General features: G+C 41.1%; 7 protein-coding genes, 3 long non-coding RNA genes, 2 other non-coding genes and 3 pseudogenes across 71 annotated transcripts in view, besides 32 other annotated features; 7 read left to right on the plus strand and 8 right to left on the minus strand.

The window, feature by feature from the left end:
* Positions 21,651–22,155: an enhancer, noted in NCBI's record as "H3K4me1 hESC enhancer chr6:138698741-138699245 (GRCh37/hg19 assembly coordinates)". NCBI's record gives its function as "activates a minimal SCP1, AML or CMV promoter by ChIP-STARR-seq in naive H9 embryonic stem cells {active_cell/tissue: H9 hESC(naive)}" and the evidence as "EXISTENCE:reporter gene assay evidence [ECO:0000049][PMID:30033119]".
* On the plus strand, positions 21,952–27,533 carry SMIM28 (small integral membrane protein 28). The gene is made up of 2 exons (NM_001368163.3): positions 21,952–22,230; positions 26,547–27,533. The coding sequence occupies exons 1-2, from the start codon at positions 22,120–22,122 to the stop codon at positions 26,892–26,894; spliced, it is 459 nt and encodes a 152-aa protein (NP_001355092.1). The 5' UTR covers positions 21,952–22,119; the 3' UTR covers positions 26,895–27,533.
* MARCKSL1P2 (MARCKS like 1 pseudogene 2) lies at positions 45,886–47,693 on the minus strand (annotated as a pseudogene).
* Positions 46,964–47,484: an enhancer, noted in NCBI's record as "H3K27ac-H3K4me1 hESC enhancer chr6:138724054-138724574 (GRCh37/hg19 assembly coordinates)". NCBI's record gives its function as "activates a minimal SCP1, AML or CMV promoter by ChIP-STARR-seq in naive H9 embryonic stem cells {active_cell/tissue: H9 hESC(naive)}" and the evidence as "EXISTENCE:reporter gene assay evidence [ECO:0000049][PMID:30033119]".
* Positions 47,578–66,244, plus strand: HEBP2 (heme binding protein 2). Of its 3 annotated transcripts, none has more exons than NM_001326380.2 (4): positions 47,578–47,745; positions 49,192–49,327; positions 50,018–50,198; positions 56,927–66,244. In NM_001326380.2, exons 1-4 carry the CDS (start codon positions 47,611–47,613, stop codon positions 57,123–57,125), a joined length of 651 nt encoding a protein of 216 aa, NP_001313309.1. In that variant the 5' UTR covers positions 47,578–47,610; the 3' UTR covers positions 57,126–66,244. The 3 variants fall into 3 exon arrangements, with proteins under 3 accessions (NP_001313309.1, NP_055135.1, NP_001313310.1); NM_014320.3 differs by lacking the exon at positions 47,578–47,745 and adding an exon at positions 48,270–48,644; NM_001326381.2 differs by lacking the exon at positions 47,578–47,745 and adding an exon at positions 48,270–48,644 and having other exon boundaries at positions 50,018–50,080.
* Positions 47,686–47,755: a silencer, noted in NCBI's record as "silent region_17595". NCBI's record gives its function as "represses an Ori minimal core promoter by ATAC-STARR-seq in GM12878 lymphoblastoid cells {active_cell/tissue: GM12878}" and the evidence as "EXISTENCE:reporter gene assay evidence [ECO:0000049][PMID:35858748]".
* Positions 47,886–48,735: a silencer, noted in NCBI's record as "silent region_17596". NCBI's record gives its function as "represses an Ori minimal core promoter by ATAC-STARR-seq in GM12878 lymphoblastoid cells {active_cell/tissue: GM12878}" and the evidence as "EXISTENCE:reporter gene assay evidence [ECO:0000049][PMID:35858748]".
* Positions 48,006–48,526: an enhancer, noted in NCBI's record as "H3K27ac-H3K4me1 hESC enhancer chr6:138725096-138725616 (GRCh37/hg19 assembly coordinates)". NCBI's record gives its function as "activates a minimal SCP1, AML or CMV promoter by ChIP-STARR-seq in primed H9 embryonic stem cells {active_cell/tissue: H9 hESC(primed)}" and the evidence as "EXISTENCE:reporter gene assay evidence [ECO:0000049][PMID:30033119]".
* Positions 66,090–337,259, minus strand: NHSL1 (NHS like 1). 26 transcript variants are annotated; one of them, XM_017011086.3, is made up of 10 exons: positions 216,523–216,616; positions 215,757–216,108; positions 140,266–140,418; positions 131,777–131,830; positions 117,353–117,480; positions 91,048–91,240; positions 86,030–86,161; positions 74,440–77,727; positions 73,758–73,890; positions 66,090–68,863 (listed from the first exon to the last, which is right to left on the minus strand). In XM_017011086.3, the coding sequence occupies exons 2-10, from the start codon at positions 215,956–215,958 to the stop codon at positions 68,128–68,130; spliced, it is 5,019 nt and encodes a 1,672-aa protein (XP_016866575.1). In that variant the 5' UTR covers positions 215,959–216,108; positions 216,523–216,616; the 3' UTR covers positions 66,090–68,127. The 26 variants fall into 26 exon arrangements, with proteins under 26 accessions (XP_016866575.1, XP_011534269.1, XP_011534268.1 ...); XM_011535967.4 differs by having other exon boundaries at positions 216,489–216,616; XM_011535966.4 differs by having other exon boundaries at positions 216,433–216,616.
* Positions 74,231–74,732: an enhancer, noted in NCBI's record as "H3K4me1 hESC enhancer chr6:138751321-138751822 (GRCh37/hg19 assembly coordinates)". NCBI's record gives its function as "activates a minimal SCP1, AML or CMV promoter by ChIP-STARR-seq in naive H9 embryonic stem cells {active_cell/tissue: H9 hESC(naive)}" and the evidence as "EXISTENCE:reporter gene assay evidence [ECO:0000049][PMID:30033119]".
* Positions 74,733–75,232: an enhancer, noted in NCBI's record as "H3K4me1 hESC enhancer chr6:138751823-138752322 (GRCh37/hg19 assembly coordinates)". NCBI's record gives its function as "activates a minimal SCP1, AML or CMV promoter by ChIP-STARR-seq in naive H9 embryonic stem cells {active_cell/tissue: H9 hESC(naive)}" and the evidence as "EXISTENCE:reporter gene assay evidence [ECO:0000049][PMID:30033119]".
* MIR3145 (microRNA 3145) lies at positions 79,260–79,341 on the minus strand. Its single transcript, NR_036099.1, has one exon. It is a non-coding gene; the product is annotated as a microRNA 3145 (primary transcript).
* Positions 85,122–85,309: a silencer, noted in NCBI's record as "fragment chr6:138762212-138762399 (GRCh37/hg19 assembly coordinates)". NCBI's record gives its function as "represses an EF-1alpha promoter that drives an FKBP-Casp9 reporter gene in an ReSE screen in K562 erythroleukemia cells {active_cell/tissue: K562}" and the evidence as "EXISTENCE:reporter gene assay evidence [ECO:0000049][PMID:32094911]".
* Positions 130,137–130,756: an enhancer, noted in NCBI's record as "NANOG-H3K27ac-H3K4me1 hESC enhancer chr6:138807227-138807846 (GRCh37/hg19 assembly coordinates)". NCBI's record gives its function as "activates a minimal SCP1, AML or CMV promoter by ChIP-STARR-seq in naive H9 embryonic stem cells {active_cell/tissue: H9 hESC(naive)}" and the evidence as "EXISTENCE:reporter gene assay evidence [ECO:0000049][PMID:30033119]".
* Positions 162,063–162,232: an enhancer, noted in NCBI's record as "experimental_90625 CRE fragment used in MPRA reporter constructs". NCBI's record gives its function as "activates a minimal promoter by MPRAs in K562 erythroleukemia cells, with activity observed for the non-introgressed 6:138839238 variant allele {active_cell/tissue: K562}" and the evidence as "EXISTENCE:reporter gene assay evidence [ECO:0000049][PMID:34662402]".
* Positions 182,024–182,193: an enhancer, noted in NCBI's record as "experimental_90641 CRE fragment used in MPRA reporter constructs". NCBI's record gives its function as "activates a minimal promoter by MPRAs in K562 erythroleukemia cells, with activity observed for the introgressed 6:138859199 variant allele {active_cell/tissue: K562}" and the evidence as "EXISTENCE:reporter gene assay evidence [ECO:0000049][PMID:34662402]".
* Positions 216,194–216,950: an enhancer, noted in NCBI's record as "NANOG-H3K27ac hESC enhancer chr6:138893284-138894040 (GRCh37/hg19 assembly coordinates)". NCBI's record gives its function as "activates a minimal SCP1, AML or CMV promoter by ChIP-STARR-seq in primed H9 embryonic stem cells {active_cell/tissue: H9 hESC(primed)}" and the evidence as "EXISTENCE:reporter gene assay evidence [ECO:0000049][PMID:30033119]".
* Positions 220,729–221,229: an enhancer, noted in NCBI's record as "H3K4me1 hESC enhancer chr6:138897819-138898319 (GRCh37/hg19 assembly coordinates)". NCBI's record gives its function as "activates a minimal SCP1, AML or CMV promoter by ChIP-STARR-seq in primed H9 embryonic stem cells {active_cell/tissue: H9 hESC(primed)}" and the evidence as "EXISTENCE:reporter gene assay evidence [ECO:0000049][PMID:30033119]".
* Positions 235,272–235,772: an enhancer, noted in NCBI's record as "H3K27ac hESC enhancer chr6:138912362-138912862 (GRCh37/hg19 assembly coordinates)". NCBI's record gives its function as "activates a minimal SCP1, AML or CMV promoter by ChIP-STARR-seq in naive H9 embryonic stem cells {active_cell/tissue: H9 hESC(naive)}" and the evidence as "EXISTENCE:reporter gene assay evidence [ECO:0000049][PMID:30033119]".
* Positions 235,773–236,273: an enhancer, noted in NCBI's record as "H3K27ac hESC enhancer chr6:138912863-138913363 (GRCh37/hg19 assembly coordinates)". NCBI's record gives its function as "activates a minimal SCP1, AML or CMV promoter by ChIP-STARR-seq in naive H9 embryonic stem cells {active_cell/tissue: H9 hESC(naive)}" and the evidence as "EXISTENCE:reporter gene assay evidence [ECO:0000049][PMID:30033119]".
* Positions 237,259–237,553: an enhancer, noted in NCBI's record as "tiled region #8531; HepG2 Activating DNase unmatched - State 1:Tss, and K562 Activating non-DNase unmatched - State 21:Repr". NCBI's record gives its function as "activates a minimal TATA promoter and a strong SV40 promoter by Sharpr-MPRA in HepG2 and K562 cells {active_cell/tissue: HepG2 | K562}" and the evidence as "EXISTENCE:reporter gene assay evidence [ECO:0000049][PMID:27701403]".
* Positions 237,582–237,651: an enhancer, noted in NCBI's record as "active region_25159". NCBI's record gives its function as "activates an Ori minimal core promoter by ATAC-STARR-seq in GM12878 lymphoblastoid cells {active_cell/tissue: GM12878}" and the evidence as "EXISTENCE:reporter gene assay evidence [ECO:0000049][PMID:35858748]".
* Positions 293,519–295,022, minus strand: MTCH1P1 (MTCH1 pseudogene 1; annotated as a pseudogene).
* Positions 335,110–336,309: an enhancer, noted in NCBI's record as "BRD4-independent group 4 enhancer chr6:139012200-139013399 (GRCh37/hg19 assembly coordinates)". NCBI's record gives its function as "activates an origin of replication core promoter dependent on BRD2, P300/CBP, MED14 and CDK7 cofactors, and independent of BRD4, by STARR-seq in HCT116 cells {active_cell/tissue: HCT116}" and the evidence as "EXISTENCE:reporter gene assay evidence [ECO:0000049][PMID:35650434]".
* Positions 335,715–341,335, plus strand: NHSL1-AS1 (NHSL1 antisense RNA 1). The gene is made up of 4 exons (NR_033896.1): positions 335,715–336,015; positions 338,440–338,594; positions 340,644–340,802; positions 340,950–341,335. It is a non-coding gene; the product is annotated as an NHSL1 antisense RNA 1 (long non-coding RNA).
* Positions 336,432–336,481: a silencer, noted in NCBI's record as "silent region_17597". NCBI's record gives its function as "represses an Ori minimal core promoter by ATAC-STARR-seq in GM12878 lymphoblastoid cells {active_cell/tissue: GM12878}" and the evidence as "EXISTENCE:reporter gene assay evidence [ECO:0000049][PMID:35858748]".
* Positions 336,492–336,841: a silencer, noted in NCBI's record as "silent region_17598". NCBI's record gives its function as "represses an Ori minimal core promoter by ATAC-STARR-seq in GM12878 lymphoblastoid cells {active_cell/tissue: GM12878}" and the evidence as "EXISTENCE:reporter gene assay evidence [ECO:0000049][PMID:35858748]".
* On the plus strand, positions 336,773–341,335 carry LOC124900217 (collagen alpha-1(III) chain). Of its 5 annotated transcripts, none has more exons than XM_047419633.1 (3): positions 336,773–338,594; positions 340,644–340,802; positions 340,950–341,335. In XM_047419633.1, the coding sequence occupies exon 1, from the start codon at positions 336,810–336,812 to the stop codon at positions 337,737–337,739; it is 930 nt and encodes a 309-aa protein (XP_047275589.1). In that variant the 5' UTR covers positions 336,773–336,809; the 3' UTR covers positions 337,740–338,594; positions 340,644–340,802; positions 340,950–341,335. The 5 variants fall into 5 exon arrangements, with proteins under 5 accessions (XP_047275589.1, XP_047275592.1, XP_047275590.1 ...); XM_047419636.1 differs by having other exon boundaries at positions 341,042–341,335; XM_047419634.1 differs by having other exon boundaries at positions 336,773–340,802.
* Positions 337,322–337,381: a silencer, noted in NCBI's record as "silent region_17599". NCBI's record gives its function as "represses an Ori minimal core promoter by ATAC-STARR-seq in GM12878 lymphoblastoid cells {active_cell/tissue: GM12878}" and the evidence as "EXISTENCE:reporter gene assay evidence [ECO:0000049][PMID:35858748]".
* Positions 337,422–337,561: a silencer, noted in NCBI's record as "silent region_17600". NCBI's record gives its function as "represses an Ori minimal core promoter by ATAC-STARR-seq in GM12878 lymphoblastoid cells {active_cell/tissue: GM12878}" and the evidence as "EXISTENCE:reporter gene assay evidence [ECO:0000049][PMID:35858748]".
* Positions 366,828–367,478: an enhancer, noted in NCBI's record as "H3K27ac-H3K4me1 hESC enhancer chr6:139043918-139044568 (GRCh37/hg19 assembly coordinates)". NCBI's record gives its function as "activates a minimal SCP1, AML or CMV promoter by ChIP-STARR-seq in primed H9 embryonic stem cells {active_cell/tissue: H9 hESC(primed)}" and the evidence as "EXISTENCE:reporter gene assay evidence [ECO:0000049][PMID:30033119]".
* CCDC28A-AS1 (CCDC28A antisense RNA 1) lies at positions 369,262–417,750 on the minus strand. 3 transcript variants are annotated; one of them, NR_161203.1, is made up of 4 exons: positions 417,562–417,750; positions 408,304–408,425; positions 394,175–394,316; positions 369,262–371,540 (listed from the first exon to the last, which is right to left on the minus strand). It is a non-coding gene; the product is annotated as a CCDC28A antisense RNA 1 (long non-coding RNA). The 3 variants fall into 3 exon arrangements; NR_161204.1 differs by lacking the exon at positions 394,175–394,316 and having other exon boundaries at positions 369,262–370,336; positions 371,136–371,540; positions 417,254–417,750; NR_161205.1 differs by lacking the exon at positions 394,175–394,316.
* Positions 412,733–412,792: an enhancer, noted in NCBI's record as "active region_25160". NCBI's record gives its function as "activates an Ori minimal core promoter by ATAC-STARR-seq in GM12878 lymphoblastoid cells {active_cell/tissue: GM12878}" and the evidence as "EXISTENCE:reporter gene assay evidence [ECO:0000049][PMID:35858748]".
* Positions 416,867–417,541: an enhancer, noted in NCBI's record as "H3K27ac hESC enhancer chr6:139093957-139094631 (GRCh37/hg19 assembly coordinates)". NCBI's record gives its function as "activates a minimal SCP1, AML or CMV promoter by ChIP-STARR-seq in primed H9 embryonic stem cells {active_cell/tissue: H9 hESC(primed)}" and the evidence as "EXISTENCE:reporter gene assay evidence [ECO:0000049][PMID:30033119]".
* Positions 417,542–418,215: an enhancer, noted in NCBI's record as "H3K27ac hESC enhancer chr6:139094632-139095305 (GRCh37/hg19 assembly coordinates)". NCBI's record gives its function as "activates a minimal SCP1, AML or CMV promoter by ChIP-STARR-seq in naive and primed H9 embryonic stem cells {active_cell/tissue: H9 hESC(naive and primed)}" and the evidence as "EXISTENCE:reporter gene assay evidence [ECO:0000049][PMID:30033119]".
* Positions 417,579–417,628: an enhancer, noted in NCBI's record as "active region_25161". NCBI's record gives its function as "activates an Ori minimal core promoter by ATAC-STARR-seq in GM12878 lymphoblastoid cells {active_cell/tissue: GM12878}" and the evidence as "EXISTENCE:reporter gene assay evidence [ECO:0000049][PMID:35858748]".
* Positions 417,649–417,708: an enhancer, noted in NCBI's record as "active region_25162". NCBI's record gives its function as "activates an Ori minimal core promoter by ATAC-STARR-seq in GM12878 lymphoblastoid cells {active_cell/tissue: GM12878}" and the evidence as "EXISTENCE:reporter gene assay evidence [ECO:0000049][PMID:35858748]".
* Positions 417,816–437,366, plus strand: CCDC28A (coiled-coil domain containing 28A). Of its 2 annotated transcripts, NM_015439.3 has the most exons (6): positions 417,816–417,949; positions 420,126–420,325; positions 423,869–424,032; positions 429,274–429,428; positions 432,413–432,435; positions 436,796–437,366. In NM_015439.3, exons 2-6 carry the CDS (start codon positions 420,168–420,170, stop codon positions 436,848–436,850), a joined length of 555 nt encoding a protein of 184 aa, NP_056254.2. In that variant the 5' UTR covers positions 417,816–417,949; positions 420,126–420,167; the 3' UTR covers positions 436,851–437,366. The 2 variants fall into 2 exon arrangements, with proteins under 2 accessions (NP_056254.2, NP_001366000.1); NM_001379071.1 differs by lacking the exons at positions 429,274–429,428; positions 432,413–432,435; positions 436,796–437,366 and adding an exon at positions 426,387–427,202.
* Positions 418,069–418,128: an enhancer, noted in NCBI's record as "active region_25163". NCBI's record gives its function as "activates an Ori minimal core promoter by ATAC-STARR-seq in GM12878 lymphoblastoid cells {active_cell/tissue: GM12878}" and the evidence as "EXISTENCE:reporter gene assay evidence [ECO:0000049][PMID:35858748]".
* Positions 422,081–422,250: an enhancer, noted in NCBI's record as "experimental_90660 CRE fragment used in MPRA reporter constructs". NCBI's record gives its function as "activates a minimal promoter by MPRAs in K562 erythroleukemia cells, with activity observed for both the introgressed and non-introgressed 6:139099256 variant alleles {active_cell/tissue: K562}" and the evidence as "EXISTENCE:reporter gene assay evidence [ECO:0000049][PMID:34662402]".
* A 2,767-nt stretch (positions 437,367–440,133) lies between the features above and the next one.
* On the plus strand, positions 440,134–548,117 carry ECT2L (epithelial cell transforming 2 like). 8 transcript variants are annotated; one of them, XM_017010828.2, is made up of 23 exons: positions 440,134–440,239; positions 452,317–452,418; positions 457,219–457,387; positions 458,538–458,650; positions 482,399–482,561; positions 487,026–487,278; positions 488,459–488,627; positions 490,586–490,724; positions 493,316–493,481; positions 498,073–498,201; positions 506,674–506,766; positions 509,043–509,225; positions 512,150–512,253; positions 514,240–514,365; positions 520,519–520,605; positions 525,004–525,218; positions 526,771–526,918; positions 529,553–529,626; positions 529,721–529,877; positions 530,904–530,969; positions 532,990–533,078; positions 544,995–545,167; positions 546,547–548,117. In XM_017010828.2, the coding sequence occupies exons 3-23, from the start codon at positions 457,322–457,324 to the stop codon at positions 546,672–546,674; spliced, it is 2,841 nt and encodes a 946-aa protein (XP_016866317.1). In that variant the 5' UTR covers positions 440,134–440,239; positions 452,317–452,418; positions 457,219–457,321; the 3' UTR covers positions 546,675–548,117. The 8 variants fall into 8 exon arrangements, with proteins under 8 accessions (XP_016866317.1, XP_006715535.1, NP_001071174.1 ...); XM_006715472.4 differs by lacking the exon at positions 452,317–452,418 and adding an exon at positions 456,885–457,024; NM_001077706.3 differs by lacking the exons at positions 452,317–452,418; positions 514,240–514,365 and adding an exon at positions 456,885–457,024.
* Positions 466,754–468,610, plus strand: ACKR4P1 (ACKR4 pseudogene 1; annotated as a pseudogene).
* Positions 501,926–502,126: a silencer, noted in NCBI's record as "peak6155 fragment used in MPRA reporter construct". NCBI's record gives its function as "represses an SCP1 promoter by STARR-seq MPRAs in K562 erythroleukemia cells {active_cell/tissue: K562}" and the evidence as "EXISTENCE:reporter gene assay evidence [ECO:0000049][PMID:32103011]".
* On the minus strand, positions 503,074–503,180 carry LOC124901516 (U6 spliceosomal RNA). The gene has a single exon (XR_007059941.1). It is a non-coding gene; the product is annotated as a U6 spliceosomal RNA (small nuclear RNA).
* Positions 526,770–526,969: an enhancer, noted in NCBI's record as "active region_25164". NCBI's record gives its function as "activates an Ori minimal core promoter by ATAC-STARR-seq in GM12878 lymphoblastoid cells {active_cell/tissue: GM12878}" and the evidence as "EXISTENCE:reporter gene assay evidence [ECO:0000049][PMID:35858748]".
* LOC107986650 (uncharacterized) lies at positions 532,922–539,677 on the minus strand. Its single transcript, XR_001744381.2, has 2 exons — positions 539,401–539,677; positions 532,922–535,082 (listed from the first exon to the last, which is right to left on the minus strand). It is a non-coding gene; the product is annotated as an uncharacterized LOC107986650 (long non-coding RNA).
* REPS1 (RALBP1 associated Eps domain containing 1) overlaps positions 547,540–576,716 on the minus strand; it is an 84,761-nt gene continuing 55,584 nt past the window's right edge. For 2 of the 19 annotated variants that reach the window (NM_031922.5, XM_047419430.1), the window contains exons 9-20: positions 574,024–574,145; positions 570,448–570,528; positions 565,084–565,171; positions 564,262–564,363; positions 561,602–561,671; positions 559,905–560,023; positions 558,744–558,808; positions 556,812–556,997; positions 555,323–555,418; positions 552,715–552,863; positions 551,542–551,647; positions 547,540–549,179 (exon numbers count right to left, since the gene is read on the minus strand). In NM_031922.5, the coding sequence (NP_114128.3) occupies positions 549,111–549,179; positions 551,542–551,647; positions 552,715–552,863; positions 555,323–555,418; positions 556,812–556,997; positions 558,744–558,808; positions 559,905–560,023; positions 561,602–561,671; positions 564,262–564,363; positions 565,084–565,171; positions 570,448–570,528; positions 574,024–574,145 (1,253 nt within the window). In that variant the 3' untranslated portion in view covers positions 547,540–549,110. Of the gene's footprint in view, positions 549,180–551,541; positions 551,648–552,714; positions 552,864–555,322; positions 555,419–556,811; positions 556,998–558,743; positions 558,809–559,904; positions 560,024–561,601; positions 561,675–564,261; positions 564,364–565,083; positions 565,172–570,447; positions 570,529–574,023; positions 574,146–576,716 lie in introns of all 19 variants that reach the window. The other 17 variants (NM_001286611.2, XM_011536202.3, XM_005267179.5 and 14 more) reach the window with 12 other exon arrangements.

Below are 576,716 nucleotides of genomic sequence, written 5' to 3' on the forward strand. Positions count from 1 at the left end.
TATGGCTGCATAGTATTCCATGGTGTATATGTGCCACATTTTCTTAATCCAGTCTATCATTGTTGGACATTTGGGTTGGTTCCAAGTCTTTGCTATTGTGAATAGTGCCGCAATAAACATACACGTGCATGTGTCTTTATAGCAGCATGATTTATAATCCTTTGGGTATATACCCAGTAATGAGATCACTGGGTCAAATGGTATTTCTAGTTCTAGATCCGTGAGGAATCGCCACACTGACTTCCACAGTGGTTGAACTAGTTTACGGTCCCACCAACAGTGTAAAAGTGTTCCTATTTCTCCACATCCTCTCCAGCATCTGTTGTTTCCTGACTTTTTAATGATCACCATTCTAACTGGTGTGAGATGGTATCTCATTGTGGTTTTGATTTGCATTTCTCTGATGGCCAGTGATGATGAGCATTTTTTCATGTGTTTTTTGGCTGCATAAATGTCTTCTTTTGAGAAGTGTCTGTTCATATCCTTTGCCCACTTTTTGATGGGGTTTTTTTTTTCTTGTAAATTTGTTTGAGTTCATTGTAGATTCTGGATATTAGCCCTTTGTCCAATGAGTAGGTTGCAAAAATTTTCTCCCATTCTGTAGGTTGCCTGTTCACTCTGATGGTAGTTTCTTTTGCTGTGCAGAAGCTCTTTAGTTTAATTAGATCCCATTTGTCAATTTTGGCTTTTGTTGCCATTGCTTTTGGTGTTTTAGTCATAAAGTCCTTGCCCATGCCTATTTCCTGAATTTATTGCCTAGGTTTACTTCTAGGGTTTTTATGGTTTTAGGTCTAACATTTAAGTCTTTAATCCATCTTGAATTAATTTTTGTATAAGGTGTAAGGAAGGGATCCAGTTTCAGCTTTCTACATATGGCTAGCCAGTTTTCCCAGCACCACTTATTAAATACGGAATCTTTTCCCCATTGCTTGTTTTTGTCAGGTTTGTCAAAGATCAGATAGTTGTAGATATGCGGCATTATTTCTGAGGGCTCTGTTCTGTTCCATTGGTCTATCTCTCTGTTTTGGTACCAGTACCATGCCGTTTTGGTTACTGTAGTCTTGTAGTATAGTTTGAAGTCAGGTAGCGTGATGCCTCCAGCTTTGTTCTTTTGGCTTAGGATTGACTTGGCAATGCAGGCTCTTTTTTGCTTATCCGCCATGATCGAGTGGGCTTCATCCCTGGGATGCAAGACTGGTTCAACATATGAAAATCAATAAACGTAATCCAGCACATAAACAGAACCAAAGACAAAAACCACATGATTATCTCAATAGATGCAGAAAAGGCCTTTGACAAAATTCAACAGCCCTTCATGCCAAAAACTCTCAATAAATTAGGTATTGATGGGATGTATCTCAAAATAATAAGAGCTATCTATGACAAACCCACAGCCAATATCATACTGAATGGACAAAAACTGGAAGCATTCCCTTTGAAAACTGGCACAAGACAGGGATGCCCTCTCTCACCACTCCTATTCAACATAATGTTGGAAGTTCTGGCCAGGGCAATCAGGCAGGAGAAGGAAATAAAGGGCATTCAATTAGGAAAAGAGGAAGTCAAATTGTCCATGTTTGCAGATGACATGATTGTATATTTAGAAAACCCCATCGTCTCAGCCCAAAATCTCCTTAAGCTGATAAGCAACTTCAGCAAAGTCTCAGGATACAAAAACAGTGTGCAAAAATCACAAGCATTCTTATACACCAATAACAGACAAACAGAGAGCCAAATCATGAGTGAACTCCCATCCACAATTGCTTCAAAGAGAATAAAATATCCAGGAATCCAACTTACAAGGGATATGAAGGACCTCTTCAAGGAGAACTACAAACCACTGCTCAATGAAATAAAAGAGGATACAAACAAAGGGAAGAACATTCCATGCTCATGGGTAGGAAGAATCAATATCGTGAAAATGGCCATACTGCCCAAGGTAATTTATAGATTCAATGCCATCCCCATCAAGCTACCAATGACTTTCTTCACAGAATTGGAAAAAACTACTTTAAAGTTCATGTGGAACCAAAGAAGAGTCCAGCTTCTAAACTTTTAAAATCCATATTCATATCCAAATTCATATTCATTATTATGAATAATGCTGCTATAAACATTTGTATACATGCTTTCATTTCTCTTGTATAGATACCAGGAATGGAATTGCTGAGTCATGTGGTGTATATTTCTTCTTGACTGAGCTTTAGTAGTTATTTAGCTATTTCATTTAAGTTGTCAAACTTAGCGGCCTATAGCTAGCCTTTAAATATCTGTAGTAATGCTCCTCTGTCATTCCTGAAGTTGGCAATTTTTGTCTTCTGTTTCTTGATCAGTGTGTTTGAATGTTAATTGTGTAGATTGCTTTCAAGTAACCAGTTTTTAATTTCATCAATTTTCTTTATTTTCTTGTGCGTCTTTTATTTATCTTCTGCTACTATCTTTATCATTTCCCTTATACTGCTTACTCTGTTTAATTCACTCCTTTTTCAAGTTTCTTAAATGACGCTCAGGTCAAAATATTTTTTAATTTTTCCTATGATTTCTTCTTTAATTCTTTATGTTACTGAAGAGTGTGTTGTCATTTTCCAAGTATTTGGAGATTTTCCAGATACCTTTCTGTTGATTCCCATTTAAATCCCAGAGAACGTGATTTCAAACCTTTTAAATTTATTAAGGCTTTTTATAGCCCATAACATAGTTCATCTTGTTGAATGTTGCATGCATATGTGAAAAGAATGAATATTCTACCGTTATTGGACAGAGTGTCCTATAAATATTGACTAGGTCAATTATTCTGGGAGGGAGTCTTGCAATCTCCAACTATAATTGTGAGTTAGTCTATTTCTTCTTTTAGTTTCTTCTGCTTCACATATTGAAGCTGTTATTATGTATATATTTAGTACTGTTATGTCATCTCAACAAACTGCTTTATTACTATGTATTTTTAAATACCAGCTAATATTTGTGGGCTGATATCTTTTTGTCTGATACTTATAGATTTCTTATATATTTTTTGTTTTTTGAGACAGAGTCTCACTCTATCACCAGGCTGGAGTGCTATGGCACGATCTCAGCTCACTGCAACCTCCAGCTCCCTGGTTCAAGCGATTCTTCTGCCTCAGCCTCCTGAGTAGCTGGGATTACAGGCACCTGCCACCACACCCAGCTAATTTTTGTATTTTTAGTAAAGACAGGGTTTCACCATGTTGGTCAGGATGGTCTCGATCTCCTGACCTCATGATCTGCCCACCTGGGCCTCCCAAAGTTCTGGGATTACAGGCGTGAGCCACCACGCCCAGCTATCTGATACTAATATTAATGATATTAATCATTTGCTTAATGATTGCACGGTATACTTTTTCCCTTCTTTTTCATTTAAACTATTTGGATTTTTATATTGATATTTAAAGTTGAGTTTTTGGAGATGGTTTACCATTGGGTCCAATTAACTGGGCAAAGACAGAAGGCTGGGGAGGAGTTGCTCTCAGAGGAGACTGAGAAAGAGCTACCAATTAGACTGCAGGAGAATAGAATCAGGGTGTTACCAAAGTCAAGTGAGTACTTCTAGAAGAGAACATTCAGCAGGGACCAATGATACAGGAACATCAAGTAAGATGAACACTGGAACTAGTCCATAGTCCATGTGAAGGTCGTGATGACTTTCATCAGACCAATTTCAGGGCAAGGGTGAGGGCCGAAGTCAAACCATGGAGAGAAGAGCAATTGGGAGAAGGGAAGGCAGGAATAATGACAATTTTTAAATTGTGGGGGTATAGGTGGCAAGAAAGTAACACACAGAAGGAATGAGGGCCAAGGAAAAGGGTCAAAATTCCTGCTTTGTTTATTTCAAGATGGGAGATAATCTCTAAAGTTTATGGGCTGAGGGGAAAATATTGGAAAAAGAGTGTTGCTATCCCCTAGGGCAGGAGAGTAGGAGATAGATGTGGCATCCTGTGGTGTTTGAGAAGGGGACAGGATGGGGATCTTGGGGTGGGAGTATTGGAGGTGTGTGTACGCACACACATGCATGATGGGGAAAGGGAACAGGATCCCAGGAGGGAGGGGACTAGGTTGGGTCATAGGTTGGGGGGACCTGGATGAGCAGAATTTGCGTTGGACAAAAAGGACAGCTCTTCCTCAGCACAACTCCCACAATGATGGATGAGAAAAGATGAGGAAAGTTGACAAAAGTGAGCAGAGAACACAGCTCTTAATAGCTGTTTCATAGGGAAAAATTAATTCTAAGAGAAAAGAGAGATTGGGAGGGGATTTAAAGAGAGTGGTGAATGTTTGAAAGGAGAACTGATTATACAGTCCTTCCAAAAGACCATTCCTCACAGCCCTATTTGATTCAGATGCCCTGTCTAAGGTTCCAGGGGCTCTTTGAGCATACAACTGCCCAAACACTCATGTTGACTTTTTTTTTTTTCTAACTTTTATTTTAGGTTCATGGGTACATGAGCTGGTTTGTTACACAGGTAAATTACATGTCACTGGGGTTTGGTGTACAGATTGTTTCACCACTCAGGTAATAAACATGGGAACCAATAGGTAGATTTTTCAATCCTCACTCTCCCCCTACCCTCCACCCTCAAGTAGGCCCAAGTGTCTGTTGTTCCCTTCTTTGTGTCCATATGTACTCAGTGTTTAGCTACCACTTATAAGTGAGAACATGCAGTGTTTGGTTTTCTCTTCCTTTGTTAATTCTAATTTCTAATCCTTCTTAGGATCATGGCCTCCAGCTCCCTCTATGCTGCTGCAAAGGACATGACCTCATTCTTTTTTATGACTGCATAGTATTCCGTGGTGCATATATACCACATATATCTTTATCCAGCCCATCATTGATGAGCACTTATGTTGATTCCCTGGTCTTTGCTATTGTGAATGGGATTCATGTTGACATCTAATCATCAATTTACTTGTCTGTCCCCTACATGATTACAAGCTTCTTTGGTCAGGGACTGTTTTGTAGGTGCACATCATAATGCCTAGAACTTAATATACTTGTACCAATAAATATGTTTGCCTAATAAACAATAGAAAAATACTGTCAGGTAGTAGAGGCTCTATACCACTTGCTTGGTGGTTAATTCAGAATTTGAGGCTCTAACTTAGATTATTCCACAATCTAAGAAACTTCCAAACTCCAGTATTTTATAATTCAGTGAATGAGGGATAAAAGGTCCTCAAATTTTAATTTACCACTGACTGCTCATGACTTAACAATAATAACAAATATCTACTTGCAGAGAACTACCAGCAGGAGTCTTAAAGACACCTGTAAAGTATAAACAAAGTAAATAAAGGCAAGAAAGGGAAATATAAATTCAGCAACATTTTGAGTTATAAATACTGGGTTTTTTGTTTGTTTGTTTGTTTTAGAGAATGGGGCTTAAAATGGGAGTGTAGATTAAAGTTGGCATTTTAAAACCAATGTCCCTAAATTAAATTACTAGTATGTCAATTGCATGTCAAAAAACAGGACTGTTAAATAATGCACATTTCAATTCAAAGGCTTTCATCCAGATAAATTGGGCCATGAACTTACTATTAATGCCTCGCTCATCTGTATTTCAACAGCAATGCCCTAGAGTATACAAATACATTTCTTTTTTTCTTTCTTTCTTTCTTTCTTTCTTTGTTTCTTTCTTTCTTTCTTTTCTTTTTTGAGACAGAGTCTCGCTCTGTCACCCAGGCTGGAGTGCAGTGGCACAATCTTGGCTCACTGCAACCTCTGCCTCTGGGTCCAAGTGATTCTCCTGCCTCGGCTTCCCCAGTACCTGGGATTACGGGCGCCTGCCACCACACCCAGCTAATGTTTTGTATTTATAGTAGAGACAGGGTGTCACCATGTTGCTGAGGCTGGTTTCGAACTCCTGAGCTCAGGCAATCGGCCTGTCTTGGCCTCCCAAAGTGCTGAGATTACAGGCATGAGCCACCACGCCCAGCCTACAGATACGTTTCTAAATCACCTCGACTAAATACTGGAAACCCATACAGTATATACTGTACCTCTAACTAAGAAAAATAACTATACATTTTACTTTTGATAATATCACTCTCACTGCTCTCACTCTAAAATCCAATACATATTTTAACAACAATCTATAAATCTGCCCCAAGATGGTCAGTATTCTTAGAAACACACATGACTAACGGCAGGACACATCACATGTAGGAATACTTTCGCCAGGGAAGAAATGGATCCTCCACTTACGGAAATGTTCAGTGGTAGAAAGTACACTGGAATTATAATGCAAAGGATTTTGCTGTAACTCTAACACCTGCTCATTGTGACGGTCACAGAGCTTCAGTCTCCTCACCTTTAAAATGAAGGGGTTGAACTAGAACAGGATTCCTCAAGGAATGTTCATTGAAAAAGTAGATCTAAAAATCAGTCCTAAAAAGGAAAAATAAAAAGTCTCCATGGTGAAATAAGATGAAGCAATGCTCTCACTATAGCAATGCACAGCAGGATCCAGCTGCTCCTCTACTCACAATGGGGCTACGTCCCAATAAACCCGTCGTAAGTTGAACAGATCATAAGCCAAAAATGCATTTAATACACCTACTTTTTTTTTAGATGGAGTCTTACTCTGTCACCCAGGCTAGCGTGCAGTGACACAGTCATGGCTCACTGTAGCCTCAAATTCCCAGTCTCAGGCTATTCTTCTGCCTCCCTTTATCAAGTAGCTGGGACTGCAGGCATGTGCCACCACACCCAGCTCATTTTTTTTTTTTTTTAATTTTTAGTAAAGACAAGGTCTTATTGTATTAACCAGGCTGGTCTTGAATTCCTGGCCTCAAGCAATCCTCCCACCTCAGCCTCCTACAGTGCTAGGATTACAAGCGTGAGCCACCACGCCCAGCCCACCTAACCTAGTGAACATCATAGCTTAGCCCTCGCCTACCTTAATCATGCTCAGAACACTTAAATTAGCCTACAGTTGGGCAAAATCATTTAACACAAAGCCTATTTGACAATAAAGTATTGGCTATCTCACGTAACGTATTGAATAAATTATTTTATACTGCCATATGTGTATCACTTCAGCATCTTCACAAGGTTGGAACATTATAGGCCAAACCCTCGTAAGTCAGAGACCATTCGTACCTGAGAATCTGACAGGTCCTTCAATGAAGAAAATCTTCTGGCTATGACCTGGGATTTCCCATAGTTATTTGACTACATAATCTTTGTCTCCCCTTACCTTTATTAAAATCTTAAAGTACTAGCAACATGTGAGATACCTTTGGAGAAACCATGACCTAAATAAGCACTAGTATTTTAAGCTGTTTGTAATCTTTGATAAGTGAGTCAATAGGAAGCTAAAATATCCAAGTAAATGAAAGAGACATTAATGGGAGAAAATTAATCATATGACAATATGGTGAACTAGAAAGCAGATGGTCCTTCCATTAGAACATAGCTAGATCCTGGATATATTGCAACAATATTTTCAATACTCTGTTGAGCACACGAGAGAGTAGAGGGCTCTCCAGACAGGGTGAGGCAAAACTGAAACCAAACAGAGAGCAGTAATGTAGAGTTGCCCCTGCCACCATGGAATTGGAAGACGGAGCTTGAAGGTGTCTGACATGTTGAATCTGCAACACCCATTTTTTTTTATTATACTTTAAGTTCTAGAGTACATGTGCACAACGTGCAGTTTTGTTACATATGTATACATGCGCCATGTTGGTGTGCTGCACCCATTAACTCATCATTTACATTAGCTGTATCTCCTAATGCTATCGCTCCCTGCTCCCCCTACCCCATGACAGGCTCTGGTGTGTGATGTTCCCCTTCCTGTGTCCAAGTGTTCTCATTGTTCAATTCCCACCTATGAGTGAGAACACGTGGTGTTTGGTTTTTTGTCCTTGTGATAGTTTGCTCAGAATGATGGTTTCCAGCTTCAACCACGTCCTTAGAAAAGACATGAACTCATCATTTTATATGGCTGCATAGTATTCCATGGTGTATATGTGCCACATTTTTTTAATCCAGTCTATCACTGATGAACATTTAGGTTGGTTCCAAGTCTTTGCTATTGTGAATAGTGCCACAATAAACATACGTGTGCATGTGTTTATAGCAGCATGATTTATAATCCTTTGGGTATATACCCAGTAATGGGATGGCTGGGTCAAATGATATTTCTAGTTCTAGATCCTTGAGGAATTGCCACACTGTCTTCCACAATGGTTGAACTAGTTTACACTCCCACCAACAGTGTAAAAGTGTTCCTATTTCTCTACATCCTCTCCAGCACCTGTTGTTTCCTGACTTTTTAATGATCGCCATTCTAACTGGTGTGAGATGGTATTTCATTGTGGTTTTGATTTGCATTTCTCTGATGACCAGTGATGATGAGCATTTTTTCTTGTGTCTGTTGGCTGCATAAATGTTTTCTTTTGAGAAGTGTCTGTTCATATCCTTTGCCCACTTTTTGATGGGGTTGTTTTTTTCTTGTAAATTTGTTTGAGTTCTTTGTAGATTCTGGATATTAGCCCTCTGTCAGATGAGGAGATTGCAAAAATTTTCTCCCATTCTGTAGGTTGCCTGTTCATTCTGATGGTAGTTTCTTTCGCTGTGCAGAAACTCTTTAGTTTAATTAGATCTCATTTGTCAATTTTGGCTTTCGTTGTCGTTGCTTTTGGTGTTTTAGTCATGAAGGCCTGCCTTACAAGAGCTCCTGAAGGAAGCACTAAACATGGAAAGGAACAATCGGTACCAGCCACTGCAAAAGCATGCCAAATTGTAAAGACCATCAATACTAAGAAGAAACTTCATCAACTGGCAGGCAAAATAACCAACTAACATCATAATGACAGAATCAAAATTCACACATAACAATATTAACCTTAAATGTTAATATTGGGCTAAATGCCCCAATTAAAAGACACAGACTGGCAAATTGGATAAAGAATCAAAATTATCAGTGTGTTGTATTCAGAAGTTCCATCTCACATGCAGACACACACATAGGCTCAAAATAAAGGGATGGAGGAAGATCTACCAAGCAAATGGAAAGCAAAAAAAGCAGGGGTTGCAATCCTAGTCTCTGATAAAACAGACTTTAAACCAACAAAGATCAAAAGAGACAAAGAAGGCCATTACATAATGGTAAAGTGATCAATTCAACAAGAAGAGCTAACTCTCCTAAATATATATGCACCCAATACAGGAGCACCCAGATTCATAAAGCAAGTCCTTAGAGACCTACAAAGAGACTGAGACTCCCACACAAGAATAATGGGAGACTTTAACACCCAATGTCAATATTAGACAGATCAACGAGACAGAAGGTTAACAAGGATATCCAAGATTTGAACTCATCTCTGGCCCAAGAAGACCTGATAGACATCTAGAGAACTCTCCACCCCAAATCAACAGAATATACATTCTTGTCAGCACCACATCGCACTTATTCCAAAATTGACCACATAGTTGGTAGTAAAGCACTCCTCAGCAAATGTAAAAGAACAGAAATCACAACAAACTGTCTCTCAGACCACAGGGCAATCAAATTAGAACTCAGGATTAAGAAACTCACTCAAAACCGCACAACTACATGGAAACTCAACAACCTGCTCCAGAACGACTACTGGGTAAATAAAGAAATGAAGGCAGAAATAAAGATGTTCTTTGAAACCAATGAGAACAAAGACACACTGTACCCGAATCTCTGGGACACATTTAAAGCAGTGTGTAGAGGGAAATTTATAGCACTAAATGCCCACAAAAGAAAGCAGGAAAGATCTAAAATCAACACCCTAACATCACAATTAAAAGAACTAGAGAAGCAAGAGCAAACAAATTCAAAAGCTAGCAGAAGGCAAGAAATAACTAAGATCAGAGCAGAACTGAAGGAGATAGAGACACAAAAACCCCTTCAAAAAAATCAATGAATCCAGGAGCTGGTTTTTTGAAAAGATCAACAAAACTGATAGACCGCTAGCAAGACTAATAAAGAAGAAAAGAGAAGAATCAAAGAGACGCAACAAAAAATGATAAAGGGGATATCACCACCAATCCCACAAAAGAACAAATTACCATGAGAGAATACTATAAACAGCTCTATGCAAACAAACTAGAAAATCTAGAAGAAATGGATAAATTCCTCGACACATATACCCTCCCAAGACTAAACCAGGAAGAAGCTGAATCCCTGAATAGACCAATAACAGGCTCTGAAATTGAGACAATAATTAATAGCCTACCAACCAAAAAAAGCCCAGGACCAGATGGATTCACAGCCAAATTCTACCAGAGGTACAAAGAGGAGCTGGTACCATTCCTTCTGAAACTATTCCAATCAATAGAAAAAGAGGGAATCCTCCCTAACTCATTTTATGGACCAGCATCATCCTGATACCAAAGCCTGGCAAAGACACAACAAAAAAAGAGAATTTTAGACCAATATCCCTGATGAACATTGATGCGAAAATCCTCAATAAAATACTGGCAAACCGAATCCAGCAGCACATCCAAAAGCTTATCCACCACAATCAAGTCAGCTTCATCTCTGGGACGCAAAGCTGGTTCAACATACGCAAATTAATAAACGTAATCCATCACATAAACAGAACCAACAACAAAAACCACATGATTATGTCAATAGATGCAGAAAAGGCCTTTGACAAAATTCAACAGCCCTTCATGCTAAAACCTCTCAAACCAGGTATTGATGGAACGTATCTCAAAATAATAAGAGCTATTTAAGACAAACCCACAGCCAATATCATACTGAATGGGCAAAAACTGGAAGCATTCCCTTTGAAAACTGGCACAAGACAGGGATGCCCTCTTTTCATGCACGTCTGTGTGAAGAGACCACCAAACAGGCTTTGTGTGAGCAAAAAGCTTTTTAATCACCTGGGTGCAGGTGGGCTGAGTCCGAAAAGAGAGTCAGGGAAGGGAAATGGGGTGGGGCTGTTTTATAGGATGTGGGTAGGTAGTGGAAAATTACAAAGGGGGTTGTTCTCTGGCTGGCAGGGGTTGGGGGGTCACAAGGTGTTCAGTGGGAGTTTTTGAGCCAGGATGAGCCAGGAGAAGGAATTTCACAAGGTAATGTCATCAGTTAAGGCAGGAAAAGGCCATTTTCACTTCTTTTGTGATTCTTCAGTTACTTCAGGCCATCTGGATGTACACATGCAGGTCACAGGGGACATGATGGCTTAGCTTGGGCTCAGAGGTCCAACACCTCTCTCACCACTCTTATTCAACATGGTGTTGGAAGTTCTGTGCAGGACAATCAGGCAAGAGAAAGAAATAAAGGGTATTCAATTAGGAAAAGAGGAAGTCAAATTGTCCCTATTTGCAGATGACATGATTGTATATTTAGAAAACCCCATCATCTCAGCCCAAAATCTCCTTAAGCTGATAAACAACTTCAGCAAAGTCTCAGGATACAAAATCAATGTGCAAAAATCACAAGCATTCCTATACACCAATAACAGACAAACAGCCAAATCATGAGTGAACTCCCATTCACTATTGCTACAAAGAAAATAAAATACCTAGGAATCCAACTTACAAGGGATGTGAAGGACCCTTCAAGGAGAACTACGAACCACTGCTCAATGACATAAAAGAGGATACAAACAAATGGAAGAACATTCCATGCTCATGGGTAGGAAGAATCAATATCATGAAAATGGCCATACTGCCCAAGGTAATTTATAGACTCAATGCCATTCCCATCGAGCTACCAATGACTTTCTTCACAGAATTGGAAAAAACTACTTTAAAGTTCATATGGAACCAAAAAAGAGCCCACACAGCCAAGACAATCCTAAGCAAAAAGAACAAAGCTGGAGGCATCATACTACCTGACTTCAAACTATACTACAAGGCTACAGTAACCAAAACAGCATGGTACCGGCAACAAAACAGAGAGATAGAGCAATGGAACAGAACAGAGGCCTCAGAAATAACACCACACGTCTACAACCATCTGATTTTTGTGACAAATCTGACAAAAACAAGAAATGGGGCAATGATTCCCTATTTAATAAATGGTGCTGAGAAAACTGGCTAGCCATATGTAGAAAGCTGAAACTGGATCCCTTCCTTACACCTTATACAAAAATTAATTCAAGATGGATTAAAGACTTACATGTTAGACCTAAAACCATAAAAACCCTAGAAGAAAACCTAGGCAATAAATTCAGGAAATAGGCATGGGCAAGGACTTTATGACTAAAACACCAAAGCAATGGCAACAAAAGCCAAAATTGACAAAGGGGATCTAATTAAACTAAAGAGCTTCTGCACAGCAAAAGAAACTACCATCAGAGTGAACAGGCAACCTACAGAATGGGAGAAAATTTTTGCAATCTACCCATCTGACAAAGGGCTAATATCCAGAATCTACAAAAAACTTAAATTTACAAGAAAAAATCAAACAACCCTATCAAAAAGTGGGCAAAGGATATGAACAGACACTTCTCAAAAGAAGACATTTATGCAGCCAACAGACACATGAAAAAATGCTCATCATCACTGGCCATCAGAGAAATGCAAATCAAAACCACAATGAGATACCATCTCACACCAGTTAGAATGGCGATCTTTAAAAAGTCAGGAAACAACAGATGCTAGAGAGGAGGTGGAGAAATAGGAACACTTTTACACTGTTGGTGGGAGTGTAAATTAGTTCAACCATTGTGGAAGACAGTGTGGCGATTCCTCAAGGATTTAGAACTAGAAATACCATTTGACCCAGTGATCCCATTACTGGGTATACACACAGGATTATAAATTATGCTACTATAAAGACACATGCACGTGTATGTTTATTGCGGCACTATTCACAATAGCAAAAACTTGGAACCAACCCAAATGTCCATTAATGATAGACTGGATTAAGAAAATGTGGCACATATACACCACGGAATACTATGCAGCCATAAAAAATGATGAGTTCATGTCTTTTCTAGGGACGTGGATGAAGCTGGAAACCATCATTCTGAGCAAACTATCACAAGGACAGAAAACCAAACACGGCGTGTTCTCACTCATAGGTGGGAATTGATCAATGAGAACACTTGGACACAGGGCGGGGAACATCACGCATGGGGGCCTGTCTTGGGGTGGGGGCAGGGGGGAGGGATAGCATTAGGAGATATACCTAGTGTAAATGACGAGTTAATGGGTGCAGCAAACCAACATGGCACATGTATACCTATGTAACTAACCTGCACATTGTGCACATGTACCCTAGAACTTAAAGTATAATTTGAAAAAAATATTTAAAGAGCTGATGTCATAACAATATGTTATCTGAAAACAATGGAACTTATTAATAAATCAAAAACAAATGTAAATGAAAAAATCCTCTTACACGTGGAAATAAGCCTTGAGTCAAAACAAAATTAAAATGTTAAGATATTCAGAATAATGAAAGTTTTACATACCAAAAATTTGGAGATGCAGCTTATAGCACTATATATTCATATTAGTAAGAAAGAAAAGACTAAAGTTTCCTGAGGTAAACATTCACCTCAAGAAATTTAGATCAGAATAATAAAGTCAAAGAAAGTAAAAAAGATAAAAATAAGAATAAAAAGTAATAAAATAGAAAGCAAAGACAAAATTAAAAAGCCAAATATGGTTCTTAGAATGTGTGTGTGTATACATATACATATATACACACATACATATATACATATATACACAATGTACAAATGTATCTATACGATATATATATAAAATTGGTAAGCCTATATACTATTGCTCAAAGAAGAAAAAAGATTAAAAAGCACAAATAAAATTGGGAAAGAAAAAAGGGGCATAGCCATAGATTCACATGAGAGTAAAAGACCATATCAATGATACCAATAAATTTGAAAATATAAAACTGACCAGTTTCCAGAAAAGTATAATTTTTTGGATATATGGGAACATTACCATGGTTCTAAAAGTCAGAGCTCCATAAAAAGTTACTCAAAAAAGTATTGCTCCCCGTTCATTCCTATGACCATATCCCCACTCCTGCACTCTTTCTACCTCATTCCCTTCTACTCCCTGTAGCTAATCAATCTCATTGTTTTTTTCCTTCCTGTGTTTTCTTATAGCCCTTTCTTACATGAATCAACAAATTAGGGATCAGCAAATGAAAGCCTGAGGGCTGTATCTAACCTGCTGCCTGTTTTGTAAACCAAGTATGATTGGAACCCAGTCTCAGTACCCTTCCCGGTAGTATGGGCTGTGATGGCTTTCACACTACAACTGCAATTGGGTAGTCTCCACCAAGAACATGTGATCTACAAAATCTAAAATATTTGCCACCTGGCCCTTTCCAGAAAAAAGTTAGCTAACCAGTGTTCTAGATGCTCTTTTATCCTTTGCTTTTTAAATTTCATATATCCTGGAAATTATTCCATACCGGTTCACAGAGACATTCTTTATTCTTTTCTCCAGCTGCATAGCACGGCCGTCTATGTGGATGCATCACGGCTTATTCGACCACCCTCCTATACATGTGCATTCGGGTTATTGCCGATAGTTTGCACGTACAGCCAACGCTGTGAAAAATAATAATGTGGTATTACAGATCTTTTTTAAACTTCCCCCATACAATTTCTCATAAATATCCAGAAAGAAAACTAGTTTTCATTTGCTACACAAAAACTGATTCAAAGCAGATTTTGAATAATTTTTTCATTGTTGTTTCTTTAAGCTTTTATTTTGCCTCCTGGTTAAAACCTCAAAAATGAGGGCAGGATCAGGAAGAGAAATGTAACGTGGGCCATGCATAGGCTCTCCTGGTACGTTGTAGCCTTGTGAGGCCTCTGGGGGAATGGCCATGCACAGATGACAGGCGAGGTGTCATTTATACCCAATTCCAGTAGTAAAGAGAGTCCAGTGACACAGCACTATTTTGAATGTTTCCCCATGTTTATGTTTTGATTGAGAAGGGAGTTCTCAGTGCATTGTTTGTGCTTCTGTTTTGATTATAAACGATGGATGGAAACTAATTGTGATAGAATACAATAAAACAAAAAAGAGGTAAATGCCTTGAGGTTAGGGACTATCTTTTCTTTTTTGTTTTTTTCCTCCAATCTCTTGTATCACCTTATTCTACCCACAATTGTGCTATGCTCCGTAGAACTTGGTTATCACTTGTCTACATATGTAGAAACTTCTCCTCTCTGGTTAGCTTGACATGTGAGTAACATAGTGCCAAAAGAAAATCCTCAGGTTGCTTGAATCTGTCTATATAGTATAGTCCTGATAACACTTTTAGAAACACTGATGCGGAAATAGAGACAAAGTGATTCCCCTTTATTTTTTGCATATATAAAACTTCTGGCAAGGCACCATGGCTCATACCTGTAATCTCAGAACTTTTGGGGCCAAGGTGAGAGGACTGCTTGAGTCCAGAAATTTGAGAGCAGCCTGGGCAGCATGACAAAACTCTGTCTCTTCAAAAAATATGAAAATTAGCCAGATGCGGTGGCACACGCCTGTAGTCCCAGCTACTCGGGACGCTGAAGTGGGAGGATGGGTTAAGCCCAGGAGGTCAAGGCTGCAGTGAGCTGTGATTTTGTCACTGCACTCCAGCCTGGGTGACAGAGGGAGACGCTGTCTCATTTAAAAAAAAAAAAAAAAAATTAAGGCAGACGACCTTTGCCTTGTATTTTAGGTTAATTATTTATTCCTCCACAGACAAAAATATTTTTAAATTTTCTGTTCAAACTTCCAATTTCATAGATGCCTATACTTTTCCAAAGTAAATTTTATATCAATCATTTTTCTTTTTTCATCATCATTCTTGGTTGGTTTTTAAAAAATCACTCGTTTATCTTCCTCTTTCCGTCCATATTGCCAATGGATTTACTCAAACTCTTTGTTGCTTTCCTTCTAGATTATCATGGCCAAAGTTTAAGAAAAACAAAGACCAGATCTGTGACCCTTAGATGAACCCTGGGTCTCCGTGGAAGTCTGATCCAGGCAGGGTGATTAGTCACAGTACTGCTTGCAGTCTACTGATTAGTTTTTCTGTCACCCTAATCAAATATAAGCTTATTTAATTCTTATAACAGCATCTTGAGATAGTATAATGACCAGTTTACTAAAATTCAAATGCATTTGCTAATCTGGAAATTGAATGTAGGGGGGAAAAGCTACCTTTTTTGTAGTCATCTGGTTTACTTGAATCATCTCTGACCATTAGTTTTCTGGGGATTTTTCTCTATTATTGGCCCAGAGGGTGAAACGTATAACACAACAACAAACTTCCCTACAGCCAACAAACCCACAACCAATAAGACCAAAAAATGTAGAAGTGTCAGTAGTTCTTGAAAACATAATAGCAAATCAACTGTGTCAAGTTCAAGGAAATTAAGGAAGAAAAAAAAAACAAAACAAAACAGAGCAGCCAAATGGATGAAAACCTCAATTCATTTTCAAAAAAGAAAGAAGTAAAAGAATAAAGTAGAAAATATAAATACTATTCTATTCTCAGCTCTGAAATACCTAAAGAAGTTTTATAGATAGCTAATCTGATCTTCAGAAATTGTAGTCAGTGTTTGTAATTAACATCAGTCTATAAAAGTTCTGAACAGGAGAATATGAGATGGTTAAAAACTCATGGAAATAAAAGGAAGTGTTCTGTCTTTTAGTGTGAAAAATAAATAATTCATGAAAAACAAATGAGCATACGCTGTGGAGATCTAAAAAAAAAGACTGTGATCCTTAAAAATCTACAGATTTTAGAATTGAAATACAACAGCTTTCTAGAGTTGAAATATGACAGCATTTCTGTAAGCCATTATAGCAGGTAAAGGCTATTGGCTCTATAGGCTAAGCATGTCTTCATCAGCTGTAAGTCACAGCAGAGACCACTATTTCATGCCACTCCTCAGTGAGTCCTTTTGTAAGTCAGCTAACAATCTCCTAATTTACTTTTGAAATAACACAAAGCTGATTCAAATAACTCTGTAATATTGGATTAACCAATGTGCTGTGGGAATTCAGAGGAAATAGTGATTCATTCTAATTCAGGTGGAGGGCAGGAAATTACAGAATATTACCACAGGGTGGCTTTTATGCAGTTCTTCAAAGATAGGCAAATCTGACAACTATTGTCTTGCTTATGCAACACATATGCATAGAAAAATTACAAAATGTGGATCCTCAGAAATAAAATCCATAGTCCTATGGAAAACCCTAATTTCACTACTTAGAAAAAAAAGTGCTTCTATATGCAGATATGCAAATTTATAATAAACATGCAGTTTTCTCTGTGTGTGTGTGTGTGCATGTAGAGAGAGAGAGATGGGATCTCACTATATTGCCCAGGCAACACACCTGGCCTAAATATGCAGTTTCCTGACACATTTCTTATAATATGTTGTGAACATGTTTGCATCTTTCTTTCAGGTGATAATATATCCTTATATGTTTATATCTTAAATTAGCCAGATCTCATTTTGTAGACATTTTCTTTCCAGTTGTTTGTTGGTATAGACATGTAAGATGTGTTAAAATGTCTTTCAACAATATATATCTTTGAATACTTAGATTACATCTTTGAATATTCACATTATTATTATTATTTTATTTTAATTTTATTTGAGACACAGTCTTGCTCTGTAGCCCAGGCTGGAGTGCAGTGGCGTGATCTTGGCTCACTGCAACCTCTGCCTCCCAAGTTCAAGCTATTCTCCTGTCTCAGCCTCCCAAGTAGATGGGACTACAGGCGTGCCTGGCTAATTTTTGTATTTTTAGTAGAGATGGGGTTTCATCATGTTGGCCAGGCTGGTCTCGAACTCCTGACCTCATGGTCCGCCCACCTCAGCCTCCCAAAGTGCTGGGATTACAGACATGAGCCACCGCGCCCGGCCTATCAGATTATCTTTTAGGAGGAATCCCTAGAAGTGGATTTGCTGAGGGCTGACACCAGAGTTACCAATGTTCTCTTTTCTCTAAAATCTATTAACTTGTTCCGACTATATCACCTTCTTCATGACATGTCACTGTCCAGCTACTGCACCATTTCTCTGTTCCATTTTCAAGCAGAATAACCCTAGGTGTTTAAAGAATCTCCAATTCTTCTCCTTTCTCTCTTAAAATCATTCTAATCAGGCTTTCCCCCCAGCCACTCCATCAAAACTCCTCTTGTCCAAATAACCAACCATCATGCCCCCCCCCCACATATATACACATACTCACATTGTGTCAAATCCAATATGAAATCTCATTCATCATCTTACTTGATCAGACAGTAACTTTTGAGATAGATGATCATTTTCCTCTTCCAGATACATTTTCTCACTTGGATTCCAGGACACCACACACTCTTGGTTTCCCTTTCAGCTCACTGGACACTCACTTTGCCTCCTCATCCTATTGACCCACATTATCTGGGTGATCTCATTAAGTCTCCTAGCTTTAAAAACCATCTCCTTGCCTATAAGTTCCAACTAGTGTCTCTTGTCTAGTCCTCACCCTTAAACTAAAACACAAATATCCAAACTCATACACACTGAAAACTTACCATATCTATTAACAACTCCTGATCTTTATTCCTCCTGCTTTAAAAAACAAAACCCCACCCCAATCTTTCCCTTCTCTGTAAATAACAATGGCCATCCCTGCAGCTGCTCAAGCCTAAGACCTTAGAATTATTCTAAATCATTCTTTATCTTACACCACCTTCAGTTTTTCAAGAAATCTTATTGTCTCTATCCCTAAAACATATTTAGAATCTAGACTCTCACCACTTTTGATGCAGGATTTTTGACCCCTTTGCGGGACTCATGACAGGGGTGTCCATTTACTCAGCCCATCCCATTTGGTCCCTCGTGGGAGGGAGCATGTAGGCAAGCAAGTGCAGGAACTGGCCAGCCGCTTTAGTGCCAGCAGTACCAAACCTCAAGGCCCCAGAGGGTGTGTTACAATGATCTCTTAGCTCCACCATCTGCAGACAGCAGTGTGTTATCAGCTCAGTGGGCCCCTTTGCCTTGTCACATGGGGTGGCTGCCTTTCACCAGCAAGGGCAAAGGGCCAGTGTGACAGTCTTTTTGGGTACCTTCACTTGGTGGGTCCCGAATTCTTGTCTGGTGCCCAAGAAGAATGAGGTCATGCAGACCAAATGAAGGATGGGGAAAGTGAAGAATTTTATTGAGCAGTGAAAGTGGTTCTTAGTAAAGAGGGGAGCTGGAAAGGCAATGGGAAGGGCAGGTCACTCTCCCCTGAAGTCAAGTTGCCTCTCTTAACATCCAGCCATTGTCTCTGAAGTCAAGTGACCTCTCAATGTCCAGCTGTTTCTCCTCTTTACCAGTTGAGTCTCAGGTCTTTATAGGCACAGGATCAGGGGGAGCAGACCACAGGTAGTTTTGGAAAAGGCAATATTCGATTGGTAAAAAGACATTCTTCAGAAAGAACCAATCAGGAGAGAGCAGGCAAACAGGGAGAGAAGTTCTCACTTTGAGCGATGGGTTTCAGGTTTTTGGGCTTGAAGCTGGGGCTTTACAAGGGACCTACCCCTGTCTGCCTAGTTTCTCTGCCTCCTGTCTCCATCACTTTTACTGCTCCTACTCTGGTCTAGTATTCCTTTCCTGAATTATTAAGAGCCCCTAACTAGTCTCCCTGCATGTGCCCTTAATCCCTGTATCTAGTTACAACACAGAGGCCTGAGTGATCCTTTTAAAATGGAAGTCAGGGCCGGATGTGGTGGCTCATGCCTGTAATCCCAGCACTTTGGGAGGCTGAGGTGGACAGATCACGAAGTCAGGAGATCGAGACCATCCTGGCTAACACGGTGAAACCCCATCTCTACTAAAAATACAAAAAAATTAGCCAGGCATAGTGGCAGGTGCCTGTAGTCCCTGCTACTCAAGAGCCTGAGGCAAGAGAATGGCGTGAACCTGGGAGGCGGAGCTTGCAGTGAGCCGAGATTGTGCCACTGCACTCCAGCCTGGATGACAGAGCAAGACTCTGTCTCAAAAAAAAAAAAAAAAAAAAAAAAAGAAGTCAGATCTTACCACTCCTCTGCTCAAAACTCTGTATAGCTCCTCCATTTCGCCTAGAGTAAAAGCCAAAATTCTCCCAATGCTCTATAAACCCTGAACTCAATGTTACCTTCTGACCCCCAACAGATCCTCTCTGATTTCATCCTCTACTTTTTTCTCCTAGTTCACTGCTCCAGCCCACCCAGACCTACTAGCCATTTGGTGAAGGAACCATGCATGTGCCTGCTTCAGGGCCTTTGCACTGGCTGTTCCCTGTGTCTGCAATGTTTTTTCATCCAATATCTTCATAGCTTGGTCCCTTGCTGCCTTCAGGTCTTTGCTCAAATACCACTTTACCTCTGAGGTTCTAAGTGATGTCCTCTTTTCAAAGGGCCTCCTCCCTTCTATGCTTACTGTCCATTTTCTGCTTTTTTCCCATAATATATCTCTTCTTCTGATACTTTTTTTTATTTGTGCATTTGTTATTTTTTTCGACCCCAAAATGTATTCATAAGTGCAGGAATTTTTCTCTAATTTGTTCAATACTGGAAGAGAGTCAATGTTACAGATACGTATTTAATGCTTTTAATGCAGACCTCAATTTGCTTCTAAAGAAATGAAGGTACAGTGTTTAAATAAGTAGACAAGGTGGAGAAGGATGGCTCATGTTGAGGCCACAGTATTGACAAAGCCACTGAAATGCAAGAAAGCAAAATGGTGCGCTGGATGCCAGGTGTTTCTGATGTATCAAGGGTGGGATACAGGATCTACTTACAATAGGAACACATAAATGGAACAAGGCAATATTTTAATGGAAAGCACAAAATCAGCTTACTCCACAATAAGAAAGAAGAAGATGAAATGAAATGAAAAGAGTTCCACACGAGGATACTGACTGAGGTACTGGGACACTTAATGAAAACTTTCACCATAAAAAAGTTGACAAAGTACTAAATTCTGTTTGGGAGGGCAGCTGTCTTTGAAAAGGTAAGAAGTCTATGGCCATACCACCCTGAACGTGCTGGATCTCATCTGACAAAGTAATGAAAACTACGGCTTCTCCCAAGAAAATTGCACATATCTACAAAGTTTGGAGAGTCTACAACCTCCTGAAACCTATGCATGAACCACCACAGGCCAGTCATTAAGAATCTCAATCAAGATTAAAAAAAGAATCCTGGTTAAGAAATATTATTTCAGCATGATAATCACTTGTACAGAAATGATGCTTAGATAAGGATATGGGTGATTGTAACATTGAGTTATAACATTTTGCATAGATCTTTGTTTTTTTTTCTTTTTAAATTGCTCAGACTATTCTCTATAACAATTGTGCAATCTTTGAAGCTGAAGTTTATTCCACTAAAAGAGAATTCAACCACCATATCTTAAATAATATGTAGAATCAAGTATCCCAAAATCAACTCAGTGAACATTCAGATTGAAAACTCCTTGTTTTAAGCTTGATATCAATAACATTATGAAGTTCACAAGATAATCAGAAGGAAGACTATTTAGGTACTGGTAATTCGATTTTTTAAAAAATTGAAATTGGCAAACATTCCATCCAAACAATCTAAGCTATGGTCTGTCTTCTGTACAACTTTATCACTAGGCATCTTTCATCTGAATAATTCAGTAAAATATTAATAATGAGTCTTTGCTTTTCTACCAAATATCCCTTCTCTCTGTAAAACAGAATCCAGAAATAATTAGTGGGAAATTCAGCTTGAATAGTTTTCCTTGGTCAGATAGGTCTCTAGAGAGAGGTGTGGTAAGCAAAGGGAAAGGGTCTTGTTTACATCCTAAATATAAACAGCTCTTTATTCACTGAGGCCATTCTTTGCTCTGTAGTAATGCTGGTGCAGAAAACTCTCTTGTCTGAAATCTATTCCATATCTGATATCTGATGCCAACCCCTATAGTGATAAAGGCCACAGACACAAATCCAGAGGCACCGAATCTAAACAGTCAGTCCTGAGAGGTCTCTCTGGTTGGTTTCTTTCCCCTGTTGCCATTCATCAGAGGACGAGTTTACCAACAGCCATCAGCCAAGCACATCCAAACTGGATCCAGGCCAAGAGCAAGCAGCATTGTTGAAATCTGGGCAGCAAGGTGGAAGGGTGGCCAGGGCATCAGCTGGATGAAAACATGCGGGGACTGCTGGGCAGCAGCTGGAAGAAGTTTGGACATGCTGGCCGGGGGACATATGAGTGGTTAACCAGCGAGCCCGGCCTGCCTCTCCTGGAGACCCAGCTGCAGGTCTGTACTTATGACTTAAGTCTTTTCTTCCCCAAAGCATCTTCATCAGTTTTAAAATCCATAATATCTATGGTTTTAGGATCATAAAATGTAGTGGCAGCATTTTGTCTTACAGCTATAACAAAAATAGGAATTCACTGATTGGCATGGTCTAAAGGGGATAAATTGAAAGTTGCATTTTTTGGACAAGGATACATTCAAGTAAAACTTGGCACAACTATATCCTAGGAACACTTGATATCTGAAATATGTTGAAGAACACCTGAAAGCAGCAGTCAACAGAGGTGTTACAACAGAAATGCCTCAGTGTTATAACTTCGCTCTTTGCTCAGTAAGCAATGTCTACATATACAAAAATAAGAGCCTCTCTTTGGTCCTGGCTGTGTATTAACCACTGTTTTTAAGTGTTAGCAGAAACCATGCATCTTACTTCAGGTAAGACAGCAGGGGGTTAAAGAGATTTTGTCTCTCACTAAGAAATGCAGCAGCTGCTTTTGCTTTGTCTGGCAAATCACCAGTGCAGTCTCCGTAGGAAGCAGCACTAAGGACAAATATTTGTACAAACCTAAAACCTAAGAATTAATTTTATAATCAGAGGAGAAATGAGTGACACCGCCGACAACACAAGAAAGAAGGAAATCAAACTATTTTCTTGCTTTCTGGAAAACCAACTGGTGAGATTAGTATTTAAGTTCTCCAAAACCACATTTTACAGAAAAAAATACATAAATATATATTGATGTGGATATTGAGAAATCCTTTAGCAGTTACACCTGTAATTGGACATTTCTTTAAAACATCCCCGAACAACAAATGCCTTTAGCCAATATAAACATCAGAAAAACATTAAAAGTTAAAAAATAACTTTGAGGCGGGTAAGCAAATTAGGATATTTGACTAAAAAAGACATCCTTTCCACATTTAAAAAAAATCCAACAATTCTAAGTAATATAACATAAATAATTAAATAAGCAAATTAAGGATACTGTAATGAATTTGTCTGATAGCACTGGGCCTCTCTTAACTGGAAAACTCCTTTGTCTCAAGAAATTGTACTAGTTTGCTGTATAAAAGTCTTCTAATGCCACTTGCTATGTGGACAAATTTAACTCAGCCAACGGAATAACTGATTACAGCAGGGACTGTGGTATTTCTCCTTTCTCAAATTTTTGCAACTAGTATTGAGAATACCTTAAGTAGCATAATTATAAACAAAGGGTCTATTACATAAAACCTTTTAAATAGAACATTAAGTATCTGTATATTCTATGCATACTGACTTTCTATGATATAATAGAGAATTTAAAATTTATGGCCACAACTGATCAGAAACTGTTATCATCCATATTATTGATAGAGAATGAAATAAAAATAGATTATGAGAAATGGTCCATGCTTATCAGGGTTTAAGTATTAAAAGAGATAATAGCCAAAGCTATTATTGAATTATTAAGCTAGTATAAGCTATTAAGCTATTATTTAATCATTAAAAATGTTAAAACTTTTTTGGTGATTCATCTAGAAAGAAAAAGCAAATTATAGTTAAAATGTTCTTACTCCAACTTGATTTCTTAATAATTATAGCAAATTTATGAGTTCATCTACTCTTACAGTCTTTGTAATCAAAGTCCTTATTATGTCACAACAGATTTTAAGTTAATAATTCTGATATCAAATTAGATTTTATGTAAGAAAACCGAAGGAATTTATAGTTTAGAAATTTAACAATCGCATACATAAAACATAAGAGACTTTTTCTGAAAATATGTATTTATTAAAATATAAATTTAGTTATGCCAGATTTTATCTTCTAGCCGCACCAATAAATTTCTAGATTTCTCTGATTATCTTTAGTATTTTAGGTTTAGTAAACTTGACTGCTCGAGTCACTGAGATATAAATATATAAGTACTATCACCAAGTGCTTTACACACTTTAATTCATTTACTTCTCATGCTAACCCTTGAAAACGGATGTTATTAATTCCATTTTATAGAAGAGAAAGCCTAGGCCCAGAGAAGGCAAGTGAACAGTCCATAGTCACACAGTGTTAGAACATTATAGGAATTCAAACACAGAGCTGTCAACCCCCAAAGATGATGCTCTGCTTCTCAAGAACACTATTTTTATGTTCTTTAAGCTAAAATATCTTAATTCATATCTTACCAAGGACAAAATATCTGGAAATATAAGTATTAAATAAACCATCTAATTTCAAGTCAAAACCACACACATAGTTATAAAGTCTTTAGGGAATAACAAAAGATTATACAAACATCTAGCATTATAAAATGCTGGCTAGGGCGGGGCGCAGTGGCTCATGCCTGTAATCCCAGCACTTTGGGAGGCTGAGGTGGGCGGATCATGAGGTCAGGAGATCGAGACCATCCTGGCTAACACGGTGAAACCCCGTCTGTACTAAAAATACAAAAAATTAGCCGGGTGTGGTGGCGGGTGCCTGTAGTCCCAGCTACTTGGGAGGCTGAGGCAGGAGAATGGCGTGAACCTGGGAAGCAGAGCTTGCAGTGAGCCGAGATCGCACCACTGCACTCTAGTCTGGGCGACAGAGCGAGACCCCGTCTCTAAATAAATAAATACATAAATAAATGCAGGCTAGATAAACCAGTCTCCTAAGAGGTAATGACCTGCAAAACATGTGTCCTTTCCACCAAAATCAAGGAGTGAACCTCATCTCTCATAGTTTATGAGGGTTTTTTTTGTGTGTGTTTTTTTTTTTGAGACGGAGTCTCACTTTGTTGTCCAGGACGGAGTGAAGTGGCACAATCTCGGCTCACTGCAAGCTCTGCCTCCTGGGTTCAAATGATTCTCTTGCCTCAGCCTCCCCAGTAGCTAGGATTACAGGTGCCCACCACCACGCCCTGCTAATTTTTTTTGTACTTTTAGTAGAGACGGGGTTTTACCATGTTGGCCAGGCTGGTTCCAAACTCCTGACCTCCAGTGATCCTCCCACCTCAGCCTCCCGAAGTCCTGGGATTACAGGCATGAGCCACTGAGCCTGGCCTAGGTTTTCTTTTAAATAAGCAAGGAGCTTAATATTCTGTTTGCTTATTTTAAACATAATTACAAGGCTTTAAAATATTTTATTTTCCTCCATAGTAGATACTAACATTTACACTTGTTACTATATGCTTTATAAAAGAGAGAAACTTTTTAATACTTCGTTATTTCTTAGTAGCCTTATTAAAGGCAGTCTCTGTGCAATTAGGAACAGTATTTTTTTTTAACGTTGCTTTTCTACTTTGCTGTTTAAGCATCATTTCATGCCTATTGTATTATTTATGCCATCAGGAGCCATTATAATTTCTGTGAGCTAATATTATAAAATCGATACCTTTTAGGTTGCCCAAGAATTTATCTGTAATTCTTTGTCTTTAAAAAGGTAAAATGTTTTCATATTTATCCTACAAGTTTTACAAAAACAAATTTAAAGAATTTAAAAAATCTCATTCATCATACGCACCATCAAATCCAAATTCAGTTATTTACATTTGACATGCATGTAATATTTACATGTGCTATGAACACATAATGAGATTTTGTTCCAGAATTAAAGAACTTAAGTGAGTCCCACATGATCTGTTAGTGGCAATAAATCATAATTGGTCTCATTCTAAATAAAATAAGTACATAAATAGTAAGAATTTTCTTTCAAGAAAATGAACAGCGGACCTACTAACTAAAATTTATTTCAATATTTTTACTTCGTGGAAATTTTGTAAGATCTCATCAACATATACTTTTTGACATATACTTTTCTGAATTCACACTTTATTGTGTAAATTAATATTATTTCATATAGGCTTAAGCTCACTGGCATAAGTAAATGATAGTGATTTTTTAGAATGAGTAATAATGGAAAAAAGAACGAAAGATGAGAGGGAACTTCAGGGCCTTAGAAATGTGAGGCCTTGGCCGGGTGCTGTGGCTCACGCCTGTAATCCCAGCACTTTGGGAGGCCAAGGGAGGTGAATCACTTGAGGTCAGGAGTTTGAGACCAGTCTGGCCAACATGATGAAACCCTGTCTCTACTAAAAATACAAAAATTAGCCGGGCGTGGTGGCGCATGCCTGTAATGCCAGCTACTCGGGAGGCTGAGGCAGGAGAATTGCTTGAACCCTGGGGACAGAGGTTGCAGTGAGCCAAGATTGCGCCATCGCACTCCAGCCTGGGTGACGGAGCAAGACTGTGTCTCAAAAAAAAAAAAAAAAAAAAAGAAAGAAAGAAAGAAAAAAAAAAAAAGAAATGCGAGGCCTTCTTTCCACATTTCCTAACTAGGCTTCCTTCCCTAACTCCAGGGCACCCAGGGGGTGAGCTCCACCCAGGAGGATGTGGAGCCCTTCCTGTGCATCCTTCTGCCGGCCACCATCCTGCTCTTCCTGGCATTTCTGCTGCTGTTCCTGTACCGCCGCTGCAAGTCCCCACCGCCCCAGGGGCAGGTGTTCAGCATTGACCTACCAGAGCACCCACCTGCAGGAGAGGTGACAGACCTCCTGCCCGGCCTGGCCTGGAGCAGTGAGGACTTCCCCTACTCCCCACTGCCCCCGGAGGCCACTCTCCCCTCCCAGTGTTTACCGCCCTCCTACGAAGAGGCCACCAGAAATCCTCCTGGGGAGGAGGCCCAGGGATGCAGTCCTTCAGTATGAAAAGGGCTCACCTGGACTGGAAGAGCAAAAATAAACTGCTCTTGGGAATCATACAAAACACAGCTCTCCACCTTTAATACAGCACCCATGAGAAGAGGGAGAAGGGCCCCTAGACCCAAGAAGCTGCTATTCATTGGCCAACCTCTGACAATGGGGCACTTCAGGCTGAGGGCAAAGCTTGGCAAATGCCAATCTGGTTAACCTATCTTCACATTCCTTAGGGGAAAGTTTCCCAGGTTCTTCTAAAGATGACTGCACTCTCCTAAAATGTATAACACTCCTGAGAAAAAAAGGAAAGTTCTATGTGAGTTGAAAAAAAAAAAAACACTTAATTACTAATGAGCACAGGAACAGGCTCTGAAGGGCAAGAAAAAAAACTCTGGACCAGCCAAAGGTAACTACTTTTGCCACCAAATAGAACTTTTCTTCCCACACCAGTTTTTCAGGGTTTCATGGTTTGTTTCACTTCTGTATGAATGCTCCAAGATATAGAGAGTTCTAGCAGGAGTAAAAGACATCTCTAGAACTGCAGGGGATAGTTGTGTTGTAAATAATGGTGAAATATATTACAATATTAGCAATGAAAGTATAGATATTCGCAAACATTTTAGTTAAAAAATAATAATAAAGCTGTCCAAAGTTATCTTCTTTGTAGTGTCACCTTGCTTATTTGTCTTCTGATTTGCTTCCTTGAATGGGGGAGGGATGTGGCTTAGTGACATGGGATTGTCTCACACTAGGATATTATGGGTCATCTGACAGTGCTGTGGCAAAAGAGAGAGCTTCTGCTATAACACATTATCTTATTAGACATCACTTTTATTATATAACACTACCATGTAATAAGTCACGTATAGCACTGTGACTGAATTTGTAGGCTTCACCAAGCAACAATGACAGCAGAAATCAGGTTAACATTGGAAAGGAAAGGTCAATATTTTGGATTACACGGTAAAGAAAAAACCATTAGTTCCAATAGGGACCTTATAGCCACATAGTTCAAATTCTTGCTTTATAGACATCAAAGCTAGAGCTTAGAGAGGTTAAGTGACTTGCCCAACGTAACATACCTTGTAAGAGGCAGAGCCAAGAACAGAAGCCTGGCCTCTCTGTCCTGGGCAGAAGCATCTTCCACTGTGCCAGATGTTATCCCCAGAAAATTGCAAAGGTCGAATTTCAGCCCAGGCTCCTGGAGGATCAGGGCTCTCAGAAGGATTAGCACAGTTGAGAGTGGAATTGATATTGATACAAGATCTCCCTCTGAGATTTTTCTTTTTCTTTCTTGAGACAGGGTCTTGCTCTGTCACCCAGGCTGGAGTGCAGTGGCACAAATACGGCTAACTGCTGCCTTGACCTCCTGGGCTCAAGTGATCCTCCCACTTCAGCCCCCTGAGAGGCTGGGACCATAGGTGTGCACCACCATGCCCAGCTAATTTTTATTTTATTTTTTTTTATAGAGACAGGATCTTGCCTTCTTGCCCAGGCTAGTCTTAAACTCTTAGGCTCAAGCAGTCCTCCCGTCTCAGCCTCCCAAAGCGCTAGAATTACAGGTGCGAGCCACCAAGCCTGGCCTCCTCAGTGATTTTTCAAATAAGGAGACATAGGTGGGTATTACCACTTGGGAGGTACATCAAAATACCCATGGAGGTGACAAGGGAAAGCAGGAAGTGACATGTATAGTCTTAAACTCTTATTCAATGCTAGAATATTTTTGAAAACAATTTTTATTATTTTCACAATGCAAAATTCAAAACTAGACATTGTTTGATGGTTCAAAATGAACAAAAAATGGTGGCTTAAAGAAATCATTTTGGGGCCAGGCATGGTGGCTCACGCCTGTAATTCTGGCATTTGGGGAGGCTGAGGTGGGAGGATCTTCTGCCTGGACAACACAGTGAGACACCATTTCTCCAAAAAAAAAAAAAAAAATTCGCCAGGTGTGGTGGTGCATACCTGTGGTCTCACCTAGTTGAGAGGCTGAGGTGGAAGGATTGCTTGGGCCCAGGATGTTGAAGCTGCAGTGGGCTGTGATCGTGTCATTGCACTCCAGTGTGGGTGACAGAACTAGACCCTGTCTCAAAAAAGTCATTTTAGCATGAACATTTTAATACTAGATATGCAATGTGGTAAAGTTTAAAACAACGAAGTAGGCAAAAATAGAATACTTTTAAAAATGTAACCTCATAGAAATAATAGTTGTGGTTTTGAAGACTAAAGCAAAATATAATCTATTTAGGTGAAAATCAATAGGTTTTCTTTTAGGGAAATGGTACTGACCAATTCTCTAGTGTTCTTTAAAGGAAATAAACAAATGGAAATTCAAGAAGCTCAGCACACAGCCTTCTTCAGAATTTTTTTTTTTTTTTTTTTTTTTTTTGTTACAGAGTCTCGCTCTGTCACCCAGGCTGGAGTGCAGTGGTGTGAGCTGGGCTTATAGCAACCTCTGCCTCCCAGGTTCAAGTAATTCTCCTGCCTCAGCCTCCCAGGTAGCTGGAATTACAGGCACGCGCCATCACCCCTAGCTAATTTTTGTATTTTTAGTAGAGACGGGGTTTCACCATGTTGACCAGGCTGGTCTCAAACTCCTGACCTGACCACCCACCTCAGCCTCCCAAAGTGCTGGGATTACAGGCATGAGCCACCATGCCTGGCCCGCAATTTTTTTTTAATCCCAAGAATCTAGTTCGGTGAGAGACCCAGTTGATTGTTTCCCAATTGCCATTCTTCCTTCCTCCTTGCTCACAGAACCCTAATTTGGTTCTGGGATCCTGAGACTACCTGCTTAAGGCAGGCTGGGCCCTTCTAAAACCCTGGGGGTGCATCATGACATTTAATTAGGCAATTTTTAATTCACTCACCAGGGACTGATTTGGTCTTTGGGACCTAAGGGGATACCTACAAGGGAGAAGGGGCTCATTCTAGAAAAGTTTGCCTCACTATTTAAAAATAAACACATGGAAAGAAATTCCCTTGCTCTCTGCTGGATGCGCATCTGTCTGTGATGATGTTGTAGAGCAGCTGAACTGACCCTGCAACTATCTACATTTTAATGATAGAATACCTTTCCTAGCGTTTTTTTGTTTTTGTTTTTTGAGACAGGGCCTTGCTCTGTCTGCCAGGCTGGGGTACAGTGGCACAATCTTGGCTCAGTGCAGCTTCAAACTCCCCGGCTCAAGCCATCCTCCTGCCTCAGGTCCCTGAGGAGCTGGGACTACAGGCATATGCCACCACACCTGGCTAATTTTTGTATTTTTTGTAGAGATAGGGTTTTGCCACGTTGCCGAGGATGGTCTTGAACACCTTGGCTCAAGCGGTCCACTCACCTCAGCCTCCCAAAGTGCTGCTGGTATTACAGGCATGAGCCACCATACCCAGCCCTTTCCTACTGGTTTAAGCCATTTAAGCCAGGCTTGCTACTTGAAGACAAAAGCATCCCAACTGCTACAATTTCTCTTTTTTTTTTTTTTTTTTTGTTTTTTTGAGACAGAGTCTCGCTTTGTCACCCGGGCTGGAGTGCAGTAGTGCAATCTCGGCTCACTGCAGCTTCCACCTCCCAAGTTCCAGCGATTCTCCTGCCTCAGCCTCCCAGGTAGCTGGGACTACAGGAACGTGTCACCACGCCCAGCTAATTTTTGTATTTTTAGTAGAGACAGGGTTTCACCATGTTGGCCAGGCTGGTCTCCAACTCCTGACGTCAAGTGAACCGCCTGCCTCAGCCTCCCAAAGTGCTAGAATTACAGGCATGAGCCCCCACGCCCGGCTGCTACAATTTCTAACTAAGGAGATGCATTGCCATGTTTTAAAATGTTCTGATAAGACATGTAAAATAAGTAACCAATGCTAGGACTCATTAAAAATGTTATCAGTGATTTAGGGAAAGAAACATTTTATCTTATGGAACCAAACTGAAGCAGTGAAGCAAATAAACTATAAACTAGGGGTTGCCAGACTATCTGGCCTGCAGAGCAAATCCCACTTGCAACCTGTTTCTGTATATCCTGCAGATTTTTGCATTTTTAAATGTTGAAAAAACATAGAAAGGAGAATATTTCATGACACATGAAAATTACATAAATTCAAATCTCAGTGTCTAGAAATAAAGTTTTATTAAACGCAGCCATGTTCACTTGCCTGTGGCTGTTTTCATGCTATGAGGTTAGAGTTGAGTAGTTGCGACAGAGACTATTTGACCCGCAAAGCCTAAAGCATTTACTGTCTGATCCTTCAGAGAAAAAGTTTGCTGGTGACTGGACACAGTGGCTCATGCCTGTAACCACTTTGGGAGGCTGAGGAGGGAGGATTGCTTGAGGCCAGGAGTTTAAGACTAGCCTGGGCAACACAGCAAGGCCCCCCCACCATCTCTACAAAAATTAAAAAAAAAAAAAAAGTTTGCTAGCTCTTGGATTGTAACTTTAATTGCATAGTAAAATCACTTGGAGGAAATTTTAGAACTCTGATACCAGGACCCACACAGACCAATTACATAGAAATAGAGCCAGCAGTGGCCAGGTGCGGTGGCTTATGCCTGTAATCCCAGCACTTTGGGAGGCTGAGGCAGGAGGAAGACTTGAGCCCAGAAGTTCGAGACCAGCCTGGGCAACATAGCGAGAACCCATCTCTACCAAAAAAAAATTTTAATTAAAAAAAAATAAAAACAAGAAATAGAGCCAGTGATTCTAATATGAAGCCAAGATTGAAAGCAATTACTCTAGGTAATATGAGTGAGCCACAAAATACAGGTGAGTTTCAACGCGGACAGATTTTTGTTAACAGGTTTAGAGAAAATGAGATCTGTATATACAGTTTTGGGCCTTCACTTATAAGCCAACATTCTCTGTAAATTGTTTCCTGACGCCATTAACCAAACATGCAGCTGCAGCCAATTCAACTCACAAAGCAGGATTTGCAGGCAGAACATAGGTAACAACAGTGTAAACAGTACATCCTTGTTTAAATGTTGACACAACTGGCAAACACAAGTAATCTGGTTGTTAGCACTCCAAGAAAAAGTGGAGTTGAAGAAAATTCGCAAATAGAGGAATTAAACCGTTAACCACTAAAAAGTAGTTTGGGAAAAAATAACTTTAGCAAGAAAAAGTTAAGAATGGGAAATAGAATTAGTGAATAGAATGTGGACATTTCACTAAATGCAACAGTGGACCAGAAAATATCTTTATCATTTTATAAAAAGGAAATGAAGTCTGCTTTCCACCCTGACTTGTAAAGAACTTGGGAGTCATCCTAATAGTAAAAAGCTGAACAAACAGAAAAATCAACTCTTCTTAAGTCCATTAAAGAACTGAGGTCACAGGACAAACCACTGTCCCCAAAGTTGGAGAGACAGACAGACAGACACAGAGAATCACAACTTACCTGAGCAGAAACCTCCAGGAACCAGCTGGGGGCAGAAAACCTGAACTGTAATTGATGAATTGCTGGAAGCTCTGAGAATTAAAAACTCTAGGGGTGCCATTCACGGAGGGCCCCCGCGCTTTTGTGAGTATTATCTCCAGGAGCCCTATTAGGTTCTTAGAGTGAAAATCAGAGAAAATCCCCTTGTGCTTCTGGCAGGGATGGGAGGAAGCAACCATTTTGAAATGCACCAGAACGTTCTGTTCTTAACACAGCCTGCCCTCAGGAGAATTTATTTTACCAGAGCCTAACTGACCTGGGGGAAGGGAAATTCCCAGCTTCAGCTCCCACTAGCCTTCCACATGGAGAGGGGAACTACTTGCTCTAGCCCCTCTAGCCCCTCTCGACATCCTGTCCCACCTAAAGTGGGAAGGAAATAATGAGAAGCACCTGTGAAGCTTACAGCCCAGGAGCAGAGGCTTGCCAAAACAGGAGACCTAATTAAAGGGCTGTAGAATACGCCCTTCCCCACACTTTACCTCCACATTACTAAAGGCCTAATTATCAGAGTTCCTTTTACATCATGTCCACTTTTCAACAAGAAATTACAAGGCATACTAAATAGCAAAAGCAAAAACAAAACCACAGTTTGAAGAGGCAGAGCATGTATCGGAAGCAGACTCAGGGCAGAATGTTGAAATTCTCAGGCCAAAATGTGAAACAACCAGGATTAATATGCTAAGGACTCTAATGGAAAAAGTAGACCGCATGCAGGAACAGATGAGTAACATAAGCAGAGAGATGGACATTGCAAGAAAAAATCAAAAAACGCTGGAGATCAAAACCACTGTAACACAAATGAAGAATGTCTTTGATGGCTTATTAGTAGACGAGACACAGCTGAAGAAAGAATCTCTGAGCATGAGGATTTGTCAATAGAGACTTCCAAAATGGAAAAGCGAAGAAGAAAAGAAAACTGAAAAAAGGAACAACATCCGAGAACTCTGGAACAATTACAAATGGTGTTACATACGCATTTGAATACCTGAAGGAGAAAGGAAGAGAAAAAATATTTGAAGCAATAATGACTGCAAATGTCTCCAAATTAATGTCAGATACCAAACCACAGATCTGGGAAGCCTGAGAATAAGTAGGATAATTGTCCCAAAACTACACGTAGGCATATCATATTTAAACTGCAGGAAATCAAACTTAAGGAAAAATCTTGAAGTCAGGGGGAAAAAAGAAACACTACCCATAGAAAAGCAAAGACAAGAATGACATTCAACTTCTCAGAAACCATGCAAGCAAGTGGAGTAGAATGAAATATTTAAAGTATTGACAGGAAGAAAACACCAGCTTAGAATTCTGTATTCTACAAAATTATTCTTCAAAAGTGAGGGATAAAGAAAAACTTGCTCACAGGAACAAAAATTGAGGGAATTTGTTGCCAAGCCATCTGCTTTGTAAGAAGTATTAAAATAAATTCTTCAGAGATAAGGAAAATGACACAGGTCAGAAATTTGGATAAAGGGAGGAAGAGGGCAGGGCGTGGTGGCTCACGGCTGTAATCTCAGCACTTTGGGAGCCTGAGGCAAGAGAATCACTTGAGCCCAGGAGTTTGAGACCAGCCTGGGCAGCAAAGTGAGACCTCATCTCTACAAACCTAAAAATTTTTTAAATGAGGCCAGTTGCGGTGGCTCACACCTGCAATCCCAGCACTTTGGGAGACCAAGGCGGGCGGATCATCTGATGTCAGGAGTTTGGGACCAGCGTGGTCAAAATGGTGAAACTCCATCTCTACTAAAATTACAAAAACTAGCCAGGCATGGTGGTGGGCGCCTGTAATCCCAGCTACTTGAGAGGCTGAGGCAGAATTGCTTGAACCCAGGAGGTGTAGGTTGCAGTGAGCTGAGATTGCACCACTGCACTCCAGCCTGGGCAATGAGAGCAAAACTACATCTCAAAAAAAAATTTTTTTTTAATAAAAAATAAAAAATGATTCATTGCTTGGGAAATGCTCTCTGGATTGATCGATTTATGGCTGAAAAGTGTTTTAGTTTATGATTTAAGGATGATGAGGAAAAAATGGTGTACCCTGAACTTGAATAGTATAAAACATGTTTTAGATGACAATTGAATCGTGGTCATCAGAAATATGCTTCTTTCTGGCTGGGCACGGTGGCTCATGTCTATAATCCTAGCACTTTGGGAGGCTGAGGCGGGCAGATGGCTTGAGCTCACAAGTTTGAGACCAGCCTGGGCAACCCAGCAAAACCCCATCTCTTAAAAAAAACAATACAAAAATTAGCCTGGCGTGGTGTTGTGTGCCTATATTCCCAGCTACTGGGGAGGCTGAGGTGAGAGGATGGCTTGAACCTGGGAGGTGGAGGTTTCAGTGAGCCAAGATTGCACCACTGTACTCCAGCCTGGGTGACAAGAGCAAAACTCCATCTAAAAAAAAATAAAAACAGCCTGGCATGGTGGTGCACTCCTGTAGTCCCAGCTACTCGAGAGGCTAAGGTGAGAGGATCGCTTGAGCCCAGGAGCTGGTAATTACAGTGAGCTATGATCGCACCACTGCACTCCAGACTGGGCAACAAAGTGAAACCTTGTCTCAAAAAACAAAACAAAAAAGAAAGGAAGAGGATTATAGAGGGAATAAATAAAGGTAAAGTAATTTTGTATATGTTCTATTCTTAATTGATAAAAGTCTTAATTGTTCTAAATAATAACAGCAACAAACTGCTTGATTATGCTTATATATAAGTGAAATACATGACAGCAATAATATAAGAGACGGGAGGGAGGAATTGGGAGAATTTTATTATTATGAAGTACTTGCACTATCTGTGAAGCAGTATAATATTATTTGAAAGAGGATTTGGATTAGTTGTAAATATATATTGCAAATTCTAGGCCAACCACTAAAAAATAAGAATAATCAATGTGTTAAGAAATCAGAGAAAACAGAACCATATAAAGTGCTCATTGAAAACCACAAAAGGACTTAGCATGGTAGCTCATGCCTGTAATCCCAGCAATTTGGGAGGCTGAGGCAGGAGTTTGAGACCAGGAGTTTGAGACCAGCCTGGGCAACAAGGCGATACACCATCTCTACAAAATTTTTTTTTAAATTAGCCAGGCATGGTGGTATACACCTGTGGTCCCAGCTACTCAGGAGGCTGAGGTGGGAGGATCACTTGAGCTTGAGCCCAGGAGGTTGAGGCTGCATTAAGTCATGATCGTGCCACTGCACTCCAACCCGGGCAACAGAGTGGAAAACCTCTTAAGTCCCACAGTGTTCTTGCTGCTGGTGGGGAGGACTCTGCCCTACAGGTAAAATATATCTTCATGTCCTCAATTCCTCAAAGTTTGGGTGTTTTGTTTTGTTTTGTTTTGTTTTGTTCTATTTTGTTTTTGAGATGGAGTCTCGCTCTGTCACCCAGGCTGGAGTGCAGTGGCACAATCTCGGCTCACTGCAACCTCTGCCTCCTGGATTCAAGGGATTCTCATGCCTCAGCCTCCCAAGTAGCTGGGACTACAGGCATGTGCCACCATGGCCAGATAATTTTTATATTTTTAGTAGAGATGGGGTTTCACCATGTTGGCCAAGATGATCTCCATCTCTTGACCTCATGATCCACCTGCCTCGGCTGGGATTACAGCCTAAAGTGCCGGGATTACAGGCATGGGCCACTGCACCCGGCCCCTCCAAGTTTTTATACAATGCACATAGTTGGATGTTTTGAAGGGCCAATATTTGCATTCTTCGTCTACTGGATTCTGAACAAATTGGAGAAAAAATTAAATATTCTGATTTGAAGTGCTGAATCTTCCTTTCTCTACATTGTTCATTATTTATTGGTTCCTTTATCATATTACTAGGATCTGAGGGTTGTTGGGACAATCCAATGTTAAAACACACATCTGCCTAAGGACAGAGCAAGTATCAGCTCCTATCTGTATTTACCAACCCATGTTATACATCAAGCACTCTCACTCTCTCATAAGGAAACTAAAACATCCGAATTGCTTGTGGTAGGACCAGGGCCAATCAGGCACACCAGGCACCATCCCCAAAGCTCACCTTACCTTTAGGGTCCCATGAAAATGTTTTAATTTATTTTAAAATCAGAAGAAAAAAAAACTCTTGGGATCAAAGATTATATTCATCTTTACACCAATACAGTCATAAAATGTAATTTGTATATTTTATAAGTTTCACGTGGAGGAAGGAAACCACGAAGGCAAAAGTGCCTTAGGCCTGCAATAGTCACAATGTAGCCCTGGGAAGCAGGTTATCCTGATTCAATGTAAGCAAAATTCAGACAAGGAAACAAGAAATTGGATGTTTTTTCAGAGAAAATAAGAATTAATTTCTCTTTCCTCCCCAACACACATTCAGTGGTCCTAGCCAGACTTTCATTCCCTTATTTTCTCCCATTTTGCTAATGCCATCATAACAATAAGTTATAAAGTGATGTTAATAAGTTTTCTTCTATATGCAGAACATATAAGAACATATGTCATTGAATCTTCTTGGCTCTAAATTATTCATTATTTATTTATTCCTTTATCATACTAATAGGATCTACTTCAGAGGTTTATTGGGACAATCCAGTGTTCAAACACACATCTGCCTTAAGGACAGAGCAACTATTGCAAATGGAGTGTCCTCTACGTCAAGTGAAGGTCTAAGGGAACTCTAGCTGTGAGAGCAATACAAATGGATTCCAACCTTTCTGTACGTCATCCACAAAGTTCTCATGCCTGGAGAAGCTAATGGGCAGAGGACCAGGAGAGTTCAATTAATGGATCTCAGGGCTTAATGAAATGGCCCAGAGTTTTCATTCACAAAAAATCATACTCACAACTATCATTTATGGGGACACAACATGCAAAATATTGGGCTAAGCGATAACTGAGCATTTCCTCTTAGAATCCTCAAAATTGTATGTGATGAATACCAGCCATTTGTACCAATGAAGAAAGAGATTTGGTGAGGCTGAATCTCATGCCCAGGGCCAGAAAGTGGCAGAGGTCAGATGGAAACCCAGATTCTTACATGTGGGTTTAAGCCAAGCAGAGCACCCTCTTCTGACCTGGTGGAGGGTGGCTGCCCATGTTGAAGGACGCAGGCTACAGATTTTATGACTGTGGTGAGACTAAAATCATGGCAGTCCAGAAACTGATGCCCAATTCCTGTTCACTGGTATTAACAACATCCCAACACTTAACACTCTCACAAGTAGAATGAATTGTGTACTAGCCACAAAAAAGGGTATGACTTTGATTGTCCTATACTTTAAGTGAATGTCTAAAGAAACTCTAGCTGTGAAAGCAACATTCATGGATTCCAGCCTATCTGTACCTCATCCATTAAGTCCTAATGCCTGAAGAAGCTAATAATGTCAGGTCATCATGTGAACCTGGAAAAAAAACACATTTCTAAATATTAAATAAGCAAATAATAAAACCAAGTAAAATATAATTTTATATATTTAAATGTATGGCAATGAAAATGATGAGTATAGACTATAAAATAATATCATATAATCCATGTTAATACACAATAGTCTTCCTTAAGTATAAATACAAGCTAAGTATCCAGAGAATCAACCCCAAAAGTACTGCAATGATTGGAAAGGCTGAATCAGGTTTCAGTTGGACAGGAGACAGGGATAGTCATCTAAATTAGTGTTCTTCGAGGCATGGTCCATGAACTGATGCTGGCTCACAGGCTACTTGTTGACAGTCTGAGATAAGATAATAAGAGAAGTTGAGAGTAAGCATTTGTTACTAAAATGCCAGGGGTTCCATCTAAGTCCCATGGCTCACCAAACAGAAAGCCAATCACTGAGACAAGTATTGGCAGGGAAGAAGTCTTTACTCAGCTGCTGCAGCTGAAGAGATGAGAGATCTGTCTCAAATCCCCAACCAACTAAAATTAGCGGTGTATATAGCAGGGAAGAAATATAACTATGTGTGGGAAAACAGGAGTTAGGAAGGGGTAAGGAAGAGGAGTTGGTTAACAAGAGGCAAGTGGTCGGTTAGACAATCATGAAGGGTAAGGGGTCTGGCCTCACTGGCCAGATGCAATGATGCAATGATCTTGTAAGTTTCAGTTCCTTGATACTATCTGGGAGGCCTGACGGTTGGTTTCCTGAGAAAGGAACTCAAATAAAACAAAGATAACTTTCTAAAGTTTTAAGACTGGGCCAATTTCTATGTTTATTCAAAAGAAACCATGAACATCAGTTCTATGGCACAGTTGGGCTGGTTTCATGTTTAGAGACATTTATAGCAACTTATTTTTTACAAAATCCATGCATGTGATCAGTGGACTCATCTCACTGATATTGGTATAGACCAATTAAATTACTACAGAACTTGTGGGTTCAGTAGCCTATAGTATGAGCTGCACATGGTCCTGTGCAGTAGACACTCATGTTGGTTTAAGATGAACTGGAAATTTTAAAAATATATAAAGGATCTTTCATTGCAGATAGCTTGAGAGGCACTGATCCAGAAGATGAGATGTTACTCGTCTCATTACTCAGGCATTACTACTAAACCTTTTCTCCATGGTAGTGGATTTTTTTTTTTTTTTTTTTTTTTGACAGGGTCTTGCTCTATCACCGAAGCTCGAGTGGTGTGATCATGGCTCACTGCATCTTTGACCTCCAGGGCTCAAGTGATCTTCCCACCTCAGCCCCACTAGTAGCTGGGACTATAGGCTCAGCCACCATGCCCAGCTAAATTTTTAAAAAAAAAATTTTTGTAGAGACATGGTCTCATTATGTTGCTTAGGCTGGTATCAAACTCCTGGGCTCAAGTGACCCTCCTGTCTCAGCCTCCTAAAGTGCTGGGATTGCAGGTGTGAGCCAACACGCATGAGCTTGGAGGCAATTTTTAATCTGTTACTTATCTCTTCTGTGCCTGGGTCTCATTGTGCACATGTAGACACTCAACTGTAGAACAACCTAGGGAGACCATTATGCAGGACTTACGAGCAGGCTGAGAACTGACTAGTTTGCAGATCTGTTAAAGGTGCAGGCAGAGGAACTCCTCTTCTGGGAAGTTGGACACTGAACCTCTGTAACACCTATGTTCTCAGTCATTAGGGAGTCAAGTCCAATTCCTACTAATTCTTTATCTTAATAAAGAAATAATGCAGGCCAAGCATGGTGGCTCACACCTGTAATCCCAGCACTTTGAGAGGCTGAGGCTGGAGGATCACTTGAGCCCAGGAGTTAAAGACCCCATTGCTAAAAGAAATTTTTAAAGAAATTGCCAGCCATGGTGGTGTGTGCCTATAGTCCCAGCTACTCTGAAGGCTGATATGGGAGGATTGCTTGAGCCCAGGATCGTGCCACTGCACTCCAGCCTGGGTGATACAGCAAGACCCTATTTCCAAAAAGAAAAGAAAAGAAAAAGAAAAAAGAAAGGAAGAATACAATAATTCTACTGCAACAGTGAAAACCCCACATGTAATAGTTCAAAGAAACATCTTAGCAGCCCTAAATTTTTGGGAAATGGTCTTTCATCAAGTGATCTATTAGAAACATTTTACCTTAGCTGCATCAAAGATTAGTTCCTTTTAAGTGCTTTTGAGAATGTGAGCTATCTAGTTGTGATATATTTGGTCATCTATTTTTAACTTCAAAGCATAAACCTTTTAAAATCAGTATGGATGAGCCTCTCTTTTTTCATAAACACCTCCAACAAACTTAGAAGTTATATCAAGCCTCACTCTGATTAAAATTGGTATTTTAATTTTTAAAAGCATTTCCAGGTTTAGACTTTAGCTTTTTTATCCTCAACCCCACAACTCAGTGTCTCTTCATTTTCTGTGGCAGATAAGAAAGGTGGTTCTCAGGTGTTCCTAAAAACACTCAATTCCTATCTATGTGTCTGCCAAATTCTATGACTGGCATTCATTCAACATTTATCATGCAATTATGGATCAGGCACAGAGTAAAGTGCTCAGTGTAGGAGGCGCTTCACAGGTGGCTTTGTGCCTAAATCATTAATGGGTATTCTAATTCTCGTCAAAACTGAAGGAGAAGCCAGCCAAAAGAAAAGACTAAATTTCTTGTTAGAATACCAAGTTGCTACCCATTTTACAGTTATCACATATGAGACAGTGGTAACTATAGGGGGACCAGATAACCAGGTAACTGCTGAGAGCGGTGGCATGCAGCTGTAGTCCTGGCTACTCAGGAGGCTGAGGTAGGAGGATCCCTTGAGCACAGCAGTTCAAGGCTGTAGTGCTCTGGGATTGTGCCAATCACAATGTTATTTTTAAAAATAACATTATGCTTGCACTCCAACTTGGGCAACATAGTGAGGCCCTGTCTTTAAAAAAAAGAAAAGACCAGATATTTAACTATGTTATGAGTGCATGGATGACCCCAGAAAGGCCAAAATCAAATACTATTTGTTGATAAAACCCATTGTATTAGTCCGTTCTCACACTGCTGTGAAGAATTACCTGGGACTGGGTAATTTGTGAAGAAAAGAGGTTTAATTGACTCATAGATCTGCAGGTTTTATAGGAAGCATGGTTAGGAGGCCTCAGAAAACTTACAATCATGGCAAAAGGTGAAGGGGAAGCAAGCACGTCTTACCATGGCGGAATAGGAGACAGATAGTGAAGGTGGAAGTGCCACACACTTTCAAACAACCAGATCTCGTGAGAACTCACTTAGTATCACGAGAACAGCAAGGGGCAAGTCCACTCCCATGATCCAATCACCTCCCACCAGGCCCTTCCCCGGACATGTGGGGATTACAATTCAAAATGAGATTTGAGTGGGGACACAGAGCCAAACCCTATCACCCAGCAACACCTACTACAATACTGCATAGAATAAATACTTTTCAAGTTATTGTTTCTGAAAAACATTATCCCAAACATAATGTTATTTAAAAAAATAACCATTTTCTTATCCTCACAGTTTCTGTGGGTACTGCAGGGATAGCTTGTATCTCCTCTATGACTTCTGGGACCTCGGTGGGGAAGACTCAAGGATGTCTGGAGGTGACTCAATGGTGGGCAGGAATCATCTGAACACTTGCTTACTCAACGTGAGCAGTGGTTGATGCCAGCTGTCAGCCAGGTCCTCAGCTAGGATATACTAAACATAGCTCTCCATGGAGCTGCTTGGGGTTCCCTTCAGCGTGGCTGTTGGATTCTAAGAGCAAGTGTCCCAAAGAAAACTAGGTGAACAACTTTAATGATCTAGCCTTCTACTGTCATCGTAAGCCTGCCAAGTTTCAAGGAAAGGGAGAACAGATGTCCACCTCTTAATTAGAGATATGTCAAAGTCACGTTATAATAACAGCACATTGGATGGAAGATAATGTTGCAACCATCTTTGGGAAATAAAAATCTGCCACAAGTATGGAATAAATAAACAACGTATGACTCAATGATATTACAGACAGGGCTTTTCTCAAATATTTTGAGCTCTCCTTTAAAAACACAGATCAATAGTATTTTTGCACCCCCTTGAGGTTAATCAAGGCCCGGTGACTTGCTTTGGTCAATGAAAGTGGATGGAAACAACTTATGTAACTTACTGCAGGAAGCATTTACAGTTGATCCTCATTATTCACAAATTCCATATTTGCAAATTTGCCTGCTTGCTAAAATGTCTTTGTAACTCCACAGTCAATACTCACAGCATTTTCTGGTCACTCACAGACATATGCATGCACACAGCTTTGGAAAATGCAGGTTGCCCAGTGCACACATTCCCAGCTGAAGTTGGAAAAGGCAAGCTCTGTTTGTTTTAGCTCTCATGCGGTAGACAATGTCCATTTTACAATCTATGGAGTGCCACCATTTTTGCATTTTTGTGCTTTTTGTTTGCTGTTTAAAACAGCCCCCAGGCTTAGGGCTGAAGTGCTGTCTAGTGCTCCTCAGTGCAAGAAGGCCGTGATGTGCCTTACAGAGAAGATATATGTGACATTCAGGCATGAGTTATAATGCTGCTGGTCACGAGTTCAATGTTAATGAATCAACAACACCTGTTAAATAAGATATCTTTATGCAGAAACACACATAAAACAAGGTTATGTATTGACTGGTTACTGAAAATACTGTGACCAGAGGCTTACGGGAACCTAACTCTATATTTCCCCTAGGAGCAGTGGTTCAGTATTTGCTAAATCGGTGTTGATGGTTACTTTAAGGAATGTAACTACCACAAATAATGAGAACCAGCTGTATTACTGGTGTGGGTCTCTCAGTGCTCTCTTCCCTTGCCAGGGTGATTGTGGAGGTATCTGTTGACATAAAGGTGCCAGGCTGTACCGTCTCATGGAAAGGGGCTGTCCAAAATCCTCATTCAGACCCAGAGAGGACTCTGCATGAACAAGGAATCAGCTGTTGCTTATGGCCAGTGCTATGTGCGGTTGTTTCCACAGCACAACTTAGTCTTTCCTCACCAAACACACCACTAAATATCTGTTCCTAAAATACCGCTTGTAAGGCCAGGCATGGTGGCTCATGCCTATAATCCTAGCATGTTCTGAGGCCAAGGTGGGTGGATTGCTTGAGCCCAGGAGTTCAAGACCAGCCTGGGCAACATGGCAAAACCCTGTCTCTACAAAACCAACAAAAAAATTAGCCAGGTGTGGTAGCATGCGCCTGTAATCCCAGTTACTCAGGAGGCTGAAGTAGGAGGATTGCTGGATCCTTGGGAGGCCGAGGCTGCATGAGCCGTGATTGCACCACTGCACTCCAGCTTGGGTGACGGAGTAAGACCTTGTCTCTAAATAAATAAATAAATGAATAAATACAAAAATAAAATATTGCTTGTTAACTGAAAATAAATAGTACTTTTGAAAGACAAAAGGAAGAAACATTTGAGTACTCTGCTCCTCCCCCATCAGCTTCACAGATTTCAAAATGTGGAAAATAGAACTTATCTCAAAATTTGCTGTACAGCTTAAATAAAATATCTGCTTCATAGTGTCATATAAACATTGATGAAATATAAGCAAATAAAAAATTACTATAATTAATCAACAAGAAAACAAACTAACTCGATTATTTTGAAATAACAATATAAAACTTGAATGAAGTTTATTAACTTTAAATAATTTAAATAATTTAAAGTTTATTAAACTTTACTAAACTTTATTAAACTTGTTCTAAACTGAAATCCTATTATTTTGAAATAAATCCCTTTCTTTCCTTCCTCTGTTCTTTTATATGACTAGTTACTGCCTTGTAAATACAGATAATGCAGTGTAGTCACCTCTGTTACCTTCACTAATTGCATACTCCAAACCCTGAAAAATAAACGTCTCCAAATTTAGCCTTAGATTTTCTGCAAATAAAATATTGCCCTCCAAAAAAGACATTGATAAATGTAAAAGATACTCTATAGATTAAAATAACAGATTTCTTAAGCAATGAAGTAAATTACATCCTTTTTCTTTTTTTAAAAAAAACCTGTGATAAAGTTATATTTTCAACTTTGCAAAGTCACCTAAGCAATGGATCACATCTGTTACCTAGTTAAACGAAACAAGCTATTTTTTAAAATAAGTTAAAAATTCATTATTTAGCCTTTACTAAGTAAATCGAACTTAGTTCTGCATAATAATAGATCTGACAGAACCACTAGAAAGTGCCATGAGTCCTCAGGCCACTGCACAGTTGTTGGGGCAGGAAAGGGCAAGGAAAAGAGAAGACATCAATTGCTTTAGAAGCACTAGGCCCATACAATGGGGTATTTCTGGCAATTAAAAAAAAATTAAGTACTGGTACATGCTACAACATAGATGAAAACATTACACTAAGAGCAAGCAGCCAGTCACAAAATATCGCATATTACTTTTGTTGGTTTGTTTGTTTGTTTTGAGACAGAGTTTCACTCCTGTTGCCCAGGCTGGAGTGCAATGGCGGGATCTTGGCTCACTGCAATCTCTGCCTCCCGGGTTCAAGCGATTCTCCTGCTTCAGCCTCCCAAGTAACTGGGACTACAGGCGTCCGCCACCACACCTGGCTAATTTTGTATTTTTAGTAGAGATGGGGTTTCTCCATGTTGGTCAGGCTGGTCTCGAACTCCCAACCTCGGGTGATCCGCCCTCCTCGGCCTCCCAAAGTGCTGGAATTACAGGCGTGAGTGACAACACCTGGCCTAAATATCACATATTATAATACATGATTCCATTTGTACGAAATATCCAGAAGAGGCAAATCCATAGAGACAGAAAGTAGGTTAGTGGCTGCAAGGGGTTGGGGCAAGGGAGATGAAGAGTGACTGCTAAGCTACATGGAGTTTCTGTTTGGACTGACGGAATGTTCTATAATTAGAATTAGATAGTAGTCATGATGTTTGTACAACACAGTGAATATACTAAAAACCACTGAATTGTACACTTTAAAATAGTGACTGATGCTATGTGAATCATATCTCAAAAAATATTTTAAAGCACCAGGTGCACTGTTTTAGTCTATTTTCTATTGCTGATAACAGAAAATCTGAATCTGGGTAATTTATAAATAAAAAGAATTTATTTCCTATGGTTATGGAGGTTGGGAAGTTCAAGGTCAAGGGGCCACATCTGGTGAGGGCCTTCCTGCTGGTGGGGACTCTCTTCAGAGTTCCGTGACAGCACAGAGCATTACATGGTGACGGGGCTCAGTGTGCTAGCACAGGTCTCTCTTCTTCCTCTTATAAAACCACAAGTCCCATTCTCGTGCTAACCCAATAATCCATTAACCCATTAACCCATGAATGGATTAATTTCAGAGCCCTCATCACTCAATCACCTCTTAAGGCCCCATCTTTCAATACTGCCCTATTGGGGATTCAGTTTCAACATGAGTTTCTGAAGAGATGAACATTCAAACCATAGCATACACCCACTAGGATGATTATAATCCAAAAGCCAGATAAAAACACGTGTTGATGGGGATGTGGAGAAATAGAATGCTCACACCTTGTTAGTGAGAATGTGAAGTGGCGAAAAAACAGTCTGGCAGTTTCTCAGAAAGTTAAACATAGAGTTACCATTTGACCCAGAACTTCTACTCCTAGATGTTTACCCAAGAGACATGAAAACATACATGCACACAGAAACATGTACATAAACATGTAGAGCAGCTTTATTTATAATAGCCAAAAGTTGAAAATGGCCCAAATGTCCCTCATCTGATAAGTTGATAAAATGTTTATCCAATGGACTATTAATCAGCTATAAAAAGAAATGGAGTACCTGCCACAACACAGATGAACCTCGAAAACACTTTGCCAAGTTAAAGAAACCAGTCACAAAGGACCACGTACTATTATGAGTCCATTCATATGAAATGTTCCAAATAGACAAAACTATAGAGACAGAGAACAAATTAGTAGTTGTCTAGGCATAGGGAATGGGGAATTGGGAGGTGGTGGCTAAAGGTTATAGAGTTTCTTTAAGGGTGGGAAGTGATGAAAATGTTCTCACCTTGTGATGATGGTTGCCCAGTCCTTGTGATGATGGTTGCCCAGATCTAAAGATCCTAAAAACCATTGACTAGTACACTTTAAATGGGTGAACTATATGGTATATGAATTATATCTTAATAAATCTCTTGGAAAAAATAAAGAATACATCTAACAAAAAAAAATTTAAGGGATATTTATTCCTTTTCCAATTGTTATAATAAAACCAGGTGGAAGAGAATGGTTGTAGCAGTTAGAAAAAAAAAGAATACAAATCTGGGGTTTGGCCATTAAAAGTTATTCATAAAAATGAGAGAAGAAAAGGCAAGAAGAAGTTATTTCACATTACAGACCTCTCCCTGGCCCCAAAGCCTAACATGTGCTTACCGAGTCAAAAAAGAGACACAGTTGATTCACAAGCTGAAGGTTGGAACTTGAATAGAACCCTAGGCAGGGCAGTGCCCCCCTGCCCGGCCCAGGTGCCACTAGGCACAGCACCAGAGTAAAAACTCAACAGCGGGGAGGCCGGACCCTCGAGGTTTGGGAGTTTAAGCACCCAACTTCTGGCTCAGGGATTTGGGGAGTAGGGTAAACAAAACCTACTTGGAAAAGAATTGGGGAAGAAAACCAAAAATTGCCTTCTGCAGGGCTGGGGACAGGGAAGGAGGCAGGGCCAGGGAAAGGCACATTTCATATCACTAATCTAACTTGGGAGGCTGTGGGGGACCGTCTTCAACTGGCCTTACGAGGAAAGCCACATGGCCGATTGGAGAATCCACAGGAGGGAGAGAAGGAAAGGGAATGTAGCTGGTAGGATGCAATAGCCCCTTCCTTTCTGGGCACAGGAGGGCAGCCAGGGCACCAGGTCCAGGCAGTAACCTCACAAGAACAGCAGTTTTTGCAGCTTAGAGATCACCCACCTGGCCCACCCAGCTACTCATTCTGCTCAGCGTGGGCTGGTGTAGGGCCACTCTCCGCCCCGAGGGAGTGGACAGCTCTGTAGCTTGGGGCCCTGCCTCTTCTTCTGAGGCAGTACTGCCTCTGCGCCCTTGGCCTGGGGCTCCTGGCTCTCAGGGGTGGCAACAGCCTTCCCTTCCTGGGCAGCGCCCTTGTCGCTGCAGGCATTGATCTTCCCCCACTCCTGTTCTTCCTCCATAGGTGAGGAGGCAGAAGAGTCACCCCACCCTCCTTCCCATTTCTCTTGAAGGACAAGCTGCTCTTAGAAACCCTTCTTGAAAGATAATTATTTATTTATTTATTTATTTATTTATTTATTTATTTATTTATTTATTTTAGACAGGGTATCACTCTGTTACCCAAGCTAGAGTGCAGTGGCGCAATCTCGGCTCACTGCAGCTTCGACCTCCCCAGGCTCAAGCCGATCCTCCCACCTCAGCCTCCCGAGTAGCTGAGATCACAACCCCAGCACACTCAGCTTTTTTTTTTTTTTTTTTTTTTTTGGAAGGCAGCTATGCTCTCCACTCTACTATCAACGCTATTTTATTGTATTTTTGTAGAGACGGGTTTTCGCCATGTTGCCCAGTCTGGTCTCGAACTCCTGGGCTCAAGCGATCACCCCTGTCTTGGCCTCCCAAAATGAAGGGATTACAGGCGTGAGCCACCGTGCCTGGCCTTGAAAGGCAATTTCGTCTTCTTGGAAGTCTCCTTGCGAGGGAGGGAGCCTCCCCTTTGGCCTCAGCACCCTGGCTAGGGGGTGCTGGCTCCATGGCATTGCCAATGGTCCCGGCTGCCTCTTCTGTTCACAGGGGCCTACTCCCCTTCACCCTTGGGGGATGTCACCATTGCTTTTCACGTGGCCACCCTCCTGTCCGTTGGCTTTCGCGTGGGGAGTGCCTGCTGCCTCTGCGGCGGTCACGTCGCCCCGGAGAGCCTCGGAGCTCTGGCTGCCCACGATGGGAGTCCTCTGGGGGGCGCCGGAGCCGTGCCGGGTCCCCGCCGCAGGGGACAGTAACGCGGAGTCGGCCTGGCCGGCGGAAAGGGGGTGCTGGGGAACAGAGCCGCACCCCACTCGGCTCGGGAAAGCCCTGGTAACCAAAATTCTTGAAAAGCACTAGTGTCTGGCCTCGGCACTAACTCTCCCCGAGTCTCGTTAAGCCTGCGGGGATGACTCAGAGGGTCTGGGGTCCTGTCGGGGAAAAGTTCAGAAACCAGAACAGTTCCAGATTCTCTCCATGTGTCTGTGGTCCCACCACCTCCTCCGCAAGGGACCCTGAAAGCTGTCTGGGACCTAGGACAACTTCTTGGGATGAGTACGGCCATTCGCCCTGGCTGAGCCCCAGGAGTGCGGGCAGGGGCCGCGGGGGTCGGGTCGCCAGCCGCCACCTCCTGCCTTTCTCTGCCTGCGGTGCGCTGGGACACCCTCGAGGCGGCTCAGCGCCCGCGGTTCCCAGCGCGGGCGGGGCCGCGGCAGAGGTTCCCAAACCGGTTGCACAGAAACAGCGCCACCCCCTACTGCCCGCGGGGCCACCTGTGTGTGCCTTTCCTTCAAAAACAAAGGCGGGGCGGGGGCGGAAGTGCCTCAAAAGAAGGCGGGCCGAAGCGAGGTGCGGCTCCCTGTCGCCGCGGAGGGGCGGGGGCAGGACGCGCAACTCCGGCCGGAGCTGTCCGGGGTCGTGAGCCGGCCCCGCCTTGGTGGCGGCGCCCCCTCGCGGTCCAGAGGCAGACGCATCGGGTGGGCTCGGGTCTCCAGCCCGGCCGGGAGGAGGGACCGGGTCTGCGGAGCGGGGACTCGGGGCCTCGGCGGGGCGCGCACACGCAGGCGGGGCGGCCCGGGGTGCGGGGCCTCTGCGCGGCTGACCAGGCTCCCAGAGCGTCAGCGCCGCCCATGGCCGAGCCGCTCCAGCCAGACCCCGGGGCGGCCGAGGACGCGGCGGCCCAAGCTGTGGAGACGCCGGGCTGGAAGGCCCCGGAGGACGCCGGCCCCCAGGTAGGCGCCGACTCGGGAGCGGAGGGGCTGGGCCCGCCTTCCGGCTGATTTGCAGTGAGGCCAGCGGGTCCCATAGAGTTAAGTAAAAAGTACAGTTTTTTAAATGGTCCCAGTCCCTACCCACTATGCTACGCAAACGAGAAACCCCGGTCATTTAGCTCTACCCTCCCCGCTACCCCCAGTGCAGGTCCCATCTCAATTTCTTGTCTTTGCGGGGTGGTGGGGCGGGGAGGAACTGGTTACGTCCCAGAACGCGCGGTGGAACCCTCCGAACCGAGGGGGTGTAATAGATGCTTGTCTGAAAGTGTGAATCGAGTCCCCAGCGTGTGGGGTTGGGGCCGCTGCGGTCCCTAATCGCAAGGAGGGGAACCTCGTGGAGGGGAACCTCCCAGACCTAAGGAGCGGGGACCTCAGGCCGGACCCCGGGGCGGTGCAGCCCCTAGACAGGACGGCTCCAGGTCGACCCGAGATCATGGCACCGGTATTTTTGCATCTCACTCCTACCCTCTTAGAATTGCTTCTCGAAGTTTTCTCTGTTCCACTTTAGCCCGGAAGTTATGAGATCCGACACTATGGACCAGCCAAGTGGGTCAGCACGTCCGTGGAGTCTATGGACTGGGATTCAGCCATCCAGACGGGCTTTACGAAACTGAACAGCTACATTCAAGGCAAAAACGAGAAAGGTAAAAGCAGTTTTCCTTGTAATTATGCATATTGTGAAAGAGTCCCCGGGCTTATTATTGAGTTTTAGCTTATTAAAGAAATATCCTTTATAATGGAAAAATAAGCAAGTCATCAAAGACTTGTCTTGTTTTCAGACAAGACTCCTCAGGACCAGGGTTACACTGGGTATTACTTTTCAACCTCTGTTCTCTGATTTTGCTGGATGAACTGGGGTTTGGTGTAACTCGTGATAAGTCCTTTTCTATGGCTAACACCTCAAGATAATTTGGTGACTGGTAGGATCAGAGACGTCAGGAGGCAAGAAGGTACCAAGATTAGAAGCATCAAGTCATAGCTTTTGGTCTGGCTTTGCTGCTATTTATATTTTAGCAGGTCTCTTAGCCTGTGGGACCTCATTTTCTGAATGGTAAGAAAAAATAATTTACTGACCATGTAATCTCTAATTTCCCCTTTTATCTCTAAAAATTAAGAATTTATTAACCCAGAATATCAGTATTACAGAAAGTGGTTTAATGTGGGCAGTGAGCAATTGAGTAATTTTGGCCTTACTGTTTTAAGATGAAAATTATCTTAAAGGTAAATATGTCAACAATGTGAAGTAAATCAAGGAACCCAGATCAAAAAAGAATAGGTTAAATGTTTAAAGCTGTCAAAAATACACTAAATTTGCTTTCATTTTTATGTCACAGAGATGAAAATAAAGATGACAGCTCCAGTGACAAGCTACGTGGAGCCTGGTTCAGGTCCTTTTAGTGAGTCTACCATTACCATTTCCCTGTATATTCCCTCTGAACAGCAATTTGATCCACCCAGGCCTTTAGAGTCAGATGTCTTCATTGAAGATAGAGCCGAAATGACTGTGTTTGTACGGTAAGTGGTAGATAATTTATAGCCTTGCTGACTGCTAGTTTTACTTGCGTGCACTCACAGTTTAGCTCCAATGCAATTTCAAAAGGCTTTTTCACCCTTCCATAAAATCAGGTCTAATGCATTTTGTGATGTTTTCCTACTGGCTTTGTTGTATATGTTACTGAGGTCTGTCACAAGATAATAATCACTTCATTTAATGAGTCTATTGCATGCCCTTCATATAAGACACGGTGCAAATTATATGCTCCCAAAACAAAAGACTGCAATATAGTTAGACCTGAACAAAAATACCTTAAAACAGAAGTCTTAGTTTGTTCAGGCTGTTGTAACAAAATACCGTAGGCTGGGTAGTTTATGAAAAACAGAAATTTCTCTCTCACATTTCTGGAGACAAGGAAGTTCAAGTTTAAGGTGCTGGCAGTTTCAGTGACTGGTGAGGGCCCGTTTCCTGGTTCATAGATGGAACCTTCTCAGAAATGCCCTCATGTGGTGGAAGAGGCAAGGCAGCTTTATTGGACATGTTTTACAAGGCTCTACCCTCATGACCTAATCACTTTCCAAAGGCCTCATCTCCTAATACTATCACATTAGTGATTAGGTTTTCAAAATATGAATTTTGAGGCCCAGCACTTTGGGAGGCTGAGGCAGGTGGATCACTTGAGCCTGGGAGTTAGAGACCAGCCTGGGCAACATGGCAAGGCCCCATCTCTACCAAATGTATATATATATATTAGCCAGGCCTGGTGGCACATGCCTGTGGTCCCAGCTACTTGGGAGGCTGAGGTAGGAGGATCACTTGGGCCCAGGAGGTCGAGGCTGCAGTGAGCCGTAATTGCACCAATGCACTCCAGCCTGGGTGACTGAGACCCTGTCTCAACAAAAAGAAAAATGTATATATGAATTTTGGGGAGACACAAACATAGAGTTCATAGCATTCTGCCCTGATCCTGTAAAATTCATATCATCTCACATGCAGAATACATTCATTCTATCCCAATAGCCTCAAAAGTCTTAATTCATTCCAGCAAAAGCCTAAATTCATCTAAAGATCATCAAAATCAAATCTGAGGCTCAAGGTACAGTTCATCCTGCGGCCGATTCCCCTCCATCTATGAACCTGTGAAATCAAACATATTATATGCTTCCAAAATACAATGGTGGGACAGACATAGGATAAATACTGCATTCCAAAGGAAGAAATGGGAAAAAAGAAATGGGTAACAGGTTCCAAGTAAGTTCTAAATCTTCAGATTAATTTTCTTTGACTCAAAGCTCTTCCCTCTGGGCCCACTGGGATGAAGGTCCCACTTGTGAAGCTCTGCTGAACAGAGGTTGGGCCCCCAAGGCTTCAAGTGGCCCTGGCCATGGCTTTGGATGGCCCAACCCCACTGCAGCTCTCACAGTTGGAGGGACCCCACCCTGCAGCTCTACCAGGCTCGAATTGCACACCGGTGGCCCTCCCAGTCTGGTGTGCCCGGCTCCCATGGCTCTGTTAGCCATTTCCCTATTGGGGACTCACTGCAGTAGCTTGGTCTCACTGTGGCCCTCTGCTTGGGTCACATACCCAAGGCCCTGGGCAGCTCCATCCTTCAAGGTGGAGGTAGCCACACCCCCACAGCTCATGTACTGACAGAGGTCGGCACCACATGGATGCTGCTGAGGTTAACTGCCTGTGCCTTCCGGAGGGACAGACATCACAGCCCAGGCCACACCTCAGCCCACTGGAGCTGAACCTGGGGCATCCAAGGAGGGCTGCACTGGAATGCAGGAAACAGATTGGTGAGGCAGTGCTAGGCAGTGAGTTCCAAGGCCCCCCAGGTGCCCAAAGACCCTCCTTTGAAATTGTTCTGCCCTCCCCAGGCACTGAAACTTGGCATGTGATGGGAGAGGCAGCTCATAATTTCTAAAATGCCTTTGGCATCGTTCTTCCATTATGCTGGAGAATAGGTCCTGGTTTCTGTTTAGATGGCAGTTCCACATTCATCTCCTTATCAAAGGGTTGCTTGGCCTTACCCTTGTTCTCTCTTGAACAAGCTTTCTCATTTCTTTTAATGTAGATAGGCTAAGAATTTTCCAGATGTTTAAGTTCTGCTTCCCTTTTGATTAAAAATTTACTCTTTAAATTCTCTCTTCTTGTATTTTACTATCAAGAGAAGCGAAGCCACATCTTCCATTCACATTTTGCTTAGAAAATGTTCAGCCAAATATCCTATTTCATAACTCACAAGTTGTACTGTCCACATTACACTGGGACACAAACACAGTTTCTTTGCCATGTCATGACAAGGGTCACCTTTCCTCCAAGTTCCAACAAATGTTCCTCATTTCCATCCGAGACCTTATGAGAATGGCCTTTACCGCAAATCACCATGATCTGGTATGACTCCCACTCTCTCCTTAGACTGCCGTTGCCATCCTCAGCAGTGCCTCTGTATCTGCCACGTGGTTACTGTCCTCTCCCACATGACCCTTACAGCAGTCATGTGTGGACGAATCTGTTCCCTTAATACTTGCTTATCCTTTAACTTTCAGAGTGTCACTCTCTTGTCATTTCTCCTGTCCCATTTCTTTACCTCCGTTGGCTCCTCAGCTCCCTACCCTAGGATCACTGTCGATGCCTGTTTTAGACCCTCATTTCATAGCCGACTTGTTCTGGGCAATCCATTCATATTGCTTCAACTCCCTCAGTCGAATGATTCTCCCATCTATTAAGTGTCTCCAGATCTGATTTCCCTACTTGTTGGACATCTCTCTTTGGGGTTGGGGGAATCAAACTCAACAACCCTAAAAATGAGCCTTTGCCCAATTCCCACATCTCTGATCTTATAGTGCCTGTCTCAGTTGAGGGCCTCATCAGCCAGATAGGCTCCTCTTTTTTTTTTTCTTTTTTTCTGAGACAGGGTCTCGCTCTGTTGTCCAGGCTGGAGTACAGTGGCATGATCATAGCTCACTGCAGCCTGGAACATCTGGGCTCAAGGGATCCTCCCACTTCAGCCTCCTGAGTAGCATGTGCCACCACCATGCCCAGCTAATTTATTATTTTTTGTAGGGACAGGATCTCACTATGTTGCCCAGGCTCGTCTTGAACTCCTGGGCTCAAGCAGTCTACTTATCTCAGCCTCCCAAAGCATTGGGTTTACAAGCATGAGCCACCATGCACAGTCAAGACAGCTTCCTGAGCAAGGAATTTACAGTCACCATCAGCACAATGTTCCTGACAATTGATTGTCAAATCTGGCCCATTCACCTCAAAAATGATTCAGGGTTTTGTTCCCTCCTCTCTATCACCATTGTGACTTACTCGGGTCTTCCTCTTCTAGGGACCGCACTAAGTCATCTTTGTGTACCCCAGTTCTTGGCACAAGCCTGACATTCCCAATAGATACTGGGATGTTGATTGATCTTAACTGAATTATTTCTTGACTATTTCACTTCAGTAGCCTGCAAGCCGTCTTCCCTGCCACCAGTCTTTTCCTTTCCTCTTCCACACTGGAACTGTCATCTTTCTTACCACAATGACAAAAGCCCAAAATCTCCGTTGGATTCCTCTTGCCTCCCCAGGGAAGCTCAGATTGTTCACACGGTGCACAGTGCCACATATGACCTGGCCCAGCCCTGTCTCAGCAGCTCCCCTTCCCACCACTTGGGCTTCTCACCCTTCATGTAACATGCCATGTTCTTCCACATCTTGTTACCTTTGACCTCAGGCACGTTAGTCCACTTTTCCTTGCTAAAATTTCCCTGTTTTAAAATGCGTGTGATCATAATACTTACTATCTCATAGGGTTGCCATGAAGATCGGATGAGTTAATTTATGTAAAACACTTGGAACATGAGCATCAAGCATTCCTAGCTCTAGTACTCTCTTTTTCCTCTTCCTGGAGAGCCCATTGCCACCCTACAGGACAAATGACACCTTTTCTGTGATGCCTTCTTCAATTTCTCCACCTAGCTAGGTACTCTGTCCTGGGGCCCTTCTATTCTTCTTCTTCTAAGTAATAGTGGCTTATTTATAGACGGAAATTTCTTCAAGAATATGACAGCATGTTACTATGTCCATATATTCCAGCCCCTGGCAAGGCAGGCACGTGGGGGTGAGGGAGGCAAGCACCATATATGTTGTCTGTGTTCTGAATAAAACAGTGAATAGATCATTGTGAAACAACACACAGTCAGAGAACAAAAGCTTATTTCTAATTAGAGGGTTCAGTATTTGATTTTAAGGGAAAATGAATTTGAAAACAAATTCCTTTTAGGCAGAACATGCTAAGCATTGGTTATTCATCAAGGAAATAAATAATACATTTAAGAGCCAAAATGTTTCTTTCTTTTTTTTTTTTTTTTTCTGAGATGGAGTTTCACTCTTGTTGCGCAAGCTGGAATACAATGGCGCAATCTCAGCTCACTGCAATGTCCGCCTCCCAGGTTCAAAGTGATTCATCTGCCTCAACCTCCCGAGTAGCTGGGATTACAGTCACCCCTCCTCACTATGCCTGGCTAATTTTTATATTTTTAGTAGAGACGGGGTTTCACCATCTTGGCCAGGCTGGTCTGGAACTCCTGACCTCAGGTGATCCACCCGCCTTGGCTTCTCAAAGTGTTGAGACTACAGGCGTGAGCCACCATGCCTGGCCCAAAATGTTTCTTAACCCATGGTTCAGAATTATATTCAATCGACATGAAAATGATAGAATGGAAGAGTTATATCAACTCACCTGCAGTGTTTTATTTTGCATACATGTGCATGCAGAGATTCCTACACTTGACAGGATTAAAAGGGAACTGCATGCCAGGAATGGTTCTGGGTGCTGGGTAGACATTGTTATATAAAGCAGACATGGTTTGTACCCTTAAAAGAGATGACACCTCAGCTGAAGCGTGGTAGGATTGATTTTTTGCACTGGCACATTGATAACAGAACTTATACCAAAGAAGGCATATTAGGAAAAGTTTTGTTTCTCAGTGTTTCTTATTCTTAACCCTCAAAATCAAATTCATCATGCTTGCATGTCAGCAGCTCAGCTAGGTCAGTGCTGTCATGATTTAATCTCAGGATGTTTTTGTTTATATACTGTAGAATGTATACTTAAACTTTTATTCTCTTTTCCCACTTTTTGTTTTAATCTTTTGACTGTCTTTTCTTCCACTTCCCCACAGCAGCCTCCTGACTGGATCCTTCCTCACCAGTCTATTATATGTCTGCCTATATTCTAATCCAGATCTTATCAAGTTGCACATTTCAGCTCAACATCCTTGGAAATAACCTCAAAAGGCCTTAGGCTAATGCACAGGGTTCTTCCTTCTAGTTCTGACTCACCTTCCTGACCTCATTTTATGCCTCACTATGAAAACACTTGGTATTTTTAGATTTATGGTCTCTTTCCTATCACTCCCCTTTCTTTGTTCAGCAAAACCATCCTCCATTCAGGCCCAACTCAGATGATTCTCCTTACCCCAGATTTAATCAGGTCCTCAACGCTCCCACAACACTTTGATCCTGTCCCTGTTTAAAACCCTTCTCAGAGGCCGGGCGTGGTGGCTTATGCCTATAATCCCATTGCTTTGGGAGGCCAAGGCAGGTGGATCACTCGAGCTCAGGAGTTTGAGACCAGCCTAGGTAACACAGTAAGACCCTGTCTCTACAGGTTTTTTAAAAAATTAGTCCGATGTGCACCTGTGGTTCCAGCAACTTGGGAGGCTGAGGTGGGAGGACTGCTTGAGCCCAGGAGGTCAAGGATGCTCTGCCACCATATTCCAGCCTGGGCAACAGACAGAGTGAGACTCTGTCTCAAAAAAACAAACAAACAAAAAAACCTCAGGATGTATAGAGAGAGCTGCCAGAACGTTGATCTCTTCCATTGGATCATAAATTCAGAGAGGTGAAAACTGTATCATATTCATCTGTAATCCAGTGTTTATTCTTTTCCTTAGGAGAGGGAAAAAGGGGCAATGTGCAAGTGAAAATCGAGTCTGGAAAAGGGGCTTCTACAGGGGTGTTGGTGTAGTTCTCTGATCAGCAGCACCGGCATGGATGTGGGAGCTCGGAGGAAATACACTCTCAGGCCCCACCCCAGACCTGAATCTGCATCGTAGCAAAATCCCCAGGTGACCTGTATGCACGTTAAAGGTTTGAGAAGCACAGGGTAGAGCACTTGAGATTGTGTAGGTTCCAAATCCACCTGTCAACAGATGGAAGGAGGGGATGCATCCTCCTGGGTTTCCTCAGTGCTTCTGAGGTCACATGGAGACTGGGAATCACAGGCAGGAGTGGTCAGTTCATCTGCTGAGAGGGAGTAGCTTTTTTTATTTTTATTTTTTGAGAAAGAGTCTTGCACTCTGTCGCCCAGGCTGGAGTGCAGTGGCGTGATCTTGGCTCACTGCAACCTCCACCTCCCAGGTTCAAGCGATTCTCCTGCTTCAGCCTCCCAAGTAACTGGGACTACAGGCATCCGCCACCACATCTGGCTAAGTTTTGTATTTTTATTAGAGATGGGGTTTTACCATGTTGGCCAGGCTGGTCTTGAACTCCTGACCTCAAGTGATCCGCCCACCTTGGCCTCCCAAAGTCCTGGGATTACAGGTGTGAGCCACCTCGCCTGGCCGAGAGGGAGTAACTTTGGAGCTGCACTTCACTCAGCATTCACGGTACTAGCGCCCGCTTTTTGCTTCAGACTGACATTCACATCAGTATTAAAATCATTCACGGTTATTTCCTTTCTCCTTTGTAGGTCTTTCGATGGATTTTCTAGTGCCCAAAAGAATCAAGAACAACTTTTGACATTAGCAAGCATTTTAAGGGAAGATGGAAAAGTTTTCGATGAGAAGGTTTACTACACTGCAGGCTACAACAGTCCTGTCAAATTGCTTAATAGAAATAATGAAGTGTGGTTGATTCAAAAAAATGAACCCACCAAAGAAAACGAATGAGAAAAATGAAAGGAAGTTCTGCTGTCAGAGGCAAAACATCTGTTTATCATAGACATCAACATGACCTATAAGTAAAGTGCGTGTCTAGTGTCTTCTATTGAGAGTACTACTATTAATTAAGCTTATTTCCAATGTGCCTTTTTAATGCTTGAAGTTTTATCTACATACACAGGTAACAGAGGACAGTAGTCTGTAAACATATAAATCGGTCATAACTATCGTGGTCTTTATTTCTGTGAGGATCTAGGGAAATTTCATGTCACTTCCCTCCTTCACTGCATCACAATCATATTCCCTTTTTTTTTTCTTGGATTTGTGTCAGTTGGATGATATCCCCTCCAGATAGTATCAATAAAATGTTAAAATTATTTATCTTGTGTGGAACCCCTAGGCTGTCAGGCCCGGAGAGGTGAAATTCAGCTGGACACAAAAATCAAATTGTCTTTTGTGGCTGCCACCATTACATTCTCTGTTGTATGTATTACTTTCCCTCCTGCATCCTCCCACTGCCCCACTGCACAAGAATACTCCATGTAACTCCATTTAAATGTAATGAATTCATTCCTTTCTTTCTGGTCTCCACTTAACCCCCTAAAAATCTTGCTTTTTCCCCTAAACATTTCCCTGAACTGTCACGTATTTTCATTCATTCTTTAACTCATTGTAGGGAGTCCCTGCTATGTTCCAAGCACTCTGCTAAGGACTGGGAGGTGGTGGTAAGAAAACCTGTGTCCCAAGCCCCTCATCACTGACTTCCTCTTCACTAACTCCAACAACATCTTTCCACCTCCTTAACTATTTCATTCACCCTCCCACTGTGAACACCACAGACAAGGCCCCTGGCCTCATGGAGTTTACATTCTAGAGGGTGAGGGAGTTCAACACAAATAAGATGCTTGAAATTGGCAAGTGTGATGAAGAACAGAATAGGGCAGTGGGGTAGAGTGTGGTTAGGTAGGGTGTGGTGGACATCACATAAGGTGGTCAGCAAAGGCCTCTCAAGAGACAGTTGAGACTTGAATGACGAGGATGAGTCAGATGAAAGCCAGGGGCAGAGGTGAGGGGAGCATCTTGGGCAGAGGTGACAGTGTTAAAGGGAGAGGCCACGTTCAGTACCCAGAACAAAAAGCTGCACACACTGCTTGCTGAGCAAGAGAGCACTGCTCTTGTAGGGCACGGTCTCTCGGATAAAGAAAACTGCGGACCTTATGCAGGGTTTTAGGAAGGATTAACAGACTTTCAAAAGCATTTAGGAGTCGAGGGAGCTTTAGTTGTGGGGATGCAGTTACCAGAGTGAGGCCGCTGCTGATTAGCATGATTTAGAAGCCTAGTTTGGAGGTGAGGTTACTGATGGGAAATTGTCATTGATTGTTTCTGGTACTTAATTGCTACTGTGGCCAAAGGATGGTCAGTTTTATTCAGGATTTGAAGTGGTGGCAGACAACGTGAGGTGTGCCACTCAAATTCACCTTCAAGAAAGTACCAGCCGCCCAGCTGTGAGGGGTGTGGTTCGCCGACAGTCTCCCCGTTACCGTCTTCAGGGTCCACGCCAGATTTCAAGATAAGGACACACTATTCTGTGGGAGAGAGGGACCTAGTCTACAACTGAGCAAGGCAGTGGTAGCTGACAGCATGCTTTTTTCTGGCAATTCCCAGCCAATAACTGAGCAAGGTGGTGGTATAAGACCTAGCCATTTAGGCCAGGTGCAGTGGCTCACAGCTGTAATTCCAGCACTTTGGGAGGCTAAGGTGGGAGGATTGCTTGAGCCCAGAAGTTCAAGACGAGTCATGGCAACCTAGTGAGACTGTCTGTCCAAAAAATAAAAAATTAGCCAAGCGTGGTGGCACACGCCTGTATTCCTAGCTCCTGAGGTGAAAGGATTGCTTGAGCTCGGGAGGCGGAGGTTGCAGTGAGTCCTGATCATGCCACTGCACTCCAGCCTGGGTGACAGAGCAAGATCCTGTCTCAGAAAGAAAAAAAAAAGTCCTAGTCATTTCTACCAACTCGAAAGCCCTCTAATAAGCAGTCTCTGCTCTGGAGCTTTTTGGTGGGCTGCTAGAGACTTTGTTAGATCCTACCGTTCCTCTGCTCAATCCTGCTTTTCCCTTTTCCTTTCAGAGATGTCACTTCACCAGTTTTGTACTCCTAACTCCATCTCAGCCTAAAATTGGCACAATTGGTACCAGTGGCCCACGAACGTAGGTGGTAAGACAGCATTTGCAGGCTGAGTGACTCACTGTCTGGCTGGCTCGGAGGCCCCCATCCCTGGTGGATAGGTGGCACAGACAGTCCCTGGCACAAGAAGGCTGTCCAGTGATGAAGACTTCAGATGAAATGGCATGCTGGTGCAGGGGAACGCAATGACTGGTGGGTGATTTGGGTGTCTCAAATATGGGAAGGGTGGATAAAAGAGACAAGGACAGTGGGCTTCCATGGTTATTGCTGAGTTGGATTGACGTCCTGCAAGTGGATAATGAAAAGCTGAGGTCAATTAACAAACAAAACTAAGTGTGAGCCGCAGAGTCTCTGTGGTAGCTTGCCAACAATCCTCATCTCATGCTGTAGCCAAGCAGAGCAAGCTGAAGGCCAAGCACAGGATTTGATGGTAAAAGTAGCTAACAGCCAACAAATACTCAACCAAGCCAGGTCTGTTAGATCAAGGTTGGAATCAAACTTGGGATCCCAAAACATGGGATGGGAGCATTTAGTGGATCTCCCCAACCATCTGCCTCCCTAGAAAACTCCCTGAATATTCACATCCTTCAGAAGAGGCCCACCCTTCCCCATGAAGAGCTGGAACTACCCTCCCTTCCTGCCTCTTCCCTAACACAAGGGAAGACAGTGTCCAAGGTCTTTCCCCATGAAGCAAAAGGTGTCCCTCAGGACTGGTCCCTCCCCTTCTCCTGGCTACCAGGCCTATAACGAGACTTAAGTCACAACATAACTGATTGCGGCTGAGGGGTCTGATGAGGGAGAAATGGGATCTATGCCAGAGGAGCCACCTAACCTGGCAGCATGTACTGCAGGGGCCAGGGGCGTACTCTTGGGACTGGATCCTGAGGGTGCTTGGTCAAAGGGGCTGGGTTTATACAACTAGATAAAGGAGAGGGTATATTGACTTGGGGCTCTCAGGATAGAGGATTTCACACCATGAGAAAAATGCCAGGAGATAATACAGACTCACTGCTCTAGGGCAGCTTGGTAGAAGCCTAGAAAGAGTGATCAAAATGTTGAAATGCCTGAATGGCTGGGACAAACAATAGAGAAAGGAATGAGAAGGCTCAGGGAAGGGAGCATGCCAGCATGGATATATGAGGCAAGGTGACCCATCAGACAATTATGTTCCACGGGAAGGCCCAGGGGACCCATCCTTCAGCAAGGCTGCTGGGAATGCACTGATAAGCGGGCTTGGGCATCATAAAGGAGCTCAGCGGTGGCTCTCCTCGGCAGGCTGGGGCTGGCAGGAAGGGCTGTGATGGAACTTCACTTGCTGAGAGCAATGTGGATGATGATGAGACCTTGAAGAGCCCAGGTGGCAGTGCCAGCCACAGAAGCCAGGGTGCCATCAGTATCCTGTTAACCACTAAGCTCCAAATGGCAGCCGAGGGGTCCTGACCTGTAAAGTCTCATGGAAATAGTTGGTAGAACAAGGCATTCCTAGGGACAAAAGAGCTGACTAATCAACAAGGGTAAGGCTTTATATATAATCAAAAGTGAGCAAGAATTGATGAGCAGGGGACTGAGAGAGATCACTCCAATTAAAAAACAAAAACATGATTCCTTGCCAGTTTCTAGTTCAGTTTTCTGACCTAGAGCTCATTAATTGCAGAGGTGACTGTATCCTAGGGGAAAGTTTCCTGCAACATTTCAGCAGGTGTACACAGTAATGATCCCCTCATTCTTTTTCTAAAGGATCTATGGCCATTTACTCAGGTGGCTCTACCCTGGGGAAAGAGGAATACCTGGATACGTCAGGGTCCAAGTTAACGTCTGATACCCAGAAACCCAAAGAGTCATTACAGTTCCTCCTCCTCCCATTAAAATGGGAGCATACAGAGGTTAGAAAGTAAACGTAGTTCTAATCAAAGTTTGGCTTACAGCAGATCTCCTGGGCCTGCAGGTTATCTGCCTAATCCCTGAATGTATAATTGAGACTGACATCCTTGGCAGGCAGAATAACCCCTACATTTGTTCCTTGACCTGTGGGGAAAGAGTATAAGCTTCTAAACTCCCTCTCCTCCAATCAGGGCAGTAAACCATAATAAATATTGCCTTGAACAGTATTTTTTAAGCACCTCGGGTGAACATCTGCTTCTGGCCATGATGATGAATTGGGAACCCAATTTACCTGTCCCTCTTAAACAACTAAAAGCCCAGACAAAATATATGAAACAATGGTTTTCAGACACTGAAAGTTCATAGTACAGGACTGTGATCTCTGCGAGAAGGGGGAATAATGAGGTGAGTCCAGTGATTGCTCAGGCGAATGGCCTGGAGGCAGTTTCTAGGCAGCAAAGCAGGGAGAGGGAAGCCAGAGACCAGTGGTCCTGCTGTGTTGAGGAGATGGAGATCAGTGTCACCGGAGGCCAAGGTGAGTAAGTGAGAGGAGAGGAGGCAGCAGCACACAGACAGAGAGTGCTGTAGATCTGCAGTGGGTCCCCTGGAGTCCTTGGTTGAGTGAAGGTGTTAGAAGAAACTACTTAAGCCAAGAAATGAGTAACTGGAAATTAGTAGAGCAAATAATTTACAGATCATCTATGGGGCTGGGAAAAGTTTGTGTTTCCACTAGCCAGAGTAGAAATAACTCATAATGCATGGGTCATCAGGTGGAGTCCTCCAACAGGTGTTGCCTTAGTACTGAGGTCAAATTGTCCCTAGACCAAAGGCTTCTTTGGACTTCCCCTAACAAAGCTTAAAGACAAGCCTTGGAAGGATCAAACTAATTTCAAGAAACTTAACTGTGAATCAGAATAAAACCCAATACCATTTATAGGAATATAACAAAATCCATCAACAAACAACATAACACTCATAATTACCAACATTCAGTAAAAAATTACTGGAAACAGAGAAATATAAATTATGGCCCATAATTAGGAAAAAAGGGTAATCATTAGAAGTAGAACCAGAAGTGACAGATATGAAGAAATTAGCAGCTTGAATTATGTGATGTGGCAGATCTTATGTATTGGAGGTAGGGGGAAAGAAGATGCAGTGTGGAATAGATGACAAGGCCCAATGAGAGAATCACAGTGCAGGTCCCTGGGGCCCTGAAGGAAGGTGGTTCTAACCACAGGAGAGGATCATATGCTTTTTGAAAAACAGCCTCTGCTGTGCTACTGGGCCCTGGTAGACACGGAACTTTGAGACCCAGTGATGCTGTATCCAGAACTGCTCATCTTAACTAGGTCCTGTGGGAAGCACTAAGTCATAAGCTAGTAGGATCGGCAGCAGCCCATTGGAAGATGGAAATGATATGTACAGGAGCAGTTCCAAGCCAGACCAGAGGACATAAGCAAACTGCAAGAGCAATTACTCCAACCGCCATGTCTGCACAGTGGCACCTACATCCCCCCTCCCTGTGGTTGTTGGAGGACCTGTATGATCCACTGAAGGAAGAGGAATGCTTGGGCTTGGTTTATTGATTAGTTATCTTCTGTAGTTGCAAGCTGAAAATGGACCTTCACTCAAAGGTGACATTGAAAAACGGGAAAAAAATTGCAATCTTCCTGCAAAAACTGGGCAGAATTTTTTGAGGTACACTGGATCATTCACCTTGTGAGGGAGGACAGGTAAAATATTTATGGAAGTGGCAGAAAATGGCCTGCCAGCTGATCAGGAGTTTGGGAGGAAAAAAACATGGATTAGGAGGTCTGGGGTAGAGGCATGTGGATGGGCATATGGAGTGAACACAGAAGTTGAAAAACTGTATCACATGTTAATGCCCACTAGATAGCACCCACCAGAGAAGAGGCACTAAACAACCAAGTAGATGAAATGACTTAGCCTGTTCTATTAGCTTTTGCCAGTGCCCACCTCAGTGCTGGTAAAATGCACACATAAAGTGGCAGTGGTGGCAAAGATGGAGGCTATGGATGGAACCCACCAACATGGGCTCCCACTTACCAAGGCCAACTTAGACACTGCTCACTGTGACTATCCAACCTGCCTGCAACAAATACCAATGCTGAGACCCTGATGAGGCTGTGAAGACCAACTGGTCGCTTGATAGCAAATTCACTATGGTAGGCTCATTCTTTCCTAGAAGCACCAGCAGTTTATTCACACAAGGACAGACTTCCTATTCTAGGTATGTGGTTCCTTTCGGGCCTACAGGGTCCTGAACACAATCTAAGGACTTACAAAACATCTGAACTGTCAGCGTAGATTTGCTGAATACGTGATCTATACATGTTAACACCCAATCAGGGAGAGTTCGCCAGCGGTCATAGGATCCACTGCTCCTATCACATACTGCGCCACCTAGAAGCTGCTAGACTGATGGAATGTTGGCATGGCCTGCTTTAGTGCCAGGTGGGAGACAATACCCTGCCAAGATGTGCCACCGTCTCCTGCACACAGTATACTTATTGAATCAGAAAGCCTGTATGATGCTGTGTCTACAACAGGAATATATAGATTTCAGAACCAAGGAGTGGAGGCAGGAGTGACCCCACTTACCATCGCACCCAACGAACCACTGAGGGACTTAGTACTTCCCATGCCCACAACTCCAGGTTCTACAGCATCAGAAGTCCTAGTTCTCAGAGACTGTATACCTTCTCTAGGCAATATTGCAAGAATCCCATTGAACTACAGTCTGCTGCTACTATGTGGGCACTTTGGACTCTGTGTTCAGGGACCAGTAGGCAAGAAGTCACCATCTAGTCAAGGGTAATTGACCCTGAACTGCAGGAGGAGGCAAGCCTGCTGTCAGAGGATAGTGGCGAGAGCAATGTGTGTGGAACTTAGCGGACCCACTGGAGGCACCCTCTGTACTCCTTGCCCAGTTGTAACTGAATGGACTAGTGCAGCAACCCTGGTCTGAGAAGGGTTTGGCTCCCAGGAGCTCAGGACCCTCAGGAATGAGAGCTTGGTTTATACTATCAAAAAAGCCACCAAGACCAGCAAAGATGACAGTTGTGGGTGAGGGGAATTTAGAATGAAGCAGGGAGTAATGAGGACCAGTTGTGGTTCCAAAACCATTTGCAGGAAGGTGCTATAGTTGGTCCTACCAAACTCCTCTTTCAACATTTATCCTCAGGAAGAGAGGTCCATTGGCGCCCTGAAACAGTCACTCTCTGCGTGTTTTTGGGAAAATGGATCCACATAGGCAAGGGGTGGACCATGGCAGGCATAGAGCGGTGCCACTTAGATCCCCCTTCAAGACAAGATATGCCATCCAGCTGCAAGGAGTGTGGGTAGCTGGCAGCCACCAGCTGCTACTTCACCAGGATCCACCTTAGCTTTCAAGCTGAGGTCACGCTATTCTCAAGACAGGAGGGGTTGGTGGCCAATGATTTCACTAAATTATGGAAATTGAGAGCATGCTTTTCTGAGGGGGCCCTCTTGCCAAAGACCAAGCAAGGCCATGGTACAAGGACCTAACTGTTTCAGTCCAACACAGGACTCCTCCAATGAGTGACCTTTTTCCCAGAGTTCCCCTGGGATGGCAGCTCGCCTGCTCTCCCTGCCTCGTCCTGCTTCCTCTTTTCCTTTCAAAGGTGCTTACTCCAATAATAAATCCTTTGGTATTCTAACTGTCTACTTCTTGAAGAATCTAAACTGGCAGTAGGATCATGCCCCTCACTGATAGCTCAACCACGTTTTCTATCTTTGGGCCTCCTTGTCTTTACCTAGCACATGAGAAGCATTTATTAGGACTTTTTTTCCCCCATTGCTGAACAAATGACTACAGATTGCTCTACCTCTTGTTCTGTGAATAAAGGCTGGCCGCTGTGGAAGGTAGGTCAGAGCAGGCAACTGAGAGAAACTGTATTACAGTTACCGAGTGGCTTATTAAGGAAAGTGGCGCAACAATCAGGTCCATGTTTCATTCAAATGACCCTCCATTCCCCCAACAACATCCTCACATCTGCCAAAGCAAATTATGCTGCTGTGCTCATTTGATGATGGAATCAGCATCGCATGCAGGCTGAACCCCTACTACGGCAGAACCAAGAAAGCCACTCTTTCCCCTCTCCTCCTAAGATGCCACCACAGAGCAGGGTGCCAGTGGTGGGTGGGGAGAAAGACGGAGACACAGAAACGTCTCCTTTTCACTGTGATTCTCCTAAGGAATATACAGTCACCCCCACAGGAAAAGCAAGAGTTCAATCAAGATTCTTCAGAAATAGTAGGATGGCAGAAAGCAGATCGCATTGAGGTTGTTTCCAACTGACAGACCAAGCAGTAATTTGTTTCTCTCCCCACTGATAGTAAAAATAAAGTGGAAATAATTTAGGGCTGGGGCTTCTGTGATTATCTGGAACTTAAAGTATGAGGGTATGAGAGCCATCAGATCTACCCCTGTGGAGCTTTTTAAGATGCGGTCCATAACAGAAGCGGGCCCCAAGGAGTAGAGTAGCCACATGGAAGGTGCCATGTTTCAGGGATGAGTCTCGATTCTTCTCTCCCTGTATTTCATCCATGCCTGTAAGAAGTTCTCACGTCTCTCCACATGCCACGTCATCTGAACCGCCAGGCGATAGGTTATTCGTATTTTATTCCAAAGTCCATAGGACACGATGTGGACTTGTTTTTCCACGTGCCCTTGTAGATGGTGCCATCCAGTGTCTGTGATGTTCCACCTCCTCTGTTGGGTTGTCACCTCCCCCAGAGACCTTCTGGTCTCACTGCTTTTCTGTTTGTATCCAGCAAAACACTCAACAATTCTGTATAAGAACACCTATCTCATTATTCAAAAAAAATGCATGTATAAACAAAAAGAAATATTTCAAATATTTACTTTACAATTGTTTTATTCAAAGGAAATTAAATACAAATGTATATTTTTCATTAAAAATGGGGATTTAAAAATAGTTTTATAATTAGTGTTATGTTGCTTTATCTTATCTTTGCATAAATTATGTATTATTAAAGGTTTCTGATATCCATATACATTCTAGTCTTTTTTAGGCAGCTATGAGAAGATTTCATATTCAAAAGCCAATGCCACTTTTCTAAAGAAACGATCTTTGTGCCAAATTAGTAGACAATTGCTCCAAATCTCTGGTCTTGACTTCCGGTTGTGTGAAGAGCAGTGTTTTGTTTTTTTCAGAGAAGGGAAAGAGCCTTCATTCTTTAGGTTTGTTTTTGCCTCAAAGACATTTCTATATGGGTATCTAAAGTTTTAGTTTATAAGTCTCATAATGATTTGACCCATGCAGTCCAACTTTTAGATAGTATTTCCATACCCCCCAAAAGCTGGCAGGTGGTAGTCGCACTAGATTCAGACCAAGACTCTCCGCATTGTCATCCTAGGTCCTTCTAATGAAGAAGACAATACTCTAGTTTATTTAACAAATAAAGGAGTCTAAGTACATGGAAGTTAAGGGAGTAAGGGTGGGGGTAATGAGATTATTACATTAAAATAAAGACTTCACACACGTGTGTCCCATGTCTAAAATTGTTGAAAATCTGATTGGAGAAGATTAGAAGTAATTAGCAACTCAATTATTTATAAACAAATATAAAAATGCACAAACCAAATGATGCAAAAAAACCTTTTTAATCTAAAAATTCATTTCCCAGGGCTAATTGATAGCCAGGCCCTACCAATTTTTATCAGTTTATTTGACTAACAAGAGCTATTCAGCATTTTCTTCAAAGTAAGATAATATATAATAGATTTTGATAAATCTTTCTGAATTAGGACATGATACTGTAGGCAGTTCAAGGAAAAAAAAATAGCCATAACTTTTTCTTTGGTGTAACCAAAAGGATATCCAAAAGTTAGCAAATGTTGACATTTCAAGTGACAGGAAATTGCCTAATGGAAGTTTAAACTCTGGTTAAAAAAAAAAAAAAAAAAAAACTGTTGTAAAAGGAAAAGCTCCACCCATAGTTCTGTAGTGCAAGTTTTCAAATTTAATTCTGAAAAATAATTTTATTTCATAGGCAGGAAACAAATTCCAGCAGTGTATCACTTACTCCTTTCCAACCCTTCCCCTCTCTCTATGTCCACACCATCACTTCAGTTGTCAATGACCTCAGCTGCTACTCAAGGAGGAAATTCATTAAAAAATTACCCACACTTCTAAAAATCAGGCTACAATTGTGTGTATGTGGCTGCACAGCAGCAGGCACCAGGTTACAGCATTGCCACTTCTACGTTTGTCATTTTTACAAAAAAGAAGCAAAGTCTACCTCCCCCAGAAAAAAGTACCTGAACCAATTAGTCACTTAGCCCCTTCCCAGCCTCTCCGTGCTCACCAGACCTGCCTCACCTCAGCAGCACACGTGTGCATATATCTGTGTGTTCTGTGCATTAAGAACCAGCAACTCTACTGCCTCTTTCTTGAAGTAACATCTTCTCCTTTCTTACAAAACTCGCTGATTTCTATAAACGTAATTCTCTGAAAGCAATTACCGCCTAGACCAGAGGACTCCGTTACTCTACCAAGCTTAAGTCTGGCTTGCTTTCTTCTATTTCTGTACATGTTGTTTGTGTATATGTGTATTTTTTAAAAATTAAAAAGTGTGGAAAATGCACACATACACACCCAGCATTTAGCAAAAAAAAAAAAAAAAAAAAAAAATCTTCCCCGGGAAGCACTTTCAGAAGTTTAAGCTTCTACTTGTTCTTAAGCCACAGGGCAAGTGCCAGGTGAGTCCTAAATAACCGTTCACTCACACTGCAGGGCTGGCAACCCCGGGGCCCACAGCACAGAAGCAGAGTGGGCTCCCCGGGTGAGCCAGGGAAGGGCGCCTAGCAGGCTTCCTAGAGTGCTGCATTGCTCGTCTCCCCCCGTGTCACCTGGGAGAGTTACGTTCTTGGCCCTAACTCTCCTCGCTCAGAGAACCGCCACACTGTGGGGAGGGCTCTCTGCCCTCTGCACTGGCTGTCCCATCCACAGGGCCGGGGGCCTGGGGCTGCAGGGAGGCGGCAGGCCCCTCCCCACAGAGCAGGCCGCCCTCGTCCATCTCCTCCCTCGCCAGTCCGTCCAGGGAACATCCCTCCGCAGCGCCCAGAGCCCCGCGGGCTATGCTGTCCACAGGCTCCACGGCTTCCCCTTCTCCCTCCGAGATGACGGTCATGGGGCTGCTCTGGATCCGGTTCCGCATGCTGTACCTGCTGCTGGCGGCAGAAGGCGGCGTTCGGCTGCGGCCGTACCTGGGGCCGGAAAAGGACAGACTCCGAGGCATCAAGCCTTCGTTCTTGGCCCACTCCTCCTGCGCCCTTCTGTTCTTGCTTGGGGAGCAGCTTGACGGGCTCTCGGGGGCATCTGGGGAAGGCTCTGACCTCGACCTCTGGAATCTAGGGTCTGTGTTCTTGAGCATCTCTGCTGCAGACATGCGGGCGCTGGTGTCTGAACGACTGCCCTTTTTCAGCAGCAGAGCTTTGAAGTTGTCACTGCTGGTGCTGCTCTTTCGGATGCTTCTCTGAATCGACCCCACTTGCTTTGGAGAGGCCAGGCTTGGGGCAGCGCCGGTGGGTGTCACGGGCGGGGAGGGAGAATGGTTTCGGGAGTGGTCATCATCTGAATCTCTACGGCCGAGGACTTTCCTTTTGGATCTGAGATTTAATAACATTAAGAAAAAGGTTAATTCCCACGGGACCACAGGCTGTCAGCCACAACCACTCTGCTCTTATCGCATCTTCAGGTCACCATCTACTTAAGATTCACTTTCAAAAAATTTATTTTTGACTGGGCACAGTGGCTCACACCTGTAATCCCAGCATTTTGGGAGGCCACGGTGGGAGGATCACTTGAGCTTAGGAGTTCGAGACCAGCCTGGGCAACACAGTAAGACCTTATCTCTATTCAAAAAAAAAGAAAAAGTAATAAATGCATAATTTATTTTATTTTTTTGAGACTCACTCTGTCGCTCAGGCTGGAGTGCAATAGCGCAATCTCAGCTCATTGCAACCTCTGCCTCCCGGATTCAAGCGATTCTCCCTGCCTCAGCCTCCCAAGTAGCTGGGATTACAGGCACCTGCCACCATGCCCAGCCCAGCTAATTTTTGTATTTTTAGTAGAGACGGGGTTTTGCCATGTTGCCCAGGCTGGTCTCAAACTCCTGACCTCAGGTGATCTGCCTGCCTCGGCCTCCCAAAGTGCTGGGATTATAGGCGTGAGCCACTGTGCCTGGCAAATAATTTATTTTTAACTTTGGAAAATTTCAAACACCCACACAAAAGAGAACAGCTCACTGCAAGACCGCATGAGCCCATAACTCACCTATGATAATCATTAATTACGGTCACCCTTCTTTTGTCTCCACCCTCCCTATTTGAAACAAATCTTAGACACTATTAACTTACTTTGGACAGGACCAAAAGTTTTAATAATGGCCAGTTTTCCTTGATCTCTCCTAGACGGGCTGATCCGGAGTGAATTTCACATGCTGACCCTCCTTTCTTTCTATGCTTCCTTTTCTTGTTCCATGCCAGAATATCCCCTGTACTAAGATGTACCCCACTCCAGGTCCTAGAACAACTCCTCAGCTTCACATTCTCAGTTATTCTAGAAGTTGCCGTCAGACCAGTCTTCCTCAGCTCTTCCAGGACCATGTGCCAACTTCTAAAATCCAGCCTTCCAGAAAACAAAGGCGAACCCTCCATGCCAGACCCTGCTTCATGATCGACTCAGCAAACCTTGCACTGATCAAGAAAATGTGAGGGGTGGGGTGGGGTGGGGAAGACGAAGGGGCAATCAAAGAAAGCTGAAGGTTTCCTGTAGGTATTTCTTGTCCTGAGTCTCTGAGAACCTCACTGTTCAATGTGCTTTCCATTGCCAGTGACAAAGAGATGATAAAGCCAGTGAGCCAAGTGGCCCCTTGCTGGTCTCTTCATGACAACAACTCAGTCTGTGTCTCTTAGCTAAGTGCAGGAGAACTTGCTTTAAGGAAACTCAACACAGTTAATAGAATAAAGACGTGGGTATATCTCTTTTCCTGCTATAAAATTGTAGAATATGCAGCAGGGAAAGGTTGAGAGTATGATATCTGTACACACAGATTAAGAGTTGAAACCAGACTCTTCCCACCTCTCGCTGTGTGACCTGGGACAAATTACCCATGCATGCCATGCCTCCTCACTTATAAGATACCAACCTCACAGGTTTGTGAAGATTAAGTGAAATAAAGAAGCTAGCTACATAACTCCCACTGCTAAAGCTTCCTTGTTCTGTCACCTTGGACAAGTTAACATTTCTGACTGTGTATTTTTCCTATCACCAAAAGGGGAATAACAGTATATAGGTCACAGTTTGTCAGTACTCATGAATGCAGTGATAGCCATAATTGGTCAGGCATAGAGCAGGTGCTTAACAAACCTTTGAATGTCACATAGAAAATGGATTTAGTTTTTACGTGGCTTACACAGCAAGACAGAGGGCAGCATGGGCCCATGCTGGCTGCCCTGGGCTTGGTGTTCCTGGCGTCATCTCCATTCTTCTGGTCAAAAAGATGCCACTAAAGCAGAGGCTGGGAAATGGTAAGGACCCAATACAGGGTCTGAAGGGTGGCCAGAGTGGACAGGGCACCAGACTCTTTGGGACTGCAGAACATGGCCTACCATACAGGTTTCATGGTCCCACTCAGTAGTTAACAAGAGCAGTCTGCCCTGATAAGAGTTAGGACCGGCTGACAAAACTACAGACATCCTAACATCTCGAAACTGTAGAGCTAGAAAAGACGTTAGAAATGGTCTAGTCCAACCACTTTGGGTTTCAGAAAAGGTAACTGAGAAAAGGTAACTTGTTAGTATGACAACTAGGACTTGAGCTTATAGCACATGGCCTCACCACTTACATGGTCTACTCCCCAAAGCAGCTCTGCTCATTTCATTCTTTTAGGTATTGGCTGGTGACTTAATTTGTAATTTAGATTTTAAACGGTGAGAGTATGCTGAGATCCATTAAACAAGTCACAACTAAACTTGAGTAAAACTATGACCTTTAATTGTAGACATAGAATTAAGAAAGAAGATGGGGTGACCAGCCTGAGCAACATGGTGAAACCATGTCTGTACTACAAATACGAAAATTAGCCGGGCATGGTGGCACACGCCTATAATCCCAGCTACTTGGGATGCTGAGGCAGGAGAATCATTCGAATCTGGGAGGCAGAGGTTGCAGTGATCCAAGATCGCGCCACTGCACTCCAGCCTGGGTGACAGAGTGAGTGAGACTCTGTATCAAAAAGAAAAAAAAAAAAAGGAAGAAAGATGGGATTTTATGAAAGCACTGTCATCTCTCAAGAGCAGGTGCCCACTAAAATAATTAAATCTAAATGTACAAATTCTTTGCATATACATACACAACACACACACACGAATATGTATTTTTAATGAAGAGAGCTATAAAAAGTGCTTAAACAGTTAACACTGATTTTAAAACTAATTACTTCAATAAATATAAAAACTTCACACCTCAACTGGTGTTCTACATTTTCCATCTGGCTTTAAATCTGAAGCGAATTAATTTGCATTATAAAATTTGGAAGCTGTGTTTCAACTTAGATATTCTTTATTTTAAATTATGAGCTTAAGCGCTGAAGGACATAAAAATAAAGCCCTAAAAAAGCACAGACAGTAGATGGATTTTTACTATGTCTGCTAATTTATTCTCAACGCTACAACAGAAATTAGCATATGTCCTCACTCTCTCTCTGCAATCCATTCCTAAGGCCTATTTGGCTTTGACTTCTCTCATACGTGCACTGAGTAACACCAACTGACCGATTTCTACATCTGCAGTCGATGTAACGTCCTAGTAAGAGAAACAACACATTTTTCGATGCCTTAAGAAGGTTGCCAAAATATAGAAGAGGCCTTTGGCATATTTTTGGGAAAAAATATGCAGTAATTTGGACCCACAACAGTTGGGTTTCCTCACTGGAACCAAGTATCGAGTACACAGAACAACCAGGCTACGCAAATCTTCTCTGTGGATGGCTATTATAAATAGACAGATATGCCTGTATATTTAGCAACCCAGTGCATTCCATACTAAATGAAATACTCTGAGTCTTGGAAGAATCTTCTAATGGTTAAATACCAGTTGGTTTCATTTAATTCAGGAAATATTTATTGAGTGCTTCTTATGTGTCTAGCGTGGTTAAGAGTTAGAAACATCTATGGGAACTTCTAGAATTGCCACTGAAGTTTCAAAGGATGCATCATTTATCATTTCTCTGTTTTGAGAAATAATTGGACAACCAGCTACCTTTTCACTTCTAATGAGACTGAAGAAACCAGTCCATGTTAAAAGGGGCAGTCTTTAGGATCTATTATACCAACACTAGAGGAGCGACGTAAAGAGCGTAATTCTTGACAAGAACATTAATTCACCGGCTTCGTTCCCCCCACACCAAGTTAGATGTTAATGTGTTGCATGAAGAGTTTCAGGTAGGTACAGCACTATGTTTTTCATCTTATGCAATAGTCTTTTCAGGGAGAGTCCAAGAATTGGGAAAGCAGTGCTGACATAAGATCATTCACACACAGAATCAAATGATTCTACAGGATGCTTTGTTTCAGGAGGTTAAAAAAAAAGAAAGGATCTTCATTCAGGGCAAAATAAGGCCTTGGCAGCATAAGGACATTCATTAGAGTTACCTGGAAATACCGTGGTAGAGAAGTCTAGAAGGAAGCAAAAGGTTTATACAGCATTACGGCTTAACGTAGTTGCACATATACAGTCATCAGCTTTTACGATGACACTGTGTGGGAGTAGTCAGCTGTTTCCAATCAGAAAAGTGATGCAGTAAGTAAAACTTCAGTGCTAAATCATATTTACTCTTAAAGGTGACCACATATAAAAAGTGTAACAGTTCAGGCCATTACTTTGAAAATTTTACCCTTTTTGTTTGTTTTTAAACCCAACGATTTCTGATGCCAGTAGATGGCACTAGTGGTATATTAACAAGCATAAGTCATTCTTTTGCTCCCGCTTAAAGGGCCGTACTCTTTTATAGAAACACTTAAGCAGCCAAAGAAATTGCTCTGTATAACTGTGGTTTTTCTGTAAAATGAAAAAAATTAGAATAAACTAAAACATCTTTAGGAAGAGAGTCCCATGGAGCTAGTCTGTGCATCCTAAGTCCACAGAACATAGCATTCCTCCTCCTGACTGCACTGTCAGTCACTTTAATCCGACTCTTGCTAATATACTCTGTCTTATGACTGCCACACTGCGCTCCTTGCCAGGAAGAGCAGCGCCTACCAGAACGTATCACATTGAGCCACTGTCCCCAATGTCATAAAAATCAGTGAGACAAAGTAAAACAGAAATTGGAGCCAGAGGAAATAAAACTGTAGAAACCCACTAAAAAATCAACAGTAAAGTTAAGGAGTTATGATTGGGTGACAGAAGAAACCTCAAGGAAGAAAAGTAAATTGAGGTGCTGCTTGGAAAGAAGGAATTACACAGTAGATTAAAGTCAGAGGAAGGAGTTTGAAATACCTGTGAATAGCTGCAAAAAGGTCTTCTGTGGTCCTGGGTCGACTGGGGGTCATTACCTCATCATTCCCGTCTTCCTTGAGGAAGTCACAGGCCTCTGAGGATGAACCGGCTGCGTTGGTCTCCGGCACCCCAGCTACAGAAGAGCAGGCAGGCATACAAGACGCACAAGTGACTGGAATTTCAGTCCTCAGCCAAGCTTCTAAATATGCTGCTTCCCTGCCATTCCCGACAATGTGAGAACCACAGGGAGATGCCGTGGGTCTGTAGTTTGATAGTTTACAAAGAAGGGAGGAAATGACACTAGCCTGAGAGCCAGAGCTCATTCTTTGTTAAAGTATGGAACGCCCATGGCATCTCTCTTAAATTTTGTTGCAACGTTTCTTTGCGCGGCTCTTCGGAAGGGAGGTGTTACCCATTGCTATTTAATACCCAGCCTGCTGCAGATCATCTCCATCCCCCTATTTTCTGCCATGCCTTTAGGTCTAGATTTTAAAAATAATAACAAAATGCAAAGTTGGTAACTTAATCTGTGTTTTAACACAGGAAGCCTACATACTGCTAGCTTTAACAGGAATCTGATCTACCTGGGTTCTTTCCACGTGTGAGCATTCAACAACCCTATCTGGTTCAGCTGCATATGGGCAGAGGGCACAGGAGAGAGAAGCCAGGAAGCCAGACTCACCTGCTCCGTCCTGTTGAGATAGGCAGCTCTCCCCATCGCCCCCAGTATCCGCACTGTTCTCGGCTGGCTCCTCCTGCTTGGGGGCTGGTGAGACATCAGGCTGAACCATGGGGACATTGGCTTCCACTCTGCTGGGAGACATGGATCCTGCAGCTCCTCCCTCAAGAACCGAGGTGCCAGGGTGCGTGGCATGAGAGCCAGCTTGGGCTGCAGAACTCTCTTTTGCCTCCCTGCTGTGCACAGAGCCCTCCTCTCCCGTCGTGGGGCTGGGCACAGCTCGGAGGGCTTCGCTCACGTTCTCTGCGGGCTCCACTGCAAAATCTTTCTGCGGAGGTGGTACCACCAGGAACAGTTTGGGCTTCTTGGAAATGGGGGGTGGCTTCCTGCTGGGTGAAGAGTCTGGGAGTGGGGTGGTGCTGGGGCTGGGCCGAGCCTCTGCCTCCCCAGCGCTTGGAGCTCCAGGGCTGCGGCTCACAGGGCCACCACGCTCAGCCGCACTGCCATGGTCACCCTGACTCGAGCTCTTGGCAGGCGTCGGAAGCGAGCTTGTCACAGAGGCAGGCTGGCTTTCACTCTCCATTTCATTTGTGCTATTTCGGGATTTCAGGAAAGCAGATGGCTTTAAGTGGTACTGTGGAGCAACTGGAGTTCGTTGTTCCTGAGCTGTTCGTTCAGACAACTGTGCCGCCTCAGCGCCTGAGTTCTTTCTCACGGGCCTCAACTGCACCATCTGCAATGCTTCCGTGGTTATCAGGGGCATGGGGGGCCTGCTGGTCTCCTCCTTGGTAGAAGGCGGCCTCAAGGATCCCCGGGAGGATTCTGGCTGGCCAGAATTTGTGAAAGGCGGCCTGGTGTCTTTCATGAATTTGGGGTCAAGAGGTGGGGCAGGTGGGGGTTCCGAGGAAGGTAAGAGAGGTGGGGGCAATGGCAAGGACACAGGTGAATCTGGAAGAATGGGGCTCAGTGCAGGGCGGGGAGGAGAAAGGCACCAATCAGGTGGGGAGCAGAAAGGAATGAGAGCTTCTGGCGGCGGAGGGGGGAACACAGGAGAGTGAGGCAGAGGAGAGCCCTGGGAGCAATCTGTGACAGGAGGTGGGGGAGGAAGGAAAGGAGACCTGTCTGCAGGACAAGGGAATGGAGGAGAGGGAACAGGAGGAGGAGGAGGAGCCGGGGGAGAGCCCACGGCTGGATCCAGCTTCTTCATAGTGCCACTTCCTTCAGTAGAAGTACTAGAAGAAAGAGAAGTGGACGATGAGGAAATGGATACTGAAGATATCAGAGAGGACTTCCTTTCTGGTACCTTGGGCTTGGGCTTCCCCTTCCCGTTTGCTGGTGACACTGATTTTAAAAACACAGGCACAGGGGTGAGTGCTGTGGGTGTATTCGACTGGCTGGAATACCCACTGGATGGAGAAATGACTCTGTGTGACTTCTCTGGTGACATGATCTTTGGTTTGACTGAACCACCGGGCACTTGGGGCATTGTGGCTCTGGACCCTTCTTGGACATGGCGGACTGGCCCGTTCCCAGTGGGCACCCCACTGCTGGTTGAACAGCCCCCTGCCGGGTTCCCCGGATCTTCCTGCATGCCCGTGTAGTCAATGTAATAACCCCAGGGGTCCGTGTACTCTGACTTGACGCTGCTTGTGTCACTCTGCGATGGCGTGGCCCCGCACAGGGAGTAGACATTGGGGGTGGTGGCGGAAGTCATGCTGCTGCCAGCACTAACTGTGCTCTGGCTCCGGGAGCGGGGCAGCCAGGGCTCTTCCAAGTCACTGCAGGGGCTCTGGGAGGGCGAGCTGCCACTCTTGCCTGGGAGGCTCAGCTGCAGCGAGTGCTGGAGTGTGGCGATCAGGCTCTCGTTGAGCACCTGCCCGTTGCACTGGCTGCTCTTCTTGGGAATCCTGCGGAGGGAGTCTGTCCGGGAGGGTGGCAGGGGAGGCTTCTTTGCTTTCTTCAAAGAGATGTTTCTTGATAGGGATTTATCCTGGTAATTGGACCGGTCCCCTTGGTTTTTCTGAGCTCTTCCAACAAAAACATTGATCACGCTGTGCCTGGGGTTCCCAAAGCCATCACTGCTATTGCACAGATTCCCAGATCCATGTCCAGAGTCAGTGTGCACAGATGCACAGTAGCCATCGTGGTCCTCAGAATACAGCGACCCAGCATCCTCTTTGTTGGACGTTTGGTCCAAACTGCAGCTGCTCATGTTACTTGTGGGAGTGGAATAGCCAGGAGTTGCTAAATGCGGCTTCAGGGGGGATGCCCTTCCATTACCTGAGGATTTGTATTCCCAGGGCTCCGAGCTGCTGTGCCCTCCGCCCCCTGAATAACTAGATTCACTCTTGCCATCCACATCTTGGGGGTGGGCTGGGAAGGCCAGGTTGTTTCTACAATTATACGGCATAGCTTGGGACCCATTCTCCCTATTTGCTGGAGCATTTAGAGGGACGGCTGAGTCACAGAGGGACAACAGTGCGGGTTCACCAGGGGAATGAGGGTCTAAGTCCTGTGAAAGAATGGTGGCATGGCCCTCATTCCAGTGGCGACCGGGAGACTGAGGATCACCTTTCACAGCATGCCTGGAGATGAGGTGGTCTCTGGATTTTATCCTTGCATGTGATGAGCCAGAACTTTTACTTTCCCGCTGTCCCGCACTCTGAGCAGTGGGAATAGCGATGACCTCGGAAGAGGAAGACAGTGTGGCATTTGGGATGATGCTGGTGGAGTAGGTTGCATGAGGAGAAACCACACACGCTGGGCTCATTATATTTTCACTCTCGAAGTGTCTCAACTCCTGGGATTTGGGTCTCAAAAGTGTTCCAGTCCCTGAGGCACCTCCTAAATGGCCTAAGTTTTCATCTGCTTGTGGGTGACCTCTCTGGTAGAGGAAAGTGCCATTCATGTCTCCTGCAGGGCCGAGGGCACCCAGCCTCGGCTCAAGGGACTGAATGTTTGCCCTTGCTCCAGAACGCGGAAGACTATGGAAGCCAGCATCACTGTCAAGGCGGGAAGGGAATACGATCCCTGCAGAATCGCTCAGCACAGACATGTTGCCAGAGGAACCTGAGAAGTGGCCCATCTGGGCAGCAATGCCTTGCCCCTTCTGTGCCCTGATTCTCCTCATGGAAGGTGGTACGACCTTCACATCCTCCGTCTGACAGCTGGAGTCCCTGGTTTCTGAGCGCTGCCCAGCAGACCGACAGCTATTGAACCTTCCTAGTGTAGAGTAGTGATCAGGGGTGTACACTGAGTGGCCATCAGCATCATCTTGGCCAGTGCCTGATGCTGGAGATAAAGCAGAAAGAGGCTTGTTACCTGAAAATAAAATCCATAGTTCATCACGTGTACCCTCACCCCTCTGACAGAATTTTAAAAAAATTTTTCTATTTGATTTAATTTCCTTTCTCCTGTAGGTATCTAAGTACATTTAAAAAGTTACTGATAGCTCTAAAATGAAAATTATTGTCATGAATGTCAGGTACTTCTCTTAATTTGTACCTCCAATCCTCCTATGGCTTGAGTGCTGCGTATGGAATTCTCAGGGTATCCCTTCAAGATCAAGGCTGCCAAGGGCTCAGAGGAGGATTTACTTTGAAATAATCACCTTTCAGTAAAGTCTTCAAGGTAGCCTTTCGCCCACTGGGTGACTGTGCAGACCATCTATCAAGCAGTGACACATCTTTCCCAAAGGTAGATGAATGTAGTAATTGAACAATAGGGCCACAGAGATACCATATTTGAGGGGTACTGGTATAAAACAGTGTTAATTACATTAATTCTTTATGTCAGAAGGAAATTCTAAGGCAAAGAAAATTGATTTACAGGCCCATCTGTGTTCCAAACATTTCATTATCCATCTGAAGCCATTATCTGTCTGTTGGTGACATTCAAAATTCAACAGCAATCTGTTGTGTTCTAGTTGGGGAAACTGGCAGGAACTGATCCAGTGAACATTTCCTCAAATTAGGATGATTTATTCGTTGGAGTTTTACAACCAAACAGAGAATAGTATGTTAAAAAAAAAAAAAGACAGAAAGAAAGAAACACAAGGAAGGGCCAACAGAGAGGGACGTGGACGAGGTAAACTTTAAGTGTAAACAGTTAGATTTCAAGCTACCCAGGAAAGAACAGAGCTTATGAGAAAAAAGAAAAAAAATCACAAAGACAAGAACCTACCCAAAGTGTACTGAGAAAAAAAAAAGTCAATCCTTAAGACAAATCGAATCTCTAAAAATAGTAGTAAAACTATAGTTCTCCCTATGTTATCTCCATCCAACAAGGACCCAAAAGTATCTATCTCAACACGGGCTTTGCTGAGCAATGCGAGTCAAGCACACCCCTCTGTGTCAGTGGACACCTGGATGCGACCCTAGGACTGATGGGGTTTCTAAGGCTTCCCTCTCCCAACACATAATCTAACCAGGGCATGGACTGGATATAGGATGCCTTTTGCTCACTCAGATAGCAGAGGGTAGTACTGAAATGGCAGCACTGTGCTTGTATCAACCTCAAAGGAGATGGCACCCTGGAAGGAAGGATCCCAGCATAAAGCCTTCTCCTTCACTGTGATGATGGAGAGGAATTTTTATACTTGTATTTTTAGCGAAGATGATCTATTTCCTCTCTCTACCCTCTTTCAAGTACTCACTCACTGAAGACAGATAGACAGACACATACACACACACGAGGCTGTCCCACACAGAGAGGGAAATGGGCAAAAGGGCAGGACAGAAGAAAAACCCACTTTGAGGAAGTGCAAAATTTTGCCATTTAGTAATTTAGAAGATGGGAAGTTGACTGGTATCGGTGTATCAGTGTATACGAGTTCAATTCCAAACACTCAAAATATCTCATTCCATTCAACAATGAGTTTTGAGTGTTTGGAGTTGAACTCATATAAACAAATACATTTTTTTTCCTTTCAAAATTGTACTAGTTTTTGCATGGAGTTAGTGGTAGATTTTTAACTGTCTTTAAGTAGCATAAACAAAATCCTGATACTTTTGGGTAGCAGTTTTAAATGTGAAACCATTCTAGGCATGTAAAAAAAAATAGAAATACAGCTATTTTATCACCCTCTAGAGCTAAGTATAACTTTCTTATTAAAACAAAAACATTTCCTAAAGACCTTAAAAAGCATATGAAAAAACTCATATATCTTATCACAAGGACCACCAAAATTCTATTCCCAAAACAGACCCTCCAATATTTTCACAGTATAAAAAGTTTCAGAATATGATAGGAAACAGATGAATGCTATAGATGCATACGTCGTTTTACTGTGCTTAGCTTTATTGTGCATTGCAGATAACTGGGGTTTTTTTTTTTGTTTTTTTGTTTTTGTTTTTTTTTTTACAAGTCGAAGGTTTGTGGCAACCCTGTGTTGAGCAAGTCTATTGATGCCATTTTTCTAACATGCTTACTGTGTGTCTGTGTGTCACGTTTTGGTAATTCTTGCAATATTTCAAACTTTTTCATTATTATTAGATCTGTTACGGTGATCTGTGACCAGTGATCTTTGATATTACTATTGTAATTGTTTTGGGGGTGCCACAAATCACACCCACATAAGATAGCAAATATAATTGATATATGTTGTGTGTGTTCTGACTGCTCCACTGACCAGCTGTTTCCCAGTTTCTCTCCCTCTTCTTGGGCTTCTCTATTCCCTGAGATACAACAATAATGAAATTAGGTCAATTAATAACCCTACAATAGCCTCTAAGGGTTCAAGCGAAAGGAAGAGTTGCATGTCTCTCACTTTAAATCAAAAGTTAGAAATGATTAAGCTTAGTGAGGAAGGCATGTCAAAAGCTAAGATAGGCCAAAAGCTAGGCCTCTTGTGCCAAACAGTTAACCGAGCTGTGACTGCAAAGGAAAAGTTCTTGAAGGAAATGAAAAGTGCTACTCCAGAACATACACAAATAAAAAAACAGCTTTATTGCTGATATGGAGAAAGTTTTAATGGTCTGGACAGAAAATCAAACCAGCCACAACATTCCCCTTAAGCCAAAGCCTAATCAAGGCCCTAACTCTCTTCAATTCTGTGAAAGCTGAGAGAGGTGAGGAAGCTATAGAAGAAGAGCTGGAAGCTAGCAGAGGTTGTTTCATGAGGTTGAAGGAAAGGAGCCATTTATATAACATAAAAGTGAAGCAGCAAATGCTGACGGAAAAGCTGCAGAAATTTATCTAGAGAATCTAGCTAGGTTAATTGATGAAGGTGGCTATACTCGACAACAGGTTTTCAATGTAGATGAAACGACCTTCTAGTGGAAGATGTCATCTAGGACTTTCAAAGCTACAAGAGGAGGAGTCAATGCCTGTCTTCAAAGCTTCAAAGGACAAATTGACTCTTGTTACAGCCAAAGTAGCTGGTGACTTTAAGTTGAAGCCAATGCTCTTTTACCATTCTGAAAATCCTGGAGTCCTTAAGAATTATGCTAAATAGAGTCTGCCTGTGCTCTGTAAATGGAACAACAAAGCCTGGATGACAGCATGTCAGCTTACAGCATGATTTACTGAATACTTTTAAGTCCACAGTTGAGATCTACTGCTCAGAAAAAAAAAGATTTCTTTCATTTACAGTGCACCTAGGCCAGGGGGCAGTGGCTCACACCTGTAATCCCAACACTTTGGGAGGCCAAGGCAGGCAGATCACCTGAGGTCAGGAGTTCGAGACCAGCCTGAACAACATAAAGAAACCCTGTCTCTACTAAAAATACAAAAAAATTAGCCAGGCGTGGTGGCACATGCCTATAATCCCAGCTATTCAGGAGGCTGAGGCAGGAGAATAGCTTGAACCCAGGAGGCGGAGGTTGCAGTGAGCTGAGATCGCGCCATTGCACTCCAGCCTGGGCAACAAGAGTGAAACTCTGTCTCAAAAAAAAAAAATACACAAATGTATATATATATATATATATATATACACACACACATATATATATATACACATATATATATACACATATATATATATACACATATATATATACACATATATATATATATACACACATATACACACACACACACACACACACACACACACACAAAAAAAAAAAAAAAAAATACAATGCACCTAGTCACCCCAGAGCTCTGATGAAGATGTACAAAGTTTTCATGCCTGTTAACACAACATTCATTCTGCAGCCCATGGCTTAAAGAGTAATTTTGACTTTCAAGTCTTAATTTTGTAATGCATTTTGTAAGGCCAAAGCTGCCACAGATAGTGATTCCTCTGATAGATCTGAGCAAAGTAAGTTGGAAACCTGAAAAGGATTCACTACTCTAGCACAGTAAGAACAATTTTAATTCATGGGAGAAGGTCAAAATATCAACATTAGTAAGAGTCTGGAAGAAACTGATTCCAGCTCTCGTAGATAACTTTTGAGAGGATCAAGACTGAAGTGAAGGAAGTGACTCCAGATGTGGTAGAAACAGCAAGGAACTAGAGTTAGAAGTGGAGCCTGAAGATGTGGCTGAATTGCTGCAATTTCATGATCAAACTTGAACAACGAGGCATTGCTTCTTACAGATGAGCAATGAAAATGCTTTCTTGAGATGGACTCTACTAGTGAAGATGCTGTGAACATTGTTAAAATGACAACAAAGGATTCAGAATATTATATGAACTTAGTTGATAAAGCAGCAGCAGGGTTTGAGAGATTGACTCAAATTTTTAAAGTAGTTCTACTGTCGGTAAAATGTTAATAAACAGTATTACGTGCTACAGAGAAATCTTTCAAGAAAGGAAGGATCTGTCAGTGTGGCAAATGTCACTGTTGTCTTATTTTAGGAAACTGCCACAGTCATTCCTACCTTCAGCAACCACCACCCTGATCAGTCAGCAGCCATCAAATTTGAGGTAAGACCCTTCACCAGCAAAAAGATGACAACTGTCTGTAGGCTCAGATGATCCTTTGTATTTTTTAGCAATCAGGTATTTTTACACTGTACATTTTTTTTTAACATAATGCTATTGCAAACTTAGTAGACCACAGCACAGTGTAAACATAACTTTTATAGGCACTGGAAACCAAAAAATTCGTGTGACTTGCTGTATTGCAATATTCACTTTATTGTAGTGGTCTGGAACTATAGCTGCAATAACCCTGAGGTATGTCTTTACAGATTAAAGGATGGAACAAACTACAAAAAGACAACTACAAACAAGTGTAGACCACTTAGGTGCTGCTCAAACTTGATGGGATTTATCTGATTTTAAGACATAATGTACAGAAATAATTATTTATACTTTTTCTTTTATTAATAATATTTTGAATTTCTAAAAAATATATGTAATTAAGGATGCTGAATATTTACAAGTTAGTTTATTTAAGGATTAGGCTATGAGTTTTTAAAAAGTCTTGTCAAGTAGATAGTTTCTTAGTATAAACTACCAAAAATTATTAATAAAGGGATTCCTTTAGATGAGGCCTTTTCTGCTTAGAGAATATGTATGGGGATAAGTTCAGTAGCCAAGTGTTATATATATATATCAACAAAATAATCCTATCTGATTCTAAAAGATGAAACCTCATAAGATGATGTTCAGATACATTTCTGTACAGATTTAAGATAAAAGAAAAAATTCAAAATGTCCAATTCACTGAAACGAAAGGCAACAAATTTTAGTTTATCAGATAAGTTTTGGAAATAAGCATTAAATATCATACCTTGATTTTAAAGTGTTATATATTGGCTAGTCTCCAGAGTCTATTATTTGTGGATTTTGAAATAAAAACTGCATATAATTAAGGATAATATAAATCCTTTCTAATTCATGGAAGTACCTCTCTGGTTAGATTTTTTTAAAAATCCAAAGCCGCTGGCAACTTGGGCAACATCTTTTGGACAGGGTGCATCTTTCCCAGTGAATGCCTTTCCTTTGGGACATCATTTTCTTTTTTGTCTAATTTGTTTGTTATACTTCCCTTGTGTGTCTTATATCTAGAAGAAGACTAATTTTAAAGAAAATATAAAGTGTCTATTTTTGATCATCATTACCTAGGTATGATTTGATAATCATTACCTAGATATACTACCTTGGTAGTTTAAGACTTCCAAACCAGAGTCCTTATAAGTGTAAAATACTGGGAAAAAAGGCAAGATCAACCAGAAGTCCTGAAAGGACAGAACAAATAAATATGTAATCCAATATTTTTGCTAAATAAAACTGTATACAAATGTTAACTCCTCATTCTATCCAGTAATCCTCCAACTAGCCTATCTATAAAACCACAGTCCTTGTCTAATTATCTTTTTTGTTTTAAAAAAACTAGCTCTTAGATACGGTTGTCTCAGTTGACCTCCAGTTCTAATCCAGGTCATGTCATCGACCGTAATGATATTGACTGTCTCGTGTCTGGCAACAGTCACAACCCAGATGATGCGGGGAAAGCTATTTTCTTCCCTCCAGCATTAGTGACGTTCCATGTCACATGTAAAAGAAATGAACGTGGATTCCAGAGATTTTAATCACTGATTTAAAAAATACTAAAATTACAAAAGATATGATTTATCTAGCTGGCCAGAACATTCTAGTAAGATCAAAGAAACAACTGAGTTATTGGCTTCCATACTGGTTGGTTCAGTAATAAAAGTGATAAAAATTTGTAACTCTCATTCTAGACATCATATTACATATGCATACAGACAATGCATATGGAATACTTATGTGTATGTGCATCTTTACTTGGGCCACACTATCCTTCTGATCTTACAAAGGGCCTAAATGCCTGTCTTTAAAGTCACTCCTTGAAGTCACATCTCCTAAAAAGACCAGTTAAAGTATAAATGTTGCTGGAATGCTTTAGGAAATTACTCCATTAACTATCTACTGAACATATGAGTACAGATTAGTTTCCGAATTAGTTAGCTGTCACTTCAAGAATGGAAAAAAGAGTCTGAAAGAATAAGGCATAAACTGAGAGGAGAGAGAGAAAGCACACATGTTTCCTTAAGGTAGGTTGAGGGAAGGTGCCTGGAGACCTCAGGTAGCCACAGAGGAACCAGGCCACTAATAGCAGCAGCATGTGGGGCACGAACCAAAGACAGACTTCACAATCCCACGGGAGCTGCTGCAGTCTTGCCTTTGTTTGTAATAAACCAATCCATGATAGAACAGGGCAAACACCTGTATACCATCTGGGTCACTGTGGCTGCCTGCGGCAAAGGCAGAGCATTGCTATTCTCACCTGACTATTGCTACAGCATGGAAGGCAGAGCATATATACTACAAAAGTGGATGGCAGTAAAGGAGAAAATGCCAGCTAAAGAAAAGTGAGTCTGTGCTCTCTAATACAAGGCATTCAATCAGGGATGTTTGGGAAAACAAACAGAGAAGCACAATGTCTGTAGCACCCAGAAGGTGACATACAACCTCAAGGTGCTATCACAGATATATCACTATTGCTGGTTACACTCATTTTGACTAAAAGACTAACTGCAAACTTTAGAAATAATGACTCTGAGTTTCTAGAGTGTAACTTTTGAGAGTAAATAAAAACATCAGGTGAAAGTAACTATTAGGAAATAAGTCCATAGGTTGGCCAAAGAGGAAAGGACACATTTCAAGACAGGTAGTATTAAGTTTCCTATAATAATGACCACAGTAGCTATTACGTTTATGGTAGTACCAGGTACTAACCAAGTACCAAGGGCCTCACATGCACAAATTGTCCTCAAACAACCCTAAGAGGTAGGTTCTATTAACATCACCAAGCCCGTTTGTTAAATGAGGAAGTAGACTCAGAGAGACGAAGTTAACTGAGGTCACCCAGAGAGCAAGTGGCAGAGTTAGGGTTCAACCAAGCGGGCTGGCACTGGAGTCCTTAGTCCTAACCCAGGAGCTATGCTATGGTGCCTCTGCAGACCTTCTGGTATTATGGGCCCTATTAGAAAACAGTGAGAGGAAGTTAATCTAGAAAGAGGAAAATGAAGGGATTATCCAAAGCATTTATAATGATAACCAGAAACAAAATGGGTAAGTAATTAAACAACCCTCTTCACCAGCCAAACACAGATTGAACAAAAAGAATTAAGGATAAAGAAGCTATGAAATTGTTTCACTGAAAGTAATAAAGGCACCATCCAACATAAATGACTATTTTCTATCTTATTGACATTTACCAATAATCCCAGACTGTTGTTTCTGATGACAAAATGCCACCAGTAGTGTCATTATAGTTATAGTGAAAGTCCATATTCATAATCTGACGTCCTAGAATGACTTCTGTTTCATGAAAACTTAAGATCTAAATGACAAGTAAATTTAATTGTGGGAATAGCCAATGTTCCATGTCACATAACAATGATGAGGTTAACTATGAATTCTATCATCCCAGTTAATCGTTTTCATGTAAGCTCTTCCTTCTCCTTGTACCTTCTCCCCAAAATTCAATCAACTCTCTCTCTCCATGGGATGTTAAGATTTGCACCTAATGCCTCATTCAGGAAGGAAGCTGGCCCGTTGGGGCACCAAACGGCTATCAGAATGTATCGATTTTATAAGCACCATGAATGAGGTTAGCGCAGTAAGGCCGAGCAGCAGTGAAGGGCAACAGAATACAGTTCTGATGAGCCATACCTAGCTCCTTCTGTATGTTGTCAGGGACTCCTGTAATAGTCTTTCTCCTTTTGACTTTCTTCGGTCGTCTTACCAGAGTGTCTGTGTAAATTAGAGACCGCCGAAGGCTGGCCTGGCGATCGAAATTCTCCCCTAATGTAGAGTAGTAGAACAAGCAAAGCAATGTTATTTTCAAGCAAGCTGACACCATGCACTTTCTTCCAGAAGCTTGTTGTAAAATGATAAGAAGGTATTAATAATGTTAGCCAGTCATATGATGATGAATGCTGAAGGGCAAAAAAGGAAGAAAAGCACATTATCACAGTAAGGCTGTTTTCCAAGTTCCACCTTCCAAAGGAAGCACCTTGATCTCATTTTCAAATGAGCTGGAGTAGCAAATGCAAGTTTAATAACACACTGGAAGAGTCACTCTGTGTTATTTAACAAAACAAAATTTTGGAAGTGTTTCAAATATATCCTCTGGTCACCAAAACCACTCTACATTAGCGTGTAGGTGGTGATGGTAATGAGTATGTTTCATTCATCTGGTCATCTTGCAGAGATCGAAATTAATGTCTTGCCTTGTGTGATGAAATAAGTAACTTAATAAAGATTTCTTGAATGAAAAGCTTTTTCTTCAATCAAGGAGGCTGACAATTTGGATAGACTGTGGTAATTGTTGTGGTGTGACATACAACTATAGTGAAAAATGAAACGCCTTATAATGATAAAGTACTTTTACCACAATGAGACCCAGTAGCGCTGCTGTTGTTAAAGATGAATTGCTTCTATTTCACAATTACTTTTTAAAGTTGATCTTAATTCAGACATTTCAAGTGATTTTGCAATCAAACCTGGAATGCCACATCATAGGACTTCTTTTTTTCCTTCTAGAGTGTAGGTGTGTTTGATTAACACATCATGAGAAACCATAAAATAATAAAGTATATAACAACATCTGTTATTGATTGATCTGTTTTAAATTACCTGCCAGTTTAAAGTCTTACAGCACTGACCTTTTTGAATGGTTATTCTCCTCAAAAAGTTATTTTCAAATATACATATATATATACACATATATATACATATATACACACACACATATATATATATACACACACACACATTAAAAACTTCTATCATTTTATGCATAAAAGTATAAAACATTCACTTTTAGCATTATTGACACATATTCAATGTAGGTATATTGTGGACAATGTAACTTCTATTTTGGTAAGAAAAAATTGGGAACCTTATCTAATCAAAACAGAGAATAAAACATCTGAATGATCAAAACACATTTCCCCTACTGAGGAACAAACTTAAATAAATGCTTGCAAACTTACAAATGCTTACAACCTTGTCGCTAATGGAGAAAAACAGAAATGACTGAGAGAAGACCCTTGAATACCAGAAGGTGCCAATGCTGTGAAAAACTGGGTCGCTAAGTGCAATGGCATAAATGGCACATGTGAGGGGCAAGTCACAACTGCAGTGCTTCATTAGTTCCCTGCAGCAGAAGAAAAAACTTCCTTGTATCAAGACATTAAGAACAGACAAAACATTAATAGAAAGTTACACTTAGGCCAGTGTGGTGGCTCATACCTATAATCCCAGCACATTGGAGAGTTGAGGTGGGTGGATCACTTGAACTCAGGCGTTCAAGACCAGTCTAAGCAACATGGTGAAATCCTGTCTCTACCAAAAATACAAAAAAAGGTATCTGGGTGTGGTGGCATGTGCCTGTAGTCCCACCTACTCAGGAGGCTGAGGTGGAAGGATCGCTTGAGCCTGGGAGGCGGAGGTTGCAGTGAGCCGAGATTGCGCCACTGCATGCCAGCATGGGCGACAGAGTGAGACCTCCATATCAAAAAATAAAATAAAATAAAATAAAGTTGCATTTAGTCTCCAGTTTTGCTTCCTAGACAAAAGATAAAATCACCCAAGCTCCCAGAAAATTAAGAAACAAACCATTTGAGGATGAACACCTAAGACACACGTCATTGAAGGCACCAAATGCTTGATCTTGCATCATGACCTAAAAGTCTCTTCTACTGGATTATACATTTTTTGAGGGTACAGACTGTGATGCATGTACTTTAGCATCCCCTATGGCACTCAGCTAATGCCTGGCACAAAGCAGTTATTCAATAAATATCTGTTGAATTACTCACTGCCTTTAATTGAAAAATGGCATTCATCAGTCATGGTTACTATTTAGAAATAAACTTGAAAGTCTGTGGGCATACTCTGGCTCTGGAGGCTGCCCAATTCATGAATTGTTCATTGCTCAATTAAACTCTTTTAAATTAAAAAAAAAAAAAGAAATAAACTTGGATAGCTCAAACACCAGCACAAAGCCAGTTTGTAAAAATTATTTAAGTATGTTTATCCTCTACACTTATCTTCCAGATGGAAGAGTTGTTGTCCCACATAGCAGATGATAGAAGATATTTATATGTACATATTAAGTATTTTTTCCTCCAGTTTTAGAACATGCCGAGTGCCCACAAGACTATAACTAAAGGGATTAAATCAATTTTCAAGCCAGCAGCTCATGGTGCTAACATTCTACCTCTATGCATGGTGGGCTGCACTCTGGATTTGAAATCGCCATTTTTTTTTTTTTTTTCCTGCTGAGCCTTACTAGGAAAATCAAACTAGAGGCTCAATGCTCACCCCAGCGAACGAGCACATGACAGTTCCCTAGAGGAATTTTCTTTTTTTAATCTCAAATATCTTCTAGGACTTTAGAAATACATAATTTAAAGAGCAGGAAGCTGTATAACCTATGTCAATTCAACCACTAAAAGTGAAAATTTTAAATTTATTGCTTCTTTATGACAGATTAGAAAAACTAATTCTTTAAGAAATATGTGTGTATATGTGAACACACAGATGTAGAAAATGGATCAATAAATACGTGATTAGGTATTATATTTACTTTTGGCATTTCTGCAAAATGTTAATCACTCGATTAAAAGTAAATTACATTTTGACATAACTCATACTGCTCTTTCTTTATTGTCATTCACCTTTCCTGAGTAGCATTTTAAAGGCCTCTCTTTAAAGTCTAATTCATCTCTACTTAGTCATCAGATAGGATAGAATTAAAGCTCAGAGACATGACACTGTCTTCTGTTGTGACAGTGTAATTCATTGCAAATAATTCTTCATTCCTGAAACTCTAATTACTCTATTTTAAATCTCTTAATCTCAAGATAATGCATTTCACCTTAATTCCATTAAGGATTGTCATATTTCATTGCACAATCTTCTTATCTTATAATATTATTTCATAGGCACTTAATTATATATAATGTAATTACATTTCTGCTGCATTTAATCAATCAAATAATGTAATTCATTTTCTTATAGAAAATAAGCAGCCTTGTATTTCATTGACCAGTACACATTATACTTTGTTCTAAAACATAGTTATACTTTTAAAAATAATCTTTAAAAAATATGATCTCGGTAAATAAGAAACATATTCAGAAAGATCAATAACACTGTTTGCTGAGAAAATGGCTTAAAATGCCCTGCTATTCTTTTAAGATTTAAGTAAAATAAATGTGGAAAAATATATACTGAATTGAAAATAATTCATGCACTTATTTATTAAATTTCTATGGAATTTAAAATATGAGTTCTAAATGTAATTTCTAAATATCTGGTAAGGTTTTAAAAAAAATCTTCGGTGACTATGAAAATGCTATTAGCCCCTTACAAGCTCACCAGTGCCATGGCAAAAAGCTTTCTAAAGCTTTCTAACAGCAGTAGCCTCAGAAGCACAGCAAGGATGCTATGGGTTTCCAGAGTAAATGTTCAGGAAAACTCATTCTTTTTGGTCACCTAGTTTTTTTGTTAGCTTCTGGCCTTAAGGGCCCTGCTTTGTATGACTTGATTATCAATGACCACTATTAGTCATCTGCTTCCATCAAACATACAATTCAATTAATAGTTGAAGCTATTAACTCTTCACATGTCTATTTTGCACTTTGTGCCCTCCCCAAACCACTAACCCATGCTCCTTGTGGGCTATGGAGGTGATAAGGCAGGAAAATTTTGATTTTTTTTTTTTTTTTTTGAGGTGAAGTTTTGCTCCTTTTTGCCCAGGCTGGAGTGCAATGGTGCGATCTCTCGGCTCACTGCAACCTCTGCCTCCCGGGTTGAAGCAATTCTCCTGCCTCAGACTCCAGAGTAGCTGGGATTACACGCACGTGCCACCACGCCCTGCTAATTTTGTATTTTTAGTACAGACAGGGTTTCACCACGTTGGCCAGGCTGGTCTCAAACTCCTGACCTCAGGTGATCTGCCCGCCTCAGCCTCCCAAAGTGCTGGGATTACAGGTGTGAGCCACCACGCCCAGCCAATTTTGCTATCTTTTTAGCAGCTCTCCTAAGTTCATGAAAGATCATCTTTGAATTTTATGTACCTTGTCACCTTAATTGTCACAAATGATTACAGGCTGAGTATAATATTCCATAAGAACTTGAATTTCAGGTTTGGCAATTAATATTTGTAGTCTAGCTTAATATAACATATTCTGAAAATTTTATATTCAGAAGAAATAAGTAATGTCTCCTTTTTTCTACTTTAGGAAATTTCTAGAAAATCTATCATTAGAAACATCACAAAATAATTATTTACTTCTGTAAATATTACTTAACCCTTTAGAAGGGAAATATATACTTTTTCTTCATACCTAGGACCACATTTACAAGATGTTTCCATATAACCAAAGGCTTACTAAAAAGCAATTTAATTAAAAGAGACACTCTTAAGATGAATGGTTGGACCACTGAGTTCTTTGACACCAGTGTTTGGCGACATAGTCTTCGAACCCAACAAGCAGTAGACATTTTATATGCACACACATATGTAGTTTTAATATTCCTCTCATTAAACAAAGAGCATGAAGTTGGACCACAGCTATTCACCTTTGATGTAGCAATGAAATGCTAACAGCATAAAACAAAAAGCTGTAGTCATTCTCCCAAGTACATTCTGAACCTGTCTGGCTAGCAAAGCGTACCAGTTATGTTAATAGGCACCACGTCAGCCTGGACTGTTTGGGCTTGCTGTCGCATCTTCTCTTCTGGTGTTGGCAGTGGAAGCGACTTGGTCCAGTTCGTCTGAGTATTAAGGTCGGAGAAGTCACTTGAGGCTGGTGTTTTAGGTCTCCTGATGGAAATAAATCTTTCTTCTTCTGATGAAGACAGAGAACACTGCAGAGAAAAAAGAAGCAGCAGCCACAGTGTATAAAGAGCTGGCAGAAACATTTTAAAATATATTTCTTATTTTTAAAAAAATTGGACTGGTTTAAAAGAAGCCAAAATAATTGATCGCTTTTAGGAACAGAAGCAATGGTTTGCTCAGCCTCTTGAGTCTGACCTATAATATGCATGATTCACACCAGCCTTAGTCTGTAAACTGTGAGGACTGCAAAAGGTTCTGCTGACCCACAAAATCTTTGAAGTCCTTTCTGCTTTCCCTCTATCTACTGTGGTCAGAAAGCTCATGGAATGGCCGGCGTGGTGGCTCATGCCTGTAATCCCAGCACTTTAGGAGGCTGAGGTGGGTGGATCACTTGAGGTCAGGAGTTCAAGACCAGCTGGCCAACATGGTGAAACCCCATCTCTACTAAAAATAAAAAATTTAGTCAGGCGTGGTGGTGGGCACCTGTAATCTCAGCTACTTGGGAGGCTGAGGCAGGAGGATTGCTTGAACCCGGGAGGCAGAGGTTGCAGTGAGCCAAGATTGTGCCACTGCACTCCAGCCTAGGCAAAAGAGTGAGACTGTCTAAAAAAAAAATTTTAAAAAGAAAGTTCGTGGGTTTAGTTTAACATTAGAAGCCTAGAGAAAAACATCATGGCTGTGGCCATCAGTTTCCATTTTTATTAAAATTTAGTTTTGCTCAAAGTAATTTCTAGCCTCAATCTTATTTCCTTTAGGCTCTGACTTCAAAGGACATTTCAAAAATGATAGAGCTATTGTTGTTCAACTATTTGTGCTCTTCCAAAGCCATTTATATGGGAAAAAATCAGTGTGAAATTGTTAACTTATACGGCACTGACTAAAGCTCTGCTCTGAGCCATATCAGAATTCTACGAAAACATTTCTAGCAGTGTCTGTTTTGATACAGATTAACATCCTCACTGAAGAGCCCTTCTTCAATACCTTTCTTTCCCATAACACCTTAAAAAGTGTAAGCAAGAAAGTTGTGTTGGCGAGCATTTTTTGATGGACTTCAGCCTGGCTCCACAGCAGCTGGTTCTGTGACTAAGATGCTCCAAGAAGGCCAAATGAGTGCAGGGTGCTTAGGAACACAACGAAAAAGGGTAATCGACTTTCGTGGGGGAAATGACAGCTTATAATATAAAATAAATGTGTAATAACTGCTCTTTAAGTCCGAAGCATTTAAACGGAACTACCAATTATGAAAATAAAGCTTTTAGAAAGAATTTCACTGGAGAATAAAAAGTCAGTGAACCTTCCCAAAGGGAATACCTGTACAACCAGCACCCAGTTCAATACACCCGCTACCCCAACCACATACCCCCAAACGAGGGTAAGTGCTATGTCAACTTCTAATACCACAGCTTTGTTTTGCCTATATTTGAACTTTCTGTAAAGGGAATCGCACTGTCTGTTCTCTTTTGTGACCTATTTATTTCACTTAACGTTATGTTTGTGAGGATTTATCTAACTTTACAAGGCATGTTTTAACCTTTCTGGATTTAAGGCAAGTCTCTAAGAGGACACAGATGAGAAATATAAAGAAATGCATTGATTAGAAATTTTAGGCCAGGCACGATGGCTCACGCCTGTAATCCCAGCACCCTGGGAGGCCGAGGTGGGCGGATCACCTGAGGACGGGAGCTTGAGACCAGCCTGAGCAACACAGAGAAAACCTGTCTCTCCTAAAAATACAAAATTAGCTGGGCGTGCTGGCGCATGCCTGTAATCCCAGCTATTGGGGAGGCTGAGGCAGGAGAATCGCTTGAACCCAGGAGGCAGAGGTTGCAGTGAGCCGAGATCGCACCATTGCGCCCCAGCCTGGGCAACAAGAGCAAAATTCTGTCTCAAAAAAAAAAAAAAAAAAAAAAATTCAAACACAAGAATACTGTCATCACTGTTTACTGCTACTGCATTCATCTTGCTGCAAAAATCTGTATTTATTCTACAACTACTAGGGCTCTATAAATCTGAAAAAGATTAGGCAAGAGCTAATGAAAATAGTTTGCTGTTGGCGATAGGGCCCTAGACTAAGAATCCAAAGACCTGAGTCTGTTCCTAAACTTTGATGTTTCCTTTGCTGTAAAATGGGGCTATACAGCCTACCTTTGTGCATCCACAGAGGTGTTCTTAGGACCCAATAAGATGATAAATGTTAAAGTGTCTATGACTGTTAAATATCATGGATATGGGCCAGGCGTGGTGGCTCATGCCTGTAATCCCAGCATTTTGGGAGGCTGAGGCGGGCAGATCACAAAGTCAGGACATCGAGACCATCCTGGCCAAAATGGTGAAATCCCGTCTCTACTAAAATAAAAATAAAATTAGCTGGGCGTGGTGGTGTGCACCCATAGTCTCAGCTACTCGGGAGGTTAAGGCAGGAGAATCGCTTGAACTCGGGAGGCTGAGGCTGCGGTGAGCTGAGGTTGCGCCACTGCACTCCAGCCTGGCAACAGATCGAGACTCTGTCTCAAAAAAAAAAAAAAATTTGTGGATATGGAGGTGGTGCTGATATAAATATGACTTTAGAAAAGCAAAGTCATGAATTGACATGTACTCACTTTTTTTTCTTTTACAAGGAGACTAACAATAATAAAGGCATGTGGAAAAGATAAATCATATAATTAGATATCTCAATACATTTACTTGATGTTCTTAATAAATAAAACACATAAAATGATCATCCAGTTTCTTTTCCACCTAAGGAAAATGTGAAATAATGTTTTAATTAAATTGACAAATATACTCAATTTATAAACTGAGCATGTTGTTGGTGTCTTGTAATACTAAATTGCACTATATCCATTGATACTTGATCTGATTCTGGTTAAAAGGGTTAAAACTCACACAGATCCTTAAAGACAATCAAAGGAATTTTTGGGTCAGCAGCAGCTAAGCCATACTGATGTAAATCAATTATTTCCAGCTGTTTTGCAGTTGTGACACTTAAGTTTGATTTATAATACATATTCTCTACCCTTGAGATGTGCACACACACACACACACACTTAAAATTAATGTCACTGAAGAATTTCATGGCAGTTTGTATAAGGGCCACATGTCTGAGTTTGAATTTCAAGCTAGTAAATTAGAGGATTACTCCAATTTCCTGATACATACACATAAATATAATTTTTCAGGCAACCTTGAATTACAGTATAAAGCTTGAAGGCAGTAAGAAGCAAATCCTAACCAGAAAGGTTTAAAAGAAAGAAAAGTAAAGCTTTCAGGCTACAGCTCTCTATGCCCTGGAGCAAGGGCTCCCTTTTCCACATGACGTCTGCTGTGGGAGCAGGATGAAGCACTGTCTACCATTTGTAAGCATCTCAATGGTGCTCATCAGCCCCACTAACCTACTTTTCTTCTAGTTGACTGACACTGTCAGAATCGATAACTCTCATAATGAAACAGCACTTCCCCGTAGGGACAATCACCACAGATCACTCCAGCATGACAACTGACAAAGAGAGTCCATTTTGTAAAGTGCTCCTTTCTCTTACAAGAAAATTTCCCAGACAAGCAGGGCACAGATAAAGTTATATGCAAATGTGACTGTTAGGTCTCACAATCTACTAGATGACAGTAAAACACCAGCATGGATGACTTCCACAATGATATGACTTTCATGCCTCCCAGTGTGTATAAACACAGCAGGGGCACAGAAAAACCTCCCTCATTTCAGTGGCAGAACACATGATTAGCCCATTAAGATGGACATAGTAATACCGGATTATTACACTGGCCTCTTAACTACCCCCACTTTTCTGCCCTTGTTGACCATCCTCCCCTGCTCCTCCTCTTCCAATAGTCTACTCTCAATACAGCAGGCGAAGGAATCCTTTTAGAAATGTAAGTCAGATCATGTTGCTCCTCTGTTCAAACCCTCCAAAGTCCTTACTATGACCTCCAAGACCCTACATGATCTACCAGCTGGCCACTGTTATCTCCCTGACTGCATTTCCTACTGTTCTTTCCCATATTTATTCTACTCCAGCCACACCATCCTCCATGCTGTACCTTGTACCTTCCATGCACACTCGCGCCTCAGGGCCTTTGCACTTGCTGTTCCCATGGCCTGAAATGCTCCTCCCGTAGACATCCACACAGGTAGCCCCTTCTTTTTCTTTAGGTCCCCTTAAGAGTCCTCTTTTGTTGAGGTCTTAACTGTTCATCCTATTCAATTTCAACCTCTTTCTAATATTTTGTATCCCCTTTCCCTGCTTTTTTTCTCTTTAGTACATATAACTAGTACACATATATTTTATTTATATATATTGTCTCTCCGACAAGAATATAAGTTCCATGAAGCTTTGAATCAGAATTGCATAGAAGGTTATTTCAGAATTTGAGCTTCAGAAGGGCCACGATTTAGTAACTGATAGCTATATGCCTTGCCCTTGGTGGGGACTTTATAGAACTTATCTCACTTAATCTTCACAGTGTTTGCCTTGTTTAATAATAAGGAAGTGGAGACTCAAAGGAGTAAAGTAACTTGACTTTTGGAAAGTTCACAAGTGGGCAGTTGAGATTAGAAGCCAGAACTGACCCCAAAGTCTCCCCTGTGAAACAGTGTAAAATAACAATGTGGCAATATTTACAATAAATTACTAGGTCTTCTGGTCTCAAAACAAAATCTCCCTTTATGTCTGTAAATAAGAATGAAACCTTTTGAAAAGCTATACAAGTAAAAAAACAGTGTGTACCAGCATCCTGGCACTGTCACTTACTAGGTGTATGTTTTGATCAACTCAATCTCCCCATACAGAGAACAGAATGACCCAAGTAGCATTCAAATGCTTCATGTTAATGAAATCCCTCAATATAGGGTGACTTTTTTAAAAACTGAGTTTAAAATTGCCTTGCTCTCAGAACTTAAATGCAGTTTTGGGATCTGTCAGTTGGTCAATAATGTTCACCAATACCCCATATCCTGGTCCTGGGAGGAATGGAGAGTCACAAATGAAACATAAGCCATGATTCCTTGTGTCAAATTGTTTCATTTAGAAAGGGAGAGAAACAGGCAACACTGACAGTTACTTTGTAAATTTTGGATGCTGGAAGACCTGCATTTTAGAGACTTCTAGGTTCTACCCGGAAATCAGACAAGCTCTCACCAGATGGACAGTGTGGGGCCTGAAATAGGGTCTCTTTCCCATATATTCTCATACGAAATATGCTCTCTTTCTCAGAAGAGCCAACTGATCCAAAAGTGGGATTAACTAAGAAACACAGATTAATTCAGTCTTTTTTGTTTTGATTTGTTAGTAAAAGTTAGAAAACTGAATTATAGCCAGAGCTAAACTTAGTATTCATTTAGAATTATTACATGAAAATAGAGAACAGATGAAACTATATAGAACATATCAACTATACAGAACTATATAGTTGATGTCTTTAAGAAGACAGCCACATACATTCCAGTCCTTTTTGGAAGACACTTAGTCTTTGATGCTCTTCCTCCCAGAATTAAACCTCTTGTGTTGACTCTTGGTTTTCAAGATCCTTAATAGTTTCATAGGGTGCCAAAACGTCTGCAGCCTTTTGGCTATATGTTTCTTCTGTCTTTAGTAGATTTAGACACAAGAGACCCTCACTGATTTCTGTTCTCTGTGCATTCTTTTTTTTTTCTCCTGGCGCCAACAACAACAGAAAAAGTGGGGGTAGTGGAAATGAATCCATGTAGAAGCACAGTTCATGGTTCATCCAGCAACTCCATGATGGCCAACAGGTGACTTCCACATCCATATTATTAAGTAACTTTAATTGTTCATTCTTTTTTTCTTTTGAGACGGAGTCTCACTCTGTCGCCCAGGCTAGAGTGCAGTGTAGTGGCGCAATCTTGGCTCACTGCATCTCCGCCTCCCAGGTTCAAGCAATTCTCCTGCCTCAGCCTCCCAAGTAGCTGGGATTACAGGCACGTGCCACCATGCCTGGCTAATTTTTGTATTTTTAGTAGAGATGGGGTTTCACCACATTGGCCAGGCTGGTCTCAAACTCTTGACCTCAGGTAATCCGCCCGCCTCAGCCTCCAAAGTGTTGGGATTACAAGCGTGAGCCACCATGCCCAGCCTAATTGTTCATTCTTTCATATGTATTATATTAGTCCCTTTACCTCAAATCTAATTGCTTTATCAAGAGCTTTAAACTTTCTTTTGTTGTTGTTGTTTTTGAGATGAGGTCTTGCCCTCTTGCCCAGGCTAGAGTGCAGCACAGTGATTACAGCTCATGGCAGCCTCAGATTCCTGGGCTCAAGCAATCCTCCTGCCTCAGTTTCCCAAGTAGCTGGGAGTATGGATGTGCATCAGCGTCCCTGGCTAATTTATTTATTTTTCATTTATTTTTATTGTATTATTATTTTTTTGAGACAGGGTCTCACTCTGTTACCCAGGCTAGAGTGCAGTGGCAGAATCACAACTCACTGCAGACTCAAACTCCTGGGTTCAAGCGATCCTCCCACCTCAGCCTCCCGAGTAACTAGGATGACCGGCACAAGCCACCATGCCCAGCTAATTTTTGAAAACTTTCTGTAGAGACAGGGTCCTGCACATTGCCCAGGCTGGTCTTGAACTCCTAGGCTCAAGCCATCCTCCTGCCTCAGCTGCCAAAGTGCTGGAATTACAGGCTTGAGCCACTGCACCAGGCCCTAAGAGCTCTAAACTTTCTTATCACACAGTGAATTAAAATATTTTGGATCTTAACTATCCCATATTAAGCGATCCTTTCCTCAAATGAAAGAAAATACTTAATTAGAACATATATGTTTAAACTGATACAGTAAGTTGTTTGTAATCATATTTTAGAATAACAAATTATGTATTAAAATCATATAACATAATGAATATTCAAGAACTCACTACTCAACCCATGACCTAAAATATTACTAAAAACCTGCATCTCCCTCCATGCCCCATCCCATCTCCCTACTTCCCCAGAGGTGACCACTAGCCTGAATTTTGTGTTCCTAATTACTCCTTGTTATATGTGTGCGTGTGTGTGTGTGCGTGCGTGCATAAACTTGCTTTGACTTTTACAAAAATAGTATTATTCTCTTTGTGTTTTTCTTACTATTATCTTTCTAAGACACATCCATGTAGTTGTGTGAAACTGTAATTCATTCATTTCACTGGGGTATACATTCCACTCCAGTACTAATTTATTCACATTTTTTATTGATGGACAATTGGGTTGTAAAAGATGCTCTTTGTATTATCTCAACAATGCAAAACTCCCCATAAGAGAATGAGAATGGTTAGGAGGAAAGGACTGTGGCAAAGGCTCTACTCCCCATACAGTCATTACTGGGGGAAAAACATGAGCTCTAGAGTCGTAAGTCTAGGTTTAAATCCTGGTTTTGCTTTTAGGGGTGATAGATGTGTTCACTCTCTTGATTATGGTAATGGTCTCCTGTGTGTATACATATGTCAAAATTTATTAAGTTGTATACTTTAAATATGTATAGATTATTTTATGTAAGTTATACTTCAATAAAAGGCGTTTTAATAAAGAAAGATCTTGTTTCAGTATTTAAAAACTATGTGATCTTAGGCAAGTGATCTAATCTCTCCAAGATACAGTTTTCTCATCCATGATATGGGCATAATCAAAGCTACTTTGCATGGTTGCAATAAATACTGAATATATTCACATACAGCACTGAGCACAGTCCCTGGCGCCTGAGCCTTTCCATGTGCCAAGTGCTTGGCATCATACTGGAAACACAGAGATCAACAAGATAGGGATGCTGTCCATTAATCTAGAAGAGAAGGCAGGTATAAACAGACCCTGATTATAGAGTAGTGGGATGGAAACAGCAAGAGAAACTGGAATGGGTCATTGGAGACATTCTCACTGGTTTGCAGGCAAAAAGGCGTGGGAATGACAGACCCCAATTTTCTCATTTTTGTCTGCAATGGCATGGAATAAGAAGGTGCCATAACTGCAGAGCAGTGAGCATTGACTCATTTGTGTTTCTACAGTTTCCTGAAATTACTCACAGAGACCCAGTAACACATGATTGGACATGGAGTAATCACTTCTCGACTGTAAGCTGCCCTAGGCCAAGAATGGGATCCATATACTGAGACCAAGTAGCACTTAAAAACTTTTTTGGGGGAAAAAAAAATTGAGTGAAGCATACCAGACAAGTCAAAGAGGAATAAGAGATGACAAAATTGGGCATAATGAGGAGGAATTGAGGTAACTGAGTAATCTTGCCCTTTTGCTTAACCAGCATGGTGCGATGAAAAGAAATGAGCTGCAAGGAGCCCCGCCTTCACATGCTCCCTGCAAGGAGCCCCGCCTTCACATGCTCCCTGCAAGGAGCCCCGCCTTCACATGCTCCCTGCAAGGAGCCCCGCCTTCGCATGCTTCCTGGTGCTTTCGAGCTATGTGATCTTGAGAAAGCCATTTCATATTTCTGAGTCTCCATTTCCAGATTAAAATAATAGTAATAGCTATTAAAATAATCTGTTTCATGGGGCTGTTTGTGGAAAATAAGATCTAATTTGTGAAAAAGTTCTATATCCTAACGTGTACCCCGATGAACAAGCTAGCAATAGCATAAACACTGGTAGTGCCACACCTAGATAACCTGTAAAGCCATGACAATCAGAAATTCGTCAGTAGCTGCTGAAACCTCTCAAATTTATTGCCTTGGGCAGGAAATTCTATGTGGGTGGAACAAAAGACGAGATGATTGGGAGAGTGGCCAAATTTTTATAAAAACAGACATTGTCTATTGAATCATTTTCTTTGAAGCGTGGTTTGAAATACCAATCAGCTTAACAATACTTATCATCATCATCTGAGCATCTAGTCTGTGCCAGGCACTGTGCTAAGGGTTTCACAAACATTAATTTACTTCAACCTCACACCAACTCTCCAAGGTAGGTTAGGGTAACTATGTAATTTTATCGAAACCAGAACACCTCTGAGAGTGAAAGGGGGTGCAATTAATAATTACACAGAATAACAGCTGTAAACCAGGGCTGTTCTAAGCAAACCGGAACATGTGGTTTTTATCTCTTTACAGTTGAGGAACCTGAACCTCACAGACGAAAGCAACTTATCCAAGGCCACTGAGCTCTGACAGGTGGAAAAGCTGCCCCAAACCTACGCTCTCAAGCATCATGTTAAATAAGCCTCCTGTGTTTACAGGTATGGCAGCAAGGTTACTGCCTTTTCTTCAAAGTCTTCCTTTGATTTAAATATTTCTTATCAACAAAGCCTAAAACAGAAGCTGACATGCCAGTTCAAAGAATAACAGGAAACAGGGAAATTTCGATTTCTGTCACGACTATTAAAGCCAACTGTTTACTGCCAAAAATCTAGATCTAATACATCTCTTTAGGGGTGAATTTTACACAAGAGATTGCATAACTCATGATTGATATCCTTTCTGCTAAGACAATGGGGATTCTGTGAAGGTTTCCCAGATTCAGTGAACGTATCATCAAATATAACTTCCGATAATGGCAGGTGGAAAAATTCCCTATCGACTCACAGTAAGTATTTTCGCACTGATAACTGACCTGCCTTCAAATGCAAGAACCTCTTTGGCAGTACTTGGCATATGCTGAAAACTGAAAAGAGAAAAAAGTCAAAAACAGTACACAAAGCAATGGTGTACTCTTTGATTTCAGAGTTGAATGAAAAGGTATTTTCTGGAATTTCTTTCTTTCTTTTTTTTTTTTTGGAGATGGAGTCTCACTTACTCTGCCGCCCAGGCTGGAGTGGAGTGGTGCGATCTCAGCTCACTGCAACCTCCACCTCCCAGATTCAAGCAATTCTCCTGCCTCAGCCTGAGTAGCTGGGACTACAGGTGCATGCCACCACGCCTGGCTAATTTTTATATTTTCAGTAGAGACAGGGTTTCACCATGTTGGCCAGGCTAGTCTGGAACTCCTGACTTCAAGGGATCCGCCTGCCTCAGCCTCCCAAAGTGCTGGGATTACAGGCACACACTACCATGCCTGGCTTATTTTCTGGAATTTCTAAATTGCTTTGCCAACAGTATTTTTTTCAATGCATCATGTTTATGTTTAGATGATATGCATAACATATACAATTGGAAATATTTTCAACAATTTTCTTCTTGCTACACTATATTCCCACTTTGAACATCAAAGATATGTGTGGATCTCGTTAGCAAAACATCTTTCTTCATAACATAACACATAGAGTCCTACTTGGTGTTTCACATTAGGATAATGAAGATAATTATTCTAGAACAATTAGCCAGAGTAAATAACCAGAATCGACGTCCTCTAGGTTCTCTTTTCTAATTTATATGTCCTTAACCTTTGCCATATTAGCAACTCATCTTAAGCACATAATGGATTTTTAATATTTGTTGAATGCAAATTAGATGATTTTTGTAAGAAATACCTCTTTTAAAGTCAATAATTTGTTAACTCATGCATCCCTTCTTCCATATAGTCACTGCTCTTTGTAACACACCCCTCCCCTCAACACCTACTAGGAAATACAAAATAAAAGGTTTTCCAGATCGAATTTCCCTTCCAAATTGACTCCTACACACTCTATATTTAAAATGATCCCCTTTGGGAGGCCGAGGTGGGCGGATCACGAGGTCAGGAGCCCAAGACCAGCCTGGTCAACATAGTGAAACCCCGTCTCTACTAAAAATACAAAAATTAGCTGGGCATGGTGGCACGTGCCTGTGGTCCCAGCTACTCGGGAGGCTGAGGCAGGAGAATCTCTTGAACCCAGGAGGTGGAGGTTGTGGTGAGTCAAGATTGTGCCACTGTACTCCAGACTAGGTAACAGAGTGAAACTCCAACTGAAAAAAAAAAAAAAAAAAATCCCAACTGTTAGGGTGATGTTAAGAACATGAACCACGGTTAGGAGTCTTAGTCTTAACACGGAAGACCATACTGCTGGCCTGGAGCCCCTTTCAACAGTTACTGGATTCCCACTTGATTTCAAATGATAGCTTGATGATCTACTAAATCCCATGAAGATTTAGGTCTATTTCTAGACTTCTATTCTGTTTTTAATATTCTGTTATACTGGTTTGCACATTCAGCTGCCACAATGGAGGAATCCCTAACTCTATGTTCTCATACCGGGTCAAGTCAGTTCTTCCTTACTGCTCTCTTGTTTTACAGCTTTCCTAGCTACACAAACTTTAGATTCAGCTTCCTTAGTCGTCTCTCTCCTCCTCTCATCCCCCAAAGTAGCCTCAGATCAAGACAAAACAGAACAGCCTATAATCCCAGCACTTTGGGAGGCCAAGGTAGGTGGATCACTTGAGGTCCGGGGGTTCGAGACCAGCCTGGCCAAAATGGTGAAACCCCATCTCTACTAAAAGTACAAAAATTAGGCTGGGCGTGGTGGCTCACACCTGTAATCCCAGCACTTTGGGAGGCCAAGGAGGGCAGATCACAAGGTCAGGAGATCGAGACCATCCTGGCCACATGGTGAAACCCAGTCTCTACTACAAATACAAAAATTAGCTGGGTGTGGTGGCATGTGCCTGTAGTCCCAGCTACTCGGGAGGCTGAGCCAGGAGAATCGCTTGAACCTGGGAGGTAGAGGTTGCAGTGAGCCAAGTTCACACCACTGCACTCCAGCCTGGCAACAGAGTACGTGAAAATCTGTCTCAAAAAAAAAAAAACAAAAAAAAAAACCCAGAAAAAATCTACTCACGTTTTTATTGGTATTGTGTTAATCTTATAAATTAACTTGGGCAGAATGGTGAGCTTTCTGATATTAACGCCTCTGAGGATGTGATATGTCTTTTCAGTTATTCAAATCTTATTTGTGTTCTATAGTTTGTTTTTGTTTTTGAGAAAAGAGTCTTGCTCTGTCACCCAGGCTGGAGTGCAGTGGCACACTCTCGGCTCACAGCAACCTCCACCTCCTGGGTTCTCCTTCCTCAGCCTGCCGAGTAGCTGGGATTACAGGCACACACCACCATGCCCAGCTGATTTTTGTATTTTTAGTAGAGATGGGGTTTCGCCATGTTGGCCAGGCTGGTCTTGAACTCCTGACCTCAGGTGATCCACCCAACTTTGCCTCCCAAAGTGCTGGTATTACAGGCATGAGTCCCACGCCTGACCATATAGTATTTTTTAAAGTTTCTTTCATATAGATCTTGTCCTTTTCTTATTAAATGTATCTGTACTTTGCAATAGCTATTTTAAATAGATTTTTCCTGTTGTATCTTCTAATTTGACTTTGTAGATATGAAAGTTATTGATTGCTGTATATTACTTGTATACCTTACTATATCATTGAACTGTTATTTATAGAAGTTTTGAAATATTACTTTCTTGGATTTACCCAAGAAAGACTTAACCATGAACAAAGAGTGATAATATAATCTCAATCTTTCTCACTTCTGCACTTTTTACACTACAGCTTTCCTGATTGTCTTGGCTACCTCTTTCCATACTATGCTAAGTGGTAATAATGATAGTGAATGTCCTTCTCTTATATCTCATTCTAGTGGGAACAGCCCATTAAAAATTGTTGGATTTGGAGGACAAGGCAGATAAATTTTGTTAAGTTCTGCTATATTTTTTTAAATCAAGAATGGCCATTAAATTCTACCAAATAACTTGTCAATATCTACAGTTTTGACTATATAAAATTTTTCTCTTCAGATCTATTAATATTATTAATATATAATTAGATTACCTAGTATCAAGCATCCTTGCATTGCTATCGGAATAAACCCAGGTTGATTTTGGAATATTTCTTTTAATGAGCTGTCAGATTACGTTTCCTAATGTGTTATTTATGATCTCTAATGCCAATATTCATGAGTGAGACTGGCCAGTTAATTTTCTGCTTTGTACAGTCTTTGCCAGGTTTTGGCATCAGTGTTAAACTAATTCATTAAAAAGAACCGCACTTTTTCCCTTTGCTCTGAAAAAGTTTTAAGCATTGGACTTACCTACTCTTTAAAATCTTTGGTAGAAGACCGCCCCCACCCAACATACACAAGACCATCTGGGCTTGGCATTTTTTTCAATTTGATGTAAACGTTTGATAAGATTTCTTTTTTTTTATGGTAATCACTCTGATAAAATATTTCCTCTTTTCTAGGGTCAGTTTTGATACAATGTATAAACTGGAAAATCAGTTTCAAAATTACCTATGTATCTCCCATCTATCAAAAGATGATATACATCAGCCCTCTATAACGTGGGGTTCTGTATCTGTGCATTAAACCAACCATGGATTAAAAGTATTTGAACAAAAAATAAAAGAATGGCTGTGTTTGTAACTGTATATATACAGACATTTTTTGTGTCATTATTCCCTAAACAATACAGTATAACAACTCTTTACATAGCATTTACATTATATTAGTTATTATAAGTAATCTAGAGGTGATCTAGTATATGAGAGGATATGTGTAGGTTATATGCAAATACTACATCATCTGATATAAGGGACTTGAGCATCCATAGATTTGGGTATTTGTGGGAAATCCTGGAACCAGTTGCCCATGGATACTGAGGGATTACTGTATATAATTTTTATTCCTAATCATAAAATTCTCTGCTTAAAAAATGTGTTAGAGATTTCCTGTTAGCTATGCAATAAAGGAATTCCTTCACTTAGCACTGCCCCTCTGTGAGCGCACCTCAGCCTCCCTCCACCAGCACTCCTGTTATCACTCCTGGTGAACTCAATATCCATAGCACGACCCATCCAACACCTACCTGAATCCTTCACAGCCTCGCTTCTAACCTGCCTTGGCTGCCTACTCTATGGACATACTCCCTGACCTACCCATTGCAGGATGCCTGAATTGAGGTTTCAAAGGTGTTTCAAAAATTGGTAATCCTACAGAAGTTGCCGAAGGTGCGAGAAAAAGAAAAGAATTGAGACCAGGCCCAATGTTTTTGACTTAAGTGACTGGTAGAATGGAGTTGTGGTTTACTGAGGTGGTTTTGAAAAACTATGAAAGAAGGAAGTTTTTTTTTTGGAAATGTGAGAATCACATATTTGGATTTGGACAAGTTTGAGATACCTGTAAGACATTTCAGTGGAGATGGACAGTAAGCAGATAACTGCATGAGTCTGGGCTAAAGATATACATTTAGGAAACATCAATGCATGGTACTTAAAGCCTTGGGACTCAGTGAAATCACCCAAGGAGTCAGACTGCTACAGAGTAGCGGGGGTACAAGGTTTGAGCCCCGAGTTAAACCAACTTTTACATATTTGGAAGAAAAGGACTATTCAACAAATGATTGAGAGGCAATGGCTAGAGAGGGAAGAGGAAAACCAGGAGTGTGTTGTGTCATGAGAGCCAAGTATTCTTAGAAGAAAAGAATCATAAACAATGTCAAATGCTGAGAGGTTGAGTAAGATGAGGCCTGAGAATTAACTATTAAATATTAGATTTGGCAACGTGGAGGTGACTGGTAGACTTAACAAGAGTAGTTTAAGTGTGCGCTGGGGATAAAAGTTTGTTTGGAGGGGCTTCAAAAGAGATTGTGAAGAAAGGAAGTGGAGATGGCAAGTCTAGACAGTTCTTTGGACATGTTTAATTATAAAGTTGAACTGAACAATGTGGTAGAAATTTGAGGGGGATGAAAGGTCAAAGTAGGGTTTCTTCAAGATGAAAGAAAATATAGCATGTTTGTATAATGATGGTTATGATGCAATCAAGACAGAAAATTGATTAGGGCTAAGAGAGAGGGATGAATTGCAAATATGAAGTCCTTGAGAGGTTGGCCTTATTCATCCCACTGGAAAAATACTGAGTGCCTACTGTGTGCCAGGCCCTGAGCTAGCCACTTGGGACACAGCAGGGCATTACAATGGCGGGAAAGGGTGAGTCCATTAAGGAGGAGATGTAAGAAGTTTGATGGGTTTGGTGATGAAAAGATATGACCCCTGATTGCTTTTGTTTTCCTAGTGCAGCAAATACCAAGGGAAGAGTCTGAGTCTGTTTTCTGTTGCTATAAAAGAATATCTGAGACTAGGTAGTTTATAAAGAGTAGAGGTTTATTTAGCTTATGGTTTCACAGGTTGGGAAGTTCAAGGGCATGGCCCTGGCTTCTGGCAATGGCTCTTATGCTGTGTCAAAACATGGTGGAGATGATCAAAAGGGAAGCAGGCATATGCAATGAGGGGAGGATCTGAGGGGCTCCTGGCTTTATAACAACTGACTCTCACTGGAACTAATCTATTCCCACAAGAACCAATCCCATCAAGAGAGAGAGGGCAGAAACTCACTACCAAGCCAGAGAACATCACCAAGCTATTCATGAGGGATGTTCCTCCACAGCCCAGACACTTCCTACTAGGCCCCAACTTCCAACACTACCACAGTGGGATCACATTTCAATGTGAGTTTTGGTGGGGACAAACTCCATCCATATCCAAACCACAGCAGGCAGGATCTGCAAGTGAAGCAGAAGAAGTTGTGTTTGGAGATTTGAGAAGGTGTGAAATATTACTTGGGAGAGTGGAAGAATGAACTGATGAGTTAATATAGTAGGACTGCTAGGCAGCACTTGAGGCTTGAGGTCATACATTTACAGTGAAATATACCTTGGCGTTCTTCTCTAGCCTCATTTAACTAACCAATCAGGCTTTAGTGCAAAGCAGGGAAAAGGTGGATCAAACTGGAGTTGGGTTCTTTGCCAGGAAAGTGGCAGAAGAAGAAAGGAGCCAGCAGAGTTGAAAATGTGGGCAAAGAAGTGAGTGCAATGGCAGGCCATGTAATATAAGCCAAGGAAGGATGAGTGTGTAGATGAAGAGGGCAGGGTTAATGGGTGAGAATTTCTCAGGGGGTGAAATAATTTTTGTAATGAGATTCTAGAGAGACCAAGCTAGAAAAATAGCAGATGGAGTTATCCTCAACTCTTCTTTGTCTCATAACTTAAGCGAATCCTGCAGGATTCACTTTCCAAATAAACCTAGAAACACCACCACTGCCACTCTGGTCCCAGCCACCCTTGGCTATCACTTGCCTGGATTATTGCAAGGGCCTATTGTCTTGTCTCTGTGCTTCTGTCTTCCACTCTCTATGGTCTAATTTTCCTACAGACCAATCCCGTTAAATAATCAATCAGATCATGTTACTTCCCTGCTCAACTCCTCCAGTGACTCCCCATCTCACCCAGGAGCAACTAATCCAAAATCTTTACTATGGCTAATTAGGTCCTATGTGATCTGGTCCTTGGTTATTTCCTCCAAAGTCATTATCGCCACTCTTCCCCTTGCTCAGTGCCCACTTGCTCTGGTGTGTGGCTATTCTTCTCGCAGGATAACTAAAATAAGGTTTCCAGGCCTTCCCATGTGCGATGTTCTTTTTTTTTTTTTTTTTTAAAGTTTTATTTTTTATTTTACTTTAAGTTCTGGGATACATGAGCTGAACGTGCAGGTTTGTTACATAGGTATACATGTGCCATGGTGGTTTGCTGCACCTATCAACCCGTCGTCTAGGTTTTAAGCCCCACATGCATTAGGTATTTGCCCTAATGCTCTCCCTCCCCTTTGTCCCCACCCCGCTGACAGGCCCCGGTGTGTGATGTTCCCCTCCCTGTGTCCATGTGTTCTCACTGCTCAACTCCCACTTGTGTGACGTTCTTATATGTCACTCGGTAGTCTGCTCTAATGATGACTCTCAGAGTCCTTCTTGGACACTCAATCTAAAATGGCAGTCCTGTTGCTCTAGAACTCCCCTTACCATTGTTTTATTTACCTTCATAACACGTATCACCACCTGGTGTTGTATGATGCTTGTTTGTTCACCATGATCTTTCCTTCAACAGAAGTGGCTTTGGTTCACTTGATGGCTTCTCAGGACTTAGAACAATGCTTGGCATATTGGCAAGACTGAATAAATATTTACTCAGTAAATGAATGAGGGGGTGAGCAAGATGGTGGCCGCGCACGAGGTCAGGTGTTCAGCTATCCTCACCGCTATCTGGTCCTCGATCTCACTCCGTTGTTTCTGATGGGAAGCAGTACAGTTATACCTGGGCACCAGGGGCAGCCTGACAGAGGCTGAGAGGCTGCTGGCCGCCAGCTTGGCCATCACGGCCGGCACCGTCCTCCTCTCTGCCCACTTCCTGCTTTGGCAGACCCTGGTGTCGTGGGCGGACTGGGCCCTCAGCGCCACACTCCTGGAGCTCCACGGCCTGGAGGCCATCTTGCAGGTGGTCGCCATCGCTGCCTTCGCCAGGCACTTCTGAAGACAGGTCAGGGCAGGAAGGCCGAGGATGGGAGCGCTGCAGAAGACAGCAGCCCTAGGCCGCTGGAGAACAGCTGCAGTGCTTAAATTCTGAGCCTCAGTCCACTAACATCTCAGCAGCATTTGCACTTAGCGCTAAACAAATTCTGTCTCTGTGATTTTTTTTTTCCATTTCTAGATTTACTATAAGTGATCCTTAAAAAGTATCTAATCTGTTATTTTATAGTAGCTTTCCTTCACTTGTTTTAATTGTGTGTTTTCGCTGTTTGGAATAATTACGTTCAAATAGCTAGATATTTTCTCTTCACTTTTTTTTTTCTTTTCTTTTTTTTTTTTTTTGAGACAGAGTCTGGCTCTGTCACCCAGGCTGGAGTGCAGTGGCATGATCTCGGCTCACTGCAACCTCTGCCTCGCAGGTTCAAGTGATTCTCCTGCCTCAGCCTCTCTAGTAGCTGAGATTACAGGTGCGTGCCACCACGCCTCGCTAATTTTTGTATTTTTAGTAGAGACAGGGTTTCACCATGTTGTCCAGGTTGGTCTCAAACTCCTGGCCTCAGGTGATCCACCCACCTCAGCCTCCCAAAGTGCTGGGATTACAGGCATGAGCCACCTTGCCTGGCTCTCTTCACTGTATGTTTTACATAAAGCAATATGTATGCCTTCAAAAAAAAAAAAAAAAAGAATGAATAAACTGCTTGTTCAAAAAGCTCACAGAGTACAATAATACCCTAGGCCTTCACATTCACTCACCACACTCACTGAGTCACCCAGAACAACTTCATACCCTAGGCCTTCACATTCATTCACCACACTCACTGACTCACCCAGAACAACTTCCAGTCCTGCAAGCTCACAGGGAACAATCTTACTCCACTCCCCACTTTCTACATAAGGAAATTAATGCCTTAAAGGGGTGTGATGCATCCAAAGAAACACAGCAAGTGGCAGAATTAAACTTGAAACTGATCTCCTAACTCTGAATGCCACCATCTCCTAACTAACTCCCTTCCTCATCATTCACACAACTACACTTTTGGTCTCAGTCCTCAGTGCCGTTTTGCCTGTTGCAACAGCCCCACAACTATTCTTCTTACATACTTTACCCTCTCTGGATCCCTCCCCCATTTCCTGACTATCCAAGTCAGAAGAATTTCTTTTTCACCTAGTACTGTATGCCAAACACTTATAACAGCAGGTTATATATAATGCTTTTTATTCTACTTAGTTCTCCCTACCCTGGAGAGCTATAAAATCCTTAAGGCATGTAGAGATATCTTATTAATCTTTGCATTTTGCAGCATCTGATATATCTCCTACACTTTTTTTTCTTTTCTTTTTTTTTTTTTTTTTGAGACAGAGTCTAGCTCTGTCGCCTAGGCTGGAGTGCAGGGGCATGATCTTGGCTCACTGCAACCTCTGCCTCCTGGGTTCAAGCAATTCTCCTGCCTCAGCCTCCCGAGTAGCTGGGATTACAGGTGCCTGCCACCATGCCCAGCTAATTTTTGTATTTTTAGTAGAGACGGGGTTTTACCATGTTGTCCAGGCTGGTCTCAAACTCCTGACCTTAGGTGATACACCCACCTCGGACTTCCAAAGTGCTGGGATTACAGGCGTGTGCCACTGCGCCTGGCCCCACATACACTCCTTTTTGGGGGGGGGGCAGGGGGGAACAGAGTCTTGCTTAGTTGCCCAGGCTGGAGTGCAGTGGTGCGATCTCAGCTCACTGCAAGCTCCGCCTCCCGGGTTCACGCCATCCTCCTGCCTCAGTCTCCCGAATAGCTGGGACTACAGGCACCCGCCACCATGCCCAGCCAATTTTTTTTGTATTTTTAGTACAGACAGGGTTTCACCATGTTAGCCAGGATGATCTCAATCTCCTGACCTTGTGATCCACCCGCCTCAGCCTCCCGAAGTGCTGGGATTACAGGCGTGAGCCACCACGCCTGGCCACTGGCCCCACATACACTCTTAAGAAACATTTATTGCACTGGCTGCTTTCTGTTTCTAAAACATTCTTCCAGAAATGAATGATTTTTCTGTTTCTAAAATGTTCTTCCAGAAATGCTCATTCTTTCAATCCCAATCACCTCTATGCTGAGTAAGGCCTATCCTTTTCATTTAACATTGCAACCGTCCCTCCAGTTTATTTTACTCGAGCATATGCCACTTTCTAACAGAGCAAAATTACTTACAGTCATGTGCAGCATAATGACATTTCAGTCAACAACAGGCCGCATATATGATGGTGGTCCCATAAGATCATAACGGAGCTGAGAAATTTCTATTGCCTAGTGATGTTGCAGCCATCATAACACAGCACAACGCATTACTCTTGCTTGTGGTGATGCTGGTGTAAACAAACCCACTGCCCTGAGAGTCATATAAAAATATGACACATATAAAAATATGAGGCCCGGCTCAGTGGCTCACACCTGTAATCTCAGCACTTTGGGAGGCTAAGGCGGGTGGATCACCTGAGATCAGGAGTTTGAGACCAGCCTGGACAACATGGTGAAACCCCGTCTCTACTAAAAATCTACTAAGTATTGCTGGAACCCAGGAGGCAGTGGTTGCAGTGAGCTGAGATCGTGCCACTGCACTCCAGCCTGCGTGACAAGAGTGAAACTCCATCTCAAAACCAACAAAAAAACAAAATATGACACAATTATGCATAATACATCATACTTGATAATGATAACAAGTGACTATGCTACTGGTTTATGTATTTACCATACTATATTTTTTGTTATTTTATTTTATTTTATATATATATATTTTTTTGAGACGGAATCTCGCTGTCGCCCAGGCTGGAGTGCAGTGGCGCGATCTCGGCTCACTGCCGGCTCCGCCCCCCGGGTTCACGCCATTCTCCTGCCTCAGCCTCCCGAGTAGCTGGGACCGCAGGTGCCCGCCACCTCGCCTGGCTAATTTTTTGTATTTTTAGTAGAGACGGGGTTTTGCCGTGTTAGCCAGGATGGTCTCGATCTCCTGACCTCATGATCCGCCCGCCTCGGCCTCCCAAAGTGCTGGGATTACAGGCGTAAGCCACCACGCCCGGCCAGTATTTTTTGTTATTTTAGAAGGTATTCCTACTTATGAAAAAAACTTAACTGTAAAACAGCCTCAGGCCGGTCCTTCAGAAAATATTCCAGAAGTGGGTATTGTTATCATAGGAGATAACAGCTTCATGGGTGTTATTGCCCCGAGGAACTTCCAGTAGGACAAGATGTGGAGGGGAAGACAGTGATATTGATGCTGCTGACCCTGTATCCTGTGTAGGCCAAGGCTAATATGTGTGCTTGTGTCTTAGTGTTTAATAAAAAAGTTTAAAAAGGAAAACATTTTAAATAGAAAAATGGTTACATAATAAGGATATAAAGAAAATATCTTTGTACAGCTATACAATGTATTTATGTTTTAAGCTGTGTTATTACAAAACAGTCAAAAAGTTTAAAAAATTTAAAAGCTTACAAAGTAAAAAAGTTACAATAAGCTAAGGCTAATTTACTATTGAAGAAAGAAACATATTTCTTTTTTGTAGAGATGGGTTCTCAGTTTGTTGCCCAGGCTAGTCTTGAATTCCTGGACTCATGCAATCCTCCCACCTTGGCCTCTCAGAGTGCTGGGATTACAGGTGTGAGCCACTGAAACTGGCTAGAAAAATTTTTCTTTGTAAATGTGGTGCAGCCTAAGTGTGCAGTATTTATAAAGCCTGCAATAGTGTACAATAATGCCCTAGGCCTTCACATTCACTCACCACACTCACTGACTCACCCAGAGCAACTTCCAGTCCTGCAAGCTCCATTCATGGTAAGTGCCCTATTGAGGTGTACCATTTTTCATCATTTCTGCTGCATTTTTATTGTGCCTTTCCTAGGTTCAGATACACAAATGCTCACCATTATGTTACAATTATCTAGAGTATTCAGTATAATAACATGCTGTAGCCTAGGAGCAACAGGCTATATACCGGGGGTCCCCAGCCCCAAGGCCGTGCACTTGTACCCATCTGTGGCCTGTTAGGAACTGGGCTGAACAGCAGGAGGTGAGCGGCAGTCAAGCAAGCATTACTGCCTGAGCTCCGCCTCCTGTCAGATCAGCGGCAGCATTAGATTCTCATAGGAGCGCAAACCCTATTGTGAACTGTGCATGTGAGGGATCTAGGTTGTGCGCTCCTTATGAGACTCTAACTAATGTCTGATGATCTGACATGGAACAGTTTCATCCCAAAACTGCCCCACCCACCCCAGTCTGGTCCATGAAAAAATAGTCTTCCATGAAACTGGTCCTTGGTGACAAAAAAGCTGGGGGCCACTGGGCTATCCCATCTAGCCTAGGTGTGTAGTAGGCTGTACCGTCTAGGTTTGTGTAAGTATACCCTATGATATTTGTACAATGACCAATCACCTAACAATGCATTTCTCAGCATGTATCCCTGTCATTACACAATGCATGACTGTATTTGCTCTTAGTGCCTCCCCGTGAAATCAAAGCTCCATCAAAGACAGAGATTTCTTGCATTTGCTTTACTGTTACATCTCCAACACCTAGAATAGTCTCTGGCACATAGAAGGTGATCAATAAGTCCTTATTTTGCAAAGGAATTATAATTTTGTGCTTGAAGGAGCTCTTTTTCAGAACACATTACAGAGGGGTGAGGAGTGTTTCTGGGTCCTAAATGACCACCACTGCTGGCTGTACAGCTTGGATGCATCCGTGCATCACAGTGACCTAGTGAATGGCAGGAAGGGCCATGAAGATTAATAAAGATTTGGACTCAGGGCAAATATTTACTTAGTAGCAATAACTCAAAGAATTACTGTTGAATAAATAAGCCAACTAAGCAGCCAATCACGTACTATGCGGATGCACACAAATGAAACCCTCACTTCAACCTGAAGACATTCGCACATGAGTTACGTAGAGGGACCTGCAGGAAGCGGTAGAGAAAACATAAGGCTTATGCGTTTAATTTCCACACCAATTTCAGGATCTTTGTCACTGACAGCAGCACTAAGACTTGTTAACTTTATATAGTTAAGAAGAACAAGGCTGAGCGCGATGACTCACGCCTGTAAGCCTAGAACTTTGGGAGGCCAAAGCAGGCAGACTGCTTGAGCCCAGGAGTTCCAGACCAGCCTGGGCAACATGGCAACACCCCATCTCTACAAAAAAATACAAGAATCAGCTGGGCGTGGTGATGTGTACCTGTAATCTCAGCTACTCGGGAGGCTGAGGCAGGAGGATCACTTGAACCCAGGAGGTTGAGGCTACAGTGAACCGTGACTGCGCCACTGCACTCCAGCCTGGGCAACAGACTCAACAGAGTGAGATCCTGTCTCAAAAACAAAAAACAAAACAACAACAACAACAAAAACACAAAAAACAGAGTGCTGCAATTAATCGAATCATGAGGAATAAGCAAAAGGATGGAAAACATGCCCTAAGGTCATCGAATTGGCTACGTTATAGTGGGTGGCAAGTGGCTTTTTTGATGCTCCACAGAATCAAGAAATGGTTAATACAACACTGAATGAGGTAGCTCAAAGAGAAGAATGTTAAGGAAAGAAGGGAGTGGGGGAGGCAGGAAGGGGAAGAAGGCAGTTAGCTATTATGATAGTATAATTTGTTAGCTGATATTTAATTAGTATATAATAATGTCTAATTAATATATATTTGATAAAATAATTTGATATTTATTTTATTCTGAAACCAATTTCTTAACAGAGATTGCCTTGAGATGACATTCAGATCTAATGATTTAACATTTTTCTAATATACTTCAACTTGGTTCTACTTATTTAAGAAAAGGAAAAATACAAGTTCCCCATAAATATCTCTAATGATATATTCCAAGGATTTCAAAATACTTTTACCCGAGAACAAGATTAACCTGAATTTTTATTTTTATTTTTTGAGAAAGGGTCTCACCCAGTTGCCCAGGCTGGAGTGCAGTGGTGCAAACACGTCTCACTGTAGCCTTGACTTCCCGGGCTTAAGCAATCCTCCCACCTTAGCCTCCCGAGTAGGTGGCACTACAGGTGCGCTACCACACCCAGCTAGTTTTTGTTCTATTTTCTGTAGAGACAAGGTCTTGCTACATTGCCCAGGCTGGTCTTGAATTCCTGAGTTCAAGTGATCTGGCCACCGTGGCCTCCCAAAGTGCTGGGATTACAGGTGTGAGCCACCACGCCCAATCAAACCTGGATTTTTAAAAATCACAAAAGTAACAAAAATTTTATAGCAGCAAAGAAAGTTAAGATTTGAAAGTGGCTGGTGCTTTTGTAAGAGACCAAATATAGGAAAGCCATGAGGGCAGACACTGTAACTTGGAGAGGGTTGGGAGGGACCCCAGAAAATAGCTCTCCTCCCACAAACACCAGGCAGGTCCTCCCCACTGTCTACCTCCTCCCTTTCACAAAAAGAAGGACGCTGTGGGTCCCAAGGAGACCTGTCAAGGGTCCCACAGTCAACTTCTCATTCCTGGTCTAGTGATGCCAGTGCCAGCAAATCACACTAAGGTAATTATTACGGAAACATTTGTGTTTACTGGGATGTCATGACATATCACATCATATAAAGGATGACTTTTATATATATTCCCTTATACACGACCATTTTCTTCGCACTCATTTTCAGCAGGATAGGAGCCTGTTTTCTAGGGGGTGATTTGTCGACCCTCTCACACACATCTGGGAGAGGGCTGCTTGGCCATCGGGGTCCGTGGCAATGGTACAGAGGAGTAGAAACTAATGCAGAGGCTAACTTCCCTCAGAGTTGAGTGTCATGGTAAGCAAAGAGCTATGTGAGAATTTAGAAATTATTTTTCCATTCTCCAGAAAAATCTTAGGATGCTGTCATGACAATGCCAATTTGCTAGTGGTCTCTACACACCCAGAAACCATCTGTCTCACTGGGCCCCACTATAAACTTCTCTTCCTTCTCTGAGCATCAGTATAAGGCTAAAGTGTATCTGAATAAACAGAAGTCCTACTCTGTAATTCACCTTCTGGTTTTCATTTTCCACTCATGCCAACAAGAGAAAAATAAAAATTTTCAAAATTAAGGTTCAGATTAATTTTGAAATGGCTGCTTTACTCATTATAGTAAGATACCGTCTTTGTATATTTTAAAGGCTCAAAGGAGTAATCCAATATGTGAAAATACCTTTCAAGAAATAGGAAAAACATTCTGTGATAAAAATCTGGGTGGGGAGGTAAGGAATAGGAAGTTGTTGACCAAAGGGGACAACATTTCAGACAGGAGGAATAAGTTTTTAGATCTATTGCACAGCAGGATGACTACAATCTCTAATAATAAATTGTATATTTCAAAATAACTAAGAGTGTAAATTTCAAATGTCTTGCCGTAAAAAAAAAGGTAAGCACAGTGACAGATACGTTAGTCTGATTTAATCATTCCATATTGTATCAAATCATCACACTGTGCTCCATAAATGTATATAATTATGACTTATCAATTTAAAATATTAATTACAAAATGTAGACCAGGCGCGGTGACTCATGCCTGTAATCCCAGCACTTTGGGAGGCTGAGGTGGGCAGATCACTTGAGGTCAGGAATTCAAGACCACCAGCCCAGCCAATATGGTGAAACCCCGTATCTACTGAAAATACAAAAATCTGCCAAGCGTGGTGGCGTGTGCCTGTAATTCCAGCTACTTGGGAGGCTGAGGTACGAGAATTGCTTGAACCTGGGAGATGGAGTTTGCAGTGAGCCAAGATTGCATCACTGCACTCCAGCCTGGGCGACAGAGCAAGCAAGATCTCACCAAAAAAAAAAAAAAAAAGAATCTAAAAAACAATCTGGGTGAAGATCATTTGAAGATCAAAAATTTAAGGTAGTAATTTCCCTTTTGCTTTTTGAGGCAGGGTCTTGTTTTATTGCCCAGGTTGGAGTACAATGGAGTGACCACAACTCAAATTCCTGGGCTCAAGGGATCCTCCTGTCTCATCCTTCCAAGTAGTTGATACAACAGATGCATGCCACAATGCCTGGCTTAATTTCCCATTTTTTGATCAACTATTATTTTATTCTCTGAAGTTACCTATTTGAGGAAAAGGACAATAAATTTTGAATAATGTTCTCCAATCAATAAGGCATTTATAAATTGGCCTAATTCCATTGAAAGTTTTTAATTAATTAAAAATGGTTGTGAAACAAAACACTATTCATCAAATCTTATTTTAAGTAATTCCAGTGTCAATCCACATTACTTAGTAAATGAAAATAAAACTACATAAATGAAAATCTTCATATATTTTTACTCTTTCATGTGTATTTAGTATTGAGAAAATTACTTATCTTAAGTGGTTTGTGCATATCACCAGAGATGGCAGAGGAAAAGGAACCCAAATGTAAAATAGCATCACTAAATGAATTGGCTAGTGCAATAATATTAAGTAAATGCACTTCTTCTATTCTGTCTCTATTAATAACACTGAGCACTGTAAACAGTGGGTTCTGCTATTATGATCAGAGTTCTTCTTTGTCATACAACTGAGTCCTTGGTCATATGAAAACTCAAACAAAAGAAATAAGCCCTTTATTTTTCTAACCAAAAAAGAATATTTGAGATGCACAAATACACTGATTTTACGTCTCCTTTATGAATTCCTTAGATTATAATCTTACCTTTTAAAAAATTAGGATAGTTTTATATTTTCTGAAAAGCTGCAAAGAGTATTGCAAGTTTCCTGTGTACCCTTTACCCAGTTTCCATTTATGTTACTCTTACATAATTATGGCGCATTTGTCAAAACCAAGAAATTCACTTGAGACAATACTATTGATTAAAATACAGGCTCAATTTTGATTTTACCAGTTTGTCCACATATATCCTTTCTCTGTTCTGGGACCCAACCCAGGACCCCGTGTTGAACTTTGAAGCTTACCTTTTGATCTGTTTCTTCATCTTCATCTTGGTAATCATCACAGAATGGGCTGGCGTTGGCCGCAAAGGTGGGTCCCTGAGAGTAGTACTGAGAACTGCGGTAGCCATCATGCCGCAACTTATCGCATTCTGCAGAGGGGCACGCAGGGAGGGGAAGGAGGCCATTAAAAAGCTGTACTCCTCTTTACTTACTTTACGTTTACTCCTCTTTTTTACTTTTTAAAGTTATATTTTTCTAGGCATTAATAGGATTTTAAAATAATGATAAAAACAGCTAAGAATTATTAAAGTACCTACTACACACTACATACCATATATCAATTAAATATTAATTAATATTAATACTTGATAAGATTGTATTCAGAGATCACAACCATCCTGTGAGGTAGACACCATCATTAATTCTACTTTACTCACAGGACATTGAAGTTTAGGGTAATTATATTATTTGCTCAATAATGTTATGCAAGTGAGCAGTGGACTCGGAATATTAATCCAGGGCCTTAGTTACCAGATTATGTGATGATATTATTCCACATAAAAAAAAAAAGTGATGCTAATGCTATGCTTGTTTCCTAGACTCATTAGCTGGAAGTGACACATGAGATCATGGATTATAATGCTCTCATTTTATATTAATTTTCTCAATTTAATTTTGATGTCAAACAGCCTGTAAATGCTGTGTGGAATTTAATAGGAAGGCAGGTGCCAGCCTGAGACATCTGCCAGTCCACAGAGGAATGCGTGGCACCACTATGGTGCCATGGATCTCGGGGTACTGGGGCCACTGGCTGTGTGGAAAGGAGGATCCCCTTCTAGGGGAAAGCACTGTGCTGGCGGCTCTCATGGGTGGGGGCCGGTGCTGTAAGAAAACTTCCAATGGCTCTTTAAAGCACCAAGATGCACAAAGGGGCATTTGCCTCAAAAAAGGATTTGCCACAGGGTTCCTTTAACTATCCAGCTTTCTAAAGGAGCACAAAACGTGTGTGGTTTTGGAAAAGTTTTCTCTTTGCATAGCTTTATAAAAACCATGCACCTACAGGCACAGAACTAAACTAGGGCATCTTCAGAGTTCCTTTCTGACATCAGGATCCATGATTCTTCCTCAAAGAGGAGACGGCAGTCACTTCAGTGGAGGGCTAAAAATATTAGACCAATTTTAAATAAGCCAGGGGATAAAAAAAAAAGTCCTGATTCTCCTTTGCTACCTCACAGAGGGAGTGGAAGGACAACGTTTACAATTCAGAACTGCAAATCAGACAAAAATGAGGATCTGTTAGAATGGCAAACTAATGAAAAAATGCATATGTTAATCATAAAATAGCTAACTAATACTACTTCAGTTACTTATAGGTCAAAAATGTTGTGGTCTGGGCTGGCAACTACTTGTAATATTGATTAAAATGGATATTTAAAGAAAATTTCTGAAAATTCCAGAACACAACATATTTTTAATGAGAATTTACTCATATTAATCTAACTCTTTATAAGAAATATTTTCACATTTTCTCCATTTGACAATTTTCCTGAAATAAAGAGTATGATTAGAAACTATATTCTCAGGCTGGGCGCGGTGGCTCATGCCTTTAATCCCAGTACTTTGGGAGGCCAAGGCAGGAGGATCATCTGAGGTCGGGAATTCAAGACCAGCCTGACCAACATAGAGAAACCCTGTCTCTACTAAAAATACAAAATTAGCCAGGTGTGGTGGCGCATGCCTGTAATCCCAGCTACTCGGGAAGGTTGAGGCAGGAGAATCGCTTGAACCCGGGAGGCAGAAGTTGCGGTGAGCCGAGATCGCACCACTACACTCCAGCCTGGGCAACAAGAGTGAAACTCGGTCTCAAAAAAAAAAAAAAAAGAAGTTTTATTCTCACTCTACAGAGATAATGTTATATAAAACATGATTAGTAGTTTTCTTCTTTTTTTTTTTGAGACAGGGTCTTACTCTGTCACGCAGGCTGGAGTGCAGTAGCATGATGATCACGGCTCACTTCAGCCTCAATCTCCTAGGCTCAAGTGATCCTGCCACCTCAGCTTCCTGAGTAGCTGGAACTATAGGTACATGCCATCACACCTGGCATTATTTTATTTTTTTTATTTTTTAGATACAGGGACTCACTATGTTACCTAGGCTGGTCTTAAACTCCTGGACTCAAGCGATCCTTCCACCTTGGCCTCCCAAAGTACTGGGATTATAGCCGTGAGCCACTGAACCCGGTCTGATTAGTAGTTTTCAAATGGTATTTTCTGCAGAGTTCAGGGATTCTGTAAATACTGGATTAGATTTTCTTTAAATAGCCACCTTAAAGCTAAGATTAAAAAATAACACTCAAGAATGGCTACAATTAAAAAGCAAGGCCGGGCATGGTGGCTCACACCTGTAATCCCAGCACTTTGGGAGGTTGAGGCCGGTGGATCACTTGGCGCTAGGAGTTTGAGACCAGCCTGGGCAACATGGCAAAACCCCGTCTCTACTAAAAATGCAAAACAAAAACAAAAACAAAAAAAAGCCAGGCATGGTGTCACACGCCTGTAATCCCAGCTACTCCATAGGCTGAGGCAGGAGAATTGCTTGAACCTGGGAGGCAGAGGTTGCAGTGAGCTGAGATTACACCACTGCACTCCAGCCTGGGCAACAGAGTGAGACTCTGTCTCAAAAAACAAAACAAAACAAAAGTCAAAAGCAACAGATGTTGGCATGGATGTAGACAAAAGGAAACATTTACACACCATTGGTGGGAATGTATATTAGTACAACTTCTATGGAAAACAGTATGGAGATTTCTCAAAGAACTAAAAATAGAATGACCATTCAACCCAGCAATCCCACTACTGAGCATCTATCCAAAGGAAAAGACATCATTATAGAAAAAAGATACCTGCACTCATATGTTTATCACAGCACTATTCACAACAGCAGAGCTATGGAATCAACCTAAGTATCCATCAACAGTTGACTGAATAAAGAAAATGTGGTAGATACACACCATGGAATACTATGCAGCCATAAAAAAAGAATTAAATCATATAATTTGCAGCAACCTGGACAGAGTTGGAGGCCATTATCCTGAGTGAAATAACTCAGAAACAGAAAATCAAATAGTGCATGTTCTCACCTTATTAGTGGGAACCAAACAATTGGTACACATGGACACACAGATGGAAATAAATAGACACTGGGGACTCCAAAGGGAGGGAGGATGGAAGGAGGGTGAGGGTTAAAAATTACCTACTGGGGGCCCGCGCCAGTAGCTCACGCCTGTAATCCAAGCACTATGGGAGGCCGAGGCAGGCGGATCACCTGGGGTCAGGAGTTAGAGACCAGCCTGGCCAACACAGAAAAACCCCCGTCTCTACTAAAAATACAAAAATTAGCCGGGTATAGTGGTGGGTACCTGTAACCCCAGCTACTTGGAAGGCTGAGGCAGGAGAATTGCTTGAACTTGGGAGGCAGACTGCAGTGAGCCCAAGATCATGCTATTGTACTCCAGTCTGGGCAACAAGAGCGAAACTCCATCTCAGAAAAAAGAAAAAAAATTATCTATTGGGTACAATGTTCATTGTTTAGGTGATGGGTACACTACAAGCCCAAAGCTCACCATTACACAATATACCCATGTAACAAACCTGCACATATACTCCCTGAATCTAAAAAAAAAAAAAAAAAAAAAAAAAGACTCAAGTTCAATAGTTTTACATACCAAATTTTAAGACAATGAGGGACTTAATTTATTAACTTATGCTGCTAAATTAACTTTCCTGTGGTCCTAGAAATAAAGCTATTCCTGCTATCTCTGTAAAACTAAAGTCTAAAGATCAGAGTGAAACTTGTAAAATAAACCAATATAAACTATTACCATTTGCAGCTACTTATCTATGTAATTCAGGGTTTTGAAATATTTCACAAATATAGAGAGAAGTCCAAAGCCCTTTTAAACTAAATTAATTTGTTGTTCAAAATTGTTTTATTTGTTTCATTAAATGAACCCTATAAGAAGTTTAAATTATAGGGTAGGGCATAGTGGGTCACACCTGTAATCCCAGTGCTTTGGGAGGCCAAGGTGGGAGGATTGCTTGAGGCCAGGAGTTCAAGACCAGCCTGAACAACATAATGAGACCGCATTTCTAGAAAAAAATTCTTTTTAATTAGCCGGGCATGGTGGCATGTGCCTGTAGTCCCAGCTACTCAGGAGGCTGAGGCAGGGGCATTGTTTGAGCCCAGGAGTTTGAAGCTGTGGTGAGCTATGATTGGGCTACTGCACTCCAGCCTGGGAGACAGAGCAAGACCATGCCTCTAAAATGTATAATAATAGTAAAATGACTAATAATAAATAATTATGTTTTAAAAATTTAAATTATAAAACTTAACACTACTCAAACATTACTTTTACAAATATATGTAAGGTATTGGATACCAAGGAAGACTGTGTTTCAAAAGGACGTTTCCCTGGGAAATAAGAAGAGACTGCTGGGCAAGATCATTTCTAAGGATGATTATTAGTTTTATATTCTTGGCAATAATATTGAAAATAGCCAAAATGACTTGACACGTGTTAGATTTTAAAAGACCAAATATTGCAAAATCATCATCCACAAGTTAAAAGCATGAAAGACCAGCAACTATTAGTACTTCCAGTGTGTGTCACCTTTTTGAGCCCAGTTTAGAAGACAATGCATCTTTTTTTCACCATGAAATTTATGTCACTTTTTTTTTTTTTTTTTTTTTTTTTTTTTGAGACTGAGTTTCGCTTTTTTTGCCCAGGCTGGAACAGAGTGCAATGGTGCAACCTCTGCCTCCCAGGTTCAAGCGATTCTCCTGCCTCAACCTTCTGAGTAGGTGGGAATACAGGCATACACCACCATGCCTGGCTAATTTTTGGTCAGGCTGGTCTCAAAGTCCTGACCTCAGGTGATCTGCCTGCCTTGGCCTCCCAAAGTGCTGGGATTACAAGTGTGAACCACCGCGCTGGCCATAAAAATGTTTTAATAGCAGTATAATAAATGGTAGTAGAACAAATGAAATATGATGCTGATCTAAGATAAGACTAGACAATATAAATTCATGGCAGCTGACCAATTTTTTTTTGCTCTTATCACATTTCTGAAATCTAGTAAACTCATAAAATTCCACTGTCATTTATTCCAACTCTAGAGGAAATTCAGAAAATTCTCCTCTTGTCAAGTTGCAACAGAGCTCAGGTTCTAAAACCATGGTTTTGTTCATTAGAATTGGAGTTTCTTGTCTGTGGGGTGAAACAAAAGTGAGAGCAAGCCATCACGAATAAGCAAAGACTTTTTAAACACTGAACTGAGAGAGTAACTGCAAAGCAGAGCATAATTTAAAGCCAGGTTATGCCTGCGACCACAGGCTAGAAACAAGATCCTAAATGTAAAAGAAGACCAATCGTTCACACATATTCTTCTTGCAACAGAAATTTACAGCAAAACTGTGTTATTGTTCTCACACTACTGCTTGGATAAAGGTATCACTGTTGGTTGTGTCCTCTAGTTTCCCAACCTTAAATTTCCTCCTCCTTCCTTTCGTGTCAATCCATTTTCCATAGCACAAGGACGAGGGACAAACATTTCTTGGTAGACCAAAGTTTCAAATACAGAAGAAAAAAATAATGTCATAGCGCTAGATGGTCATCTGACTCTCACATGAATTTATTACTGCTGTGGCCTCCAAATCTCTATGCATTAAGCTATTCTTTAGTCATTCAATTTTTAATATAGTAGTCCCTGACTTATACTCAGGGTATATGTTCCAAGACCCCTGGTGGATGCCTGAAACCACAGACAGTACCAAATCCTATCTATTGCTATGTTTTTTTCCTAGACATCTATACCTATGATAATGTTTGAGGTGTGACAGGAAAACTAGCAGGAGCTTCTTTTTCCTTTTTCACAATTTCTCAGATGGAAGATTCATTTTTACCATGGATCTTAGCAACGTCAGCATATGATTTTCTTTTGCTGTCCTTTTTAAGTCAAAAGCTTTCACCTTTTCACTTAAAGGAGACACTTGACAGCTTCTTTGGCATATCCAAATGGCCAGCATTACTCCTCTTGTCCTTTGGGGCCATTATTAAGTAAAATAAGGGTGACTTGAATACAAGCACTGAGATGCTGACAGGCAATCTGATAACCAAGCTGGCTACAAACTGACTGATGGACGGGCAGTGTCTGCAGCGTGGATCCGATGGACAAAGGGAGGTTTCATGTCTTAGGCAGGATGGAGGGGGCTGTTGTGAGATTTCATCACACTGCTCAGAATGGCAAAAACTTTAAACTTATAAATTGTTCACTTCTGGAATTTTCCATTTAAAATTTTCAGACCATGGTTGACTGCAGGTAGCTGAAACTATGGAAAGTGAAACCACAAATAAGAGAGGACTACTTTAAACATGCTATTATCTACATGAGGAAAATGCAAGGTGCTTTGTGATGCTGATAAAAGTACGTGGACATTTTTATCACTGACTTCTGTAATTTGTCATGATGGATTTCTTCATATGCATAATTCCACAAAAGGAAGCATACGATGCAGTGAAAATTTTCCCAAGTTTATTATAAAGATTCTGAAATATAATCTGAAGGGGTAAAGTCCTTAAATAGATGGTTACTAAGTATGACCTGCTTAAATGAGAGGGAGATGGAGAAATAGAAGAAACAGAAATTGAATGCGAAGTGGAATAAGATGGGATTGTTTTTCTATTTCCCAAGAAAATGATATGGGAAGATGAGGGGATGCTAAAAGAAAAAAAGTAAGAAGTTTGTTGACTTCTTAGATTGCGTGAGAAAGGCAAAGAACTGACGGAAGCAGCAGTCATTCCTCTGTATCAGAAGGGGATTGGTTCCAGAACCCCAGAATATCAAAATCCATGCATACTAAACTCCTGCAAATCGTAGACCCAGAAAGTCGGTTTTCTGTATAATGCAGGTTTCACACCCTGTGAATATTGTATTTTCCATTCTCATTTGGTTTCAGATGCAGAAAATACCTGAGTATTGTATTTTCCATTCGCATTTGGTTTCGGTTGCAGGACCCAGAATGTATGGAGGGCTGACTGTATTGAAAAAATCCATATAAGTGGACCCTCCAAGTTCAAATGTGTTGTGTTCAAGGGTCAACTGTATTTCAAACAAGCACTGCAGTGTGAAAAGCCAGAAGGACCAGTTCGGTAGGCCAGTTGTCATTTTTCCGGTCATGGGTAGTGTTGACGTGTATGAGTATGAGCTCCTAGGAAAGTTTTGAAACATTCAGGTCAAAGCATAATTTGTTATTTCTAGCATGGTATTCTACATATATCATATTTTAAAAACTGAATGTGGTTTATTTTTAATAGCATTGAATCTTTTGCAACCTTCCTACTGTAATTCAAGGTCATTAAGCATTGGGAGGACTCCAGTCCCAAAGTTAATTATAAAAATAGCAGTCATGATGTACTGCTTCAGTGAGAAAGTCCTATGATGATCTAGAGTCTAAAAAATCTTTTTTCGGATGACTGATTTTTAAAGCTAATACTACTGACACTTTTTAAAACTGAAAGCCTCTTGTTATCATTACCTGATTTGTGTTTACAATAATTCTCTGAGAATTGAAGGAAAGCAGTTATTGTATCAGTCTTACAGATTCTGAAGCCCAGGTATAAAGTTTCTGGTAGATCGAAGTTTTTAAACTTCTATCTCAGTTAATAATCTACCAGATTATTAATAACAGGGTAAAAGGCCAGTTCTATCACAAAACTTCATCTTAGTCCAGAAGGACTGAGAATACATAAGACTATAAACATTCATGTTTAGAAGAAAATGAATTCCAGCCCAATAGCTGAATGAAGTATTGTATAGCTAAATAATCTAGTTTGAGCTTTCAAATAAATACACAGGAAAAACTGACTGCACCTAAATATCATGTATTGTGAATATTAGAGAACTTATTTTCTTAATGAAAAACCAAACCAAAGTGCATTTAAAATAGAAGGGATTTATTTACCTACCCCTTCATAAATTTGTTGGGCTTGGCAATACTGGAAAAGAGAAAGAAATCATACTGATATAGTTAGGATTCTCCCTTGTCACTCATGCACGATGAATTTTCCAAAAATATGTTTAGATTTTCCATAAATTCTTCAAAGCAGTTGAACTTCAATTTATTTAAATTGTCTTCAACAATAAACAAACTAGAACATAATTAAAAGACAATAGATGTTCAAACATTTAAGTCACTCAGTTGTGTGTAGCATATCAAAGAGGTGAAAAGCTGTTTTAAATCTCAAAGACACTGTGTATTTAATACAGATCTTTTCAATGAATATTTTCCTTTATAATTTATAGTAGTTTTAAATAAGTTTCAAATAAATAGGCCCTTTTGGTTTATTATTAGACTAATGATTTATTCTTTTCTCCCTTCCCCTCTTTTTAGAGCAAGAGCTGTTTTATGTAGCTATACAGGAATATGTATAACAGCATAAAAGCATGCTTTTATATTTCAAGTATTAAACTCAAATTTGCCTCCTAATAAATGCAAATTTGAGCCCATAAGACCACTTCTTCACCAATTATCACTTCAGTGACACTTAGCATTCAAAGTAACATAAAACATAAAAAAGAGAAAATACATGTCTTTAACGAGTAAGCCCAAGACTTTCTAAAAGTTCTAAAAGTAAATATTTTATCTCTTAATGGAATCTATAAAGACAAAACATTCCAGGTAATAGAGTACAATGTGCTTAGCTGCAGGTGAAGCAAGAAAGAGAGGGCCAATATGAAAGTATGCCAACTATCACCCTGGTGTCAGGGAAAAGGGAAATTTCCTGAAGGGACTAAGTCTTACTTTGCCTTAAAAAAAGAAGATGAAGCCGGGCGTGGTGGCTCACGCCTGTAATCCCAACATTTGGGAGGCCAAGGCGGGCGGATCACAAGGTCAGGAGTTCAAGACCAGCCTGTTCAACATGGTGACACTCCATCTCTATTAAAAATACAAAAATTAGCTGGGCGTGGTGGCGGGTGCCTGTAGTCCCAGCTACTCAGGAGGCTGAGGCAGGAGAATTGCTTGAACCCGGGAGGCGGAGGTTGCAGTGAGCTGAGATGGCACCACTGCACTCCAGCCTGGGTGACAGAGCGAGACTCCGTCTCAAAAAAAAAAAAAAAAAAAAAGGAGGATGAAAGTTATCTAGACTTATACCACCAGAAAGTTGGAAAAGAGAAAGTCAAGCTGGTGACAATTATGTTTTCTTTCCAACCTCCAGGTTCAGTGATTCTCCTGACCTGTGCTTTGGCCAGCCATTTTTTTCTAAACCTCTGAATACTCTTCTTCCAGACAGTCAAGGCAGAGCTAGCTTGGAGAAAACACAGAATGAATACACAGAGGCATCAACACCAGTTTCTCAAGTCACCTTTGCCACCAACGAGAGAGAAGAGCAGCAGCAGTCAAGAGCACCAACTCTGAAACTGGGTAGCTGTGTCTTGGAATCCTAACTTGTAGCTTGTAAAGGGTAGTGGGACTAAAGGGTTACATTCCCGCCTTCAAGGTGCTTACAGTTTAGCTGCCTGATTAAACAAATTCACAGGCCAATGTACAGAGCAGTGGCATCCCAAATTAAGGTACATCAGAATCCCCTGGAGGGCTTGTTATAAAAATACTGCTGAGTCCACTCCCATATCTGATTCAGTAGGTCTGGGATGGAGCCTGACAACTTGGATTCCTAGCAAGTCCTCAATCAATGCTGATGCAGCTGTCCTGTGAGCCACACCGTGAGAAAACTGTTTCAGAGTAAGGCAAATACCTAAAGAGAAGTAGAAATAAAATTAAAGGGATCAACATGATATCCATTTAGGGTGGAGGTAAAAGTGAAAGAGGAGAAGTCTTCTCTACTCAGAGGAGGTGTTCGGTGGGGATCCCAAAGAGGGCAATAGAATTTTGCTTCCTACATATTCCACATGACAAATGATAAAATGCCCAAAGGAAAAGAGGGTTGGTCTGTTCTTTTTATTATGTCACAAATGATCCACACTCGCCAAGCGAATAACTTAAAAGGGAACATAGGATAAAGAATTTAGCTGATATGGTACAGATCAATGGTGGGGGAATGCTATATCTGGTATCTACTTTTAGTCCCTAAAGAATGCCATTTTGTTTCAGGAAAAGCTTTAGCTTTGCTACTGTAGAAATGTGTCTTACATGTCAAGATTTCCTTAAAATGCTTGGAGGGTTCTTACATTTATTTTAACATTCCACTCCAGCTGCAACTGCAGGGAAAACTTCCTGATCAGGCCTCCACCATCTCTCACCTGATGGTGACCTCCACCTGGTCTCCTACATTGACACCCCTGTCTCCTTTACTGTGAACTTTCAACACACAATCAGATGGATCCATTTCAAACTAATGAGTCAGATTATGTCACTTCTAAGTTCAAATCTCTCCACGCCCTGAATGTAAAAGCCAAAATCCTCCTAATGGTTTCTAAGCCCTACATGATATGGCTCAATGTGGGTGGCTGGCTGGTGCTCGGTGAGTTCCTTAAATGAATGAATGATCTGTATTTGTTGGACAGTAGCGTGCTTGAAGGGGTACTGTAACTATATGACAAAGGTGATGGCCCCATTGGTCACCCAGGTAGATTTTATCCTCAGCCACATTTTCCACCTTCATTAACCCAAGGCATATGACCTGACCTCCCATTAAATGGGCCTCTTCTCCCATCCACAACTCACATATTTGAGTAATAAGAGGATGAGAGGAGAGTAGGTGGAACAGAATGAATAAGGAAGATGATGTCTGGTGCACCATCATGGTTATCTATCCAAGGAAATTTTGTCTCAGTAGAATTTCAGGGAAACTGACCAATCTAGGATTAAAAAGCTAACTGCATCATGGGCAACTCCCCAAAGCTTTCTAGTCAGACAGAACAGATGCCACAGGAAAGCTGCATTTTCAGAAAAAGCTTGCAGGCAAGTGTAGGCGGGGAGTAAGATGTAAGAGAGGAGGTGGTGACAGAATGCTACCTTTGAAATGGACAGGTTTCTTTGCCAGGGGAGGGGGTAAAAAAAAGGAATGATAAGCAGACTGCCTAAAAATTATTTTATAATAACACAATTCCAAATGACTTCTCATTTACAATGTAAATATACAATTTACATTGTATATTTAGCAAAATAAAATGACCAGGTTGGGAAGAACCACAGAGGGAAAATACACTACTAATTGTGGTCATCGGCTCAACAGTCAAACTGGAAATGAATTTGTTAACAATGCATTAACACATTTTAGAAAGACTGGTTTTCCCCCATGTCTTGGGACCAATATCTCTGTCACTGACATTAAACACCATAGACAATCTCATTTTATGTAGAAGGGTTAAAAATAAACGGCCATTTTGATTAATATTCTTGCTCTGTGATTAATTCCTATTAGAGTGAAATTAAAACCTCCCAAAACAAAACAAAACAGACAAACAACAACAAAAAACCTTAAGGAGTTAAACATTAAAAGTTGAGCCACTGGATAAACTGTCTGTTAGCTTTGTTTTTCATTGCACACCATGGCAAGAATTATTATTAAAATGTCATTTGCCATTGCAGAAAACCAGCTTTTAACATTTCTTCTTGTCACATGCCCAGATTAATTTAAGAAGCCTTGAAGAACTAAATCTGATTTAAATTAAGGTGAGAGCTTTCTGATGCCATGATTAATGTGAGTGTGCTGAGAGTCTGCAAGTCCTAGTTGAGCACCACCAGAGAGAGCAGCCAAATTGGAGGCGATCTCATTTCACTTTAGAATTAAAAAGCCGTATCATTGGCAGCAGAGGAGCATCACCAAGGTTACTCAAGATCAAATCGCCTGCAAAGATTCTAAGCCAACACGGGAGACTTCGGTTGTATCGTGAATGATAACAAACCTTACCAACAGTACCTTCAATGTATCGTTTTTATGCTGCCCTGAGTGAAATATAGAGGCCACTCAAGTTACTTACTTTATCGGGAGTTAAAATAGAATTGCTGAAACAGCAGACTGGCTACAGACACAAAAACAAAACAAAAAGCCTTTTGTTTAAACAATCCGCAGTGCTTTGTTAAGACCTGGATCATTTAAATGACTGTCTTTGCCATTCTATCTTTTCTGTGTTGCTTACCGTTAAAAAAAAAAAAAAAAAAAAAGGTATGGGGGTGGGGGCAACACGTCTCTTTAACTATCTGAAAAAGCAATGATTGTTCATTTTTCCTTTGCTCTTGCATCCAACTTCCCTCTCCCGAGTTAAGGACACCAAGGAAAGCACTTCTTTTGGAGTTACTGTACCCAGAGTAGTACTTAGTATTATAGAAAATTCCGTGCCATCAAATTCAATAGGAGAAGTTAAATAGCCCCTTTTTGTATATAATTCCCATTCTGTTAATCCCATATTTTTGTCTGCTCTTTTCTTTTTCTCAATAGGGCATTTAATCCGTGGTTTCACCCGGCTGGGCAACTTTCCCTCAGGACAAAAATTCCAATAGAGCCAAATGAAATACCACACATATTTTTTTTAAGCCTTTAATAATATCATTTGTCTTTGAAAAGTCAACCTAATTAAATTCACAAGACCTGAGCGAGAGAGCACCAAATAAAGTCATCCTTTTCACCAAAGAACTAACAATATGGCGGGGGCCACATTGCAAGCAAGGCTCCCACACCATGTAATGAACAGCCTCGATCTCTGGCTCCGTCTCATAACACGCTTCCCCAATTCCCTCTAGGAGACAGAGGCCGCAACCTCCGACCCTCCGCTTTGCCCTGAGTTGACTGCCTCCTTCCTGCTTCTTCAGAGAACATCCTCCCATTCTCTTTCCATATCTGTAATCCTTTCCCCTCCTGCTGACTCCTTTTGTCTACGGCCCTGTTTTCATAAGCTCTAGTTTTTAAAACATGTAATAATATCAGCTGTACCGTGCCACCACCTCAAAATACTATCCCTTCCCTCTCTGTTCTGTTGGCATCATTCACTCACCTTTATTTCTTTAAAACAATTACTTTTATTGTTTTTCTGCTTATAAAAATCCTTCTTATCTCAGGAAATCTGGCTTCTTAATCTAAAGACTTCCTTGAAACTGCCCTTTCAAAGGTCACCAATCACCACCTAACAACCGATTCAATAGCCTTTTCTTACAATGACTCTCTCCCCACCTGTGAGCGCCATGATGACTGCCTCATCCTGGCTAAACTTTCTTCTTCCCCAGTTGTGCTCTTTTGCAGACTTCTCCCTCCCAGTGCCCTAAAGTAAAGCTTCCAAGCCTCAACCGCCCCCCTCCTCACCACTGGCCCTCTCCATCCCCAATCTCATCACTCCACATTCTCACTACTTGTTCCCCGGCTTTGACTCTGATCTCTCTCCTGTGTTTTAGGTGACTTTTCCAAACATTTTCAGGCCTTCTACAAACACAACAGTATTTGCAGTCCCAGTCACTGGACTGTGTGCTGGGGACACACAAGTGAAAAGACAAAGCCCTGTTCCCATGGATGTTACTGTCAAGTAGGGAGATAAACATGCAAACACAATTATATAGTGTATCATAAGCAGCAGAATGGTGGAGTGTAAGCTTCCATGACAAGGTAGAAAAGGACTTCCTGGGGCTACCCAGGGGAAATCCAGGAAAGGTTGTGGGGGACTCTAGCACCCAAGGATGACTCACAAAGGGGAAACAGGAGTTGGCCAGGTGTGAGAGGTTGTGGTTCAGAAGGGAAAAAGTATGGCTTGGGACATGCAGTAGACAGAAAGAAGAACAAGACAAGCTAGCATTCCAACTGAAGGACTTTATCATTACACGTGAAGGCACAAAGTAAAAAAAATTGGGTGGAGGAGTAGAGATGTCTGGGGAGCAAAGGTGATTCTGCAGATGAGATGAGACAAACAGGCTTGAGTTCAGGAAGGTTTCTAGATGCTAAGAGCTTAGGTTATATTCTGTTAGTAATGGGGAGCTGGTAAAGAATTTTTAACTAGGGCAGGCTGACCAAGTTCGTTTTAAAGATAACACCCAGTGTTGAGGCTTAATAATACCACCGCTATGAACCTTGCACATAAGCTAGTCATACATACATCTTATCTCTGGCTAGCTTTCAGCCTCTGGAGGAAAGCATTGACGACATTCATCTTTGATTGCACTATAATATCCAGCCCAGTGCTTCACTTGCAGTATGCACTTAGACAATTTTTCCGTCCATACAAACTTAAGATTACACATCCCAGTTTGTCAGGACTTAGGCTCAGCCATCGGTAATATCTTTGTGTCAGTTAACTTCACACATATTACCCTTAAACAGTTAAGTACTGAGAAGCCAATCAGAATTTTAGAGCTTAGAAGGGAACATAGAAATCATAAATTGTTTTTCAGAGGTGGAAGCCAAGTACGAAGATGGGACCTGACTTCCAATATCCTGCAGCTTACCACTGACAACACTGCAACCAGAATTCTGGTCTCCCATCTCATCTTCTGGAATCACTAATGACAACAAAACAAGATGTCAGTGCTACTGCGGTTTTGCGAAATATGAGACAATTATACTTCCTTCCTCTGTTCAGTTGCTTTTTCAGAATAACATAGCACTCCTCCTGCCCCCCAATTCTATGCCAATATTTGTTTCAACTAGAAAACGATTTAAAATTGTATAAATGAATATAAGTAATCGAAAGTTTCTTGCTTGAATCTTAAGTGGCTGGGCGTGGTGGCTCACGTCTATAATCCCAGCACTTTGGGAGGCTGAGGTAGGCAGATCACCTGAGGTCAGGAGTTAGTGACCAGCCTGGCCAACATGGCAAAATCCCGTCTGTCCTAAAAATACAAAAATTAGCTGGGCATGGTGGTGCACACCTGTAGTCCCAGCTACTTGGGATGCTGCGGCATGAGAATCACTTGAACCTAGGAGGCGGAGGTTGCAGTGAGCCGAGATCACACCACTGCACTCCAGCCTGGGCACCAGAGCAAGACTCTGTCTCAAAAAAAAAAAAATCAGAATACCTTAGCCAGAGACATCTGACCTTCACCTTTTGCATATCAATTTTACTGAAGTATTCTTTGGGAAGTAACAAACTAGGCAAATTGTAAACTCAGCTGCAAGTGCTAAATCATTAGTGTATTTATTAATTTCAAATGTTTATCTTTCCTTCCCTTGCAACCTGTGCCTATTTTTTAAGTCTATTGAGTTACTAATAACCAATTATAACCCTAAAAATAAGCACCAAAAGCCATTAAGATGAAAGAATGGTTATAGATATTAATCAAACATGTCATGTGATGCTTCCTTTATTTCTCTTAGACTTATTTGAATTTTAATGAAATCAGGGGTGAGTGAGGAGACTTCAGGAGTAACCATGAAGTCACCACCTTTAGGCAACGATGAGCCAATTTGCATTTCTAAATTAACTGGCTAAAGAAACCAAATCCATCTTTGGCCATGAGATTCCCAGGGTGAGCTTTGTCCCTGTGAACTTCCATAAAGTGGAGGGCAGCTGAAAGGGCATCAAAGGGACAGGTCTCTTCAGTGCTTGTGAGGTCTGAGATCAGAATAGGCCAGCATGCGTGAGCACCAGGAACCCTTAACTTCTCTGGGTCTTGCTTTGCTTATCTACAAAATGGAAAGGGGGACTGACCAGAGGACTGGGCAGCTCCTTTCAGCTCCAGCATTCTAGGGGTCTTTCAGAGGTTGATGGTGAGTGGCGAAAGGCATCTTGCTCATGTGGATGAAATGAACCTGAGTATTAAGCGTCTGTCACTGTCATCAGAAGGTGTTCCTTGTTCTGTTCCTTTATCCCTCCTCCCCACAGTATATCTCTGGAGCACAACAGGTAGGAAAGAAAGACCCAACTAAATCCTGAGGCCATTTGAGATTTGTAAAATTATATCTGTGTTCCATTGCACTTCAATTAAAATGCACCCCTCCCTCCACAGACACTTATAACTTCCACATTGAGGGGCAGGTACATTGAGATATTAATACTTTACATGAATATGTTCATTTCATTCCCATGTAAACAGATATTATGGCCTTTATAGATGAGAAAATAAGATCAAAATGTTGAAGAAACAAACAAAATTAAACTCAAGTAACCTATACCTAGTATGTAACAAAGTCAGGATTGGAATTTAGATGTGACTCAAAGTACTTCACATGACACCTGGACTTCTGTTAGAAAACAGGAAGATGGCTGGGTGTGGAGGCTCACGCCTGTAATGCCAGCACTTTGGGAGGCCGAGGCAGGTGGACAACTTGAGCCCAGGAGTAAGACCAGACAGGGCAACAAGGCAAGACCCTATCTCTACAAATACAAAAGCTAGCTGGGCACGGTGTTGTGTGCCTGTAGTCCCAGCTACTCAGGGTGCTGAGGTGGGAGGATGGATTGGGCCCGGGAAGTCAAGGCTGCAGTGAGCCGTGATCACATTGCTGCACTCTAGCCTGGGCAACAGAGCAAGACCCTGTCTCAAAAAAAAAAAAAAAAAGAGAGAAAGAAAGAAAGAAAGAAGAGAGAGGGAGAGAGGGAGAGAGGGAGAGAGAGAGAGAGAGAGGGAGAGAGGGAGAGAGAGAGAGAGAGAGGGAGAGAGGGAGAGAGGGAGAGAGGGAGAGAGCGAGAGGGGGAGAGGGGGAGGGGGAGACAGGGGGAGAGAGGGAGAGAAGGAGAGAGGGAGAGGGGGAGAGGGGGAGAGGGGGAGAGAGAGAGAGAGAGAGACAAAGAAAAAAGAAAGGCAAGCAAGCAGGAACAGGAAGCTTCTGAAGTTTAGGTCACATTTTGACCTAGGTAATGGTTATACAGGTGTTCACTCTATTTCTCAAGCCATACATGTTTTATGTACCTCTCTGTGTTATATGTCATATTTTTTTTTAAAGTTACAGAAAAAAAGATGAAGAATTCAACGTGGTTAGCACAAGGTGGGCAAAGCAGATGTCCATCTTGGGCCTGTCTGAGGTGGTGGGCAGATGCATCATGCCATCAGGGAGAGCTCTCAATCAATGTCCACAGGCCATTCCTACAAAGGCACCTCCTACACAGTTCTGGGAAAGTGCCACAGGACCTTCAAGTGGAGAACCGATGGCGAAAGACAAGGGGTATCTGCGATATCTCAGGGACCCACGTGCTCTAGGCAGATAAATAAGACAGACAAGCACCCTCATCAAATTCAGAAGGAGGCCCACAATCTCTCCCAAGACAAACATACTTGTCTACACCAAAAGGGAGCTAGGAGGCTTCATGACAACTAAGGGTGGATGCAGTCACCCTCAAAGTCTGCTGTCGGTAACTGTAGAGAAATCTGGCTGGAACAACTTGGAAATCTAGTCCATAATTTTAGGAAAGGTAAATCATTCTCCTTTTTTTTTTGAGACAGTCTCACTCTGTCACCAGGCTGGAGTGCAGTGGCACAATCTCAGCCCACTGCAGCCTCTGCCTCCCAGGTTCAAGTGATTCTCCTGCCTCAGCCTCCTGAGAAGGCTGGGACTACAGGCATGCGCCACCACACCCGGCTAATTTTTGTATTTTTAGTAGAGACGGGGTTTCACCATGTTGGCCAGGATGGTATCTATCTCCTGACCTCGTGATCCGCCCGCCTTGGCCTCCCAAAGTACTGGGATTATAGGCGTGAGCCACCGCGCCTGGATGGTAAATCATTCTTTAATGTTAAACAGGTCGATGTGTGCACCATTGTTTTTAATCACTTGCTGTAAGTAGTTATTTTTTCACATTGTGTAATAAATTCTCAACTCCTATCCTTTCAGGTATAATAAATATAACCCTCTGACTTTGAATGACATAGGCCAGATTCAACACTCCTCCTTGCGCTCACACTTTTTAAATTCTAGAGCCATGGAGCATGCTGACCTGCTAAAATGCATTTCTTCAGGAAAGAGCTGTGACTAGAGAACATTTCTGATGCCAACAACAGCTGCTCTGTGAACTAATTCAGGCAGGAATGTACACAGAGACAGTAACTAAAGTGCCTGTTAAACATACTGTGAGAAATTATGTTTATCTCTCTCTCAAGTTGGGCTTTTTGGGGATGGAGCCTTAAAAGTGACATGTCTTTATTTCAGCCTTTAATATGCTCATAGTTGTCAAATGAAGTCTACAGGTTACAAAAAAGCAAAATCTGAACCTCTCATTCAGCTTACTCCTATCTCTTGATTTCTTTTCCACTTAGTTGTAGCCCGTTCCATAAAGCCAAAAACTATGCAGATAAAAATTTAGCCAGATTTAGGTTACTTATCATCACAGCTATCTCCAATGAAGTTCATGAAGGATTCAAACAATGATGGATGTAAAAAGGGTAGACTTCTTCTGGAAACTCAGTAAGAAGCTGAGTGAATTCTTCACAGATAATGGGATCCATCTTCAAAAATTTATTTTTTGTTGCTAGCCAGATGTCTATTGAAGCAAATATTAAAATGCCATTTTTAAATCTGGGTAAATGTTGAGTATCTCTTATCCGAAATGCTTGAGACCAGAAATGTTTCCGATTTGGGTTTTTTTCTGATTTTGGAATATTTGCATTATAACTACTGAGTGAGAATCCCTAATCCCAAAACCCAAAATGCTCAAATGAGTACTTCCTTTGAGCATCATGTCAGTGCTCAAAAAGTTTTGGATTTTGGAGCATTTCAGATTTCTAATTTTCAGATTAGGGATGTTCAACCTGTACATGTTTGTATCTTCATTAGCAGTGAATCATTACCTAAATCTCCAGTAACAAATCAACAAACAAAATCAAGACATTTAATCTAAGCCTGTGACCATCAAATTTTATCAAAGTCTCCAGAGACTCTCCAGCTGTAAATACAAAAGATATCTGCTATATTCGGATCAGAGTAGAGCGAAATTATACATGGACAAGAGCCTGCTCCAAATGCCATTTTACACATCTTGAAAGACTATCTCCTCTCTCATGTGGGGATGGGAGCAGGAGGGAGTGGGGGAGTGAGGGGACCTCCCAGTGCTTTTCTTTGTTCTCTGACTGAGCCCTCTCTCCCTGTGTGTACAATGTACCTCATGCACACCTCCATCACACTACTGCCTGTTTACTACCGTAAGACAGTAAGCTTGCAGTAGCAAACCTCAAGACAAACTTTGCTACAAGCTGCTGCCAAGACAGCAGGCCTGGCTCTTTAAAATTGAGGACCCAGGAACTTTCATCCGTTCATTTAAACACTCCTGGCATAGAACAGAACAGATGCTCAATATTGATTAATTTATGTCTATTATCTGCTTTTATGTACTAAGTCAAACTCAGTTTTTTCACAAAACATTTTCCAGTAATTCTGTGGCTTCTTCAGTTAATCTGTTAACTACTAAGGATTTATGCATTGTTTTAAAATGTATATGTTTACATTTCATTATGCATTTATTGATACTCGCTGTGTCGTTTCCCTTCACACTTTATGGTTCCCAAGAGTAGACTAGCTCCCCATAAAAACTGACAGACTAATTCATACAATAAGCATTTAATGGCGATGAAAAAGGAATAACCTGTTTAATATTAAAGAATGGTATTCTTTTCTTAAAATTATGGACACAGTAAGAATAGAAGAAGAAACAAAATGATTACTCACTGTGAATACCTAGCTACCTTTCTATATTTTTAAGTAGAGAATGCTGAGGTTGAATGAACTTAGACTGATAATTTATATAACATCAAATCTTAATAGTGCCACATATTCAGAGACTGATTTTTTTTAATCTTCACTGATAATGAGGTAATAAATACCTTGCACTCATGTTGTGTTTATTTCAGGTTGCTGAGATGATATAGGGGAAGAGGTACGTGAAGTTCTGTACATGTGGTTAAAAGTAAATAACTGAGAACAAAAGAACTCAGATAATCTTTCTCATTTCATCCTTCCCAACCACAGTTCATAAGTCTATAATTTATCTAAAATCTCTTACGAAGTTTTTAAATCCAGACTTTAAAGGTTGCACTCCAGGAATTTTCCAAAGTTATTAATTTTATTAATAGTAAATCCCTTTGATGAACCATTTTAGAGCATTAAAGCAATTATGAAAGCATTTATCTTTTCAAAATAAAATTCAAGTTTAGGCAAAACCAGTGGGGATAGATGATATTTCATATAGATGTACTGCATATTCAAAAAGAAAAGCAGAAATGCCTATAAACAGATGTTCAGTTTTTCAAGGGGAGAAAAGTCAAGTCCTGATCTGGAACTTGAAAATACATGAAATGGGAGTGAAGCACAGTTTCCTGGAGAGTGATCAAAAACAGTCGAGCCTGACTATTCAAACTCACACATACCTTCACGAAAGCGTTTTCTACAAGCCAGACCATGTAGTGCTCTGTTGCTTAGGAGCTGGGCAGAGAAATGCTAATGAGGCACTGCCTCGGGGATTTGTCCTGGGAACGGTGCCATTTAACATTCTTATTAGCAATTTGGTGGAGGAAGGTGAACTATAAGTAGAGAAGTTCCTGGTCACAATTTACTAAAGATAAATCACAAGGAAGTAAAGGGATCTAGAAGAAACTTTGGTTGGATTTAGGTACATTAAGGGACCAATATTATGACAGCAACAAAGCTCAAAGCACAACTCCAAGGCCATTTACAAACGAACCAAACGAATGCCATTCTTCTTATTTAAGACTGAAGTCACTAAAGACAGAGGTTACTCAGGCTAAATAAAAAGGGAAACCAACAATGCCCTCACTTCTGGATAGTCCAATAGCAAAGCTATGAGATACAAGATACTGGAAGATACATTAGATAATCTAAGCATTACAAAAGATTAAAGGAACAAAAAATAGAACCATGATCTGAAATGTCTGCACAGTTCTGTTCAGAACACCAAATCTATGGTGAACCTATGGATAGCTATTCTTTCTCTCTCCAAGCAGAAGTTATCTGCCCTCTTTAATTCCCATACAGCAATTTTTAGTTTGTCTCCTCAGTATTTTCCACATTGTGTTTGAGAGCTAGGACCCTGCCTTTGTACTCTGCACTTCTGCCAGAATAACAGATTCCCAATAAATAAATCATTGTTAAAGGCAGTATAGTGTAGCAGTTAAGAATATGAGCTCCACAGCCTCAGACTGTCCAAGTTTAAATCCTGGTCCTACTGCTAATTAACTTGGAGATCTTGGGAAAGTTTCTAATCATTGTGCTTCCATTTTTCCATCTGCAACAGTAACAGTAAGCAGTAGGATCACTGGGAAAATTAGATGAGATAATACATTCAGTGGGCTTAGAACAGTATCTGGCATTAGAGTTAAGTGTTTAATAAATGTTATCAGTCATCATAGTGGTGGTACATTAAAGAATGAATCACTTCATAAGTGACTGACATACAAGATAAAATTATTTTTCTAGATTTTCCTTGAATCAATGACAGAATTTCTCCCAAAGTCAAGTCTTCCACAATTAGATAAAATACAGGAGCCCCAGTTAAATTACATTTCAGATAAATAACAAATACTTCTTTGGTATACTAAAGTCCCAAATACTGCATGGTAGGAGAAGTCTGGTAGGAGCAGCATCTGGTAGAATAAGAAGTTTGGTTTGTTGTACTAAGAAAAAGTCTCTGAATTTTACAAGTCACTCCTTCCTCTTTGAAGAACTACTTTCCTTCTTTATCACCTTTAGGCTGCCCTCCTTGCCACACATTTACTTTTTAACATCAACAATAAATTGGGCCGGGTGCAGTGGCTCATGCCTGTAATCCTAGCATGTTGGGAGGCTGAGGTGGGTGGATCACATGAGGTCAGGAGTTTGAGACTAGCCTGGGCAAAGTGGTGAAACCCCATCTCTACTAAAAATACAAAAATTAGCCAGGTGTGGTGATGCACTCCTGTAATCCCAGCTACTCAGAAGGCTGAGGCAGGAGAATGGCTCAAACCTGGGAGGTGGAGGTTGCAGTGAGCCGAGATCACACCACTGCACTCCAGCCTGGGTGACAGAGTGAGACTCCATCTCAATAAGAAAAACAAACCACAATGAACTGAAGTAAAAATGAGAATTTTAAACTAGATATAGGAATACATTCTTCCTATATTTTCTACTTGACCAAGTATACCTTGCTCATCTGCTGGCAGAACCTAGGCTCAGAGGAGCCCAGTTGGGTGATACCCCAGTTCTGATAAATCAAACCATTTAGCATGTCTTCAAAGTCTATACATAGGTCCTTTTTCCAGCCAGCTTGAACTAAACAGAACAAACAAGTGTGTTCAAAAAAACAAATTGGTTTTGAATACTTACAATGGTTTTAAAAAGACAGTGGCAAAACTGCCCATGTCAGCAGTGGTTTATTTGGATCAAATTAACACTGGCGGTTTAAACATGCTAAAGTGTTTCTAAGAAGGTGTGGGCTCCTGGAAACAGATTTGCATATCTGCAAATAGGCAAGTTTCTGCAGAGACCAGAACATCTTAGGCATGTGTATTATCCCATTTTCACACTGCTGAAAAAGATATACCCAAGACTGGGAAATTTATAAAGAAAAAGAGGTTTAATGGACTCATAGTTCCACATGGCTGGGGAGGCCGCACAATCATGGCAGAAGGTGAAAGGCACGTCTTATATGGCGGCAGACAAGAGAGAATTGACAGCCAAGCAAAAGGGGTGTCCCCTTATAAAACCATCAGATTTCATGAGACTCATTCACTATCATGAGAACAGTATGGGGGAAATTGGCCCCATGATTCAATTATCTCCCACTGGGTCCCTCCTACAACACAGGGGAATTATGGGAGCTACAATTCAAGATGAGATTTGGGTGGGGACACAGCCAAACCATATCAGCATGTATTAGGTTGTATTTATGATATCGTATAAAGACGTAGCATACTATACATTCAATAAAAGTAGAGCTGGTTTTATAAATAGATATCAAATTTATGCTCTCAGCAGCCAGTAACCCAAGAAAATAAGCTCACAGAGGATGCCATCTTACCCCTCAGTACTGATTTGAGGTTGAGCTTGGCTTGGCGGTGCAGGTCCTCAACACAGGGGGGTCTTGTGGTGGGAAGGAACACATTCTCCTGCTGGTGCCACGGGGCAGTGTAGTGGACTGTCCATCGGCTTTCCTCATCTAGGTTGGAAACCGCTATAGAAAAAAAGATAGAATACATTCAGGTGTCAACTTCATTGGCTACGAGTTCATTACATCATGATGTGTTTCCATGTCTAACACATCCACGGGTAAGGGCCAGCAAGGGAGCAATGGAGCAAATCCTAAATTAGTTTTAATCTTAGATTCCAGGGGTCTCGCCCACAGTGTTTTACTTATAAAAGAAAAGCTGAAAGTGTCCACCCTCCAAACAATGTTTTCATAGAATCATTTGCTCAGTTAACTGCTTCCCAGCATTTTAGGTCCTCCCTTTACTCCAATGTTTGAAAACATCTGACAGAATTGATAGAGACCTCCAATTCCTACTTAACCCCCCTCGCACACACACAACAAATAGCAGTTACTCAACTGTATAATGCCATCGCAACAGTAAATGTTAGACTGTCCTGATAGAAATGAATTTCCTACCAGGAGGTTTATAACAAATATTCTCCCTCTACAGCATTATTTAAAGAGCATCACTGTTATAAACTCAATTACATTTTTAAAAAATTAAGCGTAAACATTCAATTTACATGTAAATGACATAGCTAATACATGTGGAGACCCATTTGTGTTACAAAATTCTCTCTGCATTTCTTGCTTTCATGAAACCCTTTTATATTAAACATTTTTAAAATTACAATGCAATTGACTCTTCCCAACACAATCCAGTTCAACTAAATTTTCCCAGCACAGAAGAGACCAAGACATTAGAGGACAAAATAACAGGTAAAATCCTGAGAGTAAGATAAATCTCTACAATAATTTTTCTTTAAATCCTCGGAGGCTTGAGACCTCTCTAGTTCATTTTTCCTGACAACACGAGCTAAGTTGGGGCATCAGTGGAGCCCAAAATGAGGCCGACAGCACCAAAACAAATTCATCAACAATGTTTTAATACTTTCTATATACCTGCCATGTAACCCAGGCATAAGAGAGACTGGAAAGGTACTGGAGAAAGTCCTTGTGCTGAGGCATTTGCTTGAGGTAGCAAGTCTAACCCCTGTAAAGCCAGCAGATACTTGAATTGTGAGTGAGGAGCAAGTCTTCCTGACTCTGATCTATGCTATAGAGTTCACACTGGGCGTATCCATGTCCCCAACATAACATGTACCTGGAAACTAGACCATAAAATGAATTCTCAAAGTAACATGAGAACACACGCATAAACTATTAAATCCATTTGAGCACATCTAAAATTCACTAAACATACTCTATAGCACAGTTATTAGGGCTACTCTAAAGATCAAATGAACCAATATACATAAAGTACTTAGCTCAAGAAATAACTCAGGTAAAACATGGTTGTGGCAGGAACAGTAAAAATTATTCTAACGAGGCCCCAAACTTTGAACTGTCACTGTCTCTTGTAAACCTGGGCCACATGCTAGCGCTCATCTCACATACCATCTTTTCTGCAGCTACTAAATTTTACAATCTTATGAATCTGAACAGGATAACTCATTTTCAAAAGGACCCCACCTTCTCCGTAAGTTGCTAAATGAGAAAATAAACATTGAGAACTAGATATCAAGTTAAAAACAGAAATGTCCATTGTGCTTTCTGCTTAGTATTTGACAAAAGCAGTATGTGAATTTGGCACCTAGTATTTCATGTAAACTCTTGTTGAGCAAATGTTTTGCATGGTGCATACAACTATCAATCTTAATACACAAAATCCACAAAGACCTGACTTAACCCTCATTTGTGTTTCAGAAGAATCTAGCATTGGGCCAAACTCACCATATGTCCCCCCAAAGTGTAGCCAGAGTTCATCACAGTGTTTTGTGCTGATGTCCATTTATTTTAAAGACTGAGTTACCATACTTCAGAGTTAGAAACTATTGAAAATGGAAACTTTTCCTATTCGACAATTTCAAATCAAATCCAAGTAATGGCATTCGTGTCTGCACCATCAATCGCACCATCGGCCCCACTGCACAGCTACCAACTGGCTCCTATGAAAAAGTCTCTTCCCCTCGTGTTCCTCACTCTCGCCAGGGCCACTTTTAATCTGTTCATCCAAAGGCAGCCTTTAGCAAGGAGCTGCAGAAAATCAGCCCACCGTGCTGCTCTTTGTAGCTTTCTCCAAAGCTCCTCTTACCAATGCCCCTACCCATGTTCATTTATCCAGTATAAGTCACTGGTCCAAACACTAAACTAAACTAAAATAAAATAAACCACCGACTATGTAAAAACAAAGCCAAGTAGTTATAAAAATTATTATTTTCAAGAGAATGAAGAAGCACCTACATTAAAGAAATGTAAGTCAATGGTAAGTACACAATAAAGCCACATCACAAAAGTTCTGTACCTTACAACAATCACTGATCAGTCTAGACAGTTTGTGCTCGAGCTCTTAAATACACAACAAAGAGTGCCAGGGAGTTTCAGGGGATTATCTCCACCAGAAATATGTGATACATTACACAGAGGCTCCCTTACCTCAGCTGCATATTTATCCAAAGAATCAAAAAATCATACACTTGATATCAAGGGAAACATAAATTAAGTACAAGAATTTCCCCCCTCTTCAAAGGACTTCTTTTGAAAAGCACAGAAGAAGTGAATTCACTTAAAACCCCAATCATAAATAAATAAGACATGCTAAGATCACATAATACTGTCCTAGAGTTACAAAAGTCTGAGGTATTTAAACAACCTGGTATAGAGTAGAGTTTAACTCATGCCTATTACGCTGTTTCACACTCTAATTTCTTCACACAAAAGAACGAAGGACCTAAAACACACACATGGACACACACACACACACACACACACAGACACACAGGGACATATACACATATGGAAACATATGCACACAATAGGTAGTAGAGAGAAAAGGAACTACTTACTTTTCTTCTTAAAAAGTTTAATTAAAGACTTAATCTTTGCATTAATGAAGACCACCATTTCCAGGGCACCTACATAGAGCTTAGAAATGTAAATCACATTAAAAGCTCAGCCCAGTAGGCAGGTGGCAAGCTTCGTCCTTCTGCTACAGATTCTAACTTTTTCTTCCCCCGGTCTCATATCCTTAGACATCTGCCCAGGCTGATGTAACTGAGGTTGAGTTTATTGTCAGGCAGTTACAAACCATTAACAGTCCTTGAACCTGAAAAACTCCTACTGAAACCTAATCTTTAAGGCTGAGAGCAGCCAGTGACATCGTGCGCTGAAAGAAAGAGAAAGCCAATCACGGTTCTTATTTGCATGACAGCCACATCAGGCTTTCTGCCTCAGTGCCCATTCATTCAGTTTTCTCTCCAACAGATCAGAAGTTCCTCCTCTCTGAGCCCACAAAAATAGTGCAGACTTTCCTCTACGGAAGTCAAGATGAAACAAATGTGTTCCCCATTTCATTAGGCCCCTATGAACACCCAGATCTTTTACAGGAGCTGCCAAGTCTGACAGCAATTCCAGTTAATTCAGGGTATATGGGATTTGAACTGATTTAGGGGGGAAAAAAACCAAACTATTGTTTCCCAACCACGCCCCAGGCTCTGCCTCCGATACCAAAGGAACTTGTACAAGCAGTAAAACTTTAGAATAGAATCTCCAAGGAGCTGCAAATGATGACTTGGTTGCATTTTTGTGCAAATTAGGATGCTCTGTCTTCTCACCCTTCTTTGCCAGTGATTGAGAATCAGCATTGTGTGTTCCAAAGCATGATCTTATTTGCATCTAGCTGCCACAACAATCAAGAAAAAAAAAAATCCACCAAAAAAAATACAACTTCCCCACTCCAAATGATAAATTAGATAAAGTACCCTAATCATTTTAATCTTTATTTTATATGTAATTGTCACTTAGGCTCCTGGTTTTCAGAATTCCATAATCGCCCTTCCCTCAATGTTGTCTCAAACAAACATTATCTGAGTTACTCTTTAACTTGAATCTACCATCCAGAGTGCTGGTTCTTTTGCCCATTGGCAATTAACCACAGAGAACTAGGGAAGCACAAGTAGAGACAGAGAAATCAGAAACAGAGTATAAGAAGGCACTGAAAAAACATATTCCAGGGGTAAAGGGATAGGAAAAAAGAGGAGAATATAGATCCGGAAATACTATGACAACGGAAAAAGGAAAAGAATCTTCCTCACATCTCAGCCCAGTTCCACTTCATGGCCAAACACTTTTGAAACAATTTAGACAACCTCTTATTTCATAGCTTTGGGCCAGACTTATAACTCAATGGAAAAATGTAATAATCCACTAATTCAAAACATTTAGTTTATAACAAAGGCTCTTAGTCAAAGAATAAAATTTATATAAGGGGCTCTGTCTAGGGAAAGCTTTGAAATGATTCCTTCTCAGGTCTTTTTATGCCCTTTATTTTTTCAACAACAACAAAACAAAAGAACACATAGGGGAAAGCTTTGAAATGATTCCTTCTCAGGTCTTTTTATGCCCTTTATTTTTTCAACAACAACAAAACAAAAGAACACATAGAAACGTTACCATCTTATCATACATATTATCACAGATTTCCAATTTGTGTTATTTCATTTTATATATAGCTTTATTTTAAAGTAATTAAATTGCCAGATGGCAAATGAGAAACGACTGAGCCTGTAAGTCAGATTATGTGGCTGCCTTAAATTAGCGGGCAAAGTTCCCCTTTGGAAAACAAATTTATCTGCAAGAGTGACCTCGCTCTGCTCATTGCATTAGACACAAGGAGAGTTGTGGGCAAAAACACTCATATGCACAATCCACAAGTGTTTGAGGTTAAGTGTCACCATGCAAATGTCCAGTGAAAACAGAAATTGTTCTTTCAAGAAACTCTGATTATGCTCAACCCTCCATAGCATGTAGCTTTCCATGTGCTCAACAATGGCATCTGAATATAGATTCGTTCATCAGAAAGATAAATACCAGGCACCGATGCTAACTGCTACTCTTTCATTTCATTGGGATACATCATTGGACAAAATAGGTGAGATCCCTGCCCTCATGGAGCTTAAATTATTTGACACTGAACTACAATTTTGTGGTATATTAGAAGGAGTTGAGTGCAACAGACAAAATAAAAAAGTTAAGCAACATAAAAGGGGGTTTGAGGGTGGCCAGGCTGCAGCATCGTAGGAGTCAGGGTGGTCCTCGTGAAAAGTCGAGATTTGAGCAAAACCTTGAAGGAGGCAATGGCAAGAAAACAAAACTGTGTAATGAATCTCACTGGCTCTCATTTTAAAGAGAGAGAGAGAGATTCCTCAGGCTGTGAGACACATTTCCATCCCCCAGGACTAGAGAAGTGCTCTTTCCTCTCAGAAAATGAACTGTAGGAAGAATCTTGCATGGGGTAATTTCCTTTCTCACTCAATATTAAGTGTGATATAAAGTGGCCGCAGTTGTTCCTCTGTATCCATTCCAGGATGCCCCTTGGATACAAAAATCCTTGGATGCTCCAGTCCCTGATATAAAATACTGTAGTATTTGCATGCAACCTATGCACATCTTCCCATATACTTTAAATCATCTCTACATTACTTATAGTACCTAATACAATGTAAATGCTACGTAAGTAGTTGTTATACTGTATTGGTTTAAAAATATGTATTTTTTTTATTGCTGCATTACTTTTATTGTGGTTTTTTCCCCAAATATTTTTGTTCCATGGTTGCTTGAATCCACGGAAGTGGAACCTGTGGATATGGAGAGCCAACTGTACTTGGTTACACACGAGTAAGTGGTAAACCTGGGGGAGAATGCAGGCTTCCATCCCGGCATCCTAGGATGTCTCATCCTCTGTGCATTATTCCACACTGCCACATAACACCATAAAATCCAGATCTCCAGGAAATAAACCAAATAAACTATCACATTTCTTGCGTTCTATATTAAGTTGTATTTTGAAAGCACTTATTAATTAGAAAGTTTACCCAATCAATTGCCAGCTCTTACTTTACATCCTTGATATGAGCATGAGCACAGGGAAATGTTTTCATCATATAATCTGCATGCCTCAATGCTGTGGTTGATGGAAGAGCCGTATTCTTCTGGAACTGTATTTTTTAATTGTTCAATTTATACGTGCAACAGAAAAGATATAAATCCATGGTACTTCTGATGCCTACTTCAGCCATATATGACAGTGGCGGAAAAAAAAAAAAAGTTTTTATAAAGATAGGGTACTATGTTGCCCGGCTGTTCTCAAACTCCTGGCCTCCAGCAATCCTCCCACCTCAGCTTCCCAAAGTGTTTGGATTACAAGCAAGGCCCATTGCACAGGGCAAAAAAAGAAAAAGAAATGTTCTAATGAACTAGACATGAAAAACTTGACACTAATGCATAATAGCGAAAAGCAGTCCCCCTCTGGAACCATCCTACCCAGGTTACCAGCCACTGACCAGAGGAGTGACCCCTCCATGCCTTGGTTTGCTCATCTGTAAAACGGGATAACAACAGTGTTTATATCACCAGGTCATGATGAAAACTAAGAGTTATTATTGATAAACTCCTTAGAACAGTACCTGGTATGTAAACATACGTAAGTGTATGTTAAATCAATGAATAAAATCTCAAGAGATAGCTTAGCAGCCTTCTGCTTAATAAAGGGCCATGCTTTCATGCAAGGGAATCAGTGTAGCAGACCCCATGGCTGTCTTCCTACTTGTCTCTGACTTAAACTGCCAACACCTCGAGTAATTGCTCTATACCCCCTGCTTCCAATTTATATCCACATACTATCTTTTCTATTGTCTAAGATTTTATTTCAATTTTTAAAAAATTCTCAGTGGTCATCGGTGAATTTCTGACTCCTACTAATGGTGTTTTTCTTTCTCCTCACCTTCCTAATGATCTTCTTAATCATATACTTCCAACCACCCAGCTCTTGATCCTCTTCATTGACACTGCAACACACTAGTTCCTCTCCTGCATATGATGGCTCCTTCTCCGAATTCCAACAAAGTCTAACCAAGCTTCAAAGATCTAGTCCTTAAGCCTTTGTCCTATGCTATTTACTTATTTCCCCTTGAAACTTGAATGGTTTTGTTAGTATAGAGCAGAAGTCAGCAAATTATGACCCTCTGGCCAAATCCGGCCATTAAATGATTTTTTTTAAAGTAAAAGAAGAAGACTATTTCATAACGTGAAAAGTACATGAAATTCAAATGTCAATGTCCAATAATAAAGTTGTAATGGAACACCACCACACCCATTTGTTCAAATATTAGTTGAAATATTGTCTAAGGCTGCTCTTGGGTTGTAACAGCAGGGTTGAGCGGCTACGACTAAGACTGTATGGTCCTCAAAACTGAAAATATTTACTACCTGGACCTTTAAGAGAAAAAGACGGCTGGCTCATGGCTTAAGCTACTGCCTTTAAACATCCTGCTCAACCTTCATTTCTATTATCTTCCATTTGTCTGCCCTCAGTTCCATTTGCTAACCTCTACTCAGATTTCACATTATCTCAAGTTCAACATATCTAATTTGAGACAATCTGCTTTGCCCCCCAAACTGTTTCTCAGGAACTATTTTTACATCTATTAGGACTATCATCTTTTTTTTTTCCTCCATGAACCAGACAGGTAAATTTAATCCCCAGTTAAAAAAGTAAAAACTGAGGCTGGATGTAATGGCTCACACCTGTAATCCCAGAGCTTTGGGAGGCTGAGGCAGGAGGACTGCTTGAGGCCAGGTGTTCAATACCAACCTAGGCAACCCAGAGAGACCCTATCCCCCCAAAAATACAAAAAAAATATTAGCCCGGTGTGGTGGTTCATGCCTGTAGTCCTAGCTACTCAGGAAGCTGAGGCAGGAAGATTGCTTAAGCCCAGAAGTTTGAGGTTGCAGTGAGCTATGATCATACCACTGCAATCCAGCCTGGGTGACAGAATGAGACCTTGTCTCTTAAAAGAAAGAGAGAGAGAGAGAAAGAGAGAGAGAACGTATTCGCTGCCTTGTGTTAGGTGTCCAGGTTAAAAATTAATCAAACATGATCATTGACCTTTGGAAGTTCACAGTCTAGTGGAAAAGACACACCCACACAGATAAAAATGATGATATAAAGATTAAGTCTAGCGAGAGAGAGATGATGGTGAAGTTCCTAGGTAAAATGATAACACACATCCACCTCATTTAAAGGACCACCTGCTATTAGAGTACAGAGAAGAGACTCTTGGGTAAAGCCCAGACCTGGGATGTGGGGAGATATGCTGAAACTTCGGTGAAAGCTCATGGGACAGCCCTGTGGGGAAAGGTGGTGGGGAAGATGGAGAGAGGCAGGGCAGGCCCGCAGGGTCTTGCTTGCCACCGTGGGTGAGTGGTAGGTGGTGGCAAGGGGGTCCCTGATGGAGGATCAGAGGGGAACCTGTAGGGCCAGTGCTGCATTTTAACTAGAACTCTGGTGTCAAATGACAAGTAGGTTTGAATAGGATTGACCAGAGGCGGGGAGAGAAAATGGTGCCACAATCCACACAAAATGTGAAGAGGTCAGAATTCATTCTCAGCTCAGAATAACTTTCTTTCTCTAGAACAACTTGGTTTTATCAGCCTATGTTTCACCACCTGTAAAATGTTTCAGGAACCAAATAAACCTAAAGTATAAAGTTCAAAAAATTAAACCTTGGCCACTTAAATAAATGACTCTGTTACGACCCATGCTTTTATCTTTAGTATGATCTTAAAGTACACCCTCATTATTTTTATGAAGGCCAAAGATTATATGTCTAAACCTAAAAGCTTCTTAAGAGCAGAGCTGTCTACAGCTTCTAGAACTCAGACATAGCCTTGCCCATCCCCGCCCCCATCCCTATTTACACAAACCCACAGGCCCTCCTCAGTGTATCAAATGCAGTTAAGGTACTGAAAGTCTTTATTTGGAATCCAAAAACTTTTTCACAAATACTGTTAAACAATATTGACTAAAAAGGGTCATTTTCAAATATTGTACACAGGAGTTTATGCAGAAATGAGCCATGTTTATATCATATGTACGCATTTCGAATTAGATAAAATTTGAATCTTTGAGCAATTGAAAATGAAACAGGGGCTGGGCATGGTGACTCATGCCTGTAATCCCAGCACTTTGGGAGGCCAAGATAGGCGGATCACGAGGTCAGGAGATCGAGACCATCCTAGCTAAAATGGTGAAACCCCGTCTCTGCTAAAAATACAAAAAATTAGCCAGGTGTGGTGGCACGTGCCTGTAGTCTCAGCTACTCGGGAGGCTGAGGCAGGAGAATCACTTGAATCTGGGAGGCGGAGGTTGCAGTGAGCTGAGATTGCGCCACTGCACCAGCCTGGGCGACAGAGCTAGACTCCATTTCAAAAAAAAAAAAAAAAAAAAAGAATATGAAATATACAATCAATGAAGATCATTATTTTCTTCCAACCTGAAGAGGAGAAAGGGGAAATAAAAGTCAGACATAATAGAGTTCTGCTCAGGGCTGTGTATTAAATGACCGTTTGAAATGCTTCTCAAAGGAATTTAGCTCTTCAAACAGAAAATTTTTCAGGGCAACCTTATCTATAAATGGTGCTTTTACTGATTGTTAATTCATTTTAGGGTGTTTTTAAAAATCAAGTTTAACATCTAGCATAGAAGACTGTATATGACTAAGGTAATTTAGATGTCATCTTTATGCATGGTTAAAATACTTCAAATACGATTTTTAAATCTATAGACACACCCATTCATTCTTATGCTTTTCAGACTCATTGAAACATTGGAAAACATCACAGCAGAAAGCACAACCCATGCATTCTGGGCCAATAAAATAAAATGTACAGAGTAGTAAGGGATTTTAGACATTTCTAAAAATTTACATCATCTACTTAATAAACATTCATAATGTTTTACCAATAGATAAAGATAATTTAGGCCTATCCTGTTTATTAAGGAACAAAATCTTCCTATGTTAACTCTTGAAGGTAAGAATTATGTTTCCTGTTTTTATTAATAGTTTCACATTGAGAGCAATTATGTACAGTCTGTAATTCTTGTCTAGCAAAATAACAGTTTTGAATTATTATTCAAACAATTATTACTGAATTATTGAAGCTGCAAAGCAAACTAGTAACACAGGCAGGTAAATTAATACAGTCAATAAATGTGTAAATAAAATGGCAACTTTTAAAAATAGGGCTGCCAGATAAAACATATGATGTCCAAATAAAGTTGAATTCCAGATAGATAAAAAATAATCTTTAAATATACTATGTCCCAAATATTGAATGGGATACACTTATGCTAAAATATAATTCATTGTTTCTCTGACATTTAAATGTAAGTGGGCATCTTGTATTTGGTTAATCTGGAAATCTTAAAGTACAATTTTAAAAAATTATCTAAGGTCATAGAATAGTAAGAGTTTGATAGGAGTAGCTGGAAGAAGAACCATTGGTTAGTAATAAAGATTTATTCTTCAACAGTTGACATTATTAAAGGAATTTTCAAAAATCTACAGTAAAAGTTAATACAATTATAATTTATAATGTTAAAAATCACTTTATTTGATATGGCAGATTAAAAAAACTACTTAAGATTAATCAAGACAAATTGAGTGGACTTATAAAGTTCCTGCTGCTGGGCATTTATTTTGACTAGAAACAACCCAAAAGATGAATTGGTCACTTGTGCCTTAAGAATCAATCTCTAATTTTTTTGCATCCGGCATTTTTCTTACAGATTACTACTGTTCATTTCTTAGTAGTCTAAATCTTAGATATTTGAACCTTCTATCTTTCTTTGTCAGTTTTAACTCCCTACTGAAGAGCTGCCATGTAAGAGGAATATTAGAGCAGCCACACAGTGGAAGAACCGGCCAGGCATCTCCCTAATCCAGCAAACACTAATGGTGGGCAACTGATATGTTATGTCCACTGATGTGATGAAATACCAAGTACAAACATCACCTATGGTAAATCAAAGTTTTTTTTGACAGGTTAAATTATCCCAGGTTATAGGAAATAAAAGAGCTGGAAGAAAAAGCAAAAGCAATCAGTCTTAACTTAAAGTGGGACATTATGCTGATCTGGCCTCTCCAATAACTTATCAAATAATTAACACTACTACTACTAATAATAATGGGAATGTGCCAGATTAGAAGAGATTTAAAGAACATCACAACATGATTCTGGATGGGATGCTAGTTTTGGATAAACAAGCTATAAAGTCTTTTACAGATAAGTGGAAAAAATTGAATAGACACTGGGTGTGATCTTACACTTATGCTCTCAATTTTTACAGTTGCATAATGAGGTAAACAGAAACACATACACATTTAAAAGGTAATGCAGAGATACTGTCCACAGAATGAAAACAGGAATCTGATAACAGATACTCATGAAGAGTTATTTTAACTGTCCCACGAATGTTATTTCACAAAAGCATGTTAAAAATCACCAATATTCTAGAATCTCATGGGTACAATGACCTTTTCTTTCTTCTGTTTCTGAATTAATCTTTAATGATGAAACATATGACATACTGAAAAAAAGACAAATGGAAATCTCTCTCTTCATCAATTATGGGGTTGGGGGAGTGGTTGGGGACAGAAAGGGGAACCTTAGGAGATGATAATGTATCAATTCTTTAGAAGAAACTTGATCTGGCATCCACTTTGCCAGTTAATTTTGATGCTAGGAAACACCCTTTACTCTGCATGTGCTGAAGCTAAAGGCTTCTGCTGTAGATCCTAGTTAATAATTTAATCCAATATCATTGCTGCCATCGGCTTGGTCAATTTCTAAACATCTGCTATCACTGTGACTGGTTTAGCCAAGCCACAATATTCATGTGACAAATGTTGAACAAACGAAAGGCGAGGCAGACAGAAAACATGCTATGAAAAAAAGAAACCCAAATCAAAAGTCCAAAACACAAAGGGAGCCCTGCTGACACAGCATTCAAAGTTCAACCACGCCTGCAGGAATGGAAGGCTGCAAAGTCGCTCTAGTGCATGGCTGGGATCATCCAGAGACTGTCCTGAGATGTTAGAAATGAGGTCGGGCTAACATGGTAGAGCTTTGTGAAAGGGATGGGTGCTGATGTTGGAATTATTGGTGAGTATGGAAATAGCACAGGCAAATCAAAAAAGGGAGATTTCATAGGCCCCTAGAAAGTTAGAGCTGAAGAAAGTCATAAGGAACATTTAAGACAATTTTACAAATAAGTGACCTGCAGTGATCACAGGGCCACCCAGCATCTGTACTGATACCCCATCTTGTGGTCCAGTTTTCAATTCCATGTGCTACTTGCTGCCTTCAGTAAGGGCCAGTGAGGTGAGGGATCCCACTGTCCACACTCTTTCCACCTCTATGCCTTTGCACATGCTATTAATCTGCCTCGGATGCTTGATCCTCCGCTTACCCACTTGGCATACCTCTATTCATTTTTCAAGTTATAATTCAAATGTTAACCTTTCTTAAGAAGCATTCCTTGACAGACTGTCACTCTATTTCAAAAATATGTCACTTTATTTCAAGGATAACTTCCCCCAAAGTGAGCTATGCCTTTCTTGCAGAAAAAAAATAATTTCATTAACTGTAACCTCTTATACTTGAACCAATTATTCTTTGTGACATGTTATACAGCCCTAATCCATCTACCCAAGTAATACAAATTCATCGAATTCATTCTCAAAGGCTATACTAGGTATATAAAGGCTCATTTCAGGAGAGAAATAATGTATATAAGTAGAGCTACATATTGATGAACTCAACTGTAAAGTTAACTCACTTGGCCTTTCCCAATTCAGTCATTCAAAACACATTTTCTGAATGCCTATAAAGGATCTAGAACATCTTAGAGAATACTTTTCAATCACTTAGAAATTAAAATTTATTTCCTGTGCTATTTATACTTAACATAATCATACATTTACAATAACAATAATTCAAACAATGAATCGAAATTTTATAGAAAAAAATTGATGCAACCTTTCTTCTAAAATCTTCAGGGAAGAAAATCTCATTGTGGAATGAAAAGTCAAAGTATACTATGATGATCCTAGAGATCTAATTTAAAAGAATTGTGATTAGCTAAGTGCTTTATACTCTGAGCTCCCTCGTATTTTTAAAATTGGATAATATCAAGAACCTGTTTGATTGATGGTGTGGTAAAACCTACAAAGAATCTATACTCGAAAGGGATTTTTTAACGTAGAAAAAAATGAGAGCAAAGGAAGACTTCCTAATAAAGACTACCAGGAGAAACTGACAAAATAAAGTAGAAGGTCGCCACCTACAGGGGACACCATGACACTCAACGACACACTGGTGCATGAAAATGATTCCCTCAGCTGTCATTTACAGAAGACAACATGCTCTCATTCATGGTCAAGTCTCAAAAGAATATCCTTGTCTTCCTTCACCAGAGAAAGACATATTCTATGATCCCTGTGCCCTTTTGAGCCTCAATTCGGACAACATTGACATCACACCTTCAAAAAGATTTGTGAATATTCATAAACCACCTAGTGTCTGCAACCAAGCCCACATTAAGGAAGTACCCCTGAGTTATACAAAACATTTCTAAATCAATAAGGGGGCAGCTGTGTTTAACTGAATAACAGAGCTAAGAAAAAAATTTACATCAATTTATAACCAAAAGGTAAAGCCTTACACAAAGGAGTCCAAAAGTGTTTTCATTTGGACTGATGAAGATTCTGAAATCACTCTGTCCAAGAATACAAAATACAACCTAAAATGACTGAAGGCAAATCAGATTTATCACTGTCTAACTTCTTCCCAATTAATAATCAATAAGTATAAAGATTTAGAGAAAAAGGATAGAGTTAATTATTTAGTAAGCCATGAAACAATCGCTGTGAACTTGTGTTCTGAAGATTAACTGGCTGTTCAGTTTTTCTTTTCTCAGTTTCCTGTGATTTCTAATATTGTTTCACATATGGTTAAGATGAATGCTACAATTAATCGGCTGGTGTGCTCAACTGCTTTTGTTAAGAGGACAGCTGGTTCACATGCAAAATGCTAATGAGACAAATTAGACCATTTTGGTTTGCTGATGAACGAACAGCAAGACCTATAGTTAAGTCTCCAGCTGTACTTGGTTTTCTAGTAATGGTAAAGGTTAACCTAAATGAGGATAATATTTTATTTGATTAGTGTTGGATCTTTTCAAAACATTTTTTTCATTGTCCTAAACTACAGAATACACAGCAGCAAAATTCTCCAAACAGCAAAATCACAGGTTCTTATGAAGCATGAGTGCTACAAGGGTTTTAGAATTAATGGCAGAAGTGAGGCATAAGAGCAAAGAAGCTCAGCCTGACCTAAGATGATATTTGAATTCACCTAGAAAGTACAGAACTTCCATTAATGTCAGTTAGCCAAAGACTTTTTAAGTAAATAAAAACCTTCCTATAACCTCAATTTTTCATATTCGTTCACTGATTTTTCTTTCAATTCATATTGAAAAGACCATTTTTAATAAGTAAACATCAAATAAAGGCAAGGGACAAGAACAAAAACATCAATCATTGTATGGAGACATATTGTTTAGTATCTCTAAATTCTAGTACCCTGGTATTTCTAAAGCAAGAATGTCACAATGTAGATTTCTGACTTGATGCCACAGAAGTACCTCCAGGCTTCTGGGTATTCCCTGTTATTAGAGGGCAATACAATTGGGCACAGATGGAAGGGAAGGAAGGTGCATTGATTGCAGATCCCACATAATTTGGCCCACACAGAATCTGAGAAAAAAATCAACCAGGAAGCGAAACGATAATGCTAATTCTAGGTAATGGCACTGACTTTGTAAAAATGATACGCTTAGCTCTTCTTCATCAGCATCATGGAGGCTTGGAACAGAAAGCAGAAAAATAACAATGGCATTCTTCATATCTTAGCAAATAAAATCATATTTGGAAGGACTAAGTAAGATCAGCAGGCTTCCTCGTGTACCTAACAATATTTTTAACTTGCAGCCAAAACTGAAGCTTGGCATTGTAAAGGCAGGTATGGAGATTTCATAATTTGGCCCAAAGTTTGTTTTTTACTAAAGAAAAAAGGTGAGGTAGACAAAAAACCACTGAGAGAGAGAGAGAGAGTGTGTGTGTGTATGTGTGTGTGTGAGAGAGAGTGTGTATGTGTGTGTGAGTGTGTTTTGAAGAAAGTAGGTCTATGGGGTCTCCCAATGTTGCCCATGCTGGTCTCCAACCCCTGGGCTCAAGTGATCTGCCCACCACAGCCTCCCAAAGTGCTGGGATTACAGGCATGAGCCACCACGCCCAGCCACTATAAGAATTTGACCAACAATGAAGACATCGATGTCTTCCTGGAACTAGGAAAAGAAAAATAATAGGCCAGGCAAAGTGGCTGACGCCTGTAATAACAGCACTTTAGAAAGCCAAGATGGGCAGATCACTTGAGCCCAGTAGTTCAAGACCAGCCTGGGCAACATGGCAAAAACCCGTCTCTACAAAAAATACAAAAATTAGCAGAGCACAGTGGCACACGCCTGCCTGTAATCCTAGCTGCCTAGGAAGCCAAGGTTGCAGTGAGCCGAGATTGCTCCACCGCACTCCAGCCTGGGCAATAGAGCGAGATCCTGTCTTGAAAAGTAAGATATCTGAGGGAGAAAATAAACAGGGTCTTCCAATGCCAAGCAGTTTTTCCAAACTTCTCGAAAATTGCATAGCAGCTCTCAGAAGAGTCAGATGGATCCACTTGTATCACCTCATCTGAAACACCTATCTCTTTGTGTGCTGCAATGCATATAAATCATTATGTGATAAAACAAGTTTAAATAAAGCTGCCACAATCAATTCTCATTAGCAAACCATATTTAATTAAGTATACATTTAGGCTGCTGAGGGCAGTTTTAAAATACCTGCACTTTCCCATGCTTAATGTTTATGCACAATCATTTTTAATCAGACAAATTTAATTATCTTATTACAACTGCTTTCTGAAGAGAGATACTCACCAACTGCACCCCACGGGAAAGAGGAATCGGTCACAGACTCCAGACAATATATTACATTCATTATCAAAATAAATCCCAGAGCATCTATGGAGAACTCGTTCCGGCACGATGTCCCATGTTAAAATAGGATAAAATTCACTTCTTTGCTCAGTAACCTCCCTCTTCTTCTTCGTTAATACAATTCTAACTGCTCGTCAACAGGATAACTCTATATTCTGAACTTTCTAGCTTTACTTGAATTGTTTTTAACATCCCCCGACACCAAAAAAGAAAAAAAAAAAAAAACCCAGCCTCTTCTTTCTGCAGCTGCTGAATGCCACAAATAGCTTCTTGTATAATTCGACTTAGAATGCACCCCAAACTAGATGTGTTCAATGGCAACGTGAATGCTTCATTCAGAGAGAAACAAAATGTGTAGAATGTCCTAAAAACATCACAGTGGCAAAGGGGATCATTAAGAAGTCTTGGGGCAGACGACCGCTTTCAGCCCTTGCCTGCAAATTCTTCTCAGGTCTATGCACATGGCGAGAGAAAGGTTTCAGAAGATTCCCACAGTGATCAAAGGAGGAATCGCTAATTCCCCTCAGCCTGCCCTGTCTAGATGGGGTTTTCCCCGGTGTTACCTCCCTTCTCCACAACTAATGTGTTTCTTCCTCCTGGTTTCCTAATAAAATGCACCTACCCTCAATCTGTTCGTGCTCTGCCATCAGTTACCCAGACCTAAACTAACATGTTCATTTAAAATTCGTACTTGATGTGCTATGTGTTCTACACATGGCAGACACCCCCTCTGATATTTCTGGAAGCTCCTGGAGGGCCAGAGCCAACTCCATGCCCTTCACTTTGCACAGTGCCAACCTCGGTGCCATGCAAAACCAGCTGTTGTGAAAATGGATACAATGGGACAACAGGTAACATTCATAGAAATGGGTTGGGAAGGAAAAGAGCCTGGCGAACTTTAAAGCATTCTTGTCACATAGTGCCATAATTTTCTAACCTTTATGAAAATTTTCCTTAAGAAACGCCTTGCAAATACTAAACAAAAATGTCCACACATTTATGAATAAACCTAACATTTATTCATGAATGTAAGTAACTTTTTTTTTTCTTTTTCCAGAGACAGGGACTCACTCTGTCACCCAGGCTAGAGTGCAGATCCCAGTTCACCACAGTCTCCAACTCCTGTGCTCAAGCAATCCTCCCCTGCTTCGGCCTCCCAAGTAGCTGGGATGAGTAACTTTTTGAAAAGTTTCCCTGTGTGTTGAAATTGGATTTTATTTTCTTGAATACCAGATATTTTGGCAATCAAATGATTACAGGGGCTGGTGGGTAAAGGAAGAAGCAAGAGTTATCTTAGTTGCTGTGTAAAGAGACAGAGGGCCAGTGGATTGGCCTTTTACCCACTCTCTTCCCATCATCCTTCGGGTCTCAGATTAATTTGCCATTTCTTCAAGGTCTGAATTGGACTCTATTTAGACCTCCCATTGTTCACTTTCATCGAAACCTATACTTTTCTTCTATATCACTACTACTTGTAGTGATTTGTTCAATGACTAATTTGTTTAATCTCCCACTAAACACATGATCTGGACCATGATACAGAGGCCATGGCTCACTGAACCTACAGCAACAAGGTGCCCAGTGCCAGGTTTGATACACTGTGGGCATGCAATTCATATTATTTTATTAAATGAATGAATTTAATACAGCAGGAAAAGAAATAGTTTACATTACCAACTCTAAAGACTTTATTCTTGGCCAGGCGTGGTGGCTCACGCCTGTAATCTCAGCACTTTGGGAGGCCAAGGCGGGCGGATCACCTGAGGTCAGGAGTTCGAGACCAGCCTGACCGACATGGTGAAACCCTGTCTCTACTAAAAATAACAAAAATTAGCCGGGCGTGGTGGTGAGCACCTGTAGTGCCAGGTACTCAGGAGGCTGAGGCAGAAGAATTGCTTGAACCCGGGAGGAGGGGGTTGCAGTGAGCCGAGATCACGCCACTGCACTCCAGCCTGGGTGACAGAGCAAGACTCCATCTCAAAACAAACAAACAAACAAACAAACAAAACAAACTTTATTCTTAGGATGTTAAAAAAAATACAGTAGTTCTCCCTTATCCACAAGGAATACACTCTAAGACTTCCAGTGGATGCCTAAAACCACAGATGGTACCAAACCCTACATATGCTACATTTATTCCTACACATACATATCCACGATAAAGTTTCATTTATAAATTAGGCACAGTAAGAGATTAACAATAATAAAACAGAACAATGACAACAGTATACTATAGTAAAAGTTATGTGGATGTGGTCTCCCTCTCTCTTTTTCTCTCTCTCAAAATATCTTATTGTGGCCAGGCATGGTGGCTCACTCCTGCAATCTCAGCACTTTAGGAGGCCGAGGCAGGTGGATGGCTTGAGCCTAGGAGTTCAAGACCAGCCTGGGGAACATAGGGAGACTCTGTCTCTACAAAAAATAAAAAATACAAATCAGCCAGATGTAGTGGCTCACACCTGTGGTTCCAGCTACTCGGGAGGCTGAAGTGGGAGGATAGCTTGAGCCCAGAAGTTCGAGGCTGCAGTGAGCTGTGGTCACACCACGGCATTCCAGCCTGGGCGACAACACAAGACCCTGTCTCACACAGCAACAACAACAAAAATCTTATTGTACTGAATTCACCCTTCTTCTGAGGACGTAAGATTAAAAAAAAAAAGTGTCTACATGATGAGATACCACGACAGATCTGATAACTGTGACTGACGGGCAGGCAGTGTCTACAGTGTGGATCAGCTGACCACATCCTGGGCAGGATGGGGCAGGAGGGTGAGAGAGTTCACCACACTTCTCAGAACAGCACACAATTCAAAACTTATGTATTATTATTTCTAAAATTTTCTACTTAATATTTTCAGATCTCAGTTGACCATGGGTAACTGAAACCACGAGAAGCAAAAACTGAGGCTAACAGGAGACCGCTGTAAAATATCTGCAGCCACTAAGATTGGCAGGGAGCTTTTAACTGGAGACAAAAGTTCATTCACAGAAATCAGTTCATTCATCTTCAGCCTCATCTCATTCATTAAGGACTCAACACACCAAACAATACTCTAGGCACCAGAGACATCAAAACAAAGACAACTTTCTCTTATGAAGCCTTCTCTGACTTTTTAGTCTTTCGCATCCTCTCCCCAGGAGGGTGGATTTTTCACTTATTTATGGCTTATCCGCTCCATAATTGTGCTCATTTGTCTTCCCTGCTAGGAGCTGTGCTCCTGGAGGACAGGAACTGGGCCATATTGGCTTTGGAGATGCCAGTAAGTTAGTTGATCAAATGATGCAATAAAGAAATAAACTATCTATTTCTTGTCCATCAGGCATTCTATTGGACGGAAGAAGACAGAATTCAATAAAATGGGAATAAGGTACATTTTAAATTAGGAAGTGCATAACTCTAACGGCTGGAAGTTAATAGTATCGGGGAAAACTTGACGTAGCAGGTGACATGTGAGCTAGGCCTGGATGGGTAGGTAAACGTTTGCTAGAGGAAAACAGATATGAAACACATTCCAACTCAACAAGAGGGCATAAAGAAGACAGTGAATCGTCTGGAGTTGGGAATACTGAGTGTGTGTGTCATGAAGGCGCACGCCGTCTCTCACAGTCCCAGGCAAGTCACCTCCTTGTCCAGTGCACCACAATGAGAGGCTGGGAGTTGGAAACCACATTTCCCAGACTCTTTGACACAGGGGCCTCAGCAGCCGGCCTAGCATTTGCAAAGCAGATGCACATGACTGATGATACAAGTCCTCATTTCCATGCTCCTGCGGCTTCGGCTGTTTCTGCTGCTAAGTCTGACTGTTGAGGTAACTGAAGTCTCAGTGTGCCATCCCTACTTTCATGGAGGTGGGAAGCAAGGCATGTAGTGATCATTTTGCTGGTAAGGTACACAGCTGAGGGAGTGTGGGCGTGGAGTCAAAACCTGGGTGCCAGCTTTGACTGCGGCAGAGATAACAGCTCCTTTGGCCAGCTGAGAGAGCTATGCCTGGGTGTTCAGCTTGGGCCTATTCCTAAAGGTTTTTCCAATGATCATGTAGATACCATATACTCTATTTTAAATCCCCGTCTGCTTACAATGTTGTCTGCAACTGAACGTGCCTGAGACCATCTGCTGGCCTGCTGGGATGACAAAGTGGGGTTTGTGGCAATGGCTGTGGGAGATATGGCTAGAAAAGTTAAGTCATCACTGGTGTCAAGCCAAAGACCTTAGAACTCTCAGTTAGCAATGGTTGAACATCAAAGTTGTTTTGTTGTTGTTGTTGTTGTTGTTGTTAATTTGGGAAAATAGGCAATTCGTGTTTTTGTTTGTTTGAGACAAGGTCTAGCTCTCTTGACCAGGCTGGAGTGCAGTGGTGTGATCTTGGCTCATTGCAACCCCTACCTCCTGGGCTCAAGTCATCCTCCCACCTCAACCTCCCAAGTAGTTGGGACTACAAGTGCATGCCACCATGCCCGGTTAATCTTTGTATTTTTTTTAGAGACAGGGTTTCACCATGTTGCCCAGGGTGGTCTCAAACTCCTGAGCTCAAGCAATCCTCGTGCCTCAGCCTCCCAAAGTGCTGGGATTACAGGCGCGAGCCACTGCATCCAGGCAACATGAAAGTTTCCATGCAAAATAGTCTTCTGTGTTTTAGAAAAACGTTAGAGACATAGAAAACTAAATTTTAAAAATAGACAAAATGTTTAAATCCAAGGTGAACTATAATGTTGATGAGAAAGGGATGGAAGTAAACAGTCTATCTTCTGCACAATGATTTCCCCCATGCCTACTCTTTGGCTGTATCATAACACTTTCTGCCTCTCTTAAGTGTGTTACCTAGTCCAAGACGACACCAACAGTCCAGGAGGTAGGATACTGTCACATTCTGACTCTACTTAGCCTCTGTTCTCACCAGACTCTCTGATTTCATGTTGTTGGAGAATTCTGGATGAATATTTCAGTTCCTGATTATTGCCTGCATTGTCAGACTGATTTTTTTCTACAAGTAGGGTTTGCAGAAACTGGATGGTCATGATTAAAGCCCATGAATGGAAAGTAACAATGACATAAAAAGCTTTCTCTGTATTCATTTTTTAAATGCTGAGTTTTCCCCAATTTTAGTTATATACAGTTCTGAAGTATCACATACATTCTGATAAAGAACATGTAAGATCTAACCACTATCAGTATTTAGGGAAAGAACATCAGATTACTGAAACAAGACAGCCAGTGCCTTGTTAAAGCAGATATGAAAGCAATGTCTGAGCACTTAGAGGCAAACAATAGAATCCAGTTTCATCATATTAATTAAGCAAATCCTATTTATTAAGAGATATTAAGGAGTTCTCAGAATCTCCAGGAGGGCCAGAGGATAAGTTTACCTGCCAATCAGCCAGGACTGTAACAGTGAAACACTGCTGCTGTTGCCACCTGCTGGTCATCACAGAGCATGCGCAAGTGTGGATGCCTACACTTGTGGAGCCACTGAAGCAGCTCCCAGAGCAGGTCAGTGCTGCTGGGCTTGCCAGTAGATCCAGACAACCTACTCAGCTACTGCCTAACATCCCTCAGTTTGTCATCCACATCCAATGAGTGGGTCAGGGTGGCACAGCCTAGGTCACATACCTGTACTGTAGCTGCAAGGGAGTCTGGGAAGCGAACGTTGTTAGTTCTGTGGCTGGTTAGGGGAGGAAGTCAGGTCAGATGGTGGGGAGGGGCAGTAGGGAGTGGGACAGGACTGGAGTGAGAAACTGCTGCAAGATTTCTGGACAAGTTCTTCAGTAAGAACAATTACTAATATAGGTTCCAAAGTCACCTGAGATTTGTGGTCTCTTATTTCAGTTTTGCTTCAAATCCAGAAATACAGTTATTTATTAATACATCTGAACTTCCTGAATCAGAAACTGAAGAGTGTCAGAGAACTCTTTGACTCAAATTGTATCAGTGGCCCACAAGAATTCACCCAGTAGCATTTAACAGTGTCACCTGCTAAGTCTATCAACTCAACACAGTCCAGGTTTGGTTTCTTTCCATGGACTCTCTTTCTGGAGAGCTTTAAAAAATTACAGCAGGTTTTTTTTTTTTTCAAGAGATGCACAAATTCACATTATATAAGAAAAATAATAGAAGTGAGGGTAGAACGTCCACAGGAATGATTTTTTTTTTTTTTTTTTTAGAAAAACCCAGAGCATTTCATGGGTTGTTGCAATCTCACTTCAGAAATTAACAAGTTAAATTAACTCACTCTTCCAGCTAGCCTATATAATTAAAGTTGGAAAAAAACAAAAACAAAACTAGAAATGTTTATGTTTGGCTTTAATTCTTCACTACATACTACGTTCTAATGGGGAAGACAGTAAGAAATCCAAGCACTGACATAGTAACTTCAATAGAACATTCTAGAATGCCACTGAAGGCCAGGCGCAGTAGCTCACGCCTGTAATCCCAGCACTTTAGGAGGCCAAGGCCAGCAGATCGCCTGAGGTCAGGAGTTCAAGACCAGCCTGGCCAACGTGGTGAAACCCCGTCTCTACCAAAAACACAAAAATTAGCTGGGTGTGGTGGTGCATGCCTGTAATCCCAGCTACTCGGGAGGCTGAGGCAGGAGAATCACTTGAACCGGGGAGGCGGAGGATGCAGTGAGCCAAGATCGCACCACTGCGCTCCAGCCTGGGTGACAGAGCAAGACACTGTCTCAAAAATAAATGAATAAATAAATAAATAAATAAATACATACATACATACATAATAAAATGCCACTTTAGAATAAAACACTCCACAGCTAACCATCTAATGGGAAAATATAACTTTTCTGAGCACCACTGCGTAAATAAGCCTCCTCTGAATGACACAGAAAAAAAAAAGCCTTACCATGTGTATAGTAACAACTAACAACTTCAATAGTATTTTTTTCAAAGCATAATTTAGTAGTAGAAATTTAAAAGAAAGTGAATCTTCAAAAAAAAATCTGCTCTGTCACCCAATTTTCCTTTTGATAAAGCAATGACCTTAAAAAAATGTGTTATCAAAAACAAATGGAATTTTTATGTCTCTCATAACTCAAAAATATTTACTTCTTCATAAACACCCAAATATTGTAATAAAAGCATTAAATATTAACATTCTTGTCTTTTTTTTTAAACCAGAGAAATATCTTAGATGAAGAAAGTAATTTGCTACCATCACAATACATGAATAATTTAATATGCAAGGCTGGAATGACATTTGCACAAGATTTTTTTCCCATTGTCCATGATACATCAACCCTGTGAGAAAATCAACAGAGGAGTGGGAAAATCTTGTGAAAAATTTTTACAAACAAGCACAGTGTCTGCAGGTTGCTGTCTGGTGCTAGTTTCTTCTTGCACTTCAGAAAGGATACATCTTCACACATACTTAGGCATCTCTAGCAAGGTAGCTGGAGAAAGATCTAGAACACTTACATGGGCAGTATTTCCCATTCCCTCCATTTCAGTATTCAGATAGAGTTGATTGGCAACTGTTTGTTCCATATTTATATTACTGAAATACTCTTTGTTTTAAAAATACATATTTGAGAGCCATCCCTTAAAAAGTTGATAAAGATGAAGACTAGTTGATCAAAAATTTTCCTACTCCCTCTCAACCTTTTTCACGTTTTATACTTTCCCAGCTGCCTTCAATCCTTTCTGAAACAAGGGGAATACAGGGTTTTTCCCATAACCGTTGGCATTCAGTATACAATTCATTATTGCCCAAATCCAATTGTTATGTGTTCTTTAAGGTTAGTGACAAAGAATAATAACAATAATAACATAATAAGGCAAAACAGATTGTTTTAAAAGAATAAAATATAAATCTACACAGTCTTGGCATATAAAATCATACCAAAATAAATATCAATAACTAACCAATAAAATTTCAAAATTGGACACAGTTCTCCCAACACTGAGTGCTGGAATACGCTGCCTAGTTTAATTCTTTTTTTTTTTTTTTTTTTTTTTTTTTGAGATGGAGTCCCGCTCTGTCACCAGGCTGGAGTGCAGTGGTGCGATCTTGGCTCACTGCAACCTCTGCCTCCCGGGTTCAAGCAATTCTCCTGCCCTCCACCTTCCAAGTAGCTGGGACTACAGGCATGTGCCACCACACCCAGCTAATTTTTGTATTTTTAGTAGAGATGGGGTTTCACCATGTTGGCCAGGCTGGTCTTAAACTCCTGACCTCAGGCAATCTGCCCTCCTCGGCCTCCCAAAGTGCTGAGATTACAGACGTGAGCCACTGCGCCCAGCAGTTTAATTCTTTTTACACTTGTATATAACCTTGACCAAGTTAATCTCCCTCTGCTGGTAAAAATGAGAATATTTCTCAGAAATATTTTCCAAATATTTTACCACAGATACTGCCTATGACAGAGCCTGAAAGAACAACTGATTTCTACTTTTTGTGACAAACACATGGGCTTCAACCAGATCTCTTTGGCCACTGTGTGGAGAACAGATTGTGCATGGACAAGTAAAAGTAGGAAGCTACTGTGATCAACTAGGAAAGAAATATGGTGGCTTGAACCCCTGTTAGAAATGAGACAAATGGGTGGATTGGATATAATTTGGAGGTAGATCAGTGTGAAAGTTATCAGTATCAAAATGGAGCCACTAATGTCAAACCCAAAAAACTGAAGCCGAGAGACCATGAAGGTGGGGCCCTCATACAGGTATGCCTATAATGGGAGCTATGCAAGGGATTCCTCAAAACCACAGTATTCCAGATAAACTTTCTGCACAAGTGCACACCTATCAGGTGTGATTGTCTCCACCAATTAGCTAATGCCAACATCTACAACAAGTCCCTGTAACCAATAGTATTCGTTTCAAAACAGCTTAGGTGGACTTTTCCTTTTTGTCTTTAAAAGCCTCCCCCAGGCCAGGCGTGGTGGCTCACATCTGTAATCCCAGAAGTTCAAGACCAGCCTGGGCAACATAGTGAGACCCCCATCTCTACAAAAATAAAAATAAAAAAATTCACTGGGACTGATTGTGCACACCTGTGGTCTCAGCTACTTAAGAGGTTGAAGCGGGAAGACCCCTTGAGCCCAGAAGGTTGAGGCTGCAGTGAGCCATGATCACGCCACTGCCCTCCAGCCTGGGCAGCAAAGTGAGACCCTGCCTCAAACAAAACAAAACAGCTACCCCCTGCCTCACCCCCCTGGAATATGCCTATGGTTTGACATAGCATGAGTATTCTGGATTGCAATCCCCTGCTATTCCCAAATAAATTCTTTGCTTTGGAAGAGTTGGTCTCTGTCACACATTTTAGGTTGGCACTGGAAAGGATTAGATGTGGGACAGAAGAAAGAGGAATCAAAGAGGATTAGAGTTTTTTGCTGAAGGTGCCTAAGTGCAGGCTGGTGGTGCTATTTATTGGGGAGGAGAACCCGGAGGAAACAGTGGCTAGAAGATAATTAGATGGGCAAAGTGGAACACCTCATATGGGCATGGGGTCTGCATCATAACAGAGGTCAGGGCGGGAGATTTTAAAAACTTTAAAATTAGCCTATAAAAAGATACTTAAAGCCACTTAAAGAGAACATCAAGGGAAAGAGGGCAGGAAGAGAAAAGAGGAAGACTCTTGGTCAGAAAGAAGAGGAGGAGCCTTGGAGGAGGCCCAGAAGTGCAGCCAATGACTTCAGGAAATCCAACAGAGGAAACTGTTTCAGCTCCCTAGAATATGCTAGTAAGTACGGCAAAGTCAGAAAAGTGAGCATTGCGTCTGGCCACGTGGAAACCGTGAACACCCTGGAGAACAATCCTGTGATACTGTGGAGCCAGAAATCCAGAGTCAGATGCACTGAAGAGGAGGTGAGAAAGCAGATCAGATGCAGACTTTTTTATTATTAAATTTTGCTCTGAAGATAAATAGAAAAATGGATGGCCCCTGAAGGACATGTGAAGTCAAGAAAGTAACTTCAAAAATGGAAATCCATCACTGTAACTTCCTTGTTCAAAGAATGTTTGGAGCCTGGGCAACATAGCAAAACCCGTATCTACAAAAATATAAAATTTAGGCCAGTTGTGGTGGCTCACGCCTGTAATCCCAGCACTTTGGGAGGCCAAGGCGGATGGATCACCTAAGGTCAGCAGTTCAAGACCAGCCTGGTCAACATGGTGAAACCCCATCTCTACTAAAAATACAAAAATTACTGAGCCGTGGTGGCAAGCACCTGTAATCCCTGTAATCAGGAGGCTGAGGCAGGAGAATCACTTGAACCCGGGAGGCGGAGGTTGCAGTGAGCCGAGATCACGCCATTACACTCCAGCCTGAGTGACAAGAGTGAAACTCCATCTCAAATAAAATAAAATAAAATAATTTACTCAGGTGTGGTGGCGCACATGTGGTTTCAGCTACTCAGAAGGCTGAGCTAGGAAGATCACTTGGGCCCAGGCGGCTGAGGCTGCAGTGAGCCGTGATTGTGCCACTGCACTCCAGCCTGCTGACAGAGCAAGATCCTGTCTGAAAAAAAAAAAGTTTACTTTCTCTTTGAGCTCTCTTAATTTGTTTGAGTCTATGGTGCACTGAAAATGAAAAGCCTTTTTAGATTTACATAACAAAACAAGATTTAACAATCTGGGTTAATGAATGACAATAATCTTCAGGCGGAAAGGCTAGGAATTATTTCCTGAATGAATGAGTTTCATTAATAAAATAAAAGGAAGGGTCTCTGTCCCCCCACCCCCACCCTTTCATGATCTCTCTGTATAACATTCTGTAGTCTACCATCAACTAACTGGCTTGGTGCAGATTCCAGAACATTCCTGGAAGGAATCACTCATCTGGGCAGAATATACCCACTAAGGTCCTTAGGGAAAGTCAGGCCAATAAAGTTTTGCGGCACACCAAGTATTTTCTGTATTTATGAGAAAAAAAATTAATGGTGGGGCAGGGGAATGGTGGGGACAGAAGGGGAGCCAGAGAAGGCAGTGAATTAAAGAGAGTTTTTAAATTTTGTTTTTATTTTATTTTATTATGTTTTAGAAATAGGGTCTCACTCTGTCACCTAGGCTGCAGTGTAGTGGTGAGATCATAGCTCACTATAGCCTCGAACTCCTGGGCTCAAGTGATCCTCCTGCTTCAGCCTTCCAAGTAGCTGGGACTACAAGTGCGAGCCACCACCCAGCTAACTGTTTAAACTTTTTGTCGAGACAGGGTCTCGCTACGTTGCCCAGGCTGGTCTCAAACTCCTGGACTCAAGCCATCTTCCCGCTTTGGCGTCCCAAAGTGCTGGGATTACAGGCATGAGCCACCACACCCAGCCTAGAGATGTTTTAAAGAGGAAAAAAAAAAAAAAAAAAAAAAAAACAGAGCTAAAAGCTCCAGGAATAGAAGACAGGAGACTGACACAGGGGAATTCTTGGTTGGTTTTACTGACATGAAATGATTATGAATTTGAAGTACTGAAGAAGATGAGTCATTTGGGATGTGACATCTCCTTTGAATGGGAAAGCCCAAATCCTATGCCATAGGTCCATGCTGTAGGTCTAGCCTGCAGCCAAATGGCAAGATTGCTTGTGTCATAAAAACATAGAATAGTCTTTAGGGAAACAAAATAAAAATAATAGCAAAAAGTTAATTGTGCTTACTCCAGGCTGGGAATTTTATGTGAATGATCTCATTGAACTCACATTACAGACCTGAGATGTGTGAGCTGTGATTATGCCCATTTTTGGAGTTGAGGAAATGAAGACTGAGTAGGAAGCTAAGTAATTTCCAAAGGCCTTAAGCTTGCCAAGTGGTGGGGTGGGAATTCAAGCCAGGTCTGGGACCCTGAAGGTTCCCTCCTATTTACCTCTGAAGAATGAGCACTTACCTGAGTAAATCAAGAAGCAAGCCCCACACAGGCTCACACAAAACAGGGGTACTGAAAGCTAAAATTAAGCCTGGTGTTAAGCAGACTTTTCATTGGGTACAGAAAAGAGCACAAATTATGTATGCAGCTCAACGAATTGCCACAAAGTGAACGCCCATGTAACCAGCACCCAGATCAAGATAGAGATCATTACCAGCTCCCAAGACCTCCTGTTCATGCCCTCCTTGCAGCCACTAGCCCCATCCCCACACATAACCATTACCCTAATAAAATCACCATAGATTAGTTTTGCCTGCTTTTGAACTTTATATGGTTGGAATCACACTCTTCTGTGTTTGTGAGATTCATCTATGTGGTTGTGTGTAGCAGTAACATGTTTATTCTTATTGGTATGGTAAAAGATTACTTATCTGTTGTATTATTAATGGACATTTAGTGTTTTTTTTTCCAGTTTGGGGCTTTTAGGAATAGTGCACTATGAACATTCTCATGCATGTCATTTGGTAAACATTAAGTATCTCGTTATGGTGGGTATAATCCCAGAAGGGGAATTTGCTGGGTCAGAGTGTGTGCATAGTCAGCTTCAGGAGATATTGCCAAAAAGTTTCCCAAATAGGAAACACTAGTAGAGTGATTTAAAGGTTTTCTTCCCTAGCAAATGGGCACACAAAAAAATATTGAAGGATCTCATAAAACGTTACCAGAAGCCCATTCTTAAACATCAGAAATAAATTTAAAAGAATACTTAAAAATCATCTGAATGACGGGAGCCCTGCTTGCCAAAGGTTTGTGTAATAAAAGCTAAAGAAAAATTTGGCTGAAAGGATCTTGAAAGGATATGTGTAAGTGGCAAATGGGCGGCTACGAACCATGATGGAGACAGAGCAGCTTTGGCCCACCATGGACATTTCTAGTCCTCACCTTGCCAGGTGAGTCCTGGAAGCTTAATGTCTCTGGGCGTTGGATTTTTTACCTCTGTAATGATAGGGTCGCACTAGTTGAGCTCTAAGTTCGATTCTGGGTGCAATATTGTGTCATACAGACAAAAAAGATAATGTTTCAGCCCTATCAAAAACAAGAAGGGGCTGAGCACGGTGGCTTATGCCTATAATCCCAGCACTTTGGGAAGCCAAAGTGTACACACTTCTTGAGCCCGGGAGTTGGAGACCAGCCTGTGCAACATAGCAACTCTCTCTCTCTCTATAAAAAAATTAAAAAGTAGCCAGGTGTGGTGGTGCACACCTGTAGTCCCAGCCACTCAGGGTGGCTGAGTGGGAAGATCGCCAGAGCCCAGGAAGTCGAGGATGTAGTGAGCTGAAATCATTCCACTACATTCCAGCCTGAACAACGAAGTGAGACCTTGTCTCAAAATAAATAAATAAATAAATAAATAAATAAATAAATAAATAAATAAATAAAAAGGGAAAGATGCAGTCCTATATGCTCACTCTATAATGTACCCAAAGCTAGACTATATAAAATCAGGACGTACTTTGTTGCCAAATAAAAAACAAAATAAAAATGAAGGTTAGCTGGGTTGATACAATGAGGGTACATAGGGGAGTTTTAATGACAACTTAAGTGTTGGAGAAATACTTTGGGATCTGATAAGGAAGGCTTTTAGAAAAAAGAATTATTTGAAAATATTTGACCTGGCCAGGCGCAGTGGCTCACACCTGTAATCCCAGCACTTTGGGAGGCCAAGGTAGGCAGATCACCTGAGGTCAGGAGTTCGAGACCAGCCTGGCCAACATGGTGAAACCCCATCTCTACTAAAAATACAGAAATTAGCTGTGGTGGGAGGAGCCTGTAATCTCAGCTACTCTGGAGGCAGAGGCATGAGAATCGCTTGAACCTGGGAGGAGGAGGTTGCACTGAGCCGAGATCATGCCACTGCACTCTAACCTGAGCAACAGAGCGAGACTCTGTCTCCAAAAAAAAAAAAAAAGAAAATATTTGGGCAAAAATAAAATAGAAAGAATAGAATTTTAAACATGCCCTTGAGTTCCCAGATCATAATGTCAAAACATTCTATTTTGTAGCCAGGTGCAATGGCTCACACCTGTAATCCCAGCACTTTGGGAGGCTGAGGTGGATGGATCACTTGAGCTTAGGAGTTCGGAGCCAGCCTGGGCAACATGGCAAACCTCTGTCTCTAAAACATACAAAAATTAGCCAAGCCTGGTGGTGCTCACCTGTAGTCCCAACTACTGGGAAGGCTGAGGTGAGAGGATCACTTGAGCCTGGGAAGTCAAGGCTGCAGTGAGCCAAGATTGCACCACTGCACTCCAGCCTGGGTGATAGAGTGAGCCCTGTCTGGAAAAATAAACAAAACTTCCTATTTTACCACACACAGTGCCCACTCTTCTTCCTTTTTATATTGTACTTGCCACTTCCCTGCCCTCTCTACTTTTACCCAGAACACCTGTAAATATATGAAACAAACTCCAGTGGGTTTGCCATTTTTCTCCTATTTTTATGATAAGCTTTTTCAATGTTTCTTTATACTTTACCTCGAGTTGCGTGCTTAATTTTTATTCTTTTTTATTTTAAAAATATATGAGCTTACTAATTTCCCTCTGCATATAGTTTTGGCCACATCCCATGAGTTTTGAAATGTAACTTTATATCATTTATTTCTTTAAAAAGTCTGCTTTTAAAATTTAAATATCCTCTTTTCCTTGTGTTTTTAACCACTATACTAATGAATTTCAAAATCAGCTGATACATCGTCAGAAATTGAACAGAATCCATCTTGATAGTATCGATAAAGTTTGTCATTCGTGGTAGTTTTGGGAATTCCACCAGCATTTATCCCGCTTCTTTGGGCTTAAAGATACACTTCAGAACGGCACTCTACCCTGTCATGTGTCTAACATTAGCGTCTTTGTCTTTGCTTTGGGGCGTTTAAACAAGAAAGCAAACTGAGCCAGCTGTGTAGGCAGCACACAAATCCGAGCCGTCGCTCTTCAGTCTCCTCCTCTTTATCCTATTGACATATGAGGTCAAGACCAGCGCTGGGAGGCTGCATTGGATTTTGTGCAGATGAGGATTTCTTTCATGGTTACATATTTGGGAAACTAAGATTAAGTACAGAAGGGAAAAAAAAAACCACTATGAAACACCAAAAATCATACAGACATTTAGAGGATCGCTCTGAGTTTGCTCACAAACTGCAGTCTGGGAATCTAAAAGAAGGAGGGCAAAAGTGCCCCCTGCCCCAAAAAATTTAAAAAAAAGTTTCTCTTCTTTTTTTAATCTGAAGTGACAAAAGAGTAATAAGGCTTATGAGGCTTGCAGCACCATGAAAACAAATCCCCTCATTTGCATCCATGAATAGCGGCTGAATTTATAGCTCAAGATAAATGGCAAGTCAGAGAGCAGCCGGATTACCAGTGTCCAGGCATTTGTTGAAAGCATTTACATATGAACAGTGGAAAGAAGTGGGTACATACTACGCCCCTTACCAATCCACTTAGGAGACTGAAAACCCAAAGTGAAAAGATCCTCTTTGAGGCTCCAGCGTGACAAATACCAGTTAGATTTTCAGAGGCTGTGTAGCATTGAACACACACACATGACAGAAAGAAAAATAGTAGTTAACAGTTCCTGGGTCTAGCCAGGTTCCAGGCAAGCTATGCATGCATTGCCCCATTTAAAGTTCATGAAGCTCTTATGAGTTAGGGAATTACCATCTGTGTAGTTGAGATGAAAGAGCTGGGACCTCGGGAAGTTAAGTGACTTGCCACATACTTCTACTGGCTAAGCCAAAGTCATTAGTGATTAGAAAGCCTCACACAAGAGCCTGTGAACGAATGCCAGACTTTTCTTTTCATTTATGCTTCTTACATTCCTCCTCTGAGCTAAGCGGGCCATATTCCAATCCATATTTTGTAGTGTACTGGAAACTGGTAAATTATACGTATAAAACTCAGGGTGATTGTGGAGAGAAAGCAAGTTATTTGACATAATTATAAAGCTGTATAAGTAAATATAATTCCAGATGATTACATGATAAGCCTAAAATACCAAGATTTTATTTCTTGTATTACTTTTTAAGATATATTCCTAATACTCAGGGAATAGCCAGAGTAACAGAGAAGCAAAGGAGAGCTGCAGAACAGAGTGAAAGAGCCAGAGGTATTCATTCAGAAGGAAGGGATGAGGTCATCTTTAGAAGAAAAAAAAAATCAAGGCAGATATGAGTTGACAACTGTACCAAGTTCTGGAGTTCAGGAAGAAAGGAAGTGGAGAGTGACGATTTACCTGCCAACCTACCCTGCCTTTTAAATTTTCATTCTTTGACTAGTCATTCAAGAAGTTATCTATAATTCTTGTTATTTGATGTTTTGAGAGGGAAAAACATATAATTCATGATTTGTTCTCTAGACAAATGTAGGCAGTAATCACTTAATTTCTACAAAGGTGAGGGATTAAACAGGATTATCAACTGTTAATTTCTAACTGCTATTAATTATCACCCTATACAGACAAAATTGTTCTCTATTTTGATACCAAGTCAACTGTTTAAATATTTAATATGGATGGATTCACCACATTGGCAAAACACAGACCAGACTTAAGTCTTTGTCTATCCTGTACATGACAACTAAAATGAATGGTTTTTAGAATTGCAGTAAGAGAATACAGTATTTCCGGAATGAAGTCAAAATCAAATCCTCTCTTCTCATTAACAAGATTAGTATGTTTCCAGTGTTTGAGGTTCGAGGGAGCCTTTGACAAACAGCATGGCCCTCATAAAGGCGACATTAGAAAAACAGTGCTGAAAAGAAGTAAACATCTCAAATGTCCTATTTTTTACAAAACACTTGGAAAAATTGAGAATGAGCCTTTTATATTCTACTACCCAAAACAATCTTCATTCCTTGAATTTATTATTGTTAACCTCTCCTGCACAAAGTCAGCATATAATAGCATAAGATTCCCTTGATTGATGTCTCCGCTGGGGCCTTTAGAAGTCTGAGACACACTCCGGAGCTTGCACTGGGTCAACTATGATGTTCCAGGGGTCAGAGAAAGATCTCTTGCATCAGCCAGAAATAAAGACTCCCTTGCAGGTGTCAGAAAGGTCATTCAATTTTGGTGTTTATCAGACATTGTCCAATATTAAGTTCTACTGGAAATCAAATCTAATAGAAAGGTTCCCAAAGCAAGACACTCCTGTCCCTCAACTCCATTTTTTGTTTTGTTTTAATGACGTAGTAGTTTTCTACAGCCTTTCTAAAGGCTCATTCTCAATGTTGCCTCGGATGAGAGCCATGTTATGATGAGTGCTGTTATAACAACTTAACATGAATTTAGCACCTGCAGATAATACCCATTTATTATCTCACAGTTCTGCAGGTTAGCAGTCCAGCAGACTTGGCTGGGGGCCTTGCTTAGGGTCTCACAAGGCCTAAACTTAACTGTCGGCCAGCCTGGGCTTTTATCTGAAGGCTGTGCAGAAGAATCAGCTTCCAAGCTCATTGTTGGCAGAATTCAGTTCCTTCTCAGTCTCCTACTGCTCCCTCTATCTTCAAGCCAGCAACAGCGTACTGACTCCTCACCCACAGAATCTCTCAACTTCCGCTCTGCCATCAACCAGAGAGAGCTCTGCTTTTCAGTGCTCCTGTGATTACATTAGGCCCACTTGGATAATCCAGGCTAATCTCCCTTGGGTAAGGTCATTGATTAGTAACTTTAATGACATCTGAAAAGTCCCTTTTTGCCATGTAGTGTAACATACTGACAGACATGGCAGGAATAAAAGTCACAGGGGTAAAAATTTTTGCCTATCATATTTAGTAGACTGGAGTTGTTTTCCATTATTTGAATTCTTTAATTCCAGAAGACTCAAACAGACCATTTTGCCTTAATAATCAATTATAGATTACAATGGTCTGAATGTTTGTCTCCCCAAAATTCTTATGTTAAAATCTTAATCCCCAATGTGATGGTATTAGGAGGTGGGGCCTTTGGAAGGTGATTAGGTCATCAGAGTGGAGACCCCATGAATGGAATTAGTACACCTATAAAATTAGTGCACCTACAAAAGAGGCCCCAGAGAAATGCAAATTAAAACTGCAATGAGATACCACCTTACTCTTGCAAGAATGACCATGTTGGCAGGGATGTGGTGAAAAGGGAACACTTTCACACTGCTGGCAGAACTGTAAACTAGTACAACCACTATGGAAAACAGTATGGAGATTCCTTAAAGAACTCAAAGTAGAAGTACCATTCGATCCAGTAATACCACTATTGGATATCTACCCAAAGGAAAAGAGGTCATTATATGAAAAAGATACATGCACATGCATGTTTATAGCAGCACAATTTGCAATTGCAAAAATGTGGAACCAGCCTAAATGCCCAATAACTGAAGAGTGGATAAAGAAAATCTGATATATATACACACCATAGAATACTACTCAGCCATAAAGTGGAATGAAATAATGGTCTTTGCAGCAACTTGGATGGAGATGGAGACCATTATTCTAAGTGAAGCAACTCAGGGATGGAAAACCAAATATTGTATGTTCTCACTTATAAGTGGTAGCTACTAAGTGAGTTACCAAATATAGTGATATATAGCTATGAGGATGCAAAGGCATTAAAATGGTATAATGGACTTTGGGGACTTGGGGGAAAGGATGGGAGTGGGTGAGGGATAAAAGACCACATGTTGGGTAGGGTATACACTGCTCAGGTGGCAAGTGCACCAAAATCTCAGAAATCGTCACTAAAGAACTTATCCATGCAACCAAAAACCATCTGTTCAATAGTTTTTGACTATTGAAATAAAATTTAAAATATTTTTTTTTTAAAAAAAAGGCCACAGTTTTCTCCTCTCTTTTTCCATGTGAAAATACTATGAGGAGACAGCAGTCTGCAACCCGGAAGAGGAACCTCACCAGAATTCATGCTGATACCTTGATCTCAGACTTCCAGCCTACAGAACTGTGAGAAATAAAATTTGTGGCTTACAGGTCACCCAGTCTATGGTACTTTGTTATAGCAGTCTGAACTAAGATATAAATCAAAAATTAAACTGTTTGTCTGCATTTTCTTGAATGGGTTCATATTTTTAGTTTTCACCACCATTCCAGGTAATAAACAGCATCACTCCTAGTCTTGAATAACTGCCTTTGGTTGACAATGTCCATTCTAATTTACTCTTACAGAATACTGTGGTATTTCCTCTTAAATACAATCTTCCAGGGCAAGGCATGGTATTCCAGGTAAGAACAGTTAGTTTGTAACTTTTGTAACTTCAAATAAGGGGGCAGGGTAACGCTTTCCATTTTGTTTCTGTTTTTCTTAGATCTACTTCATTTGTCAACCATTTTGTTTCTCTCTCTTTTTTTTTTTTTCCTGAAACAGGGTCTTGCTCTGTTGCCCAGGCTGGAGTGCAGTGGCAACATCTTGGCTCAATGTAGCCTTGACCTCCCACTTCAGCCTCCACAGTAGCTGAGACTACAGGTATGTGCCACCACACCTGGCTAACTTTTTTGTCTTTTTGTTTTTTGTTTTTGTAGGGGCAGGGTTTTGCCATGTTGCTTAGGCGGGTCTTCAATTCCTGACCTCAAGTGATCTGCCTGCCTAGCCTTCTAAAGTGCTGGGATTACAAGTGTGAGCCACAATACCTGGCTAATTCTTTTTCTGATATTAAACCAGATGATACACCAGAATTTTCCTTTATATCTTAAATTTTTTTCAATTATTAACAAAGTAATATAGCCAACATTTATGTGCTTCTTGGTATCAATGGTAATGAACAATACACATTCCCTACCCTCTAGGTTCTTATTGCCTAGCACAAGAAAACAGACAGATGTATGACACTGTGATAGGTAACTCAGAGAAGGGGTTACTAACCAGCATTGGAATATTATAGAGAACTTCCAAGAGGAGGTAACATCTGAACTGAATCCTGTAAGTCTAATCTAAAGATCAGGTTGAAGCAATAGGGGAGAAGCAGATATTCCCTCAAGGCAGAGGGTCCTGGCACGTGCCAAGGAAGGTGAACACAGTGGGAAATATGGATGGGGGAAGAGGCTACTGAGAATTGAAGCTCAAGAAGAAAATAAGGAGGCATTCTGTCATGAAGGGCTCCTCTATGTCATGTTAGGGAATTTACACTTCATCCTGAAGGCAATGGAACAGTGGTGGTAGGGAACTGAAGACTTTTTAACCAGAGAAGAAACAGTTGCAATCTGTTTTTTCATTCTGGATAGAGTTTGGAGAAGGGATGCTAGGTAATTAGCCTAGGATCCGTGAGTCAGGAGCCTAATAAAGGCATGAGATGCTAACAGTCATCTCACTGAGGCAGTGGTGACCCAAGGGCTGGAGAGAAGGGATGGAATTGACAAGAAGTACAAGAGAATGGGAGAGGAGAGAGAAAGAGGGTTCCTAGTTTCTGGCTACATTCTGGGTATCTTATCTCATTTGATCCCCCACAAAATCACCCCATCAAGCAAGCAGGGCAATCACTTCTATTTATTAGATGGCAACAAATGGCTCAGAGTAGTTAGGTGGCTTATTCTGAGTCAATAAATGTGAGACTTGGGATCAGAAACTCTGATTCCTAGGTTAGGGGTCTTTCTGTTTTACATGCAGAAATTTTACTCACGGCTAATAGCATCATGGAAGATTCCAGGCTCATCCCGAATGTGTAATCTAATAAGATCTCAACTGGACATTAAAATGATGAGCCCACTTACAAGACAGAAGCTGAAAAGGCAGCCTATCAGAGGTCAAGGTTCCTATAACTTTTAATAACCATAACAGTTCACAGAAATAAAGGGGAAGGAATGAAGTCCTTACGGTAGCTAAGCACTTAATTACTCAACAGATTAACAGAGTACCTCTAGGTGCACTCTGACTTGGGGTCTTGAGTAATAATCAACTCGCTTAAATAGTACCTAATACAGACAAAAACACACAGTGACTTGATTGTGAACACATTTAGAGAAAATGAGGAACAAATGTAATGGCAATACAAAGAAATAGATACAGGGGAACCCTAGAAAATAATCAAATGGACCTAAAAATTTAGAACAAAGGGTAGAAAGACCAAATGAAATAAAATTTCAATGAATATTATTATTTTAAAAAATTACTGCCAGGATGGTGGCTCACGCCTGTAATCCCAGCACTTTGGGAGGCCGAGGTGGGCAAATCACTGAGGTCAGGAGTTCAAGACCAGCCTGACCAACATGGAGAAACCCCGTCTCTACTAAAAATATAAAATTAGCCAGGCCTGTAATCCCAGCTACTCGGGAGGCTGAGGCAGGGTAATTGCTTGAACCTGGGAGGTGGAGGTTGCGGTGAGCCGAGATCACGCCACTGCACTCCAGCCTGGGCAAGAAGAGCAAAACTCCGTCTCAAAAAAATAAAAAATAAATTTAAAAAATACACATTTAAATGATGATTTACTAAGAGAAATAATCTCATATTTCTGAAAATAATTTTTTTCTGTCTATGATCAATTGCCCATTCATGGGACTATGCATTGGAGTGTTTTTCTAAAACATTGAAAACCCAAGAGCCAGGAAAGTGCTTAGATAAAGGGTGTGTTTTTCCTTGGTGAGTAAATCCTTAATCCTTTTTAGTCAAGAGAAGTGTAGCCACTTCAGAGTGATGCTTGAGAAGGGCCAACAGGCAATGGGCCATTTTCCAGACGGTGACCTGCCACTTCTAAGACCAAGAAGCTACATGGGATGCTTATCTTCCTTCCAGTCACCACGAAGCTGAGACTCATTTGTTCTGAATGTTTAAATTTCTAGAAACACATTAACTTTTCTCCTCCTCTATGACCAGCTTCCACATGCTACAGGCCATTAATGATTGAAACTGTTTCATCAGATTTTTTGGTTGAGTTGCTACAAAAAATGAAACTCAGAATTAAAAATCTTTCTTGCTCTGCTAATTAATAGCCTGCGTATTTTCAGTCCCATTGAAAGTAGTACAATCTACTTTTATATTTTAAGCTATTCTCAAACAAGTCCATTTGTTTTCATAGAGAGTGATGGTTAAAGTCTTTTTACCCAAACTAGATTAAATATTAATATTTCATTCCTTTAATCAGCAATTATCTACTGGAATTCTTCTGGATCAAGTTAATGAACTTAGCCCTCAAGGAGCTTACAATCTAGTCGTCAAAGCAAAGGACCCTTGGTACATGACGACCCCACAAAAAAAGAGGGTTCAGGTCCCATAGAACGTGCAAATCCCACTCAGTGAGTTGGGTTGGATCCTACTCTCCATTTTAATAATGCTATGAAAGAAAAGGAGCCCTTTGAAAGGGTAAAATACCCTGTATTTACCAGCAGAGCCTTTTTCATAGAATTCATCACACATCAACCTCAGCACAACAGATATATGCATACAAATAAAAACTAACCTGCTCCAACATTTAAGTTAGTTCTCTAACTTCTACAGGCTCCCTGCTGTTTATTTCTAACTTAATCCCTATCAATAAAGCCATGGAAATCAGTTTTCCAAAATTCCAACAGAAACTCTATCAAACTTGGTCAATAAAGCCCAAAGGTAAATCTCTGTGGCTGCATTTAGTACACAGATTGCCACTTTTAATGATAAAATGAGATGGGGTGGAACGATCCTCACTTGCATTAAGGAAAAGATGGAGGGGTCTCATTAAAGACCATACCTTCTTGGAGCATCAAACAAGAACACGACTCAGCTGGGACTGTAGTTCGGCAGGGAAACCTTTTCCTTTTCTTCCAGACTAAAGGTTTGATGCAGCTGCAAGTTCTGTAGCTTAGAAAACAGACTTTCTCCTCCTAGGTTTATTTCAGGCCTGTGATTGATATTTCAAAAATAAAGAGAAATTGCCAAGACGAGCTTTTACTCCGAGTGAAATGAAGCTTTAAAGCAAAGGACTGGCACGATATCGCTGGTCTTAAAAGATCTACTCTGGCTACTGGGTTGAAAGTAGGCTATAAAGGGAAGCTATTATGATAATCCAGGTGAAATTCAGGCCAAGCAGGTAGCAGTTTAGATGGTAAGAGGTAGTCAGATAATGGGGAAAAAAATTAATATAGTCAATAGAATTTTCTGCCAAATTGAATGTAGGAATAAGAAAAAAAAGTAGTTGTTGGCTGGGCGCAGTGGCTCACACCTATAATTCCAGCACTATGGGAGATAAAGGCGGGAGGATTGCCTGAGCCCAGGAGTTCGAGACCAGTCTCGGCAACACAGTAAAACCCCACCTCGACAAAAATAAAAAAAATTAGCCAGGTATGATGGTGCATGTCTGTAGTCCCAGCTATTCAAGAAGCTGAGGTGAGAAGATTACTTGAGCCTAAGAGGTCAAGGCTGCAGTGAGCCATAATTGCACCACTGCACTCCAGACTGGGCAACAGAACAAGAAAACCCTGTCTCCCCTCCCCGACACCCCCTTACCAAAAAAAGAAGTCATAAATGACTTCAAGGTTTTTGGGATAAGCAACTGGAAGGGTGGATTTGCCACGAAATGGGGAAGTCTGCAGTGGGATAGATAGGGGTGGGGGACAGGAATTTTGATATGTTCATGAGGTCAGTTAGACATCCAGGTGAAAATGTGGCAGCTAGATATTCATATCTGCAGTTCAGTACACCAAATACCAGACTGCCTTACTGTAAAACAGCAAAAGACTCATGACATTGACTAGGAATTATCGTAAACTGAGAATTTTCATTGTGTGGTGAGGATCTGCTCTGGCAGAGAGAGCCTGTTCTCTCACTTCCCTACAGGGCATCCATACAGACTGATCTAATTTTAGACATGACACTGAGCTAGTTGCTGGGGGGCCAACGTCAAGCAAGAGACAAAGGAGGGTGGCTACTCACACACAGAGGTTGAAGGTAGCTTTCCAAAATTAAAAAGAGGGCAAGGGAAAATTAGAGTAAAGGAAATCTAGTCAAACATAGTCCAAAACAGCAGTCTGGGAGAAACCTGTGGTATGGCATGTGTTAAAGGAATCTCATTTATTTTGGGGGCTCCAGTTTTTCCCCAGCTCATAGACACTTTATCTTTTGCAGATAACACACCAACAATGGATCCATTCTATGGTTTCACAAAGGTGAGTGAGGACTGGGGAGCGACTAAGACAAACTCATTTTCAGCCAAGTGTGTTATCGTAAGTCAAATAACATACAAATAAGGATTTATGATATTTGCCATACCAACCAACATTGACTTTCTGTGGCAAGCAGAAACGACACTGGATGTTTTAGCATTAAAAGTTCTCACTGGACACGGAAAAGCAGCCATCTCTATAGGAGCAGTCTTGTAAACCCAAACCTAAAAGTGATGGCAAACATCAAACTAATGTTTTGTATTTAAATCATGCTTACAGACATCACAAATTTAATCATCTGCATTCAATCTTTTCAGCATTTATAGATTCCGTGGTTTTGGAGAGGGACATATGTCATCTTTTTTTTTTTTTTTTTTTTTTTTTTTTTCACTTTAAGCTCTGGGATACATGTGCAGAACGTGCAGGTTTGTTACGTAGGTATACATGTGCCATGGTGGGTTGCTGCACCTATCTACCCGTCATCTAGGTTTTAAGCCCTGCATGCATTAGGGATTTGTCCTAATGCTCTCCCTCCTCTTTCCCCCAACTCCAGACATATGTCATCTTCTGAGTATGCTACTTGTTTTAAACTTCCATCGTAATTTACTGACTGACAATTCAGGTGGACAGCTCTTACACTCCCTGGCCTCTTCTCTCTAAGATGAAAAATAGGCTGCCAATTACTGACAGAAGAAGAAATACAACGAGAAGAGAAATAACCCAATAATTAAGGGGAGCTCATTCCCAATTCCTCAGTACAGCAGTCAACCTAAAATAAGGACATTTCCACCTATATAAGGATAAAACCATCCACCCATAGATTTCTCTCTTCCTGATGTGGAAAGAGTTTGTAAAAATAAAACAATTTTATGAAAGGCACCATCTTGAGCAGTTCAAATCTTGTTTTAAATTTTTATCAAGTATTTGTTCTGCCAGGAAACATTTCCAAAAAGGAAAGGTTTTGTCTCAATTGCTGTGGCAGCAAACACTTCCGTTGGAGCTGTTAGAGCGGTATCAGGATACTCTCACTGGCTTACATAGCTTTCAAAATATTTGTGTTGCTACCACGCTCCTTTGCCAATATATGTGACTTGTAATACTTTTTTATTCATCTGGATGTATTTATACAACTGTGTAGGTCCAGAAAACTTTTTAAAAGTTGGCGTAAATATGCTGTGATGAAAACTGAGAAATACATCTGCCTTTCTCACTATGTAGAAATACTACATTTGCAAATTAGGGTACAAATCAGTCTTCACTTTCAAAGACCAAATTAAGCCCTTAGAGAGGTCAAATTTAAATAACATCACTATATATTACAGAGAAAATACCAGCATCTTATGTAAGCTTTACTTAATCCTCAATATTTTATTAGGCAGATCCATTCTCAGAGCTAAGGAGATCTTTACTCAAGGGATAAGATGATATGATTAACGGATAGAGTTGGGATTTCTTGAATATTCTTTACAAACCTGTGTTAATTATTTTTGTTATTTGGGTCATGATTAGCAGGGAAACCCTTTACAAAGTCTCTGGCTTTGCTTTGTTCCCAAAGTCAATCTTGGAGAAAGAACCGCCAAAAGCTGGCACAAGCAGTAGCACCTTTACAGTGGGCAGGAAAACAACCAGAAGTCTTGGGGCTGCAGAGATCCAGGCCGGCGAGAAGTCCAGAGCATCAGACAGGAAGAGTTTCCTGGGGGTAGGAACAGTGACTGGCACATGGTAAGTGCTCATCAACACGCAATGAAATAACACACCCCAAATTCTATCAAAATATTTTGGTCAGAGTTGATGAACTTCAGAGGTATTTCAAAATGTCGACAAATCTTGGATACCCTTTGACATATAAATTAGCCACCTTGGGACAATATTGATCTCTTTTGCATAAAATACTGGGTATTCTGTTACAGCAAAACTTTTCCAGGAAAAAAGAAGGGACTTGAGCTTCCTTTGTCCTCTTAAAATTAGGAAAGGGTCTAGATAAAGCAAAAGTGCAAATCTGTAGGAGATGGCTAAGGAAGGAGAGATAGAGTACCACCACTGGGGGCTAGGTGTGTTCATATACTTCATTTTCTTTTGCCATGCCATCCCACATAGCTAACACCAAGGCATTTTCTGAGGCCCCTTTCTCATTTGCTCTGTTTGGAATTAGAAAAGTTGCTACTCTCAGTGTCTGGTATAACCCAGTTTCCCCACGTGATCTTCTACCAAGTCAAGCATCCTCTGGGCATCTGCCAGGCTCGTCAGCCAGGCTCCTGTGGTCCTTTGCCTTCCCTTTCCTAAGAGACCACACATTAAGTCACTGTTCATCCTCCCCTGAACCTGCTCCCAATGTTCGCGCCCTCGAGAGAGCAGAGGCGTCTGTCCCAACTTTTATTCTGAAAGTTCCAGCAACAATGAACCTTGCACAGTTCACTCAGTGAAACAAAATAATGAAGAACATAGATGGCCTCTTGTGGTCAGCAAAGCCGAGATTTTCTCTTTTGCTCTCAAATGCTGTCTTGCAAAATTTCACAAGTACAAACATATGTTATCATCTGACCTTTTGAAAACTATTCTGTGTATATATAAATTCACTTAAAGTGTACTACAACTTGTGGCTCCTAAAGCTCACTTTATGCTATTTATATCTTTTTGTTATAAGAAGACATTCCAAAGAAAAAGTGGTGATGAGCACTCACATTTCTGTTATCATGCACCCCCTCCCCCAAGTTAAACCCACAGTCAAGTCACTCAGGCCTTTTGTTTCAATGGATCTCAGGGTTAACCACATTTTGACAGTAACAACAACAAAAAAAGTTCTAAATGTAATCTAAGTTAACAAAGACTGATAAATGTCACATAATCACCAGATAGAAGATGAACACTGCTGACATTAAATCAAATAGTTTGTCATTCTGTTGGCTGTCAAATTAGGATCTCTTAATTTTAAATGCAATTGCTACATACGATTTTATAAAATAATTAATGTTCCTAATTTAAGACTACCCATCTTCCACCCCGCATCCCCAATACCATATCCTGCCAAACTGTTTAATCATGCAAAATCTATTAATTGCTTAAAGACCCTCAGGTTGTTTTCAGCAGTATTTTCTTCTGATGTTTAACACAGAAAAATACATACCCCTGCATACATCTGTACCTGGTTAATGGTGGTGACATGATGTCCTGCCTTTATCACACGGGTCCATCTGCCTTGCCTATTAACTATCACCTTTTCTAATGCATGTGTAGACTACTGATCACATCCTTGTAACTAGAAGGAGTTCAATATGGCTTAGGTGTAATACTGCTCCCCCAATGAGCCATCACAGAGGAGGACAGCTAAGGTGAGGTAGGGGGCCTAAAAAAGACAAACATGAAAATCAGCAAATAAAGGAAACCAGAATAGGTAGAAATGGAACAGGAGATATTAAAATGAAGAGTTTAACTGAAATCTTAGCTAATGCTTTCAGTAATTCAAGTCATTTGATTCAGTTCCACAAAATTACCCAGAGCATGAATCCTTGCACAGAGCATGCTCCAGAAACAAGCAGACCCCAAGTTCTCCTCGTTTTAGGCGGCAAAACTCTGTTAACTGCTCTTTCAGTCCATAGGGTAGCATCTCAATTTATAGTATTACACAACCTATTTAGCATGGTAATCTGGCTTCTACTGCAACAGATTTAAGAAACAGATTTTGACTACTCATGGAAGGAAAAAAAGAGAACTAAAAAGCATGATAACGTTTTCAAGGGAAAGACAAAAGAAATAAAGGGCTAGCCAGCTTTGTTTCATTTATTAAATTCCAAGGGCTTTCCCCACCAGTTTGAAAAATGCATGTTATTACCACTGTGTTTATTAAAAGTGCTACTTTAAATTGCAGATTGAGCAAGTGGGAATTCCCTTTGGTAGCTGTAGATTACCCACTAACAATTATATGCAATTTTAAATGAAAGGAGGAGGAAAGAACCAGGAAGAATTGTAGAACAATGGTTCTAAAAGCCACTGATAATTTATATAAAACCAGACATCTAAATGTATGATAGTAAAATGTCCAGAGTCACACAGATGCAATATTCCCAGGGTTGCTTTGCATTTTGATTTTTAAAAGTCTTTCAAAATGGTGCTCAGAATCAACTAGCATAAACTTTGCTCACTGATTATCTGATAGCTTATTACCAGATTTAAGAAGGGGCTAGGGACCTTCCAGAGCAAATGGTTGCTTACTAGCTCACTTGAAAAATGCACTTGTTTCAGCACAGAAATAACAAATCTGTTTCTGATTCCTAACATTATTTTCCAAATGCTGCCAAGAAAAGAATCTAAGGAATTCTTTTACATACACAACATACAAAAGACAACTGGAAAGAGGCCTGTGATCTGTTCCAGGGTGCACGATGACGAAGGATAGAGTTAGTTTCTAATATGAACTGCCCTTGTGGGAGCAGAGGCACATGCCTGAGATTGTTCATAGCTGTAATCTCCAACATAACTCTTTGCTATTATTAGACAACTTAAAGGCCTTCCTAAATCAGTAACTTGTGAAGCAGAAGAGTATAGGACCCTATCGTTCGGGGCATGCAGGCAGCTGGGACACACCCAATTCCACAGAATTCACCACTTTTCTGCTCCATGAAACTAGATTTCTACCTCTTGGAAGACACATAAAGGCTGAGGAAGGGAAAGAACCTGTCTAACACAAACCAGGTTAAAAGTCCCTAGAGAGAATGCGAAACCAGGTAAAATCCATTAGTAAATTCAGGAACTTGAGGTCTGTGATGCTTATAAAATATAGTGAAATTATTCCTGGGGCACAGAAGGATATATGTATGCATCCTGTCCATATTAAAAGCAACATCAGGCCAGGCGTGGTGGCTCACGCCTGTGATCCCAACACTTTGGGAGGCTGAGGCGGCGAATTACTTGAGGTCAGGAGGTCGAGATCAGCCTGGCCAACATGGTGAAACCTCATCTCTAATAAAAATACAAAAATTAGCCGGACAAGGTGGTGTATGCCTGTAGTCCCAGCTACTCCGGAGGCTCAGGCAAGAGAATCACTTGAACCCAGGAGGCGGAGGTTGCAGTGAGCCAAGATCGCACTACTGCACTCCAGCCTGGGCAACAGAGCGAGACTCTGTCTCAAAAAAAATAAGAATAAAAGCAACATCATTTAAAAAATATTACCTCGTTTTTAAAACTCAACAGCAGAGAGTCTGCTTTAAAATTTTCAACATTGTGTAACAATCACACCAATGATTTCAAAAGTACATATTTTAGCATGGTTTACTTCTGTTATACTAATAAGGGGGACTTAGCAACAGAGTCCCCTTTGAAGAGAAGGAGGATAAGCAGGAGAATGTTGAAAGACTGAGTCATCCAACAGACTGAGCTATCTAATGCAACTGTTTAAATTTTTGGCTCACACTGAGTTGACTGCAGTGAACTAAGTTCAATTTTGTTTTTTGTTTTTCCCCTTCTCAGCGGGATAAAAGTTCATGAAAGAAGCCGAATCGATTAAAGGAAATAAAAAGGCAACATTTTCCTTTGCATGACTGATCATAATGGGTATGTACATTTTCAACTCTTCTACCTACACATACAAACTCATCTTAAATTTGCATTGCCATAGTTTCAAAGGCATCCTCAAAGCAGCTATGTTGGATATCATTCTTACAGTTTTCCATTAAACACACTTCCCATGCAGCTGCCCTCAGGCTATGTGATTTTACATGCGGTCCACTGAATTGGGTTGAATAGCGTCCTCCCAAAATCATGTCCGCTCACAACCCTGGAATATGACCTTATTTGGAAATATGGTCTTTGCAGATGTAATTAGTTAAGGTGAAGTGATATACTGGATTAAGGGTGGACCCTAAGTCCAATAAGTGGTGTCCTTTTAAGAAAAACATCTGACACAGAGACACAGAGAAACACACAGGAAGGAAGGCGGTAGGAAGAGGGGCAGAAACTCAAGTGATGCTACCGAAAGCCAAGAAATGCCTGGAGCCATCAGGAAGTGGAAGAGGCAAGGAAGAGTCTTTCCTGGAGCCTTCAGAGGGAGCACGGCCCTGCCAACTCCTTGATTTCAGACTTCTAGCCTCTAGAACTGTGAGAGAATACATTTCTGGATAAGCCACTCACTAAGCAGTAATTTGTTATGACAGCTCTGGGAAACTAATGCAGATTTGTCTACTAACCAGTGCCAGTAGGACAATACTTCACTACCAGTCCACAATTAGATTAGTACAGGAAATGAGATTAAATGTTTAAGAACTTTTATAGCTGTTTGACAATGTGGTGATATCACACAAGCACATGATTTTGTGTTTTACAAAACATCAGTCTGTAATGGTTTGGAAATTTCTTTTAAAAAGTCTTCACCGAAGTTAGAGAAGCACTGCAAAGATAATTAGTATTTATAAAGTTAAAGCTGATGTACCATAATTAAGAAATCTACATTCAGAACTATTTCAGAGAAGTGTAATTATGTTCCACGTAGCTTTAGTAGTAAAAACATTTTATTCTAATTTTTATTTATTCTTTAAACATTTTTTTCGAGACAGGGTCTCACTCTATTGCCCAGGCTAGAGTGCAGGGGCACAATCATGACTCACTGTAGCCTCGAACTCCTAGCCTCAAGCAATCCTCCTGCCTCAGCCTCCCAAGTAGCTGGGACTACAGTTCCATATCACCACATCTGGCTAACTTTTTAATTTTTTGTGGAGACAAGGTCTCCCTATGTTAGCCAGGCTGGTCCCGAACTCAGGGCCTCAAGTGATCCTCTCTCCGCGGCCTTCTAAAGCATTCGGATTATAGGCTTGAGACATGGCACCTGGCCTATTCTACGTCTTAGAATAATCTGTGAATGGTACACATGGTAGTTTGCTATTAATCATATTATTCGCTATTAATCATATTATTTGATTAGCCATAATTCACTTCCCAGACCATAATGGATCACTTGCTACACAGTGAAGGAACGTACCATGCCTTTGTTAGCCACAGAGACCTTAGCTGAACTTCGCAGAACATCTTCACAAAGACTGAGTGCTCAAATGTTGCACATACAAAATGCAGTTGGGAGAAGCTGATGTATCTGAGATACTTCAATAGCAAAGAGTGATTGTAACTATATAAGTTACGATAGTGACAATAATGAGAAAGATGGCATCCTTCTTCAAGGAAGGCCAAATTGACAAAAAGCTGAGCAGACCTGGCTTCAGAAAAGAAACAGTCTAAGTAGAGAAAAGGAAATCCTGCATCAATGTGGGAAGCGATCTGATTTAAATATTTTCTTTCAGCAATTACAAGAAACACACAGGAACATGATTTAAACCAAAGGAAGAGCAATCATGTTTCCTTTAAAATCAATGCTAATCACAACCACATATGCAATAGCCCCTAGGACCTTGGCTAGCCACAGACCAATGAATGAAAGCCACTTTTCCAAAGTAAGAACACAAAGCATCAACAAGTAGCTCTTACTATTCTTCTGCTTAATCTCACTCACCCTTATTTTATCATGGGCTTGCTTCATATGTAGGGCAAAGGACAACTTAAAAATCATTATTGTAAATCAACAAGCTATAAGTCACAGGAAGAAAGTAGAATGTCAACTGTTTGTCCTAGCTGCCGGGAGATCAGAGAGTAGGCTTTAAAAGGGTGCGATTGTGGATTCCTGATTAGAACACACACTTCAGCGTAAAAGCACTTAGTTGTCATCACATGCCATACGTTTGAGTTTTTAAAATTTTCTGAGTTACCACAGAAACTAAGAGTCCAAGAAAATGAGAGATTCTTTAATAAAATGAAATGGCTGTTATGGGAATAGGTGGAGAAAAATATGTTGAAGCTGCAGATGTCCTACCCAGTAACAATTCCACAACCGTATTCAATTAAAAATTGTAAACCTTAAGCTATCATTGGATTGTAATGATTTCAACTGCACTGTGGAAATTACACTAGGTAGCATGTACCTTCATCCAATAATACCACTGACTCTTCATACCTAAACATTTTGTAGAACAATTTTTGGAAGAAACAGTGTCATGAGAGCTCATAATGCCTTTCATCTAAAATTATTTTTCAGAAATACTTAAATTCATGTCAGCCCATGACTCCTTGGAAATCCACTGCAACTAGATACTCTCTGTAGTAAGAATTAATTGAATGCTTGAGGACAGAAAAATGTGATGTTCCTTTTTGTTCTTACCCCTTCAATTTCACCAAATTTGCACCTACTATATAAAGGAATATCCCAAACACCAAGTTCAATATTAAAGACTGGTAGGTTTTAAGATGTCAAAATAAGGTTAAAATTGCAAAGCCTGGGTCTACAGAATCCACGTCTATACCTCATGAACAGACTTTGAGGACAAAGGAGCAATCCACAAAGCAAATAAGCCAGGACCACTTTATTTCCAAAACTTGAAAAGATGTCAAGAATTTCCCATCAACAGAATGACATACACTGAAAGATATGAACAGAACAGTTCCAAGGAAATTCATCTCCCCCTCTACCCCCACCATTTCAACAATCACATAGACAAACACACTCTCACATGCCTACATTAATTACATTGTAATAAGAGTTGGAAGAAAAATAGAGTTGACGGAAAAAATAAATGCCTAAAGAGAGAAAATACTCCTTGACTAATCAGGGAATGACGACATATACTCATATAATCACCATCTTATAGTACTTAGGAAGTATTATAATCCATATGTGGCCAGAACAAGAAGTATGTTCTTTCTTTTCTTTTTTTTTTTTTTTTTTTTTTTTGAGACCGAGTTTCACTCTTGTTGCCCAGGCTGGAGTGCAGTGGCGCGATCTCGGCTCACTGCAACATCCAACTCCTGGGTTCAAGCAATTCTTCTGACTCAGCCTCCCAAGTCGCTGGGATTACAGGCACCCGCCACCACGCCCAGCCTAGAAGTATGTTCTATAGTCAAATTAATTTCACTCCTAAGTTCACAGAGTAAAGCTTAAAGCAATAGAATCCTTTACCCTTTCTACTCCTTCTAACCCTTACATGAACAACTCCTTACATGAAAATTTCTCTACTACTGCTGTAAACTATTCCTATATTTATTGAGTTGATTTTAAAAACCTTCTTTTAAACTTTTAGCTACTTTTGTCTATAACAAAACACACACAAAACACATTCAAACACAGAAATATCCTTTCTGTCTAGAAGAGAATTCCATCTCCCCAGCAGGAGGTCTTTCTTCCTGTTTGCAACAAAAAAGAACAATGACTTTTTCACTTTCATACTTACAAAACTCCCTCAAACTTTGATTTTTACTGGAATCAGCTCTGTGATTTAGACTCTGATGCTAAATGACAATCTTCCCCAAGTAGAACTTTGCCACCCAAATGGACACGAAGTCCCCTCACCTTTCAGACAGAACATTCTGCAGCAGTTCCATGGAGGGGCTGTGCTCTGTGGTCTGATGAAGCCTGCAGTGCTAGGCACAGCTGTCTCCCAGCCCACCTCCTCAGCGCTCACTGCCAGAGAGCGGGGCGGCCAGCCAGCGCCTGTTACTCCAGGAAGCCACTGCCCAATCCCCAGCCTGCTGGGCTGTGCTGCTGACACCTCCCTATCTCTCCTGGGTTATTTCACACCATGGAATCAGCCTGCAATCATCTTGAAAGGGGAAAGGAGCCAGGGGTTAGCAGTCACCGTTCATATAGTCCAGTGCAGATCAGCCCAAGGGCGAGCCCATTTGTTTGTGCTTCTCTCTCAGCATTTTCCACCACAGCGGATGCAGCTCTTCACGTGATCAACAACACAAAAAAGAAATCACTCAATTCAGTTTAACCTTTTGCTATTAATTATGACTTACTATTCACTGACTTCATTATTCCTTTTCTGTTCACATGCTCCCCTTTTTTTTCTAATATAGAACACACCATATACTGGTACATAATTAACACTGCACATTATAATAGGAAACTTTGCACTCTGTTGTCTGAGTCTACGTAAATGAGTGAATATATGTGAAATGCTCTTTCAGTCCCAGACAAATCATAAGCACAAAGTAAGTGCTATCATTACTACTACATACTGCTATTTAAAAACGGGGCGGACATGGTGGCTCACACCTATAATCCCAGAACTTTGGGAGACCAAGGTGGGAATATCACTTGAGCCCAGGAGTTTGAGACCAGCCTCGGCAACACAGTGAGACCCCATCTCTACAAAAAAAAAAAAAAAAAAAAAAAAAAAAAAAACTAGCTGGGCATGGTGGCATGCACCTGTGGTCCCAGCTACTTGGGAGGCTGAGGAGGGAGGATTGTTTGAGACCAAGAGGTCGAGACTGCATTGGGCCATGATCACACCACTGCACTCCAGCCCAGGCAACAGAGTGAGACCTTGTCTCAAAACAAAAAACAAACAAACAGAAAACAAGAAAACCACTTGAGTATTAGGATAAAAATGTGAAGCATGTTACACTTCTATGGCAATGTCATTTTTTCAAATGAGGAAACAAATGCAGCATTAGAGTACGAGAATTTCTAACTGTACTGTGGCTGTGATCAGATCAGTACATTTCTTCCCCTCCACTGGAAAGCTAAATTCACTCTGGCAAGTTCAAGGTTACTTGACTGTGGACTCTCAAACACAGGTGGAAAGTGGCAGAAGGAATCTTATGACAGACCTGATGAGAAACAGTCCACAAATACTGCCTCAGGAGCACCCTGCTTGAAAAGTACCATCTGAACCCTAAGTGGCCCCGTGGTCCTTCCCCACAGAGACGTGAGTCTCCTGGCTCAGGAAGTGGCCATTGTTCACAGGACCCGTTGCTGTTTGCAGGTCTTCCTTTTGACTCCACAGGATGCAGGAAACTGACTCACAGAACCAATCTATCTATCTGTCTGTGTCCTGGGGTGCTCACTGCCACACAGTAAGGATGCTCTATGTTCTTTTGGTTTTCAACATACGGTGCAGCATATCCCAGCTGGGTTTCTGCTCCCTGTCACCATGAATCACCAATAGCACCTGGGTAATAAATATGTTGTCTACCATAAGGAAGTCACTGTACTAGTTTCTATGATCACAAGAATATATAAGAGGTCTCTAGCCAGAAGCTAGTTAGGATTAAAAAAAAAAAAAACTGCATGGGGAATGATGAACAGTGATATTAACGCTTCTTCTTCTTTTTTTTTCCCCTGAGAGGGTCTCACTCTGTTGCCCAGGCTGGAGGGCAGTGGTGTGATCTCAGCTCACTGCAAGCTCCGTCTCCCAGGTTCTCGCCATTCTCCTGCCTCAGCCTTCCGAGTAGCTGGGATTACAGGCGCCCGCCGCCAGGCCCGGCTAATGTTTTTTTGTATTTTTAGCAGAGACAGGGTTTCACTATTTTAGCCAGGATGGTCTCGATCTCCTGACCTTGTGATCCACCCGCCTCGGCCTCCCAAAGTTCTGGGATTACAGGCGTGAGCCACCATCCCCGGCCTGATATTAACTCTTAGAACAGAATGGGAGGGAACCTCATAGCTCATTTCATTTGTGTAAACCATGAGGTGATTGATTCACCTAACAAACAAGATCAAAACCAGACCAGCTGATTAGCCTCTTCCATCTCACCACGGGACTCTCTCCATGGCTGATCTGAGTTATTCTCTGTCCTCTCCTGTTCTGAGTAGTCTCTCCCATGTAATTTACGAATTACAGAGGTATTCCTGAAAATATTTTCATGGGTTACATTTAACTTTTCAAATTGTACAGAGAGAGAAAGGAACTCCTACCTTAGAGACTTAAGACTTTTGAACACAGGCTAATGAGACCGAGTCTCACTCTGGCTGGAGTGCAGTGGCACGATCTTGGCTCACTGCAACCCCCACCTCCTGAGTTCAAGCAATTCGCTGCCTCAGCCTCCCAAGTAGCTGGGACTACAGGTGCCCGCCACCATGCCCGGCTAATTTTTTTTTGTATTTGTAGTACAGACAGGGTTTCACCATCTTGGCCAGGCTGGTCTTGAACTCCTGACCTCGTGATCCACCCACCTCAGCCTCCCAAAATGCTGGGATTACAGGCGTGAGCCACTGCACCTGGCAGTTTAAGCCTTTTTAAACAGAGATGACTTTATATGCTGGAAAGTATAGTGGACTGAAAAGTAAAGAGAATCTCATTCCAGTCATATCTATATGACTATCTAGTTCAAGTCTGTCCAACCTGTGGCCCACATGCAGCCCAGGACAGCTCTGAATGTGACCCAACACAAATTTGTAAACTTTCTGAAACATTATGAGATTGTTTTGCAATTTTTAAGTTCATCAGCTATCATTACGGTTGGTGTATTTTATGTGTGGCCCAAGACAATCCTTCTCCTTCCAATGTGGCCCCAGGGAAGCCAAAAGATTGGATGCCCTAATAGTTAGTCTCACAGCAGTTCATGGCCTGTAAATGTGAGGACTGAATAGAACAAGGGGACTAAATTAACTCTAAGGTTCCATCTTAACTCAATAATTTTTTATTTTTGGTATGAATACACACACATACTATTAGGTACATTATGTCAGGTCACAGGAAAAGAATCTTTGCCTTCTTGTGGTTTAGTGCAAGAGATGAGTGGAATAAATATAATTCAGTGTGGTAAGTCACATAACAGAAGAATACACAAAATTAATAATGATCAATGGTAGTTCTTGCCTACTGCCATCTCATTAAGCTACTCTCCTAAAGTTAAAGCATATATAATTTAATGTAGTGGGTTGAATAGTGTCCACCCCAAATTCATGTCCACCCTCAGAGTGTGAACTTATTTGGAAATAAAGTCTTCATAAGTTAAGGAAGGTAAGAATCAAGATGAGATGATACTGCATTAAGGTGGGCCCTAAATCCACTCACAGTGTCCTAATAAGAGAGAAAATGGAGTCGGGCATGGTGGCTCATGCCTGTAATCCCAGCGCTTTAGGAGGCCAAGGCGGGTGGATCACCTGAGGTCAGGAGTTCGAGACCAGCCTAACCAACATGGAGAAACCCTGTCTCTACTAAAAACACAAAATTAGCCAGGCGTAGTGGCGCATGCCTGTAATCCCAGCTACATGGGAGGCTGAGGCAGGAGAATTGCTTGAACCTGGGAGGCGGAGGTTGCAGTGAGCCAAGATTGCGCCATTGAACTCCAACCTGGGCAACAAGAGCAAACCTCTGTCTCAAAAAAAGAGAGAGAGACAGAAAAGGATACAGAGACACAGTGAAGGTCATAAAAGATGGAGGCACAGACTGGAGGGATGCTGTCACAGATAAGGAACACCTGGAACCAGCAGAAGCTGGAAGAGGCAGGACAGAATTCTCCCATACTGCCTCTGGTGGGAGCAGGACTCTGTTACCACCTTGATTTTAGAACTCGGGTTTCCTAAATAGGGAGAGAATAAACTGGTTATTTTAAGCCACCACGCTTGGGGTAATTTGTTACAGTGACTCTAGGGAACTTATACATTTAGCAAGGTAATAATTACGTGAGATGGGCATGATTTGTTTTTCTTTTAAATCGTCTTCAATTTATGTTTACATAGGCTTAAAACCTATTTTTTCCATACCCTTGTACTTACTGCAGCAAAATGTTATAGCACTTCTAAACAGCACACATACCAACCTCTATTAAATTGCTGAAATTATAGGTATCACTATCTGAAAACTTCACAGCATTAACCTCGAGCAATGACAACAAAAGGGGTTTTTCTTAATGTCAAATATAAAGTTATCATATTAAAAAAAAATCCCTTGTGGGCCGGGCACAGTGGCTCATGCCTATAATCCCAGCACTTTAGGAGGACAAGGCAGGCTGATCACCTGAGGTAAGGAGTTTAAGACCAGCCTGGCCAACATGGCGAAACCCCATCTCTACTAAAAATATAAAATGAGCCAGGTGTGGTGTCGTACACCTGTAATCCCAGCTACTCCGGAAGCTGAGGCAGGAGAATTGCTTGAACCTGGGAGGCGGAGGTTGCAGTGAGCTGGGATCGTGCCACTGTATTCCAGCCTGGGCAACAGAGTGAGACTCTATCTCCAAAAAAAAAATAATAAAATAATTTTAAAAAGCCCTTGTGTTTACAACTGTATGTCTGAGAATAAAACATGAAAAGGCACACTGTTCAAACTAGGAAAAAATAAGAACTATCCATTGAAATTATGATTGTCTGACACCATTGATCATTGCTACTGAGACTGAAAAATAAATACCTAGGAAGCTTTGTGAAAGGGAGTAGGTCCAAGATGATGCACACTCACAGGATTTGTAGTCCTCTGGACAGCACAAAGGTCTGGCCTTTGCCAACCATGACCTTAGGGCGGCAACCACTTCTCTCCCTTGTAGGATTACAACATCCAGCATCATGTTAAAGTTTAACATTATTATCTCTACAAGAGGGAGTGGTATCCACACATGCAGCCAAAAATATTTAGATAATTATGTCTTCAAAACCACTCCAGTGTGATTTCACTTGTGTGCTACCAGTTTAATTTTGATTTCCATAAAATAGTGGGGATGAGAATAAATTAGAAATTAGTTTGCATAATACACAGAATTAGTGCGTCTAGATCAGCTCAAAATTTGACTTCATTCCTGGCAAAACACAAAACAAAATTATACAAGCAAAACAGGCAAACCATATCTCCTCCCTATGTATCCTCTTACTCTTGCCAAAAAGCCCAGATAAAGATGGAAAAATCCTTCTCCATACCCATTCACAAGTCTGTTTCACCTCAGCTGCAAAGTACAGTACAGTAGTCCTCTCTTATCCGAGGTTTTGCTTTCAGTACTTTCAGTTACCCCTGGTCAACTGAGGTCCAAAAATATTAAAACAGAGAGAGATATCAAGACAGAGGGAAAGAGACCACATTTATATTAATTTTATTACAGCATACTGTTATAATTTTTCTATTTTGTTATAGTTATGTTGTTAATCTCTTACTGTGCCTAATTCATAAACTATCATAGGTATGGATGTATAAGAAAAATATAGTATATATAGGGTTTGGTACTATGTGTGGTTTAAGGCATCCACTGGGTGATCTTCGAACGTATCCCCCAAGGATAAGGTGGGGCTACTGTATTCAGACAGGCAATGCTTATTTTCATAGCCATATCTCTAGACATGCTTTTAAAGCATGAGAAGCTTGTGAAGTTGGAGGAGACTGAAGACATATTTCCCATCACAGTGCTTTCCATTTCCCCCTGGATGCAAGAGATTGGAGATGCTGAAACCCTCTGACACTTTTAAGATGACAATGACCAGGTTAAGCCAATTCCCTAGAGAAGAATCCACTCTGGTGGCACCTATGACCATGACTAACACATTTTACCCAAGTTTTAATCATTCTCCACTCCCCTACTATTCTACAATACTTCTAGTTTCACCAGTATTCTGAATCTCTCAGACAAGAGATTTAATCTGGGTTTTTCTATATATTTATTACTACCTCAGGCACAACAGAAAGAAGAAAAAAATTATAGCATTATAACTTTAAACTGGCTAATTTCACTGTCTCCCTGGCTCACCAGGGAAACTGATTTAAAACCAGTCTCCATTTTAGTGCCTTCAGTCCATCCAGCTCTGTAGGCAGGGGAATATGGAACGCGGGTTTTTGCTCTGGACACTGCCTCTCACCAACATCATCCGAGCCTGTATCCTGTTTGAGTTTACTCCACTCCAGAGCCAGGCCTGACCTACTGAGTCCCAAGGGCAACCTTCATCCTCTTTGCATTTTCTTTTAGGAAACAGCTGAATCCTGGGGTATTTTGTGCTGGACTCAAACTAACCATGGAGCAGTAAGGCAACTACACAAATGCTTCATGGAGGCTCTTCAATGGCCTCTGGCCTTGGGTAGACACATTCACATCACTGTATTTCCTCCCTGAATCATGGGAGCTCTGCTCTAATTCGCCATTTAAAAATATACCCTCCTGGGGCCGGGCATGGTGGCTCATGCCTGTAATCCCAGCACTTTGGGAGGCCGAGGCAGGCGGATCACGAGGTCAGGAGATCAAGACAATCCTGGCCAACATGGTGAAACCTCGTCTCTACTCAAAATACAAAAATTAGCTGGGCATAGTGGTGCACGCCTCTAAGTCTCAGCTACTCAAGAGGCTGAGGCAGGGGAATCGCTTGAACCCGGGAGGTGGAGGTTGCAGTGAGCTGAGATCATGCCACTGCACTCCAGCCTGGGGGACAAAGTGAGGCTCCATCCCCCAGGAGATATATAGATATCTATATACACCCTCCTGAGCCAGTTCTTGAGGTTATTTCAACTTTTTTTTCCTTCATAGCCAAGCCTAGGTCTCTTGACATCAGTCAAGAAAGTAGCCCTCATTTGGCTCCTTTTCATGAAATTTGTGCCTTCACTCATGGCACCCTAGCTGGCTCTCCTAACACTCAAAGTGTTAGATTTTTCTCTTTTTTTGTAAGAACCTTTAGGTCCTTCTGGTTTCATCTTCCCAGGGAAGGTAAAGATGAGTTTCCAAGTTGACCTGGGCTCTTGGCTTAGATAACCTTCCAGCCTCTTTCGGTTGCCCTTAGCTGTGGCAAGCTGCCTTGACTTCCACTGCTGTCCACTGAGCTCCAGTCTGTAACTCCACTCATTTCCTCAGAAGCACAGTGACACCTCATGAGCAACAGTGCAGAAAGGAGATTTTATTATGGAACCTTGTGCCATTTATCCAGCCCTGATGTCGCTTCAAAGCATAGTGCCTATGGCTGAGATGTTTCTTTGAGACAGAGTACTCCTTGGTACCTTTGTAGTTGATATTTTTTCTTTCGAAATCTGACCTTTTAATCCACCTTCACACCTATTACATCTTTCCAAAAGAACTCCAATTGCACCATCCTTTCCCTCCAGAGGAAAAAAAAAATCACGTTTCTACTTATGTAAAAAACACAAGATAAGGATAAATCCTAAATTCCTCATGTAGCAAATAAAGGCCTGTCTGGACTTGTACTCAGTATTTTTTTCCAAACTATTCTGGATGTATCCCATTAAGTGACCCCCTTGGTAAGCTCTGCGTCATATTCCATAGGGTCTTGTACCTCTATTGTCTTGAATCAGGCTATTGCCTCCTTTGTCTGGAATGCAGCCCTTACCCCCATACTCTGCTTTTTACTTCTCTAAAGCCTCATCTAACCATGCTCCTCTCCAGTAGCAGGATCAATCTCAAGCTTGCACCATGTCCCATGGCACTTCATTCACGTGGCTGGCATGGTATTACAATTCTGCCCACCCAACGTGAGTGATCCTTAAAGCAGCAACTTGCTCATTCACACTTAACTTCTGGTACTTTTCAGGGTGCTGGAACATGATAGGTGATCCATGTTTGTTGCACAGATATGTAAAGCAGAATTATTATTACTTTGCTATTTCATCCAAAAGCAAATCATTAGTGGAAAGTATATAAAACCTAGATAAGACACATAACCACCAGCATAGATTCCTATGAAAAGTCATATTTTCCTTACAATTAAATAGATGTATTTTCCCTACACATGACGGTATTAAAACTCATTATTAAATGAAAAGTCAGTGATCATTTATAGTTAAACTTTATGGTGAAATCTTTATAAACTATCATTTCCTTAAAGGATTAATAATCTGAAAGAGTCTCATTTACAAACACACAAACACAGATACCATTCTCTCTCCAGGCAACTTCACCACAACAAACTCAGAAAGCAGTTTTTCCTACTCTCATTCTGCCTGAATTAAATATTTGAAGGATGATGGAAGTGAAAAAGGAAGAAAAATATTTTCTGGAAATATCTCTTACAAAAGAATTAACACCAGTATGTCCAGATGGAGGGAGGATACCGAAAGATGTCATAATAATGTCCCCAAATTCCCTTTCTTAGTAAACTTATAAGGAACTGTATTATAGGAGAGAAAAACAAAACCACTGGAGTCTAAATTGTTTTCTCTTTGCCATTGCCACTATGCCTAACATATGTGTATTATATTTCAGAGGGTTTAGGTTAAAGCACATAAAAATAACCTCATAGGAAAGATACAACAGTAGGTCCTTTCACGTTGTGTATTTCTTCAACGTGCTCCCTGATAAACTGACTTGCAATGTATACAGATCAACGGGACCCTCCACCCACCAAAAAAAGTCATTTGTGTCATTTTCTCCTAAGCATCTGAGTAATCTGAGGAAGTAAAAACCATAACCAACCTTCAACTACAGAAACAGGTGCAACTTCTCCACCCACAAAATCAAGAATTATTCAAGTTCATGTACCAATCAACCAGGCGGACCACAGTTCTGCCACAATATATGTGTTAATAAAACATAACCAGAGAGCGTAACTGGACTATAATTACTTTTAATCATCAAACAAAAAGATAAAATTCCAGAAGACATACTAAGATATTAAGAGCAAGGTACGCCAAGGTAAATGTCCAGGCTTCTGGTAACTTCTGCATAGATAATTGAATACATTATTCTAATATTTAATTTCTTTAAGGCCTACTTGTTTAAAATATTGTGTTTTGAAACCAACTAAGTATTTGAAAAACTCAAAGCTCTGTAAAGAACTATGGAATTTCTATAAAAAGGTAGTTTACTTCTGAAATTCACCACATTCACCAACTTTTGTCCCCCTTTAACCTTAGTGACAACGTTTCAAGGAAGAAGCTAATAATTTCCCTTTCAACTGCCAAGGCTTCTGAGTCGTGAGGCAGTTTGAAACTTCAGGAATAGTGAGTTACTTCAGGACCCATAGGATTTACAACAATAATGGTTTGAGGAAACCACAGCATTTAGGCTCCTTCAGTCTTTTTCCCTGTCTTTAAGAGTTTAAAAATAAGCAAGAAAATGATTCTTCAAATCGGCAGACCATCTTCAGGGGTGGAGTCTTGCCACGGTGCATAATAATCCCAGAGTTACAAGATCCACAGAGCACGGTGCGGCCCACAAAAACAGCTCTTCTGACCCTCCTCTTGATCATGCCGAACATGATCTGAGCCTTTTCCTTTTTGATTTTTGTTTTACCTCTCTCTTTCTCTTTCTCTCTAGCTTAAAGTCAGTAAAGTTCTAGTAGAAGTAACTTACCATTTTGTTCATGGTAATGGCTGGGATTTCCTTTGCGTTCTATTTCTATTTAATGCATCTTTGTAAACTCAGCTATTAACTATAATAAGTCTACAGCCACTCAAGAGGGAAAAAGTTCCAAGTCAAAAATAGAATGCTAAGTTTAAAGTTTTAAAATGCTTCTATTGCTTTCGAGGCAGGTGTGCTTCTGACAGCTCTATTAAGTTACTCAACTGTCTCTAGGGACTTCAGTTCCTAACAAAGAAAGGCTGCAGCCTGGTGCCCTTGGGTTGGTTTTTTGTTTTTGTTTTCTTTTTCCTCTTTCATTCTTTGAAAACTGAATGAATTCTGTTCTTGTGCGGAATAAAAGTGACATGAGAAAGCCTGTTTTCAGGACTGGCGTTCTTCCTCTTTTGTCTTTGCTATGGTAAGTTGCTTATCTTCTGCATATCTGCTTAGAAAACTTTCTGTGTGATACAGAGTGACTCAGACGCTTCCAAAACCTGCTCTGTAAGGTCAGAAAAGGAATTTGTCACTTGACCCTCACAGGGCAGTCAGGAATGTCAAAATTAAAGAGACTAACAGAAAGGAACACACTCTCAATACCTTAAGAGGGGACAAAGGAATGTAAGGACATAGCCTCACTGGGCCCTGTTGGGTACAGGCCTTGAGCAAGCTAACTCACTTTTCTGCATCCTCCCTTCTTAGCTGCCAAACAAGGGATCAGACAGGGTATCTCGGAGGTTCCTTCCAGCCCTGACACGTTAGTTAGCCTTGTTGTTAAGCTAACTCTACTTGGATCCCTTCACATGTCCAATTTAAAGACTGTGTACATATATTTACTAAAATGCTTCAAATGGCACCGAGAGAAGAAAATGTGTGGTCATTGCTTCAATAAGAGCTCTCTCTAAATAATTACTAAAGTTGATTTCTCTCATTAGGTAAACACAAAAGTCAGAATTCTTTGAGTTTTCATTTCATTAGAAAAGAAAGACATCTTTAAAACTATCATCATCTCTGATATTTTACAACCAAAATAGAGAGTAACTATGTAAAGTACCAAAAGCTTTTCCTATCAGGAGTGAGACTCTTCTGTCAATTCTTCAATGTTTAGAGAATGACAGAAGGAATAACAATGCTTCTGTCATTGTTATTGTCATTGTCATTGTAGAAAAATAACTATTTTTCTTTTCTCTGAGCCCCATTTCTTGAGTCACAGAATTTTCTGTAATCTCTATTTTCAATTAATTCAGGTTGCATTTAAACATTTTTGTAGGTCTCCTATGTGCAAATCAAAATACTCATTGAGCAAACACTGTGGATCTAGGATGCAAAATGGGGATTATAGCATTTCAACACAAACTAGTAAAAAGTCATGTGAATTCTCTGCACTGGGATATTAGTGGTTCATTAACAAATTCATGGAAAACCAGAGGGTCAGATCAGCTTTTTCAGCCACATTTTATATCATTCCCATTCGCATTAATGAGGCTCAAATATCGTTTAAAGTATTTGGCCAAAAATGTTTAGTAGAGTAGAAGTGGTTTTAAATAATTGAAATACGTCTTACCTTCACTATTTCTTGACTTTTTAAATATAGAGGATACAAACAAGAACATGAAATAGAAATCTGGGGGATGCAATTTCAACCAAATGAAAAATGAGTAAATAAACTTGGTGTCTACATATCAGATGGAGAAAAGAGAGTGACAATCAACAAGTAATTAGAGAAAGTGGTTAATGGTGAAATCAAGGTTTAAAAGCATACTTGCTTAGTAAGTGAAACAAAGCAGTAGATGATAATCCTCCTTGAAAACTCGGAGTGATTTTTACAGGAGTGATTAAAATGTAATGTTTACAGAAAACACTGGGATGGCCAAATACAGTCACCGGTCCATGATGTTAACACAAACATGTACTTTATTCCACCGTACCAAAACGAAAAGCCAACAGAAGATAAACATGTAAAAAACATAGTTACATATTAGAGTAACATCCACTTATCAACGGATCATTTTGCTGACAAATTCAACCACTCAAAATATGGCAAAGAAGAAATCAAAATGGCCTCCCACCAGACAGCACTGCCCACAGGATTGTGGCTCGGGATCTCATGCATCTTCCAGTCAATACTGTTGCAATACACTGGGTTACCCAGACCCCCCCACACAAGGTAACACAGGAGCAACACCAAGCCAAAGAGTGGTGGGGACTACCAGAGACAGGTGCAAGTACACTGTCGAAAGAGAAAGGCTTCCAGCAAAAGTGAAATACAAAACAGTCACTGGAAGTTAAAGAACACTGCAGAGATCCATTTCATGCCAAAGCAAAGATCTCTACAATATTCAGCGGCCATCAGGGCATCACCAGGTCCAATGACTAGTCACAGTGACACCAGGGCATTAAAACGAGGTTAAATTGTACTCTTTGATTGAGCAGAGTTGTTGAAGTGTCATGAAGAGTGTGGGACTAAGTCACGAGAAGTGGATTCAAATCCAGTCTATACCAATTATCTCTATGGCTTCAGGCAAGTCTTAATATTGCAGGAACTGCTTGCTCACAACAAAAAGGGGCAATGCCACCTGTCCTGCCACTCCCACAGAACTATCCTTACGATGAAAAAAGACCATGCATGACTACTGCACAAACCATGACCTGTAAACAGGCTCTGGGTGTAGACTATACTTTAGAAAGATGTTCATTAAAAAATATTTTCAATTGTTTTAGAATTCTGAAAGATGAACGAGGCAAGCTTCTGTTATATGGAACTACAAATAAGTAAAAGGCATACTTCTCTAGTATTTTATACAAGTTAATATCTAGTCTATATGATCACAATTTAGAAAAGTATCTCTAACCAATTACCAGGGTTTTTTGGGGGGCTTTTTTTTTGAGATGGAGTCTTGTTCTGTTGCCCAGGCTGGAGTGCAGTGGTGCGGACTCGGCTGACTGCAACCTCCGCCTCCTGGATTCAAGCAATTCTCCTGCCTCAGCCTCCCGAGTAGCTGGGACTACAGGCACCCACCACCACGCCCGGCTAATTTTTTGTATTTTTAGTAGAGATGTGGTTTCACCGTGTTAGCCAGGATGGTTTCGATCTCCTGACCTCGTGATCCACCTGCGTCAGCCTCCCAAAGTGCTGGGATTACAGGGGTAAGCCACTGTGCCCACCCTTTTTTTTTTTTTTTTCCCTGAGACAGAGTCTCACTCTGTCGCCCAGGCTGGAGTGCAGTGGCACAATCTCAGCTCACTGTAGCCTCCGCCTCCTGGGCTCAAGCAATTCTCCTCCCTCAGCCTCCTGAGTAGCTGGGACTACAGGAGCACACCACCATGCCCAGCTAATTTTTGTATGTTTAGTAGAGACAGGGTTTCACCATGTTCAGGACGGTCTTGATCTCCTGACCTCGTGATCCACCTGCCTCGGCTTCCCAAAGTGCTGGGATTACAGGCACGAGCTACAGTGCCTGGCCCCAGTTACCAGTTTTTACAGTAACTGTTTCAAAAAAAACACTACAGCCAGGCAGTGGCTCACGCCTATATTCCCAGCACTTTGGGAGGCTGAAGTGGGAAAATCACTTGAGGCTAAGAGTGAAGACCAGCCTGGGCAACATAGCAAGACCCCTTCTCTACAAAAAAACAAAATAAAATAAATTAGCCAGGCATGGCGGCAGGCCCCTGTAGTCCCAGCTAACTTGGGAGGCTGAGGCAGGAGAATTCCTTAAGCCCTAGAGTTCAGGTTACAATAACCTATGAGTGCACCACTGCACTCCAGCCTGGACGACAGAGGGAGACTCTATCTCTTTAAAAAGAAAAAAAAAAAAAGAAAACCACCAAAACATTGCTTTTGTTTTCCAGTTCCAACATAGGATCTCTGCTACATACAGGCTAGAATCCAAAAATTGGAAGTTAAAGTTTTGGACTAAACTTCACAACTAATTTTCCCCTATGGGGGATGGACAGTAGGCTGGTAAATAAAGACAGAGAAATCTACAGGATCAGGGCAGAAACTGGCCAGACATTGCTATTCATGGGCTTTCCCTAGGGCCAGTGAGCAGGTGCAGGGAATCAGCCTGAGTGCATCAGCAGGCTCTTCCACACTGCCCTGCAGCAGGCAGCAAGGCTCCTGTTGGCAATCACTCGGTCCTGCTGCCAACTTTCAAGGCTTATACACCAACGGGGTCCTGGACTAGGGGCGCAGAGGGGAACTCAGAAAAGGACTTCCTATGGTGGATGAATGCGTAGGTGGCTCAGAGTCACAAGCTGGGTTTTGGACCAGATGGTTTTCTGAGAGGCACCACTACTCTACACTGTTTCTCAAAGTACTCCTGGTATACCAGGCCTTTCTCCAACACCAAGACAACAGTGGACTATCTACAGAAATTCCATCATAGCTTGTAACTTCTACATATTGAGAAAAAAAAGCTATGTGATACACATGCATAATAACACCCTACTGAAAAAAGTGAAGTCTACCGAAAGCACCATTTTTGAGGGTCATAAAATCAAGTAGTAAGTCAGGACTGACATTTTCTGTTTGATAACATAGAATAGAATAAACAGAGAAAACAGAGTACCATATGTAGACACGCAGTAAAGGTAAATCATTCCACAAAGCTATTCCATGTACGCATGCCATGCATATATGCCATGTGTGGCATGGGAACCAATGTAAAGTGTATTTATTACTTTGGACACAAACAAAACTTTTTAAACTCTCTGACTTAAAAAATAAACTATAATTAAACTTTTCAGGCCCTGAAAACCCCAAAACATTCACACCATAGTTCCTGTAGGAGATTATTTCCCCCATTTGAAACAAGCATGGATTCTAGAGAAAACTAGCTCAACTTTCTCAGAAACTAGAGAAGAATTTACTAATTGGATTTTTGTTCAAACCTTTATTATTAGTTGGAGTTGGAACATAACCTTCGAGATTTCTAAAGTCAGTGGCATAACCTTCCCCTGGTTACAGTGACATAAGAACACAGATCAACTGAATAAACCAACACATTCTCCAGAGTGGCGATGTAACCAAGGTCTGCTGATCCAAAGCAATGTCGAAAGACAGAAACCCCAACCTCGCCAGCTTCATAAAGCATCAATAGCACACAAATGAGACACGGTGGCTTAAAAGTGGCTTGCAAATGGAACAGAGCTAAGATCCTTATGACAGAACAACACTCAGGCATGCACACGTAAGGACAAAGAGTTGGACTTGGGAAGCTAGCAAGGAAAAAATATTTGAAACATCTTTTTATAATGGGAATAGAGTGTGTTGAAGAACTCAGCAATGAAATGACTTTACGGTAGAAATCAAAGTTCTTTTTCCAGGAAGTCAGAGCATTCTATGTACTTTCTACTGGTGAAAAACTTATGTAAATAAATAACTACCAGGCAAGATGATCACAGCAACCAAACTAAGCACCAGCCACAACCACCCACAAGGTAAATTCACAAATTGCCTTGTGTCTGCTTTGTAAAAGAATCCCCGACCAATCAAGACTAAAGCAATACCCACCCGTATTCAGGAAGGAATGCTGGTTTATCTCAGAAGGCAATCCAGAAACACCAGATACCCAGTTTCTGCTTTAGCTGAGGCGTTTCTAGTTACAAAGTTAAAGAGAAGCTTAGGGAATAGAGGCAAGGGAACTGTATCGACAATAAAATATACTTATTCTCATGTTCTCTAGTCAAGTTTATGGAAAAGACAAAACTCAAGTGATACTGTTTAAAGAAATCTCAACTGCTTGTGGCTTTTATTAATACTTGCGAGTTTTCCTTCGAGAAAGCCAAACATATATTAAGCCCAAGCCTGACAATTTACTGTACCACTAAAATTATTTTAACCAGTGAATAGATTAGCCTTTATTCTTGTTCTATACCTTTTTCAATAATGCACAAAAACTTATTAAGCTATGTCTTAAAACATAAAAACAAACCTACAATACTACAAGTGTACAATTAGCGATGCAAGCAGCATATTCAGAAATTTGACCAAGCTCCCACAAACCACAATTACTTAGGGGATGGGAATCCAAAAAGTCTTAGCTAAGCGGTGGCGGGTGCGGGGCATGGAACCGGATCAGTATGGGAGTGATGATCTCTTCTTTCCTTATAGCTTATTCCCTCCTCTTCCCTCCAGGTTACTGCCACCTTCTTCCATTCACTACCATTCCCAATACAGTCTTTTTCAAAAATAAGAGGGCATGAAAATGGAAAAGTAGAGTCCCTCTTCATTCCACTAATCCTAATGAGCTCCCACTCTAGGAAACGCCCTGTAGGCCAGGTTGCTCCCAGTAACTTCACAATTCAAGCCATTTTCACATTGACTTTGGGAAAGGGTCTCTCCTCAGTGTGAGTTACTCAGAAGGTTGCTTTATATCAAGTGTATGCAGCACTAGGGGCTCTCCAAACACAAGAACCCACGATGTGCCCGCCACATGAGGCACACGCCCAAGCATGCACTCAAACACTAGAAATTAGCCCAGCAAATGATGGTATTGGTAGGGGAAGCACTAGCTGGGAGACTTGGCCAACAAATCCTCCCCCTACAACCACTGGGGGAAGATGGTCTCAGACAACTGCTTGCCTAGGCAAGCATTCACCATTTCTCTTACAGCCTAAATATCCAAAGCAAGATGCAGCCAGCACAGTAACGAATTTTAGCAAAAACTAAGTAAATAAATGTTAGTTTAATGTCTATGATATCTACTAGTCAGTCATCAAATGTCAGCGATGAACTGATAGAGAATGCTCAGAGATGCTGAATTCAACGGAACAGAGAAGAGGTGTGGTACAGGCTGAAGAGGGGCAGACCACAGCTAGACCACTGCAACCAGCTTCAGGCATCCCCAGCCTCACACCACACACATTTGTGTATATGAACAGTGTGTATGTTGATTACACATAAATTTTCCAATCACATTTATTAAAACAGTGATTGCCATAAATATAATCTTTAATTAGGGAGATTAGAAATATAAGGTAAAGACTACCCATAGTTCACAACGCTAGAAAAAGTATAACTATACATTGGAAAAAATCACAGATGCCGTTGCTAAGGGAAAAAGTAATTATGAAAATCTGTGACTTCTCTTAATAAAGATACCCTAACATGGCCAGGTGTGATCGCTCATGCCTGTAATCCCAGCACTTTGGGAGGCTGAGGCGGGTGGATCACCTGAGGTCAGGAGTTTGAGACCAGCCTGGCCAACATGGTGAAACGCCATCTCTACTACAAATACAACAACCACCACAACAAAAACTAGCCAGGCGTGGTGGCACACACCTGTAATCCCAGCTACTGGGGAGGTGGAGGCACGAGAATCGTTTGAACCCTGGAGGTGGAGATTGCAGTGAGCCGAGATCACACCAGTCCACTCCAGTCTGGGGCACAGAGTAAGACTCTGTCTCACACACAAAAAAATATATAGCCTAACATGAAAATCTGTGGTTTCATTACTACTTTTCCTCATGTGCCTATATAATCCCTTCAACGAGAACTTTGTCTTTTCTCGGTTACGACAGCCCCTAGATGACCTGGTTCTAACCCCTAATGCTCCAATCCCTTCTGCACGCCATAACCAGAGCAGGTTCCTTCCAATACGGCTTCGACCGAGTATTCACAATAGATATTTACTTACTATCTGCAAAGTGCAAAGCACTTGAAAAAGGCTAGACTTCAAAGGGCTTCAAGTCTAGGAGAAGTATGAAGTGCATACTCAAATATTCTCAAAGCAGAGTATTTGCCCTTAAACCAAAAGTTATTAAGTCCTTGATGCCAAAACGCCCTAGGTGCTTTCAATGTCATTTCTCCATCTGAAGAATTATACTCAGTTCCCTGCTTCCCCACATCTGTTTCTCTGCCCAGTTTTCAGTTCTCTCTAATGATCTGACCCTTCCTTACCAAACCAACTATTGTTTTTATTGGTCACTTATGATATCCAGACTATGTTTATTAAATGAATGAACTCATGTAAAGTTTTAATAATAGTGTCTCGCCACGGTAAACATTCACTAAATATTAGCTATTGTTAAGCTTATGGATAGGTCGACTGATTCAGACATGACTTTCAATTTAGTATTTTAATCATTTCAGGATTTGACGTCAACACTGAGATACCAATTCCTTGAAGGATTACGTAAAGGAAGTGATAGGTTCCACTTGAGTTGCCTAGGTTATACAAGCACTCCAAAGACACTTCCACAACTGGAAATTCTAGATAATAGCATAGTCTACACTAGGATAAAGACATTTTTTGACTCAACTGACTATTGATAGTGAAGAGATTATCAATCCAATGGCCAGTATCATTAAATACAATAGATCGAATTTGTAGGCTTACAGCATATCTATAAAACAAACATTCATTTATTCAATAAATAAATTGTACCTGCTACTGGTATGCATGTATGATGAATAGGTATTATCCCATTTTACAGTGTGGAGGAGAGAGTGAGGAGGAAGCACAAGGAGGCAATGGGGTAAGGGAAGCAGCATGTATAGGGCTTAAGAGAGCATTGTTAAGGCTTAGCTATTCAACTCCCTGGAGAAGGAGAGCACCTGAGGGGTTTCAAGCAGTGAAGTTACACGTGACTCATGTTTGAGGTTTAACAGGATCACTGAGGCTGCTAGGTTAAGATCAGACCAATTGGTGGGGAGGGGAGCGGTGTGTACAAAGGTGAAAGCAGGGAAACCAGTTAAGAAAAGATTGCATTAGCACAATGGAGCTTCTCCTTATCAGGCTTGGCATCGTTAATTCCATATCTCTGTTCACTAAAGCCAACTTTACTAATTGGTCAAAACAGCCCTGATCAAATTTTTTTTTTATCCAAAGAGCTTGATACATGCATAGTTTGTGTGAAGCAACAGAAAACACCAAAAGTATGCCATCGAAATTATGTTTCCACAAACAGAACCCTCTCTTTTATTACACTCAAAAAAGTCCAGAGTTGAGAGCACTGGGAATAAGCATACAGTGCTACCTATAACTTGGACTTCTGAATGGTCTTCTGTCCTCTCTTGCTGTCTCCACTCTTGTTCCCCTTTGATCCATCCTTGTTCCCCTTTGATCCATCCTTGTTCCCCTTTGATCCATCACTGTTTTTAGAGTGATCTTCCCAAAACAGGGATTACAGGCAGTGGCTCAAGCCAAGCCTGTAATCCGAGCACTTTGGGAAGCCGAGGCAGGTGGATCACTTGAGGCCAGGAGTTCAAGACCAACCTGGCCAACATGGTGAAACCCGTCTCTACTAAAAATACAAAAACTGGCCAGACTAAGCCAAATTCAGAAAGTATTTGCTTAGCACATTAGCCTGTGCACAAAGCACCATTTAATCGAGTCCCAGATGTGTTAAGTTTACCCATTCAGCAACCATTTATTGAGCACTTAGCCTTGGGGATAAAAAAAAAAAAAATAAGATTGAGTCTCCATCCTAAAACAGGTCACGGCTAGTTCAAGACACAGACAAGTAAACAAGTAAGCATAAGCCAGTGTATGATAAACACGATTAGAGAGGAATGAAGAAGGCAGAGAAATAACATAGAGACAAGAGCCATCAGCTCTGCCTGAGGATGTTAGAGAAGACTTCACAGAGTTTTAAAGCGAGTCTAGAAGGATAAGTAGGAGGTCAACAGGCAGGGGAGGCGACTCGAGCACCCTGGCACAGGGAATAAGAGGGAACGGGAGGTGCCAGTTTCTGGAGTTGTGAAAAAGCAATGAGTCTGTATGCTAGTTCTGCAGGGGAGAGGACGGAGGCAGATCCCGTAAAGTTTCACGCCATGTAAAGTGATGTAAGCTCCATTCTGTAGGCAATGGGGAGCTACAGAAAGGTGATCCAGTTGTTTTTGTGGGTTTTTCTGTTTCTTGTTTTTCTGAGACAGAGTCTTGCTCTGTCACCCAGGCTGGAGTGAAGTGGTGAGATCTCGGCTCACTGCAACCTCCGCCTCCTGGGTTCAAGCGATTCTCCTGCCTCAGCCTCCCAAGTAGCTGGGATTACAGGTATGCCGCACTAAACCCGAGTAATTTTTGTATTTTTAGTAGAGACAGGGTTTCACCATGTTGGCCAGGCTGGTCATGAACCCCTGAGTTCAAATGTTCCTCCCACCTCGGCCTCCCCAGGTGCTGGGATTATAGGCTTGAGCCACTGGTCCCAGCTGGTTTTTGTATCTTAGGAAGATCACTCTGGAGACAGTGTAGACTCATGGATGGATCAAAGGGGAACAAGAGTGGAGAAAGCAAGAGAGGACAGAAGATCATTTAGAAGTCCAAGTAAGAGCTGATGAGGGCCTACGCTCTATGAGGACGGACATCTAGGTGCAAATACAGCAGACCTTTAGGAGATTAAACTGAAGTATTTGATAGAAAATACTGTAGTTTTCAAAAAAAACTCTAGGCTGGGCATGGTGGCTCAGGCTTATAATCCCAGCATTTTGGGAGGCCAAGGCAGGAGGATCACTTGAGGCCAGATGTTCAAGATCAGCCTGAGCAAAAGAGAGAGACCCCATCTCTACAAAAATAAAATAAAATAAAATAAAATAAAAAATTAGAAAGGCATGGTACCCTGTGCCTGTAGTCCTAGCTACTCAGGAGGCTGAGCGGGGAGGATCCCTTGAGCCTGGGAGTTCAAGGTTACAGGGAGCTATGATTGTGCCATTGCACTCCAGCCTGGGCAACAAAGCAAGACCCTGTTTCTAAAAAAAAAAAAAGCAAACAAACAAACCCCTCTAATTTGACAGAACATGTTATAGTTAAACCAAAACACCCTGAAATTACATGGAAATATATTTTATAATAATTGCATGAGACATAAAAATTAACCCTAGATAACATGCAGGATCTTTTAAAATTATTAAAAACAAACTGTTGGCCAGGCGTGGTGGCTCACGCTTGTAATCCCAACACTTTGGGAGGCTGAGGTGGGCGGATCACCTGAGGTCAGGAGTTCAAGACCAGCCTGGCCAACATGGTGAAACCCCGTCTCTACTAAAAATATAAAAATTAGCCGGGCGTGGTGGCGGGTGCCTGTAATCCCAGCTACCCAGGAGGCTGAGGCAGGAGAATAACTAGAACCCGGGAGGCAGAAGCTGCAGTGAGCCAAGATTGTGCCACTGCACTCCAGCCTGGGCGACAGAGCAAGACTCTGTCTCAAAATCAATCAATCAATCAATCAATCAATCAATAAAAAGTAAACTGTTCATAAAGATCAGTTTCAAAGAAGGTTTCCATAACTTAGCAAAGACATTTTAATGGAAAAGAACATAGGTTACTCACTTCCAAACTCAAGCCCTGACAATAAGTTGCTTCTTTTTATCACTCTTAAGATACTTTTCATAATTTAAAAAAAAACCATATTTTTCATAATTTAAATGCCTCTTCTCAAAACAAATGCACAAAGTTTTTAAACTAAAAAAGGAAGGATACTAGATAAAATATCATTTAAATCGAACTTCAACAATTTAATTTGCAAATAAAGACATATTAAAATGAACAAGGCAGTGAGACAACAGAGTCCCAACTTCAGAAGAAAAAATAATAATAATCAAAGGTCAATAAAGGGCAGTCTCAATGGACCAGAGAAAACATTAAGTGGCACTCACTGTGTGTCTCTTTCACAGAATGTCAACTTCAGTAGGAAGTAAGAGCAAAACCATGACATTCACTGATCTCTTTTGTTAAGACACGAAGGTAAACTTCCTTTGGCTATTTTTCCGATATATGTAGTAACCATCAGAATAAATAAAACTTACTGATCTTGTTTCACTCTTAAATTTGTGATGCTACTTGACAATATTTGTCAATATTTCTTAGGTTTTCTTAATGCCAGAAGGAAGCTATTTTTTTTTTTGGAGGATTTTTGTTTGGTTTGAGACCTAGTCTTTATGTTTGTTTGGTTTTGAGACCTAGTCTCGCTGTGTTACCCAGGCTGGAATGCAGTGGTGTGATCTCGGCTCACTGCAGACTCGACCTCCCAGGCTCAAGCGATCCTCCCACCTCAGCCTCCTGAGTAGCTGGAACTATAGGCACACACCACCACACTTGACTACTTTTTCTATTTTTTTGTAGAGACAAGGTTTCGTCGTGTTCCCCAGGCTGGTCTTGAACTCCTGGGCTCAAGTGTTATGCCCACTTCGGCCTCCGAAAATGTTGGGATAACAAGCATGAGCCACCACGCCTGGCCCAGGAAGCTATTCCTAAGTCCCACCAATTTAAGGATTTTATTATCAGAAATAGATCACAGCTATTTACATGGAAACAGGATCTTGACTTTTGACCTAGCTGCTTTTGGTTTTTCATGTCATTTTTCTCCACTGTAATATCTGGTCATTAGTAATCTAATTATGTGCAAGGATCCTGCTTTCTGCAACTATTTTATTAGGAGAAAAACTGGGATGAAATTACTTTAAATAGATCCAACTCCCACACTCAAAAATTGATTATCTAGTATATGGATTATTCATTACCCTTGATGCCTAGTATGGTCATTCTCTGGCCATTTTTGTAGTGGCTGAGAAGGGAGGACACTGACATTCAAATGATTCAAAGCTGGTAACATTACTAGTCTGTACGATAAAGTCCAGAAGGAAAGGATGAAACATTGTTCAAAGCAAGGCTTTGCATGTCAATTACCTTCTCTATCTGCTGACCTGCCAATACCAGGATCATCAATCACGCTTCTGCCCAGCTAAATGGAGAGCTGGGGATACAACAAAACAAGCTCTGCTCAATGAGAAGACGGACACCCCATATGATTCCACCTCTTTTAGTTTTATTTGAGTGAGCAAGAAAGGGAAAGCACAGAATAAATACTACTAGTCATTAGTTTTCCTCAAGGACCTTCCACAGTGCTGGAAAAGCAGCAGGCACTCATTAAATCTTGTTCAGTTAAATGCTAACAGTTAGAAGACCATGCAAAACATGAAAATGTTCCAGATAAAGTTCCTTTATGCGGACCTTCTCATCTAGGTCATCGTGTTGCACTTTTTCACAATTATCCTACATTTTCTCTTTAACCCCCCTGCTTTAGATGTCTTATTTGCTTCTCCATTTAAGCATGAACTCCATGACTTCAGGGCCTGAGTGCTATCTTTCTTTGTATCCTGCACATAGTATTCAGTAATGATTCCACCAATAAATGCTCTCACAACTTCACGTGAAAAGTTACATATTGTCTTATCTACCACTGCATTCCACTTTTTTACTATAAAGAAGACACTGATTCACACCCTTGATTTGTATGGCTAATTAAGTCAAAACATCATCTACTACTGTAGTGGGTCATATCATACTAGGAATATAAGAATTGATCATTGCTGTTACCCAGTTCATTCTTACCTCTCTGAGTATAAACGGGGATGGGATTCAAGAGAATTTTGAAACTTGTAGTGTGCTGTCAAACACACATACAAAAGAAAACATACAGATGCTTACTGGTGGCTGCTTTGGACCTATCAATATGTATCTTGTAATTACTTTTTAAGCTGAGGAACAGTAGTCTAATCAGAAAATGCATACTAGTAGCTTCTAATCGTATAAAAAGATTCTCAAAAGAAAAAGAAAATCAAGCACTATAATTTTATCCCTAGTTTCTTGACATTAAATCATAAAGCTATGGGTTTGTTGTACTGAAAGATACCCATAAGGGTAACCACTTAAAAACTTTATTTTGATGTTCCTGATAACAATCCAGCATAGAAATTCCCTATTAAAAGACCTTCTGTTTCAGAAATTGAATGTGTGTCATACAACACACTATCCACACTGATGGTAGGAGCTCAGCAGGCTAATGGTGCAAAGCATACCTGGAGACAGCGGGCAGGGAACAGGCAAGCAGTGTGGCCTGGCAGCAGCTGCTGGAGGGGAGGGAGAACGCCAGGAGCTGCAGAACCGGACCCCCGCCAACCAGAGATCCCACAGGGGGACAACTGATGCGAGGCTAGCTTGTTAAGCTACAGTTGCCCTACATCTAGCTGTCACTGCATGATGGTTGTGTGTATATGTGTGTGTGTGTGTGTGTGTGTGTGAGAGAGAGAGAGAGAAAGAGAGCGAGAGAGAAAAAGAGAGAGAGCGAGAGAGTGGGGAGGAGGGAGAGTTTTTGGCAATCTGTGTAAATCAAAAAATGTTAATGTAAGTTAGGGGGGTTGCGGAATAAACTGAAAGAAAGGTGGATTAGGCTGTGTGTGATTTGGGCAGAGAGATATAAAAGATGCTACACATTCCCATCAGACCAATGTGTCTCCCAGTGCATATTTATTTGCAACCAAATCCTAACGTGGCCATTGGGCATTCTTAGCATTGACTGATAATCCTTGCTAGAGTTTCAGCCTATTTGATGCTTCTAAGAAAAAACTTCATTTCTGCATATTTTTTCTTGAAGACTTTTCCTCTTTTGATCTGCTCACATAAACAAATGTCACTTCTGTATTTCTCCAAAGGAAGGAATTGTGTGGAATAAAGATCAACTGTTATAACATTCCCCTGAGACAAGATGTCAAAGTTGGAAGCCAATTTTCTTTTGTAAGTCAAATGCGAAAACAGAATATAATGCCATGAATTTTGATGTATAAGCAGCTTTTTAAGGATTCTTTCTGACACCGTATGTCAAAAATCATATTATTCATGCCCAATTATTTAAAAAAAAAAACACATAAACTTACACCCTGTATTATGCTTCCATTTATCTTCATGAAGCTACTGTATCCCCTATTCCGTTAAGGGATAAAGGGCACAATCTTTTGTATCGCTACGTAAGCAAGTCCTCCCTTCACAAGTTGCCCCTGTCCTTTACAATGACTTCTTTATTTTCCACAAGTCACATGTACAGTATTTGCTTTATTTCCCAACTAAAACTAATACACACAAATTCAGTCTCTGTTCCTTTAATGCTAATTCAGATGAAGCATCTACAGTAGAAATCCTACAGCCTCATGCTCACATGTATACAGTCGTTAACAGAGACTTGACAGTGGTTGACTTAAAGTCAAACAAGTCCTACAAAGCAACCTTTGGCAAAGCCCAAAGGAATCAAAACTATACCCTCCTGCGACCACAGCACTACTGAATCCACCCTCCAAACATTTTTGTTTCAAACATTACAACCCAATCATTTACCAAAACCACAGCTTATTCCTGATTTAGAAAAGTAAAGTTCACGGACTTACTAAACTATACAACTCCAGCCAGAAAGCACAAATGCCTTTTCTAAGCCTGGCAATCACACAGCATTTGAACTGAAAACCCACATTTTTAAGCTCAGAATCAGTGGCTCATTGTTGATCACCTTGTTGATACAATAAACAACTGATATCTTCAAAGATTATTAGCTAGTCCCTCTTGTGCCATAGTTTAACAGACAAGAACAAATAGTTTACACACACATTCACTCTGAAGAAGGGCTGCATTAATGCTCAGCCTGTGCGACATAATTACTATACTCATAAGCACATATTTAACTTAGTTGATTCTCTCACGTTTCAGTAGTTTTGCTTTCCAAAGCAGGGGGAAGCACAGGTCCCTGAAAGACTCCAGCAAGGTTTCTTTTGGCATGGGGAAGAATGTGATAAACATGGAAAACACAATCACGCGGAAGGTCTGGACTTGATTCCTTTGTGATACTTAAATAGCACTCCCCTACTGGGCTTTGCCCACTGCACCGAATGGAGAAACCATTTTAGAGCTTAACAATTCAGTCCCTACACACACTAAGAGGAAGAATTCAGAAAATCTAAATATAAAATAGGGGTGTGTTAAGAAATATCGAACTGTTTCCCTCTCTCCCAGCAGGACTGGTATTTTTTTTCATCTTGGAGGCAAAACATGTTAATCCTGAGAACAGAGCCAATGTCAGTCTGAAAAGAAACTTGATAGAAATCTAAAAACTCTGGTTAAAAGAAGGAAAGGAGAAAGAAAAAAAAAATCCAGAAACTCCTTGGGACCAACATATCAGTGTTAAGCCCCTTGCGTGTTCATTTTCCTTGATGTCACAGCCCAACACTGGTTTAATTCAAGCATTCATGTAATTCCTCAATCTTAGAAGAAGGATGCAAGAAGACTATGTACGATTCCCGAAGTTTTCTCAGTGCAGTTTCACAAGAGTTCCACGTTCTAGCCCCAGATTGCTATAAGGGCAGAAGATTCTCTCTAGCTAGGGTGGTGGGTGGTTTATCATTGAACTTTTCACAAGTCACATGAGCATGTGGCTCTGATGGAGGGAGGGAGGCTGCCGAGAACAAATAACAGCTACTTTATCTTTCTTTGAATGATACAAGATACAAGCTCAAGCTGAGGAAGAGCATTTTTATTTTAGACATGTAAACAAATGACGCCGAATTCCAATACAAAAACAAACATTTCAAAAGAAACTCCTAATGGGGGCAAAAATCATGAAGGGGGAGTGATAGAAACAAAGAATTCTACATAACAAACTTTTTCAAATGTTTAAATTTTTTAAAAATCGAGTCACCTTTTCTGGGCTGGGCTCTGTATATCCAGTTTTCGTCATCCACTTCCACCTGCTGCCCACAAACCGAGAGCTCTCCATCACTGCGAAACAGCCTCTTTGTCTGCCTGGACAAGGAGGAGAAATTTATCCAACTTACAGCACGTGAGAGAGAACCTGTATTCGGCTGGAGTCTGAAGGAACCTGAAGAGCCTTCCTTTTTCATCTTCTTTTCAAAATCAACTAGAGACAAAGAACAGCCCAGCAAACAAAACGCTGGGTTTTTTGCGTTGGCCCAGGTCCTCTCCACGAGCCTGCTGTTTCCCTCTTAGACAACGCTGACAGTCAGGCACCGCATTATCCAAAAAGACGGCTTCTGTGTCACCCAATTAAAAAGAAAGGGAAAAGGAGGGGTTAAGAAAGAAAAGAAAAATGTTTTACCCTAGCCACATTGTGGACTCCGTTTCTAGATCCGCGATATCCACGGCCAAAAAATAATAAACAAATAAAAGTATAATTTAAAAAATGAAGCAGCGTGTTCATTTCAGGAGTACTTGTCAGGACTTTGCAAAACACAAAGCCAAGGCACCCCGACTCTTTGGCGTGTCCCTAGCATCCCAAATTGTAATCCTACTCCTCTCCTGGGCATCTTTCCCCACCAGGGCAGAAAGCCAGCTGCCCTGGTGAAGTAACTCCTCACCCTAGAGAAAAAGAGTCAGGGTCAAGCCAGGCACCCAGTTTACAGTTCACCCACACGGTTACTTGGGAGAAATCAAAGAGCTCAGCTCACTCGCCCCAGCACAGGGCAGAATCATAAACCGCCCACTTGCTCTCCTTCCCGTCTGTGAAGCGCTCGTTCAGAGCCGCAGGACTCCGCAAACAATAAAACCGGCTGCGTGGCTATTGCCTGGATTACAGAGCAAGCACTCCTGCGAAAGACGATAGGCTTTCCCGACACCAAAGGCACCTCATTGGAGACAGAAAACCCCGCCTCTCCACAGTCAATACTTCAGTGGCAGCTCAAACTTCTGAACTTTAGCGCAGCTAGGGGTATGCAAGTCTGTGCAGAATACAGACTTCTGGGCATAAAGAAAAAGAACTTGATTATGAATTATCAAACCATACTTCTGAAACTACAATTTTGAGAAGGGGCTTAATACAGTAGATAGATAGATAGATAGATAGATAGATAGATAGATAGATACATCCAACATTCCTAGATGGATTTAGGAATGTCCATCATTTAAGGAAGTATATTTCCAAAGAGAATATAACGGACCCGGCTATTCACTCCCAGCTTCCAACAAAGGTGAAACGCAGCCATCATTGTACCTGTTACTGTCACTCCTGCCTGTCACCAGCAGCCAGAGTGTGGGGCTGGATCCTCCTCTGCCGTATCACTGGGAGCCCCTGGGGGTTATTCCTCTCCAACCTTGAATGATCATCCTATCACAAAGAGTCATCAGAGAGCTACGCTAGTGGCACTTAGCTGCAGGCTCTAGCCCTGAGCCTCCTCTGCAAACTATCTAGAGCCACAGCTTGCAATGCATTTGGGTGTAGCATTTCACCCAAGGCTAACTTACTACAATTCCACGGTCCTAGGGGTGTTAAAAGTCCCTGCAACTTTCCATCATAGAGACTTGGGTCGGCATCTCCTTCTCCCAAGCGTTATTTGGGGTAAGGCAAATAAGCAACGAGTAGAGAACTAGGTCTGTAGCACTTTGCTTTACTCAGCATCGATCAGATACATTAAAATTAACAAACTGCAATAGAAAATAAACTGATTAAAAATTTTAAAACCAGAATTTTGCATCATACATCTACTCCAATTCACTGAGATTTTAAGAAGAAGGCTCTACAAGCTTACTGGGACAGGAACACTTGTAGAAGATAGTCAGAAGTTCTACAAAGTGTTACTAAGATAGGCAGTTCATATTACACCATGTAAATAATGACAGAGAACAGGTATTACTAAGGCAGAAGCTACAAAGCAGCCTCAGTTTAAAAGCTAAAAGAGTCCTTGAGATCACGTAGTTTAAACTCCATGATTTTCAGATAGGAAAACTCAGGCCCAGAGAAAGTATGTTCATACCCAATGTCACACAGAGAAGTCAGTAATGAGGACCAGGCTGCAGCCGACACCACTTGGATCAGAGATTCACACACTTACCAGGGATGCTTGCTACATCACCAAGTGCTCTGGGCCTGTTTCAGTTATTAATTGCAATAATATCTCCACTTTGACTACCATTATTTTATTTTCTTTTTTTTGAGACAGAGTCTCACTCTGTCGCCCAGGCTGGAGTGCAGTGGCATGATGCAAGCTCTGCCTCCCGGGTTCACACCATTCTCCTGACTCAGCCTCCCGAGTAGCTGGGACCACAGGCGCCTGCCACCACGCCTGGCTAATTTTGTTTTTGTATTTTTAGTAGAGACAGGGTTTCACCGTGTTAGCCAGGATGGTCTCGATCCCCTGACTTTGTGATCCGCCTGCCTTGGCCTCCCAAGGTGCTGGGATTACAGGCGTGAGCCACCGCACCCAGATGACTACCATTATAAAGGCAAAGTTAAAATAGTTGTGCATAACACCAGTGGCTAACATCAAACATCCACTCTCTTCTTTCTGAGTAGAAAACACTTTTTGAGAGTCTCAAAATATAAAAGGAAAAGTAAAAAAAGACCATCTCACCAGAGAAATCCATTAATGCCCCAAATGCTGTTTGCCATTTCACTGGTTCACGAGACCCCCGCCACACATCTGTGCACACTCAAAGGAGCCATGGAACCCAAACAATGAACACAATTCTCTTCTCCCTACTCTCTACATCCTGCAGCTGCATTTTTAATTTAAAAATATCTGGCTGGGCACGGTGGCTTACGTCTGTAATCCCAGCACTTTGGGAGGCCAAGGTAGATGAATCGTTTGAGCTTAGGAGTTCAAGCTCGGCCTGGGAAACATGGCAAAACTCTGTGTCTACAAATAATGCAAAAAAAAAAAAAAAGAAAAGAAAAAAAGTTAAGTCAGGCATGGTGGTACTTGCCTGTGGTCCCAGCTACTCAGGAGGCTGAGGTGGGAGGATCGCTTGAGCCCAGGAAATCGAGGCTTCAGTGAGCTGTGGTTGCACCACTGCACTCCAGCCTGGGCAATAGAGTGAGACCCTATCTCAAAAGAAATAAATAAAAATAAAAAATTATATATATGCTTAAACCTTGTGTGTTCTTCTTTTTTTGGAGACGGAGTTTCCCTCTTGTTGCCCAGGCTGGAGTGCAATGGCGCAATCTCAGCTCATCACAACCTCTGCCTCTCGGGTTCAAGTGATTCTCCTCCCTCAGCCTCCCGAGTAGCTAGGATTACAGGCATATGCCACCACACCCAGCTAATTTTGTATTTTTAGTAGAGACGGGGTTTCTCCATGTTGGTCAGGCTGGTCTCGAACTCCCAACCTCAGGTGATCTGTCTGCCTCGGCCTCCCAAAGTGCTGGGATTACAGACATGAGCCACCGTGCCTGGTCCAAGTGCTATTTTTTATTTACCAGAAGTGCTGTTGAGCGCTTTCCTCAACTCCCCCTCCATGGAATGTGCATACACACAGCAGCAAAGGTGAATTGGTATCATTAGTAACTGGCGTGTTTTCCTCCAGGGCCCCCAACCCTGTACACTTCAAGGAAAGGGTTAACAGGAGAAGCTAAAGGAACATTTCCTGCCAAGCAGCCAAAATGATAACTAGTCCATTCAGGGACTAGACTCATGACTCTCCGTCAAAGTAAGTGCCCACGTCTGCCAGATTTCCAGAAACTGTGCACCCACAAATCATAAGACCTAGGGATACGTTTGTATAATAACCAATTCTCTGTCTACTGGCTAGTCCATATTTCTGTTATATTGGGCCTTGATTATTAAATCTTCATTTATCTAAGAAAGTCAAATAAATTAACTACTTTTACAACTGGATCAGAGTTCCTGTTGATCAAGAGAATATAATGGTTTAAATCAGCTTTGTAGGTAATAATTAGATCTTAACTATGCATATTAGATATATACTCTAATTAGCTTAGAACATCCTAAGTGGGCTTCTTAAGAAGCTACTATATTCACTCAAGCTATATTTGTTTAGCAACCACGATGAACCCCACATTTTAGTTATGTGGATTATCAACCCAAGAGCCATACAAATCAGCCCCTCCTGGCAGCAGGGCCAAGGCTACTTTGTGCCAAAAGCTTCCTGTATATTATTGCTAACCTTCACAATAACCCTGCCGTGGAAAAATCCCTACATTTATTTATTTATTTATTTATTTATTTATTTATTTATTTATTTATTTTGAGGCAGAGTCTCACTCTGTCACTCAGGCCAGAGCGCAGTGGCGCGATCTTGTCTCATTGCAACCTTCGCCTCCCGGGTTTAAGCGATTCTCTTTCCTCAGCCTCCCAAGTAGCTGGAACTACAGGCGCGCATCTCCACGCCTGGCTAATTTTTGTATTTTTAGCAGAGACAGGGTTTTGCCATGTTGGCCAGTCTGATCTCAAACTCCTGATGTCAGGTGATCTGCCCGCCTCAGCCTCCCAAAGTGCTGGGATTACAAGCATGACCCACCGCTCCCCGCCTGCAAATCCTACTTTTACAGTAATTGGTTTTTAAAAAAAATAACTTCAGCTATAATCTTCAAAGTAATGAAAACATCTTAACGTAGCTATTTTTCTCCAAGAAAACCTACATTAGACTGCCTTGTCCCCATGTGAGACAGACGTGCTGAACAGATTTTATCTGCCTTCCTTACCGTGCTGGGCTGCCCCCTCCCCTCTCACTGTCAGGCTGTCAAATTCGAACTTCTGCTGTCATCACATGTGCCAATAACTGCTCCCTTCCTACCACTTTGCCACTGCTGAGCTTCAGGCCTTAGGAATCACATAAACAGGCTTGTTTAAATTACATGTTTAATGGGAGTTAATGAGGGCTCACGGAATAAAAGGCAGAGCCTCTGTGGAAGGGCTTTGTCGCAGCTGCCTTTGGCCAGCACCCCCCTCCTTCACCAGCGGGACGGAAGCCCCAGGGTTGAAATGGCTGAAATGGCTGGAGGAGCAGACCCTGCATAATGACCCCCAGGTGGATCTTTACACCATGTTTATGATCAATTGCATCTTTTATACTTAGTTCTCCACATTTGAGGGTCACTTACCCATCACTGCTGACAAAGGGACAAGAAATTACTCTATATTACTCTATATATTTCAGAAATGATTTACATAATACATTAAGGAAAATTTAACTATAAAAACTGGAGGCACCAGAATAAATTACTAGAGGAAGTTCTAGAATCATCTCCTTTGGGAATTCCTAAGTCAAATGCCCATGAATTTGGAAAGATTTATCTATGCTTCTACCAAGAGTCAAAGGAATAGACTGAATATATTTGGAAGGTTCTTGCCATAAGACACAATATTTTATGTTTCAGCATATACTGGCATCCTGAAAAAGGAGTTTATCATAAATGAAAGTTGGAGACTTAATAAAAAGTGTTAAAGAGGACAGGATATAGGATTAGACAAACCTTTCAACGCAACCAGGCATGTAATTGCTCTACTCGCCATCTGTGTAAAATGCCAGCCAAAAATAGGAACTAATTTCAAGTGCCATCAGTTTTTTGGCCTCACAGGCCACAAATGAGCACTGTGACTTTTCATTTCCATGTGTAGCTTGCCTGCCCTGTCAAACCTAGCAAAGAGAACAAGAGAGGCAGCACCCTGAAGTTAGAAATCAATGGGAAAACACGGCTGGATTGCAAGCGCCGCTGGGGTTGGCTGGTTTGGCTGGGAGTGAGGTGCATAAACAGAAGGCATGTGAAAAGAGACAAAGGTGCAAAGAGAACCACATAGAGCACAGAAGAGGACTACTCTCAATGGTGTCACGTTCTGAAGTGGCCCTGCCTGGGCTGGGAGCAGTGAAGTGTGCCTCTCATCAGATTACCACATGAATCACCCAGACAACCCACAGGGACCTTTAGCTTAGGACAGCGTACAGTAGGTTTTCCAACTGTCATCTCCTGTGAATAATTTAAGAGTACACTTAAATGGAAATCTTTCTATGAGGTAATTTGTACACACGAATAATGAAAGCTTATCTCAATATCAAAAGTAAATACTTTGAGCCAGATATTTATAATTAAAAAAACAAAACAACCAAACGGTATTACCCCCAGGACCACAGCAAACACATTCCCCATAGTACATTAAATCCTTCTTCCTTTATCCACCTTTCCACCCACCAAGGAATGAAACAAGTGATTGTACTCTAGAAAGAAGTCATGGAAGGCAAAACGCAGCTAATTACCTAATCAGCGCCGGCCCCGTTTTCAGGTTGCCCTCAACTACCACTGCTTTAAAACTTAAAAGAAGGAAAAGCACTGACTTCTCATTAAACCCTGGCTTTAAAAGCCACAGTGCCTTCAACGGAATTAATAGTGTTGTTCCCCTCAAAGGGAAAGACTCAACACAAACATTTATGCATATGTATCACCACCAGCCCAACTCCCACCTTTCAAAGTCTTCATGCCTGAAAAGGGCGAACAGATCTGACATCCTAAGCCTTAGCTGCACTGTCCCCATGGGATCACTTGATACAGAAGCAATATGGCAGATTATTGCTCTCAGTCCCCTAAGGTGCAAGGGGACAAAGGATGTCGCTGGTAAAGAAGCCGCCACTGACACAGAACATGGACGTCAGAGGCTTGGTAAGCAGTACATAACCAAAAATGCAACATCTGTACCAACTTTCACCAAGAAAATGTCCCCAACCTAAGGAGTTCAGATTACAAGAAATCCTAAAACAGCATCAACTTTGAGATTCTTCTAATATAAGAAGACCAAGGGCAAACTTATTCTGAGATCAAAATAAAATTCCAAATAAATAACTTTTTTAAAAATCATGACTTCCTTTGTTCTTGATACCTTTCCTGTAGCCTCTCCAGTGATCACTGTGGTTATTATTTTTTTTAATCTACTCAACCAGTTTTTCTTTTTTTTTGTAAATTGTATTAAGCACTTAAAATCATAGGAGATCTTATTGAAATGCAGAGTGTGATTCAGGTCTGGGGAAGGGACTGCAATTCTGAACTCCTAGAAGCGCCCAAGTGATGCTAGTGCACAGACTGTATTTAAGTTAGCACAGTGCTAGACTATAATGCCCCTGAGGCCAGGAAGCTCATCTGTCATCTTCCTGTCCCTTACAGCAGTGGTCCCCAGCCTTTCTGGCACCAGGGACCAGTTTCATGGAGGACCATTTTTCCATGGACAGCAGGGTAGGGAGTGGTTTCAGGATGAAACTTCCACCTCAGCTCATCAGCAGCATGAGATTCTCATAAGCAGTGTGCAACCTAGATCCCTGGCATGCATGGCTCACAACAGGGTTCGCACTCCTATGAGAATCTAATGCCGCTGCCTGTCTGACAGGAGGTGAAGCTCAGGCAGCAATGCTCGCTTGCCCACAGCTCCCCTCCTGCTGAGCCGCCTGGTTCCTAATAGGCCACAGCCTGGGGTTTGGGGACCCCTGCCTTATAATGCCTTATACACAGCCAGCATTTAGCCAATGTTGGTTGACAGGGTGAAAAAAATGGAACCATCCATCATTTCCATGTTACCTTTTTATTTTGATCTTAACAAGTTTCAGCGTAAGGAGATAATTAGGCCTTTATAGCAATCATTCCTTTATCACTAAATCACAAAAAGCAAAAGTAAAATGTATAAACTGGCAAAAAGTATACAACCTGAATTAAAGGGTTAATAATAAAACCCCATTCATATGGCCATACTGTTTCACTTTGGGAAGAAAGAAGCTTATTAACTGATAGGCGTATGCTTTTCTTCATTTATTAGGACATCTTCACTGCTTCCATCCACGAGAACTTCAGAATCCAATGATCCAGACCAGCCCAGTGCAATCAACAGTGAGCCAAATCAAAAAGCAGCCTACATTCTACCTGATAATCCACACACAGGCTGGGATCTGCTGGGTTCTACTAGGTGAATTGAATTGCTCCATGCCAGTGGAAAATTTTTTCACATCAGTTTTTCCTAGTAGATGTTTAAAAAATTACAAAGAATTTTCCAATCGACCTTACGTGACCTTTTAAAGCATTTATTCTATTTAACTCTATCTTTAAAACTATACTCACTATGGCTCTATAGTGCTTACACCGAATATATCTGACTTTTAACGTTCTATCAATTCAGCCTACTTTTACTGTGCTACTCCTACATGCTAAATATATGTGACACATTGCTTGATACAAGCAGTGATTTCCAGTGAAGCAGATGAACCTTACTTTTAATAATCTATTAACAGAATTGAATATAAAGTAACAAAATTCTTTAATCAGGAGCATCCAGGAAGCAAAAATATCGAGTACGTTTCCAAACAAGGAAAGAGACAGAAATGCAAATACATATATTTAGAATTATTGCAGCTAGGCATCAGTATGTGCATCACCTCCAGAAACGGCAAAGAGCCCAGTTACAGGGATCAGTTCAAATATTTATTGATCTCTTGCTAGGAGATGGGCCAGGCAGACTGATTCTAAAGCACAAAAGATAGGGCCCTCCCCTAGAGGAGTATAAAATGTGTTGTAGGAGACAGATATGCACAGTTACTTTCAACATACTGCAAAAAAAGAAATACAAGAAACAAGTAGTAGGCCTGAGTCAAGCCTCTGGGCTTGAGTAATTTCTTCGGGATGAGATGTACTCTCTAGCTGAGTTTTCTAGCAGTCGGGAGATTTAGCCAACCAGTGGTGTGTTAGTAAACTGGCTCTCTGGGGCGGGGATGAGGGACGTGGGAAGCCATGACTTATAATACATATTTGCCAGTTTCCATGATATAAAGCCTCCCACCATGGCCACTTTCAAGCTACCAACAATTTAACAACCAGCCTGCTAAAATCTTGAAATTAAGAACTGGCTCCCATAGTCAGTACGTGCTGGCTCCAGTACACCACTGAATTTGGCCAACACAATCGTTTGGCAAACACAATAACTTGGTAGAAAATTAATAGCCCCACAATTACCAATTCTTTAAGTATTAGCATGGGTGGAGGGAGAGAAATCTATAAATGTTACCTGACATGGGAAAAAGATACATAGGTATGATTCAGTTAAGGATCTGGAGATGTAGACTATGGTGGATTAGCGCGGGCTAATATAGCCCTGGGCGGGCTATAAACGCAATCACATGTGTCCTTTCAAAGAGAGAAGCAGGGGGAGGTTTCAGCTGGAAGAGGAAAAGGCAATGTGACCACAGAGGCTGAGATCGAAGTGATTCAGCCACCAGAGCTGGAAGAAGCAAAGAACTGGATCTTCCCTAGAAACTCTGGAGGGAATGCAGCCCTGCCAACACTTTGATTTCAGATTTCTGGCCTCCAGAGCTATGAGGGAATAAATTTCCATTGTTTTAAGCCACCAAGTTTGTGGTGGTTTTTAGAGCAGCCGTAGGAAACTGATGCAGTGGAGTACCAATGGGAGTTTTGCAACCTGCTCTATCTTTAAGCATTTCTGTTCATTTTGTAAGAATTCTGAGATTTTTTGCACTCGTACTTTTCAAATTTTCTAATTCCTTACCAGTCCTTTTTTGGTGTTGTTCATAAAAGCAAAAGTTTGGAAGACTAGGCCTAACAGGGAATGAGTAGAGGCAGTTTAAGTTGCCAACAACTAGCAACTCAGAGAAATTTTTCACAGGCCTGAGCGCGGTGGCTCACACCTGTAATCCCAGCAGTTTGGGAGGCCGAGGTGAGAGGATCACCTGAGGTCAGAAGTTCGAGACCAGCCTGGCCAACATGGTGAAACCCCGTCTCTACTGAAAATACAAAAATTAGCCGGGCATGGTCGTGTGTGCCTGTAATCCCAGCTGCTTGGGAGGCAGAGGCAGGAGAATCGCTTGAACACAGGAGACTGAGATTGCTGTGAGCCGAGATCATGCCACCGTACTCTGGCCTGGGTGACAGAGTGAGACTCCGTCTCCAAAAAAAAAAAAAAAAAAAAAAAAATTTCAGGAAAAAAAGTCAAAGCAGGATCTGCAAGCATTTACACCAAGTGTTGAGAGGCAGTGACACTGGGTTGGTGTGGCCTCAGGCTCTTACTTTCTGAATCTTGTAGTCTACTCTGTTATATCAGAATGCTCTGAATGAGGAAAAAAAATTAGATTTTGAGGTTCTACTTTTTCTTTCTTTTTTTTTTTTTTTTTTGAGTCAGAGTCTTGCTCTGTTGCTTAGGCTGGAGTGCAGTGGCGCGATCTCGGCCACTGCAGCCTCTGCCTCCCAAGTTCAAGCGATTCTCGAGCCTCCACCTCCCAAGTAGTTGGGATTACAGGCGTACACCACCACACCTGGCTAATTTTTGTATTTTTAGTAGAGACGGGCTTTCACTATATTGGCCAGGCTGGTCTGGAACTCCTGACCTCAAGTGATTCGCCCGCCTCAGCCTCCCAAAGTGCTGGGATTATAGGCGTGAGCCACTGTGCCTGGCCCAAAGTGGCCTTAATTTAAAGAGCAGTTTTTAAATCACTGAGAATATGTAAATGGAATACTATAAATAATCTTCAACAATTTCAGGGCACTCCATTTCAATACCAAAAAATCCCTTTTCCCCTGAGGAATAACTGGATGACCATGAATGAGAATGTAAAACATTTTTAAAAGAACAGAAAAAAAAGAGATGGGACCAAAAAAAAAAGAGATGGGACCAAAAAAACTTCGAAAAATTTTGAAACCAGTAAGCAAATAGTCATAATGACCCATTTGCTTTCAGTCACCCTGTTCTAGACAGATCACTGCTGCCATTTTGGTAGTGTAGATGTATTTGATAGGTGAAGATACTGAGGAAGAATGTGATGAAGTATCTCACCTAAGGTTCTGAGCTGAGCATCCGCCCAACCCCAAGTCAGGAGCCTTCCCTTTAACTCTGCTGAGGGCCACTGCCTGTGGGTGTCTCCCCTGGGCTACTGCCATGCCCTGGGAACTGGGTGACCTGCTTTTGGCTGTGCACCTTCAATCTGTCCTCCCTACCACCAGGCACACCACGCTCCATGCCTCCAGGCCCTTGACTCTTTATCTCCTCCATCTCTGGAACATTTCTCATCTTTTCCACCGGCTTTACTTTTACTCACCCTTCAAAACTTCTGCCGGGAGCTGTCTCCATTCAAATAAGCAAATGTTTATTGGGTCCTGTATCACTTAACTACTGCTGCCTCCCAAACTCCTGCAAAACCCAATGGCTTAAAGCAGTCATCAGTTACAATTTCTCACAAGCTAGTGGGTCATCTGCAGGGCAGTGAATCTCGGCTGAACTCGGCTGAAGGTGGCTTTGCTCCAAGGTGGCTCTCCCCGTGTGCCTGAAAATGAGGAATTTCCTGGGACATGGAACTGCAGTTTTAAAATGGGGGCAGTCCTGGGTACAAAGGATGGCTGGTCACCTTGGCGGTGACCTCCAGGTGTCCCTTCCCCTCCTAGGACTAGCAGGCCAGTCCAAGCCTGTCTTTTCCATGGCAATGGCACCAGAGAGCACAAGCTCAGCTGCAGAAGCTTCCTAGGCAGGAGGGCTGCTCACTTTCCACTGGCCAAAGCAGGTCATGTGCCTAAGCCCAGCATCATGGGGAAGGGAAATAACTCCACTCGCCCAAGGAAGTGGGGGCAGGGGGTGAATATTTCTGAATCTCATCTACCACAGGCACCTACTTGGGCAAGTTACCAAGGGTTAAAGGCTCCAAAAACACCATTCCTGACCTCAGGGATTGGGCTATGTGAGGTACCCCTGCTATGTGTTCCCGTAACACCCCACGCAGAGAGATGCTGCGCTTCACCCGTCACATCTGAAATTATGCATTTGCCATTCCAGACTGTAAACCACCCAAGAGAAAGAACTGAGGCTTCTGTCACTGTGTGCCCAGGACCCGGCATACAGTAAGCACTAAACTGATGTTTGTTAAACTGCACTGGTCCATCATATGCTGTTCATCGTCATGTTCAACTCTCTCCTGACAGATGAACTCAAGTTTCTTTACTGGACCTCCTTTGATATTCCCCCACATAATCTAATCTGGCTTGATTAGATACAGAGCCAGAGAGCATATATTTTAAGGCTTTGTCAACTCTATAGTCCCCACTGCAACAACTCAATCTGCCATATGAGGGAGGCCAAGGTGGGAGGATCACTTGAGGCCAGGAGTAGGAGAGCAGCCTGGACAACAAAGTAAGACACTCCCCACACCCCACCTCCCACCTCGTCTCTACAAAAAATAAAATGAGCTGGATGCGGTGGTGCTCGCCTATAGTCCCAGCTACTCAGGAAGCTGAGGCAGGAAGATCATGTGAGCCTAGGAGTTTGAGGCTGCAGTGAGTTATGAATGCACCACTGCACTCCAGCCTGGGCAACAGAGCAAGATTTTATCTCAAGTAAATAAATAAATAAAATAATATTAAAAACCTTCCACTGACTCTGCAACTAAAGGAACCATAGACTTGGTATCTCTTATAAACTAATTCACCTGATCCTTTTCCTACAACCTTGTTTGTGTAATTAAATGAACACTTCACAGCTGGATATATCTAAAAATTGATCTCTATTGCAAATTTGATTAAGGGCATAGCTGTTTGTGTTTCTCTCACATACTGTGTATTAAAATTTCACTCTTTTAAAACTTAAAAAATTTAAGATGACTTTATCTTTGTATGTTTTTCTCTTCAGCTCTACACTTTTTTACAGCCATGTGCACGGCCAACTCTCCCGACAGTCATCAAAATCCATAAGTAGAAGGGCTATTTAGTGAAGGGGAATCCAATTTCATAATGACTACTTCAGTGGTCCCTGTGCAATTACTTTTGTTACAGTCTTAAAGTAATGAACTTATTCAATAAGGAGAAATGTAGAGAACAAAAGGCCTAAAGAACACTTAAGACACTCAGACACTCGGAAATTTGAGGTTGAAACACTTGTTCCCCAGGACCAAAACTGGGTGTGTTAAATCAAGACAACTTCTATTACCATGAAGATATGCCACCACGAAGAACTTCAAAGAAGGACGAAGTACCTCTACAAAGTAAACACCACGCCCTTTCCACTGATGGCAGACTGAAGTGGACTGATGGAGACTGGCGAGCACAGACGGAGACATTTGTTCCAGAGATTCTCCTTCCTAATCGTCCTCCTCCCAGCCCAGCCACGCAGGCATTTCCCTGAAACACAGGAAGAACTACAACAGAGCTGCCGCAAAATGCACCTGTGTGGGTAAGGACCACAGGGCCTTAACAGCTGTACTCACCCTTGGCTCTCATTTCTCTCCTTGAACCCCGGCATGCTACAGACACCCGGGCCTTTATTTCTTAGAGTTGTTATGAAAACTAAGTGAGAAACGCACATTATTAGCACTCAGTAACTGATAGGTTATTTTCAGCAACAGCAGGAGCAGTCCTTGAAATAGATGTGGCTGGTGGACCAGCACAGATGATTGGCTAGGCTGGAAGCAGATGATTAGTTACACCTGGTGTGTACAGGGAGCGAGAGGTGAGCTGGGATTGAGAGTCAGATTCCCATCAGGAAAATATTTCCCATCAGGGAGATATTTCACTCATGCCAGAATTATGAGGAAAAGAAGTGAGCACCCAAGTCTCACCTGTAATAATACGATTCTAAAAGTGACCAACTTGTGTCATTTCACCTACTTGTGAGGCATATTTTTCTTCACTAAAGGATGTGAGGCAAGGAATGGTTCAAAGAAGAGTGTGAAATTCCGACAAGTTAAAGGAAATTACTACAAAAATAGCACAAATATAGCTACCTTACCTCATAAGGAATGTCAGTTATTTTAAACGACTGAAAAATTTTAAAAAATTGAAAACTCCAAATTTGGTCAAACTTCTCTCTCTCTTATGTTCCATCCTAAAGTTTGTTTCACTGGTAATTTTTCTAAGGAAAAAAAAAAGTGAACACAGAAGAAAAATACCAGGCACTGAATCGCTCCATAAAATACACACCACTGGTTACAGTTGATAAGAAAATGCTTAGTTAAAAGTGAGTTACATTTCAAAATAGGGGGAAAAGGCAAGGAATGTTAGCTCACACCTATAATCCCAGCGCTTTGGGAGGCTGAGGTGGGAGGACTGCTTGAGGCCAGAAGCTCAAGACCAGGGAAACACGGCAAGTCCCAGTCTCTACAAAAAAAAAAAAAACTTAAAAATTAGCTGGGTGTGGTGGTGAATGCCTATAGTTCCAGCTACAAGGGAGCCAGAGACAGGAGGATCACTTGAGCCCAGGAGTTCAAGGTTGCAGTGGAGCTGTGATTGTGCCACTGCACTCTAGCCTGGGCAACAGAGCAAGACCCCAACTCTAAAAACAAAAACAAATAAATAAGAAGAAAAAGTTAATAGTGTCAAAACCTTTTTTTTTTTTTTAGATGGAGTCTTGCTCTTGCCCAGGCTGGAGTGCAGTGGTGCAATCTTGGCTCACTGCAACCTCCACTATCCAGGTTCAAGAGATTCTCCTGCCTCATCCTCCCAAATAGCTGGAATTACAGGCACCTACCACAACATCCAGCTAATTTTTGTATTTTTAGTAATGACAGGGTTTCACCATGTTGACCAGTCTGGTCTCGAACTCCTGATCTCAAGTGATCTGCCCACCTTGGCCTCCCAAAGAGCTGGGATTACAGGCATAAGCCATTGTGCCCAGCCCAAAATCTTTAATTTATAACATAGTCCAACATCAGTTATTCAGCACATAGGGAATTATAGCAGGGTATAGCCTACACTTGAGGTACAGTAAGTAACATCACTTAAGAAGTAACAAAGCCACTTAAGAATTAATATGTCAATATATGCTCAGCCACTTCCAGAAGACACACCCTTTACAAAATAAGATTACAATGAGGTCTGAGGAAAGATTAAAATCTAATTTACTTAACTAGGGTAAGCTTCATAATAAAGTCTACCTAGAGAAATCAATAGTCTCATCAAATGTTCTGCCACCAGCCTAATAAAGGTAGTGGGGAGAGTGTGAAAGAGGGGATGATCAGTAAGCATGTGCAGGTTTAGGATCCAGAGCCAAGCACAGGGCTTGGGACACTGTGAGTACCCTGTGTTTGACAGCCTGGTGCTGCTCAAAAACAAACCACACAGGATGGGCCAGGCCCAACTGAAACTGCATCAGTGCTTTCATTCTCACCCATGGCTGAACATCAGAGCCATCTTTCATAAAGGTTCTTATTCAATAGGTTATGGGTAGAGTGGGTTTGAGTTTTCTCGTTGGGCGCGTGTGTTTTTTTTGGGTGGGGATGGAGTCTCGCTCTGTCATCCATGTTGGAGTGCAGCGGTACAATCTCCGCTCACTGCAACCTCCGCCCCCTAGGTTCAAGCGATTCTCCTGTCTCAACCTCTCGAGTAACTGGGATTACAGGCGCATGCCACCATGCCCGGCTAATTTTTGTATTTTTAGTAGAGGTGGGTTTTTGCCATGTTGGCCAGGCTGGTCTCAAACTCCTGATCTCAGGCGATCCGCCCACCTCAGCCTCCCAAAGTGTTGGGATTACAGGCGTGAGCCACCACACCTGGAGGCACTTGTGTTTTTAAACAGCTTCATGCGCCTGGAGCAGTGGCTCACACCTGTAATCTCAGCACTTTGGGAAGCTGAAGTGGGTGGATCACCTGAGGTCAGGAGTTCGAGACCAGCCTGGCCAACATGGTGAAACCCCATCTCTACTAAAAATACAAAAAATTAGCCAGGTATGATGGTGGGCGCCTGCAATCCCAGCTACTCGGGAGGGCATCAAGAGCAAAACTCTGTCAAAAAAAAAAAAAAAAAAAAGCCTTCATGCTCTGTGTAAAGTAAGCCTCCTACCCTACCTTTAAGAACTACTGATCTTTAAGAAAGTTTACATTCTGTTTATAGATAGAGCTGCCAAGTTAAAAGCTGATTCTGTGTTTCAAAGAATAATATTTAAAAGACAAAGAAAATGAAGAAGCCTGACATTTTTTCGATTCTAATATTTTAAAATGTTTAAATGCACATCAGATGCAAAGCCTGAAATTCACTGCCTTGGAAGCTTCCCATGGAACATGCCAAGGTCAGTGGGTCTCTGAGTCTAAAAAGACACAACCTGGCTCCATCAGGAAGGACACAACAACAGACACTGCCTCCCACGGTCACCAGGAAAGTTAAGCCAAACACTTTATACTGTTTGTTTGTTTAAGTTACAGAACCTTGGGGCCCAAGAAGGGCTTAGAGATAATCCCATCATACACCTTCATGGTACAGATGAGGAAACAGAACCAGAAAGGTCATGTGCTAGTGGTGATGCTCGCCCCTTGGCGGCAGGAATCACATCTCAGCAGTCTACTGCTGTGCGGCCCAGCACCTAGCAGGTACTCCATAAAACCCTTAGAAATTAATTCTCAGGGCTTGGTCATCAGCAAAGTTGGGACCCAGAAACAGACACAGTTTAAAATAATAACAATAATAACTGGCTGGGCCTGGTGGCTTGCGCCTGTAATCTCAGCACTTTGGGAAGCCCAGGCGGGCAGATCACTTGAGGTCAAGAGTTCAAGACCAGCCTGGGCAACATGGTGAAACCCCGCCTCTACTAAAAATACAAAAATTGGCTGGGTGTGGTGGTGTGTGCCTGTAATCCAGCAACTGGGGAGGTTGAGGCAAGAGAATCGCTTGAACCCAGGAGGCAGAGGTTGCAGTGAGCCGAGATCACGCTATTGCTCTCCAGTCTGGGTGACAGAGCAAGACTTCGTCTCAAAAATAATAATAAATAAAAAATAAAATAACGACACTGCAACTACACTGAAAACAAACTGAGGCTAAGTAAAGCCATTTTCCAAGGTCATACCCCTCCAACAGCATGGAGCTTGAACCTATCTGTCTTCACCACTGACTTGAATCACCAGAATCATCTGTCCGTAGAACAGACACTTGGCATATTAAAAAACATTCCTTCTGAGATTAATACAGCAAGCTGATCTCTTAAAACGTGTTGTTGTTATTAAATTTTAACAGTTTGGGTGAAAAGAAAGCTCTAGAGAAGAGGAAATTAACTTTCTTATATTACAACATTAAGGGTAAATGGTTTGACTTAGAGCAGATGGCTCTATTAGAAATAAGACTTTTAACGGCTTCTTGTTAGTATCATGGTTAGTATCCCTGCCTGTTCGAAATAAGACTTTTTACCTCATCCACACACCCCACTGAAAATCATGTTTGAAATCCCGCCTTCCATATGGAGCCACCCTCAGAACACGACATGCAGTGCTTGTAGTTGACCAGCAGGTGGCAGAACAGAACAACCCATTCTCAAGAAAAACAGGCAGAGGAAGAGAACTGGTGGGTGGACCATCAGGGAGGGAGTATTTGTATCCTAACACCCGCCAAAATTGCAGTAGGAACCCGCAAAGGATCCTGCATCCAACTAACATCTGAGGGTGGCTCATAAAATGAAAGCAATCAAGTATCCATTAGCTTCAACAACCTGGAGATTAACACTCAGAAGTGTATCCTGTGCGTTCATGGGACAGTATGGGTGAGGCGTGAAGGAGAAAGCACAGAGGGCGTGCCAGCATCCCAGGGGCCATATCAAATGACCTGATCCCTAAATGATGCGGGGTGCTTATTAAAATACAGACCCGGGGCCCACCCTAGACAACCAGAGCATGTGAGGAGAGGACCAGAGAATCACCTGGGGGCCTCACGAGCCAAGCGGGGGCCTGGCTGGCTTGTGCACTACGGCACTGCCATAACCTGCCCACAGGTGAGGAGTCACCTTCCACCATGTGCTCAGGGTAGGCAGCAATGTAGAGGCTTGGCAGAGACTCGCCTGCCCCTCGCTGCTCAGCACACAGAGGGTTCAGTAGGGTCGCCTGTGACAGTCTCTCTACCTGTACCCTCCCCAGCCTCCTTTTACCCTAAACCCTCATCTATGCCTTCCCTGTCCTGTTCATTCCACCTCCTTCTCACAGTAGGAATGAATTGGTTTCCTCCTTTGCATCTTCAATCTCTTTTTCTAGATAATACGCTCCTTTCCCTCTGCTGACAACCTCTGATCCTCTACATCAGACAGCAAATCGCCTCTCCTCAGCTGGCTGCTCCTCTGAGTCGGCACAGCCCCAGCCTCTGCATCCCCAGCACTCCCTCTTCCTTGGCCCTTGCACCTTGGCATCCACACTGATCCTTCCATGGGTCCCCAGCCACCTCACAAATGAAGACACTGAATGTGCTGACCGGGCTGGCTCTGAGCCTGATTGCCAGCCTCTAGTGTTTTTCTACAATATTTCTACTCTTTTATTTTATTTTACTTTGAGACAGGGTCTCACTCTGTTGCCCAGTCTGAAGTCCAGCAGTGCGATCTCGGCTCACTGCAACCTCTGCCTCCTGGGTTCAAGCGATTCTCCTGCCTCAGCCTCCCAAGTAGCTGTGACTACAGGTGCCCATCACCATGCCTGGCTAATTTTTGTATTTTTAGTAGAGACAGGGTTTCACCTTGTTGGCCAGGCTGGTCTCAAACTCCTGACCTCAGGTGATCCGTTGGCCTTGGCCTCCAAAAGTGCTGGGATTCCAGGCGTAAGCCACTGCGCCCGGCCTACTCATACCTTTCATGTTGCTCTGGTTATTCCAAACCTTTAGGTTTTCCCTGAAGCCTACTTCCACCTTCCCTCCCAAACTCAAAGATAACCTCCCTTTGCATAAAACTACAAAGAGTCAAGCCCCTCCTTTCTCCCTTTCCCCTCACTCCCTGAGGAAAGCCCCTGCCCCTCTTCCCTCTGGTTCTTCCTTTTGGCCTACACATCCTGCCCAATCAACCACCAACTCCAGCCCTGATCTTGTCAAACTGCTATCCCGGGGCCTCTGCCTCATGAAACCCAAGCTCCTCTGCCTTCCATTTCATCCCCAACAACAGAGTCCAACCTGTCTGTATGGACTCCCCAGTTCTCCATACTCTTCAGCATCATCCCTGACCCTTGAAGCGGCTGTTTACCCTCTCCATTGGGAGAATCGGCATAGTACCAGGAAGCCTGGTCATATGGGATTTCCCTCCTTTGCACCGTGGGTTACTGATGTCAGACCACTGACACCTCACCTGTCCATCAGTGATAATCAGTTCCTTAAGAAAAAATTTAACTTTGTGGATGGTCAATAAAATTTTACTGGATAATGTAAGAAGCAAAGCTTTAGTCTTTTCCTTTCCCCTCTCAAAAATATGCTGGAACAACACAGAGAGAGGCAAATAGCACAAATATTTGAATCAGGCAGGGCTGGGTTCTAATCCTGATTTCAGCAGGCCTGTGTATTGACCATTGATCTCGGGCAATCCTCTGGGAATCGCCTCCTCTCAAGAAAAAGAACAGCAATACTGCCACCTAGTGACTGTATGGGGCAAGCATGGAGCACTCAGGAGGCACTCAGACCTATCTTTTTGAACTTGAGAATGTGCAGGATATAATCAGCAAAAGGAATAGGTAAGGGGCTATTGATACCAGTTATCAAGGGGGGAAACACTGGTGCTAAATATTACACTGTGGCTTAAGTTGCAGAAAAAAGGGATAAAATTATGAAAGTTTTCAAATATTATTTAAAGTAGTCCCTCCCCTTTATCTGTAGTTTTGCTTTCTGCAGTTGAATTCAGGTACCTGAGGTTAACTGTGGTCTAAAACATTAAATGAAAAATTCCAGAAATCAACAATTCATAAGTTTTCTCTTTTTTTCTTTTATTATTTGAGATGGAGTCTCACAATGTTGTCCAGGCTGGAGTGCAGTGGTGTGTTGATCACAGCTCACTGCAGCCTCCACCTCTAGAGCTCAAGCAATCCTCCCACCTCAGCCTCTTGAGTGGCTGAGACCACAAGTACACGCCCCCATGCCTGGCTGATTTTTTTGTTGTTGTTGTTTGTTTGTTTTCTGGTAGAGCTATCTCCCTGTGTTTCCCAGGCTGGTCTTAAACTCCTGGGCTCAAGTGATCTGCCTGCCTCAGCCTCCCAACATGCTGGGATTACAGGTGTGAGCCACCCTGCCCAGCTAATTCATAAGTTTTCAATTGAGCGCGGTTCTAAGTCGCGTGATGAAATCTCCCACCGTCCTGCTCTGTCCAGCCCTGCACGTGCACGTGGATCATCCTTCTGTGCAGCGGATCCATGCTGTGGACACACACTCTCCTGAGTTACTGAACAGACTACTCGGTTATCAGATTGGAAAAACATAATGTATCTAGGGTTCCATAGGATCCATGGTTTCAGGCATCCACCGAGGGTTTTGGAACCTATCCCTCATGGATAAAGGGAGACGACTGTAACTTTGAAAGTTCCCATTTGAAAATGTTTTTTGGGTTTTTTGCTCAATTATTCCATGACAATAAATGCATTCTCATAGCTATAATCAAACTAAAGAGAATTTAATTATCACCCTCAAGAAAACTACAGTTTCCTGCTCCCCAAAACACAATATTAAATACCCATATTATCACTTTTCAAGATTGCACAGGTAATTTCTAATAGGTCCCACACCCACATCTCAAGGTCAATTTAGCCTGCATGAAAGAAAACAACTGAATGAAAATAGAACACAAGATTCTTCATATGCAAAAATGACTGTGTAAAAACTATATAGGCCAGGCACGGTAGCTCACACCTATAATCCCAGCACTTTGGGAGGCTGAGGCGGGTGGATCACTTGAGGCCAGGAGTTTGAGACCAGCCTGGCCAGCATGGGGAAACCCCGTCTCTACTAAAAATACAAAAATTGGCTGGGGTGGTGGCAGGCGCCCGTAATCCCAGCTACTACAGTCTCAGGCTGAGGCATGAGAATCACTTGAACCCAGGAGGTGGAGGCTGCAGTGAGCCAAGATTGCTCCACTGCACTCCAGCTTGGGCGACAGAGCGAGACTGTCGCACAAAAAAACAAAAAACAACAAAAAACAAAAAACAACAACAAAAAAAACCCCTACATATCCAGAACTAAAGAGTGAAAACTGACAAGTATGCAGGTAATTGCCCTTAAGGAAAAAGGTGTGTGGATATATTTTAGTGGGCTGGTCTAAATATTTTCTAAATATCGTAAGACATATGAAACAGGGTGGCTAGGAGCTGCTATTTCAGCTTTTTAAAAGCAATTGTGATGGAGCAAAAATTTTGCCTGTAGACAATAATTAACCTTTCTCCAAAAGCATCACATATATATCATTCTATATACCAAATGCCACAGCCACAGGAAGTCAGTTGCCCACAGCCTTATAAATCAGTTTACTTGCTTCCTCATTTTCTGTTATGGACTTTCCTAGCCAAACTCTGTCATGGCAGTTCACTTCAAAATTAAAAATAAAGTTGATTTAATGGAGCCTGGATGAATCCCATCTGAAAGCCATTAAAACATACACACCCACTTCCACACAAACCAGAGAATCAGTAGAATTCAAAGACTTATTGAATCCTGAAACTGTAAAGGATCCGAGTGACAAATAATTCACATGTCCTATTAATCACAGGAGGTAGACGGGTTCTGTGATTCCAGCACTGACACGGAGGCAGTCAGGAGCACTGCTAGGACTAGAATCCCGTTGTCCTTGCCCCAGTCCAGGCTCTGCCCACTCTCCCATGCTTCAGGTCTGGCTCTGAAGTTCGTGATTCCCCGTTCATAGTCTTCAAGTACATCAGTGAGTCACGTTTCCGTTTCCTCTCACTGTTCCAAATGCTGGGCTTTGGTAGCACAGAGTTCATTCATTCACAATCATGCTAATTCACTCATACAGAGAGAGAGTGCTGACGCACTTAGGAATTATGACTTAACATGCAATTCTCAAATCAGTGAGGCCAACGGCTAACTAAACTTAAAAATAAAAGGAAATCTAGCCCTTAGCACTCAAAATACTTCCTTTCAACCTACTGTAAAACAACAAACTCACTTTCATTAGGAGATGAAAAGTGAGTCATTTCTTTCTTCCAGTAGACGGTCTCCCCAGGCACAAACTCATGCACATTATATTTCATGGGACCTTTTAAATATTTACTTGTTAGCAGTATTCTTCCTTTCGGGTCAAAGATTATAGTATTTAGCAACACAAAGAAAGCTGAGGGATAGAGTTATGAATTAGTAAACTGCTTTGCCAAGCCTTCCATTTGTTAATTCAGTCCAACTTCAAAGAGGATTTTAAAGAGAGGTTCAGCTGTCAGAAATTAACTCTAAGAAAACTGCTGAATCAAAAAGTGACTTGGGCAGTTTTTCCCAAACTGGTGTTAAGGAAAAACTGTTCAGTTGTAGGTATAGGAGCAAAAAGTATCTTCCTATGCAAATAAGCTTAGGGCAAACAAAGTTTTTAAAAGGTTTTTTGTCTTGTTCACTACAGGACTTTCCCAGCCTTTGACATGCTAATGTTGCTGTAAATTTCCAGGGATGTGGTGGGGGTCAGTTTATTTTGATCACATTAATTATGTGGTTGGGGGATGTGGATAAAATAGGAGAAATGCACTACACTGATTCAGCAGCTTCTAAGCAACAGAGAAAGGGTTTGGCTAAAGTACTAGTATTTTTGGTATTCAGTAGCAAAGAACAGTTAGACTCTCATTCACAACTATTTCAGGACAAGGTGGGAGTATCTATTCAGTCATTTGGGAGAATGAAGCTACGTAGAACTCAATCCTTGAGAGCTTAATTTACTGCCAATAGGACTGCCAATTTCGCGGGGCTTCTGCAACTCCTCCCCGGCTCTAAGCAAAAACAGCCCCTGTACCTGTTCTTGGGGACTGACGTGACATCGTTGAGTGTTTTCCCTCAACTCTTTGATCTTCATGCACTTGTCTATTTCAATGTTTTTTGACCATGGCTGTACATCAGAATCACCTAGGGAGCTTTTCACTCCACAGATGTATGGGCCCATTGCCAAATCTACAAAATACAATACGATCCCCAATAAGCAGCACCGAGAGCTGAAAACCACTCTTCTGCTTCCTAGGAAGAGCTAGACAACAGACAAATAATTGAGAGGGTGTGTACTTTAAATTGAGCACGTTGACACTGACAAGGAAAGGGCTACATAGCAAGATTTTAATGAGACCCCAAGTTTACAGATTTCTCTGTATCACTCACTCAAAAGTGGACTTTTTCTTTTCTAGATGATTTTCACAAAGAAAGAAAAATGTACTTTGAAAGGAGCAAAGTGCTTAAAACAAGGAGTGCACCACAAAATCGTTCAGGGGCCGCCTGCTGTGGTTAGCTGGCTGCTGGTTCACACGTGAGCCCAGACCCTGTTCCCCAGCACAAGCCCCATCCAGCACATGACCCTAATTTGCAACTCAACATTTCACTATATGTCTTGGACCTTTGCAAGTCACTTTAGAAATTCAAAACCAGAGATTCCCACTATGCTGAAGCCAAGCCTACTGTACAATATACATCACAGGGTGTAGGCCTCTGCAGGCCTTCTAAGTACGTCAATCACCTACAGAAGATAAAAAGTGATTTTTTGAAAACCATTTTCTTTCTAAATAATATTTACTTAAGCTATTTTATGCATACAGTCTCTAGGCAGTATATGTCAGGAAAAGGACCAGCCACTAAGAAGAGGAAGAGAGTTAAAAGTAAAGATATAGGCTGGGTACAGTGGCTCATGCCCGTAATCCTAGCACTTTGGGAGGCCAAGGCAGGAGGGTCACTTGAGGTCAGGAGTGTGAGACCAGCCTGGGCAACATAACGAGATCTTGTCTCTGCAAAAAATATTTAAAAATTAGTTGGCTGTGGTGGCAAGCACCAGTAGTCCCAGCTACTCAGGAGGCCAAGGTGGGAGGATCACTTGTGCCCCGGGAGTTCTAGGCTGCAGTAAGCTGTGATCCTGTCACTGTGCTCTAGCCTAGGCAACAGAGTGACACCCTATCTCTTTTTTTAAAACAGATATATTAAGTCTTTTTTACAAAAGTGAATTTCAATAACTTCAATATCATAGGGTAACCTGGAATCAATTATAAAAAGATTCTCTCCCTCTTTCCTTTCTTGAATTTTTTTAATCAGCAGAAAAGATATTTATGTACAATGAATGGGTAAGAATAGCACAGCATACAGGTGAAGTTGAAAGATTTCGGAAACAAAACGCTGAGTCCTATGGAGACAATGGGTAAGAGAAAGTGGAAAGTGAGGGGTCCAGAGGTTGCCATGCCACCCTTGCACCTATGTGCCACGATCTGTATAATTGGCAGAGGGACTCCAACATGGCCCGACTTTCTCCTCCTTATTATTAGCATGGTGGTGTTTCTGGGTCTCTTCCTCTCCAACACTGCCCTTCTTCCCAACCCCAAGAGAAAAAAAGGCCATAAACCCTACTTGGAAGCTAAAACCAAAAAATATCCAGGATGAAAGTATGTTTTCCTTTGCAGGTCTTATGCAAAGGAAAAGGCATAGAAAGGTAATGGTCTGAATGCCTTCCAGTAGTCAATGGTCGATCCAAGGAATGCAAAGGGGCAGAGGAGGCAGAATCTACCTCTGCCTGGCAATGGAGTAAACCTAGACACGCTGCTGAAACCCACTGGACATCAGGACTGAACAACGAAGAGGTTAAATTACCTCCCCAGGGCTCTCCCAGCATTCCATCCAGGGTTCCCATCCACCAGCACTGACGCTACTTGGCAGTTTTGAATAAACAATACAACATCTCAACTATTGTTAAACTACAATGGGAGGCCTCCAGCGTCATGTGGAAATTATTTTTAAAATGAAAGCTTTTTCATCAACTGCATGAAAAAGCACTTAATAAATCCAGAAACAGTCTAAAAGGATTATGTGGACAAGTCAAAATGTGATTTTGATGGACTAAGTGGATTGCTGAGACACATCATGACATTTAAAACCAAGTGCAGAAACTGAACTGTATTTCATTTGTTAAAACGCTTAAGATTATAAAGGAGTGATACATTTGGCAAGGTAGCCAAGGTTCTTGAAAGAATCAGCAGCGCCGCAAAAGGACATCGAGGAGCTCAATGCAGCTAATTTAAGCAGACCTGCTCCTGAGAGGTGAACCAAGCTTGGTAAGTTTTTTAAGTTCACGTCCGTTTCTCACCCACATTCAATTGGCGGGGGTGGGGGGGAAGTTCTGAAAGCTTCCATGAGATAATCCTTTAAAATAGTCTCTAGAGGCAGCGGCAGCAGCAAATTATTCATTCCTACCTTGCGTGAGTTAAGCGTGACAGAAAAACTCTCTCAAGCAGAGTTTGAAGTGCTCAGGGTTCCCGCCTTGCAATCAGAAGTTAAGACCTACCAGGAGATTGAGATCAGCCTGGCCCACGTGGCAAAACCCTGTCTCTACCAAAAAATATAAGAAATTAGCCAGGTGTGGTGGCGGATGTCTGTAATCCCAGATACTCAGGAGGCTGAGGCAGGAGAATCGCTTGAACCTGGGAGGCAGAGGCTGCAGTGAGCCAAGATCACATCACGGCACTCCAGCCTGGGCGACAGAGTGAGATTCTGTCTCAAAAAGAAAAACAAAAAGTTAAGACCTGCAAACAGCGAATAGAATACAAAAGCCTAATTCAGTGCTGGCATATGAAGCATCAATCCATAAAAATGGCTGGTTAGTTTCCGAAGTTTTGATCTGGTGTCATATAGCCTAAAGAACAAAGAATTTACAGGAAATGATTTTAGGAGCCTGGAAATTTTAATTCCATCTCAGATACTGTTATTTCCTTTTAATAGTAAAATCTACGTAACTATTGATTTGACAAGTTTTTCATTTGGCTGCCTGTGCTATTAATCATCACGGAACTTTAGTCCAAAATTCAAATCAAACATCACCATACACGCCTCACTTCCAGGTCCCGGGTACATGTTGTTCGTTTCTGGTTATTCTAGTGTAGACTCCTTGCTTACTTTGGAATTTTGGCAGGAATTGTTCACCATTTCTGAAAAATCATATCACTGACCACCTAACCGCTTGTAGTGTTTGAGTCACTAGCTTTTCATCATGGTAATTCCACACACATGTAAGCATCCAACGGTTTCATTCCATCTTCCAGTAAGTACAGTTTTGTGTGAGCAATGAATATGAAAAGGTAAAAATGGCCTTCTTTAATTTCTCCTTACATTGCAGGTAGGACATTATATTGACTTTTTAAGCATGCATGAATAGATGTATTATATTGGCTATGTGATACTCATTTCAGGGTAGAAAAAAGATAATAAAAATATTTCTTATGACTGAGAAGCACTGACCTACAGGTTATGCCAGCACTTCCCCAGTGACGATGATAATGTCATCAGTGACCTTGATGATGATTTCCAGCAGAGAAGGCGGTGCAGGTGAAACTGTCCCCCACCTTAAAAATCAGCTTTTGGCAGGGCACAGTGGCTCATGCTTATAATCCCAGCACTCTCGGAGGCCGAGGCAGGAGGATCATAGGAGCCAGGAGTTCAGGACCAGCTCAGGCAACATCTCTACAAATAATTGTAGAGATACCCCATCTCTACAAATAATAATTTTTTAAAAAATTAGGCCAGGCGTGGTGGCTCACGCCTGTAATCCCAACAATTTGGGAGGCCGAGGTAGATGGATCACTTGAGGCCAAGAGTTCAAGACCCGTCAGGCCAACATGGTGAAACCCTGTCTCTACAAAAATACAAAAATTGGCCGGGCATGGTGGTGGTCACCTGTAGTCCCAACTACTTGGAAGGCTAAGGCAGGAGAATCGCTTGAGCCTGGGAGGCGGCAGTTGCAGTGAGTCAAGATTGCGCCACTGCACTCCAGCCTGGGTGGCAGAGCAAGACTCCATCTTGGAAAAAAAAAAAAATAGCCAGATGTGGTGGTGCACACCTGTAGCCCCAGCTACTCTGGAGGCTGAGGTCAGAAGATGGCTTGAGCCCAGAAGTTTGAGGCTGCAGTGAGCCATGAACATGCCACTGCACTCTAGCAGCCTGGACAACAAAGCAAGACTTCATCTGGAAGAAAAAAAAAAAAAAAAAAAAGCAGCATTTTTCTTTCTTCTAAGAACTACTAAAAATATATGTGAACATAGACCCTTTCTCCACAATGCTCATAGATTTGGATTTGCTGACCAGACTAAAACAACGTCCAGCGTTTCCTCATCTCTTTGTGGTAGGGTGGGTGAAGCTAAACAATCCCACTAATACTGAATGCTGCCTTCATTCAAAGACGACTGCATCCTCACACTCTTAAGTACAATAATGAAAATGAAATTAAAGTAAATGGACTTACATGTATTTCTCTTTAATTCAGGTTCACCCATATGTTTCTAAACATTAGACTGCAAAAAGTGCAAGAGTCCAAGGTCAGAGCTTAGGGCCTGGAGATCCATCAGATTCCCTGTTTAATCATCAGCAAGTCACCTACTCTCTGTGTGTCCAAGTCATCTAGCTGTAAAATTTGGATCCTATTTGTCTGTTACCTCTTGACCCAGGCACAGAGTATAACCTAAGAAAACATTCTGAGCTACCTAATTGTTTTGGATTCTATTACATATTTTTTTCAAAACAAATTCTACATAATTTAGTGTTTTATGGTAACCAGTACAATATAAAAAAATGTAAGGCCAGGCGCAGTGGCTCATGCCTGTAATCCCAGCACTTTGGGAGGCCAAGGTGGGTGGATCACCTGAGGTCAAGAGTTCGAGACCAGCCTGGCCAATATGGTGAAAGCCCATCTCTACTAAAAGTACAGAAATTAGCTGGGTGTGGTGGCAGGTGCCTGTAATTCCAGCTACTTGGGAGGCTGAGGCAGGAGAATCACCTGAATGCAGGAGACTGAGGCTGCAGTGAGCCGAGACTGCACCATTGCACTCCAGCCTGGGGAACACAGCAAGTCTCCGTCTCAAAAAAAAACAGAAAGATTTAGAACTCTTTAAGGTCTTTTTCTCCTTATATAACATATGCAGAAATAATGGTGCTATTGAAATTAGAATGGACCAAGTGTATAACCCAGATACACAAGAAACTTCCAGTTTCTCATTCAGTGCTTGAGATACCTTAAGATGATCAAATCACAAATGCTCAGTTAAGTCCAATCAGATCTCAAGGCAAGATCTCAGGCAGGGTCAGCTTAGTACCTATAGAAGGCATCAGAAAGTAACTTTCCAATGTCACCTAAATGCCTTCCCTGTTGGTGCTGAGAGATTTCAGGATACAAGGAAGAATGAAGTACCTTTAAAATGAAGCAGGCCGGGCATGGTGGCTCATGACATGACTGTAATCCCAGCACTTTGAGAGGCCGAGGCGGGTGGATCACCTGAGGTCAGGAGTTCGAGACCAGCCTGGCCAACATGGTGAAACCCCATCTCTACTAAAAAAATACAAAAACTAGCTGGGCATGTTGGCATGCATCTGTAGCTCCAGCTACTAGGGAGGCTGAGGCAGAAGAATTGCTTGAATCCAGGAGGCAGAGGTTGCAGTGAACCAAGATTGCACCACTGCACGCCAGCCTGGGCAACAGAGCAAGACTCCATCTCAAAAAAAAAATATTAATTAATTAATTAAAATGAAGCAACACAGAGGTATTTTAAGGTCCACTCAGTGCTTTCTTTTCTGTTCTTTTATTTTCTTTTTCTTTTCTTTTCGAGACCAGTTCTCACTCTATTGCCCAGGCTGGAGTGCAGTAGCACAATGATGGCTCATGGCAGCCTTGAACTCCTGACCTCAAGGGATCCTCCTGCCTTAGCCTCCTAAGTAGTTGGGACTATAGGCATGAGCCTGGCAACCTTCCTTCAATTTGAACTAGCAATGCCTACTGCAAAAATTTAAGTGTTTATCAGCACTGTAAAGGGTCATTAAACTTTAGGTTACTGAGTGAAAAAACCAAAGAACATTCTTTCCAAATGCTTTTAAACTTTTATTTTACCTTTTACTTTGTAACCAAAAGAGAACATTGCTCAAAAAAATCAATTATAATCCTTGCTTCCCTGGGTTTAAGCCATTTGTTTTTCATGAAATTACTATCAATTTAAATGAAAAATAATATTAATACCTTTTAAATTCAGAGCTATACTTAAAATTTTCTTAATGTCGTTGCTAAACCAACACTTAGATCTTACTATCCCTATTAGAGCTTATAGTCTGGCAATTATAGGGATCAAACACTTTAATTTGTGAGAGAAGAAACTCATGTTTTAAAATAACCCTAACCTCCAATATTTCAACATGTTCTTTAGAAAATTCATCCCACAAAAATGGCCACTTCATTCTGTAACATGATATATCTACAAAAATCACTGTGTGTCAGAATACAATAACCACTTGGAAAGGGCTGCCTGCATTTCTAAATCATGTGTAAATCATTTGAAAGTATTTTCTCATAATGATTATGAAAGCATTAAATTCAATAGAAAACAAAGGATTCCATTCAAATGTATGTCCCTTCATTTACTTTTTAAGGTACTAAATGTATAAAATAGAATCTGGATTAACTGGAAAGAAATGAACATAAAATCTGGTTCCACTATAAATCTGAATCACTTATCCCAGAACTTTCTTCTAAAGTAAAACTCACCAGGATTGTTGGGAATCTTTTGATTATACTCCCTGGCCTGACTTTATTTAAATAACTCTTTAATTCTGACATAGCAACCATATTCATTGTTATTTTTTAAATCTGTTATGTTCTCCAGTCCCAAGCTAAACCAACACTTAGATCATTCAGGAAATGTAAAACACTGCTGGCAATCTGTTAGAAAACCCTTTAACCTTTTGTTACACATTCAGCACCATCCCTAGACACTTGTGTGGCTATTGCTCAATTGCACCTGTTATGCAGAAAACTCATACAAGAGGAGTACTATTTTAAAAAATTTACTCTTAGGTGAATCTAAAATGATTAATACTGATTATAAGAGTTTTTCTTGCCCGGGCACGGTGGCTCATGCCTGCAATCCCAGCACTCTCGGAGGCCGAGGCGGGCGGATCACAAGGTCAAGAGATCAAGACCATCCTGGCCAACATGGTGAAACCCTGTCTCTACTAAAAAAGCAAAAGTTGGCTGGGTGTAGTGGCACGCACATGTAGTCCCAGCTACTCGGGAGGCTGAGGCAGAAGAATCGCTTGAACCCGGGAGGTGGAGGTTGCAGTGAACCGAGATCACGCCACTGGATTCCAGCCTGGCGACAGAGCGAGACTCCATCTCAAAAAAGAAAAAAAAAGTTTTTCTTAAATCCAGCAACAGTATCACAAAAACTCAAGAATTTATTTAATAACAAAAACAAAAAACTAAGGCTAAAGAATAAGAAAATGTACACACTTTAACTTTTTCATTGAAAGATCTATCAGACTGCAAACCTATAAAGCCGATAAGTTTATCATTATTTCACAGGACTACAATGAGATAGCAGCATACAGAAAAATGGTAACTACTAATTAAGCTGGGATTTTTAAGATGTGAAGATGAAATATCAGGCTTATGTTTTTAAGCTTGTTATTTTGATATCACTATCAATTTACTAAAAGTTGTGTCAAATTTATAGAATAATTTGCAGGAGAATTGATATCTTTACTATGGTGTGTCTTCCAATCCATGAAATGATATGTCTCTCCATGTGTTCACGTCTTTGATTTTATCCATCAGCATTTTGTAATTTTCAGCATACAGATTTTGTATGTTTCATTAGATTTATACCTAAGTATTTCCTTTCTTATGTGCAAATACGGTTATTGTTTTCTGTTTTTGTTTTTGTTTTGAGACAGAGTCTCACTCTGTCTTCAGGCTGGAGTGTAGTGGTACTATCTCAGCTCACTGCAACCTCAATCTCCCAGGTTCAAGTTATTCTCCTGCCTCAGCCTCCGGAGTAGCTGGAATTACATGCTCCTGCCACCACGCCCAGCTAATTTTTGTATTTTTAGTAGAGAAGGGGTTTCACCATGTTGGCCAAGCTGCTCTCGAACTCCTGACCTCTGACGATCCTGCCCATCTCAACTTCCCAAAGTGCTGGGACTACAGGCATGAGCCACCATGCCCAGCCGGTTATTGTATTTTTAATTTCAGTTTCCATGGAAATGCAAATTTTGTTAGATTTACAAATGTTTGTTTCATCTAATTTTTTTTCCCAACAATATGGGGCATTTATCATTTCCCATGGATAAAGAGAATCCACTTGGAACTGAATATAGCATGCCTTTTGTTCTTTTCATCATTGGTAGGTGTAAGTGTTTAAAATTACATTCTCCTCATCAGATGCATTAAGAATCCATGCCTTCAAGGGACTGTGGTGTTGTGACAAATTAAAACAGAATTCCTTCCCGGACAGTTCATAAATCTAAAATGGAAATCATCATGGCTAAATCTATGAAGCACCCACAGAAAAAGCCCTCCAAACAAACAGAGAAATTACATTATAAACAAAAATTAATTCAGCTCACATTGTTGTTTGCTGGTTTTCTTTTATGGAAAGAAGATACCTTCCACTCCCAAAATTAGCTACTTAAGCAATGGCCAAAATATAACTATCAGTTTTAAGCTTTTAAAGCCAAAGAGTATATTGAGAGGGGATTATTTATACCATTTGAGGATTCTGAGGGGTTTTTTTAAATTTTACATTTTTTTTATTTTTTGTAGAGATGAGGTTTGTCATGTTGCCCAGGCTGGTCTTGAACTCCTGAGGTCAAGCGATCCACCCATCTCAGTCTCCCAAAGTGCTGGGATCACAGGGATGAGCCAACTGTGTCAGCCTGGATTCTGAGCATTTTAAAAACACCACCACACACAGTGCTCTAGCCAACAGGGATCTTTGATTAGTGTAAAGGTTTCCCATGCATTCCTGGGTGAGCACTATGAGGTTTGGTGGTACCTGTAAATAGTGTTTTGAAGGTCTTTTAACAGACAATTCCTGAACACCTACAGGCTGCTAGATCCCATACTAGGAGCCGAGGAATAAACAGACATAAATGAGCTCAGCCTTGCCCTCAAGGGGCTCAAAGTCTAATGACAGAAGACAAACTTGAAAATTACCACTATAAATTATTGTAGATATAGTCAGACTTATTTTAGTCCAAACTCCCCTTCTCGTACTTTAAGTCTCTTATTCTAAGAGCATCTCATCCCTTTAAAACAGAAGCATGTCAGGTACACTAAATGCTACCAAGGAAAATATGTATAGTTGCAGGGCAATGTAATTTGATGGAAGTTTAAGATTGGTTTTCATTTTTCTTTAAGAGAAAAATCACATACCTGTACCAACCACATATAAAAGAGAGAATGTGTAAAACATATCATGAATTTTAAGTCTTACCTGGAACTAATTTTAAACACCACACAGACTCTGAATAAAAGAGATGTGTCAGGCACATTGGCCCCTTGGAATGGATGGGGCAATAAAAATGTGTTCAGTACCAATACAGTGTTCAGTATGACACTTACACAAGAGCTCCTACGAAAACATTTTAGAAGCTTCATCATCAGCGTTAAGTTTTGCTAAGTGAGTTGACCACCCAGAGCTAACATGGATCAACTTAAGTAGCTCTAAATATTTTTGTTTCAGAAGTCAAACTGTTTCTAAGTATCCAACACCTTTCCCATCAGTCAACTAAAAAGAAAAATAAAGAAGTTTGATAGGAACCTTGCAAAGCTCAAGTTTCCCAAAGACAATTAATCAGAAGGTTAATGCATTCAGAATGCCAGAGGCTTCCCTGTATTCATGAAAAGCCATGTATGAGAAGTAATCATCTAAGGCAGCAGTCCTTAAACTTCAAAAATCTAACGAACACTAAGGATACTTTCTGCAGAAAACACAAATGCTATCCCTAAAATCCACAGCTTAGGGTTAAGAAGCCCTGCTCTACAACTAAGAAGCAAGGAGGGAAGGCTCTTTCTGGTTAACCTCTTACAATAAGGCACAGCTCTCTGATTCTGCAACTAAAATAATGCCTGGCAGAAAGTAAAGAACTCAACAATTATCTGGTGAATGAATGAATGAATGATGAGTATGTTATTTGCACTATGATTTATTTATTTAAAATAATTTTTTTTGAGACAGTCTCACACTGTCGCCCAGGCTGGAGTGCAGTGGCGTGATCTTGGCTCACTGCAACCTCTGCCTCCTGGGTTCAAGCGATTCTTATGCCTCGGCCACCTGAGTAGCTGGAACTACAGGCATGTGCCACCAAGCCTGGCTAATTTTTGTATTTTTAGTAGAGACGGGGTTTCACCATGTTGGCCAGGCTAGTCTCCAACTCCTGACCTCAAGTGATCCGCCCGCCTCAGACTCCAAAGTGCTAGGATTACAGCAAGAGCCACCACGCCCAGCCTGCACTACAATTTAGTCATGACAAATTGTTTCAAATTTAAGGAAAATATCTGACTTACTTGACTGACATATCCTAATTACTTTTCTTTTACCTTTTCTTCTGAAATAATTATAGACTCACAAGAAATTGCCAAAATAGTACAGAGATTGGTACACTCCTCACTCAGCTTCTCCCAACAGTAACATCTTACATAACCTGCACTGCATTATCAAAAGCAGAAAACTGACTGGCATGAAGCACAATTAACTAGACAACGGACCTGACTTGGATTTCACCATTTTTCGCATGTACTCATCTAACTACCTTTTTTGTTTGTTTTTGAGACAGGGTTTTGCTCTGTTGCCTAGGCTGGAGTGCAGTGGTATTATCACAGCTCACGACAGCCTCAACCTCCTGGGCTCAAGCAATCCTCCCACCTCAGCCTCCCGGGTGGCCAGGACAACAGGCGTGCGCCAACAGGCCTGGCTAATTTCTTTTTTGTATAATTACCTTTTCATATAAGCAAATAAAAATATAAACTCTCACATTCTCACCCCCCACAAAAAAAAGTTTACCAGAATTAAAATACTGTGGCAGTCAAAAATGGAACAGATTTTCATCAGCTCAAAGCATAAAAAGACAAAGGTGTCAGCTATCTTAAAACTGTTCTAGCTCCAGCTTCACTCATATTGTGTCTACCCACCACGACTTTGATTTGAAAGCTATTTCTAAGACATCAGGCACAAATATAAAGGCAACAATTCATCAAAGAGAAGCATCATATGATTAAAATAATTTTGCTTTCAGAGAACAGACTCAACACCATATTCATCTGATTAAGGTAAGTTTCTACACTGTTAAGAATCTGTTCACTCAATAGTGTCTCTGCTGAAGGGAACTACTTGTAGTTTTGAGAGGAAAATGGCCAGGTCTCTTGAATAGCTATCAAGCAAGGCAGAAGTGTGGTAATGTGGAAAGTGCGTGAGTACGAGAGTCATAAATTTGGGGTTTATGTAATATCCTTTGATTTCTAATTGCATATCCTTGAACAGCTCACTTAACTTCTCTGAACTTCAACTATAGGAATAACTGGAGAGGTTTGCTGTTCTGCTTTTTAAATATGGATTTTGTGAGCTCAGAATCAATAACATGGATGAAGGGGCTTCACAAAACTGCAAAGTGCTTTGTGTATACAAGTTGTTCCTGCATTCTCACAGCCCCCTGCTGTGCCTGCCACCCACAGAATGACAAGCCACCCACAAATCACAACCCACACAGGCTCCTCTGGCCTGAAGAGGCTGCAGAGGAAAGACCTGGCACCTTCCTCCTCTTCTTGCAACCAAAATACTTCATTCCCCACAGAGAAAGAACTTACCACTGTCTCATTTCCATCTGCGATAGAGTATGATTAATTAATTTCATCAACTATCATCACAACATTTCAAAATAACAAAATGATACTAAGCCCCACGGCATCCATGATGATGGACTTTTAAAATGTCTATTGATTTAGTAAGCTTACAGAATCAGCAGCAGCTTCGGCATATTGCCCTTGTCATTCTTGATCAATTAAATAGGCTGGGATTAAATCTCTTTTGTATGCTTTACAAAGCCGTCTACAACAAGGGCCCTTATCACAGATCCACTTCATAGGTCTCTTGACACCAGCCACCTAGCATTGTGTCCCCAGTGCCCATATTCCCCAGCAAAATCATGCCATTTATTGCCTCCGTGCTTTTTGTGACTGGCAGTGTCCCTACCCCACCTTCATCTGGCTACTTCTTTTTCTTTCTTTCTTTCTTTTTTTTTTTTTTTTTTGAGACAGAATCTCACTCTGTTGCCCAGGCTGGAGTGCAGTGGCGCAATCTCAGCTCACTGCAAGCTCCGCCTCCCAGGTTCACGCCATTCTCCTGCCTCAGCCTCTCGAATAGCTGGGACTACAGGTACCCGCCACCGCACCTGGCTAATTTTTTTGTATTTTTAGTAGAGACGGGGTTTCACCATGTTAGCCAGGATGGTCTCGATCTCCTGACCTCATGATCCGCCTGCCTCAGCCTCCTGAAAGTGCTGGGATTACCAGTGTGAGCCTCCACGCCCGGCCCCCATGCTACTTCTTTAATCAGCTAAGATAGGACATCCTCAAAGAGGAGGTGCCCCCAGGTGCTACCATCAAAACCTATGCATCTGTAGGTAATGCTCCACACTGTTTGGGAATTATTTCCTCTTCTTTATTTCCCTTTTCCAATTCACTCAACTTTGGATCTCTGGAAATTAGCATCACGCCTGACACTCTTAAGTGCTCAAGTAATAAATGCATCCATTCACTGAACACAAGCTATGGTGTTAATGCTGTCAACAGAAAGATGATTCAGTCAGTCTCCCTCTTACAAGTCTCTGACCTTATTGCTATGAACATTATTTCTAAATATACTATCATCGGACAAAACCAACCAAAAAAACAAAAACAAAAGTATTTACCCAGATTAGCCTTGAAACAAGTGAGAGGTCAAACTACTTCATCTGGTTCATAAACAAAAAAAGCAAACAAAGAATATTATAGCAATGTAATTTTCAATTTAGCACAACACACCTTAAAACTGTGCGTGTTTTTATGAAGTTGAGTTGGAAGTGAGATGGAATATGATCAGGATTAAAATTGTGATGGTTTGATTTTTTTCTTCAGCATACAAAAGCTTGGGGAATTCTAGAAAAACAAGTTGTGGTACATGGAACAAAAGCAAGAACAAAAGCTGTGGCCAATGCCTCATACATGCAAGGACCGCCAGGAGTCATAATCGGAGTGGGGTTTCTTGTCAGCTTCCTTCCTTCCCATGAGGCTTTGAAGTTAAATGCTTCTGTTTCAGAAGGACAACTACTCCAAGGAATTATATTCAAGAGACCAAATGGGTGCTTTGTAATGTCTTCAAATTCATACCTCCTAAGAAACAGAATCAAAAGTTTCATGACTGAGACTCCAAAGATAAGTGACAGAAGGAGGGAGCAGGATGCCTCTTTTGGACCTTAGAGGTCCTCCTACGAGACACTGTGGCATTCCCATGCACCCCAACAGAAGGGCTGAGCTCCCCCAAGTCCTAGGATGCTAACCTTCAACCCTGTCAGCTTCGCTCACTGTCTAGCTGCAGGACCAAGCGGAACTGCGCAGCAGGGAACACTCTTCTGCAACAGTGAGCCCCAACAAAAGAATTCTAGACCAAGAAAACACTTTCTCAAAGGACATATTTTAGCTCGCGAGAGGATAAATCTTACTAAATGAAGGCTTTAGTCTGTTTGAAAGGCACTAACATGTCTGCCTGTCAGAAAATCATGAAAATTACTTTGAATGACATGTTTCTCATACTGAGTAATTTCTGAGATAAAGGAAGTCAGTTTCCAACGAGATAGCCTCAAGATTCTAAATCTTAGCACCAATAATCCAAACACAAAAGCTGTAATTCATACATGAAGCAGAATTTTAACAGTTGGCCTTGGAAGAAATTAGGTCATTTTCAAGTTCTCTATGTCCAAGTCAGTTGAAACAGATAAAAAATGGAGTTGAAAATTTTAAAATGAGTTTCAACTCAATGTGAACTCAATAATTCCTGCTTTCTCTATAAAATAGGCATCATTATAATACAGTAGGATCTGTAGCACAAAAATCCTTTCTTGAGCCTATTAAGTTTGATAAAACTTGTTATCCATACTGAAAATTTTATTTCTACTTTGTCCAGTTAACTTCCCATAAAGAAAATTCCTGATCAATGACTACTAACTACGAACTGCAGTTACTTGTAATGAAAATAATTTGGCAAAAAACAAAGCAGAGCGGCCTCCTTCAACTGCCACTACAAACAAAGCTCCATAATTTATAAGACAAATAACTGTGCCAGTTATATCATAATATACAAATATATTCAAAGATTGAGACCATCCCTCCCTTTTAGGGGATTAGGAAGAAATCTTAAACACAGGAAAGACATTTACACGACAGGAACATTTCATTCAACCCCACTGTCTTGCCCATCTACTCTGTTGGTTACTAGAAGATGCTAGGCATGTAAAGAGAAACTGGTTTTCAGAGTATTTGTAACTCCATGAAATTGCATGCAAATTTACATGCATACACTATATACACTTTTTTTGTTAGGGAGAATAATGCCTATGTAAAGGGTCCACGATCCCCAAAGATTAAGAAATGCTGATACAGACAATATGTGCTGGAGAGTTCCCAATAAATATATTACTTACAAATAAAGTGGCTAAGAAAGGCAGACAAGCAAATGGATGTTGCTTAGGCCTCCAAGGGTGGGCAGAATGCATAGGTCAAAGCTCATAGAAATGGTGCTGGACATGGTGCAAGGGTGAGCTGGGACCAAAGCTATGGAGGAATGTGGATGTCAGGAAGAATGTGAGACGCAGAGTCGAGGCTGCTTGGGAAAGCTGGCAATGCACCGCTGGGGCTCACGCACAGCCCAAGAATTAGGCTGCTCAAGCCCCACCATTACAACTGACCATGTGGCCTTGACCAACTTTCCTAACTTCATTTTCCTCTAAAAAATAGTGCTATCCGGCCGGGCGCGGTGGCTCATGCCTGTAATCCCAGCACTTTGGGAGGCCGAGGTGGGCGGATCACGAGGTCAAGAGCTCGAGACCATCCTGGCTAACGTGGTGAAACCCCATCTCTACTAAAAATACAAAAAATTAGCCAGGCCTGGTGGCAGGCACCTGTAGTCCCAGCTATTCGGGAGGCTAAGGCAGGAGAATGGCGTGAACCCGGGAGGCAGAGCTTGCAGTGAGCCGAGATTGCACCACTGCACTCCAGCCTGGGAGACAGAGCAAGACTCTGTCTCAAAAAAAAAAAAAAAAATAGTGCTATCCATGTCATCTATCTCAGACCATTATTATAGAGATTAAGTGAGATCATAAATGTAAAGTGCTCAGCACAGCACCTGGCAGGCACCAATACTCAATAATTTTCATTGTTATTAATATTGCCAGTATGGCTGTAGTAGTAGATGGTGACTACCATCAATGCCATCCTTCCATGAAATGTCCATTTTAAGGCACAGATGTGTTCAGTTGCATGATGCATCTTAGGCCCCCTGCCAAGCCTGAGGGTTTACAGGAAATTCTCACTTTTCTTCCCCATAACACCCCCACCTGTTTCAACTTCCACAAGAAAGAGGCTGGCTGTTTGCTCCCACAGGGCCCCACCAATGCCTCATCCCAAAATGTCCCCTTCCGAGCCAACCAAAACGTGAGGAGCAAGAAAAGCTAGATTTGGAGGCAGTATGTTAGGCATTCAGTAGCAAATACTAAAACCACAACTTAGAAGACAAACAAAATGTGAAGAGTCCAGAGATCATCATTCTCAGCAAACTATCGCAACGACAAACAACCAAACACAGCATGTTCTCACTCATAGGTGGGAATTGAACAATGAGAACACTTGGACACAGGGTGGGGAACATCACACACCGGGGCCTGTAGTGGAGTGGGGGGAGCGGGGAGGGATAGCATTAGGAGATATACCTAATGTAAATGACGAGTTAATGGGTGCAGCACACCAACATGGCACATGTATACATATGTTACAAACCTGCACGTTGCGCACATGTACCCTAGAACTAAAAGTATAATAATAAAAAAATATATATATATTATATATATATATAAAAAGAAAAGAAAGCAAACAACAGGTGATCACAGAACTCCTTCTCAGCTCCATTTTCCTTTGTGTTAGTTTCATCCTATCCCGATAGTTCCACCCAAAGACTCATAGGTAACTATAGCTAGACCTGGGGCAATTGTCCACACTTACTCATCTATTCCAAAAGCCAGAGAAGCCAAGAATGAGACAGGTGGCCTCCCTGCATCTGAAAATAAAGGCATTATTGGCTGGGCGCAGTGGCTCATGCCTGTAATCCCAGCAATTTGGGAGGCTGAGATGAGTGGATCACCTGAGGTCGGGAGTTCAAGACCAGCCTGACGAACGTGGTGAAATCCCATCTCTAACAAAAATACAAAAATTAGCCGGGTGTGTTGGCGCATGCCTGTAATTCCAGCTACTCAGGAGGCTGAGGCAGAAGAATCACTTGAACTCAGAAGGTGGAGGTTGCAATAAGCTGAGATCGCACCACTGCATTCCAGTGAGTGACAGAGAGAGACTGTCTCCAAAAAAAAAAAAAGTGGCAAGGAGAATGGTATTTCAACAATTCATCTCTGAATTGGGGTCATTTTTCTGAAGAAAAAGGAGGCAGGGGCTTCTACTAATAAGAAAAGGGTTGGGAAGATGAATGCTTAGTAGGAAACCGTCAGTGTCAACTATAAATAGCAATCAACAGGCAGCATTTTAATAGTGTTTCACATATGCCTCACTAAAGGAGAAAGACTTAAAGGTGACACAATTTCTCAGTGTGCTGCTGCTGCTTCAGTGGTATAGGAATGATTTCGTATTTACCACTATTTCAAAGTAAAGCATTACTAAATAGGTATGTGCTAACTGTAGTCCTAGAACACACCATATAATAGAAATGTATGCAAAAGGTAAACATTAAAGGCTGCCATGCCACCACGGTGGCTCACGCCTGTAATCCCAGCACTTTGGGAGGCTGAGGAAGGTGGATCACGAGGTCAGGAGATCGAGACCATCCTGGCTAACACAGTGAAACTCTGTCTCTATTAAAAATACAAAAAATTAGCTGGGCGCAGTGAGGGGCTCCTGTAGTCCCAGCCACTCGGGAGGCTGAGGCAGGAGAATGGCGTGAACCCGGGAGGCGGAGCTTGCAGTGAGCTGAGATCACGCCACTGCACTCCAGCCTGGGCGAAAGAGCGAGACTCCAACACAAAATAAAAATAAAAATAAAAATAAAAAAATAAAGGCTGCCTAAAGACCTAGAAATAAATGCGACACTAAAAAATATGTTGAGGCCAAGCACAGTGTTTCATGCCTGTAATCCCAGCACTTTGCGAGGCCAAAGCAGGTGGGTCATCTGAGGTCAGGAGTTTGAGACCAGCCTGGTCAACATGGTGAAACTCCATCTCTACTAAAAATACAAAAATTAGCCAGGCGTGGTGATGGCCACCTGTAATCCCAGCTACTCAGGAGGCTGAGGGAGGAAAATTGCTTGAACCCAAGAGGCGGAGGTTGCAGTGAGCCAAGATCACGCCACTGCACTCCAGCCTGAGCAACAGAGCAAGACTCCATCTCAAAAAAAAAAAAAAAAAAAAAGTAAGTTGAAACTCTTGTATACATACTGCTGATGGGAGGGTATATTAGTATTGCCACTTTAGAAGGAAATTTGGAAGTATCTATTAAAATTTGAAATGCATATACCATTTGCCTCAAATATTTTACTTCTCAGTATCTATCCAGTAGAAACACTCACACATATGTACAGAAACACTAATACAAGAACTGCGTAATTTTAATACCCAAAAAACAAAGCCAGAAACAAAAGCATTAGCAACAACTAAGTGCCCGGGGAAGGATTAAAACCATGGTATATGCAGCAATGAAAAATAATAAGTATAAATGTACCAGTATGTAATAACCTTCAAGATATACTATTGTTAAAAGCTGAAAGTTGTATAATGCACAGCATAATACCATATACAGTTTTAAAGATAATTTCCATGGAAAAAATATAAATGCATAGAAAGTCTTAGAAGATACATGAGAGAGTGAAAATACTGGTCACCTCTGAGGAGGGGGTTGGTCAAGAAGAATTGTAATATTTGAATGTTTTTCTCTGAGAAAGCTTCTGTATACACACACACAAAAATTAATGACACACTGCCCTCTCAATCATCTTCCCTTTTAACTAACCTGACACAGTAGCACTTACCTTTTATTTGTGAACTTTAAAAATCTATCTTCCTTTTACAAAATGAGTGAGTTTGTGGAGTTTAAATATCACTAAATGATTTAGTTTTTTCAAAAATTAACTTCCCTTGCTGATACAAATCTCTTTGATGGAGGAACACTATCTCTTTTTTAAGGAAAGGGCATGGAGATACCACTTTTAGTCTTAGTCGGACCACAAAGCATTTATGCCTTCATCATGAGCCATCGTTTATTGAATTTGCAGTAGCTCTGTATTGAGAGCTAATGGAAGTAGAAAAAGATTTCAAGCAAACCCTAAGAAACCACCACACCAGGCCCATTTTCTTAATGGAAAGTTTGCTGATTCTGGAGTGGAAATAAAATGATGCAAACAGGTATGGAACGCTGCCTCAAGGTTGGCTGGTATTATGCTTTTAACTAACTGCAGGCCAAAATATTGGCCATTAGTGAACCAGCCTATAACAAAGCCCAAGCCAACATTTTAGGTAGTTGTGCCCATCTTGAGAAAGTTTTCACGGTTTCTGATCGAGGTGGAGTTTTAGATGATGGTATCTGGCCTTCTGCCCTTCCCCAAGCTTAGAACCCCTGACGGATGTGTATTAGAAGCACACTGCTCCAGTCAGTGATGGCCACCACAGATGGGAAACACCATGCCTGGGTCCGAGAGTGTGAGCCAAGTTTTCCCCTGCTGACAAATGCAGGCAAAGGCTCTTTTTCATTTCGTCAACATGCAGCATGGGAATGGAATGCCAGTAAAACTGAGGGAGTATGTGCACCTAAGTGTTCGATTAGAGGAGGAAAAAGTGCAGCAAGTGGAGAGCTGGAACTGAACAAATCCCCCATGGCCATGCCACCTGTCCAGTCCCACGTCTTGCGGATAAACGGACTGCCCTGCATCCTGCCTTCAGTGCTAGTGGGGCCACCAGACTGCCACTGCCTCCAGGTGTTCCCCCAAAGCACCCTGGAATTTGCAGGCAACAGAATAAGGACATTTGATAAGACATTTAAGTCCCTGGGCAGTAATAGGAGAGGGGAAGCGAATTAGGCTGAGAAAGCAGGAGAAAGATGTAGAATGGGTCAGTCGTCGGCCCACATTTAGTGCAGGATGGCCTGGAAGTGAATGCTGCTGCTTCTGCAAATTTCCATGATTCCTAATCAGAATCCTGAAACCTTCTTCCTGCAAGGTTCCTATCTCTAGGGACAGCCACATTCAAGGACAATTTCTATGGTAACAATATTGAGTGCTGCAGCAGACATGGCTGGTTTGCCTACCCAATATCCCTTTTCTAATTCTTCCTTACTACCAATAACAGCCTTGATGTTTGGGGGAATGATAACATGCTCAGTTAAAAACTATACTTCCTTTCTTTCCTTATAGATAAGATCATGTGATATAATTTTGGCCAATGTAATGTAAATAGAAATTGATGTGTGAGGCTCTCAGGAAATCTCTTTATAAAGAGAGGCAATTCAGCTGGTGCTCACCATTTGCTCTCTGACCTTCCTCTTCTTCCTGCTGGGATGTAAGGATGATGCTGGAGATGAGGCAGCCACTTGTGACTGTGAGATGACAAACGTACACTAAGGAAAGCTGAGTGGAAATACTGGAGTCTGGTGATGGCCTCGTGAAACCATCCTAGCCCTGGGCTGCCTACTTTTGAACTTCTCATTACATGAGAAAAATAAACATCCACAAGTGTTAATCACTGGTGTTTGGGATCTGTTACTTGCAGCTGCATAGTAACTCAAGGAAACAAGTGCTTACTATACAAGCAGGCCTTGTTCTAAGTAAGTTACCCACTGAATCCTTTCAATGACCCTACAAGGTAGCTACTACCCATATTCCCATTTCAACCGAGGAAACTGAGACACAGTGAATTTAAATAAAATACTCCATGTCAGGGGGTCCACAACCCGCAGGCCATGGACCAGTACCAGTCTGGTGTGTTACTTGTTAGGAACTGGGCCACACAGCAGGAGGTGAGTGGCAGGCAAGCAAGCATTACCGCCTGAGCTCCACCTCCTGTCGGATCAGCGGCGGCATCAGATTCTCATAGAAGCATGAACCCTATTGTGAACTGCGCATGGGAGGGATCTAGGTTGAATGCTTCTTATGAGAATCTAATGCCTGATGATCTGAGTTGAAATACTTTCATCCCGAAACAACCACCACCACCCACCCACCCTACCCCAGGTCTGTGGGAAAATTGTCTTCCAAGAAACTGGTCCCTGGTGCCAAAAAGGTTGAGGACCACTGCCCTAGATCACAAAGCTGGCAAATGGCAAAGCTGGAATTTGAGTTCAGACAAACACCAAGATGATGGGAAAGAATGAGAGAGCCCAGTCCTCCCCAGGTCTCGGCTTGCAAAATTATGGAAACCTCAGGCCCCACAGGCTGCAGCAGGGCGTGAGCCAGGTCAGTGCCATCCATCCGTATTGTCTCTCCAGCCAGGAGAGCCTTCCAGCCCACACCCTCCAGGAAGCAACTTGAGGAAAATTTTGTTGTTGCTTGTTCAAGGCACTCTTATCATATGTTTACAATGTTGCTTTCCAGCCCCTTGTTGTCAACATTGCTATTTTGCTGGTGGAAATTATGATTCTATTCATACACATACTCCCAATCTTCTTTGGCTACAAAAAGACATTCAGGTTATCTATGAATGGAGACACCAGTTTAGGAAACACCTTTTTTATATGGAAATAACCCAAGCATGCAAGCAAGTCAGGTTCTTTTTTTCTTTTTGAGACGGAGTCTCGCTCTGTCGCCCAGGGTGGAGTGCAGTGGCACAACCTCGGCTCACTGCAACCTCCGCCTCCCAGGTTCAAGCGATTCTCCTGCCTCAGCCTCCTGAGTAGCTAGGACTACAGGCGCATGCCACCATGCCTGGCTAATTTTTTGTATTCTTAGTAGAGACGGGGGTGTCCCCGTGTTAGCCAGGATGGTCTCAATCTCCTGACCTCATGATCCGCCTGCCTTGGCCTCCCAAAGTGTTGGGATTACAGGCGTGAGCCACAGCACCTGTCCCAAATCAGGTTCTTAAGAAGAGAAGCAGGAAAAGGAGGAAAATGCAAATCCAAACGGATACCAACTGAATGGAGGGGCAATGCCCAAGTTTACATCAATACCTGTGACTCCTGGTTATAACTGTACTGACTTAGATTACTACTCCCCAGGCGCTTATGTCTGTAGTCCCAGCATTTAGGGAGTCCAAGGCAGAAGGATCGCTTGAGCCCAGGAGTTTGAGCCCAGCCTGGGCAACATAGCAAGGCCCCATCTTTATTTTTTAAAACAGAAAAGAAAACAATTACTACTCTATTTCAAAACATTTGCTCTAATCAAATTTACCAATGTCCCAGAAATAATAAATCTATTCTGATTTGCTAGTCTTTTGAGATCAGAGCAAATAATGAACAAATTCATACACAAATTTTTTTATCAATATTATTTCTAAAATACATGCTGAAGAGACCACACGCAGACTATATACATTGCGGCACACCTAAATTGTTATTGCACAGCTACCTAAGGTTTAAATTTTCAAAGTGTGACTTCATAAATATTAGATACTTAGCCTACAACATTGTATTCCTTGAACACCAAGATATTAGTCAATGAACAACAGTTAATTCAAGGAGAATACTCACTGGGATGAGTAGCAACATTTGTAGCAGGGGCAGTACAAGCCAGTTTGTGGTATTACAAACTCTTGGGATGGTGGTAGGAACAAGTAAATAGAGAAAGGGGGAGGAAGAGAGGAAGAGGGAACAAGGGGGCAGGCAGAGACAGAGAGAGAGAGAGAGAGCAAGTGAGCAAGAGAGAGCACAAAGGAGAAAGCTGATTTGGGTGTACCTTCCCATCCCAAGTATTTGGGTCAGCATTTAGCACGTGTAGGGGTGCTCCACCAAGTCTGGATAAACCAGATCATAGAGCCCACCTGACAACACCTGAACCCAAGGGGAGAGGCCAGAACAGGTCTTGCTAGATCTTTAGAATTTTTGAAACAAGTCTATATCCCTACCTCCTCCTATCAAGACTGTAAGTAAACTGTCTAAGAAAAGAGCCTAATCTGCCAGAACCAGGTCAAAGAAACACAATGGACTCAAGTTATGTTGTTAGAGCTGAGCAGTCAAGGGTAGAGGTTACTCTGTCAACCACCCATTAAGACACTAGCTTAAAGGAAGTGCTCCCAGCAGCTCTCAGAAGGACCTGGAAGTACCGGCATGGCTCTCCTAGGTGCAATAGGAAATGCAGAAGTAGCCTAAAATGCAGTGCTATTCTTTAAAAGGTTACTGTCTATTTGGGAAGATAAATTATATGGTTCACATAAAGCAATAAGCAAATCATGAGCAACTATAATTAAGTGCAAAAGCTGGGTAGGGCAACTCAAGTACTATAGTAACTAGGGGGTGAGGAGGAAAAGGTGACCACATGGCAATGGTGAGACATATAGAATGGGACTTTTATATCATAATGACCAAGACTTACATATAAGGGAAAATGTTGGCTAATCAGAGACGGAAAGGGGATCTTTCAGGCGGTGGGAAGGGACACAGGTAACATGTACATGAAGTTGCCATTGCTCCTGTTTGCTACAAGAGAGACCTCACAGGGAAGAGGACAGACTGCATTCTCCACGCCCTAATGAAATCCACATTACTTCCTAGACTCACTGAAAAGGTCAGTTTCTTTGTCTCACACTGTCTCTCCCCTTTCACCCCCACTAATTCAAAGGCATCAAGTACACTTTCATTTGCTCATCTATTAATCTATTCCTCCCTCTGTCCAGTATTTGTATATAGAGCAAACACTGTTTTCTAGAACAACATGAATCCTTCATGTTGAGGACTGCTGAGAAGAGGAATGCATGCTTGTGGAACAAATAGACAATGAGAACAATGCGCACGCAGACACACATACACAAACACAATGAAGATACTAGACGACTATCAGCTAAGCTTGACAGAGCTTCTGAGAAGGTCAAGAATTCTACGGAACTGCAGGTACTGCGTTCTCATTACTCCTGGAGGACAGGCTGAGTCCCATGGAACGATGTGTGTCCCTCTCCCTGTCAGATCTCAACACAGTCCATCACTGTTCCAAATGACTTGTGCCCAGTGGGGTGCAGGGAACTGCAAGGTGATGGCAGCTTGATTCTCACATCTGCAGCCGTCACTGATGCACAAGGATGGGACCTCACCACCAAACATTTCTCATGAAGCACCGTGGAGATGCAGAGGGACAGCTAAGAAGAAGTGTCAAAAATAGAAAACCTCTGTTAGCAAATTCATGAAGAGTATATTGATATTTTCATATGGGTATAATTTTATATGCCACGATTTTATAAGCATTAATTTACAGAAACTTATAACAGAGACCTTCCTGCAGGGAAAAAGGATGCAAACATTCTTGGTAATGCTAAAGGAAGAATACCTGTTAAATCAGTTCTTCCTAATCAAGGCTATACATCAGCTACCCAAGGAGATTTTGCTAATAGCTACACGCCCAGGCCCCAACCCCTGGAGATTCTGATTAAGTAGGACAAGAATGATGCACAGATGTGTATATTTTCAAAAAGCTCCTCCAACTGGTTGTGACACACAATTAAAACCTGATTTAAAACCACTGTTTTGAATTCCCGAGAAGATTTCAGGCAATCTGTGGACACTCATCAGTAGTTGTGTTCAAGTCCCATCCAATCTAAAAGGGGAAGCACTTTTCAAACAAATATACTAAGCTGAGAGCAACGGTTTTTCTGACTAGCTGTTTAGGTCATTGCAGAAAAGCTACTCACCTGCTTAATATGACCAGACAGATGTATGATATCTTAGCAACAAGACACAAAATCAGTTTTTTTTTAAATGAACACATTTAACTATGATATTCAGAAGAGAAAGGTAGAAAAGGAAATAAACACCATTATGGAAGGGAAGAATATTTTCCCTTCTTCTTTCTTCTGCCTATCTAGAATCATCTGCTCTTTCAAAACACTTTTATATAAAAGAAATAATGACTTGTACCGAGTGATCTGCCTACTGGAGGCAGCACTTCAACACATCCAGACAGCTGAGCAATAATTGTTTACTAAATCTAATTTGTCACATTTGGCATTTAAAATATATATAATCACCTAAGAAGCTAAAGACCACATGTCATGACCCTCTCATTTCCAAGTCATTTGCCTCAGCCCCTGGGGCCTTGGGTGTCACTCTACCTGCTGCAGGAGTTCCTACCATTTCCTCTGAGTTTTTCTCTTATAGGAGAGCAAGAAAGAGGAGGACACAGGTAACTTAAAATAAAATGAAAAATGTTGGCCAGGTGCGGTGGCTCACGCTTATAATCCCAGCACTCTGGAAGGCCAAAGCAGGTGGATCACCTGAGGTCAGGAATTTGAGATCAGCCCGGCCAACATGGTGAAACCCCATCTCTACTAAAAACACAAAAATTATCCGGGCATGGTGGTGGAAGCCTGTAATCCAAGCTTCTCAGGAGGCTGAGGCAGGGGAATTGCTTGAACCCAGGAGGCAGATGTTGCAGTGAGCCGAGATCACGCCACTGCACTCCAGCCTGGATGACAAGAGCAAAACTCTGTCTCAAAAAAATAAAGTATAAGTAACAACTGGTCCATCAAGATTTCCCAAGACCAAGACCTATTTATAGGAGCAGCACATAATCCTTAATGTGCTAAGATTAAAGCTAATTAATTTAGAAGTAGAACAAAAATCATTAAATCCAGAAGTTATGGGAGAGATTGGTTGACTGTTACTTTTCGTACCTACTATTCCCACCTAATTAAAGAACCTGCTAAAGATACCCACAATATATGTTTAAGTGGAAAACCAAGTTTGAGGAGTGTACAAATAGTACATTCTCCGTGGTGTTTTTTAAAAAGGAGTGGTCAGGCATGGTGACTCACACCTGTAATCCCACCACTTCGGGAGGACAAGGCAGTAGGACTGCTTGAGGCCAGGAATTTGAGACAGATCACGAGGTCAAGAGATCGAGACCATCCTGGCCAACATGGTGAAACCCCATCTCTACTAAAAATACAAAAATTAGTCAGGCGTGGGGGCATATGCCTGTAGTCCCAGCTACTCTGGAGGCTGAGGCAGGAGAATTGCTTGAACCCGGGAAGCGGAGGTTGCAGTGAGCTGAGATCGTGCCACTGCACTCCAGCTTGGGCAACAGAGCGAAACTCTATCACAAAAAAAAAAAAAAAAAAAAATAGCAATCTCCAAGTTAAAACCACTCAAACAAAAGCAAAAACAAAACAACCATAACCTAATAATCAGTTTTTAAACTGTATTAATTTTTTTTTAAAGATACTCCTTAACACCTGCCAAGAAAGAAGATGAGATAACAAGATAACATTTAAGATGGAAACTAAAGAATCCTTCAGATTTAGGTAAAGAGAAAGAAGAGCTTGAAAGAAAATCTGCACAAGGCAAGTAGTCACCACCAGCCCAGCAGTGAGGCAAAGCCCTTTTTTTTGAAACAAGAAAAATATTTCATGACCTAAATGGTCTGAAACAATTTGTCAACAGATCAACATCTGAGAAAGGCACAACAAAAGCAATAAGGTAAAAAGTGTTTATGAATGAAACTCAGGCCTTCCCCAAAAGGAATTTACTGTGAGCAAAATGTTATTAATACAATTATTTATAACATTAGTTGTTTTTTTTGAGAAGGGTAAGGGGTAAGGACAGAACTTCACAAGGGATTATATTACTACAATGATGAAATATGACGAAGTCAAAAAGCTAAACTTTGTATCATTTCTAGAAAATAGGTCAATATGGTTGGTGGTTGCTAACATAAAATGAGAAGAATTAAACAATTTTACTAAAAATGTTAATGGAAAAAATGGAAATTGAAGCATTTCCTTTATCTGTATATAACAATCCAAAAGCATGTTGAAAAACATCTAACTTTAGAACAAATACACTTTTCCATTCTGCAAGGAGAGAATTCTAGAACTTAAAAAAAATATAATAATACTTCTAACTGTGCCAGTAAATATAACTTCCATCTGCCCCAGCAGCGTGTGGCAATGTTTACTGAGACTACAGTAGATGGATCTCCCAATTGCCCGACCCTCCCACATCCTCTGAGCCAGTCTTCGGTCTTCAAACATCATGCCACACACTGGGAATCTAGAGCAGGAGTAAAGAGAGAGCAATTCCACCTGGCTTCACACAGAAACTGCAGCTGGGGAGGACAGATGGGTTGAGTGAGGGGACATGCTGTAGGACTCCCAGGTGCTAGTGTGGGGGATAAGGGAGAAGTAAGAAGGAGGAGAAAGTTGGACACACCAGGCCCCAGTGGCACCACCATGCTTGCTTGGCTCCTGCCCCCCTGCCAGCATCCCCCAGACACTGCTGCTCTATTAACATTAGTTGAGAAACCTGAAGACGGAATCCTGAATAAAGAGATTGCTGAAAAGGGTTAGTTTTGCTACAAATGGTATGCAAGTCAAACATATGAAAGTTCAAAACTGTCTATAATAAGTATGCTTCATTCATTATCATCCAATTTAGTTCCATGGGAAGTCAAAGCTTTAAGTCCATCCCAGAAGGACCAAAGCAAGAAAAATGCAAACACTGAAAGAACAGTGGAGAACAACACAAAGATCTCCATTATATCTGGTCACTTTTGTTATGAAATCTTTCAAATGTAAAAAAGTTAAATTAAAATACAATGAACTTCCTATTTTTAGAAAGTATCATTGATTTTTTTTTTTTCCCCCCAAGATGTAGCCTTGCTCTGTTGCCCAGGCTGGAGTGCAGTGGCTCAACCTCAGTTCACTGCAACCTCCACCTCCCAGTTTCAAATGATTCTCCTGCCTCAGCCTCCTGAATAGCTGGGAATACAGGTGTGTGCCACCACGACCAGCTAATTTTTGAATTAGTAGAGATGGGGTTTCACCATGTTGGCCAGGCTGGTCTCCAACTCCTGACCTCATGATCTGTCCGCCTCAAATGTGATTGATTAGCTATCCAAAAAAAATATGCATGCAAACCAAAAGTAAGGGGGCAGTCCCAGATATACCCAGTCTGTACAAAACCCAGAGTAAAGGAACAATCCCACTGTCACTGTCACAGAAAGGCCACGCTTCAGGGCCAGCCCTAGCAAGGAGGCAGCACTAGGTCCAGATCCCTCTCCTGCCATGTATGTGACTTGGAGAAATGTGTCAGCTTGAGTGCCTCAGCTTCAGCCTCTGCACAATGAGAATAATGCCACCTAATTTGCAGGGATCCCATGAAGATTAAATGAGGTAAGGTGTGTGAAAGAGACCACCCTCCTATGTAGCGGGCATTCAAAAAAAGCTAGCTATAATGAAATCGAAGAACTTCAGAGTGTCTTAAAGCAAACAGGAAATTCAAGAAGAAATCATCAAGGAAGGATGGGGAAAGAAGAAGGTGAGGAGGGAATGATATGAAGAAGAAGTGCATAGGTAAAGATTAACAATAACCTTTTGGCCGGGCGTGGTGGCTCATGCCTGTAATCCCAGCACTTTAGGAGGCCGAGGTGGGTGGATCACGAGGTCAGGAGATCGAGACTATCCTGGCTAACACGGTGACACCCAGTCTCTACTAAAAATCCAAAAAAAAATAGCCGGGCGTGGCCGCATGCGCCTGTAGTCCCAGCTGCTGGGGAGGCTGAGGAAGGAGAATGGCATGAACCCAGAGCCAAGATCGTACCACTGCACTCCAGCCTGGGTGACAGAGCAAGACTCTGTCTCAAAAAAGAAAGAAAAAAACAATAACCTTTTGGTTCCCACGTGGGGGTGTTTCATGAGGGTACATTAATTTAATATTAAATAAAACAAAAGTGGGGGCAAGTATGGACCAAAGATAAAAATCTGCCATAAGCCAAGGACTACAATTAATCTAATTATGTGTACCTGAATTTCAGAAGGGGAAAAAAAATACTTAGCTATCTTTTAGTAATTCCAAGAAAGCAAATGAAATTTCCTAGTCAGTGTAACCAATGCAAGTTGACAAACATCTATTGATTACTCACTATAATTATCAGAGCCTACGCTTGGTACACCAGATATCAGAGATAAATATAAATGCAGTTCCTGCTCCCAAGGGGTTCACATTTTAGTGTGGGAGAGGCACAGCACACACTAAGCATTCCTTTGGGTGGCTGCTACAGAAGTAATGGAGCGCAGGGCAGAGGCGATAAAGTAGGTAACACTACAGTGAATTCTAAGCAAAGAAAAGGAAAGGAGAAAAGGGGATATGGGAAAGTAACATACGCATAATACAGGGCCCTGCAACAGCCAGGCATGTTCAGAAAGCCACTTAGAAAAAAGGGCAGCAAGTGATGAAGTCACCAAGGATGTTGAGCAGGTGTGCAATTTGGATTTGCAAAATCATTGCATTAATGACGTGGATCTGAGAACAATGCGATGGGAATGTGGGCAAAAGGCCAGTTTAGATGCCCTTACAGTCATTCAGAGCACAGAAAATGAAGGCCTGCACTGGCATAGTAAAGTGAGGGTGGACAGGGAGCTCTGCTCAGAAACTGAGAGGCAGGCAGGTAAATGACTGAAGGAGACGAAGAGACAACAGGGCCCGGAGTGCAACAGAGAGGTACAGGGAGCTTATCCCTCTACAGTGTCTGTCTGGTTTGTTTATTCATTTATTTATTTTAATTCATAAAAGTTATATATATTTATGGTGTACAACATGAAGTTTTGATATATGTATATATTATAGAATGCTAAATCAAACCAATTAACATATTACCTCACATACTTATTTTTTGTGGTGAGAATATTTAAAGGTCTACTCTCTCAGCAATTTTGAAGAATACAATACATTGTTATTAACTATAGACATCATGTTGTACAATAGCTCTCCTGAAATTATTACTCCTAACTGAAATTTTGTATCCTTTGACCTACATCTCCTCAGTCTCTCTCTTTGTTTTACAGTTTACAAGCCAAACTCACAATCCTGATTACAGAGGTGATATAGTTTGGCTGTGTCCCCACCCAAAATCATCTTGAATTGTAACCTCCATAATCCCAATAACCTCCATGTCTCAAGGGTAGGACCAGGTGGAGGTAACTGGATCATGGGGGTGGTTTTCCACATGCCGCTCTCGTGATAGTGAGTGAGTCTCAAGAGATCCGATGGTTTTATAAGCGTCTGGCATTTCCCCTGCTTGCATTCGCTCCATCCTGCTGTCCTGTGAAGAAGGTGCCTGCTGCTTCTTTGCCTTCCACCATGATTGTAAGTTTCCTGAGGCCTCCCCAGCCATGTGGAACTGTGAGTCAGTTAAGCCTCTTTCCTTTATAAATTACCTAGTCTCGGGTATTTCTTCATAACAGTGTGAGAACAACTAATACAAGAGGTCATCAAAGAGGTACAATCTTTGATGTTATTGATTGATTGGCTGAGAAGAGGTGGCAGCAATGGTGGACGCTAAGAGAGTGCATCTCCACCTTTAACATGCACAGGATCACCTAGACAGCTTGTTAAAATGCAGATCCTAATTCAGTAGGTCTAGGGTGGTGCCTGAGCCTCCGCATTTCTAACAAGCGTAGGTGACACTGATGTGTCATGGACCACATTTTGAAAAGCAAGGAATTTGAAAGCACCAAGAATCAGAGAAAAGAGAAGGGAAGGAGGGCAAATGTAAGCGTTCATTGTATGACACAGATGACTCTGGGTCACTGAGGCTGGATATATGAGTCTGGTACTCTACCTGGAGCTACATAGAGAATTGAGAATAATTCATTCACGTATACACACTATAAAAAAAAGGAAGAATGAAATTAGATTACCTAGGGAAATCATGTAATCTCAAGGCAGAACAATGGGTGTCCCATTTTTCCTGAATGGACAATTAAGATCTCTCAGAAACCTTTTGCTGAGTGACACTCAGATCACTGAGGCTCTGCCCTGCTCAGAAACAGCCTCCTTCTGACACTTCACCCACCTGAATTAAATAAAATCAAACCTCGTCTAACATGTCTTCCTCATGCAAGTGAACTGATGAACTTAATATTGCTGAGCATCCTAAACTGCAGCAGAGGAGGTGTTTGCAAAAGCTTTGGTAGACCCTTGGAAGGATTCTTCATCAGAACCAAATTTCTTATAATAGCTATACCTATCTCTACCGTTTTCAATTACAGGTTTTCCTGAAGTTCTTTGCAAGGTCATCATGGAATAAAAGGCCAGAATTGATGATTAAAGAACTCTTTTAGTTTATATATACAAAATATAGTGTGTGTGTGTGAGAGAGAGATATTCTGTCTTAATATAAAATCAACTGTATTAATAATTAAACTAAAATGTTAATACGGTGGATATTAATTTACAAAGATATAATTAATTTAAATAATTAAATCATCAATTAACACTTTTTTGTTGTTGTTGCTTTGTTTTGCTTTGCTTTTTTTGAGACAGGGTCTTGCTCTGTTACTCAGGCTGGAGTGCAGTGTGTGATCTCAGCTCACTGCAACCTCCGCCTCCCAGGTTCAAGCGGTTCTCGTGCCTCAGCCTCCTGAGTAGCTGGGACTACAGGTGTGCGCCACCACGCCTGACTAATTTTTGTATTTTTAGTAGAGACAGGGTTTCACCATGTTGACCAGGCTGGTCTCAAACTCCTGACCTCAAGTGATCCACCCGCCTTGGCCTCCCAAAGTGTGAACTGTTAATTTGCTATGTTTCTTGATTACAGCTGGACATTGCTTTTCCAGCGTTTAGGTCTTTTTCACACTTCTGGTCTAGAACTTATCACCACTCCTTACTGGGTAACTACTATCTCCCCTTCCTAGACAGTAGCAATTTTATTTTCTCTTTATATATTCTTGAAGAATAGTATAGTGCCATGAGTACAGTATGAGCTCTAAAGTACTTGTTTTTGTGCTTTTTTAATTAAAAAAAAAAAAAAAAAAATTAGAGACAAAGTCTTGCTGTCACCCAGACTTGAATGCAGTGCAGTGATCACACCTCACTGCCGCCTAAAACTCCGGGGCTCAAGATCCTCCCACCTCAGTCTTCCTAGCTGCTAAGACTATAGGCACACACCACCATGCCCAGCTAATTTTTATAAATGTTCTGTAGAGATAGGGTCTCACCTGTTCCCCAGGTGGGTCTCAAACTCTTGGCCTCAAGCAATCCTCCTGCTTAGGACTCTCGAAGTGCTGGGAATACAGGTGTGACCCACCACACCCAACCGAAAGTATTTGTTGAATGAAAGTTGTTTCCTTATCTTAGCTTTTCTCAATGGAAAACTACTGTTGAGTTTTTCTTCTGCCTTCAGTCCAGCTTCTTGTTCCTGCACTGAGGCATTACTGGCTATAAAAATCCACTGTTAGACTCAAGAACAGGCAGAAGGCTGTCTCTGGACAGCTTGGTTTTAATTGATCAAATGATCCCTGGCACTGAGGTGTCCAAATTATTCCACCTGTCTTCCTAGCCAACAAATCAGTGAAAGCACATATGGAAACAACCATCCAGTCCTGCCTGATCAGTCCACTTGCTTGAATTCTAAAACCTCACTTAGCTTTTGGAAACAAACTCTTTAGGTAGAATGTTAATACAGGAGTCTCTTCCCTCGCAAAGCAAAATCTTGAAAGAGCCACAGACATTTTCTCACTGTTAACAGTGGTAGATAGGTTGATTATGTAGTCCATAAATTTTACTAAATCATCAGACACACTTGACTTTTCTCTGTGACGGCATAGCTTTAAGTAAATATTAAGAAGGCATTTGCATCCATTAAAACACAGAATTTAAAAAGTAAAAACACCTCTTCGAGCCCATGGTAAGTTCTACATTTTCCAGATTCTCAGCATTAGCAAATATTGTTTATATAATCAAGAAACTTTCTTAAAAAAAATTGTAGGCCGGGCGCGGTGGCTCACGCCTGTAATCCCAGCACTTTGGGAGGCCGAGGCGGGCGGATCACGAGGTCAGGAGATCGAGACCATCCCGGCTAAAACGGTGAAACCCCGTCTCTACTAAAAATACAAAAAAATTAGCCGGGCGTAGTGGCGGGCGCCTGTCGTCCCAGCTACTTGGGAGGCTGAGGCAGGAGAATGGCGTGAACCCGGGAGGCGGAGCTTGCAGTGAGCCGAGATCCCGCCACTGCACTCCAGCCTGGGCGACAGAGCGAGACTCCGTCTCAAAAAAAAAAAAAAAAAAAAAAAAAAAAAAAAATTGTAACTACCACTATAAGCAATCAAGACTAAACAAAAACATTACTGTATATCATATACACCTTCTTATTGAAAGTCTAAAATTCTGCTGCACATAAAACACCTAAAACAATTTAGAACATTTGCCATTTCTTTCTATTCTAAGGGAAATAATAGGATTAATGAGATGTTGATGAGAAATTGTCTTCTCTATGCAACACTGCTCTCTGCAAAAATACCAAACTATGTCAAACCTGTTCCCAAAAGGAAGAGGATTAAATTCTACACCTAGAAAATTAAATTCTCAAGCTACCTACCACACAGTCTGTCAATTTATATAGGTTACTATAATCAAGAAACCACTGCTTTTGGTCTATGTTTTAAGGATGAATAATTAATACACAAAAAGTTTTTTTATATGTACCAACAATAGTACTTAATAGAATGTTCCTGAATGTATTCTTCTTTGTAAATAATTGTAATATCCACTGTATTAACATTATAGACTACTATTGTGGTAGTGGCTCAACTATTAATACATTGTTGAATTTATATTAGGACAAAACATCTGTCTCACGCACACATCATACATTTGGTATATATAAACTAAAGCTTCTTTAATCGTCAGAAAAAAAATCTAAATTTTCATAGTATTCAAATATATCAGTAGTATACCAGATATAAGAAATTCATTTATGGCCAGTCGCGGTGGCTCACGCCTGTAATCCCAGCACTTTGGGAGGCTGAGGCAGGTGGATCACGAGGTCAGGAGTTTGAGACCAGCCTGGCCAACATGGTGAAACCCTGTCTCTACCAAAAATAAAAAATTAGCTGGGCGTGGTGGCGGGCGCCTGTAATCCCAGCTACTCAGGAGGCTGAGGCAGGAGAATCGCTTGAACCTGGGAGGCAGATGTTGCAGTGAGCCAAGATTGTGCCACTGCACTCCAGCCTGGGCGACAGAACAAGACTCCGTCTAAAAATAAAAATAAAAAAAATTTAAAAAATTTATTTATATGAACTCTACAGCTTATTTAAAATATTCTTGTCAACATATTTTATCTGGAAAAGCTCAAAGTTACTTTTAAGTTTTCAAATACATACACACATATACGTAAAACGTATATCCAGCCGGGCGAGGTGGCTCATGCCTATAATCCCAGCACTTTGGGAGGCCGAGGTGGGTGGATCACCTGAAGTTGGGAGTTCGAGACCAGCCTGACCAATGTGGAGAAACCCCATCTCTACTAAAAATACAAAATTAGCCAGGCATGGTGGTACATGCCTGTAATCCCAGCTACTTGGGAGGCTGAGGCAGGAGAATTGCTTGAACCTGGGAAGCGGAGGTTGCGGTGAGCTGAGGTCTGCCATTGCACTCCAGCCTGGGCAACAAGAGTGAAACTCCATCTCAAAAAAAAAAAAAGAAAAAAAGTGGTATATCCATAGATCCATTATGATCCATATTCATGATTTCCTATATTCCATCTTTAATATGCATATTTTGGGAAGCATGTTAATGTTTGGCATTACAAACGGCAAGGCAATTTTGAGTTACTGTATGGAGCTGAAGACGATAGCTTTATCTTCACACTTTGTAATACTGCATCCTACCCTGGTTAAGCAAATTCCATTTCAGTATTTTACCCTGAGTACTCATGAGAATTATTCAATCATGTGACCAGAAATACTGGTTCTGGATTATTAATTTAAAAATGTTCCACCTGTAATCCCAGGTACCTGGAAGGTTGAGGCAGGAGAATCGCTTGAACCTGGAAGGTGGAGGTTGTAGTGAGCTGAGATTGCACCACTGCACTGCAACCTGGGTGACAGAGTAAGACCCTGTTTCAAAAAGAAAATTAAAAAGTTCCTCCATTTCTTTTCCGCAGTAACCACTAACCAAGACTAAAATTTATTTGAAACCACGCTTGTTAGCAGAAATGCTTACTACAGACTCAAATAACTCCAAGAAAATTTGGTCCCTTGCACATAACTGGGCATTTAGTAAATATCGATGGGATGAATAAATACTGAATAAACTCAACAATTTTTATCAGAACACTGACAAGACTGAGAAGAAAACATTAGACATGTCACTATGGTGCTCAACTACTTTCAGTCATTCCACGCCAGCCTCTGAGAGGCACAGGCAGAATTCCAATAAAGCACAGTTTTCTTCCATAGTTGCAACCTCAAAAAAAGTGCTGAAATTCAAATAATCTTAAGTTCTGCCGCCTGTACACATAGGAATATTCTCCTTATAATGTAACTGAATAAAGTTATCCTCCGAGAGGGAGACAATGGTATCTGCTGCTTTCCCATCAGCTCTTCCAGAAGCTACTATGTTGGACAACTGAGCTGTAAATGAGGAAGCAAGGAATCTTCACTACTAATTATTTCAATGACGGTCATATCCTATTATGTCCTGAAAGCACCAAATTTATTTGTTGCCCAATAATTTTACATCAGTATTTCTTTCTTTCTTTCTTTCTTTTTTTTTTGAGACGGAGTCTCGCTCTTGTTGCCCAGGCTGGAGTGCAGTGTCGCGATCTCGGCTCACTGCACCCTCCGCCTCCCAAGTTCAAGCAATTCTCCTGCCTCAGCCTCCCATGTAGCTGGGATTACAGGAGTGCACCACCACACCCAGTTAATTTTTGTATTTTTAATAGAGATGGGGTTTCACCATGTTGGCCAGGCTGGTCTTGAACTCCTGACCTCAGGTGATCCACCCACCTTGGCCTCCCAAAGTGTTGCGATTACAGGCGTGAGCCACCACGCCCGGCCTTACATCAGTATTTCTTAAAGAGAAGCAAATGCCTGAATTTAATGCACAGATTTAGTTGTTGTGGCAATTGTTACAGAAGGCATTTGTGGTAAGTGGATTTCTTTCTAACCATATGTGAAGCTTCAAACCTTAATAAGCAAACACATAGTAAGTAGAAATTGATTTCTACAAAACCAGGCTTCATAAAGTTGTATAGTCTACAGAAATAACACATTACATATTTTTCAGATTTTTTTAGTAGTACACAATTACTTCCCCCAAAGTAGACAAACCAAAGTTTTGATTAAAAGATTTACACTAACTGGCTGGGCTTGAGGCCAGAAGTTTGAGAACTGCCTGGGCAACACAGTGAGACCCTGTCTCTACAAAAAATCTTTTTAAATTACCCTGGCATGGTGGCACATGCCTGCAGTCTAAGCTACTTGGGAGGCTGAGGTGGGAGGATCGCTTGAGCTTGGGAGTTAGAGGCTGCGGTAAGCCATGCTGCAGCTCCAGCCTGAGCGACAGAGTAAGACCTTGTCTCCCCGCCCACTCCCACCAAAAAAAAAAAATCACACTGTGAAGCCTTGTAAACTACATACGTTGATTATTTTTTTCAAAACCACCTTTGAATGAAATAATTTACCCTTGGATGAATATCTAAATGTGGTTTTTTTCAATATGCTTTAAAGGAAAACTCTTCTGAAGTTTGAAGTTTCTCGTGTTTTTTTGTTTGTTTGTTTTACTGAGATGGAGTTTCGCTCTTATTGCCCAGTCTAGAGTGCCCAGCCGAGATCACCGCAACCTCCGCCTCCCTGATTCATGTGATTCTCCTGCCTCAGCCTCCCGAGTAGCTGGGATTAAAGGCGTGCGCCACCATGCCTGGCTAACTTTGTATTTTTTGTAGAGATGGGGTTTCTCCATGTTGGCCAAGCTGGTCTCGAACTCCCAACCTCAGGTGATCGGCCCGTGTTGGCCTCCCAAAATGCTGGGATTACAGGCGTGAGTAACGCACCCAGCCTTAAGTTTCCATTTTTATAATCAATTTCATTTTAGCTAAATTGCTGACAGCAATTCCTAAAACAACTTAGTATTTGTCACTCTCTAAATATGCTTGAGCTAAGAAATTTGCAATGGGAAGGGGGCAAGGCAAGATGGTGGAATAGAAGGCTCCACCCATCGTCCTGCAAAAACACCAATCTAACAACTATCTATACAAAACAAGCAACTTCATAAGAACCAAAAATTGGGTGAGCACCCACAGTACCTGGTTTTAACTTCATATCAGCAGAAAGAAACACTGAGGAGGTAGGAAAAAGTCTTGAATCACAGATGCCATCCCTCCACCATCCCCCAGTGGCAGCGTGGTATGGACAGTGTTCCTGTGCTCTGGGGAGAGGGAAAGTCAGCAATTGTGAGGCACTGAACTCAGTGCTGCTCTGCTATAGCAGAAAGAAAATCCGGACCAAACTCAGCTGACGCCCGCCCACGCAGGGAGCATTTAAACCAACTCTAGACAGAGGGGAATCACCGATTCCAGCGGTCAGATCTTGAGTTACTGCAAGCCTCACCACCACGAGCTAAAGTGCTCTGGGGCTCACCATAAACGTTAAGGCAGACTAGGCCACAAAGACTACAACTTCTAGGCAAGTCGTGCTGGACTAGGCCCAGAGCCAGAGGACTAGACAGGGCATGTGAACTACTGGGACACCAACTGGGGAAGCTAAGAGTGCTGGCATTACCCTTCCCCTAATGCCAGGCTGCACAGCTCATGGATCCAAAAGAGACCCCTTCCTTCCATTTGAGGTGAGGAGAGAGAACAGTGAGGAGGACATTGTCTTGCATCTTGAATACCAGGTCAGCCACAGCAGAATAGGGCAACGGTCAAAGTCATGAGGCCCCCTTCCCAGGCCCTAGCTCCAAGACAACATTTCTAGACACACCCTGGGCCAGAAGGAAACTTGTTGCCTTGAAAGGAAGGACCTACTCCTGGCAGAATTCATCACCTGCTAACTGAAGAGCCCTTGGGCCCTAAACAACCAGCAGCTATACCTAGGTACTACCTCAAGGGCCTTGGTGAGCCTCTGAGACTCGTAGGTTTCAGTTATGTATGACCTAGCACATTCTCAGCTGTGGTGGCTAAGGGGCAAGGCTCCTTCTGCTTGAGAAAAGCAGAGGGAAAAGTAAAGAGGGCTTAGACTTGCATCTCAGGTGCCATCTCAGCCACGGGGAGGTAGAGCACCAAGTGGGCTCTTGGGGTCCCCGATTCTAGAACTTGGCTCTTGGACAGCATCTCTGGACCTGCCTTGGGCCAGAGAGAAACCCACTGCCCTGAATGGCAAGTCCTAGGCCAGGCAGCATTCATCACTAGCTCACTGAAGAGCCTTTGGGCCTTAAGAGAACATTGGCAGTAGTCTGGCAGTACTGTCCGTGGGCCTGTGGTGGCAATGCCCATGGGAGGAAGCTCCTCTGCCTTGGGAAAGGGGAGGGAAAAGTGGGAAGGACTGCGTCTTGTGGTTTGAGTGCCAGTTGAGCCACAGTATATTAGAACACCAGGTAGACTTGTAAGGTTTTTGACTCCAGTCCCTGACTCCCAGACAGCACCTGGACCCATCCAGAGCCTGGGGAAACTTGCCACCCTGAAGGCAAGGACACAGGCCTGGCCCACATTGCCACCTACTGATTGTAGAACCCCAAGGCCTTGAGTGAACATAGGTGGTAGCCAGAGAGTAGTTACAGCAGGCCTTGGGTGAGACCCACTGCTAGGCTGACTTCAGTTCTGACCCAGCGCGGTCCTAGTAGATGGTAACCAAAGGGGTGCTGTGTCACTCCACCCCCAACCAGGTGGCTCAGAACAGAAAGAGGAACCTTTTTTGGGAGAAAGGGAAGAGAGCAAGAGTTTCTGCCTGGTAATGCAAAGAATTCTTCCAGATCTTGTCCAAAATCATCAAGGTGTTACCTCTACGAGTCTGAAAGAACCACAGTATTACTGGGCTTGGTATGCCCCCTAAAGCACTCACAGCTTACAGCACAACACCCAAGTCCTTTTGAATATCTGGAAAGCCTTCCCAAGAAGCATTGGTACATCAAGCCCAGACTGCAAAGACTACAATAAATATCTAACACTTCAATACCCAGACACAGACAAACATCTTTAAATATCAAGACATTCCAGGAAAACATGTCCTCACCAAATATACTAAATAAAGCACCAGGGACCAATCCTGGAGAAAGAGATATGTGACCTTTCAGACAGAAAATTCAAAATAGCTTTTTTAAGAAACCTCAAATTCAAGATAACACAGAAAAGGAATCAGAATTCTATCAAATTTAACAAAGAGATTGAAATAATTAAAAATAATCAAGCAGAAATTCTGGAGATAAAAAATGCAATTAGCCTACTGAAGAATGCATCAGAGTCTTTTAATAGCAGAACTGATCAAGCAGAAAAAGGAATTAGTTTGAAGACAGGCTATTTGAAAATACACAGAGGAGACAAAAGAATAAAGAACAATGAAGCATGCCTACAGGATTTACAAAAAATAGCCTCAAAGAGACAAATGTATATTGGCCTTAAAGAGGAGGTAGAGAAAGAGACAGGGGCAGAAAATTTATTCAAACGGATAATAACAGAGAATTTCCCAAACCTAGATGAAGATATCACTAGCCAAGTACAAGAAGGTTATATAGAACATCAAGTGGGTTTAACCCAAAAAGACCACCTCAAGGCAGTTAATAAACTCCCAAAGGATAAAGAAAAGATCCTAAAAGCAGCAAGGAAAAAGAAACAGCATACAATGGAGCTCCAATACATCTGGCAGTGGACTTTTCAGTGGAAACCTTGCAGACCAGGAGAGAGTGGCATGACATACTTAAAGTGCTGAAGGAAAAAACTTTTACCCTAGAATAGTATACCTGGTGAAATATTCTTCAAACATAAAGGAGAAAGAAATTTGTCGTCCCCAGACAAAAGCTGACGGATTTCAATACCAGAACTATTCTACAAGAAATGCTAAAGGGAAAACTTCAATCAGAAGGAAAAGGAAGTTAATGAGCAATAAGAAATCACCTAAAGGTACAAAACTCACTGGTAATAGTAAGCACACAGAAAAACACAGAATATTCTGACACTGTAACTGTGGTGTGTAAACTACTCTTATTCTAAGTAGCAAAACTAAACAATGAGCCAAACAAAAAATAACTACAACTATTCAAGACACAAAGTATAATAAGATATAAATAGAAACAACAAACAGTTAAAAAGCAGGGGGATAAAGTTAAGACATAGAGTTTTTATTAGTTTCATTTTTGCTTGTTTATGCAAAGTGTTAAGTTATCTGCTCAAAATAATGGGTTATAATATTTACATGCTTTATGGTAAACTCAAACCAAAAACATAAAAGATACACAAAAAATAAAAAGCAAGAAACTAATCATATCGCCAGAGAAAATCACCTTCACTGAAAGGAAGACAGGAAGGAAAGAAAGAAGGAGAAGACCATAAAACAACCAGAAAACAACAAAATGGCAAGAGTAAGTCCTTATTTATCAATAACTTTGAAATGTAAATGGACTAAACTCTCCAATCAAAAGACAGAGAGCAGTTGAATGGATAAAAAACAAGACTCAATAATCGGTTGCCTCCAAGAAACACAATTCACCTACAAAGACACACATAGACCAAAAATAAATGGATAGAAAAAGATATTCCATGCCAACAAAAACAAACAAAAAGAGCAGGAGTAGCTATACTTACATCAGACAAAACAGATTTCAAGACAAAAACTATAAGAGACAAAGAAGGTCACCATATAATGATAAAGGTGTCAATTCAGCAAGAGGATATAACAATTTTAAACATATACGCACCCAGCACTGAAGCACCCAGATATGTAAATATTATTTGAGCTAAAAAGGGAGAGATCCCAATACAATAATAGCTGGAGACTTCAACACCCCACTTTCAGCATTAGACAGTTTGTCCACACAGAAAAAGAAACACTGGACTTAATCTGCACTGTAGACCAAATAGACCTAAGAGATATTTACAGAACATTGCATCCAATGGCTGCAGAATACACATTCTTTTCCTTATCGCATGGATCATACTCAAGGATAGACCATATGTTAGGTCACAGAACAAGTCCTAAAACATTCAAAAAAAAAAAAAGTAATATCAAACATCTCTGACCACAATAAAAACTAGAGATCAATAAGAAGAGGAATTTTGGAAACTATATAAACACATGCAAATTAAACAACATGCTTCTGAATGGCCAGTGGGTCAATGAAGCAATTAAGAATGAAATTGAAGGATTTCTTAAATGATAATGGAAATACAACACACCAAAACCTATGGGATACAACAAAAGCAGTGCTAAGAGGAAAGTTTATAGCTACCTCAAGTACCTACATTAAAAAAAAAAAAACTTCAAATAAACAACCTAACAATACATCTTAATTAGAAAAGCAAGAGCAAACCAAACCCAAAATTCCTAGAAGAAAAGAAATAATAAAAGATCAGAGCAGAAATAAAATTGAAATCAAGAATACAAAATGTTGTATTTTTGGAATCATGAAAACATGAAACAAAACGTTGGTTTTTTGGAAAAGTGAAACAAAATTGGCAAACCTTTAGCCAGACTAAGAAAAGAAAAGATCCAAATGAATAAAATCAGATATGAAAAATGAGACATTACAACTGGTACTGCAGAAATTCAAAGGATCATTAGTGGCTACTATGGGCAATTATATGCCAATAAATTGGAAAATCTAGAAATGGACAAATTCCAAGAAATATACAATACCAAGATTGAACCATGAAGAAATCCAAAACCTGAACAGACCAATAGAAGTAATGAGATCAAAGAACTTTCCCAGTAAACAAAAGCCCAAGACCCAATGGTTTAACTGCTGAATTCTACCAAACATTTAAAGAAGAACTAATATTAATACCAATCCTACTCAAACTATTCTGAAAAATAGAGAATGAGGGATAGTTCCAAACTCATTCTACGAAGCCAGTATTATGCTGATACCAAAAACACAGACACATCAAAACAAAAACAAAAACATACAAACAAAAAACTACAGAACAATATCTCTGAAGAATATTGATGCAAAAATGCTAAATAAAATACTAGCAAACTGACCTCAACAATACATTAGAGGCCAGGCACAGTGGCTCACGCCAGTAATCCCAGCACTTTGGGAGGCTGAGGTGAGCAGATCACTTGAGATCAGGAGCTCGAGACTAGCCTGGTCAAATAGTGAAATGCCGTCTCTACTAAAAAAAAAAAAAAAAAAAAAAATTATCCAGGTGTGGTGGTGCAGGCCTGTAATTCCAGCTACTCAGGAGGCTGAGGCAGAACAATCACTTGAACCCAGGAGGCGAAGGTTGCAGTGAGCTGAGATAGTGCCACTATACTCCAGCCTGGGCGACATAGTGAGACTCTGTCTCAAAAAAAAAAAAAAAAATACATCAACAGAATGAAGGAAAAAAAACATATGGTCATTTCAATTGATGCTGAAAAAGTATTTGACAAAATTCAACATCCCTTCATGATAAACACCTTCAAAAAAACTCGGTATAAAAGGAACATACCTCAACATAATAAATGCCACATACAACAGACCCATAGCTAATATAATGAACAGGGAAAAAGTAAAAGGCTTTCCTCTAAGATCTGCAACATGACAAGGATACCCACTTTCACCACTGTTGTTCAACATAGTACTGGAAGTCCTAGCTAGAGAAATCAGACAAGAGAAAGAAAGAAAGGGCATCCAAACTGGAAAGGAAGAAGTCAAATTCTCCTTGTTTGCAGATTATAGAATCTTATATTCAGAAAAAACTGAAGACCATCAAAAAACTATTGGAACTGGTATGCAAATTCAGTAAAGTTGCAGGACACAAAATCAACATAAAAAAATCAGTAGCATTTCTATATGCCAACAGTGAACAATCTGAAAAAGAAATTTTAAAAGTAATCCCATTCACAATAGCCACACTGAAAATCAAATACATAAGAATTAACCAAAGAAGTTGAAGATCTCTATAATGAAAACAATAAAATACTGATGAAAGAAATTGAAGAGGACACCAAAAAAATGGAAAAATATTCCACGTTCATGGATTGGAAAAAATCAACATTGTTAAAATGTTCACACTATCCAAAGCAATGTACAGATTCAATGCAATCCCTATCAAAATATGAATGACATTCTTCACAGAGATAGAAGAAACAATCCTAAAATTTATATGGAACCATGAAAGACCCAGAATAGCAAAATCTATCCTAAGCAAAAAGAGCAAAACTAGAGGAAACGCATTTCCTGACTTCAAATGATACTACAGAGTAATCAAAACAGCACAGTTTTGAATAGACACACAGACCAATGGAACAGAATAGAGAAACCAGAAACAAATCCACACATCTACCGTTAATTCATTTTTTACAAAAGTGCCAAAAATATGTTAGGGAAAGGACAGTCTCTTCAATAAATGGCGCTGGGAAAACTGGATATCCATAGGCAGAATAATGAAACTAGATCCCGTATCTCTCACCACATACAAAAATCAAATCAAAGATTAAAGACTTCAATCTTAGACCTCAAACTATGAAACTACTACAAGAAAACATTGGGAAAACCTTCCAGAACATTGGTCTGAGCAAAAATTTCTCAAGCAATACCCCACAAGCATAGGCAACCAAAGCAAAAATGAACACATTGGATCACATCAAGTTAAAAAGCTTCTGCACAGTAAATGATACAATCAACAAAGTGAAGTGACAACCCACAGAATGGGAGAAAATATTTGCAAACTATCAATCTGACAAGTGATTAATAACCAGAATATGTAAGGAACCCACCTCTATCAGCAAAAAATCTAATCCGATTAAAAAATGGGCAAAAGATTTCTCAAAACAAGACATGCAAATGGCTAACAGGCATATGAAAAGGTGCTCAACATCACTGATCATCAGAGAACACCAATCAATACTACAATGAGATATCATCTCACCCCAGTTAAGATGGCTTATTTCCAAAAGACAGGCAATAACAAATGCTGCAGAGGATGGGGAGAAAAGGGAACCCTCGTACAGTTAGTAGGAATGTAAATTAGTACAACCACTATGAAGAGCAGTTTGGAGGTTCCTCAAAAATCTAAAAATAGAACTACAATATTATCCAGCAATCCTACTACTAGGTATATACCCAAAATAAAGGAAAATCTGTTTGTCAAAGAGATATCTGCCATATTTGTTGCAGCACTGTCCATAGTAGCCAAGATTTGGAAGCAACCACAAATGAATGGATTTTTAAAATGTAGTACTTATACACAATGGAGTACTATTCAGCCATTAAAAAGAATTAGATCCTGTCATTTACAACAACATGGATGGAACTAGAGGTCATTATGTTAAGTGAAATAAGCCAGGCACAGAAAGACAAACATAACATGTTCTCACTTATTTATGGGATCTAAAAATTAAAACAATTGAATTCACGAAGATAGAAGAGTAGGATGGTTACCAGAAGCTGGGAAGGGCAGTGGGGTGGGTGGGTGATGGTTAATAGGTATAAAAAAATAGAAAGAATAAGACATAGTATTTGACAGCACAACAGAGTGACTATAGTCAATAATTGTACATTTTAAACTAAAAGAGTATAATTGGATTGTTTGTAACACAAAGAATAAATGCTTGAGGAATGGATGGATAGCTCATTTTCTATGATGTGATTATTATGCATAGCATGCCTGTATCAAAACATCTCATGTACCTCATAAACATATACACTTACTATGCACCCACAAAAATTAAAAATTAAAAAGATACCTGCAATACTTAATTAATCATTTTATTGTCAACAAGAAAAGTATACTTACTGTCAAGGAGGTAGGAAAGTTAAGTCCTAATTGAATCTACATCAAAAGAAAAAGAAAAAAAGAAACTTTCTATTTAAATCTGTTGAAAGCTTCGATTATTCAACTGACCTGAGAAAATGAAACTTGGGTACACTATTCCTGGGTACATTTGCATCTTTCCTCAGAAAGCCCGCATAGGAGCTTTCATTGCACTAACTTCCAACCCTCTGCTGTCTTCCCAGCCACTATGGATCAAGCTGCATATTAATGAGTAGGAGCAGCCAGAATACAGGAAACTCGGCCAAGAATACTAGGACAGACAAGAAAAGAGCTCACTATTTTCAAGAAAACATCTTTTAAGAGTTCTGGGCTCCCAGAAGTCAGGCCAAACCAGAGAGAAACTGCCTTTGGATGGGGATAAATAAGTTTGAGCTTTGTGCCCAAAGGGGATGGTAAAATACTTTTCTTCTTTTTTTGTACCATCTGTTTTAATAAAGGTAAATCTGGGTTACAGCAGCTTCATACTTACATCAGAATTACTTGATTTGTTTGGAGATACAACAAAATCCATAGTATTAGGAATCAAGAACTTGAAGGAATGTATTATTTTTTTAAGAGCCATCTGGAAGCACTGTCAAATTACTTCTTTTCTCTATCTACTCCTGGGAGCAATTATAGATATTCCCTGAAAATATCTTAAAGATAAAACACATTATCTAAAAACTTGAGAATTTGGTATAAAGTATATTTCATTTGCCACAAAATAAATAATTCCCCTATAACAACTTTTATTCATTGATTTTTTTTTTTAAGTTGATGTATGGCTGGGCGCAATGGCTCACGCCTGTAATCCCAGCACTTTGGGCGGCCGAGGTAGGTGGATCACGAGGTCAGGAGATCGAGACCATCCTGGCTAGCACGGTGAAACCCCGTCTTCTACTAAAAATACAAGAAAAAAAATAGCTGGGCATGGTGGTGGGCGCCTGTAGCCCAGCTACTCAGGAGGCTGAGGCAGGAGAATGGCATGAACCTGGGAGGCAGAGCTTGCAGTAAGCCGAGATCGGGCCACTGCACTCCAGCCTGGGCAACAGAGTGAGACTCCGTCTCAAAAAAAAAAAAAAATTAGCTGGGCGTGGTGGCACGCACTTGTAGTCCCAGCTACTTGAGAGGCTGAAGCTGAAGAATCACTTGAACCTGGGAGGCAGAGGTTGCAGTGAGCCAAGGTCGCACCTCTAGCCAGGGGACAGAGTGAGACTCAGTCTCAAAAAAAAAAAAAAAAAAAAAAAAAAAAGTTGATGTATATGTATATAAATAACCTTCTCATTCTTACAAACCATTTTTCAAATTTTAGCTTTTTTTTTTTTTTTACAAAATGCAGCTTTTCTCCACAATGCTGTATTTTATCATAAATACCTGATAAAGTTCTATCAGTATTTCAAAATTCTCATCATCGTATTGCACAGACTATAATCTCATGGAGAGCTGCAAACAAGCCTATCTTGGAACTTTTTGTGTTACATGCGAATTGGTAAAGCGCTGCACATTTCTGCAGCATGTCCCCCTTCTGAATAATCTATAGGTCAATATTGTCTAGAAAAAGTATGGATTAGTTTTTCTCCATCTTATAGCATCTTGGTGCCCATCTAGTCTGCACCCTCTATTATACAGTTAGGGAAATCCCAAGGCAAAACTTCCCTTACATTACAAAGTGGTATAGCTAGAAAGTGAAAGGAACCTAACTATTCTGAGTTTTAGGCTAGGGCAAACAAACTTATTCTGTAATTTCTTAGTACTTCTCAGCATTTTCACAGCACCTATCAAAATCCCTAGCATGTAGTAGACATTTAAAAAATACAAATGACCCCTGAACAACACAAGTTTGAAGTACATGGGCCCACATACATGCAGATTTTCTTCGGCCTCTGCCACCCAAGACAGCAAGACCAATCCCTCCTCCTCCTCATCCTCCTCAGAATATGATAAAGATGAAAAGCTTTATGATGATCCACTTCCACTAATGAATAGTAAATATATTTTCTCTTCTTTATGATTTTCCTAATAACATTTTCCTTTATCTAGCTTTCCTTACTGTAAGAATACAGTATATATGTAACATGCAAATCCGTGTCAATTGACTATGTAATTGGTAAGGCTTCTGGTCAACAGAAGGTCATTAGTAGCTAAGTTTTCAGAAAGTCAAAGTTATACAAAGATTTTCAAATGTACAAGGTTGGTTCCCCTAACCCCCCACCCCCAGTTGTTCAAGGGTCAACTGTATTTACTGGTTGATAAAACTGAAGCCACCTTCAATCTTGAATCCATTCAAGCACATGGGCTGATCCATTACCAGACTGAATTCTCTCAACATACACAAATTGTCAGCTTTGCTGACATCAGTGGGCAATGGTTTTCTAACTGAAAAATAATGTTTCCAAAATATTGTAGACTTGGTCAAAAGCAGAATTTAAAAGCTAATGGGAAACAAAACAGTCCTCCCACCCCAAAGCCAATCTCAGCTGATGAAGATTCTTGCCCCCCTTAGTTGAGGCAGGCAGATCACGAGTTTAAGACCAGCCTGACCAACATGGTGAAACCCCATCTCTATTAAAAATACAAAAATTAGCCAGGCGTGGTGGCATGTGCCTGTAATCCCAGTTCAATGGGATCCCAGCTCAATGGGATTACTAAAACAAGCACTTAGTGCTGTATACATTCTCTAATTTACAATTTTATACACAGAGGAAAACACCAAAACCTGGATGAGTCGGGAAAAGACTTTGAAGAGAATGCAGAACGTGAATACACCCTTATAAAATGTTGACTTAAGGCAGAGAAGATGAAGAACCATGTAAGAGGAAAGAATGGCACGGGCAAAAAAGCTTCAAGGAATGCATGTGAAACGTACAGTGTTGGTTGGTGTGTGTCTCCACTAAATGGTTTAGAAATCATGGAAAGTCAAACTGAATAAAGAAAAAATATTCAGGAGGCTGATGCAGGAGAATCGCTTGAACCCGGAAGGCAGAGGTTGCAGTGAGCTGAGATCGTGCCACCGCACTCCAGCCTGGGTGACAGAGTGAGACTCCGTCTCAAAAAAAAAAAAAAAAAAAAAAAATCATGGCAGTGGGGAACTCCTCTGCTTTCAGTATGCCCTATCCAAAGCCATCACTACCTTCCCAGGAATACTGCACCCAACCTTTCTTCCTCCCTTAAATGATCAAGTGTCCCTCATTCTTTGCTGAATTCCTCTGGCCTGTGAAGACATGAAGCCCCTTTCTACTCCTGCCTGAAAAGATATTCCCTCACTCTCAGTCCCCACCTCCTGTCTCCTATATTTTCTTCGATTTCTATAAATATTTCAATGCTTCCCTCACATAAAAAGTTTTCTGAAGTAACAAATTTCCATGTTCTCTAACATATCATTTCAGACTATAAAAAGAAAAAATTTAAGGTATCATGTTACATTTATTACAAATGAATTCTTTTTAAAAATTCAGGTGACATCTCATTAAACTTTCTCTTATAACCCATATTATGTTCCCAAATTCATGCAAAAAAAATCAATTTTTAAAAATAAGAGTTTAGAGAATCAAATCACTTAAATTTTTGAGTTGTCAATACTTGGCCAGACTCTGTTATAGAATACCTAATTCTACAAGAATTTGTATTTCTCTACCCACAAAAATTAAAAATTAAAATTTTTAATTTATATTTCTCCTCAAGTGTTAGATTAAAATGAGCACTTCAGGCTGTATACATTCTCTAATTAATTTGCAATTTTATACACACATGCAAAAAAATACCAAAACCTGGATGAGTCAGGAAAAGACTTTGAAGAGAACATAGAACTTGAATACAGCCTTATAAAATGTTGACTTAAGGCAGAGAAGATGAAGAACCATCTAAGAGGAAAGAATGACATGGGCAAAAAAGCTTCAAGGAATGCATGTGAAATGTACAGTGTTGGTTGATGTGTGTCTCCACTAAATGGTTTAGAAATCATGGAAAGTCAAACTGAATAAAGAAAAAAATATGATTATTCCAGATTGTCGTGAACCATGAAGTTTAGGCAAAGGAGTTCAGACTTGGCTTTTTTGTTTGTTTCAGTTTTTTTTAAGCCAATGTAAATTTTAAGAAAATAAGAGTGGAAGGATGTTTTAGAGAATCAGGTCTGTCAACAATGTAAAGACTAGAACAGCAGTGAAGAGGGCGAGCAGCAGAGGGAGGTGGTAATTAGTAGGGAGAGCCAAAAGAAGGTTCAGACAGTGATGTAGGCACATGCAGATAAGGGCGGTGGGTCGCTGGGGGGAGAAAATCATACAAAGGAAGCTTGAGAGTTCAAAGAAAGACACCATAATTAAAGGGTAACCATTCCCAAAGTATTTCACTCTAAGATTCCTTTAAATATTGGATCTGCTTCATAAACGTCCTCATCAAACACAAGTGGTTATTTTCAAAAGGCTGGTGTTTTAAGCTTACCTATCCCTACCATGAGCTTAAAACAGCAGGTAGAAGACATCTTAAAGATGTTTTAAAGAAAACAGATCAAGCCAATACGATAGATAGTGAGATGATATTTTTTAGCAGCAGCTACCATTTACTGAGGGCTTACTATGTGTCAAACACTGTGCTAGGCCTTCTGCCAACATCATCTTTCCTCCTCACAATTCTGTAGGTATCGTTAGTTCCTTTTCTAAGACTTTATTTTTTTTAGAGCAGTTTTAGGTTCACAGTAAAATTGAGGGAGATACAGATCCCAACCTCCCTACTTCCACACCTGCACAGCCTCCTCCTTTATCCACATCCTCCATGGGGTGGTGCATTTGTTACAACTGATGAACCAACATTGACCCGTCATTATCACCCAGAGTCCATAGTTCACATTAGGGTTCACTCTTGGTGTTGACATTTTATGTGTCTGGACAAATACATAATAATGTGTATCCACTATTAAACTCAGTCTAACAAAAATGATCAACCTGAAGAAGGGTACACCTTTAAAACTAGCAGAGCCAATATTTATCCCATACTATATGTGTTGCATAAGATGGAAACATACCTGAATTAGCACTTAGAACCTCTGACAAATAGTATGCTTTTAATAAATATATCTCAGTCATCAAAATTAGGATATAATTAGGTACTATTTTAACAGAATTGGAGGATTTACACTTTCAATAAAAGTTAAGCAGCTTGGTGGCTCATGCCTGTAATCCCAGCACTTAGGCAGGCTGAGGCAGGTCCATCACTTGAGGTCAAGAGTTTGAGACCAGCCTAGCCAACATGGTGAAACCCATCTCTACTAAAAAGACAAAAGTTAGCTGGGCATGGTGACGGGTGCCTGTAATCCTAGCTACCCAGGAGGCTGAGGTAGGAGAATTGCTTGAACCCAGGAGGCGGAGGCTGCTGTGAGCCCAGACTGTGCCACTGCACTCCACCCGGGCAACAGAGCAAGATTCCATCTAAGATTAAAAAAAAAAAAAAAAGCTAAGCAGCTCAAGTGCCTCTATCTTGGGATTCAGAAAAGTGTTTCGGTTATTTGAGAATTGTATCTTTTTATTACAAACAAAACTTACTTCTCAAATTTATACAATTAGTCATTTAAAAAGGAAATCATTGAACAAGACTGCAAAACAATTCTCAAAAACACTTATTTTCAAATTATAATATTCAATAAGAAGCAATTTCTGGCCAGGTGCGGTGGCTCACACCTGTAATCCCAGCACTTTGGGAGGCTGAGGAAGGTCGGTCACGAGGTCAGGAGTTCGAGACCAGTCTGACCAACATGGTGAAACCTGGTGTCTACTAAAAATACAAAAATTAGCCAAGCGTGGTGGTGCATATGCCTATAATCCCAACTACTCAGGAGGCTGAGGCAGGAGAATCACTTGAACTCGAGAGGCAGAGGTTGCAGCGAGCCGAGACTGTGCCACTGCACTCTAGCCTGGGCAACAGAGCGAGATTCCATCTCAACAACAAAAAAAAGCAATTTCTTCTGAAGTATCACATAGTTGAAAAAGTCATCTGTATTGAAAAGTTTAAAAACATAAAACATACAAATAAAACCACCTTTTCAAAAAAGAGACACAGGCATTGCTGTGTTATTAATACTGTTATTACCTGAAAATCTGGTTTTTACTTAAAAGGAGCAGGGACTGAGAGATAAGGAAATAGGGTGATAAGAAACAAAATGAAGGAGACAAACGATAAATTATTATTTCTTAATAAAAGTTTCAACTTAGTTTATGTGTTTTTACACGGGTACATATTTTAAATGTATCTACTAACTTAAAATGTTTGTTCTAGAGTCAATTAATATTGGTAGAATACTTACTATCTATAGGCACAGATTTAAGGAATTTTACATACTTCAACTCCTTTATCCTACAGCTGATTTATATGGTCTCTGACCTTGAATACAGAGTCAATAATTTTGAAACCTAAACATCTAAAAGGCCTCTGGGGCCTGACCAGGAATTCTGGAACAAGAGTCATCTGTCACTGAGGCACAGCATGATGTGTGTAAACCTTTAAAACCATAAAAGACAAAATAAGTGTTTCCAGGTCACATCTTACTATGTGGTTCTGTTCTAATGATGTTTCTGTTTAGTGTTATTGTATGATTTGATGACAGGATAATAGAGTTATATATGATAATCATTTTCAATAAGGTCCATAAACACCAGCATGATCTGACAGCAATGTGGACCACACTGAAACGTCAATGCATTCCTCCAATGCAACAGGGCCCCGGGCACTCAGCACTCTGGCCTTTCCCTCAACCACAAAGGTTCTCCGGCTCCTCTCCCATCTTTGCTCAAAAGTCACCTTAATGAGGCCTACCCGGCCTACTGAAAATTGTAACCCTCTCTCTCTCTCCTGGATGTCCATTAGCCTGTTTTATTTGTTCTATAGCACTAATCACCTTATAACGTACTATAATATTGACTTTTTGTTATTGTAGTGTTTTTCTTTTTTCTTTTTTTTTTTTTTTGGGACAGAGTCTTGCTCTGTTGCCCAGGCTGGAGTGCAGCAGTGTGATCTCAGCTCATTGCAGCCCCCACCTCCTAGGTTCAAGCAATTCTCCTGCCTCAGCCTTCCGAGTAGCTGGGACTACAGGTGTGCACCACCATGCCCAGCTAATTTTTGTATTTTTAGTAGAGATGGGGTTTCACCATGTTGGCCACGATACTCTTGATTTCCTGACCTTGTGATCTACTCACCTCAGCCTCCCAAAGTGCTGGGATTACAGGCGTGAGCCACCCCACCTGGCCTGTAGTGTTTTTTCTCTGCCTCCACAAACATCACCAGAGCAGGAATTTTGGTCTTTTTGTTCACTGAAGAACCTGAAGAATTTAAAAGGTGTCTGGCAGAAAATAAGTGCTCAATGTATACTGTTAAAAATGTTTTAAATGAATGAGTGTATGATATAATCAGCAAAAAGATAAACCTAGAGCCAACATTTCTTTATACTCTTTCAGGTGGGAGAAAAACTTAAATACAAGCAGTTACCATAGAATCTTAGTACAAGTTCTCAAGAACCTACAATTTCCTCTTGTCATCTAATTATAGGAATACAATAGCCTTTCCAATGCATCTTTCTTACTCAAGCATCTTCCAACTCAGTAATTCCAGAAACATCTTAACATTCTCAACATACCACACAAATCCCTTGTTACATACCACATAAATCCCTTGTTATAGGTTTTCAATACGGAATTACAAGAAAATTAAATACACCAATATTTTTAACCCCTAACTCCAAAGAACCTGTTGTAAGGATTAGAAATAATATATTGAAAAGACTCAGCATATACAGGTAATTGAATTAAAAATTCTTATCAACCAGCCACTTGGGAGGCTGAGGTGGGAGGATCATATGAGCCTGGGAGGCAGAGGTTGCATAAGCCCCTGCAGATTGCACCACAGCACTCCTGCCTGAGCGGCAGAGCAAGACACTGTCTCGAGGAAAAAAAAAAAAATTCTTATCAATACTTCATGGAAATGTGGTAGAATAAATCAGTGACTATCCATGGAGGAAAAAGTAGGAATACACAACTCCCTCAATATAATCTGCCAATCTGGAATTGTTGAAGTTCTACCTAAATCAGCAACTCCTGAGGGTAAGGGGTGAGGGGTAAACTGATTAAAAAGCTAAATTCATTAATTCAAGAAAAAATTGAGTGTGTACTTACAAATGTGAGGGTCTGTCCTCCATTCTGGGTTTACAGTCATGAGCAAATGAAACGTGACTCTGCTCTCCTGCAGCTTACAACCTGGTAAGAAAACATTTCTCTACTTTTACACAATCACACAGTCCCAAGGAGGAAACACTGGTGTATTCAAATAAGAACTGTTTGAGCCCATTAAGAATTTTAATTAAAATGGCACACACTACTGCCTGAAATAAATGAATTATGAGACATGAGTACTTTAATGTGAATGTTGTTCTTCATGTGTCAAAATTGTGATTCCCAGTTTTACAAACATCCGTGATGGAGAGTAAAATCTTGGTCATCATTTGCATCCACTAGGACACAACATCCAACTCTCAGCTTCTCCTTTCTGTACTAATCTCCCAAAAACAGTGAATCACCAAAGGACCAGCATTGGTTACCAAAATGAATATATTTTGTTCTGTAGTTTCCTGTCCTGGGGGCGAAAATACAAAACAAAACAAAAAAATGGAGCAACGTACAGCACAAAATATTCAACTGGAGGCATCATGCCAAGAAAGCAACAGAAAGTTTTATACTTAAGCCAAGACTCCTGGGTTCCGTTCAAAATTTTAAATCGTGACAATTATCTTGATGTTTCTTGATGAATCAGATCTGTCTACAAAACAAAAGCTTGCTCGGGAGTTTTGTGTACTTTGAGGAATAATTATTTCCTAAGCTTATTCACTTTTTTAAGAAAGCAGCTTACAGACAGATTTAGAAGCCGGTGTGCTTGAGTGAAAACATTTGTAATCAGTCAACCTACAGAGGCATTTTGCTTGAAATGTCAATTGAAAACAATTTTGTGAGGAAAAAGAACTTAAAAAATTGATCCCATCAAAAAATATTTCTCACTTTTTTTTTTTTTTTTTTGAGATGGAGACTCGCTCTGTGCCCAGGCTGGAGTGCAGTGGCATAATCTCGCCTCACTGCAACCTCCACCTCAGGGTTCAAGTGATTCTCCTGCCTCCGCCTCCCGAGTAGCTGGGATTACAGATGCGCGCCATGCCCGGCTAATTTTAGTATTTTCACTAGAGACAGGGTTTCACCATGTTGGCAAGGCTGGTCTCAAACTCCTGACCTCAAGTGATCCACCTGCCTCGGCCTCCCAAAATGCTGGGATTACAAGGCGTGAGCCACTGCACCGGTGTCTAATTTTCTTACACACATTTCTCTTTCAACTTTGCAGTTTAAATTGTTGCCAAATTTTTCAAAGTCACCACTACTTTTAATGAGTTATGGTATGGAAGCTTGCATTTAATTATAACAGCGCTGCGTGACATTCAAATCTCTTCAATTTCATTGTTTCCTTCCCTCTTGGTGTAACTATATTAGTAAATAGCACATAATACACTGATGAACCTATTTTTATAGCTGATTAGCAAAATATATATTTTACTTTTCCAGACCGTACACACACACACAGTTGCTAAGCAGTTATTAAAATGCATCTATCAATAAACATCAATGTAGGAGTGTTTTCACTTATCTACTGCTGCATAACTAACCACTCTAAAACTTAATGGCTTAAAAAAATGAAAACAGCTATAGACAATCATAAATGAATGATCATGGCTATGTTTTAATAAAACTTTACGGACACTGAAAAAAAAAAAAAAACAATGGATTGTTTTGCTCAAGATTCTGCAATCTAGGCAAGGCTTAGCTGAACAGTTCTTCTGCTCACCTCCCCAGCCATCATATAAGGCTGCATTTAGCTGACCGAGACCAGGTAGGATACTTGGATGGCCAAGCCTCCGTCTCTCCCAGCATGTAGTCCTAGGGCCTCTCTCCATTCATGTGACCTCCCACTAAAATAACTGGACTTCTTAGATATAATTGCTGGGACTTCTCAAAGCTTAGGCCTGGAACTTGCACAGTATCGATTCTGCTGATTTTATCAGTTAAAGTCTCAGACTTATGCCACACACAGAAAGAAGGGCCTACCCAATGGTGTAAATACTGAAAGCAGTCGTTTTCTTGGAGCCCTCACTGTAACAGATCATAAGAGCAATTTATATTCCATCTTCAGAACTTATACTGTATTCCTGGGGGCTAAGAGCATAGAAGAGGCAAGAATTTTTTTTTTTAACTTCTGGGAAAATATTTGAAAGCAAGGCAATAGATGAGTAGTAGATTGGGGGTGAGGAATGAATATAGTCAACTATAAAATAGCATATCTGAACAGCATTAGTATAAAAATGTAGTCCTTCATATACCTTTTTAATGTAACTTGTTTATTGGTAAAATTAAGAAGGAGGTGTATATAGAGGCTTAGTTATTATGCAACACATAATCTTCAAGAAGCTGAACAAGGGAAATGATACACCAGGTTTATTACAGGAAAGTGTATACGCTACACTTCATCCACCATTAGGGTGAGTGTCAGGCTAACCAGCAGAATCAGTGGAAAGACAAGAACAAGCAATCTTTTAACCTTTCATCCAGAACCTCTCACAGTCCACTAGCCTGGGAGGGTGTCAGCTCTATACACTTCATCTAGTCAGTCGTCTCTCACTAGGAAAGGCAGAGAATACTCTCATTCCGTATACCCTTTGTATTTAATAGCTTTACTTCCTCAAGTCAATGAAGCCATTCTGAAACTTGATACTCTATGGATCTTCCTTAAATTGGACCTATATATAATATATATCCTTATTTCCTTCTATAAAGCCATCCAAAAAAAAAAACCAGGGAATTCTATTTTTTTTTTCTTTTTTCCACCATCAATACATTTATTTGCAGGAGATGGGGTCAAATCTTACTATGAACTGGACAGGACTAGAGACGCTGATCTGCCCAACCTCTGGGTATTCACAACTGCACAGGTAACCAGATCCTATATGTGAGGCATCGCCATTAAACAGATGAGCATTAGATGAGGAGGACACATTCTGAGTAGTCACATGATTTCCCATTCAGAGGAAGGTGCTGCCCTCATATAAAAAGAGTAGTGTTGAGAAAAACGCAGGCAGAGCCTAGCATTTGCCTACCAGCATAGGCCTAGACATGATGGTGGCCGTGTGCCAGGGGATCACGCCCTATTTACGAAGAAGGAGAATGATGCTCCCAGCTGACCTACAGGATGGGCTCTGGGCTGACTGGAGGGGTAGATAGGGTGGGTTCTGACCCCATTATCCTTTCCCCATCCAACCTGGGCCCCCACGAGCCATTCTCCAGCCCTCTGCACAAGACAGACTCAACAAATCCAGGAGGTATGGGGATTCTGCCAACTCCCCATTTCTCCCAACCTTTCCCAGGTCTGGCAGGTGACCCAATCCACTGGGTGCAGCCTCACCTCCACCCAACTCCACATCTGGATAGACACATGGCAAATATGGAAACTGAAGCCCGGCTGGGCGGGAGCACATCTGGTTGTTGTTGGGTTGGAGTCATCTTGCAGGTATCCCGAGATGGTCAGGCCTCACTCATGGTGGCCAGGTTAAGACTGTGTTTTTTAGATGATTCAGGTTACTCCAGGGTGAAAGATGATCCTGATGACACCCAGTGGAAAAGCAGGCTGGAGCCTTGGAAGAGCTGGCCCTACATACTCAGGTACTTCCAGCAGTGAATCCAGGATTTGAACACCGGGGAGTAACGGGGGAGCCCAGCCTGCAGCCCACAGTTGTTCACAGCCATGAGGTCGCCGACTAGCAGGAAGGGGTAGGTCAGCATGCTCACTGCAATCCCTGTCAAGCATTTGGTGTGGCTCCGGATGGCCAGGGCCTGGTGGAGGCTGTCATCCACCAGGTAGGCACTGATGAAGTAGGCCAGTAGGTTACAGCCTCACAAGAAAACCACATCACCCAGGAGGTGAGGGATTAATCCAACAAATTCCAGCAGCCCTTCCTCTTTGAAAAGCTTCCCAATGGAGCTCAGCACGCCACTATCCTTGGCTTCCCATCCCACAAACTGGACCATCCAGCACATTGAGATGACATGCAGGGGGTGGGTCAACATGCGGGACACGCACTGCATCATTATCCCATAGGAGGTCTCCTTCACAACTTTCTTCAGGGAAGTCTTCATATCACCCTTGTTGGAAACCTGCTAGATCTCATCTACAGGGAAAGCCTTCTTCATGCTACCCAGGTCACAGTGAAGAGGGCGTTGGACATCAGCTGGGGCCTCGGGCCTTGGAACAGCCCTATCTTACCATCCACTTGCACAATGTATTTGGCATAGGTGAAGAAGCTTGGCAGATAGAGGACCTTCCTCCCCAGCACATAAGGCTTTGTGTTTGGGTCTTCCTTAATTAAAGCAAGTTCGATCTCATCGTAACAAAGTTCTTCTAAATTACCTCGTATTTTGATAACATGCCATAAAACTCATCTGTTAAGCTTTAATAGCTACACATGCCAACCAACTTAATGTAATATCTAATATTTTTCAAAGAAAAAAAGCATATGTATTACAACTGACCTTTATTGGTATTTCTTCAGTTTAACCTAAATGTTGACAAGCTTTTTCCATTTATTATTTAAATTTGGAGAGGTCAAATCTTAGGAAAAGCAAAAACGTTAAGGAACACAAAGAATTCTATTCAAAGAAACTCACAAAATAAATTTTGGAGCACAAACTGTGGTATGACAGTTTTCCTTTGTATTTCTAAACATCTACTAATAAGACTTTCTTTTTGTAATATGCAAGCTTCTTTCATCAAGCCAATTGGTTTAATTAGCATTTACATCATTTTAAGTTATGACACACGTTAACAAAATAGAATAGTTGTAGAAACAACGAAACTTCAATGCTCACTCAGAAATCACCTAACCCTAACCTTGTCTCCTCTTTCCAGATGTAGCAGCAGCTTCTTTAGACGGAAGGTGAACGGAAAGGAATGTTTTCCAAGAGGAAGGGAATAAGGGTAATAACATGGATCCGGAGCATATATACTATCCATATACTCATGTGAAGGATCTCCTGTCTGACAACATTCCAGAAGCTACAGGACAGAAATGTCAGTCATCACACTCACCACCAGCAAAGAGCTCAAGGCGCTTACATGAGCAAAGTTACATTGACAGGAGGTGCCCACTGGAAATCACAATAGGTATCAGATTATGACCAAACATAAATGAGATCAATAGAAAATACCATCACAAAGATATGATTAGACTGAATATGTATAAAATTATTTCACACTTTTTTGGGGTTAAATAATTTTACCTAAATTTAAAGTAACACAATAAGTATACTCAATGTTAATACTGCTTCTATTTCTTATTAACAATATAGACCATGAAACTGTATCAGAACATTAGTATTCAATAATTTTATGTTCTGGTTGATAGTCCTTAAAGAACTTTCACTTCATCTTCTTTGCTAGATGAAATAATATTTATTATTTTGTGTTTACCTTTGCTAAAATGTATCAGTAATACCTTATAAAATTTAAATTAAGGTATGGCTGGCCAGGTGCAGTGGTTCATGCCTGTAATCCCAGCACTGTGGGAGGCTGAGGTGGGCAGATCACCTGAGGTCAGGAGTTCGAGACCAGCCTGACCAACATGGAGAAACCCCAACTCTACTAAAAATACAAAATTAGCCAGGCGTGGCGGCTCATGCCTGTAATCCCAGCTACTCGGGAGGTTGAAGCAGGAGAATCACTTGAACCCGGAGGCAGAGGTTGCGGTGAGCTGAGATCGCGCCATTACACTCCAGCCTGGGCAACAAGAGTGAAACTCTATCTCAAAAAAAAAAAAAAAAAATTAAGGTATGGCTATATCACAGAACTTTAAAAGCCCAATTTTTCTAAAATTACTTTAAAATCTAGAAAATCATGTTTCCATTCATATCATTTTTTATGAAGATGCAATTACTGAATAAGAGTAATTCAAGTAAGAAAAGTTAGAATCAGTTGAAGTAAAACAAGCAAAAAAATATATAACCACTTAGGAAACACACACTGCAAAACAAATTAGTTAGATCATCACTGTTATTCTCCAAGCAATTGAAAATACCTACCTCTAAAAGGGGAGAAACACAAAAGTGTGAACAGAATTTCTAACAGAAAGGCTATTGTTTATGCACAAGTTTCACACTGTAGAAATATGAACACCTGCCAGATAATTAAATACACCCACATGCAGAATGTTCCATCACTTTTTAAAATTTTAATTACCTCCATTTATTATAATCACCAACAGGTAATTTTCTAAGCAACATAAGATCGGCACTGGGATTGAGGTTAGCTAAATAGTCTAAATTAGTTTAAGCAACTACTTTTGGATAATCAGTTGCACTTGTGCCCACTCACAGGGAGAGGCTGTTGAAATTCAAGGATTTCCTCTGCATTCTCTTGCCTGCAGAGCTAAACAGCTACCACAGAGTCAAGTTCAGTAACTGCACTGGAGCAAGGAAAAATTAAATTGCTCAGTGAAATTAAATTTAGTAGGGTGTAAAACTTCATTTCTTCATTCTGCACTCAAGACAATTTGACTTTCCACACCTATTATATTTCCAGGTCTAACTAGGTGACATGTATTTCTAAGCATTTAAGTTCCTCTTAAAAAGCCTTAGTCTTGGCCAGGCACGGTGGCTCAAGCCTGTAATCTCAGCACTTTGGGAGGCCGAGGAGGGTGGATCACGAGGTCAAGGGATCAAGACCATCCTGGCCAACAAGGTGAAACCCCGTCTCTACTAAAAATACAAAAACTAGCCAGGCGTAGTGGCATGTGCCTGTAATCCCAGATATGCGGGAGGCTGAGGCAGGAGAATCACTTGAACCCAGGAGGCGGAGATTGCAGTGAGCTGAGATGCCAAGATCGCACCACCACACTCCAGCCTGGCAACAGAGCAAGACTCCGTCTCAAAAAAAAAAGCCTTAGTCTTTAACCTTTCACAAAGTATTGTTATGATTGGCAACTTATTTTGTGAAATGCCACAATCAAGTATGAAACTGTTGCCTCAGGCAGGGCAGAAATAAACTGTGCCTTGAATAAATGTTTAAAGCTGAGATTCTCCATACCAGCATTCCATAGCTCAGAGATATTTCACATCACCACGCAGTATACATATGATATATGCATATATATGTACACAGAAACCCATATTCAAAACACAAATACATATGAAATGTTTCACGAAACATGTCTTACCCTTACTGTATGATACGCTCCAATATTTTATATTCTATTTCTTTGTTTACATTGCTCATTGTCCCTAATTTGATTTCACCAACCCAGTGATGCAGTAGCAACCACAGTTTGGAAAATACAGCTCCCTCTATGCAAATACCAATTCATAGTTCTTCATAAAATTTACTCCTGCCAATGAGGATCAGTGTGACACCCTGTGCAGATGGGACTAAAAAGACACTCCAAAGAGGTGACTGATTTGTAAATGAGTCTGTTTTTGAAACATGAAATAGGCAGCAGAGAATCCAGAGCAGACGAGCACTAACTGCATATCTAAGAGTAAATTAGTCATTTATCATTAAACTGAAAGTACTCTGTTGCAGACTTTTTTTGGACAGGAAAATGGAAATTTAAACAAGACTTTATTTTTTCTTAATATGCTTGCAAAAAAAATTAACTGATACTATCAAGTGTTGAAAAGGATGTGGGAAAATGTGTATGCTGTTATTAGGACTGCAATTTTGTACAGCCTTTTTGGAGAGTGATTCGAGAGCATCATTAAATTTTGAACATGCATATCCTTTGACCCAGCAATTCTTCTAGTTTGTGCTATGTTCTTGTACATGCAAACCAATAGATGTGTAAAGACACTGGCCATTGATAAGAAAATACTTAAGGTACAATCATATTTTTTAAATTATTTTAATTTTTTTAAAGAAATACTAAGAACAGCAGGTATTTCCATATCATTCTTTTTTTTTATGTGACAAATTCAATTTCTTTTCAGTACACATATCATTGTTTCTCAATGAGATGCTATTAGTATTCTGGGCCAACGATTCCTCCATAAAATGCTCCCACATATTTTGTTTTTTAAATCCCCAGGTAAGGGTGGTACCAGCCTTGACTGAAAAACAAAACAAAACAAAACAAAAAAAACACTATTCCATGTATACTGAGGAGAAAAGAATTTTTAAAAGCTGTTACGAGGTGGGGAAAAGCCAGTTGCAGAACAATACATACAGTATGATTCTAATTATGTGAAAAGAAACCACCCACGCTCTAAGGGGTGTGCACATGAATGATATGAGTCAGAGGATGTGTGAAAAGAGGTTGACAGTGTCTGCTCTATAAGCTTTGATTTTTAAGAATTTATTTCCATACTGGTGGATAATTTGATTAGGTTACAATATTTTATTTGGGGAAACTAAAATCCATAACATATTCACCCACTGAAAGTGGCTATTTGAAGCACTGGGAGTTGGCAGAGCTCTAAAACAAGGAGGGAAAGAAACTAAGAGGAATTAACATGTTCTAATGACATCCTTGACTCATAAAGTCCCTTTTCCTTCCTCACTAAAGTGACAAGTTCTGTAATACACTAATTGAGTTTCATAAAAATACAATTAAAAATATGGAAATTAAACAATAACACTACCTCTGTTTTATGTCCTGTCACCCTCTTCCCGCAGGACTTGTAGAAATGTTTCCTTTAACCTCCATATCCAGCTTGTGTTTCATGCTTCCTTTCACTATAGTTACCAACCGCTCTCCCGCTTGACCCAGCAGATTAGAAGCTCTTTGAGGTCAGAGGATATTTCTTATCATTCCCATCCACTGATCTCTTGCTGTCCATTCTCCCTAGAAAAGTAGCTGCTTCATAAGAAGCTGTGGAATGATGTTTTAAAAATCCGTGAAATAGACACCTAACTTGGCATGACTTTTAACTAGTTTACAACACTAAGATGAGTCAGAGAAAAATGGATCACATTCAACAGCAATAGTTGAAAACAAAATTACAATTGTCCTTTACTTGCTAATACAATGAGTATTAAGTTTATTTTCATAACTTTGAAACTAAAAAAAAATTTCAGCAAAGCCACATGAAGTACTACCACTTTGATGGGAGCAATTATTTCAAAAGGATTATATCCAAATAAAATCAACAAAATAATAAAAGCATAACATGGCATATACTGTTGTGCCAATCCAGTACCCATTGCCCTCTCTTTTTGTATTAATACAACACCAATTACTCTCTAGGGCAGCCGTGTGCCCTGATAAAAACACAAGACCCCCACCAAGGCAGCTGGAAGTTGACATACACAGTTCCGATGTGATGAAAGCAGAAGTCACCAGAAAGAGCTTACCTCCCCCAAAAAACCTCAGTCAGAGAAAGCCCTCCCTCTTTCCTCTTCTTTCTGCCTTCAATGGGTCCTGGACATGCCGCAGGCAACTCGTGACTCTGAGGAGAAACCCATGTGACAAAGACACAAACTGTGGATCTAAAATGCTTAAGCACCGGTCCTCGATGAAAGGAATGACTTCTTCTGGTATCTTTACAAACATGAATCTTTGGCACTGTGTTTCTAATGTCACCCAAGACCTCTGATAATTTGCTTATAAAACTTTTCTGAAAACTTACGAGTTTCTTTTACAAAATTACAGAAAAGCTCAATAAAATAAGAATTAAAAATGCATTAACTCCAATTTTATAAAATCTGGTTTTTCAACAGAACAAAATCTGTGTTGATTTTTCAGGTGCCTCGGTATGGGAAACTTCCTAAGATGTTGTTTTGGCTGTAAATCATGCGGCCCTCTCAGAGCAATGCATTTGTGTGATTTGCCCAATTATGCATGAGTACAGTCAGCATGGAAATCCAGTTCAAACTGCAGAAGATCAGCACCTGTGAGCTGAAATGTGCATGTGTATTTTACAGGGTGGAGGATAGTGAAGACAGATTCAAGCGATAATACATCAGGTTTAAATCTTCTATAAATGAGATTGGATTACTGCAGCTGATAAACATGGAAATGAGTAATTAAAACATGGTGTGTAAGGAAACATAAGTTTTCTTTGTGGTTGTCCTCGTAGGATAATTTGTGGTGCTGAGAACCTGCCTCGGGTTTCTTAATAATGTTTTCCTAGCTGGCTAATTAGGATGTGCTATTGATGTGATCCAAAAAAGCGTTCAGCTTCAAAAGAAGCTGCCAAAAAAGGGAAGCCTAAGTATATCCAAGCCTGGAGATGGAATGTCAATTTTATTTAGGGGTCAACTGCAGATGCAAATCCTCAGTGTGCCTGTGTCTATCACCTCATTACACATACGCAACTTTGGTTTCTCCCTTCTCATTCATATGTGGATTTATTATCTAGATCAGAGCTTCCATTTCCCCATAATATTCTAGATGCCCTTCAAGTCTCAGTAACAAGATCAATGAAAAGTGTGGTGCTAATTTTTCCCCATAGATAACGTATCATTAGGAATGCTTTCACCTGCAACAAAAAAAAAACCCCTGCATTGGGGTAAACAGACATTTTTTTTCCTCATGTAACAGAACGTCCAGTCTGCAGTCAGTCCATCCATCCAGGATTAGTGCAGCTGCTCAACAATGTCATTCAGGACCTGGCTCCTCCTATTTTGGAAGATCCACAGATCCTGGCAGGCTGTCAGCCCTAAAGCCAATGCTTTTTCTTTTAAATAGTAAGAATGATCAAACATGAAAACATTTATATTTCATTTCTCATAGATTTACCTTTTATTACACTTGTTAACATAGTAAAGAGAGGGAAGCAACACTAGGGCTGATTCACCTTGTCTGTATGAAACATTTCTTCAATTTCTGTCTGGAAGTTGGGTGCTTCTACAATATCCCTGAACTATTTGAAAAATGAACTAAATATAGGTAAGAAAAAAGAGTCTAGGCTGGGCGCGGTGGCTCATGCCTGTAATCCCAGCACTTTGGGAGGCCGAGGCAGGCGGATCACGAGGTCAGGAGATCGAGACCATCCTGGCTAACACGGTGAAACCCCGTCTCTACTAAAAATACCAAAAAAATTAGCCGGGCTTGGTGGCGGGCGCCTGTGGTCCCAGCTACTCGGGAGGCAGAGGCAGGAGAATGGTGTGAACCCGGGAGGCAGAGCTTGCAGTGAGCCGAGATCGCGCCACTGCACTCCAGCCTGGGCGACAGAGCGAGACTCCATCTCAAAAAAAAAAAAAAAAAAAAAAGAAAGAAAAAAAGAGTCTATAAATAATTTCAATGAGAAAACAACTGCCAAAAAAAGTTTTAAGATATAATTAAATATAAGATTTAATATTTAAAAATATTAAAAGAAAAAACTGAACATATTTCTTAGTTTACGAAAGAATAAAATAATAAAACTAGTGATGAGGAAATTGTAAAACTATCTTGGCAGAAATCTTTTGCTATCTACAGCCATCTCCCGAAAATGAAGTCTCTAGCTGTTACTGAGTTCTATTATGGTCCATAAATGAGGCTATAGGAGTCTCTCTAACTCTCCACCTCCTCCTCTGCCCTCAGCTTTACTGAGGTATAATTGACAAATAAAAATTGTATATATTTAAGGTGTACAACACGATTTGATATACATTCTGAGATGATTCTCTTAACAAATTTCATACATTATCATATATAGTTACCAGGCTATATGTTAGATCCCCCAGAATGTATTCCTCCTGCATAACTGAAACTGTATACCCTTTGACCAACATCTCCTGTTTCTCCTACCTCCCACTCCAGCTCCTGGTAACACCATTGTACTCTGTAGAAGTTCAACTTTTTAAAAATTCCACTTATAAGTGATATCACGCAGTATTTGACTCTATGTCTAGCTGATTTCACTTTGCATAACATCCTCTCCAAGCTCATCCATATCGTAGCAAATAGTGAGCTTTCCTTATTTTTAAGGCTGGATAATATTCCATTGTAAATAAACACCACATTTTCTTTATCCGTGCATCCACTGAAAGACAAAGGTTGTTTCCATATCTTGGTATTGCAAATAATGCTGTAATGAACATGGGAGTGCAGGTATCTCTTTGATGTGGTGATTTTTTTCATTTCCTTTGGATATATACCCAGTAGTGGGATTGCTGGGTCCATAAATAAGACCATCGAAATCCTTCTAATTTTAAATTGAGATTAAAGGAATTGTAAATAAGTTAACAAAATCCACTCTGATGACCAAAGGAATTTCTTGGAGCTAGTAGGAAGGAGATGGACTTTTCTTACGTTTTGTTTCTTTTAAATGTATAGTTGTACCCGTTTCCCCCATACCTATTATGTCCACAGCCTGGTAAAGTGACCTGTACTCACACTAAGACAGGGCTGGACACCAACCAAACATTGACATATACTGACAAAGGGCAAGGGAATAAGGAAGTCACTATGTATAACATGCTTGAGATGTGGACTATCTTTTTTTTTTTTTTTTTTTTTGAGACAGAGTCTCGCTCTGTCACCCAGGCTGGAGTGTAGTGGCAAGATCTTGGCTCACTGCAACCTCCACTTTCCGAGTTCAAGTGATTCTCCTGCCTTAGCCTCCTGAGACGCTGGGATTACAGGCACCCACCACCACATCCGGCTAATTTTTGTATTTTTAGTAAAGACGGGGTTTCACCATGTTGGCCAGGCTGGTCTCGAACTCCTGACCTCAGGTGATCCGCCTGCCTCGGCCTCCCAAAGTGGTGGCATTACAGGTGTGAGCCATGGTGCCCAGCCTAGACTGTAATTCTTAATGTTTGTAAAAATCACCCTCACGCTCCTCTTGGCTACTACTGAACATATTTTGAAATTTAAGATATTTCTGAATGGCAGCTGTGAAGGAGAATTAATATTTCTCCCAAACCAAAGAATAGCCAAGAAAACGGTGGGCACCTCCTGCCAAGTTAGCATCTGGGGTTGAAAGAATGATGCTCTAACACCTAATAGTTGACTCTTTGGGGATGGAAGAGCACAGGAATTATAAAAATACCCAGTGGTAAAAATACTTCATGACGTTTTGCTTATTACATTAATTGAATATAATCTAAGTCTAGCAACTAACATAATGAGCTAATTAAGAGTTATTTTTCCTACCACGTTTTTTTTTTGTTTTTTTTTTTTTGAGATGGAGTCTCACTCTGTCATCCAGGCTGGAGTACAGTAGAGCGATCTCAGCTCACTGCAACCTCTGCCTCCCAGGTTCAAGCAAATCTCACTTCAGCCTCCTGAGTAATTGGGATTACAGGCATGCACCATCACAACTGACTAATTTTTGTATTTTTTGGTAGAGATGGGGTTTCACCCTGTTGGCCAGGCTGGTCTCAAACTCCTGACCTCAAATAATCCACCTGCCTTGGCCTCCCAACATACTGGGATTACAGGCGTGAGCCACCATGCCTGGCCATTCCTACAACATCTTTTCTAAAACACCTGTATGATGTCCTTTCTTCAAATAACACCTCACATTCCTCTTACTCCGTGGCTGATTCAAAACACTGCATCTCTGAAGACCCATGAGCTCCAGTGGCTTAACCTAGCAGTTTTAACTACAGCTAGCAGGAGGAAATACACCTACGTAGTTCCTTTTCTCAGTAGCATACCCAGTATCAGCACTGCTTTTAAATCCTTTATTCATTTTGTATACTTCCTCTACTTAACTGAGCTGTGTTGAAACATCTAAGGTGTGGGATCTATTACTTGAATCTAAGGTTGACATGTGTCTCAGTACTTCCACCTGAATATTTAAGGAATCAAACTCAGACCTGATTACATAGAACCATTTATATAATAAAAGTACTCCACCCTTGAAATCTCGGAGAGAAAAATATAGACCCTGACCAAAGACACAGAAAGCAATATTTATTCCATCCCCTATACCTCCTTAATTTAACAGCAGTAAAGAGAGATAAGAAATACCACCACCAAGGCTGAGGCAGGAGAATGGCATGAACCCGGGAGGTGGAGCTTGCAGTGAGCCGAGATCGCGCCACTGCACTCCAACCTGGGCAACAGAGCAAGACTCCGTCTCAAAAAAAAAAAGAAAAAAAAAATACCACCACCAGGCTGGGCATGGTGGCTCACACCTATAATCCCAGCATTTTGGGAGGCCCAGGCAGGTGGATCACTTGAGCCCAGGAGTTTGAGACCAGCCTGGGCAACATGGTGAAACCCTGTCTCTACAAAAAAAAAAAAAAAAATTGGCTGGGCACGATGGCTCATGCCTGTAATCCCAGCACTTTGGGAGGCTGAGGCTGGTGGACCATGAGGTCAGGAGTTCGAGATCAGCCTGGCCAACATGGTGAAACCTGGTCTCTACTAAAACTACAAAAATTAGCTGGGCGTGGTGGCGCACGCCTGTAGTCCCAGTTGGGACTGGGGCTAGTCCTTTGGTCTTATATACTATATTATGGCTTCTTTAAAGAAGATTCATACATGATTTGATATACATTCTGAGAAGATTATCACAATCAAGCTAATTAGCATATCCAACACCTCCCATAGTTACTTTTTTTATGTATGTGTATGGTGGAAACACTTCAGATGTATTCTCTTAACAAATTTCATACATTATCATGTATAGTTACCAGGCTGTATGTTAGATCCCCCAGAATGTATTCCTACTGCATAACTGAAACTGTATACCCTTTGACCAACATCTCCTATTTCTCCCACCTCCCACTCCAGCCCCTGGTAACACCACTGTACTCTCTGTAGAAGTTCAACTTTTAAAAAATTAGCCAGGCAAGGTGGTGGGTGCCTGTAATTCCAGCTACGTGGGAGGCTGAGGCAGGAGAATCACTTGAACCCGGGAAGCGGAGGTTGCAGTGAGCTGAGATCATAACATTCCACTCCAGCCTGGGTGACAGTGCAAGCCCCCCGTCTCAAAAAAAAAAAAAAAGATTAGCTGGGCTTGGTGGGCCACACATGTAGTCCCAAGTACTCAGGAGGCTGAGGTGAGAGGATCGTTGGAGCCCCGGAAGTCAAGGCTGCAGTAAGCCATGATTGTGCCACTGCCCTCCAGACTAAGCGACAGAATGAGACCTTGTCTCAAATAAAAAAAAAAAAGAAAGAAAGAAAGAAACACCACAACTAATTCTGTTAAAGCATGTCTTCATTAAATATAGAATGAAGTAAATCTAAGCAGGAAAAAGATTCTTTAATAATTTCAGCTTGGGACAGGCAGGTGGCTCATGCCTATTATCCCAGCACTTTGAGAGGCTGAGGTGGGAAGACTGCTTGATTGAGGCCAAGAATTCGAGACCAGTCTGGGTAACAAAATAAGACTCTGTCTCTACAAAAAATTAGAAAATAATTAGCCAGAAGTGGTGGCGTGCACCTGTAGCCTCAGCTACTTGAGAGGCTGAGGTAGAAGGATCACTTGAGCCCACAAGTTTGAGGCTGCAGTGAGATATGATTGTACCACTGCACTACAGCCTGGACAACAGACGGAGACCCATCTCTAAAAAATAGTAATAACAATAATAATAATTTCAGCTAGAAACAGATTTAATTCTAGAGTAAGCTTTTTTTCAGAAAAAAAAAAAAATCTTAGAATGATAATCCTTTGCCCTAAATAGTTATCTTTATAAACAAACAAACAAACAAAAAAAGAATAAGCACCATAGCTTTCACAGATTCCTTTCTGATCTAAAAGATTCCTGGATTGTCATTAAATAACATTACAAGTGTAGTTTAACCATAATCCATGAGAAAAATCCAATGAACCTATAATATTACTCTTTTAACATTTCTTCTTAGAGGCACATTAAGGTACAAACTGAAAGGTTAGGATCCTCGTCCTTGGAAAGCCATTATTTTTAACTGATAGTTGTATCCTTTGTTTTAGTTTGCAATTGTATGGCAATAAATAAAACATGATTGAATGTATATCCTCCAAAGCCTGGGACTGGGGCTAGTCCTTTGGTCTTACATATCGTATTATGGCTCCTTTAAAGAAGATTCATAGTCATTTGACTTGCCTCCTCCTGTGTTTTCTCATTTCAAACAAACAAGTGAGTCATTCACAAATGCTGCAAGACTGGCTACTCATATTTTGGATGCTTGAGTATTTTGTTCAAACAAGCATGGATATATGACGACTATTCATTTATCCTGGTAAAATCACTAATAGGCTTAACAGGTTGAACAAGATCTGATAAAGAATACTCAAGACTTAGGGGAAAAAAAACCTGTCTCAGAAGAAAAAAAAAATCAGTCATGTACCTATACCTGTTGTAAGAACACACTTCAACTTTCATACACTGCTGGAATTGATGTATATTGGTAAAAAGTTTCTGGAGGCCACTTAGGTAACAAATAGCAAAAACCCCCTTTAAAAAAAAAAATGGTTACCTGTGACCCAGGAACTCTACTTTTAACAATCCATTTTCAGGAAATAATAGCCAAGTACACAAAGCTACATGTGCAAATATGTTCACCGAACTCACGGCAAAAAAAAAAAGAAAAAGAAATATTAAATGTCTAACAATCAGATATTTGTCAAATAATACATATTTCCCTGTAGTGGAATACTATGCAGGTATTAAAAATAATGTATAGTTAGTAACAGCAAAAGATGTTACGACATTTACTTGAAAAAAGCAAGTAACAAAACAGCATATATGGTATGCTGTCATTGTATATGTCTGTGTATATTAAAAATTCTAGGCCAGGCGTGGTGGGTCACGCCTGTCATCCCAGCACTTTGGGAGGCCGAGGCAGGCAGATCACCTTAGATCGGGAGTTCGAGACCAGCCTGATCAACATGGAGAAACCCTGTCTCTACTAAAAACACAAATTAGCCAGGCATGGTGGTGCATGCCTGTAATCTCAGCTACGCGGGAGGCTAAAGGCAGGAGAATCACTCGAACCCGGGGGGCAGACGTTGTGTTGAACCGCAATCACGCCACTGCAGTCCAGCCTGGGCAACAAGAGCAAAACTCCATCTCAAAAAAAAAAAAAAAAAAAAATTTCTAGGCCGGGCACGGTGGCTCACGCCTGCAATCTCAGCACTTTGGAAGGCTGAGGCGGGTGGATCATCTGAGATCAGGAGTTCGAGACCAGCCTGGTCAACATGGTGAAACCCCATCTCTACTAAAAAATACAAAAAATAGCCAGGTGTGGTGGTGAATGCTTGTAGTCCCAGCTACTTGGGAGGTCAAAGCAGGAAAATTGCTTGAATCTGGGAGGCGGAGGTTGCAGTGAGCCGAGATTGTGCCACTGCACTCCAGCCTGGGTGACAGAGCAAGACTCTATCTCAAAGAAAAAAAATCATTCTAGGAAAATCTACACAAAACATGTTCATAGTTAACCACAGATAATGAGGTTACAAGCATTTATTTGTCCTTCTTGATACTTCTGTGTTTTCCTGAAATGTCTCTGAAATATTTTAAAGTCTGGCTTTATCTAGCCATCACTGGGCAAAGTCAAGTCTGGATAAAGATTGACAATTTGAAAAACAAACAAATGCGGATTAGATAATGGTCACTGTGGTGTTCCAGAGATCACCACAATAAATTTCACACCTGCGTTCCAGGGGAAGATCCAGAAGATATTCACCATGTGCTTGCCAACCTCTCCTGGCTTTTTGGTCACATTTACTTTACATTTTAATGTTTCTCCTTTTCATTTCTTTCCTAGTGTCATACTTAAGAGTTAGATCAGAGCTAATCTTTCACTCAACAAACACACAGTGACAAATTCTTACGCGCCAAGTAGGCTGGGTACCCAAGCCACACAAGCTAGTAGGAGCTTCTAGTGTGCAAGAAGTTCACAGATTAGTTTTAGGGAAAAAACACATATGCCAAGAATTACAATAACATAATGGCCTAAGAGAGGTACACACAGAGCACTACTGGGCAAAAGGAAAATCAGATAACTGCCTGGAAAGAGAGGAATTGTCTGTCAAAGGACTCAAGGAATCAAGGATGGAGCTAAATGCTAAAGAACAAGCTCAATAAATAGAAAACACAATGTTGACTCTAGCTATGTGAAAATCTGTATTAGTCAAGGTCTTCCGGAGAAACAGAACGAATATGACACAAATCAACAGAAAGATATAGGCAAACATACAGACCAATCTGTAGCTCTATCTTTATCTACTGATCAGCCTAGAAAAAGAAAGATTTATTTTTAAAATTGGCTCATGCAATTGTCGGAGCTGGCTAATCTGAAATCTGCAAAGCAGGCCAGCAGGCTGGAGCCCCAGCAAAGAGTTGATGTTGCAGCTCAAGTCAGAAGGCAGTCTGGAGACAGAATTTCTCCCTGGGGTCAGGGTGTGGGGAAACTTAGCTTTTTATCTTAAGACATTCAACTGATTGGATGAGGCCCACCCAGCTTTATTCAAATGAAAAAAAACTTGCTTCACAGCAACATCTAATCTGATGTTTGACCAAACATCTGGGCGCTATAGCCTAGCAAGTAGACACATCATATTAACCATCACTGAAGCCAAGTCAGAAAAGTGAAGAGACAGATGCAATAAAATTAGGAGTTATTTTGTCTATTTTCCATCTTCTCTTTTTTTACCCAAATTCAGCGTTAATTTCTCAGTTTTTATTTCTATTTCTAGTAACACTTGGCTTATGTGCTGTGTCATAATACAGATCAACTTAGCTTTCCAATAACTAATTCTTTGCCATTTTTCACTTCTGTGGCTTCAATCATCTTCAACCACACAGACTAAACTCAAAATCTATTTCAAAATATTCATATTGCCAACATCCTGCTGAATATCCCCTGGAAGCTTAACATCTGTGAGTCTAAAAGCTAACAAAATTGTCGGACAAAACCAGTTCCTTCTTCCCGACTTTACAACTTCTGTGGTCGGTCTCATCTTCATAGAGGCCACCTACTCTCCAAGGCCTGCTCAGCACCTTTGGTTCAGCCTGTCCTTTGCACTTTACCAGCAATGCCCAGCACACTGCCTGACTCACAGTGCTGCTCAGCAAGTTGGCTGGATGGATGGATAAATGAATGAATGAATGTTGAACACAATAACTTATCAATTATGGTAAATTATATTCCAAATTATTAATACTAATTCCCTTTTTTCCATTATTACTATACAAATATAAGCCAGACCACTTTCATCATATCCCAATTTGTTTTAACTTCTGTCTCAGTTTTCTATTGCATCCTAGACATTACTAACACTTAATTTTTCTAATTAGAGCTATAATCCTATCGCCCCTCTAATTAAAAAAAAAACTTTATTTTCCCACTGAATTAACCACAAGCTTTACTCCCGAGTGATTAAGTTTCTCCCCAGTTTAAGCCCCAGGCTCTCTCTGTAGTTAACCCCACTATTCAGTCATACACTGTGTCTATTGAGAATAAAATTATCCATAAGACAAATGCTAGCTCTTGAGGTGCTCAATCCATAAGGACACACACAGTAAAGAAAGAATTGGCCGGGTGCAGTGGCTCACGCCTGCAATCCCAGCACTTTGGGAGGCCAAGGCGGGCGGATCACCTGAAGTCAGGAGTTCGAGACCAGCCTGACCAACATGGAGAAACCCTATCTCTATTAAAAATACAAAATTAGCCAAGTGTGGTGGTGCACGCCTGTAATCCCATCTATTCGGGAGGCTGAGGCAGGAGAATCACTTCAACCCCAGAGGTGGAGGTTGCAGTGAGCCAAGATTGTGCCATTGTACTCCAGCCTGGACAACAAGGGCGAAACTCCGTCTCAAAAACAAAAACAAGGGCCAGGCGCGGTGGCTCCCGCCTGTAATCCCAGCACTTTGGGCAGGCAGATCATGAGGTCAAGAGATCAAGACCATCCTGGCTAACACGGTGAAACCCCGTCTCTACTAAAAATACAAAAAAATTAGCCAGGCATGGTGGTGGGCGCCTATAGTCCCAGCTACTAGGGAGGCTGGGGCAGGAGAATGACGTGAACCTGGGAGGTAGAGCTTGCAGTGAGCTGAGATTGCACCACTGCATTTCAGCCTAGACACAGAGCAAGCCTCCATCTCAAAAAAAAAAAAAAAAAAAAAGAAGATGTGACAAATCTGTATGAACAGACATGGAAAACTGTGAGACATATTGTTAAAAGAAAAAACACTCAAGTCACAATTTATATATAATATGATCCCAGTCATTTTTTTTAAAGAAAGGAATGTATATACGTATATTGATATACAGGAGGGGAACAATAACACAGAATGTGAGGATGGACACTCAAATGTTGACGATGACTCGCTCTGAAGAGAGGCATGCAGGGCATAAATTCTGTAACGCTGGAATCTCTTCCATGGGAATTTAATCATACCACCAATAAGAGTACAGACTAAAAATATAAATATATTCACGGATTCCAGATTCAATTTTTTTTTAAATCCAACAATGTTTTTAGCAACACCAACGATACTGAATTAAACACATACTCTCTCAAGTGACTATTATGAAAAGAATGCTTTCACTGAAATGTACAGAATTTTTGTCAGTTTCTTTTAATGTCCAATTGCATCTTTCCACTTGCAGCCATTAGCGTTTCAGAGCTGTGTTCCACCAGATAATTTGGGGCCCTCAATACCACCTGCTGTCAATATTTCTAAAATATGGCAATTCCTCAGCAAAGGCAAAGAACTAGAATTGCAACCCCAGCTACAGCTCTAAATGTAGAAAGAGGCAAGAGGAGTCCCATTTCTAATTTTAATTAATAGAACAAGCATAACAAGAAAAACCAAAGTAAATTTTTTAAATTATTAAAAGATAACCTGAAGTCACAGAAAATTTCAATACTAAGAACTGCTTTCTACTCTACACCAAAACCTTGGATTTTTATACATGATACCATAATCTGAGACAATGCAAAATTCATGTCAATGAAACTGCTGTTAAGCTGTATATAAAAAATTAAGGAGGATCGCATAACCATCACTCAGCATTACATAATTTCTCTAGAAAAGACTGACTGGAAATGCATATACTTGAGACATTATTCTAAAGAGGAAAAGAAAAGGAGGACAAAATGTCAATGTTTGTTCAACCACAATGTTTTCAGTTCTCTTCTAGAATTTCATTCACTCACCAAATTCCAAGTAAATCAAAATGCAAAACAGCTAACAAAAAGAATTTCAGACTCTTTAATTGCCTGCTCAGGGAATGTATATTTTGTTCATTATCTTCTCTTCTTTCATGTCCTTTCTATTTTCTCACTAACATTAATGTAGACAGGAGAATATCAAGTGAAGTGCTGATAATTAGAAAATATTCTTGATTTTCAAATGCTTCTGTTATGTACCAACTGCTAACGGTGATTATATCTGAGGGTTAGGACTACGAAAAAAGTTCACTACTTTCTTCATAGCTCTGTAATTTTATACAGTTCTATAATTTTAATAGTTAATATTTAACTTCCTTTGAAATCAAAAAAATATTCTAACATCTTTGTTTTTGACTGTGTGGTACACTTAGGACCACTCAGAAAGAATTCATTTTAGTGGACACACACCACAGGTTAAACCAGCATGGGCAGCCCCTCCAGGAACATGGGGACCTGGTGACTTATCAGACAGAGTGAGAGACCTTGTTAGAAAAGAAATTGTGGCTGGGCACAGTAGCTCACGCCTGCAATCCCAGCAGTTTGGGAGGCCGAGGTGGATGGATCACCTGAGGTCAGGGGTTAGTCTCTACTAAAAATACAAAATACCCCGTCTCTACTAAAAATATAAAATTAGCCAAGCATGGTGGCTCATGCCTGTAGTCGCAACTACTAGGGAGGATGAGGCAGAAGAATCGCTTGAACCTGGGAGGCGGAGGTTGCAGTGAGCCGAGATGGTGCCATTGCACTCCAACCTGGCCAACAAGAGCGAAACTCCATCTCAAAAAAAAGAAAAGAAATTGTTTTGCTAACTAGCCTGATTTCATCATTTCACCATATATACATTATCAAAACATCATGTTGCACCCCATAAACATATGCAATTATTATCTGTCAATTAAAAATGAAATAAACTTTTTTAAAAGGAAAGAAAAAAAGAATTTAAAAACAAGAAATTTTTTTTTCTTTTTTTTTTTTTTTTTGAGACAGAGTCTTGCTCTGTAGCCAGGCTGGAGTGCAGTGGCGCAGTCTCGGCTCACTGCAACCTCCGCCTCCCGGGTTAAGCGATTCTCCTGCCTCAGTCTCCCGCGTAGCTGGGACTACAGGCACGTGCCACCACATCCAGCTAATTTTTGTATTTTTAGCAGAGACAGGGTTTCACCATGTTGGCCAGGATGGTCTCAATCTCCTGACCTTGTGATCCACCCACCTCGGCCTCCCAAAGTGCTGGGATTACAGGTGTGAGCCACCGTACCCGGCCCTAGAAACAAGAAAAATTGTTCACTGGTTGGATACACGATGGAGGAAGCAAGGGAAATTGGCCTCATGACTAGTTGCATTTACTTAGCAAATGAAGTCACCATCTCAGAGTAAAACATTCCACACTTAAGCTGACCCTTAAGTTCTGGTCTGATGGCTAAAAGCATGGTGGTATCCTTCATAGAACAGGGGAGGCGAGGAAAGCACAGGGAAAGGTATTCTGCTTGAGAAGATAGGAAAACACACACATAGAAAGTGTCCTGGAGTTCTAGCAAAGGGGGCGAACTGAACACAGATGTCAAATCTAGACCCCTCTCAAAGCCCTACTGAAACTGCAGCAAAGAGATTGTTTTAAGAAGATGGAGAGAATGGGGGAAGAGGTGACAAAAAAATTTTCATAAAGTGGAGAATAAAGGTTGAGCCATAACAGACGGGTGACTTGATGAAGACAATCCTAAACCAACTCGGCGGGGAAGCTAAGAACCTATGCTATTTATACTGCCGAGTTCCCAAAGTGCAGGTATTGGCGGTAATAAGGACTTCTGGAAGTAGAGGTGAATTGATTTTCTTGGGGAAGAAGGAACAGTTAAAAGAAGAATTGGTTGAAAATTGTTAACCCTACATCTCCTGACCACATTCCTAGCCACGAGTGGCCACCCTTCCCATCCTGGCAGGAAACTGGATGTTAAAGGGTTAAAACAGAAGGTTTCTGGTCTGAGAATACAAAGCACAGTTGAGAACCTACCAAACATAGAGGAAGTAAGTAAAAAGATGCATTCTGAATGCTGAGACCCAGGCTTCTTTCCACACAGCTCCTGGAAAGCTGACAGTTGGGCCTTACCAGCCAGCTAAGAGAGTAGAGGGGTCTTCTTTGGAGAAACTGAGCAGCCTAAGATGACCTAAATAAAGTTACTGACAGGCCGGGTGCAGTGGCTCACACCTGTAATCCTAGCACTTTGGGAGGCCAAGGTGGGTGGATCACCCGAGGTCAGGAGTTTGAGACCAGCATGGCCAATATGGTCAAACCCTGTCTCTACTAAAAATACAAAATTTAGCCGGGCATGGTAACATGTGCCTGTAATCCCAGCTACTTGGGAGACTGAGGCAGGAGAACTGCTTGAACCCAGGAGGTGGAGGTTGCAGTGAGCCGAAATCACGCCACTGCACTCCAGCCTGGGTGACAGAGTGAGACTCCATCTCAAAAACTAAAATAAAAATAAAATCAATCAATCAATCAATAAAGTTACTGACAGGTCCTCTTCCCCACAACGCTCCCACCCAGCCAACAAGCCCCCTTCAAACACTCAGACCTTCCAAGCAGCCTTTGAGTCCCTCACCCTCTTACATGAATAGAGACAGCCAGAGACTACTAGACACCTTAGGAAAATCATTCAAATGGAAAAGAGATCTAAACAGAAAAAAACAACTTGCAGCAAACACCGTTGAAGGTAAAAAAAAAAAAAAGGCCGGGCGCGGTGGCTCACGCCTATAATCCCAGCACTTTGGGAGGCCGAGGCGGGCGGATCACGAGGTCAGGAGATCGAGACCATCCCGGCTAAAACGGTGAAACCCCGTCTCTACTAAAAATACAAAAAATTAGCCGGGCGTAGTGGCGGGCGCCTGTAGTCCCAGCTACTTGGGAGGCTGAGGCAGGAGAATGGCGTGAACCCGGGAGGCGGAGCTTGCAGTGAGCCGAGATCCCGCCACTGCACTCCAGCCTGGGCGACAAAGCGAGACTCCGTCTCAAAAAAAAAAAAAAAAAAAAACTTTAAAAACTCAGTCTCAGAGATAAGAAGAGACAGTACATCAATAAACTAAAAGCAGGATGTTATATAAAAGAATACCCAGAACAAGAACAACAAAACAAGCTCTTGCAAATGAAAAACCTGATAGCAAAAATGAAAAGCTCAGTAGAAGGACTGAAAAAGAAAGAATAAGAAATGGACCAGATAGGCCAAGCACAGTGGCTCAATGCCTGTAATCCCAGCACCCTGGGAGGCTGAGGAGGAAGGATTGCTGAGGCCAGGAGTTCAAGACGAGCAACACAGTGAGACTCCTACCTCTACAAAAAGTGTTTTAAAACTTAGCCAGGCATGGTGGTGCATGTCTGGAGTCCCAGATACTCCCAGGAGGCTGAGGCAGGAGGATCACTTGAAGCCAGGAGTTTGAGGCTGCAGTGCGCTATGAACACGCCACTACACTCCAGCCTGAGTGACAGAGCAAGATTCTATCTCTAAAAAATAAAATAAAAATAGGTCGGGCGTGGTGGCTCACGCCTGTAATCCCAACACTTTGGGAGGCCGAGGCGGGCAGATCACTTAAGGTCAGGAGTTCGAGACCAGCCTGGCCAACATGGTGAAACCCCGTCTCTACTAAAAAATTAGCCGGGCATGATGACGTGCGCCTGTAATCCCAGCTACTCGGGAGGCTGAGGCAGAAGAATTGCTTGAACCCAGGAGGCAGAGATTGCAGTGAGCCAAGATCGCGCCACTGCACTCCAGGCTGGGCAACAGAGCGAGAATCTGTCTCCAAAAAAAAAAAAAAAGATATCAGAGGCAGGGCTCCACCAAATGAAGAAGTAAACCAAGAAAGTGATTAGGGGAGACAGGCATCAGAAGAGAAAGGAAGTCTCTAGGATGACAGTGAAGGAGGTCACACAGATGGCTGAGAACCAGCCACGGAGGAACACTCATCTAGATTAGATTAAATCAGATTGGAAGGCTCTAGGAGTCATATCTCCAAGAAGACAAAACTCAGTGAATTCTTAAGGCAAAAAGAAGATACTGATAGGGTAGAGTTGAAAGTTGAAACAACAATAAACACATAGAAATATACACACCCCAAAAAGCCGTTATTTATGTCAGGAGAGACAAAAGTTGTAAAATAAAGGAAAAGCAATCGTGTTTGATGATGTGGCTCTGCTCGAATGGTGGACACTGCTTTAACGCTATACACACTGAATGCTGAACTAAACAAAGCAATGAAAGAGGATAGGGAAGATGTAGGATGGGAGGTATACCTATAGGGGGGTGGGTTGAGGAAGGAAAAAAGGGCTAAATCCTCATCTTGAGAGGTCAATAGATACCAATACTTAAAACTAAAAAACCACAAAAGAGCAAAAGGAGCGTAATGTTTGGAGATACAGAGGAAAATTTCTTTAAAATCAGCTAAAATTTCTGAATGACTACCCATGACCATTCACACTGGCTCATGCCCAGTGCTCGTGTCTGTGGCCATGCAGTCAGCTCATTCACCAAGAGAGACTGTATACAGCATGAAATGAAAACTTTTTCACCATAAATCCTCTACAACCATTGGGGAAAAAGTCAAAGAAGGCAGCTTAACAATCTCATAACAGTTACATCCTTGAATGCTAAGGAGAATACATTATTTTTTAAAGCGTGCAGTAACTATCAGTCAAGAAGGAATTTCATCGCTACCTCCTCCCTATGATTTTCTTTCCCCTTCATAGTTATTCCTCTGACCGCCCAGCACTCAACAATAAAACTAAAAATGGAATTAGGTAATTACTATCTATAACCCAGGAAAAAATTTTTTAAAAACCATAGTATACTAAAAGAACACTTCAGCTCAGTCTAGGTCTGTGAAGCCATCTGAGGGGCAATATGGTCTAATTCTAAAGTGGAATCAAGTACAAGCAGAATATCTGAGCAAAAGGAACATAATAGCTAATTCAGAACACTTTCCACTTCTTTTTGAAACAGACGTTCACCATATTTCAATTTCAAATACTACATTATGTCTCCTAAAACATGAGATATATTCCTTTTTGAGGACTTATAATAAAAATGTTTCAGCTGGGCGCAGTGGCTCACACCTGTAATCTCAGCACTTTGGGAGGCCGAGGTAGGCAGATCACGAGGTCAGGAAATCAAGACCAGCCTGGCCAACATGATGAAACCTTGTCTCTACTAAAATTACAAAAATTAGCTGGGCATGGTGGCACGCACTTGTAGTCCCAGCTACTCGGGCGGCTGAGGCAGGAAAATTGCTTGAACCAGGGAGGCAGAGGTTGCAGTGAGCCGAGATCGCACCACTGCACTCCAATCTGGGAGAGCAAGACTGTCTCATAGATAGCTAGATAGATAGGTAGATAGATAGATAGATAGATAGATAGATAGATAATGTTTCTAGATTATTTCTATTATCTCTCTTCTCCATTAGCTCAAATATCAAGAAAAAATGAATAACCAACTGGAATTCCTGTAACTTGGAATCCAGTAACTTGATTGGAATTTCACTGTAAAAACTGTATGATATTTTCTAATCATGCTAAATACTCACTTTTAGCTATTCATATATTTTCAATGAGAAAGTCTGAGGAATTTGCAAAGCAATACTTGGTGGGCGGGGGTGAGGGGGCAGTATTTAACCAGAAAAAAAAAAAAAAGACTCTTCTTATTTTGTCCTGCCCCATTAATATAAACACACATTTATGTAGCTAAGATTTAAGTGACTAGAACAGTTTCCCAGACTCAGCATTTTTTACTTCTTCTATTTCTTCATTTTTACAGCTACAAAAAAAAAAACAAAAAACACACAGTCAAGTTTCATTTCTGGCAACAGAGATAGGGAGGCCCAATTCCATATAACACAATCATTGCACAAGTCTAAAGGCTCTCACTGAATTTTTTTCAAGTTTAAGTTAAAAAACAGAAGTTAATTTTCACTTTGGAAATCGAACTTGAAAGAAAAATGTGACCTCTCATTACTTAATTCCTTCCAAGAAACTCCTTCTGGAACATAAATTGTTAAGACATGGCCACTTGGGGAAAACATTTTCAAGTCATGTTTGACATGTGAAGCTACATGGCACTTGACAGGAGTAATTTTTAACAAGCTCAAGTCTGTCTTTTCTTTACACGATTAACATGATTTAAAAACATGTACTTTACCAAAAGCTTGCAGGGTTCTATAAACATTCAGATCCTTTTACAAAGACTGCATAGTGCAAGTGGGAAGGGCTTTTAATGGTCAGCATGCTGTTTGTTAAAACACACATACACACCACAATCTTTAAACAGAAATTAAAGGTAAATGGATGCTCTCATAAAATTGAATGTTTTCTTGTATTTTATCAGTAGATAAATGGGATTACAGATACAAAGCTATAAACTAAGGTATGGTATTCAAAGCAAGGATAAAACTACATATACATGAAAATAATCATTTCCAGCAATAGAGCTAAGTAAAAAAAGCAACAAATTTTTTTTTTCAATTTTTAAAATATATCCTTTATTAGGTAAAAATTCTCCTTTTAATTTACTGAGAGTTTTTATGAGAAAAGGATGTTGAATTGTATTGAATGCTCTTTCTGCATCTGTTGATATAATTTTTTTAATTTTTTGAAGCGTGTAATTTGGTTATTTTATTGTGTGTTTTTTTTTAAGTTTCAGGGTACATGTGCAGGATGTGCAGGTTTGTTACGTAGGTAAGCATGTGCCATGGTGGTTTGCTGCACCTAACAACCCATCACCTAGGTATTAAGCCCAGCATGCATTAGCTGTTTTTCCTAATGCTTTCCCCTAGCCCTCCCTCGCACCACAGGCCCCAGTAAGTGTTGTTCCCCTCCCTGTGTCCATGTATTCTCATTGTTCAGCTCCCACTTATAAGTGAGAACATACAGCGTTTGGTTTTCCACTCCTGCATTAGTTTGCTGAGGATAATGGCTTCCCACTTCATCCGTGTCCCTGCAAAGAACATGATCTTGTTCCTTTTTATGGCTGCATAGTATTCCATGGTGTATACATGCCACATTTTCTTTATCCAGTCTATCACTGATGGGCATTTGGGTTGACTCCATGTCTTTGCTATTGTGAACAGTGCTACAATGAACATATGCGTGCATGTATATTTACAACAGAATGATTTATATTCCTTTGGCTACATACCCAGTAATAGGATTGCTGGGTAAAGACTGATAAAACTTCTGGCCATCATCCATTTAAAGTTCCCCAGCAGCTCAGCAAGGTGGCACGCATCTGTAGTCCCAGCTACTCCAGAGGCTTAGGTGAGAGGATGGCTTGAGCCCAGAAGTTCAAGGTTAAGTGAGCTATGAGAACTATGATCCTGTCATTGTCCTCCAACCTAGGCCACCAGTCTCCTAAAAAAAAAAAAAAATCCCCCAGGAAAAAATTAAAAGAGGCACTACAAACAGCCCCCTATTTACAAACACTCAGATAGAAATGTTCTGCTTACAGTCACCAATTGCCTGACAATGGATCTGCAGGCTGCTGGTGGCTCCCCTTCCCTCTTCTGGCTTGGTGCTCTCATCTACAATGAATCCCCACAGCTGAGACTCTAGAGCCTAAAGCTCTCAGTCCCACAAGCCAAAGCACCCTAGAAACTACCCTAAAGCTATCTGCTGCTTCCAAAGCTTCACAACCACATATCTTGCCACCATGATACCACAGGAACCCCCTTCACCCTCCAAAAGGCAAGTGGAGGCCTGACCCAAATCACTCATGTTGTAGACGAGGTCAGGGTCACACAGCTTAGGGAAGAGGGTGGGAGGAGTAGGAAAATGTCATCTTGGTATACTGGTTGTCACCTATAATTCATTTTCCCACAGAAAATTCTTACATTATTTATTTATTTATTTATTTATTTTTGAGACAGAGTCTCGCTCTGTCACCCAGACTGGAGTGCAGTGGTGTGATCTCAGCTCACTGGAACCTCCGTCTCCTCGGTTCAAGTGATTCTCCTGCCTCAGCCCCCCAAATAGCTGGGATTACAGGCGCATGTCCCCACACCAGCTGATTTTTGTATTTCTAGTAGGGATGGGGTTTCACCATGTTGGCCAGGCTGGTCTCGAACTCCTGACCTCAGGTGATTCACCTGCTTTGGCTTCCCAAAGTGCTGGGATTACAGGCATGAGCCACCGCACCTGGCCTAAAATTCTTACATGATTATATCTCACTGCACTGTAGGTCTACATATCTATATTTGAGGTTGAACAGGCTTTTGGGGGTTGCCCTATGCCTGGTCATGCTTTGGAAATATGGTTTTTAGGAAGAAATATATTACAAGTTCAAAATAACTTAAAAATTAACTTCTGTATCTCAACAGGTTTCTAAATTAGAGATTACCGGCATATAATTAAACTAATTGGAACCCAACTAAGCAAAACCCTACCTAACTTGATTTTACTGGATCTCGATTTGAAAAGAGGAAAATGACATCAAAATAAATTCACATCAGAGATGTACTCAAAACACCATTTTAGAGAACATGCTGAATAAATTTAATCCAATATTCTGTACTTTCAGAATGGAATATCGTGATATCAAAAAAAGATCCAAAAACCTCAAAATAACCCAATTAACAAATCTAACCATCAGCTATGGAGAAAACTCAACCAGAACATAAGGACACTCACTAGGAAACCTTACATTATTAAGGTCCAGTCCTTTATTCTAACATCTTGACTTTATTTACACTTAGGTTTTAAAATACACTCAGAAAAAAAAAATAAAACTAGTCTAAAAAATAGTAAGGTCCAATCCAAAATATCGGCTAATATTTATTGTTTATTATAGAACAGGCACTGTTCTATATCTCATTTTATCCACACAATTACCATCTCAAGTATTAGTACAATGCCCATTTTACAGAGGAAAGAACTTAAGCAGAAAGGGTAATATATTCAAGTTCACACCGCTAGTAAATTTTATCTCTTACATGCCATGTTCTAATGCCTCCACTTTTTGTTTGTTTGTTTGTTTGTTTTTTGAGACTGAGTCTAGCTCTGTCACCCAGGCTAGAGTGCAGCAGCACAATCTCAGCTCACTACAACCTCCACCTCCCGGGTTCAAGTGATTCTCCTGCCTCAGCCTCCTGAGTAGCTGGGACTCCAGGAACATGCCACTACACCTGGCTAATTTTTGTATTTTTAGTAGAGACGAGGTTTCACTATGTTGGACAGGCTGGCCTCAAACTCCTGACTTCAGGTGATCCACCCGCCTCAGCCCCCACAAAGTGCTGGGATTACAGGCGTGAGCCACTGCCCCAGGCCATCTGCTGCCTTTTATCAAACTGTTTCAATCATGTTTGACCTCTCCAAATTACAGTGGATTATACTGTACTAACAGCTAACTGATGGACAGGTTACAGAAGTAAGTAATAAATTATAAAGCTGAATTAGGTAAAGCAAAGCAGGATTCCACTAAAAGCAAAAGAACATCAACTACTCAGTAAGTTTTGTGCTTGTAAATTTTTCTCATGTTTATTCAAATGTTTTTATGTCCCATCCACAAGCAAAATTTCCTATGTCTGCCTCAAGTTTTCCTAGTTACATTTTTTAGGAGGCATTCTAAGATATCAAAATGAGGGTTTTATGCAATGAGTATTTAGAGAGCATAATCCTCTCTCCTCCAATTTTGTTTAAAAAGTATGTCCCTACCCTGTGATTGTGTCGAGTCACCTCTCAGCTCTCTGGATGCTGTTTAAAGTTCTAGGAAAAGGGAAATCAAGAGAGGTTGCCCTAAGCCCAAAGGCCCATGAACAAGCCAGTGGCCATGTTACTAATCTTGAAATAGTGAAGGCCTGCTACCAAGTGTACCTCAAAAGAACAAACGGGTGCTTAAAACAAGACTCACTGTTGCACGATAATGAAGCGTTAGTTCTTAAGCCTTTAAAGTACTGTCCTGACCAGAGGCAAAAGCTTTTTAAAGAACCCTCTGGAAATTTAGTGTTGGCAGCTCCAATCACTGCCCCAAGCAGAGCCCACATGCTAAGGTGTCTACGCAGATTCAGTCCTCTGGCCCTGGGCCAGTGGATACTGCAAATGGTATTCTCAAACTGCTGCTTCTCAAACTGCTGCGTGTGTTAGAATCACCTGGAGGACTCTTTAGGTCACGTCTGCTGGGCCCACCCCCAGTGATTCTGATTTAGTAGGTCTGTGGTAGGGCCAAGATTTTGCATTTCTAGCAAGTTCCCAGGAGATGCTTATGACGCTGCTTCTGAGGCCACATTTTGAGAACCACTGATGTAAGTTAAGGGGTATGGGTCACCATTCTCTAGGCTGGTGCCACCAACAAGCACCACAGAATTAAAGGTACTTTCTGTCAGTAAAGAGAGAGCAGAGTATTGCAGAGCAGAGTAACAACCAGCTAGTTCTCATTGCTGCTCTCATCCTCCACTTATTAGCAGGAAAATTCAGCAATTCCCTTGAAATGCAGGCTTGAGGTGGCATTTTATGGTGTCATACTATTTAAATATTGCAAGTTTAGGGAAAGGGGAAAAAAGAAGATTTTTTTCTCCTAACATATAATAAATAAAAATAAGCCAGAAATTTCATTTGTTCCTATATCACTTATCTTCTGACACTGATCATGAATGTCTGGCAAAAGAGGCCAGAATGATAGGCAACACTAACAAAAAGACTTTGTATTTAGAGACTAGATGACCTTTCATCAGTGCAGCTCAAAGAACCAGAGAAACTTTCTGAATTCTCTATAGATTCATAATAGCATTGTCACATGGGACATTAATTCACCTCCCTGAGTCATGCCATTGGACTAGTAGCACCATGATTTAAAATAATCAGGCTAAGACAGAAAATACCTGTAAACCCCTAGCCAAACTCAGAAATTTTTCAAAATTAAAATGAATTTAAAAGTTCACAAAAATTAAAACATAAAATTATGCAGATGAAGTATTTAAACACATTACAGAGGCAGTATGAACTCACCTATACCATACTTCATCATTTCATCTCTATCACTGACCAGCTGTGTGACCTGAGGCAAATTACTTTGCCTATCCTTGCCACTGTTTCCTCATCAGTAAAATGGAGGGTTGGTAATGTTCCTCTCTTACAATTTTTATGAGGATTAAATAAAATGGGCACATAGTAAGTATCCTATAAGTGTTAGCTACAAATGTTATCCTGTAAGTGTTACTATAAATTATTAATGATATTAATCAAAACTTGCAAATTTGCAAAACAATGTGTTTAGATTATGTGAAAAGTACTAACGGCACTCAAAGACATTTTTCCCACTTCATTTCACACCTTCATCGCCTCCCACCTCTATCATGAGTGAATTAGCCCAGAGTCCCCCAATTCTTTTATAAGCTAAGTTTTTCAATTAAACCGTCCAACATTTAGAATAAGAGGAGCAGCAGATCTAAGCTTAATCCTCATCTTTCCACAAGACAAGAACCAAATTTGCAGGAAGAGATGCAACAGACCTTTGTTTTAAAATCTTGTCGAACTAAATCTAAACAGACCCCATATGTTGCCAAAAGCAGGCAACCACCAAGGTGAGAAAAGTTGAGACAGATGTCAGACTGCCATTTTGGTGAAGGGGAAAGGGAAAACTCCACATGCTTTTTAAGAGGAAAAGAGAAACATCACTTCAAAGAAAAAAAAGCAACATGATAATTGATTAGACCAATAGGCATGCTGCTCAAGTAAAGAACCATAAGGAAGTGAGGAGACAACTAACTTTTTTGACTCAATCTGTTAGCTATGATGATACACAGAACTGTCCTCATAGGCAAATAATCTTAGACATAAAATATGTTTTTTGTTTAGAAGATAATGGTGGCCACTTCTAAGAGTTAGCAATATATTAATACTACAGTAATTGATAGAAAAACACATCTACTCCTAAATAACACATCATGAGTACAATTGAAAGGTTCACAAATAATTAAATCCTTGAAGAAGAGGCCCTAGGAAGCCCAGAAGAATAACAAACTTCTGTCCACTTGATAACTCTTGTGTGAACACGCAGACCCCTGAGGACATCAAAAGGGCTTTACTTGGGATCCAAAACAGATTGTCAGAGAGATGCACCCCAATGCCTCTCGTTTTTAAAACAGCCTCTAGATATCTACAACATGGGGGAATAGCTCATGATATAAGCTACACTTTCAAAATTCAGGACACAAATTTCTCTGTTCTCATGAACAGAGAAAGATGCACCCACTTCAGTTTAAAATGCTATTGATTACTATAATTAAATATAGATAGATCCAAACATATAAATATATTGGCCAAAAAAAGAGAGAAAATGAAGCAATACTCTCTAGGTTATGATTTTTTTCTTCATTATATTTTCTGCACTTTACAAGTTTGGAATTTAGGATGAATATACCTCAATTTTATCATCAGAAACATTTTACGGCATACTTTGTAAGACTGAAAACTTGTTGATGTATTTTTATTTACACAAAACTTACATAGTGGGTTACGTAATTCAATGATTATGTGTCTGAGTCTATACTTATGAATAATGCTCTTTTTAGTCATTTCTGTAGTAATTCAGCACAAATCTTTGGTCTTAAACTGGCTAACCACTAGAGAAAAATAACTCCACTGACCACGGCTGCTCTATTCAAATGTCTGTCAGTGTCACTCTGCACTGTCGCAGCACCACCTAGTACACCGCAGTCAGGTTGTTAAAACCAACCCAGTGAAATCAAATACACCAAACAGGACTCATGACCAATTGCATTTACTTAGCAAATGAAGTCACCATCTCAGAGTAAAACATTCCACACTAAAATTCAAACACAGTTCTAGATACAAACATACTCCTAAGTCAGAAAGCAATTCACATTTAGCATGTGGATATCTAGATTAAAAGGCAGAAAATGCCTACTTTTAAATAAACCCAACTATGTTGTTGCAGACATTTAACAGAAGCCTCTCCTCCCTTTTCCTCTTTTATTTTATTTTTTTTAAAGCAGGTTCTCACTCTGTCACCCAGGCTGGAGTGCAGTGGTGTGATCTTAGCTCACTGCAACCTCTGCTTCCCAGGTTCAAGCGACCCTCCAGCCTCAGCCTCCCAATCAGCTGGGACCACAGGCGCGAGCCACCACGCCTGGTTAATTTTTGTATTTAATGTAGAGACGGGCTTTCACCATGTTGCCCAGGCTGGTCTTGAACTCTTGAGTCACAGTGATCTGCCTGCCTCAGCCTCCCAAAGTGTTGGGATGGCAGGCATGAGCCACCGTGCCCAGCCCCCTTTACCTTTCTTAATATAGGAAAGGCTTAATCATCTCTTGGGAAGCTCATAAACTATTCCTAAAAATCAAGCAATAAAAAAATTAAGAGTTAACAATTTATTCCAATGTTAATTAATCTTTTTTCCCAAATCAAAAGACTTCCCTAACAACAACGAAATGTAACTGAGATCTCACAAAAAAGAAACCAGCTAAAAGACATACAGAACAATGAGGAAAATAATACTTTGGATTATATATATGAATGAAGAAGAGCAACAGGATAACCCAGAAATTGTGTGTATAAAAAAGAGGGGAAAATAACATAAATTAATATTTTCATATTTGTATACAGAAACCTCTGGAAGCATGTGAAGAAACTAGTAAACGTGGTTATCTGGAGTGGGGAGTTGATGCTGGACAGAAGGAGTGAGACTTTTCACTGCATGGCCTTTGTGTATGCATATTTTTTAACAATGTGAATTACTGTCTATTCAATAAATTACATGAAAATTTATGCTGAGGTTACTTGGGCTGCATCATGATTTTTCCACTGACCTTGGTCCTCATGTAATATAAAGGTAAGGAGCACAGGCTATGGAGTCAGGCTGCCTGGAGCTGAGGGCCCACCAACTAGCTAATGAGCACACCTGGAATATCCTGGGAGAAGCAGGCTAGTGCCCTTGCCTGGATGGTGGTCCCAGCAGCAAGACCATCAGCTGAGAAACCACAGTGCACCTCAACAGCAGTTCTCAGATGCCAACATAATCAGGTATAATTGGATTATGCATAACATACCCTCACTTAATTCTATTTCCTTTTTTTTTACACATCGTGGTCTCTGAGTCCTCAGAACATTTTATCAGATGTGTAATGCTGTCATGCAGAAAGCCCTCATATTTCACCATGTGTTATTGTAATTTAAATTAGCTAGTTACTACACAGCCCTCTGCATATTACTGATAACACCTTTAACAATTTTTAATCATAACAGGGAGTGCAGGGGAAGTAAAGTATAACAAAGGATTTCCCTACAGGAATAATCTAAAACCATTGTCTATCCTTCCAAAGTAAGATACCGCTTTTCTTTTTTTTTTTTTCTGAGACGGAGTTTTGATCTTGTCGCCCAGGCTAGAGTGCAGTGGCGTGATCTTGGCTCACTGCAACCTCCACCTCCCAGGTTCAAGCAATACTCCTGCCTCAACCTCCCGAGATTACAGGCACCTGCTACCAAGCCTAGTTAATTTTTGTATTTTTAGTAGATATGGGGTTTCACCATGTTGGCCAGGCTGGTAACTGCTTTTCTACATGGGTGGAAATGTCTTATGAAACCAATCAAAAGGGTAAGTGAAAATAAAACAGAAGAAAATTTCCACCATCCCAAAGGAAAAATAAAATTATTCCAGAAGGGTTTATATTTGTTTCTCAGAGTTTAATTTTTAGATAAAATATGCTGTAAACATTTGAAATCATTATTTTATATGTGTAGGAGTGCCATCATCCCAGAAACTTACATTCAGCTTTTCTAAGTTTGATGTAGTCTCAAAATGCAATTTAAATTGGCGATTTGGAATTCAGAACAGATTTTCTTCCAGAAACAATGTTATAAATGGTCATTCTATTCCTTATTATTTAGTTATATATCTAACCATCCACATGAAACTGTCAAGTACTTCAAGGAAGGACCCTGTGTAATCCTCACCACTTAGCACTAACAGAATAACTCAAAATACAGTTCAGGAATGGATGAATGGATGAATGTCCTGCCGCCCTGAATAAACAAGATGCCTCACACACGGCCTAGATGGGTGTTTCCCAAATTCGCCTCATTGGAATCACCTGGGGGTCCTTGCTAGGGAGGTCTGTTCCTGGCCTCACCCGGCTGCGCTGACTCAGAATCTCCAGGGGCGGGGCCACCTGGGGGTGTTTTTCACCAAGCTCCCAGTGACTCCGATGATTCAGAAAGTGTGGGTAACCCGGAGATGAACAGCTGCTGCACGTTCCAAGATGCCCGAGGAAAGCCGAGGTGCAGGCTGAGCCCGTCAAGTTCCGGGTGAAAACGTGACATTGGGGGCTTGGATAGCCAACCCCAGGCCAAGTGAGGCACAAGCGACAGCTCTCCCATAGCTAGGAAGCGAGGTGGGAGCTGAGCGGCCCTCCAGTTCCCACGGCAGGAGGAAATGGGGGCGAGAGGGCTCTGTGAAAGCAAGCCCATGTCCATGTCCATAAAAAGGCCCCGGAAACAGGCCTGGCTTCCCCGGCCCCAGTGAAGCAGACAGAAAGCAACAGCCCTCCACACACTGCTCTCGGGAGCCACATATACTTTCACATGCCTGTGCAGAACTCTCTGGTTTTCCAACCAGAGGTATTTTTGTGTTTATCTCTGACACCAGCTCTCATGTAGCCGTGGTCAGCTTTCATCTTCCAGGCTTCAGTGGCACGGCCTCCTGCAGACTGGGCCATCTGTGGCGATACAGGGACACAGACGCACACACATGCTAACTCAGCCTTCAATGTCACCAAAACAACAGCAGCAACTGTTAAATAAATGTTAGCTATGTGCCAGGCGCTGTGCTAAGTAAGTACTTTTGATGCGTGTCTCAAATTTCTTGGCCATCTGCTAGTAGTTTGAGAGGTTTCTAAACAAAGAGAAGGAAAAGGGAAAAGCCCAAAAGCCTTCTTGTTTTTTCCTCAGATATTTGACAGGTTTTCACTGTATCTTCCTGGCCTCATCTGAGTATGGGAAGGTCATAATTTGAAGTTAGATCAGGTAACTGAGAGACACTGCCACGCGATGTTTGGGCGGACTAATCCTGGAGACAGCCCTGGCCTGGTTCAAAGCCTAGCTCCATTGCTTACCAGCTGTGAATGTGGGCAAACAAGTTATTTGTGCCTTCACTGTATCACTGTCACACAGAAATAATAATAATATCCATCTCACAGAGCCATTGTACATATTAAGGTGTTTGGCGTATGGCCAATGTCCAGCATTCGTCGACAGCATCATCAGGCAATACAAAACCCCTGCAAAGCACTGGGCACAGTGGCTCATGCCTGTAATCCTAGCATTTTGGGAGGCCAAGGCGAGCAGATCACTTGAGGCCAGCAGTTTGAGACCAGCCTGGCCAACATGGTGAAACCCCATCTCTACTAAAAATACAAAAAATCAGCTGGGCATGGTGGTGCCCACCTGTAGTCCCAGCTACTCGGGAGGCTGAGGCAGGATAATTACTTGAACCCAGGAGGCAGAGGTTGCAGTGAGCCGAGATCTCACCACTGCACTCCAGCCTGGGAGACAGAGCAAGACTCCCTCTCAAAAAAAAAAAAAAAAATCCCTGCAAAGACAGTCTGACATCAGAAAGCAGAATTATGCTACTGCCTTGATATTGGTAACAGTAATGACATATTTTGTTTGAATAATGCCAAAGGCTTTCATAGACACATCATTTGTCCAAAAAAAGGGGGAGGCCTGTGGGCGCGGTGACTCAAGCCTGTAATCCCAGCACTTTGGGAGGCCAAGGCGGGCGGATCACAAGGTCAGGAGTTCAAGACCAGCCTGGCCAACATGGCAAAACCCCATCTCTACTAAAAATACAAAATTAGCTGGGCGTGGTGGCGTGCGCCTGTAATCCCAGCTACTCAGAAGGCTGAGGCAGAAGAATCACTTGAACCCGGGAGGCAGAGGTTGCAGTGAGCCAAGATCGCGCCACTGCATTCTAGCCTGGGCAACAGAGTGAGACTCCGTCTCAGAAAAACAAACAAACAAACAAACAAACATGGGGGGCCTGTAAGCTCCTTTTCTCAGAGAGTTCCTCAGTCAAACACAGAAGCTCCAGCTCTTCTACCTTTGCCCAAAGTGCAGCTGAAGTGCACACTGTGACAAGTGCAGACCACAAATGAAACCGGCATGTGGAACAAGATGGCGGTCAGTACCCTCCTGCTGCATCTGAACTTCAGTTCCTGCAGAAGTCATTCATTCCAGGATAGAAACCAATTTGAGGAGAAACAGAATTAAGTAAGTTACTAGGGGCCTAGTTAGGTGCAAGTCATTTTATTTTATACTTATAACGATTTTTTTTTTCTTTTTACACCTTCACTGCTGGAAAAACTTGGTTTTTTAAACATAATAAAATGACTGCCAGAGGCAAATATTGCATTAGTTTTGTTTCTGAATTTTCTCCCCAAAATATTAAGAAACTCAAATGTTTCTCTTTTGTTAAATTTTTTCATTTGCTATTCTCGATTTTAAAATATATACAGCTAAAATGTTAATATTAGGGTTTTCTTTAATATAGCAGAAAACTAGATTACGGCTAGATAAATAATTTCAACCTAAATGTAGGTAGCTTTTTAAGCAGGTTATCATTTTCCCAATACCCAAGAGTCAATGAGGAGACTGATGTTTTGATTTAAAGGATATACTCTCATAATTCAAAAAATAACTCTCCTAGAAATCTGAATATTTGGCAAATGCATTTAAACATAATTCTCTTTCCATAATGACATTGCACTTTTTAAAGCTGAGGAGGAAGCTATGAATGTATTGTGGGCAGAATATACACAAATTAGAAACAAGTACCTGCCTGATCTGCTTGGCAAGTGACTAATCCCTCAACATGTGACGATCCACGCACTCTATGTGAATAAAATATTAGCTAAAAGAGCCCATACAGGCTGGGTGTGCTGGCTTACCCCTATAATCCCAGTACTTTGAGAGGCCAAGGTGGGAGGATTGCTTGAGGCCAGAGTTTGAGATGAGCCTAAGCAACACAGTGAGACATCAATTTCTGAAAATAAATAAATAAATAATTTTTTAATGTAAAGAGTCCATAGAGTCATGAAGAGTTTATTTCAGACACAAAGTTTTTTTTTTAATCCCTCATCAAAAGAATCAAAGAGATTATTTATCAAAGTTGTACTTACAAATTCATCTGAACTTGAACCCTGTCTGGATTCAAAGCCCAGCTCCATTGCTTACCAGCTATCAACATGGGCAAACAAATTATTTGTGCCTTAGCTATATCATCTGTCACACAGAAATAAGGGTATCCACTTCATATAGTATTATCAAATAGTCAAAATGAAACTCATAGAAGCAGAGAGTACAATGATGGTTACCAAGGGCTGTAGGAAGAAGGTATTGGAGAGATATTGGTCAAAAGATACAAAATTTCTGTTAAGAGGAATAAGTTCAAGAGATCTATAATCAACATGGTGACCATAGCTAATAACATGTATTGCATACTTGTAAGTGTTCTTACCAAAAAAAAAAGAGTATGTGAGATAATGCCTATATGTTAATTAGCTTGATTAACCCATGCCACAATATATAAACATCATGTTGGTGGGGCACAGTGGCTCACACCTGGAATCCTAGCATTTTGGGAGGCCAAAACGGGCAGATGCTTGAGCCCAGGAGTTTGAAACCAGCCTGGGCAACACAGTAAAACCCTGTCTCTATTAAAAATGTAAAAATTAGCCTGGCATGGTGGCATGTGCCTATAGTCCAGGCTACTAGCGAGGCTGAGGTGGGAGGATCATTTGAGCCATTGAACTCCAGCCTGGGCAACAGCCAGATCCTGTCTAAAAAAATAATAATAAAATAAAATAGTTGTTTCCCATAAATACATGCAACTTTAATTTTCCTATTTATTTTGTCAAAATAAATTAAAACTTTTTAAATCCCTCAGTAGAATCACAAAACGCCAAAATTGGAAAGGCCAGTAGAGATTATTTTTGTCAAGGTCTCTGTTTACAGATATGAAAACTAAGGCCTTGAGGTGTTGAATAAATTGCTCAAAATCTGTGTTAGAAAATGGCAGAGGTGAAGCCAAGCTCAGGTCTCCCAATTCCTAATCCAATGAGCTTTCTAGACGATTGCAGTGCTTCTCAATTTGCCTGGCCAAAGGACAGCATGGCATTGTTAAACATACTGGAGACTCTGGCTCAACAGGGCTTTGGAAGGGTCTGGGAATCTCTAATTTTAACGAAAGTTCCAAGCAGTTCTTAAAGTTAGTCAAGTATAGGAATCACCTCGCCTCCTTAACCTGATGGTGCAATCTGACCACTCAGCTACTGTCAGTTTCTCTTAATAAATTGAGGGACTGGGATTAGAGGGGGGTGCGGGCCACACAGCCACCAACATCCTCTCTAGCATGTGGTATGTGTCAATGAAAGCAAATCTTATGCCAATTTCGCCAAACATTTATGAGTAGTCAGACACAAAAACAGCCATACAACCTATTCTTATGCAGTCAGTCAGACACGGTGGCTCACACCAGTAATCCCAGCTCTTTTGGGAGGCCAAGGAGGGAGGATCGCTTGAGCCCAGGAGTTCCAGACCAGCCTGCACAACGTATGGAAACCTCATCTCTTTTTAAATTAAAAAAAAAAAAAGAAGAAGAAGACGAAGTGCAGTGAACACTCTGTCTTTAGAACTCTGACAAGTGCCTTGCGTTCTGAGGAAGAAGCAAAGATATTCTGACATCAGGACCAGCCAACCCTCTGGTTAGGTGAGGGGACAGTCTGTTGTGAGGTATGAGAATGCATCTCAACACCTAAAATACTCCTCAGAACTATGAGCCTACTGTGTCTGCCAAATTCTCAGTCCTGTTTATGCAAAGACTGTATTTGCAAATGTACAATGTTAAATATGTACAATTATTATGTATCAATTAAAAAGTAATAAGTGTGTATAATATAACCTGGCCTTCCCTCCTATCTCACAAGGTTTTTCATCAAGTAATAAATATGAATGATACTTTTTCAATCATAAAAGTCTTAATTATAAAAAGAAACAAATTATGAACTTCGAAAAGTTCACTGTGCTAAGTAAAAAAAGCCAGGCACATGATTCCATCTGTATGAAATGTCCAGAAAAGTCAAATCTATAGAGGCAGAAAGTAGATCAGTGGTTGCCTAGGAATGGGAGGGTTGACAGGAAATGGGGAATAACTAGTTATGAGTATGGGGTTTCTTTTGGGGTGATAAAAATGTTCTAAAATTGTGGTAATGGTTGCACAACTCTGTGAATACACTAAAAACCCCTAAATTGTACACTTTTTTTTTTTGGGGACACAGAGTCTTGCTCTATCTCCCAGGCTGGGGTGCAGTGGCGCCATCTCGGGTCACTACAATATCCACCTCCTGGGTTCAAGTCATTCTCATGCCTCAGCCTCCCAAGTAGCTGAGATTACAGGCATGTGCCCCTATGCCCAGCTAATTTTTGTATTTTTAGTAGAGACAGAGTTTCGCCATGTTGGCCAGGCTGGTCTCGAACTCCTGGCCTCAAGTGATCGGCCCACCTTGGCCTCCCAAAGTACTGTAATTACAGGTGTGAGCCACTCCACCCGGCCAAACAGTATGCTTTAAGTGGGTGAATTGTATGGTGTGTAAATTTTATTTCAACAAAACTATTTTTAAAGAGAAAGAAAACCCAATCACACAGGGCTTAAAAATAAAAACAGGGGCCAGGCACAGTGGCTCACGCCTGTAATCTCAGCACTTTGGGAGGCCGAGGCGGGTGGATCACGAGGTCAGGAGTTCAAGACCAGCCTGGTCAAGATGGTGAAACCCCATCTCTACTAAAAATACAAAAATTAGCCAGGCATGGTGGTGGGCATCTGTAATCCCAGCTACTCAGGAGGATGAGGCAGGGAATTGCTTGAACCCGGGAGGCAGAGGTTGCAGTGAGCTGAGATCACGCCACTGCACTCCATCCTGGGCGACAGAGTAAGGCTCCATCTCAAAAAAATTAAAATAAAAATAAAAAAATAGAAACAGACTATTTGATCGAGTGTCTATTGATTTCTGCTTAGCAAAGTCTGTTTTGATATTTACAGAGCCAAGATGTAACTATTCACATTGCTGGCTGTTGTCACTATTTTCCATGAGAACTTACTGTGTCAGCAAAATTAATGAAGTCTGACTTTTACAGACAGGAGCAGAGATTGGTGGTTAAGCACTAAACATTAAAGGCAGAAAGTTTACATTTTTATTTTTGTAAAGTAATTGTCTCGATCACTTACATTGGTAGCAGTATTGTATTTTTAGTATTGTATTTTTGTACTTGTACTTAGTATTGTATTTAGTACTGTATTTTTAGTAGGGACGGGGTTTCAACATATTGGCCAGGCTAGTCTTGAGCTCCTGGCCTCAACTGATCCACCTGCCTCAAAAGATCCATCCTCCTTCCTCCCTAAGGTTTTTATAGTTATTCTTCCTGACAGTAAGCACTAAGTCACTAAGTATTAATTCAATTCAAACATCTATTGAGCTATCACATCCAGGCATTGTTCTAAGCTCTAGAAAAACAAAGACTCGGCCATCCTGGACCTCAAAGGTCCTGCTGTCTGGCAGAGGGGTGCAGAAGTCCCCTTGGTAAATGTGGTGATCGAGGTGAACCAATGCCATGGGAACAGCCCCTCAACCTGGGGGTGTCAGGGAAAGAAAGTAGGAGTCTTCAATGAACAGAATAATAACATGCATTCTCCCCAAGGCATGACAAAAAATTATTTTGGATAACTTTCTACCCATGAGATTTTGAGGAATGGCAAACTTGATGAAATACCTCTCAGGATCATTGAGGCCAGCAGGGCCAGCCCACAGGACTAAAATACTGTCTCTGTATTGCAAAGAGTGTTTATACATTTTTTTAAATTGTTCCACTGACATTCTCACATCCTTTCTTATGGTAGAAAGCTATTATTGGTCACTGAAATATGCTGTCCCCAACTGCTAGAGGCTTTTGGTAAACTGCTGGATTCTGTTAATTGCTCCTGGGGAGACTCATTAAATGGTTTATCTGACAAGAAGGGTGGAATTAACGGTCACAGTTATCCTTAGGACTGTTTAAGGAACATATCTAAACTTTGCTCCCCATTTCCACACCTTTTTTTTTTTTGAGACAGTCTCGCTAATTTTTGTATTTTTGGTAGAGACGGGGTTTCGCCATGTTGGCCAGGCTGATCTTGAACTCCTAGCCTCAAATGATCCGCCCACCTTGGTCTCCCAAAGTGCTGGGATTACAGGCATGAGCCACTGTGCCTGGCTCCACACTCTTCTAAAGGGAAGGAACACAGGCAGTGGGACGACAGGCGAGACAATCAGAAGGTTTGGGCTTCAGGCCCGGATGTGTCATTACCCACAGCCTAACCTGGGGTGAATTAACTGCAATGCTGTTGGACTGGATTTCCTCTCTGGGTAAGAATTCACGAAATGGATGGCCTTTACGGTCAATTCCAAGTCTAAAAGTCTAGCCATCCATACTAATGGAGTATGATATTCTGAAGACCTGCCTAAAATGGCAGAACAACTTCAAACTGTAGTTTTTACACAGAAACAAGGTTTGAGGCATTGTTTTAAAAGAATCCTAACAGATGGTAATGCATAGGCATTTCACTGCTTTTAAGCACATAAAAAAGCAAAGTGTGTGAAGGTGAAAGAAACCACAAAAATTAATGTCTTGATAGTCAGCTTTCTTCTCTACATGTACATTTATACTCAGGCATAATTATATTCAATAAAAAGCCTTCTTGCATGATTATTAAAAAAAAAAAAATGGGGCCACGTGTGGTAGCTCACACCTGTAATCCCAGCACTTTGGGAGGTCGAGGCAGGTGGATCGCCTGAGGTTGGGAGTTAAAGACCAGCCTGACAAACATGGCGAAACCCTGTCTCTACTAAAAATACAAAAATTAGCCGGGCGTGGTGGCGGGCGCCTGTAATCCCAGGTACTCTAGAGGCTGAGGCAGGAGGATTGCTTGAACCCAGGAGGCGGAGGGTGCAGTGAGCTGAGATTGCACCACAGCACTCCAGCCTGGAAGACAGGTATGAAATCACAACCACTTAAGATTCAAACAAACTTGTGAAAAGTTTTGAAAAGAGTTATTTCAGTTACTGTAATTAGAACAACCTTAGTTAATATGGAGAATTTGGGGGATTTCTGGCTATGGACAGTAGCCTATTGGGGCATATGTACTAAAGAACAGAGAAAAGTGATACATTTAAATGTAAAACCAAACTAGTAAAGGAAGGAGTTCTTGACCTTCAGGGAGTTTCCTCTTGTTTTTTAATTCCCACAATAGATCAGTTCACCTATCAATCAGATCTCCCTCATCACATTCTTTGTCAAGGGTAAAATTCTGGTTCTCCCACGTACCTACACCCTAGACAGAAAACGCATAGAAGCAACTCGTGATTGCCGCATAGACCATGACATCCTACTAGGACAGTGTATCCTACCATATGCATGAAGTCATCACTCACATTAAGTAGATATATTCTGATTATGTCAACAACCTTATGAGATCACTTTGATTCCTCCCCACTGATTTTTTTTTCTTGGAGGGGGACGCTCTCCCAGGTTGGGAACTGTCCACAATTCATATGAATGTGTTGACGGCACAATCAAAGAGATGAACGCAAAAATGTAAAACTGCCACGAATTAATTATACAACTTGGAGAAAGATGTATTATAGCAAGCAATCTCACTGAAATTAAATAATTGAAAATTTTGAACTCTTAGGCTGTAAGGTAGTTAAAATATAGCTAAGTTTTTCTAGCTAGCTGGAAAACGAGCTATTCGAGATTGCATATGAAGTGATTCTAGGAGAAAAAACTATTTCATCCAGAGCTGCTGAAATCTAGGCGTGTGTTACATCAACATCTCCCCTCCCACCCAGCAATCCATCAACCATCTCCAATTTATTCTTTACACTTAGGATTATGACCAAGTTCACGTACTTAAAAGGGAGAAACCACAGAGACATCACACTGAAAGTTTCTCTGCTTTGGGCCAGCAGGAAATTCCAGTTGCTTCATTCACCGGAGCCAGTTAAGCTGCTGAAATGAAATGGATCACCGGAGAGATCACTATATCAGGACATAGACTTGACTTTCAGGGTTGGAGGAAGCCGGACAAAGATGAATGGGATTCAGAGCCTGAACTCAAGGTCAACGTCTTCTGAATCACAAAGAGCTGGTGGGTCAGTCTGGGAGAAGAAAGAAAATTCTGCGCCAAATGGGAAAACCCTTAAAGTCTGCATAGTTTTGCTTGTCGGTAAGAACACAGGTAGGCGGCGGGAAGAGAGGTGGCAAGCAGCCCCAACGCTCGCCGAGATCCCCAGGGTTTTACAAACGGATCGTCCTGAAGTCTCCAAAACTGTAACTACTATATGCCCAAATTTATATTCTCCCCTGGCTTTTCCAACAGGCTACCTGCCTGTGACAGTTTTCCCACGAACTTGGCTCTCCTCTGTCTACAGCGCCCCGGGGTCTCCCAAACAGACAGACACAGACAGACAGAAGGAGCAGACAAGGGGACTGTCCAATTCCCACCCTCCGCGCCCACTCTCTCGAGGTAGCCAAGACCCTCCAGGAGTCCGAAAGTCACAGAGCGCTCTGCGCCCCTGCCACCTGCCCAGCCTCCCGCTGGGGTCCGGCAGTCCCCACTGGAGACCCCGACATCGCGGGGCTCCGCGGCCCCCGCGCCGACCCAGGGCCGCCAGGGGGCGGGCGGGAGCAGCTCTCCGGGTGCCTCCCCCGCCGGTTCCCCTCCCCCGGCCCGCCGGCCACTCACGGATTTTCACTCGGCGGTGGTCCAGGCGCGCAGCGGCGGCTTGCAGGGCGTCGAGGCGGCGGTGCAGCGCGGCGGTGCGGTGGCCCAGCGCGGCCGCCTGGCCCTCGAGCTCGCCGAAGATGTCCCCGGCGCAGCGCGACAGGTCGGCCAGCTGCGCCAGCAGGCAGCCCAGGGCATGCGAGCTGACCTGCTCCAGCGAGCGGAAGAGTGGCGCGCCCGCAGCCCCGGCCCCCGCCGCCTCGGGCCGGCGCAGCCGCGCGGGCTCCAGGGTCCTCTGGTGGAAGGGCATGGCGGGGGCGGGCCGGCGGCGCGGGATCCCTCAGTCTGCCTCCCGTCGGCGCGGGGCGCCAGCCTGCATCCAACACAAAGGAAGTCCCGGGCAGCGGCGGGGCGCCGAGGGAAGCCTGGCGGCCCCTGCCCGCAGGGGAGAGGCCGGGCGGGCAGGAAGGACGGACGGACGGACGGGCGCGCGGGCGAGCGGGCACCCGGGCGGCGCGGGGCAGGAATGGGGTCCGAGCCGTGGCTGCCTGGCGCCCGGCGGCGTTCCTCCACCCGCAGGGCTTCGCGGGCCGCGCGGCGAGAGGAAGTTCCAGGGGCAGCTCTGGGCGGCGGCGGCCGCGGCGGCGAGGGGAGCCGCGAGTCCCGCTGAAGTTTGCAGGCGGGCAGGAAAGCGCCGGCTGCTCCTTCCCTCCCTCCGGATTGGAGAGGGAGGAGGAAGCGAGGGAAGTGCCGCCGACACCGGGCGAGAGGGAGGGGAGGCGAAAGAAAGGAAAGGGGGAGGAGAAAAGGGCCGGCCCGGGAACCACCTGCGGCTCCCGCGGCTGCCGCGCCCAGCGCCCGCAGCCAGTGGCGGCCCCGGCGCCTCAGCGCACCCTGTCGGGGCGGGTGCGGGCGCACAGTCCCGGGACGCCCACGTCGCCGCCCCAACTCCCCTTGGCAGCCCCCGGGCGGTGGGGCAGAGCCCTCGCCCGCCCCCCGGGCCGGGGTGCAGCGCAGTGCGGGCGCCGGGAGGGCGGAGGCGCCAGGACGGCCGCGGCCAGCTCCGCTCGCTCTGCTCACCTGCGCCCCTGCCCACGGCGCTCCGCAGTCAGGAGCGCCCCGCCCCGCGGGGAACGCCCCGGGCCCCTCGGGGTCCCCCTGCTCTCTCCTACTTCCCTTCTGGAAGGTGGCCAACACTTCTGGGCCGCCCGGGTGGACCTCAAATAGAACGTCTTTAAATGTCCGGTGGCCAAGGGTTCTGTAGCCGACTAGGAGTCAGCGTCCGACTCGGAACAACTCAAGACCTCTTTTCAGGGGGCGTCCAGTGAGTTTTTTTCAGCAAGGTGACTCCCCCTGTGGCTGCCTGCTACTACAGCTGGAAAGGTCCAAGCTGAAATGTGACTAATCTGAGTTTCTTCCACCAAGCATGTTAGTTAGGGGTGGAGGACTAGAACCTAGAACCCTGAATTCGAGCCTGGAAGATATGTAAGCCACATGCTATTGAGATCGTGGTCATGGGACACCCGCTAACACAAACCTTCTGGTAGGAAGTTTTTGAGAAGACTGGGTCCAATATCCCCAAGCTAAAATCCCACTGGCCCATCGCTGTGTTTGCTCAGAAAAGGAATCTGGGTTCTTTGGTTTCTGCTTTCCAGTTGACCCTGGTTGCTCCTCTGTTTTACGGCATTTTGGGAGTCGGTCTCCCAGAGCAGCGCTGATTGTAATGAGAAGCGCGTTCCCTCTCTGGGGGACAGGAGCAGTGGGAGAAAAATGGGCCTGGGAAAGAGCTCCTCCAAATAAAACTTATTAGACAGATACGGGTTATGGTGTTGGTGGTGGTGGTGGTGGTGTTTTGGTCTTTATCCTGTTGTACAGCGCCTCATTTTTTACAATGTGGGCCAGTAACTATTTCGTATCACCTACTCTGACCACCTTCAGGGTTGTTATGAGGCTCAAAGGAACGGCTGCTGTGAAAAAACATGCTTTGCAATTTATGAAGCACTGGATAAACATCAGGAACGGTATAAAAGCATGCTGCTTACTCAAGAAATACTAGTTGAGTGCCTGTGTGTTGGGCACTGGCTAGAGATAAGGTAATGTGCAAAGCTGGCTCTGTCCCTGCCATCATGAGACTCTCGTGTAGTGGACCATGCATAACATTTTTAAATTATATACAATATGGCCGGGCGCCGTGGCTCACGCCTGTAATCCCAGCACTTTGGGAGGCCGAGGAGGGCGGATCGCCTGAGGTCAGGAGCTTGAGACCAGCCTGGCCAACATGGTGAAACCCCGTCTCTACTAAAAATACAACAATTGGCCGGGCGTGGTGGTGGGGGCCTGTAATCCCAGCTACTCTGGAGGCTGAGGCAGGAGAATCGCTTGAACCCGGGAGGCAGAGGTTGCAGTGAGCCGAGATCATGCCGTTGCACTCCAGCCTGGGCAACAGAGCCAGACTCTGTCTCAAAAAAAAAAAAAAATTACATACAATATAATTTGCCTATTTAAAGTGTATAACTCAATGCTTTTTAGTATATTTACAATGTTGTGCAAACATCACCATAATCACTTTTAGAACATTTTAATCACACCAGTCTCAAAAAAACAATTCTCTTTAGTACTCAGTTCCCTCCCTCCTAAACCATCACTAGCCAATTGCAACCACTCATGTGTCTATGGATTTGCCCATTGTAGAGGTTTCATATCAATGAAATCATACATGTGTGATTGTTTGTGACTGGCTTCTTTCACTTAGTGTGATGTTTTCAAAGTTTATCCATGGAGTAGCATGGATCAGTTTTGATTCTTTTTTTAAGGCTGCATAATATCCCATTGTTTGGATATGCCACATTTTGTTTATCCATTCATCAGTTAATGGACATTTGGGTGTCCACTTTTTGGCTATTATGATTAATGCTGCTGTGAACATGTGTGTACAAGTTTTTGTGTTAACGTGTGTTTTCATTTCTCTTGGGTACATACCGAGGAGTGGAATTGATGAGTCATGGTGCCAATCTGTTTTCCGAAGTGACTGCACCATTTTACCTCCCAGCCAGCAATGTATGAGGGTTCCAGTTTCTTCACATCCTCGGCAACACTAATTTTTATGTCTTTTTTATTACAGCCATTCTAGTGGGTATAATACCTCATTGTGGATTCGATTTGCATTTTCCTGATAGCTAGTGATAATGAGCATCTTTTCATGATTTTATCAGCTACCTGTTTATCTTCTTTGGAAAAAGATAACATTGTAGAAATGTCTGTTCAGATTCTTGGCCATTATTAAATCAAATTTTTGTCCATTTCTTATCAAGATGTAATAGATCCTTGAATATTCTAGATACAAGTCCCTTAGGTGTAACATTTACTTCCTGATTGCTTTAACAGTCTATTGTGGGTTTTTTGTTTTTTGTTTTTTGTTTTGAGATGGAGTCTCGCTCTGTCACCCAGGCTGGAGTGCAATGGCAGGATCTTGGCTCACTGCAACCTCCGCCTCCTGGGTTCAAGCGATTCTCCTGCCTCAGCCTCCCGTGTAGCTGGGATTACAGGTGCCTGCCACCACGCCCAGCTAATTTTGTATTTTTAGTAGAGATGGATTTCACCATGTTGGCCCGGCTGGTGTTGAACTCCTGACCTCAGGTGATCCACCCACCTCAGCTTCTCAAAGTGCTGGGATTACAAGCGTGAGCCACAGCACCCGGCCCAGCATTGTTCTTTAGTTTATTCCCTCTTCTATTCCCTTGAGACTTTCCCATTGGTTTGAAAAGAATTATGATTTAGCCACATAAACTAATAAAAAGAGAGCAAGAATATTTTTGTAAATTTGTAATCCTGGGGCAATATCAATAGAATTTTTTTTATAAAATGAATGATTTCACTACTCCAGAAGTGGAATGTAAACTCTATACATAACCAGAACATGGAATTAACAGGACTCATGGGTGTATCCATAAAAGCAACTGAATTTTTAGTCTTCTGCTGTTAATAATCTGTTCCATGAGGATAGTTCTTCCTCTTCCACAGAATGAAACTCAGGCAGTCCTATAACTTTTTTATTCTCTCAGGTAATAGAAAATCCTGTTACTTTAAGAGGAAAAACCCTGCTCTTAATTCAGTAATTCAAATCTTGTCCCCTTCCCCAACAGGGTCTCCTATGGACAGAAGTGCGGGCAAGGAGCTTTGTTCCTCCCCGATGTCACCCTCCCACAGCCCACTTGCTAGCAGGCAAGAGAGGGGTGGAGGCCGGCAGTAAGGCATGTACTGAACTGGACCTCTGGTGGAATGGGTCACCCACGCTGGGCTTGGTGGGTATTTGAAAGTGACTCTTTCGTGAACACTGTTGTGAGCCCTCACTGGGAATGTCTGGCCATGCTTCCTGACGCTGGCAATGAATTTTCTCTAGCTGCTTATTCTACCCCAACCTTGGTCTTCCTTCTGTCCCCTCCATGCAGACTCTTACCATCAGGGTCCTGCCAACCCTTCAGTGAGACTTTTTCCGAAGAATCCCTTTTAAAATGACCTCAAGCTGACCTTCCTGATGCAGATTCCACATATGGTATCTGAGACTCACACAGTGTGGTTGGAAGATAGCACAGTGACCTCCCAGGCACAGCCCTCTGCCAGCCCTCCACTGGCTGCCCTAGGATGCTGGCCTTCCTCCGATGGGAGTCGGGCCCAGTCTGCTGTGAGCCAGGAGAAGCCAGCAAGCTCCCTGCGAGGCCTGGAGGAGCCCTTCTCACTCAGCTTGGTGTTCGATGCCAGTGCCCCCGCCCATTGTGGGGTGAGGGTGGGACTCTCAGCACAGCCCTGTCCAAATAAATCCTCTAAAGCCCTCTTCCATCTGCAGTCACTTGAGTCTTTTGTAGCCTGTGTGATTGAGCATCTAAGCAGTCCTCAGCTATTTACTTTGAAATTTCGTAAGTGATTTTGGTATCTGTCATTTCTTGATGCATCAGTCACAACTCCCCATCTAACATCCCATTAAATAATATATAAAACAGAACAAAAACATTGTGCCAACTTCTTCTAAGAAGAATTTAATGTCACTTCCTAAGTTAAGCAGTTGGGCCCTGTCCCATGACTGTTCATCTCTGCTCAATAGTCATCAAGAGCTGAGAAAGAAGAAAGGAGCCCTGGGGGCCTAAGCTGTGTGTGTGTGTGTGTGTGTGTGTGTGTGTGTGTGATTATGAGAAACACTCTCCATTCTGTTTTTCATTAATATCTAAAGGGAAATTCTATTAAATCAATTCCAAGACCAAAAATTGTGGACATTTGTGTGTTTTTTAAAGACACTAAAAACAAGTGGAATGTACAGATAGACTATATTATTTCCCAACTTTTTGATATATAGTACAAATTGTTCCTGAATTAAAAGTCTAATGATTGATACATTTTTTGTATTATCTTACCTGCTAGGGAAAAAAAAATTGCCATGATGCGAAAAAGATGCAACAGGCACCGTGGGGTATAGCGTGTAGCAGTCTTCTGTCCATGAAATACTGTGGTTTATATGCAGGATTAGCCAAGTGGTAGAAACCTCGGTCCAGCCAGTCTGGAGACTAGTAAACCAAAAAGAGACTTTTCTGCTTCTAACGGACATAGGCAAGTGGTAATTTCTCACCAAATTAAAAATAACACTGGTCTTTGATTAGCTAGAGAGATCTTCTTAAAATGCTTATCTGATTGTGTCCCCCTCCCTCAGCTCAAAAATCTGTAAAGCTTTTCCATTACTTTTTGGATTAACAAAAATGAGGTCCACAAAGCCCAGAGAGTGTTGTCCCTACCTTTCTCTCTAGCCGATTTCCTGTCTCCCTCCTCCTGTACTGCCTCCCCCACCTTGTGATCCAGGCCATATGGATTCAATGCCTCCTCCATTCTCCCTTCTCTCTCTCCTTTGTTCAGTCAGCTTTTCAGATTTTGGTTCAGATGTCACTTCCTTGGCCCTCCCCTCCCAGGCCAGATCAAGTCTCCCTATTCTAGACTACTAAACTTTTTGAACATTTAAGTGTTTCTATTTATATATTTATATAATTTATTATTATCTATATTAGGGCCCTGAAAAGAAACAAATCAACTCAGAGGGTTCAACTAAGAGAACTTAATGAAGAAACAAAAACCAGAGGTGCTGCGGCACTCAGGAACTAGCAAGAGCAGGAAACCTTTATGAATCCTTGGTTCAAAGGGGTAGAAGGGAGCACCACCTCGATTCCCCACCCCAGGAATGGAGTACTCATCTACTAGCAGTTCGAAGTGCCAGGACCAACAGGTCTCAACTAAATTTTTCTCTGGGACCTGTCCTTGCCTAAGGGGAACTTCCTCACCCAAAAGCATGCCCCCTTTCCCTGGGGCAGCCTCATGCAATGACTGGTCTGTGCAGAGGTGTGAAGATCCAGTTCACATGCCCCAAATTGGGACAACTAACTACAGGGCCATCCTAGCCCACTCTGCCCAATCCTGATCCTCTCACTCCCCCACCCCAAGTGGTCATCCCATGAACACTCCCCAGCTAACTTCCTGTGGGCACAGTATCAGGGGCTGCTTCGCACAGAACCTACCTAGAGAAAGGCCAAGGTAAAGAAAGTGTCACCCAAGCCCTATAAGAGCTTCCACTTTGGGCAAGCAGTGAGTAGGGAAAACAGATCTCCGCCTCTCCCACTTCTCTATTTCCTGCCTGGACCTTCTATTGGTGGAAGCCATTGGGTGACATAACCCACAGGAATCAGCCTTCTGGGGTAAAACACAGCAGAAGATAGATAATAGTGGGGAGAAGAGGGCAGAGACAAAATTTCCCCTTAGTAATCTGGTAGTACATACAGTGGCAAAAGAAGCCCCAAATAACTAAGAGTCTTAGCTTCCAATTTAATAGAACTATGGCTATTGATATAGTTTGGATGTGTGTCCCTGCCCAAATCTCTTGTTGACATGTAATCCCCAATGTTGGAGGTTGGACTTGGTGGGAAGTGATTGGATCATGAGGGCAGATATCTCATGAATAGTTCAGTATCATTCCTTTGGTACTATCCTGACAACAGTGAGTGAATTCTCACAAGATCTGGTTGTTTAAACGTGTGTGGCACCTCGCGCCCTAACTCTTGCTCCTGCTCTGGCCTTGTGATGTGCCTGCTGCTCCCTTCACCTTCCACCATGATTGTAAGCTTCCTGGGGCCTCCCCAGGAGCTGAGCCCAGCATCATGCTTCCTATACAACTTGCAGAACCATGAGCCAGTTAAACCTCTTTCTTTATAAATTATCTAGCCTCAGGTATTTACAGCCATATGAGAACATCCTAACAGCTATGTTCTCTAGTAGAAGGCTCCTTCCTTCTTTGTTAACAAGGACTTCCAATCAAAAGCCAGCTGGCAAGGAAACCTGAGGAATGCTGCATAACTGAGCCTTTTCAGACATGAAGTATGGAGGAAGAGGAGGAAGACAGCATGTATTAGGTTGGTGCAAAGGTAGTTGCAGTTTTTGCATTGTTGAAATTTGCTATTTGATATTGGAATACATTCTTAAATGTGGTTATGTTATACATCATTTTAATGCACATTTCACACTTTGTGGGGTTTTTTTTTTTTGCTAATGACTTATTATTTGCTGTTTATTTTATATTTATTTGAGACTATGGAAATGATAGACAAAAAGCAAATTCAAGCGGTTTTCTTATTCAAGAAAGCAACAGAGACAACTCGCAACATCAACAATGCATTTGGCCCAGGAACTGCAAACGAACATTCAGTGCAGTCATGGTTCAAGACATTTTGCAAAGGAGATGAGAGCCTTGAAGATGAGGAGCATAGTGGCCGGCCATCAGAAGTTGACATTGACTAATTGAGAGCAATCATCCAAGCTGATCCTCTTACAACTTGCCAAAGAACTCAACATCGGCCATTCTACAGGTATTTGGCATTTGAAGCAAATTGGAAAGGTGAAAAAGCTAGATAAGTGGGTGCCTCATGAGCTAAGCAAAAATTTTTAAAAATCGTCATTTTGAAGTGTGATCTCCTGTTCTATGCACAATGAACCATTTCTTCATTGGATTGTGACGTGCGATGAAAAGTGGATTTTATAGACAACGGCGACAACCAGCTCAGTGGATGGACTGAGAAGCAGCTCCAAAGCACTTTGCAAAGCCAAACTTGAACCAACAAAAGGTCATGGTCCCTGTTTGGTGGTCTGCTGCCGGTCTGATCCACTACAGCTTTCTGAATCCTGGCGAAACCATTACATCTGAAAAGTATGCTCAGCAAATCGATGAGATGCACAAAAACCTGCAGCACCGGCAGCCAGCATTGGTCAACAGAAAGGGCCCAATTCTTCTCCACAACAACGCCCCACTGCACATCACACAACCAACGCTTCAAAAGTCGAACGAATTAGGCTACAGAGTTTTGCCTCATCCACCATATTCACCTGACCCTTCGCCAACCGACTACCACTTCTTCAAGCATCTTGACAACTTTTTGTGGGGAAAATGCTTCCACAACGAGCAGGATGCAGAAAATGCTTTCCAAGAGTTCATCAAATCCCGAAGCACACTTTTTTTTTTTTTTTTTTTTTTTTTTGGTGACAGAGTCTCACTCTGTCGTCAGGCTGGAGTGCAGTGGTGTGAGCTTGGCCCACTGCAATCTCCACCTCCCAGGTTCAAGCAATTCTCCTGCCTCAGCCTCCCGAGTAGCTGGGACTACAGGCGCATGCCACCACACCCAGCTAATTTTTTGTATTTTTAGTAGAGACGAGGTTTCACCATGTTGGACAGGATGGTCTTGATCTCTTGACCTTGTGATCCGCCCGCCTCAGCCTCCCAAAGTGCTGGGATTACAGGCGTGAGCCACTGTTCCCGGCCCCAAAGCAGATTTTTATTCTACAGGAATAAACAAACTTATTTCTTGTTGGCAAAAATGTGTTGACTGTAATGGTTCCTATTTTGATTAATAAAGATGTGTTTGAGCCTAGTAATAATGATTTAAAATTCAGTCTAAAACCGCAATTACTTTTGCACCAACCTAATAGAAAATAACCAGCACCCTACTGTGTTATTGTATTAGTCCATTCTCATGCTGCTATGAAGAAATACCCAAGACTGGGTGATTTATAAAGGAAAGGGCTGTGAGACTGACCGTACACCAATTCGTTAGCTTGTCTGGGCCTCCATTTCCTCCTGATGAAAAGCATAAAGTTTTCTCCTCTACCTATATATTAATTTCTGTTTTTTTTTCTTTTAGCTGTCAGAAGCATGGGCATTCTACCTATACATTTAGCTGTGCTCATACATTCATCATTACCTCCTTCCTCCATCCTAAAGCAGAACGCAATTCTATTCAAGATGTTCTCAGCACCTGGGCTTAGGAGTCCATCTGTTCCTGCACCCTCCACAACCTTTCACCAAGTATTACCCTCTTTATTTATTTTTTTTTTTTTTGCATCTTCACCTTTTCTTTCTCCATTTGCCACTCGATATTTAAAATACACTCAAGCCTCTCTCACTGAAAGATTAAAACCCTTCTCTTCATTTCAGTTCTCTAAGTAGCTAGCCACAACCCTTTCTCCCTCCCCTTCATGGTCAAGCTTCTAGAATACCCTGCATTGAAAGTTTTCAGGTGCACAACCATCCACTGCCATCTGCTTTCTCACCCATCCTTGCTTTGAAATGGTTCTGCTGCTGTCTCTGGCACCTTCCTGCTTGCTTTGGTCCTTGGATGTCAGCTGCATTCCCACTTTCTTGAAACTTCGTTCCCAGGTGTCTGCCATGCTCTTCTTATTACCCATTCTATATCACACTTTCCAAGCTTTGGGGACTGAAGGCTATGAACACAGTCTCCCAAAATGTGGCCTTTATTTTTTCTGTACCTCTAAAGTCAACACATGAGTCCTCTAGGAATTGATGTACCTCAGTTCATCCACACAACCTGAGCAACTCAGCCATGCCTATGACTTCAGCAATCACTTACTTACTGATAATGGCCAAAAATCCCTATCTTCAAGCAGGGTTCGTATCTCAGTTCTTACCACCTACCAGTTGTGTGGGCTTGGGAAAAGTAGTTCACCACTCATATTTCAGTTCATCTGTGAAATGCAGATTGTAATGAGATAACCCTGCCATGGTTGCCAGGGTCTCATTAGTTACAACATGTAAAGTGCTTAGATATCACTTGTTACATAATTGGTTTATAGTTAATAAATGTTTGTTATATCACTAGATACCTTCCTCTTCCCCTTTCTCTCCCCCTTCCCTCTTACCCCTTCTCTGTCTCTTTCTCTCTGTCCCCAAATCAATATATTCAACTAATAAAGGAAATTTCAACCTGAACCTCCAACATATATGCCCAAAATTGAGCTCTATCTACTCCACTACCCTTCCTTCTGCATTTCTTATACCTGAACTAATCCTCACAGCATGCCAGAGTCCTCCATGCAGAATGACGGCCTACAGCCTTGGGATAGAGTTATTGAGTTGGTTACAAATCAGCCGCCCAAATTATATTCCTCTATCTTATCTATAAAAGTATTGGGAGTCTATTAACCTTATTGAAACCATGTTGCCATTCTTCTGTTCTACAAGTTACCATCTCAAAAAGAAACTAAGGTTCTGTGATCCAAAGAGAGAAAATAGCTATAGAAAATGAAATGCAGACTGGGCATGGTGGCTTACGCTGTAATTCCAACACTTTGAGAGGCCAAAGTCAAAGTGGGAGAATCCCCTGAGCTCAGGAGTTCAAGACCAGCCTGGGCAACATGGCAAAACCCCATCTCTACAAAAAATGCAAAACATCAGCTGGGTGTGGTGGCACACGCCTGTGGTCCCAGCTACCCAGGAGGCTGAGGTGGGAGGATCACCTGAGCCCAGGAGGAGGTCAAGGCTGTAGTGAACCAAGGTAGTGCCACTGCACTCCAGCCTGGATGACAGAATGAGACCCTGTCTTAAAAAAATAAATAAAATGCAGCAAATAAATATCCTTTAAAATCTCAACAAGAGCAATTAGAAACAAATTTTCTACAGTTATTCAACTATAATACATAATGTTTATAAAGAACATGGACAAAAAGAAAAGAAAACCTGAATCAGAACCAGGGCAGAAGCGTTTCTCTTAGCCAATTTTACCAACACCATATTGAGAAGGAATCAGAAGTATCAGAATTATAGTAGGTGTTCTTTTTAGTTTGTTGTTTTCGTATGTATGCTTGGGTGAACTGTTTAGGAAACTGTATCTAGTTATGGATTACTCCCTGAAGAGCTGCTTTCACCCAGTAGCCTTTTGAAAACTCAGCTGGTCTTTGTCAACTAACAATACAAGAAACAGTTTATAAATCTATTATTTTGTTTGCTATGAATATTTACTTGAGAAATTCCTTTTAAAAGCAATAATAGGAATAGCATTTCTTCCTAGAAGAAATAAGTTTTTTTCTCTCTCTCATGATTAATCAAAGTTTTAAACTAACCCTAGTTCTCTTATCACTGGTTTTGATGACAAATTTGGTTTCTGAGTCAAATTCATTGTATTTTAGTGTCCGGGCAGGCCCTTCTGGATGGGATGTTTGTGTTCTATTTGCCCAGTACCCAATACCCCCACCACCATGATTACTAACCTACTATTCCATTTTCCATCGCCACACTCTTTAAAATTTTTATTTACTTTTTGACAAGTGTATCTGGTGAGCTGCCTCAAATTCTTGGTGAAGAAGATGAAGTGTGCATTACATTTAGTTTATTGGTGAATCAATTATTTAATATGGATACCATTATTCCCTATTAACCCCTCATACTGTTTTTGATGTTCTAAGGTTGCAAACATTGTTTATGCATTATCAACAGGAGGCAGCTGAACTGATTAAGCCCACCTGACGCACCCTACTGCCCAGACTGGACAGGCCAAGCAAGTCCCCGATTGATGCCTGACCATCTTATCCAAACAGTAGGCCTCTCTTCCAGAGTCCATACTCCAAAGATAGTTTGAGAAGATGATAGGGAGGGCAGATGTATTAGTTCTCTAGAAGGACGGGACTAATAGGATAAATGTATACATGAAAGGGAGTTATTAAGGAGCATTGACTCACACGATCACAAAGTGAAGTCCCACAATAGGCCATGTGCAAGCTGAGGAGCAGGGAAGCCATTCTGAGTCCCAAAACCTCAAAATAGGGAAGCCAACAGTGCAGTCTTGAGTCTGTGGCTGAAGGCCCGAGAGCCACTGGCAAACCACTGGTGTAAGTCCAAGAGTCCAAAAGCTGAAGAACTTGGAGTCTGATGTTCGAGGGCAGGAAGCATCCAGCACAGGAGAAAAATGAAAGCCAGAAGACTCAAGCAGTCTGTTCTTTCCATTCCTGCTTTTATGGTGGCAGCTGATTGGATGGTGCTCACCAGATTGAGGGTGGGTTGGCCTGTCCCAGTCTACTGACTCGAATGTTAATCTCCTTTGACAACACCCTCACAGACACACCCAGGAACAATACTTTGCATCCTTTAATCCAATCAAGTTGACACTCAGTATTAACCATCACACCAGACAAATTTATTATTCCACAAATTCATATTATCTTTATTTTCCAATTTCTCTTGAGAATCCTCATTCTGTACCTCTCCTCCATCCCTCTTTTGGCCATTTAATTATTTCATTCTTCATCCTCAGAAGGAAGTGAGGAAAATATGGCCAAATATTAGACTGTTAAAATGTGTACCTGAGACGGGAAAAAAATTAAAGACCAATGCTCTGTAGTAAGAGCAGAAAATTAAGGAAATTATTTTTTTGATTTGTGACGTCCTGAAAAAAAAGTTTCTTCTAGAATTATCTACAGAGACTGTTTGTATTTCCTACCTACAGTAATTATCTAAATTGTCCACTTCTTACCCACCATGGAGATCTAAGCAAGACATGAAAAATGGCTTTTTCCCAGTTTTGGAGAAGTTATTCTAATGAGTTTAGGCTCCTTGCTTTACTATTTTCTTTCCTCATTTTCAACCACCAATTAAATCTAATATTTGTATGTAATTTTCTTGGAGAAAGCATGCAAACACAAACAAGATACAATTTTCTTACTTATTAAGTCTCTAGGAGAAAATTTTATACTGAGAAAAACAATGCTTTTGGATAAGTATAATCCTTTGTTTCCATTTCTCACACCCCGTGAAAGTGGCTAATCATAATTTGGGCTCTTTTTTTTTTTTTTTGAATAATGCAAAATGCTGGAATTTTTAAATGATCATACTTCAACAAATAAAACTTGAAAAGGGAACACTGTCAGTAACAGAATAATCCATCATCTTGGGCAGGCAACTGATTATTTGTAATATTACCCATCTCCAAGTATCAAAACTGAAGAGCTTTTTCATTAATTCGAGAAACTGGAGCATTCTCAGAAAATTCCACAATAATGTATCTTGTCCAGAAGTGGGTTTACCGCGAAGATGATGAAGGTGAAGCCTCAGAGCCCTTCATTTTTTTTTTCTTAGGCCCTGGAGGCCCTATCAATGTAAGGGTCACATTTTTTTATATATACTTTAAGTTCTAGGGTACATGTGCATAACGTGCAGGTTTGTCACGTAAGTATACATGTGCCATGCTGGTTTGCTGCACCCATGAACTCATCATTTACATTACGTATTTCTCCTAATGCTATCCCTCTGCCAGCCCCCCACCCCATGACAGGCCCCCGTGTGTGATGTTCCCCGCCCTGTGTCCAAGTGTTCTCATTGTTCAATTCCCACCTATGAGTGAGAATATGTGGTGTTTGGTTTTCTGTCCTTGTGATAGTTTGCTGAGAATGATGGTTTCCAGATTCATCCATGTCCCTGCAAAGGACATTAACTCATCCTTTTTTATGGCTGCATACTATTCCATGGTATATATGTGCCACATTTTCTTAATCCAGTCTATCATTGATGGACATTTGGGTTGGTTCCAAGTCTTTGCTATTGTGAATAGTGCTGCAATAAACATATGTATCCATGTGTCTTTATGGTAGCATGATTTATAATCCTTTGGGTATATACCCAGTAATGAGATCACTGGGTCAAATGGTAATTCTAGTTCTAGATCCTTGAGGAATCACCACACTGTCTTCCACAATGGTTGAACTAATTTACACTCCCACCAACAGTGTAAAAGCATTCCTGTTTCTCCACATCCTCTCCAGCATCTGTTGTTTCCTGACTTTTTAATGATTGCCATTCTAACTGGTATGAGATGGTATCTCATTTTGGTTTTGACTTGCATTTCTCTGATGACCAGTGATGATGAGCATTTTTTCATGTGTCTGTTGACTGCATAGATGTCTTCTTTTGAGAAGTGTCTGCTCATATCTTTTGCCCACCTTTTGATGGGGTTGTTTTTTTTCTTGTAAATTTGTTTGAGTTCTTTGTAGATTCTAGATATTAGCCCTTTGTCAGATGGGTAGATAGCAGAAATTTTCTCCCATTCTGTAGTTTGCCCGTTCACTCTGATGGCAGTTTCTTTTGCCACGTGGAAGCTGTTTAGTTTAATTAGATCCCATTTGTCTATTTTGGCTTTTGTTGCCATTGCTTTTGGTGTTTTGGTCATGAAGTCCTTGCCCATGCCTATGTCCTGAATGGTATTGCCTAGGTTTTCTTCTAGGGTTTTTATGGTTTTAGGTCTAACATTTAAGTCTTTAATCCATCTTGAATTAATTTTTGTATAAGGTGTAAGGAAGGGATCCAGTTTCAGCTTTCTACATATGGCTAGCCAGTTTTCCCAGCACCATTTATTAAATAGGGAATCATTTCCCCATTTCTTGTTTTTGTCAGGTTTGTCAAAGATCAGATGGTTGTAGATGTGTGGTGTTATTTCTGAGGCCTCAGTTCTGTTCCATTGGTCTCTATATCTGTTTTGGTACCAGTACCATGCTGTTTTGGTAACTGTAGCCTTGTAGTATAGTTTGAAGTCAGGTAGCGTGATGCCTCCAGCTTTGTTCTTTTTGCTTAGGATTGTCTTGGCAACACGGGCTCTTTTTTGGTTCTATATGAACTTTAAAGTAGCTTTTTCCAATTCTGTGAAGAAAGTCATTGGTAGCTTGATGGGGATGGCATTGAATCTATAAATTACTTTGGGCAGTATGGCCATTTTCATGATATTGATTCTTCCTATCCATGAGCATGGAATATTCTTCCATTTGTTTGCATCCTCTTTTATTTTGTTGAGCAGTGGTTTGTAGTTCTCCTTGAAGAGGTCCTTCACATCCCTTGTAAGTTGGATTCCTAGGTATTGTATTCTCTTTGTAGCAATTGCGAATGGGAGTTCACTCATGATTTGGCTCTCTGTTTGTCTGTTAATGGTGTATAGGATTGCTTGTGATTTTTGCACATTGATTTTATATCCTGAGACTTTGCTGAAGTTGCTTATCAGCTTAAGAAGATTTTGTGCTGAGATGATGGGGTTTTCTAAATATACAATCATGTACCTGCAAACAGGGACAATTTGACTTCCTCTTTTCCTAACTGAATACCCTTTCTTTCTTTCTCCTGCCTGATTGCCCTGGCCAGAACTTCCAACACTATGTTGAATAGAAGTGGTGAGAGAGGGCATCTTGTGCCAGTTTTCAAAAGGAATGCTTCCAGTTTTTGCCCATTCAGTATGATACTGGCTATGGGTTTGTCATAAATAGCTCTTATTATTTTCAGATATGTTCCATCAATACCTAGTTTATTGAGAGTTTTTAGCATGAAGGGCTGTTGAATTTTGTCGAAGGCCTTTTCTGCATCTATTGAGATAATCATGTGGTTTTTGTCATTGGTTCTGTTTATGTGATGGATTACATGTACTGATTTGCGTATGTTGAACCAGCCTTGCATCCCAGGTATGAAGCCGACTTGATCGTGGTGAATAAACTTTTTGATGTGCTGCTGGATTCGGTTTGCCAGTATTTTATTGAGGATTTTTGCATCAATGTTCATCAGGGATATTGGTCTAAAATTCTCTTTTTTTGTTGTGTCTCTGCCAGTCTTTGGTATCACGATGATGTTGGCCTCATAAAATGAGTTAGGGAGGATTCCCTCCTTTTCTATTGATTGGAATAGTTTCAGAAGGAATCGTACCAGCTCCTCTTTGTACCTCTGCTAGAATTCGGCTGTGAATCCGTCTGGTCCTGGATGTTTTTGATTGGTAGACTATTAATTATTGCCTCAATTTCAGAGCCTGTTACTGGTCTAGTCAGGGATTCAACTTCTTCCTGGTTTAGTCTTCGGAGGGTGTATGTGTCCAGGAATTTATCCATTTCTTCTAGATTCTCTAGTTTATTTGCGTAGAGGTGTTTATAGTATTCTCTGATGGTAGTTTGTATTTCTGTGGAATTGGTGGTGATATCCCGTTTATTGTTTTTTATTACATCTATTTGATTCTCTCTTTTCTTCTTTATTAGTCTTGCTAGCAGTCTATCAATTTTGTTGATCTTTTCAAAAAACCAGCTCCTGGATTCATTGATTTTTTTGAAGGGTTTTTTGTGTCTCTATCTCTTTCAGTTCTGCTCTGATCTTAGTTATTTCTTGCCTTCTGCTAGCTTTTGAACTTGTTTGCTCTTGCTTCTCTAGTTCTTTTAATTGTGATGTTAGGGTGTCAATTTTAGATCTTTCCTGCTTTCTCTTGTGGGCATTTAGTGCTATAAATTTCCCTCTACACACTGCTTTAAATTTGTTCCAGAGATTCTGGTGCGTTGTGTCTTTGTTCTCATTGGTTTCAAAGAACATCTTTATTTCTGCCTTCATCTTGTTATTTACCCAGTAGTCTCAGGAGGAGGTTGTTCAGTTTCCATGTAGTTGTGTGTTTTTGAGTGAGTTTCTTAATCCTGAGTTCTAATTTGATTGCACTGTGGTCTGAGAGACAGTCTGTTGTGATTTCTGTTCTTTTACATTTGCTAAGGAGTGCTTTACTTCCACTTATGTGGTCAATTTTAGAATAAGTGCGATGTGGTGCTGAGAAGAATGTATATTCTGTTGATTTGGGGTGGAGAGTTCTGTCAATGTCTATTAGGTCTGCTTGCTGCAGAGCTGAGTTCGGGTCCTGGATATCCTTGTTAACCCTATGTCTCGTTGATCTGTCTAATATTGACAGTGGGGTGTTAAAGTCTCCCATTATTCTTGTGTGGAAGTCTAAGTCTCTTTGTAGGTCTCTAAGGACTTGCTTTATGAATCTGGGTGCTCCTGTATTGGGTGCATATATTTTTAGGATAGTTAGCTCTTCTTGTTGCATTGAGCCCTTTACCATTATGTAATGGCTTTCTTTGTCTCTTTTGATCTTTGTTGGTTTAAAGTCTGTTTTATCAGAGACTAGGATTGCAACCCCTGCTTTTTTTTGCTTTCCATTTGCTTAGTAGATCTTCCTCCATCCATTTATTTTGAGCCTATGTGTGTCTTTGAACGTGAGATGGGTCTCCTGAATACAGCACACTGATGGATCTTGACTCTTTATCCAATTTGCCAGTCTATGTCTTTTAATTGGGGCATTTAGCCTATTTACATTTAAGGTTAATATTGTTATGTGTGAATTTGATCCTGCCATTATGATGTTAGCTGGTTATTTTGCCCATTAATAGATTTCTTTATAGCATCAGTGGTTTTTACAATTTGGCATGTTTTTGCAGTGGCTGGTACCGGTTTTTTCATTCCATGGTTAGTGCTTCCTTCAGGAGCTCTTGTAAGGCAAGCCTGGTGGTGACAAAATCTCTCAGCATTTGCTTGTCTGTAAAGGATTTTATTTCTCCTTCACTTGTGAAGCTTAGTTTGGCTGGATATGAAAGGCTGGGTTGAAAGTTCTTTTCTTTAAGATTGTTGAATATTGGCCCACACTCTCTTCTGGCTTGTAGGGTTTCTGCCAAGAGATCTGCTGTTAGTCTGATGGGCTTCCCTTTGTGGGTAACTTGACCTTTCTCTCTGGCTGCCCTTAACACTTTTTCCTTCATTTCAACCTTGGTGAATCTGACAATTATGTGTCTTGGGGTTGCTCTTCTCGAGGAGTATCTTTGTGGTGTTCTCTGTATTTCCTGAATTTGAATGTTGGCCTGCCTTGCTAGGTTGGGGAAGTTCTCCTGGATAATATCCTGAAGAGTGTTTTCCAAATTGGTTCCATTCTCCCCATCACTTTCAGGTACACCAATCAAATGTAGATTTGGTCTTTTCACATAGTCCCATATTTCTTGGAGGCTTTGTGCATTCCTTTTTACTCTTTTTCCTCTAACCTTGTCTTCTCACTTTATTTCATTCAATTGATCTTCAATCACTGATACCCTTTCTTCCACTTGATCAAATCAGCTACTGAAGCTTGTGCATGTATCACAAAGTTCTCGTGCCATGGTTTTCAGCTCCATCAGGTCATTTAACGTTTTCTCTACACTGTTTAGTTAGCCATTCATCTAATCTTTTTTCAAGGTTTTTAGCTTCCTTGTGAAGGTTTGAACATCCTCCTTTAGCTCGTAGAAGTTTGTTATTACCAACCTTCTGAAGCCTACTTCTGTCAACTCGTCAAAGTCATTCTCCGTCCAGCTTTGTTCCCTTGCTGGTGAGGAGCTGTGATCCTTTGGAGGAGAAGAGGCACTGGATTTTTAGAATTTTCAGCTCTTCTGCTCCGGTTTCTCCCCATCTTTGTGATTTTATCTACCTTTGGTCTTTGATGTTGGTGACCTACAGATGGGATTTTGGTGTAGCTGAGCTTTTTGTTGATGTTGATGCTATTCCTTTCTGTTTGTTAGTTTTCCTTCTAACAGTCATGTCTCTCAGCTGCAGGTCTGTTGGAGTTTGCTGGAGTTCCACTCCAGACCCTGTTTGCCTGGGTATCACCAGTGGAGTCTGCAGAATAGCAAATATTACAGAACAGCAAATATTGCTGCCTGATCCTTCCTCTGGAAGCTTCGTCCCAGAGGGGCAGCCACTTATATGAGGTGTCTGTCGGCCCCTACTGGGAGATGTCTCCCAGTTAGGCTACACAGGGGTTGGGGACCCACTTGAGGAGGCAGTCTGTCCATTCTCAGAGCTCAAACGCCATGCAAAGAGAACCACTGCTCTCTTCAGAGCTGTCAGACAGGGACGTTTAAGTCTGCAGAAGTTGTCTATTGCCTTTTGTTTAGCTATGCCCTGCCCACAGAGGTGCAGTCTAGAGGCAGTAGGCCTTGTTGAGCTGCGGTGGGCACCCAGTTCAAGCTTCCTGGCTGCTTTGTTTACCTACTCAAGCCTCAGCAATGGCCAACACCCCTCCCCCAGCCAGGCTGCCACCTCGCAGATCGATCTCAGACTGCTGCGCTAGCAGTGAGCAAGGCTCCATGGGTGTGGGACCCACCAAGCCAGGCACAGGAGAGAATCACCTTGTCTGCCATTTGTGAAGACCTTGGGAAAAGCACAGTATTTGGGCGTGAGTGCCCCATTTTTCCAGGTAGTCTGTCATGGCTTCCCTTGACTAGGAAAGGGAAATCCCCTGACCCTTTGTGCTTCCCGGGTGAGGCAAGGCCCTGCCCTGCTTGAACTTGCCCTCCATGGGCTGCACCCACTGTCCAACCAGTCCCAATGAGATGAACCATGTACCTCAGTTGGAAATGTAGAAATCACCCGTCTTCTGCATCAATCATGCTGGGAACTGCAGACCAGAGCTGTTCCTATTCAGCCATCTTCAAAATTTCCCCTACTTTTCTCTTTTTTTTTAGAGACGGAGTCTCACTATTTTGGCCAGGTGGGTCTTGAACTCTTGGCCTCAAGCAATTCTCCCACCTCAGTGTGCTAGGATTACAGGTGTGAACCACCATGCCTGACTTTTTTCTTTTCTTTTTGTTTGTTTTTTTGGTGTTTTTTTTTTGGCATGTGTGACAAGGTCTTGCCATGTCACTCAGGCTGGAGTGCAGTGGCTCAAACACAGCTCACTGCAGCCTCCACTTCCTGGGCTCAAGCAATCCTCTCACATCAGCCTATCAAGTAGCTGGGACTACAGGCCTGTGCCACCACATCTGGCTAATTTTTGTATTTTTTGTAGAGATGGAGTTTTGCCATATTGCCTAGGCTGGTCTCCAACTCCTGAGCTCAAGTGATCTGCCTGCCTCGGCCTCTCAAAGTGCTGGGATTACAAGCGTGAGCCACTACACTTAGCCTGGTATTCTTTTTACTTGAAGAGGGACTCCAAAATTTCATACGTTTCAGGATACCTAAAACCTAGATTTATGCCTCATCTCAATGAAAAGCAATTCAGCGTGTATTTTGTCCAAAGTAAGATTGTAACTACAGCAAGCCAGCTCTCATCTATAAAATACCATTTTAATTGCTTACAACTGAAGAAAAATATGCATCTATTTGGTTCATCAAGCAATTCTCCTACTTCAGCCTCCCAAGTAGCTGGGACTACAGGTGCGCACCACCATGTCTGGCTAATTTTTTGCATTTTTAAATAGAGACAGGGTTTTGCCATGTTGCCCAGGCTGGTCTAAAACTCTTGAGCTCAAAGGGTCTGCCTGCCTCAGCCTCCCAAAGTGCTGGGATTATAGGTGTGAGCCACTATGCCCAGCCAGGATTTTTATTTTTTATTTTTATTTTTTTGAGATGGAGTCTCACCCTGTTGCCCAGGCTGGAATGCAGTGGCACAATCTCAGCTCACTGCAACCTCCGCCGCCCAGGTTCAAGCAATTCTCCTGTCTCAGCCTCCTGAGTAGTGATGACTACAGGTACCTGCCACCATGCCCAGCTAATTTTTGTATTTTTAGTAGAGACAGTGTTTCACCATGTTGGTCAGGCTGGTCTCGAACTCCTGACCTCAGGTGATCTGCCCGCCTCGACTTCCCAAAGTGCTGAGATTACAGGCATGAGCCACCATGCCCCAGCCAGGATTTTTAAATATTCAAATAAGCCCCATTGTAATTTCAATAATTATCTTTTAACTGGTATTAATAATTTATCCATAATTCACATTGCCTTGTAAACTAGGGGAACTTGGCTATAATTCAAATATACAACTGATCTGGTAATAGATATGATCGGACTTGTAAAAATTTGTGCCTCTAAAGATTTGAGAACAAGTATACTTTCAGAACAAAGTATACTTTAAAAATAACCAATGTAGTAAGAACATAAAAAGTTACATGTCCATTATGACCTGTTGGTAAGGACATTAAAGTTTTATCAAACTAGAACATTTATGAAATATGAGAATCTTTCATCAAAGAACAGTCTTTCTGTAGTTTAAATGCAGCAATTATAATCCCAACCATGCTTGCTAATCTTAGCTACCGGGAAGTTAGAAAGAGAGAAAGGTAATTCATAAGACAGCTTGGTACCCAAAACCACCTAGGTTTTTGTGGTCTATAGTCAACACCTCAAATTATATCGAGAAACAAACAGGCAGCCAAAGGGAAATGTAGACTACAATTCTAGCAACCTATAATTTTATTCCTTGTAGTTTGTGCCTCTCCACTGCAAAGTGGCTCTAGTCTGCCTGGTCCACAGCTTCCAGTTGGCCTCTTAGAGTGTGTTGCAGACATCCAGCCAAAAGCTCACTATGACCATCTAGAATAGTGCTCCCAGAAGCTGTCATGGAGTTTTACCCATAATGGGTGCTCACCCCTAAATATCTGTTAGTAATGATACCATGACAATTATGGCAAGCGAAGACTGACTCTGGATGATCTGGCTCACAATCCCACCCAGATCAACTTGCACAGTCACTTATACATGAGTCATGGTCCTGATTCTATTGTTGAAATAAAAGGTTTGGTGAAGTGCTTTTACACCTTGAGAGTGAAGAGATTAAGTCAAGGCCAAGTGTCTCAAACTTGAGGGTAAGAATGGAGAGTAGAAAGCTGACCATAACAGAAAGGGCCCATATTTTTGAGTTATGACACTGATTTCCTGCCTTAAAAATGACTGACATTTTCAAGGCACCTACCATTTACTGGGGATTATGCCAAGGGCTTTTTATGCCTCATCTCATTTTATATCTACAAACAGGCAATTTTATTAGTACTGTTATTTTGCAGGTAAGGAAACAGATTCAGAGGGGAAGCATAGCAGCAAACGGCTAGTACCTGAGGGAAAGACCCTAGATTTAAACGTAGCCTGCTGGCCTCAAGAACTTGGACTCAAGAGCTGGGAAACATCATGCCAATGTTTCCCAAAGTTTGAAACAGAATCTCTGGCAGTCTGTGACAGGATTTTATTTGGTGCACAGATGCTTCATTAAATTTTGAGAAAGTTATTTTCTTTGAAGTTCTTTCAATTTTTCTTTTAAATCTAAGTTTCCATTTCAGGTCATCTCTTTGCTCATGCATATGAGTATATACTGTTAGAAGCAACCAGGCCACATCTTGAATGCTTTGCTGCTTAGAAATTTCTTCTGCCAGATACTCTAAGTCATCTCTCTCAAGTTCAAAGTTCCAAAGATCCCTAGAGCTGCCAGTCTCTTTGCTAAAGCATAGCAAGAGCAACCTTTACTGCAGCTCCCAGTAAGTTCTACATCTCTGTATGAGACCACCTCAGCCTGGACTTCACTGTCTATATTACTATCAGCATTTGTTCACAACAATTTAACAAGTCTCTAGGAAGTTCCAAACTTCCCCTCATCTTCCTGTCTTCTTCTGAGCTCTCCAAATTGTTCCAACCTCTGCCCATTACCCAGTTGCAACGATGCTTCCACATTTTCAGGTATCTTTATAGCAATGCCCCACTTCCCGGTACCAATTTTCTGTATCAGTTCATTCTCTTATCGCTATAAAGAACTACCTGAGACTGGATAATTTATGAAGAAAAGAGGTTTAATTGACTCACAATTCTGCAGGCTGTACGGGAAGCACGGCTGGGGAGGCCTCAGGAAACTTACAATCATGGTGGAAGGTGAAGGGGAAGCAGGCACATCTTCACATGACAGAGCTTGTGAAGAAAGAGGGAAGGGGGAAATGCTACATACTTTTAAACAAGCAGATCTCGTGAGAACTCACTATCATGAGAACAGCAAGGGGGAAGTCCACCCCCATGATCCAATTACCTCCCACCAGGCCCCTCCTCCAACACTAGGGATTACAATTCAACATGAGATTTGGGCGGGGACACAGACCCAAACCATATCAAGACCTGAATGGCCAAAACAACTTTGAAAAAGCAAAACAAAGTTGGAGAGCTAACTCTACCTGATTTCAATGCTTCCTATAAAGATATAGTGTTCAAGACAGTGTGAGATAGAAGTAAAGGTAGACAAATAAATCAGTGAAACAGAAAAGAGAGTGGAGAAACATGCCCACACATAAATGGAAAACTGATTTTCAACAAAGGTGCAAAGGCAATTCAGTGGAGAAGGGATCATCTTTTCAAAAAATGGTGCTGGAATAATAAAACATCCATATGCAATAATAATAACCTTTTATCCATGCCATGTGCCATATACAAAAATTAGCCCCAAATTGATCATTGACCTAAATGTAAAACCTAAAGCTAAAAAACTTCTAGATGCTAACATAGGAGAAAATCTTTGTGGCCATGGGTTAGGCAGTGATTTCTTAGATACAACACCAAAATGATGATCCATTTTTTAAAAACTAATATATTGGACTTAATCAAAATTTAAAAATGCTCTTTGATGGATACTGTTAAGAGAAATAGAAGACAGACCATAGATTGGGAGAAAATACTTGCAAAGCACATATCTAATAAAGGACTTGTATTAGAATACAAAGAACTCTTAAAATAAAGAAGTTGCCCTGCAGTAAAAGAGTGAAATTGAGAAGCAAAATGAGTCCTGGCAGCATTGCCTAAATGTTGCTAGACTGGGGCTAGATGTAGCTAGACTGGGGCTTTCCCACAGTTTGATTACATGAGCCCATGAATTACCCTTTCTGTCTGGTTCACGTAAGGTTTCTATTACTTGTCACCAAAAATACATCCTCATTTAGAGGAATGGAAGTATGAGAGAGAGGATCCAAAAGATGGAACATAAAAATGATTTTTCTATAAGAGTAACTGTTGAGAAACAAAAGATTTAGTGTGATCACAAGGAACTGGTGGCTAACTTGATCATACACTTGGCTATGAGTTTAGTTTGTTTTGTTTGTTTGTTTGCTTGTTTGTTTGTTTTTGAGACAGACTCTCTATCACCCAGGCTGGAGTGCAGTGGCATGATCTTAGCTCACTGTAACCTCCACCTCCCAGGTTCAAGTGATTCTCCTGCCTCAGTCTCCTGAGTAGCTTGGATTACAGGCATGTGTCACCCACACCCGGCTAACTTTTGTTTTTTCAGTAGAGACGGGGTTTTGCCATGTTGACCAGGCTGGTCTCAAACTCCTGACCTCAAGTGATCCACCCACCTCGGCCTCCCAGAGTGCTGGGATTACAGGCATGAGCCACTGCGCCCGGCCAGGTTCATTTTTTTACTGAGTATGTATTATATTTTTAAAAAATAATTTCAACTTTTATTTTAGATTTGGGGGTACATGTGCAGGTCTGCCACATGGAAACGCTGTATGACGCTAAGGTTTGGGGTATGGATGATCCCATTACCCAGGCAGTGAGCACAACACCCAACAGGCAGTCCCTCAGCCCTCAGCCCCCTCCCTTCCTCCTCCCTAAAATTTTTAAAGCACACATATTTCAATCCAAAAAAAATTAACTGCTGGATATTTACCCTAGATAAACCTGTGCACCAAGAGAAATGTGTAAAGATATTTGCCACAGCTTCATTGTAATAATAACACAATTACAAACAACTGAGTTGTCCATCAAAAAAAGACTAGTTATGCAATCCATTGTAGATTCCTATCGTAGCTGGGCTAGGTGGCTCATGCCTGTAATCCCAGCACTTCCGGAGGCCAATGCAGGAGGATTGCTTGAGGCCAGGAGTTCAAGACCAGCCTGGACAACATAATACCCCTATCTCTACAAAAAAAAAAAAAAACTACACACACCAGTAGTCCCAGCTACTCAAGAAGCTGAGGTGGAGCTTGAGCGCAGGAGTTCGAGGCTGCAGTGAGCCATGATTGTGCCACTTGCACTCCAGCCTGGATGACAGAGCAGGACTCTGTCTCATAAATACATACATACATACATAAAGATTCATATTATGCAATGCCTGGCAATAGTTAAAAAGAATGAGATGGATCTGTTTGCACTGACATGGAAAGAACTACAAGACATTGCTATGTAAAATAAGCAAAGCAAATCAAATCATTAGCATATTTAGTGTTTAAAATAAAATACACCAAAAACCCTCTATATTTCTATATGGGAACATACACATGTAGGTAAATGTATACAAAAGAACTGGAAGTTTCCACCTCCAACTGTTAATTGGGTTTACCTCTGCGGGGATGGGGATTGGAAGCAGTTAAAAGGAGCCCTTCACTACATCTGTTTTGTTTGAATTGTTTGCACATAAATAAATTCACTAGAACTTGTTTAACTAAAACAAATGAAAGAGTATTAATAATCTTACTGAGTGTAAATGGTGTACTAGCTATTATGTAAAATAGATAAGGTCTCTGCCGAATGGAAATGGCTAATATATTATTAGGGACTTATGCTCATAACTTCCAATAATAAAGTGATCAAGTGTACTAAAAAAAGAGACTTTTTTTAGAAGGTCAATTAGGATAGGATATAAGGAACAGACAATGTTTTATATTTATGAATAGAATATCTGACTAACGAATGGTTTTTCAGAAGCTCATCTATAGGTTCCTTGTTGGAAACTCAATGCATTTTCCCACAGAAAGGATGTTTAGGTTTCCAAGTCACAAAATCTGTTGTATCAGTATTCTGTAATAGGACACATCAGAAACACTCCAGAAATTAAGGCAAAAATTTGTTGAATGCTACAGAGGAGCTCACAGAATCTAGGGATACATGAAATTTCAGCCCTTAGGAAGAACAAGGACCAACGTAACTCTCAGATATAGGCTGCTAATGGACAGATGGGTTATCAGTCTTTTCTGAAAATCAGAATCTTCAATCAAGTGATATAAGAAAAATATTGGTAAACCCTTGTATCTGTCTACTTCAGCTTCCTAGATTCTTGAAACTGGCAGGTCCTCAAAATGTTGAAGTTTTGAAGACTTTCTAAGTTCACATCCAGCTGTGCTACTTGCCATGTGACTTTGAACAAATTACTTAATTGTAACTATCTTCATCTGTAAATATGGGGACAAAACCATACCTAGCTCCTAGACTTTTTGAGAGGATTAAGTTAAATGTTAAATTATTGGCATAGAATATATATTCAATTAATAATAACTGATTATTTTCTTTTCATAAACAAAAATACATCAAAATGTTAAGTATTCATAATAGGGTATGTATAAAAGGATAGTCTCTCATCATTTACAATAAGATTCTCTAATAAGAGCATTTTATTCTAATTGTAAAGAGAAATATTTTTAAAGGTCTGAGTTGCAATAATCTGATGACTAGAATTACAGTATGATCTGCTACTCAAATTAGACATTTTTATGATCAGTCAACAATGTTCAGATGTCTTTAGTAGAGTTTAAGAACTATAACTAAGGAAATTTTACCCTTGTAAGTTAATACAATTTTTGCTTCCAAAGAAAAAGATAATAGAGTTCTTTAATTGGAACTGACTTAGTTCAACAGATCCAAGTGAGTTTCAAAAATGTATATTTCATGCCGTGGTTCTTTTTTTGTATATTCATTATTCATGATGGTTCTGTCTTGGTCTTGAACAAATAAACACCAGAATATTTCAAAATACTGAACTGTCTGTCCTGGCAAGAAATAGATCCCAAATGACTAAAACCAAAAAGGTCACAAGATGTTTCCCTTCATTTTGTCATTTGATCTTAGATAGGCTGCTCTCAAAACACAAGCTACAATAAGTAGCTATTTCAAGACAAGACAGCGCAAATCTATCATTTAAAAGAGGAAATAAGTGGTGAGGACATTGCATTCCTAAACTAGAACTTCTGAACTGAAAACTTTTTGTTTGTTTAAAGTAATTCCACATGACAAGAAATCAGTAAGAGAAGAATCCCACATTAGTGATGGCATATTAAGAGCTGGCTTTCTGACCACCCACTTCACTGCCTTTCAACCAGCCTCCTCTACACATATGCAGGTTGCAAAGTGAGACACTTGCTTTCCTACACTCCATGTGATGGAGGTAGAATAGCCATATGGCCCAGTTCTGCCCAATGAAGTATAAACAGAAGTCTCTGCTTGAGGCTTCTTAGCAATGCTATTTTAAAGGCTGGGCAGGCTGGGCCCCGTGGCTCACACGTGTAATCTCGGCACTTTGAGAGGCCGAGGCAGGAGGATCACATGAACACAGGAGTTTAAGACCAGCCTAGGCAACATAGGGAGAACCCGTCTCTACAAAAACATTTAAAAGTTAGCCAGGCATGGTGGTGCAAGCCTATGGTCCCAGCTACTTGAAAGGCTGAGGTGAGAGGATGGTGAGAGCCTGGGAGGTCAAGGCTGCAGTGAGCCGTGATAGCACCACTGCACTCCAGCCTGAGTGACAGAACAAGACCCTGTCTCCAAAACAAAACAAAACAAAACAAAAAATCAAATAAAGGTTGGGCTGGCAACTTCCACCACACTTTGCACCTTCTTCTTCCTCTTTCTTCCCACTTGGGACACTGACAAGATGCCTGAAGTGAAACTATTTTACACACAAATGAGAGCCACATGAAGACATGGTTGAGCCACCATCTCAGGCCTGGAAACTTGTCTCTAGATATCTTTGTCACTTGAGGCAAATAAACTCCTTACTTATTTAAACCTACCTTTCTGGCCAGGCGCAGTAGCTCAAGCCTGTAATTCCAGCACTTTGGGAGGCCGAGGCGGGTGGATCACCTGAGGTCAGGAGTTTGAGACCAGCCTGGCCAACATGATGAAACCCCATCTCTACTAAAAATACAAAAATTAGCTGGGCATGGTGGCAGGCACCCGTAATCCCAGCTACTCAGGAGGCTGAGGCAGGAGAATGACTTGAACCTGGGAGGCGGAGGTTGCAGTGAGCCGAGGTTGCAGCGAGCCAAGATCGCACCATTGCACTCCAGCCTGGGTGACAAGAGCAAGACTCCATCTCAGAAAATAAAATAAAATAAAATAAAAATAAATAAACCTACCTTTCTTGGGTCTTCAGTTGCTTGCAGGCAAACACACTTATAACTGATAAAAGTAGGCTGGGCACAGTGGCTCATACCTGTAAATCCCAGAGCTTTGGAAGGCCGAGGTTGGAGGATCACTTGAAGACAGGAGACTAAGCCTGGGCAACATAATGGCAACTTGTCTCTACAAAAAAAAATTAGTCGGTGTGGTGGCATGAGCCTAGCTACTCAGGAGGCCGAGGCAGTGGGATCACTTGAGCCCAGGAAGTCAAGACTGCAGTAAGCTATGATTGCACCACTGCACTCCCAGCCTGGGTGACAGAGCAATCACCTGTCACTAAAAAAAGTAGCAATTTATTTTTCCAGAGACTATAAAGCACCTTAAGGAAAGATGTTTTCATCAGATTGCACTAGGAATGCCTGAGAAACTTGATTTACATGGTGTGAAATGTGAATTTTTCTTTCCTGTACTTATTACCAAAATCAACTCTAATGAAAAAACAAAGCTAACAGTTTTGAAATTTTTTATTGACACGTAGAATGAATACAGTCATCCTTCAGTACCTGTGGAAGATTTGTCCTAGGACCCCCCCACTGATAGCTAAATTCAGAGATGCTCAAGACCCTAATATAAAATGGCATAGTATTATTTGCAAATAACCTACACACATCCTCCCCGTGTACTTTAAATCATCTTATAATACCATTACTTATAATACCTGATACAACGGAAATTCTATGTAAATAGTCATTATACTGAACTGTTTAGGGAATAATGACAAGGAAAAAAGTCTGTTACATGTTCAGTACAGAGGTAATTTTAGAAGTTTTTTTATCTGCAGTTGATTGAATCCACAGGTGTAGAACTCATGAATACAGAAGGCTGATGTATATAATTTTAAGAGAATATCAATGAAATTGTAATGTGGATACATCTTTCCAGTTTTCTTTTCCTAAAGAAGGTAAAAAACATTCTTCACTACTAAGTTGAAATATCACAGCATAACAATTACATAATGTTTTTCTTTTTGTTTGTTTTGTTTTTTTTGAGACAGTTTGACTCTGTTGCCCAGGCTGGAGTGCAATGACACGATCTTGGCTCACTGCAACCTCTGCCACCAGGGTCCAAGTGATTCTCCTGCCTCAGCCTCCCGAGTAGCTGGGATTACTGGTGTGCACCACCATGCCCAGCTAATATTTGTATTTTTTGTAGAGATGGGGTTTCACCATGTTGGCCAGGTTGGTCTTGAACTCCTAACCTCAAGTTATCCACCCGCCTCAGCCTCCCAAAGTGCTGGATTACAGGCGTGAGCCACCGTGCTTGACCCTACAATTACACAATGTTTTTCACACTGGGGGTGCGGTAGATGAAGTAAATAAATATGTGCATCTCTTAGAACCAAATATGGGGATTTTCCAAGCTCTACCACTCCCTGCCCCACCCCTTTCCTTCTGAATTTACGACGTACATTTTGGAGACAGTTCTAGATTATTTCTAATTTTTGTAATTAAAATTACTTAATGGTATTATAAACTACAGAAAAGCTACTACTATCTTTATTCAACTGATTTCCTCAAAATAGAAGAGACTTTTGAACTACAGGCAGGGTTTACCTGCTATGAAAGGGCCCAATATCCATCTGTGGGTATTTTAAGGCCTCTGTACACCTGCCAGATCAAAGTTCTCATGCCCCTGGGATTAAGTTAGTAGTTGGTCATCACACGTAGAATTGTATAATTTAGGGCATAGGGTGGGGTCACCCAGGGGCTAACTCAGGGAAAAAAAACCCCACAGATATGGAGGGAAAAAAGACCTCATAGAGCCATCATGCAGTTATATTTCAGGGACTTTGGAGTAAGATTTCACTGCAGCAAGTTTATGCTGATTTTCTTTTAAAAATTAATAACTGGATTAAGATACATCCTACTGCCAGTTATAAATGCAAATATATGACTTGGGAGGGGCAACACATTTATTCAGCAACATCCCCATACACTTTAAAGTTTACTTGGATTAGTAAATTAGAACAGTGGAGCAAACGAACTATTCATTTGACTTTCAGGTTGCTAATTCTTTAATTGCATTAATTAAAAACTAGTACAACCATGAACTTACATTCACTTCCCCAAAAGTATTTAGTCAATCAGTCACGTAATAGTTTCACAAATGTGGGCAAATTAACTCATCTAGTTTGTAAAAATAAAGTTACTACCTCACCAGGTGATTGTTCACATGAACATGTGTGAACCACGTAGCAACACAGAAAGTCTCAGATCCCAGGTATCCTGAGCACCAAGGTCTGCTAACTTATTCTAGGGCAGTAGAACAATAATCTGGAATTTTTCCAAATTCTGCTATTAGCTCTGTTGAAGGCCTCTGGGGCTCTCTCAACTCTCACAGCTATACTGACTGCAACCATCTCGGAGACATGTAACAGGTCTGCTGACTTCAAACCCCAAGCCCTTAGTCATTTACCATTGCTATACTGTCTTGGCATAGCATAAAAGTCTCTAGAGAGATATGACACAGAGCCCTTTCCAGGGAAAGGCACATTTATTAGTCCTAGGACCAAAGTTTCTGCCAGATATTCATCTACTCTGTGAGCTGGGCTAGACAAGGTAGAAACCACAAGTATGTCTTCCCTTTAGGCTCAGAGCAAAGTCAGGGCATCTTTTCTCATAAGCTTGGGGCTTAGACAGTAAAGTCACAGTCCAAAGAGAAAACAAACCCTCTTAAAGCTCTGCAGGGAACTTTATGAGAGGGAAGATGACTCAGCACAAGAGAAAGAGTGTGTTGATGCCTTTGTTCCTCCAGAATGATGGCCTCATTGTGTTCCTGTGTTCTTGACATCTTTGATGTGTCCTTTAATGCTGGCCAGTGCAAGATGTTAGATTATGGGGACACGGTGGTGGGGAGGGTGCTGTGGTCAACATATGCTTTCAAGGCTCCATCTACTTTCAACTTCCTCAGTACATGTTCATCCTTCCCTCCTATGAAGTCTTTTTTTTTTTTTTTTTTTTTTTTTTTGAGACAGAGTCTTGCTTTGTTGCTCAGGCTAGAATGCAGTGGCACGATCTCGGCTTATTGCAACCTCCACCTCCCGGGTTCAAGCGATTCTCCTGTCTCAGCCTTCCAAGTAGCTGGGATTACAGGTGCCCGCCACCATGCCCGGCTAATTTTTATATTTTTAGTGGAGATGGGGTTTCACCATGTTGGCCAGGCTGCTGTGACCTCAGGTGATCCAACTGCCTCAGCCTCCCAAAGTGTTGGAATTACAGGTGTGAGCCACCGCACCTGGCCCCTCCTGTGAAGTCTTGTAACACAACTTATTCTTATGTTCAGATCTCATTATTTTTATGGGAATAGCTTTTCTCCTTAGGTCGATTATAAATTATTTGAGGACAGGATGCACAGATTAGAAGTAGACTGTGAAGGCAACAAATACTTGCTAATGTTTGTCATTGATAAGATAAGGGAAAAGTGTATTTGATAAAAGAGGTAACTCCTACCTGGTGTAGGAGTTTGGAAGCATTCTTACAAATCAAGAAATGTTGAAGAAAAATGTCTAGAGGTGTCACTAGACTAGGAAAGTGGGTCAGGAAGCATGAGAAAAACAAGATATTCACTAGAAGAGGAAGTGGATTTTGAGGCCAGGAATAAGGTCAGTGCTGCAGACACTGCAGGAATAACCACAAGAGAAATTCCAGCCAGGAGGGGCCGCCCATGCCTGGGGAGCATTTAGCGGGTAGATCCACATTTGAACTGTTCCTCAGGGCCTCTTCTGTGGCATTGGAGAATATCACTGTAGGACTTTGGACTATTGTGATTTGTCTATTGCAAAACATATGCATAGAGTCGTTTGTTTATCTCTAAACAAAGCTTGATTTTACTATACTGCAATTATTGAACTTGCAAGGGGAGTTCATACCAGTTTACTACACTATCCCATGGACAGTTTTCTCAGGTTTTGGCTCATGCCAAAGCACATGATTTTGGAGTAAAAAAAGACTCTGTCATTTCAACTTTCTAAGCCTAGTTTCCGCTCTTCCGAAATGGGAATATTTCTCATCTCAACAAGGTGTTGCTTTTAACACCTTACCAGAGATACATAATAGACCCTTCATGAGTATTAGTTTCCTTCCTGTCTTTATGCCATAAGTATATCTGGCAAGATGATTATAACTTGAAACATTAGTGCATATTTAAGCCATAATAAATGTTTCCTAGAAGAAAGCAAAGGAAATAGCCTGAAACTTCAGAATCACTGAAGGAAGCCCAAGAAGGCATTTAGTTACTTTAGTATTGCTCTTCTAAACAGATGACCTATGACACAAAGCAAACTATCTTTCAATTAAGTTATTTTTGTTTTATGATGCATTCAGTTTTCATAAAATCAACTCTAGGAATTAGTTTATTTCCTCCCATGAAGAAAACAATTTTTTGATTTCTATAAAAAAATTATATCTTTTATATCTATATCATAAATAATTTTAATTTTAAATGCTGTTTAAAAGTAATTTTAACTGGCATTTTCATTGGCTGATACTTACAATCTTGACAATTTGATTTTGCTTATATTGACACATATTTCTAACTATCCGTTTAGATATTCTCCTAAGGTCTCTTACCACATCAAAAGGATATATAAACAAGTATTCTTTTAAAACAAAACTGAGAATATAGTAATCATGTTACTATCTATATGTATCTCATAACATGATGTTGATGTTGTAAAACTCAAATACACACAGTAAAATTTATTTTAAAAAAAACCAAAACTGAGAAAACAGCAACCAATAATTTTTTCTTGGTCCTAAAAAGAGCGAACACAAACATATCATTTTTCTATGCATGCATAATAAACACCTTTACTTTTTTCGACGTGGTTAACAGTCACTAATAAAGTCAGAGGATATTGATGATATATATATGCACATATATATAATTATATTAAAAAAGGAAATGTCTATTTCAGGCCCAAATTATTATCTGTTAATAATAATCATTAGTAAATAAGAAAAGGTACTTCAATCAACAAATACTAACTGAGCTTCTATTATATACCGAGCACATAGTGCTGGCTCCTATAAATCTGGGTGTGAATGAGACCCCTTATTTCTTACTAGTTATACTGTATATTTACAAATGATTGAATCATATATGCTTTATTTTTTACTGCATTAAAACACATGTACTTCTTAAAGCTTAATATTTAAAAAAATGAATTTTATCAGAAAAATAAATCAACAAAGAAGCCAGAGGGTTGGGTCAAAATGTTTCTCAGCTGTAAGAGCTCCTAGATTGATAGCCAATAAGCTATCTGGAAGTCATTCTCTTCCTTTAAAATTCAGCCTAGTTATAGAAAGTCCTCTCGCTCCCACAGGTCATATTAGCAATAGCAGTTGAGATCAGAAGGTTGGAGGAGTAGAGATAGGGTTCATACAAATTGAAGCCATATGTACTAGATGAGATTATTGTCCAAAATTCTTCCCTCCATCCCTCAGTCATGTAAACCTAAAGCTCACTGAAGTGGGTGGGGTGTATTTCTCCCCTCTATTCATGATCCACCCATGTAGCTGGCTCTGGACATGGAATGTCATTGAACATGACACACGCAAAAGACTTAAATGTGCTTGCGTCCTTCAGCTCCGCCTCTCGCACCCCTGTGATTGCCACGAAGACAGCATGCACCAGCTAGCTGCTATCCCTTCAGTCTGGGCCCCAGAATGAGACACACAGTCTTATGTTTAACCTAAAGTCTGCCAAGCCAAGATGACCCACAGTCTGAAGCAGAGTTATCCCAGCTGACCCACAGACCTGTAAGCAAAAAAAAAAAAAAAAAAGCTTCATGTTGTAAACTACTGAGTGTTTTTGAGATTTGGGAGATAAGGAGATAAATAGCTAACTAAAACACCACTGCTGGTTAAAATAAACAGCACATTTTTTCACTTGTTCACATTGGTAGGTCCAGATTGTAACATTCTAATAGTATGAAGACTATGTATTTTACATAAAGAGACTCTAACGAGTTGCACAATTAATTTAAGATCCCTATGAGAAGTAATAAACCATATCAATGTAGAGAATTATGAAACACAGGTGGGAGTCAGTAGAAAGTGAAGAAACAGCGCCACAAATGAGTAAAGCAGGTCTAGCAGGCTTGTCTGTTGAGTTACTGACTACTGGCATGTCCCAATGGCATTGACACAACCATCACACTTGAATTCTTTTCCTGTTAATAACACAAAGCTTCTCTTTTCCATTCATAATTGAAACATACTTTCATAGGTCAAAGACTTTGGCTTCAGAAACTTAATAAAATGAGACTTTAATTTGATATCAAATCTAATTTGAAAGGCAAGCACAGTGAGTGATGGTCTTCTTTGTTTAAGTTACTGAGGAAAGTACAGAGGCGACTATTATGTAAATTACACACTTGTACCAAGACAAGGTTGAATGCTGTCACAGTGAGCTCTGTGAATGGAGGTGAGGGAGGCAACCATGCAAGCTGAGAAAAATAATGAAGAAACGATTCATTACACAGTACACATCCTATATGTAGGACACAAAGGCAAGCAGAATCAACACGCAACATGTTGGCCAACACCATACTCACATTGGGAGGAGAAATGTAGTTTCAATAAAACATTATCCATAACTTGTTGATTTGAACTTTTCTGCTTGGTAGCTGTGTTGAAATCTAATTTTAGATGTTGTTTCTGTTTTATGGGTGTAATGTGTGTAAGAGGTAGGAAGTGTTGCCTCAGTTAGTATCCAGTTGTTGTGAGTGATAGAGAAGCCAGCACAAACCCACTTTAACGGGAAAGAAAAAGTACTTATTCATGTAGCGGAAAAGCCTCAGTGTCATGAACTGCTTGACCCAGGAACTCCAAAAATGTAATCAAAATTTGTTTTCTTTTAGTTCCTTGGCACTGCCTTTTGCTGCGTCAGCTTCATTTTTAACATTCATGTGGTAGCTTCTGTATCTCCAGGCTCACATCTTCCTTATCACCACAGGTTCCTGTGGAAAAAGAAAAATGAGGCAGGGTGTATGGTGGCTCAGCCTGTCATCTCAGCACTTTGGGAGGGCAAGGCAGTTGGATGCTTAAGCCCAGGAATTTGAGATGAGCCTGGGCAACCTAGAGAGACCTTATCTCTACCCAAAATTTTAAAAATTAGCCAGGTATGGTGGCATGTGTCTGTGGTCCCAGCTGCTCGGGAGGCTGAGGTGGGAGGATTGCTTGAGCTTTGGAGGTCGAGGCTACAGTGAGCTATGATCTCACCACTGCACTCCAGCCTGGGCGACAGAGAAAGACTCTGTCTCAAAAAAGAAAAAGTAGACCCCATGCAACTGTAATATTCACTCAGATGGATCCAATCACTGTAGCCAGGGCCTCATGCTTCTGTGGCGTTACTGGAAGTGTGCACGCTGATCATTTTCAATGACAGGTGGGGCTAGGAGAAAAGTTCCCAGAAGGAAATTAGGGTCCTCTCAGGAAAGTAAGATTTATTTTTGGTGAACAAGCAACAGCAACTCTCTTCTACAGCAGGAGTTGGCAAACTATGGCCCACGGGCCAAACTTATCCTACTGCCTGTTCTTATACAACCCACTATTTTCAGGCTCAAATTACTATCTGTTAATCAGTAATAATACTTACTAAAGAAGAAAATAATGTATGTCAATCAATAAATATTTATTGTAATAAATTAAATTATTTATTGTAAGGAAGCCAGTTGGTTAGCAGAAAGAGATGCAATAAAGATTGGGTTTTAGGCTGGGTGCAGTGGCTCACACCTATAATCCCAGCACACTGGGAGGCCGAAGCAGGAGGACTGCTTGAGCCCAGGAGTTCAAGACCAGCCTGGGCAACATAGTGAGATTCCATCTCTACAAAAAAATACAAAAATAAGCCGGGTGTCATGGCATGTGCCTATAGTCCCAGCTACTCGGGAGGCTGAGGTGGGAGGATTGCCTGAGCCCAGGAGGTCGAGGCTGCAGTGAGCCGTGATCTCGCCACTGCATTCCAGCCTGGGTGACAGAGTGAGACTGTCTCAAAACAAACAAACAAAACAAAACAAAAAATCCCCATATTATTTCAAATAAGGTCACATTCTGAGGTTCCCACTGGACATGAATATTGGAGGGAGAGACATTTAACCCACTAGAGCTGGGTTCAATAAAATCATACTCTCAGGAATTTGAAATGGGGTAACTAATAGTGGGAGTTGAAGTTTAAAAGATATCCTAGAAGAAGGGAAGGGGCAGGAGGAGCCTGGAGCAAACCAAACTTATGAGCAAGATAAAAGTACGAAAAATCATAAATGGTAGTTACAGCAGAAGCTTTGAGGAAGGGAAATGGTGTGGAATAAACCACAAGGAAGTCAGCTGGTAGCAGAAAGGGAAGCAAAAGGACACTAAGAGGAGCAGAGATCAAGAGTATCAGAGTCATGTTAATAATACCACAGCACTCAAATGACAAGGATAATGCACTGTCCCTTAGCTGCCGTGGAATCAATACAGATTCTGAAGATATCTGTTGGTCTTTAGTTTCTTTGAGATTCTGTGTCTCTTTTTGCCAAATATATATTTATAATAATCACCACTGCTAGATCTTGCTGAAGGATGTCTCTTTTACTTACAATCTGAAGAGCTTAACAGCTTGACTATATATATGGGTGTGTGTGTGTTTGAGATGGAGTTTCGCTCTCGTTGCCCAGGCTAGAGTGCAATGGTGTGATCTCAGCTCACTGCAACCTCCGTGTCCTGGGTTCAAACAGTTCTCCTGCCTCAGCCTCCTGCGTAGCTGGGATGCACCACCACACCTGGCTAATTTTGTATTTTTAGTAGAGATGGGGTTTCTCCATGTTGGTCAGGCTGATCTCAAATTCCAGACCTCAGATCTGCCTGCCTCGGCCTCCCAAAGTGCTGGGATTACAGGCGTGAGCCACCGCGCCTGGCCAGCTTGACTATATTTAAGATAACTGTTGAGTAAAATTTATGTGCTGTATGCCCATTGAGGTCTGTTATTCTAATTAATCTTTTTTTGCCATATTTATAAAAAGTATTGAGTTAAAGAACTGTGTTGGGTTATTATAAAAGATAGCTATGTCAGCCAGATTGAGCCAAATGATAATTGCAGTCAAAATGTGACTGTCAACAGTGAGCATGCCAGGTGTCCTCATCAGCGTTTACTAGGAAGGCTGCAGTAACAACCCCCAAATCACCACGGTTTAAAACAATGAAGGATTATATCTCATTCATGTTGCTCATTAGCCATGGGTTGATGGCAATTCTTCTGCTCCATGTGTCTTCTTCAATATCTGAGATGTGCCATTCTCAGGGCACAGGGAAAAGAGGATAGAGTTGGCAAAAACACACAAGAACGATCAACACTTTTACTTCAACATAATGTAAGTCACATCCACTCATCTGCCATTGGCCAAAACAAGCTGCATGTCGAAGACCAACATCAATGGAGCAGGAATGTGTACTTTTTCCATAGAAAGTTGTATTAGCCCGTTTTCACGCTGCTGATAAAGACCCCCCGACCATGATTCAAATTATCTCCCACCGGGTCCCTCCCACAACATGTGGGAATTATGGGAGTACAATTCAAGATGAGATTTGGGTGGGGACACAGCCAAACCATATCATTCCACCCCTGGCCCCTCCAAATCTCATGTTCTCACATTTCAAAACCAATCATACCTTCCCAACAGTCCGTGAAAGTCTTAACTCATTTCAGCATTAACCCAAAAGTCCACAGTCCAAAGTCTCATCTGAGACAAGGCAAGTCCCTTTCGCCTATGAGCCTGTAAAATCAAAAGCAAGCTAGTTACTTTCTAGATACAATGGGTGTACTGGTATTGGGTAAATACAGCCATTCCAAATGGTAGAAATTGGACAAAACAAAGGGGTTACAGGGCCCGTGCAAATCCGAAATCCAGTGGCAATCAAATTTTAAAGTTCCAAAATGATCTCCTTTGACTCCAGGTCTCACATCCAAATCACGCTGATGCAAGAGGTGGGTTCCCATGGTCTTGGGCAGCTCCACCCCTGTGGCTTTGCAGGGTACAACCTCCCTTCCTCCAGTTGCTTTCACAGGCTGGTGTTGAGTGTCTGTGGCTTTTCCAGGCGCACAGTGCAAGCTGTTGGTGGATCTACCATTCTGGGGTCTAGAGGACGGTGGCCCTCTTCTCAAGGCTCCACTAGGTGGTGCCCCAGTAGGGACTCTATGTGGGGGCTCTGACCCCACATTTCCCTTCTGCACTGTCCTAGCAGAGGTTCTCCATGAGGGCAACGCCCCTGCAGCAAACTTCTGCCTGGGCATCCAGGTGTTTCCATACATTTTCTGAAATCGACACGGAGGTTCCCAAACCCCAATTCTTGACTTGCAGACTCAACACCACATGGAAGCTGCCAAGGCTTGGGGCTTGCACCCTCTGAAGCCACGGCCCAAACTCTATGTTGGCCCCTTTCAGCCACAGCTGGAGCAGCTGGGACACAGGGCACCAAGTCCCTGGGCTACACACAGCACAGGGACCCGGGCCTGGTCAACAAAACCATTTTCTCCTAGGCCTCTAGGCCTGTGATAGAAGGGGATGCCATGAAGACCTCCAACATGCCCTGGAGACATTTTCTCCATTGTCTTGGGGCTTAACATTCAGTTCCTCCTTACTTGTGCAAATTTCTGCAGCCAGCTTGAATTTCTCCTCAGAAAATGGGTTTTTCTTTTCTATCACATTGTCAGGCTGCAAATTTTCCAAACGTTTGTGCTCTGCTTCCCTTATAAAACTGAATGCCTTTAACAGCACTCAAGTCACCTCTTGAATAATGCTTTGCTGCTTAGAAATTTCTTCCTCCACCAGTGCGGTGGCTCATGCCTGTAATACCAGCACTTTGGGAGGCTGAGGCAGGAGGATCACCTGATGTCAGGGGCTCGAGACCAGCCTGGCCAGCATGGTGAAACCCCATCTCTATTAAAAATACAAAAATTAGCTGGGTGTGATGGCACACACCCGTAAATCCCAGCTACTCTGGAGGCTGAGGTAGGAGAATTGCTTAAACCCGGCAGGCGGAGGTTGCAGTGAGCTGAGATCGCGCCACTGCACTCCAGCCTCAGTGACAGAGCAAGACTCCATCTCGGAAAAAAAAAAAAAAAAAGAAAGAAAGAAATTTCTTCCTCCAGATACCCTAAATCATCTCTCTCAAGTTTAAAGTTCCTCAAATCTCTAGGGCAGGGGCAAAATGCCACCAGTCTCTGCTAAAACATAACAAGAGTCATCTTTACTCCAGTTCCCAACAAATTCCTCATCTCCATCTGAGACCACCTCAGCCTGGACCTTATTGTCCACACTGCTTCAGGCTTTCAGTCAAAGCCATTCAACAAGTCTCTAGGAAGTTCCAAACTTTCCCACATTTTCCTGTCTTCTTCTGAGCCCTCCAAACTGTTCCAACCTCTGCCTGTTACCCAGTTCCAAAGTTGCTTCCACATTTTCAGGTATCTTTTCAGAAATGCCCCACTCTACTGGTACCAATTTACTGTATTAGTCCTTTTTCATGCTGCTGATAAAGACATGCCTGAGATTGGGAAGAAAAAGAGGTTTAATTGGACTTACAGTTTGGCTGGGGAGGCCTCAGAGTCACGGCGGAAGGTGAAAGGCACTTCTTACATGGCGATGGCAAGAGAAAATGAGGAAGATGCAAAAGCATCAGAAACCCCTGATAAAACCATCAGATCTCATGAGACTTATTCACTACCACGAGAACAGCATGGGGGAAGCCACCCCCATGATTCAAATTATCTCCCACCTGGTTCCTCCCACAACACATGGGAATTATGGGAGTACAATTCAAGATGAGATTTGGGTGGGGACACAGCCAGACCATATCAAAGGCACTGTGAGTTATTATGGGCAGAGATATGTGTAATCCTCTCTCAGGAAGGGAAATTACTTAAAACAATAATAAAAGATAAATGGTTACCATGGAAACTATCACACAGAAACATGTATCAATATATTGATATAATCTTTTCCTGATGATATGTAATTTATGAAAGCTATAAAGTAATATATATCTTAAATTTAATCATGTGTATATATTCTTATATATAAACTGTAATTGTTATCATTATCTAGTATGCAAGAAACTGCTAGATTATATGTATGTGTGTGTGTGTGTGTGTGTGTGTGTGTGTAATCAGTTGTTCCTCTAAAGGAATTTTTTTTATTTTTTTAAGACAGGGTCTTGCTTTGTCACCCAGGCTGGAGTGCAGTGGCATGATCATAGCTCACTGCAGCCTTGACTTCCCAGGCTCAAGCAAGTAGCTGGGACTACAGGTGTGCCACCACGCCCAACTAAGTTTTGTATTTTTTGTAAAGACAAGGTTTCGCCATGTTGCCCAGGCTGGTCTCGAACTCCTGAGCTCAAGGGATCCTCCTGCCTCAATTTCCCAAAGTGCTGGGATTACAGGTGTGAGCCTCAGTGTCCGGCCCTCTAAAGAAATTTAAAACCAGTGTGAGTTATTTGTTTTCAAGCTAGTTATGAAGCATTACATATACATTTAAAACAGTAATGAACCAAGCAAGGAAAAGATCAGAAGCAGTACTACACACATACTGCCATGTGCATGCATGTGTGTATACGTATATATATATATAAGAATTTGGTATATTAAAAAATTTGGGATTTTAAATCAGTGGGAAGAGAATGAATTATTAAATAATTGGTGGTGAGATAACTAATCATATTTTCAAAAGCTGGGTCCTTATTGCATAATTTGTACCTAAATAGATTCCAGGTGGATTAAATATTTAAATTTTAAAAATCATAAAAATATTAGAAGGCTGGGCACAGTGGCTCATGCCTGTAATCCTAACACTTTGGGAGGCTGATGCATGAGAATGACTTGAGACTAGCCTGGGCAACATAGCAAGACCCTGTCTCTACAAAAAACGATTTTAAAAAATAGCCTGGTGTGGTGGTGGGTGCCTGAAATCCTAGCTACTCAGGAGGCAGAAGCAGGAAGATCACTTGAGCCTAGGAGCTTGAGGTTGCAGTGAGCCATGATCATCCCACTGCACTCCAGCCTGGGCGACAGAGCAAGATGCTGTCTCAAAAAAATTAATTAATTAATTAATTAAACATATATATGAAGAAAATGTAAAAGGAATGTTTATACAATCATGGGGCAGTGTAAGACTTTCTCAGCATTACACCAAAGATAGAAATAATAAGATTTTGATGAGCTTGGTTAATGTAGTGGATACCTTAAAAGGCAATCCCCTCCAAAAGGGAGTTAGCTCAGGAGACAAAAACTCTGCCCTATACCCAATCCATAGAACTGGATTCTTAGCAACTGTGTTAGAACGACATGATTCTGCTCCACTAGCCCTTGATACCGGACCCAACCTGAAGCAATCAGATTTCCTTTAAAGGGTATTTGGACTTGGAACAAAGAGCTCTGGTTCAGTCCAGCTGCTCTATTCAGTAGGAAACAGGTAAACACAAAAGAGATGAAATGGTCGTTTTCCACCCATCTTGTACCTGTGAAGCAAAAAAAGCTGTATTGTCAAGAGATAAAAGTAAAGCAGATGCACAGAGAAATGCAGATGTGGAGAGAGCACATTATGGCATTTCGGGTACTTGACTTCAGTACCTGGCTGCATTGTTGCCCTTGGGTGTAAGGAGCTGCATGTATCAATACATGCATTGGAAAGCTTTTGCGCGCCTCTCCTTTCTCACATCTGGTTGTGATGCAAATGATTCCACATAGACTTTTACTCTTTTTCTATCTCGGTATCTCACCTGAGGAGTGGGCAGGCCGGGCGCGTTGGCTCATGCCTGTAATCCCTGCACTTTGGGAGACCGAGGCGGGCAGATCACCTGGGGTCAGGAGTTCCACACCAGCCTGGTCAACATGGCGAAACCCCATCTCTACTAAAAACACAAAAACTAGCCAGGCTTGGTGGTGGGTGCCTGTAGTCTCAGTTACTCAGGAGACCGAGGCACGAGAATCGCCTGAATCCAGGAATCCAGAGTCAGAGACTGCAGTGAACCAAGATTGCACCATTGCACTCCAAACTGGGTGACACAGCACGACTGAATCTCAAAAAAAAAAAAAAAAAAAAAAAAAGAGAGAGAGAGAGAGTGGGTCACACTCTCTTGATTCCTGCCCATGGTCTTTAGTGGTGCCTTGGTGTAGGACAATGCAGGAGCCCACTGGGACTGACTGAGGCACCCAGAAGTGTTCACCACCAGTGGGGAGACTGCTTTCTCTTTTGTCCCTCAGATAGAGATCTGCAGGTGTCAGCAGAAATAAACACCAATCTCCTGCAACAGGGCCAACCCAATAATGCAGTCTAGCATTGCCTTTTTCTCCTTCCTGACTTCACTTTCCTTGGCCCCTCACTCCTGCTCCCTGGAATCGCATACCAAATCAAGCACCTGCATGCAGCCCTAGGCCCAGGCTCTGCTTTGGGGGAAACCCAGAAGAAGCAAGTGTGGCCACAGAAGTGGCCATAGAAAGAATGCTCTCGAGACAGGATTCTAAACCTGGATTACCCACTGGTCAGGCAGCAAAAAGAAATCCATCACTGGTAACAGGTGAGAGGGCTATACTCTCTGGTAGCTTCACAAAATGGCTTCCCTGATTGCCACTGTCTACATTTGATTGGAACGTGGTGGAGGCAGAAGACAAAGAATATGTGGTATTCTAGCACTGGAAGAGGTTGCAACAGTCATCATAAAAATTATTTTTAAAATGAATTATAGAATGGCTTCGCTTTGGTTAGCTGCTTTTAAACTCTTGATAAAAGAAATCAGCATACTCGGCCGGGCGCGGTGGCTCACGCCTGTAATCCCAGCACTTTGGGAGGCCGAGGCAGGTGGATCACGAAGTCAGGAAATCAAGACTAGCCTGGCCAACATGGTGAAACCCCATCTCTACTAAAAATACAAAAATTAGCTGGAGACGGTGGTGCACACCCGTAGTCCCAGCTACTCAGGAGGCTAAGGCAGGAGAATAGCTTGAACCTGGGAGGCAGAGGTTGCAGTGAGCCAAGATTGTGCCACTGCTGCACTCCAGCCTGGGGACAGAGTAAGACACTGTCTCAAAAAAAAAAAGAAATCAACATACTCATGTTATGTAGCTGCCCACTATAAAAATAAGAGTCCTCCATGGCAGTGGATACTCCGAGGCCTGTCATAGTGGTTCACACAGCACTTTGGGAGGCCGAGGCAGGCAGATCACCTGAGGTAAGGAGTTCGAGACCATCCTGGCCAACATGGCAAAACCCCATCTCTACTGAAAATACAAAAATTAGCCGTGCATGGTGGTGCTTGCCTGTAATCACAGCTACTCGGGAGGTTGAGGCAGGAAAATCGCTTGAACCTGGGAGGCAGAGGTTGCAGTGAGCCGAGATCATGCCACTGTACTCCAGTCTGGGTGACAGAGCGAGACTCTATCTCAAATAATAATAATAATAATAATAATAATAATAATAATAATAATAAAAGACACTTCCAAATAAAAGACAGTCTTTTCGATAATTGGTGCTGGATAGCCATGTGAAAAAAACAAGCTTTGACCTCTACTTCACACTACACCCCCAAATTAATTCTAGATGGATCATGGACATAAATGTAGAGGGTAAAAAAATTAAGCTTCTAGGAGAAAACACAGATCCTATTTATGACCTTGGGATTAAATGGAACAGAGGGCACTAGCTATAAGAGAATGTTAAGTTGGACTTCATTAGGAACTTCTGTTCCTCAAAAGACACTACTGGGAGAGTTAAAAAGCAAGCCAAAAACTTGGAACATAGTTCAACACAATACTTAGATCTACAGTATAAAAAAATTCCTACAAATCACTAAGAAAAAAACCCCACATAGCCCAATTTTAAGAAACTGTACCCAAAACTCTTTTCACAATGAAGATAAACGAAGGGCAAAATGCATACGAAAAGGCAATTAAGTCATTATTCATCAAGGAAACGCACAAACTATAATCTGATGCTATTACACTCCCATGAGAATGACTTAAATTCAAAGGACTGGGTGGGGTGGGGGGAGTGGGGAGGGATAGCATTGGGAGATATACCTAATGCTAGATGACGAGTTAGTAAGTGCAGCGCACCAGCATGGCACATGTATACATATGTAACTAACCTGCACAATGTGCACATGTACCCTAAAACTTAAAGTATAATAAAAAAAAAAAAAAGTAAAAAAAAAAAAAAAAATTCAAAGGACTGTCAACACAAAGTAAGTACTCGATGATGTGGAGCATCTGGAACATTTTATGTTGTGGTGGGGGAGTTTAAGTCAGTACAACCACTTTGGAAAACTGGCAGTTTTTATCTAAAATTATATGCACATGACTCAGCAAATTCTACTCCTGAAAAATTCTACTCCCAGAACAAATGAGCATTTATATACACCAGAAGTTGTATATAAGAATTTTCACCAACCTGGGCAACACGGTGAAACCCTGTCTCTACTAAAAAGTACAAAAAGTAGCCGAGTGTGGTGGCGAGCACCTGTAGTCCCGGTTACTCAGGAGGCTGAAGTGAGATAATTGCTTGAACCTGGGAGGCAGACGTTGTGATGAGCCGAGATCACGCCACTACACTCTAGCCTGGTCGATAGAGTGAGACCCTGTCTCAGAAAAAGAAAAAAGAAGAATTTTCATAGTCGTTTTATCATAATAGCACAAACTGAAAATAGCCCAAATACCCATCGATAGGAGAATAAATAAATAAGTCGTAATATACTGTGTAATGCTAAACAGCAACTAACGAGCACTGCTGCTTTGGGCCAGGCATAGTGGCTCATGCCTGTAATCCCAGCTCTTTGGGAGGCCGAGGCAAGTGTATCACTTGAGATCAGGAGTTCGAGACTAGCCTGGTCAACATGGTGAAACCCTGTCTCTACTAAAAATACAAAAATTAGCCGGGTATGGTGGCGCATGCCTGTCGTCCCAGCTACTCAGGAGCCTGATGCAGGAGAATCACTTGAACCCAGGAGGCGAAGGTTGCAGTGGGCCGAGATCGCACCACTGCACTCCAGCCTGAGTGACAACGTGAGACTCTCAGAAAAAAAAAAAAGAACTACTGCTTTGCACAACATGCACGTATCTCCCAGACATCATGATCACAAGCCATGAATCCATTTAGGTAAGGTTAAATAGGGAAAATGAATTTCTGGTGAAAGAAGTAAAATAGTGATACCATTGTGGGGGAAATGCTGATTGTGGGAAGGCATGAAGAAGCCTTCTGAAATGCTAGAAATGGTCTGCAACTTGATTGAGCAGTAGTTACAAGGGTGTAGAAGTATGTCATAAACATATATCAAGCTCTACGTTTAGATGTGTTTACTTTGCTGCATGTGAGTTATACTTTGGGGGAAAAACTAAATAAACAAAAAAAGCGGGGGAAATGAAAAGAAAACGATCCTCATTTCCTGTAGCTGTAGAGAAATATATGCTGAAAAATCAGGCCCAGGATTCAACGGTAAGAGCAGCAAAACTGCAAAGGAGACTGAATGCACAGCCTCAAAAAGTCTATGCCGGGCTGGGCACGGTGGCTCATGCCTGTAATCTCAGCACTTTGGGAAGCCACGGCAGGCGGATCATGAGGTCAGGAGATCAAGACTATCTTGGCTAACACGGTGAAACCCCATCTCTAGTAAAAATACAAAAAAATTAGCCAGGTGTGGTGGCACGCACCTGTAGCCCCAGCTACTCAGGAGGCTGAGGCAGGAGAATTGCTTGAACTCGGGAGGCAGAGGTTGCAGTGAGCCAAGATCGTGCCACTGCACTCCAGCCTGGGCAAAAGAGTGAGACTCCATCTAAAAAAAAAAAAAAAAATTCTATGCCAAAGCTGAGGACTTGATAGGAAAAGTGATTTCCTGAAAGCTGACATAGTGACATTTGGGTAGATAACCTCAGCATCTGGAACCCACAAATTCCCCCGAATCTTCTGCCAGAAGAAGCCGTACTCTCCTTCTTGCTAGAGAGGAAAATTCCACAATCCCTGGAAGCTTTGCAGAAACCTCACCTGAGTCAGGTGTCTTGGAGGACAATGCTTTTTTTCTGTCCAAGATCTGCCACCACATCCTTCACTGCCTTAGGAATAGCAAGGGTCTAGAGGGAAAATGCATTTCCTACTCTAGAAGGAAATGGCTTACACAATCAAAACAATTACAGGACCAAAATAAGAAGTACTAGCAAGAATGGATGAACATGTATGAGAGTGAATCTCAAGGGTATTGAACCAGGAGAGTGATGAGGGGATAAAATATAAATCTGTGCAGTGGCCAGGTGTGGTGGCTCACACCTGTAATCCAGCACTTTGGGAGGCTGAGGCAGGAGGATCATTTGATGTGAGGAGTTCGAGACTGGTCTGGTCAACATGGTGAAATTCTGTCTCTACTAAAAATACAAAAAAAAAAAAAAAAATGAGCTGGGTGTGGTGGTGGGCACCTGTAATCCCAGCTCCTCAGGATGCTGAGGCATGAGAATCACTTGAACCTGGGAGGCAGAGGTTGTAGTGAGCTGAGATTGTGTTACTGCACTCCAGCCTAGCGACAGAGTGAGACTCCATCTCAAAAAAAAAAAAAAAAAACGGTGAAAAGCTTGTTGACACTGGAGCACTCTCCTATGACTTGGGGTTTAGCCTCCTGGAAAAAAAAATATGGAGTCATACTTTTTTATTTTTCTTTTTATTTTTTTGAGACAGGGTCTCACCCTGTCACCCAGGCTGGAGTGCAGAGGCGTGATCATGGCTCACTTCAACCTCCATCTCCTGGGCTCAAGCCACCCTCCTGCCTCAGCCCCCCAAGTAGCTGGGACCACAGGAGTGTACCACCATACCCAGCTAAACATTTTCTTATTTTTTGTGGAGACGGGATCTTGCCATGTTGCACAAGCTGGTCTTGAACTCCTGGACTCAAGCAATCCTCCTGGAATTATAGGTGTGAGCCACTGCATCCCACCAGAGTTACTCTAATATGCTGCTCTTGACTCTTGGCCATGTTGATGTCCTATGTAAATGAGGTGGAGAAGCCAGAACTACTTTGGCAGAATATTGAGGAGGGAGTAATAAGGCACATGGCAGTGAAAATGTTAAAACAAAAAAATATGTATTACACTTATTAAATATGATCAGAAAACCCACTATCTGATTATATTTCCCAGGAATCCCTGAAAGATATTTGCTTCACTAAAGCAGTAAGAAATGCACCAAGGAAGTTTGTACTGGGATCTTTCAGAAACTCAATGACACATTTCTTCTATACGTTGAAGAGATGCAGTCTTGAAACTGGCCTTCTAGTATCAATGGACGTAATAAGATTCTGGAATGGCAGAGGCCAGGGAGTGGCACCTAACAGAGGCAATACGGACATCACTGCTATAATAGATAGCAAGGCTGGAATGGCGATCAGAGTGGCTTGACCTACAGACATCTGTGGTGATGGTTAATAGATCATGCTGTTCCTAGGAGCAAGACAGATGGATACCCAATCAATCAGGATGTTACTTATTTACCTTATAAAATAAAACACAAAACAATTGAAGAGAAGACTGACATCGGCTGCAAAGTGGAAAAATATTGTGGTCTCTCACCCAGTTTTTAGCCAGTTCATAGGTGACAGCCTGTGATCAAAGAGGAGTATATGTCTCCTTGAGGAAGGACCATCTAAAACCTGCTCAAGTATGTACGATAAACATTCCCCCAATTATTCCCCAAAAGCTCTTGCAGCCATTTACTAAAAAAACCGTACACTGGGGAAAGGCATTTTCCAGGCATTTTGAGGACTATTACATAACAGGGTCTGAACTGCCACCAAAACAAGCAAACATAAAATGCCATCATAGACCACTGGGTAGAGAAAGGACGTATGGAGGCCAGGTAATAAATGCAGTTCTGGCCCTAGTCCTCGTTACTATGCGTATTAGTCCGTTTTCACGCTGCTGCTGAAGATGTACCCAAGACTGGGCAATTTACAAAAGAAAGAGATTTAATGACTTACAGTTCCACATGGCTGGGGAAGCCTCACAATCATGGCGGAAGGCACGAAGGAGCAAGTCACATTCCACATGGATGGCGGCAGGCAGAGAGAGAGACTGGGCAGGGAAACTCCCCCTTATAATACCGAAGAATCTCATGAGACTTATTCGCTATCACGAGAACAGCATGGGAAAGACCTGCCCCCATGATTCAATTACCTCCCACCGAGTCCCTCCCACAACACGTGGGAATTCAAGATGAGATTTGGGTGGGGACACAGAGAAGCCATATCACTGTGAGTCCAAAAATTCTACAAAATAGAATCCTGAAGAATAGGAAATAACCTATTCTGTGGCTATATCCCCAGTTCTCATATGTGAAGTTTGAATGGACACACTTAACAGCTGGCCAAATTTTTACAGCCCCTGACCTATTGTCAAAAGTTATTGACCTATTACCAAAAGTTATTATGGTAAGAGTAGCTAGAAAATAACCCTGAAAAACGCCTCCTGCCACCAAAGTGCCAAGATAGCAAATCAGAAACACATCCCAAGAGGAATTCTGGGAATAAGCACAACTCAGATATTTAAAGGATGCAGACGTGTTGGTTTCCATCACATCCCTGTTTAATTTACCTATATGACTCCTGCAAATACCAGATAGATCATGATGGCTAATAGTGACATATTTTTTTCATTTTCATTTTAGCCACCCTCAGTCCCCCAACCAGGGTCCCCATCTTCCCTCCCCATCCCTGCTTAACCTCACTCAGAGCAGCCAAGCCCTCAGTCCCCAGCCCCAACTCTCAGCTTTCCTCCCTCATGACTTTGGGATCTGCATGGCTGTCCTTTCACACATCCCAGCAGCTTTTGATGCCAAGAACTCCATCACTGCTCCTTGATGCTTCTCCCTTTTCCACCGCTAGGACACCACCCTTACCTGGTTCACCTCCTACTTGGGCATCCAGAGTATTTGTCACTTTCTTGTGTTCTCTGCCATCTTTGAGATGTTAGGAGCCCCAGGGCTCAGTCTCAGGCCTTGTTCTCCACTGTGTTCTGGGGAGACGTCATCCTCTCTCCCAGCTTCAGTGCCTCCATCCCCCACCACACATTGATGCTTCCTGGACCATCTTTGTCTTTAGCCCATAAGATGCTTCTAGGTCCCTGCCCCCAGGGTCCAGCCCCCTCAGAGTGAACATGTCCCAAACCTGCCTTTGTACCTTCCCTGTGTATCTGCTCCTCCTAGTTGCCTAGACTTGAGCCCCATTCTCTACGGCCTGGACCATGCCCATCCTCCTTCGAGGCCTCCCCACCCTCAGTCTTCCCCTCTGGTCCAGACCTCTCGCCAGCCCCTAAGGAATATTCCAGATACACAGATCTGTCTGACACCCTCCTTACTGGCACTTGGAGGTCTTCACAGTCCCACATTTTCCTTTCCCAAATCTCACCCATGCATGGGAGGCTTCGTGGGTCAGAGCACAGTTTTGCAAGGTTCAGCTCTAAGACCATCTCCTCCAAGGAGCCTTCCCTTTCTCCTCCCACGTGAGTGCCCCTCCCCAGTTCCTCATTCCACCAGGTCCTGACCATACCCTGCTGGCAGTGTCTATACCCCGCTCTGTCACTCCCACACCTCCTCTGATGCTGGGCCAGCCATGTGGAACAGGTGGTAGGGACAGATGAATGAATGAATGAATGAATGAATGAATGAATGGAGTGAATGACGGAAAGTGGTCCGGAGGCAGGGGCTCAGAGCAAGGAGAGGGATAGACCAGTCTTCAGAGGAGCTCCCCTAGCCCTTGAAGTCCCTGCCGCCACCTGAAGTAATGGTGATATATTAAATTTAACCACCTGGTTAAATTTAACCACCTGAATGTAGCATCTTGAATAAAAAAAATCAACACAAGCTCTAGCACATGGTGTATAGCTCTTGATCTTACAAACATGTTCTTTTCAATATCTCACTATAAAGATCAAAAAACTTTACTTTTACATGAGAAAGTCAGAAGTACATTTTACTATCTTGACCCAGGGTCAATAAACTCTTCTGCTTTCTTCATAATACGGTCCACAAAATTCTTGATGATCTCAATATTTTCTAGGAAATCAAGTGGGTCCACTATGATATCATACTACATTGACTTGGTGAATAAAAAGGGACAAGTTAGCCGGGCATGGTTGTGTGCACCTGTAATCTCAGCTACTTGGGAGGCTGAGGTGAGAGGTCACTTGAGCCTGGGAGACTGAGGCTGCAGTGAGCCATGATCGTGCTACAGCACTGCAGCCTGGGAGACAGAGCAAGACCCTGTCTCAAAAAAAAAAAAAAAAAAAGAAAGTGACACGTACTCTGGATGCCCAAGTAGGACCCATGTATGCCAGAGGATGGCAGATAAATACTATAAAGGTTTTGGAGGTCCAATATTCTGAGAAGTCATGGATAGTCCTAAGGAACAGGAAAACTTGTTGCACCTTACACATCTACCACTAAGAAAGAGGCACAGAGCTTGGTGGGCCTGTTTAGATTTCGGCATATACTGAATTTGGGAATATTGTTCCAACCCATTTATTAAGTGATTCAAAGGCTGCCAGCTTTGAGTGGGTCCAAAAGGAAGAGAAGACACATCAGCAGTTTTAGGCCACTTGGGTCATATGCTAACTATGAATCAATGATGTTAGAGGCATCCTTGATATTTAATAATTTAAGGATATTGTAGGTTGCTGGCAAACTTTAATAGAAGAGTTACAATCCAGATTCTGACAGAATGTGATCCTTCTGGGGGCAGAGAAGGTGATGTTTGTCATTTGGAAAGCAACTTCAGGTGTGCTACTAGGCCCTAAGAGAGACTGAGCTTCTGACATGGGACACCAAATGACTGTGTGACCAGAGCTACCCATCATGGATATAACAGCCATTAAACTATATATTCAGATGAGTGAAGCAGCAATTCCTTATAAAATGTAAATGGTGCACACAAAATAAAGTCCAGCATGTCCATGGACCACAAGCAAATTACATAAGCAGGTGACCCAAGCTCCATTGTCTCTTATTTCTTTTTCTTTTCTTTTTTTTTTTTTTAAACTGAGTTTCACTCTGTTGCCCAGGCCAGATCATGCAATGGTGCAATCTCGGCTCACTGCAACCTCTGCCTCCTGGGTTCAGGCGATTCTTCTGCCTCAGCCTCCTAAGTAGCTGGGATTACGGGAGCCCACCACCATGCCCAGCTAATTTTTGTATTTTTATTAGAGACAGGGTTTCACCATGTTGGCCAGGCTGGTCTCGAACTCCTGACCTCAGGTGATCCACCTGCCCCAGCCTCCCAAAGTGCTAGGATTACAGGCATGAGCCACCGCGCCCAGGCCCATGTCTCTATTTCTATTGCAACAATGCCTCACTTTGCACCTATGACCAACTGATGGGGGAAGATATGACTTAGGCTTGGTTGTCAGATGGGTCACTCAGGATGTTGTTGTGAGCCACGAACGGACTGCTGGAACACACAACTCTACCCAAGAATGGTGCAAAAGGAGAGCAGTAAGGGAAAAATCCGTCCAGAGGCACAGCTATGTGTGCTAATGAAATTTAGCATTTTCTTTAATTATATAGGTAGACAATAAACCACAGTAATACTGACATTGTGATGAATAGAAATCATAAATATTTTCATTTTACATTATTACTTATGGCTATCACTATTTTGAAACTGTCATAGTGATGATATCTTGTTATTTAATTCATTAAGGTAAACATTTACTGTATATTAATATAAGTTGTTTCTTTTGTAATTCTATATATTTTATCTTATGCCTTTAAGAATGTTATTTTGAGAGAGTTTTATTAAATGGTCATATTTAACAGAAAAGATCAATACAAGCTCTGGCACACAATGTATAACTTGATCTTCCAAACATGTTCTTTTCGGCCGGGCGTGGTGGCTCATGCCTGTTATCCCAGCACTTTGGGAGGCCGAGGCAGGTGGATCACCTGAGGTCGGGAGTTCAAGACCAGCCTGACCAACACGGTGAAACCCCTTCTCTACTAAAAAGAAAATACAAAGTTAGCCAGGAGTGGTGGTGCATGCCTGTAATCCCAGCTACTCAGGAGGCTAAGGCAGGAGAATCACTTGAACCTGGGAGGCGGAGGTTACAGTGAGCCAAGATCAAGCCACTGCACTCCAGCCTGAGCAACAAGAGTGAAACTGCATCTCAAAAAAACAAAAAACAAAAACAAAAACCATGTTCTTTTTGATATCAATTATAAAGAGGGTTCACTAAGTGGTTAAGTTTAATATATCACCATTAGCCATCAAGATCCATCTGGTTTTTGCAGACTGCTAAAGGAGTCATAGCACAAACATAGTTGAGAACCCTGTCCCAAAGAAACTCACACAGAGGTGCCTAGGCATATGCAGGGATGTTTAGGCCAATGTTGTCTATCACTGACGGGAGTTGGTGGTAAACTATGTGTTGTTCATCATTAGAATGAATAAGTTAAATGCTGAAGTTTATCCCACATTATGAAATACTATACATGTACATCTAAAACATGAATTCATCTTAAAATGATACCATCGACTAAAAACAAAAAGAATACAGCAAGATCTATAGCACGGTGTAATTCATGAGTATGTAAAACTTGCACATATAAAACACTATCTACATATATTTTATATGTATATATTTAAAAAATATATACATGTTCAAGGATATGTTATTAATGGCATCGCATTCTAGAGCAGCAGCCCAAGACTGGGAGTAGGTATAGGACAATAGAACTGGAAGAGGATATTGGAAAACACACACACAAAAAAATTATAACATATCAGCAGCACCTTAAATGAAACAGTGATAATTGTGTGTCATTAACCAAGAAGTATGTGTAGTCCATCTCTCTGATCCAAGGCCAAACAAATAAACCAAAAAACTCTACCATGAACAGAATGCAAAGGCAATTCTTTTTTTTTTTTTCTTTTTGAGATGGGGTCTCACTCCATTGCCCAGGCTAGAGTGCAGTGGCGAGATCACAGCTCACTGCAGCCTCAACCTTCTGGGGTTCAAGCAATCCTCCTGCCTCAGCCTCCCTCCCAAATAGCTGGGATCACAGGTGCACACCACCACCTCCAGCTATTTTTTTTGTTTTTATTTTTAGTAGAGATGAGGACGCATTATGTTGCCCAGACTAATCTCAAACTCCTGGACTCAAGTGATCCTCCTGCCTCAGCCTCCCAAACTGCTTGGATTACAGGCATGAGCCACCACACCTGGCCACAAAGGCAAATTTAAAACTATGGAAAATATTTAAAAAACAAAAACAAAACAAACAGGCCAGGCACGGTGGCTCAGACCTATAATTCCAGCACTTTGGGAAGCCGAGGAAGACAGATGGCTTGAGTTCACAAGTTTGAGACAAGCCTGGATGACGTAGGGAAACCTTGTCTCTACTAAAAATACAAAAATTAGCCAGGCGTGGTGGCACACACCTTTAGTCCCAGCTACTTGGGAGGCTGAAGCAGGAAGATCATTTGAGCCCAGGAGATGGAGGTTGCGGTAAGCTGAGATCACACCACTGCACTCCAGCCTGGGCGACAGAGAGAAACCCTGTCTCAAAAAAAAAAAGTGTGTGGGGGGACTATTATCTTTAATATACAAGATTTTATCAATTAATAAGAAAAATAAATATTTTAAAGTAAAAAACTCAAAGCAGGTAATTAATAAGACATGAATACCTGACAAGAAAATGTTTAGATGCACAAGTAAAAATAAAATATCAGGTATTATCAAGGGAGAGGAAAATCTAACCTCTTAAACACTGCTCGTGGGAAAAAAATGTGGTACAAACTTTCTGGAGGAGAATTTAGCATACATTAAAAATGCCATAAAAATCTGCTCTAAAAACCTACAAATCTTTGGCATAGCATTTTCAGGTCTAGAAATAGATCTTAAGGAAATTTTAAAAGTACACAGATATTTAGTTACAAGGATGTTATGGTGAAATTGTTTCTCACTACTTAAATGTGGGGCAAAAGTGATTAGATATTGGCAAAGGAAATTGTGACATATTCATATAAAACAGGATAGTATCACTGAAGTAGTATAATAAGATGGGAATGTGTTTGAAATATAGCAAAGTGGGCTGGGCGTGGTGGCTCACGCCTGTAATCCTAGCACTTTGGGAGGCCGAGGCAGGCAGATCACAAGGTCAGGAGATTGAGACCATCCTGGCTAACATGGTGAAACCCCGTCTCTACTAAAAATACAAAAAATTAGCCGGGTGTGGTGGCGGGCACCTGTAGTCCCAGCTACTTGGGAGGCTGAGGCAGGAGAATGGCATGAACCCAGGAGGCGGAGCTTGCAGTGAGCTGAGATAGCACCACTGCACTCCAGCCTGGGCGACAGGGCGAGACTCTGCCTCAAAAAATAAATAAATAAATAAATAATAAAAAATAAAATATAGCAAAGTGAAAAACAAAATTTACAAAGTATGACTCATTTTGTGATTTAACACTTTAATAGCATTTTTCTTTTCTTTTCTTTTTCTTTTTTGAGGCAGAGCCTCGCTTTGTTGCCTAGGCTGGAGTCCAGTGATGCGATCACAGCTAACTGCAGCCTCCACCTCCCGGGTTCAAGCAATCCTACCACTTCAGCTTCCTGAGTAGCTGGGACTACAGGTGCGTACCACCACACCCGGATAATTTTTGTATTTTTTGTAGAGAAGAGGTTTCCTTATGTTGCCCAGGCTGGTCTCAAATTCCTGGGCTCAAGCGATCCATCCACCTTGGTCTCCCAAAGTACTGGGATTACAGGTGTGAGCCAGTGAGCCACCATTCCCAGCCCTTTCCTAGCATTTTTAATCATAAAAGTTTCACATTCACTTAAAAAATCTGGATAATAAAGGTCAAAGAACACAAAAGTCACCCACAATTTCACCAACCAGATATATAATGTATTTTATATAAATGAGAATCTAATGTTAACAAATGGAATAAAACATACTCTTTGGGAACCCAAATGTCAAATTTAATTTCTAATCCAAATGTTCACAAAGGAGTAGTTTTTGAAAAGAGCAAATTATGCAGAAAAGCATAGAGATGTAAGTTGGGTAAATTTTCCAAATTCTGATCAGGAAACAAATCTGACTAGAAAGAGGTGGGAACAAGAGCCACCTATACCGAACATCTGTTGACCTTTTACTAAACACTACAAGGCCTGAGGCATAAAATTTTGATAAAATTTATGATAAACTGCTAGGAGAGCACAAGTTAAAATTCAAAGCTGGGGTTCTGAAGACAGGCTGCCTGGGGTTGAATCACTGCTCCACTACTCACAAGCTCTATGTGACTGGGCAATTTAATCTCTCTCAGGTTCCTCAGAATGGGGATGATACAACCCTACCTTTTGGGATGTAATACACGTCAAGCACTCTGAACCATACTTGGTTCTTAATAAGCATGCAGTAAATGTTAGATATGGGTCTTGCAAACATCAGTGCAGCAATGGCACCACATCCTTAAAGAGCAATCTGAAGCCCTGCACATCAATGTGGATTGAATAAAGGACAGGATGAAGCTGCACACATGCCACATGCCTTTCCTTCAGCTTTGGTTCAGCAGTCTTGTGTAATACAAGTACAAATCCTTATGGCTACTATTAGAACCATTAGAACTGAGAATGACTGCCCTCCTGGGTAGCTTGTATGTGCAGACATAACATTTAAAAATCAGTATACAATCAAACTCTTATGGGGTTAACACTCACCTCTCCTTCCGGATTCTTAGAATCAGATTGCAACATTTGTTATACTCAGTACACTGTTAGAATATTGGCCTATAAAGATATGTAAGGCTTGGTATCCATCTTCTCAGAATTTAAAATCACTTAAGAGGATGATGTCAAAATACCTAAGATAACTAGGTGATTCTAGTATATTAGTTTTCTATTGCTTCTGTTAACAAAATAACCACAAATTTAGTGGCTTAAACAAAATACACTTATTATCTTACAGTTTGGGAGGTTAGGAGTCTGAAATGAAACTCATTGGGTTAAAATCAAGGAAGCAGCAGGGCTGCATATGTTCTGGAGGCTTGGAAGGTATCTGTTTCCTTGCCTCTTTTTTTTTTTTTTTTTTTTTTGAGATGGAGTTTCACTCTTGGCACCCAGGCTGGAGTGCAATGGCACGATCTCAGCTCACTGCAACCCCTGCCTCCCAGGTTCAAGTGATTCTCCTGCCTCAGCCTCCAAAGTAGCTGAGATTACAGGCACATGCCACCATGCCCAGTGAATTTTTGTATTTTTAGTAGAGATGGGGTTTCACCACATTGTTCAGGCTGGTCTTGAACTCCTGACCTCAGGCGATCCTGCCCGCCTCTGCCTCCCAAAGTGCTGGGATTACAGGCGTGAGCCACCGCGCCCAGCCTTTCCTTGCCTTTTGCAGCTTCTACAGGCCACCCACATTCCTTGGCTTGTGGCCCCCTTCAAAGCCAGCAATGTTGTGCTCAGTGCCCCCCATGCTGCATCTTTCTGATTCTGTCTTCTGCCTCCCTCTTAAGTTTTAAGAACTCTTGTGACTACATTAGGGAGCTTGGATAATTCAGGATAATCTCCCTACCTTAAGATCAGCTGATTAGCAACTCTGGCTTGATCTGCAACCTTAATTTCTCTTTACCATGTAAGCTAACATATGCACAGGTTCTGGGAAACAGGAGGTGGACATCTTTGGGGACTGCTATAGACTGAATGTTTCTATCCCCCAAAATCCATATATTTATCAAAACCTAACCCCCCAATGTGATGGTATTAGGAGGTGGAGCCTTTGGGAGGTGATTAGGTCATGAGGGCAAAGCTCTCATGAATGGGATAAAAAGGGAGCCAGAGAGCTCCCTTGTTCCTTCTGTCATATGAGGACACAGTAAGAAGATGCCTATGAAACAGAAGGTGTGCAGTCATCACTGGCTGAATCTGCCAGTGCCTTAATGTTGGACTTCCCAGCTTCCAGAACCGCAAGAAAGAAATTTCTGTTTACAATCCACTCAGTCTATACTATTTTTGTTATGACAGCCCAAATAAACTATGATCAGCCATCACTCTGCATAGTTCACCTAGTAAATTACAAAGACCAAGTAAGATAAATAAACGGTACATGAAGATTCCGTGGAGTTTAATGTCACTGCAGCTGAGGATGGTCAGGAAAGGCTGAAAGAAAAAGGTAGATTTACTCTGGCCGTTAAAGGAGAGATTCAGTTTTAAAAGCTGAACACGGGGGGAGAAGGAGTATTCAGGTGAGAGAAGGTGTAAGGACAACGCCTGGAAAATGTAAGGCGTGCAGTGGGGACAAAGAGTAGAATATTTTGGCTGAAGAATAGGTTCACAAAAGAAGGAAGAAGTGTGAACGGGAGCCAGAATAAGAAGGGCTGGGGAGTTTGATCTCTATTCTTTTTCAAAACTAACTGACCCCAGAATGGTTTGAAACTTTATAATGTATTTATTGGAGGACCATTAGAAATTAAAAGCTTTGGCCGGGTGTGGTGGCTCACGCCTGTAATCCCAGCACTTTGAGAGGCTGAGGCGGGTGGATCACGAGGTCAGGAGATTGAGATCATCCTGGCTAACACAGTGAAACCCCATCTCTACTAAAAATACAAAAATTACCTGGGCATGGTGGTGCGCGCCTGTCGTCCCAGCTACTCGGGAGGTTGAAGCAGGAGAATCGCTTAAATCAGGGAGGCAGAGGTTGCAGTGAGCTGAGATTGCGCCACTGCACTCCAGCCTGGGTGACAGAGTGAGATTCCATCTCAGAAAAAAAAAAAAAAAAAAAGGAAATTAAAAGCTTTTGAGTATAACATCTTGATGAAACACCATCAGAAGATCAATAGATACGGTGCCTGCCTGGATTAAAGCAAGCAGCCAAAAATGTCCCCTCAGATAAATGATCAAAATTTGTTTTTTCTCCAGTTTTAACACACCTAACCCACAGAAAAATCAAAACACTTACTTTAGTAAGAACAAATTAAAGATAATGCTAAATCTCACCCATTTCACACTTTTATTATACAAAACAACATGCAAAAACATTTTTACATGAGGAGGGGATCTCTTTCCCCATAATGTGACCACCTGATATTAACAGTAATGTTGCAGGTCAGGTTCTTATATCAGGCACTACCTCAGGTCTACTCCTTCATTTTGCTTTCACTGCTGTATAGTATAAAAATTGCATTTCACAAGGTTCATTGTAGCAAAGGGAAAAAGCAAAAAGCATATTTTGCAATATTTAAGTACTTTTGAAATAGGCTGTTCCAAAAATTACTGTAATATTTTCAATAGCTCATTTCCAGAATGTTAATTTGAGTTTATATTACTTTTTTTTGAAAAATGTATTGTGTATAATAGTAAACAAAACAAACAAAAAACCCTAAATGTCTAATTGTACAAAAAGGAAAAGCGTAAACAGCAAGTTTCCCTTTCTCCTACCCCTGAGCTATAATATCTTAGTTCACCTCCCCAGAGACCCGCTGCTCTCTGTGTCTCAGGTGTCCTTGCAGAGAGACTATCTTTACACTCAAATGGGAGCACACACCATAAACACCACTCTGGGCCTTGTTTCTGTCACTTTCTTCCCAGCTCTTTATAAACTACTGGTGCCATTGTTCAGCTTCACTTTAAAGTATTCAGAGCTCTGCATTTGGATTCAGGCACAATGTAAGAAACCCAAGAAGGATTTTCTTTGAAAATTGGCTTCTTTCAGCCACAAATTCATGGGGAATGAGTGTGGCTACAAAAGTTTAATTTATAATAGAAATAGAATAACATCATAAACGTGTGGTAGAAGGAAGAGGAAAACACTACTGCCACCAAATCAGGAAAAAAGAACTAGTGAGTTAAAACAATCTAATCAAGTTTGAAGCTTATGCCCAGATAATAGATTCCACAGAAGGAGGTGCTTAAAAGGAGGGGTACAAACAAGCCATCTTAACATTCTTCTATGAAGAACAGTGAAAGTATTCAGTAGGGACTCTCTTTCTGTAACGGCCTAAGTCTTTTTTTTCTTTTTTTTTTTTTTTCTGAGATGGAGTCTCACTCTGTCACCCAGGCTGGAGTGCAGTGGCGTGATCTCGGCTCATTGCAGCCTCCGCCTCCCAGGTTCAAGCAATTCTCCCGCCTCAGCCTCCTGAGTAGCTGGGATTACAGGTGCCTGCCACCACACCTGGCTAATTTTTGTATTTTTAGTAGAGATGGAGTTTGACCATGTTGGCCAGGATGGTCTTGATCTCCTGACCTCATGATCTGCCCGCTTCAGCCTCCCAAAGTGCTGGGATTACAGGCGTGAGCCACTGTGCCCGGCCAACGGCCTAAGTTAATTTGCCTTCTCTTTTGACGCTCAAGAGAAAGTCTGATGTGGTGAAATTCCTTTGTGAAATTGCTCCAGCTCTTCATCAAGGAAATTTGCATAGGGCTGTACAGCCTGCTGGGCTAGTGTTGGAGAGATGGAAAAGATAAGGAGGCCAGGGAAAAGAAGGACTGTCCCCCCTCATCTATTCCAAGATTCCCAAGAAGAAGGTGCTATGGTTTGACTGTCTCCTGTAAAACTCTTGTTGACGTTTCACCGCCATTGTGATGGTGTCAAGAAGTGATTAGGGGATGAATGGATTCGTGCTGTCATCACCAGAGTGGGTTCCTAATAAAAAGCTAGTTCATCCCCCTCTGCTCTTGCTCTGTTGCGCACTCTTGCTCTTCTACTTCCCACCATAGGGGGAGACAGCACAAAGGCTTTCACCAGATGCTGGCACCAGGCTGCTAGATTTCCCAGCCTCCAGAACTATGAGCCAGATAAATTTCTGTACATCATAAATTACCAAGACTGTGGTAATGTGTTGTAGCAACATAAGACAGACTAAGACAGAAGGGTACCCAAACAGTGGAGAGGGCCAGTAGGTGACCCCAGGCATAGCCTGGAATGGTAGGAAAGACAAACGGCATAGGGGGAACACTCCAGAGAGAACAAATGCAAGAGGCAGCTCCCCAGTAACTAACAGATTTGCCTATGGAGTCAGTTGCATTTGAATCAGCACACCACGGTATACTGATCTGGAATGAGTTACTCTCTCTGTGACTCAGTTTCCTCATCTATGATATGAGGCTAAATACTGCCTCCCTAAGAAGACTATAAGCATTAAATGAAAAAATATGGGCCAGGTGCAGTGGCTCATGGCTGTAATCCCAGTACTTTGGGAGGCTGAGGCGAGCAGATCACCTGAGGTCACAAGTTCAAGACCAGCCTAGCCAACCTGGTGAAACCCCATCTCTACTAAAAACACAAAAATCAGCTGGGCATGGTGACACATGCCTGTAGTCCCAGCTACTTGGGAGGCTGAAGCAGGAGAATCGCTTGAATCTGGGAGGCAAAGGCTGCAGTGAAAAAAAAAAAAAAGAAAAGAAAAAATATGTATTAAGAAAAAGCTTAGAATGATGCCTGGCATATTGTGAGTACTCAATAAATGTTTGCCCCATGGATTACAGCAGCGGTCTTCAAAATGGGCTAAGGCCTACCTGGCTTTAGGCACCTGCCCCCTTGCTTTTTCTCAACCATGCCAGGAATCCTCCTGCCTCAAATTCTTTGTATGTGCAGCTTCCTAGGTCCCAAATGCTCTTCCCGTTATCTGCATGACTGGCTCCCTCACCACTCCAGGTCCTGCTCAGATGTCACCTTCATAGTGGGATCTTCCATTACCACCGAGAAGTACTCTCTCTTCCTCCTTCTGTTTTTTCTTTCTCCATACCACGTCACCATCTTATAAGTCATATTTTTCTATTTTTGAGACAGGGTCTGGCTCTGTCACCCAGGCTGGAGTGCAGTGGCAAGATCTCAACACACTGTGGCCTTAACCTCCCAGGTTCCAGTGATTCTCCTACCTCAGCCTCCCAAATAGCTGGGACTACAGGTGCATACCACCACACCTGGCTAATTTTTGTATGTTTTTGGTAGAGATGGGGTCTTGCCATATTGCCCAGGCTGGTCTCCAACTCCTGAGCTCAAGCAATCTACCTGCCTTGGCCTCCCAAAGTGCTAGGATTACAGGCATGAGCCACCGTGGCCAGCCTTAAATTGTCTACCCACCCATCACTCCCTCTTCCCTATCAATAACACATAAGCTCTGTGAGGGCAGGTATTTTGTTTACTGATATATTTCTAATACTCAGAGAGCACTAGCATACTGCAGGTGCTCAATAAATATTCACTGAATCAACAAATGACTATTTCACAATATAGCCATTCTCCTGTTTAGGTACATTTAGACACATATATTGCTTCCAATTTTGGCTGTTACAAACAATGATGTGATGGACATTTTTGTATATATGTCCTTGTGCACATGTGCGTTTATCTAGAAGTGGAACTACTGTATGATGGATTAGGCACATCTTTAATTTACTAGTTATTACCAATCCACTCTCCAAAGTGGTACTTATTTGTATTCCCACCTGCAAGGTATGTGACTCCTGTTTCACCTTGACATTACTTAACATTATCAGATTTAATTTTTTGCCAGTGTAAGACATGGTATTTCATTTTAGTTTTAATTGGCATTGACCTAGTTACTAGTGAGTTTGAACATCTTTTGTGTGTTTATTGGTCATTTTGACTTCTTCCCTGTGAATTGCCTGCTCATATTTTTTTGCCAGCATTTTTAATATATTCTGGATATCAATATTTTATCAGTTTTATGTGCAGCACGTATCTTCTACAGTGTTTATCATTGTCTCTTATAACTTTTTTTTTTTTGAGATGGAGTCTCACTCTGTCGCCCAGGCTGGAGTGCAGTGGCATGATCTCGGCTCACTGCAACCTCTGCCTCCCGGGCTCAAGTGATTCTCCTGCCTCAGCCTCCCGAGTAGCTGGGATTACAGGCACGTGCCACTACGCTCAGCTAATTTTTGTATTTTTAGTAGAGACAAGGTTTCACCACGTTGGCCAGGCTGGTCTCAAACTCCTGACCTCAGGTGATCCACCTCCCTTGGCCTCCCAAAGTGTTGGGATTACAGGCGTGAGCCACCACGCCTGGCCAATTGTCTCTTATAACTTTTTAAAAGTGGTTTTTTGATGCACAGAAGTTAGTTTCATTTCTTAAAGACAAATTATCCCATGTTAATTACATCTTAAAGGTGCTTAGAATTTTTCTTACATATATAGATTTAAAAATATATTTTGGAAAAACTACTCAGGCATTTATTTTTCAGCAAGATCTTTTACTATCTTATAGAATACATGTCTTCCATGCACAGATTTGGGGACATCCTTCTCTAAAAAAGAGGGATGGACAGGAGAGTTTTTAGGGTGTTTTTTTGTTTGCTTAAAGTTTATTTTTAGAGACAAGGTCTCACTATATTACCCAGGCTGGCCTCGAACTCCTGACTCAGGCAATTCTCCCACCTCATCCTCCCAGGTAGGTGGGAGTCCAGGCATATGGCACCACACTGTGGCTCAGGATAGGAGGTTTCTGAGCAGAGTACAGACATGATGGAAGCAGAGTATAGGAGCAGAGAATACTTCTTATTGTTCTCTTAATGTTTTATGTGGGGGATTTTGCCTCCACCATCTTGAGCTTATATAGTTGTTTAAAAAATCTTGACTGATTTACACAACAGTGGAACTTATTCCATTTGAAGGTTTCGTTTTATCCAAACATTAGAGGAGGCTGAAGTCATTCTGCATACTACTCCACCAAGAGCCTAGGAAATCCCTCTACTGAAATACATTACTTCATATATGAAAGGCTTAATGTTGTTGTAATGTTCTGGTTATTACAAAAGATTTAAGATCTGAAATGAAGTAATGGGATCCAGGCAGATATGTTCATTTTTGTTTACCTAAATGCCTGATGATTGTCAATGGATTATTAAACGCCTAAACTTTAGCATGACATAGTAGGCCATGAGCCCATAGTTCCTTCCCTCAGATTGTCAAGGAAACACTCTAGACTCCTTATCAAGTTTGATCCTTTAAAGATAGGAAAGTTAAGAGGCTGCTTCTTGAAACTCAATTCTGATCCTCTTTTTTCCTTCTCAATTACAGTCTCAGGTGGACATGTTGATAATTTAAATGATGTTTAATTTCTTCACTGATTCCAACCTTTTATTTCTTTTGACTTCTACTTATCTCAACACAATTCTACATCCTAGATTGCTAGAGTTAATAGTAAGGTTGTCTGGGCATTGTTAGCCAAGTAACATAACTTATTCAGATCAACAAAAAATGTGCTATGAGAACATAAACTAATTTAACTTCAATAAAGAATATTACCTTTTCAAATATCATATTATTAATAATGTTTTAATGAAAGAAAGTACTGAATAATTTATAAGTAATCAAACTAAGACAACATGAGAAATTACTCTAATTACTCATATTACTCTAATTACTCTAAATTACTACAAACTAAGGCAATATGAGAGAAAACTAAAGACAATTTTAAAGCATTCAACATAAATGTCTATAACTCCACATGTGTATAAAGGAAAAATAATTTTATGATAAATTACCTGATGAACAATCAGGAACAATGGTTTGTTTCACTAAGAAATGCTTGCTTTAATTTTATCACCGTCCTATAAATGCTCTATTTTATGTAATAAGGTAGCATCAATTATTTCCGTCTGCTAATAGATTTAGCTATTAAGAGAGTCATTATAGCCTGGACGCAGTAATTCCAGCACTTTGGAAGGCCAAAGCAGGAGCATTGCTTGAGGCCGGGAGTTCGAGACCAGCCTGTGCAACATAGTGAGACCCTGTCTCTATAAAGAATTAAAAAATTAGCCAGGCATGGTGGCAGCACCTATGGTCCCAGCTACTCAGGAGGCTGAAGTGACAGGATCACTTGAGCCTAGGAGGTTGCAGCTGCACTGAGCCGTGATCATGCCACTGCACTCCAGCCTGAACCACTGAGCGAGACCTGTCTCTTAAAATAAAAAAAAAGAAAACAAACCAAAGAGTAAGAGTGATGGCCCTAGTGAATAATACTGTGTCTTTTTTCACCATATCTAATAACACATCTTTCTAAAACTTGATTGAGACTATTCACCAGAAATTATAAATTGTAAACTTCACTACTGACAGTTGGCAAAGGATACACGGAAGAATTCAATTCTTCTAGCTGCAAAACAAAGAAACAAATTTATTTTTAATTTGTATAAAATAAATATAAATCGACGGTGATCTCGCCACTGCACTACAGCCTGGGAGACAGAGTGTGACCCCATCTCAAAAAATAAATAAATAGGCCAGGCACGGTGGCTCATGCCTGTAATCCCAGCACTTTCGGAGGCCAAGGCAGGTGGATCATGAGGTTAGGAGTTCGAGACCAGCCTGGCTAAGATGGTGAAACCCATCTCTACTAAAAAATACAAAAATTAGCTGGGCATGGTGGTGGGTGCCTGTAATCCCAGCTACTCGGGAGGCTGAGGCAGGAGAATCACTTGAACCCGGGAGGCAGAGGTTGCAGTGAGCCGAGATCACACCACTGCACTCTAGCCTGGACGACAGAGCAAGACTCTGTCTCAAAAAAAATAAATAAATAAAAATAAACAAAAAATAAATAGAGAGATTCATTATAGACCATAAAAAGATGGTAAATTAATTTTAACACTGTAGAACTTCTTACTCCAAAAACATGTCTGGTTCTTCGAATTTCTCTTTATCGTTTGCTAGTGTGTAATATGCTCTCTTTTTTTTAATCATTTTGCTAATTTGTGAAAAAATGTTGTTTTATTTAGCAGGAAACAAATTCTGTCTCACAAGTTGGGGCCTAGTCTCTGTTAGGTCAGACTGGAAGAACAGTAAGGGCACTCCCACATTCCAGGGAGAGAGTAAATGATAACTGGCAGGGACGTGGAATCTCTGTAAAGCACATATGGGAATTCTTAGATAGGAAGTGTACTCTAAACAGAGTCCTCTTGAGAAAATCTCCGATGGAAAATTGAAAAATTTAACAATTACTGAATTACCATCAGCATTCCAAGAACATTTTTCTTTTTTCAGACCCTACTAAATGAATCAACCTTGCAAAACTGGAAAATAAAACTAAAATATTTAATATAAAAATACATATTCCTTTCTTTTCTTTTCTTCTTCTTCTTTTTTTTTTTTTTAAGACGGAGTTTCACTCTTGTTGCCCAGGCTGGAGTGCAATGGCGTGATCTCAGCCCACTGCAACCTTCACCCCCTGGGTTCATGCGATTCTCCTGCCTCAGCCTCCCAAGTAGCTGGAATTACAGGCACCCACCACCACACCCAGCTAATTTTTTGTATTTTTAGTAGAGATGGGGTTTCACTGTGTTGGCCAGGCTGGTCTCAAACTTCTGACCTCAGGTGATCTGTCCACCTTGGCCTCCCAAAGTGCTGGGATTACAGGTGTGAGCCACCACACCTGGCCAAAAACACATATTCCTTTTCTATACTGTTTCAATTTATCATTCTTCCAGTGATAAATTGAAAAAGTAACATTTATCACTTTGTTGGTATAGTAAATTTATAAGTGACATCAAGATTTAGGAAGAGCTTCAAAGCATGTAGAAGAAGAGAAAGTCAAGGTTTTATAAGAAAATGTATAAATAAAATATTGGGGAAGTGTGCAGGGAGAAAACAATAAAATTTTTGGCAGCCGTGACTGAAAATACGCAAGGTGACATACATAAGATGGTACTGACAGGAAGAAGGAAAATAGGAAAAGATCTGAAAATCACAAATGTACCTAATTGTTTCAAAAGGCTGTACTAGAGAATACATGAATGACATTACAGCTTAAAGGGAATGTAGGGTGATCCTCCCTTTCAGAATTGGCCAAACAAATCCCTAGTTATTGTTCTTGCTATATGAGGAAAACACTAAGATCCTGTTTACCTTCTTTTGGTCTAGTGTAGATTTCTCTCCTACCTGGTCTGAAGCTCACACTAGTAGTGCCACCCCTTCAGATTACATAATACATATGGGCCATTGGCCCAGAAGGATACAATTGCACCCAGTGATGGTGAAAACCCTTCCTCTCCTTAGCATGAATTATCTTGTCAGATCACACAATCGCTCTTGGATTCAGGCCCTCCCTCTCTCCCTGCTCCCTCTCTCCCTTCTGCTGAGTGCCTATTTCTTTTAGGCAGTAACTTAGACTCCGTGTATCTAAAAATGAATAGAATATAGTCTTTTTCCTTTAGGAGCTCACTATCTGGAAGAAAATACCAATAGGGAAACAATTAAATACAATGCAACACAATACATTTTTCTACTACAATTGGCAAAGGTTGAAATGAAAAATAATATCCAGTATTAGCTAGAATTTGAGGAAACAGAGCACTGAATAGGTAACAATTTTTCTGGAGGAAAATTTAGTACTATGTACCAAAAGCCCTTTAAAAAATAAAGTGAATGCAGTTTGCTTCAGACACTCTACATCACTAAGAATTATCTAATAAAACAATCAGACAATTGTGACCATCATGGGCAATATAGGAAGACCCCATCTCTAAGAAACATATTTTGAAAAGTAGCCAGGCATGGTGGGGTGTACCTGTAGGCCCAACTACTTGGGAGGCTGAGGAGGGAGGATTACTTGAGCCCAGCAGTTCAAGGCCACAGTGGGCTTTGATCACACTAGTGCACTCCAGCCAGGGCGACAAAGTGAGAACCAGTGTCTAAACATAATAATAATTATTGGACAAATTTGCAAAGATGTTCGCACAAATATATCTATTGTAGCATTGGTTGTAATAGTGAAAATGCCACAGTGAATCCCTGAGTGTCCAGTAATAGGTGATTATATGCTACATCCATACAACAGAATACAATTATCACCATCAAGAAGGCTACAGATTTATACGTATCAAGTAAAAAATATGCCTTTGACACATATATGAGCAAAAAAAGGTTACAAAACATAAAATAGATGCGATGAAAATGGTACTTTTCCTCTGTGGTCTTTCTCCCCAAAACCTATCACCCCAGTCTAACTATGGGAAAAACATCAGAAAAGTAAATTCCAATAAAGGGGCATCCTACAATATCCCTGACCAGTACTCTTCAAAATTTCCAAGTTCTCTGTAATTAGTCTGTTTTCACACTGCTATAAAGAAATACCTGAGACTGGGTAATTTATAAAGGAAAGAGGTTTAATGGATTCACAATTCCACATGGCTGGGGAGGCCTCAGGAAACTTACAATCACGGCCAAAGGGGAAGCAAGGCACCTTCACAAGGCAGCAGGATGGAGTGAGTGTGAGAGTCCAGGAAAAGCTACCATTTATAAAACTATCAGATCTCCTGAGAATTCACTCATTATCATGAGAACAGCATGGGGGAAACTGACCCCATAATCCAATCACTTCCCTCCCTCAACACACGGGGATTACAATTCGAGATGAGATTTGGAGGGGGACACGGAGCCAAATCATATCAGTCATCAACACAGGAAACCCTAGAAACTGTCACAACCAAGAGGTCTCTAAGGAGATATGACAACAAAAAGTAATGTGGTATCCTGGATGGGATTCTAAAACAGAAAAATAACATGAGGTAAACACTAAGGAAATCACAATAATCTACAGATTTCAGCTAACAATGCATCAATATTGGCTCATTAATCGTAACAAATGTATCACACTAATGTAACACGTTAATAATGTGGTGGAATGAATATGGGACCCCCGTACTGTCTTTGCAATTTTCCTATAAGTCTAGAAGTGCTTTAAAAACTAAAGTATATTTAATGAAAAACAATATAGTGTAAACTATTTTTAGAAGATATATATTTACTGGCCGAGTGCAGCGGCTCACGCCTGTAATCCCAGCACTTTGGGAGGCCAAGATGGGCTGAGGTCAGGAGTTCAAGAACAGTCTGGCTAACATGGTAAAACCCCATCTCTACTAAAAATACAAAAATCAGCCAGGTGTGGTGGTGAGTGCCTGTAATCCCAGCTGCTCGGGAGGCTGAGGTGTGAGAATCTCTTGAACCCAGGAGGCAGAGGTTGGAGTGAGCTGAGATCACACCACTGCACTCCAGTCTGGGTGACAGAGTGAGACTCCGTCTCTACAAAATAAAAAGATATATATGCATAGGAAAAAGTGTGGAAGTGGAAAGATATATGGCAAGGTGTTAATGTTTTTCAGTCAGGTTTATTGAGTTATAATTTATAAATAATAAAATGTACTATTTTTAGTGTACAGTTCTATTAATTTTAATAAAACATATACTCATGTAACTACCACCACAATCAACATATAGGACATTCCCATTAGCCCTGATGCTTTTTGTAGCCCAGATCCTGGCAACCACTGTTTCTTTCCCTATAGTTTCGGCCTTTTCTAGGATATCATATAAATGAAATCATACAGGATGTACCCTATTGATTAAAATTGGGGTTTTCCCCTTTAGAATGTGAAATTTTGGATAATAATTTCCTTACTCTTGTTATATTGGTTATTTACATTTTCTAACTCTATAATAAACTTTACTTTTGCAATTTAGAAAAATAAAAGTAAAAAAATTATGATGGGTATTGTAATAAGAGAGGCAATAAAACTAACAGATTACATATGAGGACAATTTTTGTTTTTGATATTTAAGTTGCAGAATTACTTTACTAAGGAGTTAAATTTTATTTTTATTTTTATTTTTTTGAGATGGAATTTTGCTCTTGTTGCCCAGGCTGGAGTGCAATGGCACAATCTCAGCTCACCGCAACCTCTGCCTCCTGGGTTCAAATGATTCTCCTGCCTCAGTCTCCTGAGTAGCTGGGATTACAGGCATGCGCCACCACGCCCTCCTAATTTTGTATTTTTAGTAGAGACGGGGTTTTTCCATGTTGGTCAGCCTGGTCTCAAACTCCTGACCTCAGGTGATCTGCCCACCTTGGCCTCCCAAAGTGCTGGAATTACAGGCGTGAGCCACTGCGCCCGGCCTTTTTTTTAGACAGAGTCTCGCCCTGTCACCCAGGCTGGAGTGCAGTGGTACAATCTCAGCTCACTGCAACCTCCACCTCCCAGGCTCAAGTGATTCTCCTGCCTCAGCCTCCTGAGTAGCAGGGACTATAGGCATGTACCGCCACGCCTGGCTAATTTTTGTATTTTCAGTAGAGACAGGGTTTTGCCATGTTGGCCAGGCTGGTCTCAAACTCTTGACCTCATGTGGTCTGCCTGCCTCAGCCTACCAAAGTGCTGGGATTACAGGCATGCACCACCATGCTCAGCCCAAGGAATTAATTTTGAGAGACAACAGAAGTTAAGAGGTGAGCTCTAGGATTAGCCAGAGCTAGGTAAAAATCCTAGCTGTACTACTGGCTGGTTGTGTGACTTACAAAAGGCTAGTTAGTATATTTTACCTTCAATAATCCTCACTTTCAAATTGGGTTAAATACAGTACTTGTCTTCTAAGGTTTTGAAAAGGCTTAGATGGTAGCCGGGCATTGTGGCAGCACCTGCAATCCCAGCTACTCAGGAGGCTGAGGCAGAAGAATCGCTTGAACCCGGGATGTGGAGGTTGCGGTGAGCTGAGATCGCGCCACTGCACTCCAGCCTGGGCAACAAAGGGAAACTCCGTATCAAAAAAAAAAAAAAAGAAGAAAAACCAAAAAGGCATAGATGAGACTGTGCATGTAAATCACGGGTATTTATTAACTTTAAACTGCTGAAATTATTTGTATTGTTTATTTGGCTATTCTTGCACTCTTGATATTTTTGTTATCTCTGTTGAGCTCTGGAGGTGTTTAGATATGGAAGAGCATTCTACGTCAGGGAACAGAATGTGCAAAAACAGAGTCATGGAAGTGCCTCCAAAGACAGAGAATAGCAAGTGGCGGCAGAGTAAGGGGGTGTGGAGATCACAGAGCCCAGGCATAAAGGACCTGGTGAGCCAGTTTAGCTTCATCCTTAGGCCTGAAGACAGGAACGGTTTTGTTTGCCCAAAAAGGTGTATGTGTCTATATATACATATGAACACACACACACACACACACACACACACACACATCTCATGTCTCTCATTGAACCTTTATGCCAGGTTAGTCCCCCCTTCCTCCCCTCCCCATGCTACCAAAGCATTTTATTCCTGTCTCCATGACTGCACTTTACCACATGGTGCATTGTGATTGCTTGTTTACAAACCTGACTCTCCCAATAGACTGTGAACTCCTACAGACTGTCTCCCACCTCACAGCTAACCTCTGAGGAAGGTCTCATTATGACTCCAACTTCACAGGAAAGAAACGGGGTTCTGAGAGTTCAAATTATTTGCCCAAAATTACACAGCTAGAACTAGGATTTGAACCCAGGCAGCCCATCTCTGAACCCAGTTTCCTGGCTAACACTAACATTCTATAGCATACATAGTAGATGGTAAATAAATATCTAGATCCTTCCCTTGTTCAACAGTTACTGGTGGTTAAGGGAGAGAGGCCCCTATCGTGGCCACAGATGAGTATGGATCACAGGAAGGGTCACCCTTGCCCCTCCTGACCCCCCAGTCATGCTTTCTATTCAATGCTCTCACATACAGCACCTCACCTAATGCTTACAACAAAACCATGAAGTGGGTAAAATCATCCGTTTTCGCAGCTTAGGAAAGAGGGGCTCAAAGACTTTAACTCACAAAAGGAGAACTAGTTAGGTAGCAGAGTTGGAACTCTGTTCCCCCAACAATAAGTCCAGGACTCTTTCCCCTTCACTCTCATGACCTCATATCTAATGCTCTGGGAGAGGAAAGAGGGTAGAAGGGGTGTCCAAAGACAACTACTTTGAGGTCGAAATTGGACTCTTTCTTAAGGACATAAGACCATCATCTGGAGTAGGGGCCCCTGGTAAGTCCACTATTGCCATGGCTGTGGTACATGAACCACAGTGGGTTGTCATACATCTGAACAAGTTAGAACAAACCATAATACAGGGCAATATCCCTTCCATTTTCCCCTCCCTTTTCATGTAAATAATTATGTAAAGTCAAATTCTTCCCTGTTTTTTCTTTCCAGGTCTCAGCTCAGTTATTTCCACCCCAGCAATCTCTTTCTCACACCCCACAAGCATGTACTTGTTAATCCTCTTCCACCTTTTATTAACCATTATCCAGTTACTCAAGTAAATCTTTCTCTTTCTGACAGCGTTTGTTCCATTTATAAACTCCAAAACAACTCCATTACAGTTGACAAGCACAAAAGTACTATTCATCATATACCTAAATTAAGGGAAAGACCAGCCATTTACCTTGAACCGTTCTAGACTCAGAGACCACCATGTACCATCCTAGATGGTCATCAGATGTCCCCTTCACAATCTTCTCAGATGGTTCAGGTCCTTCTTTATCCTAAGCTAATGAAACTGTAGTGTACAGTGGTTAATGTGCTTGTGGTTGGTCCAAATCCCATTTCCACTATTCAGTAGCTGTATAATTTGGAGCAGCTGTTTAACCTTTGCCCCAATTTCCTTATCTGTAAAGAGGGATCATAAAGGAATCTGCCTCTTAGGGTTACACGAACTAAAAGGGTTAATTCATATAAGCACTTAAGAATGGTCAGGAACAAGGCAAGAGCAAAATAAACATAGGTTATATTTTTTCAAACATGAGCATTCAATATTTAAAGAGCTTTTCAATGGGCGGACATGGTGGCTCACACCTGCAATCCCAGCACTTTCGGAGGCTGAGGCAGGTGGATCACTTGAGGTCAGGAGTTCGAGACCAGCCTGGCCAGCATGGTGAAACCCTGTCTCTACTAAAAATACAAAAATTAGTCAGGCATGGTGGTGCGCACCTGTAGTCCCAGCTACTTGGGAGGCTGTGGCATGAGAATTGCTTGAATCCAGGAAGCGGAGGTTGCAATGAGCCCAGATGACACCACTGCACTCTAGCTTGGGCGACACAGCAAGACTCTGTCTGAAAGAAAAAAAAAAGCTTTTTAAATTTTTACTCTTAAAAAATACAACCTTTTTTTTTTAAAAAAAAAACATACTTTTAACTGCAAATACAGTGTTTCACTCATATAATCAATTAATTATATACCTTTACTAGGTAACCAAAAGACCTGACTGCCACTCATAATATTGTTTCTATGGAAAATTTATTTGAGTTCAGGAATTTATTTACAAATGAAATTTTGAAGCACAGTTTACCTGGAAGACAGAATGTTTATATTAAATATCCAAATGTGTATAAATCTATATCTCATTTGATTTACCAGAAAGTCCTTTACATTTTGAAAGAGAATTTACTTCCTAAGCAATTCATCTGTTTCTGTTATCATAGCTGCTATGGATCAGGTACTCCTGGAAAATATAAATTAGAGGGTGAAGGGGCCTGGGATCTTTTCCATTGTTCACAGGGTCTGGCTTTTGCAACCAGACTCACAGGTGCTGTAAAACACTGCATGTATATAAAATAATTAGGCTTTACCATCTGCACTTGCTAGAGAGCTCAGTTTCCCGAAGATAAGTTACTCAGCTGAGGGGCTTGACTCCAAACTGGTAGAGCACAAAAAGCAATCAAGTTAGACTTACAAGAAAGCTGCCCCTGCCTGCTAATTCCTTTTTATCTCTCCAAATAAGGAAACACCATTTTTTGCCTTGCAGACTTGAAGTTCTGTTTTGTTTTATTTATTTGTTTATTTATTTAGAGATAGAGTCTCACTCTTATCACCTAGGCTGGAGTGCAATGGCACCATCATGGTGCACTACCACTTCGAACGCCTGGGCTCAAGCAATCCTCCTGCCTCAGCCTCCCAAATCGCTGTTAACTACAGGTGCACACCACTGTGTCAGGCTAAATTTTTTATTTTTGGTAGAAGTGGGGCCTCCCTTAACGTTCTGTTATTTTGGAATTAACAGTAACAACAGAATATTTGTTGGTAAGGTTGCCAGATTTAGCTAAGGAAATTACAGATCTCTCAGTTAAATCTGAATTTCAGAAAAACAAGGAAGACTTTTTTAGTGTATGCACTACATATTGCATGAGACATATGAATAAAGTATTCCTTGTTTATCTGAAACTTAGATTTGACTGGCCATTCTACTTAATCTGGTTACCCTGTTTGTTGAAAGTTAATTACTTCTTTATGAAAAAAAATAGGGTCTCACTGTGTTGCCCAGGTTGGTCTTGAACTCCTGGGCTCAAGCGATGCTTCCATCTCAGCCTCCCAAAATGCTAGGATTACAGGAATGAGCCACCGTGCTTGGCCTGGAAGTGAATTACTTCTAAACATATTACTGCTCTCTGTCTCTTTCTGTCCCTGTGTCTCTCTCTCTCCTCTCTCTCACTCTTTCTCACTCTCTCTCTCACAAACACACACACACACAGATTTTCATACTTTGAAGAAATCCATACATTTTGTAAACAAAGCACACCAATTTGTATTTACCTTCAAGGTTTAGGAAACTGGTTGAATTCAGGAACTACCAATAATTCTCATTTATATTGAAATTGGGGAATAAATCTATAATCTCATGTAATCATATTCTATCACTTACTTAGTTCTGTACAATTATAGAAATGAGCTACAGAATTGAATTTTTATTTTAAATACATTTCTGTTCTCCTTTCTCAAAAAGTAAATGGAATCTGTGGTCTCAAAACAATTTAATATGATAAAATACTGCCACCTGGAGATCAGAGGCAGGTATGACTAAGATGAACCTGATTTCCAATTCTGGAATAAGAAATGTGAGTTATGTTGACACTTGATTTAATAATGCCATTCTGCCACTTGGTATCATATGAATCTAATTTTTCCTCATTTATTCATTCATTTAATGAACATTTGTTAAGTTTCTGTTACATGCCAGACACTATACTAAGCTTTGAGAATATAAAGATGTATACGACCTACTTCCTTCGAGCGGTTTGTCATTTTCCCATTCAACTTGGACTTAGTCTAAGCTCCTGCTTCATCTGACACAGTTCAGTTTTTGGACTTCCTTATTGTTACACACATTTCATCTTCAATCTCCATGAAATCTCCCAAAGATGTGGAACACAACCCCTTTTCTTTGATTATCATAATGATTCATTCATGACAAGCTGTGAGCTTATAGAGGACTTATGTTGCTGTCTGGGAGCATGGGGGATGTGTGTGCCTGTGTGTGTGTCAGTGTGTGCATTTACAGTAACATTAACAGTTGCAAATTGAATAACAGACTTTCTCTTTTTAAAGTCTTCCTCCTTCCTACCACTTTGACAGGCCTTTCTCCCTCTGCCTCTGACCTCTTTTTTTTTTTGGCTATCTCTTAGCAATAATCCCAACCCCCAAACTCACCCCAGTGAACAATTCTTCCAACTTTATTATACAGAATAATTCAATGTTCTCAATCTCATATCCTTAAACTCAGCCTCCTGCCCACCTGTGCACATCCAACTCTCAGACAACACAATGGGTCTTCTACCTAGAGTCTCATCCCTTCTCTTGCCCCTATATTTAATATTTCCCCACTGACAGGAATTATGCCAATTTCTTAAAATTCAGAGTGGTAGCAGTTTGGGTTTTAAACAAATACTTTAAAATAGAGATATAAACGAAGTGTTATGGAAGCTTTTTCTTTGCTTCCCTTCCTCCTTCCCTCTCTTTCTTCTCCTTCTTTCCTTTCTTCTTTCTCGCCTCCCTTCCTTCCTCTTCCTCTGCTATATTGTAAGCTATCTCTACACATATTTCTTAGCAGCCTTGTGGTTCTCCATGATAATACTGCTGAATTTGGACTAAAATTCAAGAAAAAGAGAGAAAACTGAAGGAAGGGTTGTAATGCACTACTGCCAGTCTGCTTACCCATGATATCCTTTGCTGTCTGGTTAAGTCTGTAACACAAACCTTCTTCTAAAGCTGGAGTGTTCATGTGGCAAGAACCAAGAACCTGGATACAGGATACTGGGAGAACGAATCATCTTCCTATCTTGCTGATAACCATCCCCTAATCCTGTTTACTCTTGGCCTTAAAAAGGAAGTCTGAACTTGAAGTTGGATTAAAAGTAAATTTTGTAGAATCATAACCTGAAACCATCCCAAATATTACGTTTTTTTTTGTTTTGTTTTGTTTTTTAAAGAACCAATCAGTCAATGATTCCCCTAAGCTTTAGGATGGTTTCCTTCTTCAAACCACTTGGCAGAAAGGCCGGTGTAGCCAGAATTGCTCTGCTAAGAAAAAAAGAGCACTTGCCTGGGCAGTAGTGATGCCATCTGATTAGCATTATGACTGGGCCTACTTTGGTTTAAAGAGGGGTTGCTGGAATCACTTTACTTTCGGAAATAAAATCAGGAAGTTTCATTCATTCCTACCTCATTTATTGAGCACCTACTTTATGTTATGTTCTTTGCAATGTGCTTAGGATACAAAAATCAAATAAAACATATTTGCCCTCAAGGAAGTTATAGCCTAGTGATGAAGGCAGTTTATAAAAAACCATATATGTAGGAATGTTGTAAATGTCTATCCATATAACTTATTATTTTTTTTTTTTTTTTGAGATGGAGTCTTGCACTGTCACCAGGCTGGAGTGCAGTGGCACAATCTCGGCTCACTGCAACCTCCGCCTCCCATGTTCAAGCGATTCTCCTGCCTCAGCCTCCCGAGTAGCTGGGACTACAGGCATGTGCCACCACACCCAGCTAATTTTTGTATTTTTAGTAGAGACACGGTTTCACCATGTTGGCCAGGATGGTCTCCATCTCTTGACCTTGTGATCCGCCTGCCTCAGCCTCCCAAAGTGCTGGGATTACAGGCATGAGCCACCGCACCTGGCCCATATAACTTTTAAAGTCTGATTTTGCCCCTTGTTTTTCCAAAGCCATTAACAACAACAACAACAACAAAATACTTAAATTGGTAAGGGCCTCTGTGTTCATTTTTGGGCCTCTCACTAATACTTAAGATGTACAGCCTAGAGGCTGGGCACAGTGGCTCATGCCTGTAATCCCAGCACTTTGGGAGGCTGAGGCGGGGGGATCACGAGGTCAGGAGATGGAGACCTTCCTGGCCAACATGGTAAAATCCCGTCTTTACTAAAAATACAAAAATTAGCTGGGTGTGGTGGCACCTGCCTGTAATCCCAGATATTCAGAAGGCTGAGGCACGAGAATCGCTTGAACTTGGGAGGCGGAGGTTGCAGTGAGCCAAGATTCTGCCACTGCACTCCAGCCTGGTGACAGAGTGAGACTCTGTCTCAAAAAAAAAAAAGTGTACAGCCTGGAGTAGACAAGAGATGGGGTTTCCCCCAACTCCCGGTCTGGTGCACTTTCCATGACACCATACCATGCTCCTCCATAAATGGTGGCTCCCAGCTCTTCACCACGTGGTTCTTCCTTTCACTATTAACAGTTCCCAAAAGGCTTGCTCATCTACAATAGCACAGCTCTGAAGGCCTTCAGTGCTGGATAGTTCAGATCCAGTCTCTTGGCACCCTTTTTAGAGGGTGTCTCAAGGAATCTTACCAAGTTTTATAATAGTAGTCATAGTACAGTATGGCTTTTGAAATAACTTATTTTTTCAGGTCTGAGCTGTAAAGCAAGCCTATATAACACCTCACTATGGCCCATTTCTCTTAACTGGCCTTCCTGTTTCCATTCTTCTATAGAATAATCTTTTAAAAATGTAACTTAGACCATGTCATGCCTTAAAACTCTCCAATGCCTATTGCTGTGCTTAGGGGAAAAAATACAGATTTCTTATATTGGTTTAAAAAACCCTTCCTGACCTGACCCTCTGGCAACCTTGGGGACTTCATCTCATACTACTTCTTGTCCCCCTGCACTCCAGACCACTACGCTGGCATTCTTTCAGTTCCGTGAACATGCCGAGCTCATTTCTGCTTTATGACTTCTTATCTTTTTTCTTAGCTGTTTCCTGAGCCAGACACGCAAAGAAGCATTAAGCAGTTACTATCTTGGCCAAGGCATTCCGGCATCAGGGGAAATGGAAGTGGAAGCACACTTAGAAAATGATGGATAGGCTTCTGGGTAAAAACAAACAAAAACAAGAAACAAACAAAAAACATCTCTTCCCTATAAGAACCACAAAGGACAATACAGGAATGACTGTGCTTCAGGCACTGAGAGTATCCATTTGCTTTGAGATACCTGCCTTCCCCTTTAGAGCAACAGTCCCCAATCTTTTTGGCACCAGGGACCAGTTTAGTGGAAAACAATCTTTCCATGGATGGGGCGGGGTGGGGGTTGGGGATGAAACTGAAACTGTTCCACCTGAGATCATCAGGCTTTCGTTAGATTCTCATAAGGACCACCGCCCACCTAGATCCCTTGCATGCGCAGTTCACATTAGGGCTCAGGCTCCTATGAGAATCTCATGCCACTGCTGATCTGACAGTAGGTGGGAGCTCAGGTGGTAATGCTCCCTCACTGGCTGCTCACCTCCTGCTGTGTGGCCCAGTTCCTAACAGGCCACGGACTAGTTCCAGTCTACAGCTGGAGGCTGGGGACTCCTGCTTTCATAGCGCCCTAACTTTCTGAAGGGAAAGGACAATGCATGTTTGTAGCTCAACTAATGAGGCTGTACAAGAGAGGCTTCCAAACCCATTCATCACCTGAGGACCTTACAGAAAGAGAGGTTCCTGACTCAAGTAAAATGTGAAAAAAGTTATGACACTTCTGATTCGAATGGAAACTTGAATACTTACTGAATATTTAATAACATTAATCATTCATTGCTGCTTAGGAATCATAAAGGCATTGTGGTGAAGTCTTTAAAAGTTTTAATCTTTTAGCAATCTATATTAAAATATTAGGGATTAAATTATATCTGAGATTTACTTCAACATAATACTAGAGACTGAAAAATGTCAGAAGAGGGGCTTTTTTTTTTTACAGGTTTCATCTGAATACATATTTATCAGATCAATATTACAGGTTATCACATTATCTACTACATACAGCTTTGCAAGACAGAAATCACAGTTTTCTGGCCAAGGTATGAAATGATTGCATTGTATATACAATGTACAAGGACAATGACAGTTTCTGGGTGATTTACTTCTAGCTGCACTTGTGGGTGTGTTTACGCGTGTCCATGTGAATCACCTGAGATTATGATATCAAAAATTTATAAGTATAAATTCGGTTATAATTTTCTTCTCAAATGCCTGTTTCTTTTCTTATCCTCATAGCACCCTAAAAAATAACATAACAAAAATTCCATTCCATAAAGGATCAGGGTCAACGTCACTGGTAACAGCTATAATCGACATCATTGGCCAGGGGTTAATGGCTGGATGAGGGATTCATTATAGTCTTCTGTCTTCCTCAGTATATGTTTGAAATTTTCCATAAGACAAATTTTTTTTAAATAGAGATTTCTGGGCCCCCAGCAGATTTTTCTCTCAATGGCTCTCCACTGCCACTACTAGGAAATTCGCCAGCAGTATTCCTCCTTACCTACCTATGCTATACAATGTATGAGTACTGGGAGGCAGGGGAAGGGTCTTGTTAATCAAAGCTCCCATCCTCTAAATATAATCCTCAGGAAGAAAGTATATGATTGGAGTAATTTATACAAGGTCTGCATTTAACAGTTAATCCAAAGAATGGATGCTTACAGTTTAAAGGAATTAAAGGAAAATCTAGAAAATCTGAAAGATCATTTCTCTCAGGGAGGAACTCTAGATTTTAGATTAAAGAAATCACACTTGAAACTGTACCTCTACAACAACTCTATCTTGCGTCACTCTGTCCCTAGCCCAGTACAATTCACCTCACTAACCCTCTGCTTCCTCAAACATGTTAAAGTTCATTTTGCCTAATGGCCTGCATTTTAGCCGTATGTTCTATTCAAGAATGCTTCTTTTCTTCTCCTTCTCCTTCTTATTTTTTTTTTATTTTTTTGAGACAGGGTCTCATTTTGTAACCCAGGCTGGAGCACAGTGACATGATCATGGCTAACTGCAGCCTTGACCTCCTGGGTTCAGGTGATCCTCCCACTTCAGCCACTCAAGCAGCTGGGACTACAGGCCTGCATCACCATGCCCAGCTAATTTTTGTATTTCTTGTAAAGACAGGGTTTTGCTATGTTGCCTAGGCTGGTCTCCAGCTCTTAGGTTCAAGCTATTTGTCTGCCTCAGCCTCCCAAAGTGCTGGATTACAGGCAAAAGCCACCGTGCCTGGCACTCAAGGACTCATTTTCCTCAGATCATTCCATGGCTGGCTCATGCACTTTATTCATATCTCTACCTCAAAGCTGCATTTTCGGGAAGGCCTTCCCTGATACTTCTCCTTCAGTACAAACTACTTTTGACCTTAAGCTGTTATTTCAGGACTCTCATCTGACTAAATGAAACTATTTTATTTGCATACTAATTTATTGTCAGTCTCTTATATCGGGAATATAAGATCTCTGACTATAAAGCTCTTGTACCTTTTGTTGATAGATGCATCCTGACCTCCTATCACAGGGTGTGGCTAAAATAGGGACTTAAAATAGGTATTCAAAACCTGAATACCTATTTCTGAATACCTGAAACATGTCCATTTAGAAGGGTACTTTCCTGTGTCCCTACATCATGTTGGAGGTTGTAAACACAAATGCTACAGGGCTCAGATGGGTACTAAAGACAAAGAAAAACTAGATATTACTTGAACTGAGGTAAAGGAGGCAGATGCTTTCCAGCTTGAACCATTGTTGCCAGGCTACAATGCACATCTAACGTAGTCAGATCTTCCCGTTAATTCATGGGATGCCACATTGTTTTTATTCTTTCAATTTTAGCTGTTAGCAACCAATTTGAAAAAAAAAAAAGTAGCATGTGAATCACCAGTTGCAAGCTCTGTTCATACAAATAAGACAATTCGACATTAATTAAAAGGAGAAACTGGGAAAAGATATTGAGCAGACTGTACAGTAGTGTTTGTAATGGTGAAAAATGGGAAACAACCTAAACATCCATCACTATGGGAATTCCCAAATAATTTGTGACAAATCTATTTGATAAAGTCTAGCTATATTTATCAATGTGGATAGCTCTCAAAAACACAGAATTTGGTGAAAAAATCAAGTTGCAGATCAATACACAAAATATAATAGCATTCATGTAAAACTTCAAATGCCCCAAACCATTCTACATATTGTTTATAATACATAGTAATAGTTTAAATATAGAAACCTAGATTGGCAAGATACATATCAAATTCATGATCCTGGTTGCCTCTCTGAGGGTGGTAGTAGAATGGGACTGAGAATAGGGAACACCTTCTTTATCTGTAATGCTCCATTTCTTTCATTCATAAATCTGTTCGTTCTGGATAGTGGGTGCGTTGTTTATTCTGTGCTTTTTTTTTTTAACATTTCAATAGTTTTGTTTTTTTTTTTTAAATGGCGGGTGGCGGAAGAACATCCTATCCTAGAAGCCAAGAGACTGGGGTTGTCTTTGCTCTGCCTTTTCTGGCATGGATACAATCTCTAGATATGGTTTCCCCATTAGCTAATGCGGGGGGTGCTATGTGGTGTTCCTCCAGAGTCCCTTCAATCTAAGGACCTGTGAATCTAAAACCTTCCCACCTCCCACTCCAACACCGGGAAGGCTACCCAGACCAGGCAATGAAACGTGCATTTCTTCCCTCATTTAAGATAGATCTCTTTCTCTCAGCCTGCAATTCCTTCTCCAGAGGCTTTAAGTATAGTGGAAGTAGAACTATCTTTGACGACAGAGAGACACCTGCATCAATTAGCCTTTCTGAGCCTCAAATTCCCCATTTGTAAAACAGAGAGTATAACACCTACCCATAAAATTGTAGAGAGGTTTAGATACACCGTTATGTGTAGGGCCCGAACAGAGTAGCTATTAATAGTGGTAACAGACTCTCAATTAGGGGCTCAACATCATGGTCGCTGAACAGAATCACGGTCGCTGAACAGAATCACACTCTTCACGCCGCCTTGGAGCCAAAATTAGTTTAGCCGCGAGAAGTCCGGGCAACCAATCGGAAACAACCAAGGAACAGTTGCATGGCGACACTCTGGTTCCGCCTTCGGGCATGCTCGAACAGCATTCTGGGAATTGTAGTTCGGGGGGGGAATCTAACACTCACCGAGGGGCGGAGTAGCTTCCGGAAAGGGTACTGCATTTCCCGTTTCTACCTCCACTGCACCCGCTTATTGCGTCTTGCTCCTGGGTCACAGAGCCTAAAACGACACACCCAACACGCCCGCCGGAGTTACAGCTAAAGGAAGGACAGGGGAAGCAATGAAATGCCGAGGGCGGAGCCAAGAGCGACACTGGGGGAGCAGGAAAAGGCGGGGCTTCCGCTTGGGGCATGGAGGCTGTACCTCTTACGTCACTTCCGTAAACAAACGGAGCTGCGGAGGAGCGGGTCCCGGGATGTGACCGGGGCTCTGCTTGTGGCTGCGGCGGTGGCTTCTGAGGCTGTCGGGTCTTTGCGGGTTGCGGAAGGGGGCCCCAATACCCTTCTTCTTCAGGTATGTAGTGGAAGCAAAGGAACCTCCGCAACCTGCCCCTTTAGGCCCTTCCCACCACTCTGGTCACTGCTGGGTACTGGGCGGTGAAGGGTCATCGCTTCGGTAGATTGGGGAAGGGGAATGAGGTGATGTCAAGAGGGATGCCCAGTGGTACTGCTTGGAGGCAAGACCTGGCACTTAAAACCACTGTGTGAATAAGTAACTATGAGCAGTTTACTTATTATGCCTTCTCTAAAACATTCTTTGCTGTTTGATATACAGGAAGGGTTTCAGTGCTCTTGTGACAGATGTAATTTTCCAAAAACGAGGAAATCGCGAGTGCTGGCTCCGCAGAATATTGTGGTTTAGACCACCACTGGTTTATTTGCATTGCTTTACTTCCTAGATTTTTTTTTCTTGTACCACCAAGTGTGTATTAGCATCGTTAAATTTCAGGCCAGCGTGTTTATGCGTATCATACATTTTTACAGATCCTTGCCTCTTCAGAGAACTAATCGTCTCTATTCAGTCATCTTTCAAACTCTCATTTAATTTGTGTTGCATGTTGAAACAACACCAGAATTATTGTTCTGTTACAAAAAATGCTTCTTAAAAGAAAAATTGTTAGCCAAGGTTTAAGTGGATTGACACCCAGTGGTATCTGGGATTAGAGACTGGGCATTGGAGCCTTTCCCAGAAAGCCTCTTCTTTGGCAGTATTGTAGCTCCAGTTGTAATTGTCTAGCGTCAGCCAATTTAAGCTCAGTGGTTTAAATTCCAGTGCCAGTGGCACTAAGTCCAGGCAAAAGGAAAAAGAAAAATTTATTGAATTCATCAAATAATTATTTTAAGCGACAGCAATGGGTTTGAATCTTTTTGAATGGTCATGGCATGCCTAAATTAAACACAGCATGCCAAAAACGGCCTAATGTTTCTAGAAGGCAATTTACAACCTGATGAGGTAGAGATAGCCATATAAATTCATCTTATGATATATGAAATAATGAAGTTAAGAAAAATTTAACACTATGCACAAATAAAGTATGGAAGGGGTTTTTTTGTTTTGTTTTGTTTTGTTTTGTTTTGTTTTTGAGACGGAGTCTCGCTCTGTCGCAGTGGCACCATCTCGGCTCAGGGCAAGCTCCGCCTCCCGGGTTCATGCCATTGTCCTGCCTCAGCCTCCTGAGTAGCTGGGACTACAGGCGCCCGCCACCACTCCCGGCTAATTTTTTGTATTTTTAGTAGAGACGGGGTTTCACCGTGTTAGCCAGGATGGTCTCGATCTCCTGACCTCGTGATCCGCCCGCCTTGGCCTTCCAAAGTGCTGGGATTACAGGCGTGAGCCCGGCCGGAAGGGTATTTTTTAAATAGATGGATGTTAGAAAATAGAGCGGATTAATAGATAAAGTAAGGGGATTGTGTAGGGATAACTAGGAGGCCTTACACGTATTCCGCATGGAAGGGCCATCTGTAACTTCACATTGTTAACTTTTTTGATATGGGCAAAACTAAATATATATCATAAAATTCACGTTTGTTTGGAAATGGTTAGAGAAAGTATATTCAAAATAGGCAACGAACAAGTTTGATTTTCTAGAACTTCACTTATCACCAAGCTAGAATCATTATTAGCCCTAGCTAGAAACTGAGTTTCTGTTTAGTAGTTGAAGTAAGGCTTCTAGTTGATTTTTAAAATGCTAGTAAAATCCCTATGACAATTATACATCTGTTTGAATCTACTTGGTTCTTCTTAAGCATACATTTTGGAAGAAAGACCTAAAGGCCACCTGAAGCTTGAATCAGGCTGGGAATATTATGTGGATCATTTGTTTATTGTTTATATGTTGTTCCCCTTGTAAAATGTAGGCTTCTTGAGGTCAAACACCTTGTTCAGTGCCGTCTCTCCAGTACCCACAATAGTGTCTGGCTTGTGGAAGAGAATCAGTAAATATTTGTAGGATGAAGAAATAAAGAAAATGGTAAAACAAAACAAAACAAAAACTGTCTACCAGACAATTTTGCTAGGGGCTTATGGGTACATAGTAGAGTACATTAAACTTAAGAGACCCATTTTCTAACTTTCTCTTATGCCCTCTGGAATTCTTGATCCTCTTTTGACCCTGTGAAATGGGTCTTTGAATTTCTTTCATGTTTGCATATTATAGCATACATATATAATTGCTGTATTCCTTATTTAGGTCTTAAGAAGCTGGCCGTGGTGCAATAAGGAACTTAAAACAATGGAAGAGCGGAAAGTGAAGAGGAGGAGTCCTAAGTCTTTTAGTGCCCACTGTACTCAGGTTGTCAATGCCAAAAAAAATGCCATTCCAGTGAGTAAAAGCACAGGGTTTTCAAATCCTGCATCACAGTCAACTTCACAGCGACCAAAGTTAAAAAGGTGAATTCTTTTATTTTACATGTTCACAGTAAAATGCCATTAAAGTAAATCCTGACTCAACTTCTTCTTAAACACTTTTTTAGTCTTGGCTTGACTTTTAAAACAGTTGAGGCACCCATTATGCGTGATTTAGAAGAAAAATTTATGAAAGTTACGGTGTATAGATATTAGAAAATGCAAAATGAATTATTGGTTTGAAGGCCCTTACTTTGTCTTATATTAAAATATACAAAACAAGAAAACTTTTTGACTGTGTTGATGAGCTAGTCAGAAATGGGAAAAGTGAAAAAGTGAAAGAAAGTCAGCAGGGTTTTTTGTTCTCTTTCTTTCTTTCTCTCTTTTTTCTCTAAGCTGAGTGTTTGTGCCTTGGTAGTTTTCTTAATTTATTTTATTTTACACACACACATATATATATATATTTTTAAATATGGGGTCTCACTGTGTTGCCCAGGCCGGCCTTGAACCTCTGGGCTCAAGGGATCCTCCTGCCTCAGTCTTCTGAGGGGCTGTGACTGTGTGGTGTGACACCACACCCAGCTTGCAGTTTTTATTTCTAAAAAATAATGGTGTCATTGTTTTTGTATAAACTGTGTTTTTTATAAATATTCAAACACAGGAAAAATTCAAAGAAGAAATTCAAAATGCAAAAATTCTACCACCTAGAAATAATCATTATTAATATTTGGTGAACATCATTTGCATTCAGGATATTTAAAGGAAACAGAAGTGACAAGTTTAACTATGTTATATGTTACTGTTACATATATGTGAGTATTTTATAGTATTAGATATTTGGAAGGGAAGATTATAGCTTTAGAGGAAAAAAAGTGTTGTATAATGTCAATCTTCTTTCTAATTATTAAATAAATTTACTCTCACATCCAATCTCACCCTGGCAAGTTAGCTAAGGAAATGCCTGTTGCATTCTGTAGCCGCTGGGTTTACACCTAATAAAAGATGAGATTACTGCCTTGATGATGATCTCTCTTTGTCGAAACAGAAGGGACATAACCAAAGACAAGAGAAGATTTGGAAGAAGTATTCCAATGAGTACCAAATGATAAACAGCAGTTTTGAGGATTTCCTTCGAATAAATTATCAGAATGGGGTTTTTGTCATGGAAGAGTTTAATTAGGGTCAGATTTTGAATAAGTTTACAGTTGGTGGAAAAAGAAAACGAAGAGATTTTAAAAGTAATCACTCCTTTCTCTATATTTTTAAAAGCAGTTTATTTGTATCATTGTCATTTTTATTGGTGGTTTTATTTCCATACCCTCTTGTAGATGTAGGCTTCTGAGGGCCAGGACTCTCTGGATCATCATTGTGTGCCTGACAGAACTTACAGTGGGGCTTTGCACATAGTATTATTTCACTGTGTGCTTGCTTTATTGTTGAATTATGTTAACATAAAGTGAGAGTGTGACATAACATTGAAGCAGGAATAAACAGGTTTTTGTTTTATCTTTTGTGTTTGTTTTCTGAGAGGGTTATTAAATGATGAACTGATGTGAAAGTTTACTTGGAGAAAACTTCCAAATTTGAGAGGAAAAAAATACATTTGTCATGCTGAAACCTTATACTCTGTAATAGTTTATCTCAGATTTTAAATGTGAATATGGATCTCTCGGGGATTTTTTTAGAATACAAATTCCACAGCAGTGTGGGATGGGGGGCTTCAGATGAGCATTTCTAAGAAGCTCACAAGTGAGATTGATTCTATGGGTCATGGGCAGCACTTTGAGTAACAAGGTATTACATAATGTATGTAATACATAAAATGCAGCCCTTGCTTTGGGAAGAACTGTTATTGACCTACTGTCAACAATGTATGTATTCTAAACTTCTTTCATATTATAGTCTCTTTCTTGTATCCCCCCCTCACCTACTTTCCCTGGGCATATATATACCCTATTTATCTTATTGTGGTGAGGACAGCTGTGTTGAAGATGTCTTCATTCAACATTATGTTAAAATTGAGTACTGAATATACTTCCGTGTCGGGATTTGTAGTGTGCATTGGGTTATAAAGATAAATTACTCTTTCTCCCATTTTGCCAATTTAGCCCCTACTTGTTCTTTAAGTCTTTGCTCACTTATCACTTTTAGGAAGCCTTCTCTGGTTGGTCCCACGCTGAACGAACTGCTTCTCTCTCTTCCTATATCGCAGTGCGCATAACATCATCACTCAACTATTTGAGAGCCTGGTATATGCCAGACATGTGTAATAAGGACTAGTTTAGGCTAGGGGTTCCAAAAAGGCCTTCCTGAGGAAATAGCATTTAAACTGAGACTTGAAGATGTGTGGGAGGTAGCATGCCAAAGATGGCAGTAAGTGGAAGGATGCTAATGTAGGCAGAGGATTAGCACGTAAGAAGATAAGATAATGGATTTCTAGGAAACGAAAGAGATTCAGTGGCTAGAGCATAGATGAGGATAGGGTTTCTTAGGGATATTAGATTATATTCAGCAGGCAATGCAAAGCTACTAAAGCTTTTTTTTTTTTTTTTGACACGGAGTCTCGCTCTGTCACCCAGGCTGGAGTGCAGTGGTACAATCTCAACTCACTGCAACCTCCACCTCCTGGGTTCAAAGGATTCTCCTGCCTCAGCCTCCCAAGTAGCTGGGACTACAGGTGTGCACCACCACACCAGGCTAATTTTTGTATTTTTAGTAGAGACAGGGTTTTGCCATGTTGGCCAGGTTGGTCTTGAACTCTTGATCTCAGGTGATCCTCCTGCCTGGGCCTCCCAAAGTGTTGGAATTATAGGCACGAGCCACTGTGCCCGGCCTACTGAAGCATTTTTAATTAAGCAAATTGTATGATCTGATTTTACTTTTTGGAAATGGACTTGGCTGCCCGGTGGGGAGAGAAGGGAGATCAGGGATCACAGAGATAGGGAGACTGGTTGGGAAGCTATTTGGTTAAGAGATGGGATGGTGGCATGGGAGAAAGAGAACTGGAGAGATTAGATATTTTGTGGGTATAATTGATAGGACTTCATGACTGCATGTAGGAGCCTTAGGAAGTTAGAGGAGTCAAGGATGATAACAAGTTTTTAGTATTCCATTACATGGTGATTATGAATTTAAATATCTTCCCTTCTCTTTAGACGGGGCATTTGTGGATAATGTTGGCTACAGAGTAGGGACTCCAAAACCATATGTAGAACTACTGAGAGTTCAAGGAACAAATAAAGTTTAGAAGGGAAAGGTGTAATATGTTTTACTGAGAAATGAAATGTAAAGCATAGGATAATACAGACTTACAAGTTTTCTTTTCTGCAGTCCAAAGAATTAGCATATTATATAAATGTATTAATCAAACTTTTTATATGCCTTTGTAGTTATATTTTATACATTTGTTTGAGGTTTTTCACAACCTTTTTTTTCTTTTGGTTTCTGGCTTGGAGTTTCTGGTTTTGTTTAGTATTGACTCTATTTGATTTCTTGCTTTTAAGGGAAATTCCATTTACTTCACTAAAAAATTAAGCAAAAGCTTAATCTAGAATAGCCTAAAAAGCCTAAATTTCATCGTCTTTACAGAGTGATGAAAGAAAAGACCAAACCTCAGGGTGGAGAGGGCAAAGGCGCTCAGTCAACTCCGATCCAGCACTCCTTCCTCACTGATGTCTCAGATGTTCAGGAGATGGAGAGAGGGCTGCTCAGTCTTTTGAATGATTTCCACTCTGGAAAACTTCAAGCATTTGGTAAGCAATAGATGTTTCTGTATTATTTTTTTCTCTAAGATGTTTGCATCCTGTTTTCTGTGTGTATTTTACTCTTCTTTTCAAAGTGCCAGTTTCTTTTAAGAAAAAAAGAGCCCACAGGCATAAAGGCAATCATCCTAGATTTTGTCTTAGAATATAATTTGCCTTCTAAAACTTCTGGGAAAAAGTTTTTTTTTAAGAGGGAGGGTTAGTTGAAATGTTGAAGTAGGATTGCCATTATGGAATAAGTATCTTGCAAGTTTAACAAATAAGAGGGACAGTCTTGGTCAGTTAAAATATTTTAGACTTAGTGTCTTCGTTTTGAAAGTATCAAGATCATTTTCCCTTACCCTCTTAAGCTTAAACTTGTTTCTTGCCTGGGATTCCTGATTTAAAGTTAGGAATTAAAAGAATCCAGTTTTCTTGTTTTTTCATGAGGATATAAGAATAGTTAACTGATTGTCCCATTAAAAATTCTGAATAGGTATTTTTTCGTAGTCACAGAGTTCACAAAAGATAGTCAGATTTTTCATGTGCAGTCTGGAACTTATTTGTAAGCTTTTTCTAATGATAAGATTATTTCCCAATTTTTTTTTTTTTTTTTTTTGAGACAGAGTCTGGCTCTGTCGCCCAGGCTAGAGTTCCATGGCACGATCTCGGCTCACTGCAACCTCCACCTCTCGGGTTCAAGTGATTCTCCTGCCTCAACCTCCCCAGTAGCTGAGACTACAGCCATGTGCCACGGCCAGCTAATTTTTTGTATTTTTACTAGAGACGGAGTTTCACCGTGTTAGCCAGGATGGGTCTCCATCTCCTGACCTTGTGATCTGCCCGCCTCGGCCTCCCAAGGTGCTGGGATCGCAGGCGTGAGCCACCGCGCCTGGCCTATTTCTCAATATTTTAAAAAGCAATTTCAATAATATGCATAATCTTTTTAAAAAATTTTAACTTCCCCAGTTTTTTAGAAGATGCATAATCTTATACAAATGCATAAATGTCCACATACATATTGATTTTTTAAAGTATTCTTTCCCTCCCCAATGTTTTTGTTACTTAACTTCCCCATTCCCTCTTATCCCTTCTGCTACTTCCACTTCCCCTCATCCCAGCCATTTGTTAACAGTCCAGGTGTATATCCTTTCATATTTTTATTTTCATTATTTAATACAAATGGTATACAAGATATTCTGTGTCTTGCTTTCCTGCACTAAAGAATATCTGATGGAAATCTCTCTAATGCACCTAGGATTGCTCTAGTTCATTCTTTTTTAATGGCAACATAATATTCCAAGTTGTGAATATACTCTAGTTTATTCAACTATGTCCCTATTGAGAGGCATTACTTTGTTTCTCATTTTGAGCCACCAAACACAATGGCATAGTCAACATCTTTTTACACAGATCTTTAGGCTGGTGCCTCTATTCTTTTGGGATTGATTCTCATGAGTGGGATTGCTGGGTCAAAGCATATATGTAATTTTAACTTTAATAGAAGTATGCAGATTGCTTTGCAAAAAGAACAATACCGCACTTCTAGGTTCCATAAATAATTTATGAAAAAATGCTTTTCCTTGAATTCCCGCCAAGCAGTAGGTATTATTCGTCTTTTAATTTTTGCCAGTCTCTTGGTGTAAAGTGAGATGTCTTTTATTACAATTGAGTTTGAAGATCCGTGTGTGTTTGGTAGATTGTTTGATAGGTCCTTTTCAGGACCTTTTGTCAGTTTTCTACTTGGTTATTTATCCTTTTGTTGTTGTCACTTGTAAAGAGCCCTTTGTGTTTTAGATACTAACCCTCTGACCTCTATTATGTATTTATTTTTGTCTACCAAATTTGTTGTGTCTGTGCACTTTGTTTATGGTATATTTAACCTTGTAAAAGTTTTTACTTTTTGCATTCTCAAACATGTCTGTATCTTTTCTTTCAATAGTTGCTGGGTTTCCAGTCTTGGTTATGCTAATATTTGAAAAGAAGATATTAAAAGCAGATTATTTATTTCACAAAAATACTTTATTGTACCCCTACCTCCTTGCTTTAGCCCATCCCAGTAAGGTGGTATCTTCAGAGTATTTTCACTTCCCCTCTCTTCCCTTCTTCCCTCCTACCCTTGAGATGTAATCTTTGGACCACTTCCACGTCTTTGCTTTTTCCCAGCACCTTTCCTCCCCTACTCTATGTTGCCTTTGTGTTTTTGGATTGAAGTCCTTTCTTGTCTTTGTCTGTTATCCTACTGATTACTCTTCATAATAAGTGTTGCAGATGAGAATTCCATTGCCAGTCAGAGTCTTTCTTAGCAGGTAATTTATATTTTTCTGTCTCGATGATTAAAAGATGTTTTTCTTTTATCTTTAAAGGTTAGGCATTTTCCAGGATATGCTTAGGACTGTGTCTTTTCTCATCAATCTGCCTGGGAATCAGTGAGCCCTTCATATCTGCTGACTCATCTTTCATCTCACGTAACATATTTTCTATTGTTTATTATTTTTCTTCCATCTCTTCCTTTTTAGCCTCTGAAGCTTCTATTGTTCTCATGGTAGGTCACCTAGATCCGTCCTCTGACTCTCATCTTTTCCCATATGATTTCTACCTCTTTATATTTTTACTGTACATTTACATACATAAACACAAACATACATACATACACACAAACACGTATCTTGAGATATTTCTGTTTCTTCCACTTGACCTTCCAGGTTACTAATGTTGAAAAACATGACTAAAATAGAGGAAATATGACATATTTTACTGTGAAGAAAGGACGATTTTGAGAGAGCCATAACTAGCTTCAACATTAGTAGTCCTTAACATAATGTCGTATAGTCCATTTATGAAGATGTTATAAAGCTGGCTAGAGGAAACTAGCATAATTTACATTAATTCATATTTATTTAGGATATGTACTTCAACTTTAGCTGAGGTATATTTTACCTGTATAGTACCTTTAGGAAAAACAGAAAGGTTTTTTTTTTAAAAAATTCTACTATCAAGGGATTGCAGAGTCTGTACTTAAACTGAATGAAAAGATAATACGTTATGTGTATAAATTAGTTGCTCTGGGCAGATAATGTCACTTCAGAGGACTCTTGGTCAATATGTAATGTAAGACCTATTCTTTAGCAATTAAGTTGTCTTGACAACTGTGTGTACAATTAAAAATATTACATAGTGTTGCTCATGCTTCATGCCATTTTTCATGCTTCATAAATATTTTTATTTATATTTCTTAAAGGAAGAATACATAATTGGTTGAAAAAATGATTCACATTTGAAGTCGTTATTGAACTTTTTTTTTTTTTTTTTTTTTGAGATAGAGTCTCTGTCACCCAGGCTGGAGTGCAGTGGTATGATCACAGCTCACTGCAGCCTCGGCCTCCTTGAGCTCAAGCCATCCTCCCACCTCAGCCTCCCAAGTAGCTGGTACTGCAGGCACACACCACCACACCCAGCTAATTTTTTTTTTTTTTTTTTTTGAGATGGAGTCTCGCTCTTTCGCCCAGGCTGGAGTGCAGTGGCGCGATCTCTGCTCACTGCAAGCTTCGCCTCCCAGATTCACGCCATTCTCCTGCCTCAGCCTCCCGAGTAGCTGGGACTACAGGCGCCCACCACCACGCCCGGCTAATTTTTTGTATTTTTTAGTGGAGACGGGGTTTCACCATGTTAGCCAGGATGGTCTCGATCTCCTGACCTCATGATCCACCCGCCTCGGCCTCCCAAAGTGCTGGGATTACAGGCGTGAGCCACCGCGCCTGGCCTTGTATTTTTTATAGAGATGAGGTTTCACCATGTTTCACAGATTGGTCTTGAACTCCTGGACTCAAGCAGTTCTCACACCTTGGCCTCTCAAAGTGTGTTAAGATTACAGGCGTGAGCCACCATGCCCAGCCAGAACTCTTTTTTTTTTTTTTTTTTGAGACAGGGTCTCGCTCTGTTACTCAGGGTGGAGTGCAGTGGTGTGATCATGGTTCACTGCAGCCTCAACCTCCCCAGGCTTATATGATCCTCCCACCTCAACCTCCCAAGTAGCTGGGATTACAGGCACATGCCACCACGCCTGGCTAATTGGCTGATTTTTTGTATTTTTAGTAGAGACAAGGTTTCACCATGTTGCCCAGGCTGATGTAGAACTCCTGGGTTCAAGGGATCCGTCAGCCTTGGCCTCCCCAAGTGCTAGGATTACAGGCATGAGCCACTTGGGCCTAGAACTCTGAATTTCACTCAAATTATTACAAAATGTTGGGTCACTCAGTTAAAATGGTAGTTGTCAAACTGGACATGATGAGATGGTGCTGTTTTGCTTCTACATATTATATTACTGTTGAAGAAAATACATTTTCTCTACTTAAGGGACGATTTTCTTTTCTCTTTTTCTTTTTTTTTTTTTTTGAGACAAGGTCTCACTCTGTCACCTAGTCTTGAGTACAGTGGCTTGAACACAGCTCACTGCAACCTTCACCTGCTGGGCTCAAGCAATCCTCCTGCCTCAGTATCCTGAGTAGCTGGGACCAGAGGCATGCAGCACCATGCCTAGTTAATGCGTGTTTTTTAAAAAATTTTTTTGTAGGGGTAGGGTCTTGCCATGTTGCCAGGCTGGTCTTGAACTCCTGGGCTCAAGCAGTCCTACTGCCTCAACCTCCCAAAGTGTGGGGATTATAGGCATGAGCCACCATGCCCAGCCTGATTTTGCTTTTTAAAAAGAAACGTTTCCTATATGCTCTTTTTTTTTTTTTGAGACAGAGTCTCGCTCTATTGCCAGGGTGGAGTGCAGTGGCACGATCTTGGCTCACTGCAACCTCTGTCTCCCGGGTTCAAGCGATTCTCCTGTCTCAGCCTCCCAAATAGCTGGGACTACAGGCACGCACCACCATGCCCAGCTAATTTTTGTATTTTTAGTAGAGACTAGGTTTCACCATGTTGGCCAGGATGGTGTTGATCTCCTGACCTCATGATCCACCAGCTTCAGCCTCCCAAAGTACTGGGATTACAGGCGTGAGCCACCACGCCTGGCCTGAAATATTTCCCATATGATTTTCTTTAGTACCCAAGGTCATTTCTTAAGTGGGTCATTGTTTTCCTGGTCAGAAATTTGATTTGTTATTAAACACAGAAAATATTAATGATTATCTAATTTACAGAAGAAAGAAAACCTGTTTCTTTTAGAGCACCTAGAGTTTAAGTGTTTTTACTCAATGCTGTTAGTTTGAACTGTCCTAATCATTATTAATGTTCTGGAATGTTCCCAAGGAAATGAATGTTCCATTGAACAGATGGAACATGTTCGGGGAATGCAGGAGAAATTAGCTCGCTTGAATTTGGAGCTCTATGGGGAGTTAGAGGAACTTCCTGAGGATAAGAGAAAAACAGCCAGTGACTCCAATCTGGATAGGCTTCTGTCAGATGTAAGTGTAATTCTTTTTCTTTGTTCTTTAAAAAAAAATTTTTGTTGCGAAAAAATGTACCTTTTGAACTATTTTAATGTATACAATCACGTGGTTGCTAGCGTATTCACAGTGTTGTGCCGATCGCTGTTGAATTGCGGAACACGTTCACCACCCCAGAAAGAAACCCTGGACCTCTCAATTCTCTCCTCATCCCCTAGCAACCCCTAATCTACTTTCTGCCTTTATGGATTTGCCTATTGTGGACATTTCATATCAGTGGAATTATGCAGTATGTGGACTAAATGGATTATTTTACTTAATGTTCAAGTTTCATCCATGTTGTAAAAACTTTACTCTTTTTTTTCAAGAAATGTATTCCAACAAAGTTATCGTATTTACATCTAAGCATGTATTCTCAGAATACAGATGCTGGCAAATCTGAAAGCAAAATATTTGCTTCTGTACAGATATAATAAAATCTTAAGATATAGAAGATAGTGGTGAAAAAGACCTTTCCTGATATGATTAATACATTTTGTGTTATTTACTCAGGTGGCGGTTACTTGTTTTTAAAGGCAGAACGACATTTGCTATTTCTGCTAATTGAGTACATTGCCATATGTATTACTTTGCCAGGGCTGCCAAAACAAAGTACCACAGACTGGGTGGCTTTAACAACAGAAATTTATTTTCCCACAATTCCGGAGGCTAAAGTTGGAGCTCAGGGTGGCAGGGTTGCTTTTTTCTGAGGCCTCTCAGTTTGTAGTAGCCGTCGTGTTCACATGGCTTCTTCCTCTATGCCAAGTGTCCAACTTTGCTTTTCCTGCCAGTCACATTGGATGAGAGCCCACCCTGATGACCTCATTGTGACTTAATTACCTCTTTAAAACCCCTGTCTTCAAATCTACTCACATTCTGAGATACTGGGGGTGAGGACTAAGACATGAATTTTGGAGGGTACACTGTTTAGCACATAACACAAAGTATGATTGTTACACTGAGAAATGTTAATTAAATTTGCCTCTTTAAATCCTTTTTGGAACAAAAATAAATAAAAATTGAATTCAACACACGTTAGTTTTAGATTCCCTATTAACTATTGACAAAAAAGGGTTAATTTCTACTGTTTTTCTCTCTTTTGAATAAGTAAATGTGAGGGAACTTGTATGCCAATACTTTCACTATTTCGAGTCTATAATCTTTTTATTTCATGTCTGTCTTACTCAGTCTTGCAAGTATTTCCATTTACAGTTCATGGTTTGTTTTTTTGAGACAGGGACTCACTTTGTCACCCAGGCTGGAGTGCAGTGGCGCCATCTGGGCTCACTGCAGCCTCAACTTCCTGAACTCATACGATCCTCCTGCCTCAGCACCCCCAAGTAGCTGGGACTATGGGCACATGCCACCACGCCCAGCTAATTTTTTTATTTTTAGTAGAGATAGGGTTTCACCATGTTGTACAGGCTGGTCTTGAACTCCTGGACTCAAGTGATCCGCCCACCCTGGCCTCCCCAAGTGCTGGGATCACAAGTGTGAGCCACGGTGTCTGGCTTTACCAGTTCATGTTTTACATTTTTTTCCTCTTAACAGATAATAAGTATAACTTGCTATACATTTAGGAGAATAACAGTGGTATAGTGAAAAGAACGCCGAATTTGAAACCAGAAAGGCTTCGTTTAGTTCAGCATTTGCATTTGGGTTATAACTGAACAACACTGAGCCATTTAGTTAACATTTTTGTAATTCACATGTTTCCTTCTGTAAGATAAAAATGCTGTAGTCTAAATGTTTATGTCCTCCCCAGAAAGCATATATTGAAATCTTAACTTAGAAGGTGATGGTAGGAGGAGATGGGGCCTTTGGGAGGTGATTCAGGCAAGAATGTGATTAATGTCCTTATAAAAGAGGCCCAAGAGAAACCTCCTACCCCTTCTACCATGTGAGGACATGGGGAGAAAGCCCTCCTGTTTCATGAACAGGAAGTGGTTCATGCCCTCCCCAGACACCAGATCTGCTGACTCCTTAATTTTGAACTTTCCTACCTGTAGAACTATAAGAGGTAAATTTCTATTGTTTATAAGCCACCAGTTTATGGTGTTTGTTATAGCAGCCCAAACAGACTAAGACAAGGGGTGATGAATTCTACCTCATATAGAAAATTGAGTGACGTGAAATCTTTTTGTAATCTATGATGGTTTTAAAGATTTTGATCATTAAAATGGCAATTTTTTTTCTTTTAAAAACTTATTAGAGATGATTGTTATTATGCCTGGTTTTAGGAATACTTATAAAACTCCAGTTTTTATAATCTGGTTTCATTCTGTCCTCATATTCTTTTGATTTTTTTGTAGAGACAGGGTTTTGTTATGTTGCTCAGGCTGGTCTTAAACTCCTGGGCTCAAGCAGTCCTCTCCCCTCAGCCTTCCAAAGTGCTGGGATTACAGGCAAGAGCATGCCTGGCCTCTCTCCTCATATTCTTGTTTCACACATGTTAATGCTACTTAATAATTATTTTTGCAAAAAGGAATTTTTTAGCCTGAAATTTTTTTGAAAGTTTTTTTCTTTAGTACTTTGCTTTTTCATTTACAGAAAGCTTTTTTTTTTTTTTTTTTTTTCGACACAGCATCTCATTCTGTCACCCAGGCTGGAGTGCAGTGGCACTAACAGAGCTCACTGCAGCCTTAAACTCCTGGGCCCAAACAATCCTCCCACCTCAGCCTCCTAAGTAGCTGGACCTCACGTGTGCGTCACCACGCCTGTCTAATTTTTTTATTTTTTGTAGAGAGGAGGTCTTACCATGTTGTCCAGGCTAGTCTGGAGCTCCTGGGCTCAAGCAGTTCTCCCGCCTTGGCATCCCAAAGTGCCAGGATTATAAGCACGGGTCACTGTGACCAGCACAAGAAAGCTTAAATGAAAAATAATTTATTTAAAAAGAAATAGTTAACAACTATTTATATTGATCTTATAAAAATTAAAAATAAATTTGTTTCTTTGTTTTACAGTTAGAAGAATTGAATTCTTCCATGTATCCTTTGTCTGCTATCAACAGTGAAAAGTTTACAACTTACAATTTCTGGTGAATAATCTCGATCAAGTTTTAGAAAGATGTGTTATTTAGATATGGTGGAAAAAAGACACGTAGTATTATTCACTAGGGCCGTCACTCTTCCTCTTTGGTTTTCTTTTCTTTCTCTTTTTTCTTTTCTTTTTTTTTTTTTTTTTTTTTTTCAGAGACAGGGTCTTGCTCAGTGGCCCAGGCTGGAGTGCAGTGCCACGATCATGGTTCACCACAGTCTCAAACCTCCCAGGCTCAAGCGATCTTCCCACTTCAGCCTCCCAAAGTGCTGGGATTACAGGCGTGAGACACCATTCCCTGCCCCCTTTGGGTTCCAAATGGAATTTTCTTGTTGTTTTCTATGCTGAAATTTTGTTTCTGGTTTGTTCTGCTTTGCTTTGTACTGTTCTTGAATTTTTAAGACAAATTATTTTTTATCATGATAACTGAGGGTTAGGTTAGTTGCTATGTAAATTATTTTGAAGCTTAGATTCTGAGGCTAACTGGCAGTGAGATATTCAGAGATAATATACTATACTTAATATCATCACATAGGATATTTTAGGTGCATAAAATTGAAAACTAGACATTAAAATGCAGGCTTCGAGGGATGCTTACATAGCTTGTGAAATGACATTTCACAATTAAATGTACTTAGTGTATTATAGGATTAGCTTAAAGGACATCACCAAGACACATGTAGAATATTCAGGTTTTGACATTTCAATTTAGAGCAATTATTTTAAGAACTTTTCAAAATGTATTTTTGAACATAACAGGCACAATGGTAAGGTACAAAAGAACAATGAGAAATGATCCTGCCTATAAAATAATTTAATTTGAGAAGTAAGACATCCCCTTTGAACCAGTTATTGACATAGAAAGGATGCTGCTTGTAGAGATTTGATTTTTGAAGTTTGGTTCTACATTTTGATCATGTAACCTTGGGCAAATTGTTTAACGTCTCAGAGTGTTCTCTGTAATACAGGGTAATTGCTACATGTGATGATGCGTATGTGAAAATTTCCAAACTATATATATAAAAATTACTATTATTGCTATAAGATTATATTCATACTGTTATTAACTGCTGAATTGTGCAGTAACAACAATTAAGAAATTGGGGCCTGGCACGGTGGCTCATGCCTGTAATCCCAGCACTGTGGGAGGCTGAGGCGGGTGGATCACTTGAGGTCAGGAGTTCAAGACCAGCCTGGCCAACATTGTGAACACCTCTCTTTACTAAAAATACAAAAATTAGCCAGGTGTGGTGGAGGGCGCCTGTAATCCCAGCTACTTGGGAGGCTGAGGCAGGAGAATTGCTTGAACCTGGGAGGTGGAGGTTGCAGTAAGTAGGGATCCTGCCATTTCCATCCTGGGCAAAAGAAATCAGGAAGTATATCCAAGTCCTGTAATGGCGATTAATAGCTAATCTTCATGAATACTTACTATTTTCCCAGTACTATATAAAGGGGTATGTGCATTATCTTATTTGGCCCTACTTGGAAGTGGGTGGTGTTATGCCCCCCATTTTGCAGATGAAGAAAATAAGGTGCTACATAAACTGTTGGGAGAGATTAAGATATTATTGTCAAGAAAGAGTTAAAGAAGGGGGTAAGACTTGAGTTAATCAAGGGGCTTTTCCTGCAAGAAGTTCTCTTTCTTCCTTCAATGCTTTATATTCTTTCTCTGCCATGACACTTAAGTATTTCCTATCCTTTTGTGTGGTTTTGTTTGTTTGTTTGTTTGTTTTGAGACGGGTCTCGCCCTGTCGCCCAGGCTGAAGCAGTAGCGTGATCTCCACTCACTGCAACCTGCTTCTCTGGGGTTCAAGCAATTCTCCTGCCTTAGCCTCCTGAGTAGCTGGGATTACAGGTACCTGTCACCACGTCCAGCTAATTTTTGTATTTTTAGTAGAGACGGGGTTTCACCATGTTGGCCAGGCTGGTCTTGAACTCCCGACTCAGGTGGTCTGCCCGCCTTGGCCTCCCAAAGTGTTGGGATTACAGGCATTAGCCACCACGCCCGGCCCTTTTTTGTGAGTTTTTGTTAAACATTTAGAGTTTTTGTTTTGTTTTGTTTTACCACTTTCTGTGACTTAACCTGTGGTGGAATTTACCCACCACAAACATAGCAGCATAATACCCTATATAATACAAGAGTGTAGGCTTTGGAATGCTTGGTAGGCAGCCGTATAACCTTGAACAAAATCTGGCAACCATAGTTTCCTCACCTGTAATAGGTGTTCTCTCAGTACTTAAACTTTCCCCTCCTAATTTCCCTCTTTGTCGGCTGTCTCTGTTAATTCAGTCTCCAAGAATATTTTTAAATGCCTTCAAGGACCATGGCAGACATTGCTAATCAGACATGGCATTCTCTGCCATTGAGCCTGGATCTGGATATGAAGTCTGTTTGCCATCTCTTTATTACAGTTGTCAGGCATCATCAGTATCATCAGTTCTGCTTTTATTCTTCCTTCACTCTCTACATGATAATCCAGGACCTTGTCACCTGATTCCATACCTTTTCAATTTTCTGTTCCAGATCTAGAGTTGCACTGTTCAATATAGTAGCCACTAAGCCATTTCAAAGACTTAATATCCTTAAAAGAACATAAAATATCTCAATTTTTATAATGATTACATGTTGAAATAATTCTTAAAATGTTATATATATATATTTCTGAGACAGGGCCTTGCTCTGTCACCCAGGCTGGAGTGCAGTGACATGATCATGGCTCACTGCAGCCTCAACTTCCTGGGCTCAGTTGATCTCCCACCTCAGCCTCCTGAGTAGCTGGGACTACAGGTGTACGTTATGCCCAGCTATTTTTTTTTTTGTTTTTAGATAACGGGGTCTTGCTATGTTGCCCAGATTGGTCTCAAACTCCTGGGCTCAAGCAGTCCTCCTGCCTCAGCCTCCCAAAGTGCTGGGATTCCAGGCGTGAGTCACCACGCCCAGCCTGCGTTGTATTTCTATTGAACAGTGTTGCTCTAAACTTTAGGTATTGCTACAAAATTAATATTCTTGAAACATCACTTTCTTCCTGCCATTTCTATTTTTTACCATTTTTTTTAAACCATGTCAACTATTTTAAAGGTTCTTAATAATTTGGTCACAACCTGTATGCACATGCTGTTGTATTTTTCATTCTTTTTCATTCCCCTCAGGCTGGTTTTCTGGATGCCCAAGAAACACATCATGTTCATTCTCATCATAATGCGTTTGTTCAGGTTGTACCTCCTACCTAGAGTTACTCTCACCTCCTTGTTCTCCTTATCACGTTACATTCAAGCTGACCACTTCCATAAAGGATTTCATTTGTACCTTAACCTAGCATTCTGCCTTATATTATTATCTGTTGATTTTTACATGTGTTAAATCTCAGCCTTCCAATTGGACAAGAATGTCTTTGATGGCAGTGCTTATGTCTGTACATTTTTGCAACCTCTGCCATACATGTACTGCAAGCATTTAGTTGCCTTCAGTGTATTCATATCATTGAATTGGGTCTTGAAAAATAAGTAACAGGTGGATAAATACAGGTCAGTGAGAAAAATGAAAGACAGTGATTATAATAAGGGATGAGTAATTCATGCAAGATTCCCGTCCTATTTCCAGTCTTCTTGAGGAACAATTAAGAGAATTATAGAAAAGATTTTAGAGCTGTAATGATTTTATTTTTGGACTTTTAAACAGAATTGTTTTCCCAAAGATGATAAAGTGGTGTCTTCTCAAAAGATTTTTTTAATCTAGTGTCTTGTCATGTTTGTCTCTAATCAGCTCCTTACTATGAAAATGATTATTGACACATTAAAAATAACTCTGGGCCAGGTGTGGTGGCTCGCACCTGTAATCCCAGCACTTTGGGAGGCCGAGGCAGGAAGGTTGCTTGAGGCCAGGAGTTCAAGACCAGCCTGGGCAACATAGCCAGACTCCTCCCCCATCTCTAACAAAGAATAGAAAAATTAGCCAGGTATGTTGGCACATGCCTTTGGGAGGCTGAGGTGGGAGGATTGCTTGAGCCCAGGAGTTCAAGGCTACAGTGAAGTATGATCGTATTACTGCATTCCAGCCAGGGAAACAAAGTGAGTCCTTATCTCTAAAATTTAAAAAAAAAAAAGTCTTCAAATTCTAGACAAGAGTATAATTTACTACATTTAAAAGTTGTCTTACCACATCTGAGTGTCTCAGTAGCAACACAAGAGCTTTTCCTTTGAACATATCTCTTTTTTAAATACCGCTTTCTCTTTGCTCCTGAATGTAATTTTCAGAAATGTAAAAGAAGTACCCCTTATAGAATGAAAATCTTCTTAACTGATTAATTCAGACAAAAACTCCATTTGGCAGATGCACAAGATGTTCCAAATACTTCTGCTAGCTAAAATGAAATGTAGTTTGCTTTCTTGTGATTTGAAGAGAAGCAGCAGTCTTTACTTTTCCAGCCAAATCCAGTAGCAGAATCATCTTCCACAACAAGGAATTAAAGTAATTAAAGTGCAAGTTCAATGATCGTTTTCACTTACTGCTTTTAGTAAATGTGACTCGCTGTAATTCACCATAACTGGAGGCCTAGGCCTTGTTGAAGGCTTCATCAGGAAATGTGACGCAGAGATTGTGCTGCTGTGCTTCATATTGTTGCCTTATGGGATTATACTTGAAATGCATTGTGCTGATGTTCTTGACAGGGCGGAGGGATTTCTCTTTCCTGAGCTCACCAAACTTATTCCAGTGTTGATCGCAAGCTGTTGATGCACAGGCGTCTTGTGGCAAGCCCAGCTTCAGTTTATGTTAGACAATCAGTACACATGCTGGTGTGTTTTCCAATGGCCAGTGATAAGAAATTAAATAAGTATTTGTGAGATTTGCTATTTTTTAATAAAGTAATTGTTTTAAATTAATCTCTGTTGTCTGTTTTGAAGAAACCCATATAGTCTTCAATCTGGGAAATACAAGGGTTCAATCCTTAAAAGTAAACTGTGTTTATAAAATTTGAGGTTCTTGAACTCCTTGCAAATTCTGTACCTTGTGTACATTTAAATACTGGTGTGATGAAAGAATGTGAGCTTTAAAGTTACTTACACCTTAATTTGAATCGCCGTTCTGCCCCCTTAACTTTGTGTTCATGCACGTTTACTCAGGTTGGATTTTTTTCTTTTTTCTTTTTTTTTTTTTTAAATCTAGAAAATGAGGTCAGTAACCAAGTTGGTAGTTGTTGTATGGGGAGTAAGTGAAAAAGCGCGTATAGGATGCTTAGCACAAGCCGGGCACGGTAGCTCACGCCTATAATCCCAGCACTTTGGGAGGCTGAGGCAGGTGGATCACTTGAGGTCAGGGGTTCAATACCCAGACCGGCCAACATGGTGAAACCCCATCTCCACTAAAAACACATACACACAAATTAGCCGGACGTGGTGGCGGGCTCCTGTAATCCCAACTATCAGGGAGGCTGAGACACAGGAATTGCTTGAACTCAGGAGGCAGAGAGGTTGCAGTGAGCCGAAATTGTGCCACTGCACTCTAGCCTAGGCGACAGAGCAAGACTCTGTCTCAAAAAAAAAAAAAAAAAGAGAGATGCCTAGCACAATAGCTGATACCAGTAATGCTCAGTAAACATTAATTTCATCACCCTTTAAAAACAGCTTTATTGAAACAATAATTTATGTCATAAAATGTACCCCTTTAAAGTGTACAATTCAGTGATTGTTAGTAGATTCATAGAGTTATATACCCATCACCGTGATCTAATTCTAGAACATTTTCATCACACTAAAAAGAATCCCATTAACAGTCACTCCTTGTCCCCTAATCCCCTCAGCCTTTGGCAGCCACTAACCTCCTTTCCAGCTCTCTGGATTTTCTATTCTAGACATTTTATATAAATGGAATCATACAATACGTGGCCTTTTGTGACTGGTTTCGTTTACTTAGCATGATGTTTTCAAGGATTGAAGCTTCATCCATGTTATTGCATGTACTTCATTTCTTGTTTTGGCTGATCATATGCCATGGTATGGATAGAACACATTTTGCTTATTTATAACTCAGTTACCTTTGTGTTGCAGAAGATGCTCATGCTTCTGTCTCCTTGTTTCCAGGCCACAGAAATAAGCACCTAATTGGGGGAGGGGAGGAGAGGGACTTACTGAATATTTTTCAAATCTTGATTTTAATAATTTTTGGCTTTCTGAATTCAAAGTATTTTGATCAGTAAATTGGTCTTTTTAATACCCCTTTTAAAAATTACAGCATCATGGAGGAAACTTCATTTGGGTTGTGAGAATAGGGATTTAAGGGGGAAAAAGTCGTACTCTAGGGTCTGACAGGGCGAAAGGACACTTTGTCATGTGACATGTTTTTCTTGGATTGGTCCTGAGATAGAGTAAAGCAAAAAGCTGGTTCCTGCGGGTTGTGACAGAGCAGTGGATTGACCTTGTTTATTCACTTGGTTCATTCGCCCTTTGTGTCACAGGGCCCTAAATGGGTCCCAGGTAGCGAAATATTAGCTTATCTAATTTGTATCCTTTCACACTCCTTAAACACATGTTCAAGGAAACAGGAAAAAATGCAGTGCCTGGATTAGAATAAAATTTAAGGCCTGGTTTGGTGACAGGCACCAGTACTTTTAGCTACTCTGGAGGCTGAGGCGGGAGGATTGCTTGAGCCCAGGAGTTCTAGGCTATAGTGTACAATGATGATTTTACTGGCATACAGATGAAAAAGAAAAAGATATTTGAAATAAAAATAAAAATATAGTGCACAATGACCAGGCCTGTGAATAGCCACTGCACTCCAGCCTAGGCAGCATAGCAAGATCACATTTCTCATATGAAACTTTACTAGAATGAAACTTATGGTTTATTACATAGATGTTGCTTATTCGTTGTAGGAAAAATTGAATTACAGATGATTTTTAAAACTACCAGAGCAAACCATTTAACCTATTTGTGTACATACTCCCAGATTTCTTACACACGTTGCAAAAAAAATAGATCGTACCATTCTGCTGGTTTTCTAAGCTGCTTTTTGTAAGTAATGTACTGTGAGCATCTTTTCATGGCCATAACTATTACATACAAAAGAAAAAAACAGGCTTCACAATAAATAGTTAAAAGACATTTTGACCTGAAACTAATGAAGAAGGGTTTTTTGGTTTTGTTTTTGTACCTCCTGTATAATGCTGAAATTGGTAATTCTGCAGTAAATATTAACATTTTCTGAGGATCTGCTGAAGATGAATGTGACAAAAAATAAGAAACTCCACTTTCCTCATCACACAGCCTTAATTAACATCGCTGGCTTTGTTTGAGATCAAGCAAACGTTGGCTTCAGTGTCCAAGTCTCTTCTTGGGGTCCCACGGCCTTGGGTCTGGCACCTCTGCTGGGCACCTCGCAGGGCTTCCGAGACGTGCCGCGACCCACGGGACCCCACGGAAGCTTTCTCCCACCGCAAGCTCCCTGGAGGCAGGGAAAGGAGCCGGGACCCGAGCCTAGCTGGCCTCAAGAGAAGGGCGGTGGCTCGCACGGCGCGGGCGGCTTTGCTCACTGCAGCTGGGGAGATGCAGGTTGGCCGTCCGGGCGCGGCGGCGGGAGGGGCTGCGGGCCTGTGGGGCGGGGTGGTGGCTCCGTGTTGTTGGATCCCTATGGAGATGACCCTGTCCCTGCCCCACCCCTCTCCGGAGCTGCGGCCCGAGTTGGCGCACTCGATTTTCACTGCGCGGTTCCAAGAGGAGACAGCCGCCACTGTACCGGGCCTCATAGCCACTTCCTAGAGGTAAAGCCCGTGGCTTCTGAGCCGCTAGTCTTTTTCTTGGGGCCGCCCGGGGCACATCGCCTGGGCCGGCTTAGTTTCCCAGTGCAGTCGCCCAGGAAGACCCTAAGCAGCGCTGAGGGGCGCAGGGCCCTCCCTCCGCGACCCTGGAGTCCCTTAGCAGCTCTGGAATTAACCAAGATTCTGAAGAGGCTCTGGGGAGAAACAAAATCCACGCGTAGGGTAGGGTTTGCATCGGGCCATGCCAAGTAAACTCTTACCTCCTCCAGAGAACTGATTTGGGATCGAAGTAAAGTTCTTGAACACTTTGGAAAACGCTGATTTTCATAGGTTCACACCAACTGCCTTCTTCCTTCTGACAGTTCTCTCCCTCTTTCCTCCTATGGGGTCCAAAAATGTAGGGAGTAGGGTGGGGGCTGGGTTGGGGGAATGAGGGAGGAATACAAAAAATCTACTGTGAATATAGGTCTTGGTTATAAGGATAGCTCTAAGAGTTAATATGCTAAGATTTGATGAGCAGGACAAATAAAACAGTGGTACTTTAAAATATCGATTTAAAAATACCGATGCTGTGCTTATTAATAAACTTTGCATATGTATCAGAACACAATATCCTGACATCATTGGTGTTAAAGTTCACTGCAACCCATGCAATTGTATCCAAGCCTGTTAAAGTCTGTTCTGCAGGAACTGACATTTGTGCTCCACAGAAACCTCAAAAATCATGCTCTACAAACACTTATTTCAGTGGGAGGAAGAAGGGTTAAGGACTTGGAAGTTTTATAGCAACAGTTGCATCTTGTTTGTTACAGCTTTAGTTTTATAGCTTTAAACTTATAAATCAGTGAGCACATCCACCATTTGAAAATACCAGCACAAGTATGGTATTTTCTATCACCGCCTGTAAGATCAATAGCCCAGGTTTCCTCAAAACACGCCATTATTTTCATTATCCATTGCTTAGTGTGTACTTAATAAAAATTATATACTGGCATGTAGTTTTACATGCCCTAAATGTGGGACATTTAACTCAACTGGAATTGTCTTTCATTTCTGTTTTTTCACCAATCACACTTACTTTTCTTCTACTCCCGTTCTTTTGTGCGATCTTTAGAACCAGATACCTTTTTGGAGGCATATTTAAGGAAGTAAATTTTTGATAAATAAAGGAATCATTGCACAATTTGCATGTGTGAATTGCAGAAGTACGCGCATGTAGGTACATACCTCTGCCGAGGAGCAGTGTTTTAATTTCTAAGCCACTCTGTCTACTGTAGTGGAGAAGGACCAGACTAACTTGCATTTCTCCAGCTGTATAACAGATAACCTGTGGAAACACAGTTAATTGACATCATTGCTCTTCTGTGTGATCCCAGTGAGGATTTAGCTCTCTATATGGGCTGGCAATTGTTCAGCCATTTCATCTTTTAATCTGGCTTTGGTTGTTCTGAGAGGAAAAAAAAAACAAAAAACTTTTTTCTCTTTACTCTCACACACTCAGTACAGCCCTTCACCTCTTGTCACCAAAATGTATGGGAATTTCTTCCCACCGACAACCAATTCTCCAGTGGCCACCAACTCTACGTCCTATAATTTAACCCAGTTCTGACACTGTGTACCTGGAGTTAGTGTCAGATCCCATACGTTCAGGGCTCAGTCCCAAAAGACTGCCCCCCACTTCAAATGCCAATCACAAGTCCCAGGTTGTGACTATATGTTGTTTATGATTAACCAACCAGTTACAAATCTGGATTCCCACAAGCCCCTCCTCCGGTTTGATTAATTTGCTAGAGTGACTCACGGAATTCAAGGAAACACTTTACTTATGTTTGCCCATTTATTATAAAGGATATTACAAAGGACAGATGAATAGCCAGATAGAAGAGAGGCCCAGAGAAAGGTATGTGGGCAAGGGTGTGGAACTTCCATGCCTTCTCAGCCCCTCCACATGTTCAGCTATCCCAAAGATCCCTGAATCTTGTCCTTTGGGATTTTAATGGAGGATTCATTCATAGGCACAATTGATGACATCATTGGCCATTGGTGATCACTCAACTTGAGCCCTTCTCTCTTCCCCAGAGGTCAGAGGATGGAGCTGAAAGTTCCAGCTGCATAATCACATGGTTGGTTTCCCTGGTAACCAGCCCCCATCCTGAAGCTATCTAGGGGTCCACCAAGATTCACTTCATCTGAACAAAAGATGCTCCTATCACCCAGGAAATTCCAAGGGATTTCGGAGCTCTGTGTCAGGAACTGGGGTCAAAAACCAAATATTAGAACAAAAGATTCTCCTAGCATCCCTATCTACAAGAGTTTTAGGAGCTGTATGTCAGGAACCAGGGACAAAGATCAAATATATATATTTCTTATTATTCTACCATATCACAGGTTGTCACACAACAGGCCCCATCCTTCTTTTGACTAAGCATGGAAGTGCCAATGTCAATTTCCGAGTTCCTCATCAATATACCAGTTGTAAAGGATAGTCAGCCACGACATAGAAGTGTATTTCCAAATACATCCGTAGCAGTTGTTAAAGCAAACTAAATATGGCCTAAGATGGACTCTGTACTTTTATATTTGAATGCTTGTGGGTGAATTGCAACCTAATTTAATAGGTAGACAAGAATGAAAACCTAACTTAGGAGTATGTGCCTGTAATAATCGCTGAGTCTTGGCCAATCCCAGGAGCCGTACTTCAACCACTCATACACTGCTGAGTGTTCAAACTGTGTTCAAATAAGGCAAATGCTGAGCTGTAACCAATCCAGCTGTTTCTGTACCTAATTTCTGATTTCTGTACATCACTTCATTTTTTTGTGTATAAATTTGTTCTGACCACAAGCCACTCCGGGAGTCTCTCTGAATCTGCTGTGATTCTGGGAGCTGCCTGATTCACGAATCGTCCATTGCTCAATTAAACTCCTGTAAATTTAATTCGGCTGAAGTTTTTCTTTTAATATCCTTTTATATCCAATTCAAATTAAACTTACCCTTCAGGAAAAATCTAGTATAATTTTGAAACTTGATAGGCAATTACTACCTGTGTAACCTTGGATGATTTTCTGATTTTTTTTTTTTTGAGACGGAGTCTCGCTCTGTCACCCAGGCTGGAGTGCAGTGGCACGATCTCGGCTCACTGCAAGCTCCGCCTCCCGGGTTCATGCCATTCTCCTGCCTCAGCCTCCGGAGTAGCTGGGACTACAGGCACCCGCCACCACGCCCGGCTTATTTTTTTTGCATTTTTAGTAGAGACGGGGTTTCACTGTGTTAGCCAGGATGGTCTCGATCTCCTGACCTCATGATCCGCCCGCCTTGGCCTCCCAAAGTGCTGGGATTGCAGGCGTGAGCCACCGCGCCCGGCCTCTTTTCTTTTTTTTTGAGTCAGGGTCTCACTGTATCGCCCAGGCTGGAGAGCAGTGGCACAATCTTGGACCTTGGTTCACTGTAACCTCCGCCTCCTGGGCTCAAGGAGTCCTCCCATTCCAGCCTCCCAACTAGCTAGGACTACAGGTGAATGCCGCCACACCTGGCTAATTTTTGTACAGATGGGGCTTTGCCATATTGGCCAGGCTGATCTGGAACTCCTGAGCTCAAACAATCCACCCACTCTGGCCTCCCAAAATGCCTGGATTACAAGTGTGAGCCACTGCATGCCGACTGGATGATTTTCTCTGCCATGTTCTTCTCTTGTATAATCTAACTCCCAGGGTGAATCTGAAGATTCAATGAGCCAGTGTATGGGGGAAGAGATTTTCTAGTGCCGTGTCAGTCAGTGTAGACACTCAAACAAAAATTAAGATGTTAAATACAACATTTATTACACGCCCCCCTCCCCATTTTGATCTTGTTACTTAGCATGTTTGTTGGATCCAGTTGCAAATGAGGAGAGACACAGATTGGGGTCTTCTATTTTATTCCTTTCTTGCAACAGACTTTAGAAGCATTTAGGCCCCTGCTTTTCAGAGCGAGATAACAAAGGGGCCTCCAGTTTACATCACCCACACTGGAGTTTCAATTCAAAGTAAAAAGCTGGGCTGTGAGATGGCAGCCACAATGTTTTTTCCAGTAGAGACATGCCACTTTGTAGAAGAACAAGATCATTCTTAAATGATCAAGGAAAAACTTCATGGCACAGTATTTTAGCTTCTGTAGAAAAGACACACAGAAAGGATGGAAAATGGTTGAGAGTTTGGTTTTATACACTAAGGTTTTGAGCCTCTCTTGGTATATAGAAGATACTGGTGACTGCTGTATTGTAACCAGAATGCACAATAAATATTCTTGCCCCAGAATGAATTCTTATCTCAAATGAATCCCTTAAAATGCTTCCATTTTTTCTAATTTGCTGATGTCATGAAAGAATAATCTGTCAAATCTACATTTAATTCAATTCTAAGCTTATTTTACCATATGACTCATTTAACATAATGATGGAAATTGCTAGTAAGAAGATCACAGAGTTGATAAGTTGTCACAGTTGTGACACAGTTGTCAAATCCTAATAGTGAAGGAATTTGTTTTTTTCTTACTAATAACTTGCTTTTTTAGCCCCTGAATTTGGAAAATTGGCAGATGCATGTCTCTGTTTGTGCTGCTATAATAAAATACCTGAGACTGGGTAATTTATAAAGAATAGGAATGTATTTCTCACAGTTCTGGAGGTTGGTAAATCCAAGGTCAAGGTGCTGACAGGTCTGGTTGGTTGGTGAGGGCTGCTCTCTGCTTCCAAGACGATGCCTTGTTGTTGCATTCTCCGCAGGGGAGGAATGCTCTGCCCTCACATGGCAGAAGGTGGAAGGGTAAATGAGGTGAATGCTGTGTGAAGCCTTGTAAGGGTCTGAATTCCAGTTCACAAGGGAAGGAGCCCTCATGACCTATCTCTTAAAGGCCCAACCTCTTACTATCATTACATTGGCCATTAAGGTTCAAAACCTGATATTTGGAGGTGACACATTCAAACCATAGCAATTATGGTTTAAACTGCAATTATACAACAATTATCCATTTACTCATTCAGCAAATACTTGCCAAATACCTATCCTATGGCAGACACTATTGTGGGAGGAAGCTTCTAAAATGGCTCCCAATGACCTCAGCTTCCTGGTCTATATGCCTTATGTGAATCCACTCCCCTTAGATGTGGGTAGACACCTATAATGCAGGAGTTGACAAACTTTTTCAGTAAAGGCCCAGATAATAAATATTTTTTGCTTTCTGAGCCATATGGTCTTCCTCCCAATTACTTAATTTTGTTGTAGCCAAAAAATCAACCACAGAGGCCAGGTGCGGTGGCCCACACCTGTAATCCCAGCACTTTGGGAGGCTGAAGTGGGCAGATTGCCTGAGGTCAGGAGTCCGAGACCAGTCTGGCCAACATGGTGAAACCCCGTCTCTACTGAAAATACAAAAAACATTAGCCAGGCATGGTGGCATGCACCTGTAATCCCAGCTACTCAGGAGGCTGAGGCAGGGGAATTGCTTGAACCAGGGAGGTGGAAGTTGCAGTGAGCCAAGATCATGCCACTGCACTCCAGTCTGGGTGACAGAGCGAGACTCTGTCTCAAAAAAGAAAAAAGAAAAAAAATTCTCCAGTAAGTAGATGAAGAAAAATACTGAGTAAATATGGAAACAGTAGGAAAACAGGAGACTCATAAATGAAATTTATTAAAGAAAAGCAACCACAGATAATACATAAATGAGATTGTCTGTATCCCAATTACTTTATAAAATCTGGTGGTGGGCCAGATGTGGCCTGCTGACTGTGTTTGCTAAACCCCGGTTCTGATGAATCAAAAAGTGATGGTGTGTCACTTGTCACTTCTGAGGTTACGCCACACAAGGGCTCCGGCTTCCATCTTGCCTGCCCGCTCTTGCTCTCTTGCTCACTCACTTGGGTGGAAGTGAGTTGCCATTTTGTGAGCTAAACTATAGAGAGGCCCACATGGGAGGGGAGCCTGTGGCCAACAACCAGCGAAGAACTGAGTCTCTCATTCCAACAGTTTAGGAGGAACTGTATCCCTCCAACAATCAGTTATGTGAGCTTGGAAGTTAATTCTTCCCCAGTCCAGCTGTGGCATCCTCAGCTGACAGTTGAATGGTGAGAGACCCTAAGCTGGGGGACCCAGCTAAGCTATGTCTACACTTGTCACTCATAGAAACTGTGAGATAATAAGTGTTTGTTATTTTAAGCCACTGAGTTTTGGGACAATTTGTTACACAGCATTAAATAAACAGTATGATAACCCCATTAGATAATCAATACACACTGTGATAGTCTCCATATAACAATGAACAAGGGAAAATGCTGGATATTATTTTCCCCTTTTGAAGATTCGTTGTGAACATTAAGCATATTAAAACATCCAAAACATCCTACAAAAAAGAAATAAGTTTAATATCTCAATCATTTAATCACAGATCCTGTTTTCTGGGGAAATACTCATTAATATCTTATGGAACTACTATTTGGAGGAATGTAAAAAGCTAGAATAGGAAAAGAAATTATTCCATTAAAGAAGTAGTAATTGCCAGGCTGCCATTTCTCCCTGGGTTGAATAGTCAACGAAATTAATATCTTCACATAATCAAAATAATATGAGGCAGGCAGTGCAAGGTGGCTCATGCCTGTAATCCCAGCACTTTGGGAGGCCGAGGTGGGTGGATCACTTGAGGCCAGGAGTTCGAGACAGCCTGGCCAACATGGTGAAACCCCATCTCTACTGAAAATACAAAAATTAGCCAGGCATGGTGGTGTGCACCTGTAATCCCAGCTACTCAGGAAGCTGAGGCAGGAAAATCGCTTGAACCCAGAAGGCAGACATTGCAGTGAGCCGAGATTGCACCACTTGCACTCCAACCTGGGCGACACAGAGAGAGACTGTCTCAAAAAAAAAAAAATAATAATGATAATAACCCTGAGCCAGGAGCAGTTGGTTATGCCTGTAGCCCCAGCTACCCGGGAGGCTGAGGCCAGAGAATCACTTGAGGCAGAAATTTGAGGCTGCAGTAACCATGATTGTGCCAAAGCACTCCAGTCTGAACAACACAGTGAAATCCCAACTCTAAAAAAAAAAAGGAAAGAGAAAAAGAAAATAATCCTGTTCAAATTTGTACATATATGCATGTACACACACACACACACACACACACACAATATACTATACTATGCTCACATATTTAAGCCCACCAGCAGAGACAGCGACTATTCTTTCTGTAATGTTCAGCTCATTATATAACTCAGTAATCCCTTAACACAGAGTATAATAACAATTTTGCGAACTTGCTAAATAAAAATCCCATATGTTGGCTCTTGGATTTCACATAACAACAGCTGGGCATCTTAAGAAACTAAGAATTTGTTTTCATTTAGTGTTGATTCAGAAGGAGGTATTTAATTTCCCATATTGCCAAGAGGTTTTTATCTGAACAACACATTATTATAATATAGTTTGCCAAGACACATTACTGTCTGGCTTTACACATGAGGAAACTGAGGCCCAAATACTAAATCACTTGTAAAGCCTCAATTTTGGGGAGTCAAAGCAGAGATCCAAATCTGGTGCTCACTATGCCATGCTGCTCGTCTGTAACATTTCTAAAATTGTTCCTAATATGATACATGCCTTTCTAATATATTCATTGAAAAAATGTGCTTCTTCTCTTGAAGTGTAATAAGAGCAGAGGCACTGCAAATGTCTGTCTTATTCTAGAATTATTCTGACTCTTTAATAAAGTTTCTTCAGCTACACCAAGCCACGTTGTACTCTCTCTTCTTGGAATTTATAGCAACAGAGGGTTGCTTAGAAACTTAAATGTTTGTGATGCTTGTATCCCAGCTAGAAAATCACTGACAAGTGGTTGTCCACCTTGAGTTTTACCAACTCCAGTAATGGACATAATCTCTGGAGACAGCGAGAGCTGTGGAGTGATTTTTTTCCCACTTAGATTGAGCCAAAATCTTCCTCTCTGACATCATCCACTGTTCCTAATTTTGTCTTCTGGGGATTCACAGACCATGCGTAATTGATTTTATACATATGAAAAAATTTTAGATAGTTGATGCGTGTGTATATAGTGTGAGAAAGGGGTCCAATTTCTTTTCTTTTATAAAACAGATATTCCGTTTTCTATAAATGAAACAATCCACCCTTCCCTTTCTGATTTGTCATCTAACAAGTGTCCCTGTATACCTGGGTCTATTTTGGAGTTTCTCTTCTGTTCCACAGGTTTTGTTGTCTGTCCCCAAACTAATACCTTTATTATCTTATTACTACAGCTTTATAGTAAGTCTTGGTATCTAGAAACACAGCTCCCTTCCTTGTTTATCAAGACTACTGGTTTTGGCACTTTAAAGTTCCATAAATATTTTAGAATCAGCTTTGAAGTTTTAAACACACACACACACACACACACACACACAATATTTCTTGGAATTTGTTACTGAGATTGCATTGAATCTGTAGATCAAGTTGAGGGAGTTAATCTCTTCACTCTACTGAGTCCCCTAATCCATGAATAAGACATATCTCTCCATTTATTTAGGACTTTAAAAGTATTTTTCAATAAAGTTTTATAATTTTCTTCATAAAGTTGGCACTCTTAATTTTTTCCAGGTACTTAGTGGTACTTGATGTTATTGTAAATATCATTTTATAAACTTCTTGATTGAAATACAGGACATAGAAAAACACGCAGATCATGAGTGTAACGTTCAATGAATCACAGCACGCAGGGAAGTCTAGGGCTCCCTCTCTACGTCAGCACCAGCATGCAGAATAACCTCTTGTGTCCCCTCCCAATCATTACCCTCTCTTTCCTCCCCACAGGTAAACCTTATCTTGACGTCTAACACTACAGGGTAGAACTTTGGTAAATGAACCCGTGCCACATGTATTATTTTATTCGCAGCTTCCTCTGTGTAATATATTGTGTGATTCATCCTTACTGTTTTGTGTAGCAGCAGGCTGTTCGTTTCATTGACGTATAGTATTCTATTGCGTGAATGCATGACAGTAGATTTATCCACTGGACTACTGGTGGATGCTTGGGTTGTCTCCAGTTTGGAGCTATCCAGTGCAGCTGTGCATCTTCTTGGTGATATATTTTAGTCCACATGTATATTTTTTCCAGTTGGGTCAAGTTTGGCATTATTCTAGAAATAACGCCAAATAGTTTTTCAAAGTACATATACCAATTTGCACTTTCACCAGCTGTGTGAGAGCTCTGGATGCTCACCAACACATGGCTTTGTCAGTCTGTTCTGGATAACAAACCATTCCAAAGTTTAGTAGCTTGAAATAGGAAACGTGTTATTTTTCACAATTCTATGGGTTGGCTGGCCTCAGCTGGGCAGTTCTTCTCTTTGTATGTAGGGGGCTGGGGTGATTCATGTGGTTGCACATGGGAGCTTAGTTGCAACTGAAATATCCAAGATGACTTCATTTGCACATCTGGTGCTTTGACGGGGGTGGCTGAAACAGCTGGGGGCTGGCTCAAACTCTCTCCATATGGTCTCTTGTCATCCAGTATCCCAGCCCAGGCTTATTTACATGGCAGCTGGATTCCAAGAGTTCAAAAACAGAAGGTATAAGTCTTCTTAAGGTCCATGCCCAGAAGTCACACATCATCACTTCCACAACATCATTGGTTAAAACAAGACAGTGGTAGTGCAGATTGATTCAAGGAGAGGGAGAAGAATAGACTCCACCTCTTGATGGAGAACTGGTATGTGGGTACAGGGATGGGAGCAATTGTTCCTGGCCATGTGCACAGACAATATACTGTGTCCCTCCCTCTGGCCACAAGTCACAGTTGCAGCACACAGAATACCTTTATTTCATACCAAGACACCACCAAAGGGTCTTCCAATTATGGTATGAGGCTTGAAGCCCAGTCTCTTGTGATCTCCGTCAGGTCCAGTTGCAAATGAGGCTCCTTGTTCATAACTCCTCTCAATCTGGAGACCTGTGAGCTCAAAAGACACATTATCTGTTTCCCCAGACACCCAGCTTAAAATGGTAGCTCAGAGACTTTTTATTTCAAAATTTCTTGGTCCTTCTTACTTCAAGCTGGCCATGCTTTCATGAGAACAAGCCTCTTAACAATTTTGTGGGCTTTGTATATATGTAATTGTAATTTATTCTATTAGACAAAAGCTATATCCACAAGTCTCTTTGAGACAGGTCCTTCTCTGCTTTGGGCTATGGATTGGGGTGCTATGGGACAAGGACTTTAAGATTCTTTGAAACTCTTTTACAGTTGACCCTTGACCAATGTGGGAGTTAGGGGCACAAATCCCCTGTGCAGCTGAAAATTCACGCTTTTTTTTTTTTTTTTTTTGAGATGGAGTCACGCTCTGTCCCCCAGGCTGGAGTGCAGTGGTGAAATCTCAACTCACTGCCACCTCCACCTCCCAGGTTCAAGCGATTCTCCTGTCTCAGTCTCTCGAGTAGCTAGGATTACAGGTGCCCACCACCACGCCCAGCTAATTTTTATATTTTTAGTAGAGACGGGGTTTTGCCATGTTGGCCAAGCTGGTCTCAAACTCCTGACCTCAGGTGATCCACCCACCTCGGCCTCCCAAAGTGCTGGGATTACAGTCGTGAGCCACTGCACCTGGCCACGCATAGCTTTTGACCTCCCCAAAACTTAACTACTGATAGCCTATTGTTGACTGGAAGCCTTAATGATAACACAGCCGATTAACATTTAATGTATGTTATGTGTATTATATACTGTATTCTCTCAAGAAAGTAAACTAGAGAAAAAAATGTTATTAAGAAAATCATAAGGAAGAGAAAATATATTCACTGTTCATTAAGTGGAAGTGGATCATGACAAAGGTCTTTATCCTCATCATCTTCATGTTGAGTAGGCTGAGGAGGAAGAGAAAGAGGAAGGGTTGGTTTTGCTGTCCCAGGGGTATTTTTTTTTTTTTAACTCCACTAATGGTTGTATTTTTTTGTGGAGACAGGGTTTTGCCATGTTGTCCAAGCTTGTCTCAAACTCCTGAGCTCAAGCAATTCACCTGTCTGAGCTTCCCAAAGTGCTAGGATTACAGGCATGAGCCACTGCACCCAGCCTAGATATTCTTTATCACTAAAATTTGCCCCAAAACTAAACAGATCTTTTAGGTTAATTCATATCTCTCACCTTGTACAGCTAAAGGAGCCAATCAGCACTTTCTACATCCTACTCAGAATTTCTTTAGCCAGGTCTATAGATTCATTGACACATTTTCTATCCTCCACATTAGTGCAGGTAACAGTGTTACTAACTTTCCACTGCTACATAATGCCGGTCATCTTCTCACTAGCCTTTCTCTAGACTCCACTACACCGTCTCCTCCACACCCTTTTAATTTCCACTTGCTTCCCAGTCCCAAAGCCAGTATCATAGGTTTTCAGTTAAATTATGGCAATAATCTACTTCCAGATACCAATTTTTTTTGTTATTGCTGGATAACAAACCATCCCAAAATTTAATGGCTTTAAATAATAATCATTTATTATTTCTCATGGTTCTGAGGGTGAGCTGGGTCCAGCTGGGCAGTTGTTCTACCCCATGTGTTACTGACTGGAGCCATCCTATCCCACTGCTCTGCAGTGCCACCCTTGTCATAGGTAGAGTGTCCATATGTATGTGGGTCTGTTTCTGAATAACTGCTGTGTTCCACTGGTTTATTTGTTTGTTCATGTGCCAATACCTCATGCTGTTATTTACACTAGCTTTATAATAAGTAAGTCCTGATATCAAGTAGAGTAAGTCCAACCACTTTGTTCTTTTTAAAGTTGTCTTTGCTAGTCTTGACCCTTTGCATTTTCATACACATTTTATAATCAGTTTGTCAAACACACACACAGCCATGCACACACACACACACCCCATACTTGCTGGGTTTTCATGAGACTGTATTGAGTAATAGATTAGAAGAATCAATATCTTCACAGATGTATACTCTTCTTTAGGTCTTTAAAATTTTTATCTGGATAAAATTTTTAGTATTCTATGTGGAATACTTGTCCCACCTTGATTTATATTGGATTTTATTTTTGTTTTTGTTTTTGTTTTGGAGACAGGATCTCATTTGGTTGCCCAGGCTGGAGTGCAGGGACAAGATAACAGCTCAGTGCAACTTCAACCTCCAGGACTCAAGTGATCCTCCTACCTCAGCCTCCAGAGTAGGTGGGACTACAGGCATGCACCACCATTCCTGGCTAATTTTCTTTAAAAAATTTTGTAGACACATGGTCTTGCTATGTTGCACGGGCTAGTCTCAAACTCTCAGACTCAAGTAATCCTCCTGCCTCTGCCCATATTGGATTTTTAAATGCTGTTATAAATGATATATTGTTGCTTATTAAATGTTATTAGTATACAGAAAAACAATTGATTTCTGTACGTAAGCCTAGTGTGCAGCAAACTTGCCAAGCTTGTGTATTAAATCTGTCAATTTCTCTGTAGATTCTTTAATATTTTTCTACATACAATTATGTTAATAATACATAATGACAATTTAATTTTTTCCTTTCTCTTTTCTTTTTTTTTTTTTTTGAGACAGTGTCTCACCTTGTCACTCAGGCTGGAGTTCAGTGGCGCAATCTCGACTCGCTGCAACCTCCGCCTCCCCAATTCAAGCAATTCTCTTGCCTCAGCTTCCCGACTAGCTGGGACTACAGGCATGCACCACCATGCCCAGCTACTTTTTCTATTTTTAGTACAGATGGAGTTTTGCTATGTTGGCCAGGCTGGTCTCAAACTCCTGGCCTCAAGTGATCCACCTGCCTTGGCCTCCCAAAGTGTTGGGATTACAGGCGTGAGCCACCATGCCTGGCCTATTTTTTCCTTTTAAATTATTATACATTTTATTTTATTGGTTTATCACGTTGGAAAGACCCTCCAGAACAATGTTAAACAAAGATAGTGGTAGTGAACAGAGAGAAAGTTTTATCATTTTACCATTAGTGTCATGTCTGCTATAGGTTATTGTATTTGCACCTTATTCAGATTAGGAAATTCCCTTCTAGTCCTGGTTTGCTGAGATCTTTTTGTCATGAACGGGTATTGAGGTTTATCAAAAACACTTGTTGGGCCAGCTGCGGGGCTCATACCTGTAATCCCAGCACTTTGGGAGGCCGAGGCACAGTGGTGCATGCCTACGGTCCCAGCTGAGGCTGAGGTGGGAGGCTTGCATGAGTCTGGGAGGTTGAGGCTGCAATGAGCTAAGATCAAGCCACTGCACTCCAGCCTGGGCAACAGAGCAAGACCCTGTCTAAACAAACAAAAAGGAAACTTTTTGTATATACTGAGATTATCATATAATTTTCTCTTTTTTTTTGTTCATAATGAGAAGTACATTGATTTTGTAATGTCAAAATTTACATAAATCCAACTTGCTGGTGATATATGATCTTTTTTATATATTACTGAGTTTGGTGTTCTCATATTTGGTAGGATTTATGCATCTATATTTATGGTAATATGCTTGTAATATTTCTTTCTTGTAAAGTCCTTGGGTTTTGGTGTTAAGATTATATAAAGGTTATACCAACTTTATAAAAGAACTTGGGAATCATTCTCACTTTTTCTATTCTCTGGAAGATTTTGTGTAAGTGTAGTGTTATTTCTTCCTTGAACGTTTAGTAGATACAGAAATCGGTTCCAGGAGTAGGATGTTTCCATAACAACAGCAACACATTCTATATTATGTGGCATTACCATCCAGTCTGACAGCATGAAATTGTTGTGGAAGACCTGAAAAGATGGCAATCTATGTGATGCAGTGGGAAAGGTTGTAAAACTATAGCCTGGAATAGATTAAAGGGCATATTATATACCTAATGAGCTCGTACTTTATGCAAAGAGGTAGAAAATGAATGTTATGTTATTAGAATAAGTTTATTACTACAGGCCACGTTTGCCAAAGTACTAGAAGAAATAGAGGAGCTCAGAAGATATTTGGCTGGTTTGTAAGCAGGAATATAAAAGAATTCAGAGAGAGTCTCAAAACTCAGGGATTTGCACAGTTGGAAGGAATAACTGACTCACATCTTCAACTAGTAAAGAAAAAACTGAGAAAGACTTTGAGCAATAAATGATGCTGAAAACTATGTCTACTGGCAAGGACCAGTCAAAAGTATGGTTGTCACACCATTGTTAGGATCTCCGAATGGAACAAGGTGGTACCCAGCAAATACTTTGAGTTGGAAAAACATCTCAGGGAAGAAAGACGTAGGGTTTGGCTTTTTCTAAGGAAGCCTGATACGCTCAAAATATCTGCAGTTAACTTTAGAGAGAGAGAAAAAAATGTCTCTAAACAATTGTGGCAAATAGCACTGCTTAGAATCAAATATATAATTTGGGATATATTTTGAGAAGTTGACATTGTCAAGGGAATCCCTGGCATGGTCTAAAAGAGAATGTGATTGTTGGAGACAAAATGATCACTGCGCCCCAGCCTTCTGAAACTGCATTTCAGGATTGCTATGAATCCTTTATATGTCATCCTTCTTTAAGAATGGGACTATCTATTGCAGTTATCCTTTCCTTGTTCCACCATGATATATATTATTTACACAGGCAAGGACCAGATAACTTGTCTTTTTAGTTCAAAGGTATTTGGATCAAAGGGAGCTATACCTGTATCTATAGAGAGACCCTTGTGAATCGTTTTTAGCTCATGAGCTCTGTGCTAAAAATATTGATGAGATGGAACTTTGGGGTTGTTTTCCTTAAAAATGTGTGAGTGAGTGTGTTCTGCATATGGGAAAGGAAAGGAACTGTCCCAAAGGGTAAACTATGATAGGTTGTATTACTATGCATGCTGTCATCTAATCCTCTCCCCTTGAGTGTGGCATGGACCTGGTGACTTGCTTTTAACCAGCAGTATATAGCAAAAGTGATAGGATGTCCCTTCTGAGGTTAGGCTACAAAGAGACTGTGGCTTCCCTCTGGTGTGCCCTCTCTTGCTTTCTCATTTGCTCACTGTGATGGAAGCCTGCTGCCATGGGAGCTGCCCTATGGAGAGAACCATGTAGCAAGGAAGGCAAGGGAGGCCTCCAGCCAACAGCTGGTGAGCACTGCAGTCTTCAGTCCAACAGAGCATGAGGAATGGAATCCTGTCAACAACCACATGAATGAGCTGCAGGGCCTTCAGTGAGACTGCAGTCCCCGCAAACACCTTGACTGTAGCCTTATAAGAGCCTTGACACAGAGGTACTGGTTATGAACTGAGATGTATCCCCTTTCCCCACAAATTATATGTTGAAGCCTTCACCCCCATTATTATTGTATTTGCAGATAGTGCCTATAAGGAATAAAGGTTAAACAAGGTCATGGGGCTTTAATCTGAGAGGACTAGTGTCCTTATAAGAAGAGACCAGGTGCAGCTCGCATCTGTAATCCCAGTGTTTAGGGAAGCTGAGATGGGAAGAACCCTGGAGCCCAAAAGTTTAAAGTTACAGCAAGCTATGATTTTTATTTTATTTATTTATTTTTTTGAGATGGACTCTCGCTGTCAGTGATGGATGTCAGTGATGGAGTGCAGTGGCGCGATCATGGCTCACTACAACCGCTGCCTCCCGGTTCAAGCGATTCTCCTGCCTCAGCCTCCGAAGTAGCTGGGATTAGCTGGGATTACAGGTGTGTGCCACTATGCCCGGCCAATTTTTGTATTTTTAGTAGAGACGGGGTTTCATCATGTTGGCCAGGCTGGTCTCAAACTCCTGGCCTCAAGTGATCCACCCACCTCAGCCTCCCAAAGTGCTGGGATTACAGGCATGAACCACTGCACCCGGCTCAGTGAGCTATGATTGCACCACTGCACTCCAGGCTGAACAACAGAAGCAAGACACTGTCTCAAAAGAAGGAAAAGGAGAAGCAGAAAGAAGAAGAAACACCAGAGATCTCTGTTTCTGCATGCACATGGAAGAAAGTCCACGTGAGGACACAGTGAGAAGGCAGCTGCCTACAAGCTAGGAAGAGAAGCCTCCTCAAACCAATGCTACTGACATCTTAATCTTGGAATTATAGCCCCTAGAACTGTGAGAAAATAAGTTTCTGTTGTGCAAGTCACCCAGTCTGTGGTAGTTTGTTATGGCAGCCCAGTTAGACTAAGACAGTACCCCCCTAAACTCTGCCTGGATTCTTGAACCACAGAAGCTTTGAAATAAGTGTTTGTTGTTTTAAGCTGAAAAATGCTGGAGTAATTTGCTTTGCAGCAATAAATAATACATTAGCCTATTTTATTTTTCTTTATATTCTCTTTGACCTCTGTCCTGAAAAGATGGGCAGGTGGAATGTCACCTTCTAGTACTTCAAATTCTTACTTTCAGACAGATGCAGTGGCTCATGCCTGTAATCCCAGCACTTTGAGAGGCTGAGGCGGGCAGATCATTTGAGGTCTGTGAGTTCGAGACCAGCCTGGCCAACATGGTGAAACCTTGTCTCTATTAAAAATACAAAAATTAGCCAGGCATGGTGGTGCGCACCTGTAATCCCAGCTACTCCAGAGACTGAGGCAGGAGAATGGATTGAACCCGGGAGGCGGAGGTTGTAGTGAGCCAAGATCGCTCCACTGCACTCCAGCCTGGACAACAGAGCGAGACTCCATCTTAAAAAAACAAAATAACAAATTCTTATTTTCCAGGTAAAGAAAAAGTCAACCTCCTTGGCTGATGAATCACGGCAGTTTCTAAGTAGCATTTCCTGGAACGTTCTTAATGCTTCCCATTTTCCCAGCAAAGTAAAAAACAACTTTTGTTTAAATTCAGATTTGGGTGAAAGCAGGTAAGAATAGAATAATTGCAATGATTTGAAGTTAATGGGATTTTTGTGTATATTTGTATGGCTTATCATATACACAGATGAATTTTATATATACACACGTACACACATGAATTATAATTCTATCTATATGTTATATGTGAATTTCTATAATTATATAATTCCTATAAGGACATTAACATATTGGTTATTTCTAGGTGATCTTAATTGCACACCTATTGAAATAAACCTGTAGTTTCTAGAAGTGGAAGAAAATTTGCTGAGACGTCAGCTGGGGATTCTTCCTGGAGAACTCCAGAAATGGAGAGCTTCCACACCAGATTTAGTGCCTGGACACCTTTTAGCAACAAGTCATTAAATAGACAGGTAAGTTACATACTTTAAAACAGAACAAGTTTAATTCGTAAGGTTAATTTTCCTGTGATATATTGGGTCTCATGTTGCCACATTTTTAAAGAAAAACTCTCTAAAGAATTTAGCTTTTCAGTTTAAACAAAAATAAACTTAGCTTTGTCCCAAAGACAGTCTCTTCTCACCCCAGTTCTCATCTCCTACCTTAAGGGAGGCTCCAGATGGCCTCCCCTTCCACTCAGTACCTCCAGGAACAAAATAGAGACCTCTAGGACACACAGTTGCTGTAGATAGGGAAGGAGGTGAGAAGGTGATTTTGGTGGTGGGGGCTGGGAGTATTCATGCTTGTGTTCCTCTGTATTTGTAATCCTCTCTTCCCTCCTGTGCCAACTGGATGGTTCCATGTGGCCTGGGGATGCCTCTCCTATTTTAAGGTAATTCAGGAAGTCGTCATTTAATGGCCTATGGTGGCTCTGGCAATAGAGAAGGCAAACTGGGTGCTCTTGTGAGTTCAGCCTCATTCACCAGAGAAGGAGACTAGACCAGGCTGGGACTAAAGCCTGACCTATGATAATAACAGTGAGTTTGTTATCTCTATCTGAGCAAAGCTGGACCGAAACGCAGGTTTGGGGGACTCTGGTCCTTAATGTATGTCTTCCCTAGAGACATGTCTCTGTTGGCTATTTAGCGATACTTACTTTCATCTTGGTGGGTGCTATAAAGATCCAGGGTTGTGAGTTAGTGAAGTTATACCTACCTCAAATGGTTCTGTTTTCACAATTAAATGAGTGTAGCCCGTATATGTTTTCAAAATGAAATGTGTGGACTCTGTTTCCCTAGGCCACATTAGCCTAGGTAGAAACAAGATCCAGGAATCATTACCTCTTTGTTTTCCAGAGGCCCTTCTTGGGCCCCTCTATAATTACATCACTGCCAGTCTTTCCCATCAACCCACCCAACAAGCCTGGGCCTGTCAGTATCCCTGGGTAAAAAGTTTAACCTGAAAGGAGAGACCTTTCTCTCTATATGTGAAAGCGCTCTGTGAACTGTAATGCACTCTGCAAATATTAGCTGTGAGGTTGCTGGTAGATTGTCTAAAGATTGCTTAGCAATTAAAAACAATGAACTGTACAGCAAATGTCACTTCCTCCCCTCCCCCTTATAGCTCTTTCAGGAAAGAGTGGCTCTTATAAGTCATTGGTTTGACCTCTGGACTAACAAGCAACGTCAAGAATTCTTATTCGCAATTTTTTTAAGATGCACTAAATCACAATTAAGGTAAATGTAGCCTAATGATGTAATTAACATTGATTCTTAAAGAAAACCGTATATAAATGTTTATATAACCTTTAAGAGATTTTTTGTTCCTAGGGAGAAAAAAAAACAAGGTAATTGATATTTTAAGGTTTATAAACAGACTTTTCCAGTGCCTGCTTTTGCCTTGAGGCTGAAGTGAAGCCGTGGGGAGGATTTAATGCTTTCATACTATGGTGGGACTGTTTCATGTTGGCAAAAACACAATGGCTTCAGTCAGTGAATTTTTAACATTCTCTTAGCATATTAAATTTTCCTTGGAACCATCAGACAGACAATATATTGCAAATGGATGTCTGGGACATAGGTAGGCATAATCATTAAATGAATGGATGGATCTACAAAATATATGACAAGTGACAGTGGTTGAAACATTTAGGAATATGGGCAAGACTTATACAGCCCTAGTCAAGGATTACGAAGAGGGTTCTCTTTCTCTTTCTTCCCCTTCCCTCATGTTATGTCTGTAATTTACTTTAAAACACTCAGCACAGATGGTGTGACATCTGTGAGTTGAAGTTATGCCCAGGGTCAGCTCCTGTTCTGGTCAGGAATGAATACCCTAGGGGTCATTAGCCAGCTCTAGATTGGAAGGTCACAATACCTGAGTTATTAGATACTTTACTAATTAGCATAGCAAATATCAGACATTATTCTCAAAACAACCCGTGGCTTGTTAACCAGCCAGATGAATGTTAGAAACGGATTCTCTTTCGTGAAATTCAAGATATGTGTGGACTGACCGAAATATTCTAGAGAGCCCTCCAGCTTGCCTGGGTGTGGTTGAAGAATCCAGCCAGGCTGGTAGCAGGTACGTGGCAGGATGGTTTTCCAGCCCTCAATGCCAGATAAAAAGCCTTATGTTAGTCTGGAGGATTTCTGGTAGCCCGAGGCCAACAATGAGGGTAAAAATAATAGAATACTATTTCTGAAACATTGTCCTTTTGAATGAATCTTTTGCCCAGAGGAGAAAGAGCTGGGACTTCATCAGTCCTACAGAGGAGACTGTGTGAAGTTGTTTGGGCTTATTTACTAATGTTTGTTTAGAAAAACTCTAGGTATGGCATCATTTGATGTTAGGTACTTTCACTAGAACTTGGTGGTGAGGTTGCAGGAGAGGGTAACCTTCGGATGTCTTAGATACCCAGCAAAAATATCTGAGAGTGGTGCATGATCAAATTGGCATATTTTAGGTGGAGTACTTGCTTCCTGTTCTTTCTTACATGTTTTCCTGCCAGTCTCTTTTGATCAGCCATTTTTTCTCTCCTCCTCACCTGTCAGCTACTCCTGCATCTGTGGGTGCAAAGCAGATTGTTAACGGACTCTCCCCATGGAGTCACTGGAAGGAGACAGGCATCTTCCTGGCTCTGTTGAAAGAGGCTGCAAAGACAGGGCACAGATAAACAGGCCCTTCAGTCAATGTTGAAAAATCAGGGGGAAGACATTTTATGATAGTCATTGGCTATGTTTCTTTTTACTCCAACTTTGCAGCTTTCAAGATAAGAAAATAACAGACCAGACCTCACATTTATAACCACTTTGTGCATCATGTTCTAGGCTCACGTATCATAAACCAGGCAATTTTAGTTGTGACCACTGGAGGTCATTAGAGATCTTATGGTATATTTTGAAGCAGCTTAACTCAGGCCTGACTTTTTGTCACTGGAAATTGCATCCTTTGTCCGGTAACTGAATTCTTTTTTCTGTGAGACAAGAATATAAAACTAACCTGTTCAGTGAAAGTACTTTTTTTTTTTGTTTGTTTGTTTGTTTTTGGATAGCAGCAGCATTTCTTCAGAGAGCAGACTGTATTTCATAGTTTCATGAATGTTAGTATAAATTTCCTTTAAACATTTTTTTTTTGAGATGGAGTCTTGCTCTGTCGCCCAGGCTGGAGTGCAGTGGCGCGATCTCAGCTCACTGCAAGCTCTGCCCCCGGGGTTCATGCCATTCTCCTGCCTCAGCCTCCTGAGTAGCTGGGACTACAGGCGCCCACCACCACGCCCAGCTACTTTTTTTGTATTTTTAGTAGAGATGGGGTTTCACCGTGTTAGCCAGGATGGTCTCGATCTCCTGATCTCATGATCTGCCTGCCTCGGCCTCCCAAAGTGCTGGGATTACAGGCATGAGCCGCCGCGCCCGGCCTAAACATCTTTATTGAGATATAATTCACATACAATAAAAATCACCCATTTACGGGTACAATTCAGTGGTTCCGGTACATTCACAGAGTTGTGTGATCATCATCACATGTTAAGTTTAGACCATTTCATCATCCCACAAAGAACCCCCCTACCCATTAACAGTAACTTCTCATCTCCATCCCTCTAGATCTGGGCAAACACAAATCTGCTTTCTGTCTCTATAAATTTGCCTATTCTGGACTTTTCGTATAAATGGAATTAGACAGTATGTGGTCTTTTGTGACTGGCTTCTTTCACATATTATAACGTTCTCAAGGTTCATCCATTTTGTTACACATGTCAGTACTTCTTTCCTTTATTGCCAAATATTATCCCATTGTATGGATGTGCCATATTTTATTTATCCACTCCTCAGTTGATTATTGTAAATAATTATTATAAATAGTGCTGCTATGAACATCTGTGTCCAAGTTTTGCATAGAGATGTTTTATTTCTCTTAGCTATACATATAGGAGTGGAATTGCTGGGTCCAATGGTAGTGCAATCAATTTTTAATTATTAAGCATTTCTTTTGGATCATTTATTCCTGTAGTCTTGCTTACCCAATAACTGTAAATAAATTAATAAATGAAAGAAATTAGTATTATTTGAATACTTGAAATGTTTATATGTAAGCTAGGCTATATTTGTGCAATACCTTTCTTTCAAGGTAGAGAGGCCATTGTTTTAGATGGTTTTATAATTTCCAAATAATTTTGTTTTAATTCAGTCAGTTATAAACAGGGTATTGCAATATTGGTGGAAACTGTCAACACAATTTTCTTTTAAAAAATTATTCATAATCTCTATGAGATATATTCAAATATCTTAGAGTTTTCTTTCCTGGCCTAATAAGTATTCCCTAGTAAGTTTTAAGATGATTTCCTAAGTGGAATTTTATGATATTTAAGACATTTTTTAAAGGTTTAGCTTCTTAAACCATCCCTCTGGCAAACTAAAATGTCCCTTCTCCTGGGAAGACTTCTCTGCTGGTCTTTCATGCCTAGCAACTTTATACCTCAATTGTGGCTTTTCTTGGTATGTTATGGCCCCGTGTCGTCCACATGACTAATGGTTTCCAGTGATGTCTTTCCCCTACCACTTGACTAGGTTGACCTTTCCTGTGACTCCTTAAAGGAAACTGGGCTGCTTGTGTCTGTTACACTCAGAGAAACCCGTGAGGAGTTTGAATCAGTCCCCTTGCCACACTGGTGGAACCGGTTTTGAATTGCCTCTGCTTAGTGCCTGGTAATTCCTCAAACAAAGGCCTTTGGTTCCAGAGCCAGAGCTGCTCAAACTTGCAGCTTTCCTGGATGGGTGGGGCAGCATTCATGCAACTGCATTCCCTAGAGGGGGAATGCATTGACCCAGGTGTGTATGTGCGTGTGCGTGTGAGATCATAAACAGCCCATGAAGGATTCACTCTCGTCACTTGTCTCCATCAGAGCAGACTTGAAATGGGGTTGGAGGGCAGAAAAATATCCACCAAGGTGTATTAAGAGAGAACAGCCCCCTCTCCCACTTCATTACCCCCTCTTCCATTCTTCCCACGCAGCCTGTGAGGGCTCACTTGAGGACGTCTGTCTCAGCTGTGATCTGTGAGGCAATCTGGTGTGCAGTTTTTCAGAGACAACATACTCCTAGGTTAATTTTAAATATAGAGCAGCCATGTCACTCTCAGTTACTGAATGTCCATTTAAAAGGAGAGTATTTCTGTGTGGAGATGGTAAAGAGGTTAAAGAAGAAAACATCGAATGAAACTTGCTGAAGACAGTAAGGCGGACGTTACTGAGAACCTTGGAGATAGCTACAGGGACTGCTGCATGGGGTCACGGGAGAGAGATTGGGCTCAACTTCAAATGCAGCATGGGCGGATAGCCAAGGAGCAGGATGGGGCTCAATGGATGGAAAATTACTCGAGGAAACATCAGGGGTAAGCGGGGATCTGAATACACTGACCCAACAGGACTCTCGCTGATGACAGGCCAGGGTGCTCAGACAACACCTGGGGGAGGGTGGAGGATGAGGAACCTGACAAGATATCCGGGGGTGGGGGGTTCTTCCTAAACTGACTTAACAGGGCTCTTTACTAAAGCAGAATTTTATAAGGAAGTGCACAGGTGGGCCAAGGGGAAGTTTCAGAAGCTTGACTAAAGTTTGGTCAAGCAGAGAATCTTTGTCAGAGAGGAGAGGGGAGTATTCAAAGTGAAAGTGTACACTTGTATCTAAAACGACTGTTTTCTAAATATCCAAGGCAAGTCTGGAAATTTGAGTCATCTTCACTTCCTTCCCCTTTGCCCAGTATTCTGCACATGTTCCTGCCCTTCTACCTGCATGGGCTGGTTAAGGATAACTGTATGAAATATTAGCATTTGCAATTGGGATGGTTTTTAGAGGTGGATGATGCTTAAAAAAAAAAAAAAAAAAAGGAAATCATTGCGTTTTAAAAGGAAGGGAGAAAGCAGAAAGCCAAAGCTCTTTTTTTTTGTGTGGATGGAGGGAAGGTTATTGGCCTATATTAGGCAACATCCACTGGCTTGAAGTTCTCACTCCCATTTTGTGAGTGTGTGGAGCTGCTCTCCCCTCCTTTCTCATGTTGAGCTTCTCTGTCTACCGCTTGACACCACCTGACACTATGTGACATGCAGGACTTGTTTATTTGCTGTCTGCCTACCCCATTAGAATGATGGCTCCATGATAGCAAAGACTTTGGTGACTCTTTTCATCTCTAGCACTTAGAGCCATACCAGGCACATAGCAGCCACTCAATAAATGCTTGTTGAATGAATTCAGATATCTAAAGCACTCCTAATTCCAAAAATGACAAAAAGATAATCAGAAAAAAATTTTCATTTGGTAGCTCTCTAGGAGGAAGGAGTTTTTCAAAATATTCCAAGTTTTAATTAAAAAAAAATTAGCCGGGCGTGGTGGCGGGCACCTCTAATCCCAGCTATTCGGGAGGCTGAGGCAGGAGAATCGCTTGAACCTGGGAGGTGGAGGTTGCAGTGAACTGAGATCGCACCATTGCACTCCAGCCTGGGCTACAGAGCAAGACTTCATGTACCAAAAAAAAAACAAAAAACAAAAAACCAAGTGTTAGAATATAGGAGATTACTAATACTTTGCATAATTCAAGTTTTCATTACTTAATTCAAGGTGGCTGGAGAAATCTTTCCCCTTGTCTTTCTTCAATTCCTGCTTACCGGGTTAGACACTGTTGATTACTGGCCCAGCCAAGCCATTCCACATTCCTCTCCTTCTTCCTGACAGAAACCCTGATTTCCACCCCCTACAAGGCATTCTATGCTTCAGGAGTGGCTGGTAAGTAACCCCCACCCTACCAAGGGTGGGTCAGGGTTGGACTAAATTCATCATGATCACTGCCTCCCCTGGATGGTGTCTGCTTTAGGAAAGGGCGTGTAGATATTAATTCTGCCCAGGGAGACATAAGGGTGGAGAGTCTTCTTCTTGCTGAAAGAAACTTAAACAAGATTTGAGGATGAACGTCTTTTCTTCCATCCTGCTAGCTGTGGTGACTGTTGTGTGAAGACCAATGCTCACTGCAGTTAGTCATTTGAGAACTATTTTGGGACAAGCCCGAGGACCAAAGTAAATGGTTGAGGATGGCAAAGTGAAAATATAAAAAATCCTTGGCCCTTGATAACATCATTGATTCCTTGAATTTGCTAAATCTGAAGCTGCCGTTAATTGTTTACAGTGAAAGGAAGAAAAATAGGTTGAAAATGGTCCATAACAGTCCATTTATCTAGTAGTCACTTCTCTGGTCATCTCAACTCTCCAAATTTTATCTGAGAAACAGGAAGGAAAAAACAAAAAGCAATTAGCAGTGAAACAGATTCCTTTTACACACAGGAGAAAGGCCTTCAGACTCTCATGCATAGTCTAAGTATTTAATTAATTTGGGTCTTCAATAAAGTGATTCAGAAATGAGTTATACATACTTCTAAGACCATGATACACACATTCAGTGCTTTGAATTTGATGTCGGCATTAGCATTAGGATCTGCTATGCTGCTTCCTTCTACCAAAGGAAAGTTCACAGTTGTTAAGGGATGGTCCCTCAGAATCACTTGGAGTTTGTGAAACAGATAATGAGCCTCACCCCTAGAGATTTTGGCTCAACGCAATGGAATGGGGTGGAGGAAGCTGTTTTTACAAAGTTCCCCAGGTGATCTGGTGTACAGCCAAGGGTCAGACACAGGCGTGGGTGACCTGAAAGCCCCAAGGCTTCTTCCATTTCTTGATTCTACTCCTCCTTGAAGGCAGGAACACAGACCACATGAGCTGTCTCGTCCCTTCTAGTCTCAGTGCAATGAAACAAAATTTGTCCCAGTTCTGTGGGTGCCTTTTTCATTTTGCACTTGTGATGCTACCTACTGGCTTTAGAATGTGTTTCACTCCAGGCAGCCCGAACTTGATGTGAATAATGAAGGAAATAGTTTGTTCTCACATCATTGAAAACTCCAGATATGGGTCTTCCTGCAGCTGAAGCTTCTTGCAGTGCTTCCGTAGTGAAACCAATGGCTTCTTTCTTCCTGCGCCTCTGTTCTGCCTCTGTAGCCATGGCTTTCTCCTTCCATTCCCTCAGATGTGTCCAGAAGAAAAAAAAAAACATTTGTTTGGGCTTTACTCTGATTAGACTCGTTTAGGCCCATGCCCACTTCTGGCCACTTGCTGTGGCCAGGGGATTGGCCTGTACCTTGATCATGTGCTTTTCAGAGCTGTGGTGTCAGCTTTAGAATTGTGTGCACCGCCAGATAGAAATTAGGGTTATTTCACCTACATAAGGGTAAGTAAATGAAGCATGACAAAAGCTAGTTTCTTCATTTAGCATTGAACAAATATTGACTGAGTGCCTACCATGGACCAAGCACAGTTCTGAGTGCATGGGACTCAACAGTGAGCAGAGCGGAAAAGGGCCTGCCCACTGCAGTTTATATTCTAGTAGAATAAAACTAAAATAGAAAAAGGGTGAACCCTGGAAGCAGCCAGACATCAAAGCTTCTAGCCCCTTGATGGGGAGGCCGAAGAGGCTCCACTGCTGGGTTTGAAGACGGAGGAAGAGGACATGAGCCAAGGAAGGCAGGCAGCTGCCAGGAGCAGGAAAAGACACAGGGACTGACTGTAGCCCAGAGAAAATGACTTCAGACTTCTGACCTCCAGAACCGTAAGAAGATCAGTCTGTGCTGCTTTAAGCCACTACATTTGTGGTAGCTTTGTTTACAAATTTGTTAGAGCAGCAACAAGAAACTAATACAAGCAGTGATTTGCTTTTTCTATTTTTCAACGTTTATTCTTTTTTCATTTATTATTTTAGTTTATACACATTTATTTAGCCCCAGCCATGCTGCAAGCACTCTGCCAGTTGCCAGGGACAGAGCAGTGAACAAAACAGTAATAGAGACAGACATTACATGGGGAAGGAGGCCGGGCGCAGTGGCTCACGCGCCTGTAAGCTTAGCATTTTGGGAGGCTGAGGTCGGCGGATCACTTGAGCTTAGGAGTTCAAGACCAGCCTGGGCAACATGGTGAAACCCTGTGTCTACTAAAAAATACAAAAATTAGCTGGGTGCTGTGGCGTGTGCCTGTGGTCCCAGCTACTTAGGAGGCTGACGCAGGGGAATTGCTTGAGCCTGGGAGGTGGAGGTTGCAGTGAACCGAGATTATACCATTACAGTCCAGCCTGGGCAACAGAGCCAGAGACCCTGTCATAAATAAATAAATAAACAAACAAACAAATAAAAATGGTGGAGTCTGAAAAAGGACTGGGTCAGCAAGAATAAAAACACAAAACAGCTGGAGGAGCCAAGATGGCCGAATAGGAACAGCTCCGGTCTACAGCTCCCAGCGTGAGCGACGCAGAAGACGGGTGATTTCTGCATTTCCATCTGAGATTGGAGCCATGGCTTTGGAACAGAACCAGTCAACAGATTATTATTATGAGGAAAATGAAATGAATGGCACTTATGACTACAGTCAATATGAATTGATCTGTATCAAAGAAGATGTCAGAGAATTTGCAAAAGTTTTCCTCCCTGTATTCCTCACAATAGCTTTCGTCATTGGACTTGCAGGCAATTCCATGGTAGTGGCAATTTATGCCTATTACAAGAAACAGAGAACCAAAACAGATGTGTACATCCTGAATTTGGCTGTAGCAGATTTACTCCTTCTATTCACTCTGCCTTTTTGGGCTGTTAATGCAGTTCATGGGTGGGTTTTAGGGAAAATAATGTGCAAAATAACTTCAGCCTTGTACACACTAAACTTTGTCTCTGGAATGCAGTTTCTGGCTTGCATCAGCATAGACAGATATGTGGCAGTAACTAATGTCCCCAGCCAATCAGGAGTGGGAAAACCATGCTGGATCATCTGTTTCTGTGTCTGGATGGCTGCCATCTTGCTGAGCATACCCCAGCTGGTTTTTTATACAGTAAATGACAATGCTAGGTGCATTCCCATTTTCCCCCGCTACCTAGGAACATCAATGAAAGCATTGATTCAAATGCTAGAGATCTGCATTGGATTTGTAGTACCCTTTCTTATTATGGGGGTGTGCTACTTTATCACGGCAAGGACACTCATGAAGATGCCAAACATTAAAATATCTCGACCCCTAAAAGTTCTGCTCACAGTCGTTATAGTTTTCATTGTCACTCAACTGCCTTATAACATTGTCAAGTTCTGCCGAGCCATAGACATCATCTACTCCCTGATCACCAGCTGCAACATGAGCAAACGCATGGACATCGCCATCCAAGTCACAGAAAGCATTGCACTCTTTCACAGCTGCCTCAACCCAATCCTTTATGTTTTTATGGGAGCATCTTTCAAAAACTACGTTATGAAAGTGGCCAAGAAATATGGGTCCTGGAGAAGACAGAGACAAAGTGTGGAGGAGTTTCCTTTTGATTCTGAGGGTCCTACAGAGCCAACCAGTACTTTTAGCATTTAAAGGTAAAACTGCTCTGCCTTTTGCTTGGATACATATGAATGATGCTTTCCCCTCAAATAAAACATCTGCATTATTCTGAAACTCAAATCTCAGACGCCGTGGTTGCAACTTATAATAAAGAATGGGTTGGGGGAAGGGGGAGAAATAAAAGCCAAGAAGAGGAAACAAGATAATAAATGTACAAAACATGAAAATTAAAATGAACAATATAGGAAAATAATTGTAACAGGCATAAGTGAATAACACTCTGCTGTAACGAAGAAGAGCTTTGTGGTGATAATTTTGTATCTTGGTTGCAGTGGTGCTTATACAAATCTACTCAAGTGATAAAATGACACAGAACTGTATACACACATTGTACCAATTTCAATTTCCTGGTTTTGACATTATAGTATAATTATGTAAGATGGAACCATTGGGGAAAACTGGGTGAAGGGTACCCAGGACCACTCTGTACCATCTTTGTAACTTCCTGTGAATTTATAATAATTTCAAAATAAAAGAAGTTAAAAAAAAACCCACTATGCTATAAGTTAGGCCATCTAAAACAGATTATTAAAGAGGTTCATGTTAAAAGGCATTTATAATTATTTTTAATTATCTAAGTTTTAATACAAGAACGATTTCCCTGCATAATTTTAGTACTTGAATAAGTATGCAGCAGAACTCCAACTATCTTTTTTCCTGTTTTTTTTAAATTTGTAAGTAATTTTATAAAATCCACCTCCTCCAAAAAAGCAATAAAAAAAAAAAAACTATAAAAAAAAACAAAAAACAAAAACAAAAAAAACACAAAACAGTGCTTAGATTACACTGTAATGCACATCAAGTGTAAAGGACACAGGTTTCAGCAAAGGTTATGAGACGGCATTAAGCAGGAGTGCTCAGTGTCAGTCAGCCTCCCATAGGGACGTGTTTGGGCAGCAGGAATGGTTGTTGAGGAGATGGGGAGATTCTCGCCGTACCCCAGACATGTCACTCTAAAACTCCACTATCATCACCTGATCTGGTTGCCTGTGTTGTTGCCAAAATAGCTTTCACCAGCCACAGGACTCTAACCCACGATACTCGTTCCAGCTACTTCTGGCTCCACCCCCCGGAACCACATCAACTCATTGGCCCTAAGTTATTATGAACACACAGGAAGTCAAACTGCAATTAGGCAGCAACAGTATGTGTGTGTGCATGCATTATGCGTCATTTCCCATGATCCAAGGCCGGCCTGGCCAGCCTGACATAACAAAGAAGTAGCTATGACTGTGAGAAGTGACAAAGGAAAAGTAATGGGACCTCACCTAGGCCAGACGGTCAGGGAAAGCTGCCCTCAGGATGGGATATTTACGCTGGAGTCTGAAGGATGAGTAGGAGTCAGACAAGCAAAGACTCAGAGAATGACTGTTCTATCTGGATGGGACAGCATGTGTGAGAGCCTTGGTTCTTCTTTGCCTGCTCAATACCAATACCAGGCTTTTGTAGAAGCATTAGAAAATACATATAATGCCGAGCGCGGTGGCTCATGCCTGTAATCCCAGCGCTTTGGGAGGCTGAGGCGGGTGGATCACTTGAGGTCAGGAGTTCGAGACCAGCCTGGCCAACATGGTGAAACCCTGCTTCTACTAAAAATACAAAAATACTAGCCAGGTGTGGTGGGGGGGCACCTGTAATCCCAGCTGCTGGAGAGGCTGAGGCAGGAGATTCACTTGAACACAGGAGGCAGAGGTCACAGTGAGCTGAGATCGTGCAATTGCACTCCAGCCTGGGCGACAGAGCAGGACTCCGTCTAAAAAAAGAAAAGAAAAGAAAAGAAAAGAATACAGATAAGCAAAAAGAGGGAAATACCAATCACCAATAATCCACCACCCATATACAGCCTTTTTACACTTCTGTGCATTCGTATGACTATATATGGATCCGATTAGACCAATTAGCCAGAATTTTTTTTCTTAAAGAAACTTCAGTCACTCTCCTTATTGCTTTACCCATATCTAGTTTTGCTCTCTAGTCCTCTGAAGACTTTAGCACATGCTTCTTCATTTCCTTTATATCCCAAGCCCAGTCATTAGTCTGTGTGACACTGGCATTCATGAGGAAAACCCACTTCACACTCTGAACACCCAGTTGAACTTATCGCCCAAAATGAATTTTTTCTCCCCCTGCCTTAGTCAACGACTCCCACAATAAATGCATTACAGTCAATCCAGAGTCACTGATGGAAGCATTCCCTCTTCGCCCAGTTCGCCTGTTCAGCTATCCCCGTCTTGATCGCTGTTCCACTCACTGACCTTCCAGTCCACAGGCTCCTCTGCTCTCTATCAATCAGCCCTTTCCTTGGTACTTAACTTGCCTGATCACCCCACTTAGAGGCCATGGCCTGCCATGTTAGTAATTCATATTCCAATTCTCTCAGCTCTCTTGCTCTGGATTTTTATCACATTCAAATTCCAAAATCCTAGTCTGAATACTTGAACTTTTAAATTTCCCCCCAACATACATACCAGCCACTAAGAATTACTGGAGAAAGCCAACAGCAAGGTAGATTGTTTACTAGAAATTATTTTTTCTTTATTTTGGGAAAATTCAAGTTTAATTAAAACTATAATGATATAGACCAAGCACGATGGCTCATACCTGAAATTCCAGCGCTTTGGGAGGCCGAGGCGGGAGGTCAAGAGTTGAGACCAGCCTGGCCAACATGGTGAAACCTTGACTCTACTAAAAATACAAAACTCAGCTGGGTGTTGTGGCAGTTGTCTGTAATTTGGGAGGCTGAGGCAGGAGAACCTCTTGAACCCAGGAGGCAGAGATTGCAGTGAGCCGAGATTGCATTATAGCACTCCAGCCTAGGCAACAGACACTCCATCTCAAAAAAAAGAAAACCAAACTACACTGATTGAGTTTGGATATTAGTTCCCACCCAAATCTCATGTTGACTTGTAATCCCCAATACTGAAGGTGAGATCTGGCGGGAGGTGTTTGGGTCACGGGGGGCAGATCCCTCATGGTTTGGTGCTGTCTTCGTGATAGTGAGTTCCTGAGAGATCTGGTCATTTAAAAGTGTGTGGCACCTCCACCCATCCCCCACTGTCTCACTCTCTTGCTCCTGCTTTCTTCATGTGATGTGCCTGCTTCCCCTTCACCTTCCACCATGATTGGAAGTTCCCTGAGGCCTCCTGAGAAAACCAAGCAGATGCCAGCACCATGCTTCCTATAAAGCCTGCAGAACCATAAGCCAATTAAACCTCTCCTCTTTATAAACTACCAAGTCTCAGCCAGGTGCGGTGGTTCATACCTGTAATCCCAGCACTTTGGGAGGCCAACGTGGGCGGATCATGAGGTCAGGAGTTCAAGACCAGCCTGGCCAACATGGTGAAACCCTGTCTCTACTAAAGATACAAAAAATTAGCCAGGTGTGGTGGCGCATGCCTGTAATCCCAGCTACTCTGGAGGCTGACGCAGGAGAATCTCTTGAATCTGGGAGGTGGAGGTTGTAGTGAGCTGAGATCGTGCCATTGCACTCCAACCTGGGCAACAGGGTGAGACTCTGTCTCAAACAAAACAAAACAAAAAACAGAAAAAAAAAACTACCCAGTCTCAGGTATTTCTTTATAGCAACACAAGAAGGGCCTAACACATATACAAACAATATAAGGGACCCCGGTATATTCAGCACCCATTTTTAACAATGATCAGCTCATGGTTCACATTATTTCATCTATTTTCCCAAAGTTGTAACCACCCTTTATACCCTGGGTTATTATTTGTTTTGTTGTTTTTTGAGATGGAGTCTCACTCTGTTCCCCGGGCTGGAGTGCAGCCGCACAATCTTGGCTCACTGCAACCTCCACCTCCCAGGTTCAAGCAGTCCTCCTGCCTCTGAGCCTCCCAAGTAGCTGGGATTACAGGTGCATGCCACCACACCCAGCTAATTTTTATATTTTTAGTAGAGACGGGGTTTCACCATGTTGGCCAGACTGGTTTCAAACTCCTGACCTCAGTGATCCACCAGCCTCGGATTCCCAAAGTGCTAGGATTACAGGCATAAGACACCACGCCCAGCCCCCTGGATTATTTTAAAGCAAACTCTAGATATCATGTCATTTCTTACTTTAATATTCCAGGACATAACTTTTTTATAAAGGACTATTTTTTTTTTATACTTTAAGTTCTAGGGTACATGTGCACAACGTGCAGGTTACATATGTATACATGCGCCATGTTGGTGTGCTGCACCCATTAACTCGTCATTTACATTAGGTATATCTCCTAATGCTATCCCTCCCCCCACCGCATGACAGGCCCTGGTGTGTGATGTTCCCCTTCCTGTGTTATAAAGGACTATTTTTAAAAATATAATCACAACTGCATTATCAGCCTGAAAAAATTAATAATCTCTTATTATCAAATGTTTAGTCAGTAATCAATTTTCCTCAATGACCTCATAACTTCTTACTTTTAAAATAATTTATTTATCTCAGGACCCAATAAGGTTCATACATTGCAATTGATTAATATGACTTCTAGATTTCTTTCAATGTATAGGTTTTCTCCCCTCACCCTTTTTCTTTTCTCCCTTGTCTTGTAGGGTTTCCCACAGTCTGCATTTTGCTGATTGTAACCTTCTGCCTCCCCTTTTCCTGAAAACTGGTAGTTTGGGGCCTGATGAAAGTCAGGTTTGATTTTTTTCATAAGAATACTTCAAAGGTGGTGTTTTATTCTTCCTTCAGAAGCTGGCGAGTTCCAGTGGTTTTTGTGTGTGCTGTTAGCTGCCATTGACAATCTTCCCGTGGGTCCACTGTTTCATTAGGGGTTGCAAAATGTTGACATACTACCTCGTCATTCCTTTTCTGTTTACTAGTTAGCATACTTCTATAAAGAGAAACTTTCCCTCCTTAATGACTTGCTTTCCCGAGGTAGAGTTCATACAGGAAAGACACATGTTGATTTTATTTACCAATTTTCTAACCAATAGCTTGGATTTATGTCATCCTCCAAAATTGATCACTGAGTTCTTTGTAGTATTATAAACTCATGAACTTAAGTATCTTATGTTTCAATCCATTTCAGTTATTTTCTTGTTGGTATTCAAATTGTGTTGTTCCTGGCCAGGGGAGCCTCCTCAAGATAACTCTTGAGTTCTTTTGACATGTTAATTTCTCTTCTTTTTTTATTTTGAGACAGGGTCTCACTCTGTCACTCAGGCTAAGGCGCTGGCTAAGTTTAAAATTTTTTTTTTTTTTTGTAGAGATGGGAGTCTCACTATGTTGCCCAGCGTGGTCTCGAACTCCTGGCCTCAAATTATCCTCCCACCTTGGCCTACCAAAGTACTGGGATTACAGGGCGTGAGCCACCACACCTGTTAGTTTCTAATAATTTCTTTTCTTTCTGGTGTGAGAAAACCTTCTGCGCTCGTCTTGTCCTTTTCCTGCCTCAGACTTGGGATACCATTTCCCCAAGGAGCCCTGTTTCCTTTCGGTGGGAAATATTTGGTATTAGGTATTGCCGTAATAGAGCACTCTTATAAGTATCTTATAAGGTTGTTCATAGTTTCTAGGAATTTTTAGTACACAGAACTAAAAATAACTTTAAAGAAAAGTTACAATGCATCAAGAGTTCGGATCCATACTCTCAATTCAAATTCAAGTCAACAGGATTTGTATTGAACCCTTCTGTATTGCATCCATATCTCTTTCACACAGGAAATTCACATAGGATTTCACACAGGAAATCTTGGTTCCCAATGACGTTATTACTCATTTTCTTTGTTCCATAATAATACATGCACAACATTCCCAAAACAACAAAACCATCACTACCACTCCCTATATCATTACTGAAATCAGTTAAAAATAATTTTTGCAGTTCTTGTTGTCCTTAAGGTATGCCACATTTAGGGACATAGAGTCAAATTTCTGTGTTTTTGGTTTTTTTTTCCTTTTTTTTTGAGACAGAGTCTCACTCTGTTTCCCAGGCTGGAGTGCAGTGGCACGATCTCAGTTCACTGCAACCTCCGCCTCCCGGGTTCCAGCGACTCTCCCACCTCAGCCTCCAGAGTAGCTAGGATTACAGGCGCTCGCCACCATGCCCGGCTAATTTTTTGTATTTTTAGTAGAGATGGGGTTTCACCATGTTAGCCAGGCTGGTCTCAAACTCCTGTCCTGAAGCGATCTGCCAACCTCGGCCTCCCAAAGTGCTGGGATTACAGGCGTGAGCCACCGCGCCCAGCCTAAATTTCTGTGTTTTAGAATGGAATAATCCCAATCTGTATGGCTATTCAACTAATTCAACACACAATTAAGTTTGTTTTGTTTTGCTTTTGAATTTTAGGGATTGCTTTTATCAAATCCAATTTTGTTTGATAATATTAAAAGACATATGGTTACAGAAGTCACATCTAGAAAACAAGGTATATTAAGAAAAATCTAGCTTCTACCACTGTGTTCTGTGCTCTGTTCCCTCCCTCCAAATCTCTGCACAACAGGGGTGGACAAGCTTTTTCTAAACGGCCAGATAGCAACAATCTTAGGCCTTGTGGGCCCTGTGATCCCTGCTTCAACGACTTAGCTTTACCGATGCAGTATGAAGGCCACCACAGGCAATATGTGAGTCAATGGGTGTGGCTGTGTTCCAGTAACATTTTGCAAAAAGGGATGTCAAAAACGAATGGATATAGTCCACAGGCCATACCCCTGCTCTAGAGTCATCTGCAGGGACTGTCCCCAGATCCCCAGTTTCAACTCACTACTCACCCCATCCTAAACTGGTTTTTGCCCTTTTAAGTCCGTATAGCTGCCTCCAAAGGACTCTTGGATTTTTTTCGGTTATCTTGCTTGTCCTCTCTGCAGTTTTCGGTATGAACAAGTACTCACTCCTCGAAATGACAATCTTCCTGTGGATGCCATGACAGAAGATTAATCTGGCTTCCTCCTACCTCTCGGTCCTGTCCTTTCCATGTTGTTTAATGACAAATCCTCTACATGTCGTTAAATGTGGGCATTCCTCCAGCCTGTGGGAACTCTGCTTCTCTTTTCACTCTGTGCTCTCTGTGTAGAGCACTTGATCCATACCCAGGCTTTTATTTAATATTTCTCTAACAGTGATCAGGCCATTTTTATCTTTGGCCCAGACATTGCCTTTGAGTTCCTAATTATATATCCAGCTGCTTACTTGATATTTAATTTTGAATGTCTTGAGAACACCCCAAAACCAACATGTCCAAGTATATACAATCGTCGTAAGCACAATGTGACTATATTCTCTATTTTAATGGTACCACCAGCCATCCAGTTTCAAAAGTTAGAAACCCAAGACTCATCTAATCACCACTTATCAATTTACCCCCAATATCTCTCATGTGTTCAATTTTCTACATCTCTATCAATACCAGCTTAGGCCAACCTACCATTATTTCTGGCCTGGGCTATGGCTATGGCCATGGCCTTCTAATTGGTCTCCCCATCATTCTGGACTCTCTCCCTGTGCAGTCAGTGTTGGCTTCTCAAATGGCACTGAGACCATGTCATCATGCCCCTGTTTAAAAGTTTTAGTTTAAAAAATTGTAACCTTTAACATGGCATCCAAGGCCCTGCAGGGATATGGCTCTAACCACCCCTTCAGCTTCCCCTCTTCCCTCTTTCTCCATAGTTCCTGGTGCTTCAGCCCAACTCACCTTCATCCAGCTCCTCAGGGATGCTGCCTTTGCCCTTGACATTGCCATCTACCTAGGAGGCTCTTCTACCTCCACTGCCTTCTTCTCCCAGTTGCCTTTAACCCACTTAGCTCCCGCAGGGAAGCCTTTCCACACATGTACTTTTTCTTCAGAAGATTAACTACAGTTGTAATTTCACCTTTATTTATTAGATTTTTTTAAAAATTGGTGCTGTCCCTAACCATACTGTAGGCTCCATAAAGGCAGGAATTGTGTCATTTTTCTTTGTCTCATTAAAACCGCAGAATGTAAGAAGGGATTCAAAATAATGTTGATTTAATAAGTGAATCCGTGAACTGTACAATCACAGTAAACATGCACATACCAATTTAATTAAACAATTTTAGATCATGTATTCCTTTGAGAAGAGATATTCAAATTACACCAAAAACTATAAATCTTCCCCCCAGGAAAGACATATATATGCATAGATATAAAATTTACCAGATATTTCAGGAACTTTGTATGCTGCATGAAACTCTCCTATGGATAATAGTGCATGAAACTAAGTGAAATGTCTTCAATTTTTTTTATCATTTTAAATGACTTTATAATATTCAATGGTCCAGATTTTGCTTAAGATTCTCTAGTTTTCCCTCCTTTGGTTTCAAGTTTATTATCCAACTTACTCAGTTTTCTCTTAATTTCAAAAACTATATATTTTTTACTTCAAATGTCTGTTTTTTTTTTTTCCAAATGAACATTTCAAACATTCACTCCTATTATTACCTTGATTTCTCTTTGAATATTTTCAGCATGTTTATGTTAAAATCTCTTGGATTCTTTCATTACCTTCAGTTCTGGAGATGACGGATCCCTTGTTTGTTTCATTTGCTGGCCTTCCCTCATGGTGTTTTAGTCTGAGGTTATTTTCCAAAGGGAGGATAACTGCCCTGGGTTGTGGAGGCACATGGGATGGTTCACATATGTATCTTCCTCTCCAGGAACCCCTTGGGTTTCTTATTTTCTCACCAGCGTTTATGTTTCTATGGTAGCTCAGGGTCTCTAATGTGCCAGGAGATTTAATATGGACTTAAGCCCATGCAAGGTACAGGCCTGTTCTGATTTCCCCCAGGTCTCCCTTTCCTTTAGCAGCCCAGGAGAAGGTGTGCTTCCTTGCTTCTTCCCTGCAAGGTCTGGACTCCTGTCAGTAGGAAAGCCTAGCACTACTCATCAAGACTGGGCCCAATTCTTCTGTGAATTTCTCAATTTCAGCTCCCATTTAGTGTCCTTGTGTTTTTTTGTTGTTTTTTTTTTAATTTATAACTTGCTGATTTCTTTTTTCATTACTCTTCCATTTGAAGAGATTATGCTTCATAATCCCAGTGCTTTTAGCTGTTTGAAATTAGTTCATAGCATATTAGTCCATTTCACACTGCTATAAAGAACTGCCTGAGACTGGGTAATTTATAAATATAAAAGCATTAATTGGCTCAGAGTTCTGCATGGGTTGGGGGGCCTCAGGAAACTTACAATCACGGTGGAAGGGGAAGCAGGCACATCTTACCTGGCGGCAGGCGAGAGAGAGAGAGAAAAGGAGGAACTGTCAAACGCCAATAAAACATTGGATCTCATGAGAACTCACTATCACAAGAACAGCGTGGGGGAAACCACCTCCATGATCCACTCACCCACCACCAGGTCCCTCCCTTGACATGTGGGGATTATGGAGATTAAAATTGGAGATGAGATATGGGTGGGGACATAAAGCCAAACCATATCACATAGATTCCCCTTTCAGCTCAGTCTACTGATTTCTAGGAAGATTAGATTTTATAGATATGCCATAACTTATCTCAGACATTTAACTTGTTTCCCCCAGCTTTTGCTACTAAAAACAACACTTAGAGGAACATCCTTTAGCTAAATCCTTAGACATATCTTTAATCATTGTTTTAGGAAAAACCCCTAGAAGACGAATTGTTGGATCCAAAAGCACATTTGTACGGCCATCGGTATTTGTCACTTACCAACTTGTCTTCCTTTTCATGCAACTCAGGAGTTGCACAGATGCCTATGGTTCCCCTTGCCCTTGTGTCATCTCCTTTTGGCCCCATTAAAACATGCACCAGAGGATCACCTGAGGTCAGGAGTTTGAGACCAGCCTGGCCAACGTGACGAAACCCTGTCTTCACTAAAATACAAAAATTAGCCGGGCTTGGTGGCATGCACCTGTAATCCCAGCTGCTCAGGAGGCTGAGACAGGAGAATCGCTTGAATCCAGAAGGTGGAGGTTGCAGTGAGCAGAGATCACGCCACAGTACTCCAGCCTGGGTGACAGAGCAAGACTCCAGCTCAAAAATAAATAAATAAATAATTAAAAAAAAATGCACCAGGGACTGAAACTGGGGTATGAACAGCACCCAGACCCTGACCAAGCCATAAAAGTGTTTGTAAAGAAGCCACCCGACAAGGCTTAGAGGTGCTACCTAGGCAACCAGAAAACAGGGACCTCTGCCAAATCCACTCTCCCCTCCACAGGCCTCTCTCCAAGCTGTTCTCCTAGTCATTTTCATCACAATTTTGGCAGCTTCTACTTCTTATCAGAAATTTAAGAGCAGATAATTAAATTCAAGTCCCACATTACTAAGCTTTGTTATTTTTGCAAAGTACACATTGTACATTCAGTGGCACACTGCAAAGCATTATCATGAATTATTTAAATGACACCATCCTCGTCACAATAAATGAGCAAAACACATTTTTTCACTGTCTCCTTACATGTTGTTATTTCTCTTCACAGATTTCTTACTTTGCAACATTAACTAAAATGTGATGAGCCCTGCAATGTCATTACTACAAACTACCCTACCTTAGTTCTGCTGATCATGTATTTTTTTTTAATGTGACGGAAGCATTTTTCTTTCTTCTTAAGATTCATTATACTCAAACGTGTCCTTGTAGCAGCATAGAATAGGAACAAATATAAAACATGTATAACCAAGGTTTACTTTTGGAAGTAATTCATATTCAATTCTCCTTTGCTCTGCTGGGATGGAACAATAGATGCTGTGAGGTGGGAAGGTAGTAGACATGAAAATCTAAAGATACTGAGACCCTTCTTTGGAAAGGAGGCCGGAAACATCTCTGTTTTGCCTCTTATTTTATTACTGTATTTTATAATTCCAAGTAAATGAGAGTAAAACTTATCTCAAAGGCTAGCAAAATGATCCTGAAGTCTAACTCAGGCAATGAGGACAGTAATTCATTAGAAATTAACTGTTCTTGGCATTGTCACAGTCTTGTTCAGCTTGAATGTTAATCTCTAAGGAAATGACAGTTATTACCTGTGCTTTATTGTTGATACTGACAAGATCCTCAAGTGACACTTCTGTCTGTGGATACTACATGCTACCAGTACAGGCCCGGCTCCATTCTTTGCCCCCGTTTACACACACACACACACACACACACACACACACACACACACACTCTCATTCTCTCTCTCTGTCTCTTTCCTCACAACGGCCTGCCAACAGGTTCATTTTACGCCACTCTGTTTTGTCTCAGGATGTGACAAGGCTACATGGACAGGGATCAAAAAAACAGCAGTGACTTAAGGCCAGGGGAGGAAGAACACAGAAAATAAATCGTTAAAACTTGGAACTGAAGCAAACTTAAAAAAAAAATTTTAGCCACTTAAAAAAAACTTTTCATTTTGCAATAATTTTTAACTTACAGAAAAGTTGCAAGAATAGTACAAATAATGTCTTTATCCCTTTCACCTGGACTTCCTCATTTAGTTAACATTTTAATAGTTATGGCCAGGCGCAGTGGCTCAAGCCTGTAATCCCAGCACTTTGGGAGGCCAAGGCAGGCGGATCGCTTGAGCTTAAGAGTTCAAAACCAACCTGGGCAACATAGTGAAACCACATCTCCATTAAAAATACAAAAAAATTAGCCGGGTATGGTGGTGCATGCCTGGAGTCCCCAGCAATTTGGGAGGCTGAGGTGGGAGGATTGCTTGAGGCCGGGAGGCAGAGGTTGCAGTGAACTGAGATTGCGCCACTGCCCTCCAGCCTGGGTGACAGAGCCAGGCCCTGTCTCAAAAAAAAAAAAAAAAATAGTTAACAGTTTAATAGCTAACATTTTACCATTTTTGCCTTATTATTTAGAATCACTTGAGAGTAAATTACGAACATGATGCCCATTACCTTAAGTGTGTCAATGTGTGTTTCCTAAAACACAAGGACACACTGCTGAAAAATCAAAGTACATCCAGCATTACCAGGAAATCAGCACTGATACAATACTACATCCACCCTGCAGACTCCATTCCCATATTCCTGATTGCTCCAGCAATGTCCTTTATAATCACCCTTTTCCATTTGGTCCAGAATCCAGCCCAGGGTTATCTACTGTATTTAGTTTCCATGTCTCTAGATCTGCCTTCAATGTGGAGCAAATGCTCAGGTTTTCCTTGTCTCTTATGACTTGATACTTTTGAAGAGCACAGGCCTGCTGCTTTGTTGAATGACCCTCGATTTCTGGTTGGGTGATGGTTCCTCAAGATTACGCTCAGGTTATGCCTTCTTGGCAGGAATAGCGCGGAAATGATGCTGTGTTCTCAGTGGATCGCGTCGGGGGGCATAGCATATCAATTTGTCCCATAGCTGGAGATTACATCCCTTGGTTAAGATAGCTAATTAAGTATTTTGTACTTAATTTATATTTAATAAGCAATTTAAAAGTATTTGATTAATTTTAAAGTAATCAAAAACTATTCTATGTAAATATCCTGTTTCTTATCAAGCTTTCACCCACTACTTTTAGCATTCATTAATCTTTTTTTTTTTTTTTTTTGAGATGGAGTTTTGCTCGTCACCCAGGCTGGAGTACAGTGGCGCGATCTCGGCTCACTGCAACCTCCACCTCCCATGTTCAAGCGATTCTCCTGCCTCAGCCTCCTGAGTAGCTGGGATTACAAGCGTACACCACCATGCCCGGCTAACTTTTGTATTTTTAGTAGAGACAGGTTTCACCACATTGGCCAGGCTGGTTTCAAACTCCTGACCTCAGGTGATCCACCCACCTCGGCCTCCCAAAGTGCTGGGATTACAGGCGTGAGCCACTCATTGATGATTCTTACCTGAAGCAATTATTACTATGATGGCCTCCAAGTGGTGATTTCCTGATTTCTTAATTCCTTCTGCTTGTACTAATTGGTGTTCTGTTGTGAGGTAGTTTTCCTTCTCCCCTATTTATTTATTCATTCATGGGTATATTTATATCAGTATGGACTCAGGAACGCCTGTTTTATTCAATAGGCTATATTACATTAATTATATACTTTGATACTCAAATTATTCCATATTTTGCCAGTGGGAGTGACTTTATTAATAAATTAGCTTCTGTATTCTTTTGGTATGTCCATGATTCTTTAAGTACTTCCTTATTTTCTGGTGTCAAAATGTTCCAGACCCATCTTATACTTTCCTTGTCCCTGCCCTGGTATCAGTATACCATTTCTCCAGTAAGCTCTGGTTTGTTTTATTAGGAAACGGAATTGAGAAACCAAGATCTGAGTTTATGGTGTGTTCATTGCTTCTGGGATGTTATTGCTTTTAGGTGCTCTAACATGAAATATATGTACACACGTGTACATATACAGCCATCTGTCTCTGTGTATCATTCATTTATATACATATTTTAAAACATGAGATTTTAGTGATATCTCCAATTTCTCTCCAACTGCATATAGATTAGTCTAGCTTTCCTCCTTTACATACTTGTAGATCCTTTTTCCAAAAGTGAGAAACCTAGCTCCCATAATCTTCATATTTTTCCCAACCCCCTGTAAACAACCAATCTTCCAGCCATTCAGAAGCAATCGTCTCCTTCTCCCCTTCTGCACACGGCTATTGCCCCACTGAGTCTCTCCGCACTCTTCCTGTGGCCACGCCAGGCTGAGCAAACCCTGTTACTGACCCGTAACAGCACACTAGTCTCTTCTATACCTGCTACACATTCAGGAGAAATGACTGGCATTTCAGAATGTGGCCAGCTTTGTGTCAAAAGAAGGATTAAATAAATCGCATAATATAGTGTGTTAGGTCCAGTGGGGAAGAGAATTTGGTCTTATAATACAGGCAGCCACTTAAAAGGAAAAATAAGTTTCTTCTAGAAGCACTGGTCTCAAAAAAAAAAAAAAACAACAATTAAAAAAACCCAAAAACGTCCACACACAAGAAAATCTCAGTGAATATATCTTTGCTTTGAATTTCAACTCCATTAAAAATCTTGAGTTGTTTTAAATTGATAGTGAAAAGGTTTTATAGTCTTTTTCTCTTGAAAATCACATCAAACTAGGTTTACTCCAAGACTGTTTTATTCCTGTGAATTTTAGATATTCTTGTTCTTTGTCTTCCTTTTTAGAATGGATAATTCAAAGTGAATACTTTTTTTTTTTTTTTTGAGACAGAGTCTTACTCTGTTGCCCAGGCTGGAGTGCAGTAGCACGGTCTCGGCTCACTGCAACCTCAGTCTCCTGGGTTCAAGTGATTCTCCTGCCTTGGCCTTCCAAGTAGCTGGGATTACAGGCACGCACCACCATACTCAGCTAATGTTTTGTATTTTTAGTAGAGACAGAGTTTTGCCATGTTGGCTAGGCTGGTCTTGAACCCCTAACCTCAAGTGATCCACCCACCTTGGCCTCCCAAAGTGCCAGGATTACAAGCATGAGCCACGGCACCTGGCCTGAAAATTTTTTAAATCTAGATTTATGTTTTGTTAGGATTTATTTTTTATAGGTAGAACATTGGAGGAAGATCAATGACCAATATTTATGCTGACTTTTTAGTAAATTTTAGACATTAGTGTTCTAAACTAAATTTCTCTTTCTTTTTAGGTTTGTCCAAGACTGGTTTTCAGAAAGGATGCAAGTGGCCAAAGTGGACTTCTCTACAGTGTTACCACGCTTCATTTCTCTATATATCTTTTCCTTTTTGAGTCCGAAAGATTTGTGTGCCGCTGCCCAAGTCAGCTGGCCCTGGAAGTTTTTAACTGAACAGGTTTACTATTTGCCACTTCCTAGTAATAGGGCACAAGTACAGCTGTAATCTGTAATGAGGCTACTGGGGTAGCTCCCGTCCCTGAAGACAATAGCTGAGGGTACCTGATCCATCATTAACTTACCCTTGAGAGAAAAAATGGGGAAAAGTGAAATACAATAATGTATTTCTATAAATAAGGAATATAGACTAGTCCAATAATTCCTGTTACTTAAAAAATCTTTAAATACTCAGTATAATTGTTTAGAAAACATTTTATCTTGGTTAAAGAAGTTCCTTTTTGAGACGGAGTCTCGCTCTGTTGCCCAGGCTGGAGTGCAGTGGCGTGATCTCAGCTCACTACAACCTCCTCCGCCTCCTGGGTTCAAGTGACTCTCCCACCTCAGCCTCCTGAGTAGCTGGGATTACAGGCGCGTGCCACCACGCCCAGCTAATTTTTGTATTTTTAGTAGAGACGGGGTTTTACCATGTTGGTCAGGCTTGTCTCGCACTCCTGACCTTGTGATCCGCCCGCCTCGGCCTCCCAAAGTGCTGGGATTACAGGCATGAGCCACCGCACCCGGCCAAGGAGTTCACTTTTCTTCATGAAAAATGATTTATGCTTTAGATTTTGTATATTATCTCTGATAACTCAGCTCTAGAAACTGCTACACAACCACAGCCTCAACTAATCCCTTATTGTCTTAACATCTGTTAAAGAACATACATTGAGATCTGTCAACAGCAGTTGAAAGCAGTTAACAGCAGCAGCTGTTTAAAATCAACATCTTTTGCCATTAATTCTGCCTCTGGCCTCATTGTCTCTTCATTTTCTTGTAAAATATTTAATAAAATGTAACTAAACACATACTTTTTTTTTTTTTTTCCTGAGACAGGATCTCATTCTGTCACCCAGGCTGGAATACAGTGGTGTGATCTGGCTCATTGCAACCTCTGTCTCCCAGGCTCAAGAGATCCTCTCACCTCAACCTCCCAAGTACCTGGGACTATAGACATGCACTACCACGTCCAGCTAATTTTTGTATTTTTAGCAGAGATGGGGTTTCGCCATGTTGGCCAGGCTGGTCTTGAACTCCTGGGCTCAAGAGATCCACCCACCTCGGCCTCCCATAGTACTGGGATTACAGGCGTGAGCCACTGTGCCTGGCCTAGTCTGTTTATATTTCTGTAAACACTGATATATTTGTGTTTAATCCATCATTTTACTATTTATTTTTTGTTTGTCCCATTTGTTTTATGTTTTTTTCCCTCTCCCTGTCTTCCTTTGTGCGAATTAAACTTTTTTTCAATTGTTAATTATGGATTCTTTAACAGTTCTTTCATGGTTACCATAGACTACAACATATAGCCTTGAATTAATATTATCTTACCATTTCTAAGACAATGCAGGGAGCTTAAAACACTTTAAATTCATTTACCTTCCTCTCAGTTTCCATGCTTTTTTTGTTAAAGATTTTTATTTTATATATACTAATAATAGCCTACTGTTGACCAGAAGACTTACTGATAATGCTAAGTCGATTAACACACATTTTATATATGTACTATATACTGTATTCTTCAATATGGCAAGCAAGAGAAAAGAGATTGTTATTTAAAAATTCACGAGGAAACATATTTACTATTAAGTGGAAATGGATCATTGTAAAGATCTTCACCCTCATCATCTTCATGTTGAGTAGGCTGAGGAAGCTGAGGAAGAGGAGGGGTTGGTCTTGCTGTCTTGGGGGTGGCAGAGGTGGAAGAAAGTGCATATAAATGCACCCACGCAGTTCAAACCCAAACATAGATAACACATAAACACATATCTCACAAATCTTTATTACTATTGTTTTATGTAGTCAATATTGATTTATATGTGACCATATTTTTTTCTGTAGTTCATTTTTTTCTGTTCCTGCATCTCTGAGTTTCCATTTGGAATAATTTTCCTTTTGCGTTCTATTTAATATTACCTCTAGCACAAGTGTGCTGCTAAGTTTTCTTAGTTTTTGTGCATCTAAAAATATCTATTTCATCTTCATACTTAGAGGATTATTTCAATACGAAATTTAAATTCTAGGTTGGCAGCTAATTTTTTTTTATAGAACTTTGAAAATATTTCATTTTTTTTTCTTGAGAAGTCAGAAGTTTTATTGTTGATCCTTTAAAGGTAACATTTCTATCATCTCTAGCTGCTTTTTGGACTTTTTTTCTTTCATTTTCAGTAATGTTATTGTGATATACCTAGGTGTGTGTTTGTATGTATCTTGTTTTGTAGTGATTTTTGAGTCTGAGACTTAATATCTTTTATCAGTTTTGAAATGTTCTCAGATGTTATTTCTTCATATTGATTCTGCCCCATTCTCTCCCTTTTTCTCCTAGTATTCCAATACTTATAGGTTGGAAAGATTCACCACGTCTCATAACTTTCATATTCTTTTATACACATTTTCCATTTCTGTGACCTTCAGTATTTCAGTCTGGATTTTCTTTGGACCTATCTTTCAGTTTACTAATTGTTTCTTTAGCTAGATTCTAATCTGATCTTAAACCCATCCATTGAGTTCTAAATTTCAGTTACTGTATATTTTCAGTTCTAGAATATTGATTTAATTCTTTTGCCAAAATTTTCTACCTAGTCATTTATTTTAGATATATTAATTATAGAGTATTTATTTCCGCAAAGTTCATGTCTGATGATTACAATATTTGGATCACCTGAGGATCTCTCTATAGTTATTAAAAACCAAAAAGAAAAAAGAATTCTTGTCTATTGTGTGTTCTAGTTAATTTTCATTGAGTACCAGATACTGAGTATACAAAATTAATGTGATCCTTTGAGTCTCTGGGTGATGTTTTCTTCCTCCAGAGAGAATTTACTTTTGCTTCTGGCACGTCTAGTGCTAGGAACAAATCCTACAAATCCAGTCAAGGAATGAGATGTTTCAAAGCTGGCTTCAGTCTTTGTGAGAGTTTGTCTAATTAAGTATTATCCTTCCTGAAAAGAATCTTAACTGAAAGCTGGTGTGATTACCAAGCCTCTCCCGTCTTAGTGGGCCCTAAATTTCCATTTGTGTCCTTTCTTCCCTGTGAGAATGCCTAAGATTCTTTTTTAGCATCTAAGTCTTTTAGTCATAACTTTCTGTTCTGCTTCTCAGCCTAACAAGCTTTGCTTTGGAACTGACAAATGCCTTGAAGTAAAAAGTGATGCCAAATATCAGGCTTACCTCTCTGGGTTTCCCTTCTTTCTGGGGTCTTGGTTGAACAAGTCCTTATTGCATTGATAGCTCTATAATATAGCCTTCAAATAATTGTTTGTATAATATTTGGTCTAGGTATTTCATCAGTTCAAACCACATGAAATTTTCTCTTGTCGTATGTCAAAATGGCTGAATATTGGCAATATCGTACGCTTCAGTCAAAATTATTCTCAATGAGAGGGTTAATCTGAAAGAAACTATTCCACTATTGCTAGAAGCTGAATTCTCAGAATCTAGGGTTAACGTAACCAAATGCTATTGGAACATTGGATAAGTGTCACAAAGATGTCTAATACATACATTCACATATAACATATATATTCATCAAATAATATTTTTCCTGTGGAACAAGATACGCTTCTTATTTCCAAGTCAAGTTCAGATAGTAAGTCAGTAATAGCATTTAAAAACGTTATATCTGGCCAGGTGCAGTGGCTTACACCTGTAATCCCAGCACTTTGGGAGGCTGAAGCGGGAGGATCACCTGAAGTCAGGAGTTCCAGACCGGCCTGGCCAACAGGGCAAAACCCCGCCTCTAGTAAAAATACACAAAAACTAGGTGGGCATGGTGGCATGCGCCTGTAATCCCAGCTACTCAGGAGGCTGAGGCAAGAGAATTGCTTGAACCCAGAAGGCAGAGGTTGTAGTGAGCTGAGATCGCGCCACTGCACTCCAGCCTGGGCGACAGAGCAGGACTCCATCTCAAAAAAAAAACATAGAAATAAAAATAAAAGTCCGGGTGCGGTGGTTCACACCTGTAATCCCAGCACTTTGGGAGGCCAAGGTGGGCGGATCACGAGGTCAGGAGATGGAGACCATCCTGGCTAACACGGTGAAACCTCGTCTCTACTAAAAAAACAAAAAAATTAGCCAGGCGTGGTGGCGGGTGCCTGTAGTCCCAGCTACTCTGGAGGCTGAGGCAGGAGAATGGCATGAACCCGGGAGGCGGAGCTTGCAATGAGCCGAGCTCGTGCCACTGCACTCCAGCCTGGGCGACAGAGTGAGACTCTGTCTCAAAATAAGTAAAATAAAATATAAAAAAAATTAAAACTTTCAATTTTATATAAACATTGTAGAAACAAATGGATTTGCATACAAATTCTCAGAGATTTTTGTACCAGAAATCTCAGTGTAATGAAAAAGTATCTGTGTACCTGAAAATATTATTGCTAGAAAACTGTCTGAAAACAATTTGTGACTCATCTTCCTCTTGTTTCTGAAGGATTGCTTATGGATGCCCAAATGCGTTAAGTTCGGATGGTTTCTGCCCTATACTCCAACAGATAATGAGTATGGTGCTTGGAAGCGCCATTACATTGCTTGTGTGTCCCACTTAGACTGGCTGACACCTAGGGAGGCTGCTGCTACTTATGGGACGCTGAATGAACCCAAAACAGAAGATGAGGAACTACTGGAGAGACAAAGAGAAAAGTGCCTGAGGAAAAGAATTTGGGAGAAAATTGCACTACGTAAGAGTAAGTAGCATTTTAAACCTTTATATCTTAGGTAAATATTGTAGACACAAATGGATTCACATACAAATTCCCACAGAGGACAGCCCTGTCTTTCGGAATACTCTGAGTGGCAGTCTTAAGTATTTTCCAGATGAGCTTTTTTCCGTACTGTATATTTCAAGTTAATTGATGAGAAAAACAAAGATTTCAGACAAAATACATAAGGTTAAATATCAGTGCTTCCATTGCTATTCTGGCTCCTCTCAGGCTTATAAGACCAAAAACAAAGAGGATAAAGATGTTTGAACATGGGGAAAAAAGCAAACAAATAGGTTCAAAACAGAGGAATTGGGAGTGATGAAAAGAGGAGGAGAAATGCAAGTGAAAATGGAAGCAGGGAAAATGGCATTTAAAAAGGGAGAAAGAGGACAGCTCTTTCCGCTCTTTTTAAAGCCTCTTTCAGTTAAGCCCCCTATTTATTTATTTATTTATTTTATTTTTGAGACAGGGTCTCACTGTCACCCAGGCTGTGCAGTAGTATGATCTCTGGCTCACTGCAGCCTCGATTTCTGAGGCTCAAGTGATCCTCCCACCTCAGCCTCCTGAGTAGCTGGGGCCACAGGTGCACACCACCATGCCTTGCTAATTTTTTGTATTTTTGTAGAGATGGGGTTTCTCCATGTTGGCCAGGCTGGTCCCGAATTCCTGGGCTCAAGTGACCCGCCCACCCTGGCCTCCCAAGGTGCTGGGATTACAGGCAGAGCCACGGCGCCCAGCCTCAGCTAGGCCTTATGCTTTATGCAGTGTGTAAAAGAAAACAGCAAAACTGATTAGAGTTCTCCCATGTTTTCTTCCCACTAACCCTCTGGTGAGATCGTGACAAATAAGAAATTGCTTGAAGGCAAGAAGAAGGGCACAAATGAATGTGACACCTATCAATTGATTAACTGGTCCCCACTAGAAAAGGGTTGCTTGTTTGCTTGTTCTCTGAGCTTTGTTTCTTGACCTGAAATGACCGGTAGCTCACAGCCACAGTGCCAAGAGGATGAGAAATCCAAACCGAGTGCATGAAAATGGCTGTAATTATTGTCATTTGGAACCTTGCCCTGGTACAGCTTTATTTTTGATGCCTTTATCTGTGTGGACTTGGCTGGGAGAAGTATGAAGTAATCAGCCCCGCCTGCTGTTCTTTGTTTTTCAGAGGAGTTATTCAAAGTTCGACCCCCTTGGGTGAGTGGAACTTGCTGCTCTAGCGTGCTAAAGCCCAGATGCCAACCACGCCTCTCCCAGACTGTAAGGGAGCGAGTGGGATTACATGAAGCTTTGGAGAAACAGCTTGTTTTGACATCGTTAGAAACCTTGCCCAAGCGGTAAGCAAAATTCCATCTACTGAAGGCTCAACACCATCCCAATACCAATAATTCACTCTAGAATAAATTTAGCTATCACGCAGAAATCTTGTGTAATTCTGTGGCTCATATCCTATGAAATATCAGTAAAGATAATTAATTTTCTAGAACAGTAGTCAAACATGCCTTCTGAAGAGGTAAACATATAACATACAAAACTTACATTTTAAATGTTCTTTTTTTTTTTTTTTTTTGATATGAAGTCTTGCCACATTGCGCAGGCTGGTGTCAAACTTGTGGGCTCAAGCGATCCTCCCGCCATCCTCCCAAATAGCTGCGATTACAGGCATGTGCCACTGAGCCCAGCTTTACATATTCTCAACTCTGCATTGAAGCTATATTGTGGATGTAGTATATTTTCTGTATTAAGTTACTGAACAAAAATAACATTTTTCCACAAGTGTTTTCTACGAAGTAAGAGTATCCAAATGGTATCCAAATATAACTTCCACTTATATTTGTATGTACAAATATAATTCTTTTATAATAGAGAAACATCGGCTGTATTCAGTTACCAAATCATACTATAGAGTGAAATTACCAGAAATTCAATTCTATCTGACATTCATAACCATCACCATTGTGCATCTGCTTAGAATTTCTTTTTAACTTTTAACTTTGGATTTTTTTTTTTTTTTTTTGAGACGGAGTCTCACTCTGTCACCCAGGCTAGAGTGCAGCGGCACAATCTCAGCTTACTGCAAACTCTGCCTCCTGGGTTCAAGCGATTCTTCTGCCTCAGCCTCCAGAGCAGGTGGGACTATAGGTGCGCACTACCATGCCCAGCTAATTTTTGTATTTTGTAGTAGAGACAGGGTTTCACCGTATTGGCCAGGCTGGTCTCAAACTCCTGACCTCAGGTGATCCACCGGCCTTGGCCTCCCAAAGTGCTGGGATTACAGACATGAGCCAGCATGCCCAGCCAACTTTGGATTCTTGAGATCATGTAATCTCACTCACCTAAGTTTCAAATGAGGAAACTGGGGCCTAGGAAGGTGACATGACTTACCCACATGTCAAAGTGTCAAACACTAGAACCTAAAACTCTAAAATTCCAGCACTCTTTCAACTTCACCCACTGATGCTACATATGGATCTCTGTGTATCTGAACATTTGTGAATGTGTGCATGTACATTTACTTGTTCAAGGCACATAAAGAATTTTAAGAGGTCAGGCATGATGGCTCACGCTTATAATCCCAGCACTTTGGGAGGCCAAGGTGGGAGGATCACTTGAATTCAGGAGTTGGAGACCAGCCTAGGCAACACAGCGAGACCCCATCTTTCCCCCCACCCAAAAAAAAATCTGGGTGTGATGGTACACACCTGTGGTCCCAGCTACTCAGGAGGCTGAGGTGGAAGGATTGCTTGAGCCTGGGAAGTTGAGGCTGCAGTGAACTGTGATGACACAACTGCACTCCAGCCTGAGTGAGAGAACAAGACCCTGTCACTTAAATTTTTTTTTTTTATAAAAAGAATTTTAAGAAGCACAGAACAGCCCCTGCTCCTGGTATTGTTGGGGGTGAGGGTGGCTGTGGAGAGAATGAAGACATTACTCAGGAACAACTGAGGCCTAGAAGGAAATTCAAAATCTCTCAGCTACTTCTTTTTAAATATCTTTTTGAACTCCCAAATATGTCATTACCTTCATTTAAGTGCCCAATAAGAGATAAGTAAGTTCCAAGAGACTGCTCCAGCATCCCACATGTGGTGGAGGAGAGGCTCAGAGAACAGATTTGGCCTCACTACACCCAGGAGCTCCATTTACTACTGTCCTCACAAAACACAGGGTGAGGCTAAGGCATGGAGGCCACGTGCCTTGTAGAGTAGAGCTGATGCCCAGAGACATATGCTGTGTACTTACCAAAACTCAAGGTAAGAGAAAATGAAAACTTCTCATATTTCCTTTTACTCCATAGAAGCAATATTTCTGGAAGCCATTCCTACCCTTTATTATCAAAGAAAAATTGGCATGGAGTTCATAAAAATGATGACAGATCTTCATATGCTCTCCGGCCACACTTCATGTTAATATCATCCCGGATTCCTGCGTATGAGGTAGAGTATGTTATGAGGCCAGTCCTGTCCTGATTGTTTTTTTGTTTTTTGTTTTTTTTCATCTAGACTAGAGGGTGTGTGACAAGCTTTTGGCCACCATGTGTATGAAAAATGATTCAACTTCTAAAAGGAAAATCAAGCCAGGTGTGGTGGCACTAACTGTAGTCCCAGCTACTCAGAAGGCTGAGGTGGGAGGATCACTGGAGCCCAGGAGATGGAGGCTGCAGTGAACTGTGATCACACCACTGCACTCCAGCCTGGGCAACAGAGTGAGACTCTGTTTCTATAAAAAAAAAAAAAAAAAAAAAGGCCAGGTGCAGTGACTCACACCTATAATCCCAGCACTTTGGGAGGTCAAGGTAGGTGGATCACCTGAGGTCAGGAGTTCAAAACCAGCCTGGCCAACATGACGAAACCCCATCTCTACTAAAAGTAGAAAAAAAATAGCCGGGTGTGGTGGTGTGTGCCTGTAGTCCCAGCTACTCGGGAGAGTGAGGCATGAGAATCGCTTGAACCCAGGAGATGGATGTTGTAGTGATCAGGACACTGCACTCCAACCTGGGTGACAGAGTAAGACACTGTCTCAAAACAAAACAAAACAAAACAAACAAAAACCCCAGAAGCAATAAAGGTAATCATAAATCAAAATTATTTTGAAAAAGCATTAAAGGCCCAAACTTTTTTTTTTTTTTTTTTTTTTTTTTTTTTTTTGAGATGGAGTCTCACTCTGTCGCCCAGGCTGGAGTGCAGTGGCGCAATCTCGGCTCACTGCCAGCTCTGCCTCCCGGGTTCACACCATTCTCCTGCCTCAGCCTCCTGAGTAGCTGGGACTACAGGCGCCCGCCACCATGCCCGGCTAATTTTTTTTTTTTTTTTTTTTTTAGTAAAGACGGGTTTAGCCGTGTTAGCCAGGATGGTCTCGATCTCCTGACCTCGTGATCCGCCTGCCTTGGCCTCCCAAAGTGCTGGGATTACAGGCGTAAGCCACCGCACCCAGCCTAAAGGCCCAAACTTTTAACTGAGGCCTTTTAACTGAGAGGTGATAACTCACTCAAGTGTCAAAGTTGCAAACAATAGAACCTAAAATCCTAAAATTCCAACACTCTTTTAGCTTCACCCATTGATGCTACATGTAGACCTCTGTGTCTGAACATTTGTGAGCGTGTGTATTAGTCTGTTCTCACACTGCTATAAAAAATACCCAAGATTGGGTAATTTATAAAGGAAAGAGGTTTAATTAACTCACAGTTTCACGTGGCAAGGAGGCCTCAGGAAACTTACAGTCATGGCAGAAGGCTAAGGGGAAGCAAGGACCTTCTTCACATGACAGCAGGAGAGAGAAGAATGAGCAGAGGAAATGCCAGACACTTATGAAGCCATCAGATCTCATGAAAACTCACTCAGTGTCATGAGAACGGCATGCGGGAAACTGCCCTCATGATCCAGTCACCTCCCACCAGGTCCCTCCCTCGACACACAGGGATTATGGGGATTACAATTCAAGATGAGATTTGGTTAGGGACACAAAGCCAAACCATATCAGTGTGCATGTCCAATAAATTTTTGTTGAATTGAATTTGTTGCATTTAATCCAAAAAAGGAGCATGCTGATTAAGAATTACTTTAAAACTTCTCTGAAATTCCCAAATAGTATTATGTAACCACCATCTCAAAAAAGAAGAATGTCAGAAATCCTGTTTGGTTTTTCTATAATGAAGTTATATATTTTAATTTTAATATGAATAATATAAAAATAAAGGAAGCACAAAGATGACCTTTGTATCTATATATGTGAGTGTATATGTATGTATATATGTGTACCTGTATGTATTAATATGCACACATAGGGATATATACTTAGAAAAGTTTCTATTTGTAACAAAATAGCTCCTTTTAAGATATGAACTCACTTCTTCCGGGCATCTAAGAGTCAGCTCTAATCACTGATAACCGGTGAGCTCAGTGGATCCACATGAAAGCAAGATCAGATCCTTGATCTCCATGTGGGCCATAGCTTCCACAGTGTTTAACAATGCATCATGCTGGCCGGGCATGGTGGCTTACACCTATAATCCCAACATTTTAGGAGGCAAAGGCAGGATAATTGCTGGGACTACAGCTACACGCCACCACACCCACCTAATTTTTGTATTTTTTGTAGAGACAGGGGTTTCCTCATGTTGCCCAGGCTGGTCTCTAACTCTTGAGCTCAAGTTATCCGTCAGCCTCGGTCTCCCAGAGTGCTGGGATTACAAGTGTAAGCCACTGTGCTTGGCCATTATTACTTTTTAAAAGTTATTTATATGTCTTTGTGCATGGCGTGCATAAAGATTAAAAGGCTGGAAGAAAGTAATCTAAATTGTTAATAGTATTTATCTCTGAGTAGAATTACATGTGTACTTAATTTTCTCCTCCTATAATTAGAAATAAACTAATTTTAATAGAAACCAAGGAGGAAGCTTATCTTCTTCCATAATCTCTGAAAATTCTTTAGAAATCACGGCGTATTTTGTATCCGTTCTATTTCTTTCATTAATAAATATTCTAAAATAGTGGGTCTTGGCTCTTACAGCTTTGGTTTCATTCTCCAGATGGTGATGGAGAGTGTGAAGGCTGGTGTTGTTTCTGTGGTATATGAACACAGCGTAACCTTGGAAAGCCTTCTGTATCTTATAGAAAAAGCTCTGGATGGGCAGAAGGCACAGAGCATCGGAATATTTAGCGATGGAGACAGCAGAGAAATCAATTTACTCCAAGGTAGGCCTGGGGATTGGCGGATGAACAACCATGGAACTTCGCGCTGTGCACTTTGTCCACAGTGTGACTTCCGGAGGACTATCTCAGTTCCAAGTTGCTAAGACGTGTTGATTTTTTGGCTTTATGAAAAAAGCGAAGCTTTTTTTTTTTTTTTTTAATTCAGGGTCTCTGTCACCCAGGTTGGAGTGCACTGGTGTGATCACGGCTCACTGCAGCCTGGACTTCCCAGGCTCAAGTGATCTACCCACCTCAGCCTCCTGAGCAGCTGGGACCACAGGTGTGTGCCGCCACGCCCAGCTAATTTTTGTATTTTTTGTAGAGATGGGGTTTCTCCATGTTGCCCATGCTGGTCCCAAACTCTCTCCTGCCTTAGCCTCTCAAAGGGCTGGGATTACAGGGGTGAGCCACCACACCCCAGCTGTGAAGCAATTTTTTTGATGACCGTTTTTTCAAATTTTGATTAAAGAAACACGTTACTGTCTTAACCATTTTGAAGTGTGCAGTTCAGTATTGTTTGTTCACATTGTTGTGAAACAGCTCTCCAAAAATTTTCCATCTTGCAAAACTGAAACTCTGTGCCCACTGAAAAAAAACTTCTCTTTTCTCCTCTCCACAGGCCCTGACAACCACCATTCGACTTCATTTCTATGAATTTGAGTATTTTAGATACTCTTATAGGAGAGTCACACAGTATTTGTCGTTTTGTGACTTTTTTCTTTTTTCGAGACAGAGTCTTGCTCTTGTCGCCCAGGCTGGAGTGCAGCGGCACAATCTCAGCTCACTGCAACCTCTCTCTGCCTCCGGGGTTCAAGCGATTCTCCTGCCTCAGCCTCCCAAGTAGTTGTGATTACAGGCGTCCACCACCATGCCTGGCTAATTTTTCTATTTTTAGTAGAGACAGGGTTCCACTATGTTGGCCAGGATGGTCTTGCACTCATGACCTCCAGTGATCCACCTGCCTCGGCCTCCCAAAGTGCTGGGATTACAGGCATGAGCCACTTTGCCCGGCTGTGACTGGCTTATGTCACTTGGTATAATGTCCTGAAAGGTCATCCATGTTGTATGTGTTCCTTTTAAGGGCATGTATGTATATAGTATGTTTTATCTGTTCATCCACTGATGGAAACTGGGTTGCTTCCACTTCTATTGTGAATAGTGCTGCTATTGTTGAATATGGGTATGCAACCATCTCTTTGAGATCCTGCTTTCAATTTTGGATATATACCCAGAAATGGGATTGATGGATTATATGATAGTTCTATTTTTACCTTTTAAAGAAATCTCCTGCCTGGTGCAGTGGCTCACGCCTATAATCCCAGCGCTTTGGGAGGCTGAGGCAGGTGGATCATCCGAGGTCAGGAGTTCAAGACCAGCCTGACCAACATAGAGAAACCCCATCTCTACTAAAAACACAAAATTAGCTGGGTGTGGTAGTACATGCCTGAAATCCCAGCTACTCGGGAGGCTGAGGCAGGAGAATCGCTTGAACCTGGGAGGCGGACGTCGCGGTGAGCCAAGATTGCACCTCCAGCCTGGGCAATAAGAGCGAAACTCCATCTCAAAAAAAAAAAAAAAAAAAAAAAAAAAAAGAGAAAGAGAGAAAGAAAAAGAAATCTTGAATTCTCGATGCTGTTTTCCATAGCAGTTGCATCATTTCATAATCCCACCAACAGTGCACGACATTTACAATCTCTACACATCCCACATCCTTGCCAACACTTATTTTCTGTGTGTATCTGTGCTTTTTTTTTGTTTTGTTGGTTTTTTTCTTGGAGACAGAGCCTCGCTCTGTTTCCTAAGGTGAAATGCAGTGGTGTGATCATAGCTTATTGTAGCCTTGAACTCCTAGGCTCAAGTGATCCTTTTTCCTCAGTGTGTCCTAAGTAGCTGATGCACACCATCATATCCAGCTAATTTCTATTTTTATTTTTTAGAGATGGGGTCCCACTACATTGTCCAGGCTGGTCTGGAACCCCTAGCCTCAAGCAATCCTTCCACCTCAGCCCCTAATGTGCTAGAATTACAGGTGTGGGCCACTGTGCCTAGCCTTTTTTTTTTTTTTTTTTTTTTTAAATAGTAGCCATCCTAATGGATGTAATATCTCATTGTGGTTTTGATTTGCATTTCTCTGATTAGTGATGTCAAGCATCTTTTAATAGGCTTGTTGGCCATTTGGTTATCTTCTTCAGAGAAATGTCTATTCAAGTCCTTTGCACATTTTTAAAAATTGGGTTATTTGATTTTTTTCACTGTTGAGTTATAGTTCATATATTCTAAATACTATTCCCTTATCAAATATATGATTTGCAAATATTTTCTCCCATTGCATAGATTTCATTTTCACTGTGTTGATTGTACACTTTGATGCACAAAAGTTTTAAATTTGATGAAAGTGCAGCAATTTTAATAGTAAATACCAAGATCTATAAATTGGTGTACACTAACAACATTTATTATATTCCTAGTTGGCTACAGATTTATTATATTCCTAGTTTCCTACAAAGGAAAGGAATGGCTGATATCATCAACTTGTTACAGGGCAGCCGTCAAAAATCTCAGTGGGGTGGAGCATGGTGGCTCATACCTGTAATCCTGGCACTTTGGGAGGCTGAGGTAGGCGGCTCTCTTGAGCCCAGGAGCCCACAGCAGCCTGGGCAACATGGCGACACCCCATCTGTACAAAAAATACAAAAAAATTAGCTGGGCGTGGTGGCACACACCTCTGTAGTCCCAGCTACTCCTTGGGAGGATCCCGGCGGGGCAGAGGTTGAAGTCAGTCATTGAGCCACTGCACTCCAGCCTGGGCTACAGAGCAAGACCCTGTCTTAAAGAAAAACAAAAACAAACCAAAAACCCCCCAGCCCTCTGCCCCTCAAAACAAACCTCAACGGTTACTTTTTTTTTTTTTTCCGGGAGAAAGAGATGATGAATGTTTTAGAAGTAGACGTCTAGTTTCTATTTTTTTCTTATAGCTTGCATTGTTCCTTGCTTATACTTAAAGTAAAATTGTTTTAAAACTTACTCAAATGAAATCTTCCATTATTGTGGGATGAGGGGAGAGAAGGAATAAGATGATCCCAGATATGGCTGGAGTAAACCAGCAAAATGGCAAAGTGAGTCCCTGAGACACCCGTCAAATTGCCATCTCTGTGGTTGGGACTTCGTGTACTTGGAAAGTTTCAGTGAAATTTATCATTGGCAGAAACGAATTGACGTTTGTTTCACTTTACCTTACTTCTGGTTTTCCTTGTTTAGCTTACCTGTGCCTGGGGCAAGTTGTGTTCCACATCAGTTTTCTATGTCCTCCCAAAGTAAAGCACAGATACTATTTGTTTGGGGTTTAAATTTAAATGACATGGTAACTCTTCTCTAAATGGTGCAGAGATATTGGCAAGTTTATATGATGGGAGTAAGTTTATCTCGTGTGGAATGTCCTGTTAGAGTTTCTTGATCTCAGCCTTTTTGTTCTCCAGGTAAGAAAAGTTTTCAAACTCTGCCTTTTCCTCATTCTGGGTGTTTTTTGTTTGTTTGTTTATTTTTTGTTTTTGTTTGAGATGGAGTCTCGCTCTGTCGCCCAGGCTGGAGTACAGCGGCACGATCTTGGCTCACTGCAACCTCCACCTCCTGGGTTCAAGCGATTCTTCTGCCTCAGCCTCCTGAGTACCTGGGACTACAGGTGTGCACCACCACGCCCAGCTGACTTTTGTATTTTTAGTAGAGATGGGGTTTCACCATATTGGCCAGGCTGATCTCAAACTCCTGACCTTGTGATCCACCTGCCTCGGCCTCCCAAAGTGTTGGGATTACAGGCGTGAGCCACCGCGCCTGGCCCTTATTTTGTTTTTCTTAAGCAACAGTAACAGCAACAAAATACCTCAAAGACCTAGTTTACTTCTATATAATTGTGTTTTCCCAAAAGCTTTTGCTTTAAAAACAACATCAAAACAAAGTCTGCTACCCTGTCACATGAAGAAGTCCTTTCTAGATATTTATAAAATATCTAGACCTCCCAGTGGGAGGGAGTGAAACATCAGAATTCTTTGCCTGTTTTCATTTCATCACCGGAGCCTGGGGATGCGGAGTTTCCAGGACTCCTTTAGAAATGGGTCCAGACCCATGCAGCTTAGTGGAATCATCACACAGAATTGTCGGGAAGTGAGAGAAAAGGAGAGTTTCAGTTGCTGTTTACCATCTCTGGGAGCCTTAACTTCTGCTCTGCACTACTTATTTTTTGATTGACAATCCTGGGAAACATTTCTACTTTGGAACTTGGTTGCAAAATCCCAGGACTTGCTGACCGTCCCCCTAAACCCTGCATGCGCCTGATATCTTACCCTGCTGCACAGTGGAGGCAGAAATGCAATGTCGTAAACCTGAGTGCATAGTGTCCAATTTACCCAGGATGTGAAGGAGACCAGGACCATGGAGATGGCTCCAACATGGTACGGGAGGAAGCAGAGATGCCTCAGGTGTCTTGGTCTTGCAGGCAGATGGCATTTTGATTTTGTGCTTACATTTTCACAAGCTGCTAATAATTTCTGTTCAGTATTATGTTACAAGCTAATATGACATTTTGATTTTTTTTCCTCAGGCTATAAAATTGGTGTTAAAAATTTACTGAGGCCTGAAGTGAGAGATTTCTGGGAGAAATTAGGAAGCTATGTGGCCACTGAAGAAGAAGGGGGTCACGTGGACTTCTTCGTGCCCCTTGGAGCATCAGGTTAGCTCAGAACACCTTATAGAGAGACAGTGGCCATGCCACTTCATGGGGATATGTTGTGAATTATTGAAGTGCCCCTGGGTCAAATGATTCAGTCACATTTCACGCTTCAATTTCTTTTTTCTTTGTACTTCACATATCCAGGTATTTCAAGAAAGTAGCAGTGAGGGATAGTGATGAAAGTAACCTGTCTCTACAGAAATACGGTCCCTAAATGGCAAGACCCAGGAGCATTATTTATATTTATTCTGGAAAACACAATAACACCAGTATCCAGGATATAAGGGAAAGTGCCTGACCATCATAGGAGCCATAATCATTCAATCCGAGAAAACACCCCCTGCCGCCTTCTGAACCTGGAGTAGGCATGAACTTTGGTGACCAAGAACCTGAACTTGAGTCCCGCCAATGTCATTGTTTAGCTTTGTGGCATTAGGCAAACTTGTGGACCTCCATTTCCTCATATGAAATTTAGAACAATGGTACCTTAGTGCATCTTAAGGACTTATGAATCTCAAGATGACATATTTAAATAATAAACACAGTGTAAATTCTTAGATAATATTAAAAACAGTGAGGTGCTTTGTAAAGATGAGTATGGCTAATGATGACTGAGGTTGCTGATATCATTTTAAGTGGCTGCCTGTCTAGAATCAGCAACTGTGATTCAAAGTTGACTTCTATGCTTGAAGAGAAACTTCAGAAGCATTAAGTCAAATTCATTCTTTGGAGATCTGTTCAATAAAAGCTCTGCATTCATGCACAATGTTTACAAGGAGAGCAGGGGAGAGGGAATGTGAAATTAAATTTTCTCATACTGTTTTTTTTTGTTGTTGTTGTTAGCCATTCCTTGGGTAACTGTGAGTTTTAAAATTCTTTCTACTCCTCAAATTTCACAGGACTGTTCAACATATGCAAAGCAAGCCCCCTGGCAGGCTTCAATCAGAGGACAGGAAAAAATAAAAAGAATGGGAAAGAATTGTTTTAAACATGTAAATTTACAAAGTTATTCCAATTATATTTATATACATATATATATTTATTAAATCTCATTTATGTAGAAAATATGCTGGTCAGGTGTGGTGGCTCACACCTGTAATCCCAGTACTTTGGGAGGCCAAGGTGGGCAGATCAACTGAGGTCAGGAGTTCGAGACTAGCCTGGCCAACATGGCAAAACCCCATCTCTACTAAAAATAGAAAAAAATAGCTGGGCGTGGTGGCAGACACCTGTAATCCCAGCTACTCGGGAGGCTGAGGCAGGAGAATCACTTGAACCTGGGAGGCAGAGGTTGCAGTGAGCCAAGATCGCACCACTACACTCCAGCCTGGGCGACAGAGTGAGACTCCACCTCAGAAAAAAAAGAAAATATGCATAGAAAAATCTAAAAGGAAATATACCAAAATATTAACAGCACCTATTTCTAGATGTGTTTTATAATTTTTCTACTTTTCTACTTTGAAATTAGTTTTAAAAGACTAGGTTACAAAGAGTTGGATGGTGTGATCTCATTGTTTAAAACATGCATATGTGTGAGGTGGTGTATGTATAGAAAAAGATTTGGAAGGATGTATACCAAGGTATTCACACTGGTTGGATATAAGTGAGTTTTCCTTTTTCTCTCCCTTTTAAAAAATGTATTTTGTCTCAATTTCCTGTAATGAACTAATATTACTTTTATAATAGAACAAAGCGAATATTTTAAGTGAAGAAGAAAAAGAAAGGACTTGGGAAAGTATTGAAAGGCAGAGTAAGAATAAAGCGGGAAAAGTGGATTTGGTGACATAAAAATTGTCTCAAGTGAAACTTAATGACACTCAAAAAATAGGCTTTCTATCACCATTCTGGGCCCCGAAATTCTCATCAAATGTAATATCCACCTGGATGCATCAAAGATCATTGACTTCTCAGTCCAAATGTCTCTTTTCCACCACTTCAGGCATCCCTCTTAGGCTTGTCAGCCCAGTGGCTGTAAATCACTCCTAAAATCTCGATTTCAAGTATTTGAGAACCATTTTCAAATCATGTACTCAAATACCCCCACCACAGCAATTCTTTTTGTCTCCCCCACCCCACCGCCCGAGATGTCTCGTTCTGTCGCCCAGACTGGAGTGCAGTGGCGTGATCTCGGCTCACTGCAACCTTCCGCCTCCCGGGCTCAAGCGATTCTTCTGCCTCAGCCTCCAAGTAGCTGGGACTACAGGCATGTGCCACCACACCCGGCTAATTTTTGTAATTTTAGTGGAGACGGGGTTTCACCATATTGGCCAGGCTGGTCTAGAACTTCTGACCTCATGATCCGCCCACCTCAGCCTCCCAAAGTGCTGGGATTACAGGCATGAGCCACCACACCTGGCCCAGCAATTCTTTGTCTAAGACCTCCAGCCTACACACTCCAACTTTTTCACTACCACCATGTCTTCATTTTTGCTTCCTTCCTTGTTAAACTTGGATTTAATGGCCCAATTTTCTCACCACTCCCTTGCAAAGAATCTGAACTTGTCTCTCTTTTTTGGCTAAATCCCAATTCATTTGGTTAAAACACAACTCTCTGCACACACTATACCTGTGGGTACTAAAGCAGCTTTAAAGACTGTTGGAATAAGTGATACAACCGTTCTGATTGGTCTAACTTTACTTTGGTGACATAACTGTCAAATGGGATTGCAACACCGATGAGCAATTTCCTTGGTAAATTCATTTTCACACTCTTTGAGATGACAATTTTATCTCTTCTCTTTAGACAATCTTTCAATAACCCTGTCTCTCAGCTTTGACCTCACCTTTTACTTCGCCAAGCAAACTGAATCATATGGGAACTCCCTAATTTTCCTCCTACCGTCGAATCCACCACCAGCTCCACCTCTTACTTTTTATTCTCTGTCTTCCCTTCGCCCTGATGGAAGAAGCATCCCTCTCAAACAAGATCAGATACTGCACTTGGAATCTAGCCCGTTGCCTTTCATCTTCTCCAGACTTCCACATCCAATCCTCTCCTGTGCCCTCATTTCTCTTTATTGGATTGTTTCTATCAAATCAGAAACACCTGTAGTATCTCCTGCCTTAAAAAAATAAAAGGACAATAAGCTTTCCCTCACCACTTTTTAAGTTGACAAGACCAGAGGTTCTCAGACTTGAGCGCGCATCCATATCACCTGGAGGGCTGGTTAAACTACACATTGCTGGGTCCCACCTAGAGTTTCAGACTCAGTTAAGTCTGGGGTGGGGCTGGAGAATTTTCCTTTCTATCAAGTTTCCAGGTGATGGTGATGCTGCTGCCTCTAGGCCCTCCATCCTCACCTCCCACACTCTCCTCAAGCTCCTCCAGTGGGTCTCTGTCTGTACTGGCACTACTTTTGGAGGACTGTAAGTGACTTCCATGTGCTCAAATCCAGTGGTCCCTGCTCCATTCCCACCTCACTTTGACTTTATGGAAGCATCTGATGCAGAGGAACGCCCCTTCTTGAAATACTCCTTCTCTTGGTGTCCCTAATACCACACTCTCCCTGTTTCCTCCCACCTCAGTGCCCTCTTCTCAATCTCCTTTGCAGGCTCTTCTTTCTCTGCAAGATCCTTAAATATTCCCTAGGGCTTGATCCTAGCCTCTCTCCTTTTCCACATACGCACTCTCCTCCCTAGGCAGTCTCACTATTCCTATGTGTATTATTCCATTCTCACGCTGCTATGAATAACTGCCCGAGACTGGGTAATTTATAAAGGAAACAGGTTTACTTGACTCACAGTTCTGCAGGGCCGGGGAAGCAAACACATCCTTCTCCACGTGGCGGCAGGAGGAGGAAGAATGAGAACTGAGGAAAAGAGGAAGCCCCTTATAAAACCATCAGATCTCGTGAGAACTCACTCGCTCTCACGAGAAGAGGATGGGGGAGATTGCCCCCTTAATTCAATTATCTCCACCTGGTCCCACCCTTCACACGTGAGGATTATTACAATTCAAGATGAGATTTTGGGTGGGGACACAGCCAAACCATATCACTATGACTCTAAATGTAATTTATATGCTGAGGACCCCAAATTTATGTCTCCAGCTCTGAAATCTCTGAGCTGCAGACTCATATCTAATTCCCACTTGGAATCTTCATACTGGATGTTTAATTTTCACATCTAATAGACATCTCAAAGTTAAATCAAACCCTTGATTGCCTCCCCAGCTCCAAACCTACCCCTTCCCCAGATTCCTCAGTAAAAATATCATTCAACAGTTACTGCATAAGCCAAAAATCTAAGAATCTGAGACTCATTCTTTTTGGCATTAAAAACATTTTTAAACAGCATTATTGAAATATAATTAATATACAATAAACTGTACATAATAAAAGTGTGCAATTGACTAAATTCTGACATATGTAGGCCTGCCCCATGAAACCATAAGAAAAATCAAGAAAATGAACATATTCACTACCCCCAAAAGTTTCCTCATGCCATTCCATAATTTCTCTCTGCTGCTCCTCCCCACCCCCAACCTGAGGCAGCCACTGGTCTTTCTTTCACATATATTAGTTTTCATCTTCTAGAATTTTCCTTTTTTTTTTTTTTTTTTTTTTTTTTTGAGACAGGGTCTGCTTTGTTGCCTAGGCTGGAGTGCAGTGATGAAATCACGGCTCAGTGCAGCCTCAACTTCCCGGGGTCAAGCGATCCTCCCACCTCAGCCTCCTGAGTAGCTGGGACTACAGGCACACAACACCATGCTTGGCTAATTTTTTTTTATTTTTAGTAGAGACAGGGTCTCCCTATGTTTCCCAGGCTCGTCTTGAGCTCCTAGGCTCAAGCAATTCTCCTTCCTCAGCCTGCTGGGATCACAGGTGTGCACCATCCCGCCTGGCCTAGAATTTTCCTTTTCCTTTTCTCTTTTTTAATATGGAACAGCTCAAAAATTTGCAGGTCATCTTTGTGCAGAGGCCACACTAATCTTCTCTGTATTGTTCCAATTTTAGTATATGTGCTGCCAAAGCAAGCACTGGCCTAGAATCTTCTATAAATGGCATCATACAGTATGTATTCTCTGTCTGACTTTCTTCATTCAATCATTATTTTAGATTTACCCATCCGATCCATGTATCAGTATCTCCTTTTTACTACTGGGAATTATTACATTCTACACGTATACCACAATTTGTTTATCCATTAATTTGTTGATAGATAAATTTGAGTTCTTCCTGGTTTCTGCTTTTACAAATAAAGCTGCTATGAACTTATGCTTTCATTTCTCTTGGATGAATACCTGGGAGTAGAGTGGCAAGGTTATATGTAGACGTATGTTTAACTTTATGAAAACACCAGCTAAACTGATTTCCAAAGTGACTTTAGCATTTTACATTTCCACAAGCAGTATCTGAGAACTCTAGTTGCCTATCATTTTACCACTTGGTACGGCCAGTCTTTTTGATTTTAGCCATTTGGGTGGGTATGTGGTGGTATCTCATTGCAGTTTTAATTTGCATTTTCCTAATGACGAATGATGCTCAAGATCTTTTCATGTGCTTATTTGCCATTCTTTTGACCATCTTAAAAACTAGGTTGTTTGTTTTCTTATTCAGCTTTAAGAGCTCTTTATACATACTGGATAAAAATATTTTCTACAGTCTGTAGAAAATATTTTTTCCTTCTCTGAACAGTTTCTTTTGAAGCACAGTTCTTTTTTTTTTTCTTCTTTTTTTTGAGACAGAGTTTCACTCTTGTTGCCCAGACGAATGCAATGGCGCGATCTCGGCTCACTGCAACTTCTGCCTCCCAGGTTCAAGCAATTCTCCTGCCTCAGCCTCCTGAGTAGCTGGGATTACAAGATTACAGATGCCCGCCACCATGCCCGGCTAATTTTTTAATATTTTTAGTAGAGACAGGGTTTCACCATGTTGGCCAGGCTGGTCTTGAACTCCTGACCTCAGGTGATCTGCCCACCTTGGCCTCCCAAAGTGCTGGGATTACAGGCATGAGCCACCGCGCCCAGCCTGAAGCACAGTTCTGAGTTTCGATGACATCAAATATATCAAATGCTCTTGTATAGATCATCTTTGGCATCATATCTAAAAACGATTTACCTAACCAAAGGCCACTAAGATTTTCTCCTATGTTTTTTCTAAATGATTTATAGTTTTAAGCTTGACTTTTAGGTCTGTGATCCACTTGACTGTTTTTTTAATGTAATATATGAGATATGGATAGAGGTTAATTTTTTTTTTTACATATGGCTAGTTGTTTCTTCACCATTCCTTATAACTACTATCCTTTTTCCAGTGAATTTCATTTGCACCTTTGTTGAAATCTATTGACTATGTATGTGTACATTGGACTCTCTACTTGATTTCATTGATGAATTTGTCAATAAAAGTGCTATAGACATCAGTAAGTGAGAGACATCCCAAACTTTCAGCTGCTGTCATCCTGTTTCATGCAGTAATTGAAGCATTTTGGAGTATTTATTTATTCTTGGACCACAAATAGTTAAAATAAATTACCCATTTCATTCCAAGTAATTCAACCTGTATGCTGAATTAAATAATTCAATCTATATGTTGTGCCACTGAAGGGGCTATTTTTTTTTTTTTTTTTTTTACTTTAAGTTCTGGGATACAAGTGCAGTGTGTGTAGCTTTGTTACATGGGTATACATGTGCCATGGTGGTTTGCTGCACTTATCAACCCGTCGTCTAGGTTTTAAGCCCTGCACGCATTAGGTATTTGTCCTAATGCTCTCCCTCCCCTTTCCCGCCAACCCCCTGACAGGCCCCAGTGTGTGATGTTCCCCTCCCTGCATCCATGTGTTCTCATTGTTCAACTTCCACTTACGAGTGAGAACATGCAGTGTTTGGTTTTCTGTTCCTGTGTTAGTTTGCTGGGGATGATGGCTTCCAGTTTCATCCATGTCCCTGCAAAGGACATGAACTCATTCTTTTTTATGGCTGCCTAGTATTCCATGATGTATATGTGCCACATTTTCTTTATCCAGTCTACGAATGATGGACATTTGGGTTGGTTCCAAGTCTTTGCTATTGTAAATAGTGCTGCAATAAACATACATGTTCATGTGTCTTTATACTAGAATGATTTATAATCCTTTGGGTATATACCCAGTAATAGGATTCCTGGGTCAAATGGTATTTCTGGTTCTAGATCCTTGAGGAATCGCCACACTGTCTTCCACAATGGTTGAACTAATTTACACTCCCACCAACAATGGAAAAGTATTCCTATTTCTCCACAGCCTCGCCAGCATCTGTTGTTTCCTGACTTTTTAATAAATCACCATTCTAACTGGCGTGAGATGGTATCTCATTGTGGTTTTGATTTGCATTTCTCTAATGACCAGTGATGATGAGCTTTTTTTCATGTGTTTGACGGCCGCATAAATGTCTTCTTTTGAGAAGTGTCTGTTCACATCCTTTGCCCACATTTTGATGGGGATTTTTTTTTCTTGTAAATTTGTTTAAGTTCCTTGTAGATTCTGGATATTAGCCCTTTGTCAGATGGATAGATTGCAAAAATTTTCTCCCATTCTGTAGGTTGCCTGTTCACCCTGATGATAGTTTCTTTTGCTGTGCAGAAGCTTTTTAGTTTAATTAGATCCCACTTGTCAATTCTGGCTTTTGTTGCAATTGCTTTTGGTGTTTTAGTCATGAAGTCTTTGCCCAGGGAAGGGGCTAAATTTTAACCATCATATTCCATCCTGTTTTTAACTTTTTAAAATCTGTCCTCTTACAATGAGACTTCTCCTTTGAGTCAGACTATTTTAGAAAAAAATATATAGATTTTTCTCTTTCTTTGGGCTGGGTATTCCAAATCTGAAAATAAGCCTCAGATCAAACTCCATGCCCTCTTTCCCCATCCTGTAGTTTAGTCCTCAGACTGTTTCAGCTTCAATATTTAGGGGTGAATGATGAAGTGTTCATGGACTGTTCAATGGAGAGGTTTGAATGGAAGATGAGAACTGCTAGTGGCCTTTCTTGGCCATCTCTTTAGTGCCCCTACGTAATATTTAACTGCTCTGGATTAGTCTGTTCTTGCATTGCTATAAAGAAATACCTGAGGATGGGTAATTTATAAAGAGAAGAGGTTTAATTACTTCATGGTTCTCCAGGCTGTATAGGAAGCATGCCACTGGCATCTGCTTGGCATCTGGTGAGGGCCTCAGGGAGCTTATAATCACGGCAGAAGGTGAAGGGGCAGGTGGTGTGTCACATGGCAAGAGCAGGAACAAGAGAGAGGGAGGAGGTGCCACACACTTTTAAACAACCAGATCTTGTGTGAACTCAGAGTGAGAACTCACTCATCACTAAGGGGATGGCACTAGTTATTCATGAGGGATCCGCCCTCATGATCCCTCCTGCCAGGCCCCACCTCCAACGTTGGGGATTAGATTTCAACATGAGATTTGGAGGGAACAAATATCCAAGTTATATGATCTTCCATGGCAAAATATATGAGGAAACTAACGAAAGTGTTTTTGACTATGCAGAGGCAGGAATTGAAGTTCTTTCCCAGCTGTCTCAACTAACTGGCACGTTCTTTACGGCCCCCACTGGGATTGCAACTGGCTCTTACCAGCACAGTAAGTGTTATGGGAGCTGAGCGCCACGTCCAATAACACAAGCCAACTCCAGAATCACCAAAAGACAAAATCCAGTTAATAGTACTGGTATGGCTGATATCCATTACTCTCTTTCATTCCTCCCCTGAAGGAACGCTATTAGTTCCCAAACTAGGTAATCTCCTATCATTCAGTCATTTGCTTAGAACAGGATTATTTATTGCACATATTTGCCCCAAATCATCATTTTCAAAAACTGTTGAAAACATAATCTTTAGCAATTAAGCAAAGTTGCTGATCTAGAAAAGTAAGAAGTACAAAGAAAAACTTTTCTTAGTAACATATATATAGTCAATATGGTTTTATTTGGAAAAATAAATCGTAGCTACAAAGAGATGGCAAAGAGGCTGGCTTAGTTTCCATTACAGTAGCATTATCTGAGAGGAAAAACAATCAGAGAAAATACACCTGAAAGCAAACTTTCATTTAGATACTAAAGCTGCAAATTTAGATTAAAATGTAACACGGGCTGACCAACAACAGAACCAAATTGCTTTGTTACACCGACACCACTCATTTTCCTCTTTAAAACACCCTTGATTCCTATCAAGTAGGGCTGAGAGTGATGCAGAAACTATATAAATCATTGCTTCTCTACTCCTAAATGCCAAGGGCCTTTTAGAACTTGGGAAAGCTGGCACAACTGTGAAACTGGTAAGGGAAAATATTCTTTGTAGATATAACAAAAGTGCTTTGACCTAACATAGTTTTGAAGCAGAGGTCACTTGCTAATTTTAGTTAATATAGCAGCGTCACCAAACGGTAGCACATTTGGCTCTGCGGAGAGAGGAACTGGCCTAGCAGAGCACAGCAGGGTATGAACGCTGTTGCTGGTAATAGGGAACAGGTTTTCTTTCTTTTTTTTTTTTTGAGACAGAGTCTCACACTGTTGCCAGGCTGGAGTGCAGCGGCACGTTCTCGATCTAGGCTCACTGCAACCTCCGCCTCCTGGGTTCAGGCGATTCTCCTGCCTCAGCCTCCTGAGTAGCTGGGACTACAGGCATGTGCCACCACGCCCGACTAATTTTTGTATTTTTAGTAGAGACGGGGTTTCACCATGTTGGCCTGGATGGTCTTGATCTCCTGACCTTGTGATCCGCCCGCCTCAGCCTCCCAGTGTTGGGATTACAGGCGTGAGCCACCGCATCTGGCCGGGAACAGGTTTTCTTCTTTTTCTCCTCCTCTGCCTTCCTTTCCTCCTGTTCATCCTCCTTTTCCCTCTCTTGTTCTCATTCTCCGTATTTAAAAAAAAAAAAAAAAAAAAAAAAAAAGCATGTTGTGGCCGGGCGCAGTGGCTCACACCTGTAATCCCAGCACTTTGGGAGGCTGAAGCAGGCAGATCACCTGAGGTCAGGAGTTCGAGACCAGCCTGCCCAACATGGTGAAACCCCGTCTCTACTAAAAATACAAAAATAAGCTGGGCAGTAGTGGCACACATCTGTAATCCCAGCTACTCAGGAGGCTGAGGCACGAGAATTGCCTGAACCCGGGAGGCGAAGGTTGCAGTGAGCTGAGGTCGTGCCACCATACTCCAGACTGGGTGACAGAGCAAGACTGTCTCAAACAGAAACAAAAACATGTTGTGAACCTTTTCACATGTCTATCAGTAACAGTAGAGGAAACAAAGCAAATACACTATGTATCCATTCAGGACAGAAAATCAAATTTAACACACCACTGCATCATCCAGTAATTGTTTTTTAAGAAGAGAAACTTTCTTTAAGCACCTGCTACAGTCCTGTAGACAGATTTGTAGAGCGAGGTAGCAGTTTGACATAATTTAAGAAAGATAAGGATTTGGTGATGACAGGGTTGACTTCCATTGGCGATGACAGGGTTGACTTCCAATGGCCTGATGGGGAAGCCGTGTAGCGTGGGATTTCTTGTGTTTTCACTTTTAGACTGGAAAGATAAAGCAGTGCATTCTTCCTCAGATGACAGCTCAGCTTCCCAATGCACAATCCAGCAGCTGTTTTTTTTCTTTAAACATTGAATGGAATATGTCAGCCTCAGCTATCAAAGAGTAGACATGCATTTGAAATGATTCATTGAATCCTTTTCGAGTTTCTAATTTTACCTTTGAAAACAGAGGATGGGTGTTTGTCTTAGTCTTCTAATGAGAAACGATAATAAACTCAATACAAATGCAACTAAGATTTTGTTGTACTTTAAACAAGATGTAGAATTGTTTCATCTGAGCTCAAGCCTGCAATAATAACAGAAGAAAATCATGTCAGTTCTTAGTGATTGGCTGGGATCCCAATGGGGAAAGGCCCCCTCTTCCATCTACTTCTGCGAATCGAAGCTACAGACGTGGTCCAGCTTCACAGACTTCCTAGAAGAAACCTTGAAAACAGTAAGGAAGCAGCTGTATCCTTTCTTCAAGGAACTGCAGAAGAGCATCAGTGGCAGGATGATAGGTAAGCAGTCTTGCTACTTCTGTTGCAGGTTAATTATGAAGTTGCTTTCATATCCCGAGTAAATACAAGTTTAGTTATGGCGCAAGTAAAATTTTACTCTTGAACATCTCCAGTAAAATTTTATCTCCTAGGTTGCTCACACGGCCTTTCAAATATAACGAACAACCACTAACAACAAATATATTCAGGTTCAAAATGTTGAAGCTCGTTCTTATTTTAACATTTTACCACCTTATTAATTCTTGTTTGTCACTTATTTACCTAGACACAATTTGCTGTTTGCTAAGCCAGAGAGCTGTGCACTTTTCCCACTAGAATTTGCTCTGAAAGTTAAGCGCCTCTTATACCCCAGCACCTATTACATAAATTGTTCTACAATTAAAGTTCTATTTATTTTCTGTCTAAAATATATAATTCAGTGATGGGCTCCATGGGCCTTTGCTGAGCCTATTAGACGTGGTTGAATGAATGTTTCCATTCACACCCCAGCCCCATGACGGAATGAATGATCACAGCAGAGCCCTTTGAAAACAATTTACTTCCTCAACTTTGCATCTTTACCTAAATTAGTCCATTCTTTAAGTATATTTCACCATCTAGGTAAAGAGTTTTTCTTTTTCTCATCTGCAACTACTCATATCTATTCAATTTTTCCCCTACTACTTTCCGCCTGACTAAAACACCATATGAATCAAATCACCCTCTATCTATGCCTTTCTTCTTTTCCTCTGCCCAGCTCCATATTTAAGGTCTGTTTACATAGTTACCATCTACACAAGAGCTGTAACACGCAAGCGTGCAAGTAGATATCTGTCAATGTATGTCCTATATCTCTTTACATAAATGCTTCCAAAACAGGGATTTGCCTTCCTGCTTATTTGTACTACCTACTCTATCACATTTAGGAGGTGTTCAACCATTATTTTAAAATGGTTATGAAGTTGTAAACAGGGAGAAAGTATTTTTCATAGTTTTTTTTTTTTTTTTTGAGACAGAGTTTTGCTCTTGTCCCCAGGCTGGAGTGCAATGGTGTGATCTCAGCTCACTGCAACCTCTGCCTCCCAGTTCAAGGGATTCTCCTCCCTCAGCCTCCTGAGTAGCTGGGATTATAGGCATGCACCGCCATGCCTGGCCAATTTTTATTTTATTTTTATTTTTTAGATGGAGTCTTACTCTGTCACCCAGGCTGGGCCTCCCAAGTAGCTGGGATTACAGGTGTGCCTCACCACGCCCGGCTAATTTTTGCATTTTTAGTAGAGATGGGATTTCACCATGTTGGCCAGGCTGGTCTCAAACTCCTGACCTCAAGTGATCTGCCCATCTTGGCCTCCCAAAGTGCTAGGATTACAGGTGTGAGCCACCGTGCCCAGCCTATTTTTTGTATTTTTAGTAGAGACGGGGTTTCACCATGTTGGCCAGGTTGGTCTCGAACTCCTGACCTCAAGTGATAAGAGTATTTATTAAATAATATATGTAGGCAATGAGAAGAAAATGGAAAAACAATTTTTTAAATAACTGCATGGTGTTAAAAATATTTTAAAAATTAAAAGATGTCCGTGTATGTATGTTTGCATGTTATTTACTTTGGACTTTAAAATATTTATATATTTGAAGCCTGGTGTAGTGGCTCATGCCTGTAATCCCAGCAGTTTGGGAAGCCAAGGCAGGTGGATTGCTTGAGCTCAGGAGTTTGAGACCAGCCTGGGCAACATGGCAAAACACTGTCTCCACAGAAAAATACAAAAGTTAGCTGGGCCTGGTGACGTGTGCCTGTAATCCCAGCTACTTAGGAGGCTGAGGCACGAGAACTGCTTGAGCCAGGGAGGCAGAGGTTTCAGTGAGCTGAGATCGCGTCACTGCACTCCAGCCTGGGCAACAGAATGAGACCCTGTCTCAAAAAAAACAAAAAAACAAAAAAACAAAAAAACAAATGCCTACTTGAGCGCAGAGATAAAGGAGAATATAGAGGAACTCCTGGTAGGATCGAGAGTCTTACATTTAAATTTATTGAGCTCCTTTTCACATGCTCTCTCCTTATTGTCCAATTTATACATTTCATTCAATATCAGCTTTGCCGGAGTGGGCACTTTTTATAGACTAGACATTTAAATTACTTTGGTTCATTTTATATTTTATCATAGTAGAAATCCTCATTGCATAATAGAATTTTTACTGCTATTCTTTGCATTTTTATCCACTAAAAAAACAACTGTGGGTCCAGTACGGTGGCTCATGTCTGTAGTCCCAATGCTTTGGGAGGCTGAGGTGGGCAGATTGCTTGAGGCCAGGAGTTTGAGACCAGCCTGGGAAACACAGCAAGACCCCATCTCTACAAAAAGTTAAAAAGTTGGCTGGCTGCAGTGGCTCACGCCTGTAATCCCAGCACTTTGGGAGGCCAAGGCAGGAGGATCACTTGAGGTCAGGAGTTCAAGACCAGCCTGGCCAACATGGTGAAACCCGGTCTCTCCTAAAACTACAAAAAAAAAAAAAAAAAAAAAAATTTAGCTGGGCGTGGTGGCAGGCACCTGTAATCCTAGCTACTCAGGAGGCTGAGGAAGGAGAATTGCTTGAACCCAGGAGGCGGAGGTTGCAGTGAGCCCAGATTGCGCCACTGCATTCCAGCCTGGGTGACAAGAGCGAGACTCCATCTCAAAATAAATAAATAAATAAAAGTTAAAAAATTAAGCAGGCATGGTGGTGCATGCCTATAGTCCCAGTTACTTGAGAAGCTGAGGTGGGAGGATCACTTGGATCAAGGCTGCAGTGAGCTATGATTTTGCCACAGCACCCCAGCCTGGGCAACAGAGTAAGATTCTGTCTCAAAAAAAAAAAAAAAAAAAAGAAACTGTGAGGACTGAGTTGTTGTTTTTAAATCACATTTCTTACATAAATCAATTACAGGGCATGTGGCCTTGTATTTACAGGGCAGTTTATGTTTGACACCATGGGTATGACCAACATTCTAAACAACCAAGATACTGCGCAAGCTCTGGCAGATGGATTGATGGAGTTGTCAAAAGAAGATTCTGTAAGTGTTTCTTTGAAGAAAGTAAACTATGAAAACCAACATTTAAATAAATTCTGTTTGCAGTTATTATTAATTTTTTTGACCAGTTTATCCCTTTCAGAGCACAGTTCCTCAGAGAAATTACATCAGTTTATAAAAATAGCCACTAAGAGATTCTGGGCCCAAGATGTGTTAAGTACACAAAACAGACAAGTAGGAAAATCTTCTAGGTTATTTAAAGTTTATTACATTGTGCCCTGTTTTCTGTCTTGTGCTTAATTTCAGTCAGAAGTGACTTTTTTTTTTTTTTAATAAAACATGTTAGTGGCTTTATATTTCACATAAACTTTACTCAACAGAGAAACCAATTCCTAGTTTCAGGAGAAATCTGAGAAAGTGTGACCCAGATGTGAAAAGATGACGGGAAAAGGGGCTAGATGAGAGAGGAAGGGAAAGAGAACACAACGGAACGGAAAGAAGCAAATCAGTAATTCGGCTGGGGATGGGTGTAGGAGAAACCCAAAGAAACAATTTCATCAGACACAGATCCAAGGTTCTCTCTCATTAAGGTCAGTCTACACTTCAGAAAACAGTGAGAAGGAGCCAGTCCACATTTCAGAAAATAGTGAGGAGAGGCCAGTCTCCAGACAGCTCTCCCAGCCCCAAAGAGGACAGCATGGCTATAGGAAAATGCAATGTGGCCAGGCGTGGTGGCTTATGCCTGTAATCCCAGCACTTTGGGAGGCCGAGGCAGGCGGATCATTTGAGATCAGGAGTTGGAGACCAGCCTGGCCAACATGGTGAAACCCCGTCTCTACTAAAAATACAAAAACTAGCCGGGCATGGTGGCGGGCACCTGTAATCCCAGCTGCTCAGGGGGCTGAGGCCAGGGAATTGTTTGAACCCAGGAGGTGAAGGTTGCAGTGAGCTGGGATCGTGCCATTGCACTCCAGCCTGGGTGACAAAGCAAGACTCTGTCTCAAAAAAAGAAAAAGAAAAGAAAAGGCAACGTGCAGCTCTCCCTCTGAGGGGAGTCGGGAATAGAATGGAGATAGGGCTGCTGTTAACATATTCAATAATCTAAATTCTCTAGTTTCCAAGGAATTCTCAAGGAGAGTCTCAAATCTTTCTCTTCCACCATCATAATTCTGCTTTGTGGGTGAATTTAACATTGTCTCTGCACACATTCTCTCTCTCCTTATTATTGAGTATCTGCTCCTGTTTCAGTGTGGCTTCCTGGGTCTGCACCAGGCATTTCTGGGCGTAGCTGTCCTGCACTGGGTGGGGGCTGCGAAGCTGCATTAGCTGTAGTTTGTCTCCTGTGAAGTCTCAGCTCTGCAGTGAGGCTCAGGCAGCCCAATGACGAAAGGCCTTTGGCGAGCCTTGCTGATAAAATGAGCAGGGATATTCACAGAGGTGCCCCCTCACTGTCTGCCAAAACACTGAAGGATTACTCAGCATGCTTGGTGTCAGTTCAGTGTACTTATTTCCACCTAATTATTTAAAAATAACCATGTATGATATAATTTGGATGGTGCTCAAACCTATAGCCTGAGGGGAACCAAATTTGAGAGCCCCAGCATGTTTTCCCAGCAATTCTGCTACTGCAGCCTCTCTCCCAGGCCTTCTTCCTCCCCCTGAAAGACAACAAGATCCTTCCTGTCCCGTTTCCTCATTTGGCCAAGGGGTTGGTGTGGGCCACTTTGGTTCCAAAGATCTTGAGAGACCCTCCCATAAAATTTTGGTGTCTTAACTGGATTGTGACAAATTGTTGAGAACCAAGAGTACATATGGTAACTGGAATATGAGATGAACTAGAAAGTCTCATGTACTGACTTGAATTGAGCACTAGTCACTCTGTTTTCTGGACATGTCAATTAATTAGGTAGAAAGCTGAAATCCCTGCTAAAAAGTGTGCTCTCTCTTCTGCTGCAGTATTGACATCTGTATTTCAGAAGAATGTTTTAAATGGGCATTTTTCTTGCGGGGGGGTTGGGCATTCTTTAGGACAAACCTCTGGAATTTTTGTCGTATTTTCTGCTGAAGAAATGTGGCAAAAAGATCAAAGATGTTGAAGGAAATGTTATTCCAACAAAATGTGACCCAAAGACAACATTCAGTTTATTCATGAAGGTAAAGTTGCTGCTGAATTTTTATGCCATTGCTTTTCTGTAGAGTTAGGCACATGTGATAAAGAAATTCATAAATCATTATATGAGCTCTACTGGGAAGCTTTAACTTGTCATTTCTCCAAAGAATTTTATTTTCATGAAGTATTACTAAAATAGGGTGTTTTGTAGTTTCATAATATGAGTAACATTTAAGCCGCTTAAAAGCATAAACTGCAACATGTTAACTTGAGTAACACTATTTGGTTGTGGGGAGAAAGGTAGAAATTTGCATTTTGCTTTGACATTTATGAGCCCTGAGAGAACTTAAGGGGAATTTTTTTTTGAGGGAGGTGAAACTAAGAATAGTTCTTTTTTTTCTTAGTTGAGATTCAAATTCATTAAAGAAAAAAATGGGTTTAAAGCGAGTTCTGGCTGGGCGCGGTGGCTCACGCTTGCAATCCCAGCACTTTGGGAGGCCCAGGCGGGCAGATCATTTGAGGTCAGGAGTTTGAGACCAGCCTGGCCAACATGGTGAAACCCCGTCTCTACTAAAAATACAAAAATTAGCTGGGCATCGTGGCATGCCTATAATCCCAGCTACTCAGGAGGCTGAGGCAGGAGAATCACTTGAACCCAGGGGGGTTCAGTGAGCCAAGGTTTGCTTGAACCCGGGGAGGTTCAGTGAGCAGAGGTTGCAGTGAGCCAAGATCGCACCACTTTACTCCACCCTGGGTGACAGAGTGAGACTCTGTCGTAAATAAATAAAACTAGTTCATCAGGCCAAAAAGAATAATTTTGCCAGTACTATATTAGGAATCCAAGCATTCTTGTTTACATGAAATAACCAGGATTCAAGAAATGCTGAGAATTACATTGTCGTTCACATAACTGATTTCTATGTAGGGGAAAATACTGTTTTAGAACCATTTTATGTCCATAGGAAAGTCACCTGTCTTTGATGTTTGAAGGCGTAGGATGGCAGTCCCTAACATAATCTCACCATGGAGGGCTGCTAGGAGTAAGAGACTTGTGAGCACCTCTAGCAGGCAAATCATTTGTTGCCCTATTAACCTGATATTCTGGAAGTATTTGTTAATGCTTCTTTAAAGGACAGTGCAGGGCAGGGCAGGAGCAGACATAGAGAACTGCTGGAGGCAGCATTCCCTCTGCCTGCTGCCCCAAATGAACTCAGCAGCACACGGCCTGCCGTCATTAAGACCCATCCTTGGCCAGGCGCAGTGGCTCACGTCTGTAATCCCAGCCCTTTGGGAGGCAGAGGTGGGTGGATCACTTGAGGCCAGGAATTTGAGACCAGCCTGGCCAACATGGTGAGACCCCGTCTCTACTAAAAATACTAAAATTAGCCAGGCATGGTGGGGCACACCTGTAGTTCCAGCTACTTGGGAGGCTGAGGCAGGAGAATCGCTGAACCAGGGAGGTAGAGGTTGTAGTGAGCCAAGATCGCGCCATTGCACTCCAGCCTGGGCCATAGAGTGAGACCCTATCTCAAAAACAAACAAACAAAAAAAAACAAAACAACAACAACAAAAAACCCTACCCTTCTGCTGTTACCATAGCACAACCCTTACTTTAATCCTCCCCTCCCCGACAAAGTGCCCAAGTGGCTTATTCTTCCCAAACACAAGCAACTCCCTGAGACAGGAGTCTTTATTTTATTTTTTAATTTTTTTTTTTGAGATGGGGCCTCGCTCTGTCACCCCATGCTGGGGTACAGTGGCACAATTATAGCTCACCATAGCCTTGAACTCCTGGGCTGAAGCCATCCTCCTGTCTCAGCCTCCCAATGTGCTGGGATTACAGGCCTGAGCCACCACGCCTGGCCATCCCAAGAGGAGTCTAAATGCCTTTCCAGGGATATCTAAGCCCTTTACAGGTTGAAGCCCTGCTTGCTGGCTGCCCTGCCCCCAAATCGGTATTTTCAGGAAACTTCTCAGGCAGAGGGCAATTCCTCATCTTTTTAGTTCCATTCTCTAAATATTTGCAGGAGCTAACCAGCTAACCACATGCTAGACCTTCTGCTAAATCCTGGGACTAGACAGCAAAGTAAGACAGTTCCTGCCTTTGTGGAGGATGAGGCTGATACACAAATAGGTGGTGCAGCATGATTAGCACCTGTTAACAGAACGCACGGGCTGGGATGGGAACCCCAGGGTGGGAACGCCAGATGGGCATTTAGTCCAGACTCCTCTTTCTGCTTCTCAGAGGCTGCTGCTTTCATTTCATTATGCCAGCCACCATCTCTTTGAAATTCTTGGAGATTATTCTCCCAAAAGGGTGGACATAGTCTCCATCCATCCTTTAGCCTATGAAAACCTGAAAAACAGCACCCAGGCCTCTAATACCACTCATTTTCCCTTGGTTCACTAAAGGGAATGATCAACATATAACCACATTACACAGGTTCCAAATTCTTCCAAAGTCCTTTCAACATCTGCTGATTCCTGACTCCCTGGAATCCTTATTGGATTCTTTCACCCACCTTTATTCCTAAGGGTGAAGCTATTACCTCGAAACCCAGGCATACAGATCCCAGAAAACCCCCTCTTTGGAGCAAGAAAGCAATAAGGACCAAACTAAGGTGCTTCCTCCTCTGAAGTGCCACTCTCACATGTGAAAGACCTAACTCTTGGTGAGAACCATTTCTGGGCTCATTGAAACCTAAGGGAATGATCACTTGGAGCAGTTCCTCTGAGGCACTTTCTCCTCTAGTTCCTCTGCCAAATAAAATTCAAAATGAATGAAGTCTTTTCAACTGGCTATTGATCCGAACAGCTCATTATGTTCATAAAATAATGCATGAAATTTGGGCTGAAAGTTCCTCATTGCTGGAAATCAGGCCCTCTATTGCTACATTGTCTGCCTGTAATAAAACTGGAAAAATGCAAAACTCCTTAATGCCTGGAAATTTGATTAAAAAAAATCGAATTAGAAAAAAATACATATTAGATTCTCATTTGATTCTCTACTATTTAACACTAAAGAGCTTGGGCACAAAGCCCACAGAACAAATGCGGAGACCTCTAGGAGGAAGAACCACAGCTAAACGTCAGTGTTGCATTAGGATAAAAATAGAAAAGCTGATTTTCCTTACATTAGGGTTTATTTTTAAAACTGGATATTCATTCAGAAGCCTCAGGAGACAAAGGAGGGGAAAATGAAAGCTTCTCTGAGATAATTGCTTTAAAGACCCTTCCAGCCGGGAGCAGCGGCTCACGCCTGTAATCCCGGCACTTTGGGAGGCCGAGGTGGGTGGATCACCTGAGGTCAGGAGTTTGAGACCAGTCTGGCCAACAAGGTGAAACCCCGTCTCTACTAAAAATACAAAAATTAGCTGGGCCTGGTGGTGGGCGCCTGTAATCCCAGCTACTCGGGAGTCTGAGGCAGGAGAATCCCTTGAACTTGGGAGGCAGAGGTTGCAGTGAGCCAAGATTGCAGCACTGCACTCCAGCCTGGGCGACAAGAGCAAGACTTTGTCTCAAAAAAATAAACAAAACAAAAAAAACAAACCCTCCCAGAGAGGCTTGTGTAATACGGATTATCTGTCAAATCCAGGACTGTGTGTGTGTGTGTGTGTGTGTGTGTGTGTGTGTGTGTGTGTCCATCCATGTATCCATCTATCCATCCACCTACCTACCTACCTATCATCCTGCTGCCCAATCATTATTTGCTCCTGGTTTTTGTCTGCCTATAATGTTTACACTGATACCATGCAACCATGGTGATGGCTGCCCGCCAGAATTATAGTTGTTCCTGAACTCTACCTGTCATTTTCACAACTATTTCTGGCCCCTTATCCAGGCAGCTGAGTGTTTGCTGGCAGAAGCATCAACAATGACTAGAATGTCTCTGGAAAATAGTGTCTGCCCATGCTCCATCCTAGAGAAAAATTCCTAACATGTTCTTTGTGAGCTTTTTTTTAATGGTCTTCCTTATATGTCCCGCAGAGCCAAGGCAAAGACCCACCAACCCAGAATGATAGTTGTCTTATAAATGTGCAAAGTTTCTGCCATGTTACTTCCTCTGAATTCATCCATAAAAACTAAGTAAAAGATAGCATCGGAATCTAAAATTAAGCTGTAAAAATTCTGGCAATTAAACATATAATATAAAATGAGTGAACTTGCCAATTTTAGGTTCAAACAAAATTACTATGCCAAATCAATGTCCTATCCACAAAGAAAAAATTATATTTAAAAAAGTAAGTTGCTGCTGAGCCGGAATGTGAAACAAAGCCCAACTGTAAGCGAGCAGGTTCTAAAATAGCCAAGGTGGTCTGGGGGGGTCCATGATGACACCTGAATTTTAATGCATAAATTTTCATGTGAGCCTGTACAGTCAGGTGATCTCCCAGAGAAAGATGGCTCCCTTATCTGTGAGATCCACAATACAATTGTGTGCTGTTTGGGTTATCTTAATCTTGGCCCAACCTGAGAGTTTTGTTTTTGTTTTTTGAGACAGTCTCACTCCATCATCCACGCTGGAGTGCAAGATACTGGCTGGGCACAGTGGCTCACACCTGTAATCCCATCACTTTGGGATCCCAAGGCAGGAGGAACACTTGAATTTGAGACCAGCCTGGGCAACATAGTGAGACCTTGTCTCTAAAAAAAAATGAACAAAATTAGCCAGGCATGGTGGCACATGCCTGTAGTCCCAGCTACTTGGGAGGTTGAGGTGGGAGATCAATTGAGCTTGGGAGGTCGAGGCTGCAGTGAGCAAATATTGCACCACTGCACTCCAGCATGGGTGAAAGAGTGAGACCCTGTCTCAAAACAAAACAAAAACAAGTAGATCTCCTCCCTGGCTCCAAGCCATAAGTATGGATACATGCCAGGCTGGTATGAGACAGCCACAAGTGCAGAGGACAAAAGAAATCATTAGAAGACTCCCTGGAGCAGACAGGAAGCACTCAGGCTCAGGTGGGACCTCCTGCCATCTGGGACTGAGCTAGCTGGCTGCAGGTTTGCAGACCAGGGTTCTTCTGCAGAGGCTCAGGCTGCCAGAGCAATGTGGCATCTCCAAAATAAAAATTCGCTTTTGCCTCAGTAGAGTAAGGTAAAAGGAGCCTTGGTTACAAATTGAAGTTATTCTTCCAGCCTCATCCCTGGACATCCAAGGGTTGCCATTGGTAGTTTTGTCTTTGATGAGGAAGGCAGCAATAACGACCATTGACCATCATCATCCCTCAACATAAACACAGGACCACTGCTGTGTTGCTAGGGTAGACCCTGGGGTACTGCAGGCAGCAGGGGTGGGGGTGGAGGGCTTTAAAAAAATGTGCTAAGTTTGAGAGAGGCCACAGCAAGAATAGTTAACAAGGTAAAGTGAAGAAAGAATAAGCCTTATTTAAATGTGCAGGTCTAGAAAGGTTATGTGAACTGTTTATGACACATTTTCACTTGGTGGTGAAAAAAGGAGTGAGTTTTGTGAGCTTTTCCTTCTGGATCTTAAAAATAAAAATAACCTATTTGCCCTCAACTGAGAAGGAACAGAGCAGAGCTGAGGCAAAAACCTGTTACCTGGCCAGACTTGGTGGCTCATGCCTGTAATCCCAGCACTTTGGGAGGCCAAGGCGGGCAGATTACCTGAGGTCAGGAGTTCCAGACCAGCCTGGCCAACATGGTGAAACCCCATCTCTACTAAAAATACAAAAATTAGTGGGGCGTGGTAGTGGGCCCTGTAAGCCTGCTACTCAGGAGGCTGAGGCAGGAGAATCGCTTGAACCTGGGAGGCGGAGGTTGCAGTGAGCCGAGATTGTGCCATTGCACTCCAGCCTGGGCGAGAGTGAGACTCCATCTCAAGAAAAAGAAAAAAAAAAAAAGAAGTCTGTTACCCAGGAATGTGTGTGAGTCTTTAAGCCTGGGAGGAGCCCCAGCCCAGCATCACTTCCCTGGCTCCCAAGGAAGAGGGAGCTACGCTGGATTTAGTTCTCAAGTATTATGTAGTTCAAAAGAAGCAAAGGCTATTTTTAAAAAACATAAAATTGAATGTAAGAGTGGCATCCCATTTGCAAGCACTTAACTCATTGTGTGTAGGGAACACTGTGGTTGGGGCTGAAGGCAGAGGCTTCTGAGGGCCTCCTGCGGGCACAGTACTGAGTTTTCAGAGATGTCAAGACCTGCCTCCAATAACCAAGTTTCCATTCAATCTTCAGGAAAGAAATGTTGTAGAAGACAATTCTTGGGACACAAAGTCCAGGCTCAGCAAAAATGATTTAAATTTTGAAGCACTGATTAATCTGGTAAGCTATTATATAATGTAACTTTACCATTGGTTTTGCTCCTGATAGTGAAATTTCAGCCTTTATTCTGGTTAGTTCTTCATTTTCCTTGAAAATTTCCCTTTGGGGGATTAAAAAAAAAAAACCTCAAAAATTATTAGAGAGAATTCAGCTGGCAGACTTTTTTTTCAAATAAGCCCCAGACTGAAAAGAAGTTGAGCCAGAAGGATAGCAGTGTAACATCTTGGAGCAAAACCAATCTGTATGTTACTCCCTGACTTTCCTTTATGGTACTAGGATGTCTTTTAAAGAAATGGCACATGGACAAAGGCTCACAGTTTCTAATTAATCTACCAACTTACAGTCTGACTTCAAAAGTTGAATCTAATGAACACAATGTCTAGGGCTCCGTCTTTCTGTGTCAAGGGTAAAGTGTGGAGGAAGCTGCAGCCTCAGCAGGGGCCGGTCTCGTCCTGTGTAACCCACGGCATGGGCACACTGTTTTGTTTTCTTCAACACACAAACACACTTATTATCACCTTTCATTCTCAGAATCCTATAAAGGACACATCCCTAGCCACATTTTATAGATAAAGAACTAGAGTTAAGAAAAGTTACATGGGGGAAAAAAGTCAAATGACTTCCCTAAGGCCAGACAATTGGGCAAGAAAAATCTTAAGTCCTGCAGCCCTGAGCTCAGACCTGGGGCTCTTTCCCAGCCCCAGACACCCTGGCTGCAGACAGTGCAGGCCGTGGAGCCCCAGGACATGGATGCCCACTTGCCCCAAACCCATCCCTAGGAACACCCAGGAGGAGCATGTTCCATAGAGCAGTGGATATGAGGGTATCTCATCTGACTATTAGTAATAATACCTCATAGTGGTTTCAAGATAACAACACAAGGTTTGACAATGAAAACCTTAGTTCAAAATGATTATAAATGTTGGATAACTCCAATATGTAAAAATATATACATACAGAAATACACATATAATATTAAAAAAATAATATGGACTGTAAGCCAACTGCCAAGTAGGATGCAGATGTATTTTTTACCTTATTAGATATGTCTAAATAGGTATTCTAGACAGACCATGTGTTTGGAAAATAAACAAGAAGAGTTTGGCAGCTCATGTTTGTAATCCCAGCACTTTCGGAGGCCAAGGCAGGTGCATCGCTTAAGCAGAGGAGTTTGAGACCAGCCTGGGCAACATAGAAAAACCCTGTCTCTACAAAAAAATTACAAAAATTAGCCTGTTGTGGTGGCTACTCTGGTGGCTGAGGCAGGAGGATTGCTTGAGCCCGGGAGGTCGAGGCTGCAGTGAGCCATGAGTGCACTACTGCACTTCAGCCTGGGTGACAGAGGGAGACCCTGTCTCAAAATAAAAAATGTAAAAAAAGAAGAGTGTGTTTATAATATTTCAAATACAGTGAGTTCTCTCATTTTTCTCTTAAGTTTTTTTACATTATAATTCCAGTTAATGAAATTATGGTTAACTCATCTTGGTGAAGATCACATAGCATTACACATTTTTTCATTTTAAACAAGGCACTTATTTAAACAACAAGGTGTTTGACTTGAAGGAAAAACTATCTGGTAATCATTTTTATCAACTAATGGATCCTCACTTAAAGACAGATTGCCCTACATATAAGAGGTATGTACGAAAACGTTATAAAATGTGCCCTTTGTGTTACAATGATAAATGAAAAACATGAGAATTCTCCAATTGAACAAGGTATGCAAGGATTTAGATACATATATATATACACACACACACACACACACACACACATACATATATACATATATTGCTGTTGTTAAAACAATGAGAGCAAGATAACAGATTGGAATATAAAGATAACTGCTGAATGAGCATGCCACGAAGGGAGAAAGGAGGTCCTTTTGTTTTTGTTTTTGTTTTTTGAGATGGAGTCTCGCTCTGTTGCCCAGGCTGGAGTGCGGTGGCATGACCTCGGCTCACTGCAACCTCTGCCTCCCAGGTTCCAGTGATTCTACTGCCTCAGCCTCCTGAGTAGCTGGGATTACAGGCATGTGCTACCACACCCAGCTAATTTTTGTATTTTTAGTAGAGACAGAGTTTTGCCATGTTGGTCAGGCTGGTCTCGAACTCCTGAGCTCAGGTGATCCACCCGCCTCAGCCTCCCAAGGTGCTGGGATTACAGGCATGAGCCACCGCACGTGGCCAAGGAGGTCTTTTCACAGAAGCATTTTTCCCCTTCTCATCTCCATTTGATGTTGATGGTATACCATTAGCCACGAATACATTAGCCATACCATTAGCCACTAATTTTTTTAAAAATGCTTGTGCATATTCATCAGTTACCTTATGTACAATAAAGGAATGGGGAAGGAAATGAAAGAATAGAGCAAACTATACTGTAATAGTTAGGATGTAGTGGAACCAGATTGCAGTTTTTTAGTTGAGAATGCAGTCTTGGTCTGTAAGAATAGCCTCTGGCGTAAAATAGCAAGTTCTCTTTTTACTGGACCCCTCCTGCCTGCTGCTGAAACACATCAATTGTATCTTTAACCTCCACTTCCAACTCTGCAGGTGTGTCTGTTTCATTGATTGGCCATCTGACAAATTGGAATCTGATCCGCCTCATTGACAAGCCTTGCTATTCACAATAGGCTTTCATTAGTTTACTAAGTGGTGTATGCCTGTTAATCTTAAATTGCACCAAGGAACCATCCTGCCCACCACCCTAAAATTAATATGAGCAGTTCTGACCCTTCCTTGAGCTTTCTGTTCACCATGCTGAGTGCTGGAGTCACCTCAGGTCCGCAAGCAGCACAAGTGGCAGAAGCAGTATTGTCATATTTTATTGGGGGCAGTGTGGGGTATACTTAGGGCTGGAGGGAAAATAATAATTCTAGGCTAAAATTGAAGGACATTATGTTTTTGAAATTTAGATATTATAAATTTTCTGGTATAAAGATGCTCATTTTATAGCTTTTGAAATATGCAAATAAAAGAAAAAAATTATCTAGTACCAGCAATAAAAATTAATTTCTCTCTCCATATAAACATAGCACACACAACATCAGGGTATGGAATTTCTTTAGGCCAGTGTATGATTTTCACCTCTGCATTAAAAAATAAAACAAGAGGCTGGGCAAGGTGGCTCATGCCTGTAATCCCAGCACTTTGGGAGGCTGAGGTGGGTGGATCACAAGGTCAAGAGATCGAGAACATTCTGGCCAACATGGTGAAACCCCGTCTCTACCAAAAACACAAAAATTAGCTGGGCATGGTGGCATGCACCTGTAGTCCCAGCTACTCGGGAGGCTGAGGCAGGAGAATTGCTTGAACCCAGGAGGCGGAGGTTGCAGTGAGCTGAGATCACACCACTGCACTCCAGCCTGGAAAAGAGAGTAAGACTCCATATCAAAAGAAAAAAATAAAATAAAATAAATAAATACACAAAACAACAGTTGGAAACATAACATAGCACATCTGGCAACCTGGCTAGCCAGGAGAGATGGGCTCATAGCTCCAAGTCTATCCTTCATACTGAAGTTAGATCCTTAATACTGAAAGAAGAGCATATGCTTCAGATTTTTCATATGTCAGCTGGGGAAGCAAATTAGTTAATAATGAAAAGGTGTCTTCACCTGTTCATGCTGCTGCAGTAGAATACCTGAGACTGGGTAATTTGCAAAGAACAGAAATTCTTTATGGAGGCTGGGAAGTCTAAGATCAAGATGCTAACATCTGTCAAGGGCCTTCTCTTGGAGTGCTCACATGGTGGAAGGCAAGAGAGGACCAACTCCCTCTGCCAAGCCCCTTTCTAAGGGCACCTGATCCCATTCATGAAGGAGGAGTCCTCATGACCCAGCCATGTTTTCATGACTCCACTTCTTAATACTGTCACATTGGCTACACCTGAATTTTGGAGGGGACACATTCAAACTGTAGCAGAGGGCTAGCTCATTTCAGTTCTTCTGTTTGCAAGATAATCAATAAAACACTACTTGGAAAAAGAAATAGGAAAACAAACAAGAGTAGACAAGCCAAAGTCTTCCTCACTAGACTGTAACCTCCATGAAGACAGGACTCTGTCTTGTTCTCATCATTACATGGCCAGCACCAGCATAAGACACCTAATATGGATTTGGATGGACAGATGGATAAAAATAAGTTTCAAACTGCCTTCCTTTAGATCCAAGATTAAAAGTCCCTTCTCTACTTGGCCATCAGGCTGGCCCCATATGAGGGGCTCTTTGATGATACTAGGGACAAGTGATGGACAGCGGGGTCCTCCGTAGCCCCCGTGAAGTCCCCTTCAACCTGAACAGCACAAACCAGCAAGGGGGGTCTCCGTGTAGCTGCCTGACTGCTCAGCACTTCTACTTCTCCATCACTGACTTGAGTTCTTAACACTTCTCTACAGGAGAGAATACTCCAGAAGGACTCAGCAGAAAAGCGAGCTAGAGTTGTCAGAGAACTCTTACAGAGTGAGAGAAAATACGTGCAGATACTGGAAATTGTGAGAGATGTTTATGTCGCACCACTGAAAGCAGCATTGTCATCAAACAGAGCGATTCTGAGTGCTGCCAATATCCAGATCATTTTCTGTGACATTCTACAGATTTTAAGTCTCAACAGGTAAACCCTGAATATGTATTTTTTTTAATATTCATTGTGCACTGAGAAGAGCCCATGCTTTATTGTTTCAAAAGCAGTATGGAGGTGCAATGATGCTCTGACCCTCTTAGGGACCCTGATTATAGCAGCGAGATCCTCATCACATTACCTACCGGGCTGCAACCAGTAGTGATTCCCAAGGACACCCCTTCCCCCGTTCATAGCCATGGTGCAAGGAGTGGTGTTCAGGACCTAGGCATTTTGTAACCCAGTGATCCCCAACCTTTTTGGCACCAGGAACCAGTTTCATGGAAGACAATATTTACACAGAGCAGGGGTGGGGGGAATGGTTTCAGGATGATTCAAGTGCATTACAGTTATTGTGCACTTTATTTCTATTATATTATAATATATAATAAAATAATTATACAACTCACCATAATGTAAACCAGTGGGAGCCCTGAGCTTGTTTTCCTGCAACTAGATGGTCCCGTCTTGGGATGATGGGAGACAAGGACAGATCATCAGGCATTAGATTCTCATAAGGAGCATGCAACCTAGATCCTTCAAATGTGCAGTTCACCATAGTGTTTGCACTCCTATGAGAATCTAATGCCACTGCTGATCTGGAGCTCAGGTAGTAATGCAAGCAACAGGGAGCGGTTGTAAATATCAGTGAAGCTTCACTCACTCAACCCCCACTCACCTCCTGCTATGCAGCCTGGTTCCTAACAGGCCACAGACTGGTACCTATCCATGGCCTGGGGGTTGGGAACCCTTGCTGTAACCAATAGACTGTCCATGCAAAAGCTAGCAGGAAGGAGGAGAGTCATACGCTCCTTCCTAATCAGCAATGTTCAGTTAAGCAATGGGAAAAAACCAGAAGGATTTAATGGGATTAAGCCACCAGGACACTTAGCTTAGAAAGCCCAAGGCTGAGGGTCAGTTTAATAACAACATATTTTCAAGTGCATAACATGAGAGAGAAAAGTGATCATTTCTGCCTGTGGTAAAAGGAGGCAACCTGAGTATGTCCTTCCCTGAAGGTAACTCTCTAGGTAACTTGGAACAAGTTCTTTCCTGTCAGTGGGCCCCAGCTCCTACAGTGAAGAGGTTGAACTGGGCCTCTTTCACTGTTCAAAGCCTCTGATGGATGAATGAGGGATTTTCTTAGAGCTCTGGGGAACTGAGCTAAGCAGAGGCTATGGCATTCAGCTGTTGAAGACAGTGGAGCACTCTCCTCTACAAACTGTAAGAACTTTCACCCATCTGCCTATCTGGAGGCAAGAGACTAGGACATTAGGCAGCAGCTGTATTGTGGCCATTGTGTGGTTCCTTCACCTCAAGGAACTGAGGTGAAGAGGTGGGATTCCACCCCGGCCAACCTACTCCTTCACGTCCCAGTTCCCTTTCCTGTCAAATCTCCACTTCTCTGTGTTAGGAAGAAATGACTTGACCAAAACCCTACCGTAAAGGACTAGGGTGAAAATGCCCATGCTGATGACAATGGATATTTGGGTTTGTAAGTTATCACAAGTGAATATTTCATGCTTATGCTCTTCTCATACCACAGGCAGTTTCTAGATAACCTGAGAGACAGACTGCAGGAATGGGGCCCAGCTCACTGTGTGGGAGAAATAGTCACGAAGTTTGGAAGCCAGTTAAACACATATACCAATTTCTTCAACAATTACCCTGTCATTCTGAAAACTATTGAGAAGGTAAATGAGTTTCAATTCCATCATTCTATAAGACCTGAGCTAGAAAGGAAGTTACGTGTGGAACCCGAAAGACCAGCGTTAATAAGAAAGGCTTCTCTGCTCTTAGCTCCCAGCTGTCTTCCCATACTGTGTGATCTCTGAGGACAGGAACCCTGACTTAGGGGCTAGCACAATATTTGACACCCAGCATTGCCAGGAACTGGTTCTTAAACTGAACTCATCCTCATGCAAATGGCCAGGCTTTCACCTGCCCCAGATACCCTCAGCTTACAGGAAAATGCTCCACAGTTGAGCTTGGAATCCACTCTGCTACTACAATCCTGTGTATCCTTGACAAGTTCACTCTCTCATGTAGAAAATAAATTAATCATCCACATCTTTCTTGGAAGAACAATCAATTTATGAAATGTCACTATCAAGTAAGGAATGTCTTGGTCTTACATTTCCTAGAGAGTAAATTATTAACAGTTTTCCCTGTTGCAATTTCTGGCATTATTTAATCTGAGCAGGAATATCCAATTCCCTCATGTACCACTTGCTGCTCTTGTGGGGATACCTTCTTATGGGAATAACATCCCTCTTTCTTCCCTCCTCAATTGGTATCGAAAGCCTAGAAAAGGCTACCTTGTCACATGGCAGCACACTTCTGCCAGAGTCCACTGTGACCACTCGTCTTCACTGAGGCCCTGCAGGAAAGGCCTGTGGGCTGGGAGGCCTCTGGAGGGCTCCGGCCCTTGGACAGCTTCCTTTGTAGTATTCCTTCTACCCCACCCAGGGAGTCTAGTCCCTGCTGGACAACTTGATGATTCAAAAGTTACATAAATAAGGTAGTTTCATAGAACCGACCTTGGAGACAAGGATTGGAGCAAAGTATCACATGGTATCAGGAACACACTGGTGCCTAAATTTTTTTAGCTATAGATAATGATGCCTAGTTCACTAGCCCAGTGTGTGCACACAAGTAAGTACTTAGCTTAAATGTTAGTTATTTGGTTGTGGGGTTTGTTTTGAGACAGGGTCTCCCTCTGTCACCTAGGCTGGAGTGCAGTGGCATGATTACAGCTCACTGCAGCCTCGACTTCCCCAGGCTCAGGTGATCCTCCCACCTCAGCCTACCAAGTATCTAGGACTACAGGCATGTGCCACCACACCTGGCTAATTTTTTTGTATTTTTTGTAGAGACGGAGTTTCACCATGTTGTCCAGGCTGGTCTTAAACTCCTGGGCTCAAGCAATCTGCCCAACTCTGTCTCCCAAAGTGCTGGGATTACAGGTGTGGGCCACCATGCCAGCCAATGTTAGCTATTAATATGATTGAAATCCATGAATATTTCACTTGGTCTTAGCCGAAAGTCCAGTAATGAAATCAGTGAATATTTGATTTCTGTAAGTTAGCATTGCTGACATCTTTCAGGCATGGAAAGGGAGGTAACTTTACGGGTGCTCTAATAGTGATAAATGAATACATTTTAAAACAGATATTAAGGCTCAGTGCGGTGGCTCACACCTGTAATCCCAGCACTTTGAGAGGCCTAGGCAGGTGGATCATCTGAGGTCAGGAGTTCGAGACCAGCCTGGCCAACATGGTGAAACCCCGTCTCTACTAAAAATACAAAAATTAGCCAGGCATGGTGGCGGGCACCTGTAATCCTAGCTACTTGGGAGGCTGAGGCAGGAGAATCGCTTGAACCTGGGAGGCAGAGGTTGCAGTGAGCCGAGATTATGCCACTCTACTCCAGCCTGGATGACAGAGCAAGACTCTGTCTCAAAAAAACAAAAAACAAAAAAAATATATTAAGTACAGTAGAATACCTGTATAATAAATATTACTATGGAAAACGTAATTAACAGAAGTATTAAAGGTGAATACCATTAATAGTCAAGATCTTACTATACTGAAATAACATTTACTGTGTGACAGCCACTTTATGGATAGGATTGTTTTTTTTCCACACCACAACATTAGAGATGATATCCATGTTACAGATGAGAAAACTGAGGCTCAGAAAAGTTAAGTAATTTGACAAGGTTATATATTCGATTTATTCTAATTCAAATCCAGGCCCACCTGGTTGCAAAGTACATTCTTATTTGTCTATACTGATTAAGTTCAATGAATAGGGTCAGGTCTATGTATAATTAACACACATTCTTTTTTTTTTTTTTTTTTTTTTTTGAGATGGAGTCTCGCTCTGTTGCCCAGGCTGGAGTGCAGTGGCGCTATCTTGGATCACTGCAAGCTCCGCCTCACAGGTTCATGCCATTCTTCTGCCTCAGCCTCCTGAGTAGTTAGGACTACAGGCGCCCGCCACCACGCCTGGCCAATTTTTTGTATTTTTAGTAGAGACAGGGTTTCACCATGTTAGCCAGGATGGTTTCCATCTCCTGACCTCGTGATCCGCCTGCCTCCGCCTCCCAAAGTGCTGGAATTACAGGCATGAGCCATAGCGCCCGGCCAACACACATTCTTAACATATTAGGAAGACACCAATGGCACTACTAACAGTCTACTAATTGGTTAGACATAGATGTTGCCCTTTTGCTTCAGGCATTCCATAGATCATGCTTGCTCAGTGGAACAGTGGACTTTACAACTATCTCATAAAGTTTTGACAATATAATCCTCACCTTTTAGTGCAGAGAAATGATACCAGCATTCCGAACTTTCCTGAAGAGGCATGATAAGACCATTGTTACCAAAATGCTGAGGTACGTTCTGAGGGAGAGCACAGCAGGGGTCCCCCCAGAGAGGGCATTCCTGGGCCTTCAGAGACCAGAGCTCCCTTCTCTATGCCTCATACAGCCTGCCAGAGCTGCTGCTGTACCCATCCCGAAGATTTGAAGAATACCTTAATCTTCTCTACGCTGTCAGGCTTCATACCCCTGCAGAGCATGTTGACCGTGGGGACTTGACCACTGCAATTGACCAAATCAAAAAATATAAAGGTTATATAGATCAGGTTGGTTGCTGATAAGAATCTGTGTCCTTTAAACATGTTACAATGCCTTTGTGGTACTCCCACTCAAAGATCCTGAGACACCTTATCTTCTTGTGGGGTTCTTCGCTTTAAAGTCTTTCATCCTTTTAATGCTAAATCAATAGTGTGTTCCGTGATTTCCAACACTAAGGGCATCTATTCTAAGCCAAGCAACATGAGACAATGTTTTCAGATATTTGTACAAATATAATGAAATTTTTATGAAAGTTTGAAGAATGAAGTATTTGGACTGATTTTTTACACAACTAAAAGGCAAAAAAAAAAAGTAAAATCCTTTGTTTCTGAAAGTACTTTCAATGCATTAATTAGCTTTCCTGCCTCAGTGAGTACAATGGTCATAATTATTCTCTGAAGAAGTAATTAAGCACCTTGGAGTACAGTACTATCATTCTGAAAATATTATTATTATATTGTGCATACTGTAAACAGGCATCTGGGCTGAATGTAAACTGCTAACACATTTTTCCATGCAGATACTTTTTTGCATTCAGTTTTGTCACTTGCCTTTGTTTTAAAACATTGGGTACAGAAAATTGAAATTTTTTTTTTCTTTTTTGAGACAGGGTCTGGCTCTGTCACCAAGGCTTGAGTGTAGTGGTGTGATCTCGGCTCACTGCAACCTCTGCCTCCCTGATTCAAGCAATCCTCCCACCTCAGCCTCTTGAGTAGCTGGGACCACAGGCAGGCGCCACCATGCTTGGCTCTTTTTTTGGCTTTTTTAAAATGTGTGTAGAGATGAGGTTTCACCACTTTGCCCAGGCTGGTCTTGAACTCCTGAGCTCAAGCCATCAGCCCACCTCAGCCTCCCAAATTGCTGGGATTACAGACGAAAGTCACTACACCCGGCCCAGAAATTTGAAACTTTCTATTATAACATATGAAAATACCAAGCCCTGTATCAAGCGCCATAAAATATTTTAATCTATTTCTTTTATGAATAAAAATGTCACAATTTTAGTTTGCCTAAAAGTACTTTTTTTCCCCTAGATGAAGCAAAACATCACTATGAAGGATCATCTGTCAGATATACAGAGAATCATCTGGGGATGCCCTGTATGTATTCTTAGGAACTTGCTGTATCTCATGCTCATGAATACAACCTCCAGTCTTTTGCAAAAGGAGACCTACAGATCCCAAGGCAGCTAGTATTTGTGGAATGCCTGCTACGTGCCAGGCACTGCCATGCTCTCCCATTTCACATCCTTGTTACCTGCAAGGTTGCTCTATAAGAAGGGGCACAAGTGAGCTTGCCCCTATCCCATAACTTTTTGGCAGTCTTTGCTCCTTTATTGGTATTACTGTGATCACAATGCCCTGTGAGGAAAGGGGCCATGTGTTCTACTTGTTTTCTTTTCTTTAATTTTTTTTTTTTTTTGAGACCGAGTCTCACACTGTCGCCCAGGCTGGAGTGCAGTGGCACAATCTCAGCTCACTGCAAGCTCCACCTCCCGGGTTCACACCATTCTCCTTCCCCAGCCTCCCGAGTAGCTGGGACTACAGGTGTCCACCACCACGCCCAGCTAATTTTTTGTATTTTTAGTAGAGATGGGGTTTCACCGTGTTAGCCAGGATAGTCTCGATCTCCTGACCTTGTGATCTGCCCGCCTCGGCCTCCCAGTGCTGGGATTACAGGCGTGAGCCACCACGCCCAGCCATGTTCTACTTGTTTTCTATCTCCCTGCATATGATACCTGGTGCAGGATTCTGCACCCTGATGGTATCTGAACAAGCTTTAGAAGGCCTGTGTTAGCGACGTGTTAACCTATAGAATTTCATCTGGCCCCACCCTCCCTTATCTCTTACAGTTTTCCTGACTTCCTTATAATCATACCACACAGATCCACTCACGATTCTCTAATGTTAACCTCTTTTCACACATTTGTGCTTTGTGCATACTCTTTCTTCTCTGAAATTGCTTTTCTTTCCTATTTCACTGGATAAACCCCTATTCATTCTATAAAAATCTAGTTCAATCATCATATCCTTTGCAAAGTTTCCCCCAGCATTTCCAGCTGTCAGCGGCTTCTTTGTAGGGATTTTGCATCCTGAACATTCCTGTTACATTTTACTGCAATCCTTTATTCATGAAACTGGGAGCTCCATCATGTGTGAGCTATGATTTACTTGCCTTCTCATGTCTGGCACATAAGAGGAGCTCAGGATGTGAGTTACGTTGAATTAAAGTATCAATTGATTAGAAATGTTATTTTTATTTAGTCAAATTGGGGAAGCAAGATGAAGTTGTTTTGTCATAATTTTGGTCTGGACATTTTGTAGGGAAAGATAATTGAGGTTGATTGGTTTGCAAAGATCCAAATTCTTGAAACTCAGAGTCTACAAAACTCTCTCTGGATCACTGTTCACACCAAGAGCTCATCCCCATGACTAGATCAATATAAAGGCTTGACTTCTTATTCTGTACCAATTCATTCACTTCTTTTTCTTTTCTTTTTTTTTTTTTTTTTGAGATGGAGTCTCACTCTGTTGCCCAGGCTGGAGTGCAGTGGCACGATCTCGGCTCACTGCAACCTCTGCCTCCAGGGTTCAAGCAATTCTCCTGCCTCCCAAGTAGCTAGGACTACCGGCATGCACCACCACACCTGGCTAATTTTTTTTGTATTTTTAATAGAGACAGGGTTTCACCATGTTGGCCAGGCTGGTCTCCAACTCCTGACCTCAGGTGATCCACCCACCTCGGCCTTCCAAAGTGCTGGGATTACAGGCATGAGCCACCGCGCCCAGCCTACTTCTTTTTCTTAATAGCTACCTTCTTATCCCCCAACCCCCAACTTTGTTTTTGATATTAGGAAAGCACTTACAAATAAAACTATCATGTCAGCAGTTTTAAAACTTTGACAAAGATTACTTTTTTCCCCTTAAATATAGTTTTCTTTGTCAATACTGTGGTCTTTCTAAGAAAACCTGTTTCATAAACAGTGAAAATATTCACTTTTTCATACTTGAACTGTGTTTTAGTTAACATTTGCATATTCTGAGATATAAAATGGTTTGCAGTAGTAATTTTATTTAAAAAAATTTATATGTACTTCTAATTTTGTTTTTGATTTTACAGACTCTATCAGAAGTAAACAGATATCTGATTAGGGTACAAGATGTAGCCCAACTTCATTGCTGTGATGAAGAAATAAGTTTCTCTTTAAGGTAAACAATAGTTAACTATCCTAAGGCTGTGGACACCTTCCAAGCAGGTGACTGTCTTACTCATCCTGTAGCTCCAGCATTCAGTACAATGTCTGACACAGTAGGTTTGAAATGAATCTATGCATTGGACTGAAAAGTTACAGAGGACTCCCTCTGAGATAGTGTAGGGTATTTTATCACCATGTTCACATTCCAGCCAGCTACTGGATAGAATGGGAGAAATAAATTGTCCCTGCCAGGACCACAAACTCCACATAAGCAGGCATTCTAAAGGTTGGTCACTTTTCTTTTTTCTTTTTCTTTTTTTTTTTGAGATGGAGTCTCACTCACTGCCGCCCAGGCTGGAGTGCAGTGGCGCAATCTCGGCTCACAGCAACCTCCGCCTCCAAGCTATTCTCCTGCGTCAGCCTTCCAAGTAGCTGAGATTACAGGCACCCGTCACCATGCCCAGCTAATTTTTGTATTTTTAGTAGTGATGGGGTTTCACCATGTTGGCCAGGTTGGTCTCAAACTCTTGATCTCCAGTGGTCCACCTGCCTTGGCCTCCCAAAGTGCTGGGATTACAGGCATGAGCCACTGCACCCGGCCACTTTTCTACTTAGCTAAGCTCCAAGTGTTGTGGGATTTTCACACCAATGATCTGCTCAAATGTAAGAAAGAGAGGACCAATTTATTATCCTCAGATAGTTATTGAGGTCAGTTTTTAAAAAGACCTTACAGTATTTAGTTTGCACAATGCTCAGAGTAGTGTAAGAAAAAAAAGATGGAAGGATGCTAATTTTTATAAATTAGTATCCCCTTTACTCCTTTAGAACAAGGATGGGCAAACTTTTCTGTAAAGGTTCACATAGTAAATATTTCAGATTTTGCTGGCCAAATGATATCTGTGGCAACTACCCAACTTTGCTATTGTAAAACAAAAGCAGCTCTATCAATGACACAACACATAACAAGTAATACACTATTCATAAACAGTACAAGATATAAATGAACAAACATGACTATGTTCCAATTAAACTTCATTTACAAGAACAGGTGTGGGCCATAGTGTGGTGATATCTGCTTTAGAAAACTGTTCATCAAACTATGAATAAAATAGAAATAAAATAAATAACAAAATAATTAATAGAATCAAATAAAATTCTATTCTCAAACATTCTTCCTTTCTTTACATAAGTTTGATTTTCAGTATTAATGACAAAGAGTGATTCAGCAAACAGCAACCAAAGGGAGGGGAATTAACTCCTTTAATTTGTTCAACTCCAATAAATGTAATAAAAATTGATTTGTTATTTCAATGAATATTTCAACAAATGTTCCTCAAAGGCACAGGGTAGCAGGGTAGGTGGAAGAAATCAGTCCCCTCACCTCCATCCTTACCTAGACTAGATCTTAAATGAAAATCAAATCACACAATATGTCACTTTTCTCATTGTCATGACATTTTTGTTTTCTTTGATCTTTTTTTTTTTTTTTTTTTTTTTTTTTTGGTCAGTAGCAATAGAAAACAGCTACAATGATGGAAAGAAACTAGCTACCAAACCAGCAATTCTAAACACACTGGTTTGGTAGAAGACATTCTATGATGATTCCAGTTTTTGATTATTAGATTATTCTACATTCATGTATTCCTTCTCAAACACTCTTCCTTTCTTTACATAAGTTTGATTTTCTATATCATTTTTCTTCTCTCTGCAGAACTTCTTTTAACATTTCTTAATGTTCTACTAGGGTCAATGAATTCTCTCAAATTTTTTGTGTGTAAAAAATTTATTGTTTGAAGGCAATTTTGCTGGATACAGAATTCTAGGTTGGTGGTTTTTTCTTTTAACACTTTCCTTATTTCATTCCACACTCTTCTTACTTACATGGTTTCTGAAGAGAAGTCCAGTGTAATTTTTATCCTTTTTCCTCTATAGGTAATAGAAGCCAACAATAAAATTCTAGGCCTCCCAATCGACTGAATGGACTCCTCCTCTCGGCCAAGGGGATTCCAAAGTAAACCTGAAAAATGAGTTCAGGCCATGATAGGAAGGGGGGATTGGATATGCCTCATTATACTCTCCTCCCTTAAGAATTCAGGCACAACTGACCAAAATTAACATTGAAACAGAGATCTTAAGACTGATAAAATGAACTCCTTGTAGAAGTAAGATACCAAATTCTAACCCAACTCTAGTATAGTATCACATGGCAGATAGCAGACCCTGCAATAAATCATAGTTTACCTCAAAATATATTTATTTGACATGTTTTGAAATGGCCCTGCAAAGTCATCTCTTTTGGGGAAAATCTCCGTTTTGTAGAGAATCTCCTCTTTCCAGGTCTTTTCCTGATCCAGGAGAGATTCAGCTGAGAGTATGTTATCTTTTAAGGTCTGATAAGAGACATTTACCATCTATTCTCCCTGAAGCCTGCTACCTGGAGGCTTCATCTACATAAGAACACTGGTCTCCACAATCTCTTATCTAAAGCCAGATACTCCTTTCTACTGATTCCAGATCTTTAGATAAACTTAACTCTTTCAACCAATTGCCAATCAAAAAATCTTTTGAATCCCCCCCATGACCTGGAAGCCCCTAATTCAAGCTGTCCCATCTTTCTGGATCAAATGAATGTATACCTTACATATATTGATTGATGTTTGCCTGTAACTTCTATCCCCGTAAAATGTATAAAATCAAGCTGTAACCCAACCATCTTGGGCACATTTTCTCAGGACTTCTTGAGACTGTGACTCAGGCCCTGGTCACCCATATTTGGCTCAGAATAAATCTATTTTACACAGTTTGACTCTTTGTTGACAGTAAGGTGGGTTTATGTTTTTGTATTCTCTGAAATGACGAAGACTTTCTCTTTTATTTTCTACATCTGAATGTATTATGCCTAGATGTAGACTTTTTTTAAAATCCTGTTTTGTGTTCTCTGAGCTTCCTGGACCTATGGTTTGCTGTCAGTAATTTTGTAAAATCTCCAGTCATTATTACTCCAGATATTTCTTCTGTCTCTCTTCATCTGGTATTCCCATTATGCATATGATTTGCCTTTTGTAACTGTCCCTATTACTTGGATATTCTGTTCTTTCCCCTGGTGGTCCCTACCCGATACCCCTACTTTGTCCCTGGTCTTTTTTCTGCTTTTCAGCTTGGTAAGCTTCTGTTGACATATCTTCAAGCTCACTGATTCTTTCCTCAGCTGTGTCCAGTGTATTAATGACCCCACCAAAGGCATTCATTTCTGTTATATTTATTTCTGGTATTATCTTTTCTTTCTTAGAGTTTTGGTCTCTCTTCTTACATTACCTGTCTGTTCTTGCACGTTGTCTACTTTTTCCATTAAAGCCCTTAACATATTAATCATATTTAAGTTTCTGCTCTGATAATTCCAAAATCTCTACTATATCTGAGCCTAGTTTTGATGCTTGCCCTGTCTCTTCAGTCTGTGTATTTTGCCTCTTAGTACCCCTTATAATTTTTTTGAAACAGAGTGTGTCACTCTGTCACCCAGGCTGGAGTGCAGTGGTGCAATCTAGGCTCACTGCAGCCTCTGCCTCCTGGGTTCCAGCAATTCTCCTGCCTCAGGCTTCTAGGTAGCTGGGATTACAGGCACGTGCCACCACGTCTGGCTAATTTTTGTATTTTTAGTAGAGATGGGATTCACCACATTGGCTAGGCTGGTCTCGAACTCCTGACCTTAGGTGATCTGCCCACCTTGGCTTCTCAAAGTGCTAGGATTAAAGGAGTGAGCCACCATGCCCAGCCAGCACCGCTTATAACTTTTTGTTGAATAGCAGACACGATGTGTCAGGTAAAAGGAACTAAACAGGTCTTCAGTGTGAAGTTTTATGTTTACCTGGCTGGGAGTTAGGTCATATTAACTGTTTGTTGCAGCTTGGCATCAGAGGCTACAGTTTTCTCCAGTGTCCTTTTCTCTCCCTATCATCTTTGGGTTTCCTTAGAGACCCCTTCTTAAATAGGGTCTGAGCCTTACAGTTATTTTAGCTGTAATCCCATTATTATACCAGAGCCCTACTGCTGTGGTAGTTAAGATGTCAGAGGAGAAACATTCTATAGTTCTATGATCAATTTTGAGTCTGTTACTTCTGGACTGTGACCTTCACAAGTGCTTCTCAGTTTTTTTTTGTTTTTTTTTTGTTTTTTTTTGTTTTTTTTTCCCCACCTCTAACATGAGACGTAAGGTTAGAGGTGGCTGGAGTTGGGTATTTCCCTTCTCCCAGGTTGATTAGGCACTGGTAAAGTCCCAGTTGGTTAGGTTCTAGTACAAGTTTCCCTTGAGGTCAGGCCTTTGTTAAGAACAAAATATTCTGGGCATATTTCAAAATGGTACTTTTCTCCTCTCCACCATGTAAGAATATATATATATTTTTTTATTTTTATTTTTTTTTGTGAGACAAGGTCTCACTCTTTCACCCAGACTGGAATGCAGTGGCCTGAGCTCGGCTCACCACAACCTCTGCCTCTCAGGCTCAAGGGATTCTCCCGCCTCAGCCTCCTGAGTAGCTGGGATTACAGGTGCACGCTGTTACTGCTCGGCTAATTTTTGTATTTTTAGTAGAGACGGGGTTTTACCATGTTGGCCAGGCTGGTCTCGAACTCCTGACCTCAAATGATCCATCTGCCTTGGCCTCCCGAAGTGCTGTGATTACAGGCGTGAGCCACCGCACCCAGCCAGAATAAGGAAATTTTTATTAGCTCTTCATTGCAAGAATCTGGCAGGCTCCTAGAGGCAAAACTCACACCATTGTGTGAGCCCAGAGTTATTAAATGCTAAAGCTAGTCCACACTTTATCTCTAGTAATTAAGCCAATACCCTTCAAGCATCCCTACTCCATGCAGGCAATTTCTGTTTCTGATAAGCTTTGATTCTCTGTAGCAGCCTATCATTCCAGCTTTTGGGGTGATAACTTCAATTCTATAAAGGATCGGAAAAAAGCTGTTGATTCTGAGTTCTTCAGCTTTTTGTTGTTGTTGTGAGGACAGAATTACCAACTTCCAAGCTCTTTCTTTTTAATTATTATTTTTTTGAGACGGAGTCTCACTCTGTTGCCAGGCTGGAGTGCAGTGGCGCAATCTCAGCTCACTGCAACCTCCACCTCCCAGGTTCAAGCGATTCTCCTGCCTCAGCCTCCCAAGTAGCTGGGATTACAGGCACACGCCACCACACCCAGCTAAGTTTTGTATTTTTAGTAGAGATGGGGTTTCACCATGTTGGCCAGGATGGTCTCAATCTCTTGACCTTGTGACCCACCCGCCTCAGCCTCCCAAAGTGCTGGGATTACAGGAGTGAGCCACCACACCCGGCCTACAACTTCCAAGCTCTTTACATGTGGACTGGAAGCTGGAGGTCTAATTATCAGAAATTAGACTTTGGTCTACAGTACTTGGACAAATGAAAATACTTTGAAGATTTAGGATAATCCAAAATCATTTTATGCTCTAATTGTGAGGTACATTTATATTTAAATAGGCACTACTCTGAGCTATGAGGTATGAGGTATGAAAAATTTACCAGGCCCAGAGACATGAGTATGGGACTTCAGTCACACCTCCCCATCCATGCTTGCCTAGGGCAATTGTTCCTGGGCTGCCTCACCCATTATCTTCACATACTGGAAATTGTAGACAAAGAACAATTATGGTCAATCAATAGCTTGTGCTATTTTAGTATAAAATCTTGGTAACTCTGGAACTGCCTCTTCTTTTTCTTTAAAAATCCACTTGTAAATGCTACTAATTGGGGTGTATATTCCTGGTAACTGAATCTATGCTCCAGGGTTGCAGTCCCCAAGCTTAGCCCAAATAAACTCTACTTATATTGATTTTGCCTCAGCTTCTTCCTTTTAGGTCAACGACACTGTCTCAGTGATTACATTTATATTATTTGCTAATAAATTTAAATGTAATTTCAAATTAATATTTGAAATTGACTGGGTGTGGTGGCTCATTCCCGTAATCCCAGCACTTTGGGAAGCTGAGGTGGGAGGATCACTTGAGGCCAGGAGTTCTAGACCAGCCTAGGCAACATAGTTGGACCCCGTCTCTACAGGGGAAAAAAAAACGTTTTGAAATTAGGTAAATGCAAAAAGATATCACACAATACTTAGCCTGCAACCTTGTTTTCTGTCATTTTAGAAAATCACATAAAACCCAAGGAATGCCATCCCCATGATTTCTACCAGGAATTTTTACTTAGAGGAAACATACTCTGCTTGTATTTATACATACAGTACCAACTCATATAAGGCTTTACTCTTTACCATATATGTTAGCTTCTCTCATTTGATAGATTTAATTACAATTACCTGATGAGGCAGGTAGGACAGGAACCACGTTATGGGTGGGCAATCTGGCTTAAGTTGCCTAAAGTCATAGAATAAGTGCTGGTCTGGAATTTAGAACCAGGTCTCCCAGTGCACAGGCAGTGCCGTTTCCAGTGATTGGACCAGAAGGTAGAAAGGTGAACCAAGCCTTCCTCATAATAATCTCACTAACATAGTAACAATTACTAAACATATATATATATATTTTTCTTTTTCTGAGACAGAGTCTCGTTCTGTTGCCCAGGCTGGAGTGCAGTGGTGTGATCTCGGCTCACTGCAACCTCTGCCTCCGGGGTTCAAGCGATTCTCATGCCTCAGCCTCCCAAAAAAGCTTGAAGTACAGGGGCGTGCCACCACTCCCAGCTAATTTTTTTGTATTTTTAGTAGAGATGGGTTTCACCATGTTGGCCAGGCTCATCTTGAACTCCTGGCCTCAAGTGATCCACCCATCCTGGCCATGTGTGAGCCACTGCACCTGGCCACAAATAACAAACAATAACTATGACACAAAAAGAACGAGTAAGTGTTTGCATCCTAAATGAAATTTAAAATAGAGATGAAGTCACACAGTTATTTTAAGAGCTGGGAAATTCAGAGGGCAATTTGTTCCTCTGAGGACATGGACCATTATTTTGGGTATGTTAAGCTTTTAGAATATATTTTGTACCTTGGAACTTCTGTATTATCGTTTTTTTCATAAACACTGATTTTCATTGCTGAATTTTTTTTTTTTTTTCCTTAATGAGATGGGGTCCTCCCATGCTGGCCAGGCTGGTCTTGAATTCCTTGGCTCAGATGATCCTCCCAACTCGGCCTCCCAAAGTACTGGGATTACAGGCGTGAGCCACTGCACGTGGCCAAAGCTTACTGATTTTTAAGCATGCTTTTTTTCTTCCAATGGAGTCTTGCCAAAGGTCTATTCACCAGTGCAGGACTGGTGAATAGAGGCCTGGCCTTGTTCATCAAATAGAGCCATCCACTTCCCAGGCCAATTTTCCTTGGGGAAATATCCTATTATACTGCCAAAAAGATACACTGTAAACTTTCCTCTTAGCTTTCCCCAAAGGGATCTACAGTCACTTAGCAGGGTAACTATGCAACAGAGAAAATGTACCCAGGCTTCTCAAGGATACTAGACTTTGGTCCAGAATTGACTCATTTTGGGGACCCCAAACGCCACTGTGATCCACCAGGCTAGGTGATAATCAGTTTTGACTCAGGTCAGCTCACAGTGGTGCTGATGACCTGCTGTTGTCCATGTACTGAAACTCTCCATGTACTGAAACTCTCTTTTTGAGAGAGTTTCATTCTTGTTGCCCAGGCTGGAGTGCAATGGCGTGATCTCGGCTCACTGCAACCTCCGCCTCCTGGGTTCAAGCGATTCTCCTGCCTCAGCCTCCCAAGTAGCTGGGACTATAGGTGTGCACCACCACACCTGGCTCATTTTTGTATTTTTAGTAGAGACGGGGTTTCGCCATGTTGGCCAGGCTAGTCTCAAACTCCTGACTCTGTGATCTGCCCACCTCGGCCTCCCAAAGTGCTGGGATTACAGGTGTGAGCCACCGCACCTGGCCTAAAACTTTCTTTTAAAGTTTTATGTATTTATACAAGTTGGGTACTTCCTGCCTTTCTCTGTGTCTCTTGTGCTGGCTAATACAGTAGTTTAACAACAATAACAAAACACTTCTAGAATGGAGTTAAGAATGTACATTATAGTAGCTGTGTTCCATTTTGCTGAATCACTGAATCTATCTGTAAATAAGCAAAGAAACTCTATTCAAGTTCAGAACAAAACCCACCATTGGAGTTGGTTCTGAGTGTGAGCAGAGGCAGATTTCTGAAACACTAGGAGCCACTGCAGCTGCTCCATTATGTCAATACTAAAGATGAAATTACAGCCATATCTGCAGGCCCCACACCCATGGGTTCAACTGAGGATGGAAAACATTAAAAAATAAATAAATACAATTAAAAAAACAAATAAAAACCTCATACAGTATAAGTATTCACATAGTGTTTACATTGTATTAGATATCATAAGTAACCTAGAGAGAATATGCAGATTATATGCAAATACCAAGCATCCTCAGATTTTGGTTTTCGCAGGAGGTCCTGGAACACATTCCCCATGGATATCAAGGGATGACTGTATCTGCTTTTGCGTATTTAGTTTAACCGTATTTACGGTTAAACTTTTAGAGTTTTTGGTGTTTGGTCTGTGGATAAACATTGTTGGAGATCTTGAGGGGCTTAATTTAGTAAATGGCTTTTGAAAAGTTTTTCTAGATAAAAATTATATATAAAATAGCCCTCTCAGAATCAGACTGAAATAATAACCTCATTGTGTGTTTCTTTCCCTCACTCATGTCCTTGGATTACGAAAGGCTCAATTCTAAGCTCAAGTTAGTGTGGCTGCTCCATCCCTTCCCTGGGCCAACCATCCACCTGGTCCAAGTGGGTCACAAAACTGGAATTCTCTTTCATTCACCTCTAATATCGGCATTGTCCCTTCCAAAGGAAAAAACTGAACATCAATTTACCAAAGCAAGTACCTCTTTGAATGCTGCTTCTTCAAAGCACTCTGTTGGCATATTTCCTGATAATTCGGATACAGCAGTTTTATTACAGATTTAAACAGTTTCTAAACTTCTATGATAGGAGAAATAATTGTTCTTATCATGGATATGGTAAAAAAAAAAAATTGCTCCCCTTCTCCCCCAAAAAAGCAAGACCATGGTAGAATTCTTTTGCCTATTCAAAATGGCTACTCACCACAGACTGCCCATCACAGACTTAAAATGCACCTCCTGCCTTTCTTGCTTCCTCTCTCCCTCATCCTTAGTTCTATTCATTCCTTTATTCTCAGAATAACCTATTGACTCGATCTAGAAATATTTTTTGCAAGGTATCAGTAAATGTGAAGCACCCCACTCCTTCCAGCCTAAATCATAACCAAAGACAAGAAGAAAATGTTTGAAAGAAAGAGCTAGCTCTAGTGGCTGGGTGACCACTATGTTTCCATTGACCCACACACCTAAAACAACTCCTACTTCCTAACGCTGTCCAAGTAGCTGAACCTGAAACATGGTACTCTTGGACATTTTTAAACTACCTGGTCCAGTCCTTTGCCCAGTTCTTAGGCATAGCTGTAACTAATAAATGACTGAAGTGCCTTGCTCCTTGAAGTGTGGCCTGCAGATCTGTGGACTCAGCATCACCAGAGAGCTTGCCAGAAATGCAGAATTCTCAGGCCACCCTAGCTCTACTCAATCAGAATTTGCATTTTAACAAAATCACCAGGTAAATCAGAAGCAAATTAAAGCCATTACCATATAAAGTGAGTTATAAATATGAATTATAGCAGCTTTTATGAAGAACAACCTGGAGGTCTTTGATAAAAATATACACAGCAGTCCCCCCTTATCCATGAGAATACCTTTCAAGACCCCCAGTAGATGGCTGAAACCTCAGAGTACTGATCCCTATAACATCACGTTTTTTGATATACATACATACTTATGATAAAGTTTAGTTTAAAAATTAGGTACCATAAGAGATTAACAATATTTAATAAAATAGAACAATTATAATGACATAAAGTGGTAACAGTTATGTAAAGGTTTATCTGAAGAAAGGGAAACCATAAATAAGGGGGGACTATTGTGTAGCCTTTGACCAATCCGTCCTACTCTCAGGAATTGTATCTGACAGAAGAACAAATATTAGGACTTTGTTTCTATGTAAGAAATCGTTTGTTGCAACATTCACAGTGGCAATACAGAAAAAAAAAAATGAAGTAAGAGAGAGAGGGAGGGAAAAAAAGGAGGGGACCCAAGCCTCTAAACAAAGCAAATGTCCATCAAAGGAGAACACCCATCAATAGCAGAAGAGTTGAATAAATGATGGTGCACCCACACCATGAAGTACTAGTCATTAAAAAGAAGGAATAAAAGTCCTATCCATTAACTTGAAGTGATTTCCATTGCTGATTGAGAAAAGCAAGAAAAGAGTAGGGAAAATCTTAGCATTTTTGTAAGATAATGGCAATAACCTTTCCTGTACATAGATTGTGTGTGTGTGTGTGTGTGTACCTGAGCAAGTATAAAACAGTGGAAGGATACGTACTAGGTTGATAACTTGGGTGACCTGAGTGAAGACAGGGGTGAGGCTGTGCTATGTGGAAAAGTAGAGGGGAAAGAGGTACACTAAATAAAAGCCAATAGCAGGGATTGATGTCACTTAAGCGTTTTGTAACACTTTATGTTCCGACAATTTAAAAATTAAACAAAAATGGTGAAGAAAAATAAGAGACCTGAACAAGCATAAATATATGGACTCTTCATTGGAGTAACTTCCTGAGGGTTGCTTGATGCTTCTGGAAGGAAAACAATTATGCTCTATTAAAACATTTAGTTTGCTTCACTTAGCCACCCCTGGTGGGGAGGGGGAATTGGGGAGTGGGAGGGTGGGGTGGGGTTCCCCAAGCTCCTCCCAGGCTATCACCACTCACTGCTCGGCTAGAACACTCCCACAGGACAAATAACCCACACTAGAGCACAGTGAGGCCTGCCCAACACAGCAATCTCGCTCCAATGACAGAAAAGCAAAGAGGATAACAGATGGGAGGTTGAGGACACCAAATTTTGCCCCTTGATAAATATGCCTACAGTTGACCATGGTAGCAACCTCAGCAAAAACAAAGAACTATTTAATTTTTACCTTTCAAACTGATGAACTATATTAGGTTATCTACTGCTTTCCAATCAAAAGTAAAAATGTTTATATTTACTTCTACATAGTTAAATGCTTTTTTCTCCTATTAATACACCTCATGCCACATCAGTTCTTATTCTTGTGTTTCTCTCTACCCCAACTTATTATCTTTTTTTTTTTGAGGCGGAGTCTCGCCCTGTCACCCAGGCTGGAGTGCAGTGGCGCAATCTCAACTCATTCCAATCTCTGACTCCCAGGTTCAAGTGATTCTCCTGCCTCAGCCTCCCAAGTAGGTGGGACTACAGGCATGTGCCACCATGCATGGCTAATTTTTGTATTTTTAGTAGAGACGGGGTTTCACTATGTTGGCCAGGCTGGTTTTGGAACTCCTGACCTCATAATCAGCCTGCCTTGGCCTCCAAAGTGCTAGGATTACAGGCGTGAGCCACCGCGCCCAGCCTTGTTATCCTTAAAGGTGAAACAAAACAAAGACTTATTTTCTTCAGATTGCCCAAATACATCAAAGTACCTAACAACACAGATACAAAGTAATTCATTTCATAAAGAAGGGAAAGTCAGTGTTCATTTTTCCCGCAAGGATTATCAAATACTTGTCCCATGGACAAACGCAAAGCACTCCACCAGGAGCCCTGATGGCCCACAGTACTGACCTGACCTCAGAGACACAGGAGGGGCGAATCACATCAGGAGGAATATTATACTGAGAACTTCAACCAGCCATTCAAAATGTCAGTAGTGGGGTAAAAGCCTTGACTAGTGACTTATCAATTTCAAGATGCTTAACTATGTAACAAAGCATGTATGTTATGTATTAAAACTGTACCTTCTCCATTTTAACACAGGCTCTATGAACACATCCATGATCTCAGCCTTTTCCTCTTCAATGATGCCCTGCTCGTTTCTAGTCGGGGCACATCTCACACTCCATTTGAGAGGACTTCAAAAACAACCTACCAGTTCATTGCATCAGTGGCCCTTCATCGGTTACTCATAGAAAATATTCCAGATTCCAAGTGTATGTATTCTTTTCCTTCCAAGAGACAGATACCTTCAAAAAGCTATATAATGTAAAGCTCTTTAACAGAACAGTAGAAAAAGGACTGGAATTATAATTTACCAGGTTGCAAACAATTCCCCCAATATTAGAATTTCATTAAACAATGTAAACTTTCATCTACTTTTGAAATGGTTAAAGACAGGGCTTCTGGCATTCAGACATGAACCTTAGACATTAGGAAAACAGCTTTCAAAAATCACAAAGGGAGGCAAGGCCCCTATTTCCGTTCTTTGAAGCAGTGACATGAGAGCTGGAGCTCTCAACCACTATTCTATACTGTCTGAAGATGCCACAGTCTTAAAGCATATTTTAAATTTTTATCTATTACTTTCCCATTCTACTAGGACTAAGTGATTATTACATATTTGACACTACCTTTCCTTCCTTAAGTTTGCATCTAAGCTAGGAGTTGTTAAATAAAGGAATCAACAGATATGCAAAGGATGCTTGGTAAATTATTCACACACAGTAATTCCAATAGAAATATCATTTTGTCACGAAAACGAAATCCTACTTAAACCCACTATACATATTTTGTTATTATCCTATACTTTACTTCCCAAGCTTAAAAGGATCTGTATCTTATTCCTATATCTGTTAGGCCAGGCAATCTGAATGTAACATCTCTCATTCCAATGTTTTTCACTGCATGTAAAGACAGGACTTTGGTTAAAGTTGGAACCCAAGACCTTACAGAAGTACCAAACTAAATAAAAGGGCTATTTCCCAGTGGCTTTAGCCCCATTCTAAATCTGAGCCTGAGAAAAGAATGAGTATTTCCACCTAGAATACAAACTCAGGTTAAAAAGGCTTAATTAACTATCATCACTGGGTATGGTTAGTGTATGAAACATGTCTCCTTCAGTTCCCCTCCCACCATGACAATCAGCTGTGACCTATGTCAAAACATTGTTAAGTAACCTAATAGACAGTGGGCATTCAGCTAAGTAGCTGGCTTGATTCTGTCACTGGCTCTCATACTGAGGTCGTCTAGGTCTAGCTCTTAGCATCTTTATTTATAATAACTATCAGTAAAGACTGTTACTGATTCCAGTTCCTTCTGGAGTGATTGAGACAAGGAATTAAAAAACATCACATCATCTATCCGTTAGTCTTTAAAATAATTGCTAATTACAATAACTGTAATATAAAGACATCATTTTACACTGCATGTGAATTATTCAGTAATTTTAGGAAGTTATATTCTACACTGAATATGTATTTCTTTTTAGGTTTTAAAAAATTCTTAAAGATGATGATTTTTGAGTATTAACATTTTTTCTCATTTTGATTGTTATCTGCAAAGATTAATTAGTATACCTCAAATGCTTTTACAGATGTCAAGAATGCATTTATTCTTCAGGGTCCAAAATATAAATGGATTTGTGCTACAGAAATAGAGGATGATAAGTTCCTATGGCTGTCAGTACTTCGAAATGCAATCAAAAGCAGTATGGAGAAGTGAGACCGAACTTGAAAACTTCAGGGGTGCCAATTCTCCCCAGCAAAGACAGACAACATGTATTTTCTGTTCCAAAATATCCAGTAAGAAACAGAATAACTGTCATGGATGATGAGATAAACTAAGATGACCCATAGGATCTTTCCAACTTTTAAACTTTATCACTTGTGCTCACTTATGTAGAATGTATAAGTACATTTTGAGTCCAAAATTTTGAACTACTTCTTTTGGTAGCTGTATTTCATGGATAATATTATTTAGAGTAATTTGATGTGATGAAACCTAAGACAGAGCAAGCACATTGTGTAAAGCTTTGTTTTATGATCTAATGAAAAAAGCAGAATGAAAGTGTTTCTTAAGTGATCAGTCTAGAAAGATATTTTAATTTGTTGGTGATTTACCATTTTTAACATTTTCATGAAACAATTATTGATTTAAAATATGGATAAGAGGGCTGGGCATGATGACTCACGCCTGTAATCCCAGCACTTTGGGAGGCTGAGGTGGCAGATTACCTGAGGTCAGGAGTTTGAGACCAGCCTCACCAACATGGAGAAACCCCGTCTCTACTAAAAATACAAAATTAGCCAGGCATGGTGGCACACGCCTGTAGTCCCTGCTACTTGCGACGCTGAGGCAGGAGAAGAATCACTTGTACCCGGGAGTCGGAGGTTGTAGTAAGCTGAGATGGCTCCATTGCACTTCAGCCTGGGTGACAAGAGCGAACCTCTGTCTCAAAAAAAAAAGAAAAAAAAAAGGACAAGAAATACAAATGGCAATTTACTCAAAAACTTGTCACACTTATCCTTAGTATGAATGTACTCCTCTAGAGAGCATTAAAGATATACCACTACAAAGTACTAAAAAGTTTTCTATAATTTTTAAGTGTTATTTATTGGAAGGCTAAATTCTAAGAAGCTTTAACAAATATTTTTGACATTGTTAAATTAGAAGGCTATTTTTAAAAAGCATATTTTAAAAAACAAAACTAAATGGAAACAGCAAAACTTGCTTGTAATGAAATACAGCTGAGTAAAAATGTTTCTTTGAAAACAAAGACACTCAGAAAAACAGGTGTTGAGTAGTTTCCTGGGCCTTTAATGCTTTAAATTTATTATTTAACAACTAAAGCCATACTGAAAGCCACTTGGAAACTTCAGCTGATGTATATTTTTACCTAGATATTGTCAGGTAAAAATTGTATTAATCTTGGAAGCTTGAGGTTGTCAGTTTCCCTTGTTCTTCAAATTCTTGTTTACAGTAACAAAGTCTATCGGTGCAGTTTAGGACTGTGAATCTATAGTATTTAAACATTTTTTCTTTCAGAAATGAAAATACAAAATCTTCTATTTCTTAAAACTTTAAATCTTGTTAAAAAGATGAACAAAAGTTAAAATATTATGCTGTTTTATTGGTGTAAAACCACACTTCTGATTCTGCCAAGATATATCCATGCAGTTTAAAATCTATGATCCTATAGACAGAATAAATCTTAAAGGGAATATCTGCTGTTAGCAATGGATCGAAATGTATATATCATTTAATATTAAACAAAATCTAAAACAGCATATTGTCCTGAATAAGGCATACTCCAGAAACTCATTAATAGGAAAAACTTGTCTGTATAGCAAAAGAATGAGTGACAAGATGGCTAAAGGTAAACTAGAAATCCTAAGGAATTTCCCTTTATTCTGGGAATAACTGATATCCTCAGAAGTTTTAAAACAATACTTAAAAAAATTAAGAAAGGCCATTACTCATACCTATTTCATAAGTTTACATGACTGCTGAATTATTGAATCTCATAAAATAGTTCGAAGTCGCTGATGAAGTTGATCACATTTCCACAAGGAAAATATAAAATCTCACATGTTTGTATTTGTCACAAGTTGACATGTAAAAGAGGCTTCAATGTACCACATGATTTGTGAAGAATGTAGACGGCTGCAGAGAGTAAATTAGCTTATGGTGAAAACCACCTTATCCAATATAATTCTTTAAAATCAAAATTAAATGGGAAACTCTTTCTAAAGATTTTTATAGAATAGATGCTTTATGTAAAATATTAAACATAAAAGGACAAACTGACAATTTATTTCTGAGTCTGTGACTGAGATGTAAATGAGGAGCCCATTCTATAAATTAAATTGGTGTGTGGTATTAGCCATAGAAGCATTGCATATCCCAGATGCTAGGGAACAGAAAAGGTGGGTGTGCCAACAAACACAATCTACCCTCCAGAAAACGCCATCCTGACCTTTTTATTGTCGAAATTAAAAAATAAAAGATACTTAAATACAACGGTGAACATATAGGGCAAAACAGAATCATAAAATTTAATGTTGAGTTAAGCAGTGAGCTGAATGTCTAGGTCTCCAAATTGGCTTTGAACCCAAAACCACTTAAAAACAAGTATGTTCACAGTTAACGGCAATTGGCTTATAGGTGAGAGAATGGTCGAAGTTGTTCCAGTTGAACTTCCAGGGAAATTCTCTCCTCAAGAACATCCTGAAAAAGATGCAAAGGCCAAGTTATGTTTCAAAGTATATAAAAATGAAGAAATATCTAACAACAGCTCTGCTTCAAGAAAACAATTTAAATTTGTCAAGACAACTAAGGGAGAGCTTATTCATATTTTAAAAGTATACTTCACTTTAGAAATGTAGTTTCTTTTTTTTGAGACGGAGTCTCGCTCTGTCGCCCAGGCCGGACTGCGGACTGCAATGGCGCAATCTCGGCTCACTGCAAGCTCCGCTTCCCGGGTTCACGCCATTCTCCTGCCTCAGCCTCCCGAGTAGCTGGGACTACAGGCGCCCGCCACCGCGCCCGGCTAATTTTTTGTATTTTTAGTAGAGACGGGGTTTCACCTTGTTAGCCAGGATGGTCTCGATCTCCTGACCTCATGATCCACCCGCCTCGGCCTCCCAAAGTGCTGGGATTACAGGCGTGAGCCACCGCGCCCGGCTGAAATGTAGTCTCTTTATATGTTTAATATTAAAATAAGATCCTAGTAATTTCAAACATTTTCTTATTACACAAATCAGGGAAATAGAATGTCTAGTTTTTAGAAAAGTCACTGTTTGCAACAATGGGTATTAACACCTGAATTTTGCAATAAACCCGCCCCCTGGTAGATGAATTTGTTAATGTAGCTTCTTTTCCCTAGTGATGACATCTGGCTATATCAACTCCTAGATCTCATTTTGAGCTTTAGTTTCCCAAAGAATAACTTTGCATTCAGAATTTTTAATCAATGTTGATTTTAGGCAGTCTTTTCAGTTAGCCACCATATTCTAACTTACTTACTTTCCTATTTTTCTCTTTCAAATTGACAGTATTGTGTTTTAACCAGAACTACCTCTATTTTGTACCTTACTTCCCATTTTCTGTTCTCAGAAGTAAGGAAAAAAGTAATTTTTCAAAATAGCTTCTATATACTTGTTTCAATGGTCTTCCCTGGTTCAGAAAAACATGCATTAACAAAATTTTCATCTTCATGGTATTATACTACTAAGCTTGTCTTTAAGTTCATTCTTCCTGTACGATGGACTAAATTAATAATCATATAACTACAAATGTCTTCTCCTCTGATCATAGAGTTATACAACAATATCATTCATTCAGTAGATGTTTATCAAATGCCTAAAATATGATCTAGGTTTTGGGGATAGACACAAAGTGGCCATAAGTTTATATCATTCATTCAACAGACATTAAAAAATGCCTAACATACTAGGTTTCGAGGAGAGGGACAAGACGGTCATAAGTTTATCTAGGACAATCCCAGTTTATACCCAGTGTCTTGGCCTAAATGATAGTAATACCACCCTCTTTTTTTCCTCTCAAAAGTGTCTCGATTTGGATGGTATATTACGTGGTCTTCCTAAACAGAAATGATTATGATTTACCCTCAATGAGTTCACTGTAGTAGGACAGAGAGACAAATGTGTCACAGATAATAATTCCAGGACAGTGTAATAAATGCTAAATGAGGAGCATGAACAGAATGTTAGGAGAATGAACTAACTGCATTCATTTTTCATTTCCATGGACTCTCATCTCATCTTTGTTCTATTCCAAGTGGGGCCAACAGTGCTCCAGCATCTCCACTGCCTGGAAGCTTAGGAGAAATGCAGAATTCCCAGGTCCCACCTTAGCTCTACAAAAACCAGAATCTTCATTTTAACATGACCCAAGATTACCTGTATATGCCTTAAGGTTTGAGAACCACTGGTTTGTAAGACATGAGTACCTAATAATGTTGGGGAACCATAAGCAATTCTGGGAGTAATTTTTTTTTTTGACTCAATAAAGAAGGAGTAAGTAAGAGTAATTTTTATTTCTAGGGATGCAAAGAAATTATAGTTACTAGAAAACAAACACATTCCTCTCAGGTATTAGGTGACAGTATACACACTGCATAAGCAGCATTTCTATTTAAGGCTTGCCTTTTCTCTTTCCACATGCAAGATGACTGAAATTGCTGCCACTTCTCTTCTTCTTTAGACCTGTTTAAGTCCCTTTAATGGAATCTGAGTTGTCTTTGATAAAAGGACAAACTAGGACCTGGGTGCAGTGGCTCACGCCTGTAATCCCAGCTACTCAGGAGGCTGAAGTGGGAGGATAGCTTGAGCCCAGGTTGCCAGGGTGATAGAGCGAGATCGTGTCTCTTTAAAAAAAAAAAAAAAAGTGTGTGTGTGTGTGTGTGTGTGTGTGGCGGGGAGGGGTTAACTAACCACAGTCAAAGCATCTAGAAAATTAGAGAAGAGAACCATATATGTGATCTTGGAGGTATCTGAGGTCACATTCCTTCTCTTTAGGTTTCTTTACTAAGATAAGGAACATTATAAAGATTCAGAAACTATATTACCTTTAATTGTTGCTGCAATTCGCTATTCAATCTGGCCAAAACGGTGTTGGTTTCCTTATTACGTCTAATTGATGCCTGAATAGCTTTCTTATCTTTCCCAACAGATCTGAGAAGATAAAGAAGGCAAAAAAACCCATAACCTTCATTTCTTATCTTAAATCCTCTCTATTCCTTCCTGATCTATTTCTAAACATGAGAAGCAAAAAGAGCATCTTTTTCCTTACTAGCACAGCTCAACCTCACTTGCTCAGTTGCAGTAGTATATAAGCTTCAGCACTATAGGAAAGGTTAAAAAAAAAAAAAGAAATTATTAAAAAAATTCTTCTTCTGTAGAATCACCTGAATTTAAGTAAAAGAGTCTAAAGTAGGTACTGGCAAACCTTTTCTGTAAAAAACCAGATAGTAAATAATTTCAGGCTTTGTGGGCCAAAGAGTTTCTGTCTCATATTCTAGTTTTTTGTTTTCTTTTCTCTTCTATTTTTTCTTCTCTCTTCTACAAAAAAGAAAAAGTCATTCTTAGCTCATGGGCTATACAAAAACAGGCCATAGGCTGAATTTGGCCCATTAAGACTTAATCTGCTGATTCCTGGTCTAGAACACCATAATTAAAATACCAGTTTTACTATAAACTATCAAGTTTAAAAAATGTACTGCTACGGGGTTTGAAAACAGGGTGTTAAAATGGCATTGAATTCAACTTAATAAAGGGGGAAACATGGGAAGAATACCTACCCGTACATGAGGAGGCTCTGCTCAATTAAAGAACTAGTCTGACCATAATTTACTTCAGTCTGATTATTGTTATTATTATTATTTGTGAGATGAAGTCTTGCTCTGTTGCCCAGGCTGGAGTGCAGTGGTGCCACCTCGGCTCACTGCAACCTCCGCCTCCTGGGTTCAAGCAATTCTCCTACCTCAGCTTCCCGAGTAGCTGGGACTACAGGTGTGTACCACCACACCCGGCTAATTTTTTTGTATTTTTAGCAGAGATGGGGTTTCACCATGTTGGTCAGGCTGGTCTAACTCCTGACCACAAATGATCTGCCCAGCTCAGCCTCCCAAAATGCTGGGATTACAGGTGTGAGCCACCACGCCTGGGCCAGTTTGATTACTTTTAATTGTCGTGCTTTTTCTTCCTAGTAATTAAATGTGTCTAGGAATAGCTTTGATTACCTGGGAATAGAAGGTTGTGATGCAAGAACAGCAGCTAAGACACCCGTCTTTTGTGTATGTTCATCAACTTCTGGCCTTAATTCATCTTCTGATTTTAATCTTCTTCGAACAGGTTTAGGTGGTGGAGCAAGTGGTGTTGTGCCTTTGCTCTTTAAGACAAGAATTCCATTAATAATAAGCATTTTTGAAGACATTCATAGTTAGCACTTTGCAACACCATTTGCTTTCTTTAAGCCATTTGCTCTTGGAAAATTGAAAGTTACTTGTCCTACTTTAAATCTATATATTTGTGGCAAGAGCTAACTTAAATTACAGTGAGAAAAGATGTTTCTAGTTGACACCACAATCATGAATGTACCTGCAATATAAGTATTTTTAGAGCAACATACTGATGCAAGACTGTAATATTCACAGTTTTAACATAAATATGATACAGAATCAATATATACCTGTTCAACAATAAACAAAGGCAGTCTCCAGAAATATCTATGCATTATCACCATAGGATTTCTTACTCAAAAATACTAACATTCATCTTAGTGAATAAAATAACATTATAAAGTAATGGAAAGCTAGGCAACTCTTTAAAAAACCAAAAACATCATTATTAATATGCACAGTAATTATAACTTCTGAAAATGAGTTGACAGTTTGTCGGTGATTATGAATCTGCCCTTGGCAGAATAAAAAACAGCATTTTGGCATTTACCATAACTTGATTTACCTGTAAATAAATAAAAACAATAGTCAACTGCTATCTCTTTAGTTAAGTGATATTTTTAATTTGTTACTGTGAGTTGACAAAAATAAAGTTCATTACTTAAAAACTCACAGGACTACTAATGTAATAAAACATAGTGATATGGTTTGGCTCGGTGTCCCCAGATCTCACTTCAAATTGTAATCCCCATGTGTCAAGCGAGGGGCCTGGTGGGAGGTGACTGGGTCATGGGGGTGGTCCCCCATGCTGTTCTTATGAGAGTGAGGGAGTTCTCACAAGACCTAATGGTTTTACAGTGAGGCACTTCCTCACTCTTTTTCTATCCTGCCACCTGCTTCCCCTTTGCCTTCCGCCATAAATGTAAATTTCCTGAGGCCTCCCCAGCCATGCAGAGCTGTGAGTCAATTAAATCTCTTTTGTTTATAAATTACCGTCTCAGGTGGTATCTTTATAGCAGTGTGAAAACAGACTAATACACACACAGTGTCCAGAAAGTAGAATTTAAGCACTTCAGAAACACATGCTGTTTTTATAACTATTGGGAATGTCTAGATAACAGAAAAAAAAAGTTACCAAAATTATTCCCTCAAAGGGAAAGTGTGCTGATACTTGCAATCTAAAGTACACTGATATAGTTTAGATATTTGTCCCCTCCAAATCTCATGGTGAAATGTGACCTCTAATGTTGGAGGTGGGCCTAGTGGGAGGTGTTTGGGTCATGGAGATAGATCCCTTGTGAATGGCTTGGTGCCCTTCTCACAGTAATGAATGAGTTCTTACTCTTGAGTTCACATGAGAGCTGGCTGTTTAAAGAGCCTGGCATCTCTCCTTGCTCCCTCACTCACCATGTGACACACCGGCTCCCACTTTGCCTTCTGCCATGATTCTAAGTTTCCTGAGGCTTCACAAGAAGCAGATGCTGGTACCATGCTTTCTGTACAGCATGCAGAACCATGAGGCAAAATAAACCTCTTTTCTTTTTTTGAGACAGGGTCTCACTCTGTCACCCAGGGTGGAGTGTAGGGCACTATCTCAGCTCACAGCAACCTCCACCTCCCAGGCTCAAGCGATCCCCCCACTTCAGCCTGCCAAGTAGCTGGGACTATAGGCGCATACCACCACACACGGCTAATATTTGTACTTTTTGTAGAGACGGGGTTTCGCCACATTGCCCAGGCTGGTCTCAAACTCCTGAGTTCAAGTGATCCGCCTGCCTTGGACTCTCAAAGTGCTGGGATTACTGGTGTGAGCCACTGTGTCCGGCATAACCTCTTTTCTTTACAGATTACCCAGTCTCACATATTCCTTTATAGCAATGCAGACGGACTAACACAGACATAAAACATATAAGGATTGACAGATGAACAGATGGCATGGAGAGATATGTAGTAAAGCAAGTATCCTAAAATAATAATGGTATAAAGTAGTGAATTTACTGATGTACAATGAAAAATTGTTTCAATTTTTCTGTATGCTTAAACGTTTTCATAATAAAATGTTGGGGGAAAAAATTATACCTAAAACAGTTAAAGAACAAGTTAAGAGAACAGGGAATAATAACAACCTTAGAGGGCTGATAATTTTTCTTTATTATATTGAAGACTACAATAAAAGAAACTGAATTTCACCTATAAAGAAGTTCTACCTTATATAGTGGGAAGAATGCAATAACCACTTAAATTTTGAGAACCTGTGACACATACTTAACATAGATTACAGAATATCATCTCCATTAAATAGGCAGACTTTGTTCTGAGCTAGACTGACTATACTACAGTTAAAGGCAGAGAAATGGGTTAGATGATTTCTGGCTGACCTTATTTCTAAAAATTATTTCACATTACTTATGATGTACAAAATTATTATTATAAAAGACATTTTGCATACCACATTGGCAGGAGCACTAGCAGCTGTCTTTTCTTCAGTTTTACTATCTGTTTTGGCAACTCGAAGAGAACTTGCAGGATCAGAAGCTTTTTCAGCCTAAAAATGAATATGTTTATCACTATTAATTCTACATAACATGTAATTATGCATAAATATAGAATATGTACCAAATCAGAATAAAATGTTAAATATTCTGACAAGAAAACTGAGATGATGATAAGAAACTTGAAGGAACTTTATTAAATGAGCCTTCTCTGCTACTGAAAGGCAGATGGGAGAGCAGGTAATAGATGTGTGAGGGAGAGGAGGACAGGGCAAGGATGCAGCTATGTAACAGATGTGTGAGGGAGAGGAGGACAGAGCGAGGATGCAGGTAACAGATGTGTGAGGGAGAGGAGGATGGGGCGAGGATGCAGGTAATAGATGTGTGAGGGAGAGGAGGACGGGGCAAGGATGCAGGTAGTAGATGTGTGAGGGAGAGGAGGATGGGGTGAGGATGCAGGTAGTAGATGTGTGAGGGAGAGGAGGAGGGGACGAGGATGCAGCTATGTAATAGATGTGTGAGGGAGAGGAGGACAGGCGAGGATGCAGGTCATAAATGTGTGAGGGAGAGGAGGACGGGGTGAGGATGCAGCCACTGCACCGAACCTCTAAGTGGTTAGTCTGGGAAGTCTTCGTGGTTGGGAGAAGGGAGGCATCCACCCAGGGGAGTGAGTACGGTACCCTGTGCACACCTCTACATGCCCACTCTGACCCTCCTAGATGCAGCCCAGTCCCCTAATGGGCACGGCAGAAAGTTGTAGGTTTTAAAAGGGAGCTAGTAGGAAATTTTCCATGGCTATGACCTATAAGAAAGAGATTGCAGAATTCCTCTGGTCTCTCCAACTCCACATTTATGCTCAGCAATTTAGGTCAGAGATTCCTAGAGAGGTTCTTGCCATTGGAACTACAATAGAATATCCTAGAACACTGTGAATATTAAATTTTGGTATCCTATAGTCTTTGCTTAACTAAGGCAACTTACTCTCATACAAATTTTAAATGCTTTAATTAGAAGTTTGGCTGAAATTTGTTTTTAGTTAAAGTTGTAATTAGATCTAAAAGTTACATATAGTGAAATTCCCCTTGGGGAAAAGTTGCAATGAGTGGAGCTATGGTAACCATGGCCTCTTATGACAGGGAAATCTTCACCAAATCACACAGACAGATGCTTAGCATTAAGATGGAAACCCCCAAAGCAGCGTTTTAGCCACGGCCAGGCGGTGGTGTCTTTGCATGTGATATCAATCCCCCACCCCCACCAGACTCTGATACTTAGTAAGCATTACACTGCAACCAGCAGATATTGGAGGCCAATAAAAAAGATGAGAAGCACTGACCCAGGGAATATTTTACTCACTGATGTCCCCTCTAATATCTGCTCTGTTGACACAACATGGTATGGGAAGTGACTGCCTGCAGAAAATTAGCCAAGCCCTCGAAAACTGACCGGCAGGACTTCTGGATGTTTCTCGGCTTCATCATCTTGTTCGTCGTTTACATTTGATGCAGCAAATACTTCAAACTGACTGAAATCTGCAAAATTTGGTTGCTCTGGTATCTGCTGAGGTGAGGTACTAGTGTGAGTTATGAGGCCATCGGCATCCACTGGGCGATGCACAGCAGGACCAGGAGCCTGTGCAATGGTTCAGAACAGAGGAACACACATTCTATCAGCCTATCAGTGTCACAGAGTCATCTTCTTCTTCTTCGAAAACTTAGTATATAAAGATGACCTGTTTTATTATCTGTAAGTTCAGAGAGGTGTATTATAGTAACATTTAGCTCTAAAGAAATGATTAAACCATAAGTGAAAAGCTAAGACACTAAAAAAAAAATTAAGATGATAAACCTCCAATAAAAAGATATTTTTTTTCAAAAACTGTATTGCAAAGAAAGTACAATGAAGGAGAGGGTAGGTCTGGCCCTACCCCCATTCTCCACTTGCATGTGTTTTTTTCTTAATTGGACTAATGCACAATAGTTTCTTCCTTAAATAAGTTATTTTTTTTTAATGTTTCACTGTTTCTTAAAAAGCTTGCTCTAAAAAGTGTGAAAACCACTGCTCTATCCTCCCAACATGTCAGGAACACTTCCCTTCAATTCATCTTCCACTCCTTTGCCAGCCAGACCAATGCTGCTCCATCTTCAGTCTAAAAATATGTTTACTGAATATGTACTTGTGAACAAAACAAATGAGGCCCACTTATACTCTAATAAAGCTGACAGTCCGGAGCAGGAGAAGAGAATAAGTAAATAAGAAATTAAAATAGAGTGTGAGATGTTTTATGACAAAGGAAGTAAAGGATACTAAAGAAAGAAATCTGAAGTCTCTTCCCTTTAAAAATTCTTCATCTCCTCTAAGAAAAAGTCTATCCTTCTTACTACGATATGGACAGCTTCATTTCTCATCACTCCACACATCTACTCCTGTTGTGCTGAACTAACTTGTTTTCCCCTGAGGAATGTGCCAGGCTTAACACAAACCTCCATCGCTTTGTGGATGTCATACCTTCGGTTTGGAATACCTTTTCCCCAATAAATTCCACTTTATCTTTCAAGTCCCTGCTAAGTCTCATTCCTTCATTTCATGTATAATGTGATCCTTAACTTTAGCCACTAAGGCTGTCCCAAAGCATTTTATAAATGTCTACTACAGCACTCTAATTTTGATGTGGAAGGGATGCAGAGGTCATTATACTTCCTTAACTCATGTGGTAAACACATCCAGAGAGATGCAGTGAGGTTATTTAGGGGTATTTTGTTTTGTTTTGAGACAGGGTCTCACTCTGTCATCCAGGCTGGAGTGCAGTGGTGCAATTACAGCTCACTGCAGCCTTGATCTCCCAGGCTCAAGAGATCCTCCCACCTCAGCCTCCCAAGTAGCTGGGACTACAGGTGCACACCACCACACCCAGCTAATTTTTTTGTTTTGTTTTTAGAGATGGGGGTCTCACTATGTTGTCCAGGCTGGTCTGGAACTCCTGGGCTTGAGAAATCCTACTGCCTTAGCCTCCCAAAGTGCTGCAATTACAGGTGTGAACCACTGCACCCAGCCTGGTGAAGTGATTTTGTGAGTCACTGCTAGACCCAGGACATTAATGGATATTTCCTATCTCCCAATCCATTGTTGTTTCCACTAAACTCTTCTCTGTCAAGACATTATCATTTGTTTCACTTTTAAGGCTCTTTCAAAAAATAACTCAGATCATTCTTGAAATGTGCATCTTTCAAAATGAGATTCAGCCTCACTGAATTAAATGCTCATTAAAGATTACCAACAGATCATTCCTGACCTTCCAAATAATTTGAGAATAGAATTAAATACCTAGCAGGCAAAGTGATCATGGGACATTTAGTAATAAATACCTTGGAGAATTACCTGTGAGGGCTGTGGTCTTGGAGGCACTGCAGGAGGATGGGCAACAACTCCAGCCTGTTGTTGTCCTGCATGAATACAAAAGTTCTTCTTTTTAGTAACTGTATAATCACTTTGTTAATAGAAGAAATAGGCTGAATGAATGTGACTACATGATAAAGATTTCTAAGAATGTTTGTTAAGTATTAGAAGGCAAGTACTAACTTGTTACATGGTCTGTATGTAACCTAAAGACCAAATCTCACAGCCTTTCATCAGATCTCACTTTGCTTCTTACCTCTATTACATGAAGCCCTCCTGGCATACTCCTGCCTATTCCCATAATAGCAAACAATCTTGATTTTCTTCGTGTATCTCTGACTGCTGTTTAGGTATCAAATGAAAACTTCCAAATTTTCCCTTTCACTTAACACTTCACTTTTCCTCACCATTCTAAACTCACAGTGACTAAAACATAACTTCATCATCCTCTGCCCTAACTTTTCTATTTTAACCAAGGTAACAACAATACTGCCAGTTCTTCAAAAATTAAAAACCTGGGTAAGTTATGACTCTTCTTCTTCATCAGCCAAATTGAGACCTATCAGTTCCCACCCCCCCAACCCCTTAATATCACAACACCGTTCTTTTAAAATTTCCTGTGACATCTCTCAGGTTCCCATCTTCATTATTTGCACTCAAACACACTTTAAGTAGTCATTAAGAAAAGAAATTGCCTCTCATCTGCTGTCTTTTAATCCAAAATTTTCCTTCAGATAATTTTTTTTTTTTTTTTTGGAGACAGGGTCTCACTCTGTCACCCAGGCTGGAGTGCAGTGATGCAATCTTGGCTCACTGCAACCTCTGCTTCCCAGGTTCAAGGGACTCTCCCACCTCAGCCTCCCGAGTAGCTGGGACCACAGACATGCATCACTACATCCGGCTAATTTTTGTATTTTTAGTAGAGATGGGGTTTCACCATGTTGGCCAGGCTGGTCTCGAACTCATAACCTCAAGTGATCTGCCTGCCCCTCAAAGTGCTGGGATTACAGGCATGAGCAACCACACTCGACCAGATAAATATTTTTAAAAGACATGTAATAGAAACAAAAATAAAATGTGTATGTGTGTTGGATTAACTTTAAAATTAAATGATAATGTATATTATGGTTCTCTAGCCCCTACCTGTGGTGACTGTAAAGGTCCGATTCATATCTAAAGATGATGATCTAGAATGAGAGGGCTGTGGCCTTGGAGGGGGAGGTGGTGGTGCAGTGTTATCAGGCGACGTTCCTGAATGAGACCTGCAAAATTCACCCCATGATAATTGGTCATACTACTGATATCAGAGCTTTTTTCTTTTTAAACATTTACACTTGGCTAAGCAGCAAAGGATCTTATTAGCATGACATTTTCTCAACACTCAAGTATGTAAGTGTTACAATAAATTAAGATAGCACTGTTTATGATGTACCCTAAACAACTGATTATTTTATGTGGCTAACAATTTTTTTAATAAAGTTATTAAGCAAAATTTCTTTTTTTCTTTTTTTTTTTTTTTTTTTTTTGAGACAGTCTCACTCTGTTGCCCAGGCTGGAGTGCAGTGACACCATTTTGGCTCACTGCAACCTCCGCCTCCTGGGTTCAAGCGATTCTCCTGCTTCAGCCTCCCAAGTAACTGGGATTACAGGCGCATGCTACCATGCCCGGCTAATTTTTGTATTTTTAGTAGAGACGGAGTTTCACCATGTTGGCCAGGCTGGTCTCGAACTCCTGACTTCAGGTGATCCGCCCACCTTAGCCTCCCAAAGTGCTAGGATTACAGAAGTGCTCGGCCTCAAAAATTTTGAAAAGAAACTTAGTTGTCAACATGATTTCATAATAGACTGCATACTTAGTGTTACGCTTTCCCATTCAATTAAAAGTAATAATAGTCTGAAAAAAAATAATTGTATAAAGGAAAGTCTACTTTCAGATATGGTTAGCTTTCAACCTATTAAGTTCTGGATTTTGGTAAGCTGAAGTACCCTTTCATGTGTCCGCAGAGGCCATCTCATTTTAGAGGTGACTATGCTCAAACTCAACTCGCCCTAGAGATTCACTTCTTTGCTACCAAAGTCTTTCATATTCTGAAAAGAGTCTCCAAGGCCTCTGGTAATCTGATCTGCATATATGGGAATAAACAGCAGAGTAAAATCCAAGATGACTGAGAATGCTAAGAAACACAGGAAGAACTACATGAAGAATCAGAAAGGAAGACAAGCAGCCTTCTGACTCTAAGCTGCTTGGAGATTCTGCATCCTCGCTACATCCACTGGGCACACAGCAAAATGATACTCAACACGTGCAAAAAGTGAGGAGAGAAAGATGCTTCTGTCCTGCACACAGCTTTTAGTGGATGGTAAAGCCCTTGCAGACAAATCTCTAGCCTCCTCCACCCTATCCCACACCCTTCTTGTTTGTGCCTGAAAGGTTATATGTAACGCAGAACTTCAGGGTGGGGAGGTGGCCCACCACTGGGCTGTGCTTTTGGATGGTGTTTTAAAACACAGAATTCTTTTGGTACTTACCATAAGGCTATACATGTATTACTTGACAGATTCTCGTTGTTTAGGTACAAAAAGGACTTATAAAACTTCTATCGTCAAGAAGTTATCACCTCTTTTTAGAGCTTCCACAACATACCATTTAGAAAGTCAGGGTTCTTTTTGTTTTTCTATTCAAGTTGGAAAGGATCAAAATTACTTGTCTTTTACATAAATCAAAAAGTAACCTAACAGCTTTCAGAGAACAAAATCATTTGTGCTTGGTTCTAAATAGTTTTAAACATTAAAACGCAGCAAGATAGTTTAACATGCTTTTCATTGACAGAAATACTGACCTTTGACGAGTTACATTGCTCCCGATCTGTTCTGGGTCAGAAGTAAAAGAGTCTGAACTACTGTAACCATCTGCTGATAAATGGGATATGTCCTATTTAATAATAATCATTTCTTTACTTTTTGCTCTATCTACTCCAAACAAATATAAGTGATATGCTGTTTCAAGCCAGAGATAGTCAAAGATTGGCTAATAGGCTAACAGTTCATCCTAGTGTTATTAACTGTAAAAAATTAACTACAAATAAATCATGGCATATTTACACAGTAGACAAAGCAAGTTATAGTCTAGAAAAAATAATGAATACTTAATGATGCAGAAATATTCAAAATAAGTCACAAAATAGTACATATACAATGTGGCCCTCCAAATCTGTGGTTCTGTATCTGTAGGTTCCACAGCTGAGGATTCAACCAACCGCAAACAGAAAATATTAGAAAATAAAGTAACATTACAACAATAAAAATAACACAAATAAAAAACCATGCAGCATGACCGTTTTTTTAATATAGTTTGCATGCGTGTGTGTGTGTGTATGTTTGTGTGTGTGTGTGTGCGTGTGTATATTTTTTTGGGGGTTAGAAATGAGGTCTCGCTATATTGTCCAGTCTGGTCTCTAACTCCTGGGTTTAAGCAATCCTCCTGCCTTGATTTCCCAAAGTGCTGGGATTACAGGTGTGAGCCACCGTGCCTGGCCCAATAAAACAACTATTTACATTGTATTAAGTATTATAAGAAATCTAGAGATTATTTAAAGTATACAGGAGGATGTGCATAGGTTACATGCAAATACTACACCATTCTACATATCAGAGAGCTGAGCATTCACAGATTTTGGTACCCATGGGGGTCCTGGAACCAATTCCCTAAACATATTGAGGGATGACTGTATTACAATTTCACATTAGATACAAACATAACTTACATATGTGCAGAATGAGAACTAAAGTTGACAATGAATCTGTTAATCACAGACATTTGTGGAATAGTGAGAATATGAATAATTATTTCATTTTTATCTATTACATTTCTACAATAAATACGTTACTTCTGTAATGGACAAAAAGGTCGCTTTTAAAGAACAAATTAGAAATACTTTAAATAAAAGTAATTTTAAAATTGTTAATGTGAAAATTAAAAATTTGACATGGGAATAAAATGTGCTTATACAATAATAATAATTATGAAATTAGCCAAGGATCCCAGCTTTTTCTGCAGAGGAAACATTTATTTTCAATTTCCTCAAAGTCTCATGAAGCACAAGAGAATCCCAGAAATAGACTAAGAGTTGTGACAGAAAAAAGAAATTTTAAGATAGAAACTCTAGAGACAATCTGAAGGAATATTACTACATATGTTCAAGAGTCATAAGCTGAAGGGACTGGTTATTTTAATTGTATTTCAAAATGTATCTCTTTCCTTTTTCTTGTAAATCACAGAATCATCTAGTTGGTACAAGAATGACATTAAAATGAACATATTTCCATCTGGATATTTTAACAGGCACCTCAAGTTTAAAGCATATGAAACTGAACTTGATTCTTTCTCTACAAACCTACAGCTATCAGTTTTCCTCATTTTCCTGTTCTCCAGGCCAAAAACCATGAAACCACCCTTGACTCCTTTCTCTCTTACATCCTATAGCACACAGGTAAAAGCAACTCCTGAGGTCTTTTCCTCCACAATGTACACAATATAGCCAGAGTCCAGCCACTTCTCATCACTTCCACTGCTTGCACCCTAGACACCAAGCTGTCACCATCTTCCCTTGCCTGATTACCGCTATCTCCTAAATTGTGTCCTGTTTTGTCTCGCCTTCTTTTGGCCTATTACCATTAGGAGAGCCAGACTGATCCAGTTAAAAAGCAGGCTCAAATCATGTCACTCCTCCATTCAAACCTTCGATTGGCTTTTCATCTAAGTCAAAGAAAGTCTGACACTGCCTCCTGTTACTATCCTACCACTGCTACCTTTCCCTGCCAAATTTGCTAACTAATTCTATTCCAGGTATTTGCCTGCTATTCTAGTAAAAGCAGGTCCTGCCTTAGGGCTCTACATTTGCTGTTTGCTGTGCCTTAATTTTCCTTCTGGATTTGTACAGCTGAATTCATCTCCTTCAAGTTTTCACTCAAATGACATTTTTTTGGTAAGGCCTTCCTTGACCATCCTATTTAAAATGGCACTCTCTCCACCCTTTCCCAGCTTTATTTTTATTCACAGTATTAGTTACTTTCTAATATAAGAGTTATTTTTTATCTCCCTTTTATCTCCCTTACAGAATGTAAACTCTATAGCAGCAAAGACTTTTTTACTGTTCAATCTCCAGTGCCTAGAACAGATCCTGGCATACTGTATCCAATTAACACTGGCTGAATGAAAGTATACACAATTTCTTGTGTGATAGAAAAGGAAGGAACCACTGAGGAAGAGCCATAAGATCAAACCTGGCTACACAGAGAGGGATGGCAAACAGGAAGCCTGCATTGAAGCAGGAGTCAATGGGCAACCATTTATTCACTGATAGGGCAAAGTGTTCGAAAGGGTTCACTCTCCTCTACTTTATCTAGTGAAGACGGTATTAAATGCATACACATCTGAAATAGTCAGACTCTAAATCCAGACTTAGTAAACTTCAAATGGAAGATGTAATACTTCACTTACCTACAGTATTACCAGAAGCGAATTTCACCGATGAATTTATCTTATTTTCTTCTAAAAGGTCAGATGGTTTCACAAGTAATGGGCTAGTGGGATTTGTATGATCTAATAGAGAATTAATAGGTAAAAATACAAGACATAGGTATTTGAACTGATAAACTCATAAAGCTCAGAGTGTAAGACTTCATTTAAATATCCAAAGAAGTGGCAGGTAAATCCATAAAATGTAAGACAAAATAATATTTTTAATAAAAACAAATGTAAAACTGTTTATTTATAATTTTATTTTCTGCCATAATAGAAGATAGTTTATAATGAAAAAGTTTATTTGCATGTTCACACTTAATTTTATTCCTGCAGCACACTTAAACACTACATATGTAAACTGTAAAGTAAGTTAATTTATAACGCTGACTTACACAAAAAAAATCTACCTTTGAGAAACCCTGAAACATTTAGTCTAAAATGAGACATTCCAAGAGTTCAAGCAAAATATATAATTTCAAAGCCAAAATTTATTTTAACATATATCTCTTCAGTTAAAGTTTTAACATATTTTAAACGTAAATTTACAAGGATGAACATAAAAACCCACGGGGTATTAGAAATGTCACATTTTCAAATGTCCTTATTTTAAAACTCCGTAATTTAAAATAAATTCCTTTTAAAAACAGCAACATAAATAAATATGCATGAACATATACATAATTGTAGAAAGTACTAGCTTAAAAAATAAGCGATGAAAGAAATTTGAACCTTGACAGAATAATTACATATTTCAGTTTGATGTAAAACTAAAATACAAACCAGCAACAGCTTCCTTACCGCTGCCAGTTCTTTTAAGTTCCATTTCCTGCATGTGGATTTTGCTTGGAGTCATACGAATGGGAACTGGATGAACAATAGCAGTATCCTAGAGACAAATGGGAGGAAATAAAGAATTTGTATTAAAATGTCAAGCTAATGCCATGCAATAATCAAAACAAACAAAACTAAAAACCAGTGGACAGGCTTTCCCATTTACACTAAGGCAGGCATGAAAATAAGCTTTGTAAGTTAAAAGCTCTAGAATTCTATTTAAAAATCAAGCTCACTATATATGCCTAGTATCTGCTTAATTAAAAAAAAAAAACATTTTAAGTGGAGTGATTAAAGATTTACATGAAGGCTGGGCACTGACGCTCACACCTGTAATGCCAGCACTTTGGGAGGCCAAGGCAGGAGAATCACTTGAGCCCAGAGAATAGCCTAAGCAACATAGTGAAACCCTGTCTCTTCAAAAAATATAAAAACGATCTGGGCATAGCCCATGACTTATAGTCCCAGCTACTCGGGGATGCTTAGGTAGGAGGATCCTTTTTTTTTTTTTTTTTTTTTTTTTTTGAGATGGAGTCTCGCTCTGTTGCCCAGGCTGGAGTACAGTGGCGTGATCTTGGCTCACTGCAACCTTCCGCCTCCCAGGTACAAGTGATTCTCCTGCCTCAGCCTCCCAAGTAGCTGGGATTATAGGCACCTGCCACCATGCCCGGCTAATTTTTATATTTTTAGTAGAGACAGGGTTTCGCTATGCTGGCCAGGCTGGTCTCGAACTCCTGACCTTGTGATCCGCCCGCCTCGGCCTACAAAGTGCTGGGATTACAGGCGTGAGCCACTGCGCCCGGCCAGGTAGGAGGATCCTTGAGCCTGGGGAGTGGAACCTGCAGTGAGCTGTGATCATGCCACATCATTTCAGCTTAGGTGACAGAGCTAGACCACATCTCAAAAAGTGTGTGTGTGTGTGTGTGTGTGTGTGTGAGATTTACATTTAAAAAATGCTCTTATAAAAACACAGTTCAAGACAATATTAAAAAGTGAGGAATGATCTGATAAAATTATGCAAATGTGAGCCTTGAAGTTAAAATAAACTATTTCATGAGAATCCAAAATCTAAGTAACAGACTGAAAACTCATTTTCAGTAAACTGCTCAAGAAAATTTGACACTTTCTTTAACCTATAAAACAAAGTTAATGAGATGCCTATGACATTGCAATAGTAGGCACAATACAAACTTCCTACGGATTAATTCAAAGTGTTTAAATTTGATTGTCTCAAAATTTAGCATGAAACTGCCACAAAGGAATCCATTTTTTTTAAGAGGAACAAGACTCCCATTCTAAGAAGCTAATACTTTTCTTAAACATTTTTCATTACTGTAATACAGTTGATATTTCTAAACTTCATGAGAGTCTAGTCTAGTTAGAGGACTAAAGGAATTGATAATAAAGACTTCTGACTAGAATGAAAGCACAAAAGAAAGGATGAGAGAATGAAGACAATGGTAGCCTCTCAGAAAAAGAAGAAAAAGAGAGGTGTACCTAGGACACAGTAGGCCTGATCTTAGGGACTGAGACTCCCAGGGCAGAAACCAGAACCAGATCAAGCACCTGGCTTAACAGCAATAGACCAGCTGAGAAACATCACCAAGGGGGCCCAGCTCCTTCTATGAGGGGTCAGTTCACACTCTGTATATGCGGCCGCTAAAGACTGAATTTGAGATCCTAAATTTTGAATATCTAGTCATGAATTAAGTTTATAATTTAGTGTGGAGGATAATGGCCTTTCAGTTTAAGTTGGAAACTGTTTTGGTGAGACAGTACTGTGCTAACACCAAGCCCTTGCTAGAGAAAGCGAAGTTCCAGCATACCCTCTCTTATCTGACATATCTCCTTGCCTTATGTTTATCTCTGAATTCAAACAACTTGTAACAAATTCTTTACATCTATTATACTAACAAATTCATTCAAAGTAATTTCTTGCCCCTACACCACAGAGAATCTGGACAGGGTTCATGTACTTAACCAATCAACCTAACATTTGCCCTACAACTCAAAAATTATAGTTACAAATAATATTAACATTATAGATGGATGAAAGTTTAGATTTGTCTTATAATAATAAGTCATTCTCAGGAAAGTATTTATAAGAATACCTTTAAGATATTAAGTTATATGTTGGTTATAAAAACATGGCTTTAGGAGCAACTCTACTATTTTCTTAATTTACATTTAATACCAGAAATAACTGTTAAGAAAATCAGAATTTACCTTTATAAGGCAAGATCAAAGGAGAAAAAAATGATAGTTCATGAGAAAATAAGTCTTATTCCAAATACAAAGCAAATTAGAAATTTTAAAAAAGAAAAACTTCTTAGATGCTTTAATTCATAACATTCATCTAATCTATATTCGACGTATGTGTATGTGTATATAAAATCAGATTTATAAAGCTTGGAACAGCTGGGAATGTTAACTAGCATTTTCATATATTTGCAGTGCAATCAATCACAGCAAAGACTAACGCATTACACTTCTCATCCACCTACAATTTTCCTGTGTTTTCATTCATGTATATCCTAGCAGAAGCAGATTCTACCAAAGGCTACTAACTGACAAGCAGTTCAAGAAAAGAGATCAAGTTTCTGGAAACAAGACCATCAGAATCTCAATTTCATCAGAACTATGAAAGCTTAATAACTAACCATCTGGTTTGCAAATGGGGTCACTGCACTGTGTAGTGGTTGTCTCTAAATGCTACAGACCAGTTTGGAACTTTGCACTGACTTTTACTGAGCAAATGGCTAATTATTACAATTTAGTTTCTTTTTAATAGTCTGTTAAATATTTCCAATACTGTAAGAAATGTTAAATTCATAATAGAAGAGTAGAGTTTTTCCCCCCAGGTGATTCCCTTGTAATCTGAATGTGCCTTATTTACTTACTTATAATCCTTATTTATATAAAGCCTTGCAAAGGATCATGTGGGATTGTGGCTACAGGCTGTAGTGGGTCTGTAGATGGGTAATACTTCAGGTAAGTATCAAATGAAGGTTAAGAAACTTAGACACTGTAGGACACAACTAAGAGAAAGCAGGCTACTCTTCTAACCGAAAATTTAAAGTAAGAATACTGGTTGGGAAACAAAGTTCAGATTTAAGTTTGCCAACATAAAATAAATATTTCTAGGCATTAGATTATAAACATAAATATTTAAGAATGACAATTTTTTAAAATCCAATTCAGAGGTCTAAATTCAAGTTTAAAATGCAAATTAATCACTCTATTTTCCTAGAGCCTCCTGACACACTAGAGATAACAAAGGAAAGTAATGAGCCACATAATTTTAGACACTAGAGCTGCAAATCTGAATATTATTTCCAAGAAATGTCAATAATATCACTGCTACTCAACCAACTATTTCTCTACATTTCCTGTCAGTCGTAGGTCAATTTATTTCGCTTCTGAGTTCTAGATTTTTATACATAATGTTCTTGCCTGGCCTGACAAAGAATCATAATACTATGAGTGATTATTGTCACTATTTTTTAAGGGTTAGAGAATATAATAGTTTCTTTATTGCTACATCTAACCTTCCTTCCCATATACTTTCATTAAGTACTTTCATATTAGCTTAACTGTACAATAATGAGACAGGAATAATATAGAGAATCAAAACTTAAAGCTTAAAGGCAAAACTTTAAACTTAAAAAGAAAACAAAGATAAAACTTCTAATTTACAGAACTTGTCAATTCCTAAGAGATCTTAATTATAGCTGCCAATAAGCAGCAAAGTTTTCAATCATTGCCTTGTATTTCTCCTACATTTTTCAGAGACTAAAATAAAAAATAAATGCCTTAAATGTAGCAAGAAATGAGGAGCAAAAGGCAGAGATAATCTACATATCAACTGGTCCTTGAATACTTAATAGACAATAAAATAAACATTTTAAAATTGTACATTATCTGTTTGAATTCAATAAATGTAACAGCAGCCTCTAGATTTCATATAAATTCTTTAAAATGATAAAAGACATCAGGCCAGGTGTGGTGGCTCACACCTGTAATCCCAGCACTTTGGGAGGCCGAGGTGGGTGGATCACTGGAGGTCAGGAGTTCAAGATCAGCCTGGCCAACATGGTGAAACCCCGCCTCTACTAAAAAATACACACACACACACACACACACACAAATTAGCCAGGCATGGTGGCGGACACCTGTAGTCCCAGCTACTCGGGAGGCTAAGGTAGGAGAATCGGTTGAACCCAGGAGGCAGAGGTTGCAGTGAGCTGAGATCGCACCACTGCACTCCAGCCTGGGCGAAAGAGAGAGGCTCCAACTCAAAAAACAAAAACAAAAAACAAACCACATCAAAGGCCCATTAACTGCTAATGGTATACTTTATCTTTAAATGCCACTTCTTCAAAATCTCTTTAGATGACAAGACCATTTTTACATTTAATTAATAAATGCTGGCTGTCTTTGATCAGATCATCTAGAAAGAACGACTTATGTCATTTTCTCCATATCTTTCTACTCAGCTCATTTTAAAAATTCTGCCTTTACACATTTCTTCACTTTCTGCTTACTCCCTCTTTTCTTTTTGGAAAGTGCTTATTAGCACATCCTTGTCTTAAAAAAAAAAAAAAAGACAGAGAGAGAAAGAAAAAGAAAAAGCAGAGAAGTGAACAGGGAGAAGAACGATTAACAGCTAAGGTTTTCAAAAAACCCAAGGGACAGGTGTAGCATATATTAAATTAACTCTATGGGGACAGAATTTATTTTTTAAATCAGGATATGAACTTTGTAGCATTTTCAAAGCAACACAGTAAGCCACAAGAAGACAAGACAGAGGCTCCTTTGCATAAGCGGAATATTTGACCAACATCTTGTATTGCTGAACTTGATTCTCTCTAACAGGACTCAACATACTAATTAAATAAAAGCCATGTCATTTGGCATGTCAAAATAAAAGATGACATTGCATAAATAGTTACATATGTAGGACATATTACATGATGTGTAAGCATACAGATAATACATAAAGAGTCACTACACTGAAATAAACAGTATGTATATAAAATATACACTTAATTAGCAAATGATAAGGTTAACAAAATAGATTGTCACAAAAAATGCTTCTCTAGACACATGTACCAGATTTTAAAAACGTAGTTTTCTCTCAACAAAATAACTAGAAAAAAGGAATGGCAAAAAATGTCTTTCCCACCATTAAGCACACAAAAACCAAAAAGCCTGCCGCCACTTCCCTCTAAGCACTCCACTGAATCATGCATATCAGCTAAAAACGATAATGAATGGAAATTTGGGTTAATAAAATTAATCTCAAACAAGCAAGCTAAGTGATTGACTTACAGGATCAGCTGGTGCAATGTTAGAATCAAATTGGGTCAGAGTTTGTGAGCTTGAAGAGCGTTCACTAAATGTCTCCCACTGCTGAACAGACAGAGGAGAGACAAGTCAGCATGATGAGAAAGATGGAGTAAAAGATCACTGGAGAAGATTTAGCAAAGTAATTCAGAGGTTGCACTGCAAGTTGTGTTTCATAGGTTTAACAAAATTCAGTAATTTCTATTTTTCCGTCAACATTTTATATTTATTCTGGGTCACTTGTAATGTAAGGTGAGGAGTTCACAATCAAAAGTATAGTAATGATTTATTGCAATCTCTATGGAAGAGATTTAAAGCCTTACAGAGTTAAAATAAAACACAATACAGGAGCAAAGTCTAAGTGATATAAATGTCCACCAAGTAAAAATGCTAAAGAGGCATGCCTTGACTAAAGAAAGAAAGAATAACATCAAATTCTTCTTTGAACATTCAAATGTTAATGTACTGATTTTGTGATCCTAATGAATCAAAGTTTTGTTCAAAACAAAGCAAGTCAGTGCGACTTGCCAGTGCGACCCCTGAAAGATGATTCTATTATGTACGTGCACATATTTTACACATATGTATAGATATTTAATAAAATATAATTGAGATAAAATGCAAAGAATTCTGGAATTAATATATGTAGAGCTTATGTCAATCTGTAGCAAGTCAACCCCTGCAATCAGCACTACAAACAGGGCCATGCCAGACCACAAGACAGAACTGCCAATCAGACACCCCCGCTTCCCCACTCCCTACCCCATGCTAGAAAAATCAGAATGCGGCCACAATGAGAGCAAATCAAGCATCTGAGCATGAGTTATATACAGATGTATTTTGATATGAAATACTACTCTTCTAAAAGAGGTACACAAAAAAAATCATACCTCTTAAAACAGGTGGAGTGATAAGTCAATATTAATTACAGTAAATTCCATTTGTTTTGGAGATCTTAGTAATAAAATGGTATAGAATTTTTACATTAAAATTGCATTAAAATTATCATTTAAATCTGATTCTTAAGAATTATCAGTTATCCTCTAAAGAGGAAAAAACATCTACACACATACAATGTATACACACGAATATTTACACAAAGACAAAACTACCCCATAAACCAAAATCCTCTTTGGGAAAGTATACATTTTTATGCTTCAAAGTTCAACTTACTATTTAAAATAGTGACATTTAAGTTGAGAAGATATGTAAAAATTAAATATTAGCAAATGAGCACACTGGTGAAAATTACCTACAAAAACGGCTAATACAATAATTCAACGACTTTTCCTACAGATTAGTTTTCATATGAAAATTAAGATATTCTGAGAAATACTGATCCAAAGTATTTCATGAATTAAGAATCCCACAATAATTACTTTTATCATGCGGCATCACTTCAGGAAAGTTACTTATCAATATCTGTTAATATAATTAGTTTTTTCCTCAATAATTATTGTTACAGGGACACAGAAGGAAGTTTTAAAATCCTAATTAACTAACTGTGGAGAAAAGTTTACAGAAGATTTTTGCCAAAAAGAAGGTATTTACTTGTGTACCTCATTTGGGTGGCATGAAGTTTAACTTTGTTTCACAAGACTGCATGTAAGTTACCTGGAGGACAAAGGGACTCTCTTATCATCTTCATACTTAATTTTTAAGGGCTCACAGCTGTGGAACCAGACTACTGGAATCCCAGTTACGCTGTGCAAACTTGGGCAAGTTGTATAACTTCTCTGTGCTTCAGTTTCTCCATCTGTAACATATTATCTACCTCATAAGATTGTTCAGAGGACTAAAGGAGTTAATATATATAAAGAGTTTGTTTTTGTATTGTTTTTTAAACAGAACTGACATATCAAAAGTGCTCCATAAAGGTTAGAGATTATTAGGGTCATCTCCTATACTGTCTTATCCGTAACCACAGGTGCTAAATAAATCTATGTTGAAAGATTACTAGTGCTTTCTGGAAGACAATTAAAATGTAATCTAAATTCCATATCCTAACTAGATATTTTTAGAAATATCATTAGATGTCTCAAAATCAATGATTTATTAACATTTTGATTTTTCACATATCGAAAAAAAATTATGACATTCATGACCTCATTACCAAATACTATAAATAAAACTTTATGGGAATATTTAAGTAGGGAAAATGCAAGTACTACTACCTGAATTTAGAAGGGACTTCCATTTCTGTCTCTAATGATCACATACGATTTTATTTAGAATGAACATGGGCTTTAGATTTGAGATGCTTTAGAAAGAATGTTTTTATTTACAAACTGATATCAATGGAATACAAATATTCTTTTAATGTAATACTGGTTTTTAAAAAAGACACAAGATGAATAGATGCAGCAAAAATAGTAGTGTCTCAACAATTACCTTACTTTCCATAAACCCTCTCTATTAGCAAATTCTTTCAAGGTGTAATCCCTTCATCTAGAAAAACACTTGTATTAATGGTTTTGCATCCAATAGTAGGATGGATGGTGTGATGTTATAATGTCTCAGACACAAGTATCCTGGCTGCAATTATGTCATAAAGCAGGAAATAGTATAAAACCACCAGTTAGTTCTGTTTTCCAACTGTCCAAAATTATTAATATCTAGCATGCTCTTTAATCCAGCATTTTTCTGGCTTTAAAAGGCATGGAAAGGACAGAAGCTTAAAATTTCTTCCTGAAAGTGAACAAACTTTTGTATTTTTAGCATTTCCTACATGCTACAAAAAGAAAAAAAATAAGAAAAAAACGTAACTTGTTCACAAAGAAAACTGCTCTAATAGGCTACAGCAATGGTTTCCAAATGGAGCTCTCCAGGGCACTAAAATTTAACAGAGGGGCCTAAGCAGGTGTTTTAGGGGAGGCAGGGCCTCAGGTCCTCTTCCCTTATTCTGATCAGTGGCCCTTTTGATGCTTTACATAATGGAATTTCAAATAAATTGGGGAACAGTGCATGTGTCCCAAATTCCATTTTGCATACTGTGCTTGGTCATATATGACACATCTTAATGCAGTTAATATGGCTAAACATTCTATATTGAAGAAAACTAATTATACAGAGTTTTCAGGTTGTAAAACATACTTTCTTCATATGGAAACTGAATCAGTCACTTATTTTATCATTTCCAATGCTAAGATCCCAAATGTACTATTACATACCTTGTTTACAGGACTGAGAAGGCAGTGTGACACAGTGGATGTGGCAGTTGACTAGATATCAAAGGACTTACGTTCAAATCCTAGCTCTCGTCCCTCACTGGATATGAGATCTTGGCCAAGTCATTTACCTTTTGATGGTTAAACTTTCTGAATCTGCCTCTCTAAACTCACAAGGTTTTAATGGGGATAAGTGGTGGAAATCAAATGACAGAATATATACTTTGAAAACCTCGAAAAAGTCACATAATTACAAACATTTATCATAGTATATCTGATATGTTCTCTCAATTATGCATGCATGCTGGAAGAGACAGACTGAAATTGCCCTCTTTGGAACATCTTACCTTAAAAGAGTTAACTTTTAATGAAAGAAAAGGAAAGCTTTGCTAACCTCACTGCTCTGATTCAGCTCAGGCCATGTCTGGTTTAGTGATGGCATCGATGGTGACTTGCTTGGAGGAGCTTCAGCAGGAGAGCCTGAATAACCTACCTCACCTGGCTGATCCCCAACATCTGCAATTTAAAAATAGAGAAATTCTCTATAAAGACTACATTGTAGTTTATTTTAGGCATATTTACTTATTAAAAAAAAGCCAACCGATGATTTTCATAAGTAGTAATATATAATCTAAATCTCCTTTCCTCATGTTCTCAGAGTAAGCATTTTAACAGACATTACTTATTCCTGCTACTTATGGTCTACTCAAAACCACAGCTTTTCATGAAAATAAAATCTAGTTAGGAATAAAAAGAAGGTTATACATAATAATATTGCAATAGGTCACATGCTTTAAAATAATTTTCTGATAACAGAAATAGATTTATACCAGTTTCCCAAAGTGTATTCTATTCCATGGAATACTCATCAGTAAGGTGGCTTTGAAAAATTAGGTTTTCTGCTCAAGTAAGTTTGGGGAAACAATAATTCTCTGTTGGAGCATCCGTATGCACATTTGTATATCAAGACTTGTGATGTCTCAAAGTTTAAAATAAGCTTTGTTTAAATCACTTTTTTTTTTCCAGACACACATCCTTTTCATCAAATAAAATCCTTCAGTATTCCCTTGGAATATACTTTGGGAACTGCCAATTTATACTAATTCACTCATATATCCTCTACAAATCTCCCTTGTTAACAAAAAAACAGAACATACTTGCAAGGCACAAAGCAGAAGGAGAGAGTCCCCAGCCACGGGAAAAAAGCAAAGTCAATAAGCTCTGTCTGAAACTTAACTTTTATTATTAAGCTCACTAGCACTTACAGACTTAACTGAGATAGTTACAAATCCATTATACTATTTCAAAATGGTTTTTAAAGTATTTTGAGGTATCATATTCTACTTTTAAGCATAGTTAAGCTTAATTTAAAATAACTCTAAATTATATTTAAAAACAGAAGGAAATTTCAAAGGTCACTAAACTCTCATTCCGATTCTTCCAAGCTGGCTTTGAATATAACCCCAGTCAACAGGGAGTACCTAATCGGTTTAGAACTCATATCAAAAATATCATTACAATATCATTGTGTCTGACCATGGGCAAGTTGAATGAAACAGCACCTGAGTTTCTCCATCAGAAAGACAGCTGCCATTAAATGTTAGCACTATACTTCAGATTTCTAAATAGACATCCATATAATATAAGCTAGCAATGTATAGCTTTTAACTTCTCAATCTATTCATCAGTAAATCCTTTAAGTTTTAGTGCCTAACATAGGGCCTAATACATACGGGCACTCAGGTATTTACTGAATCAGTTGCCTTGTGTATTCTTTTTTATTTAACTTCATTCACCTTTACTGCCATTTTCCTAAGACCACAATTAAGTACTGACAGTTGAAAAAGTTCTCCAAATGTCCTTTCTGCTATTGTTACATGCCTCCCTCAAAATATTTCCTTTTTACTTACCCAGACGTTATACCTTTATAATTATACCACATTGCAAGTTCTAATCTGCAGTCCAGAATTGTATTCTGATTGATTTTTGTTTTCTAAGATCAGAAATTATTTCTTTCTTAAGTCCTATATCTTCTCAATAGAAGTGTCTGGGTAGTACAGAAGTAGGAAGACTTCACATATTATTCTATGAAGACCTCAACTCAAAGTTCTTAGAGAAGAACTTATGAAAAAATTATTTAGGATAAACAATAGTAGCAAATTCCTCATTGGATAGTTTTCATTGGGAAAAAAAAATTATGAAACTTTATCCCCAGTGATAACAAAGGGAAAGGGAAACAGTAGCTATAAATTTGACAATATACTGAAAGTGAAAGTCTACCAGGAGAATAATAAAGAAGTATCTTCAAGGGATTCCCCAAAGCAGGTGAGTACTGAAGAAAATAAACAGAATTAAAACAGTATTAACTACAAGATGACTAATTTTCGAAAGAATTTATTTAAAGCAAGACTCTATTACTTTATTTTTAAACATCAATCTTAGGGCAATCTGCAAGTCCTGGTTGGGTTTTCAAGACCACAGTTCTCATGATTTCTTCTACTGACAAATTTAGGGCCAAGCTGTACCACACCCCCACCTCAGGGCAGTTATGATTTGGGACAGATTCTGGGAATATTTCTGGTTCACTGGTACAAAGCTGAAGTGGGTCTAGCTGCTTGAGGCTGCAAAGTGAAATGCTAGTCACCCAAATAATTATACTTTACCGCTATTTCAATAGAGTTATTTTCCTAGAGTTGTAGACCTCAAACTGTGGACCACAGACCCCTAAGAGTCCCCAAGACTCTTTTAAAAGAGACCTGAAAGGTGAAAACTATTCTTGTAATAATGCTTTTCCCATGTTGACATTTGCACTGAATCAAGGCAGTGGCGACAAAATATAGTTATTGTATTCTTCACTTACAGTTATTGTATTCCTTACCCCCCCCCACATACATAAGCATTAAATATAAATAAATATGCATGCTGATCTCACTTATGAATGTTCATGAAGCAGTACAAATTAATTTTATTAAATCTCAGCCCTAAAAACACATCTTCCTCTGTGTGTCAAAATGGGAAATACATACACACAGCATTTCTGCTGCATATGTAAGTACAATGGTTGTCTCAGAGAAAAGTACTTGTGTG

Source organism: Homo sapiens, chromosome 6 (assembly GCF_000001405.40).
Source record: "Homo sapiens chromosome 6, GRCh38.p14 Primary Assembly".
NCBI classification, from domain to species: domain Eukaryota; kingdom Metazoa; phylum Chordata; class Mammalia; order Primates; family Hominidae; genus Homo; species Homo sapiens.

Coding starts and splice junctions, on each gene's coding strand:
- NHSL1 (XM_011535976.2), bottom strand. CDS start 336,811: ATGCCCTTCCACCAGAGGACCCTGGAGCCCGCGCGGCTGCGCCGGCCC. Junction 91,241..117,352: donor ATGAAGAAACAGATCAAAAG/GTAAGCTTCAAA, acceptor TTTTCTCTGCAG/TGTTCTCTGTCTTCATCAGA. Junction 68,864..73,757: donor CTTTTTGCAGCTATTCACAG/GTATTTCAAACT, acceptor ATTAAATCTCAG/ATCCAAAAGGAAAGTCCTCG.
- HEBP2 (NM_001326380.2), top strand. CDS start 47,611: ATGGGAGTCCTCTGGGGGGCGCCGGAGCCGTGCCGGGTCCCCGCCGCA. Junction 47,746..49,191: donor CTCGGCTCGGGAAAGCCCTG/GTAACCAAAATT, acceptor GTTCCACTTTAG/CCCGGAAGTTATGAGATCCG. Junction 49,328..50,017: donor TCAAGGCAAAAACGAGAAAG/GTAAAAGCAGTT, acceptor TTTATGTCACAG/AGATGAAAATAAAGATGACA.
- SMIM28 (NM_001368163.3), top strand. CDS start 22,120: ATGCGGGGACTGCTGGGCAGCAGCTGGAAGAAGTTTGGACATGCTGGC. Junction 22,231..26,546: donor TCCTGGAGACCCAGCTGCAG/GTCTGTACTTAT, acceptor CCCTAACTCCAG/GGCACCCAGGGGGTGAGCTC.
- CCDC28A (NM_015439.3), top strand. CDS start 420,168: ATGGAAGAGCGGAAAGTGAAGAGGAGGAGTCCTAAGTCTTTTAGTGCC. Junction 424,033..429,273: donor TGGAAAACTTCAAGCATTTG/GTAAGCAATAGA, acceptor AATGTTCCCAAG/GAAATGAATGTTCCATTGAA. Junction 429,429..432,412: donor TGGATAGGCTTCTGTCAGAT/GTAAGTGTAATT, acceptor TTTGTTTTACAG/TTAGAAGAATTGAATTCTTC.
- ECT2L (XM_017010828.2), top strand. CDS start 457,322: ATGGAGAGCTTCCACACCAGATTTAGTGCCTGGACACCTTTTAGCAAC. Junction 520,606..525,003: donor TTGAAGCACTGATTAATCTG/GTAAGCTATTAT, acceptor ACTTCTCTACAG/GAGAGAATACTCCAGAAGGA. Junction 529,878..530,903: donor ATAAAGGTTATATAGATCAG/GTTGGTTGCTGA, acceptor TTTTTCCCCTAG/ATGAAGCAAAACATCACTAT.
- LOC124900217 (XM_047419634.1), top strand. CDS start 336,810: ATGGCGGGGGCGGGCCGGCGGCGCGGGATCCCTCAGTCTGCCTCCCGT.